The following is a 575272-nucleotide window of genomic DNA, read 5'->3' as shown; positions in this document are numbered from 1 at the left end:
TTATTTACGTTGATGTTACCATCAGCAGGGAGTACCCATCAGTTTTCACAATTTCAGGAGCCAGTTTCCAGCTCCACATAGAGCACTGTGCTCCAGCTGTTGGCCATAAAGTCAGGCCTGCTCCTCACCGGCTTCTCATTTTCAGCTTTATTCCAGATTTTCATTAAAATGTCAGAAAGCGTAGAGCCCAAGTAAGAAAAGTTGTCATAAGAAAGTGTTGGTTTGAGTATGGAAATACTACAGTTGATGAGGAAAAAAAATGCAAGACTAGAAATCTTTCACCTTGATGCAATTATTTCTGGAACCTTAGAGGCCCACTACATCTTTCAGTCTATGTGTCTGTCAGCAGCAAGATAGCTTTTCTTCCACCATACCATGACTTCATGATTTATTGCTTGGTGACAGATAACCATTATCAATAATTTAATTGTCCCAGGATGTTGAAACTACACATTTGAATCTGGGATTTATGTTCATTTCCTCTTAATGTTCATGCTTATGACATGTGCATGTGCTCTGACACACGATATTGTCTCCAAGTTGTCAGGGAAATATAAACTTCCCAGCCTGGTTGCGATGGAGCTGTGATATATTAGGGGCTTTGTTACTCTGCTCCATCACTGAAGCTTTCCTTTGGTGAGTAAATGAGGTTGAGATTCACAGGACTGCCTTGACATTTGACTCCGTAATTTGCTTTAGGCTAACTGATTGCTTCGTGTGAAAGCGCAGTACCTCTTTCATTCCATGCCTCCTGAAATGAGTCAAATGAGCTGCTGACACCGGGGTCAGATGTAAATCGTCCCAGGAGGCTGAACTAGATAATATGTTAGTTTAAGAATTTCATCTCATAATAAATTAAATGGTTGTTCCTTGCACATTTCCACCAACATAATCTTTATTTTACATGTGACAGCAGGACGGAAACATGTAATGTGTTTCTTCAGCAGTGGTATTCAAGTTTCCATGCAGGCTGTTTGCATAGTTTATTTCCAGAGTCAGAAGCTGACTGCTCCCCATCTGTAAATTGTGGTCTATTTCTTCTTTAGGCACTTAAGTGTTGCCACATACTGCTCAGGATCCAGAGCAACAGAAGAAAGCAATGCTGCATCTTGTCCACTTCTCAGCTCAGACAGCCTTCCGCTGACGCAGGCCAGCACCCATGTTTCTGTAGCCATGGCCATCACAGCAGGAATTGGTAAAATTCATTCCATTTCTTAAAGGATTAATTTTACAAATTACTATTCCCTCCCTTGTTTAAACAGAGATGTTCTTCAATGCTCAGTATCTTGCTGCTTTGGCTATTGAAGCCAACCAGAACTCATCCAGTCTAATGAATATTTTTCTTGAACGCAATTTTACATTGTAAGGTGTGCTTTTCACCCTCTTGCCTAGTTATCAGTTCGGTAATGCTCACAACTTGCTGAGGACAGCATCAAGATGGCCTGAGTTTATCTTTTCGACTTGTTTCTGTGTTATCTGCCAGACACCTTTCAGTTGGCAAGTTCCTCTCTCTTTTCCAGTTGTTGTCATTGGCAAGTTATATGTTTTATCTTAGTCTACATGGAGAATGGTACCCTTCAGCTGCTTGATCTTGCTTTTAAGACTGTAATCAATTCTATTTTGAACACAAATGCTTGGGTTTGTTTTTTTGGTTTTTTTGTTTTTTGGTTTTTTTTTTTTCTGAAAGGCTCATAAACCCACATAAGGAAGCTTTGACTTTGTCTTCTATATAGTGTGTTGTGATCTAATCCTATCACTTTTTGCAGTTCTCCAGGTACACAAAACCATCTTCACTGATTTAATGTGTTTTCTTCCATCATTGATGTGGTGACAACATACCAGTTGGCCAGTAAAAACCTTTGCTTATTGTCTTTTTGAGTGTGTATTGGAGGAAGATTGGAAGAATGACATTATACTAATGCTGAACCATGAAACAGTAGGTCATAAACCAGCAGTTTTTAGCCTACTCACCATCACACCAGCATCCTGAGTGCCTTCAAAGCTCTTCCATTCTTCATTAGATGAGAATCTACCTAGAAGCTTTTGGGGGACAAAAGTGTTCATTACAGTCTTGGTGGTAAGGTTTTGCCCAGCCGTGCTGTGACACATCCCACTTCTCCAAGGGGCTTGGTGAATGCAGGAGGGCAACGCAGAGCACCTGTGGTCCAATGGGTGCATCTTGCAGCAGGATTTTGCTCCGGTGGCCGAGCCTTGAACCGCGTCTCCTAATACCCAGATTAAATAGCTAGGGATTTGTGTACTGCTTCTGAAATAAAAGAAAAAAAGGCTTTAATAAAAATTGCAATTAAAAAGTTGCAGATGCTGATAAAATGAAAAACATACGATACAGAATTGAAATGATTTAGTGTTGAAAAATGTCGGTTGATTCAGTAGTAGTTAAATTTCCAAATGACTTGTCTTGAACAAGCAAATAGTTTGAAGGTTTTGGCTATGTCTCTTTATTTAAAAAAATGAAAACCCAGATCATGTTGCTGGTTCCCTCCACCACAGACTGGTAAAGGCTGTGCTATAAAATTAGTGCAGTAAACCACTCGTCTTTCCAGTTGCCGCATTCTCTTCTCCAATTGACAGCCTTTTGGGGCCTCCTTGGCTCTTCAGCAGAAAGTACCAAGTGCAGGTCTGTTGCTCTAATGAAAACATAACAACAACGTCTGGGAAGCCATAGAATGATGCAATAACAGTGCTGCTCTGCTTCCTTTAATGTGATGAAGCTTGCATATTTGCCTGGCCCCAGTGTTTTACTCCTGCCAGTATTGTACTGTAAAGAGACTTGGCAGAACACATTCAAAGGCTGTTCGTGGTTTTTCACTCAGCATTAAACCTTCCAGTGACGGAAGGGTGGGGGAACACATATTGGGACAAACAGACACTCAAAAAGTGAAAGAAAAAGAGGAGAAGTGGGCTGGCGGTAGATGGTAAGCAGTTTATAAAACCTTGGTTATGGGACTGGCATTGATTTGCACCAAGCTGAGACCCACTGGAGCACAATACCATGTAAACCAGTGGCCACCTTCCAGAGGGCAATCAACCCAAAGGAAAACCAGCTCTTGATGTTCTGAGAAAAGAGATCAGCGTTGTTTCAGTCCGATAACCAAAGTCGCACTGTCCTTGATAATTGTACTCAGTCACAACAGGTGCGATAGTGCAGAGGCTCTAAGATTGTCACTTTTTGTGTTGTGTTTGCCCAGTATATGGAAAATTCCTGACTCCAGAGCTGCCATCTTGCTCCGCAAACCTTCGTTGAACTCACTTATGGCTGACTTTTGATTACAGCATTTGGAAAGCAGACTGCCTGGTCCTTACCCCTGTGTGAGGTTAGGCAGGAAAATAAAGTGGAGCTAGAGGAACTCTTGAAGAGAAATATTCCATGTGCACTTGCAGATGAGGGGCAAAATCTGTTCAGAAGCAAAAGTTATGGTCAGACTGATGCCTCCTTCCAACCCATTCCACAACAGTCTGTGGTGGGGTGTCATGTAAAAGGAAAAATATTTGGAAAAGCGGACATCTGTGGGCCAGCCTTGGTATGGTTCCCAGAATGTAACAACTAGGTGAATGTTTTTCAGTGCAGCAACTAGGAATAGAGGTGACTGCCAAGCACTGGATCTGATGTGGCGTGAAGAGGTACAAACCGAAGAGGAGTGATTTATCTGGAGAAACTGAGGCCTAATTGTTTTCAAACTGAGCATTAACAAAACAACAACAAAGCCAAAACAGAGCTCTTCTCAGTCCCCCCACGTTGCTTTCAGATTTTCGTGTATCTTTAAGACTCTTCCGTTGCTTGAACATGTTCATTTTCACCAGTCTTAGGGCTCTACAAGCACCACTGTACCCTCATTATTGTTGACATATCTATGTTATGATTTTAGTTCCCCTGGCAATTGCTAGTATCTAATTGCCACTTAATATCTTCTGAACTTTGTAGGAATGTGTAATAGAAACCACTTTAGCTTTTACTAGAGCTGAATTTGAATCATGTGTCTCCTCTCCTACATGATTGCCACATCCACACCCGCCATCCCAAAGAGCTGAAATATATTTTAGCTTTAAAAGGAAAATATGCTGTACTCAACCATGTACATTCTTGCTCTGGAAGATGGGAAAAACAGGCTCAAGTGCCCCACAGCACCCTTGAACGCTCTTCAAATCTCAGAGAGTTTCCATCAGAGAAAGTCAATGTGAGAGAGGACCTTCATGGTCTGGGAAGACCTATTTTGTGTCATGGACAATCATTACAACTAGGACAAAAGACAACTGTGATGCTGGGGCCACAGAAAGCGCTGGCCAAAATGCTCAATTTCAGAAGCAGCTTTAGGGATGTGAAGCATCTCTTTGCAACCTCAAGTGTTTATGTCCCTGAGAGGGCTGAGATCGAGAGCAGAGCTTCTCCATGGGGTCTCCCAGTGCCACCCACCCCACTGGAGATATTAGCATCCTGTGGCAGTGGGCAGGGGCCTGGTAAGCAGCCTGGGCTCAGAGCTTCTACCGTGAATCTGGCAGAATGTGCACTGGATGCAAAGAGGCAAATGTTTTCATAGCAAATCTAAGTGGCAGTTTATAAAAGCTGACCCAGCCAAAGAAAACCCTGGAAAACCCTGCAGAATGAAACAATAAAACTGTCTAAGAATTTAATCCAATGAGAAAGTTAGTAATTGTCAGAAGTCCACAAGATTTACATTTCTAAAATGAAACAGGCCAACAAAGTAACAGATTGTGCTTCTATATTCAAGTAGTAGCATTTTTACAAAGTAGTAAGAACGTGGAGAGAATTCAGTTCCAGGTACACCTTTAAGTTTTTAATCGATATGGTTTGTGGAAAACTAGGTGAAGTCTCACTTTGCTGGGGCAGGTAACATTTTGCATTGACCAGTAGCATGTGTGGTGTGGGTAGACACATCTTGGATAACTGCAAAAGAAATGATGGGTGGGTGAGAGCCAAAGGATGCAGTGGTCTGCCCCTGGAGAGCTTCTTACAGCAGAGGATGTGCTGCAAACCCAGCCTGCTGTGACCAGGAACAGCTCCCTTGGGTGGCTCTGGGCAATAAATAACAGCATGATAACCTAAACATGGATTGCAGGATATCTCTCCAGCCCAGTGAAAATGTAAGGGGAGGGATGGGGGAGTCACTTCCAGTGATTCCCACATACAGGTACCCAGTGCGATCCAGTCCTGGGGGCACCAAGCAGCACAACTCTGCTTACGCACTCTTGTTTCTCACCTTGCTCTTTGCTGCAGGTCCCACTCAAGTGCGTCTGCATTCTCAGCTGCAAGAAGAGGTGCTGGGCAGTCACATTGCTGTATGGAAGGAAGCAAGGTGGAAGGAGAGGTTTATTAAGGAAAAACTTCATTAAGAAGCAAAGAAAGATGATTTAGTTTCTTAGCTTGATAAACATAGATGTTAGGATGCTGCATGGTGGAATGGCAACCTAAGCTGCCAGGATGCAAAGCCAACCCCTTTTTTGGGAAATCATTCCAGCCATCATGAGTCATGAAACAGTGCTGCTTCTACTCAGGAAAAGAACGTGTGCCCTACACACCCTCATGCTCATCCCCTTTCTGTAAAGACTCAAAAGTTCTGGTGCTCTGCTATGAGAAGGGAGCTCCACAAAGTCTTATAGAAATTTTTTTTGCATACGATCTGTGAGTCAAATATCCTCCTTGTGTCATGGCATTCACTGAATTTCATGTGGATGTATCTCAGGAGGGGATCCCTCCAGCCTGTCCAGACCCCTCTGCAGTGAGACCTTGAGTTTGCCAGCCCTGACTATCAGCAGAGCCATGGGGGAAGCAAGAGGACTTGAAAAATGAAAATGAGCATTTAGCTGCACAGGCTGTCTTGCCTCCAGCTCAGACTATTTCCTTCTGTCTCAGTCTGATAACTGTGCAGTCTCCCCAAACCTTCTCAGATGGCTGCTGTCCTGCAGATCCCAACAGAAGCAGTGTGGAAGAAAGCTTACGAAAGGCTTGATATCACTCCGAGCAGTCTCAGTCTCTGGTAGATTAGCAATATAAACAAATGAAGGCTTCTTGGAACTAGCCAGAGAATTTTGGCAACCCAACGTGTTTGTGACTGCTACCTTCAATGGAGACGATTGACACGACTGTGTCCTTTCCAGGCATTTGGAGCATTTCTGTATTATCAGCCACCTGGTCCAGGGCTGCAGAGTCCATCCAAGGGAGGAGGGATGAGGGCTACTTGAAGCAGCCCCGTGGGTAAGAACCTTAAAAAGCTGGATCATTTATGTAAGCAGTTATATCCCTTGGCTGGTTTGTAAATGTTCATTGCAAACTAGTGCTGCTGCCAAACAGAATTACCTTAACCGGGACCTTATGGCTGAATCCATGGAGAGTCTCCCATGTAAACACAGGCATGAATTGAAGTCCTTTTTCTTCGGAGAGACTCTCTGAGTGGGCCCAGGCACCTCAGTCACAGCCTTTTACAGGACACTGGCTGTGATACCGTTGAAATAGGTCTCACAGTTGAGCTCTCTGAACTACAGGAGGCCCAGCAGCTATTGAAGGTGTCTGCCTCGAGGGCTTCTCCAATAAAATCAGCAGTGTGTCACTTGCACACTGCAAAAGGCCGTCTGTTCCATCCCAGATATCTGCATCCCAACCAGTGGAGGCAGGTATTACAGACCACTGTATGAGGACCAACAGATGTTGAGAAGAAGGTTGATTTTCAACTCCAGTGATTTGTAACCAGCTGTCATTGTCTGGAGAAAGGTGAAGAGAAAAACCCTCTGCTAGGATTTGGCTGCTCCTGAAGTCCCATCTCGATTTGAAATCCTGTGATTCATAATCCCAGGCCAGGATCCACCAACCCTGAACTAGATCCTGTAAATGGCCTAGCAGTTCGTGGCTCTGATTTACCCATCTGGAGTAAGACACTAATACCTCAGCTGTCCTCAGTGAGAGTCTCAGCAGAACAGTAGAGGTCTCCCCTGTACGTGTAGTCGTGGTTTGACCCAACTCTACCCAGTACCTGATGAGGTGATAGCTTTCCTAAGAAGACCAGGCCAACCGCCTGGTGGATATGTGCTGACCTGAGGTTAGCCTTTAGTGAACAGACCAGTTGAGGAGATCTGGGCTTCCACTGCTGCCCTGGGCAGTCCAAGGTTCTGTTCACTTTCCCTCCTGCTGGAGGCTCTAGTTTATGGGCAAGGTGCCTGGCTCTTCATCAGGAAAAGCCTGCCAGAGGCAGTGAGTACTCCTGCAGATGCTGCATGAACACCCTGCTCACCACATCCACATGTTTCTTTCTTTACTGAACTGGTGAAGAGGAAACACAGGCAAATAGGGAATGACCTGGTCTATTAAAACAAGCTAGGATATGCTTTGCTTCAGCCTGATGGAGAAGTTGAGGTCCAATAGGGCTTAGCTGACCTCTGCAGCACCCTAGAATCATAGAATACCCATTTGGAAGGGACTTCAAGGATCATCTGGTCCAACCTTTCTAGACAAAACATGACCTAGCCTACATGTCCAAGTACCCTGTCCAGACAAATCTTAAAAGTGTTCAGTATTGTGGAATCCACCACTTTCCTGGGGAGATTATTCCAGTGTCTGATTATTCTCAGTGTGAAAAATTTTCCTCTTGTGTTCAGTTGGAATGTGCCTAGGAGTAACTTGTACCCATTACCCCTCATCTTTTCCGTGTGAAGCACCTATGATCAGACATCCGGAAAGCCTCACTCCACAGAGGGGTCCATAACTCTGGCTGATGCCACCATGACTCTGATGCAGGTAGAGACCCTGTCCTGGTAGAGCACACCTTTAGACTATTGGTCTGAGAAGAGGCAGGAGCACTTCACAGCTGTAAGTACCACCATGGGCACTGCCACGACGGGGCAGGTGCAGCACCATAATCTGCCCTGGCCCCACCAAGGCTGTCTGCCCAGGGTGTATCCCACACCAGAGGAGTTACGCATGGGAGCAGGCTGCAACCATGCTTTGTGCTTGTGCTCCTTCCCTGCATTTACCCTGGCAGCTGAAGCAGGTAACCGTGGTTACACTGCGAGGCGACCAGCTCCTGAATTTGTTGACAGCTTTGAAGGAAACAACGTAACTGTGCAAACCTGAAACTGATTTTGTCCTTATGCCTTGGGGCACATCCTCACTAATGCCAGCTGCAGTCCTCTCCGGACATCTGAGGGCAGCTTCTGCCCCAATCCAGCAAACACTTACTGGATGCTTAATATTACACAGAGAAGGAATGCTTGCAAAGCCAATGGGATAGCCAGTGGGATAGCCAACATTTATGCATACAATCAAATGTGCAATTTGGGTCTGAGCACTTTGTCATATTCTTGGCCTATGTTTAAAAGGAAAAAAAAAAAAAAAAGATTAAACCCCACAAATCACATTCAAGCTCACAAACAGAATGATTTATTAAGAAAAAACACTGAGGGGTTTCTGAAATACTGAAAGGGTTGAAATAGTCTGAATAGAATAAAAATTGACACAAATTTTTACCACAATGCAAAAGGAACTTGAGCTATTCTAATAAGAGTTTAATGTTCGTGCATGTCCTCACATCTTGCTTTTGGCAATAGCCAGAAAAGAACTACCGAAATACTGTGAGAAAAGCTGTTCTCATGTTATTTCTGGCCCTGCTGTAATGCATGAAATCAGGACATCTCATGAGAGAGACTGATATTCAAGATTTCAGTCTATTTTTCAGGCAAAAAGGTCTGAATATATATCTCTAAATTTCTGGGTTTAGTCATGGCTAGATCTCAAAGCAACAAGAAAAGTATTCCTGAGGTCACAAGTCAAATAGTCACAATACAGAAGAAAATATAATACTTATATTCAAATAACTTGGAGAAAAAAATCCCTGCAAAGCCAATATTCACTTAACATGCTGAGGTGGATGTCTCCTCATTCTCAGAATAACCCTTAATGCCACTGAGGAATCTCTGAAGCTTATTCATAGGGTGGATGTGGGCTATGATTAAACCGAAAGTGTTTGAAGACACCAGCGAGTGTCGCAGGACTGTTACTGTGTATGTGTGTGGCTCTAATCTGTCTAAAAATCATTTCTGATAAACACCTTCAGGATCCAAAGAAACAAGGGCTCTATGAACTATATGGTTTCTGGTGCCCCTGCCAACTCCAAATAAATACACTGTGTGTGTAGCCAAGGTCTTGGAGAATTATTTCCTGAAAACTACTTACTTTAGAACCAGAAGGAATTAATGAAGATGTGCCAGCTATTTCCTTTGCTGGCTTGCATGCCTCAGCCTCACCAATAATAAATAGTAACAGTTTGTACATGGGTTATGCTGCTACACCTCATGTTTTGCACCTTGGAGAGAGAACCAATCCATTCTCTACACAAGCAAGAAAGCACAGAGTGTGAGTTTGTTGCCTCTCCTTGGGTATTGACATTTGAGGCTGGCAATAGCTATCAAAGCCAAACTGCATTTTGAGTCATTGGCTCTAGCTTCTGCTGAAATAGCATTTGTGTATTTTTAAACTATTTACAGAGGTTTAACTTCAGATCTCTTAAAAAGGAGATAATGCAGCTATCAGCACTGGTTAAACAGATTAATATGATCAGCCCGACTTTACAGTCTGCTTGAATAAACGTATTTATTATTATTGGAAAACTTTAAGAAAACTTCTAAATCACGAGAGATTTATAAATTATCAATTATGTAAGAGCTGGAGCAACTAGGAAGATGCTGTTATATGAGTGCATGCAATAAGGAAGGAGATTTTCAAACTCAGGCCATAGACATTCATCGCAAGTGATCTTTAGAAGTATCTTTCAATAATCTTATTTTATCCTCAGATTTTCTCAGGCTTCCTTTGTAGAAAACCAGCTAACTACTGGGTGACTCCTGAGCAGAGCCAGAGAGGAGGACACTGTGTGCCGGAGGGAGCTCTTCTCAAGCAGCTCTGGGTGCCGACCCTCCGGATAGAGCCTTTTAAAGAAACTGGCAGTAACTTTGGTGTTTTCCTTCAAGACACAAAATCTCCTCAGTTGCATCCATGTTGCCGAGGCAGCATGCTCCAAATCTGCCTGTCCTCTCCAGGACCCGGCAGCTACCGGTGGAGCTTCTAGACAGAAAATCATAGAAACCCTGACTCAACCACACAAGGTTTTATGCTGTGCAAGCAGCCAAGAGGCTGAGGATATTTCAGAGGGATTTTTTACACAAAAACTGGAGGGCCATCAAACTGAAGCATGTTATGACTGCTTCTCCCTGTTTAAAATCCTAAAAGTCAGCCTGAATCTTGTATCCTCTCTGTCTTGCCTCCGGAAAACGCCTCAGATTTGGGGTTGAAAGTGAATACACTCTGGGCTGACGTGTTGGGAGCTGCTACCCCGCTCAGAGCTTTGTCAGTACAAAGGAAAGAGGAAACGTTTCTGCTGGTATTATTAACATGTCAGTAGCACTGATAGATTCCAACTGAGATCAAGCCCTGTTGCATTAGCTGTGTGCCAAAAGCAGAGTGGGAAGCAGAGAGAGGGGAGGAAGCGTTATTATTCCCATGTTACAGCTGCAGAAGCGAGGCACAGGGATTGTGAAATCCTCGAGGTCACACAAAACCGCATGTGGCTCTAGTGGGGAATGGAGCCAGCCCCCCACAGTTGCCCCTTCCATCCCCTCAGCCCATGCACATCTCCCCACCTTCCCGGGTTGGTTCACATTTTCGAGTATTTGGGCATGCTCCAGAGTTCGGGCTGGGGAAGTAATTCCCAGGGGACTGGCCCCAGGCTGATGCCACATGAATCGCAGTGTCCCTGTGCATTACTGCACCACCTTCACTCGCACGTATGTGTGAGATAGTTATTTAAAGTCATGGATTGACCTCTATGTCTGTAACACTGAAGAATATTTGTGGTAAAAGTGCCTGACTTTATGCTTTCCAGGGAAGCTAGATGGGAAAACAGGAATAAATAGTAGGAAATTCAATAACACAGAGTTCAGTGTTTATTTTTACACAGGTGGCTGAAGAAAAATTAGAATTATAATTATTATTGTTATCAACTGTTCAACATTTATCCTTAACATTTCAAAGCAGTGATTTCTGCAATGAGACCTGCAATCATTAATGTTAAATCCAAACAAATCCACATTCATTCTCCAAATGCAGAGCAGACATCACCCATACTACATTAAACGGAACTGAATCGTTCCATGGCCAGCAAAGGCACTGAAGATGTGAATTTCCTCAGAGAATATCAAATAAAGATTTTAAAACTCAGTTAAAAAAACATGGTTATGAAAAGAATAAAATACATGTAACAGCAAAATTACTGATTTTTACTCTATTGATACATCATACATAATTGAGAAAATCAGCCTCTTTTGGGACGTTTCAGCTCCTGTTTGTACAGAAGCAAAGGCTCATGTAGATGGCTGGAGTCTCTGGCTTTTTATTCCTTAGGGCTAAGTGAAAATGAGCAGCAGAGGAGGGATGGTGCAGACTGCAGCAGCCCATAGAGGTTGACTCCGTGGAGGGCAGAGAACTGAAGAAGCCAGGTGGGCCATAAAAGCCATGAGTGGGGTCTCCTGTGGGGCAGACACACATGCCACCAAGGTCCTAAGAGGATGAAATGGAGAATGATAAACACATGTGAATGAAGCTCAATAAGTAAGATGCCTGATGCTGAGCTACCAACATCGTCCCAGACAGAACTGCGGAGCTTCTCCTGCTATTCACTTTCCCCCTAATTAACACTTAATTGCACACCATTGTTATTCCCAGGAAAAGCATCTGGCCCCCCTTTGGAGTCTTTTTGTCCTTGTGGCTGGTCACAGAGTCCCGACAGAGCTCGAGCTAAAAAGCACTGGGAAAACATAGCTCCTGCAAGCACCATGGCCACTGCATGCAGCAGCTGAAGCACAGCAGTGGCCCTACGGAAGGTGCTTTGTTTTACGTGGCCCAGCTGATGGAAATCTAAAAAATGCAATGAAAAATGGAGGTGGAACAAAGCGGAGAGAAAAAATAAAGATCCTGAGAACCAGTCAGAAGCTTGATTTTCTGACCCTTTAGGGCGGCAGGGAGAGGGCTCACATTTAGTTAGAAAGAACTGAGATCTAGTCCTTGGGTGGAGTTATGTTTTTGTTTATTAACTTTTTGGACAGAACACATCAAGAAGATGCAGAACAGAACCGGGTCCTCCACCTTCCCAGATGAAGCAACATCTATGGGTTGGGATATTTTTTAGGTCTGTGGCTTGTCTGGGGGTTTCGCTGCCACTAACACCAGTGCTTTACATCCAGTTTGAGGGTGTCACCAGGCAGGCCGCCCCACAGTGCCCCCTGCTTCTTAGCAGAAACGGGGGACAGCACTGCCTGCTGATGCTCCCGAAGAAGCACCTGCTCCCTGGTGCAGTTCTTGTTTTTGGCTTTCTCATCAGGAGAAGTCTGGTCCACCAGAAAGAAGTAGATGGACCAGACAGCAGTCTGCGGACAGCAGACCAGATCCCTTGATGAACACTCTTCCCAGATTTAAATGGTAAAGAAATATGCAAGTTATGCTGTCTTACACTGGAGCTAGAGTCTATAATATTGTCTCAGTCACTAGTCTTGCTGGACCTGGAAGTGAAACCAGGGTTTGGTTAACAGTCATGTCTTCCAGGCTTCAGGATGTCCTCTTGACAACCTCCTCATTTCACCTTACTGTTGTTGCCTCCTTGCTTCCCACAGTCCCTGCAGTTTGACAGTATTTATTGCCTGTTGAGCACCACCAGCAAAGCTGCCTTAGGGATGGTCACATGTGATGTTGGTGTGTTTGCTTCTTGGACATGTTTCCATTTCAGCACACCCTCCAAAACAAATCTCCATAAAGAAGAGAAACAAGGACACATTTCACCTTTCAGGTGCTCCTTCACTGCTGTTGAGAAACCTTCCAAAGCTCATTTCCACAGCACTTTGCATACGAAAAGGCCTGTAATTAGGTGGCAACTCTCTCTGCTTTCTAGTAGGCCAACATAATCATCTCCCCTCTTAGATGTCATATGCCCCTGCTCCTAAGGATGGAGGACTGAGCCCTCCTTACTATAAGATGGGCAATTCTAGGCAATGGGTCCTGTGAAGCGCTCAAGTGAGGCAGTTCTTCTTGCTTCCTCAGGATTATATTTAACACCATGTTACAAGATTTAACTTCACTCCTATTTCATTTCACCCCAGTGCTTTGGGGGTTTGAATGCTTTGAGCAGGAAGAGCCCTTGCTAAGGCTGCAGCTCTGGCTGCCCTCAGAAGCAGAGCAAGCCCCTTTAGGCACCGTTTCAGCGAATTCAGTTAAGCAGGTTCATCTTTGTCTATGTGTACCTCAGGACTTTGCTCAGTGCAGACCAGGCTGCTGCCATGGATGGCAACAGGGCTCCGCAGCTGCTCTCCCTTGCGAGTGTGGCTATTTCGCAGTGCAGATAGCACCTCATTTTGCGTAATCCTAAACGATTTCTCACCTACCCGACCTCTCAGCCCCTTCAAGGTACACGCTGTAGCTATTCAGCCACCCAGCATGCCACAGCGCAAAGTGTACCAGGGACGTGAGGAAATTCTTTGAATTTCAAACATATATGTTTACTGTGGAGGAATCTGCAGCTGGAAGGGGGAGCCATGAGAATGGAAATGTTTGCTGAAAGTGTTTGAAAAATAACCAGAGCATGAAGCAAGGGACAAAAGCAACGTTTTGCTGTGAGTGCAAACCAGGTACAAGGACTGTATTTAGATGGGAATCTACCAAACTGGATTTGGATTGCCCCTTGCTCCTGGACGGGAAAGAAAGAGCAGGGAGAGCAGCACTCCAGCCTGCCCCATCAGTGCCAGCCAGGCCCTGAGGGGCAGCTGCCCACTGCCAGCATCTGGGCTGGGGCTGCAGCAGCCCCACTGGCTGGAGCATGGCTGGCACTGGGGAGCTCCATCGCTTGCAGCCTCAGGAGGAAACTCTCTCTCAGCCTGACAACAAGGTCGATATTTTCCTGGCTCCTCCAGTGAGACAGATTAGGCCCATGAGCACCACTTTTAGGCTCTTTCTGCACGATATCCCTTGGAAAGGTGCCTTCCTGCCACTTTCTGGCATGCAAGCCTGGCTTACCAGCTGTCTGAGGCTGGACACGCAGGCATGGCCTGAGAGAGGGGTATTGCAGAAACTGGCAAGAAGCTTCTTGCAGCTACAGCCCGGCAGGTGCCCAAAGCCCCCCTGCACCCCAGTCACCTGGCCCACTGAGGGACGCATGGGAGCCCCCAGTGTTCCCGTCACTTGGTGCTGCACCATCCTCAGGGGAGCTGGCTGCCAGCCGTGGTATGCTGCCAGCAGCTATTGACTTATTTTTCCGTGCATGGCTGGGTAAGTAACCTTAATTAAAAACATGAAGCCCACAGTTTGTATCACATTTGCGATGTTAAACAAGCTCTGGAAATAGAAACCCTGTTTTCATTTAAGCTTTTCAACTGTGATCTAAGTAATAAAATATGGAGGGGGCGGGCGCATGTGAGATTTACATGTGATGATTTGGGAGATCTCACTGCTTTAGAGGCTTGTAAGGCGCCGTGGTGCCAACTGCTCCTGCCGCTGCCTCACCGCGCTTGGCAGCGGCTGCCCCACGCAGACACTTGGTTTTTTCCAGAGCCGCTTTCCAAATGCTGATTTCGGCTCTTGTTGCCGTGATTTATTCTGGGTGCAGGTGTGGGATCTGCCAGGCCCTCAGCAACCTGCTGGCCTGGCTGCCCATACCCTGCCTGGCACTGGTCAGGCAGGCAGGCAGCATGCACCTCCATTGCTCCTGGGGACCACAGGTGTCCTTGAGGACAGCCAGGCACTCTGCAAGCGCAGGCAGTGATCCCACGAACCCATGGCCAAGCGGCACCATGATCAGAAGGCACAGGAGACGGTTACCTTTGCCTTCCAGATTCCTCATGGGCCATCAAATAGGGAATGAACATCTGTCCCACCATGACAGGTAGGCAGGAGGGGATGCTCTTCCAAGGGTACCTGCTTTGCACCCTGCCAGTGCATGATCTGATCCTGCTCCAGTGGCTGCCTCAGCCTGCAGGGTCCCTAGAGACCCCGTCTGTGCCTCCCACTGGGATTTGCAAGCCAGAGCCTGTGCCTGCCCTGCCAGAGGGTCTCACCCCTGCTGTGCCAAAAGGGCTGACAGCAGGGAATGGGAACATAGCAGGGCAAATACTTGTCTGAAGGCTGCAAATGCTTGAGATCACCTTCATATTTCGTTGGAGTGAGCAGGAGCCCTAAGGAGCTTGGTTTTGGTCAAGGCTTCCTCAGTCTTTTTTTTGCTGTCATATAACAGTACTTTCAAGGTCATGAACAGTTCAGCTGGGCATGGAAATGGCTAGGTATTTTGCAGCAAGGTCCTAATATGTTTGCACGTTAGCACAGAAGCATTCATCCCACGTTGTCCCCCTGTGTCCCCCTTCCCCCTCAAGCTATTTCTGAATTCTCTGGCCAGGGCATGCACTGTGGAGGAGCCTTGAACAGGGCTTTGCCCAAAAGCCCGTGAAAGCGTGGGATGCACAGGCTGTGCAGAAACCATCTCTATTTACACTCATTTCTATCCTTCCTTTTTTCTGCCAGGGACTGGCGACAAGTTGCTTATGGGTTTCTTTTTCCCATCCTGGGGATAGAGGGGTTTGTCCCTTAATGATGAGACATCCTCAGCACATTGCCCTTCCCCAGCCTCCCTCTGGGTTCGCTTCTGGAACCCGAGAAATAACAATAGGGTAGGTAATGGCCGACTCCAGGGTACCCGTCTTCCTGGGACCCCCTTTCCCAGCGCCTGTGGCTATCTGATGTCGCAGAGAGCGGCCGTGACGGAGGGGTGCAGGCAGAGGGGTAGGTCACAGAAAGCACCCCAAGGTGGGGCAGAAACCGTACGGCAGAGGCCGGGAGGGCGCAGGCTGGCGGAGGTGCCCCGGGCAGGGGCAGTAGCAGGTGTCTGCCCGCACCGCGGCTCCGGGGCCGGGAGGACGGCAGCCTCCCCCCCCCGACCCTCCTGTCCCCTCCGCTCCAGAGCCGAGGGCCGCGCAGAACCACGTATCCCTCCGAGGTGGCCTCTCTGGTGTGGAAGCAGGGGAGGAAATGAGGCCAAGGTGATGGAAAGGGGAAGAGATAAGGTCGGTAGCGGCTGTGCAGACTCAGGTCCTTTGGGGTCAAGTGGTCCCCCAGCCTGGAGACCATGACGGGGACAGGGATCCCACGGGGAACCGAGGTGCCGTGGGAGGCTGCTCGCAGGGGAGCCCGCGCCGCGCCGCGCACGTCCCGCCGGTCCGCGGGCTCAAACAGCTGCGCCCCGCTCACCCGCGGCAGTCAAATAACGTCTGAATTACATCCTTGTAAATATTGACTGTGGCCATCTTCTTCGTTTCTGCGCACAGTAACCGAAGTGTCAAGCCCGGCGGAGCCGGGGCCGGGCTGCTGCGCCTCAGGGCAGCAAGGAGCCAGGGGACCAGGGAGCCCGGGACACATTCTTGGGATAGGGCGGGGGGCGCGCGCAGAGCTCGCCGGAGATCGAGCATCGCGTCTCCGCGGGAGCGCGCAGACCGCGCCGGGGATGCTAAAGGGAATGGGCTCTCTCCCGGCTTGGACCGCGGTCTAATTTATAACCTTGTAAGGGGGGAACACACACACAGACAAGAGAAGACGGAAGAGGGTGGGGGGAGATGTTTCCTGGTTCGCCTTCGTTAAACGCCAGCGTTAATGAGCTGCTCAGGGCAGCCGCTCCTCGCACCGCCGTTGCAGCGCCGGGAGTGCCCTGCGCCTACCCCGCGCCCCCGATGGGGTCTTTCCCGCTGGCACCGTGACCCCAGCCGGTGTCCTCAGCCACCTTTCCCGGGGGACTCCCCGCGCACACCGGGGACTGTCCAGCCTCGCACTGCCGTCCACTCAGCTCCCCTCGCTGCGCTCCTGCCTCCCCTTCACGCACCGCCCTCCGACGCCTCGCTGCCCGGGCGGGGACCGTGCCCTCGCAGGGCTCCGGGGTACCCTCATCGGCCGTGCCACCCTCCCCGGGGGATGGGGAGCGGCGACCCTGGCAGCGTGAGTGGCTGGGCGGCTTTGCGTATTTGGTGGTCTTTGAAAACAATTTGTTTCCCTCCCCCCTTGGGGAGGGGAAAGGGGAAAACCATTCCGGGGGAGGGGAGGGAAAGGGAAAGGGGGGGCGAGAAAGGAAAGAGAGAGAGAGCAGGGGAGAGAGAAACACCAAACCCAACGGAAAACCCGCGCTCCGAACTATTGCGACACGGAGCGAGGAGAGCGGCGGAGGCTGGCGGTGAGATGCGAGCGACAGCGAAGCGGGCCGGGCCGCGGGAGCGGAGCGGGGCTGGGAAGGAGGGGGGGGGGCGTGGGAGCGGGCCGGGCCGTGGGAGGGGCGGGCTGTTCCCCCCCCGTGGGTGGGCAGGCGGCGCCCGGTGCCTCCGCGCTGCCCCCCCGCCGGTCTCCCCGGGCGGGTCTCGGCGGTTCGGCGCGGCTGCCCGGTGACCGCTGCCGCCTCCCCGCAGCGCAGAGCGAGCTCCCGCACCTCGGAGCCGGCGGCCAGCCCGACGGCGGCCCCCAGCCCGCCACCATGAACACCATCGTCTTCAGCAAGCTCAGCGGCCAGGTGCTGTTCGAGGAGGACGCCAAGGAGCGGGAGCGGAGCGGCCGGCCCTACGTGGGGGTGGTGGAGGGGCCGCACCACGCCGAGGTGCTGCTCCCCGACAGCCCGTCCATCAAGGAGAGCCTCAGCCTGCGCAACCGGCGGACGGGGTATGACGAGAGCTCGCCTCCGCGCCGCGCACCGGCTCCGCGGGGCGGCCCTGCGTGCCGCTGCCGGCGCTCTCGGCCGCCCCGCAGCCGGTTTGAGGTTGCGAGATGGGTTTCTAGATGGGTTCTCCCCACGTCCCCGGGTCCGTTCTCCCTGGGACTCCCATTCCACAGCTCTATGGTGAGAAATTCCGGCAATAGGTGATGCAGAGGCGTCCGATTGGGCTGGAATGGGCCAGACAGAGCGCTTCTGTCCTGCGGTGTTTGACCTTCCCCTCTCTGCCTCTACACGAAAGCAAACGGGGGAAACCGGGGCTTGTCCGGTATGATCGGGCGTTTTATGTAATTAAATCCCCCAAAATACGGGCACAAGGCGGAACGTTGAGACCTGGTGGCCGGGAATGCCGCGGGGCCGACCCCGCCGGCGGGGCCGGGGCAGCCAGTTCGCGGTCGGGGCCGAGGCTGGCGGGCTCTGCGCGGCTCCCGGCATTTCCTCCGCCGTCCCGCGGGTTTGCAGAGCGCTGAGCGAACGGACGGGAGGGAGCTGCGTTGTCGGTGCGTTCCTCGAGGTGGGATTTAAAACGGACTAGCGCGATGCCAGTCAAGGGCTGGGCAGGGTGATGTTGGGATCGGTTTTGCTAAAAAGGCAGCTGAGCTTGAGCCGCCTGCTGCTCATTTTTGTGTGCTGGAACAGGTGAAATGGGTGGTGAGCAGACAGGACGTGTTAGTTCCGGCGTCTTGTCAGCCCTAACTCGAAAGGTTAAACTGGCGAGCGCGGACCGGACGTTTCTGGTCAGCTTTATAAACTAAAGACTAAGGAGGGTAGTCAGGAGGCAGAAACCCCGAGGAGCTGCTTTTACTGCCGAATTTCCACCTTAACGATTGCATCAGCTCCTACTTTTAACGGCGGTGCTCGTTGGTAGAACGAGCAGGTTATGTTGCATCGAAACGTTGTTAGCAGCCGATCGCGGCTAAGCTCGGTTGCCGAGGGAGCCCTGGACGAGGAGCGACCGCGGCTGGGCTCGTTACGGCACAGCACGGCATAGCTCGGCTGGGCTCCGTACAGCACCGCCCGGCATGACCCGGCACAGCTCGGCCCGCCTCGGCGCAGCTCGGCTCGGCTGGGCTTGGTTCAGCCCGGCTCGGCTCGGCACGGCGTCGTGGCGCCCCCTGCCGCCGCCGCCGGTAGCTGCCGCCTCCCGGAGCCTCCGCGGCGGTCTGCGCAGCGCTGTCCGCAGCGCGCGCCGGCTCCAGCCCTGCTCAGGGTTTTCCTGATGATTCCCCGGGTTTGTTCCCTCCTTTTTATTTTCGAGCTGCCTTTCTTTTTTTTCTTTTTTTTTTTTCTTTCCTTTTTTTTTAAAAAAAAAAAAAAACCAAAGGAAAACCTTTTCCTTTTTTTAAAATTTATTTATTTATTTTTAACGGTACCTGAGTTTCGTTCCCCTCAGTTTAACCTTTTCCCCCATCAGGTTTCGGGCTTTGCGGGCCACCTCCCCTCGCTGCCGGCAGCGCTGGGAACGGCACGCCGGCTGCTCTGGAGCACTCCTTGCCGCCGGCTGCAGGCAGGGGAACAGTTCGGGAGGTGCTCGATGCCGCGAGCAAACACATTCGGGGGAGGTCGGGCTCGGTTGGCTCCGGGGCAGCCCGCACCGCAGCCCTGTTCTCTCTGGGGTACGGGACCGGGGCCGTGAGAGACGGGCCCTACCCTCCCTGGAAAGCACCTCTGTAAACACACTGCCCGCCCGGCAGACACCGGGCATCGGAATCATCGGGGCACTCAAACCTTGCACCGGCGGAGCCCTGACCCCTCCGAAGTCCGCGCAGCTGAGCCGTCCGAGCCCGCAGGGTCATCGCGGCCAGCGCCGGCCCAATCCCTCCCCTCTGGGTCCGCTCTCCCAGACCCTCACAGGGCGTCCGGGGGAGCCGTGGCCATCGCCGCCTCCTGAGAGAGGAATGCGGCGTTGGAAGATCCCGAACACCCTTCGGCGACCGGGCTTTGCTGCCCGGGCAGGGTGCACCCCCATGCGGGGACGGACGTGGGCAAAGCGCGCCCCAGGGCTGCGGCACCCTCCGAGTAGGGTTCCCGTTCGAGGAGGGGGGGCCGGGCAGGTGCCCGCTGCCCCGGCCCTCAGCGCTCCTTCCCCGCGGCAGGGCGCGGCAGAGCGGCGGGAAAGTGCGGCACAAGCGGCAGGCGCTGCAGGACATGGCGCGGCCGCTCAAGCAGTGGCTCTACAAACACCGCGACAACCCCTACCCCACCAAGACCGAGAAGATCCTGCTAGCACTCGGCTCCCAGATGACTCTGGTGCAGGTAAGGGAACCTCTTGTCCCCACCTCCGGCGACTGCTCCGGGGCATGTCATGGATGGAAGGGACAGGGACAAGGGACAGCAGCATCCCAAGCCCTTCTGTGACCTGAACAAGAGGCAGCAGTGGGTATCAGGGGAGACATCAGTGTGGCCAGCAAGATCCTGTGCGCATCTGTCCCTCTGCCCTCCCTAAGGCTTCCATGGCAGCAGGACTGTATCCCCCAAACAGGAATCCCCACATCTATGCTATCCTGTCTGAGGAGGTGCTAAAGATAGTCGGCAAAAGGTGTGTGCTTTCCCTCCTAGGAAAAGATGTCTTTGTCCTTTAATCCCATTCATAAATGCAGGGGAAATATGTTTGCTTAGTTTTTAAAAATCTTCAGGTAAAGAAAAGAGTAATGGGAGATTTCAGCACAGAATAGGAATTGCTGAGGAAGCTGTTGGGAGCTACTCTTTTCCCTTTTGAAAATGGGCAAGAATAGGAACAGTTATGTTGTTCTGACAATAATCGTCACCTGTTGCACAGCTGTTAGTATTCCCATGCAAACTGTGTGCAGCGGCGCAGCGTGTGCTTCACAGTCTTACAGGAATTATCATCACAGCGTAATTAGATGTGGGGAATAATTGTTTTGCTCTCAGGTAAAGCTCCACTGGAATGACTGGCAGTTGGGTTGCAGCAAGAGGCATAAAACTGGCTGCAAATGTTCATAAATCTCACTTCTTTGTTCTCGTTGCCATCTGGCTCTCTGCTGAAGTAGGTGGTTAAATGCTCTCAGTTGCTGAGTGATGCTATCTCAGGTCTGGATGCTGCAAAGATTTATGCATTGTGAGTAATCTAATTTCCTTGCTGCAGGCTACTGCTAGGTGCATAAAATGAAACACATGTGTTTGCAGAATTGGGTCCTCACCACTCTGCCTAACACATTATGTGTCACTTTGCAAAGGACATGGAGAGAACGAGTAAAATACTAGAAAAAGAAAGAGGTAATTCAGCATTATTAGTTTGAGTGCTCCTTCTAAAAAGCCTGTGCTATGCACTTTCATCCTAGTAACAGCAACATAGGAAACTTCTACACTTTCGTACCTCACTGTGAGACTGTTGCACTAGAAAAAGCACTATAGCTTTGACAAAAATAATATTAATGTCTCAGAAAATGCCAGTTTTAACTGGAAGATACAGTTAAAACAACTTCTCTTGCTTTCAAAAAATACACATGAAAGGTTTGCTCAGACTTTTAAAAATATGATTACATAAACACCATCCATTCAATGCCGCATTCAATAGGAGTACTTTATTGGGCTATGGCTTTTAGAATATTCCTGTATTTTTACATGATTTAAAACATACATCCAGAATACATGTTGGGAGACTTTCACACTAATGACATTTGGGGAGTTGTGGCGGCTTTAGTAAATCATGATGGGAATGTGAGATATGCTGTGTTAGCCTCTATAAAACCATCAAGTGAGCCATGGCCACTGCTCCAGAGAGGTTTATGATCTGTGTAAGGTGTAGAATAAAATTAAAAGGAATCACAGAGGGCTACATTTATGTGTGTTAGAGCCCCCTGACTCTAGTGGATTTACACTGAAGCTGAATTGAGTAGCCTTATTTCTACAAATTTTAATATCTGAAAGAGCTGTGCAAACCAGCACATCTACCTTCATTTACAGAAGCACACCATCTAAAAGAAACCCCATATGTTTCTTCTATCATTTGGGTGCAATGCTCTTTTAATACAGAAATACAATAGCATATGTACAAGAGGTAAATACGTATGTCTGGCACCAGCAGTAACTCCTGAGCCTGGAAGAACAAAACAACACACATCCCACATCTACTTTTCAGATGACCAGGAAGAACAAGACTGTAATCCAGATCAAAATTCTTATTTTCTGAGAGTGAGAGAGCAAGCGCCAGGCTGTGATCTCAGTCACACTGGGCACATCTGAAATAGCTTCCCTGAAGGCTGAGCTGTTTCAGCAGAGTGGTATTACCGAAAGCAGGCTTGGGTCTGGGCTTCAGTATCTGTTGGAAAGATTTGCTTCTGCCCCAGGAGAGCCGCTTTGCAAAAGCATCATCCACGGTCTCCTGTGATTGCTTTTCTAATCTAGCAACACCAGACATCACTGGCAAACCAGGAATTAGTGTATGATGTTTTCTCTGGGTTTCATGCCTTCATGTTCGCTGACATGTCTCCTGTTTCCTACTCTTCTTCCATTGCTCAGTGCTGTCCTGTGGTGTTTGCTCTTGGTTGGGAATGCATGCCTGCCCCCACATCTTTCAAATCCTGCAGAGTCTGTTGTCTGCTGACAGCTGTTACCTCTTCCCAGCATCCCTCATGTGCTGACGCCTTGTCATTGGAAGCCCTAGGGAAGGCAGAAGATACTGTTGAAAATCTCTTTTGAGTTTCCGCCAAAGGGCCATTTAGGGAATGAATAGTTGGGGTTTTTTGGTTTTCACCTGACTGCTGACTTTAGAAAAAGTCTTCAGCAGCTGCCTGGAAGATGATGCTGGTCATGAATGGTATTGATAATATAGTTGTACCTCTTCTCCACATGCTTTTCTTTCATCTAATGAACCTTATTCCAGTATGTAGCACCTATCCAAAGGAGCTTTTGCAGGACTGTAGTGTAGATAAAACCAATCCTTCTGTGAGACAAAGAGTTCAACATCCAGCCCTGTTTTCTATTGTTACTATTAGGACAGTATCTGCATGAAAGTAAGCTTTCACAGCTTACTTTCATTAGCTTTGTTATCACCCGGTTTATTCCACCTCACAAATACTTTGGCTTATCCTGCTGTTTCTGGGAGCAGGGTGGCTGTTCCTGTTGCATGTCCATCTGCATTGCAGAAGGAAAGTCAAACTCTTTCAAGGAGGCAGGATTTCACAGGAATCATAAATCATTTTGTTTCTTAATAATATGTAGCGGCAAAACCTGGGGCAAATTCTGGGCTGACTTATTCCTGAGCAGGCCAACGACGTCTTCTGGAGTCCTCAAAGCAAATGTTATTGCAGCTTTTAGTCTAACAGTCCAAAGTTTTCTACTTTCCCCACTGCCAAAGCAGGAAACCAAAAAAGCAATATAGTTTGAAAAGGCATTTTATGTTTTACTGCAATTAGATTCCAATTCAGAATCCAATAATTTGTCCTATTAATATGCTATTAATATGCTACATTTTCATTTGTATTACTACCACAGTGCTTGATTTATTTTATTTTAAATTTTGGTTGAGATGTTCTAGTGAAATAAAAAAGAAAAATGGCTGTATATTCCTTCCAGGAAGAAATATGAATGGCCGTATTGTTCAAGAGAAGTTTTTTGCAATACTAGGATTGATATATTGGTCATGTGCTGCTATGGATTTAATAGTATTCAGGTTCATAAAAGCATATCTGGATTACCAGAGGAGGAAAATCACTTGATTTCTGTTCCCTTTCTGAAACTTTGGCCACTCTTAAGCAGTGAAGCAGAACAAATTACAATAAAACTGAAGAGTCTCTTCAGAAGTAAAACCAGAGGGCCAATATTTCATTATGCCAATATAAGTACCTGATGCTCTTCGGAAATGACTGAGTTGCTATAAAATATGAATGCTGGAAATCACATCCATTATCGTTCTCCTTGGGTTTTGTCTGTTTACTTTTTGAAGAACTACACGATCATTACTTTACAAGAATAGTGAGTTTCACCACGCCTTTTTTTTTCAAGATACTTAGTTCTTTGTGAGGTTTCTGAGACAAAGATTTTCCCACTGGCTTGGATGTAAGTCACTGTTTTGGTTTTCTTTTATTATTCTCAGAGTTCATGATAGTGTAACTTGGGACCATAGTAAAGGATGGATGGCTCTGGCAGCTTTGATTTTTTCTTCTTGTAATACTTAAGTGTGGTGCAAACAGGCACTTGTAGTAAGTGGGACCTACAGCAGTAGGCAGACAACTTTTGAAAGACCACGTGATGCACAAGGTAGCATTTGGGCTGCTTGAGATTAGTGACAAAACTGGCCTTGGCTTTAAAGGAGCCAAGAACAGCCTGTAATAAGTGTTTCCGGAGTGAGTTTGCTGCTTTGTGCTTTAGCAGAAAACTTCTCTTGTAAATGTTGACTTCAGATGCTTTCATAATCATAGAATCATAGAATTGTTTAGGTTGGAAAAGACCTTAAAGATCATGAAGTCCAAATGTTAACCTAGCCAAGTCCATCACTAAGCCATGTCCCTAAGCATCACATCTACCATCTTTTAAGTACCTCCAGGGATGATGACTCCACCACTTCACTGAGCAGCCTGTTCCCAATGCTTCACAACCCTTTCGGTGAAGAAATTTTTCCTAATATCCAGTCTAAACCTCCCCTGGCACAACTTGAGGCCATTTCCTCTTGTCCTATCACTTGTTACTTGACAGAAGAGACCAACACCCACCTCACTACAAACCTCCTTTCAGGTAGTTGTAGAGAGTGATAAGGTCTCCTTGAGCCCCTTTTCTCCAGGCTAAATGACCCCAGTTTCCTCAGCTGCTCTTCATAAGACTGTTCTTTAGCCACTTCGTCAGCTTCGTTGCCCTCCTTCGGACACACTCCAACACCTCAATGTCTCTACTGTAGTGAGGTGCCCAGAACTGAACACAGTATTCAAGGTGCACCCTCACCCATGCCGAATATAGGGTAACAATCCCTTTCCTAGCCCTTCTGGCTATACTATTTCTGATAAAAGCCAGTATGCTCTTGGCCTTCTTGGCCACCTGAGCACAAACTGGCTCATGTTCAGCTGTCTGTTGACCAACAACCCCAGGTCCTTTTCCTCTGAGCAGTTTTACAGCCACTTTTCCATAAGCCTGTTGGTGTTGCATGGGATGGTTGTGACCCAAGAGCAGGACCCAGCACTTATTAAACTTTGCACCATTGGCCTTGGCCCATCAATCCAGCCTGTCCAGATCCCTCTGCAGAGCCTTCCTATACTCCAGCAGATCAACAGTCCCACCCAACTTGGTGGGACAACATCTGCAGACTTACTGAGGTTGCACTCGATCTCCTCATCCAGATAATTTATAAAGGTATTAAGCAGAACTTGCCCCAGTACTGAGCTGAGCCATGGGGAACCACTTGTGACCAGCCGCCAACTGGATTTAACTCCAGTCACCATCCAGTCTTTGGGCCTAGCTGTCCAGCCATCTGGCATACCGAGAGAAGAGTACGCCTGCCTGAGCGATGAGCAGCCTGTTTTCGCGAGGAGGATGCTGTGGGAAACGGTGTCAAAAGCTTTACTAAAGACTAGGTAGATAACATGGAAGTGGATCATGTTAGTCAAGCAGGACCTGCCTTTCATAAATCCATGCTGACTGGGCCTGAGCATCTGTATGTGCTGTGTGATGGCACTGAAGATGATCTGTTCCACAAAGAGCATGAGGACAGGGTGCAATATATTTGTCTCATTAGGACATAATAATCAAATACTACTATTTCCTCCTCTCATAGCAGAAGACTTAAAATACGATTCATCTTTTCATATTGATATGCAGAAAGCAAAGCATTGGCATGGGAAGAATGAGCCCAAAATAAACCAAGAGTACCATACAAAAATCACTCCTGCTAAATTTAATTGCTTTTATGTATGAGTCACACTAATACTACCCATCTTTCTTTTCTGTACATGGCATTTCACTGATGAAATATTTCAGTATGTAATGAAATGGAGCATAATGAAATTTTTCTCGTGAGAGGTTGGAAAGCTGTCAGTTTTGTAAGATGCTGCAGTAACTGCTGTAACATTCAGTGAGACTGCGGATTGATCCATCTCTATCATTACATACTTGATTTCAGAGTTACACTAAATCATGCAGCAGCCAGGTGACTGCTGCTTCAGCTGAACAGTCTGGAGTGAGTTTGTTAACAGCTTCAGAAAGCGGATGAATTCCAGTCCACCCTTTCCCATTTATTATAATGATTGCTGTGTCAATGTGGTGAATATAAACAAGTAGCCTTGGAAGAGAATGAAAATTACTTACTCTTCTCTGTGAGCTACAGTTTTGGTCTTCTAACCTGTTGCAGTAAACTGCATGGTGTGTAAACTTAGGTGTTTGGCATCTGAACACTGATACAGAGCTCACTGTTATTTTTGGTGAAACCCTGTTTCATGTAAACATTAAGTAAAATCACAGTAAAATAAAGGTGCCATTGCTCATTTCTGGGTGAGAGTTTGAACTGAAATTTTGTTTTCCCTTTAAGCAGATAGTGTTTATTTTTCTCATAATCACCCTAGAAGAGATTATCAATACAGCATAATCAGCCAAATACTTCTGTGCAGTTTATGCAACCTGAGCTACAATAGACAGATGACAAAACTAGGGTCAAAATCCAACACTGAGGTCTACAGTTTGGCTTTCTAGTAGGTGGGGTAGCATGTATTGATAAAATATGTGTTAACTTGCTTTGCAGGTTAGCATAAATTAAATGGTATGATAATTCCCAGGTCAGAATATGACTGCAGTGGTCTCCAGCTTCCTCTGCATGAACTTTCACAACACAAAGATGAGAGTGGGACTATAGACTCCCAACATTCTTTACATTCTCCTTTGCAAGTAATGCTACTCCACCTCTGTCTTGCAGAGGTCATGTCAAAATACACTTATTTCTGCAAGGAGTAAATAGCATTTTAAGACTTGATTTATCATTAAACAAATATTGTTAGAGTGTAGGTAGCTTGCCTCTGCTCTCTCTTGTAGTAAGGTTATGCTAAGGTCACTCTGTCAGTATCAAGTATTTCCTATTTTATATATTTTTAAGTAACAGTAGAATCAAGGCCAACATTTTCTTAGGTATGCTTTCATGCTAAGTTGCTGCAAGTACACGCATCCCACTTTGTAGTTTAATTAGCACTGCTGGCTCAGATGACTATACTTGCTCTTTTGCTGCTATGGTGCCCGGAGCACTGTGGAATCTTGTGTTTGAGCCTTTGTGGTGACCCTGTATGCTAGAAGGATACCAACATGCATCCCTTTTGTAATGTCAAACTCTAAAAAACACTGTGCAGCTGAGAGGGAATACAAGCCAGTCTCTTGTCTAGTAGTCCCCTTGTGAAGAATATGCATCCTCAGTGGTTTTTAGGGTTTCCACAACAGAAAGAGTTCACAAAAACTGCTGCTCTGTAGAGCAAATGGTTGATTTCTGCAGTGACTCCAAGTACATTGGTACTGTGTATTCCGTGTAAGACTGTCCTGATACCCACTCTTTGTCATACTTGGAGTACCAATAAAACATGAGGGAGAATTTGGGCTTTCATGTAACCAAATTCAGAATGTTTTATTTTTCCTCTTCAACAGCTTTATTGTAGCCTATATAAATGTCGAAGGCAGATTACCAAACATTACCTATTAATTTGAACTTAGGATATTAGCAGTATATCAAAGGTTCATATTAAAAGTTCAGGGCAGTATCTTTAAAACAACACAAACAAAAAGATTAATATAAAAGGAGGATTTGGGAACACCTTAATTGAAACTTTGTTCATAATGAGGGTTTGCTAAGACTTGTGAAGGGTGGGAAGCCTGAAACTGCCTTTCTGTCTGAGGCTCCTGCTATGCTCTGGGATAATATTCATGGACTTTTGTTCATGTTTCCCTTGTTTGCTGTTTTCTTACATAAACCTCATGAAAACTCTGTGGGTTAGATTTGGTTATTTGCATCATTTTCAAGGGAAACTAATACATTGATTTGTATGCAGGTATCCAACTGGTTTGCCAATGCAAGACGTCGTCTGAAGAATACTGTCAGGCAACCAGATCTTAGCTGGGCTTTACGAATAAAACTGTACAACAAGTATGTTCAAGGAAATGCTGAACGACTCAGCGTGAGCAGCGATGACTCATGCTCTGAAGGTTTGTTGACGCTCTTCTTATCAGTTGTAGACCGATTAAAATGTACTTAGAAAGTATCAGGTACCTTACATTAGCTCTGATTCCTCACAAAACATGCTCTGTGCTGTGTTTAGGTCCCAGATACTCTGCAGTCTTTCAAAGTGGGATTGTGTAGGTTAATCGGGGGGACAGTCTGGTTATGTGTTATAGCATCGTTACTAGAAAAATAGTCGTTAGTTCATTAGATTCCACAAGCCTATTCCTTTAATCTGGATTAAAGGAAAAAATTGATTACTCTTGTTGGTTTAAGGAAATGAGAAATCTTTTGACTGTTACTTTCCTTGATGTAAGTATCACATCATTAACAAGATAATCTGATTAACAAGAGAATCTGGTTAACTTCAGAGAGGCTTATTGTATGATAAGGTGAATATTACTGTTATTTATTTTATGTATTTTGCCATCAGTTTGTTTCCTTAAAAGGTACACTGAAATTCTCTCTTTTATCCAAGTGAACAGATGTAGGATTTTTTTAAGTAACACCCTGTGTTTTTTAATAGAACATTTCTATTAATTACATCTGTGGGTACTTTTTTTAGTTGGATGTGACATGGAGATACGTTGACAGGAACAAATGCTATAGAACATTGTCAGAAATCTGTATGTGAATTTTTAGAAGAGTATGTTTCAATTATCTTCGTTCCAGTTTCAGTTTGTATAATACTGTAGTATCCAGGAGAACCAATTTTCAAGTTAGAACTCAGCTTATTCACACAGATTTTTAAATGCTTATCAGAGATTTAGGTCACTTCCCAGGTTTTTTCCACCTGCCTTGTATTACTCATGAACAAATTAGACAGAGGCTGTTTTCTAAGTTAATTAATTTGGAATAGTTGGAACATCTGAGAACCCTGCGAACTGCTGTGAGCAATGTGTGAACAGAAGAAAATGAAAATAATTTTCTAATGCTGAAGGCTGAAGTTATTGTCTACTTTTAGCTATATTTATAACATTTTAAAACATGTAGAGGAAACTTCTTTTTAAATATTAGGTATTTGATGTGTTCTGCATCTTTGTCCTTTTGTTTTCAGATGGGGAAAATCCTCCAAGAAACCATATGAATGAAGGGGGATATAACAAACCGGTTCATCACACTGTGATTAAAACTGAAAATTCAGTAATAAAAACAGGAGTGAGACCAGAAACAAGTGCCAATGAGGATTATGTGTCACCCCCCAAATACAAAAGCAGCTTATTGAATCGTTACCTAAATGACTCATTGAGACATGTCATGGCTACTAATGCAGCTATGATGGAAAAAACAAGGCAAAGGAATCACTCTGGTTCATTTAGTTCCAATGAATTTGAGGAAGAATTGGTGTCTCCATCATCATCAGAGACAGAAGGCAATTTTGTCTACCGGACAGGTAAGGGATTCTTTCTGCATCATTTCTAATACAGCCAGCTTTGGTGGATGGTGTCACTTGAAATGAGTGTCACCTGATCATGCCTTTTATGAGAGTGGATAACTCCTATCCATCCTCTCATATGAGAGGGGATAACTCCTGTCCACACTTTCATTCACTAGAGAAGCTCTACCTGCAGTATTGTAGTTAAATGCTTTTACTGACGGCTAATGAAGCTGCAGCTGTGGGGCTGATTTCTGAAATGACACTTAAAGGCTGGTTTTGGGAGCTTTAAGACAAGCCTAGAAAAGGAGAAAACTCCTAAAATAAGGGAGGACTAGGGTCCAATTAGAGCACTCACTAGGACTAGGGGACGACTAGTGCCCCAGCTGGGAGAAAAAGAAGGGCTTCGAAATTTCAAGGTGGCTGTTTGTGGAACTTACATGAGCCATATGCCTACCATGCATGAACACCTTCCCTTGTTGTACAGCATCTTGTCTGTCCTCAGAGTGTTTTGTCCAGTGCATGGCCCTTTAGTGCTCATCTATCTCTTACAAAAGCACGGATTAGTTTAGAGCAATTTCTGCATCGTTGTCCAGAGATAGTGCACTGAGCTAAGGGGCCACAGACTTGACCATTAAATATCTTGGCTTAGTGTTCTTTTGAAGAGTTACACATCATTTATTATTTTAATCTTATCAATAAAAATATAAAAGCATGATTTATATCATGCACTTTGTTACCAGTCAAAGGAAGGCACATGGGACTGCCTGCTTCATGCCAGTAAATTGCTGTAAATCAGGGTGAGATCAGGACTTGCTCAGTTCCCTTGGGGCAGGGAGTCCTGGAAGGCTCCTCTTGTGAAACTTGTTCTGTATTCCTGTGGGGCATAAGGCAAAGGCTGTCTGTCCCCTTATCTTTCTAAAAAATGAGGTTTTGCATCCCAAGTTCTGGAGGTCCCTGCCAGCACCTCAGGGTTTACAGCCATCGCAGCAGCGCTTTGTGTTGTCCAAGGGTCTTTCTCAGGGGGGTTATTCTCCCAGACACCACTCTGTGGGCAGCTTTGCTTTTGGGATGGATGAATATTGATTAAAAACGCTGGAGGGCTTCGCACTAAAGTTCATACAGATTTAAATGAAGTTGGTTTCCCTTGGCTTCTCTGGCAGGCAGGTTCAGGTGACCCTCGCCTTAAAAACCTCTGAAGTTTGCAGTCTTTGCCCTCGCTTTTCTGGCACATTTCATGTGTTTATTTGTTCCTATAGAGGGGCCACAATGATTTCAGGAGGCTGAATGTGCTGGTGAGCATAGGGGGACATTGGTGTGTGCAGCTTGTCAGGGGATAACCGAGGTGGCATAGTGGGGGCCCTTCGGAGAAATGAGATCTCTTGGGGAGCAAGAGTAGTGCAAGCACAATGAATAAGTTTCAAAATTAACTCTCTCTGCTCATTCAGCTTTATTTTCCAATATACCAAATGCATTTGGACCGCATTATGGGCATATTGTCTGCCAAGTTTTATTTTTAAGTGAAAAGTTACTCAAGAACAGATGCAGCAGCTCAGATATGGAAACTTCTGTTTTTCTGTACTTTTCTGTGCTATAATTTAAAAATGGACACGATGACTTCTTAAAAATTGTAATAAATTTGGTACTGGATTAAGTTCTTCTTGCCAAGTTTCAAGCTGTACTGAAAAACATGGTCTTAATGGGAATGCTGAGACAGGCACACTGTAACTGTGAGAGTTCACAAAAACTGGTGTATTTGTCCTTAAGGTTCGTACCTGAAATTCCTACAACTCCTCTTGAGATTTTATGTAAGTCGGTTCCTAGATGTCTTTGTTAATGTTTTGAAGTGCTATGGCCTTTGATGTGAACACAGCAGCAGCTCTCAGGATACAGTTTTATTCTTTCTACACTTCCAAAGCAGGCAAGCAGTAACCTGCTGATTGAAAGGAAAAGATCATTTGCACATACTTTATTATTTAGTATATTCTTATTATATATGTGTGTGCATTCAGGAAATAATGGGTACAAATAGGGTTTTGCCAGCTGCAGTATTACAGTATTAATTAATGATTTTCTAATGATGTTATGCAGAAACTGAGCTCTTCATGAACAAAGCAGATATTGTAAAGTTATCATTCATTCATAAAATTGTAAAGTTATCATTCATTCATAAAATCTGTTCACAAATAGATTAAATTATCCAAATAACTGTTAGATAGGAAGAGACAAATAATGGTGTTTTATTTTTTGCGTCTTTTCTCTGTAATTTGAATACCTGGGATGGCAGTTTTGAGCGCAGTCATGTAGAAGAGCTGTATCTGTGTTCTCAAAAAGAGCTGTAATCCATTTTGGTTAAGCAAAATAACAGGGTATGGCTGACTGTACCACTCATACCTTCCTGAAAGCAGCCAGTGTATTTGTAAGTGAGGTATCTCCACTTACAAGGAGGTCCCCACTGAAATTTTTTGTTAAGCAAAGCAGCTGATTTTTAACACAAAGGGGTTGAAGCAGAATTGTGAAGTCCCTCCTGGATGTTTTAGTTTATAAAGACAATTTGAGTGACATCTAAAAAAAACACAGAGTGGAAGGTGATTGAAGTTTTATTTTTGAGACATGTTTGGCAAGGTTGCTGTGCTCCTAAGAGCAGGAGGCCCTTGGCATTGAAGCAAATTCGTTATTGTGCGTTCACTGGAAAAGGAACTTTTCATAGTAGATTGTGAGTAGAAAGCTTACTCACTGCATCTGGTTCATGTTACGGGCCAGACCCTGAGTTTGGGTACATCAGTGTGTCTGGAGCGACTTTGCTCACCCAGTGCCCAGGGTCAGGGTGGCCACGAGTGCCTCAACAGCCTGTGCCAAATTAACAGGGTACAAGTGCAGTGTCCAATGACAAAACCGAGAAATTACAGTTTAAAGTTTATAAGGAAAATGGGCTCTACAGTTTCCCATTGCAGTCATTAACATGCTTATAAACACGGGACCATATGCTACTCTAGCTTCATGCAACTGGGAAATCCTGGGTAAAGATCAAGGACAGGCTATATAACCGACTGTCAGGAGAGCAGCCTCGCTTTATGCCTCTGCACAATAGCGAGTTCATGGAAAGCAGCTTTAGTGCTGGGGTGGGAGCAGCAAATCCTGAGCTGGGGGCCTCACAGGTGCGGTGCCCGTACTGCCGCTGCTCCCAGCCACTCCATACCACTCTGGCTGCATGTCCTGGGAAGCTGGGGAGCTGCAGCGGGACGTGGCGCAGGCAGCAGGGAGAATGGAGCAGCTGGGAAAGAGTGCAACTGTATTTGGATATGTCACATATGTGAGCGTTTCTGTCGTAAGCTGATACGCTTATGTATATAACGTGACATACGTGAATATGCTCACTTAAGGCAGAAAATTTCAGTTTGGATTAATCATAGTGAAGGTATAATGTATAAATATATATAATTGGTCAAATATGTGTCTTAAACTGACCACTGAAAGGCTTGGTTCAGTGTTTGTGTTTAGTTAAAAATCCATGTTGGAGAACAAGTTTTCATTAACTCCTTGGCATGCTGTCATTCACAGCAGGTTCTCTGTGTGACAGGAATAACCAAAACCAGACTTGCCTATCTGTATTTGTTGTACAAATGCACGCAGGAACAACATTCTGACTGCAACAAGCACCCCAGAAATCTATAAAGAAAAGATCTAATGATGTTTGTAGTGAGGCTGGACATAAATCTAAAGCGGCAGCAGCAGTCTTTGGTTTATGGATCACTAAGATGCTGACTTTTCCTGTAATCACAATGCAGTGCTCTGGGGGTACCCGATTGTCAGTCACCTGCGGGAACAAAATGTTCTGTATCGTTACAGCACAAGGAAATGAAAAATCCCAACTTTCTCGGATATCGCTGTCTGGTGAGCTGCGCTTGGTGAATGAAACCAAAAATTAAAATGAGAAAAAGAGAGATGGAATGGCAGGACAGGGAGTTTTCTAACTTTTTTCTGCAGGCAGATTTTCATTGATTTCACTTTCTATGTTACTTAGCACAGTAGAAAAGCCAGAACAAATAAAAATAGTGAGGAAACTAAAGACTTGCAGGCCTGGAAAGGAGGGTGGATTTTAAATAAACTCGTGAATGGTTGATTTTTGAACATGTTTGATCTCTATTTTTAGATGTTTATACTCAGGAGTGCGCTCTGTTTCTGATGTTTTCATTACTACTGCCTTTTTCTTTCCTCTCGCCTTCCTTTCTTACTTTCATTTGGATCTTGCAAAGTTTGTGATTTATAAAGCATGATCCTGGGTCATTTATTGCAGCACACTGAGCACCTCAGATGAGACCCTCAGCACACTCCAGGATCAGGCCCACATTCCTAAAGAGCACTTAAATGTAAGGCTATAGCTATGCACATAACTACTATAGAGAGGCACATGCAAGCTGCGGAACAGTGCTGTGATTTTGTGTGGTCCTTGCCAACTTTTCCTCACAATTTAACATTTTTAGAAATTAACATGTAATTTAAAAATGAGCTATAAAATTTAAAAGCATAATATGAACACAATGGAACCTGTTTTTAGAGACAACTCAAGGGACCCGCAAAAACCGCTAGTACCAGGGACTTTTGTAAGTTTGATCTAAACAGTGCTGGAGACCTTGGGGATACTTTAAAATAAATGGTAACCTGGGAGAGCTGAAGGAGGTCCTTGTTGCAAATCCTATTGTCATCCAGAAGTGAAATGGAAAAGGGGAATGTCGAGTACAGCATTTAATGCACACAGCAGCGTAACTGCAATTTGAAGGTTACACGGTTAAGATCCTATTTCTGGAGGAATTTTATTATTACATGACCTGATTCGTCAACATTGGAATAGCATGGAATTGAGAACTGGGGAGAGGATTGTGTTTAATTTGCTGTTCTGTTGTTTTTTCTGAAGAAAGATTAAAAGGAAATGGCTTTACTACAGGGACAATGTCAGGTTTAATATACCAGATGTGACAACCCAAACATGAGAATTTTAAAGATCCTGCCTGTTCCCTGCTAGTTAAATTGTTTTTTCACTTTTTGTATTTCTTACAATTTGAACAGCAAAAATCAAATAAGATGGTTTTTTAATTCCTTTTAGTATTTTGATTTCTTAGTATTTGAGCTGCACGGAGAATGGGTCAGGATTATTTCCACATAACCCTGGAAAACAGTGCTTCATCGAAACTGAGTCTTTTTTTTGTGGAAAAGTAGGAGTTTCAACCTCTCTCAGGTGAGGGAACAGAGAGTGCTGGCTGGCCTGGGAGCATCGATGGTGCTGGGGACAGAGCACCCGTGCAAAAGCCTGGATACCCCAGGCTTGCGGGCGGGCAGGGGAGAGCCTTGCTGGGAGCCAGTCCTGTGGGGAGGAGAAGCAGAGCGCCTGGCAGCAGTGGCTTTTCTGAGCCATTTCTCTCCACTCCCTGCTTTTAATGGTCAGTTTTGTGGGAAAAGAGAGTGCTTGTTTTCTCACAGGTGCTGGGTGCAAACACTGCATCCTTGTTTTATCTGTTCGTTTACAGATGCAAATGACTATGAATGTTTTGGGCTTCTTTTTTTTTTGGACTAGGCTATGTGCAAGTCAGATGTGCTTCTAATAGCCGCATGTTCGTGGGCATAATTCAGGTATAATTACTGTGGAGACCCCATGCAGCAGAGGGGGTGCGCCTCTGCTGGTTTTGCTTCTGTTGATGTCATGGCCAATTTTCCATGTCCTTCAGTAAAAAATAGCTCAAGCCAGTTGTTTGGCTGCAGAGGATTTTCTTCAAGTCAGTTTGCTTCAGGACTCCTGACAGCTTTATCATCGCAGAGAATAAGATGTTCTTGCATGAATGATTTGAAATGGAAAAGATGACAACATCTGACCAGAAAATCAGAGAGATCAAAAAAAATCAGCGGATAAGCCATGTTTCCATGGCCACAGGTTGCTGCTGCCTGTGCTGGTACGGCAGCTCACCTCTGTTTCTCTGGGACCATTAAAAATTCCCCAATGCAAGTATTCACAGCAGCAGCCAAAAAGGCAGCAGACTCCTGCGCTTGCCCAAGATCTCTCCCAGACACAGCAGGAAAAATGTATGGTGCTGTCACTGATGGCTAACAATGATATATTTTAATACTCCTCTTTATAGTTAGCCAGTGCTCCGGGCCTCAGTAAGCACTGTTCCTCGGCAATCCTTGGACTGCATTCATTTAGTGAAGGTATGTGTTAAAAAAGAAAGAAATAATTATCCCCATTTTCCCATTGTTCCAAACTTCTTTAGAATTATGCTTGGTCTTAAAACCTGGGGCCAACCCAAATCTGAATGTTTCAGGAAATTATGTGCATGGAAAAGCACATGATCATAAATCAGACTGTTTTCCAGTTTTAGCTGCAGACTGCATGGCTAGTAATGAATATAATAAGGAAATTAGTAAGAAAATTAGCAGTTAATTTAAGGAGTATTTAAAAAGTGTGTGAAACTACAGCTTGGGAAAACTGATTTAGTGAAATAGACGTGATTCCTTCTCCCCTTCCACTGCCTGAGCAGGATTTTCCCAGGTAGCTGGATTTCTGGGCAGATCTCTTACAGCAGAAATGTCAGGCTTCAATCCTACCTTACAGTGCATCAGCTGCTGTGGCTTTTGCTCTGGTTCAGGGGATCCTCAGCCTTGCAGCTGCATGTGTTGCAAAAGGAAGCACTACTTGAATGAGGAAGGCAAAGGGGATTTGAGGGAGATAACAAGACGAGAGAGAACAAGACGAGAACGGGGAAATGCACCAGCTTGAGCAGAGCAGCAGAAAGGTCTCCGTGCCGCAGTCCTGGTGAGGCAGCCAGGAATGGAGTGGCGCCGCATCAGGCAGGAGAGTGGGTTTGCATCCTGTGGGTCATCCCCTCAGTCTGGCCTCGCTGTGCTTCATGGATGTATGTGCAGAGCAACCCTGCCGCTGCAACTTTCCCCCATATGCTTCTGGGGCACAGAGGGGATGTCTGCTCTCTCCTCTACCCAGGAAACCAGGCAGCAAAATATGATTACCAACTGTTTGTGACAAAGAGGGGATGTAGGCCAGTGAGCACAAAAAACATGGCACAATTTTAAACATGAAAGAGAAAAGAAGAGGAACAAAACATGAGTGTTTGCAAAGCCAGAAACACAGAGATGTGTGCTGTCACCACATCAGGTATGGCTTTGAAATCACACACTTATCACTGATTAGAAAGCGCTTCTGAGGGCAAAGCCATGGTTGGGGGCAGATCACCCTTGTGCTAGGTTGCAAGAAAGACTTGGACAGGCTCTGATACCAGAATGTGCCCATTCTGCTTCATGTGGGTCTCCAGCTGCCTCTCTGCCTGTGGCACCTGTATGGAAAAGAGAGATTGTAGGTACAAAACTCTTCCTTTTTGCCCAGTGAATTACATATGAAGTCTGTTATCTTCTTCACGAGTAACTGCAGTCTTTGGTGACACTTACTAAGACACTCATCTATATGCAGTGCAGCAAAGTGTGACCAGGAGGGGATGAGGTGCAGAGAAGACAGGCACAGGTGGGACAGGGTAGTAGCAGGAGGGGAACGAGGGCTGGACTTCTCACATTCCGGGGCAGTAAATATAAAGGAATGGTGAGCCCATAAAAGTTTCACTTCTTTCTGGAAAAAACGTCTGACTTGAAACTTTATACCTGGCGTGGGGTTCCTGCATGTCCCAAGCTCCCTTCCCCTGCTGGAGAGAAATAGCGCCACTTTGGGTAATGTCCTGGTAGATCCTGCTTGTAGCATGGGCTGTCCTCCGTGCAGTGTTACAGTGCTGCTGTTCATGTTGGTGTAGTTAAGGCTGTATCTGTGTTTCCATTAGAACCCTTTTAATCTGTAAATTTATGACCCAGCTGTAAAAATTCAATCCAGACTGAAACTTGGCATGGGCAGTGTTCGTTCTCCCATCTGTGGAAGGGATTTAAGCAGGTACATCCCAGTAATAACCATCTGAGTTAGGCTTGTAAATTCGGAGAACGATGACCGCTGAATAAAACTGTGAGCTTCTCAGTAGTCCTGGAGTTTGAAATAGTTTATGCCCATGATGAGACTGGTGAATATCAGCTTGTTTGTGTTCAGTCAAATAGCTGTAAATAAAGAAAATGTTTTGGGTTTTTCTGTGTTTACTTACATACACAAACACATGCATTTTCCTTACCGTGACAATGTTTTGATGTGGGTGGAAAATGTGTGAAACTCTGCAGAGTCTGTCTCCAAAGCAGGGTTCGATCACTCCCAGGTAGGGTAAGAAATTGTATTCACTCAGGTGTGAACAGTAGAATCCATTTAGAGATTGTAATTAAAAAAAAAAAAAAAGAAAAAAAAGAAATAAAAAAGACCAGTTTGTTTTCTTTTGAATGGGATTTTTGATTGGATTCTTCTTAAAGTATCTTCCAAAACGATTCAGTATTGAACAGCAAAATTAGTTTTATTCACCATCGCTTCCTCCCATTTTAATTTCCTTTTCTAAAAAGCTACATGCTGAATGTGCCTGACCAGATAGATGAGTAATCTTACCTGATCCAGCAAATCCTATTTCCCTCTGCAGGTTTGTGGGTTTTGAAAGTCATTCTGTAATTTAAAAAAACTCCTTTATGTGTTTAACTGACATTTTTTAGGTCATTTGTCCATAATGTGAATACCAGAAACATAACGATTAAAGCAGTTTAGCAAGACCAGACTTCTGATCCTCCACGTATATTCACAGAGAAGCTTTCAGGAGAGTTTTGGAACAATCAGAGAAGTGGATTGAAGGAATGTCTACCTGGACTAATGTCAGGTTGCGTATGAGCTTATACCCAGTATCAAGAAAATGTGGGGAACCTGTGGGTGTTGTTTGTGTAAAAGGTTTTTGCCATCTTGATGGAGGGAGGAAACTGCTCACAAAAACACCTGTTTCAGTAAAACATCCCTCATCTTCATCTGCAAAGTTCAATTTCTAGTTATCCAAAACCAGAAAAGCAGAGTTGGATTCAGTTTTATTTAATCCAATTCACTCCAGACTTGAAAGTTTGGGTATGAGATGCAAGGGGTAGATGTGGAAATTATCAGTGATGACTAATGATGATTTGAGGTCTTTTATGCTTTATGGCATTAAATTGGCATCAGATAGCTACTTTAGATCTGTTAAAAGAGAAATACGTCCTAATAGTCAAAGCATGCAGAAGACTTGCATAATATAAGTGAGTTTTATGTGAGCTACAAGAAAAAAAAAGGAACCGGAGTTTAGAGAGGGAAAGTAAGTTCGAGAAGTAAACTGCATTGTAGAAAATCTGGAAAAAGTAAAAACAATTCAAACAGAAAGAGATCAGATAAACAGCTAGAGCTGGAACAGCTGAGAAGAAGCACACAAAAACAGGTAAAGCGAAATTCCAATGAGCCATGAAATGTGTTTTCCTTAGTTTTCACAGTGGCCTTGAAACCTGATGTTGGAGACTATCTCTGTTCTTTCACTGATGGCCAGGAGTTGAGGTTATGATGACCAGATCGTTTGGTATGGCACTGACATTTCAAGTTAAAAGGGATTGCCAAGATTCTCAGTTACGACACTAAAATATACCGCTATTTCTAGGGCCAATTTTCAGTCCCTCCCTCATGCCTCCACATTGATTTAGGCAACAGATGCACGAAAAGCAAAGCAACATTCAAAATAATCCCTTAGCTGAAGCTGGGGGAAGGCTGGCTAGTGGGCTGTAGCCAAAATTCCTTAAATGTTACAATGTTTTACATTTCTAAATGTAAAAACTTTCTTTCCAATGTGAGGTACCAGCCAAATGTCTTAGTTACGGTATCTCAGAGTAAAAACTGGCGTATGGCCTGTGGTCATTTGTGGGTATTGACAGATTTACACTGTCGAAGATCAAGTTAAATGTTGTCGGTTTCTCCATCTCCCCTTTATTTTGTTCAGGCTTTTTTTTTTTTTTTTATTCTCAGTTACTATTTGTCAACTCAAATCCAGTTTGCTGGAAAAAAAGAAGGCTCTTCACGACCTGGCTCTTCAGGAGCGAATTGCCTCAAATTCTTTCTGCTAGCCAAGGTATTTTGTAATGCATTGCAAAACAGCAGCAGGATTGCTCTCCTTGCACTAGATGTACTTTGTGGGCTAGACACTGTGGGTAGTTTAATGAGGTCTTAGTGTGCTGAAGAATTTGTCTCAGCTATTGACTTCAGGGAGACCTTCATCACAGGCCCCTGCTCTCCCAATTGCTTTTCCCATCCCAAGGAGCAGGGTCTGGCTTTGCCCTTCTAAGAGCTAAGCCATGGGGAGCCTGGACCAGCAGCTACTCAGGGAGCATGTCCTGCAGCTGGTGTGCAAATTAAACAGTCTGCTTCTGAATATTTATGGCAGCTTTGCACAGGAGGGGTGGTGGATTGCCCATTACAAGCACACACTAAAATTCGTTGTCCTACTTTTCTCCCTCTCATATTATCTAGCTGGTGCAGTTGTTGGGTTACTGCATTGCTAATTCATTTACCCAGGATTGTCTTCAAACAGGAGCTTCCTCCAGAAGTCAGTGGCCTTTGTTACTTTATCAGGGAAAGCTCTGGGTAGCGCTGTTTGCAAAGCAGCAAAAGCAGTGTCAGTAGGAGCCCAGTGAAGCCTGTGGGACTAATGCCAGCTGGGGGAGCATGGGTGCTGGATGAAGCCTGGGACTCTTCACTGTCCACAGTATCAGATTTGCAACTGTTGCAGGGTGTCTAATTGCTGAATCTAAGTAATACTGGATGTTTAGGGACACCTTTTGAAGTGGGGAGAACCCAAAAAACCTGTCCTGCTCTGGCCAGCTCCAAAGACTGCTTTGGTGTTTGTAAACCATGCAGTTTTTCATATATACACACACACACATATATTTTCCTCAGTGCTCTATTATAGTGATGATATCTGTGGAATTCAAAACCTGCTGCCTTGCTGTTTTGCTGTGCTTACTCCTCCAGGTCAGAGCTGTGCAGAAGTTTACCATGGTGGTGAACTTTGCAAAGATAGAGGAAAAGAGGCTTCTAACTGTATTATTCACAAATTAGGAGATTTCTCCCTTTCAAACCCTTCACTGAGGTGCTTGCTCAGCAAAGCCCAAAATCCTGTTCACAAGCGTCAACAGAGAAGATGAGGCTGACCTGCAGGTATTGATCCCAGTGATCTTTTGCTCTATGCAAAGGCCTTTCTTTGCTGACTAAACCAAAGTAAAGAAATGCTTGTTTAAACATGTTAAATGAATAAAAATGGCAGGCATCTTTAAAAGCCTTTTAGTACTGCCTCCCAGGATTTCTGCTGCCGTTTTCATTCCTCATCTAAATGAGACTGTGAGTGATAATAATTTCTTCTGGCTATAAGTGCACATAAGCATTAATTTGTGTTTGTTATATTTGCTATGGATTTACATAAGGAAAAGGTCATAAATATTTCTCAGTCCTGCATACCTCATTCAGCTCTCAGATTCACTTTGCCTATTCTCTGCCCTCTTATTTCAAAAAGGGCTAATAATTACATCTGATACCCATCCCAAAGTGCCTTTAGCTCCACCTGATAATGAATGGACAGGCACTCAGATAAGTTTTAAAACCAAGCCTTTGGAAATGCACTGTGCTGGACAAAGCAAAAATCTAGTGCGCCAAGATCTGGTCTGGTTTTTGAGTGCTTTGGCCCGAAGCACTCTACATGGTTTGACACACAGTGTTCATGTGTTTGCAAAGCTCTCCAAACTTCATTTGGTGAACTCCAGCTGCTTTCAGTGGGATCTTTGCTCATAGATCAAAGACTGTGACCCTCAGAGAATGTAAGTGCTCATATTTGCGTACTGATCTTCCTTCATTCCTTGCACAAAATAGGAATAGTAAAGGCTGGATTCGGCGCCACAGTACTGCTGCACTTGCGGAGGTTTGAGGAGCTCTGTCATCTCTCTGCGGGTATTGTGGCTGCTTGGAGACACCCTTTCTCGGTCCAGAGCAGCGGCAACACCCAGCCCAATTTGAGCCCACTGAAACCCTCTCCTTCCTCGTGGCTGTGTCCTCTTTCTATCCCATTCCTACAGCCTCCAGGCAGCAGGTCCATGCTCCCCACAAGACCAGAAGTCCTTTAACAGGGTGTGTGGAGCATGGCTCTGCTGGGACAATCTTGGCATAAGCCATCAGGTTTTTTTCACCCATGCTAATGGACAGCCTGTGCCTCACCACGTGGCACCTCTGGCTTACAAAAAAACATCCAGCAGCCCCAGCTGGGAAAGGGAAGTCTCAGCAAAAATCCAGGTCTGGGTGAGCTGGGTGAAGGGCAGAAGAGGACTGTTGAGGGCAAGGGGTTTGAAGGGGGTACTGGGGAGCGGTGGGTTTGAGCTGCCCTTTGGGGTGTGAGGGATGTGCGTGCCATGGGTTATTCGGTAACAAGGCTCACCTTCATCCTTGGCGAGCTCCACTCCGTCCGAGGATTTTGCTCCCTTGTCCCCTGCATATCTTTACAGCTGGATTATGGGTTTAGGAAAGTCAAATGCCTTGAGATCACAGATACAGGGCAACTGTTTCTAGAGGAGAGGAGGAGGGAGAAAATCAACAAATTCCCGTGATATATTGTATGTCATCTGTACGTGACACTCTGAGACCTTCAAATGCTTAAACTAAAGACCTAAACGTAATTTAGTTAGTAAAAATATACCTTAGTTATAATAAAATGATAATAGTGGAACTTGGCAACAGAGCAGCTAATAAATACTACACTTTTGAAATGTGCCTGAGATCCAAGTACATACTCTTTTACTGTGTAGTTAAAGCATGTGGCAGGACATGCTAGACCAAGATTTTCTTTTTGTCTTTCCAGTGGAAAACTAAAGTTCTTTGTTTAAGTGAAGCCCACTGGGAATTTTTCTTAAGTAAAACAAGGAGCTAAAGAATTCCATTCCCTTTCGCCAACTTTTTTCCTCCTTCAAGCCAAATTATCGATTAATGGAGCATTAAATATCAATTGCTGTCTAGTTACGTTCATACATTTTTTTATTTAGGCTCCTTCAATACTTTCTCGTTGGTGCTTCAAATACAGCTGGATTAAAAGATGAGATTCTTTATTGGGAAAATACTACCCCTTCTAAATTTTTTTGGCCTTATAAAAATAAAGGTCAAAGTTATTGAATTTGCATACTTAACCCTATTTTGATTTTTTAAAGGAAAAAATATCTGTATTCCTTTAAGATCTTCTTCTTCCTGAGCTTCATTCTTTGCCTTCCTCATTAGCTGTCTCCATTTCGGTACCTTATCGTTTTGCCAGCAGAGCAGCCAAGTGAATGCTTGACCATATTTTTGTCTGGCTTTAGTGAAACCATGATCTGACAATAGAATACTTTTCTCTGGGTTTTCCTTCTTCCCCCAGGGAACCATACTTCAAGGGCAACCTGCTTGTCCAGCATATGAACATGTGGAAAATACACTGCTATGCACTAATCATTTTCAGATGGGCAATTGTTGCTGAAAATCATCCCAAGAGCAGCAGCTTCTCCGTTGTAGCACCTAACCTCTTTGGGATCACATTGCTCGTAGCCGATCTGGAATAAACCCTTTGCACTTATGTCTTGGGAGGTAACATTTGCTGCATCACACATATGTAGTAACAAAATTCTTTTTTTGTTGTTTTTTTTTTTTGGCTATTGACATGTGCATCAAAATCTGACACTTTGGCTTGAAAGTATAAATGTAGGAAAAAGTCGAGCTATGCCAGAGATCCATGACAGCGAGGCAGAAGCACCCTAAATATTGTCCATAAATTAATCGATTTCAAAGTTTAGTTCTAAATATTTACAAGGAGACTTGTCACATGCTGGGAGAGGGAAGAACGAGTTTTAAATTTTAAATCATTTCTATTACTGTTCTTCTCAGAATATGAATTCTATTAAACAACTTTCACTTTTCATCTGTAATTAAAGCCAAAGTTTTCTTTTAATTTTAAAAGCTTGTCCTTGGACTAAAATAACATGGAACATTTTTAAACATTGATCCAAGCTGCTGTAGATACATTTTATTTAAACCACAGAGCCTGCAGTTGGATTCCTCACTTTGCCAGGTCGGCTACGAACTGTGAGAGTGGCGGTAATGACCGCGGAGTCCTGGATGCTACACTACCAGCAAGGAGGGTTGTTTTTCTGGAGTCGTTCCTCCCTTTGGGCCTTATTCATGAATGACTTAATCTCTGTGTATGATCAAATGTCATGCAAGTTACTGTGCACAGAAAAATCAAGGAATGTGTCTCTTCCCCGCGTTCCTTACATGGAATTGCTGTGCCTGCCCGGCAAGCTGTTGGAAAGTGGTAAGGGTGGGAAGCGAGCAGCAGCAAAAACACACACAAAACCCACCAGAAGCAGTATAAAAAGAGTGAGACAAAGAAAACAGAGAAAATTTTGAAAGACTGGGTGTACAAGTTGGGTTGGGCCGTGCATAGAGAGCTCTAGCTTGCCCAAGCAGCAACAGCTGGAGCAGGGAGCCAGGCTTCCGACTGGGGGGTGTTATAGGGGCAATACATTGACCATGAAAAACAAAAGTGTTCCCCAGTATTTTCTCTGGAGTGTTGGCCATAAAGATTATTTCTGGTGCATGTTTCTATTAGCTTGCTTCATCTTGGAAGGCAAACATTTAATGTTTTGATGGGCAGATCTCAAGAAGTTCAGGGAATCAATGCTGCTTAGTCTTTTTATCCTCTTGACCCAATTGCTTGTGTTATAATTCTGCCGTTTCACACGATGTTAAACCACTTCACTTGAAGCCAAGACAGAAATTTCATTAGTTGTGATATTAATTACATGAGGCATGCCATATGGGATCTTTTCTTGTGATATTTTGGTATTTTCTTAGAGATCCAGCAGAACAGAGGGCTGTCTATATTTACACAGGCCTCTGCCTTCGTCTTTTAAGTTCCAACAAAGTTTCCACTTGTGTTAGGTGCCATTCTTACTGAAGAGTGAAGAAAAGACTTGTATCACCCAAGTTGTTTTTCTCATCACCAACACCCTGCGGCCACTGCACGAAATTCTGTCTGTCTCTCCGTGCCGTGGTGTGGGGGACGGATTGCTGTAGCAGGACTCCCACACCAAACGGTGACTGGCGACAAATGGGGAATAACTTGACTCAGGCGCTGAACTTCTCCAGCTGTCAGTGGGAGCTACACTTGTTTGTCCGGGACAGTGACTGGAATAGTCATTTAGCTCTTTTTGAAACACTTTCCAGCCCTCTAGTACTGACAATGGACTTAAAAGATGTACCTCGCTTTTCAGGTAGGTTATGGCTGGAGTATCATTTTAGCTCTAGGAAGCAAAAGACAGAAGAAAGGACAAGGAGTGAACGGAGAAAGGAAAACTCACAGCCAGGAAACAAATACAGGTGGGAAATGAAGAGCAGAGACTTTTGCAAGATTGTAAAGTAGGGGGAGTGCTGGGAGGGGACAGGGAAAGGGGAATGTAGAATTGAGGACAACAGAAAAAGAAGAGGAAAGGGGACAGCAATGGAGGGGAAGGAAGAGGAAAGAAAAGAGGTCAAAGAGATGAAGGTAAGAAGAGAAAACGCTGGGGGAGCAGATATGACGGAAATACTGGTAGGGATCTGGAGTGTAATGGGGAAGGGCTGCAGAATAAATTAGAGGAGCATAGGAGATACTAGCGTTTTTCACAGTCCAAAATTAAAAGTTGTACATTTTCCTTTTCAAAATGTTTGAGAAATGAGGGTAGATAAGGATTCAAGATATGGACAGTCTTCTTGGAAAGCACCTTTAAGCCTAATGACTGTGTCTTGGCATTTTTTTCCATGTTACACAGGCTAAGAGCAAATACACTTCCAGAAAAGGGTATGACCTTGCTTAGAATACAAAGCAAATTAATCCAAACTGTTGCTCACAACTCAGGTAAAAAAAAAAACAGAACTTAGTCTGGGACTGGGAAATACTCTTAAATTTGGTGGCAGCGGTGGCGTTACGGGGGTGTCTGTTTGCATGAGGTGTGTGGTTACTAATTTCCCTCTTTCTTGGTTCAGCCACAATCTCTGACTAAGCTGGACATAAAAGCATAGAAGATTTTTCAATCTTTGGCTTAATCAGATCCAGCACAGACTTTGGTGAATCCCACCAAGATCTGTTTTGAGAACTGGAACTAGTTTGCAGGCTACTGTAAGACAAGTTTGGCCAAGTGTGGAGGACTCTGACACCCAGCGTTCTTGAATGTTTAAACTTCTGCCTCTGCTGCTTTCGGTACATTTTTCAGATCAAATATTTGGTTTGATTTTTTTTTTAAGTCATCATCTCTAAGTTGTAGGCAGAAAATCTTTTTAACCTGTTGCATAGTTGGCTGAGGGCAATGTGTCTGTGCTTCTCTGAGATAAGCGTTGTTCAGTAGCCTAGGAAGAGCATCACCCAGAATGGACCAATAGTTTGATCCTGCATGGCAAATCATGCCTTCCTGTGTAGTTCATGATATATATGAACTTCAAATATGTCATGCCAGATCAGATTATACATATAATTTTCAAGTTGAACAAAAGGTTTTGTTTCTTTTACCCCCTTCATCTTTTAAAGAAACAGAATTTATCTGAATTAAAAACATGATTGGTGATGACGAGTGGGTGGTTCTGTTTACCCTGCCACATTATATAGTACCACTTTTACTCCTTGTTTGGATAGCAGTCACAAGACCCAGATATCAAGCTGTGAAAGTATTTTTCTTGCAGCAGCCTTTCTTTTTTTGGCAGGCAGTGGCTTTGGAGATGCCTTGCGTTTTGTCATGTGATTGGACTGCTGATGAGGTTTCTGTGCTGCCTCATTTTCCTGGATTCCATCTCAATTAACTCTTTCCTGGGTTGCAATCGTTAGCACACTTCTGAATGCCTGGGCTTTGCATCATAGTGTAATAAGCTCCTAATACTTAGTCTCTGTAAGGAAACAGCCCGTAAAGAAGGAATTTGCTGCATTTGTTCCACGTGACAGAAATCTGTTTTCTGTACCTCCAGCGGTCTACATCAAAACCACATTCCTTCTTCACAGTAATATTTCTTCTTGAAACAAAGGAAAATAAGGGAAAATGACTAGTATATAATAGTTCCATCTAAAAACATTCAGCTTAGTCTTGTAAACACATAAACTAGTTCTTTGTAAACAAATGTCTTAATTTTTTTTAAACTGAAAATTTAGATGTCAAAGATAGAGAAGCTGGATATGTCAAACACATATGGTTTCTATTGCATCAGAGGCTTTCTTAATTTTGGTATTCTAATTGAAAAGACATTTTTGAAAGCATGCTAACTTTACAGAAACTAATCTGTCTGTCTCTGGCAGGTCTAGGTTTTATTCTTCCATCTGTCACCACACTCTGGAAACATTTTCCACTTTAAATGTACAGCAGTAACAATATCCCTCATGGACTTTCAATTGCCCTCAGTACTCTCAGTGCTTGATGTGGAAGTGTGGTTTGGGGTAGTTGATTTTGGGGGAACTGACAGAGGCTTTAAGAGGAGAGAATTAGGAAGAGGCATCAGGGAAGGAATGGGAATAGGGACTGTAATTTATTCATGAGTTTTTGCCTTATTCTTGGATAATTTATAGCACAAAATGCCTTAGGCTAAGTAATATCTTTACTGGACAAAATTTCTAACCACATCAGAGAAATACTGCAAATCTGCTTTAAAATATAAGCTATCTTATAAATGTCATGAAACAACTACGTGCCTCGGATAAAGCAAAATTTCAGTTTGGCATCCAATACGTATTCACTTTTCCTCCTACAAATAATAGGCAAAAAACCTATTAAGTTTACCTCTGAAATAGGTACCTTTGAAATAGAAAACAACATTTATATCTCAGATATGGCTGTTAGGTTTTCTGCTAGTGTGGGCTTTAACTGCAGGTGCATGCTCTGCAGAGAGCCAAGCAGTCTGAGTGTGCTTGCAGGTTGCGATGGGGTGGGATGTCTTGTGGAGCTCAGTTAGAACCTGCTCTCCAGCAGCACCCTGAGCCCTTTGCAGCGCCGGTGCTGGGCTCTGACTTGCGGCAGTGAGTGCACCGAGTGTGCCATTATCTTTGGTCTGAATTCTCTATAAATCCACCTTTCCCAAGCATACAGAATATTTAAAATAAATGACCTTTTTTTAATCCACTCACGGGTAGGATATAAAGTCCACAAAGGTCATAGAGGTAAATTTATTTATTAAATGAAAATGCTTGGGCCAAAAAAACATTATGAATAATTTTGGTGTTTTAAGTTCAGGATGCAGAGTAAATTATTCCAAAAATAACGGTAGCCAAGTGTCATTCCCTCCAAACATTTGTGTAATATCTATTTATCTGTGGGCAGATGACTGCTATGTATAATCAGAGGCAGACTTTTGTCAAATTGAGACTAAGTAAACACAGCTGAACGCAAGCAGTTGGACTACAACTTTTTTGAGTTTTGCCAGTGCTGTATGACCTTGAAAATGACTGTTTCTTCAGAACAATCTGCTTTCAATATGGAAGAATTTTTAGTGTTTCAAATTAACAAGTGTTGATTGGAAATTTGTTCTCTTGAGTTTTTAGGTTGTTTTTCTTTTTGTCCAAATAAATGAAAAGTGTGTATTTGACCGAAGGAGGGCATCCTTTCTGCTGCTTAGGATTTAGGAACATTTTGTAAAGGAATTTCTTGCATGTATTTATGAGAACAACAACAACCGGGGAAAAGCTGTAAACTCATCTGAAGTTTCATTATATAATCAGAGAATATTTCCTATTCTTTCCTTGAAATATGCCTCTTTTTCTTTTTTTTTTTTTGTTTTAATGTGCAAGTAAGCATAGCATTTAGGCAATTTTTATGCCACGACGTATCTAGATACTGTTTTCCTCATCCTTGAAAAATTAGTGCTTCTATTTATAAGTTGTATCCATTTTTCTAAAACTTAGCCTCCTACTGAACATTTTCTACCAATCCTATTTTTCTCTGAGGCACAGAAAGAAGTGAGTCTGATTTCATTGACAAACAGGAGTACAGTTTCAACCGTAGTTTTACTATGTGAATTTTCTGCTTTTACATTACCAATCATTTGAACAGAAAACATTTTGCTCTCTTGATGTTAAAGGCCACAGCATTTGGAGTCTCGAGGAGGCTTTGGACAGAAGTCAAATAGGAGTCTTGCTCAAAAATTTGTCTTTCAGTAATTACAGCAAGTGAGTTTCATCCACTGCCAATATCTCTATTTCAAGGCACTTCTTTTGAAGGGATATTTTTTTCATTTTAAGTGCTGTATGCAAACCAGCTAACTCACCAAGTTCAGGGGTAGGACACGTGCAGCGTTGTGGCCAAAAGAAACTTTCCCAAAGTTCTTGTGCTTCATATCCACAAGTCGTACTTCCCAATCTGCCTTTTTTGGGGGGGCAACAATTACCATTTTCAAACAAATCCTCATGGCAACACCAGTTTAATGCCAGCAGACAAGCGTACACAGCACCTTGTATTTGGTGGGTTGCTAAAGCATGCTTTTGACTTTGCAAGCTACGTTACCATCCCAGCAGGTAGTCTTGCATGTTTTTGTGAAAGAACCACAGCAGAAGTCTCTTCTTCAGTTTTCAGTTCCCTTACTGTAATAGCAAAGGAAAAATAAGGATGCAGTTGGAAATGGGGAGGGGATGAAAGAGGAAGAACATGATAGAAAAGAAGTCAGCATGACTGAAAAGCTATTTTAATTGAGAATTTCAAACAGTGGATATGCCCATACATTCCTATAAGTTTCTGTATTTCGTTCTCTGTATTGAAATGCGGATTTCAGAAACAAAGCAGGAGACACTGCTCCCAGGCCTGGCTGAGCAATGTAGCTTCTTAACATTAACCAAAATCATCTGGAAATGGCCTTTATGGCAGGGTTTTTAAGACACTTTGTTGTTTCCTCTGGGCAGCTCCTCCTTGGGGTCTAAGGCTACAGACACCTAGAGTGTTGGCATCCTGGTTCTTATTCTGGGTTTCCTGCTTCACCAAAAAGTCTAATGGGACTTGTAAAAATACAAACAGAGTGTACCAGGTGTCATCTAAGCCTACAAAGTGGTCTCTGGCTGTTCGGTGGGTGCAAGGCAAGTACTACTTGCAAAACCTAGGACCACTAGGCAGAACTTGCCTTGAGTTATAACAGCATGCAGCAGCCAGCTGTGTTTGAGGTGTGAGAGGAAGGGGAGAGCCTTGCTGTGGATGAGTGCTCTGGGTGGTCAGCATCCTTCAGGGTACCTCATTGAGGTACATAGAATCATAGAATGGTTAGGGTTGGAAAGGACCTTAAGATCATCAAGTTCCAATCCCCTTTGCTGTGGACAGGGATGCCTCACACCAAGCATGTCACCCAAGGCTTTGTCCAGCCTGGCCTTGAACACTGCTAGGGGTGGAGCATTCACAACTTCCTTGGACAACCCATTCCAGTGCCTCACCACTCTTACAGTAAAGAACTTCTTCCTTGTATCTAAGCTGAATTTCCCCTGTTTGAGTTTAAACCCATAGCACTGTGTCCTATTGCCACAGTCCCTGATGAATATACCTCAGGATGCTCCTACCTGAAATGGTAGTTGCCTAGGAAATGCTATCAGGGGAGTATTTTAAAAAGATATGCTTAACCTCAAGTGATAGTTGGAGTTGATGGTGTAAGCCAGCACTAGTAGAGTCCTGCCTGCAGGCTGGGTGAGCCACTCTCTCAGCGGTGCTCTGAGGGGCTAGTTTTACTGACATCTTGTTAGTTTGTTCATTGAAGTAAAACAATTGGTGGCAGCCAGCTAGGTAGGTTGTGTGAGTGCTTTCTGTGTCCTGGTCAATTTGTACCCTCAAGTATAACATTTGCTGGTGGTGCAGTCCATTTGCCTGCTGTTTTAGAAGCAGGTGTTCACACATGGAATTTGCCTCATTTGCAGGTCTCCATAAACTCTGGAAATGTACAGGCTGTTGTTTTGCGGGAAAGCTTAGGCTCACAGGCAAAAGTAAAAAGTAAAATACTCATGCAAAATGAAAGAAAAAGCTTTTATCATTTTAAAAGTGAAAACAGAAGAACCATTAATAGTAGCAGCAAGTTAATTAGAGAACATGCAACGTTTTGGTTCCCAGAGTTTAAAGCCTTTGTGTTGTAGCTGCTTTGCTTGTGTGGCTGCTCAGAGTCCTCTCATCCTCCATTCAAAAGCTCAAAGACTAGTGTTTGACCATGTTGGAGGGATCAAAGGATCTCAGGGTTTTTTCACCATAGTTGTTCCCTATAAAATATGAAGGTTACTTATGTCTGGAACCATGTCATCCTGTCTCATTGCTTTTCCCTCTACAAATGGAAATTCGGGGTCTTAATTCTTAAAAGGGAGGTGAGGATGCAAGGCTATCTATACAAACGCATGATTACTGCAAATGCTGCTTACCCTTCAGAATGCATCTAAGCAGGTCAGGGAAGACACATAAGCATATGGCAGAAGTGTGAGTTACTCTGAGACTAATTTGTTTGCTCCATGAGCAAAAGGTCCACTGTGATTTCCAACTGCATTTGCATGAGGAATTTCATTCTATAAATGCAGATATTTTCCATATTTTTGTGCATATATAAGTAGCCCAGTTTCTCCTGATTGCAAACAGTGCTGGGTGAAGAGTTATTTTGATGTATAGTAACAGGAGAGAAGACTGGTTATTTATACATGATGGTAAAGTTTCTGAGTTGTTTTTGATCTACAGATCTTTCAAATTAGTCAAAATTCATATTTGTTTGAGTATGTCAGTTGATTTAACCATAAATACCATACAACTTTACCATAAATATGTATGTGTGTTGTAAGTCTGATATAGCAAACTGTTGCAGAAGTCCCTAAATAGAAACCTCCTGACTTCCAGGAAAACATGTATGAGCTAATGTAAACCAAATATGTAGTAAATACGACATTATTGCCTTCTGCACCTGATTACATACTTTTGAAGCACCCTATCTCTGCATCAACCTGACATCTTTAAACAGTATTCACCCTATATGGAGGAAAAATATTGTGAGGGGCTGCTTTAGATAACATTGTCTTTGATCTTTGGGGCTGATAGCCAGCAATTCAATTAGGTTTTAGAGGAGGCTATTGGCATTACCTGCTGTTAGATCATGTCCATTATTGCAACTTGGGCCATACTGGTCAAGGTAATCAGTGCTTTTTTGGGAGAAATATGTTTAGTAGTTCTACATAATACGTTTTTCTCCTTGGTAATGATACATTGTGCTTCAGTAATTCATCATTTTATTAGTGCAAAGGCATGGATTACTTTTTGAACACTCGTTATTTAAAGGATATGTGTTATTATCATCACAATTATTATTACTACTACTTTGGTGTAGTTGCTATTTAGGTATAGTTTCCAGTGGCTAGTGTAGCTTTTTCAGGTGAGAGCTGTTTGCAATGATCTCAGAGAACTGGCATCTTCACTCAGAGAAAAAGCCTGGGCACGTTGCCCATGGTTCAGATACTCTCTATTTAAAAGCAAAACTGTTTGGCTTGAAAAATTGTGGCTTAGAGTCCTCTACAGCTCAGCAATTGCATCTTTGCAAACTGCTCTTCCTGGGATGAATGGCAAGGGGCTTGAATGTGCCTCATTGTTATGCAGCGTGTCCTACAGTTAAAGGAGCCAAACGGCACCGTAAAAATCTCTGCAGCCTCATGGAGTGAGTTTTAGAGAGGCCCCAAAATTCATGCGGTTGTGCAAGCAGTATATCAAGGTCAGGATGAGCTATGAAGCTCTGTCTCTCCACAGCAATCTTTGCTACAGTACAGGTCTGTTAATGTGGCATAGCATTGCTGTCTTGGCTCAGGCAGTGTGCTATGCCACATGGATACACAATGCCCTGCTACGTGGTGCACATTTGCTCAAGAGTGCCTCAGCATCTGAGGCCCCAAGTGCTGAGAAGTCTGAATTTGGTCCCATGTTATTATCAGTGGACGATGCTTCCCTGCTGGTTTCTTCAAAATCACTGTCTCCAAAAGCAGCAGTGTGTGTTGAATAACAAACCCCTTCACATTCAGACTCTTCAAGTTTGGGAATGGAGCCAACATTCTTGAAGAATGATTTAGTGGCCAATAAACATCTGCGAAGTCTGTAAGACTGTCAGAAGCAGTAACATTGAAAGTAAAGATCATATCAGTAGCAATTCCCCTGTCCTGACAAGGCATTCAGTGCAAATATTTGTTCCGTCATCCTTACTCTCATTCCCGTTATCACAGTTAGTTCCACATGTTTTGCCAAAAGAGCAATTCCATCTTCTTCCACAAAGCTGTTCACATCCAAGGCCTTTGCAATGTTAAATACCAGCCTGCTACTGTTTCAGGACTTCCTAAATATGCCCCTTTGGAGTGCAGGAGCATCATCTGTCTTATGCAGAATCTGCTGTGAAGGGCTTTTTCAACTTCCAATTAGTGAGCGTCTGCAGTGTTAAGGTTTTTCTGCTCCTTAAGGATTCAAGCTCAGTCTGGCTGATTTATTACACTGCACCAATCTCCACAATAGCCGGGGTAGTCTTTGAGCTCTTCTAATCACAGTTCTCCTGCAGAGCCATTGAAACTGCACCGAGCTAGGACTCAAACCACTTCAACTACAAAATTATTTTGGAGAAGAAGGAGGCATTTCTGCTTCTTCAGAACCTCTTGGCAAATAAGTACATCTTCCTCAGTAATTCTAGGCATGCAATTCTTCTGCTCCAGGAGCCTTCCCCCTTTTCCCTGGTTTGCTGTGCTGCCTCTCAGTCACTCAGTGAGTGTGTTTTCAGGAGAACTGAAAACACAGCCATTCTTGAGATACCTCCCAGTTTACTAGAATCTCTGAGGGCTTGTTCAGAAGTTGGCTGGGAATATTCAGGTTTGGGAAGAAATCCTGTAGTGGAAATAACAACAGTACAAGTTGTGGTGAGCAGGAGCATGAAGACTACAATAGCTTCACAAGGGAAAGCAAAGGGAGCAGAACTAAAAACTTGACTCAAAAAAATGCAATCAAACACTAAAATAATTATTGTGTAATTGGAAGTGAGAATAATCCACAGGCAGCTATTCCTTCTGTGGCTCATTCTTTCTGCTGGTTACACTGTATATGGTCAGGAATGCCCTTAGTGACATGGTTTAGTGACATGCCAGTGCTGGGGTAAAGGTTGGACTTGATGATCTTACAAGTCTTTTCCAACCCAGATGATTCTGTGATTCTGTGAAGGTCTGTGACTACAGCTTTCTGTGTAGGTTCCTGTGATAAAGAGGTTCCTACCACATTTTTAGCTGGATTAGGAGAGAGATTCTTTTCTGACATATGTGGGCTGGCCCAGTTTGAAAGAAGCCTCAAAAACCAGCTCACATCCTTGCAGCTTGTTGGCGCTTCTCTACCAGCAAAGCACTGAGGTGAATGCAACTGAGCATCTCTGAGGACAGGATGATTAATTTTATGATGTGCTGTTCAGTGCTATTTCATATGTTCCATCTAGTCCTTTGCAAACTTTAATAATGTTGTTTTCATCCCTTCCAACCCAAACTGTTCTATGATTCTATAGGATGTCTGTAGGATTTCAGAAATTGGGAACTGAGGCACCAAACAGTTACGTTTGAAGTCACTTTAGATGCCTAAGACCTTGTGGATGCTCGTGATTTCATGGCTCTTTATACATTCAAAGCACATGTCTTGTTGACTTCATTTGTGAGTGCTCAGCCCTGTTGAAGATGAGAGCTCAGGCTCTTGATTCAGACTCTGCAGACTAGGGAATGTACCATGGCATCTGTGAAAAGGTTGGTTAAAACAGCTTATGGAGCCACGCAAAAATGTTTTCCACAAGCAGAGACTGTCAATTACCAACATGATTTACTTGGCATTGTTAAATCCACCTATCTTTTATCTTCTTGCATTTCCATCCTGCAACAGCCTTGGAGCTGTTGTCCCTTGGCACTGAGGTTGTGGTGGGAAAGGTCTTATGTACTGCTCCAGGTTCGGCCCCAGAGCAGGTCTGTCCTGTGCATTGAGTGTGGCAGTGACCACAGAAAACACCACGTGTGATTGCATTACTGTATCTCATGGTACACTTAGTGGGAAGGCAGACTGCTTAGGCATTCCCATTTTTATGCATACGTAATATATAAGCATATACAGATATATGTATATGAATATATATGTATCTCCTTATAGGTATAATTTTTTAAATTTCACATGTAACCCCTTGATTTGTAGGGGTTACGTTTGTAGGGGATCTGTTGTGCAACAGTTGTCTGGGTTTACCATGAAGCTCTTTTACAGCTTACAGCCATTTTTATGGCTGTTTGACTGTTGGAGCCCTGTGTGTGCTTATGCACTTCCTTACAGGCTGCTTGAATTTTTATGATTGTGATCACACAGAATGCAGTCAGCTTGGGACATAACTTGGGTACCTGGGGTTTAGTATTTGGACATAAGTATTGTGCACATCCCGGTGCCCCATGCAGTGGATGGAAGTAGCTATGTTTAAAAAGGTCATACGTGTCAGTCTTCTCCTTATCTTACAGGCAAGGGAAGGAAACAGTGAATTTTCTGTCTCTGACAGACTTACCCGTTCTTTACTCCAGGCTGCTGGCTAAACACACCCTGGAAATCAGTTCTGGCATTCACTTAGAAGTTCCTTCACTTGCCTGAAAATACAGCACCTTGTAATTTAAAGTGCCTTTGTGCAGCATGTGCCATGTCTGAGCACTTGGCTTTCAGGGGCTCGAGAGGAGCTGGCTCCTGCGAGCGGGGCCACAGGAATGGGGGCACGTTTCTCTGAATTCTGCAGGAGGCTTCTGAAAATACCCTGTACACATGCATTCATATCCTAACATTACACTGCATGTGTAGGGTCTGCTCCCAAACCCACAGCCAACTAGCATAACAAAATCAGATTTTACTGCTGTAGTGTCAGACTAGGGCTGAAATACGGCTTTGAAACCCTCCCTTTCACCCTGCTTTTTTAATGAAAAACAATCGGGCTGGAGTGTAATAGTGCTTACCCTGGCTGCATTTGACTTTAGCTTTTTACTTTTAAAGCCTTATTTTAGTCTTTAAGAGCTCCCAATTAAACATTTTAGATCCAGAGTGAAAGCCTGGACATGCCTGCCTGCACAACAGTGAGATACCTGGGTGGGAAAAGGATATTTTTATATTAAAAATAAATGAACACAGTGGTATGTTTTCTCCTTCATATCCCTTTCTCTTCATTTTCTTAATGAATCTCCATTTGCCATTTTCTAATATTTTTGTTTTAACATCCCCTATACTATTTCCTTTATTTCTTCCTTTTTTTATTCCCTCTTATCCTCTCTCCTCTTTTCTTTATTTTGCCCTTCCCTTTTCCTGCTCCCTAACTTGCTTTTCAGTGTTAACCCATAATGGTTTTCATTAAGGAGGACAGCTACTTCATTCTTCCAGTCAGCAGAGCACATGTTATAAATCCCTTTCTAAGTAACACCCAAAAAAATGAAGCCTAGGTCAGATATTTGTTTGTCCATTATGGAATGCATGTGGGAGACTATCACCAAGGAATCTGACAACGTTACAATTGCCAGCTCAGTGAGGAAAGATTTGATTTCAGTCAGCTTTGCAGCAAACTTGAAAAGAAAATAATACCATATAACCGTCAGTTCATCAGCAGCTTGCCTCCAACACTACGCAGCCCCGACTCCCATTATAAGCTCTACTAATGATCTGGCTAAGAAAACAAATCTCACACAGTGCCCTGCACCTCACCGAGGAGAGCACACTGTCACTGGTCATGGAAAATTTAGAGCTAGCCATGACAGCCCGAACAATGAAGTGATTTACACCAGGTTTGTATATAGTTTGCTAACTCATAAATTCTTACATACAGGTGCATAGCCCAAGACTGTAAGACTATTTGCACCATGTCTACTATTAATGTGGGGCTTTCAGTTCACTTCTTAATTCAAATATTAATATAGATTTGCAAACTCAATTCTCTTTTACGGTTTATAAAATACAGCTATCGCAGTCTCTCTGGGCACGTACACTCATTTTATAAAAGTCGCATGTATTAAAATGTAACTAGATGCCTACTCCAACTTCAGCAGGCTCCAGGCTGCATAGGGAAAATAAGTCTTCAGGTTCCCAGGTATTCCAGAAAAAACCTTGAGTGGTACCAGCCCCTCACGGTTAAAGCTTCTATCTGGTGTTTTGGTGCAAGAAGAGAATATCAAAGAAATATTCCCCTGAAAAGGCTTGCTCTGAGATGTGATGGCAGAGGGACATTTCCAACACTGGCAAGACCCAATGTGTGGCTCTTAATAGAAGAGGTCAGACCAGGGTTAAAGCTGTTCCTGGGAAAAATAAAATACTGTGAGAACAGGGGAAAATATTCACTATAGCTGTCACTGTGAACATAAATTGTCATTATACTGCTTGTTCATCTGAAAGGATGTAACAGCTGATGACAGGTCAGTTGTTACACCTGGTGTCACTGTGAAGCCAAAGGAGTGAGGTAACAGGGCTGTGGGGGTGACTTCATGACAAGCTGCTCCATAACCTCCTCCTAGAAGAAAGAGAGTGCAGTGGTAAATGAAAACTTTGCTGAAAAGGAGTTTTCTCTAGAGCCTGGGCCCAGAGCTCGTTCCTGTGAGTTTCTGAGAGCTCTCCTCCTCCCACCCAACAAAAGGACATGGTAATAAATCTTTGTCAGTAGAAATCCGGTACCCTGCAGAGATCGGACCAGCTGTGATGGGTATCATGCGCACACCCGGGTCACACTGCCTCACTGTGTCTGCAGCTGCAGGTCATCCAAAACTCCAGTGGGGACTTCCTTCCCTCCACCAAAGGGCTCTGCTGCACGAGCACTGCCAGCTCCAGCCGGGTGTTCTCACACAAACCCGCCCAGAACAGGACCTGCTCTGGGCAGGAGTGGCTTCACAAAGGACAACACTGAGCAGGTCGCACGTGGAGGTGGCCTGGGGTCTGCAGGAGGTCAGCCATCAGCGCGAGTTTGGAGAACGTTTCTGCATGAGACTGTGGTTTGGACCCTCTTCCAACTTGAGCTTTCCTGTCTTGCACTTATCATCCTTAGTAGGTCTTATGTTCCTGAGGAAACCTAGGAGAATGGTGCAAAAGACAAAAGGTTTTAAGAGTTTCTGTGCTGGATCAGATGAGTCCTGTCTGTGTGTAGAAAGCTTTCGGTAGTGGGGTCACTGGCTGAGCAGTATCCACATTCAGAAACTCGTTTGTCTGTTCACATCAGGCTCAAAAGAGGAGCCCTGCAAGCGTAAGCATTTGAAGGCCAACTCCTGCTTCCTCCAATTCAAGCTAGAGGAGCTGAAGTTTGCTCTTTAGGGGTTTTTTTAGAAGATGCTACAGTCTTTGCACCAAGATTGAATGACATTTCTTATAAGACCACAGACTGGCCTGGTGCTTTGGGCTATAGTTTCCTCTCCCTTGCACTGCTGAGCAGACTGGGCTAAGCTACCTTCCCTCCCCAAATGTGGGTGAACATTAGTGATGTTTGATTCATGGTTTTACTTTGGGATCCTTAGGGAGAAAAGGAGCTGTGTGAATGCAGAAAAGTGAAGGAATATTAGCTCCAGTTAACCCACTTTTGTTCTTGGAGAGCCAGAGACCTGAAAGTTGTATGTGCCCTGAAACTGCGGTTTGGAAAATACCAGAGTCAAGGTGTGTGTGTGTGACCTACAGAAATACCTCATCTCACTACTAATTTGCTCACACATGTAAACTTCATTTGTCATTCAGCTGCCCCAAATTATTTCCTGTTCCTCCCTCTTTTTCCTCTTCTTGCTTGTTTTGAAAATGCTGGTCAACACATGTTAAGCCAGAGTCTCCAAAACCAACAAAAGAAAGTTCAGGAGAGGCAGCAAGAGAAACAGCTGAATAATGTTGCCAATTTTAAAATGAAGATAAGTTACACAGGACCTTTTATTGAACCAACAAATATTTTATAGTGTTCACCATTAGGGCCAGCAGTTTTTTTTTTCGTTTTAAGCTAGTATAGAAGGTGTGTAATTCATCAGGAATCTGTACATGTTTAAGTGCCTTTGAGAAATATTGTGGTCATGTGGGGCTGATCTACTGTGTCTTGACTGCCATGTCCATTTTTTCCCTGCTACATAATGTTCTGTACCCTTCCCTCTCTGTCGCATTCCCTCATTCACACGTTCTTTCCCCTGTTGGTTTCAAGCCATCTTTGCTTTGTCAGTGTTACCTGATAACACAAAGCAGAGTTTTAAGCCAGTTGTTCCAGTTCAGCTTGAGCTGTCCTTAACACTGTATGGGGGGAGCAACGTGGATGCTTCTTGGTCCTACGTAAGTGGCTGGTCTTTCCTTTGCTGTTCCCAGCAGGGCCTTTAGGTGAAGTCAGTTCATCACCACACACGTGATATTCTTAGTTCAGAATTCTTAGATCCAAAGAATAAAATGTAACCATAATTAACATTATTTATCACACCCCTGAAGTCATCCAAGTATATAAAAGTTACTAGTCTGGACTCGGCAAACGCTAAAGGTCTGAATTGTTCTGAAATATTTGAATGTGCCACAAACACCACGTAGCCAGGGAGCCTTTGTGTGTTGTAAACTGGAGAAGGCATATGTGCTACAGCATTTATGCTGTGGCTTTTTTACTAATACTGGATGCAGTGTGTAAAAGGGCACTGTATATATACTTAGGTGTGTATCTTATCATGAATTATTTGTATATTAGTTTGACAACAGTCAGGTGTAATGGCAATTTACTAGACATACATGATGCAATTGTCCAGTTTAAGGATGATTGCCTGCAAGAACTCTGGAGTCTATTTTCTTTGTGTGGTCCTTTCTGACAGCTGCAGAACAAAAGAAAACATTTAAAATATAAGAAATCTTGGAAAATTCTTCTCTTAAATGCTTTTGAAATGGTCAGAGTATTGCTTAGGTATGTTGTCTTTGGACTTCTGAAACTCATTTCCATCGCCGCTAATACAGGATTGCAAGCTACCTTGCAAGAGAGCTGTCAGGATCAGCCACTGACTGTTTATGAAGAAATTCTGTGGTGAAAAAAAAGAGAAAAATTGCCACATATATTATTAATAATTATGTGAGTCCTGACAAATCCCATACTGTATCACAAAGCTGATATTGTCCAGCGACTACACTCTTGGCACTGCATGCTACAGTAAACTGCATACTGAAAACTCATACTGATGGAAAGGTATACAGGATTCCACTGGTAAGTGATTTATAGTGACTTCCTATTATAAACAAGAGGGAACAAATATCCCGCCTTGCTGGTTTCTTTGGACAGCTGTTGAGAGCAGAATAAGATATTCCTGGCCAGGCAAAAGCCTGGATGCTTGCAACTGGGAGCAGAATGAAACACCAGAAAGTGAGATATAAATGACAATCCCTAATTATAAATTATTAAGTTTCCATTTTCATGATGCTTAAACCCTTGCAGTTGTAGGGCAAACAATCACTGGTTTACATGATTTCAAACCTTGTAACTAGAAGACGCTTCTGACGTTTAATATTAAATAGACTTCCTGTATGAAGCGTATGCTGAAAGCCTACCACATCCTATAACAAGAAGCACATCACTTCCTGAGACAGAGCAAACCACCTTCAGCATCAGCTTCTTTTTGGGTTTCAAGTAATAAATATGCTATTGAACACAACTGTAGTTTGTTTCAGATAGTTATGTGTGCTGGCCAGTGGTATGCTATTAACAAACTTCATTGTACATCCTATCAAATAACAGGTTGTGCGATGGTCAAGAAACCGAATGAGAATTTGGTTTCCGTATTGAGAATGTTGGTTTTCAGTTTACTCATGAATCAGTCTTGCCAAAATGTTGCTTTTAGAGTTGAAGTATACTTTGCAATTGTTGTGCAGATATATCAATAGCTTTAACTATCAAAAGCTTTAATTAGTAGTTGGGGGTAGATCAGGTAGATCGCAAAAGATGAAAAAGCAAATTGTCAGACAAGAGTCACCCTTATTTTTATTTGATAAAATCTTGTCGACTATGGTCCCTCTCTGGTCAGTGAAGAGCTAGGCACGGCCAAACTGCATTTCTACCAGGCTGAGCTAAGCAGTTAAGGCTGTAGTTACACTACCAATTTAATGTCCAAAGGAGAGACACTGTCCTCCCCTCATCCAGCTAACAGCATAGCCACATAGATGATAATGCTGCCCAAAGGAAAACAGTAGGAGGGGTGCCTCTTCTAAGGAGGACTTTGTGGTCTGGTTTTGCAGCAGTCAGGAGCATTGAGGTCTGGTGTTAGGTGTGTTGAGAACTCTTGGAGGACATCTCCATTGTTTGTGAATGGAGTCTGGACAGCTAGCCTGGATAAAGATACATGACTTGAATGCCAGATTTATGACAAGTGAGGTGAACCCTACCCTTCCTTTGGAGTTGGATCAATTCGGTTTGACTGGCAAGATGTCAAGGAGAGCATGAGGAATGGTCTTTGCCTCTCAATGTGGTCATCCCCATCAAAAAAAAATGATGGTAACACATTTCCTTCACTAAGGGCTGTTCAGACATATGTGGGTTGCTTGAATGCTATGGTAGTGCAAACTGGGATATGCTGTCAGAGGTTTGGTATAGCAGAAAAGGATTTTTGGCAAGAAAAAGGGAGCCTGTGCTTTGAAATGATGGATTTTCAGACTTCATTGTACTAACTTGCTTTTACAGCACTTATTAGCAAGAGCTTTGCAAATTATCAATGATGGTTTTACCGTAACCGAGTTTTGAGTTTCTTTGACATAAATTATTTGTCTGGAAAAATATGAAATCTGAATGGAGTAGAAAAAAGGAAGACTTGTAATTCAGGAAAAATCTTCAGCAAAGTTAAAGAATGGGTAGCTTTCTGCTCTTGGATTTTATTTTTTAGCTTTGCTGCTGCTTTTATATACCGTGGGCAAGGCGCTTTCTTTTAGAGCTGGCTAAACACCAGTAAAAAATATTTGCAAATACTCCTTCAAATAAATGCTGGAATTGGAATGTGTGTCACCATTCACACCTACTTTCCTCAGAAGTTTGTACAAGCAATTTTTTTGTTCGTAGGAAATATTTTCCAACAGCAAAAGAAACTGACAGATGCTTGAGAGAGGTGTATTTATATCCAGGTTTGCTCTGGCAACGACATTCATTATTACTTGTCATTTCCATTTCTATACCTACTGACCTATTCAGTCTTAAAGCTCCTCTTTAAATTGTCTCTATTAAAAAAAAAATGAGGCAGGGCTGAAAATTTATTTGTAGCCAAGTACAGCATGAAGGAGACATTTGGTGTCTTTCTGGATCAGATGTTTCTTTTTCCCTTGGTTCCCTCTCATATGGATAGGTTGAACTTCCCCCTCTTGAGTCCCATTCAAGCATTGATCTGGTAGAGCCTAAGAGATACTTATTTAAGATGTACTCTTTTGGAACAAAATGCAAACCTTAGTTGCTTGTGGACATTTATTTATAAAGCTGTTTTTCTTTAGGAGGCCTGATAAATCAAATAGTTTGGCAAACATCTAACCTAAGAAATTACAGCTGGTCTCCCTGCATTTCTTTGGTGAGGCTGGTCTTCAGTGGTCACCTCCAAGTGCTGGGCTGTGTGTCTGGGCTGAGCTGTTTGACATCAATTGGCTGTATGAGAAAATGGGCTGCTGGTCAGTGGTGGGCAAAGTCACTCCTAAGTGGAGAGGTACGAAGGGTTGCAATGTACTTTGAGATCTCTTCCACAGGAAGCTCTGTTTAAAAATAATATCAACTTTTAATTTATCATCTGATGGAAATCTGGCAGTGAGGTGCCGCTCATAAGAGGTGCATTACTTTATGAGAATTTACATTGCATTTAGGGACTTTTGGGGCTCTGTAGCCACTTAGTGCTCATGTCACTTCTATTTCTTTTGTTTAACTTGTTCTCCATAGGTATTGCAGTTAGGCATCAGCTTCTTGCTCCTTTATAGCGAGTTTCTGTGTCAGGATAGCAAGCCCACTGAATAAAGCTTATACATTTCAACCTGGCAGATATTTCTGGCTTCTCTGCAATGTGAGGACTTAATGAATGAACAAATGTGACTCTTGATGAGAAAGTGTAGCTTATGCCTGTGATGCAATTTCATCCTTGAAGGCTGTTAACCAAGTGTGCTTGTTACTTGTGCTCTTCTCAGCCTGCTTCTGTGGCTGAGTCACAGCCTGGGCAAGGGGTGCATTAGAAACCACACACATCATGTATAGATGGGTGAAAGTGCTATTTTTAGTGCTTACAAGCAGGCATTCACTGAGGGGCAATGGAGCAGATTTTTATTTTTAGTTTTGCAATTCCTTACATCCTTGTGATTTATGTTATGAAAAACTAGCTCTATAACCCTGCAAAATGTAGGTGAACCTCCAAGACCAACTTTATTCTCACTATTGGTGAGACAACCTTTTCCTGCACATAGGTTGGTGTGGGATGTGCTGGGCAGGGCTCAGCACCAGTTCTGCCAGCACAGTTCTGCTGAGGCTCTGTGAGGTTCTGCCTCACCAAAGCCTATTTCTGTAAGGCCACGTCTCAAGAACCTCCCCACAGCATTTCTTTTGACATGTGCCTTGCTCCAGACTCAGTGCAGATTTCTCCAGGCAGACAGTTGCATGAAGCTGGCCCTTTATATGCGGTAAACCAAAGATTTTATTTGAAAATCTGGTATCAATTTTGGAATTAATCTTGGGTTATTTTTCCATATGCCTATTCCATGAATTTGCTTGTTTTAGAAACTATTAAAAGAAAATAGACATCTTCTTTTTTTCCTGTTTTCAGAAACCCTGGAGAGTGGACCAAATAAGTGTGAAAGGTGAGTAAAGGACTTCACAGTTTTCCAAAATTACTGTTGTTATTATTACACTTTGCCTGACGTCACATAGCTTTGTAAGCTGTATGTGTAAATATTTGTTACTGCTTGAATCTAGCGCAGCTAACAGAAAAGGAACCAGCAAAGATGAAACATACTGGAAGGAGATCAACGCAGCTATGGCCCTAACGAACCTTGCCCAGGGGAAGGATAAACTGCAGGGAACTACCAGCTGCATCATTCAGAAATCATCACATATATCAGAAGTAAAGACTGTTAAAGTGCCATTAGTTCAGCAGTTTTAAGAGATGGGTCCTGTTTTCTTTTCCCTGTCGAACGGACATTTTCCTCGCAGGATCAATTTTCAGCAAAATCAGATTCACGGCTATGAGGCAAATGTGGAAAATAGGTCCCCTTTAACAGTATGGTCAGTTGAAAAAAATAATGTTCCTTCTGACTCAGACGTTTTCATTGTATTAAATGAAATGTTCAATTGCTTCTATAAAAGGCATGTAAATTATAAAAAACTGTTTTTATCAAAACATTAACTTATTTTATGTTAATCAAAGTGCGCATAAGATGTTTGCATTGCTATTACAGTAAGTGCCTTGCTTTCAAAAAATAAGCTATAACGTGGGCATAGTATAACAGTATTATGCCTCAAAATGACAATGCCATAATGCTTAAACTTTGTATATTATTCCAAGTGGGCTTAAGCAGCCTAGGGCTAAAATCATTACTGCTGGAGGCCCTGGAGAGTTGTGCTTATTTGACTTCTACAAATTGACAAGTCTTAATGGAGTTGTTACATCATTTTCTCTCTCTTTTTTTTTAATCAACAGTGTTATAAAAATTGTACAGTATGTTTTGTCAAAGTGACAATGAGGTTGTTATGCATGTTTCTTACCTGTATATGCAGTATATTAAAATACCAAAATCATTCCTTTGAAAAGTGCAATACTCTAGAACACACAAATTTAGGAGATAATTGTTCAGATTATTTTGAACTTATACATATGCTCCCAGCTGTGTTGCTCATGAAAGATTTCTAGTTGAGAAGGTTCTAACTAGGCTAGCTGCAAAGTCAAGTTGAATTTCTGTAATTTTAAAGCTTTGCTAGTGACTTACTGAAGTTCTGATAGACGTACAATTGATTTCTTCTTGTATAAAACTAAATCTATAGTTCCATTTATTACTTGCAGTGGAGCTCAAAAAAGTTTCCATGGTGAAACTTACTACTTTAATGTGGTTTAAACATTTTTATTTTGTATGTACTGCATAAATGAGGACAGTTGATTGACAGTTTGTGTTCCAGTGAGAAAAAGCTATAATATAAACTATCAAAGCCCAAACTAGAAAAACAAATGGGAAATGAAACATTGAAAAATCTCAGCATTTGAGGTGGGAGGGTTTTAAGTAGATACTAAAGCATGTATTATATGTCATGTCTCTAAACTTGACTGCTGTTGAGCATAATAACAAGCATAAAAAACAGGTTTATTTTTAAGTTTTATTGGGAGGTGTATGAGTTATTCTTAAGTCATATAACAATAGTCTAATGAGGTTTACAGTGCTTGAATAAACAGTGGCAAAGCCAAAACCAATTTATACTGAATCAGTTACAGAAAACTGGAAAAGAGCTGATTGTTGCTAGGATTTGGATTTATTTCCTGTGGGTATCCTGTCAGGTTTTTTCCCTACTTACCCCTTTTCCTTGTTTCTCTTTTTGGTGAGCCATCAGTGAACAAGACATGACTTTAGTCCTGCTCCCACTGAGTGTAATGGCAGAATTCCCACTTCAGTGGATGCAAGACTGCGTGCTAATGATGAAACTAACTTGCAAGTAGAGGCTGTTTCAGTTGCACTAAAATAGTCAAGATACATTGCAAATATCAGCCTTGGTGTGATTCTTAGGAAACTTCTTAATGTAACATAACATGTTGTTGGGTTTGTTTAGTGTACAATGAAAATGATTTGATATGAAAATATTTTGTACATATATATTTTTACTTTGTTTTCTAAATTGCTGATTTGCATTGACTTAAAGTGCCAAGCAAGAAATGTATGTCATGACTGTATGAACAGTTGAAGTACATGTTTTACTGACTTGGATCATTATATGTCTAAGATTCCATGACATTAATTTTTGATACTTTACTGGATTTTGACATAATAATGTGAGTTTATAACTAATAGCAGAGACCTAATACTTCACTTTTGTTCATACTATTGTAAGTTATTCTGGTATTAAATATTTTGTGACAATAAATTGATGGTTTTGACAAACTTTTCTGTTTGAAGTATTCACAGTGTTTTTGTCTGTATAAATGACAACAAAACTTGTCATGTAAAAAAGGTACTTTTGAGAACTTCTCTGGAGTAAAGCTGGAGAAGACAAGCCATTGTATAAACAACTTGTTCATCGTTCTTTTTTTAAATGATCAAAGCACAAAGAATAATCTGTAAAACACATCAAGTGGGGTTTAAATTTAAGAAATACTTGGCATAAGTTCTTGTTACCATTTCCTTTAATTTATTTTTTTTCTACTGCTGCTTTAGAGTTTTCTGAAAACACAAATTCTAATGAATTACATGTGTGTCTTTTTTAAAATAACAAAAATCATGATCAGTGCTGAGCCAACAGCTAATGAAGACTCAATAATTATTTATGATATTGGAAAAACAAACATTATTACTATTGCTCTTCTTTATTTCAACATATGTAACCATTTTAGTAGAATAAATAACTGCAAACAACGTCTTGTTGGTTTTAATTAAATATTCATTTATCTGTCCTTAGTCATTTGTGTTTCTGGTTTCCTACTGTAGTCAGGGTTTCTCTGTACTGGGATACAAGGATGGGATAGGGTTAGGGTTAGAGTTAGTCCTAGTGCAGTTATATGAAGCAGTTCAGCACATCCCTGCTATACAGAGGAAACCATAGCTAATCATTGTACTGAGTCACTGGAGAAGGTACATGAGCTGGGAAAGACTTCGGTCATGTAGGAATCTTTTATGAGTACAGGGATCTTTTATGAGTACAGGCTATGTTTGTATATAGTACCATGTATAGATACGCTCTGGCTGTGAAGCCTTGGTGGGGAAGGAGATGCAATCAGCCCATCTTGAAGGTCAGTGCTCATAGTAATGAGAGCCCAGTGCAACTGGGCTCCTAAGTTGCGTGCCTCAGCCCAGTTCCTCCAGTTACATGGGAGGAGTGATAACTAAAGTTTTTGTGGGCACTTGGCACTTTCAGGTTTTATGTACTGCTAATCTGTGATATATGTATACCCCTCTAACATATGCAGCCATCCAACATGTCAGTGGATTTGAGTATTCAGTTGATATAAAAGTTCCTGATGAAATATACAGCCTAATTTTTGCTGCTGGGAATGCATAGAAACACCCATATCTAATGATGCTGAGCTTCTCAGCATCTACTTTGTACCCAAGTCTGACATGAAGAAACCAACTCATTCTGCTCCCAACAACTCTTAACATCATTTGCAAGAGCTGAGCATTCCCAACCTGTTACAAACCATTGACAGTAAGGGGACCTTCAATTTTTCCAGCTTGCTCAGTAGTTAGAATATACATTGGGATCAGGACTACAGTCTCCTCTTCCGGCATTGTACAATGGCTACAGCCTCTGAGCTGTAGTTCTCTTTGTGGCCTCTTGCTGTCAATTGGTGGCCTAACACATAAGTACGTACACCAGGTGAAGCAGTTGCAACAGGAAGACTGAAAGCAAGTCTCAGGAAAATATATAGGCCATTTTGAGGACATTTGCTAACTTGACCTAAGTTTTAACTAGGACTTTGATAAAGAATGACAGGTAGACTTGGATGCCCACATGCAAGTAGATGAAATAACCACTGCACTGTGGCTTAGAAGGAGAAGATGGGGAAGGGAAGTTGATAGCACCTCTGTACTGTGCAAGGAAGAATAGTTTTAGCTTAGGCTAGGAGAAAGGCTATGTGAGCTTAAACCTGTTTCTCCATTATAGCTTTGCCCAGGTAATTTTTCGTTATGTGCCCTGGCTTTGATGAATGATGTTTTTACTCAACTGTCCATATCAGTGGAGATCCACAACACCAAATGTGAGATGCTATTGCAGGAAGCAGCTTTGATTATAAAAATTAGTGGGATCTCTGATAATCACAAACTTTTTTAACTCTCCATGCTCTTAATGCCCAGAAAGCCCTTCTTTGTACCTCCTGCAACATCCCCAGCAGTGGGAGAGACTGTAGGAATTGTTCTGCACTAGTCAAAAGGGAACCCCCACTGGGGAAAGGAGTTTGTGGCTCTCCTAGGGATGCTCTGGAGTACCAGGGAGCTGCCTTGCCACAACGGGTGAATACTGGCTTAAGGAATCACCCGGGGCTAGTCAGGGCTATCAGGTAGCGTGCCAGTGGGGCACAGCATGCACTGCCTACCAAGGCACTGCCAAGCAGTGAGGCTGTAACCACTGAGCTCAGACCCTCCTTCAGGAATCCTTCCAGACACTTGCAGGCTCAGTGATGCCTCTGTTTCTTTTGGTCTTGAGGAAGCGCTGGGCCATATTTACCTGCATGGCTTGCAAGGGCTATAGGAGCTAGGTGTATCTGCTGATAAATCCTTTGTATGGGCTGGCTGATGAGAGTAAACGTGACTAGTCATCCAGCCTTCCAAAGCTGCACCAAACCCCTATAAATTGAGCTCCACCAGGTCTATACAAGTCTTAGTCATAATCTCTGCATTCAAAAGAGCACTGAGGACCTCAGAGCATCCCTGGCAGAGCTGGGATCCTGGTACTGCCAGCAGAGAAAAGCAGTTACAACAGCAAAGCTTGTCACTGCTCCTTGGGCTGCGTACTGCCTCAGGTGCCCACTTTGCTATGTGGCAAAGGGAAGGGAACAGGTGTCTTCTATCATGACTTTCTCACACATACCAATGCTTTTTTGCTGTGAAATCTCATATTCTGCTATGAAGACTTGAATTCAGGTTGTGCTTCTGCTCAGCCCTTAGTGTGACTACACTTTTTTAAACCCTGGCCTGTTACTTAAAGGAAAATAGTCTGGGCTTGGCACAGACTGAGGACACCAGACCATCCAGTACTTCACAAGCAGCTCTAAATTGCAGTGGGCATCAATTTGGTGGTCACAGTGACAGCTTCAAGAACAACAGCCCCCTGTTGTATTCCTGTGTTGCTATGAACAATTTGTGAGACTCTCAGAGAATCAGAAAGAACCTCAAAGGGATCCAGGCTCCTAGCCTAACAGATCCAAGCATTTCTGAAGGTCCGAGGGAGAAGGCATGTTTCCATGGCCAAGTGCAGACAGTTGCAGGCCTGCTCTGAGCCCACTGGACAGAAACGTGGCCTAGTTCAGAAACTGGGTAACCAAGTTTGGAACCAAGCCCGAGTTCCTACATGAAGGTTCCCAGCAGAGCATGGACTGGACTCAGCACAGTGCCAATGTCTGTGCAGCTTTTGGACCATTGCCTGTTTTATGCCTTCACTGCAATGTCATCAGATTTCTCTGTGTTTTGGTGCACATTTCAAAGAGGATAACAAAACTGCTCTGCATTGCTGAGCTGTTTTGTGTAGAAGGATGCTGATAGTTGGGAGCTGCTCTGGTAGAATACCTACCCAGCCGAGGAAAACGAAGCATGATGGAAAGGGCTAAATTGCCTGAGAGCACTGCTTTGACACACTGCAAGGGAGGCTACAGGGATTCAGCCTGGATGTAAGTTCATGTTGTACGAGCTGGTTTGCCAGCGTCTGGGTGTGCTCGATCTCCATCATCACCAGAATCAAGACCCAAACTCATGGCTTTCACAGTGCGGGGTGGCTGAGCCAGTGTTTAGTTTTGGGCCCCATCTTGAAACTCCTCTTGTTTAACAAGAAGGAAGGAGGCTGGCTAAAATACAAGTACCTTGTGAGAAAAGAAAAAAAAAAAAGAAGTGGAAAAGAGACATGAATGCCTAATGCAACAGAAAAAAACCCAACCCAAACCTCCTTAATGTTGGTGTTATGTCAGCTTGGGTTATTGGCAGTGGAAGTGGTTATTGGCAGCGGAAGTTAGACCTGGCTGGAGGCTAATATAACTTGTGCACCTGACTTTTTAAAAGGAGCTGAGATCTGGTTTCTTTATGGATGAGCTTTTTTTCATCTGTAGTGTTGGTCCCTTCTTCATATTTCCTAAACTTTCCTTTCAGCCTGTTTTGGACTTGATTCTCTTTCTATCTTCCCACCTGAAAAGTCTCCTGTTCTGTGCAGACAGCAATGGGATCCTTCCCACCAAAGTTCATTCTTCTGGCTTTGCAGTTTCTAGGGCCATATAGTGAAGGATGTATGATTCAACAAGGTAGTGTTCAGTGACAAAGTCTGGTATCTTCCTTCTCCTAGCCTAGGGCCAGCGAACATATGAAGTCTCAGAAGTGTGCAATAGGGGCTTTTCAACCAACAAGCTTTGCCATCTATCACTTCACTCCTAACTACTACTGCTTTTGGCTATCTTAACTCCCCAAAGGACTGTCAATTTAACCGTAACTACCTAAGAACTGCCAAGTCTCATTTTATGAGCTGCTGTTGAGAGTTTAGCTATTTAAGGCTGATTTTAAACAATTTTTATTGGTACTTCGTGGCATGTGCCTGATTTACAGTGCTGTAAATAACCACAAATTAGGGACATTTCTTTCTTTACGGTAAAAGCATATTATCTTGAGCATAAGAAAGATAGTTTGTTGGTGAAGAACTGGAGTGCAGGCCCTTTTCTGCCACAGGATTCCCGTGTGAGCCTAGGCAAGCCTCATAGAATCATAGAATAGTTAGGGTTGGAAAAGACCTTAAGATCATCTAGTTCTAACCCCCCTGCTGGGTGCAGGGACACCTCCCACTAAACCAAGTCACCGAAGGCTCTGTCCAACCCAGCCTTGAACACCGCCAAGGATGGAGCATTCACAGCTTCCTTGGGCAACCCATTCCAGTGCCTCACTACCCTTACAGTAAAGAACTTCACCCTTATATCCGATCTAAACTTCCCCTGTTTAAGTTTTAACCCGTTACCCCTTGCCCTATCACTACAGTCCCTAATGAAGAGTCCATCCCCAGCATCCTTATAGGTCCCCTTCAGATACTGGAAGGCTGCTATGAGGTCTCCACGCAGCCTTCTCTTCTCCAGGCTGAACAGCCCCAACTTTCCCAGCCTGTTTTCATAAGGGAGGTGTTCAGTTCATGCATAAAAACTGGCTTTATCCCCTGGGGATGCTTTAAGCATCAGGGAATGTACAATGAGGATCTCATCTACAAAACATCCCTCACTGCTCACCCTGATGCTATAAGGCTGTGAAGATAGGAAAGAGCAGTGCTGTTTCATAAGTGGCACACTCAGTTTAATGCACTTAAGCATCTGTAGGTATCTGATGTTAAGTGCAGTTTAAAATTGCATCTCAGGCATATGTCCCAGAGCAGGTATCACCATCTGCAGCACTTCCATCTCTTCACTGACTGCAGCAGGAAAACAAGCTTCCAGCTGAGACCGGATGCCCAAACCTGGCACAAAGTAAGGGAAGACAAACCACACTGAAAAGAAACAAGACATTAGGTCCCACACAATGAAAAGACCTGATGGACTCAGGCCACTACTACCCACCTTCCTCTGCAACATCAACTGAGGAGCACACTGAAGCACCTGGAAAACCTCATCCTCGGAAGGGTGAAATGTGTCTTTCCAACTTAAAAAATACTCGCTTGCAGTCAAGGAACTTGTGGATGTGTACGTTCAGGTGTAAGATCAGATATTTCACTCAGGACCACCCTGAGTATCCTTGGGGATACTCAGCGAAGCAGTCTGACCTTCCTCATATTAACTGCTGTGAGGATGAGAATCTTCACATTAAAGGTGTTTAAGCTCCTTTTTCAGGCCCTTTCAAAAATTGCCAGCCAGATCTGAAAACTGTGGAATTTGTTCATCAGTGTCAGAAGAAATCCAGAAGTCACGCTGCAAAAGATGACCCTGCCCTGTGCTGGCCTGGAGGGCTAGGACAGCAGACCCATAGACACCATGGTGGGGGCTTCAGTGCCTTCACGGCACGGCACAGCACAGATGGTTTCCTCTTCAATGGTAAATTTTCCATTCACATTTGCTCTCTTCACATGCACAGAAAAAGGAAGCCAGCCTTCTGTTCACAGGGAAGAGCAAGGGTGTATAACTGAAATACATGGCTAAACACATTGGGCAGCAGTTAAAATCTGAATCTAACTTTGAGGATCTTGTGAAATGGCCACAAAATATCTTCCAAGTACTCAGTGGCAGCCAATGTAGTAGTGAAAAGTGGTCAGCCACATTTCAGCTAGATCGTTGCAAATTAAATGCCAAGTCAGCAAAATTGAAACATTTTGTGGAGCAAGAAAACTGTCTTTAATTTCTTTGTATTTCTTTTAATGAAATGGATTTCTTCTTTAATGAAGAAGTCTAGTTTTCCAGATTAATTTTTTTTTGTCTTGAAATATAAAATAATTATAATAAGAAAGGTTGAAATCAAAGCCAAAATAGAAATCATTGAAACTTATCAAAATACTGAGGTTAACAAATTTTTACTTATTTTACAAAGTCTTTTGGCTATTCATATCCATTTGTTTATGTATTTACGCTTTCCAACCCATTTTAAAATGAGAAAGTTTTAACATCTCAAAAATTTCCTCAGGTTGGAAAAATACATCCCCCAGAGTTGCATGGAAGAATTTTTAATGCTCAGTGTTTTGAGAATAAGAGCACTTTTGCTTGGATATAAACTGTATCTCAGTACTTCATTTTTTGAGTATGATTTTCTTATGCTGAATCATTTCAACAAGCAGAATGCTGCTTTTTTTGTAGGTCACCTTTGTATCACTGTCCTGTTGCCTTCAAAAAAAATAATGTTTAAGGGAAACTGTGAGACTTTTGCTGCTGTCTGGATGATGAAAAGAATTTGCATTCGGCCAGAAAATGAAGAACAAGTGTAGCATTTGCTGGTACTCCTCTTCCTTGGAGAGTAGACACCTGCTGTGGTAATAGAAGAACCTATGTGATGTTAGTTCTTGCCTGTTGATTACAAACAATAGAGAAACCAAGAAAAAGCAGGAGTATCAGACTGAAGATGGCATCCCCATTGCTTAAAAAGGGACTGCAACAGCAATAATAGATGCATTTCTCAGTGAGCAGTGTAAGGGCAATCAGAAAACTAAAATGGTCCAAGATTTGCTGCAACACTTTGATGGAAGTGAAACCACATGAGAAAAAAAATGTGACAAACACCCAAACAGCCAACAGTATCTCTCCATGCTTCAAGATGTAGAGCAAAGTAAAACTTAGTAATTTCCAGTCCCTTAAAACCACTGACTGCACTCCTGAAGCTGACATCTGCTGAGGAAGGTGCCTGTAGGTGGGCAATGGAAAGGTCTTGGGAGCAGCATGCCCAGGCTGGCATAACCCCATCAGGCCATGCCCAGTGCTAAATTGGTGGAGACTGGCTGAAAAGTCTGGTGCTCTTGTCACTTTGAAGTGTGCAAACTGTTATATGGTTACAAGTTATATTTACCCGCCCTCTCTCACCTTTTAAATAAAAACTTTCATTTATGGTCTTAGTTCCTAGAAAACCACATTTCCGTTACTGCTATCTCAAACCAGGCTACTTGCAATAAAATTGTTTACTATGAAAACAACTATATATGCATCTGTATGTAATGCAGTCGACATCAAACATCTAAGAAGCATCAGTCAGATTCCCTTTCAGAAACAAAAATACAAGAAGGTTGCAATCTTTTTGCAATTTCCTAATGGGCAGCTAAGGTGGGAACTCTATACCTAATTTATAACAAGAAATACTCCCTGTATGTGTTTTACAAGGACATGTACCAGCATGAGAGTGGGATTGGGTGGAACCTGGATTTACAACTGGAAATTAAATACAGGCATATGGAAACATTATTATGTAAACTAATACTTAGCTACTTCATGCTGCATTCCCTCAACAGCAACAAAATGGCAGCATGGAAACCAAATGCCAAGTATAATTTTTTTAAACCTGTTCTATGAGAAAGAAAAGAAAAACAGTCCCATGTAGAACCAGGAGGACTTGTTACTTTTTCATCTGTGAAGTCTTACATGTCACAGCCCCTGGGCTGAATTCTCCTTTCATCAAAACCAACAGAGCTTTGATATTGGTTTCCACTTGAGCATGTGAGATCCCAGAAACTCTGTTTCTCACCTCATACTGAGAATCCTGGCAACATACTTCCATGTCTTGTTTTCAGTAGTTTCTATTGGCAGCTCCCATTGCTCAGTTAGGAAATACACTTCAGAGAAGCTGCAGCTCAGAGGCACACTGAGCAGCAAGCCCATAGGTGCTGGTGGTTCAGCATCATTCTAGTCTGAGGCACTGCTTCACCAACCCAGACCCAGGAGGGCAGATCACAGGCAAAACACTGTAAGACACAGTGAAGTCCCATTCATCTGTGTTTCAAGCACTTCTTCAGTCCCTGCAGATCAACCAGGAAACCACCAAAATCAGCACCTGAGGCTCACCTGCACCCAGATCCTGCCCACGCCTTCTTTGTAATAGCAGGGCAGTAAGAGACAGAACTGCTTTTATCCCAGAGGGCATGAGCAGCAACATGATATCTGACCGTTGGCACTGCACAGGGGTCCCCACCGCTCCTCCAAAACATGAGCCACTCATCCACCTAAGGGACAAATTGGGAAGGTCCAGACAGTTGGCTGACATCTTAGGGAATTGCAGACAAGGTCAAGCTGCAAATGAGCACATAGAAGACAGGAAGGTATGAAAAGTAACAGTCAGCATGGACTTCTCCTAAATGAATCACATGAATTAATTTGGTTTCCTTCTGTGAAGGTAATGTAAATTGTGTATATGGAAGATTCACAGATCAAACAGCTACTGGGAGTCTAGTTAGGCTTTTGGCAATGTCTTACATGATATTCTCGTAAAGAAGTACAGGAAACATTTGATAATTACCATCAAGATAATTACCATCAAGAGTGTATAAAACAAGCGAAAGCTGCAACTTAGAGAAGTTATCAGGGACTCATTATCAAAGTGGAAGTATGCATCAAGGACTTCCACAGAGGTCTGTCCTTGGCTGTTTGTGTTCAGTATTTTCAACAATAGCTTGGCTAAAAGAAAAAAGGAGAGGTTCCCCAGCTGTGCAGTATGTGCTATTAGTTTTATGCAACCAGTTCCTAGAGAGCATATAGTCCAGAAAAGACCTCTGGCTGCTGCTGTCAGGGCATGTTCCTTCTGTCTCTGCTGTTCTTCATGGTGGTGTTGGGCAGAAAAAAAAGTGGAGCTGTTGCAATGCAGGATCTTGTTACTTTTTTTTGTTGCCAACATGGTGCTCATCATCAATCAGAGGGCAGAGTTGGAATTCAAAACTACCTTGATACGTTGGAGAAATGGCTTGAAAAATAACAGAATTAATCAACCTTATTGCAAGGACCTACGAACAAAAGTGATGAACTGCACAGAGCATGGGGGGGTAGACAGGAATTCTGCAGAAGAGGACAGCTGATTACAAGGTAAAGATGATCAAAGCCATCCTACTATTGTAAAAAAGGAAATGACACATTGGGTTATATATTTAGGTGTTGGACTATATGACACATATAGTGAATGTCTTCTGCTCTACTGAGCTCTGATGGGGCTGCACTTACAAGAGATAGGGACTAACTGGAGGCATCCACAGCTATCAGATTAGGAGCAAACATGATCTGGAAGGAAAACCTGATTGATGTGGGGCTACTAAATGTAAAGAAGATAGCAATCTTCAGGTACATATGGCCAGCAGAGAGGAAGGAAATAGTTTTTTGTACCATACTACAGTTGAGTAATAACGGGGTTTAATCGCAGCAAAGGAAATGGTAGGTGAGTTCCTGGTCTGAACATACCAACAGAAGAAGGAGGATCAGATGGGGAAGCACTGGAATATATTGCCCCTGTGGGTGGTGGAATTTCCATTACTGAAGACTTTTTAAGAACAAGTTAGAGACATATTAATCAGGAGTTAAATAGGTGTAATTGACCCTACTTTTGGCCCCTCAAGGTTGCCTCTCCACCCTTATTTTCCATTTCAGCAGTCTGCCTTATAAACATGGCATGGAGGTCTGTTGCTCAATAGATGGTTAAGAGTGAATAGCAGCTGGTTTATTCCTCTGTTTTGGGGAGGAGTGTTTACATTCCAGGCGTAAGAGTGGAGGGGAAGAACAGCCGAATTTTGATCCCACCAGTCAGCCAGCGGAGGAGACTGGGCAGTCATCCATCGGAGGCTGTTTAACTTTCCCAGCCTTTCAGAGCCTAACATAAAGGACAAAGGTGTCTCCCAGATGGAAGACAACAGACATGAAAAACATGAAAGCTGACAGAGAGGGACATACATTTAACATGAAAGTTAAAATTGCCAGAAGAAGAGAGCAAGGAAATTTCCAGTTAGGTGCAATGGAATGACTCCTGAAGGATCTGTAAGTGCTTTTGGCCTTCATAGAAAATACTTGGGCAGAAACCCTCCAGAAGTTATGTTTGTTTTGAGCAGAACCTGGAGTTCCTGCACTGAGATTTCTGAAGGCTGCATTGCAGTATTAGCCTATATTCCCTCTATTCAATGTCACAGGAGACTGAGCATTTTTACTGTGTTCTGGAGCCTGACACAGGCAGACAGACCACAAAGAAAAACACGAGAACAGATCCTATAAGCTGCTTCAAATAACACTTGTTCCAGAGCATATGTTGAATGCTGAGAAATTCTAGTTTCACAAAAGATGCCAACAGGGGAAGAAATTATTTCACAGTTTGCCTCAAGCTTCAAAAGGTTTGCTGAACATGTTAACCAACACCCTTTTTGACAGGGCGGTTTGCGGTCAATGCCGCTAACTAACAGGGAAACAAATGCCCGTAGTCCGAGTGGGAATTCGCACTCTGCGCCACAAAGACAAGGAAATTGCTGCTGGAGAATACACAGAGCTGCTTCGTGAGAGCATGCAGGCCGGCAGGATGTATAAAAAAACCAGGAATGTTCTTTATGTGACAAGATGGATCATTCAGAAAGAAGGCTCTGCTGGGAATGAAGAGACTTGGTATATTGACTCAAAGGGACACTTTGAATATGTTTCTGGGTACAAGCAGCTCACTTCAGAAAGAAACTAGTGGATAGGGAAATGGAGAGGCGGGAGTAGGAAGCAAAGCAAAGTCAAGCTATCTACAAAGATGGAGACTAAGCCAGAAATAGAAAGGGGGAAAGTAAATCAGAATTTAAGAGTCTTGCATACATTCATTACGATAAGATGGTTTTCTTGCAAACACCAGCAATTCCATTAGCCAAACAGATACACAATCACTTTTGATACACGAGACAAGAATTTTATTACCATTGTAACAGATCCAGTGGCTATAGCAATGCAATCCCCTTTCTTTGCCAGCTACATGATTCACAAGGTGTTCGCTGTGAAGACTGACAACTCAACTGTTTTTATGTGCTGAGTGAGCTATTCTCGATGCAAAGGACTCACATAAGTGGTCAGAAATGTTCAGGAGGATGATGAAACCTGAAACAGATCCAAGCGCAGCATAGGCTTTGGCTCTCAAGGTAGGAAAGAGGAGTATCACAGATACTGCTAATGGAAGCTGGTTATTAAACGAAACTACCGATCACTGAAGGATGGAAACCAGTCAAATGTCCTAGATCTGAAAGATCTGACTGATATGGGACATTACCTGTTAGCAACTGAACACAGATTCCTCTTTCTAGCTCCACCTGGTGCCAGGGGTTAAAGAGACCCTGACTGTGACTTGCCTATACTTCAGTGAGATTGCAAGTCTAGTTCTTTATTTAGGCCAACATCATTTTCCTGTATTAAGATTCTGTTTCTTTAACAAGAGTTGCAAAAACCTACTTGTGAAAACATACTTGCGGAAATGGCAGAAACGTCTCATGAGAACCTTTCAGGAGCAATGCATAATAGTGATACTGTTGTCCGTCTCTTGGCACCAGCTGTTTATCAAATGGCTTTTGAAAGGTATGCCTGGAGAATATAGTATTAACTCCATAATCAGAATGAAAGAGTGTGAAACATCAAGAATCTGTAAGTGATCTTTTAAGAAATTACAACCTGGTCATATGTAATTACAAGACTTTTCTCTATTTCTTGAAATCACTGGATCACTTATTGTTCAAATTACCAGCAAAAGCAAAACAACAGTGGATGTTACAGATCCTGACAATCATTATTATCATTAATTATTTAATTACTTTCTTTGAACTACTGAATTAAAATGCAGATCTGATTCCTCAGTTAATTACAGCTTGGAATTAACTCTGCCCTTTAGGCCAAAGGAAAATGTAAAGCCCTAAACCCATCACAATACATTTTTCTACAACTTTTCTTCCTCTCAGTCTTGCACTTCCCAATACAACTTCACCATCTTGTAGATGAAGCTTTTCTAAGGATGAGTTGACTTTCACACACTCTGGCTCAGTAGGACACAAGACTAAATTATGACTTCTTTGTGACAACATTTACTATTAAAGAAGAACACGCTACTAAATAAGAATAATCCCACAAGGCTCAAGCACATTTTGATCTTGATTTACCAAGGCACTGGCTGTGCCATATGTTTCCACTGAGTGGAATTTGTATTTTACGATGAGGGAAACAACACACTTCAAAGGCACAAAGCTGTGAACAAACGGATAAGAAGATTCATATTTCGAGTGCCGCTATGTATGTGCGTAGACAAAAAGATGGTGCTTTTGAGATAACACTGGAGCTGCACAGAGGGCCTGAAAACATAAAACCAGCAGTGAACAGAGCCTTGAAACATGAATCCAAACCCACAACCAGCATTCACAATCCAGCCGGGCGAGGCTTTTTGTTTACTTTTCCATGCCGTTGAGTGCAACAATTCATTTACTCCCTATACATAAATACATAAACACATGACACTAAGTAATATTGTGCTGATCCGAAATGCTCCTCAGGCCTCACACCCTCCCCACTGGCAGTCCCCCTCCCAGCCAGCTCTTTTCCGCTCTGCAGCTGCGCAGCCCTGGGGTACGTAACTGAGAAATCTCTGTTTGAGAGAAGGGAGAAAGCTTCATGAATCACCAAACAACACTTCTCAGGTGGGAAAAGCACATTCTTTGTTCTTCCATGTGGAATTAGAAAAATATGTGTAGAAATAAACCCCTGAAAGCCTCAGGAGAGCAATTGCTCTCTTTCTCTTTCTTTTTCGGTTTTGTTGAGCTTGTGAATTTTGGGGTGGTTTAATTAAAGGTCTTAAAATTCTTTAACACCAACATTCAAATGCTTCATATTTTTCCCCCAGACTCGCAGTTTCAGTCGTCCTCCTCTCTCTCTTGTGTCACTTCTACTGTGCAATAAAACAATTGAATCACACGCTGGTACGTAAATATTGGCAGATTTTTAGGTTGGCTGTTTTTTTCACTCAGCCTATTGGGCAAACAGCCTAGAAAGGCTAAGTTATTTGCCAGAGTTTGAATTTCTGGCAAACAGTGTAGATCCAGGACGAATCTCAAATCATATTTCAGGAATGCTGTGCTTCTACTGTACCTTTCCAACTCTTCCCTCTGTGTGCTAATGACTATTATAGGGAAATGCGTTCCAGAAATGTGAAAATCAATGCAGTGGGAAATGTACCAAAACCACCTTTCCACTTATACAATCTCAGTTGTCCAAGAAACACAATTAATTAGTGTTATTGAGCTGTTTAGCTCCCCAATAAAAGCTTTTTGAGTGATTATATGGAGAACCATTGGTACTGGAGACTTCATACTGAAGTAATTAATGGAAGTTGATTATATTCTGACAAGTTAAACACAGGTTTGTTTGATATTACACACACATGGAAAACACATGCGCTATTGAGCTTGGTACCTAGAAGTTTAGATTAATGGTGTTGATGAATTATGTGGAGATTATATACTTTGCAGACACATAATGGACCTGATTTTGAGAAGCAGGCTCTCATTTTGCTCCTGCAATTTTGAGGGTGTGAATAATTGCAGGTGATTTTCTAGCAGCTAGACATCTCACTGCCTGGTTGAATTCCTTTGGGCAGAGGTCATGCCTGGTTTTGTGCAAGGCACTAGTAGGCACCGGGAGAGTGCGTGCAGGCAGTGGAAAACAAACCTACACTAGTGCTGCATGCTGGGACCACAGTGACCAGCAAGGACAACTGATTTCATACACAGCTCTGTCAGCTGGGTTGGGGCTTTCAAGAAATATACTCTCTTCCTAAGTTCAGGTACATGTGGTGAACTTGAGGCTCAGCCCCAGGAGGGTAAGGAGGAAGCTGCCACTAAGCTTTCTCCTGCTGCCAGGCAGAGGCTGGTGACAGATCTGACAGTCGAGACCAGCTGCTGAAGCAGTCTCTGTGGGACATTACTCAGGTTCAACCTAATATCTGAGCCTACCACTTGTCATCTTTCTCTTGAGGGTCTGTCTAAAGGCAACTGAATGTAATTGGGATGAGAACAGAGGTAATAATTGATGTCAAGGTTTAAGGGTTGCAGGAGGTAGCTGAGAGGTAGAAGGCCAGGTTCAAATGAGTGGCTTGATTCAGGCAGGGAATGGACTCAGATTTTGGTCTTAGCTGCACTAATCTGCCACAAATAGCAGCCTGCACAGAACCATAAAACCCAGATTAGGGGTGCCACAGCAGGCATTACAGGGCATTTACTGCTTAGAGCACCATCTGGGCATGCTCCCTCTGGATTTTCCAAGGAGCATGCCAAGGAGCTGGGATTGCAGATACCTCAAACCCAGGCTATGAAGGAGGATGACTGCAAGCTGCAGATAGCAGCCTGGCTTTCACAGCATTCCTGGGACTGGCTTCCAGGTCCATGAGCCAGCCCATAGCTGGATGAGCATCTCCACCTGAGAGCAGGTCCTTCTGAACCCTGTGGGCATGATTCAGTTCAAGACAACAAACCTAGGAGTCAAAATGTAGGTTTCCATGTGAACCAGGCACTTAAACTCCCCCTGACATGAAGAAGATCTCACTGAAACTGCCAGTGGAGCCTGCAGAGGAATTTTGCTCCCTCTAAAGCAAAATTTCCTCGCTACATCTTTCCTTGCCTACACCTCCTGTCTATCTCAGACACCTGTGGACACCTATTATCAGAAGCCCCTGTTTAGGTGTCAATCACCAAGTGAAACCCTGCCCTTAGAGATGAGTAACAGCTACAGCTCAGGATGTGGCTGTTGCCAGCACCACTGTGATCACAGCCACAAGCTGGCTGCTCTGCTCAGCCCTCTTCCCTCTCTTGGACAAGACACGCCCTGTGGCAGCAAATTGCCAGCACTGCCCAGCTTGAACTGACCAGGGGAAGCAGCCCTCTGAGGACTGCTGGCTGAAGAAGCAAGGGATAATATTAACACCCAGGGCAGGGCAGGGCAGGAAGGAGCAGACAGCCTTCCTTCTGGGACTGGTGCATCTTCCTCACAGTTTTGGTGTGTTCAGGGTTGGAAAGTGTTTTCAGCTCACCCATTTCAGGTCACCTGGGCTGAGAAACGAGTTAAGAAGGTGCATCACACTCCATATTCACTGGCTGTATCCAGAAACTTTCTTTAGGCTATAGCTTGAGGTACGTTACATAGAGAGAGAAGGGAAAAGACATGCAGACCTGTTCTGGCATGGATCTTAAAGGCACGTAAGAAACAAATACAAGGCATCAGCATGTGTCTGTGGAAGTATAGTAAATGGAAAGTTAAAGAGGGCCACAAAGATCTTCTCTTCTGCACTTGCAGTCTCTGAATCCAGCACTTGGTTTTCTCTCTGTGCATCATTAAATGCTGACCACTGCCATGGTTTATAAAAAATACAGAGCATGCATCAATCATTACCAAAATGAGATTACAGAGGAGGCTGTGGCCCACCGCTGGTCAGGCTCCAGGTCCATCTGAGACAGCTTATGTTGGCATGTATCCCAGGCAATAGGACGAGCTGTGCGGCTGGCACCCCACCGCTAGTGGCTGTCCAGTCTTCAGTGAAGATTTCAGCACTCTCCCCACCTTGCCTGATCCTGGGTAGTCCCAGGGTAGGGGGGCAGTGGTGTAGGCAGGGCACAGCAGTGCAGCAAGGAGTGGAGAGGAGTCAGTGAGAGGTGTCCATTGACAATGCCTGGAGATGTTGAAAGGTCTTGTCGTATGTGGTGCCCTATGGATGCCCTGGACAGTACAGATGTAATGGAGGAACTGAAACAGACATGGCCAAGGACAAGCTGCTCCAGCTTTGTCCCTCTACATGGAAGTAGAAGACCTAACACAACAGCACCAGTGTGAGTGCTGGACCAGTTTATTTGGCTGCATAAATACTTAACCCTTTCCTAAGAATGCTGCTGCTTTGATTGCTCACCTAGCTGCAACCCTACAAGGAAGACAGAATTAGGGCTTAATTCTGCAATTATCTGCTGCCTCCAGTAAAAGCAGTCATTGTTGGGAAAGGGCTTTTAAGTCTTCCCCCATGCTGTCTGTCTGCTGGAGGCAGTGGATAATCCCAGCCCCAAATCTTGCTGTGTCGGCGGACAGGAAGCAGTTCTTTCCAAAGAAGGGGAAAGACCTGGTTTCAGCTGCTGCTTCTTAATTAGCTGCTGCAGGTGGAGAGCTGTGCAAGTCCCTCACATTGCTTTTATAACTATCACATCTTTACATGGCTGAACTGGTTTTTTCCACTGTAACTTGGCCATTTTTGGAAGAGAAATATTTTGGGTCACATTATCAATTTTCCCCCCATGGAAAGCTTATAAAAATTAATCTATAAGCAAATTGATGGAGGAAAGAAGTTAGTAGAAATGTTTTCAAATGGACAACCTTCAAAGGATTTGAACTCATTCCATTTGTACTACAAAGCCAGAGCTTTGGTCCAGCCACTCTTTGGTTCCTTACTGTCGTGGTTTAAGCCAGTCGGCAAGTCAGCCATGCAGTTTCTACTCCCCCCCCTCCCCCGCGAGGGATGGGGAGGAGAATCGAAAGAATGCAACTCCCACGGGTTGAGATAAGAACAGTTTAATAACTAAGGTATAACACAAATCACTACTGCTGCCACCAATAATAATAATGATAAGAGAAATAACAAGGGAAGAGAATACAATACCAGCCACCGGAAATGAGCCCGACAGAAAAGAGGGCCTGCCCTTCTGGGGAACTCCCAGCTACATCCCTGGGCATGACGTGCTGTGGTATGGAATACCTCTTTGGCTAGTTTGGGTCAGGTGTCCTGTCCCTGCTTCCTCCCGGCTTCTCCTCCTCCCTGGCAGAGCATGAGACTCACAAAGTCCTTGGTCAGGGTAAACATTCTGACCAGCAACTGAAAACATCGGCTTTATCAGTATTATTCCCAGGCCGAAAGTCAAAACCACAGCGCTGCACTAGCTACTAAGAAGGAGAAAAACTGACTGCTGCTGCTGAACCTAGGACACTTACCTCTCTTCCCCACCTGTGCTGCTTTGCATCACAGTCGAACAGGTCCCTGGTGAGTACTTTTTTTCCTAATGATTGAATTTAGCACTGGCAGAAGTACTTTAATAGGCTGTTCTTGAGGTTGAAGACTCCATTTGCTGTCCAGAGCAGGTGTAAGAAGCCACTGAGATGCCTTTCTGATGGCAATGTGCTAATCCACCTTGACAGGCAGAGGAGGGTATTCCTTCCCCTGACCTGCACATTACTGTGGCTTTCACTTAATGGTCCCAAGATTGTTTTTAGCTAGGGCAGTGGTTTGCCTGCAGACATCTGTCTAACTGGACTAGACTAAGGCCACCATGAAGATACCTGACTTTGTAGTAATCTTGTGCCCTTTCAATTAGTGCTAAAACAAGTTTAGCACTACCTGAAAGTTAGGGCTAATTAACACTAAAAGCAAATTAGGGCTAAATGGCTGTTCATAACCTGCAAAAACACAACCCTGCCTTTTCTTTAAAGTGATTTGCCCATTTCATAGCCAGGCGAGCGCTGAAATTGTCCTCATATGAGTCAAGGAGGACTGTAAGAGCCACTATCCCTTTGGGATAAAAACAAGAAACAAAAGCCTTCAAGATTCTATGTGGAACCAGAAAAAATAAAGCAGCCTCCATGCAGAGACATGCATTCCTGCACAAATAGTATGAAGAAATTACCTCTACTTACAGGTGTCTCATATCTCAGTGGTTACTGTTTTTGTGTGTTTATGGAAAGAAGGCATAGCAGATCAGAGATCTCAAGGACACAGCCTAAACAAACCTAGTTATGCCAAACATTAGGATTATGGTTCCAAGAACAGAGGCAGGACGGGAGAGGAGAGATTTTCCTAAGCTGATTTAAGACAATTGTAACATGAAAAAAATGGTTCTGATTCCTCCCATGTCTGGGGAAATCACACATTGCAAATTCCTTGTAGACAGGGGATGATAGTAAAGAAGCCTGACTCTATCATCACCTTCATCTCCTAATCAACACAGCTCACAGCACTCTGAATTTTGGTGAGCAATCTGGAGTGTGAAACACTACTGTGCATGTCAGAAGCAAGGCTCCAGGACAAGAAACTGAGGAGCTGCAGGTGCACAGACTCAAGGGAGATAGGGTAATGGAGATGCCACCAAAATCAACCATGATGGAAGCAAATCTGAAAGGCAAGTGGGAAGCAAGGATCTGCAGCTGCATCCTGCAGGCAACCAAAGTCATGCTCTACTTTCATCCCTGCTCTGTCTCACCCTCCACAGCTCTCCTGCCTGCTTCTCCCCTGTGCTCCTCTTCTCCTCAACTCCTCTTGACTCTGTGGTGCCAAGTGGTAGGAGGACAGAGCTATCCCATGTCAGCCATGTATCTGTCAATGTTATCTGCATTGCCAGTGTGGTGCTGGGAAAGGGCTGGGACAAGCCTTAGCACATTTGAACCCATTCAAGCCCCACCCCCATCCACCAGCAAAATGATCTCCTTTGACCTACAGCCAGCAGCATGAGGCATCATTAGAGGAGTAAGCATGGAATAAAGAAGGAGGAAGCATTCAGAAGTGTCTTGATAGTGGAGAGATGACTTGCAGGTGGAAACAAAACTGCTTTTGGAGTAACAGCTACACAGTGTCTAGCCAGACTGGGAAGCCCCATAGCTGGAAGCGGAGACCTGTCTGGTCTGAGTGAGAAGGATTTCCATGGAGCCAGGGACACTCAAAGGTGTCTTGACAACCCAAGACCTGCTAACAGACACGAGCAGCAGCAAGGAATGAGAGCTCAGAAACTGTGTTGAGAAAGGGGCAGAGGTCAGAGCAGACCTCACTCAACCACCTGGCTGCACAAGTGGGTTAGCCAAAAGACCTCAGTAAAACCATTTTCTACTTCATTTATAACCCTCAGAGGCCAATCAGGGAGAGGAGAGATTGTCCAGTTCAAATAATGCAAACCTTGATTTCTTTGAGGGAAAACTCCCTGACAGGCTTCTTGGCTCTGCTCAGTGTCTCACCCAAGTGAGTGGCTAGGAAGAGGAATAGGAGAGCTTTCCAACAGCCAGCCCGCCAGCTCTGTCCGTGCTACAGAGCAGCCCACGACAGACAACCAAGCAGTCCAAGTTTGCCGGAGCTGTTGAGATGTGGCACGCAGGCAGCCGTCAGGCAGAAAGAGCCAGATCAGAGAATGAGCAACAAGGGGAAAGCTGAATCCTTTGGCCTGGCTGAGGACCAGACGAGACCTGCTTTTGGCATAATCCGGTGCAAACAAGGACTCCCAGGATAAATGGGCAGTGGAACAATTTATACACATTCATCTGGACTTCAACCTGCAGGGCCAGATCAGCAAAAGGAAATCAGACACCCCAAGGGCTTGGGGAATTTGCCCCACCATTTGAGTTTTTCTCTGCAGCAGCCAACCAAGAAAGGAAGCAGCTGCTAGCAAGAAAGATGGACATTAATTGCCATGAGCCCCATAAGCACAGATATGTCAAATGGAAAAGGTGACTCTAGTCTGGTCTGTGGCATTTTTGAACAATTAGAAAAATTGATAGATTTGGTTTGTAAAACAAGAGAAGCTGGCAATAATGCAAAACCTAAAGAAAGCAGTTAAGTGCTGGTATAGTGAAAAAGGTTGCTATAAAATATCAACGTGTTATAATAGGAGGCTGGGCCAGAGCAAAACATCACAAGAGTCTAGTAAAAAGCCTCTTTCCCAGTATAAGAGTTGCAAGGACACCACATTATGTCACTGCAGCCCAGAGGTACACAAATGAGGCCCCCTTTTTTGTTTAGAGCCTCACAGTTGGGCAACAGAAGGAGACTGGCTACAGATCATCCACTGGTATCTGTAAAATGCACGGAAAAAGTGGATGCTGCCTTACGGATAACCATTAATAGAGCAGACATGCTAAAACCAGTTAGGAGTAGACCTTCCAAAAGTGAACCAACTAATTGGTCTCAAATGGAGACAGTGACAGGGAAATGTGCATTCATCCAACAGTTGGGAAAGTTGGGTTTGCAAATTGAACATCTGGAGTTTGAGCTAGATTTGTGGATAGCCAAGATAGTGGATGAGCTAATAAACAGTTTGGATTTCATTATGCCTAATAGCTGAGTAAGTGCCAGGAAACCATGTCTTACAGCCCCTGCCTGTGAAAATCCTTTACAAGTATGTGGCACAGGTGAGCAAAACTGTTTTGCAGAGAACAGGGAATGGCACTGCTATAAGTGACATGCCATGGGAGCTTTCTAGCCAAAGAAATTACTTCCCAGAGGTTGAAACCTGTTTTGAGACCTAAGATCTCAAAGGGGCTTTAGTTGCTCAAGTGTTAGTGTATTGGAAGCAGGAATCTGTTCCTCCTTGTGTGCCGGTAATTTCTGGCAAGAAGCAAATAAAAAAAGGGGAAAAACAGAATGAGGGCCAGAAAGCACGATGAAGTAAACAGATGTAGTAAATATACAGAAGAAAACTACAGGGGAAAAAGAATGGAGATAAATGCAGGCATCTTGGTATTTGGTGCTGAGGATGGCTGACAGACCTTTGCTGCTGAGGTTCCTGGACTTGGCCCTCCCTCTCTTTGTCAAAGCAGCACAGGACCAAAGTACAGGAAGGTGACCATGGAGCAGTCACTTCACTCTGACTGAAGCCAAGTGCAGGAGATATTGTGGGCAGATGGGAATTTCAGGAAGGCAAGACTGAGCTTTCATATCACCTTTGGGCTTCACTGGTTGTTCAGAGGAAGAAGGGTAGCCCCATGTCCCGTTCATACCTGCAAGGATCACAGCAGCCTAATTTTCCACTCCGGATCTGACAAACAACTGTGGACCTCAGTGGAAAGATCTATTTCAAGGTGTTAGAATGAAGCCCTCAGTGGCCACTGAGTATAGCTGCTTACCCCCTGCCACAGGGCAACGAGTTATACTTCAAGCACATCCCTGAGATGCACAGTCATAGAATCATAGAATCATAGAATAGTTAGGGTTGGAAAGGACCTTAAGATCATCTAGTTTCAACCCCCCTGCCATGGGCAGGGACACCTCACACTAAACCATGCCACCCAAGGCCTCATCCAACCTGGCCTTGAACACCGCCAGGGATGGAGCATTCACAACCTCCCTGGGCAACCCATTCCAGTGCCTCACCACCCTTACAGTAAAGAATTTCTTCCTTATATCCAATCTAAACTTCTCCTGTCTAAGTTTTAACCTGTTACCCCTTGTCCTGTCACTACAGTCCCTAATGAATAGTCCCTCCCCAGCATCCTTGTAGGCCCCCTTCAGATACTGGAAGGCTGCTATGAGGTCTCCACGCAGCCTTCTCTTCTCCAGGCTGAACAGCCCCAACTTTCTCAGCCTGTCTTCATACGGGAGGTGCTCCACTCCCCTGATCATCCTCGTGGCCCTCCTCTGGGCTTGTTCCAACAGTTCCATGTCCTTTTTATGTTGAGGACACCAGAACTGCACACAATACTCCAAGTGGGGTCTCACAAGAGCAGAGTAGAGGGGCAGGATCACCTCCTTCGACCTGCTGGTCATGCTCCTTTTGATGCAGCCCAGGATACGGTTGGCTTTCTGGGCTGCGAGCGCACACTGAAGCCAGCTCACGTTCATTTTCTCATTGACCAACACCCCCAAGTCCTTTTCTCTGCAGGGCTGCTCTGAATCTCTTCTCTACCCAACCTGTAGCTCTGCCTGGGATTGCTCTGACAGGTGTAGGACCTTGCACTTGGCATGGTTAAACTTCATAAGGTTGGCATCAGCCCACCTCACAAGTGTGTTGAGGTCCCTCTGGATGGCATCCCTTCCCTCCAGCATATCAACCGAACCACACAGCTTGGTGTCATTGGCAAACTTGCTGAGGGCGCGCTCAATCCCACTGTCCATGTCACCAACAAAGATGTTGAACAAGACCGGTCCCAACACCGATCCCTGAGGGACACCACTTGTTACCGGTCTCCAGCTGGACATCGAGCCATTGACCACAACTCTGCGTGCAGCCATCCAGCCAGTTCTTTATCCACCGAGTGGTCCACCCATCAAATTGATGTCTCTCCACTTTAGAGACAAGGATGTCATGTGGGACAGTGTCGAACGCTTTACACAAATCCAGGTAGATGACGTCAACTGCTCTGCCCCTGTCCATCAGTTCCGTAGCCCCATCATAGAAGGCCACCAAATTGGTCGGGCAGGATTTCCCCTTAGTGAAGCCATGCTGGCTGTCACCAAGCACCTCCTTGTTTTTCATGTGCCTTAGCATGCCTTCCAGGAGAATCTGCTCCAAGATTTTGCCAAGCACAGAGGTGAGACTGACTGGTCTGTAATTCCCCGTGTCATCCATTTTTCCCTTCTTAAAAATGGGGGTTTTATTTCCCTTTTTCATCGGGAACTTCACCTGATTGCCATGATTTTTCAAATATGATGGCCAGTGGCTTAACAACTTCATTTGCCAGCTCCTTCAGGACCCGCGGATGGATTTTGTCACGTCCCATGGACTTGTGTACGTTTAGGCTTTTAAGATGGTCTCGAACCAGATCCTCTCCTACAGTGGGCTCAAGGTCTTCATTCTCACAGTCCCTGTGTCTGCCTTCCAAGACTTGGGTGGTGCAGTCAGAGCCTTTGCCAGTGAAGACTGAGGTAAAGACGTCATTAAGAACCTCAGCCTTTTCCATAGCCAGTTCTCCCTATATCTTCCGGAGGGGGCCTACGTTGTCCCTGGTCTGTCTTTTATTCGCTACGTGCCTGTAGAATCCCTTCCTGTTATCCTTAACATCCCTAGCCAAGTTCAATTCTAACTGGGCCTTAGCTTTACTAACCTGGTCCCTAGGTTCCCGGACAACATCCCTGTATTCTTCCCAGGCCGCCTGTCCCTGCTTCCACCTTCTATAAGCCTCTTTTTCCCTTTGAATTTTCCTCAGCAGCTCCTTATCCATCCAAGGAGGTCTCCTGGCCCTCCTGCTGCACTTCCTTCTAGTTGGGATGCAACACTCCTGAGCTTGTAGTAGGTGATCCTTGAATATGAACCAAGAGTCTTGGGCCCCCCTGCCCTCTAGGGCTGTATCCCATGGAACCTTACTAAGCAGGTTCCTGAAGAGGCCAAAGTCTGCTCTCTTGAAGTCCAGGGCAGTGAGCTTGCTGCATGCTCTTCTCACTGTCCTGAGGATCTCGAATTTGACCATCTCGAGGTTGCTGCCCCTGCTGCTGCTGCAAACCTCACTCATTTCATGGAGAGAGAATTTCAGTCAAACTGCTTTTAAGCATCTCCACATGACCCTAATGCATCTGTCTGCTTCTTGTCCCAGCTCCTATGACTCCTTGCTGGGGCAGTATCACTGCACACATCAAAAGCCATGGTCCCTACCTATTCGGTTTACAGATGATCTGAGACAAGCTTAACCCTGCCAGGCTGCAGTAAAGCTCCAAATAAAGAGAGTATTTCCTAATAGAAAAGCAGTTTGCTTTGGGCTAATGGGGAGTGAAGGAGGAATTTCTGCTGACAAAATGACAGTGGAGCTGTCCAGAAACAGCTGCTCCTCCTTGGTGCGCAGAATCAGGGAGGACTTAATTTCCTAAGAAGATGCTTACTTCTAAGCTTGCAGATACTGCACAACACCAGCTAGGCTGGGTGAGCTTGTGGCAGAAAAACATTTCAGTGGTCACCAGAACACAGTTTTAGCATTTGTGTAGTTACAAAAGCTCTTGTAACCATTCACACTTTGCTTTTCTGGATTTTAAAATACCTTTCATATAGGAAACAGATGCTAACAGATACTGAATTTCTAGTTTAGAGACATTATTGCTACAGCAACATACAGGATTTGAAAGTTTCCCAGCTACAACAAAAGTTTCAGGTCTCTGAGATGATTTATTAAATTACAATAAATCATAAGCACACATTGGGTTAAAAATTTTATTTATACATCTTCACTACTGTTTGGATGGAATAAATTCATTGTTGTATACAAAAATGATAAAAGGGCATTGTATAATTCTGTAATAATTTATTATTTAACAATAGCTACTTAAAATATGATTACAATAGGAATCATTTTTCTTTTTGTCAAGAACGTACTGTTTAGACTACCACCACTGTAGACTCATAGAATCACAGAATTGCAGAATCATAGGATAGTTAGGGTTGGAAAGGACCTTAAGATCATCTAGTTCTACCTCCCCTGTCATAGGCAGGAACACCTCACACTAAACCATGTCACCCAAGGCTCTGTCCAACCTGCCCTTGAACATCACCAGGGATGGAGCATTCACAACTTCCCTGGGCAACCTCATGGCATTGGTGAGAATGGAGCAAAGGTGCTTTTATGGATTAAAAGTACCTGCTGCCTTTCAACTGGAAGGAGTTAAGTCTTTTTGTGGAACTCAATTTCAACAGCCACCATATGAAACATGGACATCACTCCACATGCCTATATGGAAAGACAAGCCTCTCTTGGTTTCATTTTGTGAAACTTGGGTGCCTGAAGTGGGGACAGAATGTAGGAGAAGAGTAAGAAAGAAAATATCTTGACCCAGCAAGCTTGGTGAAAAGCTAAAGAAAAAAAAATATTCTTTGGCCAAGTGCCCTGCAAAAGGGACAAGGAACTCTGAGCAGAATGTGACCACTTGCTATCCAATTCCTCCTGTGTTAGGGGAAAAACTTCGGATTATCACTGTGAATAAAGAGGCTAGCCTCAAAACCTCATTATTTCGTGAGCAATTTCTCTCCCTGACAGAACCTACCTGCAGCATTATGAGTTGTGACCAGTTAGGTCAAAAAGGCAATATTACTTTTGTCTTAATCTTTTTAAGATTATCATTAACATACATGAACTTTGCATGTAAGTTTTCAGCAGACTTATTTATAACACTGTCTTTAAAAGGCCCTCTTCACCTACATTAACTCAGTGATAGATTCCCTCAAACCAGTTCATCTACATTATAAAATCAACTGGTTGCTGATAGAACAACCGCTCACTTTTTTTCCCATCAAAAAGAACTGTCAAACCATGTTTTCTGTAGCACTGAGGCAGGGCAGGAAGCTGTCCTTTACCAAAGTGAGGTGGCATGCACCTGTGTGCTAGCAGTAGCTGTCTTATCTAGAAATTCTTTCAAGCCACTGAAATTCTTTCAATAAACTTTTAGCCATATTTTATTTCCAGTTTCACCACCCTCCCACTGTAACAAAATACCAAATGTCAGAGTTGCTTTAAAAAGAATCAAATATATAGTTATGCGTTACTATCACATGTCTGAGAAGTATGGTTGCGTACTATGAGATATGGCAAGCTCGTACTAAAACAAAAGGACTCGCCCTTGATGGCATATTCCTTATTCTCCCCTACTGAGTAATTGCATCACCTGCTCTCTATGGGTTCTTTATGCTTCAAGAGATGCAGTTTCTGGCCAGAGCAGCTTCAATATAGTCTAAGCTTCCATGGATATGTAATCATTTACACCTGTGTAAAGTAGATGTAAACTCACTTTGCACTCACTTTACATAGGTGCAAATGACTGCACAAGGTGAGAAGCAGTGGAGAATCAAGCCCATAATGACTGCAAAGTGCTTAAGCAGGGTATGATGGAGACATGGAATACAGTGATCAGAAGGCAAGCAGCAGCATTTTGGGAGTCTATTCTGCCTCATTGTGCAAGCAGTGTCTATTATTAGCAGTGGAAGTCATGCATGTGTGCCCAGAGGATAATAAATCAGTGGCTGTGTGAATGCGGCAAGCCTGTCTGCTCCAGCTCTGCTGGCACTGCTGTACAGGTCAGGCTGCAGCAGGAAACTTGTGCTGCCACCGGGGCTGGAAGATGGCTGTGTGGTGGTGAGATCAGTTTACATGGAGAATTAGGCTAAACCTAGGGGCTCTGGCTTCATTTAGGGCATGTTTCTTGTTGTGAGTCAAATGGGTTATCCAAAAACCTGGCTCAATCACTGATGATGTAGTACAGGTGCTCCTAGCCCTTTTTGTTATATTGCCCAAGACCACAAGATCTTTCAAAGGAAACTTTACTTCTTATGAGCTGTTGGAAAGGACAGAGTAGGTAGATCTAAAATTAATCTGTCCCTTTGTCAGAGCTCTCTGACCAAGGGCAGTAATTACCACCATGGGATAACTGCGGGAGGCTGGAAGGGAAGGGAGAGAAATTTTTTCATGCTGACTTTTTTAGCCTGAAGATTAGGGTTTATATAACAACTTTGTTTGGTAGTCTGAAAAAGACCTTCTGAAATGTGTTCCTCTTAGTCTTACACCTGCCAGCTTTCTTCACTCTTCTTTCCCTAGCCTACTAATAGCAATGGTAAATGCATCCAGAGAAATATGGTTGCTATAAAGTACTGAAGTTTCTGTGTAGCGTGACATAAAATTACTGAATCTGAAATAAAGTATGTGTGTCATTTTTCCAAGGGACTTTAAAAATGTGCCTCTGGATATATGTGAAAATGTAAAATACTGCTCACAAAAAATTAAAGCAGAAAGCATATGCTCACGAAGGAAAACTGGTTCACTTGTTATAGCTATCTTTTCAAGGCAAAGCAGTCGCACCCTGTGCGTGGCAGGCTGGAAATCTACGTGTCCCCACTGATTTTGCTGTGTTTGCAGTACCTGGTGTGGGAGAGGGCTGGCCATCAGTGCGTAAGTGTTTTCTTATGTCTACAAAGTTCTGCAGAGCTGACACTGAAGTCAAGCTCAACATTCATTCACATCCCATGGCAGTGAGGCTAAATCTGATTCACAAACAAGATGGTGACAGCTAGGACAAGGAATCATTTTTAGTTGTAAAACAGGCAATTTTGAGCACGTGATTGTGGCAAATAATCCAAACAGTTTCTTATTTAATGAAAGCATTTACCAATGACAGCATCAAAGGTGGTGTCAAGGGAGAGTGGGTGAAGCCTGGTACTGACCTGTTGCGGGCCCCTGTGGGCTAGGAAAACCAGACTTTAGAAAGGGAGGACTGTCTCAATACTTGCATTAACAATAGAGTGAAAGAAGTCTTTATTTTCAGTAACAGGCTTTGTGCAAAGAACTTTTACCCTCTATTCCTGTTTTCCTAGTAAGTTATGAAAGGTTTATTTACCCCACATCAGGTACCCCCAGTAGCTTACTCTGTAATGAGCTAATGGGCTTTTAGGTGTCTTTTCAGCATGAGCTACAATTAACAGAAAGAACGTGTTCTCTATAGGTAGAGCAGGAGTGTAAGGGCTGCCCTGGGACCTCCTTCCCCCCAGTGAGAACAGTGCCAGGCACTGCTGCCTGAACTGGCTTTTCCAGCGGAGAAGGACAAAAAACCAAGTGCGAGCCCCCCACCACCACCATCCTGGTACATAGCTCCTTGAGCCTGCCAACAGGTTCCGTCCATGCCAGCTCTCCACGAGCATTCCAAAGTCACAGATATGCTGCAATGGCAAGAGGACAGAGGAAAGCAGGCTCAGCTTCCCCATGACTGCTCCTCTGGGCTATGGGATGTGGCTGGTACCTGCGATTTGGTGCAAAGCCACCACTCAAGGGTAAAACAGGTGCTCAGAGGGAAGGTGCAAACAGCTGAAGTTCCTTCACCCGCTCTTCTTCCCTCATCTTCCTTGCCCGCAGTCCCAGGTGTAGCATACACCTGGGCAACAAAGTTGCCACAAGCATGTGGTTCTCTGTAGAATAGGAATAACTGTGAAACTTCTGTATCTGGTTGTGTTGAAATGCCTGGAGGCATCTGAGATAGGATGTGGGCTACTTCACCATAGTTGACACTGGTGTAGGTTCCCTCCATCATCTTCTTAGTGGCAGCTGGTCTCTGATACCTGCTGTAGTGTCCTACTAATTGTGATCAGTGGTGTGTAAACTCTTCAGCTTCTGTGGAGAACAGTGAAATACTGTGACTAGATTCTTGTAGATTTATTAATATATCTCACACAGCTACTCAAATGCCATAAATTATAAAGGCAGGCTTACAGCAGTCTGGTATTAGCAGCATCTTCTACTGCTGCTGCCATGAAACCGTTTTCTTCTTCCACTCAGCTGCCACAGAATCCAGTTGATGTTTGCTGAAGGTGTATTTAAGGTACTAAAATACACTTCTTTTTGAGTGTTTGGTTATTTTCCCACCAAAACACTTATCTAAAGCTGTGGTGGATTCTTTATTACTTCATGTTTTTAAAGTCTAAAACAAACAAACAAAAAAATTAAATAGCTAAGTCTAAAACAGATTATCTGGAAAACAGCCCCCTATTAAGAGATGACCCTCATAGAGCTTACATCCCCACTTCAGACCCCATTTTTTTTTCTTGGCACCCCAAAGAACATATGTTTGGAACCATTTTAGGCAAGCAGTCCTACCTCATACTCAAAACTACTTGGGACACCAGGCTGAGGTTTTTCTCTGTCAGCCCCCAGAGGATTCAGTTTGCTCTCAAAGCATATATATGTACATCCCAGACCACGCTTTACTAGAAAATCATCCTTAAAATATGCCCAGTGATACAACCTCTGACGTTCCCACCTATCCCAGTCGTTAGAGCATTTTTCTGGGGACCAGAGGACCTGATTTCAGTGCTGTCCTTGTCAGGAATGGATTAGACAGTCTCCTGCAAGCATGCGGGGCTATTCAGCAGCGCTGTGTGGTCACCTTGATGGGAGGATTGCGCTGCTCCTTTTGCTGAAAGGGAGCAACTCTTGCGAGAGGAAGGTAGGGATGAGGGTCTGGGAGAGATGAAGAAAGGAAAATGGGAGCAGGAGACATGGAGCAGCTCTGGGAGAAGAAGGGTCGGGGCCTGTCCCTGGCAGCTCCTTGCAAGGGGAGGGTGGGAAGCCCATGTGCCCTCATCCCAACAAAGTAACCCAGCAATTGCCAGGAGGCTGCTCCTTCCCCCTGGGACAACAAATGCCGCAGAGAGAATGTGTCAGCTGCAGCACCCTGTGCTGTTTCTCACGTCTGGGCTATCTGACAGCCTCTTCTGAGCTCCGCACACCACAGGGAAGCTATGCACTGTAACTGCCTTCTGCAGTGTATGTCGTTATTTACTTTATCATTCCTCGTATTTGAACTACGGAAATAGAACACATTGAGCATGTTAACCTTCCTTCCCTCCCTCCTGTCATCCAGTTTGCTTCTACAAGGGTTTTTCCCTACTCATGAAGGCTGCTATCCTGTGTTAACAGAACAGCTTTCAAATGTTTCCATTTACATCTTTTTTTCCAGTTGTAGACTTTGCAATCTATAGGGGAAGCCTATAGATGCCAGCATGCCGTTGCAGCACTGTATAGCAGAAAGTATTGCTTCTATGACTAACTCCTGCGTAAGAACAGACCCACTTAGTCTGGAGTCATCAACTCTGATTACACCCAGCACACACAAGCTACCACATATTTGCTGTCTATGCCTGTAAAAATCATGCGGTGCCTGTCTCAGATTTTGTATTGCTCTGTCGTGCCTTCTGCTCTCCTTCACTCTGCTCTGGAGAGTCACCAAACCATTCTATGATTCTATGAACAAGCAACCTTTTCTTTCTCTGTGTGTTCCTTGTGTCTATGTGTCAATGCCATGTTTTCAGAGTGCAACTTCTGAAATGCCTTTGTAAGCCTGAGCAGGTCCATTGAAGACCATTAAACTCTAATGTGTCTGTCAGCCAAAAAGACATCTCTTTTTGACCAGTCTCTTCTCCATCTTAAAAGATGTTCTCACAAACAAATGCATACAGGTATGTGTGGGTACAAAGGCAAGTACGCAGCCTTCAGGCAAAACCGTACATCTGGTCCTCAGCTTGAGTGCCCCACCATCTACTTGCATTTGCACTGCCTGGTTCTGGTCCTGCCCGTGACTCAGACAGGTATGAAAATGCTGCCCTGTATTTTTTTAACCGAAACCACTGCTGAAGTCCAGCAATCACTGACACCAAGTGGCGGCAGAGGATAATTACAAATGTTTATTTTCTGAGGGTCTTGTTAGCTTGTGGAAACCCAAGTTAAGACGAAGGCTTGCTTTTGAACCCTACACAAGGAGGACAAGTCAGTTAAAATACAACATTGCTTTGGTTAGTCGGGAGAGGGCAGTTATCTGAGAACTGGTATTGAGAAGCATCTCTAAGTTCCTTGCACGAAGGATTCTGAGTCCAACTGTGTTGCTGTATAGTTTGGGAATAGACCCAGATGGCAAATTAAGTTCTGCCTTTCAGAAACTGCTGTGGACTAGACCTGAAGCTTCCTGCCCCAAGCAGTTTGGATTGGGATAAAATTAAGACTTAAGCAACAGTGATCCCACTATGTTGGTCTAATATAAACACTGTGCTGCAGGATAAGCCCTACACGCACATACCCCAGTAAGGCTCAAATATCAATTAAACCCTCTGGTGGGTGATCCTGCCTGAAGAAAACAACATAAAAGTTCCAGGTTTGGCTTAATTCCATTCAGCACAGATAATTAACAATTTCTTTATGGTTGCAGGGAAGTGAGAGTGCATTATGTGCCTTTTTTATCACAGTGCAAGTGCTACTTGTTCCTAAATGCTTGTATAGTGTCAACTTTCCTCTGTATGAAACTGTATGGACTATGGTGCATCTGCTGAGAAAGTTACCTAGGGTTTTTTTCTTTCTATGCAGTCACTCTCTACAGTGTCTGACTGCATTTAGGGAATGCTTAGGAATAATTGTAAGGAAAAAAGTCTGATCCCCATAGAAAGCATGGAGATAAAACCTCTGGATGGCACAGCCTGTCCTAATTACTACAGGAAATGTCACTTTATCAATGAAAGCATGATCAGGAAACTGAAGCTGTTTTCAGGATATTGATGGTATCTCCCCACACTTTTTGGGGGGCAGGGGGATAAAATCAGAAGAAAAAAGTCATCTAACTTTAATTTTTATTTCTGAAATTCTTTCAAGGGTATTGGAGCACAAGGTGAGTGTTGAAAGCATGAAACACTTCCAGAGCAGCAAACTTTAATAGTTGCTGACACCACCATAATTTAAACCTTGGGCCTTTGTAAACAGTTTGTACAAAATGCCCTGTAAGCAATCTGAGCTCGCTGCAAGAGCTCCAGCACTTTCTGAATGCAAGACTTCATCTGCCTCTTTCCCTTCAGCCTCCATTCCTTTCTGTACTGTTTCTATCCCTTCTGATATACCTTGCAGAGAGATTAGTCCTCCAGCTTTTTTGGCAGTCACCATGGGCCCCTTTGCACTGATATTTGTATGACAGTAGTATCTCTCAAAGCTTTGTCCATAAACACCACCCCATCACAGGGCGTTACCTGTGTAAGAGATCCTCTCTGGTGCAAGGGGTTCAGAGGAGAGGGATGTATCCAGCAAAAAGGTGACCCACAGCTCATGTTAAAGTCTGGCTGGGACTTTAAACCCCTTTCACTCAGGTGTCCTTCTCTATGAGAGATGTTGCCCTTAGCAGCATAGAAAGCTGGTAGGGGAGAAGCAGCAGCACACCTTAAATTGGCAGGTTTAGATGTAATCAAAAGGAGGAATTTCACTTCCTTGCCTTGAGTTTCATAGATTTTTTGTGCCTGCTGACCATGTGGGTAGGAATAGTTTTCTATTTCACACTGTATGGAGAGCCAAAAGAAAGAGCATGGCTGAAAAAGTGGGAGAAAGGAGTGATGGCCCTTCCCCTACAATGCCGAAGACTACCCTCCCTGAATCATCTAGGCCAACAGTGCTGGGATGCGAGCAAGGGCTCTCATCTTCCCTTGCTCTGCCCCACTGACAGTGAGACCCGTTTCATGTTCATGGAGAGCATTAGGAGAAAATGATGATGAATCGGGACGTGCTCAAGAAGCTGAAAGATCTGAGCTTTCTCCCAGGCTGCACACAGCATCAGTAATGAAGGATTGCTCTGCCCATAAAGGGGAAGAAAGCCAAAATCTCTTTTCTGATACTGAAATAAAGCAGCCCCCTTTTAGACCAGTCAGGAAAGTAACTGTTCATTCCTCAGGTCAAGCGGCACATATGCAATCTCTTTGTTAAGTAGCTTTCTAAATTTTTGCTCCTTGGCTCTTGCAGTCGCAGCCTGTGTGACTGCCAGCCCTGAATGCTGGCCAGGAAAACCCACTCCCAACCCAGAAGGGGCTAAAGCAGCACACGGAACTTGCAACACAGACACGGCTCTAAATGGGCTGCTGGTTACAGCCACTGGAGGGAAAAGTGGGGGGAAAGTTCATGCTTCTCAAACAGTTTCTAAAATTCAATACAGGTCCTCTGGTTATAGAGCATGCAGAAACCTTAATTACAAGAGAAGATCGATGGGTGGAAGATGAAGAGAAGCCTTAGTGGCTACCACTGGCAAAGGTAGAGGAGAGATGGGTGAAATGGAGAATGCTTTTTCTTACAAAATAACTAAATAACTATCCACCACAATGGCAGCCTGCTTTAGTTAAACATGCCCAGCAGTGAGGAAGAACAGGGCAACTAGTTCAAATAAAAGGGGATTAAATTTGTGGCAAGCTAAAACCAAAGCCAAATCTCTCTGCAATATTGAAATAACTTTGCCTTGAACACCAGTCTTCAGAGTGGAGGGACTGCAGTGTGCCGTGTTGGAGATTGGGTAACAGATGTCTTGCATCTTGCACCTGTCCCTCTTCTACATGGTCAGATCAGCGAGGTGGTAGTCTGTTTCTAGGATATGGAAGTGTTGTTTAGGTAATCAAAATCTGGTTCCTACCTAAGTTACAGCTTGCAAAGTCGCCATCTGTCTGTAGTTTTGATCTAAACCACCACCATGCCAACAAAGTAACGTTTTATACTAGTTTATAAGAGCTTCATGGGCTTAGGCTGAGAAGAAATGAAGAGTAAGAAGTATTTCTCACATATCATCCTCACTGTTTTGAGAGTCCTGGACTGGAGGCAGGCAAGCAGCATTGCTCAATTCATTTCCCTTAGAAAATGAGTGTGCTTTCACATTCCTGGACAGCAAATGACAGGAGGCATTGGCTCATGCGGAGCTAGTCTGCAATTTTACCATGACTGGCTGAAGAACTTGGAAATAAGAAGTGTTTTTCCGCATGGGCCCTGCTGAAACATGAGCCTGGAAGCTTGTTCAGCCAACAGCCATGATTCGCACCTTTCTTTCTGTACCTTTGTTTCTTGGTCATTCCAAGGGTGGGTATTATCTGCCTGCTTGACAGCTTTAAGGCTGGAAGAGGCCTTGGCTCAGTTGAGGGTATCTGCCTCAAAAGCAAATCATAATATCAAGTTAAGAAACAGGTAACCTTTGTTGGTTGTGCTGTACCTTGATTGCAAGGGTGTTCTCTGTTTTGTGTGCTGAGCATCTCAGGCCAGTGACTAAAGTACCAGGTTGCTAGGCATCACATTCAGGACAAGCAGAAGGGGCCAGAGATAATTTCTCTGCATGGTTCATCTTCCTAACATAAAGTATGACTGGATCCTATCTTTTGTGACCACAAAAACTCCTGTTCAGACTCCCAGCCTCTATTACTTTGGGGAGATCTCAAATCGGACTGAAAAGATGGTTATTTCACATTTCACGTAGGATCAGAAAAAGTGAGCCTGCAAGATCGCTGATGCAGAACACCAGTTTTGAGGCTGTTAAACTACTCTGGGGATTACATGCACTTAAGACCCTGTTCTTTCTCAAATGAAGGGTTTTGAAGTCTTTGCCTCCTACTGAGCAAGAGAAGAGCTGCTTGCTGGCTATTGACTTGTGAACGGATCCATGGGCAGACACTCAGCCTGCAGCTTAGCAGTTGGATTTTAATCTTTACTCTGGTTAATCCTTACACAAAGCAGAACAGCTCTAACGACAAATGATAAACATGACAGCAAGTGAACCCCTGCACTTCAGCAGCTGAGTCCTTGTTTGGGATCCAGTGTGCAGAAGAGCAACTTGAACTATCCTCCTCCATGCATTAAACAAGTAGTATGCCCTGCTGGGCTCTTCTGAAATACAGCTGTCTCTCTCTGACCAGAAATTTTGTCACGGCTCTGAGAAGATATCCCAGGCAGTCAGTGTTTTCCTCTTCCTTTGTCCCAGTGCTGCTGGTCCAGATGCGCAGTGTTAGCACGTCAGGACTCAGTAGCGGAGAACATTCCATTCCTGCTGTCCTAGTCAGGACCACAAAACTGGAATGATAATTAAAAAAAATTGCTTTGGCTCAGACCTCAAGTTTTAATGGTGCTTGAATTTTCAGCAAACCAGGAACCCTGCCCCTGACTGAGTGGGTTATCCTGTTTCCCTATGTGTTTCTTTACAAGCACCATTGATTCTCTCACAGATCCATGCTCCCTTAACAACACAGGGGATGGTACATCTCCTGCACCAGCCTCCGGAGCAGAAGCCACAGGGCTTGTACGGGGAGAGGAAGTGGGATTTTACATCCCTATGTCTAACTCAGAGCAGGGTTTCCAATCAAAGCAAGTCTGCACAGTGTTCTCCAGCCACATGCAGTAGAATCAATGGGGATAGAGCACTTCCAGTGTGTGTGTTGTCCCCCTGGCATTTGATACGTATCATTGCGTATCTATTGGAGGAGGGAAAATAAGTTGGGTTTGCCATTCCCAGGCCCTTGGGTTGTTTGGTGGGACAAACCAGCTCACCAGCTGGCACACCTCTCATGTCCTCAGTTCCCTCTGGATTAAATGTACCTTGGAAAGCTAAAAAAATTATCTCATCACTTCCAAAATTTTCACTTCACGTTGCTAATTCTTTTGGGGTGACAAAAGCTGCTGTGGTGCTCTCTCTGCCCTTTGTCTTTTTTTTTTCTTCTTCTTGGCAAACAGATGAGGTGTGGGGGGGAAATCCCTCAGCCTACTATTTATGACTTTACACACAAGGCTGGGGTAAGATTTGGAGGACAAGCAGTGAGAAAGACCATCTGCACTGACACACGTTAACAGAGAGTGTGCATACAAGTGACTGAAGAAAGGTTTTCTTTTTTGTTATTTTCCTTCTGACCCTGCTCAGCACCTTACATTAAGAAAGCAAAAGGATCCTCCATCTAAGGGTTAAAGATGGGAGGCAGCTTGGGGGTTCTGCAGGCATGAGCTGCAGGAGATGACTAGGGAGCATTCAGGAGGTCTTGGTGGCTTTGCATGCTCAACTTCATCTGCATACTAACCTGTGTCCACTGGCTAGTCTTTATGAAGCATTTAATTCTGTAGTTTCAGAGCTGTTGAAAAAGCAAAGGGAAGATTTATAACAACATTTGCTAACTCTAGGCCAACTGGTTTGGCACAGGAAAGAACTATGTTTCTCAGAACAGCTTTTCAACATTCCACTGTTAGCTAAAATGTATGAAAATTACAGTTTTGAAATGACCAGATGTTTTTGCCGAGAAAGAAATAGATGACCTAAAAGGGGAAGATGAGGCCTGAACTCGGGCTTCTATGCTACAACTGTCAACTTTTCAGCTAATGGATGACCTACTACCATCTAAAACTACTAAATTCATGTGATTAATGTTGCTAAATTGCAGCCACAGTATATTTATAATTTTCGCCGTCAGCTTGATACCATTTGTGCAGCATCACTATAAAAGGTGAAGGAGAGAAAAGGCGATTAATCTGGTGTCCTTGTACAGAACATTATGGCATAGCTCTCCTCAAAGCAGAGGCTTTCAAGTGAAATAAACTAATGGCTTCATCTGTTTCATTTCCAGCTCTGTTTTTTTCTTTAAACCAAGAGCAGCAGATCTTTTCCATGTTGTCTGCTTTTCTAGACAGAGAATGAGACAAGAAACTTTCTTGCTTTCAGCTTCAAATTATTCACTACAACATGACCATCCAGAACTTTATTCATGTGACTTATCAGAGCACAGGGATCTTATTTTTGGCCACCCATAATAATCTCATTGAACTGGCCTGTGTTAAAAATCTGTGCTGGATTGATGGGATGCTTCAGATGCTTTTATTTTTGCTCTGTTGAGCAGTTACCAGTTAAATGAGATTAAGAATAAAGAGAAAGACTCTGGACAGAGATGTGATGGTGGTGGATTGTAATCCTCCTCCTCTACTTTATAGCCATTGTTTAAGGCTGAAGAAAAATCAAGTAATAGAAAAGCTCTTCTCCTTCAAAGAAGACATCTGTTAAGATGGGGGGGGATTAAATGAAGATGGTGGAGGAATTATTGAAACTATAATTACTGCTGTGCAATGTCATTCTCCAGTAAAAAAGAGCCAGTTCCTGTGCAAGGCCCAGCTGACTGCCTCCATGCCAAGTTACCAAGGGTTCTTGCGCTGCGACCATTACACTATTGATGAGAGCATGAGCACCCTAGATCTTCCTTACCATTCCCCAAGAGGTCCTGATCCCACAAGGCACAGCTCACCCCGCTCCAGGCAACGGCAGGAGAAGCCAGGAGCAGTCAGCACTGTGGGGATCAAGCCCATAAAGCCGCTGCTTCTGCTCCTGAAAAAGCGTCATCAGCTGGCTCTGCCCTTCTTGAAGAGAGCTGACAAAAAAGGCTATTTAAAAATCTGTTTAAAATTATGTATTCTCTGCTTTAGGGTTTGCTAAGCTCATTATAGAAGTGGAATGAAATTCCACAGCACGTTTAACATTTTTCTTGTTCTTATTTTTTGAGCTTTTCCAACCTAATAGAGAATGAATGATCCCACTGGTGATCCGAGAGGGACAATGTGTAGGAATCACAGCAGCCTGAGCACCATAGCAATACTGTGACTACCAGTTTGGCTACTTCATCATGCAGGCTGATCCAAGGAGGGATTAAGAGGATTTTGTTTTCCATTTTTTAAGTTGAATGGGCTGGGATGAAAGCCTTTTACTGCAGTTCCGAACAAGTCAGGGTATTTAGAAAAGCAGTAACAATGGGCTGCGCCACAGCTGGACTCTGAGCAATATAAAATCATTTACCATATACATATATATATATAACCATTTACCGTTACTGGCCATATGAAACCACCCAACTTTCCCTCCTTGATCCTTTAGTGGTCACTGATGACCTCCTTCCCATCTTTCTCTTTTCCTTACAGCCTTCTGCAGAGAGCCACCCAGCCACTGCCTGGCAAGTAGTGGGAAAAACGCAGCCCTGGAACGTCTGGTTGCCAGGATGTGTTAAAGTCTGAGGGGTGTGTGATGGCTCAGATCAACTACGAATCAAACATAAGCCACAGCTTAAATTTAAGTTGACCTTCACCTTCTGACAGGTTTGAAAATGATTAATTGCCTTTCATTTTTCTCCTCCCTCCCCCGCCTTTCCCTACAGATTCATAATTAAGGGCAGAAGCAAAGGGAACAACTAATTGTTATCATCAGTTTGTATTTCCAGACTAAGAAACTTCAGTCCAGGGAAATGTTGTCCAAATGTTATGCTAAACTGACCCGTGGCCAGGAATTTTCAACACCGCGCTCATTGGTAACCTACATGCATCAAGTCATGCACATTTTTCCCTTTTATCACCTACCACTTGTGACTGAAGACTGTTCAGCTCTTGACAAAAGCTTCTGCTGAAAGACAGTATTTGCCTTTTCCACTAGCAAAGGGAGCACAGGCAAGGAGGGAGTAAGCCTCTTGTTTAATGACTGATATCTCTTTTTGGATTACTGACTTGCAGTATCTGCCACCGCAGCCAGCTGCAGACTCTGTTGGCATTTTTGCAAGCCCAAGGCCTCAGTACCTCAAAGGTATTAGCTTTTGTGACCCTCTGAAGGCTACTGCCACCTTATTTAGAGAACTTCACCCATGTACGTGCTGTTTGATATGTACTTGTTCTATGTGATTAAAGAAATGTAACTACAAAGCTCTCAATTGGGCAGTTTTACAGAACTGAGTAACAAGGCTGTACAAATGACTGGCAATGCTGAACATACTTTTGGCTAAGCAGGTGCTCAGTTTGGCAGATTTCAAAGGGAAAATGACCCCCTTGATTTGGATCAAGCAAAACAGTGTCCAATTCGTGATTAAACATCTACTGCAACTCCTCCACAGGCATATGTGGAAAAGAAGGTCCATTAGCTGGCTCCCAGAAGTGGAAGGTGGAAGGTGGGTTTGTCTTTTTTTCCTCCCTTCCCCTGTCAGTAGCCCAGCAGTCATCTCAGCTGGCTTATGTTTCAAAAGACTCAACTTCAAATCTTTCTTGTCTGATTTGGAGGGCTCACAGGGTTATCCCAGCTTTTAGCTTCTCTCACAAGGAATACCTGACATCTATACCAAGCAGTTATTTTACATAGTTTACCTTTAGGTCATCTTGCAGCAGGCTGTTTCTCCTGCCTGTGGCCCACCCTGGGAACCATGCCAGTCCTAGCACATGCGGACACAGGCCAACAAGCTGAAGCAGTGTTTCTGCTTTAGGCACTAACAGCAACAACATGGGCCAATAAATCTATCCCTTACAGATACAAAAAAGTCCAGAAAAGTCTGTACAAAATCTTATCTCAAAGTAGGTCACCACTAGGTTGATGATCAGACGTATTAAAGACCGTTTTTGTGCTTAATTGTGTTCATCAGAAATATACCAGATTAAACAAATGGAAAGTTCTTATTAACATGTAGATAGGTAAGGTATCACAAAGACAATACATGCTGCCAGAAATCATATGTAATAATTTGGAAGCACATCACACCTCTGAATGAAGCATGCCTATTAGCATTCACACACGTAACAGTGTCTGAGTTTAGAATCATAGAAAGGTTAGGGTTGGAAAGGACCTTAAGATCATCTAGTTCCAACCCCCCTGCCATGGGCAGGGACACCCCACATTAAACCATGCCACCCAAGGCCTCATCCAACCTGGCCTTGAACACCGCCAAGGATGGAGCACTCACAACCTCCCTGGGCAACCCATTCCAGTGCCTCACCACCCTAACAGTAAAAAATTTCTTCCTTATATCCAATCTAAACTTCTCCTGTCTAAGTTTGAACCCATTACCCCTTGTCCTGTCACTACAGTCCCTGATGAAGAGTCCCTCCCCAGCATCCTTACAGGCCCCCTTCAGATACTGGAAGGCTGCTATGAGGTCTCCACGCAGCCTTCTCTTCTCCAGGCTGAACAGCCCCAACTTTCTCAGCCTGTCTTCATATGGGAGGTGCTCCAGTCCCCTGATCATCCTCATGGTCCTCCTCTGGACTTGTTCCAACAGTTCCATGTCCTTTTTATGTTGAGGACACCAGAACTGCACACAATACTCCAAGTGAGGTCTCACGAGAGTAGAGTAGAGGGGCAGGATCACCTCCTTCGACGTGCTGGTCACGCTCCTTTTGTTGCAGCCCAAAATAGTTTATAATTAAAGATCATAAATTGTTATGTAGCCAAAGTAATAAAGCACATGCAAGCTACTAACCCAGAGATATCCCTAATTGACAGGTATAGTTTACAACTTTGCAAAATTTCGGAAACAAAGACTTTGAAAACTGACTATCTGTAAATAGAAATTTCTTCTACTGCTGAGATCAAGCATAGAGCTGAATCCCATATGTGTATTTGTGTGTGTATCCACACATACAAACATTTATACATGCATGTATACATATTTATAAATCCTAAGACCACCCAAGATACTTTTTGCTACTGGCGCTTTCTAAAGCTAATTTAGATTTTCCTCTAAATGTGAAATTTCCTCCATCCTGATGTGATGAATAATAAACAAAGCACTTTAAATCATAATCAGAATAATCCATTACCATTCAATGTTTTGAATACTCTCCATAGTTTTAAAGAAACATTTAGCATATTATGACTGAAACATTTAAATTCAGCCTATGGTTCAGTACATCTGGAAGCCAACATTTAGTAATTCTGATAACATACAAATGAATTACAAACGAAGACTTAGTGTAGTCAGATTACTCTGTGTGAATGAGATTATAATTATAAAACCACATATATATAGTTAGAAGACTATATACAAATAAATCTCAATAAATTGTGTCAAAATCTAAATCTTTGTCAGGCATTCTTTGGAACAACCCATACAAACTTCAGCTGTGAGCTTGATCTCAGCCCATAGAAGAGATTTGTTGATACTCCAGAGTAGCCAGTTTTCACAGTTCTCATTTCCAAACTTCTGCAAAGTAATAAATTGCACCTGACAATTACTACTCATTTGATGTATTTAAAAATTACTTTTTTCAGAAGTTCAATTAAGCTTGTGAAGTGATAACAATGGTACTTTGTCATTAATCCAGATTACAGTTTTCACTGGGGGCATTTCTATTTGGGTGTTTTGGGGACCATTGTTTTTTAATTTTATGCATGATAAGTAAAATCAACAAGATGCACAACTGGCTGTGATTCTCCTGAAGACAGAAAAGCTTTCTCTACCAGCCAGTGGAAAGTCCAAGACATTTCTGGGCAGACAGTGTCAATTTAATTATAACCTTAGAACTAATTCCATCACATTTAAGTGGTTCTGTGAAACATAAAATAATTATGCCTATTCTCAATATTAATTTTAACCCTTTAGAATATTTTTAAGTACCTATATGTGTCTGCTGGTTTCAGTTTCCCTTGTTTTGCATTTGAAGTCCTTGGCTGAGATTTTGAGGAGAAAGATTCATTCCCATCACTGACTGTGTTCTTTTTTTCAAACCAAAGGACTAAATCCCCATCCCTCTCAAATCACTGAAGGTTCAACTTCTAGGCCAGAATCTTACAAGTAGTGTGTTTGCTGTTAATCACTTTCTCTTGGGTGTCTGTGTTGTTTTGGTTGTAGGCAGGGGGACAGTCATAAATCAGACCTTGCCTGGTGCTGTCCAAGGTAACAGCATCCTCCCACCACTCAGCTGCACCCAAGGCTGTTCCACGACACGACACGGCTGTGTGCTACACTGCCAGCACAACCAGGGAGAGGGTTACTTCATCAGCAACACCCTCCCATGTTTTTGAAACTTCAGTATCATGATCGGAACCTATTCCTCAGCTCTAAAGGCAAAATGGCATGCATGGGTAAAAGCACCACCTTTTGAACCTCTGTGAATCTCACCAGGCCCCCTCAGAATAACCCAAAGCAAACAAAGGTTAATATCTGTGTTTGAAAAACCTATGCAATTTTGGCCATAGCCTAATCTCAGTCAGTTAAAATGCATTCTACACTATTTTTAAGTTTCTTTAGGCTGCCCAGAAACACACCTCTCTGCTGCCTCAGTAAATCTGGCAGGTTTGAAAGCAAAGTTAAAATTACAGGGACACAAAAGTTGCATTTTTACAGAGGCTTCATGCAGCCACAGAGATCTAGTTGTCAGGAGGGAGAAAAAGAGATCTGTGTCTATACTCGCATACACCTTCACTGTTTCAGGCAATGTATAATAATTTCCCTTGTGAATAGCTATAAAGTTATTGTAGCATTAAAGCTGGATAGACCTACAGTAATGGTATTTCCTGACATTTCCAAATGTTAAAAGGTCAACAAAAACCGAACGCATGGAAACCATCTCTTGTCATGATATTCTATTGAATTAATTAAATAAACATTTCCTATTTTTTCTCCCTTTTCCTGTCATTCAATGTAAAAATCTAAACTATGACATCAAAACAGCATGAAACCGGTAAGAGCTTTAATTAAAGAGGAATTCAAAGAAAGCAATCTATTCTGTTTCTGTCAGATCCATTTTTAATTCACTTACTGAGGAATTAATGAAGTCCAAGTAGTAACCGCTGACACAACCATGAATCTGTCCAGAGAAAGTCTTCCTCAAAAGGGAGCTTCTAGTAGCAAGACTCACTCATTCCCAATCCGTAGGTAGACTGATGTCTCCCAAGGCAGTAATGTTTACTGCCTTTGCTTTGCACGCTGCACAAGAGTACATCTCCCAGTGAAGCACTGCCTTATACATACCAACAAGCCCATCAACAATAACTTTTCAACTGCTTTTGAAACCGTATCAGGCATCAGTTGCTCCTAACATCAGCCTTAATCTGTATAGGTCACCCAATAATAGACAGCTCAGCGCTGGGATACTCAGTGAGCATTTCCACTGCCTGCTTATCTGGACCAAGAGAGAAATGCAGCTATTTTTGCAGCGTGGATCTGAGACTCCAGCTCTGCACAGTGGCTGCCCTTTCCTAATAGCTTTTTCTATTGCCAAACAGCATGGGTTATGTATTCAATGTCTTAATCTGTAAATGCTGTTTCACGTAAAATTCTTGATGGGCACAGTGACGATCTGCCAGAGAAAAACTGGGCTATAAAAGCAAAGTTGTGACTTATAAGACCTGATACTGTGGCCCTCAGTCATCCGGCAGGCTGGAACAAGGCAAACAGCTAACATGGTAGATTCAATGAAGATCTGTCAATAAAGTTTGCAACAGACTGTTAGCTGTTAACTGTTAGACATAAAAAACATGACACTTCAAAGTTGCCTTAAGCTGGGTGAAGAACAGTACCCTTCTGCGTGATGAGGCTGAAGGACTTTGAACAAAAGACATCCACTGCTTCTGCGAGAGAAGTGGAGATACGTAGTGGTTAGAAAGACTGAAGGACTGACCTGGTGTTACACCTGAAGACTCTGCTGTTCAGAAGCACATAGACGTAATGCGTAGCTTGTGTGAAGAACTACAACAGCAAGAAAGGGTGAGGGAGAACATATATTTATGAAAGCTCCTCAGCTTGGGCCATTGATATCACTATTGCTCAGCTTCACTGAAGTTCAGGGTGAAAGAGCCAGCCTTCTGCTGGGTCAACCACAGATGCCACTTAGGTTTTTTATAGACCCACACAGAGAAACCTGCACTTCTGCAATTACTTCTTTATTGCTTTGGAATTCCATCATTAACATTTTAATACCCTGTTCTTGTTGTCCCTATTCCACTTTTCCATCTTTCACTGTTGACTGACCTTGATTCACCTGAAAATGATGACAGTAGACAGGAAAACACATCAGGAAGGCTTGCATTAAGTGCAGGCACTGAGAGCCATGGATGAGGCCACCAACAGAATTCAGAGCAGTGATTTGTGGCAAGAACAGTGAGACAAGGCCCCATCACTATCAGTCCCGTGTTGCAATGACATCTGACAATAACAACCACACAGAGGGATGTGATTGCCTGACAGAGACTAAGAGACAATATCAAACCAAACCTCCAGTCAGAAAATCACTGCTATGAGAGCCCTAAAAAGTAGGCCCGAGGGAGGAAGTAGTTCTGCCAAAGTCAGCAAGTGAGAGACTCTTCGAGATGTCTTCTGCTGCTAATTCCTGAAAAAGCTTCTTGTGCTTTCGCTTCATGTAAATAAATAAATCAGACTGCACCAAGGATGCTCCTCACTCCATCTCTAGTTTCGTTTTTCTGCAGGGAATAAATTGGCAGAGCCTGAGTCAAAAGGGAGATTTCCAAAATGGCACCACTGTCTCTGTGCTGTCTAAAGTGTGCCCCCCTCAGGCTGTACAACCCTAGCAGTAAGTTATATTCCCAAATAACATAACAATCACCAACCATGTCTGGAGAACAGCCTATTTAATACTGGAATTTTATTTTTATGTCATATTTTGTATGGGTGGGACAATAACTTGTCTTTGGCTCTCTACTTCTATCATTAGCGCTGCTTCTTTCGTCCCACATCTGAAATAGGGCCTGCAAACTGTTCTCCTAAACAGAAGTTATTTGCCATGCTGGCTTTGGCACTCCTTGGTATTCTAGACATCCAAAAAGTGATCTTTTAACTGTTTTCCATACACAGAAAATACATAAAACCCATACATGTGGCTGCATTGTACAGTGTTCCTCTGTCGCCCTCTGTGTCCCGGGGTAACTTTTTCCTCTGGAGGACAAATTACCCTTGCAAACATTTGGAATAAGGCACTCTTACTACTTAGACCCACAGCTTTCAGCTGCACAGTAGCACACACCTAATCTATGTGTGGAGGATGACACTTCCCCAACTTTTACCAGATATGTAGCCTCACATACCTTATGGAAAAAAGCAAGAGTCTGATAACGTAACAGTGCAGAGCATAACTGCTAGTTAGATCTTCAAACACACCCAATATTCCTCAGTTCAGAGGAAGACACATAAGGCTCTGAGGACAGATTAGGGTCAACTACAGGAAGTTTCATCCCAAATGTTCTTTCCTGGACCCAGAATGAATACAGTAGGAAAAGCCTTCCTAATAAGTCAAACTCTTTCTTTCACTAAATAAAACAAACATTTTTCTAACCTGTATTGTTTCTGGCTCTGCTCACAGCTTAGCCCCTTACTACAGCTTACTTCAAAATTCCTTGCTGGGTGTTTGGCAGAGCAAGTATGATCTATAGCGTGACCCTGCAATGCAGTGCACCTCTGTCATTCTGCATAATGCACTGTAAAGCATAGCTTTCATTGGAAATGAAACTGCATAGATAAACACTCTTATTTTAATATGAAGTAAAACATTTTGCATTACAAATGTGCAGACTCAAGTTGAGAGAAATTAGTTACTAGAGAGCCAAATATCAACCTGCAATGTGTCTATATTACTTGATCCTTTTAAAACAAAGCCATTGTCTAATAATCATTTCAGTTTTGTAGTCTCTCATTAGGAGGAAGATTTGTTTGCATACTACAGAGTGCTGAATGGGATTAAACTCTTCTCTGGGGCTGTCTTCATCACTGTGAGCTCCAGCCCTCTGATCCACCACAGTGACTGTAAACAGTCACTGGTTGCATGGAGTAAGGAAAAAGCATGGTGAATCCAGTTTTGCAAAGCCAATCAAAGATGAGTTGGGCTTTAGTTATTTAAGTGGAATCTCTTTGTCTCTACCATAGTAGCTTTTTTTACTTTTCTTACGTATGAAGAAAGCTTAAGCTGCCAGCTTGTTGAAAAACAATGTAGCTAACGCATGCACTCTAACGCATGCTTTAATGTCATGCTTCTTCAGTCCATTATTAATTGAATCATCACCATCTCTTCAGAACTAAAGGCTGACTGCCTTCTGTCCTCTTAAAATACATACGGGCAAAATTCATAGGCATCAGCCTTGAATACCATATGGCATGAAAGGTGACAGCAACAATTATGGGTCTGGAAGGAGGCACTGCACTCAGGCTACCCACAGTTAGCTAATATTATTCCAAGGTGTCATTTTGAGAGAGGATAAACCTGTCCTGGTCATCAGCTATGTAAAATGCTTGGATCATAAGGCTAGCTCTGGCAGTATCTTGCTGGTTGGTTGGTTTTTCAGTAATATACTCACAGCCGCTCACTCAAATACTTGTGCCAGAACTTTCACCCACAGAAAACACTGCTCCTCCATTCTGAGCACCTCAGTGCTTTGCTTAACAGTTGCAACATCAAAACTGACACCCCTCAGAGAACCAGCACCAGGCTCTCAACCTGCTTTTTGCAGCAAACTGGCCCCAGGGAGGTTGTTTGCTCCAGAAAATATACCCCAAAACAAAAGAGGGAACATAATGAAAAACACAGAGCCACAGGATAGCAAGTACAGCTGCTTTTTCCCTCCTCCATTACTTCGAGGCTATCCCTGCAATATGGATTTCATTAATGGCTCAGAGACAACACTGCAGAATTACAAGTTCAATATGTTATTGGAAAAGCCACCCCATGCCTTTTTTCTTGCCTTTTTTCTATCATTTTTAAAACCAACTTAAAAAAAATGGTTATTCAGTGCATTCTAACACTGCCAGCAATAGCAGTGAGTATATGCATGCAAACAGCAAACACTTTCTGTGCAAATTTCTCCAAAACAGAAAAGGGCAAAAGTATGATACGTAAGCTGTATTTGAGCAGCAGAATACAGCTCTTGAATTTGCCCAGCTGAAACGTCTCTGGATCAGGGTCAGTCACCTTGTCTGTGAATACACGCAGATGATGGAGCCCCAGTACTCTATTCATAGTTTTCTACTAAATCACACATACAATTATTTCACGGTACCATCGTATTTGGAAGTCAGCTACTATAACAATGAAACATAATGCAGTCAGACAGCCTGTTAGCAAACTATTCATGCACAACCTTTTAACTCAGGTTAAAGAAAGTTCACCTTAAAGAAAGTTTTGAACCTGGCCAATTATCAAAGTTTCAATAAAGCAATTTCATGAAACCAGAGTGGAAACAAGACATCACATTTCTGAAACAAGCTATGAGACACTAATTAGCACTTAAGGCTGCAGTACAGCCGGCCTCACCGTTGACCTTGCAGCCCAAGTAACTGCTGCACCCATCACAGCTAAGGCTAGCAGTGGTTACAGAGGTGGGTCTTCAGCGTGGCACCAATGCCAGGCTCAACCTCTCCCTTTGATCATACAGCTTTAACTGTCGCTATGCCCCAGTGCACACCCAGAGCTCCAGGACACTCAGATCTCCACAATTCAAACAGGTGTTTTTTTCACATCTCACAAAAGAAAATGATTTTACAAAGCCTCAGTTTGCTAATCATGAACTAAACTGCCTGGTGTGCAGCAGGATACCATATTCTCAGCCAGGTACAGTCTACCTCAGCCCAGCTGCCTTCAACCTCGCTGAGGGTACCCACCTTCTCCCATTAAGCATGCAGGAAAGCAGAACAGGGTTGGCTGTAACTACAAGTCCCTAAAGAGTTCTTCATAAAGCAGCACTATTGGACACCTCACCTGAAATGGAGAACAATAAGAAGTGTTTCAAATTATGTATTGCACTGCTGCAGTCCAGGACAGAATTATATCCCCTGTTTCACCTGGTAAATGCAGGCTGTCCAATCTCTTCTATTAATGCAGAAAGCTACAGGAGTCAGCTGAGAGGCCTCTGCTCTAGATTGCATTTATATATAAATACTCAAAGCTCTCTATAAATACATGCCGTAACAGGTTTCCTTGGTCATTTCTGATGAGCTGTCCCCAGTTGTTCTGGTACTGCCTGTTAAAGAAAACACTGAATATTTAAAGTCTGATTAGGTCTTCTCACACACCACTGGTGTAAGACTATTAAACTTATCCCTTCAGTCTTGTGTATCCTTTGCCAGATGATGTTTAATTGTTTTTGTGTGTGTGCACAAATCCCAAGGCATATGTGTAAATTGGGATTCCTGTCCCATGCCAATCTGGGCACATGTCTCGTTTACATGCGCATTAAAAAATGTGAGTCTTGTCATTTCAATCTGTTACAGTAATTTAGCTCTAATGTGGAACTGGTGACAGGGTTTTGAAGGGTTATTTTTCCTCTCTTTGGACAAACTGCTATACTGGAGTGGTTACATTCCTACTTAGTGGCATGAAGCCACTTAAAAGAGTTAACCTTCTCTATGCAAATGTTAACAATTTTCTGGTAATACCATTCTACTTAAAATAAAATAGAAAATCAACTGCTGCTGTTATAGAAGTACACAGACACTCTGAACCATGGCACAATGGCAGAGAGTGCTCTTCAGCTCACATCTATGTCACAAAAACACTGGGCATAAGCTCTGAAATAACTGGATTGCTCTGTATGTGTTTGCGAGTAAAACAAGCTTACTGTTAGCTCCATGTAATTCTCTCACAGCATTTCCCATTCTTTTCCCTTTGCGTAGCATTGCAGAGAACAACACAAGAATCCAGTACTATGCACCATGGCTAAAAGAACAGCAGCAGCGGCAGTCTTGGAAACAGGTAGACAGCCCTGAAACCAAAGCAGAGGCCCAAAGCATACCAGAGGGCAAGAAATGTGCTGGCAACTGGGTGCCACGTCTGGAAGATGTATAACTTCATCTTGCAGATGCTGAGCTGAGTGGCCAGAGCAGTTGTCTTCAATTATAGTGAGAGCCAAAGGGTGGAGAGAAACAAAGAGGGTAACGAGAACTAGATGCTGTTCTGCCAGCTCCTGAAAGATTATATGTTTATTCATTTAGTTAGTTACCAGTACACTAAGCGTTTTCAAGAGAAATCTAGACTTTGTATATGTCTGCATGCAATACAAATGCACAAACTAATCTGCATCCAAGATGGTAGTTAGCTACAGCAAATGGCAACAATACTGATGTTTACTATTTATAACACCGTTCTGGTCAAATGCCAGGAATCTGGCTTATGTACTGAGGCATGCTGAATTTCCCAAAACTTATCATCATGAGTAACTCAAAGATTATTAGCTGCAGAGAACCCAAGTATGTGCTTTGTAGCACACCCTGCCCTTGTCCTAAATGCTCATGTTCCTGTTCTAAATGTCACTCATAAGGAGAGAGGACATCTGGGCAGGGAAGGTTTAGGGTCAGAAATAACATGATTTATGGCAGAAAGATTATAATTCTTCTCAGCAGACATTGGCACCTCTTCAGGAAATATTGATTAGATGGTGAAAAGCTTAGCTTTCTTCTCTGTGGAACAATTCACTGTAGATGGGCTCTTCACTTTGAAATATATTGTACATGAAGCAAATGACAGGCAGAGAGCCTTGACTCAGACGAGAATTAACTCACCCATTGTCCCTCATCATGTCCTTCTTTCAGTGTTGCCTTAAGCCATGCAAAATGTCCCTTTGAGGCACAGGCAACGAAGCTGCAAATAAAAAATTAGACTGGTTTTTGGCTCTGGCCCTGCTAGTCTCCGTATCCAATGCCATTCACAACTCCCCATTCAGCACTGCCTTAAGTGTAACTTACTCCCAAGACTGTGTCTTTCCCTGTCAGTGATCTGTCACAGGACATCATCCCTCCCTTCCTCCTGTCCATCACCTATTTTGGGTCTGAGCCACCTGCACAGAGACGCTCTGCCACCACCTTCCTTGGTGCAGCATTACCAGAAGCCCACCTGCTGCTCTAGGCATAGTCAGGAGTTAGACTAAAACCAAGTTGTATCAGCCCATGATTTGTCTTACCATGCAAGGGCAAGTTACACTGCTGGCACCCAAGCATCTTGTGATTAATGTTTTCCCTTTACTGTATCAGATCTGGTTTAAGTTGTAGATGTTAATAGTTGACACTGTCCTTACGCTCTAAGCCACCTTGAAAACTCTGGGTGGCATTAAATAACAATGTAAGTATGTGCAATAAAACAAATGCACCGTATATACTAGTAGGATAACATTCTTTAAATGGCTGGAATCCCAAACAAAGCATGAATAAGGAGCAGCATAACACCTTTGGAGGGAACAAATCTGAACTGGCCAGACTATGAGTTCTTGGCTTTTCAGCATGTAAAAAAATCAGCAAATGTGTTTGTCATAATTTATAACAGGCATGGAATGTTTTTCTCCTTCCCTGACTAAAAGAATAAATAGAAAAATTCATGGTGTCATATGCAAATGGAGACACTACCAGTTCAAAACAGAGGGAATACATCTTAAGGCCAGGCTTTCTGAAATGTAAAACTTTTAAGTATTAAAAAATTAAAAACTAAAAAAGGACTGGCAGGATTAATTTTGCTACTGGTTCCGGTGAAACATGGATATAATAAATTAGAGAAAGGAGAAATCTATCAAGCTTATATCTGGTTATCCATCAAATGCTGTAAGCAGCAGCACTGTAAACTGTGCCCATAAGATCACACTCTTCTGGTGGATTGAAGGTCTTTTGTTCCTAAGGTCTAAACCTTCAAAGTTTTGAAACATGCTGTTCTAGAGTCCACAGCCCTTTGAATCAATGGTTTGTGAAAATAATCCACCAGCACACACAATGGTTAAAAGACTGTGGTATATAACAGAGAGTACAGGCTTGCATTAGTCATACTCTTGGTGCTGAGGACCCAGTGGGTTTAATGGAAATTGTTTACCAAGGAGAACATTACCTGGAAAGAAAAAAGGCTGTATAGATTAGTTTTTCTTCCAGATCAATGAATGCCTTACCTTTGAAGGCTACTACTATCACCAAATTGCTCACAACTGAAGGGCTACGTTATAAAAATTACACCTTGGGAGTTCAAGAGGTACTAAAAAAGCAACAGGCAAAATCCTAGCCAAAAAGCTATTTTGACTTTGTAGACAGAACTTGGTAAACCAAGTTTCACATTTTCCTCAACCATCTTCTACCCCTGATGGAATACACAGATCATAAAAAACACAACAGATTGTTCAAAAGGCAGCTGTCAAAGATACTCAGTTTTCTGCAAACATAAATATAGACTCCCATTTGACAAATCATCACAATGCCTTTATGCTTTTATGGTTAATTTTTCTAACTCTAACCATGATGAAAATTTTGAACAACCAATACAGAATTTATACCTGCTTCGTGTAAGGGTGATTTGCTAGAACTGGAATTGTTAAGTAGAAACAGTATTTATTTCTCCCTCTAGCTGTATCCTATCGTATTTACAATCTGATAATCTGGTTTAGAATAGTTAGTTTATAGACTTATAAGAGTCATATGCAGTCAAACAAAGAACACACCCTTTCAAATATATATTTGAAGTATTGTACCAAAATAATAAGTTATGTTTATTTACCTAAAGTCTCACACATGCAAAGTATCAAGAGTCATTTGAAACTTAAAGAAAGATCCATAATAAAGTTCTGAACAAGAAAAATAAAGGCTATGAACATACGCTTACAACCACTCTATAATTATCAACAAGGCTTTCTTTATGAAACTCTTGTTTCTTTTAGTTGCTGCTTTAGTTAAATCCACACAGGACTACAGAAAGAGAAACATCTCAGTTCCTGTATAAAATACAATCTTTTCCCTCAATGGCAAGAGGAAAATCATGATGCATAAGAATTCTTTAATATATTTGCTTTTAGAGCTTATTGACTTTACTTCTACTGGTATTTTACCATGTAGGAATAACATTTAGTTACCAAAACTGAATCCCTGTTAACTTAAAAAACCCACTCATTCAACTACATTTTTGGATGAGTTGTATTAATTTAAGCAGCATGGAGCTAGCTGGGCAGAGAGAGCTAGGTCAACCAGCTACATTTTAAAGGTTTTCTTTCTTAAAAAAAAAAAAAATCAAGCCTGAAAACATCTACTATAAATCAGGATTCAGTGACTGAATGGTGGAGCAAACATCCCTCTGGGGTAATAAATCAAGTAGTACTTGAATTTGTATCATCTTAGAACATCTTTCAAATTTATTTATTAGGTAGCTGAATGATTTTATCTCATCCATGTGTAGCCATCTAGTTCTGCCTGTATCAAGCTGTTCCAGATTGTATCCCTCTGAGCAGTTGCCTGTGCCCTGTTGGAAAGAGGCTAGCACTGACGAATATGGTTTTGATTTTGGAAAAGTGAGCTGTCTGTCTTTATCATGGATTAAGGTATCATTCGAAGGTACACAGTACGCTCAGCTCGGAGCGGGCCAAGGTAGTCTCCATTCCCGCCAGCCCTCCAGCCAGGCTCTCCATCTGGTTCTCATAATGATCCCCAGCTACATTTCATCTCATAAACTGAAGAGACGATGCTAGATTAAAAGCAGGCCCAGCAGCAGTGGGTTTCAGAAGTCAGGCAGGTATTCTAATTATGTAACACATGTAGTCATTTCTGGTACATAAATTGGCTTCTTACCGGTACGTATTTTATCGGTACTGGTTTCTACAAGAACGGGCACTTTAAGGTAAACGTCATCAGTCTGTACCAAGGCAACAGCATAAGGAAAACTTCTGTGGCTTGTCTCTTTAGTCCACTTTTAACTACCTTTCAACTAAATACTAGCAGCAATAAGTAAACAGCAATCTACTTAAACTCTAGCAGCCACAAGGACATCATTCCCCTGCACAAGAGATACTGCAAGAGGACTCACATTTTCAACACCATAGCCTACACTTTGCAACAAAAGTCACCCTGGGCGCATATCCTCACATGAAGGCCCCTGAAGTTCAGTGGGATTCAAGTGCAGCAATCTTCCTAACTGGCAGATCCTATTGCAGCACTGGGGACAATTGTACCAAAAAACCTGATTTACAGATGCTTTCTGACTATTTCAAGAGCAGCATACAAAACCATATAGCAAGCATTACACTTGCTCAGTGATATCCTTCTGAGTATTGGTTGAAGTTAGTTCCATTGTTTTAGAAATAAAAGTGATTTATTTAGGCCCATGTTCAGGAAAGCATTCAAGTATAATTTTAAATAAAATAAGCTAGAAGTAAAATAAAATAAATTGTCTAAAGCACGCTGAAATATCTGGCCTGGAAACTTTCTGAACTCTTTTTAGTAGGTTTCTGACATAGTGAAAAGAGAGCAGAATTAATGAATACCCTAATGCAAGGAATCACATGGTTTCTCCAGTAAATAAAAGGTAAACAGCCTCTACGAGTTGAAAACTGACAATTTTAAAACACAATCCCTTACAAAATCGAAACCAAGTCAGTTTCCAAAAAATGCTGCAAGCTGGAGGTTAGTTGTTTCCCTACCCTAATGAAACAAGCATCAATCCTTTATGTGTCCAGCAGATAATTGGGCTTATCAAGCAAAATGCTGAATTTCTGTTGATTTTGCTGTAATGCAAGCCAATACCTAGTGTAATGCAAGCCAATACCAAATGCTAACATCATGTCAGGATCTTGCCACAGGAACAATAATATTTGTACCAAGTGCCAGCTCTGGCATATACTACTGCAGGCCAACCTATTCAAAAGCTATTGTTCAGCTCCACATCACCTTTTTTCTCCCAGCCCATGAACACCCAGTGAACTAGCAAGCTGTTTGCTTTGATACACAGCAGACTTGAAAAGTCCCCAGGTTACCTCCACCTAGTAGGGAGAATTTAGTAAATTTATTGAATTCCTCACTCTTCCTTCCACCAGTGTGTCAATAAACAGAATAACTTCATGCTTGGTATGAATCTCATTTTTCTCCTGAACTGTCCTGGAATCCTGATCTTCCACCTGTCCAACAGGAAAGGAGCATTTCACAGAATTTACTGTTTAATGGAATTCACTATGCAGGATGCCTTTTCTTCCTCTTATCCCACAGGAGGTTAAGGCTCTGAGACTGCTGAATAAGTTCAGTGGGGGACAGCATTATACAACCTCTGTGTGCATTGTAGCCCTATATTTAAGAACACATTTAGTTACAATTTATTTCCACAGCCTGTTTTCTTTTTCAGCAGCCTGTGTGAATTCTTTCAGGATGACATTAAATCATTCAGCTGCACCCATTGTGTTGGATTCAATATCGAGTGGACCAAAGAACATATAGGCTGAATGCCACTCTGTCTCTTAGGAATTACATGCTTGCTAGAAGTTAATTATGGTGTATAATTATGGTGTATTATAGTACAAAAACATTGCCATAAGTTATTTGTGGCTAAACACCAAAACAAAGTAATGATGTGGCAACATCTGATATACAATTGAGTTAAAGCCATTTGCTCCAAAGAATTAGTTACTAACCAAAACTATTGCCATTAACTTGTTCTGTAACAAAACTTTGCACAAACTAAAACAAAAGCACATTATGTGGCCATGGAAAGCCCCATCCTTAGGCTAACACTCAGCTACATGTTGGGCCATCACTCCCAGCCTCACCAGCTCCACCTAAACTGAGTAAGCCAGGAACTTTGTTTTGAACTAGGTCTTCTCTATCCAGGCTCTAGCTCTGTGCTGATCTGTTCCTGTGCTCAGTGCCACAAGCCAGCTTTGCACATTCAGTGTGAGCCTCTGGATGCTAACACAATGCAAATAATTTGAATTGAAAAGTCTCCATTCTGAAAGCGAAAGAAAGTGGAGTCTTGGAAAGAATGTGAACCTTTCTAGAATAGAACATTTTAAATGTTATTCAAATAAATTCCTTTCATCTCTCTTTTTATTTCTTTAAAGTTAATTGGAAAGAAAAGAAGAAGTCACCAGGACACACATTCCAGGAGTCTCCCTGGTATAAATCGGGCAGCACACACAGTGCAAACCAGTAACAATGAAATGACCCCTTAAAATATTGCATTTCTTGCCAAGCACAACTTCTTCGAAGAGTTTAAAATTCATCACTAGCCAAAATTTGAGAGCTGAAAGTCCTTTTCCTAGTTCAAGTTGGGGCACAATTCAGAGCAAGGAAAAGGGGCTAAAGCCATCCATCTCAGCTGATGTTTCAGTAGAAAAGCAGGTCCAATAGTTAAGAAAGAGATGCTATCAGGCTCTAAACCCCCAACCTCTCCTCCAGGATTAAAACTATCAGACTTCTGTCATTAGTAATTTGGGTGCATCTCTTTCCCAGCACACCTGTGGAAACCACTCATGCTTGCACTTTCTGGCCCATTCACTTCCAGACAAGATCCAGCCCTGGGGTCTTCCACAAGCCAGCTTCTCAATTAGAGAGCAGAAGAGCAATGTCAGGACCGCTCGTGACAAACCCCATTTGGGCTGTGCTGTAACAGTCCATCAACACACAGAAATCAGATTCACGGAAGTTGAACAGTGTAATTTAGAAACAAATGGGAGGCAAATACCACAAGGTCTTATTCTTTCCACTCTTCAAGTTTACAGCTTTGTTACTGTGACTCCTGTGCACTTGATAGATTGGATACTAATGGGCCACAGGAAACAAAAAACAGATGACTAACATTAGCCAGTAAGTGTAAGCACCAGCGAAAGCCAAAAATAGGCTGCTCATTGCTCCTCCCATGTTTTCCAGCTATTCAGAATAAGAACAAACACTGAGAAAATTATTCGTAATTCACATTTAAATTGAATCTTCTATTAAAGGGTGTCACAGCAGTTTGTGGCTGTTAAATACTTGGAACTAACAGGGTGTCTGACACTCATCTGCAGAGAAAAATGCCTCAAAGAACTGGAAACAGTCAAACTGCATAAACATACTGCACAGACCACTGTGGGTGTCACTGACAGTACAGAAAACATTTAGGAGGGAAGGTGAAAATAGCTGAAATAGAAAATTCTTTACATTGTAAGACTTCAGAAAATAGGTCCTCTCAAATGCTTTTTCTTCCACTGCTTTCTGTTAGGGGAAAAATAAAATCCCCTATCTCCACAATCCCCCTGTTCAAAAGAAAATGAATGTTTGATTCCACAGAAATAGTTCAGTGTCATTAAACAGATCTCTATTGTTTTGAGGAGAGAAAATCCCACTTGCTTTTCTGTCTCTTCTGCTCTCAGAACTCAAGTTGCTTTGGGCAGTTATTAACAAAATAACCATGCAAACTGAAACACTTAAAATCCAAAACAGGTCAAGCAAACCTGTCACTCTCCTTGCATCCTGCACGCTCAAACCCTGCAAATGCAAAAGTGTCATTTGCTATTAACAACTCTCTTGCAGTTTGCCTTTTAGCATCTGTACCTATATTTATTAGAAATAAAATCAAGTCACCAATGTACCAGACAACAGAAAATGGTCTAGTATGGTTCCTAACTAACCTATACTGGGACAATTGTAAGGGATGTGTACCAAGCAAATAGAGATAAAGCCTATGAAATCTGAATGGCTGTTCAGTATGGCTTCCAGCAGATACTCCTTCACCTCAGTCTTCCAATCCAGTTCACAAAATAAGTTGCTGCCATCTTATGGAAGAGACCTTGAAAAGCGCTTGATCCAAAACCAGTTCTGCTCTTCCTCCCTTGCTGCATTTCTGTATCTCCCTTCGTTTACTCTGGGATTAATAACTCACTCCCCATCCCCAATAACTTCCTTGCTTTGCAAAGATCTGCCTATTGAGTTATTCTTTGTGGAAATTACTTTCTCACCTATGACTTTACAGTAATTTTCAGAGCATCCATGTAGTCAGAGTAGCATACTGAGAAAGGGAACAAACCAGCCAGGATGTTAATCCTGACACTGCCTCAGACAGAGGTTTCTTGTACAATACAACAAAAGCCATCTGGAGCCATTCAGCCACTACAGGATAAAGGCATCATTTTTGCCCAGTCTTAAGGCAGTCACTCTCTGTGCTCCATCTCTGGCCTTCTCTACATGGTCAACTTAAACTAGTTTAGCTAAAGGTGTGATGTTTAATGTGCTTAATAATAAATTATATAATATATATAATTATATATATATATATAAAATAAATAATAAATGAAAATTTGCCATCTTAACCCTGAAGCCAGCATGTACACAAGGGATCAATTTCTCCATCTGTAAAGCACAAAGAGCTGCATTTGCAGAATGTCAGGGAGCTTTGCTGAGAGATTTTGCTTGTGATCTGAAAGGAAAATCACTGTGCTGCTGGGAAGCACAAATCAGAGAGCAGAACTATACCAGGGACTGAAAGGATGGCTAAAGGCTTTTATAGCCTCCAGAACCGCATGTAACTGCACTAAATAGGTTGTGTGAGGGACAAATGGCAACACAAGATGAGTCAAGAGCATTATTCTTCAAATGAGATTGGACAGAAAGTAGAATTGCTGGTAGAATTAAATATTTTGAAACACCATTTATTGGAAATGGGTCTCAGCAGGAAAATCTGGTTTCTTTCTTTGAGGAAAACACAAAGTGAGCAGCAAGGAAAATGACAGCTTTTAGGACTTGGATACATCATGTTCAGATAGATAAGCTGAAGAAAAAGCCCACACTACTTTTTATCTGTAAGCCCCATGCTCAACAGACTAAACTGACATTGCTCACAAGGTAAATATCATCCACTAGTGCAGGCACAACACTGCAGGCACTCCATTTTCACCGAAAGGTGTAAAAATTCTAAGTGACTTCAATTAAGAGACAAAAAGAAAAAACAAAACAAGACAAAACAACCAACCAAACTTCAACAGATTGCTGAGGAGCACAAATAAATCCATAGAGAAGTGAAGATCATTTGGTAAGGTAAGTCCATTGAAAGAGCACATACATCCAGCACATTCTCCCTACATCATTCTTTCTGAAAGTAAAGCTGTAACTGAAGCCTGCTTTAACCCAGAGGAAGCATAACTGAGTCCTCTATCTTACTCAAAGCCGTAGAGCTAGAGCAGCAGTGCTGGCCTTGGGTAAACAGACTAATGGCCCCTGAATGAGGCTATAATCCCTATTTCTCCATGCTCCCGGTGCACCTAAATGAAGCTTATGTAGAGTATTTCAGAAAAGCTACTACTACTGAACTGGGTGGAAAGAACTGATGGGGTTCAAGGACACTAGGTGGGCACTCGGGCATGCTTGTTCAACCTCCAGGTTTCTGTCTCCTCGTGAGATTTTACACAAATAATTTGTGCCCAAATACTCAAAGGCAGTTTGCCACCTAAATGCTTCTGCAGAAATCAAGAACCATCTGCAGTTATTCCACAAGCCTATCTCAAAGCACTGCAGAAGGCCAATGGTTGCAGAGAGCTCATGTGCTGTGATAATAGATGGCTGCAGGTGCCCAACACAAATATACTATCTTCTTTCTCCTGTATCAGCTTGGAAAGTCTCGTTTAGCAGCATTTCTTAGTCATGCCTGAAAATCTAGTAACAACATTCACATTGGTCTTTAAATAAAAATTCCAGCACATACATGGCCCCTTATTAAGTGAGAGAGATAAAATTTCAGCAAGGAAAGAGATTGTGGTTTCAAGGGTCCACTTAGTCTCTAATCAGAGCATTAAAGAGAGTGGGTTTTTTTTAATGTATATGTAAGATATGAAAAACACACTGCCTTTTGTCTTTTTTTCTTTACTTTTTCACTTTCCTAACAGGCTCCCATGAACAGCTTCATTTAAAATGGCCTTTCTACAGCACCCAGTGTTTTCTTTGGCAAATTTGGAGAGCTGGGTTTTGGGATAAAAGAAAATTGCATCAGAAGACCAAAACTGGATTAGGAGGTTTGACAGGACTTCATAAAAATCAGTTGTGCACAGGCAAAGGGGGATTTTTCAATAGGTCATTTTAAAGAAAAAACCTCTGGAGGAGAGAGTTTTGCTTGGTGGCAAACTCATCTAACCCTTGCAAAGCCTACAGCAGAGTCTACAAGGGAGGCAGAGACTATACAGCACAAGAACACACACAAACTCTCACATCTTAAAGTTATTTTACACATGATTAGGTCTCATTTTTTCATATAATGCACACATGTACTTGATCAATGGCAGAGTTCTAAAGAGGGACCTTTATGTCAATCTGTCTTGCACACAGTTTGGGGCTGGTGGAGGCAGAAAGGAGCAGATTCTCTCTTGGACCTTCACTGGGCTACTTTTTCTCACATATGCTTCCCCCTTTGCTCTTTCTCTTCCCCATGTCAGTTATGCTGTAAGAATATCTAGGAATCAAGGGGGATAAAGAGTGCATTCTACTTGCAAGGATGGATGCAGAAGACTTTGCCTGCATGATAGGTGTAGGTCAGAATGCAGAGCACTTCTTTTTCAGCTCCTGTGCTAGCAATGATAGCTTTGATAACATAGAATGGACTTCAGTCTTGTCTGTGGGAGAAGACAGCACTCTCCAAGATGGTACACATTTCTAGAGCATGATTTGAGACACGAAACGTTCAGAGGGTACATAACACCTTGCTAACAGATAGCATCTGCTTTATTTAAATAGTTCCTCTATTAGAGATACCAAATCCTTCTTGGAATGCAGACAGACAGCAAGTGTTTGCAATTAATTACCAAATATCATGGTATTCTTTAGGATAAGCTACCCGTAAACTATGCTGCTGTCTCAGTGCCATGTAATTTCTTCCCTTCCCATTTTCAGCTATCCCTGTAAGACTGAACATCCCTAAAATATTTCCAGTCTAATCTCCTTTTATTACTAAATTAACATTAGACCTCGAACTTTCCACTAAATATATGGAAACCACCACACTAATGTTAATCACTTGCATGTGGTTGCTAACAGATTAATAACAGCCACTCCAAAAGATTTCAGCCTTACAGTGCTGCCAGGACTAAACATGGCAGGAGCCATCGAGCACAGGCCTGAGTCAAGACAGAAGCATATGCAGAGAGCAAACAGGGAAACACGAATTTAAATAACTGAACTGAAAAAATTCTCAATTATATGATTTACTCATAATAGGAAGAAAAAAAAACCCAAAACCCAAACCCCTCAAACACCATCTGCTAGATAAATTAGGGGTTCTTCAGCATTTGCTTTCCTTTAACATGTTTTCATACATTTCCAAGTCTGATGACTTGATTCCTCCACACTGCTGATCTCAGGCCAATCACCCCCAAGGATTCGGCCTCAGCTCAGGAGTGGCTGGTAACAATACCACAGCTTTTTAGGGTTCACCGAGGAGACAAAACTCCAAGCGGACATTCTGAAACATGTGGACTACCACAGGGTCATTAAACTAAAAACTCAGGGGTTTGTGAACAAAAAAAGCCTCAGAGGTGTTTTCGTACATACAGAGTAGAGGGACACAGAGCAGTTAAGCAGCTTTCCTCAGAGCCACACCGAGAACTAAGTGCATAACTCTGTTTAAGTTTTTTTATATGGTTCATTTCCACAGACACTGATGCATTAAAAAAGAGGTACAGGCCCGGACAGAGATTACATTACTAGCTCTGTACTGTATTACCCAAAAGGAAGAAAATGAAAAGACATTGCTTTACAAGGAGCAGTTTTCCTGTCCCGCAGGAAATGCGACTGCTTCTTTGTTTAACATGTCATAAATGAAAAAACTGTCAGCTTGGTTCCACTGGCCACGTCAGCATCACCTGGCAGAGGTTTCAGTAGAAGCCCCAGCTAAGGGAACACACTCTCATTACAGCAAAGAAAATAAAGGTTAAACAGAAGGATAAGATTTCCATTATCAAGGTTCCAAAAACAGTGGAAGAGGTTGTCTGCTGAGCAATAAAATCTTCATTTTTGGGTTTCTTGAAAGAATATTTTATATACATGAATGGTTTGAGTGTACTTGATCCTTTCTTAGGGTAGAGAGAAAGACTACTGTGGTGTCTTAAAGTCCTTGGGGTCTGAGAAAACAGAGCAGGAGTCTGCAAACAAAGGGTACATTCAGACTTCAAGCTAGTATGATAAAAAGCTCAAATATGTATACAGTCTGACTTCTCTGGAGGGCACGGCAAATGCATTTAAATGCTTTTATTGCTTGTGACTATTATTACGAAAAACATTGCAAATAATTTCCACTAAGCTCAGAAGCTACTCGCATTTTTGAGGGGCACATGAGAAAGGAAGCACATCACTGCAGACCTTCAGGTATCACTGCTGCCTATCTGGAACTTGCAGGCAAAACTTCATTCCACTTCTTTTTGATTGCTCCGGCCTCACACAGTTTGCCTTTCCTCTCGGCAAGACCAGAAGATGTCTTTTTCTTACTGTTTAAAGGGAGAAGAGAAGCAGGAAGGATATTTCACAGTATCACAGTATGTTAGAGATTGGAAGGGACCTCAAAAGATCATCTAGTCCAATCCCCCTGCCAGAGCAGGAACACCTAGATGAGGTTACACAGGAATGTGTCCAGGCGGGTTTTGAATGTCTCCAGAGAAGGAGACTCCACAACCCCCCTGGGCAGCCTGTTCCAGTGTTCCGTCACCCTCACTGAGAAGAAGTTTCTTCTCAAGTTTAAGTGGAACCTCTTGTGTTCCAGTTTGTACCCATTACCCCTTGTCCTATCATTGTTTGCCACTGAGAAGAGCCTGGCTCCATCCTCGTGACACTCCCCCTTTATATATTTATATACACTAATAAGGCCACCCCGCAGTCTCCTCTTCTCCAAACTATAGAGACCCAGCTCCCTCAGCCTTTCCTCATAAGGGAGATGCTCCACTCCCTTAATCATCTTAGTTGCCCTGCACTGGACTCTCTCCAGCAGGTCCCTGTCCGTCTTGAACTGAGGGGCCCGGAACTGGACACAATATTCCAGGTGCGGTCTCACCAGGGCAGAGTAGAGGGGAAGGAGGACCTCTCTCGACCTACTGACCACCCCCCTTCTAATACACCCCAGGATGCCATTGGCCTTCTTGGCCACAAGGGCACATTGCTGGCTCATGGTCATCCTGCCATCCACTAGGACTCCCAGGTCCCTCTCCCCTACACTACTCTCTAACAGGTCGTTCCCCAACCTATATTGGAACCTGGGGTTGTTCCTGCCCAGATGCAGGACTCTACACTTTCCCTTGTTATATTTCATCAAGTTATTCCCTGCCCAACTCTCCAGCCTGTCCAGGTCCCACTGGATGGCAGCACAGCCTTCTGGCGTCTCAGCCACTCCTCCCAGCTTAGTGTCATCAGCAAACTTGCTGATAGTACACTCAATTCCCTCATCTAAATCATTGATGAATATATTAAATAATACTGGTCCCAATACTGACCCTTGAGGCACTCCACTAGATACAGGCCTCCAACTAGACTCCGCCCCATAGACTACAACTCTCTGGCTTCTGTCCTTCAGCCAGTTCGCAGTCCACCTCACTACCTGATCATCCAGGCCACACTTCCTCAATTTAGCTATGAGGATGCTGTGGGAGACTGTGTCAAATGCTTTGCTGAAGTCAAGGTAGACCACATCCACCGCTCTGCCATCATCCATCCACAATGTTATTTCCTCATAAAAGGCTATGAGGTTGGTCAAGCATGACTTCCCCTTGGTAAAGCCATGTTGACTGCCCCTCATAACCCTCTTATCCTTGATATGCCTTAACATGGCACCAAGGATAAGGTGTTCCATCACTTCCCCAGGGATGGAGGTGAGGCTGACCGGTCTATAGTTACCCGGGTCCTCCTTCTTGCCCTTTTTGAAGACTGGAGTGACATTTGCTTTCCTCCAGTCCTCAGGCACCTCTCCCGTTTCCCAAGACTTGGTAAAGATGATGGAGAGTGGTCTAGCAATGACTTCCGCCAGTTCCCTCAGCACCCGCGGGTGCATCCCATCTGGACCCATGGATTTATGGATGTCCAGATTGCTCAACTGGTCTCTAACCCATTCCTCATCGACTAAGGCAAACTGCTCCACTGACCTGACTTCATCTGAGGTCTCAGGAGTACAGGGCTCTTCAGGACTGCCTCCGGCAGAGTAGACAGAGACAAAGAAGGCATTCAATAACTCTGCCATCTCTGTATCTTCTGTCACCAGGGCACCCATCCCGTTCATCAGTGGGCCAACCTTGCCTCTGGTGTTAGTTTTATCTGCCATGTATTTGAAAAAGCTCTTTCTGCTGTCCTTGACCCCTCTCGACAGATTTAATTCTAAGGAGGCCTTAGCCATCCTAGCTGCCTTCCTACATCCTCTAGCAGCAGCCTTATATTCCTCCCAAGTGGCCAGCCCCTCCTTCCATGACCTGTAAACTCTCCTCTTCCACTTGAGCATACCCAGCAGTTCCTTATTTAGCCACGCAGGTCTCCTGGCCCTCTTCCTTGACTTCCTACGTGTCGGGATGCTCTGATCTTGAGCTCGGAATAAGCAATCCTTGAATGCCAACCAACTCTCTTGGGCCCCTTTACCTTCAAGCAGCCTTGCCCATGGGATTTCCCCTAGCAATTGCTTGAAAAGGCCAAAGTTTGCCCTGCTAAAGTCCAGGGTTGCAATTCTACTTGCTATTCTACTGGTCCTACCACACAAGATCCTGAATTCCACCATGTCGTGGTCGCTGCAACCAAGGCAGCCCTCAACCTTTACTGCTTCAACCAGACCCTCCTTGTTAGTGAGGATGAGATCCTCACTATGAGATATTTCCAGGGTTAAGCTCACCTGCTGGCTCAATCCATTGTATTTTATCATGCTTGCCTGTGAAATAAGAGTTTTCTTTCTTCCATTTGCCAGCTAGCACACAATCCTAAGAGAAACTAATAGCATAGTAGGAAGTTGTCCCCCCACACACACACCTTGGAGGGAGGTCAGACAGTCAAACTTCACAGCCAGAGAAGGCCCATTTCAGGTCCATTCCCAAACACACTCCCTGTGGCACCAAACCATAGAAGCCCCAAGAAGCAGTCTGCTTTCTGGAGAGGTACATTCAGCTATTGACCTGTGTGCTGCTTCAGCCAGACTGCCACTAGTACCTGAACTACCTCCCATGTCTGTGCCATGTTAGCAGTCCATTGATGCTCTTCACACTCTTACTCCTTTACCAGATCTGACACAAAAAGGCATTGTTATATCTTCGGGTTCACACTGAGAAACAGAGATATACTGTGATAGGAGCATTATTACAGCCATTTCATGTATCTGGAAAAGGATCTCTGTGCCTTAACACTTGTCTCTTCCAACTACATCTGCTAATTTAGTCAGTTTTTCCTCTCCTACGAGCTTTGACTCAAACACTGTAAGTTGCAGAAAAGCCTCTATGAGTACTGCCTGTGGTCTCGAAAACCAACAATTTGTAAATTCAAGCGTTATTGCCAAATCTTAAATGCTGTCTGTGCTCCAACAGATTATGTTGGAAACTGTCTGAGAGACCATTACTAACACTTCACTAAAAACTGTGAGGTCCTGCACTGAGCACATTTGGCTCTGCAACTTTCTGGACTCCTTATGTTCCCTATGGCTACATTTAAGCTCTGCCAGCTGTGAGGACATTTTAGCTCCCAGGCCCATATACAGCCCAGCTACCCTCCAATTCCAGCTCAGGATGAAGCCTGGAGCTGTACCTTTGCCTCGTGCCAAGGATCCTGGCAGGACAACTGCAGGTTGTGCAGGCCAGGCAGGAGCCAAGCAGCATCCCCTTTAGCTCTTGAGGGGAGCAGCTGGTGGAGTAAGATCCCAGCGTGCACTGTGAGACAGACCCACTCCATTGCTTCGAGGCACATGCCATAGAATTCCTTACAGTATAGCCTAAAGCACCAAAGGAAGGGAAAGGAAGGTGCTCTCTGTCAGACTCTATACTTGGAGAGGCTATCTGCTGCTGCTACATCTCAAAGTAAGTTTTTCTCCACCTACCAGTTCCTGTCCCTGAAAAGAAAATTGCTCAAACTCCTTCTAACAATTTCCCACTGAAGCATCTTCCTATGCTTACACAGCTCAGTTACAACAGCACTTTGCCAGCAACACTGACAACAGCACCCCAAAGAGCAACCTTGCAGAGATTCAGCTTCTTTAAAAGAAAAATTAAACCGTTTTAAAGCCAACATGTTGCTGTATTTTCTTTACCAAATGAATAACAAAAAAGGTAAAGATACTAGAACACAGTTCCCTTCTTTCAGGAAACTAGACATAAAACAGGTACAGATTCATTAGGTGAACAGAACTCTGCTCCTGTCACGCTTCTCAGTCTTTCATATCTTTTGGTTTCCATCAGTACACAAAAGTATGAAAGGCTCCATCTTTTCCTGACTGGTGAATGTCAGTGAAAGATATATATGCCCACTATAAACTGAAGTTATCAGTGCTTTCTTTGAGGTAGAACACTTGAGAAACCTAAAATAAAAATGCAACTTCTACCATGAACTCTTTGCTGTTTATAAACACCCACCCAAGAGCTATGTTATCACCACCCTCCAGGTCCCAGACGCAGTGAGAACACTCCAGTCAGCATCTCAGATGTTACCCCATGTTCTGAAGCGCACCTCTGTTTCACTGTAATTGCATTAACATTGATAGCCACACAGGTTTTCAGACTTCTTATAACCATGCCTGCAAGCACAAAAAGCATGTGAGCATTGTAGTGCCTTTCTGTAGCTTAGGGAGAGATACAGGAACTAGAGAAACTAGCTATAGCACTAGATAAGAGTGCTGTTAACCCGCCTCTGAAGTACTAGCAGATGGCCTAGCACGACATGATTCCAAGCCCTCCTCTTCTGAGGGAGATAAGGAATATCTAGCTCTTCAAATGAAAAGAATTTCAGCTTTCACACCCCATCTCTTCCAATACTCTGACACGGTAACACATCAGGTGTGCCAGCAGCACTGGACTGTCACTGTCCAACACATAAAGCCACCAGCAGCAGGTATCAAACACAGAGCCTTTGAAGAAAAATCATACACACCAGTCTCTGTGGCGCAATCGGTTAGCGCGTTCGGCTGTTAACCGAAAGGTTGGTGGTTCAAGCCCACCCAGGGACGGGTTCCCTTTTAAGGCCTGATCAGGAAGCCCAACAACAGGAAGTGCCAAGGCCTGCCCTGGAGAGGAACAACCCCAGGCATCAGTAGATGCTGGAGGCCACCCCACTGAAAAGTGGCTTGGCAGAAAAGGACCTGGGAATTCTGCTAGGCACCAACACAGATCAGCAAAGTGCCCTTGCAACATGGCAGCAAAGAGTCTCCTGGGCTACACTAGGAGACGCACTGCCAGCAGGTTGAGGTAGGTGATCCACCCTCTCTCCTCAGCACTGGTGAGTGCTGCGTTCATTTCTGGGCTCTCCAGTACAAGAGAGACATGAAAATATAAGGGTCCAAAAAAGGACACAAGGATGATTAATGTATAAGAACATCTCTCCTATGAGGAAAGGCTGAGGAAGCTGGGACTTTTTCAGCCCTGAGATTAGGTTCAGGAGGGATTTTATCAATCTATATAAATACCCAAAGGGAGAGAGCAAACAGCAGAGCCAGGCTCTATTCAGCAGTGCTCAGTGACAGGACAAGAGGCAATGGGCACAAACTGAAACACAAGAGATTCTATCTGAACATCAGGAAACTCTTTTCAACCAAGAGGGTGACCGAGCACTTGCGCAAGCTGCTCAGGGAGCTTGTGGAGCCTCCCTCCTTGGAAATACTAAAAAGCCATCTGGACACAGTCATGGGCAGCCTCCTCCAGGTGTCCCTGCTTGAGCAGAGGGGTTGGACCAGATGACCTCCAGAGCTCACTTCCAATCTAAACTATTCTACATTCAGCATACTGTTTAGGAGAGAAATCTAAATCAAATTATAGACAGACGTGATCTCTGACCTCTGGCACCCAGAATACCCAGCCAATCTAAAGCTTCAGCTTTGATTTCACATCAAGCTCAGGCACTGTCAAATATATAAAGCCCACCTCTTGCTTCCATAGGCATCCTTCCTTCTGTTCTTCTGGATGACATCCGCCTACAGACTTTTTGTTTGTCATGCCTACCCTAAATTAAAATAATCCACTGTTTGAAAGTTCAGAGATGATTCATAATCTCTAACCAATATAAAATATTAATATATACATTATGTTCGATATTATTGTTTGATGTTATAATACATCATATTTTGTGTATAAGATGAATTATACCTTATTAAGACTGCCATCACACTTGGGGCAGCTGTTACTGCTCTTCCCTGAAACTCAGTTTATGCCTTTGCTCCTAATCCTAAATTGTAACAAAAAGCTGCATAGACATAGCTGTGTTGAACATCTTGATAGCCACTCTCCTCAGATCCAAAAGTCCACTCTGACAAGCACTAAGAACTGGAAACCATGCACTCCTGTCAAAAGGATTGAACCAGACTTGCTCCCAGAACCAAGTAAATCCAGAGTTGATAATACGTAGAAAAACACTAGAAAAGTTTTCTTCCGATCATGACTTGACACTTCTATTTTTAAGGTTTCTTCTGAGGTTTGGTTTCCTTAAGCTTCCAAAATAAAGTACTAGAGCCCAAGAGCTCTAGAACTTCAGGAATTTTGCTATCACTGTACATAAAATGTGCATAGATCCTACAGAAACCAGTAATGTGAAGAAAAAAAAAAAATCTTCAGTTAATCTCCACAACCATTTTAACTCCAGCAGAAAAGACCAGACATTACTGAGGCATGAGGACAAACCTTCTTACTCTTGCATTAAAATCAGCCACAGAATGTAAGCAAGCAGTAGTTTGGAAACACACCTTCACAGTTCTTTGCCTGTACAACCCATAATCAATTTTTAATTTAGGTCCCACAGGCACTCAAGAGCAAGGTATGCGGAAACCTGACCAAACTGGGAACAGTTTTAATGGAGAGCTTCTCTCCTTTTTTCCCAAAAGCTGTTGGACAGAGACCAGGAAAAACACCTTGTGCTTTTGCCCTTGAAGGCTCAACTACCTCTGAAATCCATGCAATGATTTGTCTGGCAACATGAAAAAGCCCTGATCATACTGATGTTCCTTTTTCACACCTTCATGAAGGACAGCAAGACGCTGGAAACTAGCAAAGGAGCTTTGAAAAAGAAAGCACATAGAGCGTGGATGCAGCACACGAACATTTAAATAGCAGTAAATTGTGCTGATCACAACACAAGCTGCACAAGTTTTGCAAGTGTTTGAAAAAAGGCATTCAGATCAGCCTCAAAATATGGAATTATTATACTGAACTACAGGGCAAGATTAGAAGGATTACTGTCATTCACTATATATCGGGTTACTGGCAAACAAGAGAACTAACATAATGAAGCCTACAGAGCAGTTACCACTGTGGTATGTGATGGCAGCAAGAACACTGTTTCCTGAAGTTCTGCCAAGGCTGATGAGACAGTCCTTGGTATTGTTTGGGGACTTACTGAACTCACATTTTCATTTGGTTAAGACTTACTTTGAGCCAGCTGTTGATGTCATTACTGCAGCAGGAGAACAGGAAAGGTGATGCTGTAGTTTGGACAAAATCCCCAATAGCAATAATAAAAAGTGCATCTTGAAATCTCCACCAGAAGCCTGTCCCACCTCCCTTCTTAAAATACTGGAAGAAGAAATCCGAGACAAAACCATAACAACACTTCATAGTATTCTCAAGCATAAGCTCCAAGAAAACACAACCGCTGTGCCATATTCTTCCATGCCAGCATGAAGACTGCCCCAACCCTTTGCCAGCTGCAACTAAACTGCTAATCAGTATTTTTAATATTGACTACAGAGTAAAAGAACTGGAAACAACTTCAGCTTTAAACTATCTTTCATGGTCACATAAGATTTCTCAGTTACCTCATTCCGGTTTAGTATTTTCTTATAAAGCTATCTACCATAGAAATGGACACATTCTCATTGCTTGATGAAGAGCAAGCATCTTCATCTGTGTATCTGTCTCCGTTATCTTTCAGCTACTCACTGGGGTAGTCTGAAGGCTCACTTGTGCAAACTTCTCTGACCACAATACTCAATACTCTACACAGACATACGCTTCGATCAGCATGAAGCAATGGTTAGGATACAACTTGCAACAGTTTCAGATATAATTGCATTACAGCTGTAACAGTGAAAGTCCACTTGGAGATAACAGTGATACAATTCTGACCAGCGAAGGGGAAAACCAACTTGGAAAGTAACTGAAGCCAAATTCACTGTAACCGATCCTGGAAGCACCAGAACCCACCCCTCCAGGACACAGCTTCTTGGCAGAGCAATGAGGAAAAGAGGCAAGACGCTAGGAAAAGCCATTCCTCAGGGACATAAATGAGCATGCTTGAAACACAGAGATAGAAAAGCTAGCTGCAAGGCAATTAGAAAACTCCTGTTTTGGTTTTTTTACAGGAGCTGCCCCACTCCTGTCAGTCTCATTGAATGTACTGTTTTCTGAATACTCCTCTCCCCAGAAAAATTTTGCAGGGAAAGAAGGAGCAAATGATTTGTTTCTTTTGCAGAACAATACCTGCTATTCAGAGGACCTTGCGGCTTCCTTTGACAAGAGCTGTCAGATCTGACAGAGGAAGAATGAAAGATGAATTCAGGTCCTGTGACAAAAGGATCTTTTGTGAAAAACTGAAAATTAAGTCTCTTCTCAACATACAGTGCACCCAAACTAGGGAAAAAAAAAGTATGGAAGTAAATTACAGGCAGCATCTGTAATTTATAGCCTATTGTAGCATTATGATACTTGCCCACTATTACTGAAATCATACTTATATAATTAAGCTAGAGTTTTAATGATCCTGCAAGTCTCCTCTACTGCCAGCCTACAAAAACCAGAATCCTCTGATCTCAGATTTGCTTACCTCAAATATTCGGCACGAAACAGTAATACAAATCTAGCATTTTAATGCAATATGTATGAATATTTAATACTAATTCCATTTACATATTTAAATTATCCTAGTACATTAACACTGCTATAGATACAATATTTGGTAAAGACAACTAGTATGGTTAAAAGTTCAAATTTTGGTATTGTTTCCTAGCAAGTGTAAAACAATAGAAAACAGTTTCCATGTGAAGAATAAAGTCTACTTTAACAGAAGCAGCCAAGACCAGCTGCAAAATACAGACCATGTGTGCTGACATTTACACAAAACCTTGCAGTAATAAAAGGTTGTGTCACTCACTGTATTTACAAGAAACTGCCCAATAGTTCAGTTACTGATTGCACTACTGGAACTGTTAAAGAAAGAAACAAAGAAACAAACAAAACCCCCACTCAAAACACAGCCACACACAACACCACAGCATCCTTGTCATGTCCTTCAGAAATCAAATAATTTGTCCTCAAGAAGGGGTCTTGTTTAAATTCCGTGCACTAGAGAATATACAACATTACAACACAACGAGGTTAGAAAAGTTGAATACTGTGGAAAAAATTTATTAGTCTATACAAGTCTTCTGAAACAAACCATTGGCTTTGATACAGTAAATTCAAGTGAATACTCATTGCAATAGTGTTTTCCCATACAGAAATCAAGAAGTCCTATAGCTTCCCATTCATAATGTCTGTGATAGGAAGTTTTATTTCTGATTCTGAACAAGTAGCTGCACAAAGCAGACATGTGATAGAGATCTTCACAGCCACAGTGAGCTACAGTTTGAGATAAAGTTATATTACAAACATTTAGGAAAATTAGGCATCTGTACTGAAGTGTGGCAAACTGATTCACAATGAAAGAACAAAGGTGTCACTCAGACCCCTTGCCAATAATGAAGACTTTCTATAGCAAGTCTAGAGCAGACTGCATCATAAAAACCTAGAGTGCAAGAGTACCACAAATTTAGTATATAAATATCACAGGATTAAAACTCCAGTTAAGCCACCAACTGAAGTAATAATTAAAAAGAAAAAAAGAGTGTCTGCCAGCTTGCAAAGGAAGCTTCCAAAGCATCTCTTCAAGAAGGTGCTGATACCAACTACAGCCTGTACCAATTTGTATTTTAGACAGCTCTGCTGAAAGACAGAAAATTATCAGATTTGTCTAAGTACTGTATGTTCTTGCTGGGTTTAATACCATTAAAAAAAAAAAAAAAAAAAAAAAAGCATTTAATAGAAGAGATGAAATGTAACATTTATAGCTCACACTGTTTTCAAGATCTGTGCACACTATGTAGTTCTATAGTTTTAAGAGCATTTAAAAATAAGACGAAGCGTAGACAATGCAGTAATGCTTGTTAGGTTTGTTTAGAATAATTACACAATGAATGTATACAGTCATAAAATTTGTAGTGCGTTTGTTCTTGCACATTATTTATGCTACTTATAAAAATCTGAAGATTGCAAATTGGGCATGCTTACCATAACATTTTCAAACTGGGAAAGCTGCAGAACATTGTTCCTAGAAGTGTTCACTGCCATGATACAAAACAAGTATGTGCAAACTGCAAGGTCCCTAAAAACAGCATTTAATGAATTTATGTACAGAAAGATGTCACTATCTGTTTAAATACGCAAAGAAAAAGCTTCCCAAAGTTTATAACATAGAACAATATCCACCACATGCTCCTCCTCCTCCATAGCCTTCTTCCTTGCTTGATAATTTTACACCTCTGTTTTGGCTCTCACTCTCCCACAGTCCAGGAGTCTGAATGATTTTTTCAACAAGCTCTTCAAAGGCACACTGTACACCATCACATGTTTTTGCACTTGCCTCTAGAGAAGAGATGCAAGAAGTGTTAGCATAACCTGCAGTAACTCATTTAGTGTTTCTCTTTCAGTTAAGTCTCAACCAACAACCTAGATTTAGGACTTCTACAATACATTCTATAACAAAATAGCAGTGCCAAAATTAACAGGTATGAAGATTTCTTTCACCACATAAGGCAGCACACCTCAGACTCTTGAATGTCACTATAATATACGGCGACAGCTATAGCTGAGCCTTATTTTCTGTGGAAAACACTTCAGCAAAAAGAAAGGAAGGTTCTACTAACTTACAATGTCAGATAAATCTGGTTGCTGTGTATTCAGTTCTGTGTATTAGTCAGAACTGCTGTACTACCACACCATAAGCAGCAAGAATCCATACTGTAAGATTCTGGGTCAGTCTCCATGATATAACTCACCTGACAAAAAGCAATAAGGGATCTCATTTCTTCCGCAGTTTGCAGAATTGTGTGTAATTTCACTTTGGCTAAGACCAAAAAATTTGCTTAAAGAGTATATTATGAGGACAACAGATACCACCTGAATTGCCCTGTTATCCTACAGAGCCATGCAGATACTTAGCATACGTAGCATGCAGATATATATACTTAAAGTTTAATTTTCATGTTTCTTTTCATTTTCCATGCACTTAACAGCTTGTGTCTTAACTTTGAACTTCTATTTCCACATATCACATATGCAGCGAAAAAGAAACTCAGCAAGGTAATAAACAAAGACAGTCCTTAGTCAGAGATGAGGAACGTAACTCTCACTACAGGACATGTCAATGTACTGCTTTGCTACCAGAGTCATCCTATAAAGCAAGCCCTGCTGATCTTGAAATGAAGCATGTAATAAACTTATGCATAAGAATCACTCCAGCACATACTTTATCATTACGAGACTTTGCCTACAAAACCCATCTCATTTTGTGGCAAGATGAGACCAACATATTTGCTCCAGTCATGATTATGTCATTATTCAATCCCACCCACCATTTATAAGTTAATTATATTCCCAACTACTTTTACATCCCAGTTCTAATACAGATTTCTGTCAAGTGTCAGCTCTTTTGCTACACCAAAAGCTGGCCACTAGTAAGTTTTCCCTCTTTCATTTAGCTTATTATTAATTTAGCAAGTTGGCTGGAATTAGAAATCAGACAAAACTCCAAACCTAAAAGAGGTTTTGTCAGACCACAGTAGTCTGTTTCCGCCCTTAGTCCTTACAAATTTCAGCATAATCATCCCCAGTTAGAATAGGTATCTGGACATATTTGGAGACAATTAAAAAAATGAGGGGATGCCTGTTATCTTTGTACCGACTGCAGCTGAGAAATATCATTAGTTTGATTGTATGTATAAAGACTATCAGTCCCACAGAGTGGTACTTCTCATTATGTAACAAAAATCAAGTAAGATCCCTGCAGGTATCTATAACATACCTATGAACAACATGGAATGTTTTCTTGCAAATTTGAGACCTTCATTTCTGTCAACTTCACGGTTTTCCTACAAGACATAGCATTGATATGCATTATTAACAAAATACACAAACAGAATACTTATTGCAGTTGAATCTGGTTTACCTTATCAATCTTGTTTCCAACTAGCATTTTCACTATGTCATTCCTTGTGCAGTATGTTTCCAGTTCATTTAACCAGTTATCCAGCTTGACAAAAGTATCTCTTCTTGTGACATCATAAACTGAAAAATATTAGCAATATTATTCTCATACTATTTTTCTAAGAAATACAGCTTATATTATAAACGTAACAAAAAATATGGCTTTTTGAATTTGAAAACTGAAGGAGTCCCCAGGATTCTAATTCACATATTAAAGCAAGAATTGGAAAAAAAGTTGAACATCCACCAGCTCAGATTACCAACGATACTAATACAGAGCGACTCTAAAATTCAGTCATCTACTGTTCGTGGATCAATTTATCTTGAAGCATCCTAGCTTACAGGCCAGACACTATGATTCTCCAACAAATCCTACACTTGCAGACTCCAGAAGTAGGATACTTATTTACATCACTACAAAAAAGATATGTAAAGAGTACAGCATGTCCTTCTGCACCTGAGTTAGTGATAATCAAGACCTGTTTAACACCACTCCTATGGCTACTGATTTGACTAAAACTGTAAACTGATCACTGGTATTTATAAGGATTTGGTGAACTACCGATTTTTCAGCATTTTAGTGTTTCAAACTATTTAGCATGTGTGTGGGATACAAGTAATAATCTGCTAGGAGCAGAAAGGGCTCACAAAAGAAAGACTTCGTTAAACCTAAAATCAACTACTCAGCAGCTATCCAAGAGCTACTACTTCAAGCTATGAAAGTATTTTATCCTTCATTCTCACATTCTGTGTGCAGAGAGGCATAAACAGTTGGTTTCAGTTAAATCTATAGCCTTCCACAACCAACCTTATTTTTAGGAAGTTGTTAAATAAAGAGTCAGGAGAAAATTATTAAATAAAACAAGAAAGCAAATAGAAAGAGCAGAACTTCCTAGCTCCCAACCAGTGTTTGCTTACTTTTACAGCTTTCAACAATAAGTGGCAGGATCAGTGCCAGCAACTAGGTGACCTGACAAAACATGCCTTGACAGTATTTTCCTATATCAGGAAGATACCGCAACTCAGACCTGGGAAACAGCACATACAAACCAAAACCTAACAGGAAGTCTCACGAGAGAAGTTATTCAAGGTTAAACAATTTAACTGGACACAGTACCTTACCAAGAATCTCTCAAGTCAGACAAAAACTTAAAAAAAAAAAAAAAAAAAAAAAAAAAAAGAGAGAGAAAAAAAACCCAGACTTACTTCCCTGCCCTTACTTTGGTTATCTCCTCATTTCTAGCAGTGGAGAAGTAGAACTTCAGAGGTCAGTGCCTATTTCATAGGTTTCCATGTATGAAAGAAAAAAGACACTTCACCATGAAGTTGCAATTACAGGTTTTGGCCTGGGTTTCTCCCACACAGATTGATGCTTTTTATGCTAGTCTTTTTTAAGTGATTCTGACTGTGTCACTCCCATCAGTATGGAGACACAAACAGCCAAAAATCCCAGCCAAACTCCACAGTATTTATACTAATTTCATTAGGAAAAAGGAACAGGGAGAAGAAAAAAAAAGTTGTGTACGCACTCATACAGAAAGAATACACTGAGAAGTTTTTTTCTTCTTTTTCCTCTGACTCTGGGCTTAGTAAGCATAGGCAAAGACCAAAGATCACAAAGAAAAGTCCTAGCAGCATAGAGACAGCTCCAAACTATACCTCCAAACAGCAGTATCTTTTAATCTCATGCAAAAAATCAGTGGTTCTCAGGCCAATGAGACGGACTACACCAACAAGACAGCAGGCATCAAAATAAAGTTCTTTTAATATACCAGTTGCTCAACATTGATACAACGATTTTCAGCATCAATTAAGATATTATAGAAAGCTTTAGAGGTTTGTATAACTCCAATGTATGAAAACCTCACAAATTTATTCAAAATAGCATGCAAAGCTATACTTACCTAGGATAACACCTTGTGCACCTCTGTAGTAACTGGGTGTTAATGTTCGGAACCGCTCCTGACCTGCAGTGTCCTAAAAAGCCATTCAGAACAATCCATTATTCAGAACTTCAGCAGAATCCAGTTTCTCTCTCAGGTATTCTGCTTCTAACGAACATACGAAATAAGGTCCAAAGTATATTCCACTACCAGATTAACTGAGTTTATACCCTCCCTTGCTGTTTTACTACATGTTAACTTTGAAATTTTATGTTTTCTGTCCTGGGAAACACTTTTAAACTGTTAGCTGTAGTAAATAACTGGACTATATAGCAGTAAGATAGCCACTTCTGCAGAAGCATTTATTCTGCAGCTAGCACGCCGGCAAGAAAGCAGCACAGTTGCAGTACTAAGATTTTGCAACAAGCATCAAAACTCATGGCAAGAAAACCAGCTCCCTCACTTCAGTCACCCTGGTCCACTTATATTTGATTCTGTGCCAGGGTAAACACATTTAACGTGCTATGACAGAGCAGAAGCAGAAGAAATAAGTCAAAGGCTTTTCTTGTTTTTTAAGGGAAGTTGAATTTACATCCTTAAAATGTTAACAGGTCTGAAAAAAAACCCAAGTATTAGAATACTGTTTTCTTATTAGAGATTAAGTTACAGTGCACACTCGTTGCAGACTTTATGCATAGAAGATTTAAACAACTTCATCAGTTACCCCAGGTTAGAAGCAAAACAGGAATTACTGTGGATTCAAAAAGGTTCCCTGCTAAAGAACCTGAAAAACTGAACTGGACTTCAAGTCAATCAGTCAATCCCACATATCTCAAAATGCATTTGTGTCACCATTCAGCTTTACAAGCTTCTATTTTCCAGTTTACTGCAGAATTATTTCTTCATATTCACCAATGTGAAAGAAGAGAAATGCCAAGTTAGGCCTATGCAACATTTTTCCATCCAATGATCACTCATTGTTCTGCTATAGGTCTAGTTTTTCTCCTACCTATGTATTTTTCTGTCAACTTGCTGCAGTTATTTTCCTGGTCAAACCCATTCATTTTACTGACGATTATTATTGTCGCATCAAGATGTAAGTCCTGTTTGTTAGTCAAGATATGAAACACCTTCAAAGCAACAGAAGTATGGCAACATATATTTCATGTTCCACTACTACTTCCCAAGAAAATACATCTTGCTTATCTTGGACATCTTGCTTATGAGAACCAAGGTTTTATTCTTGCCTGCTACAAGAAGTCTGCATATTTAAAAGGTGCTTCAAGTCATACAAGCACGGAGGCTGGTTTGCAGAATGGAGAATGTTTTAAAAAAAGGCTTGGAAATACTCTTCTTTCTTCACTTGCCATGAATTTAGAAATTCTTCTTTTAACAGGAGTATATTTTAAAAACTCTAAAGGCTAAGATTACAAACACTGCCTCTCCCTCCTTCAGATGCACCTGCTACAAGAAAGACTGACCTCAAGCCTATAAAAACCCTTGTACAAGGGCTATGATGTTTTAGGCTAAAAATCATTTTGAGGTAAAATTTGAGCATAAACCGAGCATGCAACAGTAATGCTCAACCTATTAATACACTATTGAATTTTGCCTAAGACATTTAGGTTAAGAAGCGCACCCTTTTAAAACCTGTTAAGTATAGACAAGAATGATGCATACAGGGAACTCACGGCTTAGTGAGGGCTAAGACTTTGGAAGTTAAGCAATATATTACTCATTTTAAAAGAAATCTAGGAATGGCCACATACACTGTGTTAAAGCCTGATTTGGCATCATTTAATTTCTCTTTTTCCCTACTCCTATCACAACCAGACTTGGAATCAGTGCTGCAGAAGCAGCTCATAAGCAAGAGAAGTATCCAATTAAACAGTCATTCCACAGTTAATTCCACCTTCTGAATCGTTCATTATTAACCTCTCACTCCTTCAAATCATCTTCATATTAAATAGAAAAGTATTCTATACAAACTACATTACACAAGCCATCACTATTGCTAAGGCAAAGCAATACATGAAGAACTTAGGAGACACTTACCCATATTGCCAGTTTAGCTTTGTTTCCATCAACAGAAATAGTTTTCACCTTGAAGTCCACACCTAGAGATGGAAATATATCTTAGTTCTTCAAACATACTACAGCTATTTTTGACAGAGAAAGTAAAAAGAAAAGAAAAAACAAACTGAGAACAAGTTGTGCTTTGACAGGAGCAGGAAGAGTAAGTTTCATTGGCTATTTATGAAAATTGTTCCTAAACTCATGGTTCTGCTGCAGACAGCATTTTGCAAAAGCCTAAGGGCCTTTTCAGCCATTGACTCAAAATGCAATAAGTACTTATGGAAGTAAGGCAAATACTACATTTCCTGTATTAAAGCACATATTCCAGGACAAATATTCAAGTTTATAATTCAAATGGATTAACTTACCTTTTGTCGCAAACAAAAGACAGACTAGGAATAATGTGGGGGCCTACAAGCATGCTGGAGAAGGACTCTTCACCAAGGACTGTAGCAAATGGACAAGGGGCAAAAGGTTCTGATTTAAATAAGTGAGATTCAGGTTAGATATAAGAAGTTCTTCACTGTGAGGGTGGTGAGGCACTGGAACAGGTTGCCCAAAAAAGTGGTAAATGCTCCATCCCTGGCAGCGTTAAAGGCCAGGTTGGACAGAGCCTTGGACAACATGCTGTAGTGCAAGGCGTCCCTGCCCATGGCAGGGGGGCTAGAACTAGCTGGTATTAGGATCCTTAACAACCCAAACCATTCTGTGATTCTATGAACTTTCTATTCATTACTCATACATGTTTTCTCCTTGAGTATATCCATCACCTTGAGGAACAACATACTTTCAAAATAAAGAAGGAAGCTTCATTCAGGTAACTATACACTCTGTTTCCTATCTTAAACAACCTCACCAAGGCCCATCAAGGTGATCATGCAGAGGTAAACCATATAAGGAGGCACTCATCTACTCTATGGCTCTATCCTGTGAGAAGTAACGTTATATGACAAGAATTCCTCTAATAAAGATGTCAAATAAGCTCTGAACTATTTGAACACATAGTACATCTCTTACAGGGATTCCAGCAATATCAGGAACTCCCCAATACCATGCTCTATGACCAAGAATTAAAAACAAAACAAAAAATGTCAAGCCAAGGTGTGCAAGATGTTAATGACTGCAAATTTGAAGGACATAGCAACACACATCGGTTTGAAAGGCTGAGGACAGCTATGACCTGTTTCACTGTAATTTAATCCTTAGGTTACCAATAACAAGTAACTGGAAGTATGTTTCAATTATTTCAGAGCGACTCTCACTCCTCAAGAGGCAGCTGCCCCGAAAGGAACTAGTAGTGTGGAAAGCTGATATACTTGAAAGCTGTTCACGTAAAGGTAACAGCAGTGTTTTTGCACTTTGACTTACAATGGTAGCCATCTGCTACAAGAATTTTTGTTTAACTATCCTTATACAAAACATTTAAGCAGGGCGTCATGATCAGCAAACTGTGCTTAGTTCCAAGGCCATGCAGATTACAAACAAGCTCAAACAGCTGCCAAAATATGTTCAACTTAGCCACAGAGGGTATACAGGATGCTTAAGGAAGCGCACATTGCAAGCAGACTTACAGCTTCACTGCAACTGAGGTTTAAAAGGTTTTTCTCCTCTTTATTTCAAGGAAAACTCTACCAAGCTACATTAACTTTTGCAGTAACTGAACAGAACTCTATTTCTTCAGGGATTAATTCCTAGTCCCTAACCTAGCTTATCTCTTCTTCCACTGTAATTGTGCATTTCTTTCCGTAAACTGTAAAAATAGCCATTGCTCAGCCAGGATGTCCAAAGGTCAGAGTGCATTCTTTTATCAATTAGTCTGACACCAAAACCTGTAGCTGCAGATATTACAAGTCTGTCAGATGCCTAATGCAACAAATGGAAGGTATGTCATAGTAGTTTCAAGAAGGAAAACTTTCTTCCTTAGGACAAATGACTAAAGGGTATTTTGAAGCCACAGTATCCTCATTCAGTAAACAGATTCAGTATCTTGTGCCTGAACAGTTAACAGAATGTACATACACACCTTTAGTTAGCCTTGCTGCTGGCTTAAAATTAACAGATGCTTTAAATTCTGCATAAGCAATGCAAGTAAATTAAGAATCTGAAGTAGTGACAGACTTATTACTGAAAAGCAGAAGTATTAAAACTACCCAAGAGCACACCAAAGTATATCCTCTGAAATAATCAAGAAATGGCAAACATAATTCTAGCAAAGCAAGGAGTTCAACACATATAAAAGCAAGTTTAAAAAACAAACCAAAAAACATCCTAATAACTACATTTTTTTATTACTGATCTGCCACAAAAGAGGAAAAGTAGAAAAAATGCAGGGCTAAGGAAATCCTGTTAAATTGAATAAACAGGGTACTTATGTTCCCTAAATACTTAGTGAAACACAGACATGTTTGTGCGGCATGTCAGTTCTGAGCTTTCAAGAGTGATGTTTCTACCCCTGACAACAGAAAGCAGGCAGTGCTTTCCACCATGCCTTGAAGGAAGCCAGAAACAAGACAGCTCTACTAGACTGTACTCCAGTGTGTTGACACCTACAGGATCTGGCACTACACGCTAACCTCTTATGGACTTACAGTCTGCAAAGAATAGCTCTGTTGCCTGCATGCTGCTCTCACATTTAGCTCAATCTGCCATGCTGTATTTACAGGAAATATAAGATGAGCTAGAGTGTATTATTTGTGTTGCAGGTAACTGACAAGTTGGACACCTTGAAGCTGAAGGACTCCAAGTGCAAGGAAGGCTAAAAAGTTATGAGACATCAGATCTGTGCAAAACATCACTTATTAAATAGAAATTGCACTGAACACTTATCTAGAATCTCTCATAAAAACAGCAGGCAAGTAAAGACAAGCATAAGCAGTAAGAACAGAAAATAGTAGGGTATATATAGTCTAATAAGATCCATGTGATAAAACCCAGCGAACATGCCAGAGAATGTAAGGAGGACAGGTGATCCTACTACAGGCAGAGTAGGATCTGCCAGTAGCAAACCTTGAGTTGTTGCTATGTAACAGCCAACTACCACACATTGCTGTTCTGCATTTTGACAAATCCCAAAGAATTACTTCAGGAAGTAATTCAGTAATTCCTTAATTTCTCAAATACTGCACTGATGTCAGTTTTTGTAAAGAGGATTCTGTTGTATGAACAGCAGAATGAAAAACAAACCCAATTAAGATGTGCCCACACTGACACCAAATTAGTCTATTGGTATTCAAAACATCACGAAAGCTAAAGTAGCTATTCTGCACTGACTTCCTGGCCCATATGGTTGACATACGAAGAAAGTGATGTGATTTGAAGCATATATTGTGTCAAAACTACTTAGATTAGAACACAAGACTGCCATCTTCAACACCTGGTCTGCTCCACTCCTCTTGCCTTCCATGCTATCTTCCCTCATGAACTGAGGTAAGGCTACTTGCACAAGTACAACTTTCTGAGCAATGAAATGAACAAAAATAGGCCTGTCCCCTGGGTGCTCAGTGCTTTATGTGAAATAGTACTCCTGTATCTTATTAATAAAAATTAGATCAATCAATTTATTGGCTTCTTGAACAATTACATACAGCTGGCTTTGTTTGCCAACAGCTGAACTCAAATTTTATACAAGTCCTTAGCCAGAAGTCTTCCTACAAAGGAAGTAAAAAATGCAACTGAAATGCATTGTGTGTAAAAGTAATCTCTATTTTTGATTACTTCAGTTTTTAATTTGGCACAGAGCTGCATCACTTTCTTTGAAGTTTCATTCTGCTTCCTTGGACAGCCACCTATATACTATATCCTGCATTCTGGGTCACAACTCCAGCAAAACTGGCTTCACTGTTGGTAGATATCATATCAACATAGCAAGGACATTGCTGCTTTTTTCCCAGCAGCTCACAGACTCTTGCTTCTCTTCCCTTCTTCAAGACTGAGAAGTTACCAAGGGACTAAGCAGGAGAGAAAAGGCCACATTGTAATTTCCTCCCTATAAAGGAAAAGATGAAGCCACACAGAGCCTAGTACAGTCTAGTATTGCCAGGATTTGCAAGATCTAACAACCCGTTCTAAAGGGAGTCTTCAGTCTTCTTAAGATAGCTACCAAGTGCCATATTACATTGAGCACAAGTTCTGGACAGCAATACTGATGTTCAAACAACTTCAGTTATCTTGCACAAAAAAAAAAAAAAAAAATCAGAAGGAGATGTAGCAGTAGCTCTTATGTTTCTATTTTAGCCTAAAACACTGGCAAACAGAAAACTGCAGGTTGCTCCACCAGAGCTTTTCACTGCCCATACCTATCACTTCCATCTTCCTGGTGAAAGGTGACATTTATATCTGTTTTCCCAGCCAAGGATACATTTTTGCATAAAGGGGACAAATACAGGCCAGCACAGTCAGTGCTCTAACCAATAAGTGCTGCATGCTGGAACTGCATCCACATCATTTTTTTGCTACGAGGAACCAGACATGTCTGAACTTCACTACCAGTCAGGCAAGTCTGAACAAGCTACAATTTTGTCCTGAAGGAAGCATAAATTTTTCTAATGTAGCATCAGCACAATACTTACCAATGGTTGCTGCAAGTTCCGGGTCAAATGTATCATCTGTAAATCGCAGCAGAAGGCTGACAAGAAGGGAAGAAAAATAAGAGTTGCTATTACTGCAGCATACCCATAGCTTGCCCAAAGTCCATAAATCACAAGTCTGAAAGTAAAACAGGATCACACAACTAAATAAAAACACAATTCATTTTTCCGTAATTTCTCTCCTACAACATACAAAGAAGGGAACATGAAAAAACCACAGTAGACCTGCTCTGCTAGAATAGCACAGGCCTCTTCTATGCCTAGAATCATAGAATAGTTAGGGCTGGAAAGGACCTTAAGATCATCTAGTTCCAACCCCCCTGCCATGGGCAGAAACACCTCACACTAAACCATGTCACCCAAGGCTTTGTCCAACCTGGCCTTGAACACCGCGAGGGATGGAGCGTTCAGAACTTCTTTCAGCAACTCATTCCAGTGCCTCATCACCCTCACAGTAAAGAACTTCCTCCTTATATCTAATCTAACTTCCCCTGTTTAAGTTTTAACCTGTTACACCTTGTCCTATCACTACAGTCCCTAATGAAGAGTCCCGCTCTGGCATCCTTAGAGGCCCCCTTTAGAAACTGGAAGGCTGCTATGAGGTCTGTACCCAGCCTTCTCTTCTCCAGGCTGAACAGCCCCAACTTTCTCAGCCTGTCTTCATATGGGAGGCACCTCATCCTCCTGATCATCCTCGTGGCCCTCCTCTGGACTTGTTCCAACAGTTCCATGTCCTTCTTATGTTGAGGACACCAGAACTCCACACAATACTCCAAGTGAGGTCTCACAAGAGCAGAGTAGACGGGCAAGATCATAAGATTGGCATCAGCCCACCTCACAAGTGTGTCAAGGTCCCTCTGGATGGCATTCCTTCCCTCCAGCCTATCAACCAAATCACACAGCTTGGTGTCATCAGCAAACTTACTGAGGGCGCACTCAATCCCACTGTCCCTGTCACCAACAAAGATGTTGAACAAAATCTAGTCTATGACCCAGTATGGCTCTTTGAAAACAAAGTACCAAGTTGGAAAATCAGTTGTCTGAACATTCACATGGTCTGCTTCTCCAAGCATTTTACTTCTATCTTATCCTATTTTGGTTGTCCTAGAGTTCAGTACAAAGATTTTCTTTTGTTTGTGGTTTCATATTGTCTCACACAGCATCTCTAAGTTTGAAAGAAAAGTCAGCTTCTCACCCCAGAAATAACTCTCTGGATACACAGCAGAACAGTAAGGAATAGAATTATCTCACCACTGTCTTACCATTTTTTATCTTCTTATAAGGACTGTCACACAAACAACATTTCCACCTATCCTTATGGATATATTTGCTACCAGAAGAGCAGCAGCTACAAATAAGACTCATCAGGACATCATACTGGAGTAGCAGGGTCCCTCAAGGAAGTGCCCATAAAGCCACTGTACCTGTGCCAAATGTCATTATTTTGGCAAGAGACAAAGATTCCGCATACCGTTTTTAAAATCACCAGTCTTATGCCTCTGTGGCAAGTGTATATTACCATGTGGCAGGCAGCTGTTTGCTATGACTGACAGCTTCTATTAATTTCCATGCCAGAGAAACAAAACAAAGCCCTATTTTTTTTTTTTCTTTGGTGTGTCCTTGTCCCGCCATTTTTCCCCTTCTCTCTTCTTTCTGCTTGTGAATTTAGCTGCCAAGTCCTTTTTAGCATTTGGACACAGCCCTGCATTGACAGAAAAGCAACTACTGAAATTCTTTTACTTCAATAAGGCTGGGTGACAACTCCAAAGATAACCACAGACCAACCTTTTTTTCTCTATTGCAGAATCCCTAAGCCACATGGTAGCTTTATTTATCAAATAATAATTAAATTTTTTAAAAAATAATCATTTGATAGCACATAGGTTTTTACTGGTACCTTCAGACAGCTGTATCATGATGCTATTTAAGAGCAGCTATTTTTAGTTGCAACCAAGACTAGTTTCACTCAAAATAGACAAAATACGGAACCCCCATACTTTCACCAGAATAAACATATCAGTTTACAAGTCCTGAGTTCTAAATCCAGCCAACTTCTACTTTCCCCACCTTTCTTTCATATGCAGATAGCCTCTTCCACAAAGTACAGCACATTCAGAGGGACCAGGTTTAAGGCAGCATTTAGTTCAGTCAGGACTCCAGTCACTTACTACAACCATGCTAATACAAGCTTAACATCTGACCTTTCCTAAAGTAATAGGCAAGTGACACAAATTCAGGAACACTACAATAGAAAGTTTCTGTACCCAAACAACTGTAGTGTTATTGTTTCATAGCAATTTATTTTCTGTACATAAAGTCTCTTTTAACAACTTTACTGCCATAAAGAAATAACCACGTAAGTAGGTATAGAAAACCATTGTGCATACTATTTGAGGATAAAAATTTTTCCATATGGCCACTTATAAAAGACGACCTCAACTAAAAGAAATTTGCTCAGATTATGTCTGTCACCAGAGGCCTACTGTACTAGATTACCAACTCAGTAGGCAATGCAAAGGAGCGGCTCACAGATTTTTAACAGATACATTTGGAGTTTTTTGTTTGGTTTGGGCGGGGTTTTTCTTTGTTATGATTGCTGTTGTTTTCTGTTTGTTTTAATTAGCAACTTATATGTTATTAAGGGTCATAGCAGTAATCTGATCACTGCCATAAAAATCACCAAATCCAACATGACTAGCATGGTACATTCTCAGATGCCATTTATATCCCACTTCCTTTAGTAAGAACTATGACACTAACACAAAAAAAGTTAAAGAAAAAAATACCAGAAGGCATAAAAGGTAACTTAGACAAAAGCCATGAGAAGGGCAGGCCGGGCATGGGAGGGGCGGGGAGAAAATCAACCTCAAAGTACGCGAGAAACAGTATAACTAGCAGAAGAATCAGTGGTAGAACTACTTCACAGCTTATGTCAGACGCCCTTGTGCCCCCTCTGCACCCAGTGCAGGGTCACTTGTGACTCTACATTTACATATTATGTACAGGATTAACCCCAAAGGCGCAGACACCGGCACCGCCCTCCCCTCCCGGGGCCGGCGGCCGGAGGAGGGCTGCGGAACCGGCTGGCAGCTCTGGGCGGGGACAGCCTCTCGCCTGAAGACGACTGGCTGAGAAGGGGCGAGGAATCCCCCCAGCACGGCCTACATCTCCTCTGGGTAGGCCGCGGCCAGGCCGGGCGGCCGCGAAGGCAGAGGTGGCGTCGTCCAACAGGGCGCCAGGGTGGCTAGGCCGGACCCGGCCGGTGCCCCGCGTCGTGGCAGGAGAGGCTGGGGGAGGCGTGCGCCCCCTCACCTGGATTTGCCGACGCCGCTTTCGCCAATGATGAGGATCTTCAGGGTAGTCAGCACGTCCTCGTCCATCCCGTCAGCGCGCCCGGTCCGGTCCAGTCCGGCCTGGCTCAACCCTGAGCGACGCTCCCTGCGCAGGCTGCGGCGGCACGGCCTGCGCCTGCGCAACCCGCCACCCTTGTCCGAGCGCCCCCTCGCCGCGTGCCCCGCGCATGCGCCTCAAGTGCGCCAGCGGCGAGAAGTGTAGGCGCGGGGGGCGGGAGCTGAGCTGGGCGGTCGCTGTTTGTTTACAGTGGGCTGGGCAGAGGGGGTGCCGTCTCTGCGGGAGGTGGGAGCCTCGCTCCTGTCAGGCGCCCACGGGGTGTGGGGACTGCCCATGGGTTTTCGGTGTCTGTTGTCAGGAATCGGGGTCGTTGGAGGAAAGAAACCGGATAAAATTGCAGGGAAGGAGAAAATTTTAGCTGCACAATGGTAGCTCTGCTCCCTGTGCCGGAGCAGAGCAAGCAGCCGCCTCTCGAGGGGACAGTTAGTCAGGAACCCACCAGCAAAAAATACCCAAGGGTCGTTTGATCAGTACCTCCTCCTATGTCTATCAGAGTAAATGACAGTACATACTTTTCTGTCAGCAGAATCTGCCATCCTCCATTAAAAGCCCTAAATGCTCTTCTAAATTTGTTTCAGATGTTTGCCTCTTTATAACCAATGTGGCTAATGCCCTGTCACGCTTGAAACCTACCTCAGGCCATGTGTAAGCAAGTGCAACTCTTAATCAAGCACATGTCTGATGTGGGTCTGAAATGCTCCTCGGTCTATGCTACAGTCCTTGAGCCGGCTGTTCACGTCCAAATATGCACTCCATAGTACACGAAATGGCCTTAGGTTCTTGTGCAGTCACACAGAATGAAAAAGACCAAGCCATGTCACAGTCTGCACAAGGCAGGTGTGCCTGTGAGGCTGCGATGGGTTTTGTCAGCGTGCTGGCTGCAGAGGGCATAGTTCTAGCAGAAGCCCGGGTTCGCTGGGCAGTTGCCTTCAACCAAATTACAGGATCAACAGGGGAACCGTTGTTTTGTGTCTGTGGTAAACACTTCTGGTGCCTGGCTCCTTCCCCTTGCAGAATCTGATCTCCTGCCTCTTTTACCCCAGAAAACCAACTCCCAGGATGAGTGCAATAACAATAATTATCCTATTAAATTATGGAGGCATATTCTATAATTAAACATGTGCAACTCACTGGCTGTGTTTATACCAGGACTGTGCCTGTTTATTAGTAATTATCAGAGTTTTATTGAAGGTGTGACTTAGTTTTCATGATTTGGCTTGTGTTTTGCAGTCATCCAAGAAAACAGTATGTTGATACTCTAGTTTTTGCAGAAGCATATTGGAACTGTAGGGGTTTAGTGTGAAACAGGATGAGAGTTAGAATTTGGAGAGTGCACCCAAACAGCAAAGTGTTCTACTAAGGATACTGAACCCCAGAGAGTGTTTGTATGCCGGGACTTGATTTATTCCACCACCACCACCACCCCGAGTATAACCATAGAATCAAGCTATTCAATATGGATATTAGTCCTGATTCTATACCTTACTCAGGATGAAAGGTTGGCCAGGGTGGCATTCAGATTCTTGACCTTAATGATAAGCAGACACCAAAAAGCAGTCAAAGCCTGCCCCAACAGCTCATGCTATGGATGTGATGCTTTAGACCTTCCTAAGCATACCCTCTGAGAGTAGGTGTTTCTCCATATTGTCCTCCTTCACATGGAACTACATAGTTCTCCCAGTCTGAGAGTGGATCTGTGTGCTGCAGTCAACCTGTCTGTTGCCTGTGTATCTATTTTAAGTCTGGAAAGCCAGGCCGTGTTGTGCATTTTTCATCCCTATTATAGGAGGCAATGGTAGTAGATGATTAAAGTAGCCCAAACCTAGCTTCAAAATAAGAGCATTATTTATTCACTGAACGATGTGCAATAATCAGGGCAGAATCATAGAATCATAGAATGGGCTGGGTTGGAAGGGACCTTAAAGATCACCTAGTTCCAACCTCATTGCTACAGGCAGGGACACCTTCCATTAGACCAGGTTGCTCAAAGCCCCATCCAGCTTGGCCTTGCATCCCTGGCCTGGCCTTGATCACTATCAGTTCTTTGTAATTTATTGAAAGTGAGCCACATCATGTTTACAAGCATCCTAATTTTACCTCCATATTGCCTTTTTCATCCCAAATGCACTTGTTTTCCTATCTAGCTTTTGTAGCGTTTCTTCAGTGAAGCCATCTATGATTTGGGAGAGACTTGTTGGGAGACTAATCTGCTGTAATACTTGGGTGTTTGCCTGTTTTCTTGCATGCTTTTCACTACTCAACAGGAGTCCTCACTTACTCATGACAACCCAGTCCCTTTCTTTAATAAAGCTGGAGGTTCATTTGGTCGGGTTTTTTTAATTGTTATCATTTATTATTCCATTGATCCCAACCTCAGATGTGGGAGAGTCAAGCCATAACAGCTTGGTTAACCTCCTTGATAATTAGTCTTCCTGGAAGAATACTGGAGGTCTTTTGTCTGCATCTTTTTATGCTATGCTGTTTCCTCTTGATTTCTTCTCAGTGATCTCTGGATTTCTGGCAGAATGCCACCAAGCAGATCAATTTATCTGCATATAAACTTGTAAATAATTATGCATATACTTTCCTTATTGTTCATATACTGCTAAGGGAAGCAGTGCGATGGTAGGAAACTAGCATAACTTGTTCCAAGGCAGCTTGTCAGCATGTATGGAGTAGTATATATGTAAAGAGATTAAATTTGCACTTCAGGGTTACCTCTCATGTTTTTACAGTCTTGCATGGAGGCTGCCTCATTCCTGGCTTGATACAGGGCTCAGGGAAGTAGAAAAATGTCAGCTCCATCTCAGCTAGCACTGAATGTATGTGATCAATGTTCCTGAGGTTTTGATTACTTCACAGAAGTAACAGAGTGGAAAACATCTTAACAGTGATACCTCCTGTATTCTAAGCATCAAAATTCCCTGTCTGCTGTGTTATGGACTTGGCTATATCCTTGACCATGAAAACAGGTCATTGGGACTGAGTAACTGTGATTACCTTTCTCAGAAGATGGGGAATTATTTACAGTCCCTTCCTTAGAGTTGGGATCTACAATTAAACAGCCATTGCACTTCACATATCCTCAGGGGACCCTAGACCAGTTGCATAGCACAGTGCCCTTATGGAGCCACTGAGAGCAGGTAAAGGCTAGAAGGACCTCCAGCCAGTTTATTTCTGCTGAACTAGCTGCAGCATGACCTTAGCAACAGAGAGCAGTGTGTCAGTAATGAATCAATAATGTGATGTGAGAGACATAAACAACAAAGGGTTCCCTCAGTCTCATGCTGTGTCTGAAAGACACCTGGAAGCCTTTGGTAAGTTCACTTGAACCATCTACCACAGCTTGAATATGGGGATAATAGTATTTGCTACAGAAAACTACAGAAACAGCAAGGGTGATATGCTAAGGGAACTAAGAGTTTGTTTTCCCTATGAGCACTGTCTGGGTTAGTATTAACTGTGAAATTCGTGATGGGAGACTGGCTATACAAGTGCATGGCTATCCTCCTCTCTCCCCCTTCACTAATGCCATCACTAGTAAAAAGAAGCCTTGAAATGTATAGGTTCTGTTTAGGTTGTTTAGGTACACAAAAGTCTCAGGAGCATGCATGTCTCCAGGTGTCAAAATCCTTAAGTCACTGGTACTTTGAAAGATTTTCTCAGTTATACCAACAATGCGCCATGCCCAGCAGAAGCCGAGAAGCTCTGCCACTTCAGAGAGGTTGACAGCAATATATAGGTCTCATGTTGAAATGACTAATCCTGCTCTCCCATTTCCAGATTGTGAGGCTGACCCATGTGTTGTCGTGGCAGTGAGTCAGGAGTTATGGTTCATGGTGAAACAGGTATGATTGCTCAGCTCACCAGTCCCTTCTAGTAGAAATGACACACATATACATGCTTATTCTTTTTTTCTTCTTCACACAGTAATTTCCAAACTTGTAAAAGTTATTATCTGCATATGTGTCAGATTCAGGGAGGTTCCTTTTCTGTGTGACATCCTTAAACACAGTCAGCACATTCATAGGATTTCATATTCAGCAAATCATAGCAAGGAGTGGAAGTGCAGCAGCAGTCCCAGAGCTCTAGGCAGGATTTCTCTGGAGACTACACTGCAATGTAAATGATTCCGCTGTGGCTGTCCACTCCTTTTCTAAAGAATACAGCCTATATTTATGAAGCAGCTATGCTCTGAGCAATTAAAATACACTGCTTGTAATCAACACAGTTGTAAAAAGTGGATTACATACAGCATTGAGGTTGTAACAGACAGGAATCAGATACTTGGGAAGAACAACAAGAAAAATAGTGGTTTAGACACTCAGAAAGCTATGGTCGAATATGAAAGTGATATACTAGAACTTGTCAGAGAAAACCAGCAGAAGAAGGACATGGACCTGTTGGAGTGAGTCCAGAGAAGGGTCACAGAGATGATCAGAGGGCTGGAGCACCTCTCCTGTGAAGACAGGCTGAGAGAGTTGGACTTGTTAAGCCTTACAGCAGACTTCCAGTGCCTAAAGGGAGCCTATAAGAAATCTGGAGAGGGACTTTTTACAAGGGCATGTAGGGACATGGCAAGGGGGAATGGCTTTAACCTAACAGAGGGGAGATTTAGATTAGATATTAGAAAGAAGGTCTTCACTGTGAGGGTGATGAGACACTGGCACAGATTGCCCAGAGAAGCTGTGTCTGCCCCATTCCTGGCAGTGTTAAAGGCCAGTGACTGGGCTTTGAGCAACCTGGTCTAGTGGGAGGTGTCCCTGCCCATGGCAGGGGGATTGCAACTAGGTGGCCTTTAAGGTCCTTTCCAACCAAAACCATTATCTCATTTTGTGATTCTGTGATTCAATGTATTTGGAAGATCATTACCCGAGTCTTACATAAAGATCATGAGTAGATTTCTGATTTTGTGCTAGAATAATTTGCTTGCTGAAAATAATGTGAAAAACTTTGTTGAATGCTTTGGAATGTTACTTTACTAGATACAAGGTGGAACGCTCAAGGGACAGCACATCTTCTCTGCTGGAAAATAGAGAAAAAGGCTAGCCACCTCCTATTTACACTGAACTTTGTCCAGATAAATTGATTAATCATTTAATCACAGCTAATGCAAGCAGTAATCTTAAAAATGACAGCTTATCTTTCTGCATCATGTCATGAACCTTTAAGCCAAGCACAGCTTTTAAGACTGGATGACCCAAATACTCTTTTAAATGTCTCTAAAGCAACTATTGAAAAATGTAAACAATATGATACAGAAGTAGATTCCTGTTTAGGGTTGTTAGATTCCTGTTTAGGGTTGTTAGATTCCTATAAAACATTAATTAAATTCAAATGAGAAAACACCTTTTTTATATTTAAAATACATATAGTGTCTACTGCACATCAACAGTGAAAAGGGTGACACAAGAGTTTTCAAAGGGTGCAGTAAGAACAACAAAGTTCGGATGTTAAAAGTTTTTCCACAGCTTCTCTTCATATGCCCTTCATGAGCATACTGAATACTGGGTGCTGCAAATTGTTCCTTTTTCATGACAAGTATAATTGTATCCTGTGAAGCACAATATAGTATATATTTACCACTGAGATCAGAAGACAGAAAAAAAAAATAATATCATGGAGTATTTGACAGACCAGGTTGATCTGAAGTGTTTCCTCTCAGTCTTAATGAAATAAAAAGCAGTAATACATTTCCAAAGCTTACTATTTCCGTATGGGTTCCTCAGTTTTCTGAAGGCCACCTTTGGATTTGGTTTGGACTCCCTGTGTTGGTGGGAGAGCTAAAGATATGTTTCATGAATATAGTAAACTTGATAAAAGACACACAGTCGATATGCATCTGTGTGCAGTACCTTTCTGCTTTATCAAAATCTGTATATCTCACAAACAAGGGAACGTGGGTTCCTTCTCAGAAAGAACTGTTCTGAAAGAACTCTTCCCATTTTCAAAGAGGGTATACTTCAAATGATTATTTCAAGGGGGAGAAATCTGGAATGACTTTGCATTTAATAAAGAATCTACTAATTTCTCCTTCTCCAGCTGCTTACAATACTTCACATGGGTTTTCTTAAGGGGGGGGGGGAGGGGAGGAATAACCCCTTCTCTACTGTGAGACATCTTATCAGTAATCCCCTTCTGAAGGGATAACATACCTCATGTAGCATTATGTCGCATGTTCCTGCAGGATTAGCTGTTAGAGTGGGATAGAGTGGATTAAGTAACCACTGTCATCAGAATCTTGCCCTTTGCACAACTTTGTGTGGAGCAATCCTGATAAATCAGAGGATCTGGTGGGCAAAGGACAGACACAACATCAAGGCAGGGATTGCGAAGTAATCCATACAACAAGCTATATTAAATCTGTAACAGTCAATAGAAGAAATGTACACAAAGATGTAAATCCAAACGCGGCAAATCAAGACCTACTATGGTAACCAGCTTTATCAGGTCAGAGCAAAGTCCATCTGTCATCCATGACAGAAGCTTTGCCTAGGTCTCAGCATATGAACAGGACAAGCATGTAATACTTGCCCCGAATGTTACTGCAGACTTCAGCAGCTTGTGGCCTAGGAAGGACAGAAGCCAGAGAGTTGTAGTCTATGGGGCGGAGTCTAAATGGAGGCCTGTATCTAGTGGAGTGCCTCAAGGGTCAGTATTGGGACCAGTATTATTTAATATATTCATCAATGATTTAGATGAGGGAATTGAGTGTACTGTCAGCAAGTTTGCTGATGACACTAAGCTGGGAGGAGTGGCTGAGACGCCAGAAGGCTGTGCTGCCATCCAGCGAGACCTGGACAGGCTGGAGAGTTGGGCAGGGAATAACTTGATGAAATATAACAAGGGAAAGTGTAGAGTCCTGCATCTGGGCAGGAACAACCCCAGGTTCCAATATAGGTTGGGGAACGACATGTTAGAGAGTAGTGTAGGGGAGAGGGACCTGGGGGTCCTAGTGGATGGCAGGATGACCATGAGCCAACACTGTGCCCTTGTGGCCAAGAAGGCCAATGGCATCCTGGGGTGTATTAGAAGGGGGGTGGTCAGTAGGTTGAGAGAGGACCTCCTTCCCCTCTACTCTGCCCTGGTGAGACCGCACCTGGAATATTGTGTCCAGTTCTGGGCCCCTCAGTTCAAGAAGGACAGGGACCTGCTGGAGAGAGTCCAGCGCAGGGCGACAAAGATGATTAAGGGAATGGAGCATCTCCCTTGTGAGGAAAGGCTGAGGGAGCTGGGTCTCTATAGTTTGGAGAAGAGGAGACTGCGGGGGGACCTTATTAGTGTATATAAATATATAAAGGGGGAGTGTCACGAGGATGGAGCCAGGCTCTTCTCAATGGCAAACAATGATAAGACAAGGGGTAATGGGTACAAACTGGAACACAAGAGGTTCCACTTAAACTTGAGAAGAAACTTCTTCTCAGTGAGGGTGACAGAACATTGGAACAGGCTGCCCAGGGGGGTTGTGGAGTCTCCTTCTCTGGAGACATTCAAAACCCGCCTGGACACATTCCTGTGTAACCTTATCTAGGTGTTCCTGCTCTGGCAGGGGGATTGGACTAGATGATCTTTTGAGGTCCCTTCCAATCTCTAACATACTGTGATACTGTGATACTGTGACTTTGTGAGTCTGTAGTGATAGTGTCTTCATATACAATAGCTGTATTTCTCTTAAATAATAGCAATTTTTCTCTTCATAGAAGCGAATTTTTCATCCATGTATTCTGAACATAGCCTCCTGTGGCTGAGTTGAGCAGGTTAACTACATATACATTCTTATTTTTGTTTTATACTTTCCCTCTGCTGCCTTAATTTGAATTCCCTTCTCAGATTAGGTGCGACCATGAACAACTGTCTATTTACTTACTCTATGATTACTTACTTAGGTGATTTCTTACTTACATGATTTTGTAGATCTCCATCATATCCTTCCATAGTTTTAACTATTTCAACCAGAGGAATCATGATCGAGTTAATTGTTCCTCATATGGAAGCCATTACACTTTTAATTATCGTATTTTCACTTTGCTGTACGCTGCTTTCCTGTTGTATCCTTTTTCAAATGAGAAGACTAGAACTAGACAAAGCACACAAAAAATTAGTGCCTCTAGGGCTGAGAATGGAATGTTTTCTGTTTTATTCTATGAGTGTTTTCTACTATTTTCTAACAGTTTATGTGTTTTATTGGTCACCAGTTAGCCCTGAGCAAATGTTTTCATAGACTTGTGTATTACAATTATTTCTACTTCCTTTACCTATTTATTCCTGTCCTTTTACTCCTACATAGTTACATTCTGACTGTTCTGCTATCAAGGACAATATCAATAGTCATTCTTCCTCTTGTGCTGAGCTACCTGTTTAGTGGAGAAGTTATTTTTGGAATCCAAGCCTTCATTCCTAGCACTATGTCTAGACATGGTATTTTATCTAATTTACCTTGGAGGTAACAGAGGGTTTCATTATTACTTGAGTTTCCTGTCCTTTCAGCCTCTCTGAGAGACTCACCACGTCCAAGAGACTCACCATGTCCGAGAGGCTCGTCACATCATTGTCCCTGTGATCGCCTTGGTCAGGTGGTGTCGTGGTTTAAGCCCAGGCCGTAAATCAGAACCACGCAGTCCACTTCCCCCCCCCACCTTTCTTCCCTCCGCTCCTGGAGGGACGGGGAGGAGAATCAAAAGAATGCAACTCCCACGGGTTGAGATAAGAACAGTTTAATAACTAAGGTATAACACAAATCACTACTGCTACCACCAATAGTAATAATGATAAAGGAAATAACAAGGAAGAGAATACAACCGCTCACTGACCGGTACCTCACCCCCACCCCGCAGTGATCCAGCCCTTCCAGGAACTCTCAGTTCTACGTCCTGGGCATGACGTGCTGTGGTATGGAATACCTCTTTGGCTAGTTTGGGTCAGGTGTCCTGTCCCTGCTTCCTCCCACCTTCTCCTCCTCCCTGGCAGAGCATGAGACTCACAAAGTCCTTGGTCAGTCTAAACATCGCTGTTATCAGCTCTGTTCCCAGGCCGAAAGTCAAAAACACAGTGCTGCAACAGCTACCAAGAAGGAGAAAAAGTGACTGCCACTGCTGAACCCAGGACAGGTGGTCTGTTGTATGCTCCCAATCCTACATCGTAGTTGTTTGCATGTTAGGTAATCAGTTTCCAATAAAGGAAAAGCCTTAATACTAAGTTATAATGACCATGTGGCTCAAAGGTTGCCCCAACACATAAGCTGGCTGAAAAGATAGGAACATAAAAACCCATGACAGAAGCTATGTAGCAGTTCCCTTATAGTAGTGTGAATGTGGCGAAGGGAGGAAGTGGAAATGGGCATTTGGCACAAGATGGGCCATCTCACATCTCAAAGGAAGTGATGTCCTCCTTTCCTTCAAAAGCACATCTTATTTCATCCGCTGACACACTCAGCAAAGGACCCTCGTTTCTGTGTCCAGCAGAAGGCTTATGCCAAGGTTAGTGTAACTATGCCGTCTTTGTTCAACTTTCTCTTAAGCACGTTCCTCACTAGGTGGCCATGGCAGCACAATAACAAACATTGGGCATCATTAGATCTTCCCTAATAAAATCTGCAGCTGATCAGGGTTCTGGAAGGATTTTCAGTAGTGTGGTTGAGTAACTCTTTTGCTTTTTCATCACATTTCTCTTGCACTTAGAATATGCTACTATTATGAAACTTTCTATCGAGGCATGCTGATAATCTATTGCAACTCCCTTTTAAGAAGAGGCGTAGATAGTACTTCTTGTGATCAAATCTATAATAAAAAAATACAACGATTTTATAATATATTTCTATAATCCCTTTTCCTTGAGAGTTATCTCTAAACTTTGTAGGAAGCTCTTTAACAATTGCTGAAGTGCAGCTCTTTGAAGTAGAAGGCAGAAACTGTGTAACACATCATCCTGGAAGACCAGCTTAGAAGAGAAAGCAAGGCAAAATACAATCTCTGTTTGAAACTGAAGCCAAAATGTAGATGAACAAAGTAAAAATGTGGTCATGTTAATACTACCCTTATACTGCTGAAAAAATTGCAATGGAAATCTACAGCTCATGTTCATAATCTTTTTCCTTCTCATTTGATACAGCACAGTGCCAGTAAATGAGCAAGTCTCATTAATACCAAGCTGAGGTACTGATTTCCTATTATTTCTGTATTTCCACTGCACTAATGCCTGGAGACTTTCATTAGAACAGGCCCAACTGTATTCGTTTCTGCAAAATCACAGGGCTTCTGAAATTGCTGAAAGAGAAACCTAGCCCTACTTATGCAGGCAAGAATTTTCCCTGTAGCATACTGAGTTTTTCTTGGTGGTATCTGTCTCCAAACAGTGACCAGGCTTTATGTCCTGGATGGCAACATTAAGTATAATCTGCTGTCATCTCCTCATGACAACATATAAGCCAAAACACTTGCAAACAAACCAAATATTTTCTTCTGGATCAGGAGTTTGAATTAGATGACTGAATTTTCCTGGCATGAGAGGATTATTCCTTGTCTTTCACCTAATCCTCCTCTGTTATGCAATATATATAGTTACACACAGTTTTCTGTTTCCCATGGGTATGAAAAGATTACTTTTCCACTGGGTTTCCTGCATCACTGTAATACTTCCCCTTGATTCTCCGGTTTCGTTTGCTCAACTCTGTGTTTATAGTGCATCCGGTAACCTGAATGAAGTTACAGTTTTCAGATCTGTCATTTAGTCTTTGGATATACTACTAGAGGCCCCAAGGTCTTGTATTCAACCTTTAAGATCTTTTGTTCCATCATCTGCCATCCATTGTGTCAAAGTAGTTTTTCCCACAAGCGTTTCAATTACGAATTGATGCTTAGTATTTGCTAAGGACTTTAAAACTTTTGGTTTCCATTTGTCACTTGAGCTTTTCACCTCGGGTCCTAGTAGCACACTGAGCTTTGGAAGCACTTTTGCAGATCTTGTATTTATTTGATCCTTTGATCTTAGGTATTCTTTGCATTCACAGTTGTTTTAAAAAGATAATGCAGGTTTAAATCATCTCCATTACATTTTGTGCTGGTGAGGCACAGTATGTTCACTCCTGTAAGTGGCAGGAGATTCTGAAGTCCTGTGATAGGAGTAATTTCCTGTTTTCTGTGACCTTTTAATAATATGTGCACCTTCCTCAAACAAAATATTTTTTCAGTGCACAATATCTGTGTCTCTGTCTTGACTAATACCTGGCAACTAGCATAAATACTTATTGCTATTGCATTTCAACAAACATGGTATTTGTCTTTTCCATTGGCAGACAGGGGTTCTGTGTTTCTGTGGGCTTTTGAGTTTGTTTGGCTGTTGTTTTTCCTGTGAATTTCAGGTCCATAGTGTTATTCAGTTATTAGTAGACAATGCAGTGGTGCTTCTTCATCTTCATTACTGGATATAAAGAGTTACAGTCACTTCACATTTATTTCAGCTCCTGTCAAGATCAGTAAAATGAATCTTTTCTTGACTGAATTGTCAGCACGACAAAGTTCATTTCAAGGTTTTTGCTTGTGGATCACTTCTGAGGTATACAGTCTGCTTCAATATATTCACATGCAACTGTAGTTTGTGAAATTAGATAAATTCTTCACATGGTATTAAGAAATTACTAGATCTTTTCCATAGGGGGAAAAGACCTCTTGATGTTAAATTGTCTTCCAGGAACCTAGCAGCTTTTTATGGAACTTTTTACTCATAAGCCTTTGTTATTTTGAATCTATATATGTCATAAATACCTGAATGCACACACTGAGCATGAGAGGATGTAAACTGGCAGCAGTCCAGTACCAGACCTCATGTTTTCATTCACTACCCACTTATGCAGGGCTTTGTCCTGCTCCTGAGGAGCTACTAATAAATCTCCCAGTGATTTTTGTATAAGCAGAACTAAGTTGTAATGGTTTCCTCTCATATATCATGAACTCTATTTCCTTCACGCTCTGCAGTGCTTCCTTGCATGTAATTCCAGTTTTTTCAGTCTACTGTTGTTTCTGTCTATTTACTTTTTTTTTCTTTTTGATTTGGTCTCAAGTGTGGTTTCTTGGTGCATCACTTTGTGTTGCTTAGTGTTTTAAGACTCACTGAACAAACAACTGCAAGCGTGTATTTTCAGTGAGATTTTGTTCATGTAATCTGATTCAATGTCTTATGTTGAATTGAGAATATACAATATTATGCATAAAGTAATATTTTTATATAATGTCTTGCTATTCAGGATGTGTTCATGGACTTGTATAGGCAGAGTGGCCCATAGGTTTTCTTTATTTTCAAAAATAGCTGGAGACTAATGATAACCAACAGTCAGAATCTTGAGCTATTTGAGATTCTCCAGTATTTCCCTATACTTCTCTATGAAGGATGATGTAATTTATCAGAAAATGTCATCTTCTTAGTACAAAGAAACATGAATGTGGGAAAGAAATAAGGTAGAGCTTAAAGAAGTCTTGGTGGAATTTGTCTGGCTGGGGGAATCTCTGAAATGAGAGAGCTGTGGCCTGAGTTCAGGATGCAAGGACGATTTGGAGAAGAATTTGTGGAGGGGAGATAACAGAGAAGGCAAGTCAGGAAAACAGAGGAGGCTTTTTAACCAGATAGAAAGATGAGAAACTCCCCCTGCCTTGAAATCTAAGCAGCAACCTCATTTCTAGCCAAATAAGCAAGCACAGATGCTACAGCAGTATGTTTTCTTAAATACAAGTGCAAGTCAACAGCTCATGAAATTGTTCATTATTTTACCCTTTCTGTTTAAATAAACAAACTCTGCCAGAGTTTGGCTACAGGATGTTTCATGAGATACAACTTCCCAGGCAAACAATAGCTGTAACAGTCTGGCTGAGTATACACAGTCAAGGCCCTATTTCATAGTGGCTAGGTCACACCATGGGGATTTGGTGGCCAGGGTTCAGTTTGGAGGCAGTTGGCTGGATGACCTATAAAAATGACATTATGTATTTATGTTATTATTACCTTTCTTTCTTCATTTGTAAATTTGTAACAAGAAAATCAAGTACTTTACAGAACATTTCTAGTGATGGAAAGCATCATGAAAGAGCTAGACATTGCTATAAAGCCATACTGTGAGGCAGAAATAGTGTGAAACTTTAGCTCCATATGCTGGATTATGTCTTACAGGCACTACAAAAGCAATGAAAATTGGTACTAGAAAACTTCATTTTGCCCTTTAGACAGCAGGGCACGTTGCCCTGTCAGAGCACATTGGCAGATGACTACTAGCTGACACGTGAAAGGCACTTCCCATATTACAGACGTAAGTAATACTGGCTACTTCTTCATAGCTTCCTTTTATTCTAAATTTGCATTGTCTCTAAGATCATATTCTAGTCAAACTCAATCAGATCCTACCTCTTCCTAAATACAAGCTGAAGGCATGATCCTGCGGGGCTGCCCATGACATCTGAGGAACAGCAAAAGGAGATTGTACATGGTCTCTATGCTTTAGGAGCAGACAGCGCAGCGGTATGCTCTGCCAGACGTTATTACTGCTGGAGAGAGCAGGGCAGCCCAGACACACAAGCCATTCCCTCACTAACTCCGTGGAGTTGCAGTAGATTAGCTGTGCAAACTAATGTAGCCCTGTGACTGTACCAGCAACATTTTTTTCCCCACAGCTCCCATGGAAAGGCCCTTCCATCAGGATGAGTGATCAGGCTGAGTGCAGGTTCTAGGATTTACCCTTCAAGAAACAAAATTAGAGGAGTTTTCTTCCTCGCATAAAAATGTGCTGAATTAAGATGTGTGGCTATTAATAAAAATATCCTACCAATTCAATTCAAGTAGCATAAACAATACAATCCTCATCCTGCTGGGTAATTCAGATATTCATATGTGTCACAAAAGGAGCAGGTAGGCTCTGCCTAGATGTTACAGGGAACTAAAGGCTTTATAGACTCAAACAAAAACTAAAGCATAGCTTAATTATTAACTTTTACAAGAGATTGGATAGGTCCAGAGGAAAAGTTGAGATGATAATCATCTGTATTTTAGCAAGCAAGCCACAATATTATTCTCTTCTCAAAATGAAGGTTTCCTTCCTTATCCATTATTCCTCAGCAGCGCTTTTCCAGGAGAGAAATGTACTTGCCAATACAACAAATGAGTTGCACAATTCAAGTGCTACAACATGAAGAGTTTGTACAGCTCCTACAATCTTGTTTTGACTACAGCTAAGGGGTGGATTTACCAGCTGCCCTAACAGGCTTAATATATCCTCTATAGCACAGGCACCCAGGGTGCACTCCACAGGCTGCAGAAGCCTCTCTGAGACCATACTGCTGCCAAAGCAGACTTCTATTGTTATTCCCACTCACAGCTACATGCTCCCACTGCTGCCTGATCATTTGCAGCGGGAAAGCTTCAAGTCCTGATGGAAAAGAAACCTTGCAGGTGGAAGGTTTCTGTCAGATCAGCAAGTCAGTCTCACTCCTCCATGGCTGCAGTGTATGGCTGAGCTTGTGCAAATGAAGTGGCAGGAGCACATAACCAAAGGGGTGAGGTGTACCCCCACTAACACTGGCAGCACAGTCCTAGGTCCACTTGAGCCACTCCTGCAGTCCTCAGTCAGTACAAATTTAGATTATTTCAGGTTATACAGACAACAAGAAATTGGTAAGCTCTACATATATAGGAAAACACCTTCATTTCCACAACAGTCTACTAGTAGAGTAGCTTGCATTTCTCCAACTCAGTTATGTAAATGAAGCAGTAAAAGGATGTTTTATCTCTACCAATTTTGTTCCATTTTTTCCCAGCTTTCTTTCTGGAAAAATTTTCACAAATATTTATACGAGCTAATAATTCTATCTTGATTCATAAATAGAGTCTGTAAGTCAGAATCTCTGTGTTGTGACAAAGAGGTAACCACCTGCTTGGAGTAATGCTATTTTAGGTTCTGCAGACAAGTGATTAGAACAACCTCTTTTAATGGAAGAGATTAATTCAACCATGCAAAGGTAATTTCAGCCTAGGAATTCCACCCACCAAAACTATGGAAACAGGATACTAAATTGCAAACATTACATCATCAAAATTATATCGCTTAATAATACCCCTGTGTACACGAAACAGGAACCAGCAGCTTTGGGCAGTGGATGACATCTTCTGTAGACATCACATACACCACTGGGCTCATGGCAATATCCTGGGAGTTCATAACAAGCAGATCATATATTTCCACAGGTGATACAATCTTCCATTGTTTTAAATTACTTTGGGAGTATATACAACTCCAAACTTGTTGTCTGGTTTAATTTTTCATGAGTGGTGATGTGGAGACTGATATGATCCAAGTGAAACCAGGATTATTTAAGGAAAGAAAGAAAAGGTTTTATAAAAATTGTTCAACAACTGATAAAATCTGATGACTTGCTAAGAATGCAGACACTTCTCAGCCCTGTGTAGTAGATCATCAACTATTGTTTTACTAACAGATGCCAGAAGAAAAATTTCACATTGACTATAAATATTTCAAGTTTAGCAGGCATCCAGAATTCAGAAACTTTGAACTATTAAACCTCCGTCAAGGATCACAGATTATACTCCAGAAGTATTAAAAATATAGAAATTGCCCAGACATTTTGAACTCTCAAGGAATAAATTGAGGAGTGAATAATAAGTAAAATAAAAATTGTCATCTTCTGGTAATGTGATGTTCTATTTATTGTTTCTACAGCTTTTGGACTTTGCACTTTCCTTCCAGAGCTGGTTCAACATGCGTATTGATCATGCCACAGAATACATCTTTGATCAGCCTGGATATATTATAATTGTGAGTGTCTGAATGACTGACAGAAAAGTACATTGCCTGAGATGAGCCATGGTCTGCATATAAATTCTATAATAACTCTTCAATAAGTAAGTAATCAAGGGCTGGATGGACCTCTTTCCATAGCTCCTCTAGTTTCATTGTAGATGAAATACAAAACATGTCAATAAAAATTCATGGGCTTTTCCTCCTAATTCTGTAAAGTCTACGCTACTTCCTTTTTATGAGAAGTATTATAATGTGGCTTTTTCTACCCTACCTTTTAAAAGTGTGAGTGCCTAGTCCTAGCTTAGTAAACCTTTCACTGTAGAAACGGTATCATCCTTACTTTTTTTTTTCCTCTGCCCTATATCTTTGCACATCTGAAATCCGGCTGCTTGGCACATCACCTCCCATCACAGCAAGCAGTATGTATACATGTGTTGACGTAGAAACCTGACCATGTACTGTCTGTGTACTCATTGTTCAGTCTGGTGAAAAACAGAACATGATAGGTTCATAAATTGTTTCCTATGATCTAAACTGATCTGTCTAAAGTCTGCTCTTTGGGATTGTTTTATAATTGCTGTCTGGAAGCTTCTTTGCTGGTTGTTTCCTCCTCAGCTCTGGCATGAGCCCCATCTCTTGACAAGTGTCCTCCCAGCAGAGAAACACTGAAGAGTCTTTCACCTTTTGCTCTCAACTTCATGCTGAGCACAGGAGGTTGGAGGAGGCTGCTGAGGAGGAATAGGAACCCTTTCTTCACCCCAATTGTGTCCTGTTGTGCAGTGCTCCTGCTGGCTCGCATCCAGGAAAAATCACTGGCTGTGCTGTGCATCATGACACACTGGTGCAAATACTGAACTGCAGCTAAGTGAGTCTAGTCCTGCATAATTTAGCCCATGTTCTGTCCCTTTTGTCTGCAAATCAAGCTAGACTCCTGCAGACTCAGCATACACATAGTGTGAGCATAGATAACCTCTGAACTCAGCTGCCAGGACCCATGCCTGGTTTCACACTGGCAGAAGCCTAGAGTAATTTTACTGAAGCTAGAGCTACTAAACAGCAGCTGAAGAGGCTACTGGGGCAGCCATAGGGCCTGTCTGCTTATGTGTGGATGTTGCAGTTATCTGCACTGCACTGGGGATTACCAGACAACCGGTAATACCGGAGTCCAGATGGCTAACTGTCCCCTACTGCAATCTCAGCCTGTATTTCCATAGGTCAAAATTTTTCTCCACATTAAGCATTCAACCCTGTAGGCAAAAATTCCAAAAGTTCTTTATGCATGTGCTGGGCCCTGTGCCTTATGGAAATTCATGGTGCATTATGCAATTACTAGCAGAAACCATCCAGAATCAACAGGGATGACAGGTGAAACTCACAATTTCCCTTGTTTTACTGCTCTCTTATGATCTGTCCTTACTTTCATGATTAGCACTGCTATTGATCTCTTACTGGCTAGCATACAGAAAACACCACTGGAGCTGGCAGTTTCTAGTGATATATTTGACAGTCTGCCAGAAGTTTTGCAATAGAGCAAACCTACTAGGTTTTGGATTGTAGTGGGCTTTTGTTTTCAGTGGTACTAGCCCATACCCCATCAATGGTGGTAACAGCAGGAAAATAGTAACGATAATACTAGGCAAGAGCACATTGACTAGACACTAGTGTGGAAATCATTTTTATGTCACATACCTTTCCCACAGTACAGCTTTTGAGGTCCTCAGCTGGTAGCAAAGGGCTCTGCTGCTGAGCTGGTAGCAGCAGTATTGCTGCTTGCAGAAATCGCTGATGACAGTGAAGCAGTGGAGCTCAGCAACAGTGGGCACAGAGCTCACCTCTGCAGCACCCACTGGTTGAATCCCCCTCACTGCTTGGGTGAATCTGTTTACCAGCTGAAACTTTGCTAGGTTTTTCTTCCTACAGTAAGGAGCTAACCAGCTTGAGGTGTGTGCACTGACTTTCACCCCAGGTTTTCCTTCCTGCCACTTCAGGTAACTCAAAAGGGCATAAGCCCTTTTGTAGGATTTGAAATTTGAAGGTCTGTTCCCAGGAGTCTCTTGTTCTCCAAACTTCATAATTTGGTTGGGAAGGAGTTGCTCGCAGCACCTACACTGTGCAGGCTCCAAAGTAAGTGCCATGAATGCAGGAAGCTGCTCTGAGAACATGTTTTTGGCAAGGCTGTCTCCTCATGATTTCTGGGACCTAAGTCAGTATCTCCCATTTCTTTCCTACATTCACTTGAGCCACAGAGAAGGTCTTTGCTGGTTCAGCTGTGAGGTCAGGATGAGGCTTTTACGTTCAGTTCCCTGTCCTTCTTCCTCGAGAAGCAGAACACTAGAATAGCTATGAAGCAAGCAAGCAAGCTAGCTGAAATTATGTCTTATTATCACAATCCTCACTATATTTTCAGTATTAGGTAATATTACTGAAGTTGGCCCACTGAAGAGGAATATGTGAGCCATTTTGTGCCATCAAAGGCAAACTGAGAGGAAGAGACACATGGCTGGATGATTGAGAACTTTTGCTTTCTTTGAGCAGTCGTGTCTTAAACAGCTCCTTCCCCCAAAACCACTCCTAATCCACCTCCCCTGCTACTTTTGGTGATAAGAGTTTGTTATGGCTGACAGCTGACAGAAAGAAATGTGGAAAGGAAAAACCAGACAGCATTTTCACAACACCATTTTTAGAATAATACCTTCCTTATATACTTTTGTCATTGAAAAAGCTACTTAGTGGCCCAAATCTATCCAAAAAAGCAACATCCAGCTAGCAGCTAAAAAAAAGTTTTAGCCCTAACCACCAGTCATATAATATTTACCATCATAAATCATCAGCATATCTCTTAGGAGCTTATATAAATAGAAAAGTCCAGCAGCATCATAGAAACCCTTTTACCTCAGTAACAGGAAATTGTTAATAGATGTGTGCTCCAGAAGGGTCTAAAGACCATCTGCTCCATTACGTGATACGAGAACAGTACTTAGAAGAGGACCCTTCCCCATCAGGTTGGCCAGGTGAAGGGTTAGTGTTGATTTCTTTTCCTCCTGCCCTAGACTTTGCATCAAAGACATTTGGTACAGAGTGAGGTCCTGCTGTTATAGTCAGTCCCAGTGCCCCTGATAGCTTTGAAAGCTTGCTGATGTGAGCTTTAAAATGTGGCATGAGGGTGACTGCAAATTGTCCAGGCTGTTCCAATACAAACAGGTGGCTTCAAAGCAGACAGAGGTCTGGTTTTGTCCTTGACTTTCTCAGGAAGGCAGAGCCTTCTTCATGTGGCATGGATTTGTGTACCAGCTGTGACATTCCTTAGCTTTTCCTTTCATGACTTCAGTGGTTTGTCACAAAGGCATCCCAAACATCCACTTCTTCCAGACGGCATGATGTACCAGGCCTCTGCATTGCTGTTAGTAGAGATAAGTGGCATGGCAGTCCTTTACAGCGTTTACTGAAAGGTTAGAGTGTGCTCTAATATGACCCTAAGAGCATGCCACTACAAACAGATGGATCTGTGCACCAGCATTTAAGTAGGGAGCTGTCATCTGGTCAGCCTCACCTCAGCACAGCATTGGGCACGAAGGGTGAAAACATTGGGCAGTCCTTGTGCAATACTGGCAGAGCAAAGCAGCAGCTGGAAATGCATCTCCCGAGCCAGGAAAGTTGCAATGGCCTTAATGTGCTTTGAAAGAGCAACATTAAACACCTACTGCATTGCCAGCTCATGGCATCGTAGTACTGTGGGGCCATTTCAACACAGCAAAACTGAGCTGAGCAAGCTCTCTGCCACCCACATAGGAGAGCTGAGAAGGTAGGCTTTTGAGGTATGCCCCATGGGAGTTGTAAAGAAATGCATCTGTGAAAAGGTGTAACAGATCTACTGAAGATCTACTGAAAACCTCTTTTTTGATGCAGTAACAATTTACATGATTTTTTATATTGTAGCAGACACTAATCAAGCCCTAAATCTCACACCTTATTGCAGATTTTGTAATCAGCCTGTAGAAATAGCCAGCTTTGCACCCTTGGTTTTCCTCAGGCAAGAAATGGAATTACAACAAAGAGAATGTCACTGATAAAATTTAAGCCACAATCAACTTCAGGCATACTATGTAAATGTTTGTGGAGAGAAATAAATTAGTCTGCAGCAGTAAAATGCTGGTTTGTACTGCTTATTTTATTTTTAATAGGAATAAAAGCAGGATTGATACAAAGAGGAAAATTACAGTAATTTCTAAGGAAATATCGTAAAAGTTATATCTGGCTTTCCTGGGCATTTTGGTTTTTAAAGACTTCAGCATTTTTATCCTTTAAGTAGATCTTGATATTGAACCACAAAAGACCGAGGAATCAAGCCCTTATTACTTGGTGAATCGAATCTGTACAGGCAGATTTTTACTCCCATTGAATATAGTTAGTTTGCTTTTCATAGAAGCTACTTACGTATCTCCTTTTAGGGTTTGTTTGTGGAGGGGTTTTTTCAGTGTTTCAGCTCTCCTATAATCCAAATTTATTTGCCTAGTATCACTGATATTCTGCTAGTTCTGCAGTTGATCATACTGGCCAATTTATTTCAGGAATAGCAGGACACTGTACAATTCTATTTTGGATGCAAAAGTATGCAGGAAAGGTCTAAACCAAATTCAACCTTTGTGAATTTTAGTGTCTGGTCATAGCTCCTATATGTACCATAAATTTTTGATCTTGCAAGAAACAGCTGGTGTAAAAACCTCTGAACTATGTTAGAAGGGTAAAATACTTCATGCAGCCTGACTCTCAGAAGTGTGAAGACTGTCCTGAAATTGTATGCAATTTTAAGATATTCATTATTTTCCAACTGTGAATTGTATGTAAAATGCAATAAATGGTTTTCCAGTCTCGGATGGAACCTGAATTTTGTCTGTAATAATTGAACAAATGCAAATTTACAGGAGAATAATTCAATTTTCTGACATTGTAAGACAATATTCACAAGCCTTTGGGATAATAGGAAGAGATTAGTTTCAAGCAGGACCTTTTAAATCCTAGAAGTTCAGACAGCCTTGAAGTAGAAATATCTACGCACCAGAGCAGAATTCACCCTGTCAGTACAGTCAGTCCAGTGCCATAAAAGCTCCTATTACTTTCCTAGGGCTTTAAAAGATGAGTAGCACAAATACAGGCATCTACACCATAAGTGTTAAATCAAATGCATCCCCACTGCACTCACTGCTTGGCCAAGCACGGCCAAGCACAGCCGTGTGGTGTATACTGCCCTGAGCCACCAGCCATGCCAGCGATTCCCAAACTGAGCTTGAGACCTAGACTGGGGCTGCAGCAGCCATTGAATGGAGGAGTCACAAGCCTGACAGAAATGAGGTTGTTCATGCTGGTATTTTGTGATTTTGAACCTGACAGATGTGGACCTGCATGTGGAAAATTTGAGTACTGAAATATTCACACAAAGCAGAGGGAGGCATTTGAAGGACCCAGGATACACTGTACATAAAATAATGAAGCATAAATGGAAGAAAGAAAAGCCAAAGCTATTAAATTATGTTTTGTCTGTCCTTGATGTTGAAAATTGCTATTATTCAGCAGAGTCCAGTCCATATTTGTTTTGTTTTAATGTCTGGAATACTTTGCATTTCACCCTAATAATCCACTCTGTTCTAAATGTTTATACAGCATGATTTACTACAATGTGGATGTGTAATTATAGTGATGATTAGACAAAACATCTTTGACAAGAAAGGAAAACAGTAGTTAATAATGTTTTCCATCTGTTTGGTAAAACCTCACTTAAAAAGAAAGAGTCTCTTAGCATACTGCAGGGTCCAAGGCAACACCTATGTGAGTACATGACAGCAGTATAAATGCGTAATGAATTCATTCTGATCATTGCTCACACATTTTTGAAAGCACTACCATCTGTTTTATAGATAAATATTACAGTAATTAATGTCAGCACATGTTTATATTATATCATTTCCAGAGTCTTATTTTAGAGTTAAGTCCTTTTTCTTTTCAGGGAGAATAATGGCATATTTTAAGCTATTGGCAGGAAATGCAATGTTATTAGGATAAAATGAGTGAATTTCAGTAATGGCTCGCTTATTTATTGGAAAACTTCAGAGCACTTAATGCTTCTGTTCTTCATTAAAGGCTAAATACTGGGTCAGTGCCTACTCATGGAAAGCCCAAAAGAAACTGAAGCATTGCTGAACGAGGTAAAACTATAGCTGATAATATCCTGAAATCTCTTGAGCTCCTGAAATTGGTATTTCAAGTCCCTGTGGCAGCCTCCTGAGGACTGGGCACTGAGGGGCTTTCAATGCCTGGCATTGGCCACTCTGGCTTCAAATTAGCAAATGATCCAAGTTTAAATTAAATGCCCTGGTAGAGTCACATCCCTCCAGGGCTCTACTGTGTCTTGCTGCTTTTAAGGCCCTGGTATTGTTGGCTTTGTCACCAACAATACATTTGCCTCATGTGCATTACAAGAAAGCAAAATATTTTCATAAGATTTTTGCTGCTTCCCCATTGAAAGTGCTAGAAAAGGTGTCCACAGCAGTGCAAGCCAAAAGAGTCTGATTCTCATTTAAGACTTCTGCTTACATGATGTCAAAGGCTTGGTGAAAAACCCACTGAAGTCAATTTAAAGACTTCTGTTGACTTCTTTGGGCTTCAGATGAGGATTTAACTCTACTTGCACTCCAAGAAAAATATATTCCAGATGCACAGAAATGTGGATGACAGTCCTGAAACGTAACTGTTTTCATTGTGTCCATTATATCGGTAACTTTCTCTCCTTCCCAGTGAAATTGAGTCACAGCTGAACTTTGCTTGTTCTGTTGCCAATACTCCATGCACCTGTGCAGGGACCTGCTGTTTGAAAATCTTTGCCTTGTGACTGACATTGGTGAAATTTGTTTCTGATCTGGTTTCAGGTATATCTCTTGATGCCTTTCTAGATTTCATGCTGCCAGATCCACCTTTCATATGAGCACTGATACTGCGCTTTAGCATGGTTTATTAGTACCTTACATTCATTTGACTTTTATCTTTTTTATTTTTAATTTTTATTGTATTTTTTTTCTTTTTTAGCAAGAGCTGCAGCAGATGCTGCAGTTGCCGAATCTAGTTGAGATTTAAGCATCTCTAGAGAGAATTAAATCTTCTAACACTACTCAGTACAAACTGAGCCGCCAATAGATTTTCCTGGATGTCTTCCACCATAGATTCCACTTAAGCAAGGTTCTTAAGTATCCGTCTAAGTTTCCAACCAAGTAACTGCTGCTAAGACGTCCTGCAAAGAAAGCTGCTCCATGCTTATTTCCATTAGAAATAAAGAAATAACTGGGAAAGGCAAAAGAATTGGAGACTAAAAGGAGAATGTGAAATAAATAGCAGACCCATCTACTTACAGAATTAACCTGTTTACCCCTGAATGTCAGTTACCTCTACCTAAAACTTCACTAATTCCTGGGTGCTTGGAAGAGCTTCCTGTAAAACTATGTTTTTTCTGGAGGACACAATGTCCAAATGCTCAATAAAATATGGCTGAAATACACAGAACTCCATGCACTTTGTGGGAGAAGTGCCCACAAGAATCTCTCCTTAAAAAATTCAGGGAGTTACCATAATTTTTAAAAAGGCCAAGAAAGCTGGCAGCAAGCTGGCAAAGGCCCCTCACTAGGACAGTGCTTTCATCCCTCTCACATCCAGCTACTAGCTGGATGTAGCTGGATGTAGCTGGAAACAGCTTCCTGTCCCACTCTTTCTCTTTTCATTTCCATAGTGATGATGGTGGCTTTGGAAGAATAAGCCCCAGGAAGCCTGGAAAGCCAGTCTAAAGTGAGGAGGAGCTTCACTGTAGAGGTACAAAGAAGAAATTAAAATTAATTTGAAGATCAATTCATAGTCAAGACAGTGACAGCATGGGACTGGATTCTGTGCAAAGACACAAACCCACAAAATTCACACTCATATCTAGAACTGACCTATTTTCTACTCTGATAGAAGGGGAGGGAAAATACCCAAGTTTCAGAAACTCATTTGTATCATTACTGCAAGTGTCCTGCAAAGTTCTGCTCAAGATTTAAACTGCTGCCAGCCATGACAGGCATTCAGCTCTGGAGTTATGAAGCAAGCATTCATGTACTCCTTCTGGCCTTCTGTATCTCCTTCCTTCAGAGGATGATGAAGGATGAAGTATTAAATGTTATACAGTAGCCTCATGAGTTAGGGACTCACACCCCAAGAGGGAGCGCAATAGCTGCTTAGCGATGACTGATTTTGAACACAAGCTTAATTGGAAGCAGTGAAGGGTATCATATGCCAATGGAAGAGCTGGGGGATTTGGGAAGGTGGAAAGTAATGACATACGTGGCTCTTGGCCACATTATTAGTGTTGACACTACAAAAGTAGTTTAAGCTCTCTGATGACCAGAAGCAGCAAGACACAAAACGGAGAGTTGCTTAAAACTGAGCAGGACCTAAAGCAGAGTTTTATGTATTATCTGAAAAAGGTGAGTGTCTTCCTCAGAACAGAGCTTCTCAGTATAGGCTTGGGATGCTTATTCAGTCTCCTGTGATGGTAGAGCCCAATCTATAAAATCACCATTTCCTAAGCTTGTCCTTTAGGGATTTTCCAATCATGTAGTAACTTGGATTAATTCTGCCTATTGAAACGGCTACTTAGAGGCTGCATGTAAAGTCCTTTGGTTACAAAGGAGGTATATTCCCTTGCATGCAAAATGTATTACAGTGATCAACTAAAATGTTATGGCTATGTTGTGCAAATGGAACAACTGTTATAACCTTTGGTGCTCCTATGTTACACACATATGATGTAAAACAGGTAAGCTTTTCACTGTATGATTTTGAGCATCCCTAATACATGAAGAGAAGATAAAAAGCAGACAAAACAGGTCTTGTATTTAAATTGTACAGAATAAAGTGTTATTTCTGTACATATTAATCAGGAAAAGCAGAGTCTGGAGTAGAAAATCCAATATTACATTTACAGGTCCAAGAGAGCTTCCAATAGTTTAACCTGCCTGCCTCTATTTCAGCATTCAATTATTCTCTAATAAAATAAAAAGCTGGGATTGGACTCCTAAGTCAAAACCCCTATTTAACAGAAAAGTCTTAACTATGAAAAACACCAAATTCAACCCAAAAGAGTTGTCTTCTTGTTATTTCATTTCTCAAGTCAAAGAATGACAAGAGAATGATCCAGCAATTTCAAGGTTAGCATTACCAAGTCTTCCTATACCACAGCTGCTCTTTGTTATTTTCTGAATGGGGTATGACTGTGTGCTTGTTATTGGTGTATTTCTATATAAATCTGTTGATTTAGTTTAACAGCACACTGGAAGAATAAGCAGAACATATGACAGTGGCTAAAGACTGCAAATCTACTAACACTATTGGTAGATAAGGTTATATACCCTTATGCCACTGCTGAGCTCACTAGAATAGGTTTTCTTGTGAGCACAGCTGACATCAGCAAATCAATGAACACTGCAAATTAAAAAGACATACACTGTAAGCTGGTGAGAGACTATTAAAAGCAATGCAGGCATGCAGAGCTGGAAGAGTGAGGCAGTTCGGAGTACGGGAACAGCCCACAATATTTGGGGAATTAAAGTTTGCTTGAGATCAGGGTGGTGGTTGCACACATACGTGATATAAAACTCTGCTACTTAAAATCCTTTTCTTTTAGGTGTTATTAAGCTGCTATTGTTAATACAAAGCAATGCTTCAATTAAAGAAAACTGCCTCTGTTCCTCACAAGTCCTGCATGACTGAGGGGAAGAAGAGGACTGAAACCAAAGACACTCTAAGCCAAAAGTGAGAAAAGAGCAGAATCCCCTCCCCAGCTTATGGTCATCTGAGCCTAAGTTGCCTGATGGCTCACACTGTGTAGAATGTTGGCGGGGTGATCTGGAGCAAACCAGGAGGCTCTCCAGGCAGCCACAGAGTAGGGACTGCTCCAATTTTAACCTGACAGAGATTGAGTTCAGGTTTCTTGAACTCTTGAAATCTTAAATATACTTACCAAGGGGTGTCTAAAGAAACCAAGAAGACAATGGAGTTGCTTCTGATCTTACATACACATTGCACTTATTCCTCATAACATATGGCATGTGCCCTTCTAAATTCATGCTGTTCCTAGCTCAGCTGTCACAGACCTACTATCTGCTGTAAAAGTAGATAAACTCACTCAATCTTATTACTCTCAAATTCTCTGATGCAAGAGGATATCCAGTCTTCAGCAAGCCTTACTATGCTCGCAATATTTTAACTGGACCAAATGGCACATGCGACATCTATCTCACAACCTGTGCTTGTGTTTTCTGATCCAAAGGATGAGAAAGACACACACCAAAAAAAAGCCTTCTTCAGAGCAGGCAGAGAGCAGGCATGTCCTAGAGATTGGAACACGTGTTCCTGGAGCCTGTGTTCTCAGAAGGATGGACAGTAAATCATTTAAGCCATCAAGAGAAGAGCTGAGCCAACTAAATCAGTCTGGATGGTAATACTCGTGTTAGCAAGCAGCCAAGAAACCATAGAAGATTGTGATTAAGCACTTGATGAGTAATTTTGCATCCTTCATTGTAAAAACAGACTCTTGAGATAGAGCTTTTGAAAACTTGGGTTTTCTGGTAAATTATTTTTAGACTGTACCCCCTAAATTTTCATACGTTTTCAGGCTGTTCCTGTATTGGAGTGTCCAAAAGATCTAGATCGCCAATATTAGTAGTTGATGTATTTTTTTCCTTTTATACATTTTCCACTTGCTTTCATAACAGCAGGCTTGTATTCTTCTACTCAGATCCTTTTCTTCTGCTCAGAGGACGAGACTTAAGACAAAAAGGCTTAGTGTATTTTCATTTTCTGCAAATCACTTCTCTAAAAACACTTGACTTTGGCACATGACTTTAAACTGCACAGAAGCATTCAAGTGATTTGTAGGAATTATAATCAGAGATATACATGAGCTTCAAGAAGAAAACATACATTGTAAACACATAGTCTTGGTGCAATGGTTTCTGAGAATCCAGAAATAGCACAGAGAGCTTTGTACCCTGTGAGTTATGCAAACACCATGTAACTGCTCTGACCTCAGACAAAAGCATACAATACCCTATTTAAAAAATGACTAATATTATTTTAAACAAAACTACAGCTTTCAAACAGATTAAGAGTATTAACTCTATCATTTTTTAACTAACTGGTTGCTATGTTTGGTTTTCCATTATTTTTACAGGCCTTCTGCCAATAAATCAATAGAAATAAAAGAGAGGCACATTAGAAATCACACTAGTACGCATCTATTTTGCCACTGTGTAGCAAATAGGTGTAATCCATCATCTCCAATACTCCTTTCAATAGTATCCTTCATATTTCAAATAATTTAATAGTCCAAGTGACAGTCTAATTCCTTCCTTTGATAGCCAAGATGTTTTCAGAAGTAAGGTTTTTTCCCCTCTGTATTACTTTCTGGATTCTCTACTAAAATAATCTTTAGATGCAAAATGCCTTCCCTCTTTTTTGGCCAACTTGAGGAATGTTGGAAAGATCTGCAAAAGACATTTTCATTTTTCAAGTCTTTCCCAAAAAATCTTCACAATCTTCCTGTCATTTCTATTCCTTTTCCAATCCATCTGATACTGGATCCTCATCAAATGCCCCAAAATATTTAGGTAAAATGTTTTGTCAACGGCAACCTCGAGACAGTAGATTGTGGACTGATTCTTCTCTTCCCTCCTGTCAGGATTCATTAATGGAAAAAGAGTATTTTTACTAGCAATGGGCCATGTATGGCTTATTTGGTGGAGCTGGGTGCCATTATGCTTAGTGGAATGATCTGAGCATACAACTGCATGTTTGAGTACTGTCAGGATTTCTGTATTGTAAAATCCCCCTGCTAGTTTGTACAAATAACACAAACCCACTGCTTAGTACTAGGAAAACAAGCAGGGAAAAGCAAAAATAATTTAACAATGGAGTATAATCTACCCACTCAGCAACACAGTTTGTGTCACCACCTCAGCTTTCTCCTAGATTATGCCTGTAGATTGACCTACTTGAAGCCTTCTGAATGACTCTATGCCAAGGAGAAAAACTGGCCCTGAATCTATTGTTTGTAACTTCTTTTCATAGTGTTGGATGGTTTAATCAAGTGTGTTTGTAATTGTGCTAACAGTACAATTGCTTTGAAATGTTATATGCAGCTAACATTCATGGTTCAACACTAATACCCAGGGGATGTATAATGCTAAATACTTGTCATTCTCTAAAGAAAAAGCAGACAAATTCAGGACAATGTGTGCTTCCCATCTGTGCCTCAGAGGGAAGTTGCTTTTCTCTATCAGTCATCAGCTTTCCTATGCCTGATAATCCTATACATTTTGCTGTTCTTCACTTAGGCACAGTGATGACTGCAGCAAGCAAGGGTTCAGTAAGAAAGTGAGAAACTCCCATTTGCTGCTGTGGAGCTTTATGTAGCTCGCCTTTATCTCTGTAGTGTTGCTGCCTAATGGGGATTTCACGTGGCAGCTCTTTCTATTACTGCACTGGAAAAATCCTAGGTATCCTATTTGTCAAGACCATTTCCTTTCTGCAGCTGTACAGCACTGGTGATCCAACTGCAGCAACTGATGGCGATATAGCAGCCCGGCGTATTGTGTTTACATAATATCTGTCAGTTCAAGAATCTAGACGCTTCTCACAAAGAGGCAGTGAAAGGAAAACACTGGGAATTGGTTTTGAAATTACATAAGTGGTCTGACAAAATCTTCACTGAATAAATAGCCCCTTTCAAGAAGGACGAGCTTGCAGTGCTTCTCCTATCAGACAGACAGCAAAGCATTCAAGAGGGCAAGAAGTTCAGCAGCACCAGGAATAAAAAGAAACAAACCCACACATTTGAAAAGAAAAACAGGAGTGGAAAATACTGCCAGTTGCCATGTAGAATAGTATTGCTACAAAGACTGTCACTTTTTCACCTCTCACTCGTAAGCTAGCAGCTTTAGATTTAATCTTACATTTTCCATTTTGAGTTCTGCAGTTTCTGTAAAGAGGAAAAAGAAAAAAGAAATCTAAAACCCTTCCCTCAAAATAAAACTTTATGTTATAGGAACTCAGGGTGATCATAATTCCTCCACAGCTATTATAGTAATCTTGCTAATATTTGTGTGCTATCATCCATTAACTCACGTCATCACTAACCAGGCTATTAACTATTAAATTATAGTATGCTTTAAAATTCACTATAAATACGTGGTTTACATTAGCCAAACACCTTACACATCACCTGAGCAAGAGCTTCACAACAGGATCTGCACAAGGTTTTATACCACCCTTGGCAAGCAAAAAGCTGCTGTGACCTTCTAAGCAGTCATAGCATGGAGCTCCCCAAACTCCAACCGTTTCCCAAAACCACCCTCAATATTGTAAGTGCTTGTGACACAGCCCTTGAAACGGGCTCTTCAGCTTTCAGAGCTGCAGGTCTTCCGGGAGGCAGCGAAATGTGTTCCCAGCACCCCCGACACTATTTTCCTCCGCTCTGCCTGCAAGCACCGTAGTGAACACCCCCCTCCGTGCTCTAGCTGCTCCCCAGCACCTCTCGGCCAGCGGTATTTGGGAGGAACCGGAGGTCTAAATTCAGAGGGATCAAACCAAAGCGCCGCAGAGGCCGCCGGAGCCGGGCGCAGCCTGCAAGGGTGACTGCTGGGGGTCTGGTGCCACCTCCTGCGCCGCACGGATATTGCAGCGCTCCCGGCAGCAGCTCCAGGGTGCGCGCTGCGAAAGGCGCAGTCTCCCCTGGCAGCCTGGCACGGCTTCGGGTGATGGTCATTAGAAATAGACCTCCATCTTCTGAATGAACAGATATCATCGTTGAAGGACAACGTATACAGGATAGAGCACAAGTCTCATGACCTTGGAATAGCTTTGGACTTCTTTGAAGGAGGCTGGAGATGACAAAGACCTTGCCATGGGGCAAATGAATACTTCCTTGCCTCTTTTCTACCAGATACTTTAATGAGCAGATACCTTAATCTCAAAAAGTCTTGCATTTCTGTGTGCATGCACAATGGCAATTTATAAGGATTGGATTTGTAGGTACAAATCACTTACCTATTCATAATGTGTTCCAGGAGTGAACATGCAATGTAAATGCATGTGTAAATGCATATGTAAACATACAGAATCACAGGATAGTTAGGGTTGGAACGGACCGTAAAGATCATGTGACGAGTATGATAACTGGCCTGAGGAAGCTGGCCCCTCAGCCTTCTCCCTGTTTCCTTTGGAGCCCAGTAGAGAAAAGGTCTTCCTGGTAGATTATTAAATATTAGTTGATACATTTCTCCAGGTTTTTTGCTCTCTTTAGGGAGGCATATGTGTGGGACACCATGCTTTTTGACCTAGGATTGGGCTGTCTTTGTTTCTGAGTAAAAGAACGAGCAGTCAAAGGACTAAGAAATGACAGCTCACTGTGACCAGACGTAGCTAGCAGCAAAAGCACACCACCTTACTTGAGGTGTCCTTACAGGCACTTTGTAAGCATTACCAAATTTGACTTCTTCTATAATTATTTTCTGATGAACTGTGATGGCAAGAAGCCAGGCACTTCCATGACCTCTTTGTAGACTGTGAATTCTCCCTGACCTCAGGAAGCACTTGTGGCTTTGGGCCAAGTTCTGTGATGGGATTTGTGCCACAAGTTAAATAAGCCATTTTCTATTTTAATCACAGGCCATGGCAAGCTGTTTATGGATTCTGTCATCCAACCGTACTGCTGCAGCTTAGGCCTTGAAGTGCTTCGTTGCGACTGCTGACAAGAAATACATCGCAAAATCCTCAGATGATCAGTTCACAGGAGCGTTTCCTCAGCACACACACACTGGAACTGAACTGACTACATCTGGTCCAACTCACGCTTATAGCAACTCTGGTATAAAGCTATGTGCGGATGAAATTAAGAGGCTTGACTTATTTTAAAGATCTTTTGGGTTTTTTTAAAGTAACTTTAATTAAGTCAAGATAGGAAATTCTTACTCCTGAGTGTTCGCACATAAGCTCACACTGAAGCATGTGCAGCTGTGGAGGAAAACAGATTCAGTTACTCTTGGAAAACAGCTCACGACAGTGTCAGAAGCCCACTTACTGCAGCTGGGCTAAAAGTCCTCATGCATCTTGCTCTTACAGTGAAGGATCACGCTGGGGGACTTCAGGCACCGTGGAAGCCTGAAGGCCTGGAAGAAGACACCTGAGCTCTTTCTCCAGCTGCTGGGAGCATGGAGATGGGCTGACCTCAGCATTCCCTGACACGCAGCTGAACCTCTCCATGTTGGCCCTGTGGGGCCACCAACTCACCGTTCAGCAGCCATAGAGCAGGTTTGCCCTGTCTCAGCCACTGCTTGGAGCTCCCACAAGTTGCTGCTCAAAATCAGCTGAGATGCCTTTGGGAAACATTTCCTGAGAGACACTGTCCTTCCAGTCAGCTGGATTATCTGAGAAATACTGCCTTAGTTGGCAGGAAAGCACATACATTTCATCAGCATAGTGCAATCAGAATCTGTCAGCCTTGGGAGATTTGCTCTGTAAATAAATGACTCAGGCCCAAGGAATTTAGAGAGGAAAAGCCAGAAGTCACTGTCCCAAAACACTGGTTCATCTCACTGTAAATCTCACAAAGTATTAAGTGTTTCTGTGTGGGAGAGATGGATGTGCGTGTATTTCTAATGTTACTCTTGCATCTTGACTACCACAATACATGCAAGGTAATTCAATAGCAGTAAAAGATGAGCTGAAAGTTCTACATGGATGTCTCCTTGTCTCTTGCCCTTTGGCATGTAGAAGTACAGACAGACACTGAGTGAGGCTGAATGATGCAAGGCATAAGGGCTTCTGTCAGTACAAATGTACATCTCTGAGTCAATTCTGGCTTTGAGGCACAAGCCATTTTGGCATGACTGAAAACATTACTCAAAGATTTACCACTGTGTTTGGAAAGCTGAGGGTTGTAAAGCTTTTTAGCGGTATTGGCACAGTGCTTAATACAGTGGAGCCCTTAGCCATGATGCAGTCCTTAACAATATGGCAGGATTAGTATTGACAATAACAAGAAGCAGAAAGAATACACAGCCCAGAGGCTTATGTGCTGAAAATGTTAAGTAGCAAGTGATTACAAGCGCTGCTTACAAAGTCATTGCAAAGCCTGGAGGATGAGACAAAATGGATGTTTCCTCCCCGTGCCTGACCTGCAGGCAGCACCAGCCTGTAGGAGATAGCAGCATATTCATTCCTTGTTTGAACTAATGTGGAAAGTCCTCTGATTTCCATTTAAGTTGGCTGTGGTTTAGGTTCTCTCCTTTAAAGCAGAAGTATGAAAGCCACTTACTGTACAGCTAAGGTCATGATGCATTCCTCTTTCTACCTGAAACAAGGACTTCCATCCTCACCATAAGCAATTTCCAGGGATTTCCATGTTTGCCAGAAAGTAGGCTATCAAGAAGTTTTCCACACATATCTTCTGTTTTGCTTTCGTGAGCCGACTGCAGGGAACAGAACCAGCATTCTCTCTTTTTCTCACGTAATGCCAAAGGGAGTGTTGTTGCTCTGCTTTTCGGAGAAAAAGTGAGATTCTAAACATTTCCCTTTGCCATAGAGGAAAAGAAGACACGTCCTCTCCCACTTCATTCATTTTTTTTTTTTGTTGTATCCACACTAACAGTGAAAAGAATTTGATTTCTGCTGCTTTTGCTCGTTGTGCAATAACTGTATTTGCTACTTCTTTGAACCATCAGGATGAACATCTGGTTTTGGTGCTCACCAATCTGCCAAGTCGGGAAGCTTTGAATGTTTTGCCAAACCATTTACCCAGCCCTGAGTTTATAACTAATATCAGGAAAATCACTAGGGGAAAATGTAAGCAACAGCGGACTGTGTAACAGCCAAGGTCAATTCCTACAGGGTAATTTTTACTGTATTTTTATCAATGTGGTTCACAGACAGCTGCCCCTGATTCACAGCAGTGTATTCATGTCAATGAGCTGCTCTAAAAATATGCAGCCCAAATAGTTTTATAATGAATGTACATTAGTGAAATGATTTGGGGAAAGAAAAACAGATTTTGGAACTGAGTCATCAGCAAGGGATAAATACGAAACAAAACAAGTTGCCTCAATGTTTTAAGAAACCAAACATCAAAACTTCAGAAGAGCCACATAAATAAAGAACAAAACTATGCCATGAAAACAGAATCACAGCAAAGAGGGAAGTATCAAGAAGCAGTGCTAGAGTTTTCTTTACACTAAGCTTATTGAAGTGCTGAAGAAGGTTACTTCAGAGTGCTGTGGAATTGTCATCGCTGGAATTCTTCAAGAGTCACGCTAAACAATGGCTTGCCAAAAAGGTTTCAGGAAAGTACGTCCTGCTTTGCATTAGCTCTCAGGATCTTTCTTTTGATTTCCTTCAATGTGGTAAACAGAAGGAAGAATCCTGGAGCAAAGCTCCTCTACCTCCCCACGCACTGCCCAGAGCTAACTGTGCTTTTACTTTGAGGTTTTATAGCTGCTTTTCCAGTTAGCCCATGTCAGCCTCCCACCTTGTTTTCACCTCCCTGATCCTGACGTTCCGGATCCTAGCCAGCATTTTCGGTATTTACTTTCATCTAACGGCGGTTACCTCAGAGCTGAACCATCAGATAACGAGTGCTGCCAACGCTCCATAGACGTGTGAATTAAAAACCAACAAACGACACGAAACACACACGAAACCGCAGCAGGGAACCAGTCACGTTCCTGCGGCGCTTCACGCGCTGCCTCTCCTGGGGCCGCCACCTCCCTGCACCCTGCCGCGGCAGGACCAGCGAGGTAGGGCCGCTGCCTGCGAACGTACGCCCCCTGCTGGCCGCTCTGTCGCCGCTGGGCGACCCGGGTCGGGTCCCCCCTGTACGTGGCCCGGAAGGGTTCCTCTGAGCGGGAAGCTGCAAATTGTGCCGGTTATTGCTTCATCGTGGACAGTGAGCTCTGCGGCATGGAAGGGAAGGGAAAAGAGAAGGGAAGGGAAGGGAAAAAGGAAGGGAAGGGAAAAAAGAAGGAAACAGAAAAAGGAGAGGAAGGGAAAAAGGAAAGGAAGGGAAAAGGGAGGGGAAAAGGGAAGGGAAAAGGGAAGGAAAGGGAAAAGGGAAGGGAATGGAAAAGGGAAGGGAAGGGAAGGGAAGGGAAGGGAAGGGAAAAAGGAAGGAAACAGAAAAAGGAGAGGAAGGGAAAAAGGAAGGGAAGGGAAGGGAAAAGGGAGGGGGAAAAGGAAGGGAAAAGGGAAGGGAAGGGAAAAGGGAAGGGAAGGGAAAAGGGAAGGGAAGGGAAAAGGAAAGGGAAGGGAAAAGGGAAGGGAATGGAAAAGGGAAGGGAAAAGGGAAGGGAAAAGGAAAGGGAAGGGAAAAGGGAAGGGAATGGAAAAGGGAAGGGAAAAGGGAAGAGAAGGGAAGAGAAAAGGGAAGGGAAGAGAAAAGGGAAGGGAAAAGAGAAGGGAAAAGGGAAGGGAAGGGAAAAGAGAAGGGAAGGGAAAAGGGAAGGGAAAAAGGAAGGAAACAGAAAAAGGAGAGGAAGGGAAAAAGGAAGGGAAGGGAAAAGGGAGGAGAATAGGGAAGGGAAAAGGGAAGGGAATAGGGAAGGGAAAAGGGAAGGGAATAGGGAAGGGAATAGGGAGGGGAAAAGGGAAGGGAAAAGGGAGGGGAAAAGGGAAGGGAAGTGAAAAGGGAAGGGAAAAGGGAAGGGAAGCGAAGGGAAAAGAGAAGGGAAGGGAAGGGAAGGGAAGGGAAGGGAAGGGAAGGGAAGGGAAGGGAAAAGAGAAGGGAAGGGAAGGGAAGGGAAGGGAAGGGAAGGGAAGGGAAGGGAAGGGAAGGGAAGGGAAGGGAGAAAAGAGAAGAGAAGAGAAGAGAAGAGAAGAGAAGAGAAGAGAAGAGAAGAGAAGAGAGGAGAGGAGAGGAGAGGAGAGGAGAGGAGAGGAGAGGAGAGGAGAGGAGAGGAGAGGAGAGGAGAGGAGAGGAGAGGAGAGGAGAGGAGAGGAGAGGAGAAGAGGGAAGGGAAAAGAGAAGGGAAGGAAATGGTAGGGAAAAGGGAAGGGAAGGGAAAAAGGAAGGGAAGGGAAAAGGGAAGGGAAGGGAAAAGAGAAGGGAAGGGAAAAAGGAAGGGAAAAGGGAAGGGAAGAGAAAAAGGAAGGGAAGGAAAGGGTAGGGAAAAGGGAAGGGAAAAGAGAAGGGAAAAGAGAAGGGAAGGGATGTCATGGGAACAAAAAACAAGAGTGAAAGATAACAAGGAAAGCAGAAGGAAGATGGGGACTTCTGGCTATGCAGCTCAGACATCTGCCCACAGACCTTTTTAGGCAAGCAAGCTGGAAGATGGAGACGGCTTTAACTTTGTTTAACACAGCACACAATGCAAGCTGGTTTATTCATCTGCCTCTTTCCCCTCTCTCTCAAAGACCTACTCTTCTATTGCATTTTGAACATTTCATTCTGTGGGCTTTATCCTTTTCAAAGGGAAGTTAGCCAAATGATTTTGGACAGATAATCAGCATGTTAAGGCTTCAGATGCAAGCAGGTTTTAAGAATTTGCCTTTCCTTGCAAGACAGTCCAGAACCATGCAGGAATTAAAGTCTTGCAGTGCCACAGAGAATATATGATTTCCAGGACTGCCAGAGTAATCTTCCTTGAGGCTTCTGAGCAGTTTTTACTGAGGACAGCTCAGGAAAAGTAGTTCATCAGCTGCTGTCCAGGAGAACAGCAGAAACCTAACGAGGATCTCTCAGACAAATGGGGAAATCCTCACAGGTGGAAGAGAAAACGTTCATGGTTGAGCACATTGTTCCTTTCATGTTCAGTGAGGAGAAACAAGACTTTAGTTTCAAGTCCTCTGCCTATTTCTGTATGTGGATTTTACTTGTTGGTAGTTGCCATAGAAGTTCTTACCTCTCCCTTGACATGAAGGGAATCTGGAAACCTGGTTCAGACACAGATACCTGTGTTCTTAGTTGAATGAACCCATCAGGTCCAGGCAAAGCTTACTCATGGGTGAGATCCAGATTCACATCTGTGCAACAGGCCCAGGAAATTCCTGAATCACATTGAAGATAACTTTTTGGATATAGATACTAAGGGAGCCAACTAGGAAAAGTGCTGTCCTCAATGTAAATAGAAGTGGTCTCATGGATGATGTAGTGATTGGTGGCTGTCTTGGCCGCAGTGATAATAAAATGGTTGAGTTTAAAATCCTTGGTGATATGAGAAAAACTGTCAGCAGTGTTACTACCCTGGACTTTGGAAAAGCAGACTTTAGCTCCTTAAGGAATTAGCTAGTACTGTCCCCTGGGAATCTGCTTTCAAGGGTATTCAGGTCCATAAATGCTGGTCACTTTTTAAGAGCCATCTTATAAGAATACAGAAGCAGGCAATTCCAGTGAGCTGGCAGTCAAGCAAACAGGGCAGAAGGCTGGTTGGCTGAACAGGGATCTCCTGGAACTTGACAGAAAAAGGAAGTGTATGAACTTCGCAAGTAAGGTCAGGCCACCCAGGAGATTCTGTTTGCGACTGTAGGGAGAAAATGAACACATAAGGCAAGAAGAACAGGAAGAGCTGCTGGCTCTGGTCATGTTCTCGGCTACAGTAGCCCACCATGCACAAATGCCTTTCCCAGTCTGGCCTGTAGAAACCCTGACAGATTTGGACTTTTTAGGATCATAGAGTCATAGAAGAACTGTAGAATCATTAAGGTTGGATAAGACCTCTAAGATGAAATCCAGCCATTAACCCAGCACTGCCAAGTCCACCTCTAATCCGTGTCACTAAGCATCATATCTACATGTCTTTTAAATACCTCCAAAGATGGCGACTCCAGCACTGCCCTGGGCACCCTGCCCCAGTGCTTGACAGCCCTTTCAGTGAAGAAATTTTTCCTAACATCTGATCTAAACCTCACCTGGCACAATTTGAGGCCATTTCTTCTTGTCCTTTTACTTGTTACCTGGAGCAATAGACTGACCTTAACCTCACTAGAACCTCCTTCTGGGTAGTTGTAGGGAGCAATAACATGTTCCCTAAGCCTCCTTTCCTCCAGCCTACAAAACTCCAGTTCCCTCAGCTTGTGCTCTAGACCCTTCACCAGCTTCCTTGCTCTTCTCTGGACCCGCTCCAGCACCTCAATGTCTCCCTTGTAGTGAGGGTTCCACAACAGAACACTATTCAAGGTGCGGCCTCACCAGTGGCCTTACCATAATCACAGCCCTAGTCCTGCTGGCTACGCTATTTCTGATACAGGCCAACATGTTCTTGGCCTTCTCAGCCACCTGAGCATAAGTTGGCTCATGTTCAGTCGGCTGTTGACCAACAACCCCAGGTCCTTTTCTTCTGGGCAGTTTTACAGCCACTCTTCCATAAGCCCATGGTGTTGCACGGGGTTGTTGTGACCCAAGTGTAGAACGTGACACTTAACCTTATCGAACCTCATATATTGGCATCAGCCCATCAATCCAGCCTGTCCAGATCCTTCTGCAGAGCATTCCTATCCTCCAGCAGATCAACAGTTCCACCCAGTTTAGTGTCTTCCGCAAACTTACTGAGGGTGCACTCAATCCCCTAGTCCAGATCATTGATAAAGGTGTTAAATAGGACTGGCCCCAATACTGAGCCATGGGAAACACCACTTGTAACTGGCAGCCAACTGAATTTAGCTCCAGCCACCACTCTTCGGGGCTGACCACCCAGCCATCTGTTTACCCAGTGAACAGTACACCCGTACAAGCCATGAGCAGCCAGTTTCTTCAGGAGAATGCAGTGTGAAATGGTGTCAAAGGCTTTTTCAATTATTTGTGACCAAGCACTGAATTAAGAAGGAACCAGCATGACTAAATACATTTCACCTCAGGAGTTTGTCTTTACCTCCTGCAGCGCATTGTGCATTGCAGCTCCTGTGGAGAAGGGAGGAATACCTTAGGAGACTCAGGGGATGGGGTGGGGTTAGGGGCACCCATGAAATGAAGACTTTGAGAGCTCAAAGGCTTTGAGAGAGCATGCTGCTGCAGTACTGCATGGACCTCTGTGGTCAGTGGAAACAAGGCACTGTGTCCAGCCCTGGAGACAAGGCAGGATGGGCAGAGGGCTTCCTACAGTGATTCACCCTGCATAGTTGCATAGCAGGGATTTATCAGCATTCAGGAACCGCTTGCATGAAGGGGGCACTGTTGCTGAGCTGAGAAATGGTTCTGGGACTGGGAGCTCCCCACTGAGAGGAATGAGGAAGATTGATGCCTTTAGAATAAAAGCAAATCCCACTTTCTTGCCCCACCCTCCCACAGAAATGCCTCAAATGCCAGCAGAGATACAGCCCACGCTTCATTGTACTGACTTGAAGAGACACTCCCACTGCTATCAGTTTTGTTCCTGAGAACAGCCCTGTGCCATGCCTGGCAGAGCTGTGTCCCTGCAGTTTTAGAGTGCAGACTCTGGCACACAAATTTAATGCTTGACCTAACATGTCCTAGTTTGCTTCTTGTCAGCACTTATTCATATCACCATGTCCATCAAGTGTAGCTGCACTATTCTGTTAACACAGAAAAAAATGCAGGGGAAGATAAAATTTTCAAGAGACAGGTGTAGACAACACTACAATTACTGGCAGTAGTTGCCATTTTCAGGTTTCTGCTGTGTTCCATAAAGCATCCCTAACTGATCAACAAATTTGATTTTAATACTGGTTTTGGCTGGGGTGCAGTTAATTTTCTCCATAGCAGCTGGAGATGTATGGGATTTGTGCTGAAAACCATGTTGATAACAAAGGGATGATTTAGCTATTGCTTATACAGGGTCAAGGTCTCTTCTGCTCCTCACACCACCCACCAGCAGGCAGGCTGGGGGTGCACAAAAAGCACAGCAGGGACACAGCCAGGACAGCTGACCCCAACTGACCAAAGGTGAGGGAAAAATCACAGAATCACTGGAAGAGCCCTCTGCAGATCATCCAGTCCAACGCCCATGCCAAGGCAGGGCCACCAGGAGCAGGTTACACAGGAACGTGTTCAGGCAGGCCTTGAATGCCTCCAGAGAGGGAGACTCCACAACTGCCCTGGGCAGCCTGTGCCAGGGCTCTGCCAGCCTCAATGTAAAGAAGTTCTTCCTCATGTTGAGGTGAAACTTCTTGTGTTTTAGTTTATGGCCATTGCTCCTTCTCCTGCCGCTGGGCACCAACGAAAAGAGTCTGGCACCATCCTCCTGGCACCCACCTTTGATATATTTATATGCATCAATGAGATCCCCTCTCAGTCTTCTCCAGACTAAACAGGCCCGGCTCCCTCAATATTTCTTCATGAGAGAGATACTCCAGACCCCTGGTCGACTTTTTTGCGCCTTCTGTTACCAGGACACACATCTAATTCAGCTGCAGCCCCACATTTTTACTTATCTTCTGTTTGCTGCTGATACACTTCTAGAAGCCCTTCTTTGTTCTTGGTGTTCTTTGCAAGACTCAATTCTAAGTGGCTTTGGCCTTCCTTGTCATATACCTGCATACTCTGACAATGTTCCTAAGGTTCTCCCACTTGGCTCCTTCCTTTTTGCACATCCCATAAATTCCCTTCTTGAGTTTAAGAATTACTAGGAGCTCCCTGCTCATACACAGGTCTCCTGCCCCCCCTGCCTGATTTCTTCATCATGAAAATACACTGGTCTTGAGCTTGGAGGAAGGGACGCTTAATATTGACCAGCTCTCTTGTAATCCTTTCTCTTCTAGAGCCCTACCCCGTGGGATTCCTCTAAGTAGGCCTTTGAAGAGGCTGAAGTTAGCTTTCTGGAAATTCAGGGTTCTAGTCCTGCTTATCATTATGCTTCCCCCACACAGTTTCCACCGTCTCATGATCACTACAGCCAAGGCTGCCCCCAACCTTTACATGTTCACCCAGTCCTTCCTGCTTGGAAGTACAAAGTCCAGCAACACCCCCGTCCTCTTTGGCTCCTCCACCACTTGTATCACAAAGTTGTCTTCAGCGACCTGCAGGAACTTCCTGGGCTGCCTGTGCTGGGCCATGTTATCCCTCCAACAGGCATCTGTGTGGTTCAAGTCCCCCAGGACAACCAGGGCCTGTGGCTGCAAGGCCATTTCCAGCTGCCCATAGAAGGCCTCATCAACCTGCTCCTCCTGGTCAGCTGGCCCATAATGAACACCCACAACAGTGCCCCCCCATTATCATGTCCCTTAATTCTCACCTATAGACTATCAAGTCGTTCATCTGTCCCTGGGTAGAACTCGATGCATTCCAGTTGCTGTCCACCACAAGAGAGCAGCTCCACCACTCATCTCCCTAATCTGTCTTTTCTAAGCATACATAGCCAGGCAAGACAGCATTCCAGTCATGTGAGCTATCCCACCATGACTCAATAATTGCAGTGAGAACATGGCTCTGTGACCGCTCACAGATTTCCAGTTCATCCTGTTTATTTCCCATTCTGTGCACATTTGTTTACAAGCACTCACAACCAGGCTCCCTAGAAAGAGTGTAAGAGGATCCACCATAACCATAAACACTCTCAATGTGGTTAACCCTTCATTCCTCATCTTGAGAGGCAGTTAAGGAACATCTTTCACTGCACTGGTTGGCAAGATCTATCCCCCAGGAGGAAGCAATGGCGTGAATATTGACATCCTAAATCCTTCAGTTTAAAGCCCATCTCACCAAATTGGCCAGCCTGTGCCCAAAGATTCTCTTGCCCCTTCTAGACAGATGGAACCCATCCCTCCATATCAGTCTACAATCATTGAAGCACGAAGCACTGCCATAGAAGCCAAAACCTTCTCGACAGCTCCAGCCATGAAGCAAGTCACTGATCTGCCCTATGCGTCTGCTTCTGGCTGTCCCCACTTCACTGACCAGTAGGATAGACAAGAAGATGATTCGGGCACCAGTGTTTTTCACCTCCCTCACCAGGGCTCTATCGTCTTCATTGATCCTACCTATTTTTTGGCTTGCTGAGTCATTTGCACCCACATGCAAAAGTAACGTCAGGTAGAGTAGTCCATGCTCTTTACAAGTCAGGGAACCCTCTCAGCAACATCACAGATCCTGCCCGTGATCAGCAGCATGCCTCTTGTAGCTCCCTGTCAGGCCAGCGGATGGGCACGTCAGTGCCCTTCAACAGTGATTTGTCCATTGTGATCTCTCAGTGTTTCTTTTTATGGTAACCACCACGCACTGCTGGTGCAGGCTCTCCTTGAGGGCCTTGCTTGTGGGTATCTAAAGCCTTCAAAGCATCATACCTGTGAATAGTCTGGATGTTGGAGGGCAGGCGTTGAGTCGGAGCCCTCTTTTTGTGGGTCACTAGGGTCCAAGGTGCCCCAGACTCAGCAGTATACACTGTATCCCTTATTATCCTCGTGGACCTCCCCTGGACTTGGTCCAGCAGTTCCATGTCCTTTTTATGTTGAGGACACCAGAACTGCGCACAATACTCCAAGTGAGGTCTCACAAGAGCAGAGTAGAGGGGCAGGATCACCTCCTTCAACCTGCTGGTCACGCTTCTTTTGATGCAGCCCAGGATACACTTGGCTTTCTGGGCTGCGAGCGCACACTGAAGCTGGCTCATGTTCATTTTCTCATTGACCAACACTCCCAAGTCCTTCTCTGCAGGGCTGCTCTGAATCTCTTCTCTGCCCAACCTGTAGCTGTGCCTGGGATTGCCCCGACCCAGGTGTAGGACCTTGCACTTGGCATGGTTAAACTTCATAAGGTTGGCATCAGCCCACCTCACAAGCGTGTCAAGGTCCCTCTGGATGTCATTCCTTCCCTCCAGTGTATCAACTGAACCACACAGCTTGATGTCATCAGCAAACTTGCTGAGGGCGCATTCAATCCCACTGTCCATGTCCCAGCAAATCTGAACAGGATCAGTCCCAACACCGATCCCTGACTTGTCACCAGTTTCCACATGGACATTGAGCCATTGACTGGAATTCTGTGCATGTGGCCATCCAGACAATAAAAGAGCCTTTGGCAGTTCAAGAGTCAGTACTCCGCAGCAGTGGAAATGACCGGAGAGGCCACAAGACTTTTGTGATCAGACAGGTATTGTGGAAGAGTGACTAGGATGCTCTCATAAATGCTTCAGGTAAAGAGCATAATATGCACAGGTGGGCTGCCAACCATAACTATATCCCGAGTCAAACAGACTTGTGATGATCATTGTTAGTGTGCAAGGAGGAGTAATTCTCCTTTTCCAACCAGTGTGTATTACATACCACTTAACCTCTCTTTGAGAGAAGCTAATTTTTTCTCCTATTTCTGTGCTATTGCTTGCCTAAAACCAACACAACCTTAAGTTCTTTGCACATTGCTCAATGACATCTTCTGCAGAAGCAGCCATCACAGTCAGCGTTGAATCCACTTCTGTTGGTTTAATTTCAATATTTTGTTTTTCCTCCATGGTTTCTAGTACTGGAGTCAAGCTGTGGAACACAACTAGGATGTTTAAAAGATGCAGACAGACATTTCTTCTGCTGAGTGCTAAAATCAATTAGTTCTGAAAAGCACATTTCTACAGGCAAGTAACTCAGCAAGTCTGGAGAGAGCAATTGATTTCTTATGTTCAGCTGCTCAGCTGTGTTTCCTATTGTCAGTTTGAAGTACTCATTTCAAGTGTAGAAAGGAGAAATAATTCCAGTGGTCCTCTATGGGAGGAGCAGCCTGTATTTGAATAAGCCATTTGAGATCTTGTTTCTCCCAAACCTAGCCCAGCTCATCCCCATGCTGTCCCAAACTCACCAGCTTCTTCTCATTTGCAAGGAGATGCTGAAAATAGGTTTCAATTCATAATTCTGACACACAGATATTTAAGGAGCACAAGTATTGAACATTCTTCACTGATGTGATGTACACATTCTTAGAAGCAAATCCATTAACCCTAGCAGATTTTTAAACAAGTCTTTAAACAGCCTTCAGAGTAAGCACTTGTGAAGACTGCTCTGCTGATGAATGGTCAACTTGATAAATAGAACAGAAGAAGTTTTCCTGTTTGAAACTGAGCTGGATTTGCAAAGTATGGACCATCTGTTCTGATATACCACGCTAGTATTTATAGCATATAGTCTATAAAATACAGCCATGATAGTCATTCAGAAATGTCAACAAGAATCATCAAATCTGTTTCTACCTTGGCGGCTTTAACATTAGTGTTCAACAACTCTAGTGTTTCCACAGATTTTAATTACTTCTGTATATCTGAAGGATACATATCTCAAGTTATAAAAATACTCTGTCTCTCACCCTCAGTCTATTGACTTTATGAACCCTCTAAAATTCGGATCTGTATGTTGGGTCCACAGGTCACAAATTCCAAATGTCTTACTGCTACATGTGTGAAAAATACATGACTTCTACAGTATCTTCTTCCCATCAGAGAGTGCCCTGGGAATTGCTGCATATTCATTTCTAGTCTAAACACCAGCTATTGAGGAGCTTGCCCATAAGTCAGAAATCTCTTTCTGAAAAACATAATCTTGTGTTTGAAGTCCTGGGCTATTGTACTCACTATTATGCTGCAAAAAAAAAATACCTTGCTGTTAATCACAGGCCAGCTCTTGTGTTCCTAAACCTTAGGCACTCTCCCTGAGAGTTTTTATTCACACTGTTAGCCACGAGTATAAATCTGTTACTTTCAGCTTGTGTACTCAGTTTAATAAACAGCTTCTGTTTGCTGTAATGCAGCTTCAGGCAGCAGACTATAAACAGATTTTTCTCTAAATAACACTTAAGGCAACTCAACTCCTTATTCACCAGAAGTTTTCGGAACAAGTTTTTTTAGCAAAAAGAGATTTTGCATTATACATGGCAAGTAGCCTAATATGTGTACATGTATAGGTGTGCACTCAAACATCCATCTTTAAAGAACTGCTTCATTTTGAATTAGGCTCAGAGCTCATTATCAGCTGTAGTCCTATCTTGCAAACTTCTCTTTTCACGAACAGGTCTTGCTTAAAGCAGTGCTGACACAACAACCATGGCACTGCATAGGGGGTGGCTTCTTGATTTGGGAAAAGGGCTGCAGCATCAACAAATAAGTTAAATGTGGATTTGAGAGTGTCCAAAGCAGCAGATAAATTCTGCTGAATTTGCTTTGTGTGATTCTGGCCACAGAAGGACTCTTCATTGTCCCCTTAGCCACATCGAGCCACAGCAGCTACCACAGGAGGTAAAGGCACAGGTACAGTTGCCTTGTGCCCATCTGCCCTTGTAACAGAGGCTTTTGTTAAATAACAGCTAGGAAGTGTAGAACTGCTACTCCAGAAATGACAGCAAAAAGAGATGAGGAAAGTTTCTGAAATACAAACTGTTGGTAATTACACTAGAGATACAATCCTGTCATTACCACTGCTGCCTGTGCCACTTCCAGGATTTAAAGCCAAGGACATTTACCAGAAAAGGGTTGGTTTAAATTCCTGGAAGGCTAAAGAACAACTGTCTACACACTCACTGGCTTCCACAATTCATGAAAGTCGATGTTATTTACTTCATGGAGAACAGGATTAGAGTCTCCATGCTAAAAATCTGATTTAAAGTTTTAGGTCACAGAAACAGACTTACTCATTAGGAAGACAACTCTCACTGCGCATGTTTCCCTGTGTGCATAATATTTTAATCTAAATCTTTCCAATAACATTTCAATCAGATTAATTTTGTCTGTTTCTAGAAATTTTCAGTTCCACCACCTATTGGCTTCATTACTTAAAAAGCAGAATAGCCAGCTATTTTCTCTGCAGTTCACCTATAGAGCTAAAGGTACATTATGTCAATATGAAGCATTGCCCTCTTTGGATTTCGTAATGGCTTGGTAATAAATTACATCAATGACAAGAAATTGCAGTTCTGCACAGGAGTCTCTTCTTCATGTTCTGAGTATTGAAGAGAAACCCACCACCTGGATGAAATCTTCCTTTACTTCTATATGAGAAATGTAAGATCTTTCTAACCAGTCCTGTGGCTCAGGTGGTTTCATCAGTTGTCATCCATGTCACAGGCATGGACAAGCTACTCTTCTGCTAAAGGCTGATACATACAGACTTGACATGAGTAACACTGATGAATTTTGTCTGACATTTCCTGTAATCAGCCCTCTGTCCAGTTGCACAGACATTTGCCAAACATATATAGGCCAGAAGGCTAAAGGTTTTCCATCCATGCCTTATAGGTTGAACCTCTGTGATCATTCAACAAAATCAGTTTGGCTGTCTCCAAGAGAGCACTATGTCAGCCAACTGCCCTGTATTCCTCCTGCAGCCAGCAGGAAAAGCCGATGTTTTAGAAAGGGGAGTCATCAGGTCTCATTCAAATTTATTTAACTTTTTTTTCTTGGATAGGATTTTGGGGAGGAAGTGGGGGATTTAACTTTGCATTGAGGATGTCACTCTCTGCTAAATCCATCCTTGAAAATTATACAAGAATAGGTCAACTCCTTTCTTTCTGAGTCACATGCTGTTTTCAAAACTGTCAAAACTAACGCTGCACCTGAAAAGAGCAGCCTGTCTGATCTGTGAGTTGTGCCAGCTATTGTAATCTCTGCTAGGGAGTTAATACAAAGTACTGCAGGCACTCTAGACTAATCTAGAATGATTTGATCTGAGCTCAAGAAACTGACTGAAGAGAGTCTATGAAGCAGTAAATAAGATCATCATCGCTCAATGAATTTCAAGTGGTACATGAAATCATAGGTAATGACTGCACGCATGGAAATTGTATTCTCCATTTGACTGAAGCATAGGATTTGCTTTTAAGTTTTCAATAGAAAATGCTTTCTTAGAAGTATGGAAATGACATCTTATAGTCAGATTTGAAGTCGAATACAGTGCTCTGATATTTAACCAAAATACTTTTTAAAGTATGATGGAATTTCCAGAATTGGCTTACTGCTACGTGAGTAACATCAGATTTGTCTCTCTGAGCATTTCGTTCAAAAGTGTGGGGTAGGTGTTCCCTTAGAGCATGAAAGGTGGTCAAAAGGGACATAAGGGGGAAGAAGGATATCAGTCACAGGCTTCTGAACTGATCACTTTTTTTTTCATGAGGCTCTATTTAATGAGGTGGTGTCAAACATTCCCGAAGATTTGAACTGATGGAGATTATCAAAACCATCTGCCAAAGGATTTCACAAAACCAAAGAATCACAGCATGAGTGAAGTTGGAAGGGACCTTCAGAGGTCATCTGGACCAATTCCTTGTTCAAGCCAGGACAGCTAGAACCTGTTGCTCAGGATCATGTCCAAAAGGCTTTTAAGTACCTTTAAGGATGGAGACTCCACCACCTCCCTGGGCAACCTGTACCACTGCTTGGTCACCCTCACAGTGAAAAAGTGTTTCCTGATGTTCAGAGGGAACCCCATGTGTTTCAGTCGGTGCCCATTGCCTCTGAACAACACTTTAAAAAACCTGGCTCCATCCTCTTTGCATCCTTCCTTCACAGACTTACACATGCTGATCACATCCGCCCTGAGCCTTCTCTTGTCCAGCCTGAACAGACCCAGCTGCCTCAGCCTTTCCTCGTTTATGAGGTGCTCCAGTCCCTTAATCATCCCAATGACCTCAGATGTCTGAAGAACTTTGCTGTAGCTCTCCAAAGAGCCTGCAAAATGCATGTCTTGTTTTGTTATTAATGCCACCATTTCTTATACCTGTCTCTGAGATCACAGATGCACACACTAAGTAGCAGGATCAAGACTACATTCCACCAGCAGCAAAGGAAGAGCCTGTTGAATAAGATGTGTCTCAATCTCTTGATAACATCAATTAAAACATTTAGATGGATCAATTTAGGATGCAGCATTTTTACTTCACAGTGATAAACAATGGTTTATGGTTATGGTGAATCCTCTTACACACTTTCTAGGGAACCTGGTTGTGAAATTACCTCTCTTAAGTGCTTGTAAACAAATGTGCACGGAATGGGAAATAAACAGGATGAACTGGAAATCTATGTGTGGTCACAGGGCCATGTTCTCACTGCAGTTGAGTCATGGTGGGATAGCTCACATGACTGGAATGCTGTCTTGCCTGGCTATGTATGCTTAGAAAGGACAGATTAGGGAGATGAGTGGTGGAGCTGCTCTCTTGTGGTGGACAGCAACTGGAATGCATCGAGTTCTACCCAGGCACAGATGAATGACTTGATAGTCTATAGGTGAGAATTAAGGGACATGATAATAGGAGGAGCACTGTTGTGGCTGTTCATTATGGGCCAGCTGACCAGGAGGAGCAGGTTGATGAGGCCTTCTATGGGCAGCTGGAAATGGCCTTGCAGCCACAGGCCCTGGTTGCCCTGGGGGACTTGAACCACACAGATGCCTGTTGGAGGGATAACATGGCCCAGCACAGGCAGCCCAGGAAGTTCCTGCAGGTCGCTGAAGACAACTTTGTGATACAAGTGGTGGAGGAGCCAAAGAGGACGGGGGTGTTGCTGGACCTTGTACTTCCAAGCAGGAAGGACTGGGTGAACATGTAAAGGTTGGGGGCAGCCTTGGCTGTAGCGATCGTGAGATGATGGAACTCATGATCCTGTATGGGGGAAGCAAAATAGGTAGAAAGTTGGGTTAGGGATAGATTAGACAGACTTCACACCCATAAATCCATTGGCATTGATGGTTTTGGATGCCCCCACGCATGCTGAGGGAGCTGGCAGAGGTTGCTCTGCCTCTTTCGTTCATCTTTGAAATATCCTGGAGAGCGGGAGAGGTGTCTGATGACTGTAGAAAGGCCACTGCTACTCCCATTTTCGGAAAGGGAAAGAAGGAGGACTTGGGAAACTACTGGCAAGTCAGCCTCACCTCCATTCCTGGAAAGGTGGTGGAACAGGTCCCTCTGGAGGTCATCATCAAGCATGTAGAAGAGAAGAAGATGATCAGGAGTAGTCAGCTTGGGCAAACGTTGCTTGAGCAGTCTGATAGCCTTCTTTGATGACATGGCAACATGGGTGTTCAAGGGGAGAGCAGTGGATGTTGTCTACCTTGATTTAAGCAAGGCTTTTGACACTGTCTCCCACAACATCCTCGTAGGAAGGCTTAGGACATGTGGGTTAGATGAATGGACAGTGAAGTGGATCACAAACTGGCTGATTGGCAGAGTTCAGAGGGTCCTGATCAGCAGAGTAGAATCCAGTTGCAAGCTTGTAGTCAGTGGATTTCTCCAGGGTTTAGTACTGGGTCCAGTCTTACTCAAGCTGCTTATCAGTGACCTGGACGAAGGGCTAGAGTGTATCCTCAGCAAGTCTGCTGATGAACTGGAGCTGGGGCAGTGGCTGATGCACCTGAAGGCTGTGCTGCCCTTCAGCAGAACCTTGATGAGCTGGAGAACTGGGCAGAGAGAAAGCTGCTGAGTCTCAAGATGGGCAAGTGTAGGGTCCTGCACTGGGCAGGAAGAAGCCCAAGCACCAGCACAGGTTGGGACCTGACCTACTGGAGAGCAATTCAGCTGAGAAGGGCCTGGCAGTATTGGTGGGTCACGAGTTGACCATGAGCCAGCAATGTGCCCTTGTAGGCATGGAGGCCAATAGTGTCCTGAGGTGCATCAGGAGGAGTGTGACAGCAGGTTGAGGAAGGTGATCCTCCCCTGTACTGGACCCTGGTGAGCCCACATAGAATCAGGGAATAGTTAAGGTTGGAAAGGACCTTAAGATCATCAAGTTCCAACTGCCCTGCCATGAGACTGGGGTTTGTCTGCCTGGTCTCAGGGCCAAGGTAGCTCTGCTGGGGCCTTCGAGAAAGGCTCCTAGAGGCACTGGGGGGCGGCCACAGCCATCCTTGGTCTTGGGGAAATGCTTGTAAGTTTGAGGCTCCATCTCCCCGCCTCTGCCAGAGCTACGGCCACTGCTATGCCATGGTCCTGACATGCTGTGGCCTCTGGTCTGGGTTCAGGCCAACATGCATGTTACCAGGCATTACATGATCCAGGCAAAAGAAGAAACAGACACTGGGTTACTTGCATGAAAATTAAATTGTTAGCTCAGCTTGAAAGCTCCTTTTATGCAACAGGGGGATGTTTTGATGAATTGCCTGGGGCAGAAAGCAGAAAGGGAGCACATTTTCCAAAGAAACATTAGGGCTCTTTGCCATTAATTCTGTATTTATGTCACTTCTGTTTAGAACATATCTGACTAATTGCATTTATGGTTGTACTCAGAGAAGGGGAGACAAATATTTTAGCAGTTTGGCTAAATGTTATATCACTTCAGGCTCTGACTGTAAAAATAAATAGTTTTCCAAGTACTGTGCCAGAGTCATGATTATCTTATTACTGAATATGCATCCTGCTAATGGGATTCTTTCTCTGATAACATGATTGAGGGTTTGGAGACTGAGAGCACAGAAATCTTTAAAAATATACCGCGTGTAGTTAGCTCTATCTGAGATTAATGGCAAAGACCAAACAACACTGTCACTAAAAGCCTTCTGTTAAACACAGATACAGAGGTTTTTTTCACAAGTAATTTATCTAATTACAGTTCAGATTTTGAGCAGAAGATCATTTTTCAGGAGGAAATGACAGCTACTCTTTTCTTCAAACAATCACATTTCACAGAAGCTGATGAAGAAAAATACCCTTTTAAACTAATTCAGAGACATAAGCAATAACTCCAAGGTCCTGCTTATGTGTTCCAATTGCAATGTTTGATAGAACAGCACTGGAGACTTTGTCACTGCTCCCACAGCACTAAGGGTTGCTTCTGTGTTTTTGCATTCCATTTGGTTGCTTGTGGGTAACTTTTCCTTCTCTTCCAGCTGCTTTCAGGACAAGCATATCTCTGAGCTACTGTGTCATCTGTGTGGATTTTCCAGGCTATTTTTCTGGTCATATGTCCTAAGTATTTGTCAGACACAAAGAAAAGAGTAGTCAGTGCTCTGCCACTGCTGTCTTACCATGCATTACAAACTGCTGCTGTCCCTTTGCCAAAGCATCTTCCAAGATCAGGTTTCTCACTATACTTTGGGGGCTGGCCATGGTCTTGTTTTTATTCATATATTTTGGTCTCTGTGACCTTTATGGCAGATCCACAGAGTAGGCAAAACCAAAACACACTAGAAGACATGAGCTCCTTCAGCAAAACCTCAGAATACAAGCACCATCAGCAGATTATGAAACCCCAGCTTTCACAGTGCTATCATAACAGTGATTATTTTGCCAAGAGAAAGCCAAAAACCTTACCAGGCAAATAAAACACATTTAGAGAAATACACAGTATAAAAACTTACCTTTAAAAAATATAAACAGAATATTAAAATATCTGGAAACTAACAACTGACTGAAATACGTAATAATGTGCCTCCGTCTGTAGTGCAGTTATCAGCTTTCAGCTGCTCTCTACAAAAGAGGCATTTCTGTGTCCCAGACAAAGCTCTGCCTTCCCAAAAACCAGCAGGCAGGAAAACCCACCTCCCACTGATCCTTTTCCAATGTCCAGTATCAGCTGTTCATGGGCCCGTAAGCCCTACTGGAACTTCTCACCACCACCTACCAACCCCGTGGAGCTAACCACTGGCTGCTCCATTCACACTAGGCCTCTTGCAAGGACATCTGCCACTGTGTTTTCCCCGGGACATCCCATCCTGCACCATGAGGTGCACCATGAGGTGCACCATGAGGTGCAGGAGTATGAGGTGTTCCAGAGCTGCTGCTGCTTCTCCTCTGCTGCCACACCAGCATTGAGCAGTCTGGGAAGCCCTAGCCAGCCGCTGGACAGATGTGGGTAAGCCATCAGCGGACATCACAGCTCACCGCTTGGGCTTTTGCACTGCAGGATATGTCTGCTCGCTTGAGGTGAACCTCTGGCTAATGAGTTTAGGCGTGGGGCAGGAGGGGAGTTTGGGAGCTCAGTTTGAACTCTTTCTTTCTCAAACCATAGGCCAGCTGGGAAACAGGTTGCTTAGCAATGGCCTTCTAAGAGATTAAGGGGGATTCTCTCTCTGCAGTCCCTCCTCCTGCCACTGTAAGAAACCATAGCTGCCCTTCCTTTGAACTTTGACACGGGCAGTTTGTCCTGGGGTGCTGAGCCTCCTCACATCTTCCATATCTGCTGCTTTGCCAGGAATTGACATAGATGGCTTTAGCATGGCACAGTTAATACGTGTGTATCATCTCTATTTAAGTTAGCTCCAGTGCCTATGACGCTGAAGAAGCCACTTTTGAGTTCAAATCATTTTGAAGCAGCAATGAAGCTCTACTGCACTGTCTCCTCAAAGGACATGTTCCTTTGGCTCAGGCGTTGTGCTGAGTTCCCAGCACTTCAGTGACCGTGCGTATCTCATTACAGCAAGGAGAGCTTCCTGAAGTCTATGTGTAACTTTTGATTACACCTTCTTCTTTGCAGGCTGAGGTGAGGTGACTGCAGGAGCACAGGGCTTTGCTCTCCTCCAGAGCACATGCCACATTTCTGTGGACTTGCTGCCATGTTTTTGCTATTGTCTGGCACAGGTTGGTTCTTTGGAAATGATTTATGGGTCATGCTTGTAGTCAGGCCTGATTTATCAGAAGCTGGAAAAATACTTATTAAGATTTCATAGCAGAGCTGTCATCTGTGATTTCTCAGTGACAAATGTGCCTACAGTGCTTGTTTTAACAGCTGCTCTATTATTAGATTGAAATGTCCTCCATGAGACAAACGTAGTAAAAGTATAGATGCATATGTCGTAGCTCTGTCTATGTATAGAGATATAGCAAACATAGAAGCTTAAGCAGTATGATACCTCACATAGGTGATAGGTGATAAACCCACTCATGGCAGGAGAGGTGACATATTAGTAGTCGGTTACCTTCCTCCTCTCTCTTTTTTCCGGAAGATATTTTCTCAGCCTCTCCTCATAGGATTGATGCTCCAGTCCCTTAATCCTTCCTTGGACTCTTCAGTGTGTCGTGTCTCTCTTCTACTGAGGAGCCCAGAACTGGGCACAGCACTCCAGGTGTGGCCTCAACCATGCTGTATAACATTCAGGTAAAAAGCTTGCTCTTTTGCAGGTGGGATGCATTCATTTCAGATTGTTCAGGATGACGGTGCAATGTTTCCAATATTGCTGCCTCTGGTGAGTTGGTCATATGATGTAGTACAGAAACAGTCATCTGAGGCAATGGAAGCTTCTGCTTCCTTCTGTTAGAGCATACAGTGGTAGGGACGTATATAGCATCAGCTGTTCGCTCTGGTTACTTTCCTGGTTCACGCATCATGCTTGTCAGTGCAATTCTTGTGACTGATGGCCATGTTTGACTTAATGGCAACTAGCCTTGACATCACGCTTTCCAAGGTGTGTCCCTCAAGCCCTCAACTGACCAGAGACTGATGTCACAGAATCACAGAATGGTTTAGGTTGGAAAGGCCCCCAAGATCATCTAGTTCCAACCCCCCTGCCAACAGATCTCTTTTTCCTCATATGGACTACTATAATGTGAGTAAGTTGAATTCACCATACATGTGTATTTTCTAATAATACTTCAAGTTAATTTTTTCATTTTAAAAATCAGAAAGCAAAGAAAGATCAAGCGATTTACCCCAGAAATCAAGTGGTTTACCCCAGAAGTCTACTGTGAAGTGTTTTCCAAGCTTTGTATCATACAATGTATTTCTGTGAGAAGAAGCCCTGTTACATTACTGCTTTGACCTTGCCATCAGTGCTGCAATGTTCTTGTGCTTTTGCACAGGGAACAGCACAGGCAACAAGCACAGTAAATGTGCGTTTTTCTCCGCTTTGTGAGTTGCCTGGCTATTGGTTAAGTTCTGCTGCACCAGAACCACTCTGGACTTAAAATCCTCTCTGTGCCTTTCTACATATGCCTATGTGTATATTTATAGATACATATAGAGGTACTTGCTCCTTTCTTCATGCCATGCTTCCCTCCAAAATGTTTGGGAAGGGGCACAGGGATTTCTTCCCATACAGAACCATAAACTCAGACTGATTCAGGTTGTAAGGGACATGTCATTTAGCAGCAGTTTGCAGTTTTAAGGTGGATTTTATAAAGCAAGTCAATAGAATTTATGACAATTGCTATAACAATCTATGCACACATATGCACACATGCATACGTGAAGACATATATATGTCTATATGAAGAGGAATACCTGTTAGAAATTCCACTTGAGTCAGTGAAATATTCAAGTCCAATGTCTCTGCATTTCTTCACAGCTGATAGTCAAATCTCTAGGAGTGGGGGATTTCAGCCCAGGTTCTGTCTTTTGGCAATAGTCCTCCAATTACGGCAAACTTGAGAGTTTGCAAACTCTGAGGGGCATCCCACTCAGAGGGACATGCTGGTCATGGCCTGCTGTGGTCTAGGAGAGCTCAGAGGGCCTCACTTAGGAACACTGTTTGTAGGATTGCAAGGTAATTGGCTTTAGTCATCAGTAAATTTCCATCCTGGCCTGAGTTGGAATTACTAGCAATTTTTCAAAACTGTAGTAACAATGGTACCATTCCACTCGAGCTATGATCTAGAGAAGGAGTGTTCTAAGGCTGTCAGGGAATAAGTGATTATCCCCTCTCTTGCTCCCCACCTTAGTCATAGAACAGGAGTCCGAGGTATGATCAGTGCCTCCCTCCTTAGCCAAGCAAGAGTTCCTTGTGTGGTCAAGGGATGCTTCACCACCCACTCATTACACAAAGGCCAAGATCTGATGGGAATTCCTGAGATCACGGAGCAGCCCAGAGGATGGGAGAGGGAGGATGCACAACCACAGCCTAATGGGTGATATCAGCAGTGCATTTGTCACATTGGAGAGGAGGGCCACTATTCGGAGGGATAAATAGCTTAAGAGAATCTTCATTAATTTCAACCATGGTGAATGCAAGGCCTTGCACCTGGAATGGAATAGTCCCCTGCACCAGTTCTGCATGTGAAACAGACTAAGCCCACAACATTATGGGCTGGGAGCAGCTTGGATGAAAAGGATCAGGGAGTCTTGTGGTCAGTGGACTGAGCACAAGTTCACCACACACACTGGCAGCAATGAAGGCTAACAGTCAAGTGGACTCTATCTTCAGGAGCATAGCCCATAGATTGAGGGAAGTGAATCTTCACCTTTACTCATTACATCACCCTGGTGGTACCACCAGTACACTGCACTTCACTCATTACACCACATCTGGAACCCTGGTCCAGTTCCAGGCCTGACAATATAAGAATGATAAAGATAAATTTGACTAAGATCAGCAGGCGGCCATCAAGATGCTTGGTGTCTGGAGCACCAGAGCAGTGAGACAAGGCTGAGGGAACTGGGCTTGTTCAGCCTGGAGAAGAGATGGTTTCATCAGGACCTCATAGTCCATGGATACTCCATACACTGGAGAATGCAACCAGTGCTGCAAGGGACATCTCATGGTGAATGATAATCAGGTATAAAAGGGAGAAACAATACAAGGACACCGTTCCCATATTAAGAGACTATAAACAAAGTTTTCTTCAATGTCTTTGGAAAAAAGTTTGTATTTTCTAACTGGAGTAAAACAAAGGCAGGTGTTACGATTAGGAAAATTTAAACCAGGAGAGTGGGTGAGGGACAGAAAATCAAAATAACACAAAGACACACCTTAGGCTTTGCTTTTAAACTTTTTTACTATTCTTGTTTATTTGAGCTTTCATAAAATATGGTTAATTAATAAAGAGAAACAGTTGCTTTACTGTACGCTTTGCAACTGATGAATTTTTAAGATTTTTGCAGACATAAGGAAAATAATGTTTAATTTTTTGAGAAGAAACCTTTGAAATTCACAACATTTAGCTGTCTTTCAGAAAGATGTCTATATATTTATACACATTTGATAGTATTCAAAAAAGAATAATACATTAAGAATACAATAATGACAAAAAATTATAATCCTATGCTCTTTTACATGTACATTCATCATTTAGAGGTGCAAACATACTATTTTCATCAAGACTTTAATATGGCTTTGTTGTGGTTTAGACCCAGTTGGTAACTCCACCATGCAGCCACTCACTTACCTCTCCTCCCCTCCTCCCCAGGTGGGAAGGGGAGAAGAATTAGAAGAATGTAGACTCCCCAGGTTGAGATAAGAACAGTTTAATAACTAAAGTACAATATACTACTACTACTACTACTTATAATAATAGTGATAAGGGAAATAACATGGGAGAGAGAATATAAAACTAAAAGGGAAAAAGGAAAAACAAACAATAAACACAAGTGATGCACAATACAATTGCTCACCACCTGCTGACTGATACCCAGCCCGAAACAAGCAGCGATCTGTGCCTTCTGGGTGACTCCCCCCAGTTTCTATGCTGGGCATGACATGCTGTGGTATGGAATACCCCTTTGGCTAGTCTGGGTCAGGTGTCCTGTCTCTGCTTCCTCCCGGCTTCCCATGCCCCTCCTCGCTGTCAGAGCATGAGACTGAAAAGTCCTTGATCACAGTAAGCGCTACTTACAACTAAATCATTAGTATGTTATCAGCATTATTCTCAGACTAAATCCAAAATGCAATGCTGCACCAGCTACTAGGCAGAAAATTAGCTCTATCCCAGCCAAAACCAGGACAGGTTTAAAAAATGCAATGTGTGTTGAACATCCACATTTACCAAATTAAAATGTGTATGTATTAACCTACCTATTTCCAGTTAAAATGAAGATACAAAATATTGAAAGTAACAAGTCAAACAATTGACTGAAATTAATACAGCTAACACAATGGCAGAAGAACGTAGTTGTGGGGTTTTCTGGGTTGATGCAGAAGAGTACACTCAGCATCACCAGATGTTCTACCCAGTCTGCAATGACTCATTCTTAGGTACTAGGAAGGGTCCAGATATCTTCAAAGTTACACAGTTCCTGAATGAGAAGACTCTTATAGCCAGCTTCCATTTTCTGTACTTTCAACTACAGGGTGTTTTTTCTTAACTGTTCCTTTTGCCTTGTTTGTTTCTTCTAAAACTACTACTAAATTTGACAGAGTTGTGTGAGGATCAAGCAGTTTCAGAAGAGGTATGTTCACCTTTCTCTCTTGAAAGACATGGTTCTGAATTGCCATAGCTAACATAGAGTCTATGCCCAATGATGAAAGTGCTGTATTCATGGTTAGTTCATCTGGGCTCAAGTTGGTGAGTTCAGTCACCAGTGAGATGATATAGTCTTCAGGTTTGATTGAGGCGGCATCCTGGACTTGAGTTTTCCCCAAGGTTTCAGGCGTGTTCCTGAATTCTTCTGTTAGAAATGATAGGATGCGATTTCTGAGTGAAACAGACTGAGACAAAATATGATTTAATAAAGCCTGATAGTTTAATTTGGCTACAACTTGCTGCGGATTATTGGTAAGTAAGCTCTTCCTGAGATACTCATGAATTTCATGCACTTGCAGAATGTCTATGCCCTTGGATTCCAGAAGGGACTGAAGGTGGTTTTGGTTGAGCAATATGCCAAGGTTCAAAGCACCCCAGTTAATGGATTGGCCAGAAAGCCCACAGTTCCTCCTGTAGAGGCAAAAGATATCCAAGAAAGAGTTTGCAGCTGCATAGTTTGTCTGGGTGGAATTTCCCAGAAAGGAAGTTACAGAGGAATAGCACACAAAGTAGTCAAGCTCCTGGCCTCTGGTAGCCCAGTGAAGATTTAGGGTCCCTGCTACTTTTGGACTCATCACTTTCTGAAAGTCAGCCAACTTCAGAACTTCAAGATGGCCGTCATGTAAAACAACAGCACTTTGAAATACACCTTTGATTGGACTCCCTGCAAAGATGTTTGCAATGGACTGGAAAGCTTTCTCAACATCATTGGTCGAAGTAACATCACACTGCACGAACAGTACTTTGCTCTTTCTATACTGCTGCTCCAAAGCTTTAATCTCTTCTTGCTTCTCATTGCTTGGCATTTTCCTGGAGAATATTGCAATGCACCCTCCTCCATTCTTGGCTATGAATTTCACTGTTTCAAAGCCAAGTCCAGTGAGCCCCCCAACTACTACATAAACAGCATTCTGCTTAAACAGCTTCTGGGATTCATACAGTGGTATATCTGAAAGCATAGAGATGCCCTTCTGTTTTCTCAGTACAGCAAGTGGGACAGATTTGCAGGTAAAATATGACATCACAGAGTTTATCCTTTCAAAGTTCTCAGTCTGCTGAAAAACAGAACCTGACAGATGTCTAAACTTTTTCATATCCATGGAATTGATCCATGCACGCAGACCCTTTTGCAGTTCCTTTAGATACGCTTTCTGGAAAATACTGGCAAGTGTAAGGATATGAAAGCTGATATTTTCATGGTCCATTTCACTGGCATTCTGGATACACTCAGACTGTCGATTGCCACACACTATCACCACATCTTTAAGAAAGCACATGTGGGCCAGATCCTCCTGAGACAGTCTGTTTACTGGAGGAAGAGCAACAAGGGCATTGCATGACTTTATATACTGGAACTTATCAGCAGTGGGCTTCGCAAGTACTGTTCTCCAACACATCTCTTCTGCTGCAGCAGAAAGAACACGGCAAAAAACTGATGATGGCTCTGTAGATATAATGCCCAATGTTCTGCCATATTTCCCCTTGGGTAATCTCTTATTGAAGATTTCCCATGCAATGATAAAGTATGACATACAGGGGACATTCTGGAAGCATGGGAATTTATTTACTTTGAAACAAACTGTTCCTGGAATCTGAACTCTGGATGCTGCAGCAGATGGATAACATGAAACCACATGATCTCCCACTTTAACTTTCTTTACATCAACGCCCGTTGCTGTGACTGTGCCACCGAAATCCAGAGCTAAAAGTCTGTGTTTGTCTACTACTTGTGAATTCCAGTACAGTGTATTACCAAAATTATGACTAGAAACACTAATGGGAAAATAATCTTCTGAGTGGAGACATATTTTATCCAGTTGAATTTCAATGCTGTGTTTGTCAAGTTCAGTAGCAGTGCTGGTGGATAATTCAGCAGACAAGTCTTTTGCCATGTACGGATCAGAAGTGTACAAAGTAAACATTTCTGAATTCTGGACAGATCTTACAGGTTGGCAGTAATCTGCATCTACAAAAGGTGTGTGTCTGACTTCAGCCATGTAAGTTCTTCCTTGGCTGATGCAAAGTTCTGAATACTCTATAGTTTTGTGTTTGACAAGAACATCTGCTAGCACTGAGATGTCCAGGGAACTGGCTGAGCTGAGGTCAATCATCTGAAACATGATTTCCGGAACTTCAACGATACAAGTTCTGGTCATGCCATACAGTGCAAACCCACAGTTAACATGGTCTACATATCTTTCAGTTGTTCTGTAGGTGATCACTCTGACTAAACAGTGTGACATTTTCTCTCTTAATGCCACAACAACTTGGCGATAGGCTTCACAACACTTTGATAATTGGTCTACCACTTTGCTTGGGAAATGTTCATTTAACTTTTGAATTCCCCACAGGAACAGAATTTCATCATAATTCTCAACCTCTGCTCTCATTTTATTCTGCGTGTGGCCTTCCAGGAGGGCTTCCCAATCTTCATACATAATGTATCTTGAATCAGGATGCAAATACTTTTTGAGCTTCTCAGCTATCCCAAATTTGTCAGCAAACACTAGGACTCTGGGCATAGTCCCCCAATTTCCAGCTATCTGTGAAAGAGATATTTCTTTCCACTTGTTTTCAAACATGAACTCATTATCTCTGGAAGATGTTTGCTTCATGAAAGTGATGGCAACACGCTTTAATTCAGCCAAAATGGAGCCTTGTTTGTCCATAAAGCACCCACAGACCTCCAGGCAGTTCTCAGTGGATTTGCTTGTTCTCATATATATCATCATTTCTTCCTCCAGTGGTCGGAGCACCACCAGGCTGCCTATTTCTGAAGGAAAGCCTACTGTAGATGGGAAAGTCCTTGAAGTCATAACAGTGGTCATCTGCAGAAAACAGTCAAGCAGTACTGGATGGATACAGTAGCTGTACATCTCTGTGGCTGTCTCCTTGTTTACCTTTATGCTTGTTATAGCTTCCTTTAGTTCCTGGCAATAGTGCACATCACTGAGCTGCTTGAATATGGAGCCATACTGAAAGCCAGTCTGAGACAGTGCTTCATAAACCTTCTCTCTGCTTATCACCAACCTGCATCTTTGACAGATGTCTTGGAAGGAGATAGTCCTTTCTTCCACCACAGCTTCAGGCCCCTTTGTTACTTGGCCTGCAGCATAAATTACATTAGAGGAAGACAGTATCTCAAAGGCTGTAACTGCTTTTTGTGGACTCAGCTTGACGCTCAAGACTTGGGAGCTCTGTGTGAGAACACAGGGTGCAGAAAAATTGATACTCATCTGACAAGAACTCAGAGGCACTTTAGGCCTTGAGCTGCTCATCACAGAGGCCAGAGCAAGCTCCACATAAAAAGCACCAGGGACTAAAGCCACACCATTGTTCTTGTGCTCATATATGTACGATGTTGTGCCCCGAGACAGCAGGCAGGTAAACTCCAGTTTGTCACTGTTTATGCCATTAATCAGAGGATGACTGTCACTGACATATTTTCCTGCATCTTGATATAATTTCAGATACCTAATAAGTTTTTTGCGATCAAATTGATACCGTGGAATGTCCACTGGAGCACTTTGATACCCATTATAAAAGTGCTGCCAGTTGGGATTATATCCCAGTTCAAACAGATTTCCTACCAGGGTGAAGAGTGTCTGATACTCTACATCATTTTGCAAAGAAGAGAACACCTTTGTGCTATTCCCTAGAGTTTCCTTTATGTTCCGCTGCAACGCTCGGTGAGGACTTATTTCCACAAACACCACGTTTTCCCTATCTCTGGCTGCAGTTTTGATGGCTTGAGTGAAAGCAACAGGCTCACGAGTATGCCGGGCCCAGAATTTGCCCTGAGCAAAGTCATTATCAGAAGCAGCCACCCCGGTCAGTGTTGAAATCACTTCAATTTCGCCCTTCTGTTTTTCTAAAGGCTGTATGTTCTCTTCCAGCTCCTCAAGTATAATATCCATGCTAGGGCTGTGGTACGCAGCTGAGACGCTTAAAACATGAAGAAAGATGTTTCTCTGTCTGAAGGCTTGAGCTAAATCTCTCTGGACAGCATCCATAAAGTAGGAATTCCCAGACAAGGTGCAGGAAATTGGGCTGTTGAAAGCTGCAATGCACACCTTTCCTGAGTAGGAATGCAGATATTCAACAATCTCTTCAACAGGGATGTTTCCAACCACCAGCATCCTGCCACTCTCAGTCTTTGACTGCAGCCTACTCCGGTGATAAATCACTTTGACTGCATCTTCCAGGGAAAGGCACCCAGCAAAATGCGCAGCAGCAACTTCCCCTACTGAGTGGCCAACAACAGCGACTGGCTTAATACCCCAGTATTTCAGAAGAGCACCCAGGGCAACCTGCAGGGTAAAAAGCATGACCTGGAAAAGCTCTGGATTCAACAAATCCTTCGGGCTTTCACCTCTTGCTGGCAGGAAGCTGATGGGAGCATGTTTCTGAAAAAGTGCTTCAGTTTCCTTACACTTGTCTCTGAACACAGGCTCAGAGCTCAGCAATACCTCACTGAACTCCTTCAGCGTTACACCATTGCCACAGAACACAAATACCAGCTGTGGTTCCACCTTTGACATGGTAACTTCAGTGCTTGCTGCCAGCATAACCTCCTGCTGCAAGTGTTGAAGAGAATTTGTGACAAATGCTTTTCGGTACCTGTGGTTAGCATGGCTTCTTCTGCAGGCAGACGTATAGGCCAGGCTTGGAAGGGTTATGGAATTCCTTGTGCTCAGCCGGTCAGCTGTATCAGCCATTGTCATCTGAAGGGACTTACTTGATGCTGCTGACAGCAGAACTAATTCCAGAGGCCTCTTAAAGGCAGGAAGAGGCTCTAGCTGCTTTGCCTGCCTGACTACAACATGAGCATTGGTTCCTCCAAATCCAAAGCAGTTGATGGCAGCTACTCTTCCATACTCACCATATTCTTCCCAGGGCTCTACAGTTGTGGGAATTTCTAGGTTTAATTTCTCTGTATCAATGCTGCTCATCTCCTTCGAGTAATGCAAGGATGGAACAATCTTTCCATGATGCATCATCAGAAGCACTTTGATTAATGCTGCTGCTCCAGCAGCTGATTCAGTGTGCCCAATATTTCCTTTCACTGAACCAATTTTCAGAATGGAAACTTGTGAAGACCTCTTTTTACTAATGACATTACCTAGGCTTTCAGCTTCAGTAGGATCTCCAGCAGCAGTTCCTGTACCATGTGCTTCAATGTACTGCACAACCGAAGGATCAACATGAGTTTCATAAATTCTGCGCAGTAAATTCTCTTGCTGTATTTGAGATGGTCTTGTGATTGGTGTCGCGGACCTACCATTCTGATTAATTGCACTGATGTTTATAACACCCCAGATTTTGTTGTAGTCTTCCTTTGCCTGTTTCATTAAAAAGGGAAAATGATCTTTAATAATCTTATGCTTTCTCTGTATAGGAGAAAACAGAACAACAAAACCAAGAAGAGACAAAGTATGATACTAACTTTTAAATGTGTGATCCATTTCCCATAGTAGGGGAAGTACATAAACGCTTAATGCTTAATAAATGTTTCATTAATCTTAAGCTTGAATTGGAAAATCTTTTCTGGAAAAGTAATTTTAAGAGCAGGTGAGCCCACTCTTATGTTACACTGCTTCGCAAGCAGTCTTACCTTTTTCAGTGGTTTGAGGAAAAGAACACCACAGCCTTCTCCCCTTCCATAGCCATCTGCCTGTTTGGAGAAAGGTTTGCTTAGTCCCTCCGGAGAGATCATTTTTGCTCTACTCAGAGATACAAAAGTGCGGGGATCTATTATGCAGTTCACTGCACCACAGATTGCTGCCTCACAATCTCCTGGAGTAAAATAGAAACATACTCATGTTGAGATGTCCAGAATAAGAGACAGAAATAGTAGCAATCCTAATTTCATTGTCTAGCATCTCTTCAATCCCGTTACCTGATTTAATTGCTTGCAAGGCGTAGTGCAGAGCAAAAAGAAAAGATGAACATGCAGTGTCAATAACCAGTGACGGTCCAGTCAGATTAAATGTGAATGACACCCTGTTAGCAATAATACTCATTGCTGATCCAGTACCATCATAATGGTTCATTTCAGTCACTATTCTGCTTGTTATGACTTCATAGTCTCGATTCATAATTCCTGTAAAAATATCAAATACATGGCATATTAACCCAAGTGAGGAAAAGGGATGTACACTTCTAAAACTGATAGTGTGGTTTGGGGTTTTTTTTGTTTTAATAGTGAACGACATGGCATCAATAGTGCTTCTATGGTGAAACTTTGCTTCAACACAAGTCACAGGCAAAACTCTCAGCAATTTTCCCCGGAGCCAATTTACATAAACATACCTAACATTTGAAATTGCTACCTGCACAGTAAATGACAAGCCTTTCCTGATGGCTTAGCTCATTGTATGATGCTGCTGAACTCTTTGTAGCTTGTATCTCAGTTTGAGAGTGGTTGTTTTGATTTAGCTATGGGAATTAAGAAGCTACAATGAGGATAGCTGGGATATAAATATACAAGACATTAGTTTCAGTTCCTCACATGTACCAAGTTAAAGGTCATAGCATAAGCCACATCTAACGCTTTTATCTTTGGTTTGCTCAATGTGATCCAGTAAATAAGACAGAAATAGGAAAGAACAGGGCCTTTGAGAGAAGTTGTGTCCTCTTTCTGCGAATACATATGCTTGAAATACAGTGGATCCTCAAGACTATGGGCATGTGTAGAAAATGCAACATCTTTATTCACAGAGCAAGGAATAGTCTCGTCTGTGAAAGAAGAGCATATCTCAGACTAAAAGGTGAAGAGTTTATCCCTATAATTACATCAGCCTAACTTTCCCAGAAAACTCCTCTTGAAAGAGACACAGATTACATCAGGAAAAATGTGCTGTTATTCTAGCTCCTTGACTGAATAGCATAGCATAGCACAGCATAGCATAGGTCAGTTGAAAGTTACCTGCAGTGATCATGTAGTCCAACTGCCTGACCAATTTGCATCTCACCAAAAGTTAAAGCATATTATTAGGGGCATTGTTCAAATGTCTTTTAAACACTAACGGGCGTGGGTCATCAATCTCTCTAGGGAGCTTTTTTCAGTGTTTGACCACTCTGTAAATAAATGCTTCCTAATGTCAAATCCAAGCCTTTCCTGACACAGCTTTGTATCATTCCCACGCTTCCTGTCACAGGGAGAAGAGAGCAGCATCTCTCTTTCCACTTCCTCCTCTCAGGAAGCTGTGGAGAGCAGAGTTCACCCCTCAATCTCCTGTTCTCCCAACTAGACAGACCCAGGGGCCTTAGCCACTCCTCACAGCACACGCCTTTCAGCCATTTCACCAGCTTTGTTGCTCTCCTGTGTGCACCTCCTTTTTAAATTGTGGTGCCCAGAACCGCACACAGTACTCAAGGTGAAGCTGCACCGATGCTAAATACAGTGGGGTAATCACCTCTTTTGACCAGCTGGTTACACTGTATTTAATTAATGCACCAGATCTCTTTCTGAAAGGCACTCCTTTCTCCAGCCTTTCTCCAGCCACTTCTCTCCTAATTTATACTTGTGTCCAGTGCTACCCCATCCCAAGTGCAGAATCTGGTATTCTTTTCTTGTTACATTTCATGCCTTTGAGGATTGCACAATGCTCTAAAATATCTAGATCCCTCTGCAAGGCCTCTTGTCCTCTAAGGGAGTCAACACTATCTCCCAATTTAGTATCACTGCAAACTTACTAATAGTGTATTCAACTCCTGCATCCAGATCATTGATAAACATAGTGAACAGAACTGGCCCTAGAACTGAGCAATGAGAAACACTGCTGGTGACTTGGTTACCAGCCAAATGCAGCCACATTCACCATAAGCCTTTCAGCCCTGCCATTCATCCAGTTCTTCACTGAGTACAGTGTACCTGGTCATCTACCAGTTGGACTTGTCCAGAAGAATGCTGTGAAAGACAGTATCAAAAGCCTTACTAAAACACAGGAAAACTACATCTTCCACTTTCCCTTCAACCACTAGGTAGATGTCCTTACTTGAGAAGGATATCAGATTAAACAAAACTTTTCCTGTTGACTGTGTCTGATGACTGCATTGTCCTTTAAATGTCTTTCAACAACACCCATTATATTCTCCATAACTTTTCTAGGTACTGAGGTAAGCAGCTGGACATATGCACCTTAGCAGCACACTAATATATACATGAGGATTTCTGATGATTTAAAAGGATCTTTACCCCCACAACACTTTAACAATGTTATACTGGAAAACAGTATACTGGAAAAAAGTTTAGGCCTGTTTTGAGAGTATCATTCCTGGAAAGGATTGGGTTGGGAAGGCAGTTTAGCTGTTTCCTGCTTCAACCTGAGGGTATGAAGATGCTAAGAGAGGCATCTAAAACAGATACACGAATTATAATGAACTTCTAGAGTAGCCTAGTAATTCTTATGAAAAATAATCAGCAGTGTCATAGCACAATAGCCTTAGATCTCCAGTGCTAGATATGTATGTAAAGTTTATGAAGGACTGCTCTGATCTCTGTGAGGTTCAAACATGCTTTATTCACCATTAAATTTTCATCTTACCAACAAAAACGCCTGTGTTGGTGCCACTGATAGCTTCTACAGGGACTCCTGCATCCTCCAGGGCTTTGAATGTGCATTCAATCAGTAACTTCTGTTGCGGATCCATGCGTTCAGCTTCCATATTATTAATCCCAAACAGGTGGTTGTCAAATGAATTAAATCTAAAATACACAGCCCATAAAATGATATACTATCTATGCACCTACTTCTAGACACAAAGTATACATTTTTTGCAATTTCATCTAAAGCAAAGCAGTAACTGGTGTAATAGTACTATAGACAGTACGAATCATTTGACAGGCTGGAGCCCAACTCAGATGCAGTATAAATACCCCCTCATGCATAATCCCTGTGTACTTTTGTAGACCAAAAAATGCAGACAGGCATGCACATGGCAGGTAACATGTCAACACATGGCTAGTATCTACATACATGCTGGATTATGTTATTTTTTTATTATGTAATCAAAGATCATATGTGTTCACAACCATGTACATATGTGCTTAACATGGCCTGCAACTAAATTTGCTCACTGAAGTTCCACACCAAACATTCCTGCAGTTTGACAACTGAATGTCCATCATGTTAGAGAAAAGAAAGACAATTCCTAGGTCCCATTTATAAGCTCTCCTTGTGCCTTGCACCCTCTGAAAGGCTGGGCTTATCAGTCTAAGAACAAAAAAAGTCAGTGGCACAGCAGAATAACAGACTCACTCATCGAGAAGAGCAGCTCGTGTTGTACATATTTTTCCTGGCTTGTTTTCATCCGGATCATACCAGTCTTTGATATTGAATCTCTCAGGGGGAATTTCTTCTGTGCAGTTTCTGCCTTCCTCTAGGACTTTCCAGAAATTGTCGATTCCATCACCTGTTGCAGAAAGGCTTTTAAGTAGGTTTAAGTCTGTGTTCCCCCTCCCCATGCAGACTGAGAAACGCACACTCAGTTAGGAGGAACTCCCACATATAAATCTAGGGTGCTCAAGTATAATCACCAGAGAAACAAATGATCATTCTTCGGTGACAGGACAATGGAAAGGCATGACTGATCCCATCACTGCTTGCCTAAAAGCAAAGGAACTTCACAAAATCCTTAACCTTCTGCTGTCGCCATTTCCACACCCTGCCACTGCATTTACTACATGCATGCATCATGTCCTTAATGACCACATGAATACGATGAGATCTTTCTGTATCTGTACAGCACCACTCCTCAAGCAGCTCCACTGACAGCAAAAGGTCACCTCTGGCTCTTTGAAGACAGACTGAGCTTACAAATACCAGGAAAATGCAAGAGGCATTACGCTTTGTCCCTAACACTAGAAGGGCATCTAAATCAAGCATATAAGTGTGTGTATATTCAGCGCTGATGGAGCCAGAATACCTGACTACTGGATTGTGAGGGACCTTGTCCTTACTGGTTGAGATACAGAGCTCCAGGTCCAGGTACTGAGGATATGTCCAGGCACTCAGCCCTGAAACCAGCTAACATGGCATCCACATGGTGAACCACATTTCTCCTCCTCCCAGATTCCACTTCCCCCAGCATACATAGTGGCCCCACCCACACTCACTCTGCAAACAGTTCCCTGCTTTTAGGCAAGCAGTAAAGAGATAGATCAGTCCCCGTGCTAACTAACCTGTGGCATGCCCAAGCACTGACCAGGAGAGCACTAACTAATGTGGGCCAGCACTGGGCTGGGGACCCTGCTAGCAGTCAGTAACAGTGACCACAGGACAGAATTCCCACCTAAGCCCTCCCACAGTTAGTCCTTCATCATAGGCACAGCCTCAGACACAGGGTAGTTTAGCAGCTCCCATCACTCAATGGTTCTTTTGAGGCAAGCTCAGAAAAGCAGTTCTGAGCAGGCACAGCGCAGGATGAGGGCACGTGTGCACTTACTGCATGGCGAGATAATTAAGAACAACAGTTGTGAAAAGAGTCCTTATACTGGTATGGCTGGACCAGCAAGTGGCTTGCACTAAATTAATAGTTAATGCTCAGGCAAGACAATGCTGCTACATATTTACTAGCACTTTAGTAGACTCAGAGCATTCACATTTGCTCACAGCAAATAGGACACATAGTTATCATTGTACCACATATACCTACTGAATCTTGGACAAAGTGAAGTCAGCAACTGAAATGTGGTGAGGACAAGAAAGAAAACAAGGAAAGGCAGAGATTAGCATGGTCACCTTTAAGGCTGAATGCTGGTTTGAAAGGACAAAACTGTATTCCACTCCCTGGATTATTTCTGGATTTTTTAAATCCACATTTATCTCATGTAAAGAGTACGGAGAGTTTGACAGCAACAGACAGACCCTAGCAGCCTCTCACAGCTATCTGAATATTTCCACTCAACTAATCTCATAATTAGTTGACTAATCCCATTAGTCAAATAGTCTCACTAAATCAACTGCCACTTTTACAGGGCCTAATCTAAATTAAGATTGTAAATACCAGACTACTATAACACAGTCTTTCATTGTGGTAGGCAATACCAGTTTTCTTTACTGAAGTCAGCTTTCTGTCTTGTACAGAAGGCAGCATTTAGGTATGTATTTATAAGAGGCAGAATTTGGCCAGAGACAGAGTTGATTTATCTAGCTCTTCTGGGACCTTTCAAAGTTTATACTGTGATAAAGAAGGCAGCTTTCATTTAGGAAGGCACAACCTATTTATATTACAGGCAGACCTGGTGATACTGGCAGGCCCTCAATCTGTCCTGTCCCTATGGATGCATATTCCTGCAACAGTGCACAATCATTTGGCCAGTGCACATGAAAAAGTTCAAATCATCCCAGGCCCATCCAGTTTATTTGTATGAGTTACATATGTGCAGCTTTACAGCACTACAGGTCTGTCTGTCAGTGGACAAATTTGAACCAATTAGTTTCCACCACAGCGGGACCTTATAAAAAGATCAAGCAAGTAGCAAAGCAACAAATTCTACAGAAGTAAGGGAGGAATGTGTTGCTTTTCTCCATTTCAACATTAATAAATGGCTGTGATTTTCAATACTCACTCAGCAGCCTGCTTTCCTTTCACCAAAACTCACCCCCAGGAAAGTTGCATCCTATTCCCACAATTGCAATTTCTTCCGCAGTCTCGATCTCCATCTTCTGGGCTGCACAACAGAGGTATAAGTGTCAGACTTATAAGTGTCAGCTCAAACAGTTATGCATTTGTTGTTAAATAAATACTAGGTTAAAAGGTGAGCTTCCCACGAGCATACATACTTGCTCAAATACTGATTAATGTGGAATGAAGTATTATTTGTTGCGATGAGAAATGACACTCCCCACAGGTAACCAGAGTTATGCTTTATTTTTCTTGTCTCTACTTTCAGAGGGAAATCCCTCGCTTAATCCCAGGACTCCAGTTCACAGCTATTTCCTTTTACTGTTTAACCTCTACTATTCCTGCCACCTGCTGAGCTGCTCTTGAGCCTCTCCCTACATCAACCCCACTTCACTTCTTGTTTACAGAGCTGAATTGTGCATTGACCAAGACACATTTCCAGCTCTATCATCTCTATCTTATTCACAAAGCAGATGTCCCAAACAAACTCTGCAAATTACCAGTTGAAGTGGGACCACCTAAATGGGCAACAGACAACCATATAGCTGAAGGAACAAAAGGCGGGTCTTCCACACCCTGGAAAAGTGCCTGGAAAGAAAAACCTCATTCAGAGCTCTGCTTTACTGGATCCTAAGGCTGCCTAGCTTTTGCCTAAGTCAGCTTCCTCTGTAGTCAGAGGTTAACCCCTATAAACCACACTTAAAGCCACCAACAGCTACAAGATCTCTCTCTTCCTAACAATGTGCAGCCTCCATGTAGCCCCACTATAGCCACATACAGCCTTCCAGTTCATTTGCAGCTTCACAGGGAAAGTTGGGTTTTTTTGTGAAGCAACTCAAAATAAAATGTGATTTTTTTTTTTCAACAAATTAGATGGTAAATTAAAAAAAACCAACATTTTGAGGATCAAATTAAATACTTCAGTATAGAACTTAAAGCTGATGGGGTATTTTTTCTTTAATTCTGGGAAGGGAATTTGTGAGATAAAAATCAGTTCAATTCAATTAATTAGAACTTACTAGGATGCCCACCTCAGAACCCCTCAGTCTTCCTGGACTGCCTTCAAACTACAAAGAGGATTAGATTCATGTTGAAAGGGATTTTTGGATAATCTTGGCAGTGGTGATAGGTTCTCAACTCATTGATACCACAGTAGGTATTACAGTAGGCCCTTCTCAGTTATTGATTGACAGCAATGAAGCAGAGATGAGGCTGTTATATAGCCCCATACATCATTCATAGTCACTGTTTCTTGGAGGTTTGCTTTGAAACGTGAAATTAAAAATGACTGCTCAGATTCATACTTCGAAAAATTTACTTCTTGTTTCCATTAGACAGAGAAAGTTAAACGGCCACCTAGCAAAAATTAGGAGACTGGAGTCTGACTTTCTATGAGTCAATTCTATTTTACCAATAATGCGAATTCTAAAATGATAAAAAAAATTGTTTTATTTTTAGTTCTTTCAAAATTGTCTATGATTTCCATGTTTTTTTCTATTTCATATTTTAATTTCATTGCAAACCTAAAGCTGTGAAGCCCAACATAGATACTCTTATCACAAAGGTACTTCTAAGCATTGTTCCTAAGTTAGCATTTATATAGCATATAAAAGAAAAATAAGGACCTTCCAATTATAACATAAAATATATCTTTGGCATCTATTGAATTATCCAGTGAGCTATGTAACTCTTACCTTATGTCATCCCAGTATGGGGTACTAATAAGCTGAGTCTGTGGAAGCTACTTATATAGGATTCTGTGAGGATTCTTTTTCAAATACGCATGCTAAAACATGGTAAAAATGTTAACGCCTTTCAAAGTAAAACAGAAAACGAGTCATGTGATCAGTCAATGGCCCCGACTAAAGTTCGAAACTGCTTCCTTGAAGTAGTAAATTCTTGATGAAATCAGGATAAGAGTTCTGTCTTATCTAACTTACAGTTAGCAAAACAATATATTGCCACTATCATGCCATGAAATAGCCCATAAAAATCTTACACGGTTAAGAATATGATTTAAAATAAAGTCTTTAAAACAATAACTCAGTTTGGTTTGCTTTTATTTCAACAAATCTGAACTAGTGTTTAAAGCCTCATCTATTTTTTGGCAGCACCATTTGTCAAAACTAAGCACAAACTCTCTATAAACTCAAAACCTGAGTTTCATGTTTGATTCCACAGCTGCATTCTTTTACTCTTACAGAAATACGCAAGCACACACAAAAAGCCTTGACAAAAGACAAATAGTCTCAAAATGCTTCTGAGTCCACCAGGACACTGAAAGCAATACTGAGCTTTCTTTCTGAAAACTGCCATCTTCTTAAAAGCAAAACAAACAGCAGAATATCCAGAAGTAACCTCTGAACGTTACTCTGCCAGATGCCTTTTTAACTCTTTCAACTAGCCAAACTCATCTTTCCCTTAACTTTGTAATGGAAACACAGTGTTGGATGAGCCAGGAGAGTTCATATATGGTTAATGTTTTCCCTGGTAGTGGGACCAAACTCTTTCCAAGAGACAGCAAAAGACCACTGTGCTGAGGAGGAACAATTTAGACTATCACTGCTTCATAACCTGCTCTGAAAAGTTCACATTCTGCTATCCATTTCTCAATTCACTTTTCTGAATTCTGAGGTTATTGGAAGTTATTTAATGATTTCTTTAACTAAATTAATCAACTTTTCTGATGTAGTTACTAGGCTGATGACCAAGATGGCTAGTCTGAAGCTGATGTGAATATCCCCATATTTTATGGATGTCTAAAAAGTATTCTTGTCAGTGCTGCATTAACACCCCTTAGCAGAACAGAACGGGGATTCATCAGATGAGCTTAGAATATGCTGTGAAACTTCCACTGCACTTTCACAAGTACCATCTAAAAGAAATAAATGTTAAGCCATATTTTGAGGTATTGGTTAGGTATTGGAAAGAATATTGAAATTAACCCTGCACAGCTGTGGACATTAATTTCAATGAAAGTTAAACCAATCTGAACATAGAATCATAGAATAGTTAGGGTTGGAAAGGACCTTAAGATCATCTAGTTCCAACACCCCTGCCATGGGCAGGGACACCCCACACTAAACCATGTCACCCAAGGCCTCATCCAACCTGGCCTTGAACACCGCCAAGGATGGAGCATTCACAACCTCCCTGGGTGACCCATTCCAGTGCCTCACCACCCTCACAGTAAAGAATTTCTTCCTTATATCCAATCTAAACTTCCCCTGTTTAAGTTTGAACATCAATGACACAAACACAATATGAACAATATGAACACCAGTGCAGTACTAAGAAAGTGCCATTAATATCATTGGTTCAAAACATAAGATTGGTTTATACTTATGAGTGTATTGCCTAAGTGTTGATTACTTTGCACTAGCCTCATCACAGCTGGAGTATATTCACTAACCCAAAGTAAAGCAACGATTGCTTAGTCCTTCTGAGATATGCCAGTAACAGTAATATGAACTAAGCATGGAAGCCATGTAACAGTAATGGGTTGAGTCTACTACTATTGACAGGAGCGGCCAATTTATAGCTGAATTATAAGAAGTTGGTTTGTCATCAAGTTTCTTAAACAATTCATCTCAATCTAGAAGTTAAAGGCTAAAAATGGAAACAAAACCTTGTGGCCAGGAGGGCCAATAGTAGCCTGAGGTGCATTGAGAGGAGTGTGGCAGCAGGTTGAGGGAGGTGATCCTCCCCTGTGCTGGACCCTGGTGAGCCCACATCTGGAGTGCTGTGTCCAGTGCTGGGTTCCTTAGTACAAGAAAGACAAGCAGCTACTGGAGAGGGTCCAGCAGAAGGCCACAAAGATGATCAGGGGTCTGGAGTATCGCTCTCATGAAGAGAGATTGGAAGAGCTGGGCCTGTTTAGTCTGGAGAAGAGACAACTGAGAGGGGATATCATTACTGCATATCAGTATCTCAAAGGCAGGTGCCAGGAGGATGGTGCCAGACTTTGCAGTGGTGCCCAGCAACAGGACGAGGAGCAATGGCCATAAAATAAAACACAAGAAGTTTCACCTCAACATGAGAAAGAACTACTTGATGTTGAGAGTGGCAGAGCTGCCAACGATGGGTTGCGGTGTTTCCTTCCCTGGAGACATTCAAAACCTGTCTGAAAGCATTCCTGTGTAACCTGCTCTAGGTGGCCCTGCCTTGGCATGGAGATTGGACTGGATGACCTTCAGAGGTCCCTTCTAACACTAATGATTCTGTGATTCTGTGATATGGCAGGCACTACATTTGCTTAGTCGTCCATGTCATTACAGTACCCACCTCTGAACCAAAGTTTTGGGTTGTTCTATCCAAATCTATGTCTGATAACTCCAAATAAAATATCTGTGTATTTCACCAGGTTTTCAAAAAATTACATCTTGCCAAGGTTCATGTATAGGGAAATAGCTACTCATTTGCCTAGTCTTCATTATTTCAATCAAGACTTTCCTGTCTGCTGGTGGGGAAACATGCGTAGAATCATGGAATAGTTAGGGTTGGAAAGGACCTTAAGATCATCTACTTCCAACACCCCTGCCATGGGCAGGGACACCTCACCCTAAACCATGTCACCCAAGGCTCTGTCCAACCTGGTCTTGAACACTGCCAGGAATGGAGCATTCACAACTTCCTTGGGCAGATTATTTATGAAGATATTAAACAGCATTGGGCCCATCATCGATCCCTGGAGGACCCCACCTGTGAAAGGTTGCCAGAAGCTATTTGCCACATCCTCTGCTTGTGGCCAGTCAGCCAGTTCCCACCCACCACGCAGACCACTTGTCTATACCATAATGCATCAGTTTCTCTAGGAGGTGGCTGTATCTTAGCCTTCTTCCAGCCTTCTGGAATGTCCATTGATCTCCATGACTTCTCAAAGATTGTGTAGAACAGCCTCACAGAGACATCAACCAGATCTTTTAACAACCTCAGCTGGAGTGTGTCAGGGCCCATTGATTTGTAGGGCTCAAGCACCTATAATAGTTCACAGACAAACTCTTCCTTCACTGGTGCTGGGTCTGTGTTTGCAACAACCTGGATTTTTGTTCCCAAGGCCAACAGTGCTGGTAAAGACAGAGGTGAAGAAAGTATTGAGAATTTCTGTCTTTTCAGCATTGTTGGTTTTGAGGCCAGTAGCAGATGAGTATTATAAGATCCTCCTTGGACACAACTCCTCTGATCTTGACCAAGAGGCATTTGATAGGGTTTTCACAATCATCATAGTTGACTTCTATACATTCGAAGTTCTCCTTAACATAGAGCGCAACAACTACTCCTCTTCTTCTTTGCCTATCTTTAAGAAAAAACCTACAACCATCCGTCACAATCCTCCAGTCATGGGAGTTGTCCCACTGTATTTCAGTTATTCCTATGATATCATAACTTTCTTATTTGGCACAGAGCTCCAGTTCCTCCTGATTGCCCCCCACACTGTGTGCAATATATACATTTGAAGTGCCTGATCTCCTGGTTCTCATTTTTGGACACAGATAAGGAACATTTGTAGTTGCTCTGGTGGGCCTGGCTTATTTCCCAGTTGGTTGCAGTGGTCTGAGCATTGCCATTTTGGACCCTACCCTCACAGTCCTCTAGTTTAAAGCCTGCCTCACCAAGTTGGCCAGCCTGATGCCAAGGACTCCCTTGCCTATTCTAGATAGGTGGATCCCACCCCTCCCTAACAGGCTATAGTCATTGAAGATGTCCCATTGTCATAAAAGCCAAAACCCTCAAGACCCCAAAGACAGAAGTTGATTTGCATTATACATCTATTTCTGACTGTGCCTTTTCCTCTAACTGGTGAAATGGAAGAAAAGATATCTTGGGCACCAATACTTTCCACTTGCACCTCCAGGGTCTTGTAGTCTTCCTTGATCCTGCCCAGGTTCCAGCTTGCAGTGTCATTTGTACCTACGTGATAGAGTAGCACTGGATAGTTGTATGTGCTCTTGCCAAGCTGTGGCACCCTTTCAGCAACATCTTGGACCTTAGCTCCCAGAAGGCAGTGTAACTGTCATGGTTCCCTGCTCGGCTGACAGATGGGTACCTCAGTGCCCCTTAGCAGAGTAACACACTACAAGCAGTCATAATTTCCTACTGACATATCCAATGCTAGAAAATGATTGAATAATTACAGGATCCATACATAGAAGAGAAACAGTACAGATTTCAGTATCACAAGGTACAGCATATAGCGACAGCACCTAGTCATGCTTGGAAATATTTGACCCCATCCAGATTCTGCCCCAAGGGCATTTCCTACTTTCCAGTGGAAGACGGAGTCATATCCACTGCTGGTACAGTTTCTCCTTGCAGACATTGCTCATGGGTGTCTACAGCTGTTAAAGCTTCATATCTGATTGTAATGCTGGAGGGTGGGGACTGAAGCAAAGCACTGCTGTTGTGGATCACCTGTGACCAAGGTGTCTCATTCTCTGTGGTGTCCACCACAGAAATATGTTTCTGAAACCAATTACCTATCTCTGTCTCAAACCCTGTAATACTGCACACCCTTTTAACTGTTTCCTAGAACTTGGCCACCTGATGTAACAGATCCTCAACCTGTGAACACCTTGTGCAAGTACTTACGTTTTCTACAGGAGAAATGTCTGGACACTCACTGCAACCTACCATCTGTACGCAAGTCTCCTTCCTAACCAGTTCTACCTAAGTGGAAGCACCAGGCATCACAGGGGCTTTCTCTGTAGAAACACTGGTCTTAACTTCGAGGTGAGAAGAGACTTGGAGCACTTCCTAGGGCTGTGGGCCTACAGGGAGGGTGCATAGCCCTTACCACATGTCCTTCTGCATAAATGGTTGCATAAACTGTGGTACCCTCTCGATCCCTGTTTTCACACCCTGGTCACCACACTCCCTGGCACTCACACTCCCTAGGGCCATTCAAATTTCCCACAGTTGTTCCTGGCGACACCCAAACCACATCAGCTTCTCTCTCAAGAGCTCCTAGTGCTCTTCCTCAGGTTCCCCTGGCTCCAGGAACCCCTCTATATGCCCGGATCCAGTGTCCAGCCACAGGACTTACCACTGCTGCCGCTGTGTGCTTCACCAACTTTACTTAGTATTCAAAAGCAGATAATTTATGCTTCTCCCCAGCTTTAAGTTATAGAAAAATTACAATTTTTAATGCAAAAATAAATTGTGTAAATTTAAATCTAGCCTGTAACCAGAACAGTAATGAATACAATCAATAAAGCTCTCTATTTGACTGTTAACAGGTTGTAGCCTGAGGCTTCAACTGACAGCTCAACCAACTCAAAACTAAGCGAAGCTCTTTTTTTCCTGGTTCCTATAGACATGGTAACAGACCTCAGCTCAAAAGCATGTATCAGTCTTTGCAGATTGGCGCACTGTCACAAGATTATAGACAGCAAATAAGCTTTCACAGAAATTGCATCTTCTGGCAATTCATAAGGGTGTTATGCAAATGGTGAGACAGCCAGGTAATTCTGTTTAAATATACATATGTATTACTGAAGGGAGTTTCTAACTGGCCAAATCTTCAGGCTGCTTTGCCAGTCTTGCAGGCAGCAATGTTGTATTTCACTTTTTTAAGAAACTTTACATACATGGCTGTGTAGATAAACACTGCACTGTAGAGATATCTCTGGGACTAAGAAGTGGGCAGACTAAGAGACAGAGTTTCTTACTAACGAAAGAGTTCCAAAAATGTATTATGTCTTACTGCCTCGCAGCAAAGTAAACCAAGATCCATCCCAGATTTATGCAGTTCAGGTTACACTTCCAGGATTTATTTCTAGTTCTTAGCAGCTCTGTCTCTAAGACAAGGAACAAACAGGTGAACAGTAGCCCAGAAGAAAGACTTGATGACTCTTCGGCTCACCTGTGCACTTGCCTCCCTGATTTCACACTTCCCTGCAAGCATGACTAAATGGCATGTCAACAAAAGATGTAGGAAATACAAGTTTTCATAGAATCACAGAATGATTTGGGTTAGAAGGGACTTCTGAAGACCATCTGGTTTAATGGCCCTGCTCAAGTGAAAAGTTGAAAGGAAAAGTTGAAGTGAGGCTCAAAAACACATTAGTAAATGACAGCAGAACAAATTTGACTTACCTAAAAAAGTCATTTGATGGTATAGATACCTACATGCAATGACCCTTATATTTTCTATAGTCCATGCTGAAACACCAACAAAGATTATTTTTGTTTTCCAAAGCATGTGTTCATCTACGATTGACAACAGGAAAACATCACAAACTGGATCCAAATAAAGATTTCAAGAGCTACCTCAAGATTTCAGTGAATGTTAGTCACTTAATAGACAAATTTCATTTCAAATAAATAAATTTGCTCACCTTCCTGTCACTAATCCGTGAGGTGAATTGACAAGATTCCTCCGTCTTCAACTTATATGCTGCCTGATCCCTGAAAACCTAAGCAATGCTTTCTAGACAAGCTTATGGAGTTCTAGACAGACACAATAGCCAGTCCAATGAATTTAATCTGGTTTAGCTGGCCCAGAGCACACCTATCTCAACCAATATGGGTGGAGCATTTCAAAATATAGCACTGATAACATTAATTTAGCTATCTTCTGGTTAGCACTGGAGATGGTGAAACATCCCTGCAAATACAATGTCCACCATAATGGGGTTCCAAGTAACCTGTCCTACAATGCTTCTTTAGGCACCAGGGAATAAGTAGGAACATTTTGTACCTTTTACCCTGAATTATCTTGCTAGTTGAGTCAGTAACTATTTCATATGAAACCATTAGTCTTGATTTTGAACTCAGATCCATCATTTCCATCTCATAAACACCCCAGCCTCCAGGCTGCAAAAGCCAAGCTCCTTTGTGCTTCCCTGCTTGGTGTCCTCTTTGCTCTCCTTATGTAACCACGCAGCTAAAAGGACTCACAGCCATGCTCTACCCTTCTTGGATAGGGGCTGTAGCCAATAAGATGAAGAAGTGGTACATCTTTACTGGCTGATCATAGAATCATAGAATAGTTAGGGTTGGAAAGGACCTTAAGATCATCTAGTTCCAACACCCCTGCCATGAGCAGGGACACCCCACATTAACCATGTCACCCAAGGCTCTGTCCAACCTGGTCTTGAACACCGCCAGGGATGGAGCATTCACAACCTTCCTGGGCAACCCATTCCAGTGCCTCACCACCCTCACAGTAAAGAATTTCTTCCTTATATCCAATCTAAACTTCCCCTATTTAAGTTTTAACCTGTTACCCCTTGTCCTGTCACTACAGTCCCTGATGAATAGTCCCTCCCCAGCATCCCTGTAGGCCCCCTTCAGATACTGGAAGACTGCTATGAGGTCTCCACACAGCCTTCTCTTCTCCAGGCTGTTCACTTCTTTTTAATTCCATGTACACCAAAGTCTCCATCTACAGCCTGAAGTAAGGTATGCAAAACATGAGATGATTGGTGCCACCCAGAGTCGTAATTTTCTCTTGTTCAATGGTAAATAGGACTTCTTCCTTATTCGTAATCTCTTCAGTTGTTGTTGTTCAGCCTTCTGAGGCTCTTGTTTCCTCATCCAAATGGGGGACTCTAGCCACCTACCTTTAGCTTCTGGATTCACTGCTGAAGGCAGTGAACCTACCAGGTAGCTGAGTGTCCACCACCAAGGTCTTAAAGTGGACCTACTCACCAAATGACAGTTGTGCTGGGTTTGGCTAGGATAGAGTTAATTTTCTTTGTAGCAGCCAGTAAGGGGCTTTGTTTTAGATTTATGCTGGAAACACTGTAAATAACACAGGGATGTTTTAGTTATTGCTGAGCAGTGCTTACACAGGGTCAAGGTCTTTTCTGCTCCTCACACCAACCACCAGCAGGCAAGCTGGGGGTGCACATGTTGTTGGGAGATGACACAGCTGGAAGAGCTGACCCCCGCAGATTCAAGAGATATTCTATACTATATGACATTGTGCTCAGCATGTAAAGATGAGGGAAGAATCACAGAATCATTACGAATGGAAGGGACCTCTGCAGATCATCCAGTCCAAACCCCATGCCAAGGCAGGGCCACCTAGAGCAGGTTACACAGGAAAGTGTCCAGGCAGGTTTTGAATGTCTCCAGAGAGAGAGACTCCGGGAACTCCTCAGGCAGCCTGTTCCAGGGCTCTGCCACCATCAACATCAAGAAGTTCTTTCTCATGTTGAGGTGAAAATTCTTGCGTTTCAGACGAGGAGGCGGAGTAGCCATTTATGTCAGTGATAGCCTGGAAAGTATGGAACTCTGTCTGGGGACAGTCAACAGAGACTTTGTGGGTCAGGTCAAAGGGAGAACAGCTGTGGAGGACATGACTGTGGGGATCTGTTACAGACAGCCTTATCAAGAGGACTTTGTGGGTGAAGTGCTCCATAGACTGATAGCAACAGCCTCACGCTCGCAGGCCCTTGTCCTCATGGGGGACTTCAACCATCCTGATATCCGTTGGAGGGACAGTACGGCCCAGCACAAGCAATCCAGGAGGTTCCTTGACTGTGTGGAAGACAACTTCCTCTTGCAAGTAATAGAGGAGCCAACAAGGAGAGGTGCCATGCTTGACCTTGTGCTGGTTGATATTCAAGAATCACCAGCTACAAGCTCAGAAGTGTTGTATCCCAACTAGAACGAAGTGCAGCAGAAGGGCTAAGAGACCTCCTTGAATGGATAAGGAGCTGCTGGGGGAAATTAGGAGAAAAAAAGAAGCTTATATAAAGTGGAAGTGAGGACATGCAACCTGGGAAGAATACAGGGATATTGTCCAGGAAGCTAGAGAGCAGGTTAGGAAAGCTAAGGCCCAGTTAGAAATAAATTTGGCAAGGGATGTGAAAGATAAGAGGAAGGGCTTCTATAGGTGAGTATCAAATAAAAGACAGATTAGGGAAAATGTGGGCCCCCTCTGAAAGCTATCAGGAGAACTGGCTACCCTGGATTTGGAAAAGGCTGAGGTTCTTAATGCCTTCTTTGCCTCAGTCTTCATGGCAAATGCTCTGACTGCACCACCCAAGTCCTGGAAGGCAGATGCAGGGACTGTGAGAATGAAGACCTTGGGCCCACTGTAGGAGAGGATCAGATCTGAGACCATCCTAAGAACCTGGATGTGCACAAGTCCATGGGACCTGACGAAATCCATCCGCGGGTCCTGAAGGAGCTGGCAAATGAAGTTGCTAAGCCACTGGCCATCATATTTGAAAAATCATGGCAGTCAGGTGAAGTTCCTGACGACTGGAAAAAGGGAAATATAACCCCCATTTTCAAGAAGAGGAAAATGGATGACCCAGGGAATTACAGACCAGTCAGTCTCACCTCTGTGCTTGGCAAAATCTTGGAGCATATTCTCCTGGAAGGCATGCTAAGGCACATGAAAAACAAGGAGGTGCTTGGTGACAGCCAGCATGGCTTCACTAAGGGGAAATCCTGCCTGGCCAATTTGATGGCCTTCTATGATGGGGCTACGGAACTGATGGACAGGGGTAAAGCAGCTGACATCATCTACCTGGACTTGTGCAAAGCCTTCGACACTGTCCCACATGGCATCCTTGTCTCTAAATTGGAGAGACATCAATTTGATGGACGGACCACTCAGTGGATGAAGAACTGGCTGGATGGCCCCACACAAAGAGTTGTGGTCAATGGCTCAATGTCCAGCTGGAGACCAGTAATGAGTGGTGTCCCTCAGGGATCGGTGTTGGGACTGGTCTTGTTCAACATCTTTGTCGGTGACATGGACAGTGGGATTGAGTGCGCCCTCAGCAAGTTTGCCGATGACACCAAGCTGTGTGGTTCGGTTGATACACTGGAGGGAAGGGATGCCATCCAGAGGGACCTCAACACACTTGTGAGGTGGGCTGATGCCAACCTTATGAAGTTTAACCATGCCAAGTGCAAGGTCCTACACCTGAGTCAGAGCAATCCCAGGCACAGCTACAGGTTGGGCAGAGAAGAGATTCAGAGCAGCCCTGCAGAGAAGGACTTGGGGGTGTTGGTCAATGAGAAACTGAACATGAGCCGGCAGTATGCGCTCGCAGCCCAGAAAGCCAACCGTATCCTGAGCTGCATCAAAAGGAGCGTGACCAGCAGGTCGAAGGAGGTGATTCTGCCCCTCTACTCTGCTCTCGTGAGACCTCACTTGGAGTATTGTGTGCAGTTCTGGTGTCCTCAACATAAAAGGACATGGAACTGTTGGAACAAGTCCAGAGGAGGGCCACGAGGATGATCAGGGGACTGGAGCACCTCCCATATGAAGACAGGCTGAGAAAGTTGGGGCTGTTCAGCCTGGAGAAGGGAAGGCTGCGTGGAGACCTCATAGCAGCCTTCCAGTATCTGAAGGGGGCTTATAAGGATCCTGGGGAGGGACTGTGCGTCAGGGACTGTTGTGGTAGGACAAGGGGTAACAGGTTCAAACTTTGATTAGTTTGATAGATACCCACTTAGGTACAAGTAAGAGGTTCTTTACTGTAAGAGTGGTGAAGCACTGGAATGGGCTCAGTGGAATGGGTTCCCTTTTCAACCCCAGCTGTTCTATGATTCTATGATCAGACACCTCTCCCGCTCTCCAGGATATTTGGATGGAATCTTGAGTGACATTGTTTAGTGTGTGGTGTCCCTGCCCATGGCAGGGGGGTTGAAACTACATGATCTTAAGGTCCTTTCCAACCCTAACTATTCTATGATTCTATGTTGCTCCAAATGGAAGCATAAAGAAGACGATGCATACTTGACACAATTTTGCCATTAAGAGGTTTACCTTGCTTATCCCTCAGCAGGGCACTCCCCACCAGACTTATGTTATCTTGCATTTCTCACATGACAAGAACTCTCCTAGAGGGCCATCACAAAGCTGAGAAAGGAAGATGAGGAGTTATAAATGTTCAAGGAGACTTTGGGAGAGGAACAGTAATGTACTGTCATGACAAAACTGATCACTCCTTTGGTCTGCCCACCTGTTGAAGTTCTGTTCCATATCATTATGCAGACCTCTGCAAGAAGGAAGAAGGGGTTGGTTTATTGGTCTTTTGTTTACTGATATTTTTAACTCAGCCCACTCACAATAACGCATGAGACCTCAAAGGGACTTCAAATAGAATAATAGAATGATTTTGGTTGTAAGAGACCTTTAAAGGCCATCTAATCCAACCACCATGCAATGAGCAGGGACACCTTCAACTACATCAGATTGCTCAGACATCTGTCCAACCTTGAGTGTTTCCAGGGATGTGGCATCTATAACCTCTCTGGGCAACCTGTTCCAGTTTTTTACTACCAGCATCATAAAAAATTTCTTCCTTATATCTGCTCTAAATCTCCCTTCTTTTAGTTCAAAACCATCACCCCTTGTCCTATCACAACAGGCCCTGTTAAAAAAATCTCTTCTCATCTTTCTTGTAAACCCCCTTTACGTATTGAAAGGCCACAATAAGGTCTCCCTGGAACCTTCTCTTCTCCAGGCTGAACAACCCAAACTCTCTCAGCCTTTCCTTACAGGAGAAGGGTTCCAGGCCTCTGATCTTTTTTGTGATCCTTCTCTGGACCCATTCCAACAGGCCCATGTCTTTCCTGTGCTGAGGACTACAGAGCCAGATACAGTACTCCTGGCGGGATCTCATGAGAGTGGAGTACAGGGGCAGAATCACCTCCACGGACCTGCTGGCCATGCTCCTTTTGATGCAGGCCAGGTTTCACTTGTCTTTCTGGACTGCAAATGTACACTGCTGGCCCATGTCCTTTTTTATCCACCAGTACCTCCAATTCCTTCTCCACAGAGTTTCTCTCAATCCTCCCCATTCCCCAGTCTTTATTAATACTGGGGGTTGGCCCAACCCAGGTGGAGGGCCTTGCACTTGGCCTTGTTGAGGTTTATGAGTTTCATACAGATCCACTTCTCAAGCTTGTCTAGGTCCCTCAAGCATGTCAGCTGCACCACTCAGCTTGGTGTCATCTGCAGATTTGCTGAGGGTGCAATTGATCCCACTGTTTGTTGTGATGAAGATATTAAACAGGACTGGTCCCACTATGGTACCCTGATTGACAGAACTCATCACTGATCTCCATCCAGACATTAAACCGTTGACCACTGGTCTCTGGATGTGGAAGCTTTGCTCTTTGTAAAACTTGTTTCTGTAAGCCTGTAATTTTAAAATGACCCAGAAGAATCTGTATAGCCTAACTTTTGCTTTATTGTCAGAACAGTCCTTTATAATGAATTATTTTTCTAAACAGACTTTATGGAAATAGCAGAAAGGCACATGAACCACAAGATTAAGCATCTGCTTACACTGGAGATGAATGTCTGAGCACCTTTTACAGTTTATGGAGGTCTGGTCAACAAAGGCAGTGGAGCATTGAAGAGAGTTGGCTGTTTGATCAATGCAGGTGGTCACTGCATTCCCACTCCAAGTGGGAGCAATGAACACCGAAGGAATGGATTGGGAAAGGAAGGAAAAGCACTCCTTCAGTTAGAGGATAATTCCTATCCAAGAAAGAGAAATGAAAAGGAAGAAGGCCAGGATTACATTTATGTCTTACAATTAGTAATTTGGGAAGACTGCTAACCGAACAAGAGTGATTTCCCAGAACAATTATTGCAGCAGGTGAAGAAAAAGAAAAGGGTGAAGAAAGATGAGGGTACCAGGGAAAGACCAAGGTGGTATCAGGATGCACTCTAGTTCATTTATGAGAAGCACTATGTAACACGGCTGGCACTACTCAGGGATCAAAGAGGTCTTTTTCCAAGGACATGCAGTCTCTGTGTGATATGTCAGCATTCTAGGCAATGTGCTCCCAAGCTGACAGGAATTCAAGAAGCTGAAAGTCTCTACAGGTTTCCCTGTATATATATTATATATATAATATATATATTATATATAAAGTAGGTTACCCAGGTACTGACATTTCTGCAAATATTCTGGCTCCCCAAATAAGTTTAGATCCTCTTATGAATAAAAATATGTAATCACAGATAAAGCCACACAAACAGACTTCATATGGTTCCTTGCTTGCATCAGTAACAGAAAATGATATTACTTTGATATCACACCCATAATAAATAAAGGTAAATGCCAGGAAATTCTGGATTGACCTGGGAAGGAAATAACTTCCATAACGTCCTTTTGGCACAGAAGCAGTGGTGCTGAAGGGCAATAATTACATTGTTTGTGTGGCTGGCAGAAACTTTCCATCTCAGGGATATATAAAATAACCTTCCCATAAATGAAATGGGGAGAGCTACGAAAGGTCATCCAATATATGAATAACAGAATAAATGCTTATGTTAGCCCCTTTGATGTCCTTGTGGTGTATCTGAGCTCAAAGTTTATTCTCAGATCAGTATTCTCTGATGCATAAGCATTCAAAATAGTAAGTTAGTGTTTCAAAAACTCACAAGCAAAGGCCAAACAGACATTGGCTGATCATAGCAAGAGCAAGAGAGAGGCACTGTAGTTTCACTCTGCAGTTTTTCTTCATAAAGAACATTCACTTACGGTTCCTGAAGGTCTTCAAGACCTAACTGACCTTTTCAAGAGGAAGCTTATAAACAAGTATGTGAGAAAAACACAGCCTACAAAGGCAACACACTCCTTATTAATACAACATGGATTGAAGAGGCAAACTTCTTACCGTTCTCATGGAAGTAAGTTGTGAAATCATTTATACGCATGAAGAAAAGTCAAATGGTATGCCTCCTTTTCTAGGGCAGTATGAGTACAAAAGTTGGTTAGGTTCTTCAGTAGACTCACATTATGTCACACTCATAGCACTCCAGGGTTTTAAAACTATAATTTAGAGTGGTCCCCATGGAAAACCTCATGATTCTGAAATCATAATGAAGATAGGAATTTCTCTTTATGTCAGCTTGAAAAGAAATATTCCTGGAGTAATAAAATCTGGCAGTTCACCTTGCCTTTTTGTTATTCTATAAGCTGAAATTCTGTCCATCACTATAATGTACAACAGAAACAGCGTATCACTTAGACATGTAAAATACATATGCAACTTCATTCTTCCTAAAAAATAAAAAAGAAAACTCAAATGAATGCAGAAATTTCAGGCATTACACAGAGATGGCCTCAGAACATGCTTAAAATGTATTGACAGCTCAGAGACTTGTAAGTCAGTGACAGCTTTTTGCACAACATGGCTGCCTCTGTTGACATTTCCCCTCCTATATAATGGCTCAGCAAATACCAGTCTCATCATCAAGCAGAGGAGCAGCAGCCATTCATCCTGCCAGTGCTCAGAGGATGGAAATCTCACAGGGTCACTGTGCGCTCCCAAAACAAGGAAAAGCAGAGCTTCAACTTGAACAAACATGTTAGTTCCGGGTCCCTATGCCAGAGTAACTTCAAGGTTTTCTTTGGAATCATATATTCTTACAAGATAAGCCACCCTTATCTGTTTAGAATATATGGAAATGAGGAATTCACCTGCCATCTGGCTGTCCTTATCACCAGGCCACCATACCCTCCATTGTTCCTTTGTGGGCATTTTCCTGACGCGTGATTCTTTCTTGCACAATGAGGGGACAGAGGGCACACATCTCTCAGCTGACAGCCCACAGCTTTGCAACTAGACTGTTTGTGTTGGATATAGGGGTCTGAAATTTGGCATTTCCCAGGGAAACTGCAGTCATGTAACCTCAGGGCCACGGACTGTCACTGCACAGCGCAGGTAACAAAGTCCTGTTGTTTCACCCAAGCGTGCATGCAAACAGAGGCAGTAGCTAGGCAGCCCACAGAGCACTCCTGTCTCATTCAGATGGAGAGAAAGAACAGGAGAGGAGAGAGGGAACAGAGAAGAGGAGAGGAAAAGAGAGAACAGAGGACAGAGGAGAGGACACAGAGAGGAGAGGACAGAAAGAGGGAAAGGAAGTGGGAAAGGGAGAAGGAGAAGGCTTTCCTCTCATTGTCAAGTGCTATGGTGGGTACTGTAAAGAACAGGTTAGACAAATTTCTTTCAGAAATGGCACAGGCATACCTGATGTTGCATTATGGTGGAAGGAATGGGATAAAACACTTCTTGATGTCACTTTTTATTGCAGAGTCCAGTGCATCTTACACAATTGGCAAAGCTCTTTCCATGTGCAGCCTGGGTACAGAAATGCCCCTCTGTCCTGGCGTTCCAAAGACAGGGGCAGGTATAAGCCATCTCTGCTTTTACTGAGAATTTGAAACTACAAATCTCCATCTCTGGTGTAAGCACAAAGCTCTACATTTTGAAATTAAAAACCACAGTGCTTTCTGATACTTGTTTGTGTTGCACTTCACTACAGAGCAGGAGTCTGCCACTGAGCTCAAAGACTTTATGACAACAGACAAACAAGAGACGTTCAGTCCTGAGCTTCCTGAGTGACAATCTGGCCCATACTGGCATTCACAGGAGGTTTTACACCTTTTCTAGACTACCCCTATAACTGTAAGAATCATAGAAAAATGTTTTTACAATGAGGGCCTCAGGTACTGGAACAAGTTCCCCAGAAGCATGTGGAGTACCCATCCCTGAAGATGTTCAAAACTGGACTGGACAATGTCCTGAGCAACCTGCTCTCGCTGAGCCTTCAGCGGGGCAGGTTGGACTAGATCTCCAGACGTCTCTCCAACCTGAACTATTCTGTGATTCTGTGACATTTATTTTACTTTACAACAAATTGTGAAATTCTGATTTCCCCAATTTTTAATGAAAGCAGAGAGCTAAGAAACAAAAGGTAGGTAAGGAATAATATTAACATAATGTAAAATAAATCAATGCAAAGAAAAAGTCGTTTCTCATTTGTAAGCTGTACGTTCCAAACAATGGAACAAATAAGCTGGAGTTTCTGACAAGGTTTTCAAGAAAGCAGGAATACTCATATGAAATGCTATCTCGTGACATTGTATTTCAAATAACATGATTCTAGAAGATCTCTGCAGGTGTATATGGAAGTTGTTTCAGGTTACAGGGATTTCTTGGAAGGACAGAAATGACGGACATATTTTATGCCCGTGAAATACAGAGCAGGATTTTCATTAATGCACACTTGGAGCACACAATGTAACAGGCCAAGAGAGCTAGATTCAGTCTGGAAAAGACCAAGGATGAAGTGAATCTTCCTGCTGTCTTCTGCTATGTGACACGAACGTGCAGAGACGGCAGAGCCAGACTATTCTGAGAGATGTGCTCAGAATGGACAAGAACCAACTGGCCCAAGTTGTGTCAAGAGAAACTCCGGTATGATATCATCACAGACAAATACTGTTTACTCTTTCAGGGAATTTCCAGGAATGTAATTTATTTCCTAATTAAAATCCATTCATTACAGATTCCAGTATCAAAGGCAGACAAAAACAATCAACCACAGTTCAAAACACCCTTCCTCGAGCATATGCAGTAAGAAAATCAATGATGTAACCTTGTGTAAATGGTGGGGGGGTTATGGGGAGTTAATAACCTGAATCAAATAGTATAAACATGTGAAATTAGGAAAGGAAAAGGAGGGGAGACTACAACACAACTTCTGGAATCACCCAACAGGCTGAACCCGTCTTCTCCCCAATATAGATGCCTATTGGGTAAGAACTTTACCATATCCATGCTAAATTACTAACTCACACTAGCTGTTATTATTGATTATAATCACTAATATGTGTATCACTTCAAGCTGGTTTTTGCAGACAGTCCCTATCACTGGCAGTCTGTGAAATTATCCTGTCATGAACTTGTGTTTCACATAATAAATGACTTCAGATGAAGTCCATATTGTGCGAGTTTCCGACAACCTGAATATTTGAAAAAAGGGATTTGACTTGATGATGCTGTCAGTGCAGGCCTCTGAGTAGGTTAGATGACTCACCCTCTGATCTGCAGGGCTGTCCAATAAGGGTCCCCGTAATACTTCCCAGTAGCTGCTTGACCTTGTACTGAGGAGCCCAGCACTGGACACAGCACTCCAGATGTGGGCTCACCAGGGTCCAGTACAGGGGAGGATCACCTCCCTCAACCTGCTGTCACACTCCTCCTGATGCACCTCAGGACACTATTGGCCTCCATGCCTACAAGGGCACATTGCTGGCTCATGGTCAACTCGTGACCCACCAATACTGCCAGGCCCTTCTCAGCTGAATTGCCCTTCAGCAGGTCAGATCCCAACCTGTGCTGGTGCTTGGGCTTCTTCCTGCCCAGTGCAGGACCCTACACTTGCCCGTCTTGAGACTCAGCAGCTTTCTCTCTGCCCAGTTCTCCAGCTCATCAAGGTTCTGCTGAAGGGCAGCACAGCCTTCAGGTGCATCAGCCACTGCTCCAGTTCATCAGCAGACTTGCTGAGGATACACTCTAGCCCTTCGTCCAGGTCACTGATAAGCAGCTTGAGTAAGACTGGACCCAGTACTAAACCCTGGAGAAATCCACTGACTACAAGCTTGCAACTGGATTCTACTCTGCTGATCAGGACCCTCTGAACTCTGCCAGTCAGCCAGTTTGTGATCCACTTCACTGTCCATTCATCTAACCCACATGTCCTAAGCCTTCCTACGAGGATGTTGTGGGAGACAGTGTCAAAAGCCTTGCTTAAATCAAGGTAGACAACATCCACTGCTCTCCCCTTGAACACCCATGTTGCCATGTCATCAAAGAAGGCTATCAGACTGCTCAAGTAATGTTTGCCGTTGGCGAATCCAAGCTGACTACTCCTGATCATCTTCTTCTCTTCTACATGCTTGGTGATGACCTCCAGAGGGACCTGTTGCACCACCTTTCCAGGAATGGAGGTGAGGCTGACTTGCCAGTAGTTTCCCAAGTCCTCCTTCTTTCCCTTTCTGAAGATGGGAGTAGCAGTGGCCTTTCTACAGTCATCAGACACCTCTCCCGCTCTCCAGGATATTTCAAATATGAACGAAAGAGGCAGAGCAACCTCTGCCAGCTCCCTCAGCATGCGTGGGGGCATCCAACCCATCAATGCCAATGGATTTATGGGTGTGAAGTCTGTCTAATCTATCCCTAACCCAACTTTCTACCTATTTTGCTTCACCCCACACAGGATCATGAGTTCCATCATCTCATGATCGCTACAGCCAAGGCTGCCCCCAACCTTTACATGTTCACCCAGTCCTTCCTGCTTGGAAGTACAAAGTCCAGCAACACCCTTGTCCTCTTTGGCTCCTCCACCACTTGTATCACAAAGTTGTCTTCAGCGACCTGCAGGAACTTCCTGGGCTGCCTGTGCTGGGCCATGTTATCCCTCCAACAGGCATCTGTGTGGTTCAAGTCCCCCAGGACAACCAGGGCCTGTGGCTGCAAGGCCATTTCCAGCTGCCCATAGAAGGCCTCATCAACCTGCTCCTCCTGGTCAGCTGGCCCATAATGAACACCCACAACAGTGCTCCTCCTATTATCATGTCCCTTAATTCTCACCTATAGACTATCAAGTCATTCATCTGTCCCTGGGTAGAACTCGATGCATTCCAGTTGCTGTCCACCACAAGAGAGCAGCTCCACCACTCATCTCCCTAATCTGTCTTTTCTAAGCATACATAGCCAGGCAAGACAGCATTCCAGTCATGTGAGCTATCCCACCATGACTCAATAATTGCAGTGAGAACATGGCCCTGTGACTGCTCACAGATTTTCAGTTCATCCTGTTTATTTTCCTCTGGACCCCAACTCCTGAGTCCTTCAGTGTAAAGCCCATCTCACCAAATTGACCAGCGTGTGGCCAAAATTCTCTTGCCCCTTCTAGACAGATGGATACCTTCCCTGCATATCAGTCTACAATCATTGAAGCACAAACTATTGTCATAGAAGCCAAAACCTTCTCAACAGCTCCAGCCATGAAGCCAGTCACTGATCTGCACTATGCGTCTGCTTTTTGCTGTCATCATTTCACTAACCAGTAGGATAGACAAGAAGACGATTTGGGCATTAATGTTTTTCACCCACCTTGCCAGGGCTCTATAGTATTCATTGATCCTAGAAGAAGAATGAAGAGGGGGGACATTTGAAGTTATAGTGTTTGCCTTCTCAAATAACTCTTACGCGTGATGGAGCCCTTCTTTCTTGGAGATGGCTGAACACCAGCCTAACCATGAGAGTGGTGAATGTTCCTCTTTTCTGTTCTTGTGAAACCCCACTTGGAGTACTGTTCTGGTGTCCTCAACCTAAGAAGGACATGGAGTTGTTGGAGCAAGTACAGAGGAGGACCACAAGGATGAGCAGGGAACTGGAGCACTTCCCATATGAAGACAGGCTGAGAAAGTTGGGGCTGTTCAGCCTGGAGAAGAGAAGGCTGCGTGGAGGACTCATAGCAGCCTTCCATTATCTGAAGGGGGCTTATAAGGATGCTGGAGAGGGACTCTTCTTCAGGGAGGGACTTTTCATCAGGGACTGTAGCTATAGGACTAAAGGTAACTGGTTCAAACTTAGACAGGGGAAGTTCAGCTTGGATATAAGTAAGAGGTTCTTTACTGTGAGGGTGGTGAGGCACTGGAATGGGTTGCCCAGGGAAGTTTTGAATCCTCCATCCCTGGCAGAATTCAAGACCAGCTTGGACAGAGCCTTGGGCAGCATGGTTTAGTGTGAGGTGTCCCTGCCCATGGCAGGGGGATTAGAGGTAGATGATCTTAAGGTCCTGTCAAAGCCTAACTGTTCTATGATTCTACGAATTCCTTTTCTTGCTTTGCTTGTGCGTGCAGCTTTTGCTTTACCTATTAAACTGTCTTCATCTCATCCCACAAATTTTTTCACTCTTACCCTTCCGATTCTGTCCCCCTCCCACTGGTGGGGAATGAGTGAGTGGCTGTGTAATGCTGAGTTGCCAGCTGGGATTAAACCACAACAGTCCTTCTTGGCACCCAATGTGGCCTTCAAAGGGTTCACAATAACGTCAGATTTTATTAGAATGTGCCAGATTGCCTTTACAGATGTTATTGCTATTTAGCTATCACTTGGCAGGCTCCTGTGCTTGCCATGCAGCTTGTTTGCCTCACTGTATATTAGAGTCTAGTGCTCGTTAGTGGTTGGTTGTTATTTTGCCTTCGTTGCTTGCTATACTGCTGTACTGCTGATCATCTTACTCTGCTGTGCCTGGGAACATTCTGATAACAGCAGTGGTGATGCTTCTGGGCTGTCAGATAGCCAGGGCATCACTGATCTTTCTGTGCTGCTGTACTGGACAGTCTGTAACTCCAGTGTGAACTCGAGTCAGAGGTAGCGGTACACCCTGAAGTGTCTGTGGCCATGGTTATGTCTGTGCCTCAGACATACGTCTGAAGGGATTGTGGCCCAAGGATAAGTCCATGCTGGAAAAGGTAAACCTCGAAGTGTCTGGCTGTGGATAAGTCCATGTTGCAGCAGGTACACCGTGAAGCATCAGTAGCTGGTTCACCCTTGGAGGGACTGCAGCCATGGGTAAGGCTATGCTGGAGCAGGTTTATTTCTGAAGGGACTGTGGCTGTGTGTAAGGCCATGCTGGAGCAGGTATATCTTCAAAGACATCATGGACCATGGAGAACGCCATGATGGAACAGGGTGCACCTCAGAGTGACTGTGGCTGTGGGTAAGTCTACGCCAGAGCAGGCATAGTCCTGAAGAGACTGTGGCTCATTGAGAAGGCTCCACTTGGAGTAGGTACACCCCTAAGGAACTGCAATCTGTGTGTAAGTTCAAGCCAGAGCAAAGGCAAGGTGAGGATTTCATTGCAAAGTTAAATCCTATAAACTGGCCCAAAGGGACTAGGGGTGGAGACTGTAATTGAAATACCTTTAAATTGTTGTAACCCAGGGTCTGATTTGTATGTTACAGGAATTACTATAGCAGGAATCACTGGAGCCAATGGAAGACAAGCCTTGCAGGAAACAGTAGAAGTGCAGCAGTGACCCAACGTGAGCTGGCTTTGGTGCCCAGTAACTCCGTGTGACACATAACCTCTCCTGTCCTGAGTGACCATTACAACAGATGGAGCCCAAAGTCATGGACTAAATGAACTCAGTGGACGTTTTGTGAACATTTATGGACACTTTTTTTACAGACATTTTGCAGGGGTGGTCCACAGACTAAGGGAATGATATATGTGTATTATATGAAAGGATGGGAAGGGGGTAAGGATGGGTAATGAGAATGTACTGGGGAGTGTGAGACCTGAACACAGAATCATAGAATGGTTGAGTTGGAAGGAACCTTCTAGATCATCTAGTTCCAACTTCTCTGCCACAGGCAGGGACACCTTCCACTAGACCAGGTTGTGCAAAGCCCCATCCAGCATGGCCTTGAACATGATATAAATAGTATGGAATAAAGGTGGACAATATGCTGGTTTTGACTGGAATAGAGTTAATTTTCTTCATAGCAGCTACTACGGGGTGATGTTTTGGATTCATGCTGAAAACAGCATTGATAACACAGGGATGTTTTCATTATTGCAGAGCTCAATTTCTGCTGCCATAGCAAACCCAGAAAGTAATTTTTCTTTATGACTGGTAACACCCACAATACAGCCTAACACTGCATGCACCAGTACAGCACAAAGGTCCTCCACAGAGCATAAGGGCTTTTGGATAGAAGAAAGATGGGTAAGCAAAAGGCTGCATGCAGTCTTGAGATAAATAGCAAAGGAGAAGATCTAGGTGCCTCCCTGTTTGTACGTATAGCTTTGCAATCACTTTGAAGTGGGTGATCAAGGAGTCTCAGGCAAAAGATAGAGCAGTTCTGCAAATTCAACTTCTGTCTTTGTTTAGAAACTTAAATCCTCTTATGGCTCAGATTTCAGCTGATACCAGTGTCTTTCTATATAGTGTATATATATCAAGTAGAAGAGCCTGTGGCTTCCCACAGTGTCAAAAATTCACCCGCAATTTTTATTCCCAGTCTGTGGTAGGGCTTTTTCTGAACCAGTGCATGGTTACAAATGCATCAGAGGCTGGGACTGAAGGCAAAAACTATGCTGCACCCAAAAAACACTAAGAAATCACATTATGCTGCCTTGAAGGCCTGTATAAAAATGTTTCTTTCTGAAGGTAAAATAAAGTTATACCATACTTCAGTTGACAAATTCTGTGGGGCACAGCCTTCCAAAACATTCATAATATTCAGTGCTGATAGAGCTGGTTTAAAGTGCAAAATGTCACAAACTTACAATTGCTTATGACTGTAATTACAGACTTTATACTGAAGTGACATAAAAAAGATTATACTGAAGAATCAGTTTATTATTTTTATTTATTATACTGAAATACTGAGCAAAGTTCCAACTACATATATTTCTTTCTGAAAGCTGTAGTAAAGGTTCAGAGTGCCAAGTGAAACAACATTTCTTGACAATTTGTCATAGAAAATTAGCCTAAAAAGGATGATTTTCCAATATTCAACACCCACATATTTTCCTGAATGACCAAAACTAAAGCGTAAACAAAAAGCCCCATTAAACCTCCAAGATCACAGAGAAGGTCCCATTCAGAGGCAGATATCATGATCTGTCATGATTGGATGGAATCTTGAGTGACATTGTTTAGTGTGTGGTGTCCCTGCCCATGGCAGGGGGGTTGAAACTACATGATCTTAAGGTCCTTTCCAACCCTAACTATTCTATGATTCTATGTTGCTCCAAATGGAAGCATAAAGAAGACGATGCATACTTGACACAATTTTGCCATTAAGAGGTTTACCTTGCTTATCCCTCAGCAGGGCACTCCCCACCAGACTTATGTTATCTTGCATTTCTCACATGACAAGAACTCTCCTAGAGGGCCATCACAAAGCTGAGAAAGGAAGATGAGGAGTTATAAATGTTCAAGGAGACTTTGGGAGAGGAACAGTAATGTACTGTCATGACAAAACTGATCACTCCTTTGGTCTGCCCACCTGTTGAAGTTCTGTTCCATATCATTATGCAGACCTCTGCAAGAAGGAAGAAGGGGTTGGTTTATTGGTCTTTTGTTTACTGATATTTTTAACTCAGCCCACTCACAATAACGCATGAGACCTCAAAGGGACTTCAAATAGAATAATAGAATGATTTTGGTTGTAAGAGACCTTTAAAGGCCATCTAATCCAACCACCATGCAATGAGCAGGGACACCTTCAACTACATCAGATTGCTCAGACATCTGTCCAACCTTGAGTGTTTCCAGGGATGTGGCATCTATAACCTCTCTGGGCAACCTGTTCCAGTTTTTTACTACCAGCATCATAAAAAATTTCTTCCTTATATCTGCTCTAAATCTCCCTTCTTTTAGTTCAAAACCATCACCCCTTGTCCTATCACAACAGGCCCTGTTAAAAAAATCTCTTCTCATCTTTCTTGTAAACCCCCTTTACGTATTGAAAGGCCACAATAAGGTCTCCCTGGAACCTTCTCTTCTCCAGGCTGAACAACCCAAACTCTCTCAGCCTTTCCTTACAGGAGAAGGGTTCCAGGCCTCTGATCTTTTTTGTGATCCTTCTCTGGACCCATTCCAACAGGCCCATGTCTTTCCTGTGCTGAGGACTACAGAGCCAGATACAGTACTCCTGGCGGGATCTCATGAGAGTGGAGTACAGGGGCAGAATCACCTCCACGGACCTGCTGGCCATGCTCCTTTTGATGCAGGCCAGGTTTCACTTGTCTTTCTGGACTGCAAATGTACACTGCTGGCCCATGTCCTTTTTTATCCACCAGTACCTCCAATTCCTTCTCCACAGAGTTTCTCTCAATCCTCCCCATTCCCCAGTCTTTATTAATACTGGGGGTTGGCCCAACCCAGGTGGAGGGCCTTGCACTTGGCCTTGTTGAGGTTTATGAGTTTCATACAGATCCACTTCTCAAGCTTGTCTAGGTCCCTCAAGCATGTCAGCTGCACCACTCAGCTTGGTGTCATCTGCAGATTTGCTGAGGGTGCAATTGATCCCACTGTTTGTTGTGATGAAGATATTAAACAGGACTGGTCCCACTATGGTACCCTGATTGACAGAACTCATCACTGATCTCCATCCAGACATTAAACCGTTGACCACTGGTCTCTGGATGTGGAAGCTTTGCTCTTTGTAAAACTTGTTTCTGTAAGCCTGTAATTTTAAAATGACCCAGAAGAATCTGTATAGCCTAACTTTTGCTTTATTGTCAGAACAGTCCTTTATAATGAATTATTTTTCTAAACAGACTTTATGGAAATAGCAGAAAGGCACATGAACCACAAGATTAAGCATCTGCTTACACTGGAGATGAATGTCTGAGCACCTTTTACAGTTTATGGAGGTCTGGTCAACAAAGGCAGTGGAGCATTGAAGAGAGTTGGCTGTTTGATCAATGCAGGTGGTCACTGCATTCCCACTCCAAGTGGGAGCAATGAACACCGAAGGAATGGATTGGGAAAGGAAGGAAAAGCACTCCTTCAGTTAGAGGATAATTCCTATCCAAGAAAGAGAAATGAAAAGGAAGAAGGCCAGGATTACATTTATGTCTTACAATTAGTAATTTGGGAAGACTGCTAACCGAACAAGAGTGATTTCCCAGAACAATTATTGCAGCAGGTGAAGAAAAAGAAAAGGGTGAAGAAAGATGAGGGTACCAGGGAAAGACCAAGGTGGTATCAGGATGCACTCTAGTTCATTTATGAGAAGCACTATGTAACACGGCTGGCACTACTCAGGGATCAAAGAGGTCTTTTTCCAAGGACATGCAGTCTCTGTGTGATATGTCAGCATTCTAGGCAATGTGCTCCCAAGCTGACAGGAATTCAAGAAGCTGAAAGTCTCTACAGGTTTCCCTGTATATATATTATATATATAATATATATAATATATATATTATATATAAAGTAGGTTACCCAGGTACTGACATTTCTGCAAATATTCTGGCTCCCCAAATAAGTTTAGATCCTCTTATGAATAAAAATATGTAATCACAGATAAAGCCACACAAACAGACTTCATATGGTTCCATGCTTGCATCAGTAACAGAAAATGATATTACTTTGATATCACACCCATAATAAATAAAGGTAAATGCCAGGAAATTCTGGATTGACCTGAGAAGGAAATAACTTCCATAACGTCCTTTTGGCACAGAAGCAGTGGTGCTGAAGGGCAATAATTACATTGTTTGTGTGGCTGGCAGAAACTTTCCATCTCAGGGATATATAAAATAACCTTCCCATAAATTAAATGGGGAGAGCTACGAAAGGTCATCCAATATATGAATAACAGAATAAATGCTTATGTTAGCCCCTTTGATGTCCTTGTGGTGTATCTGAGCTCAAAGTTTATTCTCAGATCAGTATTCTCTGATGCATAAGCATTCAAAATAGTAAGTTAGTGTTTCAAAAACTCACAAGCAAAGGCCAAACAGACATTGGCTGATCATAGCAAGAGCAAGAGAGAGGCACTGTAGTTTCACTCTGCAGTTTTTCTTCATAAAGAACATTCACTTACGGTTCCTGAAGGTCTTCAAGACCTAACTGACCTTTTCAAGAGGAAGCTTATAAACAAGTATGTGAGAAAAACACAGCCTACAAAGGCAACACACTCCTTATTAATACAACATGGATTGAAGAGGCAAACTTCTTACCGTTCTCATGGAAGTAAGTTGTGAAATCATTTATACGCATGAAGAAAAGTCAAATGGTATGCCTCCTTTTCTAGGGCAGTATGAGTACAAAAGTTGGTTAGGTTCTTCAGTAGACTCACATTATGTCACACTCATAGCACTCCAGGGTTTTAAAACTATAATTTAGAGTGGTCCCCATGGAAAACCTCATGATTCTGAAATCATAATGAAGATAGGAATTTCTCTTTATGTCAGCTTGAAAAGAAATATTCCTGGAGTAATAAAATCTGGCAGTTCACCTTGCCTTTTTGTTATTCTATAAGCTGAAATTCTGTCCATCACTATAATGTACAACAGAAACAGCGTATCACTTAGACATGTAAAATACATATGCAACTTCATTCTTCCTAAAAAATAAAAAAGAAAACTCAAATGAATGCAGAAATTTCAGGCATTACACAGAGATGGCCTCAGAACATGCTTAAAATGTATTGACAGCTCAGAGACTTGTAAGTCAGTGACAGCTTTTTGCACAACATGGCTGCCTCTGTTGACATTTCCCCTCCTATATAATGGCTCAGCAAATACCAGTCTCATCATCAAGCAGAGGAGCAGCAGCCATTCATCCTGCCAGTGCTCAGAGGATGGAAATCTCACAGGGTCACTGTGCGCTCCCAAAACAAGGAAAAGCAGAGCTTCAACTTGAACAAACATGTTAGTTCCGGGTCCCTATGCCAGAGTAACTTCAAGGTTTTCTTTGGAATCATATATTCTTACAAGATAAGCCACCCTTATCTGTTTAGAATATATGGAAATGAGGAATTCACCTGCCATCTGGCTGTCCTTATCACCAGGCCACCATACCCTCCATTGTTCCTTTGTGGGCATTTTCCTGACGCGTGATTCTTTCTTGCACAATGAGGGGACAGAGGGCACACATCTCTCAGCTGACAGCCCACAGCTTTGCAACTAGACTGTTTGTGTTGGATATAGGGGTCTGAAATTTGGCATTTCCCAGGGAAACTGCAGTCATGTAACCTCAGGGCCACGGACTGTCACTGCACAGCGCAGGTAACAAAGTCCTGTTGTTTCACCCAAGCGTGCATGCAAACAGAGGCAGTAGCTAGGCAGCCCACAGAGCACTCCTGTCTCATTCAGATGGAGAGAAAGAACAGGAGAGGAGAGAGGGAACAGAGAAGAGGAGAGGAAAAGAGAGAACAGAGGACAGAGGAGAGGACACAGAGAGGAGAGGACAGAAAGAGGGAAAGGAAGTGGGAAAGGGAGAAGGAGAAGGCTTTCCTCTCATTGTCAAGTGCTATGGTGGGTACTGTAAAGAACAGGTTAGACAAATTTCTTTCAGAAATGGCACAGGCATACCTGATGTTGCATTATGGTGGAAGGAATGGGATAAAACACTTCTTGATGTCACTTTTTATTGCAGAGTCCAGTGCATCTTACACAATTGGCAAAGCTCTTTCCATGTGCAGCCTGGGTACAGAAATGCCCCTCTGTCCTGGCGTTCCAAAGACAGGGGCAGGTATAAGCCATCTCTGCTTTTACTGAGAATTTGAAACTACAAATCTCCATCTCTGGTGTAAGCACAAAGCTCTACATTTTGAAATTAAAAACCACAGTGCTTTCTGATACTTGTTTGTGTTGCACTTCACTACAGAGCAGGAGTCTGCCACTGAGCTCAAAGACTTTATGACAACAGACAAACAAGAGACGTTCAGTCCTGAGCTTCCTGAGTGACAATCTGGCCCATACTGGCATTCACAGGAGGTTTTACACCTTTTCTAGACTACCCCTATAACTGTAAGAATCATAGAAAAATGTTTTTACAATGAGGGCCTCAGGTACTGGAACAAGTTCCCCAGAAGCATGTGGAGTACTCATCCCTGAAGATGTTCAAAACTGGACTGGACAATGTCCTGAGCAACCTGCTCTCGCTGAGCCTTCAGCGGGGCAGGTTGGACTAGATCTCCAGACGTCTCTCCAACCTGAACTATTCTGTGATTCTGTGACATTTATTTTACTTTACAACAAATTGTGAAATTCTGATTTCCCCAATTTTTAATGAAAGCAGAGAGCTAAGAAACAAAAGGTAGGTAAGGAATAATATTAACATAATGTAAAATAAATCAATGCAAAGAAAAAGTCGTTTCTCATTTGTAAGCTGTACGTTCCAAACAATGGAACAAATAAGCTGGAGTTTCTGACAAGGTTTTCAAGAAAGCAGGAATACTCATATGAAATGCTATCTCGTGACATTGTATTTCAAATAACATGATTCTAGAAGATCTCTGCAGGTGTATATGGAAGTTGTTTCAGGTTACAGGGATTTCTTGGAAGGACAGAAATGACGGACATATTTTATGCCCGTGAAATACAGAGCAGGATTTTCATTAATGCACACTTGGAGCACACAATGTAACAGGCCAAGAGAGCTAGATTCAGTCTGGAAAAGACCAAGGATGAAGTGAATCTTCCTGCTGTCTTCTGCTATGTGACACGAACGTGCAGAGACGGCAGAGCCAGACTATTCTGAGAGATGTGCTCAGAATGGACAAGAACCAACTGGCCCAAGTTGTGTCAAGAGAAACTCCGGTATGATATCATCACAGACAAATACTGTTTACTCTTTCAGGGAATTTCCAGGAATGTAATTTATTTCCTAATTAAAATCCATTCATTACAGATTCCAGTATCAAAGGCAGACAAAAACAATCAACCACAGTTCAAAACACCCTTCCTCGAGCATATGCAGTAAGAAAATCAATGATGTAACCTTGTGTAAATGGTGGGGGGGTTATGGGGAGTTAATAACCTGAATCAAATAGTATAAACATGTGAAATTAGGAAAGGAAAAGGAGGGGAGACTACAACACAACTTCTGGAATCACCCAACAGGCTGAACCCGTCTTCTCCCCAATATAGATGCCTATTGGGTAAGAACTTTACCATATCCATGCTAAATTACTAACTCACACTAGCTGTTATTATTGATTATAATCACTAATATGTGTATCACTTCAAGCTGGTTTTTGCAGACAGTCCCTATCACTGGCAGTCTGTGAAATTATCCTGTCATGAACTTGTGTTTCACATAATAAATGACTTCAGATGAAGTCCATATTGTGCGAGTTTCCGACAACCTGAATATTTGAAAAAAGGGATTTGACTTGATGATGCTGTCAGTGCAGGCCTCTGAGTAGGTTAGATGACTCACCCTCTGATCTGCAGGGCTGTCCAATAGGGTCCCCGTAATACTTCCCAGTAGCTGCTTGACCTTGTACTGAGGAGCCCAGCACTGGACACAGCACTCCAGATGTGGGCTCACCAGGGTCCAGTACAGGGGAGGATCACCTTCCTCAACCTGCTGTCACACTCCTCCTGATGCACCTCAGGACACTATTGGCCTCCATGCCTACAAGGGCACATTGCTGGCTCATGGTCAACTCGTGACCCACCAATACTGCCAGGCCCTTCTCAGCTGAATTGCCCTTCAGCAGGTCAGATCCCAACCTGTGCTGGTGCTTGGGCTTCTTCCTGCCCAGTGCAGGACCCTACACTTGCCCGTCTTGAGACTCAGCAGCTTTCTCTCTGCCCAGTTCTCCAGCTCATCAAGGTTCTGCTGAAGGGCAGCACAGCCTTCAGGTGCATCAGCCACTGCTCCAGTTCATCAGCAGACTTGCTGAGGATACACTCTAGCCCTTCGTCCAGGTCACTGATAAGCAGCTTGAGTAAGACTGGACCCAGTACTAAACCCTGGAGAAATCCACTGACTACAAGCTTGCAACTGGATTCTACTCTGCTGATCAGGACCCTCTGAACTCTGCCAATCAGCCAGTTTGTGATCCACTTCACTGTCCATTCATCTAACCCACATGTCCTAAGCCTTCCTACGAGGATGTTGTGGGAGACAGTGTCAAAAGCCTTGCTTAAATCAAGGTAGACAACATCCACTGCTCTCCCCTTGAACACCCATGTTGCCATGTCATCAAAGAAGGCTATCAGACTGCTCAAGTAATGTTTGCCGTTGGCGAATCCAAGCTGACTACTCCTGATCATCTTCTTCTCTTCTACATGCTTGGTGATGACCTCCAGAGGGACCTGTTGCACCACCTTTCCAGGAATGGAGGTGAGGCTGACTTGCCAGTAGTTTCCCAAGTCCTCCTTCTTTCCCTTTCTGAAGATGGGAGTAGCAGTGGCCTTTCTACAGTCATCAGACACCTCTCCCGCTCTCCAGGATATTTCAAATATGAACGAAAGAGGCAGAGCAACCTCTGCCAGCTCCCTCAGCATGCGTGGGGGCATCCAACCCATCAATGCCAATGGATTTATGGGTGTGAAGTCTGTCTAATCTATCCCTAACCCAACTTTCTACCTATTTTGCTTCACCCCACACAGGATCATGAGTTCCATCATCTCATGATCACTACAGCCAAGGCTGCCCCCAACCTTTACATGTTCACCCAGTCCTTCCTGCTTGGAAGTACAAAGTCCAGCAACACCCTTGTCCTCTTTGGCTCCTCCACCACTTGTATCACAAAGTTGTCTTCAGCGACCTGCAGGAACTTCCTGGGCTGCCTGTGCTGGGCCATGTTATCCCTCCAACAGGCATCTGTGTGGTTCAAGTCCCCCAGGACAACCAGGGCCTGTGGCTGCAAGGCCATTTCCAGCTGCCCATAGAAGGCCTCATCAACCTGCTCCTCCTAGTCAGCTGGCCCATAATGAACACCCACAACAGTGCCCCCCCATTATCATGTCCCTTAATTCTCACCTATAGACTATCAAGTCATTCATCTGTCCCTGGGTAGAACTCGATGCATTCCAGTTGCTGTCTACCACAAGAGAGCAGCTCCACCACTCATCTCCCTAATCTGTCCTTTCTAAGCATACATAGCCAGGCAAGACAGCATTCCAGTCATGTGAGCTATCCCACCATGACTCAATAATTGCAGTGAGAACATGGCCCTGTGACCGCTCACAGATTTCCAGTTCATCCTGTTTATTTCCCATTCCGTGCACATTCGTATACAAGCACTTAAGAGACGTGATTTCACAGCCAGAAAGTGTGTAAGAGGATTCACCATAACCATAAAAACTCTCAGTGCTGTTAGCCCTTCATTCCTTATATTGAAAGGTAGTCAAGGAACATCTCTATCTGCACTGGTTGGCAAGATTTACTCCCCAGGAGGAAGAATTGGCATGAGTGTGGCCACTCTGGACCACAACCCCTGAGTCCTTCAGTTTAAAGCCCATCTCACCAAATTGGCCAGCCTGTGCCCAAAGATTCTCTTGCCCCTTCTAGACAGATGGAACCCATCCCTCCATATCAGTCTACAATCATTGAAGCATGAAGCACTGCCATAGAAGCCAAAACCTTCTCGACAGCTCCAGCCATGAAGCAAGTCACTGATCTGCCCTATGCGTCTGCTTCTGGCTGTCCCCACTTCACTGACCAGTAGGATAGACAAGAAGATGATTCGGGCACCAGTGTTTTTCACCTCCCTCACCAGGGCTCTATCGTCTTCATTGATCCTACCTATTTTTTGGCTTGCTGAGTCATTTGCACCCACATGCAAAAGTAACGTCAGGTAGAGTAGTCCATGCTCTTTACAAGTCAGGGAACCCTCCCAGCAACATCACAGATCCTGCCCGTGATCAGCAGCATGCCTCTTGTAGCTCCCTGTCAGGCCAGCGGATGGGCACGTCAGTGCCCTTCAACAGTGATTTGTCCATTGTGATCACTCAGTGTTCCTTTTTATGGTAACCACCACGCACTGCTGGTGCAGGCTCTCCTTGAGGGCCTTGCTTGTGGGTATCTAAAGCCTTCAAAGCATCATACCTGTGAATGGTCTGGATGTTGGAGGGCAGGCGTTGAGTCGGAGCCCTCTTTTTGTGGGTCACTAGGGTCCAAGGTGCCTCAGACTCAGCAGTGTCCTCTGTAGGTACGTGGTTGTGAAATCATGTATCTCTCTCTGTTTCAGCCCCTCTAATACCGTGAAGCCTATCCACTGTTTCTTGTCGTTCTGCCAACTGCCACAACAGGTCCTCAACTTGTGCAGATTTTGTGCAGGTACTAGCTCTACCTCCAGAAGAGTTATCTGGGCATCCATCACAGGGTACCACCTGTACTGATATCTCTTTCCTTACCAGTTGTGTCTGAATGGAAACATCAGACTTCTCAGAGGCTGCTTCAGCAGACAGAGTGGTTTTGGCTCTGAGTCGAGGGCACACCACCATGGCAGAGACCTAGAGCACTTAGTACTTCCCTGAGATACTGTGCAGTCTGCAGAGACCTCCTGGCACAAACTGCTGCACTACTCTCCTGGTCACCATGCTCCTTACAGCCTTTCAATCTCCTGTGGAAGCTCATGGCTGACTGGGTGCCAAGGGCTGCCAGGACTGGCCAGGGCTGTGGGCTGCTGCTTGGTGTCCCTGGGCTCAGAAGCCCGCACACAGAGATGAGCTGAGTTCAAATCCCGGGTTCATTGCAGTAGTCACCGCCGCTGCTGCCTCACTGAGAGTGTCCAAACAGTAATTTGCCGGAATCTCACTTTCAAACTTCCAGGGAATGCAATGAGGAGGGAGGCTGGACCTTCATCCAAACATACAAGAAAGCTTGACTTGCTGAAAGTCCTGTAGTCCTGTTCCTGGCCCTGCTCCAAGGAGCATTTCAGATTTAATCCTATTAGGAGTCAATATAAAATACAAGAATAGGCCAGGGAACAAGGACAAGAATCCAGATTCTTGGACAGAAGACTGGAACATATCTCATGCTTGAAGATCACTCTGAATTGAGACTTGGTGGAGCCACCCCCACGTCTCAGAGTTAACTTAAAGGCACTTACTTGCGCCAGAAGTACTGGGTACCCTGATCAGGCAGCTCCTTCCACCAAGCTATTTTGAAAGCCTGAGAGAGTTGGGGTTGTTCAGCCTGGAGAACAGAAGACTCTGGGAAGACTTTATTGCAGCCTCTCAGTTCTTAGAAGGGGCCCTTCCAATCCAAACTATTCTATGACTCTATGATTCTATTTCCTACCTCCCCATCATTACCAGAGCTTGTTTCCACCTCCTGTGGAGCCAGAAAGAAGCTGGCTATGACAAGTGGTCAATTTTTATTTTCTTCCTTGTTGAGCTTAAAAAAAAATCAGTAACCCTTTATGGCTGTTTTTTACAGTGACACCATTCAGCTGGACCTCCTCTCTTCATGTCTGCTGTGACATCAGTGGATCACTCGCAATCTGATCCACTGCTAGATTATCCTAGAAGTCTTCTTGGTGCCTGTCTAGGGGGATAGGTGTGTGTCTGTAGTTTATTCCCAGACACAGGTCTACTTTTCTCTGGGGTTATCTCCAATAAGAGAGGTGACCTTTTCCAGCTGGCTAACTCTTTGACAAGAACTCAAGTGTCTACATGACATTAAATAGCCTACCCCCTTTTTTACTGGGGACAGATCCCACCTATGTGAAGAGCTGTTACTTGTGCTGGTTTGTTAATATTTCCATAGTTAGTATGGGGTGATGCTTTGGATTTGTACTGAAAACAGTGTTGATAACACAGGGATGTTTTCATTACTGCTGAGCAGCGCTTACACAGGGTCTAAGCCTTTTCTGCTACTCACACTACCAGCAAGGAGGCTGGGGGTGCACAAGAAGATGGGAGGGGAAACAGCTAGGACAGCTGACCTCAGCTGACCAAAGGGATATCCCATACCATACAACATCATGCTCAACATGTAAAGCTGTGAGAAGAAGAAGGAATGGGGGGGGGGGGAAGTTTGGAGTGATGGTGTTTGTCTTCCCAAGTAACCATTACGAGTGACATAGCCCTGCTTTCCTGGAGATGTCCTGCCCATGGAAGTGGTGAATGAATTCTTTGTTTTGCTTGAGTGTGCAGCTTTTACTTTACTATTAAACTGTCTTTATCTCAACCCACGAGTTTTCCCACTTCAACTTTTCTCATTCTCTCCCCATCCCACTGAGGGTGGAGTGAGCAATCAGCTGTGTGGTACTTAGTTGCTGGCTGGGGTTAAACCGCAACTTTGCTCTAACATGATATAAATTCATTCAAGGAAAATGAGAAGAGGATGTGGGAGACACTACCAGTTTGGAGTCAGATCCATTAAAAAACTTAGATTTCAACAAGGTAGGAGCAATGGGAAACAGCTTCTCAGTGTCTCTCTCCAACAGAGAAATTCAGAACCGATGTACCTGTCTCAGAACACCTGCACATGGAAAAGGGAATTGCCAAGATCCAGCCTGCGCTAAATGTTGGGACAATGGGAGATGTGTAACACTGCTCAGAGCCTGGCTAGCTGTTTTATGCTTGCAGGTGGCAAGCCTGTCTCCTTAGAATGAGAGAGAAGTAATACCTACAACTTTTCTTTGCAAGTACTGGCAGGAGTTGCAAAGAGAGAGAGAGAGAACAGAACAGAGTTGCTTCTTTCAAAGGAGGGCAAGAAAGGCCTGTCTGTGAGGCATGGCTAATTGACCTCTCCACAAGCATCACATCCCAATGTTCTCTTTAGCCAGAGGGCACTCAAATCACTCATTTACCGGTGTTGAGATCACCGAGGAGCAGGGTATTTTTTGGCTTGTGGAAGATGCTATCCTTGTTACTGCACAAAGCTCTGGCGTACCACAGAGATTTTTGTGGCTTGCCCATTGCAATCACTAAACCTCAGTTCAAAGTCTTTCATTTCTTCAGCTCTCACTTTCCTGTTCCGTAAACTTGTTTACCGAGAGATCAAACACAGCAAGACGTACATCACTACTTTCTATGTTTTGATCCCGGGCAGAATAATCCTTAGTGACAGCTTCCTTAAGACGTATTTATTGACTTTCTCAGAAATTAACTGCTTCTCGGTACCTACAGATGACATGCAAAACTGAACTCTCTCTTACCTCAGAAGACAATTCTAATTAAAACTTACAGAAGGTGTCCAAGGTGTTCATCATTGGGAGTGTTCAAGGGGAGTCTGCATGGGGTTTTGGACAGCCTAATGTAAAGGTATGTGGAAAGGAGCTGCTCCCCCCTTGCAAGGGTTTGACTAGACAATCTCTAAAGGTCACTTTCAACCCCCAAAATTATATGATTCTATGAAGCAGTGACTGCAGCAGATTCGTGGGAAAAAAAGAAGGGGGCTTTGAGCAACCTGGTCTAGCAGAAGGTGTCCCTGCCTGTAGCAAGAGGGGTGGAACTAAATGATCTTTCAAGTTCCTTTCAACAAAAACCATCCCATGGCTCTTTGACTCAACTGTTAAGTTTAGAGGACGAAGTCACGGGGCAGGGCCGCGCACAGCAGCTCGGGACCTGCAGCCTGCCCCGCAGGAGCGGGCCCGCGTGGCGGCGGCACAGGGCTCCGGGCAGCGCTCCGCACGATGGGGGCTGTACCGGCACCGAGCCCGCTGCGGGGCACGCCCGTCGGAGACCCGAGTCCGGGCCTCGGCGGGCGGGGGGAGCATCGTGTCCGCGCCTGCCCGCCCCGGGGGGGCGGCGGAGGCCCCCGTGAGTCACAGAGGGGACGGCCCCGACCGCGCCGCTGGAAACGTTCATTGCCTCCACGGCCCCGTCGGGCAGAAGGGGGCTCTGCAACGGCGCTGCAGGACATCTCGCAGCAGGAGGCAGCAGCGCGGGGCCCGGCGTGAGGTGTGCCGGCAACCCGAGCGCCCGCCTGGCCCATGGCGGGGCCGCAGAATCCCGGGGAGGGCTGCTCCTACCGCAACACCAACTGGTTGGAGCGGCCGCTGAGGCGGCTCTTCGAAGGGCTGGGGAGCGGCGTGGCTGCCTGCCCCTGGCCCTTCGTGCTGGTGCCGCTGCTGCTGTCGGGCGGGCTGGGCTCCGGCTTCCTCTTCTTACCGCAGCGGCAGGCAAACGACATCGAGGGGCAGTTCACACCGACCGGGGGTCCCGCCAAGGCTGAGCGCGATTTCGTGCGGCAGCACTTCCCCACCAACGACTCGGAGCGCTTCTCCATTCAGCAGCTGCCAACCGAGGGCGCCTACGCCGCCTTCATCGCTGTGGCGCCGGACGGGGTCTCGGTGCTGGCCGCGACTCAGCGGCACGATGTGCAGAAGCTGGACGAGGCGATGCGCGACCGCGGCTACGAGCAAGTCTGCGCCCGCAGCGACGGCTTCTGCGTCAGCCCCAACCCGCTGCTGCCGATGCTGGGCGACGCGGAGGCGGACGCCCTGAAGGAGCTCACCTTCCCCGGCAGCGGCCCGTTCTTCCTGGGCACCGCGCTGGGCGGCGTGCGGACGGACCCCAGCGGACGGGTGCTGTCGGCGCGGGCGCTGAAGCTGGTGTATTACCTGCGGGAGGACGGCCCCGAAGCGGCGGAGAGCAGGCGGTGGCTGGAAGACTTCTTGCAGGACGCCCCGTCGGACCTGGCGGCGATGAACTTCACCTCCATTCAGGTAGCAGAGGGGAGGGTACAGGCGCGCGGGGACCGCCGAGACCAGAAGTGCCCCGGCAGCCCCATCGTCGGAAGGGAAAGGAGATGGTGGAGGGAAGAGAGAGTATGGCGTGCAGGTTGCAAGAGCCTGAGTGTCAGCACAATGTTTAGCGTTGCCTGTGCGTGTGTGTATAGACCAAGAAAAAGAGTAAAAATGTTTTATCTTTTCTTGTTGTTTTAACAGGTGACTTACTTCACCTCGCTGTCCAGACAACTGGAGTTTGAGGGAAACACCAAGAGTGTGATCCCACTCATCTCCATAACGTATTGCTTGACAATAGCTTTTTCAGTTGTCTCCTGCCTAAGGTAAAATACCTTTGAAGCTAAGGATATTCCAATGTCTCACCACCCTCATAGTGAAGAATTTTTTCCCAATGTCTAATGTGAATCTCCCTTCTTTCAGGTTAAACCGATTCCCCCTTGTACATGCCCTTGTAAAAAGTCCTTCTCCCATTCGTCTGTTCTCTGAGCTGTCAGTCATTTCTGTAGTCCCTACCTCATAAGAATCCTTTTTGTGGCAATGGTTTCGGAACTACTTAAACTGAACCCCCCTACACTTTTATCTTTTGAAGAGACCTGAGGTACTGCAGCTTTGGCAGTGAAAAACGCTGTGCCAAAGTAAACAGTTTGAATTATGACCAGGTTCTACTTTACCCTGTGCAGGGGGGGTTCAACAGCATGATCTGGCCAGCCTGGCAGCGGCAGAATCTGCACAAGCAGTTCTGTTGGATAAAACTTAACAACTCAACTTGGCATGTGGAGACATTCACCAAATAGATGCAGAGAAGCTGGCATCTGGGGGGGATGGAAGAAATAAGTTGTGCTGTTCCTAAGGCTGTTCTACTTTCATAGCTTCTATCCTCATCCCGTCCACAAGGGTCAGTTACAAAGAGGAAGGACACAGGGGAGGGAGAGGAGGAAGTATGCCATGTTAAATTCTGTTTGCACACTTTTTCTGCCACCTGCTCAGTTAGAGTACAGCTGAATGAGCACAAGCTTCTTAGATCGCTGCCAGTCTGTGTACAGCTTTAAGTATTCTGCTTGCTAGGAGAATCTGAGCCTTTACCTGCTCCTCACAGAGAACTCAGTTTGCCCCTTCTTTGTGCTGGTGGAGGGTGAACCGTTGCACATTTGACAACCCTACAGCTGTGCCTGAGAAAGAAAGTACTCAGAAGGTGGGCTTATTGGTTTAGTGCTTTCATCAAGCATCATGCCCTTAGGTTGTATGATTTCTGGATATCAACTGTCTCACACACGGCCATTTGTGGGCGCAGACAGAGTAAGGGTGGTTCCGCCAACACACGCTTCTTGCCTTGGAAGTGAGAGTCTCTTACAGCTCAGAAAGTCTCTTACAGCCTGGAAAACATTACTGACCAGGCAAGAAGTAACTCTTTATGCCCTCAGTGTGGTGTGAAGTTTCCCACTGGGAGCATTTCTTGCGGAATCCTTGAGCCATGTCTTGGGAGTGTCTTAGCAAATGGCTGCTTGAAAAGAAAGGTTCTCTACACAGCACTTACTGCCTGGGAGATGCTTCTGTACTTCAGGGATGCCACACCAAGAGCCCAGGCAAAAGGACACAGCTTCTAAAATTCATAATTTTTTTTGGTCACCCTAAATCTGACCTCTAACAGGAAGAGCTTACATATCTTCATTTGCCAGCTCTCTTGTTATTGATGCAAAGACTGGTACCATCTTTACACTTATGTACATAACTGGCCAGCATTAATAATGTATTTAGCACCTCCTATATAAGGTAATCTTATCCAATGCTCACACCTGCTAGCAGCTTTTATCAAGAGTTTTCTACACATAAAGGGTATCATTGATATCTGTGCACTTGTCATGCCAAGCAGCTTGGTGAAATATTTGACATGTAACTAATATATTCCTTAAAATATTTTCAGGCTGAGCTGTGTAAGAAATAATGTCTGGCTTGCATGCTTTGGAGTGATTTCTGCCGGTTTAGCTGTCTTAAGCAGCTTTGGATTGCTGCTCTTCTGTGGAGTGCCGTTTGTGATCACAGTAGCAAACGCACCATTTCTTATTCTAGGTAAGTAGAAAAAGTGAGTCGCATTCAGGTATAAAGACTAAAGCAGAGTTAGAACAACCTGGCGGTATGGCTCTCTTTTAATGTGAGCATCAGGTCGTACGCAGTTCCGTCCTGCCGTGAGGGGAGGAGACGCTCGGCTCCTGCAGGCAGGGGCGCTGCTCAGTTCAGCGTACCCGCCCTGGGACTGCAGCTGGGCTACGGCAGAAGGGCAGCTCTTCCCCAAAACCGATGCCTGCTCTAGTCCCACTGCTATGGCATGAAAGCTATAAACGAGAGGGTGGTAAGGTTAGCACTTCCGGCGTTGTTCTAGTATCCCTGGTAATTTTGCCATGATGATAAGTTACTTCTTTAGCTAGTGCTAATACATGAGTTGAGCTCAACCAGGTTCTGTCACTGCTCTTTTCTGTAGATGTACTATAAGCATTTCATAGAGTCATAGAATAGTTAGGGTTGGAAGGGAGCTTAAGATCATCAAGTTCCAACCCCCCTGCCATGGGCAGGGACACCTCACACCCTCCAATACTTATGCCGTATTTACATATCTCGTTAGCCCTGGATAAGTTTGTCTACTCCAAACCAGTTTGTTGTAATACCATTCTATGGGGCTGCTGAATTTGTCAGAAATTTAAGCAGGTGCAGAAGTCTTCCCCAAACCATTCACCTCCTGGCCACCTCTTTTTGGAGTGCAGTGAGAGCTCCCTAATTCTCTACTGTTACTCAGCCTCAGGATAGCTCAACAGCAGCACCATGAACATGTGGCCAGCATGCAGCTCGTGCTACACTAGCACTGACTTAACCCGGTACCTGTATTATGAAGTGAATATGGGGAATAAGTTACCATGAGTTTTTGTATCCCATTTTTAGAGTGTAGTCTTTGGTGGGATAAACTTGGGCCTGAATATGGCTTACGCAATGAGCAGGACTTTGTAATTTCAAATAAGAAACCCATTTTGTTTTGTTAAGATGTGAAAGTTCCTCTGCGATACAATGACTATGTACTTAACAGTCTCATTTAGCTATCCAGCAGAAGTGATGCACCATTCATGCCACCAGCTTCCCCTCAGAAATGTGAGGAAGTATCATCACATCACGTTTGCACAGACTGCTTGACAGCCAGTGCTGAACTTTCCAAATAACATTAGATAATGTTGCTGCAAATAAATTACTGCTTTTAAAATCCTTAACTGGTCTCCTATATGATAAAGTCATATGATATTTTCTTGTTCTTGGTCTCATGCAGAAGAAAGCACATGGAACTCCTGGGATGATAGAGGCTCTGCATCATGCTACATATCTAATGCAAATGCTCCTTGGGGCGCACAACGTTTGTTTCCTGCATAATTCAAATGCATTTTGTATTTGCTTTTGTTTGCTTATCAATTGCAGAAGCTATACAGTTCAGAAGGACCCCTTTGTATACTTGGGAAAGGGCTTACGCCAGTCTCTTCAGATCTTTGTTAACTAACATGCGGACTTTTCCTTGCATTAAAGCAAACAAATTATCAGTACTTTAGATGAACTGCTTTGAAGCCTGCCTGCTTTCTGGAAGCAGCCTGCTTGCTGCCATCCAGCTGTACCTTTTGATGTGCTGCCTAATTCATCTTTGCATATCTACTGGCAGTTGCCTGTTCAGGCAGCAGATAGTGACTTCATTTATTCTTTTATGCTTAGCTATATCATCTATGCTTGCTCCTCTGTTCATGTGGTCTCGCTTTTCTTTTTTGTGTGATTAATTTTCATGGAATACAAGAGCCCTTGATAGAACAACATTGGCAAAATACTGAGAGGTCTATGATTAAAATCTCGATTGTTAGCAGGGCTGAGAGAAGCACATTGGCTCTTCCTTTTTGAGCTGCGGCTGACTCACTCTTGTGTCTTAGCAAAAACTCCAGCCCAGGGTCCAGTCTTCCAGGCAGGATTTCCCAGGACTCTGTAGGTGATATATGTGAGCACAGCAGTATAAATGTGAAGATAAATGAATAATGTCATGAATAAATGCTCAAAGATAAACTGGAGAGAAGGCAAGTGGAGAGCGGAAAGCATGAATAAGCGAACCACTGGCAAACTGGGATCAGTGTTCTTCCATATGATAGCAACTGTTCTCCCTGTCTGCTGAAGGCAGAGCAAAAAAATTATCGGTCTAATTTGCTACAGTAATAAAAAAGATTCCAGAGGTAATGGGGGACACTTCCAGTGATGAGGATAGTTGAGCATCAGAATAAAGGATTCATTTAAATCTACATCACTGGACACCTGGACAGCAGGTACAACACACGTCAGAGCTGGACTAGGTGGGCTCAGTCCTTCAGCAGAGTAAGGTGAAGGATCAACACACATCAGGCCACCAGGAGTTTCTGAAATGTAATAAGTTCAGCTACACACAAAGGATTTTCCCCCCTGCATCAGCACTACAGCAATGTCAATAGCCTAGCTTTCTTTTCCAAAATTTTATGCAGACTTAAATGTGAATAATTCTGTACTCAGGTGTTAGTGGAGGCCGCCATTTGCAATGCAGCATTAACTTTTTCTGCTCTTGCAGGAGTTGGTGTTGATGACATGTTCATTGTGATCGCTTCCTGGGAACAAAGTTTAAGAAAGAAAGATAAATCCGATGTTAAATCTCTGCTGGCTGAGACCTACTCAGAAGCAGCACTTTCTGTGACCATCACCACTCTCACAGATGTTTTGGCCTTCTTCATTGGCACCTGGACTGCTTTCCCATCTGTGAGATCATTTTGCCTCTATACAGGCACTGCCTTTGTCTTCTGCTATATTTATACCATGACCTTCTTTGGGGCAATTATTGTATTAAATCATAAAAGGGAGCAAGGAAACCGTCACTGGCTAACTTGTATGCCTGTGGGATTAGGTAAAGACCAGGCTGAGAAGTCCTGCCTATACAATGCTTGCTGTATAGGCAACTGCTCTGGGCAGTCATCTCAGCCAGAAAGTGAACATCCGATGAGTGTGTTCTTTACAAAGTATTATGGCCCTTTTTTAACACATAAATGGATCAAGCCACTTGTGGTGTTGCTGTACGGAGTGTATTTGGCTGGCAGTATATATGGATGTACTCAGATCAGGGAAGGTATCGATCTTCGAAACCTGGCAAATGATGACTCTTACGTTATTCCATACTATGATGACAATGACAAATACTTTTCAGCATATGGGCCCAGGGTCATGGTTGTTGTTACTGACAGTGTAGATTACTGGAATGAGACTGTTCGTCTCGGCATTGAGAACTGCACACAGGATTTAGAGGGCATTTCCTATGTAGATAAGAATTTTTCACAGTCATGGCTAAGGGCATACACAGAATATGCCAACCAACAGTCACTAAATATAAATGATAAGGATATCTTCATTAGTAACTTACCTGAACTGTTCCAGTATGTTCAGACTTTTGAGTGGGACATTAACAAGACTCACGATAAAATAGAAGCTTCACGTTTCTTCATCCAGACGGTGAATGTGACCTCAGCCATTGATGAGAAGAATCTTGTAAATCAGCTGAGAGAGACAGCCAAGAAGTGCAGTATTCCATTAATGGTGTACCACCCAGCGTTCATCTACTATGATCAGTACCTGGTAATAGTGCAGAACACCATCCAGAATGTCATTGTTGCTGCTGGGGCAATGCTTGTTGTCTCCCTTCTGCTTATTCCCAACCCATTGTGTTGCTTGTGGGTGACTTTTGCTATAGCTTCTGTTATAGTTGGCGTTGCTGGCTTCATGACATTTTGGAATGTCAATCTAGATTCCATATCCATGATCAACCTGGTCATTTGTATAGGGTTTTCAGTGGATTTTTCTGCTCATGTTTCCTATGCCTTCGTTGTGAGTGGAGAGTCATCAGCCAACAACAGGGCAATTGACGCTCTGTCCCTGCTAGGTTACCCAGTATTACAAGGTGCAGTTTCTACTATATTAGGAGTAGTTGTCCTGGCTGCAGCAAAAACCTACATCTTTAGGACATTTTTCAAAATCATGTTCCTTGTTATTTTGTTTGGGGCTCTTCACGGTCTTGTTTTTATTCCAGTGTTTTTAACATTTTTTGGAAACTTTGGCAGATCACCCCACAGTACCAAGTCTAAAACAGAAGTGCCTAGGTATAGAGAGAATGAAGATTGTCCATAACTAAGTTAAATGTGAAATATTTATATTAATTCTATGTAAATGTAAACAAATCATTTGTAAATGTAAAATACGTCTATTTATTATATGTAGAATAAAATGCAGTCACTTTCAGGGAAGAGAAGAAATGGAGAAAATGAAGGACAGAAAAATAAACACGCCAGGGAAGCAAAGGCTTCAGAAAACCCAGGCAAGAGAAACAGAAGAAACGAAAACACATAGAATGGATTTGCATTTCTGATTGTTGTGTGTGCTTGACTAACACCTTAACGTTGCTAAATATATCTTTGTGACTTGTTTACTGAATGTGTTAAAATTATTATAAACACCCATCACTGCATCAGCTTCATGGATTATGTCACGGGTTTGTCAGGAAATGCACACAGAGAGGAATAACAACTCCCATAGGTTTGCATTTCCTGCCTGGTTACCTTGATGCTGTAACCCAGACCAGCACTGAGCCTGGAGACAATCTCCCCCCAAGAGGGGAGACTCAGACATGGAGGTTTTACAGCAAGATTACAAGAGGTCAGAACTGCCTCAGACTGCAATGACTCATAAGCCTTCAGGAGAACAAGTCCCTTTCATAGGCCTCTAATGCAGCACGAGAAACCCTAAGGGAATTAAAACTGACCCGCATTTTCTATTCAGATCCTTCTTTTCTTGGTGTCCTGTTTTCTAACTAAGATTAAAGATCATGTAGCTTCAAGAAGGTCATGTGTCACTGCTGTTGGCCACAGTTTGCAAAGAGATAGGCTGTAGGTGCTTGAACTTATGTGAACCTCCTGGGTGACCATGACAGCAGAAGCTGTGCCATGGCATGACTGGGCAGGGATTCACCCAAGAGGATCACACTCTGACTGAGGACAAAGTGGAAAAGCAATTCAGGTATAAGCTTCATAAACTCTATTGTGTTCATCAGTGACAGCCCATCCTGTGACATGTCAATAGAACAGAGGAGCTCTCACTGAAGCTAAGACTGTAAGAGGTGGTCAGGATTACAGTCAGCAGCATTACATTTCCAACTTTACTTGCAAATTTTCTACCTCCTGCACCACCACCCCCCCCCATCAGTGCGGAAGGAATGGGGGTTGTGGTCAGTTCATGAAATCTCTGCTGCTCCTTCCTTCTCAGAGGAGGACTCCTCACACTCTTCCCCTGCTCCAACACAGGGCTCCTCTCATGGGAAGACAGCTCTCCACAAACTTCTCTTCAGCTCCTGGATGCACCTGAGAACACCAGTGCCTAAAACAGGCAAGTTTCTTTGAAACCCCACAGACAACACATGCACACAACCATGTAGGTGCGTTAGTGAGGTCTTATTTTTCTCCTTCAAAAGCTTCATGCTATATGCAAGTTAGACATCACTGACCTCCACCTCAAATCAGATCATCCAATACAGGTTTTGGTGACTTCAAAAGTGAAAAGTTTTTTTACTTTTGTTTCTAAATGCAGATTCACATTATTTAGCTGGAAAGGTCCCATTCAAGTCCCACTACTGAAGCAGCAACTGAAAAAAGATTTGAATTTCTAGGGAGAACATTCTCTAGAAATCTAAGCAGAGAACATGCAATTTGGCCATCATTCTCAAATTTATTTACAAGCTCAAATGTTTCATACACCTCAATTTACACAGTAGGGAACTTGGTATTACATTTTATAGCCATTTAAAGGGAATAAAAAGAAAACCAATATGCATAATTAAAATTAACCTTTATTACTTCAAAAACGGATGCCAAATACGCGGTATATTTGTTTCTGTTGGCATAATCCTAAAATACATGTACAACTGGAACTAGTCAGCCTAGACATTTGGCATACTGATTTGTAACATTCAGAAGTTCTCCCACACTGCACTGGGATGGCACTAGTAAGCTGACAAAAATAGGCAAAGAGAAAGTCATCCTGGTTTTGAAGGAAAAAAAAAATGCAAGTGCTTTTACTAAAAAACTAGGTTATAATCAAGCATTACACTCAGAAAACTGTAAAATACTATGTTATTTCTACTTTTAAGTGTAGCTACCGATTTCCATTCACATTTATAGGCACCAGCCCAACTATTTTAATGTCCAATATGGTAACCTCCAACATCAGTACACTCATAAAGGCCCTTTCTGCAACAGAGTTTATCATCCCAAGAGTCTACAATTAACTGTGCAGAAGGATTATGATCAAGATGTGTTATTCCTAAAAATCAGTTCCATGATACCAGAATAAAACTGGCATATGATTGCTTGCAATCACTTCCACTTGACTGGAAACTGCTTGTTCTCAAAACCTTTTCGTTATCATCTTAGGAGTTCCAGAGGCTTCTGTAAGGGTTGAAAGACAAGGTGTTTTCCCTACCTCTACTGTAGAACAGAACTGGGAATGTTATTTGAAACAACACATGTTCCAAATATTTTCCAAACTACTCTTCAGTGAGCAATATCACCCCCTTGGAAGAAATCATCTGTTGGATTATCAAACGCCTATACATAGTATTACCAGAATTTAGCTCTGTAGAATCTCCAGCAGTGTAAAAGCACTGCCATCAAAGCACTGTTACCCATTTACTGCAGTAATAAAAACTCTAAGACTCTTGTCAGCAGCACATCAGAGGTCACAGGTATTTCCTCTTATCCCTGCCATGGTTCTGCCCAAAACATGGTCCAGGGAGGCTTAGCCACATTTAGCCTGTTGATTTTGCATTACAGATTCTCTCCCAGCCATACACGTGTCTATTTTAACCCCAAGAGCACTGAAAACACAACCATAATGGTTGTCTAACATGAAGTTCTGACAATTCCCTTTAACAGAGATGGATTGTGTAGTCGCTTCACTCTTACTCAATGTTTTGTTGCCTAAGAAGTCTTCTTAAAAAGTGACCTCTAGTTTCAGAGTATGAGCGTTAGACAGACTAGTTAAGAAATCAATCTGTCACACAAACATTACACAGCATGTATTGTGGGGTATCACTTCAAACACACACAGCAGCATGACCCAAGCAGCTCTGCCAAAACACACCAGTGTATCTGCATGTTTTTATTCTCAGCTTCAACACATTTGACTGAACCAGAACACTGAATTCAACCCTGAGTTTTATCCTCCTGAATAACTTATTGTGGGAAGAGTAGCGGGACCAGAGGCTGAGGAACTTGCTTTATTTTGTGTGTCTTATTTTGATGAGACACAACAAACAGATGAGTAACAGAAGCTCACAAGAGACAGAATATTAAAAAGTCGCTAATGCCATACACATCAGGAAGGGAAAAAAAGGCTCTATGCTTCGTAAGACTACTGCATTGCAAGATGTACATTCTTCAAATTATCAGTATCCCAGAAGTTATCATCTTACTTCTAGTTTTTTTCCCTCTAGAACAATTTGGATTTCTTTGGCATCCAAAGTCTCGTATTTCAATAAAGCTTCTGCTAAATTCTTGTGTTCTTTTGCATGGGTCTTCAGGATGTTCTTTGCTCGCTCATACGAGTCCTAATATTAGGGGACAAAAAACCAACCAACCAAACAAACAAAAAAGGTGGAAGGAGACTATGAGACTTCAGAACAAAAAACCCAGCAAGATTCTGCTTTAAACATAATTTCTAGCTTGAAACAAGTATCTGAAGTGCATACATTCATAGCTAGCGCAGCTCTTCTCTCAAAGACTTAAAATCTAGCTGGCATAAATCAAAAAACTCCAAACAAGAAATAAAAAACAACACCACCGCACTTGGTGCCACCTTTGCATTTTGCGGAAGCAGGGACTAAAACGAAAATCCTGAGAAAAACCTTAGTACGTATGACTTAGAAAAGACTTACCAGATTTCAAAACTTGCCGATTGATATATTTGATTTTCCATTATAAGCAGTGTTAAAGCATTAAAGAAATGTTCCTCAAAGACTCAAATTTTTAAAAGTTTATGAAACTCTCAAAGTATTAATATGTGCTTTTAGAAAGATTAAGGATACCCAACAAGTTACCAGTTGCTGCAAGGAGATGCATGTTGCCAGCATTACCAGCTTCAACTTGAACTTCTAGTTCTACGTAGATGGTTCTTATGTGATCAAGTCAGTTCAAAAACAGCTACAGCAAAAAGGTGTTACTAATTTAAATGTTATAAAGAAACAGTTCTCCTGCCTGTACCAGCTCAGATTACCAGAATAGCCATCTGGAAGTTCTGTGGTTATTGACGTTAAAAACTTCCGCAAGCAGCTGGTACTGACCACACTGCGAGGAATAGGCTACTGAAAAAGGCAACTCTCTGATCCAATATGGCCACTCCTGTGATTCTAGACCAAACCAGCTAGCTGCAAGCTACGAAATGTGGGAGTAACACAAAACATTCTCATCTGTTCTAAAATATTTTATAGGTGTATTTTTTTTCCTACGAATTGGAGAAGAAAAATAAATCCTGACCAAACATAAGAGGAAGTCTTCAAGAGTATATTAAAGAACACAACACCATCAGCTTGTTTCTCACCGCTTGTCCATGACAATCACCAAGAAGTTTTTATATGCAGGGATTTGAACTTGCACCTACATTAAGCAGGTGTGAATGCTTTCATCCACCTGTTTATTTTCACCAATACATATTTACCAAATGAATGTTATCAGAGTGGAAGAGGAGAGAACCTTACCCGTAGAAGTGTTCTTACTTCCTGTTCAATTGCAGATTGAGTTTCAGGGCTAACTTTCCCCGCATCAGTATAGGTCATAACACCAAGCTAAACAACAATAACAAATACCTTTATGTTGCCACTATTGCAGTAACACACATAAAACACTGTTAGAGCTTCATCACCTATTGTTTCTATGTGCTAAGTCAGTTGTACGCTTGTTGAAGTGCTTGCAACAGAAGCAAAACAAGAAGCCTATTCATCAACTACATAATGCAGAGTTCTATTTCAACAGGTCACAATGCAGAACCTGATTAAGCATTTTCTTATTAAAAAAAACCCAAACCAAAATCCCTAAACTATTAATGCTTGGGTGTGTAATAAAGATGACTAAAGAAGATTCTTTTAGAAGTCTAGAAAACTCACCATTGGTGTCCCAACCCCCAAGATAATCCCCTATTCCAAAAGATTTCATTTTATTGTAAGTATTTTCTGCAGACATTAGTAACTTCCAAGGAAATTCTGAGGTGAAGATCTTGCAGGGGAATTTTTAAACTGTCAAAGGTTTTCTAGTTGAGTTCTCTATAGCAGGGACAGCCAGAACTACTTAGTGTCTCTGATCACTGACAAATAGGCATTTAGTTACAGAACACTCATTTGTATCAAACAAATATTTAAGGATTGCTGATACTACCTTCTCGCTCATTCCAAATCTAGTCACCATCAGTCTGGCAATTTTAGTAGCGTTGTCAAAATCACTGGAAGCACCTAGATAGAGAATAGATGCAAGTTATGTTATTGAAAGCAAGTTAAAACATGCTAGTCCACAGCTTTGATCACAAACACTTTTAACTACCCATCAGCTGACCTGTTGTGATGTGATCACTTCCAAATATGAGTTCTTCTGCTACTCTGCCTCCCATACAGACATCCATCTGTGCAAGCAGCTGAGATCTAGTTTCACTCCATCTGTCATTTTCTGGGAGCAAAGATACCTGTAAGATTCAGAACTGTGGTCAGGTAACAAAAAAATGGAAGAAACACTGAAATAACCTGGAAAACATTCTTGTTTATATCCAAAACAGACATAAAGACTTTCATGCAACAGTTTGAATGCTCTGGGCCTGCTCCTAATCTGCACACTCATCAGGTTTGCTTGGAGGTGCTTAGTCTACCAGCTGAAATAGCCTCCTACAGGCCAGAAGCACCACTTAAAATAAAGCAACCTAAACCTACAACCAGATCAAACAGAACAACCTATCCCATTAATTTCTCCTTACTCCCTACACTTGTATTGAGCACGAATCCACTTGCCTGGAGGATTCAGGCCAATGGCTTTCTTTAACAGAACTTAGTTAACATTATCTTCAATAAAGTTCAACAGAAACAGACATTAGAGGCATTTTTCTGTTCAAATGCTTGGCAGCTGGAGGCAGAATAGAAAAACTTAGGGATATCTATGCTAGGAACAAGGTAGGTAACCACTTAGATTTAGAAAAAGTCACACTGGGCAAAGAATAACTTGATACAGGATGTCTGTATTAAAAGTACAGTTGAGCAATGCTTCTACCTTAGAGTTCTTTAGACATTCTTCAAAGTTTCGCTGTTGGGAGCTATTTTAACTGCAGCAGAATCAGACACACTTTTATTTCTTTCCGTGTATATATGAACTCTCATACCAGCACAGGCTATTTAGAAATGGAGGAAGAAAGCTTTCTCCATCACACAAAAAACATGACCAGAAAGTTTTCCAACAGACTGCTCATAGCCAAGTATTTCAACATACTACAGTCTGCATTAACATAATTACAACAAATATCATTGTTGGCAAATTCTTCATCAACATCAAAACAACATAAAATACTCACATGTCCAAGTGTTGTTCCTCGTGTCATGATTGTGGCCTTGTTGATTGGCATTGCATCTTTGGTGTAATATGCAATGATAGCATGTCCGGATTCATGGTAAGCAGTGATGGTTCTGTTTTTCTCATCAATTTCTACACTTCTACGTTCAGGTCCTTAAAAAGAGGAACGTAAATAAACTACTTTTGTACGGGTGACCACCAAAGTCCACACGTTACATACACTCGCATTACATACACTCAAACAGAGCACGAAGAAGCTGAGGAACAGCACGAAAGCAAAATTAATGCTCATTAAGTGCAAATGTTTATGAGTAGGATTTTAATGTCTAAAATACACCCTAGAAACAAGCTGCTTTTAAAGGAAAAGGTTTAAAATGCAGTTTAAGTATCTGAGAAAAATCCATTTCTTCTCTCAAGTATGAGCAGACCAGATTTTTAGTGTCTACATCTCAGATGTTTTAGTTCTGTGGTATCACGTGACAAGCTAGTTAAACAGAAGTTCCAGGTTTCTGGTCTTTTATTCACCCCTTTCCTTTAGGAGTAAGTAGGGGAAGAATAAGAAATTAAGCCTGTGTCTTCCACCATGAAGTACAACATGCAGCAATTCTGATTAAAAAAAAAAAAAAAAAAAAAAGGCACGAAGTGTTAAAGAACGAATTCCGTATTAGATTTTACATGGTACTCTCTGGTCTCAAAAGGTTCAGTTCAGAATTAGTTACCAGAAGACTTACTTGCTTAAAAAAAACCAAACACCCAAACAAAACACCAAATTAAAAAACTCCAAATAACAAAACCACCCCTAACAAACCAAAAGACAACAGCATAAAAACCCTCTTTGTCTGCAAAAGTCTTAATCACACAAGAAAACCCCTGTGTAGTGTAACATATATGTGTCTTTTGTATAAAATCCTACCCATTAGAATTTTGTCCTTGGAGAATTCTAGTTCTTTCATGGTTACCATATCTTTTCCATCAACAGCTGCCTTTAAGGCAGCTTGATTTACAAGATTTTCAAGCTCTGCTCCAGAAAATCCTACTGTGCCTCGTGCAATTATTTCCGGATCTACAGCTGTGGAGAAAAACAAACTTGTCATAGGGTCCATACTCCTGAAAAAGTTTGTACTGTGAAGATATATCAAGAAATTATCAAATTTTAAGCAAAAATCATGTTCTATTCCAAATAATGACTTAAATAAAAAGTGTTCAGCTTTAGAAGAGCTGAAGTCTAATTCTTAAAACACAGTGAACTGCTGGAAACTAGAAGAAACACTGCCTCAGCAAACTTGTAACACTACATACCAGGCAATTTTTGTATTCTTCATTGAGACACACAGTAAAGCCACAATTGCTGGTGGAATAAGGACTAATACATGAGTGGGCTGATCAAGTATAACAACTGCTACATAAGGTGTTACAGTAAAGTATTTACTTACATGGATCATACTTTATTTTATTAAGGTACCACTTCAGAATTTCTGTACGACCTCTTACATCAGGCTTGGGAACAGTAACTTGCATATCAAAGCGACCAGGACGTATTAAAGCACTAACAGAAAAGACAATTTAACACACTTACTTAAAAATGCTGCAGTAAATTGTTACTAACATATTTAAGGAACAAAAATCCACCTGATATTTCTGAAGACATCTACACAGACTACGTCTGGTGCACAAATGCAACAAATTCGTTTTTCTTAACTTTTTGTAAAAAGACAGATGAAAGATATATACTAGCAACCCATTCTAAAGGGTGTTTTGGGTTTGAAAGTTCTGCATTGTGAACAAGGAATGCAGCTGATCAACTTAAGCAGAAAAGCTTCCGGACATTTTAGATGCTTAGAAACATGCTACTTATTTCTTCATATTTAACTAAACAACCTTTTAAATACCCCAAACTGGTCAATACACATCATTTTTAAGAGGGGAAAAAAATCAGCTATGGGACATTGGGGCAGGTTGCCCAGAGCACAGCCCAGATGGTGGCTGCTCCATCCCTGGCAGTATTCAAGGCCAGGCTGGACGGGCCTTTGAGCAATCCGGTCTAGAGGAAGGTGTCCCTGCCCATGGCAGGGGGGTTGGAACTAGACGGTCTTTAAGGTCCCTTCCAACCCAAATCCTAATCTGATTATCATGTACAATTTCGAAGTTGCAGTGTTTCGGGGGTTTTTTTGTTTGTTTGTTTCTTTGTTTTTTTGAATACATATTCTGTAAAAATGATCAATTCATTATACTCACTTATCTAATGCTTCAGGGAAGTTGGTTGCACCAATGATAACAACACCTTCATTAGGTTTAAAGCTACACAGAAAAAAAAAAAAAGGTAAGAATTTTTTTGTTTTGGAGACAGAATTTACACCTTTTTTTGTCAGTAACTTATTCTATTTCTTATTCAGAGAAGAGATCCAGAGCAGCCCTGTGGAGAAGGACTTGGGGTTGTTAGTCAATGAGAAAATGAACATGAGTCGGCTTCAGTGTGCGCTCGCAGCCCAGAAAGCCAACCGTATCCTGGGCTGCATCAAAAGAAGCGTGACCAGCAGGTCGAAGGAGGTGATCCTGCCCCTCTACTCTGCTCTCGTGGAGACCTCACTTGGGGTATTGTGTACAGTTCTGGTGTCCTCAACATAAAAAGGACACGGAACTGCTGGAACAAGTCCAGAGGAGGGCCACGAGGATGATCAGGGGACTGGAGCACCTCCCATATGAAGACAGGCTGAGAAAGTTGGGGCTGTTCAGCCTGGAGAAGAGAAGGCTGCGTGGAGACCTCATAGCAGCCTTCCAGTACTTGAAGTGGGGCTATAGGGATGCTGGGGATAGACTATTCATTAGGGACTGTAGTGACAGGACAAGGGGTAACAGGTTAAAACTTAAACAGAGGAAGTTTGAATTGGATATAAGGAAGAAATTCTTTACTGTTAGGGTGATGAGGCACTGGAATGGGTTGCCCAGGGACGTCGTGAATGCTCCATCACTGGCGGTGCTCAAGGCCAGATTGGACGGAGCCTTGGGTGGCATGGTTTAATGGGAGGTGTCCCTGCCCATGGCAGGGGGGTTGGAACTAGATGATTTTAAGGTCCTTTCCAACCCTAACTATTCTATGATTATTTTGGATGACCTCAACAAGCCAGTCAAAAACATGCTATCAAACAATATGCCATCCAAGCATGACCATGTTCAGCCCAGCAACTGGTTAAAAACATGTCTGGATCCAAGCTGAACTTCTTCCTTTAGATATATAGGTAGCCTAAAAAAATAATGAGCAATTATATAAGATAATCGGAGTTATTGTGCTACTACAACTCCAAAGTTTCCATATGCTTTACTGTAAGGCCATTAATGCTACTGTTGGCAGCACTAGAAAGTGGTCATAAAAGCATCTTCAATTTCTATTCTTTAAAGCATTACAAAAAAAAAATTACAAAAACGAAGAAAAATTCACCCCAATATTCTGAATAGTCAGTCAAGGACCTTCTGTGCCCTCAGAATCCCTATATTTACCCATCCATTTCAGCAAGAAGTTGATTAATGGTCTGTCTTGAATAGGGATGCATTGGAGATTCAATTCTCTTCCCACCAACAGAGTCCAACTCATCGATAAATATAACACATGGTGCATTTGCTTTTGCTTCCCCTGACAGAAGAAAAACAGCAGAAGGACAATTCAACCACACAAAGAGTGTATCATATGACTTAAGATTCTATTATTTCTATTATTCTTGGATTATAAAAAATTCTATTTGATATCACCAGAACTGTCCTGATTTTAGCCTAAAAAAATATTCAATCTATTTCTTAAATGAAGTGATGCAAAGAGAGGCAAGATTCTTTATCTCTACATCAGCTTATTGTTACCATGCTACAAGAAATTACTACTAAAATAGGTACAGAAATTTATTGTATTTTGCATCCACTCCCTACAACAGCATATTTCATGTGCTTGAGTAGACAGCATTGACCTATTAAATAAAAATAACATTAAATGTGATGGTATTAAAAATATAAAATAAAAAAATGCAATAATAAACTTTAAGACCAACAACAGATACATGCATACCAGGATGCAACTCATGTTACCCTGCCAGACATATCTGTAAAATATTAATGTACAAGTCAGTCATCTAAACCTCTGTAGTCAACAGAAAGTAATGCACACTTAAAGGTACAACACGTTACAGTTTGCATCCCCTTCCACGTGAAGCAAGTCATATTTCTTCTACAAATGCAAACTAGTTTCTACATTGTATATGCCTGACACCATCAATATTTCATTTAAGAGAAAATCGGATTCCCCCCTCCCCAATAATATTTATGTGCATACTTCAAACAGAAAGCCTTTTCTGTCAAGGTTAATTTGAGAAGTTTCATTATAATGCCCTTCTTATTCTGGGCCCATTGATGGGTGTGAGAAAGGACATCTCAGCCCAGTGCTACACTGTGATGCTGCAAAGTTCCCAGAAAGATTTAAAAAAAAAAAAAAAAATTAAAATATGAGGGAAGTAACCAAGAAGATAAATATTTTTATCTTAAATTTACAATTAAAATTCAAATTTACACTAATTTACATATGACAGTAAGTAAACTACAATGTAAATTATTCCATTTATTTTATAGGACACTGCATTTCTAATTAAATTACTTCTCTCTGGGAGTGTTGTAACATCAGTTGTAATTTTTGCTGTAATTTTGCCTTAGGGGCAAGATTCTACAGTTAACTCATGCTCACAGAATTCTGAGGTCTACCTCCACAATCAATGTTTTATTAGCCTCATACCCTGCTTTCCAGTAACCAGAACTGTACCTAATCAACACTGAACACTTAATCTCACATGTGAAAACACCACAAAATATTTAACTTACTGAATAGGCTTCGGATGCGACTAGCTCCTACACCAACAAACATCTCATCAAACTCTGATCCAGATGCATAATAAAAGGGAACATCAGCCTCACCAGCTACAGCCCGTGCAAGAAGAGTTTTACCCGTACCAGGTGGTCCAACTAACAGAATACCTGAAAAGACAAACAAAAACCCAAATAACAAAACCACCAAACCCACACAGTCTTGTTACACAGGTACTGTTTCTTCCATGCATTAGGGGAAATAATTAACACTTGACTTCATAACTTTTAACATCCCTTTTCAGATACTGCTTATCACTTGCCATCTGAAGTATCTTCCTATAACAAATCTAGATACGCGATGATCCATATTCAAACAACAGACTTGTAAGGCTATCAAAGAGAATACTTCAGGCTTCTGTATCCATTAATAAAGAAGCTTTCACAACTCTTTGAGAATTCATTTGTTTCTCAAGTATTTTAGGAATCCACTATCCATGTCTAATATTATTTCAGCATTTTTCCAGATCCAAGCTAAATAAAACAGTAGTATTTAGGCCCATTTTGGTTATATACTTTCCTGATTCCCTAACTAAAGGAAAAAACATTCAGAAGCTAGGCTGTAAATCAGTCCTTCAGTATAGAATAAAGCTATGAAGACAGCCACAGCGACATATGAATTTTACTTCTGCTGAGAATGAATTCTTACCTTTTGGAAGTTTACCTCCCAGTACAGTAAATTTATGTGGGTTTTTCAGGAATTCCACAACTTCTTGCAATTCCTGTTTAGCTTCTTCAACCTACACATAAAAAACATGCCACAAAATATAACCAACGATTTCTAAAATAAATGTGTTTTGTAGGCAAGTTTTGTATTAGAGACTAAGTCTCTAACTGAGTGTTGATCGAAAATATACATCAGAAAGAGGAGACAAAAGTGTACCACAGAATTTCTGTGGATACCAAGTGTCCATGGATTTAACTCAATCTATTTCCTAGAACTGTTCATAGGAATCAATAAGTACTGAAGTTGTTAACACTGAAAGAATAACCAAACAGTTCAAGACCAGATCTGACTGACAAGATAGATACAGAATAAAAAATACGACATCAAGATTTGCCTAATTAGTTAAAAAAAGATTAAGTCTATTTGCCAAGGGCAAGGAGAGGGGAGGGTCCTCATTTGGCCACTGACAGCCAAAGAACAGCTGAATAGAAACAATAAAGCTATCCCACCAGCAGTGACATGGCCACTTTTTTCTGGGAATCTCTCCATCTCCTGTCCTAACATCAGAAATCCCAAAGAGATGGTGCTAAGAGAGAAATAATTAAATGGCATTACCATTTTCTTGTACTGGTTAACTTCTGCAAAAAACAGATTAACATGGATACTCACGGCCTGGTTTTTGCTATTCTAACCTTTCAAAATGCAATTCAACAAGTCAAGAATGCACTTTTTATAAGGTATTAAAATGCCACAAAGATACCAGATAGAACAAGAACAGTTAAAACCCTCCTTCATCTTGGGTGGTCAATATGTATCAGGCTTCTGCTCATACAAAGTTTCTTGAACAGAGTAAACATTCTTCAGGCTGACAATGATTAGTTAAGCAGAAACTCAGACTTTACTCCTGAACTTACCCCTTTTACATGTTCGAAGGTGACGTTTTTCAACTGGATTGGATCAACTGCAGCATCAAAGATACTTGATGTTCGAAAGCGTACTGATAGCAAACAGCAGATGATGAACAACAAGTTTACACAAAGTCACTTTATTCCAAGATGAAATTTGCACTTGAATGCATATCACCATTAAGCCACTAATTTTACACCTGCCCTTTTAACAGGGCATGTTTCCATTTACAAGTGTCCAGCAAGAATTAAGATTTATTTAAACAAAAAAGGAAAAAATATTTGTAATTAATTCAGAGATGTGCTTTTTAGTCATCTGTAGTACAGAAAGGCAGAAGCTTTCCCTCAATGTTTCTGCACATAACCTTTCTTGACATCCAAGCTGCAATTCAGCATGAAGCTGAAATTCTCCATTTACATTAGTTCAGCGTTTGATCATTCCACTATTCCCAACAGGTTTTAAGATGACAATTTGGCCTGCAATTACCTAGTCTCTATAAACTAAGCTGTGATTACAAATAAAATCCAAACTGCTGACCTAGATAACACATCATCTAAATTCAAAGACAAACACATAACTGGTGAACAGTCTGATAACTTCTCCTTCTGGTTCCATGTAATTGTTTCACCAAAGGAATTAAAATAATTACGCTTAGAGCCAACTTTTTGTCTCCATAAACATTTTGGTACACCATTGTCTGAAAGGCTGTAGACAGAAGCAACAAACACCTCCTCCCTGTTATCCTAAAACTATCATAATATCAAAACACATTTAATTTGTGCTAAACCTGCTGGAAGTAACACCACAACAGAAACAATGCAGGAAAAAGTTAACTAACCAGCATCAGAAAAGGAACCTTTCCCAGGTAAAAATGATGAATATATAGCAAGGTAAAAACAAAGAACAAAAAGAAAGAAAGAAAGCAAACGTGATCTTCTCAAGGAATCTGTAAAAGAAAACAAAAAAAAAGTTTTAATATGGGCTGAAATAAACTACTTTCTGAATGCAAAGACAAAATACATGAACTAAAACAACTTACCAAGTGTTTTTTGCAGGAATACCTGTGCTTTCAGAAAGCCTTCTGCAAAACCAGTTTTAAAAGCATCCTGGTGTGCCTCTGGGATGTTTTTGGTTTTCATCAGTGCATCCAAATTTTCAACATCAATCCTGCGCTTTCTCAGGATAAAGCCCTGAAATATTTTCCACAGCCACGTTAGTAGGCACTGAGTTTTGATACATAGTTCATTTGCTACCTGGTTAGCATGAGTTAAAAAAAAAGAAGCACATAATTCCGGTGCTATGGGGTTAGTTAGATGACACAGGGCTGTAGTTTGAGTGTGGAATCACAATGGCTCCTGCAGGGGCACCCCTGAACAGGTTAGAGCCCTCCTGGTCAGAGCCCAGTTTCAAATAGAAAACACAGCCAAAGGCAGATATGTACACAGCTAGCTTTGTACACGGGATACACTGGGAGTTATTAGCTTAAGCTTTTTGCTTCATTAAATCAACATAAATAATTTCCAAATGTGAAATATCTTTGCAAGTATAGCTTTGACAGAGCCTGATACATCTCATATGCCCTACCAAATTTAAGACTAGCACTGAATGGAGCTAGCTCTGATTTATCTTCACCCACAGTACACCTAGACCACAGATGAAATTAAATACATACACCTAGAAGAAGGAAGAATTCAAAGCTAATTTACACACAAAAGTAAGATCAAATGCTTTAACTAGCCTGACTTCTGTACAACCAATTAGGAGCAAAGATTATTTCAGCTAACTTGGTTTATTAAGTCCTTTGCTACTCCAAGCCTGAAGTCACTTGCCACATTATAAGTATGTGAGTTTGTAACTTACAAACCCACCAAGTTTCAAATTTTTGTATCTTAAATTATACTAGCCACAAGAAATGATATTTTCTATTCTGAAAACATCAATCACATGCTGAACTGCTTAAAAAAAAATACACATTCTTGTGTGTTAAACTAACTGTATTTCTGTTTAAACAAATAGTTTCACTCCAAGCTATTTTTAAAAGCTACAAAAACAGAACACAAAGAATTTTATTTCTAGAATTTAAAACAAACCTACTGAAACTACTCTCCTAAAAAAATTCAAATAATCTTTAGAGTGGCGATATATGAAGCAAATCTGTGTATTAGTAAGAAAATACAGTATGCTGCCACTAGCTCAAGTTTCAGAATAAGGAAATTTTTTCACACAAGTAAAACAAAACACCCTTGGTAAATTGTGCAGGTTCATTCAAGAGAAACAGATGGTCTGAATAACCCCAAACCAACTTCATAATGTTATTTGTATTTACCTTCAGAATTGAAGAAAGTGAACTTTTTGTTTCTGTGAATTGTTCAGATGTTGACTGCAGACGTCTTGTTCTTGATCTCAAAGTCTTAAAGTTCCGTGTTTGTATGTAAACTTAAAGTAGTAATAATAAAAAAAAGTTAAGAATTATCCATTACTACTGCTAAAAAAAGGCCTAAGAAATTTCAGACACTATTACATCAAAAATACTATCCTGATTGAACTGAATATAATCTTCCCAATATATCCATAGTAAAAAGTGAAAAGAATTGCAAACAGCAATCTGTTTAAGATGCCTGACCAAAAAAGCATGAACAGGAAACCGTATGAAAGACACCTCTGTATGTAATAGTAATAACTGGATAAATAAACCAATAAATTTCAGTACTGTAAATGTATAGTTAAGTAAGTGTGAACCATGTTTGTAACCTGAACACACAAGCAAACTGCTGACTGTTTCACTATATTTTCCCCATATATTTCTTTGTTAAAATAATCAGGAGTTTATGCAGTGAATTACAGGCAATTGGCGAACCCCATCACCATCTCAGGAACAGAAAAGGCATAAAGCCGAATTAAATTCAGACTGTCTGACAACCCTGAAACATTCAGAAGTCAATCCAGAAGAATGGGAATGAAGTTTCCTATTCTAAGATAAGCTTTATCTAAAAGCTCAGCCGTGATGGAGATTTTATCACATAAATAACAAAATCTAAGAATATTTATCTTTTTTCACAACTACATTTTAAAATAATCACAAATACCTGTGAATTATATAGTTTTCACTACACCTTCTGATATAGAATAGCACCAGACAAAAGGAACTTCTGGAAGTGATCTAGTCAAAGTCCTGCTCAAAAAAGCCCTAATTTCACCAGTCAATCAGGTACTTCTGGACCTTGTCCAGTTCAGCTTTGAAAATCTCCAAGGATTAAGATAACCCCAACACTGCAGGCCACCTGTTTCAGAATCTAGCCATTCTCATTGTGACAATTTTCCAAACAGGAATTTCCTTTGCCTTTACTTGTAATTGTTGCCTCTTCATCAAGATGTTCAAGAGCAGGGCAGCTACTATGGCTCAAATATCGCTTACATCATTCCTTGCCTTCTCTTCAGCTAACTTTAAAACTTTAGATTCCTCAGCTTCCCCTAAATATTAAATGCTCAAAAATCTGCACCCTTCCTTTTGTCCCATCACTGAGTGACAGGATCTGTTTTGTCAGCATCTCTCTCAACCATAGGACACAAAACCAGACATAGCATCCGGATGTAGTATCAAAAGAATTGAATAGAGGACAATAGCTGAACTCCCTGAGCTCCTGATTATGTTCTTGTTAATGAAATCCTGTTGCTACCCATCCCATCACACATCCAGGAGTAGTTTAAACCAGTCATGAAGCACCTTAGAAAGTTCATCTGGATGAATAACAGATTCTACATACTTATTGATTCAAAAGCAGTCAGCTCATTATCATCTTTTAAGAATAGGAGCCAGAGATACTGTTATCTTTGAACAAGATTCTATAGTTACACAATGTTTACTAACTTAATTCTGGAAACATACTACTCAAATGCAAAAATAACTGCATTATTTAAAGTGTTAACATCAATATAAAGCTCCCCCTGGAAGTTTACAGTATTTCCTGAGTGATGCCTCTAAGAAAAAGTAAAAATACTGTCCCAGAATAAGAAGATACTATAGAGATTAAAACCAGTGTAGTTTATTGTTTCATACCTGGCCAACCCCGAACCTCTGAAGAGAAGTTTTGGAGGGGATTAGGATGCTGTCTGTACAAACAAGATGAGCGCAAAACACTGAAAACATCTACAAAGCCTGTAAAAAGATACAGCAAAGTATAAATACACCCAATATTAAACAACAGCTAAACACTTCTTCTTCCACAGGATATTAATTCTATTTTACTGTGGTCCTTCAGGCATCTGTAATTAAACTGTCATAAAGCTGAAGGACCAGCACTCAAACATTTAGTTCCAAAGGCTTTAAAGAACAGATCGCTCAGTGGCACTTGAAAACATATATAAAGTTTATATAAAACATATATAACATGTATAAAGTATGAAAAAATTTTAAACTACACTAAGTCTACTTAATTGTACAGTCCTCATTCAATACAGAAGCAAGAAGAAATGAAAGAGGGCTGTCATTTATCTGTTGTATAGTTACCAAAACTTAAAAGAACTCATCCTCATTTAGCAGGTAAGAATTATTTAAGAAACATCAGAGACCTGGGGAGGGTAAAAAAATTGAGACCAACCCTACATATGCAGTCGTCATAGTAATTCAAAAGCTAATGTAATCTTAAAAAGTGTGAGGGTTATTTTTTGTTTTATGTATTCTGAGAAAGTTATCAATTAGATACATCAAGGGTAGCAAAAAGAACCCTGAAAGTTCCTAATAATTTTTTGAAGTTATATGATTGTAATAACAGCTTACAAGCTAACAATTGAAATACTGAAGAACTATGGGAAGAAGAAAAAAGTATTAGCTGTTAATTCTACAATACTTTATATTCCATTATCTTCTATACCGCTGCACATTGGTTAATTTAATATAATGTAATTAGGAACACATTAGTTTAATAAAACAGAAGTACTCTCCTGATTTCATGCAGAAGTATATGCACAATATACATGTATCAATAGTAACAGTCATTCATAGCCTGCAGTGTCACCTACACAAAAGTACCTCCTCGAAGATTTAGCATCCCCCTTGCCTGTGGCAGTTTTCCACCTATAACCTTGCTTTGACAACCAGTCTGATAAGCTTCCAGGGCAATCCAGCAAAGCTCTGAAGCATCTGCAAGTCTTCTTCACGTTCAGGAAACTGCCTCTGGGCTAATTTTTTTATATCTCGCATCACAATGCAATTTAATAGTAGCCCTGAGATATTGTTCTTCTTTTTCTCCCAACTGCTATACTATATAGGCAGTATCTCAATTGTTAGCTATATGCTTCTGTTTCCAAGACATTCTTGAGCACCTACAATGGCCTTGCTTCTTGTATTTTAGATTAATCCCAACAAAGCATCTTCAACTGTTAAGGAACCACGCTTCCTTTATTTCAGTAATTAAATACTCTACATGGACAGTTAACAGTTTGCCACCCATAATTCCTTTCTAATTAAAGTCCTCGTGTAATGTTCCTTCAATCGAAAAACTTCACGTAAACTGGAGATGTTCATGACTGCGTTATGTTCTTCATCAGAGACTGTAATGATAGGACAAGGAGTAATGAGTTTAAACTTAAACAGGGGAAGTTCAGATTACATATAAGTAAAAAGTTCTTTGCTGTGATGGTGGTGAGGCACTGGAACAGGTTGCCCAAAGAAGTGGTAAATGCTCCATCCCCGGCAGTAGTCAAGGCCAGGTTGGACAGAGCCTTGGGTGACATGTCTAGTGTGAGCGCCCCTGCCCACAGCAAGGGGGTTGGAACCAAGTGATCTTAACGTCCTTTACAACCCTAACTATTCTATGATTCTATGACTCTATGTTAGTGTATTAGTAAATCTCATTTCTTCTACTTAGTGAAAAAATTCACAGGTCATCCTTAGGAGACAATGCACTTGCACTACTGCTCAGTTCAGACAATGTTAATAGCAGCCAAATTAAAATCTGAATTGTAGAAACAATTCCAAAATCCAGGTTGAATTTTCTCAAATTCCCAAGATTCAAAAGCACTACTCTAGAGACAACCTGTACACGATGAAAAACGACATTAATACTCTTTTTATTAAAGCTTTTTAAGACTTTCAAGTTATCTACAGCACGAGAGATTAAAGAATAACTGTGTTCACCTTTACAATTTACCTCCAGTTTTCATAAGCACTTTATTCTGAAACATACCATGCTTATTTTCAAAGAAGGATTCAGCAGAGATGTATGATGTATGCCACTGTGAAGAGACTTTGTTTTCTAGACAGTAGCCAGGAAGCAACCTGTTCACCAGTTCTTTGAAATGGTTTGCTTTCAGATCAGACAATCCCAGATCTCTTAAATTAAATACAGACTGAAAAACAGAAATAAATGTTCAGAATTTACTTAAGATTACCTTAGGGGGAAAAGTTAAAGAATAACTGAGTTAACTTTTTGGCTCAATACAGCATCTATATTTCACAGTTCAGACTGAAATAAAAATTTCTAAATGAAGATAAACAAATTAAAGGACACAATCAAAGAAAGAATATTTGCTACTGTCAGTACAGAAAAACTTTTGCATTTGCACACACTGATATTTTGTCACCATACATTTATGACAATGTGTTTTCTTTCAGATTTAGTCTTTTCAACATCTTCCTGCTCCCTGATTGAAGGAGACACAGAAAAAACACAACACTTTTCTAACTCTTTATACTCTTAATGATAGCACAAATGCCGAGCGTGAAGGGCAACGATGTACAGCAATAGCCACCCATTATGTTTTTATTAAGTGAGCAAATAGCAAAATCTCCCCCAACCTCTTTTTTTTTTTTTAATTAGGTTTTTGCTATCCTTTTTGCAGCTAGTGCAGATGTAGCAGCAGCAAAAGACTGGATACTCTACCCAGAGTTAAAACCTTAAAAAGCCACAAGGTATGTAGACACACAATAAAAAAGGCAAAAGTTTCTATGAGGTAAAGGGTAAGTACTAGGATATGGGATTGAGTTACTAAAGAAGTAACCTTGATCAAAGCAATTTTACTCCTGTTATTTTACAGACAGGAGAAAAACTTTTCAGGAAAAGCATGCTTTAAGAAACACATATTAGTTTGGACCCTTTAAAATATCTAACAGCGTTTGATTTTTACACATGGTTTAAAGGAATAGCTCAAGCCTTCCTACTTCAGCTTAATAGCTGCTTGGAAAAGTACTGAAATGCTGCAGGGGTGTTAAAAAAAAATAAAATTAGAGAAAATGTGCATTTTCTGTGACCCTCCAGAACAGGTTACTACCTCCAAACACATACTTAACTTTGCAGCAGAGAAGTCTCACTTTCTCAAATGACGGGTTTTGCCACAGTAATAGTTCAGCTTTATTTGATACTAGAACAGCATTTACTGTGTCAGTACTTGCTGACTTAACATTTGAGCTTAACCTTTATTTAAACTTATTATAGTCTAATCAACTTGCTTTAAGAACTTCCTTTAAAAATCCTTTGAGAGACTTTTCTAATTCTTATTTTTATACTTTTACCATGTCTGGAGGAAGTAAACAGGTGTATGATGAATCAGAGAGAAAATATTAAACGTGAAGATCCCTTTGTATTTAAAGGAGACTCTAGCTGATTAGAAAGACAAATATAGAATTGAATAAACGAAACACATATTTTGTTTCATTCAATAATCCAAATCTCCCACTGAAATAAATTTTTATCACCAGAAGCAAATACAGTATCATGAAAAATCAAAAATAAATAAATAAAAAACAATTAAAAAAACCCAATGGAATTACAGCTTTGCATTTTCTGTATTTTGATTTTCAACGTGAAAAACAAAAAATGCCTAATGAAAATTTAACATATTTTCATAGAAAAATAAGAACTCATGCAAATTTTAATATCTTAAAAACCCTCAATGTATTTTAAGTTACAGCCCTTTTTCTCACAAGCAATAATGAAACAAACTTTGCTGGAACTCAGTGCGTGAAAAAATAATAAGAGGTTTACTAACAGGAGTGTTATTGTTACTTCAGAGCAAGAAACCTTAAGTTGAAAGTGAAAACAAATCTCCTCCTCATTTGCAAATTAGTACCAAGACAAGTACTAGCTTTTTTTCTTGCTAATGAGGTGCTGTATTTTGTGGAATCCTTAATGACAAAGCATCGACTAAAGTTCTGCCGAAAAGTTACATCTCTGTGTTAACATTCTGCTTCATTCAGTTACATTGCATTATTTTATGAAACAAGTCAAATACTAAATTCCCTTAAGCTAATATTATTCAGATTTAGTTAAGTTAAAAGCAAATCACCACTTTTCCCGAAGGATTTTAGTACCTCACTCTTCTGAGGATCATGCTCTGGGGAACTGTCCCTCTGAACAGGATGTACGGATGCTGTGCTGGCAGTAGTAGTGGAGCTTTTTGGTGCATGAAAGGCATTAATAAGGTGACTCAGAGGAACAGTAGCCTGGAAAGAGGGGAAAAAAAAAAAGAAAAAAAAAAAAAAGCTTTTTTAAATTATTTAAACACATCCCCATTCCAAACCCTGACTTATAATCGTATAACTGAGGACTTCATAAGAAACCACATGAAGTTAGCTTCAACACCACAGTGTCAGATGACACCTCTAAAGAAAAAAAAAACCAACCAACCAACCAAGAAAGTTAAGAAACTTAACATATGCATGACAGATTAGCAGACCACAAAGCTTGGAAGAGGGGAAAAAAAAAAAGGCTACATTTCCTGATTTTCAAACATAAGCATGGTTTAAAGAAAGTAATTGCTAGATTTCAAAACAGAACAGTAGGTATAGATCATCAACACTTAAGAGATGCAAAGGCTGCCCTTGATTTGCACTTAAGCCGATATTCAGTTACAAAAAAAAAAAAAGAGAACTTCTTACAGATATACATACATACATATACACTTCCTTCAGAATATTTTTCTATTTTTCCTTCTTTTAATGTATCACTTGTTTGCTGTGTTAGATACGTACTGTTGCAACCAAGCAACAGAACAAAGACTGTTGATGTCTTTGATAAATATTACAAACTTAATTATTTCACAAAACAAAACCTTGTGAAAGGATGTTTATCCCTTGTAGTCACCGCGCTCCCATTAAGTCAATTAGCTAACATTCCAAATAGGTGTGTTTTCCTCACACAGCAATAAAAGAAATCAAAAAAGAAAACATAATCAATATGGGGGGAAAGAGAGAGGGAAAACAATAGCAAATTACTTCTACTGAAATGCCTGCAAGTTGGCCCCATCTCTTGAAATTAAAACCTGTTTAAAACCTGTTTAGAGTTATTGTCACTTAGGCACTTCTCTTAGGAAGAAATGTTCACTTAAAATATTCCTGATTATTGATGTCTGCAAGACAAAGCTACGATCATCAGCCTGATAAGACTTCACAACACAGCACAGCCACAGAAGAGAAGTAATGCTCCTTAAACATGAACAGAAAGAAACAGAAAAAAGAGAAAAGAATAGTAAATTAGGTATTCCACCTATTTAGTAGAAGGCCTTAATTTCTGATTTTAATATGAAATATTGTAGTATAATGAATTTTACATTATCCCTGGACAGATATCCAAGCAACAGATCTCATCAAGCTGGTTCACTTGAACAGACAGTTCAGTGGCTGCTTTTGAATTGCACAGAATCATGAGGATTTATGAACATCTCACTAATTCAGAGATCACCATTCTTAAGTTATTACTGATTCCTGCATTATTTTCAAAACACCACGTATTTTAATTTATGAAGTAGTACTTTTATAACTGGAAATATCTATCTTTTTCACTAAATTATACAAGGTATTCCCCAAAGTTTCCTGTTTCCTTCCTTGGGATCTCACTATAGCAACATACCTAAGCATCAAACTATCCTACAGAAAGCATATGCACATATCACAGTCAATTCTGCAGTTCAGCAGCACTCAGTGACACCAGCTGATGAATCAGAGCATAAAAGCCTAGATGCACCATGTATCAGGGCTCCTACTCTAGCACATGACTATGGTTGTCCTGGGTTCAACAGTAGCAGTCATTATTTTCTCCTTCTTAGTAGCTGGTGCAGTGCTGTGTTTTTGACTTTTGGCCTGGGAACAGTACTGATAACACCGATGTTTTTAATTACTGCTCAGTAATGATTACTCTGACCAAGGACCTTCTGAGTCTCATGCTCTGCCAGGGAGGAGGGGAAGCCGGGAGGAAGCAGAGACAGGACACCTGACCCAAACTAGCCAACGAGGTATTCCATACCATAGCACATCATGCCCAGGACGTAGAACCGGGGGCAGTTACCCAGCAGGGCTAGTTCACTGCTTGGTCAGGCTGGGTATTGGTCGGCAGATGGTGAGCAGTTGTGTTCTCTTCCCTTGTTATTTCCCTTATCATTATTATTATTGGCGGCAGCAGTAATGGTTTGTGTTGTACCTTAGTTACTGGACGGCTCTTATCTCAACCCATGGGAGTTACATTCTTTCGATTCTCCTCCCCATCCCTCCAGGAGCTGGGAGGAGGAAAAGGAGTGGGGGGGAAGTGAGCGAGGACTCTGTGGCTGATTTACGACTCAGCTTAAACCACGACAATGGTACAAATAATTCCAACACTTCCAAAATGCCTCAATCTTATTACATGTCACAGAGTTGGGGTGCAACTCCGGCTGCTGGAATGACACCCAACCACAATATCTGACTGAGCCTCTGCCTATGGCAGAGGAACATCCTTCCACAAGAACTTCCATCTCTGTGTTGACTAGAGAGAAGATCAAGAGAGACAGTGCTGTGACAAATGAAAACTGCTTCAGAATTAATTGTCTAAAGTTATAATTAAACTCTTGGAGTTTGTATGGTAAAACCATAAAGCTTCCAGAGGTCAAAGCCAGCATGCCAACCACTAACCACACTGACATTTCACCATGCTAACGAAAGCAATTAACACATTCTCAACAACTGGCAAGCACAATGGAATTCCACTGTGAAGTAAGACTATCACATACTAATCCCCCTAGCTCAAAACATAAACCACACTGGTTCAGCTCAAAGTCCATAAACCCCACTAGTCCCATCAGACTCGCTGTCTAATAAAAGATGACTTCCTGATTGCATCCAGACTGTTCTGTATAACAAATAATTGAGATAATTGAGGGATTTTTCCTTCACGAGCTCTTCCAATGCCTATGTTTCCTTTTGGTTTTCACAACCACCCGTGACAATCAACAGCACAGTTTAACTTCAGCTTTAATAACACTGCCAAAGCGCCATCTCCAGGCCACGTCTTCATTTCATATTTGACAAGCTTTTACCTTCTCCATTTACGTACTTTTTTCCACAAGATAAGAACCCTCGGCCACCGTAGCCCCTACTCAGTGCCACCAAGCCGGCAGCCTCCCGCTACGCGGCCACCACACCCGCTCAAACGCTCTCCAAAGCTCCCAGAATGTGGCAGCGGGCTCTCAGCTCCTCCAGCCGAGGCCGCAGACCTGGGCCTCCTGCGTGCCTCCGTCCGGCCTCGCGGCCTCTACCCGGCAGCGAAACGAGCTCCCAATGGGGAGGCAGCCCCACGCCCGGCGAACTGCGCACAGCCACGGACCAGAACCACCGCCGGTACGCTCCGCCAGCCACCTCACCTGAGGCTGCACGGTTGAGAACGAAAACATCCTCCCAGCTGGGGCGGCGGCGACCGCAGGCGCCTCTTCCGCTTCGCAGCACAGACGTAAAGACTGTGCCCCGCCGTGAGGCTCCGCAGCTCAGTCGCTGTGGCAGCCGCCGCCGCCAGCAGGAGGGCCCCGCAGCTTCACTCCTCGGTAAAATGGCCGCCCCCTACGGCGGGCGGTGACAGGCCCGGAGCTGGCCCGGAAGCGGCTGGAGATGGTAGACCTTCCGGGCCGCCTCTCCCTGCCCCTTCCTCCCTCCCTCTCGTTCCCCGTCTCCCCGAGCAGCCGTCGCTTAGCAACCCCTGCTGTCCTGGCTACGCTGTGGTGAAGGTCTAACCATCAGCTACCGGAGGAGGAAGCGGGTGAGGGGCAAACCATCATCCCCAGCAGACCTGCCTGCAAGGGGAGCCGGCCGGCCGGGCCGGGGTAACCCCGTGGGATGCCGCTGTCGCCCGCGAGGGCGGAGAGGCCAGAGCTGGGCTCCTCACCATTCTTAACTAAGCGTAACAGGCGAGGAAGGGTGGCAGTCTGAGGACAGCCAGCGGGACAGGGCACGGGGCGTGCTCAGGGCTACCTTCCTCCAGACACCTCTGCAGAGGAGAGGGTGCTTTGGGCCCTAGGGACTCCTCTGGACCTCGCACAACAGGCCGCTGCTCAGGCCAAGGTTCGAAAGGGCGCAGCTGCACTGTGCCCACGCCAAGGCGTGCCTGGGGAGCTGCCACTGCAAGCACAGTTCTATGTGTCTACCAGCTAGGCCGGGCATCAGCAGGAGCCGCACTATCAGTGTAGCTGCTGCATGCGGAACAGGTTTGTGAGAATATGTGTCATTTAGGTCACATCCCGTACAATCACTACTCAAAATGCCATCCTTAAATACTGGAAATATTTTCAGGGAGTTGAGTATACCACGTGTAGGAAAAAAAAAAATAATTGGAATCAATAACCTAAATACAATTATTCACATTCAGTTAAAATGTCATTTAAACAGACATTACAGGCACATGCATCTATACAGGGCAGAATCTGGTCTGATAATCATCCTTTTTCCATGTGCTGTCTAATTATTTTGGAGGTTTGTTAGCATTTTGTTCCTTTTACCTGACTGCTCTCTTCCTTTTCTCACTGAAAGTGCTATCCCACACTGATTTACTGTGATCTGCATCAGTGCAGCCATGATGCTGCCTCCCCCTGCCTTCATGCATATCTCTTCTGTTTTCCAGTAGCATTCTTGTGATCACAGTGATGTGTCTCGGCTAGCTAATTTGGCAGAAACCTCACCCAACAACAAAAAAAACCTAAAAGGTGATGAACATTTATCTGGATCCACCCCATGAAGCAGTTTCCACGCAACTGCTGCCTCAAGGAAAGGGAGTGAACGCTCAGGTCTTAGGTCATCTCTTAGATGAGCTCACTTGTAGCGGAATACATGCTGCCCCAAGGGTAGAGTTTCACAACTGGAATAACCTGATGTCAGGATGTGATGCCAACAAAAGGAGCAATAAATCGGTCCTGCTCTAAGCTGGGCTTCTCTGCTGAAAATTGCTGCCAAGGATATATGTCTAAACTAATGTACAGAGTTAAAGGACAAATACAGCCAGTGGTAACCTGTACTTAATACCGGTATAGAAAGCTAATTTAAAACACATTTTTTACATTTGCGTATTAAATTGAACCTATTAATGGGATCTGTGGGGTTGATGAACTTTTTCACAAGCACAACCATGGCCTCCCTGTGCAGTGTGAGATTGTAAGTAGCGATGGGACAAGGGGTAATGGCTTTAAACTGTCAGAGAGTACATTTAGATATTCGGAAGAAATTACTCATTGTGAGGGTGGTGAGGCACTGGCACAGATTGCCCGGAGAAGCTGTGGCTGCCCCAACTCTGGCAGTGTTCAAGGCCAGGATGGACGGGGCTTTGAGCAACCTGGTGTAGTGGCAGGTGTCCCTGCTCATGGCAGAGAGGGTGGAACCAGACAATCTCTAAAGCCCCTTTGAACCCAAAGCATTATCTGATTCTATGATCCTGTGTATTTTAAAGCAAAACAAGGGCATGATGAGACTAACCAACTGTGTTAATAGAGACCCACGGCTCTGCACTGACTCTGTAGGGAGAGCTCTTTGGTGATGCAGAGGTTGCGAGAGAACAATTCAGATTCATGTGAGTGAATCATGAACAACAACATAACTGCAGTAAAGCAAGGGTGAAAAGAATGCCCATGAGCACAAATGAGAGCAGTAGATATGGTAAGCTGAGAAAAGCTGTATAAGATGAGAGCAGAAGCCCTGCTTTCTGCTAAGGCTATGCTATCATAGGTGATTTGTCAAAAGGCCTCTGCTCTCAGAACAGAAGGATGGCAGCAAGATCACTGCATGCTGTAAATGCCATCCCTGCCCTGGCTGTCACAACAGGAAGTCAGGGCGTAGACACGGGGATACCCAAGGAAACAAAGAAAACAGGGAGCAGTCCTGCCTGAGATTAAAGGAGGCTGAAGTAATAAAAAACTGGAGTAATGACCCACTGCCAAATTGGAAACATAAATGGCAAATTGAGTAGCTATTACTCAGACCAAAGCTTTGACAGATTGTCCTAATGAATGGTCTAAAAAAACCCCAACCCACCACAACAGAATGTAATGCCATGGATGGGGTTTAACTGCTATATGCAATAATGACAGAATGTTTAAGGAGCCCTTCTGATCAAGGTGGGAAGGCTGTCATGAGGCAACGTGCTTTAGCCAGATACCATGACAAGAGACTGTTGGAAACACTTGCACTACAGCAACACCGCAGACCTCGAAGGTGACATCGCAACCTATTTTATTCAGCTTGACTGTGCCAATAATAAACACTTAACTCCTGACTGTGACGAAAACTGAGCGCGCTGCCAACCGGACGCCACCCGCAGCAGCACCGCACGTGGGACAACGGAAGGCAGGCACCTCAGCAACCACAGAGGCGGGTTCAAAGCGGTTCTAAAGCACCACTCCCCCCTCACCCTTCGACCTCCATTGCAACCTCCTTCTTAGCTCCCCCAACGGCCACCGCGCGAGGGCTCTCGCGAGAGCACCCCCACTTCCTCTCCCGCGCCCGTCCGTTGGCCGGCGACGCTAAGGGGCGGGGCTCGCGCCACTTTGAATCGGTGCCGGGCGCCAGGGCCGGGGCGCGACATGGGGACGGTGGAGCCGGTGGTGGAGGCTCGGCTGGAGGAAGGGGATGGCATTGTCGCGGCTGGCCCGAGGCGTTTGGAGGTTCCCCGGCCACCCTCCATCGAGGAGTTCACCATCGTGAAGCCCATCAGTCGTGGCGCCTTCGGGAAGGTGTACCTGGGCCGCAAGGCGGGGAGGCTCTATGCCGTGAAGGTGAGGGGCCACGCGGGCCAGGGGCGCCTCCCCGTCCTCTGCCGCCCTCGGGGCTCGGTACTGCTTCCTCGCTGCCCATTGTCGCAGTGCTCCCGCACTCCGCTTTCGTTTAACCTAGTGTAAGGAAAGGGGTGTCCAGCCTATCCTGACCCGAGTCCCCTGCCTTCTGACTCCTGGGCTTCTAGGGAGCTGCCGCTGTTCTGACAGGAGCCCGGTGTCTGGGAGATGGGCTGTCGGCATCACTGTGTTTAGCTTTCTCCTCACAGTCGTGTTTGCCTGGAGGCTTTGGATAGGAGGCACCTGATAACGGCAACTGTTTTTTAGAACTACCTTAGCTGTCGGAGCAGGCTAAAAGCTTTCCAAAGTGCCACCGCGCTATTCGCTTCTCGCTTGTAAATGCTTACTAGAATCGAATGCGTGCAGCTGTCGTGTTATAGGGGGGGTGTTCTCGCATCTAAGTGAAAAGTCTGCCTCTGATATGTATAAAGAAAGCAAATTATTTAAGAATTTTTGCTGAGTACACATTTTAAAACCTATACATTTTCTACATTGATATGCAAAGGATTGAAAGTGAGGCTTGTCAGTAGTAAAAACTTTACTGATGGTTTATGTGAGCTTGACTTTTCAATAAAAAGGATTATAACTAGCTGCATAGTGCACAAAGAACAGGAAAAGTAAAACTAGTCATGCAAAGCAGACATTGCTCTTCAGAGCGGTGTATGTCTATTTACATGATTTTACTATAAACGTTTTGAGGTGAAAGCTTATTTGTAAACTATTGTTGTGAAGTTTATGGGCTGTTCACAGCTACAACGTTTAACACATGCTTAAATATTTGTACAGTTAAGGTTAACACTTGTTAATAGTGCAGCTCTATGTGTTCTGTGTATATCTTGGATTTTTTATTTTTTTTGCTATCAACTGTGATAATAGTAATGTAGTAGTGGAAACTAGTTTCCTGCAGTTTCGGTGCTGCATATAGAATGGTTCGATTGCAATACTTCAGTATCTTACACAAGTTTATTGGAAGTTTTGTGACCTAAAGGCTTTTGTGTAAATTCTTTATTGTTGTTGCGGTGAAACTTATGGATTATTCAAGCTACAGAGCTTTATGTGCTAGATGGTTCTTACCGTTAACATCAACACTTATGTTGATGGTATCAAATTACATTTCTTAATGTGTTGCTGTTTTTAAATGTTACCAAATTCTGTTATTGAATGCCAGTGGTAGCTGTAGATTCAACTTTTTAGTTACGTTGCACAGAGAATGGATAAATTAAATTTGCTTTAATATCACCATGCAGATCTGGACCAAAGATGTTGAAAGTGGGCAAATTTTCAGAGTGTACACAATGCTAGCCTACATACCTATCAGCTGTGCTTTTATGCACCTTCTATTCAAGGTTAATGTTAAGTGGCTATCAACATAGGTTAATACAGGAATTAGATTCTAAATCACAGTTAAGCTTCTTATTTCTTCATTGTGAGTTGCATGCGTTTGAGGAAGGAAACAAAAAAAAAAAACAAACAAACAAAAAAACCCAAGGAAACAAATATTTGTTGGATGACTTGATTGTAAATTAAAATTAAGCTAAAATTCATTGCTTTCTCTGTAAAATTAAGAATTGGAGACTGGAATAGTTGCAGTCTTGCACTTGAGGATGCCAAGATAGGATGGCTTACTGCTGCACTCTTCAATCCTCAGAACATATATCTCAGCCTCTGAAGAGCTGGAAAGACTGTCAGGAAATGCATATCTAAGCATTGAACAACCCTTTCTGGTTCTGAGTTGTATACTGTGTATAAGAGGATTAACTCCAGGCAGCTTAATTTCACATACAACCTAAAGACTCATTTTCGAGTGTGTGCAATTGCAGTTAATATTGGTAGTGTGATTTCCATTCAGGAGTGAATTAGGAGGACAGCAATGAAAAAGGTTCTTTAATAACCTGTGATTTCAGATTCTTTCTGTATGTGAAGTAGTAACTGTTTTATTTATATGTATGTATGCAAGATAAGCAATATATGAACTGACTGACGAACTGGGTTGAGCAAATAAAAGAATGTTTAGTTGATTCTGTTTTGTTTTTCAGGTGATGAAAAAAGCAGATATGATCAATAAAAACATGGTTCACCAGGTCCAGGCAGAGAGGGATGCATTGGCACTCAGTAAAAGTCCTTTCATTGTGCACTTATACTACTCACTTCAGTCAGCTAATAACATCTATTTAGTAAGTAAATAAATTATTCTGGTGGTTTATGATAGGATTGAAAATGGAGTGCAGAGCTTTATTCATGTAAGAAAACTATTTTCATGATGGTAAAAGTGACCAGGGAATGGACTTGCTTTCTTTCTTGGAATGGTTGAACAAGTGAAATATCTCTCTTCCCCTGGTACATTTTGAAGTCTTTCCACCTCTTTACCTTTTTTACATGAAAGTCTTTTCTAATAGGTAATCTGAGGAATATGTAGAAATCTTAGGGGAAACAAAACAAGAAACCATTGTATTCAAGCAGAATCCAAGTAACTGAAAAATACCCTGTGACTCACTTAAAGGAAATCTGGTTTCCTTGTTTCCTGTAGTCAAAATTCATTATGGTGGTTTGCCTAGATGACAAGAGGATAACTGAGTGGTAAAACTAAATGCTAGTCTACATGGAGCACTGTGGAGTACAGAGGGCTTGAATATGATTTTATATGCTGCCTCCACATGAAAATAGATTAAGACTCTATATAAGGATCTACTGTATTGTCTTGTTTGCTGTAAGGATGGACAGCGAACAGCTTGATTAGATTGAGGCAAGGTTGCTGTGCACTCCTACAATGCCTTTTGGGTGTAAATGAAGGCTTCTTTTCCTGGAATCTCTGTTTAACTGCTGTGTAGAGTAGAGGAGATCAGGGTGAAGGATTTTAAAGGAGATGCTAGTCATATATATGGAATAGTATTGTATGTTGGAATCTAAGTACTGATGAGATTGGTTGACAGAAAAACTTATAAATTCTTTCTTGTTATTGAAAAGTGAGCTTCTGAAACCCTGCTGACTTTTCTTTTATATTGACTATGACATGGGCCATAATAATGTGTGGGTTTGATTAATTTTTTGTGTGTGTGTGTGTGTGTATTTTTGTTAAATACACTTTTTTTTGTGTCTTGAATACAGTAGCTCTCACTGTATACATTCCTGGAAAATTGCATTTATTTCACAAGGCTCACATCTGAATTTGCTATTGTGTATAAATACTTGCAAAATAAAATCATTGAGATACCTGTTCTATACAAACCAAATACCAGCGCTATTTGGCTTCAGGCCTTGAGATTTGCATAATCACTTTGTAGTTTATTTTCTGTAATACAGAAATCTTTCAGAAATTAAAAAGCTGAGCTGACTGCAAGAGTTACTTGAGAGCTGACTATTGAAAGTAGGCTAGGCAAATAAAATCAGCAAATGGTCTATTAAAAGAAAAATGTTTTATGTCCTATATAGTTTGAAGTTTTAATTTTATCTAAGCAAAAAGTATCGTGTGGGAAATGAAGTTTGCACAAAGAAACTGCTTTTGTTTTCTGCTGTTTGAAGTTACGTCTTCCTAGGGGTGAAAGATATTTTGTGTTTGCAAATTTTAAATGTGTTTTAAAAATGGTAAATTTAAAACGTTTGAATGGCAGGTGATGGAGTATCTTATTGGTGGTGATGTCAAATCTCTTCTCCATATTTATGGATATTTTGATGAAGAAATGGCTGTTAAGTATATTTCTGAAGCAGCATTGGCTCTTGATTATCTTCACAGGCATGGGATAATCCACAGGTAAAACCTACTTTTTATTCTCTTACAAATAAGCATCTGGTAGTTCGAGGTTTTAATTTTTCCCTCAAACACATAACCAATCACCATTTCATAATACAGCTGACTCACTTGCTAGAGCTTCTGAAAGCTCTTTTTGCATGTGTACATTGCAGCAATATCATGAAACAACAATTAAAATAAAATCTTTCAGTATATGTTAATCAGACAAACATACTACACTGATTTCCCTTGCCTGTGCGTTCTTCCCCCAGTACTGAGGTGTATTAGTAGCTATGCTGCCTTCTAGGTCCCCTCCTGCTTTTAAACGATTGTTAGTTCTGGAACCCTCTGGGTACTGCAAGCATGTAAATGTAGGACAAAGGGACATTCACTACTCTAGTGCTTCCCCTGTAGTGAGAATTCTTTGCTGCATTCAGTAATGCCACACAGAGAACACACATGAAAATTTTTACTGGAGGCTTGCTTGTCATATGTGGGAGCTACACATTAGTAAATGTTGTGAAGTTAGTACTCACAAAAAAGTTTTTAAACCTGATGAAACAAACTCATAACATGCATGGTCATTTTACAAGCTGAGATGTTTGTACAATACTTAGTACTAGAAATGTTTAGTTGTTTTGGTGCATTCTTCCAGATGGAATCTTCTGCTGGCTAAGAGATGCTACTGAAAACCAGCTATAATCAGTGTTTTGTATTGAGTGTTTCTGGTTAGGTAACTTTCTTAATATTGCTCAGTTGTCTTTTTGCTGACTTTAACTATATTCATATCTTCAGGGATCTGAAGCCAGACAATATGCTCATTTCTAATCAGGGCCATATAAAGTTGACAGACTTTGGGCTTTCCAGAGTTACTCTGAATAGAGGTAAGGGTTGTCTGTATCCTTTTGCTTGTATTGAATTGTGTGTTTCTGTCATGTCCCCATATTCTTGAATGCTTTACAATCCCTATAGGGGGCAGCTTTCAATTAAATAAGCACAAATCTTGCCCTAATATCTGTTTTCTAGTAGGTAAGTAGTAATAAGGCCCATGTTATAAAGGGTCTGCTCTATGCCTTGCACTGCAGAAGCTAAAATATTTGTTCTTTGGGACAAGGGTGCATGAAATATGATCTAGAGCCATTTCCCTTGAGGGGTATGGATTTCCAAGTTTTCTATGAAGTTCACTAAGAGAATTCAAATGGTGAATGAATAATTCTGGCTTTTTCTTTGTGTTTCTCTGGCTATTTCTGTGCTTGTATGTATTTTTTCCAACTTGAACCTTCCTTAATGTGAGAGACAGGAGGAGGTAGTGAGTCTCCTACAGAAGATTAAAAATCAGTGCTTTAGTATATGAACATACTGTTTTCAAGTAGCAGAAAATATAGTTGAATAGCCAAATGACTGTCTGGCACAGGCAACAGGCTGCACGTCTTAAGGTGAATAGCCAGTTCCTGAACTAGTTTGCATCTCTGACCCTTTAGCTGCGTAAGTCAACCTAATGCCACACAGCACCAGGTTTTTTGTTCTGTTGTTGTGTTTGGTGTAGGTGGATTTTGTTGTTTTGTGTGGGTTTTTTGTGTGGTTTTTGTTTGTTTATTTTTTGGTTTTGTGGTGGGTTTTTTGTTGTTGGGTTGGTTTTGTTGTTTTTTTTTTTTTTAGGCATTGCTGGTGGGTACATCCTTTTTATTGAGTTAAAGAAACGTAGAAATTCAGAGTTGTCTGTGGAGCTTGCCTTTAAGAGTATAGAGGAAAATCCTAAGTTTAGTGTGTTTTCAGTAATACACTGCTTTAATTGATAAGTTCTAATGCGACATACAGTGTCTAGTTGAACATATGTAAGCTGTAAGCTTACTTGCCTTTAGTGAGCAAAAAATGGCATCTAAGGTTAAACTTTCACCCATGGAAAATTTGCCTGTAGCTTTGTTGTGATATCTTTGGTAGAGAAGACATGCTTTGCATTAAATTTACTGTCTTAGCCCACAGGCAATAGGCCAATTGCTACCAAAAACCAAAGCTGTTATCAAGTTAGAAGACGTAACACTTCCAACATGGTATGTTGGAAAGGAAATTGGACTTTAACAGTTTCCGTATTTATAAACTATAGTTTTATGATATACAGGAAGAAACAGCTTGTCTTGAATAAGTATGTGTGGGTATGTCTTCACTTGGGTTTGGTGGCTTCGTTTGTATATTTGTCCAGTATGTGGCTAAATTTTTTCCCCCCTCTTAATAAAATTTAAGTAAATGCCTGCAAATTTCCTTATTTAATAGCAAAAGCAAAAACTGATCTGCTTTGTATCTTTTTCTGTTTGTAGAGATAAATATGATAGATATCCTTACTACACCATCAATGGCAAAGCCAAAACAAGACTACTCACGTACTCCAGGACAATTGTTGTCTCTCATCAGTTCTCTGGGTTTTGTAAGTAATTTTCACCATCTTTAAGTGCTTCATTCTTTTGGCTTGCTTACTTTTTTTTAATGTAATAATAGGAGTGTTAAGGCTATACTTGCATTTAGCAGGACTTGTTTCCAGTACCTTGAAGTTCTGAAGTGATTACCTTGGACTATGTTTCAAACTGCTGACTATCAGTTGTGCTTCAAAAATTTGGTAAATGGGCATGGCTAAACTCCAGACATAATAAAGTATGTGTGTGGTTACACTCCCAATCCTGGATGTTTTGTTCAGGCTTCATTAACTTGTGACTATGCTTCTTCCTGTTTGATAGTATACTCCTGTTGGAATGAAAATGCCAGAGTACAAGTCAAGTGAATCATCTGAGAGTCTGTATGGAATGGTTTCTCCCTTACCTATGGTCCAAAAGGAAGAAACCCCTCTTTCAACTAAATTATTCAAAACATGTGAGTATACCACACCTTGTACTGAGTAATACTCTGGCTGTTAGGTTGTAGTCTTTCAATTTTATGGGATTAGCTTGAACCCACTTGATAAAAGATGTGCTTCTGTCAGTGTCTTGCTGTCTACTGTTCCTCTAGTATGCGAGGTCTGACATGGTTTCACTTACACTACTTGCATCATCTTCTGATTTTTTTTTTTTTCAAATGCACAACTACTGAATGCAAAATGACCCTTTAAGATTTTACAGAAATAGTGTGAGTTCTTGGCATGTAACATGATAACGTGTGCTTTCATTTAAGTTGCCTTATCTCCCTGCTTTCTCATTTCTGACCTGAAATGAGGAAGAAAGCTACCATGGCACTAATGTTCATATTGCTTTTAAATTCTTGGTGAGGCCTTGCTTCAAAAAATGAGTGAATTGATTACGCAGGAAAGATGATGAGAGAAATGAATGTCATGCATGGCTTTTCATAACTTCCTTCAGTATGAAAGCTTGACATACTGTGAAGCTGGTTAATATTTGTTGCCTATTTGTATCAATGCTTGATTGATTTTATTTTTTTCTTTCCCCTCTCGAGATCTTGATACTTCTCCATTAACTCCTGTGATGCCAGTAAGAAGTTTAACTCCTACTCTACTTCAGTCAAGAAAAAGGTTTGGTACCTCCAGTGCCAGTAGTCAATCCCAAAAATACCTGTCTGGTATGGAATCAGAATGCTGCAGCAGCCCCAGGTGGGAGAAAGATGTAGAGGTCAGGACTGTTTTATTTTCCCACTATACATTAAAACTAGCTTGTAGTTTTATATATACTGCTGCAGATATCCTCTGCTTACTTCCCCCGGTTATTTCAGACGTAGAGAAGCCTTCCTATGGCAGGAACAGGGGTTGTAATCCTTGCTGAGTAGGAGTTTTGGATCAAACTAGTATTATTTCTTTCTTCAAACCAACAGTAGTCTTGTGCAGCATAACATGAAAAGCAAATGCCACTTAATCTGCAGCCAAGGCTTCTGCTGGACAGCACTGGCTTAGCTCAGTTCTTCACAAGATGGGCAATGCTGGAAGCACTGGCTCTTCAGAAGCTGACCTTATCCATATAGTTGTGTTAGCTCAGCATGCAGACGAAAGAATTTCTTTTAAAAGGCAGAACTTGGGAAAAATAATAAAACACACTTCAAACTTCCACTAGCTATTAAAAATGGGAAAAGCTTAAGGTTTATACTACTGGAAGGTTTTGTATCAATTATTCAAATACCAGTAGTTATAGCTGGTATTGTACACAAAATACTTTCTCCTAGTTTAAGCTGTTAATTAAATTCTGTACAAATACAGACTTAAAAGAAAATGCTGCCATATTTGGTCCTTTGCACAATTCCTATTTAGATAACACACAAACCCTCATGTTTAAAATAACTTATAACTTTGTTGTATCTGTCCATTTCTCAAGATGATGTTTTTAATAATTGTGCTACCAAAGTAGTAGTAATATTAGATTTTCCTTTTGTCATCTCTGAAGTATAAACCACAGGGTAGTATGATGGGGTTCTTTGGTTTGGGGTTTGTTAGAAACTGAGAACTTCTGTAGCTTAACTTTTTAACATAAAATCAGAAATACAACTTTAATTACTATATTTCTTCCTTAAGCATTTAATAATACTTTATTTTCTATTGTATTCTACCAAGCTTATGTTCTTAAAGTCAAATTATCCCTAATCTAGTTTTGGTTTTGTTTTTCATATATTATGTCACATTTGTGACTGCTAGTGTTTATAAAGAATAAGTGACGCTTGGCAATTTGCAATTTTTTATGGAAGTGGAACTGAGGTATTTTAAGACATTTCTATAATGCTGTAGCCCTATTTTTCTTGATACTCAACTTAATCTGCTTGTTTGTAGCAAAGTGAAGATGACCCATGTTCTACAACAGGCAAACCAAGTAACAGTGGGTCAGCTCTCCTTTCAAATGTAGAATTACAGAATAGCAAAGGTCTGAATATTTTAAAGACAAAAGAACTGGAGTCTGCCATTTCTCCCATCAGCAACAATGACTCTGGCAATCGGCAGACGTTGGGAAGCGAGCATTCTGATATAACAAATACTCCTGTGACCGCACTGGATATGAAAGGCATAGTCAGAAAATGTCTTTCTGAAAACAAGATTTGGGAGGAAAAACTCTTCATAAGTAAAAGAGAGAGCACTAATGAAACAGCAGAAACTTCCAATGAACGACAGTCATGGCCAAGGCAGAATGAGCCTGTCAAGCCTATCAAAAAGGAGATTTTTGAAAAGCCAGGTGTAAAAAGAAGCTTTGAATTAGTTGACACTAGTCCTTCTGAGGAGCTTAACTATGTTAAGAAAAGCAATGCAGAATATAAACGTGGCTGTCAGATCATAGAATTTCCAGCACATAAAAGGACAGGTTTGACAACAGAAATTCAATCCTTAATGCTTCGTGATGATGGATGCCTACAGGACACCTGCAAAAGCAAGGAACACATTCAGAATCTTACTGGTAATCAGCAAACAGCAGAAAGTTCGCTTATTTCAGTTATAGCCAAAAATCTTGCGTGTGATCTGGATGCTGACTATGAAAAGAATAATAAAAAGGAGTATATGAACTTAAGTTTTTTAGGCAGTGATGATGAAAAGCCTTCAGGAATTCTCAGTGCAGATTCTGACTTGTCATTTCCTGAAATGTCTGTTACAGAAAACCATTTAGAAAAGCAGCTTTTAGATTTGGACAGAAGTGTTAAAGACCTTTCCTTTGAGGAACTAAAACCAGAAGGTGTGCTTGTAACATCACCAGAGTCCCAAGATGCCACACAAAATAGAGAGGAAGCACATGCTGTCCAGGAATGCAAGCTGTTACTTGGTGAAAAGGATAATGACCAAAAACACATGAAAGAAACTCACCGTGACATAGTATCTTCTCCTTCTGAAAAGATGATGGAAGCACTGAATATGTTAAAAAAAAATGCTGTTGTTTTTCGAAGTTATAATAGCCCAATTAATATATCCAATATATCTGACCCATGTAGCATGGCTTCCTTAGATATAATGGATGTTTCACCTGCTTGTAGTGGCTCTTACCCGACAGCTATTACTCCATTACAGAAAGGAAGGCCATACCGAGTCTATCAGGTATGTAAGGAGACATTTGGAGGCTTTGTGTGTGCATTAGGCATTAGTGATCCAAAATTTTCAGTTGCTAATTTAGAGGGAAAATTGTAGTAGCTTGAGATAGTCTGTCATAGTGACCTTTGTGGACAGGCTTTCACTTGCTGGACTTGGGTGGACAAAATTACAGTTGTTGGTAAGCTCTTAAAGAAATTATGTCCACTGGTTTGCTTCTGGCTCAGCAAGCGTTGTCTATCCACCTCTTAGAGAAATCCTTTACTCTTACAGTGTACCAGTAAAGAAAGCCTGGGCTATTTTGTCTTATCTAACATTTAGTGCAGTGTGGTATTTTCTGTGGGTAATTGTATGCTTCCTGATGTGATGGGAAGGCTTTGCTTTCTTTATTTATTTTCAATCCTGCATTCCTCCCAAGACAGTTTGCAAATGCTGTTCAGGCACAATAAGAAATATTGTGCCTGCTGTTTTCTTATCCTGGTAAAAGTGATGATGTAATGTGTACTGCCAAGTACCAATTGCGAGCCTATTATGAAGCTTAATGTAAAAAGTTGCTGTGGATTTTACATTGGAGGATGAACTTAGGCCAGTTTCCTTAAGAATAGGCATCTTAACTTTTTATGCTTTGAGACAGTTGAGATAAAGAAATGGAAACACATTTCACAATTTCTCAGGGAATATACATTGTGATATGTGTTTGACTTTGCTATTGACTTTGACTATCAACTATTGCATCCATTACCAAACCTGGAGATGGGAGTTTCTCAGCTGTTTTTGATTGACATCTGAAATCTTTGTTGCCCCTTTTAAGACGCCTCATCAGGGAGATGCTGGCACACCATATAGGACTCCAAAGAGCGTAAGAAGAGGAGCTGCTCCAGTAGAAGGTGAACGCATCCTGGGGACCCCAGACTACCTGGCACCTGAGCTACTTTTGACAAAGCCACATGGTAAGACAAACTATGGAGCGTCTAAATACTAGTTAAGGTGACATACTTACATTTCTAAAGGTCTCTACAAATCTAAACCCTTTAAATAATAAGACTATAAGTTCTTTAAAACTACCTAGTGCTTACTTTGGCCAACATGCATGGCTGTGTTTGTTCCCCTCCACTTTTTTCACATCTCCAAAGGTTTTGACTGTCTAGTGTAGTCTTGTCTGCTGTTAATCTAATGCACTGGAAGTGGGCTTAGGCAGCCTGGGACTTGTATGTGGTTTAGGAATCACAACTTGGTCATCCTGAGTATTCTTAAAGATTCTTTGGGGTGGGGCAGGAGTAACTTAGTGAAATTTAGTATGAAAGGATTAAGCCTTTGTTCATTGATATTAGTGTTATGTGTATCCAGACAAGTTTATAACGTTGCATCCAAATCAGTTACCGAGTTGAATGACTTCATGAAAACTTAAGATTTTGGCAGGATCTTTCAGACAAGTGGACGTTAGTAGCCATCAATTTTATGTTGTTTTTCAAAAATACAGTAATAAAATAGCAGAACTTTGAAGTCCATAAATTTCTTTGGCTCAAATACTGAGATCAGCAAAAAGTCTTGGAAGTATTTTCCTGCTAACTTGCAAGAACCATTAACAAAATAACTGCAATGTATCCCTGATATATTTGTTGTATTTATAATTACATTTTATTTCCATATCAAAAGTATACTTCTATTTTATAGAGCTAATAGTCTTAGGAAAATTGTATGAGATAAGTGATCTTCATTGAGAAATAAAACTAATCTGTGGAACAATAGAATTCTGCTGTATGCAGCTAATATATGTTAACTAAAACTGCATGAAGTGATTTAACAATTTAACTGTAACGACTAAAGTTACTAAACATATGTAGTTGTTGTTTAGCACTTCCGCGTAAAAATTCTGGTTATTTTGGCAGGCATTAAACAGGATAATGGCTTGGAACACAATTAATGCTACTTAGACAATGTGGAACTTTGTTGCAAGGTGACATCTGTGCAGTTATTGATCATCTTTAGGACTTCAGTGATAACTTGCAAAGAGTCTGGGGTTGATGTCAAGAAATGCCAAATCTCCCATTACCTTCAGTGAAGGCAGGGCTTTCTGGCTTCAGAACTTAAAACTTTCACTCACTAAATGTTGCTGGTGTTGCTGACTTGCTTGTAAATGTGGTTGTAATCCTAAACTATAGCCATGTTGCAGAACTATTTTATTTCTGTTTCTAACTTAAATTTAGCATTGACATCTATCTTTATTGTTGAGTGTATTCCTATGCCTTCAGAGAATCATACCCGATATTTGATGTTCATATAGGGTTTTCATGCAATAACTGTAATTTTCTTGCTTCATTGTCTTTTCATATGCAGGGACTCTAATCTCTGGTGAGTTTGCTATATGCTGTGCAAAAATGGAGTGTTCAGCATAACTGTAAACAGTCAAAGTAAAACTAGATCACAATTTCAAAGAAACTTGAGTGAACAACGTTTCTATATAGAAAGAAATGCCCATTATGCACTGCACGTAAGAATCTGTGGTGTTTCCATAAGGCATCCAGGAAACATCAGTGTCACTATGACTAGGCCATCAGAAATGGCACACATAAGCCTATACTTCAGGAGTAAAGTCAGCATTCTTGAAGACTTTGTGTAAAATGAAATAAACCCGAGACACCTTTTTTTCATTTCTTCCTTTCACTTTATGCAATCAGTCTGATTTACTTTGTGTGTGGGTAAAAAAAAGGCTCAGATGCTTGAGACCTGGTATTTGCTTCTTGCTTCAAGTATTGATAAACATAGTTTAGTAGAGGTATGTAGTAGGGAGTTAATCTAATATCTGGTTAACCTTTGGGTGGGAAAAATTGCCAGTGATCCCCATGTTACTACACTGTTCAGAGTTGTGATCTTGCTAGACTTTGACTGAAGTTGGGAGTATTTTTCCCTGAATGTCCAAGTGCCTCTTAACAGTGGTTGTGATCTCACAGCTTTGATATGCTTATACCTTGGTGGGCCACTTATGCAGTTAAAACTTGCTGAAAGTGTGCTAGATTACTAGTTACACATTTCAGTTTTCAGCATTTCTAAACTTAGTTGATAGTCCTTTTGAAGTGGCTCAAAACACTTGCTTTCCTAACTGTCTTAATTTTTTATGTGCCAAAAACAAAGCCAAGAAAAATTACACTTACCTTGAAAAGATTATTCTTTTGCAGCAAGTGTGGCATCTATTCTTTATACAGCAGAGTGGGCATGGCTTGAAGATGCAGAAAGCTTAGAATGCATGCAGTAGTGTCTGGGATTGCTTTGCCTGCTTGTTTTAAGTAGGCTAGTAAGATGGGTTTGGAAAGAAAAAAAACTGGAATGAGAACCAAAATTACTTAGTAAGAGGAGAGATAGGTAGTGATTGTGTTGCCCTCATCAACTTTAATGTAGTTTGAAGTAATTCTAGCTTCTTGCATGTGGCTCATCTCTGCAAGCTGTCTTCAATAATTTGACATGAACTTAAACTATTGAACTTCATTTTTATTTGTCTAAGTTCTTGGAGTTCTCTCGAAGAACTGAGAGAAGGATACGGGTTATGACATGGAGCACTGCTCCAGGCTCTAGAGCAGCTAAAGGCAACTGTTTCTTATTGCAAAATAATTTCTTGGAGAAGCCAGCTCCTGGACTCCCTGTGATTGGAGTTGATTATTAGATTGTTTTTTAAAAGCCACCTTGCTTTTATCAGTAAACCCTGGTATTATCTATAATGAACTAAGGAGGAGACTAGCTTCTAAAAAGCCCTTTAATACATTTTTAATTTTTCTGCATGACTCTTAAGTACAACTTATTTTGTGTCTTCACTTCCAAAAACTTTGTGGGATTTAAACACTTCAGTTTCTGTCATGACTAAGCTTCAAGTCTTTGCAAATATCATTTGTGTTAGTGTAATGACCTGGATTTCTCTTATCAGGTTCTGCTGTAGACTGGTGGGCCCTTGGAGTTTGTCTGTTTGAGTTTCTAACTGGAATTCCACCTTTTAATGATGAAACACCAACACAAGTCTTCCAAAATATTTTGAAGAGAGGTAATCTGTCTCTGTAACTGGAGGAAAATATGTATGTCCAGCATGTGTTTTATGGCTTGAGTTACTGATTCTTCTGCATCTTTGTAGATATTCCCTGGCCTGAGGGTGAAGAAAAGCTGTCTGATAATGCCCAAAATGCAATAGATATTCTTCTAACAATTGACAGTACTAAGAGAGCTGGACTGAAGGGTTAGTATTAAAATTCTCTTTTGTTCCTTGCAACTAGTTAAATATGTCAAAGTGGTGATATCCTCGACCTGAAACTTAGACTAAATCTTTAATGCCAGTTTGGGTACCAGGTATAATGCCAGAACACTTAAGTTGTGGTATTTTCTGTATTTTTGTAGGGATTTGCCCTCTTGCAGGAAATTTTGAGGGTGGAGTCTTTTCTGGTTTGTTTTCATTGAACTTTTGATTTGCTCTAAATGCTGTTTTGCTGTGAATGTTTAGTGTTTGATTATCTGATGTACCAAAGTTCACTCTTGCTTAACTCATTAACAGGTATTTGTGGTTTTTGACCTGACTGATTTAGGGGGGCCTTCATTAAAAGCCTATGATTTGGGGAAAAAAGTCTCCTGCAAAAGTTAATTCAAAGGAGCTTTTTCTTAGGAGTCAGCCTGTCTTTACTGAATGTACAGAAACAGTTAAACGCTGTGTACTATACAAAGTCTATATAATATTTTTCCCTTGTAAAAGGTCTTAAATGTTTGCAGTTCTAATGGTGACTATTTTATTTAAAAAAAATAACATGAAGGAAAGTTACAGTGAAGCTTTCAAAAAGGTAGAAGGAATCTTGAGACAGCTACCCTAGAAATCACTAGAGAAGGAAATGATTATGCAAATGCTTACTCAAAAAGAGACTAAAGGCTAGAAACTGAAACCAGGCCAGATCAAATCAGAGCAGGCACACAGCTACAAATGAAGATCATGATGTCAAAGGGGAATTCTGTGGCTCTTTCATGTCTCACAAAAAGCATCTTATGTCTTGATTTGAAGATGTTTCATTTAAACACAAGTTACTGTCTTTATCCTTGCATATTAGGGTGAAATCTAATTGCCTGCCATGCATAGAAATTTTAACTAGATGACAGAATGGTTTCTTTCAATCTGAAGTTCTTGGAAATCCATTCTTTGTCAGGACCTTTATAACTGTATCTGATCTCTGTAGCAAATTTGTAGGCTGCTGAAGTGAAGTTCTATGAGTAGCTTTCAGGACAACCGTAAAGCTTTCCTCATTGTGACTGAGTTTCCATCACTGCCTGTTGTTTTCCCCAAAACACATGCTCTCACACTCTCTTTCTCCAGTGTAGAAAACTAGCTTACTGAGAGAAATCCTGGTTATATCATGTCCTAGCATAGTACTTCTGCAAGTTTAGTCTTACCAGATAGGAGAAGCTTTAAAGAAGCATTTGGCAGAGAATGCTGGTTCCAATGTCTGGGTTTGGCTTTTACAGCCCCTCTTCAGAGACGTAGACAGGAGCTGGCTGCCAGCTTTTCTTGGGAAAAGACACTGAAGTCTGCTCACCTTTTCAGCTGAAGACAGCTTTCAGTGTATGGGAGCAATCTTAGGAGCAGAACTATGGACAGTTCTGAGATAGTGGATCTGTGCTGTGCCCTGCTGCATATATGGGAGCTGAAGCGATTAGGAGTTAGAAGACTCTGATTTATTGCCTTTTGACTAAAATAAACAAATAGTGTTACATTATTTGATCAGGAAATGTAGAAATAATAAATATTAATTTCTTACTGTCTATCAGGTAAAAGCATGTGCTATGTCCTTAGAACTGAAATTTGTAGTGAGTATTTGTCTTGGTCAAACTTCCATCTTCTAAATGCTATTTTTACCTGTCCTATTTGCTTTTGATTTTTGTGGGGTAGGTGATAAAAACATGGGTTTGTCACCTACTCTGCTGAAAAGGTGCTTTCTTGGATTGAATCCAAGTAGCAAAGTCACTTTCATCAGGGAGTGGTGTTTTCAGGCAATGTAAAGAAACACCAGACCTTGTGTGGCAGGAAATTGTGTTCTGGTCAGAATGGACAGGGCAAGGGAGTTCTTGAGTCAGCAAGTCTTGCAGCTTGGTTAGTTAACCTTTGGGCTGGGGAAAGATGAATCTGGTGGTCTGTGGTATCTTTTACCATAATGTTGTTTAGACTCCTGTGTCCAGTAGGAGGCCAGAGAGGACTGTGCAGAGCAGAGAAACTGTGAGCTAGAAAAAGGCAGGTGGCCTGGAGGAGTGGAAAAGGATGGGAGACACTCTCACACGTCCACTCAGCACAGACCTTTGGCAAAATGAGAAACAGGCATTGAAGTGATGCTTAACATTTCTGTGGTGTCCTAGCATATGAGACATGCTGCAAGGGTACCTCTGATCTGCTGTGTAGAACAGGTTCTCCAGCTGGGGGAAGATGGTTGGTTGTCGTGGCAGTCATTTGATCCCACTGAGGTTACAGTTATCCATCAAGGGAACAAAGTGACTATGGGGCTCGGACAAGAGGATGTTTGTAATGCTTGTGTGACTTCTCTTTCAGAACTAAAAAATCACCCTTTCTTCCATGGTGTGGACTGGGATAATCTACAAAATCAAACTATGCCATTTATACCTCAGCCGGATGATGAAACTGATACTTCTTACTTTGAAGCTAGGAATAATGCTCAGCACCTGACTGTGTCTGGATTTAGCTTATAGCATCAAGATAAGTGAGCCTTCTCCATGTTTTTGCACATTTACAGGTTGTCCTACAACACTAGCTTGGTCTTAAGCAAGTTTCTTTGCCAAATTTAGAGTGCGTTTTAAGTTAACAGTCTGGTTTTATTATTGTATCCTTTATTCTAAAGTGAAACTACTGTATGAAATTTAGCTGGTATCAAGTGCCTTCATGCTACTTTTTCTTGCTTACTGCACCTTATTAAGAGACCAGAGCGTTGTGTTTCTTGGAGCTGATAACACTTGGCAATGATGGGGCTTTTTTTAATAGCAATGAGTAACTCCAGCAAGGTGGTGTGAAGTTATTTCGCCCTTAAACATAGTAGGGAGAGGATATGAGTGCATGTAAATTGTAGCTAATTATAACTTACCTATTGGTGGGTTGGTGTGATGGCAGCCTTGTCTGGGAGTAAACCATTCTGGCCAGTTTGCGTATACAGCCACTGTACAAAACTGTTTCTATTTGAGGTGGGAAATTGAAATGTTAATGCAGTGTTGAAATGTCTGTCTTCTGTTTATCTTATCCCGAGAAGGGGTGGGAAGAGGCAGTGTTGCTCAAAGCTAACTCAATGAGATGTGGTGGTGACACTGACAGCAGCTCTCCTGGGGAAGGATACTTGGGGAAGTCCAAATGCTGTTTAAATTGTTGCACTGTAACCACTTGCACCATACCTAGATGGATTGGACAGTATATGTTTTAGCAATTACTCATTTTAAATAGAAAATTCTGAGTGTGTGTGTGGTCACTCATGTTGGATGATAGAAAACAAAATCACCTGAGTGTTTGCCAATAAGTGAAGTAGTACTCTTACTGAAGCTGCTGTATATTAAAGACAGTAATGTACTGTAAACAGGCTGTTCTGTAAACTCAACAACCAGATCTTAGATTTTACTAGAACTTAAATTACAAGTGTATATTAAGTATTACAAATCCTAATTAGGGGGGATATATTTAAATCTATTTTTAAATGCAACATACAACTTGCATCTGCTAGGTTTTAGAGGTTCATTTGTCCATCATTCTGTTTTAATCACTTTTAATATTTTTCTTGCATAGGTATCTTTGTCAGCTGACTTACTGAAGAAGTTTGTGTTTGAGGTTTGTACTTGTTAGATAAAGATCATTTGAGCTGATGGTGCCAGCCAGTGGCTGCCTGTCAGAAGCCAAGTATTCTGCTAGTGAGTTTGGCCAAGTGGCTTTTGAGTTTCATGAAGTGACCTGTATTGCAAAGGAAGAGAGTTGTACCTCCATTGCCTTGCTTCTTGGGAGACAATGGAATTGTCAATGGAATTCTGAGCAAGCAGTGTCTGCTAGGTTCCTACTGCTGCTCAGAGAGCTGCAAAGTAATAGGGATGGGAGCAAACAAGATGTTTCCTACAAGGGCCAGAAAAGCTAATTCTTAACAGCTCAGAATGACAAATCCCACTCTAGATGTGATAATGTCAACATAGTGAAGCAGAATCTTGGCAAGTTCCAAAACACACAGTGACTCTTTCCCTTTGCTAAGGACTTCAATAGCAACAACTTAGCTTTCTGAAATCCGTGTTACATGAAGAAGGTGCAAACAATCAAATGTGATGCACTACTGTAGCAGTGGCCATAAGCAACATTCTCTGAACATGGGGAGAAGTTCTTCACCATTTTTCCTGTGTATAGTCAGAATACATAAACTTAGGGAACACCTGAAGTAATCACTGGTATTTTACATAATTTATTCTTCCATTTCTAGTAATCTGGTTTAAGAAAACTTAGTCTTACAAAGATGTACCTGTTTCATGCTGAGGAAAATACTCCAAAAATGTGTAAGGATATAATGGAAACAACACCACAGCAGCTCTGGGTCTTCAGTACTTTACTAAATGCTTGCAGCCTGTTCCCATTTTGTGTATCATACATTCCTCTCACAGCACAAAACACTCGTTGCAGGGGTATGACACGTTAAAGATAACCCCTTGAAATAATTCTCAATCAGCTGCAAGGGTCAAAGCAAGCTTCTATCAAAAGTTTTTCTTTACCAATCACAGTGAGCTACAGAACTGATTAAAGTCTTTTAGATAATCTAGTGTTAGTGCACACAGCCAGAGCTGGTGCTCCACCAAAACACTGGGCATAAAAAAAATCTTGTTAACTTTTTGTTTTATGAAAACCTCAAGTCTCTGTATAAAAACCTTTATTTTAAAAGAAAATTATGGTTGTTCTACCCTAGTTGTATAATACAAACCCATGAGTTCTGTACAACAATAAACAGGCTGCCTGACAAACCAGAATGTTTAATATGACCAGTTACCACCACACTGCTGCTATTACACCAGTTACCACCACAGGAGCTGTTAAATTCTGCACAAGCAGCACTTAAGACTTGCAGTACCCTGTTGTCCTTGATGTCTTCCATTTATCCTTATCATAGCAAATGTGGAATTGAATTTCACATGTTCATTGTTGGGGATTGTGGTGTGAGTTTGTCTGTTGGGGTGTTTCTGTGGGGGTTTTTTGTGTTACATTTTTGTTAAAAAGGTGAATCCTAACCTTATTCTTCAACATGTTAACTTTCAATCGTGCTGGTTTTGCCCCACTTATTGACTTAAAATGTCAATTGACTGACTTCCAGGCAAAAGTACAAGCTGTAATATAGCTGAAAGATGTAAAGTTTCTTCTCATTAGTAATTAACTACAGCTATTTGTGTAAGCTTGGTGGAAGCTTGACACTTTGAAGCTATGGATACCACCCTGGCATGTATTCTAGCTGTTGCATTGCATTTCTTGAAGGCCTGAACTTCATGTGCATAATCTACACCTCAACTCTGTGGTTTCCAGGTTATGTTGGGGTACAGTTTACTAGCTGTTAGTTGGACAGAAGTGTGTGAACAACTGTAGAGATCAGTTACAGTCACACTTTCTTACCTGGAGATAGCAGTCTTGGACAGCTGCAACCACCAGTAACTTGCTGTTACACACAGCACAGTGGCTGGAGGCTGAGATATGGAAATGCTGTTGTGTCTTCTTGAGGTAGTAGATTCCAGGTTCAGCATGATCAGGTTTATCTATGGTTACTCTTACAGTAAAATGCATTCTTTTCCTCTCTACTCAAAATCTTTCCTCTTTTCTTCTACTACCTAGTCTCAAAAAAACCCTTACTTTGCACAGTTGTATAAATATATAAAATAAAACACTGCAGCCCTGCTTTGCTGGCTTCTGCATTATTTTTTTTTTTTCTTCCTTTAAACTGATACTTTTGACCCTGCTGGCCTTTTACACAATGCAGCCCTGCCTGCTTTCCCCCACCCCAGCAAAGATGGGGATTTGAAGTATAGAAATAGCTGACAGGCAGTGCCTCCATCAGCATTTGCTGTGGCGCTGCAGAACCAGAGCAGGAGACAGAACTGCCCCTCCACATGTTGCTCCTCAGCTCTGCTCAGGTTCCCTCACCTGAACACCTGTTTGTAGGTGGAATGTCTTCATCCGTGTTCATCCAGAGGAAGCCTATGATGCTTAGATGAAGTTTGAGTTGCTGCAGTTAACTGGAGCCAGCTCAAACCTGCACTTCTGAAACTGTGGTGCTGCTGTGCAGAGCTTTTCTGACTGCCAACCCTCCTAAGGAGAGCCCCACCTCAAACAACATGTCCCAATTTTGAGTGCTGATGACCTGATTATGCCACTTTCTCTAAGTTAAAGCTGTGTCTTTGTAAAAAATACATCACTTTTCCTTACCTTTAAGATTAAATACCAGTGAAGTAGAATCTGTTGAAGTTACAGTGCACTATAGGTATCCCTAGCACCTGAGGCCCAGTTACGACTTACAAGTAAATGATTATCACACTGCTGTTGGTTTGCATTACAACTTTAAGAGTGAGATCACTTCTTTATAACATGGATACCAGGCTCTTCTGTACAGCCAAAGCATCCACTGTCCAGCATGCACTGAGCATTAAGAAAGTTCCAGATAAAATACAAAATATAAAGTGATTGATTTATTGAGCCGGTAAATAACAAGGATGGCACATGCCTACATTTCAGGGGGAAGTTAACAGTTCGGCACCTTTGAGATCCTCTGTACCATCTCTAAAAGCTGGACACCTACATGTAACCTTGTGAGTGAGGTGCGTCAGGAAAGTGTTTTCTTAAAGTGACCTTCAACCTAGAGCACCCTTCCTGTGTAATCATATCTATCACTTTATGATAAGAAACCATCCACTCTCAGAACTTCATGCTACAGACACAATGGCTTCAGGTCCCAGCAGAACTTCCCTCCCAGCACAAGCTTTGTTCAAACCTGAGTTTTTGGTACAGCTCATGCCACAACCCATGTCTGGCCCACAAAACCATTGGATTGGTATACAGCAGCCTTCAGAGAGGTTCTGACCATTTTATTCTTTAATTAATTTAGCTTTACAGTAAGAAAATCAGACAAGGGAAAAAGTAACTAAAAAAGAAAACTGCACTTAACTAAGAACAAGATTAAAATTGTTCTGGTAAAACAAACAGTAAATTCTATGATGACATTTTTATACAGCGTAGTTTGTATGAAAAATGCTTTCCAAACTAGAAAAGATTTTCAGGAAGGACAAAGAATAATTTTCCTCAAAAATTATTTGTAATATCTAGTCCAGGTGGAGAATTAAAGCATATCAGTAATATGAAGACATTTCTGAAGACTCAGATCTTAAACACGGCTTATGTTATGATGTAATTCTTCACAGCAAATCAATGTCTTTGTTTTCTGTCAAATCTAATTTTAGTGCATTTCCCTTCTCCGGAGATTTAGACAACTTGCTTATATATTAATTTATTTTAAAATTAAGTGTAAAGCATGCTTTGATCAAGTAAACTTCACAAGGTTGTAACTCAGTATATTGGGTAATAAATACTCCGTGGGGAAAAAAATCAGCACCAAAATGAGCTGAAAAGTTTTGTTTTGAAAGAAAGTAGAAGGATAAAAAAGAAGGAAATACCAGAACTGATATTTTTCATAACGTGGCTTGGGAAAAGTCCACAATAGATTTGGGCAATTAATTAATAGATTCATTAATCTATTAAATCTTGCTTTAGTTTGACATAAACTAAGAGAAATCTTAGAGTGCACTGAGCTTTTTAAAACCTTAGAGCTATACTTACAGCATTAGCTTTCATCTCATTTTAAAGCACCTTGTGCCTAAACTATATTTCAGTTAAAACAAGCTGTCGTCAACAAGAACACAATTCTCAAAGTTACAAACGTAAGGCGCAGCCTGTTTACATGAGTCCCTTTACATGTGGTACCACACTTGGTTTCCAAACTTGTATTTGACAATCCCTCTCTATTAATGGCTCTAACTTGTGAGACACGTACCAATTCCCAAATCTCCTTTGCAATCTTTAAGGAGAAACAAAGGATCCAACTTCAGTTCTGACCACTTTGCATGGAGGTTTGCCCCACGCTGGTTTAGCAGCAAAAATAACCAGTTGAATTCCTCAGAGCTATGTTGTATTTTCCCAACAGCTTACAATGTATTGAATTCATACTTTGTTAGTGCTTTCATCTGGTAGAAGGTAACCCGGTGGAAAAACAGCTAGGGATGTTGTTGCTGTAAAATTATTTCTATATTAAAGTGACAGTGTACATATGTTTACTTACTCTTTTACAAAGATGATGTTCTCTTCATCATCTGACATCAGCAAGACCAGTAGTTTCTGAAGGCCCATCCACAAGCATATTCCAAAATAATTAATGTTCGTATGGTTTTGAGGATGAAATTATTATTAAATTTATTTGTAACCTAGGAGCTGTGAATCATTCAAGTTTGAATAATGTTAGTCCTTAAATGTTTAGCTCAAAGGCAGTAAAAAATATTACTGTAACAGAAGGAACTTCATCCCAGATTCCGAGATTCTATGAGAATTCAGAATTCCTGCACTTTCCAGGGCCGTCTTCTAAAAGTCTTTAAGCAAAGTCATGAGTTCTCAGTTCAGTTTTCTAGAAGAGGAATCAAATACACTAGTTTAATGTACCTTCACAAAGAAGATGATTTTTCATTCATGTAAAAAACCTGAACCTATTATGGCCACATGTGAATGACTTCCCATCTATTAAAATACAACTTAAAAACACTGCTTAAAGATACCTGAAAATCTGCCCTCTGAGGTTACAGAACTATCTGCCAGGTTACCGAGCTGGCACAGCTTACACCGAGGAGCACAAAGTATCACTAGGAATTCTGAACTGCAGATGAAATTCCTCAGGTCAGTCCCTGACCACACCAGTCAGTGGTTTGGCTCACAGCAGAGCAATGCTTATGAGTTTCCAGTGACTCCAGGCAACGTGCAATCAGAATGTTCTAAAACTGTGAGCCAAATCTAAACAACTCTCTATTATTATTAAGAATACATTTCTATCTGTGGTCAGGTTTAGAGCCCTTAGGTTTTCAAGCTTTTCTCAGTGAAGGCTCCAATACGAGTGCCCAGATTTTCAGCATTAAGTTCCCTGTACAGGAATAAGACGGGTTAAGAGCCTCAGAAGACCTAAACTGGGCAGAAGGGTGCTAAGAGTGAGCTGAGCTGGCCATTGCCAGGGACATGAGCTAAACACAAAGCTGCTGGCTAAAGAACGTTTCCCTCCACCAGTTCCATGGAATTTGCTCCGTTATGCAGGAAAGTTCAGGAGTCATGGCTCCACAGCTTCACGATGAGAAAACCTCACCTGGTAGCAGAGACTAACCGAGGACAGTTCACGTATTTTAAAACCAAAAGTACATGGATGTGCTGAACATACGTACTGTGTAAATGTGTTGCCTAAAAGCTGACACACCTCAACAGAGCATAAGCTGAAACTGGCATTGGGACAACACAGAAGGGCTCTTGTTTTGCAATTCCATTTTCTCTCTAAGTGTACTTGAGCAACTTCCTACCCGCTGCTAAGAGATGGGAAGGTGGTGCAGGAGCAGATGGTAGTCCCTAAATTCTGGCTATGGGTAGATTTATTCAGAAACCAAGAGGAAAGCTGAAGAACACAGAAACTTCCTTAGTTGCTTCTGTTCCTGAAGCTCATGTTAATACAATCCATGAATGAGTAAACAAAACAAGGACTGACTGGGGCTACACCATCTCGGTGTCTCATGGAGACACTGGTATTATTGTTAGTGGACTGTGGTACAAATCCTGTTGTCCAGAACTCACAAAGAATGTCGATAAACTGTGGAGCATTCAGGAGAGAGCCACCAGAATCATCCCAAGACTGGAAAACAGCTTTAAAATGAGATTCCAGTTGTTCCAACTGTTTTGTTCGAGCAAGAGATTGAGATGACCTGGCGATAGCAATAAAGTACCCACAGAAAACACATCATGGGCTCTTTGGCAAGTAGATAAAGTTCTAGGAAAACCCAGTGGATGAGAGGTGAAGACAGAGAAAGCCAAATAAAAAGAATGTACCATTTGTTCAGTCATTTATGCTCTGAGCCATTAGAACAATATATTAGAAAAATTGCTGGAAAATGTGCTTTTCCAAAAACTGATTTCTGACTGAATCTGTGAAATGATTGCGAGAGCTACAGAGGTCAGAATGGATGATCAAAAAAGTTGTACAAGAACAGCATACTACTGAGAGAGATTGAACATGGCCATTTGAAAGCTATTAGCTAAACAACACGAAAGTTCATAGGAGCTTCATGTAAGATACTAAAACCAAAACTGTATTGATTCTGAAAACCTTTGTCCTTGCTGATTAAATTGAAACCTTCACTTACCGGTGCAGAAAATAAGGAAGATGTGTGTAAGTGCCTGAAAGCCCAAGTGAAATCTCTGGTTTCATCAGACAGTGCAAGTTACACCAATGCTGCTGATGACAGCTCTGAGACAGGGTAACTCCCCAGGAGCCCTTGTGGACATTGTTTGTTTACAACACCATGGGCTGGGCCCAGGGGGTGGTGACTGGTGAGTGACAAAAGTCTAGTTGGAGGCCAGTAATTAGTGGTGTGTGCCAGGGGCTGGTACTGGGTCCAGTCCTGTTTAACGTCTTTGTTTATAGTCTGGATGGTGGAGCAAAGTGCACCCTCAGCAAGTTTGCTGATGACACAAAACTGGGAGGAGTGGCTGATATGCCAGGGGGCTGTGCTGCCATCCAGAGGGACTGCAATAGGATGGAGAAACATGCTGACAGGAACCTCATGAAGTGCAAGGGGAAGTGCCAAGTCCAGCACCGGGGAGCAGCTTGGCAGAAAAGGACCTGGTGGTTCTGGTGAACATGAAACTGAACATGAGCCAACAACATGCCCTTGTGGCAAAGCAGGTCAATGGTGCTAGTAAATGTTAAATAAGAAGAAGGTGACAGATGTGACTCTGCAAAGGATTTGAGAGGAATATATTTTCTAATGGCATAAGGGGACTATGGAGTCTAGGAGCAGTGAAAATGGCTCAAGAGGATATTGGGAGTGACAGGGTCAAAGAATGTCATGGAGACACTTGAAGCTATCAAGCCTCACCCACTTGTGTGTGCTCCTGCATCATGTTTCATGGATTTAACCTAAATTGCCACATATACAGTATATCACATATAAAGACCAATTAACCAGTACTTTCTTAAGCTGAGAAATTTTCAAGGCAAAGAAAATGACATGTCTCTTCCTAGAATTCCCAGCTAGTGGAAGGTACTCCTACTAGCTTCCAAAATTTCTTTTTGCACATTTGGCTTGAGTTCCTGTGACTGAAACACACACCTTCCTATCATAACCATACCAAGGACTCTACAATCTGCTTTAGCCTGGTATCTTCAGATGAGTCCCTGATACATACAATAGAACATTATGCGAGGTGTGTCCTGAAACTCAAGGAAATAGGATTTATCAAAGCAATTATTATCAAGCTCCTCATTTCAAAACCGACCTGATGTTTCAGATACACTGTCAAAGCCTTACTGAAAGCATTCCCTTGCATTTTTCTTCCCATTAAGGCAGTATTTTATATCCTGTCTCAATAACACAATATACTACATATTGGTTTCAACAGCTGAAATACAGTATATATGTCCTACTGAATGTGCATCTTTACCTTCGCTTTCTTTGAAGATACACGTGTACCAACCACTGGGCAATAAACGGCCATACAATAGCAAAAGCTAAAACACCAGGGGAGATTTCAAAGGGCCACCATGATGGTTTCTGAGGGAAACAGAAAAAATTCCAGTCAGCAGTCTGTGTGCACATATCCAATACACATATGTACTTCTCAGTCACTGCAAATGCTGCAGGATCAAAGTAGAAAATACTAGTAAGACCAGAAAAGAAAGATTAATCTATCGAATACCTTCTTCAGACACACATTATTATCTCATAGTCAAAGTACAAAAAGCACGTATCAAGAGCTAGATATAAAATATTAATCTCATCTTTTTCACCATTCACACTTCTTTTTACAAACAGAAAAAGCAGTATTTTATTACCTTGACAGAGGAGGCAGGCTCACAATTTGACTGTAGTGTTGCAGATTTTGCCTTTAAATACAAACAAAGGCTGGTAAGTATGAAAAAAGAAACTGCAACCAAATTTTTTCTGCTTCAGAAAAAAAATGGGAATATGAAGTTTTTCATCTCATGAAGGCTTTGCAATCTGTATATATCATAGAACCACCCCCATACAACCCCCCTTTCACCATTTAAGTTTCCATTACTCTTTCTAGCATTTTTATCACATCTCTCTGTGTTAAAAAAATGCGTAAGTGTCACTCACTGGGCCTCTATACAGTTTTTCAAGGCCTCCCTGCCCAACTTGTCATTGCAACTTTCTCAACTTCTGTCCAGTCCGAGCAGTTGCAACCCAGAGTAGAAATCCCAGCAGCTTAATTTGCACAATTACATGTTTCAACACTGGTCTGTACAAAGGCAAAAGCACTGGTTTAGTCTTCCCTGAGCTATAGCTACAGGCATGCCTAAGAGGATAAAGGAAAGAGAATCTTCTAGGCAATCAAGGAAGTGAGAAGTGCCAGAAACTTTTCAAGACTATTCCCATACACTCTTGTGCTGTTTCCACAAAAACAAAGCAGTCAGTTTTCTAGGTCTTTCTTAATTTATGTAAGTGTGAAGCAGAAGCTTCTGTTTCTCTTTAGGTAAGAGTAGCAAGCACAGCATGAACTGCTGATGAAGGGTCTTTTACTATTTCATCATATATGGCTTAGGCAGAAAAATAAAACCAGTCTATTCTTCCCCAAAAGGGTAGTCAGGCATTGCAACAGGCTGCCCAAACCCACGCAGATGAGGCCCTTCGTGCCATGGTTTAGTGTTGGACTTTGCAGTCCTGGGAAAATGGTCAGACTTGATGATCTTAAAGGTCTTTTCCAATCTAGTTGATTGTATGATTCTATATCCGAACATCAGATGCTTGAATAGTTTCTGACAGAGCAAAACCATGGTTTTACTAAATCCTTTTCCCTAGTGGCCTGAGATTTGGAGTATGTGCATCGCATAGGATACTTATTCTCAGGTAGATCCAAATATCAGGAAGTCAAACAAAACCAAACATTTTTATGTTCCTGATTCAACCATATTCACAGCATATTCTGTTCTTCTGAATATACAGTGCTTCTATTGAAAAAGAAGGAAAAAGAAACACTACATCAATAAATATCTACACTTGCTTAAGACTTCTTTTGCCTATTTTGTATACCTGATGTGAAATTCCAAGAAAACTGGATTACTTCACGGGGAAAGAATGCTATGATGAATCAGCCTTTTGCTAACTGGAAATGGAATCAGAAGTTCTACCTGCAAACATTTACCAGTCTGGAAGATGAATGTAATTTCTCACTTCCTTTGAAAATGCTTTGAGATCTACTGATGAAGAAATTACCATGTATTACATTAACTATGGAATCTCTATATAGTGACCGTGTAATGTGTATAAATAACTATGGCTAAGATTACGCTGATCAGAAAACAGTAAAATAATGTGTGGTTAATTTCTATCTCAAAATGCATGGGTTTGCTCACATGTATGAGAGTCCTGAATTGCGTTCCTGAGAATAGATACCAATAAGGAATTTTAAGTTGGAATCAACTACAGAATACGACTGAAATGTCTTCACAGTTTATGAAAATATTGTTTGAAAATTTAATCTGAAAAAGCATAAAATTATCAAAGGAAATTTAATAGAAAGTAATCAAGTAACTTCAATGAATAATACCTGTGATGCTGTAACTGCCTCCAACATATGCAACCTCTGGAGGACATTCTGCATGTCTTCTTGCAACCGCATCAGCACTACCGCAATCTGTTCATTGAGGCTTCCCCTGGGTCCCCTCTCCGATCCCCAGCGCTCTCCATCCCCTCCACTACCCATCTGTCCACCTTGCAAGCCATCTCCTAGAGGCTGAAGTCTATGCCCTGTTTTGAGGGATAAAAAACCAGATACATAAACTACAGAATGGGCTACCAATTCCACTGAAAATCTTTGATGCTAACAGTTCAGTTTTCTCCCTCCCGAGCTGCGTGTAGTGCTCTTAATTATAGGCTGTGTTCAGACAGTTCAAAAACACTGGGAGGTCACTGCACCATCATCTGAGATGTTTCCCTACAGCCTCAGTGTGACAGTATAATTCTGGTCCTGGAACTGCATAAACGTTTAGCAAAAAATTACTAATTCACATCCAGTCAAGTTCAGCAATAAATTCTGTCCTAGTGAAAACGAAGTAAGATCTGTCTCATTATCAAGGGGAAGTGTGTTTTAAGCTTGGCACAATCTCCAGCTGCAAAACAAGGAACACCAGAATAGAGTGATGAGACAAGACAATTGTTTAAATCCTACAATACTCCTTTAAACTACATAGGTCTAGTATGCACACATCAAACGTAAGTAAAACAATAAAAAAAGAGAAGGGGAGATGGCTAAACTATAATATGTTTTTCATAGTTTTCAACATAAATGTTATATTTGGATTTTCTTTTTCATTTTTTGCATTTGATTACACATAGGTGCCATACAAAAAGGCATGCTATATATAATAAAATACTTTCTGGCCTTTTTTTTTAGTACAACTTTATCTTTGGCTTTACAGATCATACTACTGGAATATGGTGCTGCTCCTAGGTAACAGTATTAGAAGTATTATGGCATTAAAAAGAGCAGAGGTCCAAAATAAACTGAACATCGGGACTATTATGTCACTAAGAATCATTAAGTTTTAAATATCATAATAGATGGTATCAGAATCACTCAAAGGTGTGGCTAACACCCCAATTATATAGAAAACAATGTGTCACTGATACCTATCCAAGATGTTCCATGGTTTCAAATAAGAAAAAAATACCTGTCTATATTTTCAAATCAAGAGGTATAAATGCACATGCATTTAAAAATAAATATGCAACTTATAAAGAAACTCTTCTCATGCACAGACAGGTTTTGAAGATTATGTTTCTACAAAGACAGGTGCCATAAACAGCAGCTGGAATTTAAGGGAAGCCAAAACAGAAGAGCCCAATATGTTTATACACAAGATCTCCATGGCACAAGAAAATCCTTTTGTAATACTAACTGTGAATGAAATAAATACTCTGAAGATAAAACTGATTGCTACCCATTGTAATTAGGATTTTGTTATCTATTTTTACTGTGAAGGACAGAAGCACTACATAGCAATGGACAGTGTTGACAAGTGCTTCTCAGACACCAGTAACTTACGACAGTCAGGAGAGTGGGGAACACAAAAGCAGTGCACAGTACCTCTCCCTCTTCTGACACTGTAGACATCTGCTTTATCTCCACCCTTCTTCTCCTTGTGAGGGCCCCCATTACTGGCTTTGCCATCTTCTCCTCCACACTTGACTTCACCTTGCTCTTGAGCTGCTCCCTCTACAGTATTTCCAGGCTGATGATTCTCATAAGTCATGCAAGTGCGCTTTGGAAAATCCGTATTTTCTAACAGAAGACTGTGATCTACATCCAAGAAATGGGATGAATGCTTTAAAGATCCTTTAGCTGATGTGATGATCTCCAAGGGCTACAAATTAACATTAACAAGTCATTAAATTCTGTAAGAAGCATCGTCTCTACTTTAACTTTTAAGAAAACAGTCCGCCCAAAATTCATACTTTTTTTTTTTTAACAGAGCAGTAGAATGTGCTTACGATTGTCTAAATGTCCTCTTCAGATTGAAAAGGTATTTGAGGCAAGTATGCTCAAAACATTGATACCACTTGGAATTAGTTCAGACATTTCCAACATACAGTAATACTCATTAATCAGTGAAATTGAATATTAAGATCTAAAAATGCTCAGTTTCCCCTTTTAAAATTGGCTTTGCTTCCTAGACAGGGAAGTGGCATCCCAGCTTGGATTCCTGAGCCACACGGTCAAATGTCACGTGCTATTAAGAGCCCTGAGTAGGAGTGTTTACACTCACGGCAGAGAGATCACGTTGCTTATCATCAACATGTTCAAAACAGCTTGGCTGCACCCTGTGCTTCTCACCAAACAAAGGGAAGGCACAGAATTCATCAACGTCTCTCTTAAAATCAGTGCTACTGTAGGAAGATATTAAAAATGGACAAAATATGCATTGATCAGGTCACGATTACATGTTCTGCAACAGGACTGCCTTAAGGTGGCTCAAGCAACCCTTTGTTCAGCACAAGCACAAGCACTTGCAGAAGTATATGCTTAAGCAGAATGGTATCCTCAGATAGCTGAAGAATAACTCCATGAAAAAGCCAGAATAACCGAAAGAACGGGCAAATAAATGGAAACTACTGCCAAAGTCCTGTTTCACAGAATCACAGAACATTAGGAATTGGAAGGGACCTCAAAAGATCATCTAGTCCAATCCCCCTGCCAGAGCAGGAACACCTAGATGAGGTTACACAGGAATGTGTCCAGGTGGGTTTTGAATGTCTCCAGAGAAGGAGACTCCACAACCCCCCTGGGCAGCCTGTTCCAGTGTTCCGTCACCCTCACTGAGAAGAAGTTTCTTCTCAAGTTTAAGTGGAACCTCTTGTGTTCCAGTTTGTACCCATTACCCCTTGTCCTATCATTGTTTGCCACTGAGAAGAGCCTGGCTCCATCCTCGTGACACTCCCCCTTTATATATTTATATACACTAATAAGGTCACCCCGCAGTCTCCTCTTCTCCAAACTATAGAGACCCAGCTCCCTCAGCCTTTCCTCATAAGGGAGATGCTCCACTCCCTTAATCATCTTTGTCGCCCTGCGCTGGACTCTCTCCAGCAGGTCCCTGCCCTTCTTGAACTGAGGGGCCCAGAACTGGACACAATATTCCAGATGCGGTCTCACCAGGGCAGAGTAGAGAGGAAGGAGGACCTCTCTTGACCTACTGACCACCCCCCTTCTAATACACCCCAGGATGCCATTGGCCTTCCTGGCCACAAGGGCACATTGCTGGCTCATGGTCATCCTCCTGTCAACCAGGACCCCCAGGTCCCTTTCCCCTTCACTGCTCTCCAATAGGTTATTCCCCAACCTGTACTGGAATCTGGGGTTGTTCCTACCCAGATGTAACACTACACTTCCCCTTATTATATTTCATTCCATTTTTCACAGCCCAAATCTCCAGCCAGTCCGGGTTTGTTTGTCAGACAGCAGTTCATAAAAACTGGATCATCAGAACTGAAGGTCAGAGTGCTTACTACAGCTTTTCCAGTAAAAAGCTCTAGTTAATTCTTTAAATGAACCTCTTCTAGTTTGAATTAATCCATCTGTATTCCACTTGTATATTTATTTACATATACCTGAACATTTGTTATTTTGTTCAAAACAAGAACTTTTCTCTTGCAGGTTGGGAAATTCTGACAGATTATCCACCCACTTCAATTAAAGAATCTCAAGCAAGCTTGAACAATACATAGGATGACTGGGAAATCACCCAGATCAGAGAGCTTGCAGAACTTCTACCAAATCAGCTTTCCCAACATGCTTCACTACTGGGTAAAATTTTGATCTGCTGAAAGGAATTCTCTAGATCCTCAGGGAACAGCCGGACAACAGAATGATGCAGTATCAGTGTGCTTACTGGTCTTTCCAAACCCATGCATCACTCATATATTCATTCCCAGAATCAGGAAACTAGCAGTTTGACTACAAAGTCCATGCTTAAACTGGACCTGTGAAGAAGGTCCAAGCTAGTAAAGTCAACTAAGACTGCAGTTAATACAATGAGCAGGAGCACAAATTCAGTCAAAAGTAAGCCAGCACAGTTGGTACCCACCTCTCATATGAAAGTTGGAGATGTACATTATGGCTGAAGAGAGCACAAGAGAACCCAGAAATCGTTGTCATCTCCCACTTCTCTAGACCTAGGCCACTTTCAGGCACTGGCCTACAGGCCACCTGCTAAGTCTTACTCTTTATTTATCCTTAGAAACAAATACAGGATTCATCAGGCCAGAAAAAGAGCACGTAAAAAGCTCATTGTTACAAAGACACTGCTTCTCAGAGATAGCTGAGTTCTGGTCCCTGCATATATTATGAGACCCTAAATTCATTTGTGCACACAGCCTTTAGTTTCTTTGTACTGTTGGTTTGTTGTATTTTCTCCTCACATAAATTCTCTGAGGAAAAAATAGCACGGCTTTTAGATCAGTAGTAACCAACTTCTAAAAGGCTGATGACAAAAGGAGCAAAAAACAATAGTCCAAACAGGAGAAAGGTATGTATGAGTTACTTCATTCACCTCTGCATGTCCAGGTTCACCTGATAGATAGGAACCTATTTAAACATTATCACACCACTCTCAAAACTACACCTAGGAATACTAAGCCCCTACCTCTTCTAGTGCAAGTTGCTCCATAGAGTCACAATAAACTTCACTGTCTGAATCACTGGTTAAGTGCTGAGTTGCTGAGATCTCTTCATTACTTTCTTCACTTGCACCTGTACAGAAAGGACATACTAACACATGCTTTGTAAATGTGAGCTGAGCCTGGCAAAGAGGAACGCAGTAAGTTAAAATGTCTAAGTGAGCTTCAACTCATGCCCCGTTTATCTACAACTGTCATGTTAAAGTTAGATTCTGAATAAAGTGGTTATATTAACATAGGAATTATGTAAAAGTTTTACTAATTGGAAAACTACACCTCACACTGGCACTTCTGCCTTAGAGGCTCATAATTTTAATTTTACCTTGCCGATTTACTCTCCTTCCTAAGGTCAGTATAAAGCACTTTCGTCTGAAATTATCAGTTAGCTTTAAAATGTTCTATTTAAGACATCAGTTTCAACAGACAGACATGTATAATATGTTCAGCCTTTGAGAATGACAAGTAAGGTATTAGTGCTTCTCATTTTACTACAGATTAGCTTTCAAAGGCAGGTACTTGCATTGATAATACAATGATTTCAAAAGAAAGCAATTGTATTTCTGTGGGTCTGAGCCCCTGACTCTGAATTCATCTCTCTTTCTGCAGGAGATCCTAAAAGAAAGCCTTACGGTCTTGGTTTCTTTTTCTCAAGTATTCTTTCTTCATGTTTCTACAACTGAAAGGCACCACTGCTGGTCTCTGAATCCCAGGATTAAGCTTTCAAGAAAAGAATTCTTTTCCATGAAAAATTTGTGCAAATGAAAACACGGTCTTCCAGGGACAATACCTTGGTGGGTGCTGTTTACTATTTCTAGGCTTGCCTCAGTTTTCTTTATTTCTTCTTCTGGATTCAAGCCATTCAGGGCAGATTTGGTTTGGATGTCATTCTGCATATCTGCGATAAGGCTGTCCTTGTAACTGCCATTAGTAACAACACCTTCGAAATCCTTAGCATCTGCCGATTCTGGTTTCACATTCTTATAGTCTGTAAAAGAACAAGGAAACCTTGCAAATAGAACGCTATGCCCGCAATACTCAAAATATTTCTTCAAGTAGCTAACTCTAATGGACTAAGTACAACGTATCTGCAGAACAAAACAGATCCGCGTTTGCAGGGATTGTTCTGTTCTTGTAAAAAGTGTAAATATCAAGTTTAACTTGCACAAAGAGCAGATGATATTTAAAACAAATGAAAGCAAATCCCAAGTAGGTCTCTCTGATAAATTAAATAATAATCCTCATGTCCTTGGAGGTAAAAACCTGTATAGAATTCTAAATATGTAATTTCATTTGGTTTTTACTTGATGTTGGTTTTCCCCAAAACTCTTTATGAACCCCTTAAATGAATCTCTGAAAGTTCTATTTCTTCTGAAGAAAAAAAAGTGATTTTCAATTCTACTGTTACGGTCCATGTATTGATTCACAGCTCTCACAAACAGCACTGGCATCAAAAAGTACAGGGTATAGACTTTTAGCTAACCTATTGACAAGACTTTTTAGCTGAGTCAAAAATCGTATGGCATAGCTCACAGATCTGTACTAGTTCTGAATCTTTTAATCCAGGTTGAGACACTACCATTTTTTCACACATGCATCTGCATGCGTTTGCATCTAATTCTCCAGAACAAGTAAAGAATTCATGATCCTTTGGGATTTTCTGCCACTTAGATGGTAACGCATAACTTTAGAAGAAACAATGGTCTAAGTGCAGAAAACATACCCTTTCCATTTAGCTGCATTTCCTTTTCTTCCTCTTCACGAAGCCCTTCTTCTTCTGATTCTGCTCCACTATCACTACTTTCAGCTTTTCCATTCACAGCCTTTATATTCGGAGTGGAATTCATGACATTACTAAGGTCTAAGAAAAATTAAAGAGGGAAAAAAAGATGTATTTTAAAACAAACAAACATACAACCCTCCCCACCCTCAGACTATTAGTCAGTTCTACACAAGTATTTCCATATTAGAAGATATACCAAATAATGCCCGCTTCATTTCTGTAAGCTCTTCCTTAACTGATTTAATGTTTTGCGTTCATGGCCCAACACAGAGTGCCTGACCACTGGTGAACAGATTGTCAATGATACTGAGGAAGCCTGCTGGCGGGAAACAGACACTCTAACTACTCAGTCTCAGACCAAGATTATTACCCAAACTTATAGCATGGCTGCAGCAATGTTTTGTCTACGACCCATGTGGCTATGTTCTTTTAAACCCAGAAGTCAGTGGTTTTATAGAAGTTCCCTTTTGGGCTGAAATGCTTCAAAAATGCTCTCAATTCAAAGGAAAATTTTGAAACACTGTATTCAATTATGTGAGCACACAGGACTCTGAAGAGGTAAATACAATATCCCATGCATCTTCTCCTGCAGCACAAGCAGACACAAAAGGTGGGAAGAAGTCTCACATTTATACAGATCTTTATCTAGCAAAGTGCATATGGAAATAAATTCTCTGATTTCAGTGATAAAGATGATGAAATACACTGAGCATTTGTTTGCATGTCAAATTACATAAATATTTAAAACAAGCCCCAAATCTTGAAATGGACAAATTGCTAAATCCTTGGTTTTCACTTTGATTGCTCTGAGGATCACAAACAATTCACTCTGACTGTACAAAGAACTGCAAGATAAAGATTCTTAAAAAACATGAACAATTTAAGGGACAATTCTACCACCTCCGGTAAAAAAGATAGGCTTAAGTACATCCTGATGATCATTTAAGCCTCCTAGGTTAGGACAGAGTGATTAAAGTACAAAGAGGGGACAGTTTCTGCAAGACACACAGTTTACATGTTGACTCCAAGGCTGAATTCTGACTGTTTCAACTGTCACCACAGCATTCCATTTGCATAATTTCTACATTCCTTGTCAGAACCCTGAAAGATTAATTCTTATATTTAGGCTTAACATTAAACAGCAAAATAATAATTATACTGCAGTTGCCAAACCAGCTCTGCCACTTTCTTTGCTGCATGACAATTTAGAGCTAAGGGGTTTCTGCTTTAATCTTGCAAGGAAGATTCCCACATTCCTCTAGTTTCAAATCTTATCCATAGTGGTTTTTTTAAGAAAAACCCACAAGCAAAACCCCCCCCCCTTAATTTCTTGTACAGGAATAATATGTTGAATACCCTGTTCACCTTAGTTTTACTGCAAGGTAAGGGTTCTGTGGGCACCCTGCATCAAAATTTTATATTGATTTAATCCAACTTTTATCTGAAGATTTAAAATATGATTATTGTAATACAAGAACTGCAAAAGCTATGGTCTGTTGGATAGGCAGGAATATAAGCAACCACACATTTTCTCCTCACTGAAGAACACTCCTATTTTGCAAGGAAATTTGTTTCACAAAAGAAAAAAACCAACATATTCCCAGTTTATTTCTCATGAGAATGTCTCATTTATTGTGAAACCCAGTTCTCAAGATGTTTTTCTGAGAAGCAGCAATGTAAGGAGGATAGGGTAGCAGTTCAGTCCTCACAGGGTGAGCTTTTAAGGGCAGACATAGCTCCCTTGCCACATTAAGGCAGCCATCACCCTTTGTGTCCTACCCAGTCGTGGGAGTAAACAGGAAAGACAAGACTAGGAGGAACATTTAGCTGTGACAGAAGGTGAATTTAAACTGCAAACCTCCTCACCCTACCAACTATACGGTAAAAAGTCCCAGCTATACCATGAGCTTTTTTCTTAAGATTCACACTTTTTCTTTTTTGTAGGAAAGGTCTTTAAATATTTTAGCATGTTCTCTCCCCGCTTAATTTCAGTAAGGAGGTTTATTCATTTGAGGAAACTTCCAAGTGATACATCACATACATTTAAACAAAGAGGGAGAACTGAGAAAGTTCCAGGAATGACAGATACACACTATCATGCCATGGGACACCCAAAGAACTGAAATCCATCAGGACCATATTTCTTCCACAAAGCTATTCTCAGCAACAGTGCTCCTAAAGACCATAAAGAGGCATCACTTTGATGCAGAGACTGAAGAACACAGCATTGTAGACTCTTGGCCGCTTAAAATACCACACTTAATTGTGTACTTTTCCTCAGAACCTGTACACTGCTGTCCTCATCAGGGCTTTTACTACATGGTAAACACACAGCTTGCTTCCATCCTCTAACAAACAGCAGCATCTGCTAACAAACCAGCACTGATGGCCAATACTGGGTGTGACGGGTTAAAGACTAAACAGAGCCAACTAGTAGTGAAGTCTACAGTCCTTGTTGCAGGTTAATGCTACTCCCTGTGGAATGTCTCTTGTAACATACATGATGTAACTCAAGCAAGCTTTTAAAACTTATTTACTTTGTGCTAATCCTCCCACCCTTTACTCTTTTTGTTTACCCACATCCAATGCAGGCAAAATGTTAGCTTTTTCTGTTGCCCTGGTTTAGATACTACAGGATTCATCTTAGCTTATTTTCATCTCACTGCCTACAACACTCAACTGGGAGATTTGTGACAAGTTTCTACATCAAAGCTGTACTGCACTATAGTCATCCCAGGAGTTAAATTCCATAAAAGCCTGAATTGTTGGGGGGCTTTTTAATGCTATACAGTAAGAGCTGTGTAATAGTAACATGCAAACAGAAGGAAGAAGGATTTAACAAAAGAATATGGTGAGATGGAAAGGATGTGAAGAACAGACACACAGCCTCTTTACAAGCTTTTAGTAGGTGTTTCTTTTCTTGTGTCAGCTCTATTAAGAGATTTCCTTAGAGTAATTCTAAATATACTTCCTTAAAGGCAGCACTACCATTCTTCTCAGTGACCTGTATAATGGGCCAAGCTTCTCAAAAACATGTATTTGATTTTTAACTCTTCACATATTTCAAGGCAAGTTTTGCTACCCAGATGGGAGTTGGGAGCTTAAATACCTCTGTGGATCTGCCCCAGCTTGAGGGGCATTTTACAAACTAAACCTGGCCTAGCAGGCTTTTCTCAAATGCCTTGTATTTTTGGATTTTGGAGGTACACAATTCTAATACAAAATTAACGTGCACTGCTGGAGCTGTACTGATGGTTGGCTCAGCACAACACAGTACCCTCACACAAGTCCTACAGTGCCTTACACTCTTCAAGTACCAGTGATGCCAAGACAGTCTACAAAAGCAGGCAAAACAGATCATAAAACACTTAACTATCTGTGTATGCCTTCATCACTTAAAAATTATGTGCTTTTGTAATATACCATAAGTAGACTCAAGCTTTGTCAAAATTCTTATGCCGAGTCTCAGAGGCCTATATGCTGTACAGAATTGGTTTGATAATCAGGTGACTGGGATTCTTTTCCTGCCATCACAACACAATGTTTCATGCTTGTTATTGATCCAAGTAGGCTCCCTCTTCAATTCCAAGTTTATGCAACCATGTTCTGCCATTTCCAATACACTTGGTTACAAATCTCCACCTCCCTTTTGAAATAGATGTACCAAAATCCTGCAAGAAGTCCACTGCATGGAGTGACTGCAGTGAGAAAGGAGGGATACATGCAAGCATCTGGGAGCAATGAGTTCTTCAGCTAGAACAAGAGTTTCTATACCCTCATTTCCTTCCATTCTTTTTAATACAGCACACTACAAATAAAATTTCCAGGGGCCCAGCCTGCTCTGTAACATCTGTTCTACACTACTGAAACAAGCTGCCATCACAAATAAAAAGAGCTTTTAGAAGGCTCTGTTAAAAATAAAAGACAGAAAAATATAAAATTCCTTACTTTAACTACCACTGTTTTATCACTTTTAAGCTCATAAAGCATTAAGATCCCTGAAAAATGTATTCCCTAAGCACATAGATTATGGCAGCCAGATCTTCCTCTATACAGTTTTCCTTTCTTGTTGTTTAGTCTTCCTAAACTTTAATACAACAGAAAAAGAAGCCTCTTCTCCTTTTGGTTATCTTTTATTATACTCCAAAAGACTGCAGCCTTGTTTTGCCATCATTCCTCTCTTTGGTTATGTCCTTCTCAAGCTGTTACAGTCTAAGACATGCCACTGCTTCATAAAACAATTTAATCAATAATATTCATGTCTTTATTTACCATTTATAAACATCAAAACAATAGTTTGTGGATAAGAACACACAGAGACAATAGCAGCTCCTCAGACATTTATATTAAATTGCAAGTATGGTATTTAGGTTTACTGGTCATCCTGGACCTTTACACTTCTCAGTAGGTACAGAGTTTCACATCTCCATCCATACCAACAGTACCCATTCCCTTGAATTTTCAGTATATGTCCAAGTCAAATAGGGGTACCAAGTTTTGGGGTTGACTCAGATGCATTTTCCTCCTCACTGATACTCCTGAGCCTTCTGCCTGGGATTTCCTGACAAAGCAGCCCAGGAGAACAGCAGCTGCCCTGCAGGCATTCCCAGAACAGGCAGGTAGCTCCACTGGAGATGGCCACTGGACATCCAGAGTGCAGGGCCACCAAGTACAGGCAGCTCAGTTACATGGTGCATGTGCAGCAAGACCAATGGATCCAGGCTCTGCCAACTTCCTGTCAGCACCTTCACCAACAATCCCAAGTGAGAACAAACAGTAAGAATAGCTGCTGCTTTGATATGTATAGTAACTTGCAAGAATAGCAAGATCATTCCAGGATTCAGGATGTCCCCATCTCTGGTCCTACTTTGCTCTGGGAGAATGAGCAGGACTTGCTAAGCTCTCTTGCATGTGGAAGAGATACAGTCAGCAGATGGAACTTACACTTTGCATGACAAGTAGAGGAGCATTACACTCTTGAGTTTTGTCTCAGAAAATACCAAACATGAATACAGTGAACTTAGAACCCTACGAAGAAAATTGAATTATGCTTGAAAGCAACAAAACCCCATATTGCTGAGTCACTCATCGTCCAGAAACTCTGGTCTATAATATTGTAGCGTGAATCAAAACTTGTTTTGCCCTGCACAAGAGAAAAAAAAAACCCAAACCAAACAGAAAATAACACAAAGATCATATTCTCATGCCACCTACTCCAAGCCTACCAGCTGAACAGCAGTTTAAAATGCCCAGTCTCATCAATAACATAGATGACTGAACAGTGTGTGTGCTTAACACAGATGGTTTTTCCATACATCTTAGAGGCTATGATTAAAGTAATTAGTTTTGCTGTAACAAAGTTATGCATGAAACACCAGCCCATGCCCACTGGGCACTTTTCTGAGAGCAATCAAGATATGACTGCCTACATCTGTTCTTCTGCAGCCTCCCATACCTCTGTCTCCTGCTTCTTTGCAGCTTGCCTTTGTAGAACAGAGGTGCAAGAAATCTGGATTTCAGTTCTCTCATCACAAGATCTGACGCAAGTGAGACCTCTAAAAGATAAGACACCAACATTTTATAGCAAGTGGGTACACTGCTAGATTCTCAAAACCTGAAGAGCTTTTGACAATTTATTCTCCCTTTTGCAGGGAACTGTTGTCCAGCTGGAGGAAAAAAAGAAAATCCGGGTCCAAAGACCAATTATGCACAAAAACTGTTACTGTTGACTCAACCCAGCATGAAAAAGAATAAAGAATAAAGACAGGCTTTGCTTTGCTTTTCATGGAAGAAAGCTTCTCTTAGCTCACACCACTTTGAAAAAAAAGCACAATTTTTAATCTTACATTTTCACATTGGGATACTCTGCTGCTCACCCTGTGGTGATACATTCTCTACTACTCTGTACGACAGAAGAGCTGTTGATATCCTCAGGGTTGAGCTATGCTGATGCTCTGCCCTAATTTTCCAACATTGTTAGACAGCACTGACATAAAACCATCAGTTTGAAGTCAAGTCACAAAATAAGCTCAGATTTGAGCTGGAAAGCCTGAAGCAGGTACATACTGCAACAGGACAAGGCACAGCTTGTTGAGACACTGATCCATATCTCCTTGAGACTCTCCACTGACTTTGGCAGTCGCTGGCCCAGCCCTTAATCCTATAATAATCCCATCCTGCAGCCAATGCTGCAGATAATGTTCTAGATGCTTCTGAAGGTAAGATATTAAACTACTGAGATATTAACAAAAAGATTTTGTATAGTAAGTTTCACAGTAGCCTCCCTGAACACAAGTGAACAGCTATAGTCAAGATTACAGATAATCACTGGAAACTAGAAGAGAAGTAGTTTAAAGGGCAGGCTTTTAAAAACCTCTCCCACCCATTGTCTCCTCCTGCCTCATGCTTGCCCTGCCTTGATGCACCTCCTTGCTGTGGTGCTGCCACCCATTTAACATACCCTACTGAAGCACAATGATTTCAAACTAGCAAGGATTTTAGCTCTTTTTCCCCTTCTTACAAAGCATTAAGAAGATTCACAGCCATTGAGTTCCTTAAAAATCCTAATAAGGAAAGGAGGAAAATGAAGGAAATCAGTTTAGCAAGTATCTTTGAAGTCGGATAGAAGTGTAAAAGTCAGTTTACAAAACAGAGGATGTTTCACAGAAAAGGCCCACAAACAAGCAGGAAAAGTGTGCCATCAACTGCTCCTTTACAAAGCAAAGATGTTGAAAGTAACTGGAAAAGACCTTTGAGAAAATAAAACTATTTAAAAAGATAAACTGATCCTATGTAATCTACAGAAGTACAGTTAGAAAATATATTGTATTTTAAGAGTAAGGAAAGTGTTTCTGCCTGGAAAGTAATAAAGAACAGAGTCCCTTTTTTCCAAGTGCAATTCTCTCCTCCAAGCTGACCTACGTCCTGTACTAACTACTGCCTTTGAAACACAAGTGTTTACGTGTATTTGTTTGTTTTAAAAGCACACAAGCCTCAGTGAGTATTCTCTTTTAAACCTAGCTCCCATATTCAATGCAGGAAGGCACTGAGCAAGTTGCTAAATAGCTGTATCTGCCTGTGAGTCAGGCCAACTTCTGCCATTCGCACAAGCTGCTACTTAAGCAGTGTCCTCTATGGGCTCCTAGCAGCAACACGCTACACTGCCATCAGCGCTGCCCAAAGTCTGCCTATGCAGCAATGAGTCACCTTGCTCCAACAGGGCTTCATCTTGTGTGTGCAACTGCAAGACAGTTGGGAGCAAAGTTTTCAGGAGAAAAAGCACTCATTAGGATGACAAAGTTTAAGACTATTATAATACCGAAACTTTCCACAGCCTCTGCAGTGCATAACTTATCATTACTGGAAGCAACATAATCCTCACAAAGGCTTACAAAGAATACTACTGCTCAACACAAAGGCAAAGGGACATCTTTATTTAGCAGGATTTTAAAACAGATTAAATGCCTTGTCACAAAGCAGAAGCAGTACACAGGAAAATTCTACTGAAGAACTTGTGAACAATTTCCAGATACTTTGCTTAGTTGTTGAGATAACTCAGGGTGGGCCTGTCAGGGAGCGATTTTCTTGTTCTGCCTTGGATTTACTCACATTCAGCAAGAAAAAAAACATTCACAAAACATTCAGAAGGACAAGCTGGCTCTGAAACTCTTGATGTTTTTCATCCAGTATCAGATCAGTAAGGTGCCAATTCTAGCCCACCTTTGGCTCCTTCAGGTATAACATAACAAAAAAGCTTGAATGTCCATTCTGAATATTTCAGATTCCCTGAGCAATGGCATTTTGAAGCTTCTTTGTCTTTTCAGCATTGGCTTCGATAGGCGAATTTTTATGAATTTATTAGCAAATGCAAAAAGTTAAAAGGCTGCACTTTTAAAGCATCCCTCCAAATCTTTCAGCAGCTGCAAACAAAAGGGTCCTTCTGCAAAACTGCAAGTATTGCCTATTCTCTTCTGCAGCACTATGACAGTTAAAAGCCCACTTTCTTCTTTGATATTCTAGGATTTTATGTACCTGAAAATAATTTCTCAGTAATTTTCTCTGTAAAGCAGTACCTCATACCTGTCAGAAAGAGACTACTGATTGAATTTTCCAGAGAACCTAAGCTTCTCACATAGCTGCAGGGTGAGCCCTCAAAACACTACCAAGGATACACAATTTTGAAATACCCCTCAGATTTGCTGAGCCTATTGGAGGGAATTCTCTAGTTTCCTTTCTTTGCCAACACACCCAAGTCCGGATATTTGTAACCCATGGATCTGGCAAGTTTGTCCTAGTTATCTAGTAGATGTTACGAGTCATTTTAATGCTGGCATGTCAGGCTTAAGTGTTCTTTATCAAGGAAAGCCACAAGCTCTATTGATCCAGGAAGACAGTAGTTCAATGGTTTGTATTAGACATTTTCAATGAAACCACAAGGGGTAGAAATTCAATTCTGAAAGGCTACACTTTTCTGTTGAGGCCAACCTGCTAGAGACAATACACCAGTCACAGCTGATGCACACTAAGCTTCCATACAATCCTGTCAACTAATTAAAGAATACTGTTGATTTTGAGAAAATAGTATGCAATTCTTAATTAACGATCTTCATACAGATTAAAATCTGGCAGAAGAAGAATGAAAGGTGAACTCAAACTGGAATGGGCCAGAAGGGGGGGCAGTACAGTATGAAGTGAGAGACACAAGAGAAGGGTCCCAGTTTTCAGGACATACCAATTGCCTGCCCATGACAAAAAAACACCTTCCACAACAGAAACTACAGAGAGTAGGGGCTTCGAGACAATGGAACAAACAAGACTGGAGAAACTAATGCAACCCAAACATAACAATGTCTCAAATTTTTAACAGGGTTGTTGCCAGTGCGTACACCATCTCAACACAGACTTGGGCACACTGGTTCTATTCTTTAGCATGAATTTGGAAGACTGAAGGTACTCATGCTTCCTTACTTCTGTGAACTAGTTTGAGACTTGTACTGTAAACAACAATAATTATTTCCAGCTTCACTTTTACTTGAAGAAGTGGCCAGAGCCCTGAAGAAAGGGTTTCAAAGTCTTAACTGCAATGGTAAAGTTATAACATACAATCGACTTTGTGAAAATTCTGTCTTAATTCATTGTGGCCTAATCAGATGTTACAGCTTTAAACTGTATGAATGATGATATATAACCAGATTTATTGCAACCCTGACAGGACAAGAAATAGCTGAGATTTGCTATTCTGTTTTACTTATACTGCCTTATGGCTAAGCTGCCTCTTTAAAAACCAGTACGTTATTGATACAGGTATTGTTTAACTTCTGTGATTCACTGTTTGCCTAAGTAAGTCACTTTAAAAAGTAGCTTTTGGCACGGTGCCACAGACACCAAGCCCAAGTTGATCTGTATTACACAGATCACTGACTTGAATCTACTGATATTCTTACAATCTTGCCCGTCAATCCAGCTGTCAGGCAAGCTCATTAAATCCCAGATATGAAGCATACAGAATTTTAGTTGAGAAAAACAGTCACAGAGCTTTCAAAATGGCCATCTAAAAACTTCTACCATTATCTTTCCCCAAAACCAATGAAAAACTATTTGTTTCTCTGAGACCTGACACAAAAATCAAAATCAAAACTTTGCTCCTTTAAGGTAGGGTGCACGCCACATCCAAAAGGCAATTTAACCAGTTGACTCCTACTACTTAAGCACTTCAAACCAATTAATTTGTGCAATGATTCACTTTTTAAAGACCGTTTCAAGTTTTACCCTGTTGCATTTCAACTTTTAACTGTAATTTTGAGCCAGATTTAAACAACTGTAAGCCTTATATTACAACCTTATGAACATATTACCTGACACATAATAACTATTATCAAAAAGTTCTCACAATGGTATTGCTACATAAAAATCACCACACTGATTTTTATGCAGCTATGACACCACTGGGTTTGCCACTTGTCAGAGATTTAAAATGTTTAAATAGATATCCACTTCATGAACTTCAGCCTCAGAATACTTAACTTCACAAACCCATCATGTATTCTTTAATCATGGTTTCTCAAATACATACAAAACCATGGGCTTCAATTGTGGATTTCTTTAAATTTTAGATCAGATGGTAGACCTGGATTACCAACTCTGCATGCGATCTGATACTCCATAGCTACATCAGGATGTAGCAATACACATTAATTGTTCCTTTACTAACAGAAAAGCAGAAACTAGATTTGACTGGGGGAGCTGTTTTAAATACTCTCCTTTTTGGGGTGGAAGAGGCTTCCCTTCAGCAGCTTAAAGAGTCTGTAGACAAGGACTTAAAAATGCAGCTTCCTGGGTCTACCTGGGTTTTGTACCACAAAAGCGAAATAAAACAAAATCCAGCCTAACGAGGTGGCAAGCCCAGAAGTTATGGGTGTTAGCAGGAAGTTACTACAGCACCAAAACAATGGAAGAGATGGACTTACACATAATTTATTATTCCTACCTTCCAAATACTTAGAGACTTTCTCCATTCGAACTGCCATACAGTAAAGAGAATGAACAGAAAGATGCACAGTTTAGCTTTAAAATCATTTCCAGAAAACAAGCCCCCAAAAATCTGGAGTTGTGATTATTAGTAGTGTAAAGGTAGTTATTTGTTCGAACCTGAGGTTAGGTCAGATCCTCTGTTCTTTTTATCTTCTACTATTTCATAGAACGGGCCTATTACTTGTAGCAATTCTTCAACTTTGTCCGTCATTGGCATACTCTCAAGAATCTGCACAAGTCCAAAATATGAAGCATCTTATGAAACAGCATTTCATGATTCATTCATTTCAACTGATGTTAGAAACTGCTGGTCATTGTACAACATTTCACTGAATCACCACATTATTCTGATTTTCTTTATTTTTTTTTTTTTAATTACAGGAAAACAACATAGAATTAATCTACCATACATGAATCTGAACTAGCTATATTAGCTTTCTTAGGTGAAGAGAAGATGGCAGAGCATAATGCATTTGCCAACAGAATACCTCAAAACTGGGATGGTACAAAGACTGAAGAGCAAACCAGAACTAAGAGCAGCAAATTAGAACCAAGTTCTGCTCTTGAAGTCACTTGGAGCTCTTACTTTAATCAAAATTCCTTTATTTTAAGTTACAAAACCAATACCTTCAATCATCTGACAGGAATGCAAAATCTTACATCTAAAGTAGATTAAACAGAAGAGATTTAATAAGTATTATTTTAAAAGCATACCTTCCAACACAAACCTTTCTATGATTCTATGATATTATTGTCCAATTCTATTTTAAGGTCCTTTCAACCAAGCTTTTTGCTGATAGCTTTGTTCCTCCTTTACTCTCTATTTTTTTATTATTATTTTTAAAGAGGTAATAGCTCTAGGAAGACACTCTGTAGAAGCAAATTAACAACTACAGTACACCCCCTCCTCCAGAAGAGCACCAAGAAAGCAACAGATGGAGATACAAGTTGCCACAGAACATGCTGCTCAAAAGCACCAAGCGTATCACTAAGCAGAAGCAGCAAAAGCTGCAGCATTACTTCACAAAGCAGGAGTGCCAGGCAGGCTAACAGTCAACAGGTAACAAGTCAGCACTTGCAAACCAATCCAGGACACCAAGAGACAATAATCTTATCAATCTGCAGTTTCATTGCCACTTCTCTGATCTATTCAGTGTATATAATTCATTCCCTATTTTTCAGAGAGAAATGCTCTGTGCTCAGACACTGAGCTGGATACAAACCAGAGCCAGGGCAGTTCTGTGATTTTAATTATTTATTTTTTTAACTTTAATAACATTGAGAGAAACAAGAAGCCTACTCTAGAATAACAGTTGTATTTGCTATGTATTTACTTCTACAGTCTGCACTGTAAATTGTTTCATCCATGTTATCTTCATGATGCCCACAAATAACTGCTCTTCATCTATTCCAAACACACTTCAATATAATCTTGGAGCAATTTTAGAGCCTTACCACACAGTTTCTACTGGAGTTTTGTAATTGCTACCTTTTAGGTGAGCAAGAAAAAGAGCAAATATTTCCACAAACAAAACCAGTTGCTTACTTATATAGCCACTAGGCATCATATGCAATCTTAAAATTTGAAAGTGCAAAATAAGTTATATGTCCTTATCACTGTTCTCTTTGGATGTCAGACAATTCATATATGAAGACTCTTGTTTTAAATTAAAAACACCATATAGCCTTAACTCTTCTTTATGCCAAGGTATCACTCATTTCTAATATACAACAAACCAAGATATCTGAAATGTAAATCAATTAAACAGTATTTCAATATAAAATTTCAGAAATGCTTCTTGGAAGTTAAATTAACCTTAAACAAAATGCACCTGAGCACTTAGCTGAGACCAAGACATGTTTGGTCATCTCCCACCAGCACCTCAAAACCTCACCTAGACACATTCCTCAACAGCTGCCATTTTCAAGGCTATCACATGAAGCGAAAAAACTAACCAAAAAAGCCCCATAAACAAGTTTACAATAAAAAGTATTTTGTGACAGGGTCATCTGAAGCATGTGTAGCCCAACTATGATGTGCAAATGGTAGGGACATGCCTGAGGGGCAGGGGGGAAATATGACAATCTTATACACCCTTAAACACAGTCCTGTAGTATCAGTATACAAGTAGGGTTTTGCCCCCTTAAACATTGATACCTATGCAGCAACAGCAGAAAGCCCACAGTAACACCACAAGGATTAGTGCAGTATGTGCTGATAAAACAATCCAGTGGATCCATTTGAAATGCACTTCCATGGACATTTCAAGTAGAATCAATTGGGTTGGAAAAGCTGAAGCTAGTATTTCCAGCATGAGAGCTGAAACAGCACCACAGCAGGGTAAACAGATTCCCCAGTTTCAAAGCAGAGTGAGGCAAGAAGCCATTTACTCTCCAATCCCTACACGTGATCTGTTCAGAGGCAGAATATTTGTGCTTTATTAGGGTCAACTGAGTACATTTCCTCACAGGAGGCTTCCAAGAAGGTTTTTTTACAACAAATACTGCAGTTTCACTGAAGTTTTAGTGTCCTGACCAAATCAATGCAATGACCTGCACCAAAAAAATAAGATTCTCTACATTTTAAGCCTGAGATTTAAAATAAAGTACTAAATCTCAAAGTACACATTCAAACAGAACAATTAAAATTTAGTGAGATTTTTGAGCAGATGAATATTTGGCTTTCTGTGTTTTCTGGAGTTGTTTATTTCTCATTTTAAAGCAACTACATTAACACCAGCAGGAACTAAATTGTCAAAATTGCAGACAGGAAGAAGAACAGTAGTCAGGCTCCATTTCCATGCCTAGTAGAAGTTTTAGTTGTATCAATCATTAGACGTGTTAAGAGATCAATGTCAAGATAGTGGCCCAGGAGAAAAGCGTCTTCAGAGTAGAACTTACATTTTCTCCCTGATGCTAACCTCATTACAATAACACATTACAATGATACTTTCATCTGGATTGACAGTAAACAATCTTTAAACTGGAAAGGCCACCTAGAAGAGCTTCAGTGAAAAGACTGCAGTGAAGAGTTAGTTAATAAAAGACAATTACTTTAATTCTGAATGTTTACTTCAGCTAATGCTGCAATTCCTGCTTAATAAGTATGACTGTTTGCATTACACATCTATTCCAAAAAAAGACAGACCAAACTACTCAGTTGCAATAATATATATGCATGTATATAATAATTAGAACTATTATATACAAGGAATAGTTTCATGACAAGTACAGAAAATTCAGGTTGCCAAGTTCTTCTTGGAAAAAATAATAATTTAAAAAAAAAAAAAAAATCATCAAAGATTACCTATTTGATTATACTCATGCCTCCAGTCATGACAGTGAGGCTCTTGCTCCTGAAGTCCTTCTGGAAGGTTGTTTTTAACTTTCTAAGGTAAGGATCAGTTACCTCTTTCTCAACTCTGAGAGCTGAGACAGTTTGCAGGAAATCAGCTTTTCTTTTGTTGTACTTTAAGTTCCACTGTTTTCCCCACTGCTCCCTTTACCATGATTTACCTTTCTTTAGCTCTGTCATTTAAGCTTCCTATCAGCTAGAGCTCTCCTGTTTCTCTGAAAACAACCAAAATTCTACAGCTTTGGAAGGAACTACCTAATTTTCTTCTCCCTGTGGGCCAGACAGCATAGTACTGAAACATAATGGTTCACACAGGGAATAACTCATTTGGAGCTTTGACAGTAGCAGTCAGCAAGAACCCGCTCATGTTCCCTAATTTATTTCTGGAATATTTGTTCTAGAAGATCCCTCCCTCTCATTAATAAACTTACCTTTTTCATTTCTTCAACATAGGCTATCATGGCTTCTTCTTTGGACATGTCTCCCAAGGCACTCCAAGCATCCCTAGGAAAGAAAGCCGCACACACCTTCACTATCTCCAGGGCCTACTGGATTTTTTTAGGCCTGGCCTTAAGTAGGTCAGTTATGTAATGCCCAAAGTTCCTCTGATACAAGTAAAATGCAACAACAATTTACTTTTTTAAGTCCAAATATATAATTTGCGAGGATAATCACATAGTGGTACATCAACAGAGATGCAACAAACTGAACAGCCTAGGGACTGAAGAGCTCCTTGCTGACTAACTATTGTCTTGTAAGCTGTTAACAAGCCCAGATATGAGACACACACATTTCCATTTTGATCAGCCGGATTTTTTTAAGACTCTCTGCTGCAGAAAAAGAGCAGGCACAGACACTTCAGCCAGCACTTGCAAACGGTTGCCAGCAAGTTAGAACAGTTTAGCCATCATTCCCAGTTACCACAGTAGCTACTTATGACCTAAAAAATCTCCTGCTCTCCAACTCTACAACACAGAAAGCTCAAATCCGGTTTATCTGTACCGCATAAGGAATATGTCAGAACAGAGACTGGAATAAAACAGTTCCATACTCAGTCATGCACTTGATTCTTGATTTGTCATTCTCCCTCCCTCTTGCCAGAGTATTTGTCCCACTCAGAGCAAAACTCCAAGGTTGGTGGCTCAAGGTTCAGCTACAACCAGAAAGTTTCCAGGAAGCTTACTGCCCTAGTCCTCTGCAAAGATAGACCCTTTAACCTGTCTTGGGGAGAAAGGAAGGCAAGAAGAAGGGGTGAGGAGGATGGTTGGGTGAGGGAAGTCAAAGGAATCATTTCACAGATCCCAAGACAAGATGACCATGACCATAAAGACAGCAATGATACTTGTACTTCAGGATAAGTCTTTACTAAAATATAATAAGCAAAGCATTCAGGTGGCTTTTCAAACAGATCTCAGCAATCTGGTGCATCAAAAGTCTTCTCAGCACAAGGAAAATACAGTGGGAAGCCCTACCACTGAGCTACCACAGAAAGACACACAAACCAGACCTCTCCCCAAGAGCCTGAAACTGTATTATTAGCCATCAATGAGCACACACGTATTTCAGGTTCACATGATACATGAAAACTTGAGAATGAAGAATTCCAGCCTCATCCACATCACTCATTCTGCAGAGCACCTACAATTTCATTCTACAACATGGGATAAACACTGCAGAAATACCGTGATGGTGCCTGCCCAAGAAAAACCTGCCCACCTGCAGAACCCAAGGGACTGCTCTCACCTGCAGCTCTGAGAAATTAGAAGTCATCTGGGCAAGAAAGTTGTAACACAAGACAGAATATTAATTCAAGCATCAAAGGTTGTGGTCATTCTTTAAGAGAGAAATAAACTCACCACACGCTTTCTCCAAGCGCCACTCTGCTAAATATCTCCACTCTAAGCATTAATAGAAACCCAAAACAACCCCCCCCAAAAAAAACCCCACAACACCAAACACACCTCCCCCACCAAGAAACACCACAAAACAATAACTCATGAAAAGTTACCATTTATATCTCCCAATCGGATCCCAAAATCCAGGTCGTGGAATGTTACAGGGTCCTTGGGTTGCTTGCTTATAAAAGCTATAGAACTTGAGCATCATTTCATTCGTTGGCTGGAATGAACCTAGTGAAGGCATTTTGAAATACAATTAAATTGTAATCAAGAATACTAACAAGTATTTTACAAGCTTAGCTTTTCTGTGAGAAAATAGGCTGCAGTTTGTTACAGCCTGAGTCACAGCAGTACAATTTAAGTAAAAAATGAAGCCTTCACTTCATCTACCATGAATCAGCACCACCATTTACTTCACAAACAGCAAGTTGCAGATTGAGTTTAAGGGACTATAACCTTTATTGCTCCTAAGGTCAGAGTCCACAATTAAAATAAAAAGAGAGTAATAAGTAACACGAAGCAAGTGTCCTTTCACTCAGTTTAAAGGGACACGTAAACAAAGTATCTTGCAAGTCACTTTACTGCTACAAACAGAAACTTACGGAAAGACTCCAGAACTTTAAACAAACCAACAACAAAACAAACCCAAACCCACGGCCTTCTACGGTGCTTTTATTATTTGGGGTGTTTGACAGCACTTTCAGTTAACAGTTCCACTATATCTTCTTCCCACTTTTTTCTCGTCTTCCTTTGTGGAACACACTTTTGTAGAGGTAGACGACGTAGATACAAAACTGTAACAGCTGGCAGGGAAGATTCATAACCAGTCTATTAAATCAAATACTTTAAGGTTCAGTTCTACTAACTGGGAGAAATTTACAGTGACCTTTACCTTCATACCTCAACAAACCCAGTTTTACTTACACCAGAGTAATGACATACCCAACAACCAACTTTTATTATTATTATTATTATCTTAATTACTCTTATCAAAAAGACATTCTGATTGTTTTGCTTTTCCGTTAACTCTTTCAGCAGAGCACACTCATGGTAACATCTCTGAACCCATCAAACCAACTTGAGGCTTTCAGGGAGGCTGAGACCCTTCGCCTGCGCTCCCCGCACCGCACCCCGGGCAGCTGACAGCCCCCTTCTCCAGGCACCCGCGAGGGCCCCGAAGCCCCAGAGCCGGGGTTTCTTCAGGACAGGCGGGCGCAGCTCTCAGACCGAGGTTTCCAAGCCGCCACCTGCTGACAGGCACCCGGCGGCCCTGCTGCCCTGGCCTGAGCCGCCCGGCGGGGAGGGCCGCGCCGCCGCCCCTACCCCGGAGGAAGCAGGAGACGGGGCTCGCTGCTCCCGGGCCCCGCCCGCCCGCCGCGCAGGTGCCAGCCGGGCGGCCAGGCCCCTCGCCGGTACCCTCGGGTGCCCCCCGCCGCACGTACCATTTTTGGGCAGGCTCTGGATCACCTTCACGGCCGCCTCGAACCTGGTGGCGTGCACGGAGCCGGTCTCCGCCATGTCCCCGTCCCGCCGGTTCACCGCCTGCCGCCTTCTGCTGCTGTTCGGCCGCCGAGCCGCGTCCGGCGGGCCGGGCTCAGCTCTGCCTTCTTCGTCGCGGCACCTGCAGCCGACTGCACGGGAGAGTGGCTGAGCTGCGCCGGGCCATACGCAACCAGCCCCGGCTGCAGCGGGAAGGAACGCCCGGCCCCAGCCGCGCCGAGCCCCCGCCCCGATCCCCCAGCCCTCCCCCTCCGGCAGGCCAGGGCCCTGCCCGGCCCGGCCCGGCCCAGCCCAGCCCGCCCCTCGGACCGGCCTCGCCCCACGGAGCGCGGCCCGCAACACCCCCAGCCCAACGGACAACCCTCCCTACCTCCACCACGGCTTCAGGCGCCCATGTTACGCCTGCGACCGCTGCGCCCTTCCCCTCTGCTCGCACCACCCTGAGGCCGCCATGGGCACGCCGGGAAACGTAGTCCGCCCGCCGCGCCCGTCAGCAGCCCGGCGGGCCCACACAGGTGTCCCCACCACCCGCGCCTTCTGTTCCTCCCGCCGCCATCTCAGGCCTCTGTTCTCCAGCAGCTGCTAGCCACGGCGGGCAAGGGCGGCGAGGCCGAGGAGAGGCCCCGGGGCAGCCTGTGCCCGCGGATCTCTCAGAGCTGCTCTGGGGAGTGGCGGGTTCAGTCCTGGGGACCGAAAAGCCGTTGGAGTGCTGATCCCAGGGAATGCCTCCGTGTGCGCTGACGGAACAGTTCTCTGTTTATTTTTTCATTTTTTTTCCCTTCTTTCTTTCTTTCTTTTTTCTGCTTCCTTCTTCTTGCTACACTTTCCCTTCCCTGCTTGTAATCTGTAATTACATTTCTAATTGTGCCGTATTCCACCCGTTCTTTGGACCTCCGTTATCCTCAGGAGATCCCTCACCACCCTGGCAGTCTGCTTTGCTGCTTCCTCTTCTCCTCACAGCCTACTACCCACACCTAGTTCCGTGTAATTCACTTAAATTACCACTGCAGCCACCTATTTCTGCAATAGCTTTAATGACTCCCATTTACATTAAAATGTTAGGTGTAAGATTTGAAAAGCCGAGAACCTGGGGAGTTACTATTTCCATGGTATTCGGAGATGAGGGTGAATACCAGCACAGTACCACCAGCTAGCTCAGTAGCTAAATAAATGAATGGCCTTATTCAAAAGCCCTGCGCATCCAGCACTCTGCAAAGTCAAACAAGAGAATGCTAAACCAACTGCTTTTGTAGCAAGTGGAATAATTTACCCAGTGAGCACCAGGATGAATTAATAGCCCCTTTGAATAAAATCGAGTACAAAATCTTGGCATTTGAGTCAGTTAATTTATCTAGTACAAAAAATACATTTTCAATTCCGCTGAAGACAGTTGTGTGCTCACAGTAGATGCCCTCTGGTGGGAAAGAAAAGCTCCAGAGAGAGGGAATTAGAGCAGCTCAGCCCCTGCTCTGCTGAGCTAGTACATTCCACAAGGTCAGCAGCCAGCTGGCCAGGGGAGAGATTTGCTGGAGAGAAGCTGACACTTCCAGAGATGTTCAAACAGGATTCCCTGCACTGGGCGAACGATGAACCCGTGTTATGAACACCATTGCTCCACTTGTGTGAACGTTACAGATGAACGTATCTGAATTTTTGAGTGCTGGATTTCTAAAGCTCTTGTGAGCTCTGTACCGAGATCTATCATCTTTTTTATCCACAAAGGCAGGAATGACAGAAGCTCAGATCAAAAGGAAGTGAGTTTTTGAAGATACGTGGATCTCTGTATAAATACGAATTCTTTGAGCATGCAAGCAGTTAAGTGCAAAAAAGTGATAAAAAAATTAAGAGCCTCTTGTGGCACCAGCTGATGTGTAAATTGTATTTACCTGAAAACATCTGTAATGACATTTGCCATTTTAACTGTTTTAAGAGAAATGCACCCTGAATTTTTATAATGAATGTTCCCAGAGATTGGGAGTAGGCTTTAGAAGAGATGCAAATGACAACCTGTTTAATGGCTGTACACAGAAACAGAAGCTGCCCTCTTTGCACTGAAGATGCGTGAGAGTATGAGATCTGCAGATCCAGAATGAGGCACTTGAAGTAACCCAAAATAATCAGTAACATCGTGCCCTGAGACAAGGATAAAATAGTAAATGAGAGGCAAATTTTGTGCACTGGTGAGCCTGTGAGAACATATAATGAATGAGTAGTTAATTTAAATGCTCACATATAATACTAATCAGCATTGCTGTGTATACATTTTGCATTCTCACTGCAGTGACTTCCATATAGGGTTAACAGTAATCAAATGTGGAGTACAGGTAATAAAGGAGACCCTCCCATCTGTTGCAGGAATGGATCTGCAGCTTTATCTCAAGATGAGCATCTAGACTCTATTTGTCAGGGAACAAAATTGTATGACGTTTCACTGTTTTCTGCTGAGTACCTATTGGGAATGACCACATGCTTGTAAAATCTAATTATAATCTATGTGTTGAACTGGGCTGTGTTTCTATTGCTCTACAAGAGCAGTGTCCAAAGCAATCAACCGTAAGTATGACCAGCTCTTACTTCCCATATATTGGTTTTGATCCAATGTATGAGAAACTGAACATGGGGAACTTTGATAGATTGTCCAGCAATGCTCATCAGCTGAGATGCGAGAGAGGAGAGACCATGGTACTGTGCTACCAGCATGATTTGCAGTGAGTGCAGCATGTGGCACTTAACATATCTGAGTGCTTTGCTGTCCTCACACTCTTCTTCACATGGTGTTTCACAAACTACTTATGGACAGCCTATGAACTGCTAATATGAGGCATTCCTGGTAATGCTGAGACACATAAAATCTTGTATGGAAGCATGCTGGAGTAGTCACTGAAGGAGCACAGTTGGAGGACGTCTGGAGAAAAGACAGACAAGCTTGATCCTGAGTGTAACCTTGGACCTATCCTTCAGAGATGGATTAGGGATGGTTATTGAGTTCAGTGGCGTTATGGCACAGGATAGTCTATCAAAGTCTGATGGGTTGAGCTACCTTACATTATGTGTGGTGTGTAAGCTGCCACTGTCCCTTCACGTTGTTCTCATCTGTATCACAGGTCTGCCTTATTTTTCTAGTAGTTTCCAGTGCTAAGCTACACCCCAGTCTAGCTTGAAAAGCACCTTCATTTTACTTGAGGGACAAAGAAGTCAGTTAAATTATGCAAGTGAAAAGCAGAAACTGGAACCAATTATGCCTATTGCTCCCTCAAGGGTCTGAATCATAGCAGAGTATTTTACAGAAATATTTTTAAATGGTTCTTAAGAAAGTAGACCATAGTCTCATATGCATTATGAGCAAGTTCTGTAAGCTACCACATCCAAGAGCATGTAATTTTAGCAAAGCTCACGTTTGAAGTATGTAATCCAGTGGGGAGGGAGAATGAATTATTTAAAACCTAATAGTCATAATTATGAAGAACTGAATTAGCATTACAATTTCTAAGTCAAATCTCCATGCTGATGAAGAACACAAAAATGTTGTCTAAGAAGGGTAGAGCTTTTCGTAAGTAGTTTTCTACATTGTTTACAATAGAAAATCTAATGTATCAAATTACATTTACTTTCAGAACTTTTTAATAAAATCATGAAGGATATTAGTGTCAAAATCAGCAGTTCTGGGGAAAGAGAACTATTTACCTACCATGGATATGGCAAAAACCAGCAGCTGAAGTTTGCCCACCTATGTAGGCCAATCCCTGTTCTTCAGGGAAAGCCCTCTGGGCAAAGGACTAGTTTGACACAAACAAGAATGCTTTAGGGTACGGAAGTTTCCTTCTGAGGTTCAGATGCACCCCTTAATAACTTGTTGAGAAGTACCGACTCATTTCACAGTTGGGGATTAAGTAATAGAATTATTTTTAACCATTATTAACGGCAGCTGCTTTACCTACGGGTTAGGCTCCATGTTGTCAAAGGCGTTAAAGGTGATACATCTCATTTCAAACCTCTTTGGAACTATTCAATTGGGAAACCTCAGGTCTTTCAGAAATCAATATTTTGAGCCTCATTTTTGTTTTTCCCCACGCCTCCCCACTTCTCCCATATTTCAAAAAAGAAGGTGCAGTAACAAAAGTGTATGTGTAGATCTGTTTCATAAAATGCCCTTTGAAGAACAGAATATGATCATACTTCCAAAGACACTTAGCAGCACTTGACATTGCATTGAACGATACAGTACTTACGAAGTCAAAACCTTTTACAGGTTTATATCTGTGTAGGTCTAAAGCATAATGCAGTGCCGTATTGTCTTGAGCCCCTCTGTTTTCCTCTGAGCTTACTATTCATTTCTTTTATGAAATTTTTAATAAAGTTCATTTTCCTCACTGCCTGAAGGTATTATTCTTGTAAAGCCAGCAGACAGTTATAAGAGAATTGCTCAGATTTTACATATTCTGTAATAACATTTACAGAATGTTGCTCCCTTACACAGCCATGAACTGCGCTTTGAAAAGTATCAAAGTATTCGTCTTGCAGCAATGACAAACTGTCTTATTACAAACAACAGCAGCAGACAGCCCATAACGCATACTTATTATTTTCCCTTCAGTAAAAAATACAGTACCTGTGGGTCAAATTGTGCTGTCCTTTACAGTGATACAGATTTAGTTACTTGGTTGATTTGAGGATATTTATGGTGTTGCACATTTTCATAATGCAAATGAGTAGAATTTGACTCTGCAAGGCCTAGCTATGTCTGATGTATTATTTCTGTTTCAATATTTGTGCTTCTTCACAGCTACTGCTGCTAAAGTTTGAGAAGCCTATCCTTCTGTAATATGCCTCTTGGGAATAGCAAACAAAATAGTGTGACTGTATCATATTAATGTGCTTATGCAATGGCATATTTATAGCCAAACAGCTCTTGTGATTTTTTTTTTCAATATCTGTAAGGGAAAAATACAAACCACCTTTAGTTTATGTGTGTCCTTTTAAAATTCTAGCAAGGAAGGATATTATTCTTTCTAGCAAATCTGAAAAATGACTTTGTGGAAATGTTTTCATGACATGCGTTTACTACTGTGCGAAACCTGGAATATAACTGGCAAAGATAACTGAACTTAAGCATTTTCAGGCCTGTGTTTATCATTTTGGATACTTATTCAGGCAGAAAATATAACTCTGTGGCTTTGGTCAATGGGTTTCAACAACCTAATCTAACAAATCCGGGATGATTTACAGGAGTGAGTCCTCCAACGAAGAGGCTCTCAGAAGGATTTAAGACTGTGTTTAACTGGGTGTTTCATCACTCAACCACCACTTTGTTACAATCCTCAGAAGCATCCAGCTCTGTTCATGTATGCGTCTTAGTAAAAAAATCAGACTTCCTTAGAGCCAGTGCCAGCTAGACACTTTTTCCAGCTATAAACCACAGCTTTTTCACTCTTATATTCAGGTCAGGCCTGATACTAGACATTATCCGGGGAAGTTTATCTGGGAAGCTTTATTGAGGAAGAAATTTGACATTAGGGAGCTGTTTCAGTTTATACTATTAGGTCATTTCTGCCCCACTGAAATAAAGAAGTCATCTCTGCTTCAGAGTTTTTGGGTAATAAGGCCTGTCTGTTTCACTCAGGGAATAGACACAGGTGAACTACAGCAGCATACCACACCTCAAGATCTGTACCTGCTGGGTACCAAGATCAAAAACTTCCTGGGCTTTGCCAGTTAAAACAGAGAAATAATTCTTAGGCTGAGAACTCTTAACCAGAAAATTATTGGATGAATAAATGGTGTGGATGAAAAATTAAGAAATTAAGTGTCTTAAGTGGTGTTTTTTACTTGCCTTTGCACTAAAATGTTCTGGTTACTATAACATAGTGTTAAGCATAATAAGCCTAATATCAAAGCTGCTGGAAAGGTTAATGAGGAAAGACAGCTGTCAGTTCTTGTTCCCCAAAAAGTAGGAAAAAAAAAAAACAAAGAACCTGCTGAGTACTTTTCTAAGTAAATTACTCTTGTTTTTGTTTTTTTTTAAAAAAACCAAACAACCCAAGAAACACAATTGAAGCTGTATGAAATAAAAATGACCATTGAATCCACAGAAGCCTTTGAATGCACCTAAACAGAGATGTTTAAAGGTCAAGTCACTTTGCTGCAGATAAATGCAGCCCTAAACTAAGCAGGGAGCTGTGGCAGCCACGTCACTGTGACAACAGTTACATTGGAATCTGTTTGTCACACTGATTAATCTAACAGAGGCCAGAGGGCACTTTTGGAAGGCATTGTAAGTCTTCAATCAAAGATGTACCCATTAAGGAGCCCAAGTCTGCAGTGTCAAATAGATCACTTAAAACATCTTGAAATCGAATATTAGTACTGCATTTTGCCCTACAAATACAAAATATGCCCTATTTCTTCTATTCATTTGCCTAGCTTTTGTTAGCAGTTTTTAATCTTTCTGTAGCTTTGTTTGCTGGATTACAGAGCTCACTATTATCCTCCTGAAGGATTCTCTAACAATCCTACAAACCATTATAAATAGAAATCAAGCAACCCCTTGATTTCCTTGATACAGAATTGCTTTCAGTGATGCTTTCACTCCAGTGAATTAATTCTTTCATTCTCTTGTCCTTCCAATAGTTTGACATCTTTCTGAATCACAGATACTACTGCTAGGTATACTGCTATAGGAATACTTGTATTAATGTTGGGGGCAATAGAGGACTGAAGTACTGCCTTCTCCAAATGCAATATTCTCATTGGAAGATCAGAATTAATTGATTCTTGGATGTAGAGGTAGATGAGAACCTCAAAGCCCAGGCGTCTCATATCCTACTTGTAGCTGAAGACCCACATTCTAAGTGGGCACTCAAAGCTTTTGTTTGGAGTGATGGAAACAGTTGCTGGTTGTACTCAGTTACACTGTTTTTGCAAATAGCTTATCAGATGATTCTATCATGTCAGTCTTTTCTTTTGTCACTCTCCTAATCACTGTACTCTGCAAATTTTATCAGCAGTGATTTTATTGCTTTCTTGTAGGTTATTCAAAAGAAGTTAGCAAGGAGTCAAGATTGGTACAGCCTTTATGATGACATTTGAAGACTGACAGCCATTTTTTCATTTAACTTGCACCATAATGATTTTCTATTACAATAATAATTTCTTTTTAACATTTCATTGTAGCTTCTCAATCAAAATTCTATGTAGATGGATATTTTACGGAAGTATAAAAACATTTCTAAAACACAGTTACATTTATCTATCAAACTTATATTCTCATGGAAAAGGATATTGTTATATTCATATATTCAGGATAAGGTTATCCTGAATATATGTACACTTCTCGATATATTATTATTGATTTGCATTAATTAAATTATCCTTCTTTAATCCTTTCTTAATGGAATCTCCCATCAGTCATTCTGTCATATACTTGGGATCACTATTAAGTTGATAAGACTACAATACCAGTATATCTTTTTTTCAAGATTGGCACAACCTTTGCTTTCTTTCAGTGCTCTGGAACTTCTCTAATATTTGAAAACTGACTGAAATGAATATTCACCATCCATAATGCTCTTTGCTGGCTCATTTAAAACTCTTGGGTGTGATTAATCTGTACATGCTGATTTAAGAAGATCTAAATTTAGAACCTGCAGATAACGAGATCTCCCTTGATTTTCATTTTAATGTAAATAAAAAATTGGAGTTTAAACACTGTGATTAGAGATGTCTTTCAGTTGCTCTGTTCAGTCTCCTGATGTTTTGCTGTTTCAGTGTCTGTTTGAGATCCTGCAGGTGGAATTCAGGCCTCTGAATTTCTAAAGATTTGTTTTTTAAAAAGGGAGCTACACATTTCTTTGCAGATTACCTTTGGCTTGTATGAACTCTCCCAGCAAATCATGCATTATAAGCAGCTCAATCCTGTTTCTAACCTTTGCAGGAGGGAGTTGTTGTTTGGTTTTCACTTAACTTGGGTGTGCATTCTCACTCTTTTGCGTGGTAGTTCTGGGGAAAAAAAAGTCTTAAAAACTAAAGCTTTTGATTAGTAGGGTTGTCTATCACAATGTCTCAACTTTGATGTCATGATAAACTAACGTGGACACTATTTACTGACTTCCTTTTTCCAAGACTTCTAAAAATATTGAAACCTTTGGAGAAAGTACACAAACATATTTCTGTTTTGTAATAGAGGAAACAATGCAACGACCATCTATATACAAATATATTTGTACATACATAACATATAAAGTAGTGATGTGATATACAACATTGATAAATACATTATGAGCTGTTGGTAAAAGCAATATATTATTTTTAAACAGATGAAAGGAAGAGACTGGAGAGTCTGTTTCTCCCTGAATTAGGTGGGTTGTGCTGTGGCTTACATGGCAGGGGGATGCTCTCTTGGATGCAGAAGCCTTCCAACCCCACTCTCACCACAGCTGCCCCTTTTTTCTGCATAAGCAACTCCAAATCTGCATTAGGGGCAGAGTAAGGAACAAGAGACATTCACAATAAAGAGACTAAACCACTGTAACCACAGCCCAAATACATATATTTTGAAGACAAAATAGCAGTAGCACTAAGTCTGTGATTATACATGTGTTCAAGCTCAACATCCTGAGTATCCCACTGATTTCACAATAGTAAAATTAATTCCTGTGTACATTTACAAGATGGAGCCCTTGGCTGTCAGGAATTCTGGCCTTGTGTTTTATTTCTGCCACTTTCCATTACCCCTATCTGCTGACTCAGATTTGCATTCACAGTAGGACTCACAGATGGATATTTTCTCATCATTGTGAGTTTCATGTTTGCTGAATGCTGTCATCTGCATCACTAAAGTATCACTGTAGTGTATTTAATTAAAGAATCTCTGGCATACCTGGTATAGGGAATCGATGATAACAGAATAAAGATGCACAAAAAATGATAAAACTATTACATTTTTTACCTCAGATATTGAAAATATTAAGTGGTCTTGTATGTCTTGAAATGAGAAATTTGGTGGTACAAAGAAGCAGGATAAGTCCCCAGATCAATGGATTTGGATGGTTTACATTATTGAAAAGGAGTTGGAAGTTACTTGAGAAAACACAATTAAAACAGTTGCATTAAACGTAAATATAGGCTCATGCCCACCCTAGGAAGCAGCTCTGTGGTGCCTGTTCAGTTATTCCAAACAGACCAGCTTTACTTCCTCTAGTCTGCATCTCCTTCTCATGTGCCTCAAATTATGTGCTTCTTGGTGGGGCCCACCATATTCAGAGCAGTTTGTTAACACACTGAAGCTTTTTAAAATGCATACCATGTGTGCACAGAAGGTCTTCATTTATCAGATTAGCTCACAGATCAGACACCATTCAAAAGAGCAGAATGGTGCTAGAACAAGGATGTCATCTTATCCTGTAGTGAAACTGAATTCCCCCTTCAGTCAAAGGCTGACACAGACACAAATGACTGATTTTCAAGTTTTACTCCAATAATTATGAATTTAAATAATTTTAAAACTCCTTCCATGAACACAGGTTGCATTCACGCATTCCCAAACAGCTACTTCCAAGACAGCTGAAGAGGTGACCATCTCTTGCACATCCACAGCTGCTGACTGCTGCTCCTCCGATCTGCTTCTGGAACAGCTCTCATAAATGCTCCTCTACTCATTTCAGACAGAGTAAACCAGGTTCAGTTAAACAGTTTAAAGGTGCTGACCAAGTCCTTGCTATGGATTTCGCTTGGTGGGGCTGTTTGGGATTGGCCAAGCCATGGCTACAAAACCATGCCAGCACAAGCCTCTAGCATGGATGCAGATGACTTAGCAATGCTCCATAGTCATGGCACAGCTGGTATTGTCACTGGAGTTGATTAACACCATCCTGTAGCCAAGAACGAGGCTCCCACAGCTGAGCTGAAGCACTTTGGCAATACAGTAACAGGCATTTCTGTCCAGCTGGAACACACTTTTTGTTTTATTGGTGCTTTAGTATTTGTGAGGTAGACATGCTCATTCATTCACACCCACACAGAAGTCAGGTGTGTCCTAAACATCTAAATTAGGTAGGTAGATAGGATCAATTCTTTCAGTCCTGTGTGACATAGTTCTATTCATGTAATGTGGCCCTCCCTCAATAATAGACATGGCAGTATGTTTTATGGTAAACAAATTTCTATCCTTTCCTTTCTACAAGGATGATGTTGAGAAATGGTTGAGCAAAACCAAATAACCTTAATTGGTAGGAGAAGATGTGCTTAATTATCCAGGATTAATTATTGAGTAATATAATCAAATATAAAACCAGATTTTTAAATGTCAGGAATAGTGACAAGGAAGAAATACTAATCATACCAGCCCTCCAGGTAGCATCAGGGACTTTTGTGTCCTGAATTTAGCTTTCTGATTACTGATTTATATATAAACAAACCCCTTTGGGACTAAATCTCTTCCTATTAGCCAACAGAGAAGGGTAAGAAATATGAGTTATATTGAATACAACTGGTGTATTGCTGTAATGAAATAAATACATGCCAACTGATCACAAAAGATGTTATTTCACTATTTTGATATTTTCCTATACAAATTCAGAAGACAAATGATCTACTTAGGGTGGGGGAGAGAGGGGCAAACACACAAAAGAATTTCTTCCTTAGATCCAATCTAAACTTCCCCTTTTTAAGTTTGAATCTGTTACCCCTTGTCCTATCACTACAGTCCCTAAAATGAATAGTCCATCCCCAGCATCCCTATAGCCCCCCTTCAGATACTGGCAGGCTGCTATGAGGTCTCCACGCAGCCTTCTCTTCTCCAGGCTCAACAGCCCCAACTTTCTCAGCCTATCTTCATACAGGACCAGCCTGCTATTGTGAGATTTCTGGCATACATTAAGGCATGAATTTGTTTTGGTATTACTCTGCATAGCAAAACCCTTATTTCACAATGAGTAAGCCTTTTTACTTATTTTCTTTTCATGGAACCATAGAATCATAGAATGGTTTGGGTTGGAACGGACCTTAGAGATCATCTAGTTCTTGAGTCAAAATACTTCCTTTTATTTGATTAAAAACTTTCGCACAAAAATGGTTATGCATTGGACAGCCTAATTTATACAATCTATTTTGTGAATAAGCCCTAGCAATGGATTAAACATGAATTGTTAGACTGTTGCTGTGACCTGATTCCTGAGCACTTATAAATAAATATATTCCCCTGTGGCTTCACTAAACCTTTGAAAAGTACATTTGTATGCAAATCTGTGAAAAGGCGCATGGCAGTGTCACCCTTAGCATTGCGCAAGTTGTGCAATACCATAGTGAACTGTGGAACAGTCTGACAGCTGATGTATTGGAAACTCCTGGCTGTTTTTAGTAGGGACATTTAAAATTAGAGATCATAAGAAACTGGGCTATGAATTACAGAGGACAATTTTGCCATATTCAAGAGATGGACTGGGTGATCTGCTAGCCCTTCCTATTAATATCTTCTACTGATACACACAATATTCTTATAGTCATTTTCTAACTCTTACTAGTATTGCTTAAGGAGTAAAATAAGTGATACTCTGAGGCAGAAAATGCAGGTGTCTACCATGTGCCCAGGAAATGGGCCACCATTAGCTACCAGCCTGGCCTAGCACTGGTGTGCCATGGCCAGTAGTGACCATGCTGGAAGGTAGCAGGGATGTGACTGCTCTTTTAACCAATACCACCTGGCTTTCAGCTGAACTGCAGCAACAGAATAACTTCAGCTATAGGCTCGTGTTACAGGTTGGTGTAGTTTATACCTGTCACAGAAATGTAATGGGAAAACCGCTTTATAGCAATTCTATTCTTCTAATAGACTATTATAACATGAGGCTATTGTAAATAACACTTAAAGAGGTAACTGAAATGAGGCTTTTTCAGTTAGGAAAACATAATATCTTTGAATGAGGTACCATTTGTTAGATTTGCTCCTCTTTTCCTTGTGCAGAATAAGAAAACATTTGAATACTAAGTTCTTTTATCTGAAATGAGCTAAGGAACCTTTCAGGCCAGACAATAATAATAATTAAAAATTATGTAAATTAGCCATTTCAGCAAAGATATTCAGCTTTTTTTTTTTTTTTTTCTTCGACAGAACACTTTTTCTTCCACTGGAAACCAGAAGAGTTTTGAAAAGAGAGCCTGTTTCAACAAATTCCTAGGATAAAAAACACCTGCCTCCTTTATTAGCCTGTGTGATGAAACCCAGCCAAGTATCACATTGTTTGTGAGATCATAAGAGGGTGGCACTTACTAATTAACTGGATAAAGTAGTATTTCAACCTGCTAATCGTTCAGTGTGTTGTCAACATCAGTACCAACATCAGGATTTGATTTTCAGGTCTACAGCAAATTACTTACATAGCAGGAACAACTGACAATGATTGCAGATTATAGTCTGCAGTTTTCTGTGTTTTTTTTGAGAGAAAATAAGTTCTTGAATCCAAGCTTATGTCCTGTGAGGGAAATGTCTCTAGTTTTTAGTGCTCTCCTCAACCTGCCTGTCCTCTGCCATGATCAGCTCATCATGTTACACCACATACCTAAACAATCTTAACCTATTCTTCTCTTCTTTCACACCTGTATATGCACCGTCTTCTGACCCCTGCAAACCCCTCCACTATCTCATGCCCCAGAATTTGTCATATTGTTACATTCTACTTGCCAGGGGATATAATCCCTCCATAGCATTATACCTCACAGCAATATCCTTAAAAAAACAAAACCAGAGAAAGTCCGTTGGACCTTGCAGTGCACAGTGAAACATCTTCAACATAGCCCAGTTCCTCAGTGGATGTACCTTAACTCTTAAAAACTCAGTGAGAGTATGCAGATATATTGCTTTTAGAAACTTAGAAATTAACCCAATGTCGTGAGGTTTTCTCAGGAAGAGCAGAAGGTATGGCCCTAAAATGACCTCCTGCCGAATTTGAAAGTCCTCATTCAAAATATAGAGCTGCTGGGGTTTTAAACCTCTTGGCTGAAATATTTGTAACAGATCTGATAAAAAAGCATTTCTTCCTGTTTCCATCTCAGAAATTCCCTGAAGGGAAAAATAAAGTCTGAAATAGAAATACATGCTACTAGGGCTAAATTAAGACTGGCAAAGGTATAAGCAACTGAAAACAAAGCATTACAAGGGAAAACTTAACTATAAATTTCACATACAGTACAGTGAATTGTGTATAATATATCTTGCATGTAAAATAGCATCTTGATCTCTTTTGCAGTCAGAACAGTATTAAACAAATCTTTTTTTTCCATTAGTGCATAAGCACTAAGTTATGAGACATCTTCCAATTGATGTAAAAACCGAGACAGCCTCCACCTTATGCAGTGAAGGAACTTTGAGAAGTACAAACATGTCAGATACAGAGTGAAGGGTCAGACATTTAAAGAGAAGTGACAGCAAGCATAATTAACCCATTTCAAACTCAGAATTATTTTAAAGAAGGTTAGAAACATTTTTAACTGAGTAAGTACTTCTTTATTACATGACAGTGTTTAAAAGTTCCTTTAGGAAACACATTGGCCAGAAATATACTATGGGATTGTTATGGTTATGACCAAATAAATTGAAACATTCACAACTAATGTTGACACCAAGTAGCTGAGCATAGCAGGAAGCTGCCCATTGGTAAGTTGCATATTCACTTCTAATTGTGCCTGTGCATCATAAAGATTGTTCATATTTGCAACTGCTGCCCTCTGAACCAAGTAATTTTCCAGTGGCATATATTCGCTTTCACTGCAGGTAACTTTCATTAATGGTAATTAAAGGACAATTTTTCCTGCATTATGATACAGGAAACAATAAGTGGTTGCTGGGTGATTAATATCTAAACTAAGTTTGAGATGTAATCAATCTCATAGGCACAAGAGATTGTTCCTGTTATGTAAGGAAAAGTATCAGGAAAGAAACCCCCTATTTCTTGTGAATAGCCCTGCTTACCCTTTAAATTCTTTTGGATGGCACTAAATGGCCTGATTTATTTTTAAATGTTCCCAACAGAGAATAGCCTCAGTCTGTGTGTAATGACTTTTACCCTCATTATCTGCACAGTCTGTGTTTGGGCTCTGACTGGGACAATACCAAGGAGGATGTCAATGTTATCTTAGTGTGGAAATTATTTTCTAGTAGACAACTACATCCGAGGGTTGAGTGCATCCAGTCCCATCTCTTTAGCCTATTGAAGATGCTCCTTTTCAAATACTACTCTACTCAGTTGAAAGCTTCCAGTTGAAGCTTTACTGTTTCACTGGGAGCTGGAACAGACCCAGTAACTGTAATGTGTTTTCACTTGCTGAAAAACCCCCTAACCTATTATGCTGTGCCTTATTTTGCCATCCAAATATTGTGCTGAGAAACACTATCACTACAGAATTGCTGTCAAATATTTATTTTTATTGGGAAAACAGCACTCTTTCTGTAGTGGCACGATGTTATCATTTAATTATTTTTTCTTTTCTCCTTTTGGAGGGAAAGCTGCAATTCAATGAAGTATATATTTAAATGCAAAAAAGGCACACCAATTAATCAGTACAGAATACGAATGCTTTTAATCTGCATCAAAAAACCTGTGGTGCTTAGGAAAAAAACAATCTTTTGAATAGAAAATGTATAAAAGTAATTCCCATCCCTGTTCACATTTCTTCAAACACAATGAAAAATTGCAATTGTGCAATTAAATTATCTTCACAATATTACATTATTTTAAGGCTTTGCATTATGCTAAGAACATCTTCATAAGTCTTTCATTTCTTTTAATTTAGCATAAAAATGGTCATACATGATTAATTTAAATTGATAAAAAAGTAAAATATCCATATAGATAGATCAAGTGCTAGCTCTGAAACACTGAGAACTGAAACATAGATGTTTACTGCTTTCTAATTAATGTACAGAAACTTAGTACTGAAGATAGGAAATAAATTAGGCTAGAGATTGCAGTTAGGTATAGCCATTAGCATGGACTAATCAATTTTAAGGTGCATACAAACAGGATGATGGAATTATTAGTCAAGTCTTCATTATCCGGGATCATAGGAGACTGGGAACTGATGGAGAACAGAAAAACCTGGATATTAGAGATGCTCCAAGGAACACCAGAAACACTTCAGTTCTGTATGTAGTAAGCACAGTCCAGAAAACCTTACTAACTCCCAGGACACAGAAGACTTGCCTTTGAATCTGCTATATTCCCTTTCACAGCTAATTATGCAAATACTACTTTATGCAGGGCAAGGTGTCTCTCTGTCTGCTTTTGACCAGAAGCTCTATGCAGGGTGAAAAACCTTTCCTGGGGAAGTTTCATTTCATGTATACATATCAAAGAAAGTCTTCCATTTCAAAGGATTGGTATCCCCCAACAAATAGCTATTTCATCAGGAAATTCCAGCCCGTCCTCTAATGTGTGGGCCAAACCTGCATGGGTGTATCCAACATACTGACTTTCACTCAGTGCTTACCCCTTGCAATGGGATTGATTTTTTTCATATTTTAAAGATATGAAAAAATTTTTTTCATTGGGTGGGCCCCTCCCCCCAAGCCACTAAATAAAAGAACATTTGCAAATAAAAAGGATTACTGCCAGAAATCCACCTCCTGCTTTAATTGCTTGCTTTAAAGCCAGCCTTTCCTCAAAATATTTTAATGACAAAATAGTTTAGCCTTGCTTGTTCCTGGTGTAAGAAGCAAGTCATCTTGTCATGTCACACAATACCCATGTTACCTAATTTAGGTCTAGGAAGAAAGAAATGGGCTTTCTTGAGGTTCTGCATATGTATGGCTTCATCACTGCAGTCTGGATCTGCCACTTTTCTCATGCTCTTAGGGTGGTGGATGCCTCCTCTGCCTCCGTGGTAGTTTGAGGGATTAAGAAGATAAGCCTACTTTGTGATGGGCAGCTGGAAGTGATGGCAGCAGAAGGGACCTAGATCAGGAGCTGGGAACAGAAGATATGGGAGGAATTCTTTGATGCAGTGAAAATGGAAAGGCAAAGTCAGGAGGCAATCTGGTGGCCAGAGTCTGAGCTGAGAAAGATGAAAGAGTGAAGATGAAAATGAAAGAGGACAAAGGAAGAGGGGATCCAGCATAACATGGGAGGGGAACAGCTGAGATGACAGATTGAGAAAATGGTAGTGGCGGTGACAGAAAAGGAAGGACTGTTGACACTACAGCACTGCTGAGGAGCAAAGATAAGCTCGCAGGAGGGATGAAGAGGAGATTAAAAATGAGGTAAAGACAGAAGGCAAATCCTGCAAGTGAAAATACATTACAGGAGAAAGGTCATGTCAAAGTACAGTAACACTGTTTATCTTTGTGCTGCTCGTATCTTGTGCATTCTCAAAGCTGCAGTTTTGAATGTTATTATTTCTGTGCTCTCAGGCTGCCTACCAATGCCTGGCTGTTGTGTGCTGGCTATGCCGCACAGAGCTCGCCTGCTGCCTAGCAACTGCCAGGAGGGCGAGAGGGAGTCCCTGGGCCAGGCTAAGTGATGCAGCCCTACCCCAAACATTCCTGCTCCCGTGGCAAAGCAGGAGGGAACATTTCCAGTTGTTACAGCTGTGAGAAAAACCTTAAAAATATTCACTGGAAAAAGGGGCACGTGGAGGTGCCCACGAGAGCACCGAGAGCCTGACAAATTGTCTCTGAGAAGTGGGAACAGCCTCATTCATCTCTGCAATACTTAGACACTCTGTGATGACAATTGAAATAGTAATATGGTTAATTCTTCTGGTTCTTAAGTAAGGCTTTGTGTGATGAATCTAAAGCACAGGAAAGCAAACCAATAGAGTTACATACCTTCTTGGCAGCTACTCTAATTTGATGTAGGAAATATGAAAAAGGCAACTTTTGGCCCCAAACCATTGAAGTTATAGCATTAAGTATTCACATAGGATTGTCCCAGTACTGCCACACGTGTTTTACTGTATCACTGTAATCAACAAAAATTTTCTTACAAGAACATGAGATTTGGCATTTGGCAGTGGAGCTGATAACAGCTGATCTGAACAGGCCCTGCGTCCTCTGTGCTTCCAGGTGTTCTCAGATCCCTCATCTCCCTGTCCATTGCACTGTCAAAAGTGCTTGTGTAGCTAAACAACCAAATCAGGAATTAACCCAGCTGAGAAAAATTCCACAAAATGTTAGAGTTATTTTCCAATCAATGCTACTGAAGCAAGTACTGTTCCCAAGGGAAAAACAAAGACACGTGTCAATCTATGGCCTAGAAAAGGGAATATTTACAGAGCTACACAAATTACAGTGCAGAAGAAGTTGCTTTGATGCTGTTACTTTGATGCTGTTCTAAACAGGTGTGTTTAGAATATAGTCACATTTTTCTCTCCCAGTCAGAACTGGGCAGAAGGACAGTGTTACCCTTGAAGATCATCATGCCCCACTGAGGAGGAGCAAATCTCAGATTGACAGCTGAGACAGTGAGAGGCATATAAGCACAATGTACTCCAGATGGAATCTCATTCAGGTGACTGAATGGTGCCTGAAGAGCATCACTGCATTTTTTCCTCTACCACTCCAGCCACCCCAGCCAGGAAAATATTCATTCCCAGCTCTCTTGCACACTTTAAGTATCTTGAGCAAGCCAGTTAACTTTTCTTTCTAATCAGCAGTTTATTGTCTGTGGCAGTGGGAAAGTGTATTAAAAACCAAAGAAACAAACCAACCCAGCAAAATAAAAGAGTTTCTAAACAAAAACCCAGTGAATGCAGTTCAGAGTGCACAGTAGTGTCTTCAGCAAATATCAGCTCAAGTCCAATGTCTATTGGCTGTGGTTCAGTGCTGGTTCTGCTAGATTTGGCTGGCACTAGCATAACTACGCGAATGTCTCTGTCCTTTCAGGTGCTTTGGAATTGCTCTGTGTACACACTGTGTATGGAGCCAGCTTGGGTCTATTGCATCTGGGTCAATAAACGTTCCAAGAACCTCAGACACAAAGAACACACTGCAAAGACACTCAGGTGACCCTGCAGAACCATTCTGAAAGCAGGAGGGCTAGCATGGGGCAGGAGCTAATAAGGCCTGCTGAACCTGGATCTGTTGGGCATGTCTGCACCACAGTTCCCAGTGCATCTTGCATTGTGTGGCCCTTGCACTGCTGCGGTAGTATGGCACTAAGTTAAAAAAGTCCTGCTGGAGATGACTTAGCCCAGCTCGGAGCCAGTTGGGGTATATCCACAAATCTATCCACCAGGCATCGGGTAACACTCGTCTGTCCCAGGAAGGCTGAAGTCACAATGCAGATGTCACAAGGTGGCGCTCTTTGACGCGGTCTTCCAAGGTCGTCTTGACTTAAGAGCACATTTTAACAGTTGGTGGGGGTTTTGTTTGTTTCGGGTTTTTTTGTTTGGTTGTTTGGGGTTTTTTTATTTGTTTAGTTTGTTTGTTTGGTTTTTTTGGTTTTTTTTGGGGGGGAGAGGTATTGTTCTTTTTTGGGTCGACATCCACTGCAGGGGAAGGGGCTGTAAGCCTCCCTGGAGTCTATACTGCCTGAAGTGGGTGTGTTTCCTGGGAGTCAGCACTGCCCTGCTCAGCTGCCATCTGCTTGTAGGAGTAGGTTGCCCACCAAAGTGAAGCACAACACGTTTAGCAAAAGACACACCACTGATTTTTCCCGTACCGATGTGTAAGGCTCCACATATCTGCCGTCTCTGGGTACAGGGGCAGCCATAACATTTTAAGAAGAGCCAACAACAGTTTTGAGGATGTTAACACCTTCCATGAAGTCAGTCTGTGATCTGTAGGCAATTACAGACTCACTGAAGCCAATGGATGTTAAGCAATTTGCAGCCACACTGAAGAGAGAAATAAAATTTGTCTTTGTATTATGATAGCTGGAAACAAGGAGAAGCCAATGCCCAAGATGGTTTCTGATCACACTTACCCTGGGACCCATTAAAAGCTTGTCTATACCTCAGTAGTGTTGCAGATCAAATTTAATTATTTTATATTGAAAGGGAATAAAAAAAAAATATTTTATTGGAAATTACGTGCTGTCTATTGAAGCCACTTTGGAAACAATTTTGCTAAGCTGCCAAATAAATTAACCATCAGAAGATGGCAATGTAAATGCATTTCTACCCCACAACAAGAGCTGCAAATATACCAGCTCCTTCCTCTGCTGTCCCAGACGGCACTCAAATCTCTCTCTCAGCACCTGCCTGGCTGTTCCCAGCCAGGGGGTGGTTTTTTGTAACTCCAGCTGCAAAGACCTTCTCAGGCCCATCAGTTTGTCCACGCTACCTACCATTCATCCTCACTTCCACAGTTCTAGACCAAGATGTTAGACTTTACTGACCTCAGAGGGAAGGAAGAATTATTTTTCCTCTTCCCTCCTTGATTTAGAGACATCAGCAGGTATGCTGAAGGATCCTGAATGGAACAGTTTTCAGAGCTGCAAACTGAAGATAAGACTCCACAGGACATGCAAAATACCACACAGTTACTCAGAGGTGAGTCAGTCTGCTCTTACTATAATGTGTTTGAGAATATTTCTTTCCAAAACCTGCTGACTTTTCACCACTGTGTGGGTTTCTCTGGGACAACTACTAAAATGCAAGGACTAATACCAGTTGTGTTTGTAATTGCATATACACAGCATGCAAAGCCAAGGCATGAATAACATCTTGGAAACTGCTTCTTCTGGGCCTGTTACTCATTGCAAAGGCAGGCTTGGACATCCCAGCATAGCAGCCACCTGCCGTTATTGGCTTTTCTTCTGGTATGATCACAGAAACAGGATTTTGCTTACAAAAAAAACTACATGCAAGAAAGATTGTGCTAAATAATCACCACGTATCTTCCACACCTTGTAACAACTAGAGGAGGCCCAGAAGAACGATTAACAACTGAGATAAAAGAGTGGCAGGAATAATGTATTTACCTCAGCCAAATATATCAGTTATTCTTAAGAAACTAAAATCAAAGAACTGCGGTAAAAGAGGAGCAGGAATAATGTATTGACCTCAGCCAAATGTATCAGTTCTTCTTATAAAACTAAGACCAGAAAAATGCAAATTGTCAATTACTTCTTGGCAGGCCTTCACAAATACCTGGACAGTTTAGATTATTTGCCCCTCCCTACTGGATAACCCCCTGCTATGGGACTGACATTAATCATGACACTCCTATCGTTTTACCAATTTTACTGTTATCTTACAAGCGTCTGGCCTGCAGGAAGCCAGACAACCAGGGCAGCACTTCCCTCCCAGCCTTTCCCTTTGGCTTCTGCAGAGGCACCACTTTCAGGGCAACACCAATGGGGCTGGGGCTAATTCTGAGAAGTGCGAGAGAACGCCACAACCTTCTCCCCTCGTCTCTAGGCGCCCAGCAGCACGGTCCGACAGCTCTGCAGCCACCCTGCTGCCGATGGCAGTCAAGCCAGGCAGTGGATCCGACGCAGCGAAACGCCCCTCACGGCCGCGGGCGGGGGCCATGAGCAGCACCCGCCCTTCGCATGCGCCCTACGCGGCGCAGTGCTGCCTACAGCTCCCGGCTTGCTGTGCAAAGCGGGCGTGGGTTCTTCTCTTTTTTTTTTTTTCCTTCCTCCAAAGCTTTTATTTTTCCCCCTCCCCTCGGAGGAGGAGGATGGGTGGGGAAAGCGAGAGCTCACGAAAGCGAGGCGAGGAGGAATCCCACAATACCAGGCGGGTTGCGAGCACGGCGCTGCTGCTGCTGTCTCTTTAATGCAAGAGGAAGCGATGCGGAGGGGTGGAAAATGGCAGAGTTGCAGATGTTGCTAGAGGAGGAAATCCCTTCTGGCAAGCGGGCTCTGCTCGAGAGCTATCAGAACCTTACTCGAGTCGCCGACTACTGCGAAAACAACTACATCCAGGTGAGGGGCGGTAGCGCAGCGCACAGGGGGCCGCCGCCGGTGGAGCGGGGAGGCTCGGCTGGGCTCGGCTCTCGGGTGAGGGCTGCGGGGCCGGAGCCGCCTGAGGAGCAGCGCGGCCCCCGGCTGCCCGCGCCGTAGCTCCCCGCCCCGCAGTCTCTCCCCCGGCTTTGCCTTTTCTTTCAACTTTTCCAGCCGAACGACTGGGCTTCCCTCCCTCCCCCCCCGCTCCGGAGGGGAAGGGAGGGGGTTATTATGTCAGCCCGTCTCGGAGGGTGTGTCTCTTCTTTATTTTTTCTGCTTTTTTTCCCCCCTCATTTTTCTTCCCCCTCTGTAGTTATTTATTATGAGTCACATCCCGGAGACCTCCCTGTGCTGGGGTGAGTGTGGCGTGAGGGCCGTCTCGCCTCTCCGTGTGGCCGGCTCAGAGCCGGTACCTCAGGTTTTCCCCTTGCTCCCCGGCGGCGCGGCGCGGCTCCCTCAGGGGGAAGCCGGCAGGGCGGCGGTTGGTGACGGGTGCTAAGGCGGGCAGCTCCGCGCGCCCCCAGCGCCTCACGTGGAGCGCGGGTGCCCGCCGCCTCCTTCGCCGGAGCCGAGCCGGCAGCGCGGGGCCGCCATCCGCAGCGACGCGGGGAGCGGAAGGGGCCCCGCACACGCGTGACATCACGTAGTTCAGTCACCGGGGTGGGGTGGGGGGATCCGCGGGCCCTCCGCGGTGAGCAGCCGGCAGGGGCAGGAAGCTGCCTGTCCACAGGCACCGGTGGGAAAGCGTGAGGTGGTGGTGTTTCAAAATGGCAATCGGTGCCTCCCGCAGGCTCCGCGGCTCAGGAACCCTACAGCAGGAATTTCAGGCCGGGTCTCTGGTGCTGGAAGAGGCTTCATTTGCTGTGCCGTGTCCCCACCAGTCTGTGTGGATTCTTTCTCTCCCTAGCTTGCCATGCTTCCTGATCTCGCTTAAGTCTGTGTTTTGTGAAGCTTCTTTAAGCACAATTTACTATTGCTATTTTTTCAGGATTTGCAGCACGTAACTCTGTGTGTATATTTTGCCCTGCTGATCTGGACACAGAGAGCCATCCAGAGATGCTCACATTCAGTTTGGTTTTTTTTTTTTTTTTTTTTTTTTTTAATTAAAAAAATTGAAGGGGAAAAGCAGATAAACTGCACTCTACTTACTACCAAGCTTGTAAAGTGAACTTGTTGAATCTAATGCTAGACTACCTGTGATGAGTATTCTGTACAGGTTATTAAATTCTTTGGCATCCATCGTCGTTAAGATGTCTTACCGTTTTTAGTAATGGAGCAGCAAATTTGCCAGCTTTAATAATATGAAGTGAAATAGATGTAGATATTTTAAAATGAGCTGCTTGGATTGAAGCTGCTCTAAGAAGTGATATTTTCAACGTTTGTTTTTTTCTTTTGGTGGTGGTATGTGAGGTAGTATGAGTTAATGTCTATTTACTCTTCTGAGTTGTTTGCTCCACCCAAAGAAAGTTGCTGATATAAATACTTCTGAGAGGCGAGGTTCATTTGGTTTTACTCATGGGAAACATGACAAATACATGAGCATGGTAATTGCAGCACAAGTTTTGACCTGTCTCCTGCTCCTGACTTTTTCCCTGTGTCAGAAAGTTAGAGAATCTTCAGTTACATCATTTTCTTGAGAGTCCTGAGGTTTGTCTTTCTTTTCTTCAAGCAGACAAACCAAAAAACCCACCACTTCTGCTAGTTCCCATCCAGTCATTTGGGGTGGTTTTCTTTTTTTTTCCTCTTTTTTTTTTTTTTTTTTTTTTTGTTTTAATTTGGTAGCTCATTTTCACCCCAAGTATCAAGGTCAGCTGGATGTGGGATTGGTGCGGTCTGTTTTATCTGTGTACAGCTGTGTTTACCCTTTCTGAAAGGAAGCTGCAGTTCAAAAATTCCTAATGATGACTTGTGCAGTAGCTTTGAAAAATGTGTACCTCTCTTGGACATGTATTGTACGTTTACTCAGTAAAAATGGCAAATATATTGATAAAATTAAATGTATACATGTATGTTTAATGTGTAGTGGAGGTGGGTATTTTAATCAGCACTTTGTATGAAGCCATCTGCTCTCCAGTTGGACTACTGAGCAGATTATACTTGCAGTGCCCATGGTGGGGCCACTGCAGGATTAGGCAATATGACACAGGACACTGGGTTATGAGATTTGGGAGAGTGTATGTATTGTGGGATGAGAAGGGAGGAAAGGAGAGGAAGAGGTTTAACCAGCACATAATACAAAGTGTTTGTATTTAATGTAATTGAGCATTTTATAAAAAAGGCAGGCCAGAACAGAAAATCTGGTCATGAAGTGAGGGTTAAAATAGTTCAGGAGTGGCTCTGCATTGTAATTTGCCCTGTAGCATGTAACTGGTCCAGTCTGGCCTCTGAGCTTGGATAGATTTGGAGAGTTTTCCCATTTTCTGTGGTAAAGGCTATGTGCTCCTTAGTAGGAAGACATAATGTGTGCTGTCACCAACTCTGTTGTGGCACTGAGGTGGAACAAGGTTGTCTGACTATTCTGAGCATTGGTGCTAACAGTTTGTAGTAACTGTAATAGCATTCGGCTATTTATGCAGAACTCATGATATTCTCAGTCTTATGTTTTATGTTCTTTGCTCACTTAAGAGGGAAGTAATTTCCCACTCCCAATATTGCTGTATTTGAACTATGTCTGTATTTTTGATCTGAAAACATATGAATTGTGCTTTGTCTCTTTCACTTCATCTGGGAATAATTCTCATAAACTTTTAGTTTTGCTGATTTTAAGAGAATTTGTCTTCAGTATCTTTACAGATTCCTCAAAAAAAAAAAAAAAAAAAAAAACCAACCAAAAAACAAACAAACAAACAAACAAAAACACCCCAAAAAAGGGGATGAGTGGGTGGGGTAGGAACTCATCTGGGTGAAACTTGGCTCCCTAATAGTGAATGTAGTTTGTTGACCACAAGCGTCCTTTTACTGAACCATTTAGGAAAGATGACAGTGTGTTCAGGACTCTCAAGTTGGAAACTGCTGTTCTCAGAAAAGCGGGGAAGCAGTTTCCTGCTAAGGCAAATTCTGAGTAAATCTAAATGCCAGGGAGTAACAAAGTTTCCTCCAGACCATGTATATTCTTGTTATCTAGAAGGTTTATCTGGTAGGAAGGGAAAAGAATTCAGGAGAAGCTAAGCAAGTAAGTTTCTAAGGAAAACCTGCAGTGCTAGAAGGAGAGTACACTATTGTGGCTGTCTTGGGAGAGATCAAGGAGAGAGGGAGATAGAAAAAAGGGAAGGAATTTGTGATGTTATTGGTGAGGATTTTTGCTTTGACTGCAGAGAAAAAGGCATTATAAATACATCACTATATTTAATCTGCCAAAATTTAAAATCTGTTATGTTTCTGGTGGTCAGCTTCAGTGACAAGCAGGCAGAAAATTAGATTCCTATTTTCTTTTAGATCAGAGACTTAAAATCTGAACAGTTTTAAGAGCCAGTTTTGGATCCTGAATATTTAACCAGAAGCACGTTTTTTGTCTCCTGAAGTAAGTTTTTTTAAATATAGAGAAATGGCATTTTTCTTAATCTTCTCTAAATTCTTTTTTTTTTTTATTATTTTGCCTGGCACTCTTTAGAAGACTGGTATGACTGTGATCTCTTATGATGGAGACGTTTGCATGTGAATTGACATACTTTAGAATAATATACAGGGAGATTAAGTGGGGGGAGGAGTAGTGAAACTGTCTTACAATGGAAATAAATAAAACTTCTTCATAGATGCCATATAAATATAAGTTACAGTAACTCATGCCTTCCCCAAATGCTTTTGCCTGCCAATAAAATCTGGGACTAGCTCCTTCCAGTGTGTGTGTAACTGTGAAAGGTTATCTGAAAATCCGTAGCATAAAGCTGAATATACTAGTAAGGAATTTCTTTGGTGTCCTAAACAGCATGACCTTTATCAGTACCAATACAGAAATAACATACGGAGTTAAAGCACAGCTTCAGTTATGATTCTTCAGCTGAAAATAAATACTAATTTCAACAGAAAATTTACTTTTCAGTGTCCTGGCAGAATTGAGTTCTTTTCAGGTTTTAATGAATTTATTTTCAATAATTACATTATGAAGTGTTAAAATGACGCAGAAACCCAGCGTCTCCAGTGTCACCAGACTGATGACTTCCTTCTGAACAACTTCAGTTGACTGTTGTAGCTCAGAGAGGCCTCTCTGTGCTATAAAAAAATTGCTTACAACTCTTGCTACTTGCTACTGGCTAAATCAAATGTTTCTTATAGCCTTGTTTATTCATAGGCAGATACCTAGGTTTCGTCAGTCTCTTCCCTTCTAGACCACTTGGGAAGATCCATTTGTAATTTTTTAAGTCAAAATCAGATATGATTTTAATATGACTCTGAGAACCTCTAAATGAATAGCTTGCAATATGTGCTACTTGTGTAAATTCCAATGCTGGTGGTGTCTAGTGGGTACATTTACCAGCTTTAGAAAATAAATTAAGTGAAAGACCTTTTAAGGAAGTAAGTGCTGTGTTGCTGAAATGTGTGTTTTTGTTGTCATGTTATTTCCTTCTGTAGCTTCCAACTGGTATGTGGAAATTGAATGGTGAGTTAACAAGCTATTCTGGGTAAAACAAACCAAAGCAGGGACAGATTTCAGTCTGACTGCTGTTGCAAAAAAACTTAGTTTCCTTCCCGTTGGTAGAAAAAGAAATGTGTGGGGTTGAGCAGAGCATTATGTGCAAGAAGTTCCACAAATCCTTATGTTATCTTCCAATATGTATATAGGAATCCTTTCTGTTTGATAGGTTGGATGTTCTGCTCTTCATATTCCGTAGATGGGAAAGAAAAGAACCTTTTTGTGTGTGTGTTTATTTTTCCTTAAATGTTGGTAACTGATCTGACACTTTGGTTTTGTTGCCGAGTGTACGGAAAGTGGCTTAGCTTAGTTTAAGACAAAGAACTTCACTGAGAATGTCTAATTCAGGAAATGACCTGCTTTGAATGAATAAACTTCTTAAATTGTCACTAATACAAATCTTCTATGTGCCATGAGAACTTGCATGCTTTTATGTTCATAGGTTAATTAGCTTGTATTGGGAGTAAATAACAGTGATTTCTTTTTTTTTTTGCCTGCTTTCATTGCTAAATTTGGAACGCTTTACAAAAAAATCAAACTAGGGTAGTTCATTTTCTGTAGCACCAAAATGTAATTCAAAATTAGAGAGCTTGAGAGCAAAGAGAAAATATGGGTGTATGATCCACTATCCTCTAAGTTTAAATCATATTCTTTAAGAAAAGGTGTTATCTTATAAACACTCTTTTCATGTAGTTAAAGCAAATGTTTGCCATCAGTGTGAAAGGCACTGGGTGTTCTCTGTGTGTTTGGCTTTCTTTTTTTTATAATAATGATTTGGTTACAGGTTAGTGGGTTAGGCTTGTAGCTCTTCTGCCTTGTATAGGTCTTTGCTGGTGCTTTGTTTTGGAAAATACAGCAGGATGTTTAGCTAGAAAGCAGCAATAAGACAATAGTGCAACTTCACTGAATCAGCAAGAGATTACCCTGCATATGCAGGAAACAGCTCCTGAAGTGTTTCATGTCTGTTTTGTGTCCAGAGGAGGTAGAGGATACAAGACCAGCTTTCCCTAATTTATATTTTTCCATTAATTCTGGTACATTTGGTTTAAGAAGTCAGCAAGATGTCAGCTGCTCCTTCTGCTCCATTTTTCATTAGTATTTCAGCAGATGATTGTGTCAGCACTGTGCTAGCTTAATCAGGCAGAGTAAAGTGGCTTGGGATAAGCTTTTACAGGTGCATAACGATTCTTCCACAAAGGAAGCACTGGCTGCTCCTTTCCATTTCCATGCACATTGTAAGGAAGAATGGTGCAGGTTGTCTGTTGTCAGTGTACACTAAGCATGATCCTTGCTCTCTGCTACACTTGCAGTGCCCAGCCCTGTAGGAAGGAAGGCAGACAGACATGAGTAAGAGGGGCAACTAATACTTCCCTCCAGATCTCTGGGTGCTTGTTGCAGTAATTAGCTCTTATGGTAAAGAGAAAATAGAAGGGCCTTGAGGAGAACTCATAGTGGATCACATTGTAATGAAGGTAAGAATACATGAGTTGGCTGTGTAGAAGTAGGAAGCATTGTACCTCTGAGGGTAGAGTTCCTGTTAGTATCTTTGCTACTGCTGATCTAAGTTTAACAACAAAAAAAATGCTAACTCTGAAACAAAAAACCATGCAGCTTCCCATTATTTTTGTTTAGTATTGTCAACTGTCTTAGTCTTACAGAAGCATAAATGGAGGCATACAGTTTATAACTAACTTGTGGAAGGTCATATAGGGATGTGCTGTCAGATTTGGGAACAAAACCTGATTGTTTGGACTTCCAGTGCTGTGCACAAGGGGTGTCCCTTCCCTCACCCCTCCCTTCCAAATTGCCTCTGTTATGCACAGCAAAAAGTGCATATCTGCAGGAAAGCAGAGACAGTGTTCAGAGAGAAAGTGCAATGAATCCCTTGGGAAAACAAGCACCTGAGCTCATTACCAGTGATTACTTTTTAAGAGTTTAAGGTGTCTCCTCTCATAAGAACCTTGAGTTTATAATTTTTGGCTTTGCAAACTTCTGGAGTTACAATAATGCTTCCAGTACTGCCTGTCTGCGTGTTGGTGGGTCTCTGTCTTGGCAGAGGCAATAGAAGATGCCGCTCTCTTTCTCATTAGGGAAAGCAGTTTGTGTTTGACTATTTTAGGGACTGAAATCTTACTGAACTGCAGAGCAGTGGGGTGGCAGCTGTGGGGTATAAGTGTCAGTTCTGGTGTAGCAAGGCATCCTTGAGGAGTAAGAGGGTATCTTGCTCTCTCTGTGCCTGTCTTTGATCCTTAATTAATAATGTGGAGTCCAAAGGAGCATGATGTAGTTTTTATTTGTTGTTGCCTGGTAGGAAATGACTTGTGGGCCCTCAGTTACTTGGTGCTCAGGCTTGTCCCTAATTACCTGAGCATCTTTTGCTCCTCAGTACTTGTGTTACCCAGAGCTGTGTTCCTCTGGTGCAGTCTTTCCCCGACCCAATCTGAGCACTGGTGACAGAGGCTGGAGGGGTTGACCAATAGGGATCCTCCTTTCCCTACACTCTTAAGAGAAGTAACTGCTGAATTTGTAACAGTGGATATGGTGCCTCAGTGTGGTTCCTCCCTTTTCCTGACCTTGCTGATGAGGCAGTTGCTTCAAACAGAGACATAATCTCTCCTGTGGTTGGTAGAAATAACCTTTTGCAGCTCAAAACTTGCACAGAGCCCTCTGGGGCCAACACCAGGGTGCTGTGGAGAATAGGTCACTGTGTTCCTGAGCACTTGCTCTGTGAGCAAGATGGCATCTGTAGGTGCTGTTTCTCCTTCACCGCCAGCCTGTCAGTGTGCCCTTCTGACTGTACTGGAGGGGCTCAGTCAAGTGTTTCATCGGCTTAGGGCCAGGTAGTGGAACCACTTCTAACAGGTGGGTTCTTTGAGGAATCCATTTATTTCATTCATTTCAGTGAATGAAAGCAGAACTATAAACTCCTCCTCTTGGTATTAGAGGGAATGTGTGTTGCATGGGTTTTTTGTGGTCCCCCTCCTCCCCCTTGTTAATTACTAGGAGTGTAGATGGCACCTTTGCTTGAGACTATGTGAATAGTGTTACTCATTATTTATGCAAGCCCTTAATGCCGTTCACAGGGGCCATGCACACTTTGCAGAGTGTAGATTTGTTACTACAATGCTGATGTTTTAGAAGAAAAGGAGGGGTGGAGAACCCTACATGAGAATTTCAGCTTGGAGCAAAAAGTGCAGCATTTTCAGATACAACTTGTAATGTTCATCAGTCTGTATTAATATGAGATGAAATTGGTAGACAGCTTGCTGGCTAAGCTGAAAAAACGAATTGGTTTTACTCTGAAAAAAACCCTGTCTGCTTGCAAGGTGACTTTATTTTTTATGAAGTTCCCAAGATTCCAGATCAAATATGTTTGGCTAATAAGTGCTGGGTTTCGCAAACTGAAAAAGGCTCCACAAATCAAAACTTCTCTTGGTTTGGGCCTCTCTTACACTAAAGTCTCTTCAAAAGAGCTGCAGATGATGTGTGCCATGCTACATCTTCTGCCATTGTGGAATGTTCTAAAAGAACAGTAAAGGTTGTCTCTTCTGCAGTGAGATACAGCTTTTTATGTCCCTTATATTTCTTATCCTAGGGTAGCAGGTATATTGGTGATAGTGTCATCCCTCACTCTCTAAAGACCCCAAAATAATCAACTCTGCATACCCTTTCTACAGCAGAAGAGCAAGCATGCTCCTCTCTGCTTGAGGAGGCTCTGATACTGTAGTGATGAGCAGTTAAGGAACTCATGGGGAAAAGACTTCGCATCACTTTCCTAATTTTAATGTAACTTCAAAGACAGGAGTGAAACATGGTGCTGTTCTACTTTTGTTAAGAAAGCAGGGAGGTCTCTGGGAACTTGGGCAGAGGAGGCTTGCTGAAATGAATGTTAGTTTTGACATCCTTAGAGTTGAACATAATGTTCTTACTGGGTGGCCTTAAGGTTATAAATAGTTCCAAGAAAAAAAATTGTTTGTTTACTACTTGAAGCATAACAATTCTTTGGTATCTTTGGGAAAGAGTTGAAGTGTAGACTCCTCTGGCATCTTTCACACCAGTGTTTCACATAATGTTTTTTTCTATGCTATACTTTATCAGGCAATTGTAGGGTTCTTTTTTGGCTTTTTTTTTTTTTTTTTTTTCCCCAGCTAATCTTTTGCCAGATGCATATCTTCACTTTCATCCTCTGATCTCCTTGTTGTACTTTGGGGTCAGCAAATCTGCCAACCAGTATTTGTCCTGCGGCAATCGTTGTCAATTGAGCATCTTATTTGACTTAATTTGTAGGACGCATACTACAAATTAATACTTGAACTATGGTCCCCATGCAATAATCCTGTGTTTTCTGGAGGCTACGATAAGAAAAATCTCTGCATAAAACAGATAAGAAGAACAAGGTGTCCAGGCAGTTATGTCAGACTAGTGCAATAATATTTAAGTGGCTGCAGAATGCCATGCCATGACTTGTCTTTTCACATTTGTACACCTAATAATGTTAATTATTATGTCAGGAAATGTTAGTGATAATATTTCTCTTTCTAGGTGCTGCTTCTAGCCTGTGATCTCAAATGTGTATTTACTGATTTGTCTCACTGTTGAAGTCTCATAGCTGCTTGCTGCAGGCCATTCCCTAGATCTGTTGTCTCACTCTTCTACTGTCAAATACTGTGGACTTTGTCTTTTGCTGCCATTGACACAAGATTGCTCTCATCACAGCTTCTGCCTCAGAAATATGTTTCCTCTCTACTTCATTGACTTTGTCTCATTTCAGATCTTATCTGAAAACCTCTTCTCCCTTGCCTATTTCTTTTAATTAATCTCTTTCGATTATTTAACTGCATATTTTACTGCCTTGCAGCTTAAATTATGCAGCTGTTTCTCATGATGTTTTTCAGACAAACAGCTTCTACTAGCATGGGTTTGAATAATTTGAAACCTGCAGCTACTGAAGACATTTATATGTGCTTCTTCTTTAGATTGTCTTTATTGGCACAGAGTTAAGACTAAGGCCTTGGCTGTGAAGTTATCTGTAACCACCTGAAGAAGCTATGATGAGCAGGATACAGAGGAAACAAAGGGGAACTGGAGGGATGTGATGTGCAGTGGGACTAATGTGATTCTGTTTGCTCGTAAAACTCTTAGGAGGCCTTTGCCAGTCCTTTCCTTTATAAGAAGTCTGTCTTGTTCAGGAAGCTGGTCCTTTTGTTACTCCAACACCATGGAGTGGAAAGGGCTTAAAACTTCTCTGCTCAGGGGACTTTGGATCTCTTATCAGTGAGGGAAAAATGAATGTGTCAGGGGGAATGGTGTTCTGTTAACCTACATTAGTAGGTATGTATCCACAAACCAAAGCTGGACCTGATCCTGAAGGGTTTTTATAAAATACGATTATAGCATTCAGAGTTCCTGCTGTGAGGCCTTGTGGCTCGTGGCTTGGATGATGCTTCAGTCAAGGTCCAGAGAGTATCAGACTAAACAAATAGAGGTGTGATGGATCAATGCACTTATGTTGACAAGATCCTTGGAGACCTGGCTGGAAATTGGTCAGGTTTTGATTTGCTGGCTGGCTTGCAGGATTTCTAAATCTCTGGGAGGAGCTATTGTGATGCAAAGTTCTGGCTTTAGCTGCCTTAGATAAAATGTGCTGTCTGGTTTGAAAGTGCTTGGCTCTACAAGGGCTCTCTTCAAATACCGTGGGTGTGTTTCCTGCTGCAGCATACCGTATGTTCTCCCAGCACTGAAATGATCTGGTTGCCGCAGTAGTCCTGAGATTTGTCTGGGAGCATTGCAAGTACGTGTTGTCTTAAATGGCAACAGATTTTGTATCTCATTTCTAAGGTGTCTTTAGCTTTGAATGTTGAAGAAAATCATTGTTGCCATAGATGTAATTGGGTTCACAGTGTTGCTTGCTTTGTAAGAAGTGTCCTTTCTAGATGTGTGTTTCATTCCTCTTTAGCAGTCTGTCCTTTAAACCAACGAAGAAAGATAACAGTCACTGGAAATCTTTCTAGCACACATTCCCTCTTTGGAAACCTGCTGTACATGAACAAGAACTGTAAAATCAGCTCCTGTCAGTACTCTGCAAGGAATGTTGAACGTTCAGAGACCGAGGGAGGTATTTGTTGTAACTATGAGAGAGACTCACTTACTGGGGCGAGAAGCCAAGTATGCAGGGTTATGGTACCTGTGAGCTGCTGCTCCTCTGCTGAGGGAAGAAAAGTTGGTTTTGGTCCTGAATGTGGGACATGTGTGGGATTTGAGTTTGGGATTCCTTGGGCGTGGAAAGTGCTTAAAAGTTGACAGAGAATAGTCTGTGTTGAATAACTTTGGCTGACAGAAAATGGAAATGGTTTGAATGGTGATTGAAAAGCAAGTTGAAGGTCTTGAGCCTTTTTCTGGTAGGAGTAAAAGCCCACGAGGAATGGGGGAGAGTATATAACCTTCCTTCACTGTGTGTCTCTCTTCAGCCACTCTCTTGCTAAGTGTGATGTGGCGGAAGGGCAACATGAAAAGCAAATACTGCTACCATTTGCTTCTTACCTACAGCAGACAGCTAGAGAAGTAGCTGTACTCTTTCTCCAGGTTGCTGTAAGGGGTTACTGCAGCAGCACTGGGAATGGGGGAGTATGAACTAAAGCAGGTACTTTCTGGCTGTATAACATCCCACGAGGCTTGCGGGAACGAATGTGGGCAATACTGTGAGTCATGCTTGTCAGTCTCAAAAAGCAGGAGGCTTTTTAAAATTGGCCTTGGAGGGGAAGAGGTGTTTAATGGAGCAGTTGTGAAGGGGTTATGCAAATAGGGAACATAAATAATGAGCAAAAGGTACTCATTTAAGCTTCTTGCTGCCTCAGAAAATGACTAAATGCAAACTTAACCGCTGCAAAAGTAAAGGAAAATGCATTATCATTAGGTATAATGGGTGCAAAAATGTGGCCATTCATGATGGTAAGAAAATTCTCCTTTTGTGACTAGGAAAATGTATTTCTGTTGTTGTTCAGCAGAAAACATTTTATTTTTTTTTTCACCCCCCAGTTTCTGTTAAAAAATGACAAGTTGGGCATCTAAAAGCAGTTCCTCTTGTAAGAGGTGGTTAGGAGGGGAGGTAGTAAAAAGACCAGTCTCCAGCTTTGCTTTGGACATAACTTCAGTGTTTAGGCTGGTTTTGCATAGAAATCCTTTCCTTTTCTGTCTGCCCATTCATGTAGGATTCCAATTACATATAAATACTGTCTATTCTTTGGTAAAAGTGACAGTATGTTGTTAGGGTATAACTTTTTTTTCTACTGATACAGCCATTTCTTGCTGTTGTAAATTGCAGAGTTTCTAACAGAGTTTAGGAAATGTAATTGTTCCAGTTCTGGGCTTGCATCTGCTCACATCATAGCTGGAATCTTATCTCTGGTAGCTAAGTCTTGCCAGCAGACTTTAATTGGCATATAATTTGCTTGGATGATTTCTTCTGCCTCTCTTGCAGTGTAGAGAGGCCATCCAAACTTTGAAACAGTGGGATGTGCCAGATATGCTGTCCCACATGCTGCTCTGTGGTTGTGCGTGTGCTCCCTTGGCCTGCCTTGTGTTTTAACGAAGTGGGGGCAGGCGCTTACTTCCTCTGGGGCACACAGATGAGGTAGATGGTAGTTTGGGTATGGGTGGATCCGTGGTTGTGGCTGGTGAGTTCCTGTTGTGAAAGGGCTGTTTCTCTGAACACAGTTCCTCTGTGGCTATAGTAAGGCCACTCATCTGTCAAGCTGATTACAGACAAGATAGTAGCAAGGTGTCCTGGTGGCCCTACTACAAGTGCTGAAATAGTTCAGGGGTTGTTTTACTACTGGGGGTAGGGGAGAGTGGGTGGGTGATGGGGAGTGATGTGTGTGTGGCTACTCTCACACATCTCATTGTGAGCACTATGTGGCTCTGCACCTCCTGCATCTGCCTAAAGTTGCCCTTCTCTGCGTTCTGTATGTAGGGGAAGCAGTCCTTAAAATCATGTGAAGGAGCAGCATAAAAACACAGTGGAACTTCAATGTGGATTAGAAAACTTTGCTGTAATTGTTTCTGCTAGAGGCGTCGCAGCTGTATTTCTAGGAAAGGCTACTCACTTCAACTGCTGTGGTTACTAACACCACACCAACTGTCTCTCCAAGATCTTTGCTTAAAAAAAAATACCAGCCCAAAACAAAGCAAACCCCTCACTCCTGAATTTAACACTGTTTCCTATTGAAGAGCTTGCTTTCTGTCTTCTATTGGTTTTTGTAAGTTGTTTTATCTATTTCTGGATGTGGAGATTACCATAGTTATTTACATTTTGTTACCTGGTGTTCTGACTATGTGTTTTTTTTGGGAAAGAAACAATGGTATATTATTGACTGTCTTTTTTAGGTCCTTCTCTTGAGCTGTCTGTTTTGTTCTGCTATGTGTGTTTGTTTTTTAGAGGAGCTAAATTCCTACTTGCTGCAATTGAAATAACCCAGTATTCAAATAAGTTTATGTATGTTTTGGAATATTGTTGCTAACAATAGGCTCAAATTTTAACATAATAAAAAAAAAATTATTCAGCAAGTAACTGAATGTAGTGTACTTGCAACCCTTATCAGCCAAAAATTGAGTAGTCAGGTGCAGGAATACATAAAAGTCTAAGTAATATTAGCAGCTGTTTATGTGATCAAATAGAAACAGAAACTAGGTTGATTTTTCTCCACTTGCATGCAATTTCTCATAAAAACAATCAGTCCTTGTATTGCACTTCATTAGTTTATTGCCATGAGATCACTGTATAGCCTGTGTGATATGTGAGAGTATGCCTTCTGCTGGGAGGCAAGCTACTACAAAACTGTAGGGACTTACTGGTTTCTGATCTAAGCATGTTGTTCAGCGTTGAGATCTGTGCAAGCCCTTGGATGGTTTCCTACTGGAGAGAGTATATTGATCTTCAAGACACTAAATAGTCATTAGTGTAGTGCTACGGAGTATGAGAAGAGAATTTGACCCTGTAATGGACACTGTTTTCTTCTTTGTTTTAAAAATACCATGATGTTTGGGAACTGCCTGAAAGGTAAAATCTGGGCAGCAGCTGTGTGTTGAAAGCGACTTTCTTAAACATGCGAACTCTTCCTGAATTAGGAACACTTGTAGTCCAGGCACTTGCTGGATGTCAGAAGGCCTGTGTAACTCTTGGCTCTACGTTTTAGTGCCTTGAGGTTTCCTGGAGCTGAACAGGCCTGCTAAATGCTTTCCTTTCCTGCTCCCCTCCTGCAACATCTGTGGCATCTCTGTATAGAAACCTGTTGTGGTGTGTAGTGTAGCTTTGAGCCTGCATGCTTCTGGACCAGCCCTTTTGCAGATGCTGATGCTGACTCAGTATGTAGCTGTCTTACAAACAGCACCTGAGGTGACCCTCTTGTATGTGCACAGAACACTGTTGCCATACAGCCTGTGGTACTAGGACATGCCGAGATGACACTGTAATTTCGTCCTTTGTGCTACATCTTATTGACTTAACCTTACTTGCTCAATGTTGTCTGGTCTGATTCTGGGCCTGTCTAAAGTGCAGGGAGGGTGGAAGACTGAGGATCTGGAAGGTAGTGTTGGAAGCTGACTTATAGAAGGTCACTGAATTTTAGCATGTTGCTTGTCTTAAGGGATAGATTTATTGTAGTATTCTGGACTTACTCCTTCAGTTTGATTTGTCAAAACTGAGATAAGAAACTTCTGACTGTGTGAGCACTCACCAGTCCTTGAGAGTAAACTGAAGAGGTAAACAAAATCCACAGAAAGAACTACTGTTACCAATACTATGAAAAAGGGCTTTTTCACACAGTATGAGCTGAAGATCATAGCACAGAACAACTTGTTTTGGGACAATCTTGATAAAGGCTTCCATGGCATGAAAATCTACCCAGCCCTGATTTTTCACTCCAGTGAGGTTCTGTGTGGCTGCCACTATATTACAAGGAGGATATTAAGGTATCTAATAAGTGCTAAAGTGTCTCGTTCCCATTCCCATAAAAAAATCCAGTGAAAAATAAGTCTGACTTACCAGTGAGCGTGTCCTTGCTAGATGAGCTGAAATTTGTGGGTGGCTGCTGGCACTTAAGAAGATAAATGGAAAGCCATTTTAATTTCAAGCCCCATTACAAACAGAAAACAAAGGATCAATATTTGAGAGACAGTGTATAAAAAAACCAAATGGAACATAAATTCTCTAATTCACTATTATCTCCTGTCTAGTGTGCCGAAATAATTGTATGCTCCAAAGCCTTGGGTAGCCTTCTTGGTGTGGAAGAAGGAAGACTGCTATGGAAGTGCCAAGGGCTTCTTTTCCTGGCTAACAGTCAAAGGGTGTCATTGGTCTGTATTTGGAGCTCTGGCTGATGTCTGTCATGTCAGAGCCTGCTTTATGTGAGCTCTGAAGAAATCTGTGTGTTTTGTGTCATCAGCACTGCAAGGAAGTTAAAAGTCTAGTTTTGAAACAACTGTATGTGCTGACACTGTGCAGTGCTTTACAGGTATTGAAAATATAGTTTCTTTCGTAGAGCTTCTGTTGTCTAAATCATGTAAAACATGGAAAATAAGACTCAGACCAAATTTTTTAAGCTTGCTGCATATGCAGTCTTGAAGTCTTGCTAGTTTGGTGTGCAAGGATTGTGTGACAGTGACATGTGGTATGTCTGCTTCTGTCACTTCAATGTGGCATGCTATTTTGGTTGTATACACAGACTATAACAACTGACATTAACAATATATTTTGCCCACATACATGTTTACTGTGACATCTCTTCTATTGGATTTGACAGGAGAACTGAAAACTGTGTTTTTAATGATCTTTTTATATATATTATTTTTTAATAATAAGAGTGGTTTACTCTAGAGCCAATGTGAACACTGTTTGCTGCATTGGGCAGAAAATGCTGCTAACAGCAGCTGACACATATCTTCCCAGTCTCCATCTGTCAGAGTCGGCATTGCTTTGTAAATCACGCTCCTATTGGATAGATTAATTTCTTGCTATAATGTTCACAGCCTGGATTAAAACAGAACTCCTAAGTTGATTTTTTTTTTTTTTTTTTTTTTTAAGTTATTTACTGTTTGGGGGGAAAAAAAAAAAGTGGTTTTGTAGGCTTCTTCTGCTCTCCTTTACAGATACCTTAAAGTAAGCATTCACAACACTGATGCAACACCTTGTGGGCTTGTGTTAAAGTAAGAATGTAGGAGGGTAAGGTAGTTATTGGAATCTTAATCTCAAAGACATGGTTCTCTGCCATGTACATATAGGTCAGAATGAGATCTGATCATAACCTGTATCAGTATATCTGAGAAAGTTGAACACTTCTTTTAGAAATGTGAATGTCCACAGTCATCTTGCATTTTTTGTTATCAAGACTGATATACTTTTACCATTGTGAGCTGCTGTGTATGTGTCTATGTGTGTGTATACATAAAATGTATGCATTTCCCTTGGACTGTCCTTTGGAATGAACTTCTCCCCTTAAGAAACTTTATTCCCTCTGCTTTCCCCAAGAGATAACGATTAGAAAATTTGAGAGTCTTCTTTCTACAGTTATCAACAGAATGAAGAGCATCTCTCAAGTAGAAGAAAATCTGCAAGGGCACACAGGAGGTTGGCTAAATTGGTCTCAGCCCATAGAAATGCTAATTTTCTATCAAGGCTATTCAGGACTGGTCAGGGGAATATTATTGATGGAAATGAAGGATTTGCTTCTGGCTGATTGTCTAGTATATACAGGATTTGGGGGAAGGGCCTTGTCTGAAACAGAGGTTGTGAATTATAGACAGTGCTTGTTACACCCTCCTATGTTTCTTTGTTAAACTACAATATCTTCGTATATGTCGTGAACCTTGAGATAAAATAGCTGACTAGTCAATGATTTTTATCAAGATAGTGTTCCTAAAGAGAAACAGACTGAAATCTTGCTTGTGGGACGTGGTATGGTTGTTGCTGTGGTGGTGAGCACCTTCTTGTTTGGTGCCTTGAATGAGTGCCAGCTTTATTGTGCAACGTCTTTACCTGGAGAGAAGAGTTTTCAAGTTTGACCAGTTCCTCTGCATTTGGTAGAGCTGAGTTGCTGTGTCTTATCTTGGAGGAACTCAACAGACATGGTATTATTTCATACCAGTGAGCTTTTTTGTTGTCGATGTTGGAAGGAAATTCACTGGAGTTGAATTGTACGTGACTGTGCTTATTGAGGATTTCTGCCTCAGTAGATGGGAAGAATTAGTGTTTACCAAATGGATTTCATCATCCTGACTTTAAGCTTGGGGTTACTGTAGTGAGAGGGATCTTGGGTTTTAGAACTGTTCTGAATGGTTAGGCATCTTTTTGTGCCTTCCCTGTCTTTATTTGTACTCCTGGAACAACCAGTTATTTAAGTGGTTGAGAGCTTTGATGCTTCTATTTGATGCACTTCTCACTATGTATAGAGAGGTGTGTTTGATAGTCTGTTCTATTTCTTGTTTTCACTGTCAGTGGAGGATTGACTTCCAGTTCCCTGGGGAGAAGGCCTTGGACAGGAGGTGGACATGTTCAGTGACTGCAATGTGTTGCTATTAATAGCTTGCAAACTACTGGGTAATTAAAATCTTGAGCTTCTCCCCCCCCAGTTCAGGAATGGTAGAAAAGTAGAACAAAATGACTAGTTACAGCAAATCACTTTAGTAAAACACTTGAACATTTTCCTACTGCACATATTGTAGTACTGATCATGGTGATGCACAATTTTAGTTGAGATCTGTCTGTGAGCTGGAACATGTGGGCTTTTGGCTTTAGTTCCCCTCCGTATGGAGGCTGATTTTGCTCTGTTGTTTTATCAGGCTGTGCATGTACTAAGTCTCTTCCTGTTCCTTGTCCCCATGTAAATGCTTTCATTTTAAATTTCCCACAGTTGATTTTTACTGATGATATGAACAATACAAATGGCAGAGCAGGTGGTTCCAGTAGCAGGAGTACTAATGGCGCCTGATCTGGGACTGATTGTGTTGAAGAAAGACAGTCAATGAAGTCTGCTGGTGACTGTCTGAAGGCTTATCTGTTGTCCTATGGGAGGGTGTATCTTGTGCTAGTGTGTTGGGCAAAGGTTGAGATTAAACTTTCTCAGGGTGGCTTACTTCTGTTTCCACTGGGAGGACTGAAGCGCTGATCGGTGAGGAACACTGTAATTTGTAGGTAGGTAACACCATGCCTAGTATAGGTCTCTGGATATTGGGATGCATCATCCCCTTGAAGTAGGTGCTACCCTAATGCATTGCAGAGAGGATTTCTTCAATTAGATTGCTGTGTTGCCTGAGCACACTAAGATGGTTCTAGGAGACAGCTGCGCAATCTGATTGGTACTCTGTCCTTACCTGGATGGCATACATAGCATAAGCAATATATATATATATATATAGTATATATCCCTTAAGGCTATATCTGTGATGAGAGAAACCCTGAATGCTCCCTGCTGAGCACTTGCTTGTAATAACCACACTGTTTAAATCTCCTTGCATGGCTTTCAGATAGGTAGTTGGCTCCTGAAAGTTCTTCAGAATGTAGAAACTTGTGGCACTTGCTGCTGTGACTTGCCAGTTTGACTTTCTTCTCTCATTTATTACTGATATTCTTGTATAATAACTATGAATAACAGCCAAAAAATCTACCGTAGTGCCATGTGCTTACAAAGTTTTAACAAGCTTCAAGAGCTGTGGATAAGGGGGAACGTGTATCCACGGGCTGTTCTTTCAGTTATTTGCAACTATCTCGATTTACAGTTCTTGATATTCAGTGTAAATTTTGGCTCAGTAGGTAAACGTTATCTAGTGTGTATGGCATATTTAAACCTTTGAAACACATTGCTGCAGCTTGTTTGTGGAATACTTGTTCTAAGCTGAACATACATTGTGAATAGTTTAGAAATGCCCAAGCCTTTTGCTGTTAGCAGTCAGAAGTAACAAATAAACCCTTATGACCAGCTTTTAGTTATTAAAAACCTTATCTGATCAGTGAAGTAGCAATTTCAAACTCATAGAGGCATCCAGGAGATGCTTTAGAGAGATTTGAGTGCTCCTGTTCTGAGTGGGGGAGTCACTTTGCAGAGATAGATTCCTTTCCCCTTGGAGCATACCCAGCTAGTTCTCAGGAAGGTTAAATACTGATACCTAGGAGTCTCCAAGCCACAGCCTGGATGTACATCTTCGCCATTGTAGAAAAATATTTCCAATTTCCTTGAAAAATGAGGTGCTGTAGTTTGTAACTTTTTTCAGTAAATTTCAGTCCTGAGTTTGTTGGGACCGTATCTCTGAACTAGAACGGCAACACCTTAGTGAAGGAAGAGAACTTTGAAACCTTGACTGTAGTATCTGTCTTACCAGGAAGTACACATTCTGTAAATGTCAAAGATGGATAAATGACAGCATGAACAAAAGAGAATAAAAATGGGTGTATCAATGACTTTAGCATAGTTGCATTCTGTGAATGCTGATACACAACAGAGATTGCTGAATTCATGTGGCAGCTGGTTGCAGTAATCCTAATTTGCTTGCTACTCAATTGATGAACAGTGGAAGTGTTTTTTTTAAAAAGACAAGCTGCAAACCTAAACAATTATCTTGTGCTTACTTGTGAAGCAAACACAAATGTAGTGCACTGTTGAATTCATTAAATGTGCATGAACAATAACAGCAAAGGCATATAAAACTGGATGTAAAGCTACTCCTGTAGCTTGATTGCTGAGAGTGATCTAGCCCTTGAACAGAATGCCAAGCATCTGAACAAGTATGGGGCACTGAATAATTACACTGTTTAGCCTAGTGATTATTGGTCTGCTTTAGGGCAGCACTCCATTAGTAGTTTATCCTGGATGAGTTTTTATGTGCTTGAGTTTGCGGATATTCCAGCAGCTGAGAATGCAAAATGTGGAGCAACACATACCACATACTGAGGAGGCAAATTAATTTCTTTCTGCTGTGATTTTGGGAAGAAGCTTGTACATGTAGTTGTGTACTGCGTGAACTAGGAGATGGTGGGAATTAGCTGAGAGAGAGAAAGCTGGATGGTTTGCACACTGCACAGACACTCGTGGGGATGTGTCTGTGGGTGGTAGTTTGGAGATGGGAAATAAAAATTGACTATGTGACTTGGAAAGATCAGCTGCCAAGTGATGGACAGGTTCCTCATTACTTGAACTTGATCTGCTACTGAACTGAAGAATCAGTAAAGAAGCTCCTACTGATTTTTTACTGTGGCAATTGCTTAGGTGCAGAATCACTTTTAACTTGACTATAGTAGTTATGTGAACTTCACATTTGCATTTATCAAAAATATATGGTATACAGTGTGGAATGCCATGCAATTTTAACTGTCTCTTTATGTATCCACTTGAATTATAGGAGAGGTTTTCCTGGTATGGTTTTTTTTCTTCTTTTTTTTTTTTTTTTTTTTTTTTTTTTTAATATTAAACCTAGTTATGTGAAAATGAGTTCACACAGCAATTTTGCCATAGTAAAATGACTGTTAAGGGTGAACTGGGGGTATAGGTGGGAGCTTACTTTAAGAGGGGAAACTTCAAAAGCTGCTATGTTCTGCATATATAGATTGTTCACTTTGCTACTAAAGGACACTCAAACTTTCATTTTATCAAGGACAAACAACAGTATCTTAGAAACTTTTAATATGAGATCGTAAAGTAACTATGAGGAAAACAAGTCATTTGACAGCCTTTATATTGTCTGTGAATAGTTAACTAGCGCAGATGTATTATACTTTACTATGTGAAGGCAGGCAAAGTATCTGAAAGCATGGCAACATGTGCATTATCTTCTACACTGGTTTTAGTCTTTGCCTTAAGAGGTAGATGAAAGAAAACAGTTGAAGAACGCTGGAAATTCCAGCTCCCTCCTGTTGCTGCCACATAGCTCTTGGCTTCTCCCTCTCCATTTCCACTTTTGCTGGCTGTGAACCTTTTAGCTTATATCTTACGAATGCCAGCAGTTCTAATTAAAAAATGCACAAGATTGTATGTCAAGTTCATTCTAATCTAAACTGTTAAACTGCAAACTGAAACTGCCTGAATTATCTGCAAAGCTTGAAAATATTTCTACTCTAATTCTGCTAGACCATGGAATATGTTCTACATCACAACGATGAGCATGTAATCCTGTTGCCAAGCAAGTCATTTGAGCAAATAACTAAAATGGTGGATGCATAAGCAAATGAGGGCAAGGCATTTGATCAAATAAATCATTAGAGATGAGAAGAAACTCTTTATGCACTGAAGTTTTCTCATGTGACAGCACTTGGTAACTGAGTGCTGTGGATTGGTAACCTGTTAGTGTTCAGCCTAGCATTATTTAGTTGAAACTTCGTAGTAAGCAAACTGCTTGGGTAAAGGCTATAGATCTACATGAGTGTATTTAAAGTTAGAATCATGTTGACTACCACTGTATTGGCTGTGTCTGTTTCATTAAACTTTTTATTTTAGATAGCACTGAACCTGCTACCTTTATTTTCATCGTTGTCCAGGGTGGCAGAAGTTGTTTCTTTAGGCTGTGGCTCAGTAGGACAGTATGTTTAAAGGTACTACTAGTGATGATTTGAAGTTTAAAACGCCTCTTTGGAAAGACAAGGTGCTTTGGGAAACTTGCTTCTTGAGCCTTTAATAGTTGCTTTACAGATCCTTCACCACCAAAGTTTGTTTTCTGGGGAAGCAGTGTGACTTTTACTAATGTTTTCTGACTGCTAGAAATGTCAAGACTCTTTAGGTGAAAAGTAATTTTGTTTGCATTTGGAAATACTAAAAACTGGAGTTTTGTGTAGTGTGGCCTTAGTACACACAGTAGGTGGTTTATCTTTTGGCAACAGATTGTACTGAACCTTTCCTGCTGCTTTGCATTGTAGAAGGCATCTGTATGTGAATCCATTTGAAGGATGGCATTAACCAAGTGTTTTAGTAAGCGTCTAAACACTGCTAGGAATGTTAATCATTATGAACAAACTTACTGGATTGGGAGGGAATTCACCCTTGTTTTAAAAAATGTTTAAAAGTAGCCTAGGATAGCTTGTGATACAGTATTTAGGTTGCACTGTGACTTTATAATGTATATGAACAGCTTGCCTTTTGGTTTGCTCCTTGAAGAGAGACAAGAAGGATTCTTTATTAGCTGTTGCATCTTTTCATACTTGAATTTAGGGACAGATTTAACACCTGTGGATGTGTCCTGGGTTCAGCAGCAGCAGTCAGTTTTTCTCCTTAGTAGCTGGTGCAGCACTGTGGTTTTGACTTTCGGCCTGGGAATAATACTGATACAGCCGATGTTTTCAGTTGCTGGTCAGAATGTTTACCCTGTCCAAGGACTTTGTGAGTCTCATGCTCTGCCAGGGAGGAGGAGAAGACGGGAGGAAGCAGGGACAGGACACCTGACCCAAACTAGCCAAAGAGGTATTCCATACCACAGCATGTCATGCCCAGGATGTAGAACTGAGAGTTCCCGGAAGGGCTGGAACTCTGCTGGGGTGGGGTCGAGGTATTGGTCAGTGAGGTGTTATATTCTCTTCCCTTTTTATTTCCTTTATCATTATTATTATTGGTGGTAGCAGTAGTGATTTGTGTTATACCTTAGTTATTAAACTGTTCTTATCTCAACCCGTGGGAGTTGCTTTCTTTTGATTCTCCTCCCTGTCCCTCCAGGAGTGGAGGGAAGAAAGGTGTGTGGGGGGGAAGTAGACTGCGTGGTTCTAATTTACGGCCTGGGCTTAAACCACGACAGGATGTTAAACTAAAATATTGATGTGAAGACATGAAAGGCAGGACTTAAGAATGAATGAGTGCATGGAAACTGGAAAACACAGGGCTTGGTTGAATGCAAACAATTTCTTTTGTTTCCTGCTTAATATTTTAACTGTTGTGTACAATGTGTGTTGAGTGTTATTCAAAGAAATCAATAGAAATAGAAATCTAGTTGGAAGGGGCTATTAATCTTTCCTTTTGGTTGTTGAGATCAACTGACTAGTCTACAAATAAATGAGGAAGAAACCATGCTAACACTGAGTCACTGTGTACTGCACATCTTTTTGTATGCAGTGCACCTTTCCTACAAAGGGAAAAGAGAGTTCTGGATAGCTGCAGTTTACAAGTTGGATAACAGATGAAGTACATGGCCTCCACTGCCAGCTCCCAAGCTGTGGTGCAGGGAGCACCTCAGAGGGGGGTGTGTGTGCATTTTTCCAGGTAGAGGTGGTGTTAGTTACCCCCATGCTGCCAGTGAGAGACTTAGTTGTGCTGTGTGATTCAAGTCATGTAATCAGTTGCTGATGGTGGACAGTAACCTGCCTCCTGATTTAGGGAATAGTGCCTCAGGGAATAGTACTCAGCACAGACCTTACCTTAGCAAGTGGGTGATCCTTTTCTCATATTTTTGCCCTTTTGTGGGGAAGCTGTCCTCTTTCCTTACACCTCAAAACATGTGTGTCTTATCAGTCAATGATGAACTCTGTCAGCTGTCAAGGAAAGCTTAAGCTTTTGTTGTGAGGAGGAATAATTTCACAAATACTCCTGTGTGCAGCAGCCCTCTGTGTATGCCATCCTGATGCTCTGCTTACCCTGCTTCTGAACTGTGGCCAGCAGTAATAGCCAGTATAGCTGGAGGGCTGGCTTTGTAGGTAGCATGTGCAGTAGGGGACATCCAACTGTGGGAAAATATTTGTCTGTCTTTAGCTGGCTTTGGCTGTGTGACCTCATAAAGATGGCAGAAGCTGCATTTCAGCGTTCCTGAGGAGTTGGAGGCTTTTCGGGAAATGAAGGATTAGACAGGCTTTTGAAATGCAACTCCAACAAATCATGATAGTGTTGTTTTTTATACTGAATGAATTGTTTCTTGGCATGTAATTTTGTTATGGTTAAATTCTTTATCTGCTCCTTATTATTGAGAATTTTCAAAATGCAGATGCAGATAGAATACTTTGACTGCACAGTCAGATCTTCTTGATTACAGATTCTTCTAGATATAGGTTGTATTTTTTGTTTCTGGCCTTATGTAAATGTCTTGTTCTTTTGCTTTACAGGCTCCAGATAAAAGGAAAGCACTAGAAGAGACCAAAGCCTACACAACTCAGTCTTTAGCCAGTGTTGCTTATCAGATCAATGCACTGGCCAACAATGTATTACAACTGCTGGACATCCAAGCATCCCAGCTACGGAGGATGGAGTCCTCCATCAACCATATCTCCCAGGTAATCTTTTTCCCTTCGTTTTTAAGAGGACTGACAACATTAGAGCAGGTGTTATCTTACCTCTTGTATTGCTGAGTTGGATGGTTTATGTTGACTTCTGTGGATTCTCTGAGTAGCATGACAGAAAATGGTAAGGCTTTTTTTTCTTTTAATACTTTTGGAACTACTTTATGACAGAGGTCATGACTGAAATAAAACAGTTCCTTTATCAAGAAGTACTGGAATTGTATTTGGTTTAAAGCAGGAGCTAATTAAAATTCCAAGATCTGAAGCTGCGATTGAGGGAGGAGTAGAGAGGAGGATCCTGGTCCAGAAGGAAATCCATTTAGAAGTACTATGTGAGTGATGGTACTTTATTTTAACATTGGAACATGCAGCAATCTCGTTGTTTTCATACCCCTGCAGGATGTAGTGTCATGAGCTGTGTGAAGAGGGGGAGGGGTTGTTCATATGTTGCCACTACTTGCTCAAGCCAAACTTTCCAAGCCAAGGCAGGTGGATGCGTGAGCTGACCTGACTTGTACAGTTACTGCAGTGTTGCTAGAGTTGATGCATGGAGGACACGGAAATAGACGATGGGAAAGAAGGGACCTGTCCCTGTGAGTGGCAGTCTGTATTTCCTTTGCTGAAGCTTTACTTTGCTGGCTGTTGTTGAGGAGAGGCAGCTGAGACAGCTGCCTGCCTTGTACCTGATCTATCACTGGTCTGATTGTATGGGAACTCAGCCAAAAAAATAAGTGTGCTGTGTTTAACCTGGAAGTAGTTTATTGCATAATGAGGGGTGTGCTGTACTAGTGCCCAGGAAGGGAGGGACATGATCTGCTCGATTACCTCACCCTTATGTTGCTATTCTGAAGTGGGCTTTGGTGAGGTTTTTGAGGGAACAGTGTTCACTCTGTCATATGCTCCTCCTGAAATTCAGTTGAATCTTTGCTGGGCTTTCTGTTTGATGCTTGGCTGAGACATTTAATGAGTAAATCTTAGAGGATTCAACCTAAAAATTTTCTTCAGTGCAGCCAGTGAATTTGAAACCTTTGTTGATCAGCCAGTACCCTGTTAGTGGCACACCTTGGACCTAATACTGCAAAGAAAGTGTTTCTTCTAGCCTCTGCTGTTTATCTCCACTTGGGCCCTGCTAACCTCTGTTTACTGTTCTTTTAGAGTAATTGTTGTTTCTAAAAATCTTTGTTAAATGTCAGCACAGTGGTTCACTGAAAGCATGTCAGCAGGGAGAGGATTCCAGTGCATGTGGAAAGGCCCTCCTAGTAACAAACCTTTCTAAAAGGCTTGTCAAGTTAGCAAGTGCTAGGAACTAGTGTTAAAAGCTGCATTAAGTATTTAAAAAGCATCTGCCACTGAAACAGGAAAGCAGGAGGAAGTACAAGTGCTGTAGATAATTTTCTTGTTTTATTAAGTATTCAGAGATTTCTTAATTCTAGTATTACAATGATCTCTGATGAAATTACTGTATAAAGGACTGAACCTACAGACTTGGGAAAACACTGGATGTGCTTTAATACTGAGTACATCTTAGGCGTTTCAGAGCTAGTGTGTGTAGCAATTATTTTTAAATTCTCATTGGCCCACTGATATGACTAACCCTGGAAAAAACCAAAATGCTTGATAGTAGCACAAAAGGTGTTAACCCTCTGTACTGTTTGCTGCTTGAATTGGAGGCGCTATGCTGAAAGCTATTGAGTCACCTGATACATGAACTGTTTGCTAAAGACTGTGAACAATCAGGGCTTTGTAGAGCTTTTGAGGAGTGTTTAGCAAGGTCACTTGCTTGTAGTTTCTGTCCTGGTTGGTCTGTCCTGAAACTAATCCTTGCTTATAAATGAACCTCTGCAGACTAATTTTGTAGAATTAAACTGGATACAGATAATGCACACATACCAGCTCAGCTATTTGCTTTGAAATGTTTCTGCTTAGATGCTTCAAGTGCATATCTTAAATCTGTTGTGCAGTTGCTTTGATAGACTGTTTCTAAATTCTCTGGTCTCCAGAGTGTCTTTGTTGTGCTTGTATCAGTCATGAATATTTTTATGCTATTAAAGTATGGGAATGAACATATTCTCAAAATGAAATTCTTCCCTATGGAAGTATTGCCTAGAAGCGCAGATCTGAGGCATTGCCAATCAATGATTCAATTCTGGGTTTTGTGACAGATATTTTTGCAATAAGGTACAATTTGATAGTTTTTTTGTTAAAATACCTTTCTTCTTTCTGTGGAAGAAAATCCTGTGGATCCTGTTCTGGCCTTCAGGCAGTTTCTGTTCCCCTACTGCATTTCAGTTCTCCATGTGCGTTTTCCAGAATGTCTCTAGGTTGAATGGCTGGATAGCTAATCTTCATTAGTAGCCACTCAGGTATTTTTTCTAGCTATGTGCCTTCTTCATTGGAAAAAGCACTCATGACAAGTTAGGTGATGGAGTGTTGTGTTGAAGTCTTGTTGCTGGAATTTGATTTTACAGAGAGAAAGTTTTCTTGCTTTTATAGGAAAAAATTAATTCAACTTTGGCTTGTCATTGAGGGCAAACAGGTTTCACATGAGTAATCACACTGCGGTGAAAGCGCGCTGTTCTGGGCACATGGAGGCATTGAACAGCTCCAGGAATGGTTTTCACATAGCAACTAGAGCAAAAGCATGCCTAGCTGCATCTATATTTCTGTGCTCGTAGTTGTCTTTCAGCTGTAATGTGTGGATCTGGAATGACCTACCACATAATTATTTACTACATCAAATACACAGAGCTGTGCACATACAGCTCAGCTCTTTGGTTTAAACCCTTGATACTGACTTTGAGCTTTGCTAAGCTGACTTAACTTACCAAGCTGCTCTGGTATGGCAGAGGAGAGACTTGTTCACCATCCTGGTGAAGTTCGCAAACCCCTCATGTATACTCATTGGTTAGGCAAGATCTGGACAGAAGAAAGGGGAGTGGGAAAGAGGTCAATGCTATACTCTGGATCAGTGTGAGCATCAAGGCTTCACTAAAGGCATTAAGGATAGCAAATGTGATGCCCATCTACACAAGAAGAGCTGGAAAGGAAGATCCAGGGATCCAGACTGCAGGCCTGTCAGTCTGATCTTGATGCAGGGAAGGTTATGGAATGGGTCATCCTAACTGCCATCACGCAATATGTACAGGACAACCAGGTGATCAGGCTCAGTCAGCATGGGTTTATGAAAGGCAGGTCCTGCTTGAGGGAAAGGCTGTACATCTTGTCTACCTAGACTTTAGTAAAAACTTTAACACTACTTCCCACAGCATTCTTCTGGAGAAACTGGCTGCTCATGGCTTGGACAGGTGTACTCTTTGCTGGTTGAAAACTGGGTGGATGACTGGGCACAAAGAGTGATGGTGAATGGAGTTCAGGTCCCTCATTGCAAGGAAGCCATTGAGGTGCTTGAGCAGGTCGAGAGAAGGGCACTGAAGCTGGTGAAGGGCCTGGACCACAAGTGTTGTGAGAAGTCGCTGAGGAAACTGGGGTTGTTCAGCCTGGAGAAAAGTAGGCTCAGGGGAGACATTATCGCTCTCTACAACTGCCTGAAAGGAGGTTGGAGTGAGGTGGGTGTTGGTCTCTTTTTCCAAGTAATAAGACAAGAGGAAATGGCCTGAAGTTGTGTCAAGGGAGATTTAGGAAAAACATTGGGAAAAAATTCTTCACTGAAAGAGTTATCCAGCATTGGAACAGGCTGCTTGGGTAAATGGTGGAGTCACCATCCCTGGAGGTATTTAAAAGATGGTAGACGTGATGCTGAGGGACATGGTTTAATGGTGAACTTGGCAGTGCTGGGTTAATGCTTGGACTCAACCTTATAGGTCTTTTTCAACCTAAACAATTTTGATGCTATATATATCCCTGTATGAATGCATGGCCTCGGCAGTGATAGGGGACAGGAGAAGCTGAGGGTCAGCCTGCTGTGGAAGACACCAGGAAGAATGCTGGACTTTGAGGTAGGGAAGGAATGAAGACTGTAACATTCAGTGTATGATATTCTTTGTTGTTTAAACTTTGGTTGCTCATTCGTGCCATTCTTCCATGAGTTCCTGAGCCAGCGAGTTAATTCTTTAAAAAATAAAATTAAAAGTCCTCTTGTATCTCTCCATTCTGAAAATTGGTGTCTTTTAGTAGAGGAGTTAACAATTCAGCTCTTCATAGCTTGAATATTTAACAAGGGAAAAATGCTTCTCTAGAAATTTGGGCCTGTGTTCTTTTGCTCTTTTGAGTAACTGTTTCTTGGTTGTTCTCCTCTCTTCCCCTCCTCCTCTTGGACATGAGAGCTGAATTAAGCATGTACTTTTGGATAAATTTTTTGCTGCTTCACTTTCACAAACTTGGAAAATGAAGATGCGGCAGCCAGACTTGTCAGAGGAGGGAGAGGTTGACAGGGACACTCTTGTTTACTGTGTCAAAACTGAAAAATGCAACAGATTAGTGCTCACATTTATGTCGGAGCAGCTGCAGTACTGGGTGTAGCAACTAGTCCTTTTTTCCTGAACATAAAACAGTTTTTAAATAGCTCAGTATAATCCATGCCTCTTGAAGCATGAAGCAATAGACTTCCTTTTAAGAAATAATGGTTTGCACCAAGGAGCACTGCACCCTTTAAAACATTCAGTGTTAAGATTTTCTTCTGCATCTGAAGCTCTCCTCTAATGTGAAATAGGGACTATGACAAAAAAAAGTGTTATGAAAGCATAACTCCCGGGGGGGGGGGGGAAGGGTGAATCTTTTGTCACCATTAAACGTTAGAAGCATTTAGAACTAAAAAAGAAAGAAAAAATATCCCTGAATTAATTTAGAAGAGTCTTACCTGTCACCATCCGTGTCTAATTCATTCCATGTGTAGTTCAAATACTGCATGCAAACAGAAAGCCATATGCCTTCTGTTTCTATGGTGTGGTTGTCTAAAGTCAGGGCATGAATGTAGGTACACATGTGATACCTTTTCTCATAGGGCTTCTGAATCTTAGAGCTGTAGCCTGTGTTGAGTCACACCTACACACTATACCCATCCCCACATACTAAGGCCTTTTCCATTAGGTGAGCAACCAGTCAGGACTGATGTGTGTTAGGTTTCAGAGCAGCTCTGCTGAAGATGTTCTGGGGCTTGAAGGGGTGAGCTACTTAACAGCAAGTTGAGAAGAGTGACTGGTGTTTGATGTCAGTGATGAAGAGCACAAGAGTTATGTGCTCAGCAGGTTTCTGATGTTTGAAGAGGCATAAGGTAGTGTGGGGATTTTTCATCTTCAATTTGTGGGAAAGAGCTTTCTTGGAGTGTGCACATCTGTTCTTTGAATTAATGTGATACTGCATTCATGGATTATGGTACATGATCACAACACAGTTCACATTCATGTTTGAAAGCCAAGATGTAGAAAGAGGATAGGAAATGTGACAAACCATCTGCTGATTAATGTGGGTGGTCATGCCTAGGACCATGAGCAATTATGTACTTTTGTACACTTATGGATGGATAACAAAAGACCTCTCCACATCCTCTTGGTGATGACTGTGCTTCTAAAAGACAGCTGTCCAGCTACTTTTATCCTGAAGTTGCTTCTTTAAATGGAAGAGGATGCTTAAAACTCTGATCTTGTTCTCTGACATGCTGGACGAAAGGACTGTTAACTGGAAAGAAAATTAGAAGTAGCACATGGTTGATGGCTGCTAATAAGCAGGGCCAGTACTGGAGCCCACACTGTTCAGAATATTCTCTGGAGACCATTCAGGACATAAAGCATGTCCTCAGCAAATCTGGGGATAACCTTAAATTATGAAAGGTGATTCATATGCTGCATAGCAGAGCTTCAGTGCAGAGGAACCTTGATAAACTTGAAGACTGAGCCAGCAAAAACCTTGGGAAACTGGGCAAGGTGCAAGGCCTTACACCTGAGATGGAATAAAACCCCATGCACTTGTATGTGCTGGAAGGTGACTGTGTGAGTAGCCATTCTGCTGAAAAGGAGTTGGTGTGATGGTGGATGCTGTGCTGAACATGAGCCAACAACACAAGGCCATCTGAGTAAGTGAAATGGTACATCAAGGCTGTGTTGGGAAAAGTGTGGCTGGCAGATGAAGGGCAGTGATTATCATCAGCTCTGCAGTGATGAGTCTTTACCAGCAGTGCTGTGTCAATCAAGAGGGGTGTGTGTGTCACCCGTGCATTGTTCAAGGGCGTTCTAGGGAAGTTGGAGATAGTTAGCAGAGAAAGACACTGAGATGTTCATGGGCATGGAACATGCAGCTAGCAAGGAAAGGTTGAGATATCTGCTTGTTTAGTCTGACAAAGCAGCAGCAAAGTGGTGACATTAATGGTAGCCTACAAATAGTTAAGCCTGGCTCTTAAGACTATCTTTGCAGTTAGTCTTTCTATTGATAGTGACAGTGTAAGGTTGAACAGTTAACCACAAGTTGGAGCTCTGCAGGTTAGTGCATGGAATTGGGAAAATCCTTTTAATTTTGGAGTGTGGTGCAGCACTGCAACTGGTTACCCTCTAGCATGACTCTTCTTGGTGTTACACTGCGGTAGCTGGATATATCCTAAAAGCTGACTTTGTATCCTTGCAAGGTACATCATAAACTATAGGAACTATATGGTGAGAGGGAGATAGTTACAAAGAGGAGAAACTGTCTCTCCATGTCTACAGATCCTTGTAAGGTTCACTTTTTTTATACAAACTTTTCTTTCCATGTGTCCAGCAGTGTGTGAAGTGACCAAGTGTTTCTGCAGGAACTAGAGCATCATCTAGTGTTGTATGCATTAGAAAGGTTGTGTCTTCTCTAGTTCTCTTGGACTGCCCTTGCTTGTCAGTAGACACAACTACTCTAAATACGGTGAGGAAACTTGCACCTTTTGTTTAGCTTAACTGTGCCTTGGGTAATGTTCCTTCTCCTAATAATGTGCTGACATTTATCTCTGTGGCCTTTGCTTCGCATCCTGTTCTTCCTGTACTCTCTATGATAGAGGTCAAGGCTCCAAGAAGTTGTCCTGTGCTTGCTCTGGTTATCTGTCTGCTTAGGGGAGTTGTTGTTAACTTTGTACACATCAGCTTCTACATGGTAGGTATGCATTGCTCAGAATGTAGTATAATGTGTAAGGGTTGCCTTGTCAGCTGTTGAGAAATTCTCTTCATGACCACAAATGAACACACATGTGATCTGTCTATAAAGCCTGTACAGTTTAGCTGATGCAGTCAAAAAAATTAGTTATGTACACCTATGAGAGAGTAACCATGACTGTCAGCCTTGCTGTGATGGGGAAGGGCAGTTGCTTTGATGGAGAAGAAACTGAGCCAGAAACTTCTGTTTCCTGTCGTTCTCTCCGCCTTCCTCTGCCTTTTCTTTTAATGTGAATATGGGGTTTGAACATGGTTTTGGGGAATGGGGAAGTTACTAATGTTAATAGTCATTGCCTGTAATGAATTCCTTCATATGCTGATTCCTATTCCACAGTCTGGTAGACAGGCAGTCTGAATGGTAGTTTCAATGTGTTTCAGACCATTAAAACTGCCTTCCTGCTGAATGGGTATTTGGCCATAAGCTCTGGATACCTCATTAAATACTAAATTAAGAGGCCTTATGCAGCTTCATTGTTTTTTTGAAATCAAAGCAAAAAATCCTAGGGCTGTGAATATTACTTTGAAAGGCCTTTTTGGTAACTGTGCAATAAATGAGTCAAGGGTGTTGGTGCAGTCTTTTTAATGAAAACCTCTCCTATCTGGAAGATACACCACATAAATGAAATGCGTCACTGCCTGCTGTAAAGCCACATATCGGAGTTTTTGGCATCTTTTATTTTATTTTTTTTTTTTCAAGATGGGTCTGATTAGATTGTTGCCTGAAATTAATTTTCCTTCTATTCCATCAGTTTTCACATATGAATAACTCCTGTTTTACACTGAATTGAGGTTTTCTTATCTCTGTCGATGTTTCAGTCACATAAGGGCAAAGCAAAAAGGAAATGCAGTGTATGATGTGATGAATATAAGAATTTTGCATCTAACACAACAGTAGGTAACCAGCTACCAAAGCATTAGGTAGCTCACTGTATCTGTACTATCCAGTGCAGCTTTTTGGGATGTTTGTTTTCATGGTAGCTGCGTAGTGTTATGGTTGAGCTGACCGTATTTGAGGAAAAGGGGGGAAAAAGCAACTGCAAGAAGCTTACTGTGGAGTAGATAAGTCTTGGTTGTACTGCATCCCTGAAACTACATATCTCCAAAATTTGCCACTCCAGCACATGAGCATGTGCATCTGGGTGCTTGTGGCTGGACTTCTTGTGCTGTTCAGAAGGGAATTACTTAGTGTTTTCTACTGGCTAGTTTTATTATGGGGCACATAAATGCTTAGTTAATGTTGATCTGCAGATGGAAAACTAAGAATTGATTCATATGTTTTATAAGCCAGCAGTAACATTCTACCACTTTCTGTACTGCTGCTGGTTTGCCTTTATGCTTTTTACTAGCAGCCTTTTGGGACCTATTGCTGTCTGTTATGCATGTCTTGTAAAAGTTCCATTGCAGGTTATATACATACCTAGTGAACAAACTTTCATTAGTTTATAGGAGGTGTATGAATGACTTAGCAGCGCTTCTAAAGCTGGGACAGCTTCTGTTGTTTTATTGTAACTTTGAAAAAGTGTGTATGAAGTGTGGAAATCTATCTAGCTGTGTTAACCATAGTGAAAACTTGTCATGTGACTGCTGTGCTTCTGCGTATGTCTCTTCCCCAACATCACCTGGGACAGTATAACCTCTGCATCACAGGGGCAGTTGCAGAGCACAAAGTGAAAACTTTTTATTGTAATGGAAAAAAGCATGTGTGAAATTGTATTAACTGATGCAATTTATGGCTAAACACCCAACTAGAAATAGGTGGCCATGAATATTATTTTTTCAGAGCTACTTATTCCACCAGAGAATGTTGATTCTTAACTGACCCTGCTGCTAGTGCGGTCACAGAAAGGGTATTGTGGTGGGAATGGTAGTTTGCTTGGTTAAGAGCTGCACTCTGTGTAGGGTTTTTCTTTCTTGAGAAAAATCTGAATGTGTTTTGGAGTAGCACAGTTAGAGTGACAACTAATGGAGGCCATGATTCACTTTTCCAGTCATTCCCATTTGGAATGCTGCTGTACATGTTGAAGTAAACACCATTAAAGTATGTCTGTCTCTTCCTGAATTTCATAAAATAGATTAAAAAAGCTGTTGCTTTCCATTCTAATGTTCATTCCTGGTTCCAGCAAATAGTTGTTATTTAATAATTTTGCCTAATACTGCACTTAGTTATATCTTAGGGGCATGAATATGTAAGTAGTACATGACCATAGCATCATGTTTGCTTCCTCTTTGAGAATCTCCTAAACAGCTGTGACTCGTTTCATGAACACAGGCTTGTGTGAATGCTAAGTACAGTGGCTCTGTAGCTTCACCTGTTTGTGCCTAAAAGAATCTAGTTTCCTCTCTCAATGAGGCCCTGTGATTGTTATTTATGATGGATCCATCAGTACAATTTGGTGTGGTGTCACATGAGGGTTGAAGCATAGCTTGCTATTTCTTTAACTGGCTTCTCTGTTCCTTTCGTGCAAGAGAAAAATAATATCTTGTCAACCTGATCTTGTCATGCTATTTCAAATTCCTGTATGTGGAAAAACTAGGAGCAACAAGGGTGTAATTAAAAGCTATCAAGCTTCTATACAAAGTAAGAACAAGTAGGGTGAGTACCTTAGATTTAAAATGGGTCATGATGGAAATAATAAAATGTATCATTGCTTCAGGAAAGGTCAGTTGGACCATCTTTTGAAAACACAAGAACAAGGAAATACTGAGTAATGACTATAAAGCTTGATTTGATCATAGGAAGTTCTTCTTTCTTGTCAAACTCGGTGTTATATGGGATTGATTTTTCTTCTTTTTAAGTTATAATTTTGAAATGTGTTCAAAACTAGGCTGTATAAGGTTGCAGGATAAGCCTTGAAACCACAAATCAACCTTTAGCTGACTGGAAAGGGGATAAATGTAATCTTTTGAGAAGCTGATCCTTTTTTGTCCATTTATAGGATTTTTCTTACGTGTGTTGTTAAGTATTGGGCAAGATGCAGCAATGACCAGATGTGCTATAGGACTAAGAGACGAGCTGTACTGTGGGTAACTCTTGTCTCCTAAACTGGGCTGGAAAAGGTGTTACTGAAGTTCTTGAGCAGTGTACATATTTTTGCTCTCTAATAGCTGATAGGTGATGTATGGTAAGCTGATAACATGCCAGCTCACGTAGACTAGAAAATTGTTTTTCTCTTTATTAGAAGCAATTCAAGTACTACTTAAACCTGGATGTTTTTAAAAAAAAAAAACATTTAGCTTGAAATTATGCAGTTGATCTGCATGTGTGTCTTGGCAGATGAAACATGGCATTTGGGAGTGGATGAACACTATAAACACTTTATTCTAGTGCTCCAGCTCAGGGTACTTTTTGCCTGTGGTGGTGATGAGTGAGATGCTGAAATAAATGAGGACAGGTTCCATTTGGGAGGTGAAACCTGTAAGTCATACCAGAAATGTGCTATCTTCATGTAGTTATGGGTCATTAAGGTAAAGAGAGAAGTCCAGTCAAGTGGTCTGAAACATATTAGACACTCAGCTATCTAATCTCTTAACCTGTGCCACTGTGTTTGGATTTAGTTTTCTCATACACCCTAAATCTTATGTTAAGAGGCAGCACTGACAGGGTTATAAGCCTGTAAGCTGATAGCAGCTAGACCGTGCTTTATTTTATTCCTCTCTGCCTGCTAAGGATGGTCTGTCACCGCTTACGTATCACTGTTTTAGTCTCCTCCTGAATTTATGTATAATTAAGCATATCTGTTGCAGTGCTGTATGAATGGTGTTCATCCATGTGACCTATAGACATGTCTGTTAGTGTCTTATTTTGACAGTAGCATGAGAACTGACCACAGAAGTGCTTATCCTTTATATATTACAGTTTTGAAGCATCCTTAATGTAGTGGTAGCATTTGGTGCTACTCTGACATCTGGATGCTAAAACCAGAGGACAGAAGTTCTGGGGGTGTTCATGGTGTTTTGGGTAAATTAATGTGGCTTTCCCTTTTCCTAGTGCAGGCTGAGGCACATGAACTAATAATGAAACTTCAGGAAGTGGGGAGATGGTTTCCGTAAGCTCTCACTGGGAGAAATTCAAGTTCAGTTGCTTGGGATTTTGCTGCTTTAAACATTCTTCTGCAGTGCAGCATGCCTCTTGGCTGGCAGATAGACTGTCAAGCTTCAGTGCAAGTTGACTTTCTTCTTTCTAGACCTGGGAGCCAAAGGAGCTCTGTGGGACCACAGCTCCAAGTTACTTGCATCTTATTTTCAATGCAGCATCTTCATGAAACTGTATTTTCCTGGGCTGCATTAAACGTGTATTCCTTTGGTCAAAGCAGAAACTCTTCAGAGATGCTCTCTCCTAGTTGCTGGCTGAATTACTTGGAATAAATGTATTTAATACATTTTTTCTTTTGGAAATTATTTGAAAAACTGTTTTTTTAAAGACTGTTTTCCACATGAAATTTTTGCTGGAAATAAGATTGAGAGAATGTCATTATTGGATAATGACAGAACACCTTGTTCAGTAACGTTTTAAAGCATCAGCTGATCAGTAGAAACAGAATAAAGAAGATGTGATGGTGTGGCTTGTTTTTTTTCTTTCTTTTTTTTTTTTTTTTGGCACTTTTTTTTTTTTTTTTGTAAATGCATTTTTTGAAAGCAGAGGTTGTGCAAACAATTACATGACTTAAGCAAACATCCTGGAAAAACAGATTGTGAGCTATCTGCAGATCATATTCAAATAAAGATACTTTTCCTGTGTGCTCTTCCTTTCCTGCCCATTTGCCTAGATTTCTTCATTGTGGTAGTTCTTAAAACAGATGCATAGTTGTTGATTACATTAGCTATATACTTCTGGGAGTAAACAGTGTGTCTGTATTGCTGAATGGATATACACAAATCCAAAAAGTACGTTGACCTTTCCGAGGAGAAACAGGCTTTACCAAAGCAGTGCAGAGGAGGCAGGCCACAGAAGTTTGAACAGCTGTCTTTGTAGTCCATTAAATTGTGTCCTGACATACCTCTTTATCACTCTGGACTGGAGCACCTTCTGTATGGAGACAGGCTGAGAAAGTTGGGGCTGTTCAGCCTGGAGAAGACAAGGCTGCGTGGAGACCTCATAGCAGCCTTCCAGTATCTGAAGGGGGCCTACAAGGATGCTGCGGAGGGGCTATTCATCAGGGACTGTAGTGACAGGACAAGGGGTAACGGGTTCAGACTTAAACAGGGGAAGTTTAGATTGGATATAAGGAAGAAATTCTTTACTGTGAGGGTGCTGAGGCACTGGAATGGGTTGCCGAGGGAGGTTGTGAATGCTCCATCCTTGGCGGTGTTCGAGGCCAGGTTGGATGAGGCCTTGGGTGACATGGTTTAGTGTGAGGTGTCCCTGCCCATGGCAGGGGTGTTGGAACTAGATGATCTCAAGGTCCTTTCCAACCCTAACTATTCTATGATTCTATGATTTTATTTCTCACCAACACTGCTCTCTCCCTGATGAAGGTAACTGTAGCAATATACTGATCCCAGCCACTTCTCTGTGCAGTCAGGTTTATTGTGGAAGTCTAGTAACTCTTCAGTGTGTGTTTAGCTGTTCACTATTGCACAGGTCAGTGGGCAGTCATGCAAGAGTCATGGTGGTTCAGAGGCTTGTAATCCACCATGGTGTTTAGAAGAGCATCTTTACCAAGGCATCAGTGTCCCTTCCTCAGCTTTAAACATTTGTCAATATTTGTGTAGTATATACGGAACTTTTGCCTAAAGTGACATTAAGAGATGGCGGGTGTCACGGATGTTTGTTTTTTTTTGGGGGGGTGGGGTGGTGGTGTTTGGTTTTTGGGGGTTTTTTTGGTTGTGTTTTTTGGTTGGTTTTTTTTTTTTTTTTTTTCCCCCTGCCATTCTTTTGTGCCAGACAGTGTTTTGCTCTCTGTCCCTTGCCCTGCATTTGTGGGCTTAATTACCATGGATGCAAGGTCTAGAAAACTACAGACCTCTACCTGCTTCTTTCTACAGGCTTCTTTGTATGTGTCACCCCCAGTGGCTTATGCTCCTCTTCTCACTAAGCATTTGTAATCAAGTTTAATCATTATGCTAATAGCTGCACAGTGGAAATGTCTAATTTCTGAACACATGATCAGTGTGACTAATGAATTTACTGCAATGGTAATGGGATAATGCATTCAGCAGAAGGGACATAGTGATGTCCTCTCTGTGCCTACGCACAAGACTTCTCTTCCTGACTTGTACTGCTTTTCAGCCTGTCATCAGGCTGGAGCATTTGTGTTCAAGTGCACTTTCACAGGATGGAGCCAAGAACTCGCTGTTGGGTGCATGCACATGTAAGTCTGAGGTGGTCCTGGAGGAGGGTTGCCTGCTGGCATGGTTTCTTCTTGGGCCAGTGTCTTCTACCAGAGTGCTCGGCTTTAGCCTGGAAAAGTTTTGGCTGGAGAAGGCTGTGGCTCACTACAGACTAACTGCTACTAGGACTGTTGAGGCTGTGTGAATGTTCCCAGCAGATATACTTGCAGTATTTCATATCAGCCATGGCCGAGAGTAGAAGGCTAAGGGAAATCCATTTACAGAAACAATGTGCAACTTCCTGTTCTAGTTGTGTGTGGAAATTGAAATGGCAATGGACAAGTAGAGCAGCCTTAGCAGTTCCATCTCTGCCCTGTCCCTTCCTCCCCACCCTGTTAAATGGGTAAATGTCATCTATGCTTGCGATTTTGTTGTCTCTCTTCTGCTTTTACTTAATATGTCCCAAATCACACGAAGTCTGTATGACTCAGCCCAAAATAGTAACACAGTCTTAGGAAACGTGTGAGGGAGTTTTTGTTAACTCTCTCATTTTTTTCTTTTTTTTCCTAGAATATCTTAATAGTCTTCCTTGTGTAATGCTGTGGAAACTGGGATTTCAGAAGTTTCAGTGAAGTTTGTGATGCTCATGAGCTTGTCCTCTGTACCTTCAGAACAGATAGCTGGTTAATGAGGGGGGTTGGAGTAATGGGGACTCTGTGGAGAGAGAGTTGAACTATCTTGTTTGTTTTTGAAAACAAAAGTGAGTAGTTTGTCAGATCCTATTTAAAAGTGACTATTAAAGAGACAAGGAAGAGCTCTATAAAAATAATACACAAAAGGTAGTAGTATAGATAGTAAGTTAATTGCAGAGTGGAATAATTATGTTGAAAACTTTTAAGGGGGATCTATAGTGACCAAGGTTTGCTCCTGACATCTTATTTTACTGATAAGACTCGCTGGCAATGGGGATAATAGGAAAAAACTGGCCATTGCTGGTTAACCTCTTGTATGTTGTAACACGGTTGTTTGCCATAGAGACTTGCTTGCTTTGTACAAAATTTGCTTGAAAAAATCCATAACTTTACTAGTTCTCTTCTGGAGAAAATGCAATCTTCAACCTTTCAACATTTAGGAAACAAGTGAAAAAGAAATCTCATGTGTAGTAAGCTGTTTGTGACACTAAGTCAGAAGGGTCTGTGGTATAAGTAATATGACCAGTAGCCATCTGATGGCTATGTAATTAATACTCAGGAGTTACTGTCAATGTAATGCAGGCCCAGCTGAAAACCAGCAGATTTCCTACTAGCTTATATCACTGCCATCAAATGGGATACAATTAAAGCAATACAGAAATAACATGGTGCCTTGGATGGTTTGTAATCAAAACTATGTTGGCAGGTGGCTAAAGGGCACTCAGTGTCATTTCCATGTATACTGTGTTTTATGTGTTAATCCTGGGACAGACTGCTATTTTATCAGTCTCAGACACCTCATAGACCCTGTATTTATGTGGAGAGGGGGATGCTTGGGAGAGGAATTTGTTGTGTGTATGTGTGGCTTTTGTTAGTGTTTTTTGTTGGTTTAGGGTGGGTTCTTGGTTTGTGGCTTTAAGAAAAGTATGTGCCTAAATATTATTTCAGAAATTTGTCAAGGATAGATTTTATGTTGGAGTTTTATTATTCTTTAACATAATGATTATTTTGGGATACACAATAAATCCTGTATCCCAACCATGTAACATAACCTTTCTTGTTGGAAAATATTTTATTTTTGCTAGTAGAGGTGATAAACTAAAGAACTAAAGAGGTGGTAAATTAAAGCTCAGGCTACGTTAGCTTGCTTCTCTCGGTGTGTTGTGTTCTGCCACCCACCTCAACCCTAGCTTGAAATGCCAAGTTACAAATAAGTGTGAGGGGTTTGGCTTTGGGGTTTTTCTGTTCAGGCGTGAGCATTCTGGCTTGTCAGTATTCTAGCTTTCGCAGTTCCTTACCTCAGACAAACTTGAAGAAAGTTCAGACTTATTCTGCTGAGTTTATTTTTTTTCATGGGCTTTTTTTAATGGTTTCCTCTTCAGCCACCTGCAGTGCTCTTTGCAATTGCACATGTTCATCTCCTACAAAGTTGCTTTTTTTGGCACACAAAATGCTTTTCGTTCGACATACAATTTTGTTCTACTCCCATGGTGGCTCTTTAGTGAGTCCAAACTACTGAAGAAGCTGTTTAATTTTTCCTTTATGTCCCTGTGCTTTCCTTCAGTCAAGAATATATACAGATTTGTATGTTTTGTTTAATTCTAGGCAAGTGCATTGCTTCCAGTAAGGAAAAGAGGACTCATTCAGCCACTTTAAAATGCTGAAACACTCATGTGGGAGCTTGCATAAGCATATTTTGGTTTTTTTATTTATTTTTTTTTTTAATGAGCCTACTCATGCATGCATATCTTGAGGAATACCCCGAAAGGAATTTAAAATTACTAAAATCTAATTTCAGGTACTGAAATGCACTCACACATACAGTTGGGATTTTGACTTTGCATAATCAAAAGCATTTATCTGCTTTTTGTGCTTTTAAAGACTGAATATGAATGCAACGTGTTATGACTGCACATCCCAAATGTTGTTCTGTCAGAATCAATCAGTAGGATCGTACACTTGAAACACTTCTGTTCTGAAGTGTCTTCTATTTTAAAGACTGTTTTTAATCAGCAGATTTTTGCATTTCTGGCTTGTGTTCAAATATAACTAATAAGTCTTTGGTTTGATTTAGATAGTTTTTAACTCTGGAAACTTGTATTAGCTATGCAACTGGTGTTAGCTAATCATGGAAATGCCTACTCAGTTCACTGTGTAGAACACGTTACAGCTCACTAGAGGAGCAGGGGTATGACCTTGGTAGTTCCCTTATCAGAATCCCGTCTCGGTGAAGGGGGAAGATAAAGGGGGGCAAAGGGAGGACTGAATAAGAGAACTGTCCTTCAAAAAGGTGTTTGTCATACAGCATGAAGCTCAAGTGGATGGTTAGTAATTGTTAATGTGCCACGTGCTGTGGTTTTGATCATCAGAGCTGAGTCTTTACTTCCTGTTGTACAATGGTTGTGAAGTGGTGGTGTGTAGTGTTCAGCCACAGCTGAATCTCCAGTGAATACTGGAAAGCATAATCTAGAGTGACTGTGGATTTTGTGTTAGAACAGGAATGACACCATGGAAGCTACTTCTCTCTCCCTGCTCCCAGCTTTTGGTGCTGAAAAGCCACAGATTTTAGGAGGCAAGTAGAAGAGAATTGCAAATAATCTCCCTATCTCACCTTCTCTGTGTCCTCCCACAGAGATCTACATTAGTGCTGCTTTTTGTTTTCCCAACCTGTTTATTATACTCACACTCTTGAAGGGGGAATTGAACTAGCATTTGAATTTGAAAGACCAAAAAAAAAAAGCTAGGATGCAGAAAATCGTATTGTACTCCCCAGGAACATGTACCAGAGGTCACTGGAGGGCTTCCTTTTGTAATGTTCACAAGTCATTTTTTATTGAAGTTAATATATTTTTGGTTTGCTCAAACAGTTAAAATTGGCAATCGGGTTTGCCAAGCACAAGAACTCACTTCTGCATTTTCGCTAACAATTAAAAACACTGGTGGAAGCTGTTCTACAGAGAGCTTTTGGGTTTCTCTGTCACTGTGTTTCACTGTGCTCAGGGCATGCAGCTGTGGCCTATACCTGTGCCCACCTACATTCTGTCTGTGTCTGTTCTCAAAGCTGCTGCAGGTGGGCAGCTCCAAGAAGCTGACCCAAGCAGTGAAGTGACTTGCTTGGTGTAGCTCAGGAAGTCTGGCAGAGCCAGGAATAGAACTTCAATCTGCCGTTTTCCAGGCTCTTGCCCCCAGCCACAGACCCATCCCACCCCTTCCCTCCACTCGGCTGATGTCCCAGCAGACAGCCGCCTCCTGCACGTGGGGCCAGCTGCTTCTGCAGTGCTGTCTGATCTCCATACTCCAGATGTTTGAAGTTCCATTTCCCCCATACTTATGTGAACTTCAGTAAAGTGCTTCTGGCACTTCACCAATGCAACGTGGAGGGGGGAGGACTGTTGTCTTAACTGTTTTCTTTCCATAATGAGAGCCTCTGTAGAGCTGCTAAAAATCTCTTCCTCCGTAGGACTTAAACTCCATGTGCCTTCAGTTGCCATCTGTCTGTCTTCCTTCCTACATCCCTCTCCCTGTTCCCAGAGATGCTCCTGCAGATATTCCCTCCTTATGCTCTGTGCTGACATCATCTTCCTTTCAGTTGGGGAAGGTGGAGGATGAGGGTGTGATGAGATGCCCTTGTATCTCCCCATAGATGCTCCTCGTTTATAGAGCCTAATTCTGTGAGGTGGCATTTCAAAAATGACACTTGTTTCTTTCTGCTGACCCATTTTATGTTCTCAGTGTCTTGCATGAATGTGCTCTGAAGTAGCTGTTGGAGGATAGAGTGAAAAGCTTCTTTCCTTCTGTCCTATCTGAAGGAGGAAAATGTGTCCTCCATAGCAATCCTCCCATTTCCAGTTGGCACCAGGAAGGAAAAATCAGGCATGAACTCAAGCCTAGCTCTTAGATGAGTGGGCTGGTTTCTTTGCTCTGATTCTTGTCCTAGAATGTCATGTACCTGCTCCAAGCCCTTCTGGTCAGTACTTGCCTCTTGTCCCCTTTCTGCTCAGTTTCTCCAGCAGAATGTGTGACTAGATTTGCCAAGAGGGTACTCTGAAAAGCAGCTATATAGATAACCCTTTAGCTGAACAGACCTCTCTTCCCTCTCCTTTTTAATGCACCTGTATAGGTCTATGTGTATGTGCCACTTCACAGATTGTGTTTTGGAAATTAGGGTCTCTGAGTTGAATTCTCAGTGGATCCTAGCCTTTCTTTTGGAAGAAAGGCTTTCAGTTTCCTAACAGCAAGAGAACTAAAGGTGAGGCTCTTTGTTTATGGCCAGTAAGCTTTAAGTCTGTTTCTCTAGCTGTTTTTTTCAGCTTTTGGATTTTAATGAGGCTTATCAATATGCCCCCCCCCCCCTTTTTTTTTTTAACATACAAGTATTGTAGCACTTGCAAGCTCATGTTCTTTCAGGAATCAATTTTTTTAAAGTACACCTTGCATGGAGATTGGTTGGTGCAGCTTAAGAAAGATAATTCTGAAGCAGGATATGCTGTGGACTGTTTGCAGTACTGATTTACATTCTGTGTTTCTGAATTCTTAAACAATACAGCAAGCAAGCTGTCCTTGGTAAATGGGATGCTTATGGTATACATCCCCCCCTGAAACCCTCCCTCCCAGCTGTCCTGATATCTCAGGTAAAGTACTTATGTAAAGGTAGAAAATATCTTCAGACCTTTGCTGAAATCTGGTCTGCCTTATGCTGGTGGTGATTGCGAGGAGAATCTGAGAAAATCTGCGAGTGGATAGAAAGAAGAATATTTGAATTCTTAAATCAAGGGCTACGCCGTAGGATTAAACTGGCATATAATCTGAGTTCAGACATAATTGATGAAATCTGGTGATGAACTGTCAAAATAAAACACTGCCACCACTTTTCAACCCTCCTGATGTTAGGTGATATTAGTAAAATACACTGTTAGCATTATGTTTTATATATATTAAAATTATATGTTGTCTATGTATACAAATATATATAAAATGTGTGAATTTACATATGTCTTACCTGTGGAAACAGGACTTAGTTTCTTCTGTCTAGTGCCTTTCTCTCTCTGATAGCAAGCATATTACAGACTGCAAGTTGCTCTGTGTGTGTTGATGACCTTAGTTCATTGTGTTAATCTGTAAAAGCTCTTCATTGTGAACCCTCTCTTCAGGAAAAGGAAGGTGACATATCAGATTACATGGACATGGTTTATCTGGCTCTCATAGCCTTTTTACCTTAAGAGGCCTGGATTTACGAGCACTTCAGGAGATGAAGCTTTCTGGAGAGCCTGTCCTACTTTTGTAACTTGTCTGTATGCTGGAGGGAATGTGTGATGAACTTCTATAAACCTATGAGAAAACATTGCTGGATTTGTGGTTCTGGAAATACAGTTCTTAAATCTATTTCATTTGCCGTCTACATTGTCAGTACCAAGTGCAAAGCAAGCACACAAGGTGAAACTTGGATGTCTAAATGCTCCAGAGGTGACAGGAGACATGTCTTTCATGGTGCAGCTTCAGAACGCATGGCAGGATATTCTGAGGATTCTCAGATGACATTAGACACTGGTGTTCAGGCAGCTGACTTTTAGCGTTAGTGAAAATTGGATTGAAGGATTGTATACTTGAAATAATAAAGCCTTGAAATCCTTATATTTTTAAAAGAATTTGAGGAACTGAAAAAAGGCACCTCTTTTTCTTTTTCCTTCAGTACTTCTTGCTTGTTTCTAGCACTGGCTTTCTTCTGTGTATTTACTGATAAATTCACAGTATTTTAGCAAACTTGTTTCTAATGACTGTCCAAGCGGCTTGAATTCATCTCTTGAGGGAGGTAGTAAGGTGAACCTTTGCCTTTTTTTGCCATGAAAGATAGCTAGTATAAATCTTCTAGTATGGCACCTTCAGATGAAGATTTATTCAGACCTGATTAGGGACTTGAATTTCACACAACTGATGGCTAACAGGGCATGATAAAATGTTGTATAAGTCTTCTACCTTAGATACAGATTTGCCCCACCAGTCACTGATGTAAGAGGCCAGTGCTTCTTTCTTTCAGGTTTCTTATATGCTTCTCAAATGTTGGATAACTTAACTAATGTCTGTGCTGAAAAACTAGGAAGAGGCAGATGTCCACCAAACTGCCCAGCTTTGGTGTTTCTAGCCAGTGAAATTGGCAGTTACATTTACCAACAATAGCAGAGCCTCATACCTTGGAAGAGCTCCCCATGGGAGAAATGAGTGCATGCATAACTATAAGCAGGGGTAGGTGGTGCCAGTTGTACTGGCACTCTGCTTCTGCATCTCCAGTGAGGCCAGGCTGGCTTAGCACTTGGACTCTGCTGGACAAGAGTTGGAATCACCATCCATGAAAGTGTTCAAAAACTTGTAGATGAGGCCCTCAGTGATATGCTGTAGTGGTGGTCTTGGCAGTCCTGGGGTAATGGTTGTACTTTATGATCTTAAAGGTCTTTTCCAACCTACTTGATTCTATGATTCTATAAAATCATTTCTGTAGATAAATTCTTGAGTTTCTTGTGCTTCTCATGCTTGATATGCCTTGAACCCTTGAGTAATTGATCTTTTCTATAGAATATTTCTCTTGCAGTATAAATATGTTTACATTTCCCTGCATGGAATATACTACATTCTCTTTTGAATTTCCTTCACAGAATAACAGCATAAAATGGTGCTATCCCTGAAGAAGTTAGCTGGCTGAGCTCATTAAATGCGGTGATTTTATTGTCGTTTTTGTAGGTCAGACTGGCTTCCTTGCAGGTAGTCTATGCAATGTGTGTTGTCCAAAATCTCTTCAGTGCTGTTATTCAATTAACAGTGACTCATTTAAAAAGTCTAATTAAACATGCTTTATTTATGGAAGTAGCAGTGGGGTAAATCTGTAGTTCTAAAACATTAACAGATTAATGTTCTTAGCCTCAAGATTTTTTTCATTTCAGGGAAGCTCATTGTGTACATGATATATCAAGATAATGAAATCTGCAGTTTTGGAGAATGACAGTAAAGTCTAATATTAAAGCTGAGTCTAGGAACACATTACAAAGAGTGAGGGTTTGTAATTTCTTTTTTATTTTATTAAGGGATGCTGAAAACACCTTTGTTTGTTTCTGAAGTTCTGTTTCCTTAGGTTCATGCTTCAATTTATGGTCTGGGTACATGAGCTTGTAGTGCTTCATAGAAAATGTGTATTTACTAGAAAATGTTTGTTGGTGTTTGTTATAATGTTTGTAACGTTATAGTAGAATAGATCTTAGCTTTCCTATTCAAACCTGAACAAGTAAACTTGGAATCCAGACAACTGTCCCAGAGGTTGAGGAAGGAAACTAAACTCCTTTCTCTGCAACACTCAGTCTCAATGTATTGTATAGTTTTATTGACTAGGTTCAATCTGAAACCTGTGTCTTTGCCCAGTATTTTGTGTAATGTGAAGCACAGTTTCTGCTGAAAGGAGATCCATACCGGACAGATTGCCAGCCTGACTTGGTACATCAAATCTAGTGTTCCAGTTGGCTTGTCCTTGACTAGAAGACTTACTTTCTTCTTTTATTTTTTTTTTTTTTTTTTTTTACTTTGCCATTCTTTTACACTGCCAGCAATGTCCTTTGGTTAAGGGAATTTTACTGCTCTCAGATATTAGAGTGAATGAAGTACTGTTCTCTGTTAACTTGTTTTTCAATAATGTTGGCTTTAGCATAGATCATCTCAAGCTGAAAGTGACCTATAAAGATCAGAGAGTCCAACTCCTTGATCCTCACAGGATTACCTAAAACTAAATCATAGGGCTATGAGCATCATGCTTTCCAAGCCACTATTATGATTTTATGAAATCTAAGGGGTATTGGTGTAAATCTGTGGTTGTAGTGTAGTGAGTTGTCTTGTCCTTAAGGACAGCCTGAAGTTGGCAATGCCTGGTTACCTGAGTTGAGCTGATAAGAAATTTTCATTTTCTTTTTAATCCCTGCTCTCTCATCTGTATGTGCATTTCGTGAGAGGAGCAATGGCTGTGTCAGTATCTGGGTTATAAATCTGAGTTGCAGTGGTTCAGGATTAGAAAGATTGACGAAGCTTGAAATTGTTCCCCCTCCCCCCCACCCCTTTTTTTTTTAACATCCCAATATATGTGAGCTTTACTAAAATATTTAGATATCTTCAGATTAGCTTGGCCAAATGTACTACAGTTTGTTTCTTGTGAAGTGTTTGTCCTGGGACTGCACACTGTACTGCATGTGTAGAGCAGTATCTGCAGCACAAAAACAAGATAAAAGAACAACTATATGCTGTATCATTGCTGTGCTGCAGTTGGCCTTGAAGCTACTTCTGAGGAAGCAAACAGTTAAAATTTAACTCTACATCCTGTTGTCCAACTGTTGTGGTTTTCTTTTTTACATATGGTTTGCAGAAAACAGATAACAGATGCAGCTAATCATTGACAGTTCTTTCAACCTCCAAGCTTAATTTTGCTTCTGGGATTAGCTGGCATGGTCCCTAGCACCCAGTTGTAATGGCTAGGGCTTTGTTTGATGGCTTAGTTGAAATTTGCCTCCCAGAGAAAACATATTGTGCTTTTGGAAGGGCTCTCTTCTCCCACTTTTCCAAATCAGTGCAATGCTGAACTCTTTCTAGTTGGATTATGTTGTCGAGGAGTGAAAATCCCATCCCTATCCTCCAAATTTTAAATTATGCTAGAGCTTTGTTTCACCATAGGCCAAACATATTTGAAGTTGGTCTGTTACTAGTGAGTGATCTCATCTGCTTAGCTTCCCTACATTCTAGTTTGTGACCACTGACCCCTTTGTCTCAGCATCAGAGCAGCCAGATGATGATGTGCTCCCCTGGTTGACGGGTAAAATCTGTTCGCGTATTCTGTGGCTCAGTTGAGGTTTGGGGTCTAGAAGTCACCTCTTCTTCCTTTTCCTCTGATTCACATAATAATAACTCTTGATCAGATGCTGAGCCGTGTAGTAGGTGCATTGCTTCTTCATCTTTCTTCACTGTACAGGTTGCTCTTTGCGCCTCTTGTTTGCTTTTCCCCTTGCGTATAGGGGCAGCCAGTATTAGCACAAATTGGTCCTCTGGTTTAGCTGCAGTGGTTATCACTGTGGTTGGAGTGGCTGCAGTATCTGTTGTCAGGGTGGGTGCAGCCGCTGTGCTTGGGGTTGGAGTAGCTGTGTTACCTGTTGCTTTGCCATCAGAGTTTGAGTAGCTGCTGTACTTGTCGCTGGGGTTGGTACATCTAGGGAGCTGGATAGATGGTCTCTCAATTGTTTGAACTCCTGGGACAGTTTTTCCACAGCTGAAATGGTGGAAGGGGTGAGATTGTCTTTGAACTCTCAGAGTTGACGAATCAATTCATCCGCTGTTGGCACTGTGTCATTACCATAAACTACAGTGAAAGAAGAACCTTAGTTCAACCCCCCCAGCTGTAGTAACAAGCTAGTGTTTGTTAACCTGTGTTAACCCAAGCTGTTTTACCATACTTTGTTCCTCTCCATCTTTGGTTAAAAATAGGTTTTGTGCATGAAATCACAGACTAACTATTGTTTAGCTGTCTTGTTACTGTATCAGAGCAGACACAGCTGCAAGTGCCAAGTGTGGCCAAAGCTTTGAGAAACGTCTATCTTGGATATACCTGGTATATATGTGGTTTGTCTCTCTTGGGAATTGACTGTTGTCTGGCTGCATAGCTATGCTATCCTGCTAAAAATTGCTTGCATTATGGGTTTTTCCTCTTTTGGAAGTGAAAAACATTGCCTATGATGAAACACTAAGTTTCCACATCAACATCAAGCAAATAGATTTCAATAGTTGTTCATTTTTGGGTTTATGTGCTTTGTTTTGCTTAATGATCACATAACAATTAATAATGTGCAGTCTTCATAGATCTAGAAAAAGTAATGTCTTATTGAAGAAGCAAGATGCTGTGTAGTAGCTGATGGGCGATATATTGCTCTGGGCAAAGCATATGCTGGGAGCCTTTGTTCTGCATAGGGGCAAAACACTGCCTTGCTTTTCCGGTGTACCAGATGTGATCAGAGCTGCAGTCACATTTGCTTTGAACAGTGAATTAGTTTCTTGCACAGGCATGCCTGCATGCCATTCAGGATTTATACATGCACCCTAAGTTGCTGGCTCTGCATTTTGATAGTCTTCTCTTTGCTTGGTGCTTCCAAGCAAATCCATGGAAAGACTTTGTAAATAGCTGCTCTATATTTAATTTTGGGTATATTGTCTGATATACTTAATACATGCTCTTTTCCTGTTTAAGGGGTTTTTCCGTTAACAAGAATTTGTTGCAAGATTACTTAAGTAATTTTCCAAAGCATGTATAGAGCATCTGTTCCTGGAATTTCTTATGCTCTGCTCTGGTAATTTATGGAATTTTCATTGTTCATTGCAGGGAGGAAAAGTTGTTCTTTATGGACTGCCTACTAGGAGAAGATACATATTTTTGTACCTGGAAGGGCTTTGTTTTGTTTCTTGTTTTTTCTCTTCACATGAGGCTTAAGAGAACTCTTAGTACAATTTGTCCATCCAATCCACTGAACAAAAAAGGAATTTGCTAGTAAAACCAGATTAGAACAGCAGGTTAGTGAGAATGAAGTAGAAGCATAGATTTTTAGGGGCATAGCAGTATTTTAAAATACTCTTATTTAAAACGTTGTAGTATTTGCCTTAAATTGACATTCTCCTCATCCTCCTATGTTGCTGTACTGTTTAAGTGATTCTAAAGTTTTGGGGTTTTTTTCACCTGTGCAGTGCTCATGTATTACAAAATATGAAGAGTTTGTGTGTTATCAAAGAGTTCTGTAAGTTAGTTTGAGACCTGGTAGTATCATTTAACAAAAAGGTTCATGTTGTTTGGAGGAACTGGAACATGTAGCTCAGCACTCAGCTAGTATTTCTTGATCTTGCTGAAAGCAAACTGTAAGTCAGAACCAATATGTATAATTTTAGTCTCTAAAAGGAAAAGAACAAATAATAGCTAGAGCTGAAGAAATAAGGGTAGTCTTATTCTTATGTCTTCTTTCTGTTGTCTGTGAAATTAGCTGCCAGAGCAAACATAGGTGCAGTAGCTGATCTCTTATACTGCTTGATGTATAGGATTGTCTCATTTGAAAAGGTACTTTTTGTTCCTGACTTTGGGACTTTTTCAGAGCATGAGCATTTAGAACAGTAAAGTTTGCTCCAAAGCTTTATTGGGATATTTAATTAACTTATTCCAAATAAGCCAATGCAGACATATACACTTAATGTTTTGCGTTGCTCTAATTGTATGCTTCCAAAGAAAACACCTTTTGTGATGTTAAAAGCTGTCTGTTACTTAGCTATAAGCTGTGAAACCAAGCTTCCTTGATATCGCTGCTTTTAGGTGCTTCTCCACTTGTGTTCCCACTTGCAATCTATGCAGTGCAATGCCATGTATCAAAGCTGTTAAGGAAGATTTTTTTCAGTACTTGCTCAGGAATATTTAAGATTATTTGAGCGTGTGCACCAGTTAATGAAAAAAACAGTTCAATTGAAGACATTTCATAGTGAACTCTCAATGCTGGCTTTCCTGGAAATGGCAATTTCCAGGATGCTTACCTTGCTTTTTTCATCTTGCCTCATACAGAACTAGATTGTAATACAAATGAATTTTGTGCTTCATCTTTGACTCTGCTTCTCTAAATAAAACCTTGCACATCACAATCTCCATCTTAGATTAGGACATTTCTAGAGACATACTGGTGAACAAGGACTTCTTTATTTCTGAACCTTTACTCTGTTTCCATGACAGTGTCTCTGTGAGGAATTGATGCTTATGGACAAAATTATTTTCCTTAGAAAATGGAATGGTTGCTTGATTGTTTTTGTTCAAAGTCACTTACAGCGTGCTTTTTCTGTTAGATACCATCTCCTGCAACGAGATCCTGAGGTTCTAGTAGGTACTTTAAACAGTAAATTCAATCCCTGAATCTTGAAATAGGCTTCCTAGAGGTAGAACTTCCTATGGCATCCGATGCTTGATTTGTACTCCTTCAGCCTGGGTTTAACCAGTAGTTATATTGCATGTAGAAGCACGTGTCTGCTATACAAATCTTAGTTTGATCCTTCACAAACTGCTGGACTGACCATTCTTTCTCTTTTTGGGTGTTTTCTAATAAAGTGGTGGAGCTTAGGGTATTTTTTTATTCCTTTACTTGCATCTTTAAGGCTCTGTTTTATTCTTTTAGTAAAGCTGCTATAAACAGTATGACTGAAACTAGCCCCAGTGCTGAAATTAACTGTTCTCTATGCAGACTTTTAGTCTGACATGCACTGATGGCTTTGCTGAAAGAAATTACAGCACAGACTTCCCAAGCTTAGTGCCCCCTGGGGCTGTGGGCAAATTGTTTAGCTTGTCTGTCCTGGTTTCCCAGCTGTGGAGTTGGAGTAATTCATGCCTAGTGTCAGTCATACGAATGTTGAGGGTTAATCTGCAAGGACTGTATCTGCATAGTGTCTTAGAGTGTCAAAGCAGTAATGTATAATTGTAATTTTATTATTAATACTGGTTATTTAATTAAAGTGTAATCTTCAAACAGTGTTCATGTAGGTTAAACTCATTTCATCAATAAACTGTCATTCTTCCAGCAGCTTTAACTTGATTCAGATTCTTTGTCTAATGGTGAAACCTAAACATGTAGATAGCTCTGTAAAGAAACCATCAAATGCCTAAAGAACTCTATGCTTTCTTGTTTTTAATCTAGACTGTGGACATCCACAAAGAAAAGGTCGCTCGCAGAGAGATAGGCATTTTAACGACCAATAAGAACACATCAAGAACTCACAAAATTATAGCGCCAGCGAACATGGAACGTCCTGTAAGGTATATTCGAAAACCTATAGACTACACGGTGCTGGATGATGTTGGCCATGGCGTAAAGGTAAGAATACCTGGATGCTTGAGGATTCCAAATAGCACAGATCAGGAGATAGGGTTGGGGCATTAAAATGTTTAATTTGTTTATGGTAGGAAGGATTATGGGTTTGATACGCTCCCACGCACAAACACTGCAATAACAAAATGGGGGTTTTGAGCCTTGTTTGCTATAACCTTGTGACTGTCAGTGGTAGTCACAGTGTCTGGACATAGTGGCTCATGATCTTAGGCTAATGACTTGTCAGAAAAGGTATGACTGACTTAAAATTATCACTCCTTCCTCCTCTGATTAAGTTGTCTCTGCCACTCCCTTTATTTCTTTCAGTATTGAGAAAAATTAAGTCATCTGTTACAGGGAAACTGGCTGGTGGGATGGGGGTTTTTTTGGTTTTTTTTTTTTGGGAGGATGGTCAGGAGAAAGGGGTCAGATAGCTGGTATTTAAATCTGTGGCATTTGATGTCTCACTCCCATTCGTGCTTTCAGACAGCCTTATTTTCCTGTTCTCTAAATAGAAGACTTCATAACTTAATGTCTGTGTCCCTTGAAATGGTCATAGTTGAAATGAATTAAACTGGTCCCTGGACATCTTTTTTTTTTTTTTTTTTTTAATAAATAAAGCAGCTTTGTATCCCCCTAGAGCAGGCCTTCCAGGTATATTCAGTTCACAACAATCTTCCCTTGAATGCCAATAAAAAGCTTTTATTCAACACGCATGTATCCTCTAAGCTTGATGTGCTCCGGTCAGTCACTTGTGCAGCTAGATCAGCCTGTCACGTGCTGTTTGAGTTACTGATCTCTTGAGGAGCAGATCTTTCAGAATTACTCAACACAAGAGTGCCAGGGTACCTCCTGCTTTGTTGTAACCCTCCAAATGCCCAGAAGGAGTCTTAACTCCAGCACAAGTTAGAAAGCAGCTCTATACCGTGACAGTTCTAAGCTAGGAATTAATGGAGTGACTTTGGATTATCTTTTTAAATGTATAAAAACCTTTACCTTGATTTGTATTTGTATCAAAACCTTTACTAAACCTGTAACTCTTAGGGTTGTTTTATATAAATGATTTAAGCCAGACTGGATGAAACGCAGCCCCTATATAGAAGCCTGAGAGATATGCCCTGTAGTGCTGTAAAATAGAAACACTGAGGTTAGAGAAATTGTTAATTTTTCAGTACAATCTGCAATCGTGGAGATAGCTCTAGGAATAGAGAATACAGGAATCCACAAATTCCATGTCAGGATATTGGTTTCTGCTTTTAAGTGCTCCAGGGATCAAGTGCTGTAGAAAACTTCTAAAAAGTAGAATAATTACTGTTAGTCCTGAAGGTGATGCTTTGCTGAACTGCTTGTGTTGTGCAGGCTCAGAATAGATTGCTTGATCCATGAACGCTGAAGTTGTTAAGGTGTAGCAGTTACATTTTCTGATGTGACTATTTGCTTTTAGGAGCACTGGGGTCTTTATTTAATGTGACCGTGTTTGTTGGGGCTGGGGGGAATGAGGTGCTGTTTACCCATTTCCAGGCAGCTCTTATGTTACATTGTTAGTATAAAGGGGTTTTTTAACCATTAGTAGTTTAATTCTGTATTAAAGACTTGGTTTGTTCACAGGTAAAATAGCTTCCAGTAATAACTAAATTACCAACTCATTACAAGCCAGCTACAAATTATATCTTGCAGTTGTTTCTTTATTTAGTGATTTGCCTAAGTCTGTGGAAGGCATGAAACACTTAATAGAAAAGTGATGTTGGTATTTTTTGTGTAGATCTACTTGTTATGCAAACATTTAAAATAAGCTGCCAGGCAGGCCTCGGATGTATAGTTCCAGATGGTTGTCATGCATTTGACAACTTCACCAGTGTTGACATTTACTGGACACACTGTTGAGAAAAGTGAGCTGAGGTAGTGAAAGTCGTAAGTAAATGTTTTAACTATCATACTACTTGAGGTCCAGGTGTGACACAGATCATTGTTCTGAAGGAAGTAGCTTACTGTGTCTTCAAACCTAGATATAGGAAGTGCTGTCACAAGGAAATCAAACCAAAGCAACTTAAGAAACTGGATCAGGTCCTGTTGGAAGTCATCACAAATAGCATATGATACAGAGAATCTTGAGTTGCCTCTTGAACATACAGATTAGGGGGAAACATGCAGTAAATTGAATTACAAACTTTGTCTTGTCCAGAATGGTCTTAGAAGATGCTTCAGGCTAAGTCTTATTTTCTTGACCAAAGATTTCACTCCAAATCGGACAGCAGTGCATCTGATAAAGCCTCAGAAATCATATTTTTCTAGAGGAAAAGAAGTGTGAAGTTTTGCCTGAAGCAACTGTCAGTTTGACTAACTTGCAGGTCTTTGGATGTCTTCTGCTGTGGCAATGGGCAATAAAACACTGTACAAGATGTACATTGACGTATAAGTATTAATTTAAAATTATGCAGCACTGAAATCTGTAGATGAAAGTTTATTGCTGTTAATGAGACTCTGTGTTCTGGTGCAGCATTTGATAAAGAAATAGAAAGGAAAAATAGAAAGGAAGAGAAATAAAAGATAGAGGATTATAGCCTGTTTCTGCTTTTATTTGATCACATACTGATCCTAGGAAAAATGTCATTAAAACATGCAGTATATTTTAAGGGGTGATCCTGCATTGCTTTATATAAAAAGTGCAAATAAAAATACAAATGTTTCACAGAATTAGGGGGAAAAAATAAAAAAGATTGGGTAATCCTCAGAGTAAATACCATCTTCCCCTATGCATCTTCCATCTGAACAAATGCATATACACCTCCGATGCATACTCACAGCTCATTTTCATTGTGTGTGTCTGGTTCTTCTCATGGCATATGTAGAGGGGATGCAAAAGCAGATGCCTGTACTTGGTGCATAGAGAAGGGCTCCACATGCCTCCCTCTGTCTCACATGCATGCAGCAATTTTTGTGGGGGCAGGTGATGAGGGTGGGGGTGGCAGTGATGGTAAGCAGCTGCTCTCTATAGCAAGTTTGCTCCCTGATGGGAGACAGACACCTCCTTGGAAGGCAGAGCTGTTTCATCTTCCAGAGGCTTCTTGGTAGAAAAGCTTTTGTAGAGCAAACACTGTCCCTGCAAGAGTTCAGAAAAAGATGAGGCCCCTAGTGTCATGGGTTAGTGGTGGCCTTGGCAGTCCTGGGGTAAAGGTTGGACTTGATGATCTTAAAGGTTTTTTCCAACCTGGTTGATTCTATGCTTCTATGACTGTAGGATCGCAAAGGTGCTTTCTCCTTCAGCTTTCAAAGCTCTATGGCAGCCCCAAGCTACCTCAGCTGCTCCATTTCCTGCTCCTTGCCTGTACAAGGCCAGGTGCAGATGAAGTCTCTAAAAGAAATTGCCTTTTCTTTTTTTAATATATATATGTGTGTGTGTGTGTATATATATATATGCCTCTCAAGCCAAAGCTATCATCAGTCAAAATGAGCAGGGCTTTTAAAGTTGTTTTGCTAGTGAGAAGGCTTTCCCTTGCAACACAAATGTTATGTGTAGATGACTCCAAGAAACACACAGGCCAAGCATTTTTGTCGATCTGTTAAGTAGTTGCTCAGCTGTCACCCTCTCGGGTTAGGGGAATGTAGCTGAAGTCGTTCTTGGTAAGTAAGAGTAGCTGTCATGATGCAACAGCCTACCTTCCTGTGTAGAGCTTGGTTTAAAATTATTAGGCAGAGGCTGCTTTAACATTTCCTTCCTTCTCTTCCCCTTCTTTTGTGAAAGAAAAAAATAGTGTGCCAGCAAATAAATAGGTCAAATACAATTACTCACACAGAAAATCCTCAGTTTAAGAGGGGGGAGAAGGAGGAGGGAGCTTGAAAGCTGGCTTAAAAGCCCTGAAGTTTGCTTTTGAATTGATTATAGTCTTTCTTTTTTTAATAGGAGGCAGGTGAAATTGCAGCAATTTATAAAATGGCAGCTAAGTAGGAAATTGAAATGATGCATTATGGTAAAGGCAGATAAAATGTTGAATACATGCAAAGTTGAAATGCCTAATAGCTGTAATTAAATCAAATTTGGTTTATGGGACTAATAGTTCTTTAAAACTAAACTTGAATTGTATATGAAGATTGATCACTTTTCAGCTCTGTTTTAAGAAAAAAAAAAATAATTTCATCACTGTAAACCTCTTGCATTTCAGTGCATTGATACTAATAAGCTTTCCAGCCCAGGAAGTCAAACACAACTTAAGCATTCAGAAATCTTTCTCAAGCAAATGGAAATTGGAAGGACTCCCTTAAAGCAGGGATTGGGTCAACACCAAATACTAATCTTGGAGAAGAGAGTCTTGCTCTCATCCTTGTTATGCTTCTCAGCCTGCTCTACTCACCTGCAGTCCTCATGCTGATACATGTGTTGGCAAAACAGAAATACAGATGAGATGTTGATGTGAGGGTGGCAGGCTACCTAATTTTGTGCCTGCTTCCGCTTTAGAATAAGTCCTTTTATGTGTTAGCCACTTGAGGATTAACTTTTAAATAATTCACTGTAATAAAACCAAAGTGAGACAGTGATCCTGAACCTAAGCCTTTGCTGCCTTTGTCCCTGTATTAGCCTCTGTTGAGACACTCATGCTTCAAAGAATGTCACGTTGCCAATTTCGTTAATGTCACATCATCTCTCTGGGGTCATGGCCAAACAGTAAATATTGCTGTAGGGTAAAGAACTCTTCTCTGGGGGGAAAAGTAACTTCCTGTTGCCAGCTCTAATGACTTTGTTGTGAGTGGTGACACTGTGCTTTTCATAGGGCACTTGCTACTGGGACCGTGCATAGTGTCATCTGATACAATATAGGTTTCAGGCCTTTCTGCTTGCAAGGAAAACTCAAAACTATGCAGTCTCTTATTATCTAATTTTGAAAATAATTCTTTTTTATGTTAACCTTATTTTATTGTAGGCAGATTCAAAGCTACCAACTCAATTCAAAACCTTGAAGTATTTAAAGACAGGAATCTAGGTATTTTTTCTCTGAACATGACTGCTGAGGAGACAGTATTAAGTTTATAATGGTTTTGTATGTTAATGGCTAATAAATAAAAAGCACCTTAAGGTTAAATGGTGTGACTTCAAAATCACTGCAAAAAAAGAAAAAAGGAGTAAGGGAAAGAGAAGCAATACTGACAAGCTACATCTGGTTGTTGTTAACAGGAGACTGAATTACTAGATTGCATATAATACTAGGAGAGGTTATAGTTATAAAGATAAAATTTCACTGAAGAGATACCTACTCGTGTTCAATTTTGAGAGAAATACCTTAATTTTCTCAAAAAAAAAAAAAATCTCCAATAGACTATAAAGAAATAATAACAAAAAAAGGCTTCTGACCCATTCTAATAAGGAAATTGAGACACAGGAATGATTTCTTTAAAGCGACACAGAGCTAGTGGCAGAATTGTGTTACCCTGTCTGACACCCACATGCAGTCTGCCTTCTGAAACACATCTTTGATTGCATATTCTCCCTAAGTCCATAACTTGTTTTCTGTAAGGAAACCATGTTCTAGACTTGATGATTTACTGTATCCTTTTCTCAGGCATTCCATACCTTCATGTACAAACACCCTTCCAGCTGCTTTTCTTGCTCTGTGTCATCCTGTGGTACTCCAAAACTGCTCCACTGATAAGGTAGAAGGCAGTGTTGTTCAAAAATCTGTTGAGGATGCCTGTGGAGCAATTGAATTGCCTAGCTGCAGATACATAGTAGTACTTCAAAAGGTCTTAATGGCCAGCTGCCTTTCTGTAGGGATGTCTCAGATAATTTTCCCTTGACTAATAAAGGAAATACCTTTTTAAGTAAAAGAGGAGGTTGACTAAAGAATCAAGAGCAGTCATGGGTTTTTTTTCTGTTGCAGTTGATGACTGTGATTACTGGTCAAAGGTAGTGGATCTAAGGCTGGTTATTGCTTTTGTAGAGCATACATATTAAGGTTCTGAGTTTGCCTGACACTTACTCTTAATGCAGATTAAGGCGCAGTTTTTAAACTTTTGTTTCCATTGATCAGTATTTGTACTGGATGGTCTTTAATGACTGCTTTCAGTTGTCCTGGGTTTGGCAGGATATAGAGTGAAATTGGCCCTTTAAATGCAGGAGCTAGATGTATAGTGAGTGACATACAGCAGAGGATGTACAGCCAACCTGCATAGAAATTTGAAGTTTCTGCAGTCTGAAATTAGAGAGTTCAGAGCTGAAATGTGCAGGAGAAATTTGCCTGGGTGTCAGTGTAATAAGGATTTTGCTCCTATGTGCAAGTGGCCTTTTGTGTTTCTGTGCTGATAGATACATTTGCTCACATAAATGAGTTGTGTGCAATGTCTCTACCCCTAGTTTTCCAAACACAGTTTATTACTCAGAAATAGATTTCAGGTTCCCTGAGTCATAACTAATGTTCCCCCATGACTTGTCACTTGGCATGGAAGCTATTAAAAACAGTTAGATGGCTGCCTCCTGAGGCCAGCCAGCTGAGTGCCTCAAATGTCTTGACATCCTTTGGCTTCCAGTGGATACTTCTCTTTGCCTCACACCCTACCCTTTCATGCTGTTCTTGGTTTTGTCCGTTTGGCCTCAGTCACAGAAACCTGCAGTACTACCTTTTTAGGCAGGTATTTTTTACTGTTTAAACTACCAGAACTGAGCATGCTGGAATTACCAAAATAGTTGCCCTAATCAAGTAAGCCTCTTACTTGATACTTACAGTCAATACTTAACTGTCCCAATGCTTGTCCTCTTCAAACCCACAGCTAAAAGTCCAGGTGGTCTGAATTCCTGGTATCCGTTACAGAAGCAGCCTCACTTTTGGCTTTGATAAATGCCTTGCATAGCTCTTGCAAACACCTGTTTTGCCCATTGCCTTAATTGTATTACTTCTTTTCCAGCCCACTGCTGGCTCTCAGTCCTTGGCCAGCCTGCTCTACCACGCTGTCAAAACCCAGCAGATGTGCCACTGCCCTGTCTATGAGCTTTTGGAAATGCAGTGAGGTTGACTTCTGTTTATTGAACCTGAGTCTGTGGTTTCTTTCTCTTAATTCTGTGACAACCCTTAAAACTTCATCCAGGGCTGCTGGTTAGTGGGTTTTCCTTGGAAAGACAAAGTTTTTCTGCTTGCTGCTTTGAAACATTTCTCTGCTATGATGCTTGCAAGAAATTAAAACCAGTACTGCTGCTTACCATGTTATCTTGTTTCTGGAACATCCTGATCTGTCTAGTTCTCTGCTTCAGCATCACAAGCATCCCCAGCAAGCTGATTTTATTCTCCTGTGTACGTCATCCAGGATGCTGGTATCTAGCTGAAAACTGTCTCCTGTGTGTACAAAGGTACAGCTAGCCGGAGAGAAGGGAGTCGTGTTTCTTATGGGTTCTGCAGGACTTCTCAGTGCTGCTCTGCATTTGACTAAGCTCTTTTCTTTTTGCAGTTCCTGTCACTTATTTCATAGATCCCTCTCAGAACAGCCTCTTTTTTCTTGAAGCTGTGAACCTTATGCATGCTGCTTGCTGTTTCCCTTCCTCATGTCCTGCATTTCATTTCTTCCTTCCTGACTGAACTTCTTGATACTGATCAAGCAGTTGGTGAGGGTCATGTTTTGCCTACTGGCAGACTGGCCTAGAGGCATTTGTAGAGAGAAGCCTGAGCCTACATTAAACACGTACCTGCTTTTCCTTTTGGTTTTCTGCCTTTTCTTTTTTTTCCTCCTCCGTTTTTCTTAAAATCATAGTGAGTCTAGACACTGCTGCCAAAACTGTTCCCAATTCCAAGGAATATTTTAATTGCTTAGAAAGCAGTAAATTTGGTTTTCAAACCCAGAAATGCAGCAAGGTTGACCTCATAAGTTCAGCCGATAAATACAAGAAAATGTCTCCTCCTAATTAATTAGCTTATTAAAAATTACTAAATAGCCATATGGTTCGTCTTGCTTTGATTCATTTGCTTTCTTCCCTTACTTGTGTCTTCTGGATCAGGAGTTCCTCTCCCATATGAATCCCTGTCTTTTTGTGTTCCTTCCTTCTGTGTTTTCCTGTATTACGTATGTTTCCTGTGTTTTCCTGTGTTACATATGACCCTTGTCTGTATTGACAGCAAAAGAGAAAACATGTACAGAGCTTTTTATTTATAGGAAGCAGTATGACAACAGTTACTAATTCTTCTGCGCAATAAAGAAGTGTGTATCTGCATATTGTTTGGTAGCAAAGGAGATGAAGCTCACCTGATATAGTGGTAGAGATAGGAATAAAGGTCAAAAGCTGCTGGATTTCAAATACAGGTTTCGTATGTTAAATTGTACTTAGAATGGTTTGAAAGAAGATAAGATTCCTGAATCATCGCTAGAAGTTGATATTTGTATTGTCACTGCAGCGGAGGCAGAATGTAACAGTGATTAAGGAGGAGGTGGAAAGACTCACCATAAGTGCTGAGTGACACTGTGAAAGGGAGGGAAAGAGAGCAGCCTTTCGGATTTATGTTTTTGAGGAATGCAAATTTAGTTGTAGAGGCTGGGTAAGAAACCATGCCACCCTTTCTCTTAAACCTTGAAAAGGTTTCTATCTACAGCTGCTGGGGATGGACAGGACCAAGAGTTTCACTTTTCGGTCTGTTTTAACAAATTCTTTGTATTATGCCATTGCCTTTGGCAACTGGTGAAGTAAGGGGAAGGGTCACGTATTCCCGTGAGAGGGGAAAGCAAATTTCATTGCTAAAAGCCTGTTTTAAGAATATAATAGTACCCTGGCATCCTGGAAGCTGAACCTTTGTGTTTATCCATGGAATAAGTATGTGGGAACAGAGGGGGTTTAGATTGCTTAATTTTACTGCTCTGCTGATGAACTTCTCCCCACATGGAGTGAATAGGATGACCTTCAAATTTACTTACCACAGCTAAACATTTTCACTTGAATTTTGGAGCAGGTTTTTGTGTTTCTGTTCTTGTAATATGAATAACTTAAGGGCAGCGGCTTTGGCTTTCAACCTCTTTTGATTTGTAAGCCCCATCTGTTTTTTAGTGTTTTTGCAGACCCTATCAAACATCTTGCATATGCACATTGCTGCATAGCATGTTTTAATTATTTTTCCTGAGTTCATGGGTGCCTTTAAGCTAGTCTGTGTTTCTTTGAGAAGGAGGAGGAGAAGGTGCAAACCACAGTTTGAAAAGCTGTGTGTTACGAGGCTTGTCCTGCATATGATAGTTAATTTCCAAACAACCTCAGAAAAAGCATTTGGACTATTTTGTATTTTGGGGGTTTGTGTTAGCTTGCCTTTTCCCTATTCAAAAACATGAGTCCTCTCCCTGAATAAAATCAAGAGAAAATTTGAATTTATGTAAAATGTTGTATTTGTTTTCCTTATGAGGCCAAGTTTTCGTACTTTATTTCCCTCTGCAGTCATGAAGGTTGTAAAAATGATATAATGGAGTCATATAATGACTTGATTCTAAGAGCTAAAATTTCAGAGTAACAATCATTAGATTGTGTGCCAACACAGTTGTGAGCAGCCAGCACTGTGCTGGCTTGAATCAGATTTCAATCAATAAACCAGAGGTGAAACGCGCTGCTGCTCATCCTGTTTGAGAGGTCCCTTTTCTTTATTTACTATTCAATGCAGCAGCTAGGATTTCTTCAAAACACGTGAAGGTTAAGTGTCAAAACAACAGGCAAGCCTATTCTGCACCATGCAGCTGAAATTGTGGTTTTGTGAACGAATTCTTAAGTAATTCTTAAGTGCATGTTGTCATTAAAATAGAATCGATCTGGGTTTGGACTTGAATGGTCAGCAAAGCCTTTTCAAGCCTTTACTGCCCATGAGCAGCCTGGCAAACAAATCTGGCAAAGCTTAGCTAAACTTCGTTTTGTTACAAGTTGTTTTTCCTGTGGTCACTCAGTCAGACACAGAACTTTCAATGACTAAGTGAGGCAGTAAAAACTGCTGTTAGTGTATGGGGATGCAGCTAATTATCGGTAGACACAAATGATTTTTTAAAAATGTGATTATCTGTAGTTTAACCTGTCCTGTCAGTTGTGCTGGATTTGCCATTAATTTCTACCTTTTTCCCCCCTTTTTTGCCAACGTTAAGTGGCTAAAAGCCAAGGTAAGAAGTGTTATTTCTCCTTTGACCCACAGTGCCTCATGTGACTGATAGTAGAGGCTGCGGAGCCATTAAAACTGAAAACTAGCACTCTCTTATGCTCTGCTCTGCTTTCCATAGGATATTTAGATTAAACGTGCTATACTTGATTGTTTTTATTTACAGCATTTAGTGTGTGTCAATATATCTGTGATACATTGACATCTGCATTTATACATAGATACATTAATTTCTCTAACACATGTAGTGCTTTGCTCTGAATTCAGTAGATGCCTTGATTCCCTTCACTGACATTTTTTTTGCAGGAGACTTCCCAGACAACCTGAATGACTCTGCTAGTCGAATAGCAGGGGCAAATTGAGAAATTCTGGGCCCATGCTGACTGTATTGTACTGTCAGCATTAAAGTTTGATTTAAATTATTACCATCTGAATGGAGGTGAACACAAATGTGGCTTCCCTTTAAAGAAAAGAGGATATAAGGGATTTATGCGTGAACCTGTCAATTACCTACCTTCCTGGTGTCTGTTGTAAATTAATAGCAAAAATAACTTAAAGATTGTATTTACATGTCTGTCTTACATGTAGCTGAAAACTTGCTGTTTGACAGCTGTCTGGGAATTCTCACTTCAAATCCTTGCACTTAAAAAAAAAAAAAAACAAAAACAAACAAAACAAAGAAAAAGCTGTCAATAACAGAGCTGCTCTGTTATAAAAATAAAACCATGTTTTCCCTTATTTCAGCATGGAAATAACCAGCCTGCAAGAACTGGCACCTTGTCAAGAACAAATCCGCCTACACAAAAACCACCGAGTCCTCCCATGTCAGGCCGGGGAACTCTGGGGTAAGAATGGAGGCAGCTTGGTCCAGCCTCTGGGATAGAAAGTTCTAAGTGTGATGGTGATGATGGTGTTTCTTAAATACGTGGATAGAGGGCAATTCTCACTGCTGTTAGCAAAATACACAATCACCATCTCCTTATAAACCCTTTCAGCTGCATTGACTCATTTTCAGTATGACCTTTTGAAACAATTTTTTTTCATGGGGGAAGGATGTATTATAGATATGGCTAAATGAGGAGGCTTTTGTTATTCCTGATTTTGGGGAAGAAGACCTTAGTGACACAAAAGAAGATCAAAAAGGTTTTAATTTCATTAGGGGAAAGAATTTGTTGTTAAACTTTGTGTCTACTCATTTCTCAGTATTATAAGAGGTATGAAATGGCTGTTTGTGCCCTATTTATTGCATTATCTAAGCAAAATTTGTTGCATTGTGAACACATTTGCAACACTGATTCTCTCAGGCTTGTGCATTTTTATTTTTATGCTTATATGAGGAAGGATTTTGCTATTCCCGAGTCCCACTGTGACCAAAGTTCCCTGCCTGCTGTAGCATCTATTTTGCTCTCGTGCATCTGTGGGGAGTGAAATCTGCTTATCTTGGTGTGCCAGCAAGTAGTTGTTGCTAGAGACCAAAATATTAATATTTGAGAAGCTCAGTGCACGTGCCATATGGCTTTGTCTGTCCAACTGTGCATCCTCTTCCTAAAGGTATCCTAAACAATGATTGTGTTGGCTTCAGGTATGTTGCCTGGTAGAGGCAGAGAGCTGGGAAAATGAGGAACAGTGGGACAGAACAGGAGGGGGATCAGGAGCAACGGTCAAGGAAAATTAGAAGCAGGAACTCCTTTTGTTGAAGACTTAGTTAATTTTAATCCTGATTTGATGCTTTGCTGCTCTACGATAGCAGTGTTTTGTTGTGTGTTCTGCAGAGAAATTACCCTAGAGGTTTCCTCAGCATATTTTGTGAAAATTCCCATTGCTCAAGGGCATGCAATCAGTATTCCAATTGTCTCTCTTATTCCAGCTGAGAAAGAGTTGTTTATCAGCTCTGGGAAGCTGGGTAGTGCTTTCATGTTCTCTTGGATGTTTGCTAGTGAAACAGCAGTGTTGGTGTACTGGTGAGCTGCTTCTCTTTCATACTCCCCCCTGATCAAGACAGAGCTGTTCGGTTGCCTTAGCTGATGCCTGATAAGGATTAATCAGCTGAATGTCATTTCCAGATGAGCTTGACGAGAGGCAGCAGTTGGCTGAGGGGGAGGAATAATGTGGGTTTGTAACAGAGATTTGTATCTGCCATTCTTGTTCGGGAAGTACAGCTCTTGTCTTGAGCAGCAGTGTTCTGCCAAAGCATGAAATATCATAGGCATGACTGTTTCCCTAATATATGCAGAAAAACTGCTAGAAACTGCAAGGATACTCTTCTGCCTTTGATCCAGAAAACAGAGATGAGCGTGTAAAATCAGGAGGAACTTGGTGTGTAACATGGGCCTTTAAGTATATGCTGCCTATTGTACAGTTTGTCCCTCCAAAGAGGACTGTCCAAAAGAATATGGTGGGGAGGGAGTCTTACACAGAAATCGTGTGGGCTGAAAGGGGAAAGAGATTGCAGGAATCAGGGGGCTTTTCACCATATGAGGGAAAGACTGGGGAAAACCTTGGATGCTCAGGTTAGAAGTACCACAGAACAAGTGAAATGCTGGGGCTGGATGGAGGGAGTAGTTGCAGTGGTGTCTTGAGGTCTTGGGTCAGAGCATGGCCTTGGCATCCATATATCTCTCCCTTGTGGCTACTGGACATCAGGACTGCAGTGAAGCATTGGGGGACAGCAAGGTGGGGAGCACTGGGCAGTGTCAGGATACAGTGTTTTCCTCCTCTGCCTAAGGCTGGCAGAAGAGCAAAGGAGAGGACTGGGCTTGAGTGATGGAAAGAAACTGGTTTTGACTTCTCTGGTGCTTAGGAGTTTGAGTTCTTCAGTGAAGCTAAGAAGAACAAAGGAGAAACTGAGGCATGGCTGAACCTAAGGGTGTAGTGGGGCTTTGCTTTTGACAATGTTTTTAAATTGTACAGGCAAAATTAATAGTACCACACAGCTGAGGACTAGTTCCTATTGCCAGTGCATTCCAAGGTAGAATACCTTAAAACATTAGTTTTCAAGGTTATTCCTGTTGGAAGCACATTTAAAATCTTCCTTGCGTATCACTTTATTCAGCAGTGTTTAGAGCTTTATCTCTTACAATTGGAACACAAGGTTTCTTTATTTTTCCCACGACTGATCTCTTTTGGCAGATCTATAGGTGGTGGCAGTCTGCATATTAAAATCAGCTGGAGTTCTTTATATAGACAAACTAGTTTACAAACACCACAGTCCATGCAAACAATTACAAGAATTTCTCCTTGATAGGTTTTAATAATAAAATGTTACGGTTAAAATTCAGTACTGTTGCATTCCATACTGTAAAAAGGAAGTCAGTAAGTTTCTTAAAATACCAGGAAGCTGTACAACTTAACCAGCTCGGTTACAACCAGTATTTGAACAAATTATTAAATGCCAGTAGTTTAGTATTTTTGTTTTTGCTTTGCTGCTGCATTGCCAAATTCCACATCTTGCAAGGGATCTCTTAGTTACTGATGAGAACTGAAGGGCTCTGCAGTTAAGTACAATAAATGCACTGTTCTTAAGGCAGTAATGGGTCTGGTAAATAGATCTCAAAAGATCTGTGTTGTATTTCTGACTTGATGCAGTCTGCTAGGTCATCTTGGAAGTCTCTGGGCTTCACTTTCTTGGGCTGCAAAAGAGAGACAATAAAGCTTCAATTGAGGCAATGGTGGGGGAAGAGGAAATTGTTACAGTGGAAGAGTTTCACGTGCAGTGTACCGAAAAGTAACCCCAGAATATTATGTGGATGTAACTATTGTGTGTCATGTAGTTCAAAGAATATATTTTGGGTAGTAAATTTAGTTTAGGCTTTTTTAACCAGTTTATTGTGCTATAGGCCAACGTGTATGGATGAGCACTTTAGAGAGTCAAATGTGACCTGTCTATCCTGCCTGGTGGAATTCATTTTATATGCTTTGATGTGGGTCACCGTGCAGTGATCTCTCATGAAAACTTAAGAAAACAAATGGCTTCATTACTTCATTCATTTATCTTTTTGATCTTCTGATCCTTTATCTTTCTGTCTTCAAATCTCTTTTTCCTTGGCCAGACGAAATACTCCTTACAAAACCCTGGAGCCAGTCAAACCGCCAACAGTCCCCAATGATTACATGACAAGTCCTGCCAGACTGGGCAGTCAGCACAGTCCGGGAAGGACGGCTTCCTTGAACCAGAGACCAAGAACACACAGGTAAAGCATTTTCTCTCTGTAGCTCTTTCCTGCCTGGCATACTGATGCTTACTGAAGTCACAGCAAAGCTTTGAAGCTTTGTGCCTGTTGGCTTTTTGTTGAAAGGCAAAAGGTGGGTTATTCACTGCATTGTTGACTTCTCTAACAACATGGAAGTGTTGTCATACTCTGTAGAAGCCTTGTGTCGAGCAACTTCTGTAACCACAGGCCTTGTTTTATATAATCGGTTTATTTTGTTCTATGGTATTTGTTTCCCAAGGATAAGCAAATCTTCAAAATTTATGCAGTTTCAAGATAGGGTAGTCATGGGCCCTCGAGGGTTGAAAGCTGCATCATTCACCTTAGCCTAAAATATGCTTGGGCTTTTTTTGTTTGTTTTCAAGACCACTGATTGCAAAGGGAAATTTCTGTTGATTAGAAACACTGTGATGAAGGTAGTCAGAGCCAATTGTTTTCTTTTGGCTAAAGCTTAATGCTCATAATCAGTGCATGATAGAAGTAGAAAATAAAACTCTATTCACAGAGCAGGTATTGGCATCAGCCAGTTGTTTCTGCATGCTTAAGAGCTTTGATGAAAGAGTAGTGTATGTTTTTGGTGAGAAGGGTGTTCCAGGTGTATCTCACTTCTTGTTTTCAATATCATGTAATCTTTTTCTTGAATTGCAAAGCTGGATCTTTCTCTGAGCCTCTTCAGAGAGACCAGTTTTTTGCAATCTGATATTTAGCATCTGCTTCTGGGGGGGAAAAAGCCAGACACAAGAATTCAGTATACCGTTAGAATGAAATAACTTTTAAATCTGGCTACAGCGAAGATCTTGTTAATCTGTTTAGCTGGCTACTGTGAATGCTCCCTACTCTGTCTCACAAGATTGTCTTTTTATGTAGACTGCAGTTAGAAGTTCAGCTGCAACCATGGTGACAAGATCAAGATCGTCAGCAGACAGACCGCTAATTTTGAAGGAATTATCTTGGCTTCCATTTTAGATCACAAATTTTATTTTTTGTAACAGCATTACTTTCTTAAGATACATTTGAATGATTTGTGCTTGACTTTTGACAGCACTGATTTGCAGCCTTCCAGGGATGGTAAATAAATTCTAACATTACTGAGTACTCTTTAATTAACATGGATGAGTTAAAATGGTGTTCTGGCTTCAAAACATCTTGACTACTTAGTTCCATTTTTGTTATCCATTTAATCCATGCAAATTCAAGTCTTGGCCTAAGGACTGCTCTTGGATAAGAGTAAGGACAGCTTCACCTGAATCTTGATTCTTTTTCAGCGTCCTCAATTAAAAGAAGTGTTACAGCCTCCAAAGACATGTAGAAATGTTATCCAGTAGTTCATTAGAAGTACATTCTGTAAAAATCTGTATTGCTGGCCTCTAATGCGTATATCATGTAACCATACTTGGACAAATTGTGACCTGGCTGTACAGTTACAGTTTGTAGAAACAAATTTCTTGTACATGAGAAGTGTGTATAGAAGCAGGGAGAGTGTTAAAATACACAGAAAATTATCCACACCATACCCCACCCCAACTGGTTTATTGTGACTGTTCTCAATTATAAAGTTCTCAGTCTAAACTTCTGTTCTGAGCAAAGGAAATGTTCCTTCATCTGACAGCATAAATAGTCTTAAATAATTATTTATAGTTTAGGCATGAATTCTTCCAGCCCCAGCTTATTAATTTAAATTATTACAAGGCCCCTGAACTATTCCTGCACTTGTTACTCCATTGCCTAGAACTGATATGGTTCTTACCTTTTTATTTTTAAAGCATTTAATTAGATGTTTATCAGCATAGCTAATTCCATTTATTAGGGGTGTAATGCATCCAGACTTGATTAGCTGTATGCAATTGTAGGTACAGACAGAGGCATATTATAGGGGGTTTTTCAGCAGTCTATAATTGAGTTGGACTAGCAGAGCTCACACAAGAAGTGTGACTGCTGATAGGCCTTTGTAGTAAACACTGTGCTAATACTTGCAGTTTTCTTTTGTAGTGGTAGTAGTGGAGGAAGTGGCAGTCGAGAGAACAGTGGAAGCAGCAGTATTGGCATTCCCATTGCCGTGCCTACACCTTCACCGCCAACCATTGGACCAGGTATGCGGGACTCTTCCCATGTTAACTCATGGCTGTAATATCACTCACTTGTGTTTGCAGAGGGATTTTGACTGAATACGATGAGGTAGAAGCTCTCCTGAAGCACAGTCCTAGTCAGGAAATATGAGTTCTGAGGGACATTTGAAGTTTTAATTCTTCACCAAAAGTACCTGCAGAAGAATCACTTACAGAATAGCAGATGGTTAAAACACCTTTGTCAGTCCATGTTTTACAAGATAATCAAGGTGGGAAGGGGAGAGAAGGAGAGAGGTGTATCCTTTTAAAGCTTAAGTAGATTTTTAAATGCCTATCTACAGTTTGGCTTTTCTGGATGCCCTGAGAAGGAGCAGCAACTATGTTTGATGGGCTGTTTCAGCTGTCTTCTGAAATAGCCTGCGAACTTTACCATCTGCCAGTACATGGTTTGGTTTTGGTTTGTTTCTTTTTTTTTTTTTAACTAAGTAAAAGTCTCTATATCAAAACACAGAAGATGACCTATAAAAACACTGCCAGTAGCAAAATTCAGGCTTATCCACCAGTCTTGTGTGGTGGAGATCATTGAGGAAGTAGAACTTGTGTGTATAAGATAGCACAGCAGTAAATGAGAACCGTGCAGGATTTCTCTGCATCAAAAGCATACTCCTTTGTCTTTAAGAATGGTGAATGGTGAGAATGTGTTTAATCTGTCAATAATAAGCAGTCAGGATTGTTGGTAATAAACCAACTCAGTCACTTGTTTACTAGCTGTGTATTTTGTAAGCTAATTTGCACAAGAAAATGGTGGATTTTTGGTGTAATGTAGTTTTGCTATTGCACCTCTTAAACTTCTGTTCCTCAGATGAAAAGTCTTCATGTATGCATGTGTAGGCTTTCCTTTCCCAGCTGTCTCTGATCCTGCAGTGGTAAAACAGGCATGAAATCCTTACTATTGTCTGACATCCCATAAAAATCAATGGGAATAAAGAGCTGCAGATACAGAACCCTGTGTAGGATCAGGGCCTGCGTTTGTACTAGTTGGCAGAAGTGGAATTTTTATATTAATTTTGGAAGCCTATCAAATGCCCATGCATTCTTTTTTTTTTTTTTTTTTTTTTTTTTTCTTTTTTAATAAAATGGCCTAATTGGGAATATAAACTATTTTATTAGCTCACATTTCTGTTCTTCCTCCTTCTGGACCCCTGCTAGCACCACCACTGCCACCACCTCTCCCGATGGGCAGTCTGATAGGTGAGACATTTGTCAATGCTGAAGTAATTGTAGTCATGCTGCATAATCAATAATCACCTCCTCCTAATGGACTTAGTGAGGGTGGTTTTTTTCTTGTATACCAGGGTCTATATGATTTTTTAAAATCAGTTCTGGGAATTTTTGTATGTCTGTTTTTAAACAAATCTAATCTCCACTAATTTCCTGTGGTTAAAGCCTCTGAAGGTAAATGCACAAGGTATGGGGAAAAGGCTTGAAATCAGTTGCTTGAAATCTCTGTTCCCAATAAAGCTAAGATCCAATTAGTCTGATCTATAAGAACTCAAAATCAACCTGAATATTGGTATTCTGCTATGTCACTGCTGCAGCTGAAACTAAGCCACAACAGTTGCTCTCTGGCTTAAAGATGGTAGCTGATGTGTAGGATGATCTACGTCTTCTATCTTGTGGACATATGGTGACTAAAAAGCAGAAGTATCCATCACAGTGGCTTGGGTTTGATTCTGTAATGCTGCAGGCAAGTGGCAACTGGAAAACTTTAGGATATGAACTAACAGTTCTTGCAAAATTGTTTCAAGCATTACATAGAGCTGTTAGGATGGGATCTAAAAGTAGCACTTTTCCAAACAGGCAGGAAAAAAAATACCTCACCCTTTCCCATCACAGGCTGATGACAAAATTCATTGATTGTGTTGTGAAAGTAGCTTTGGAGGCTTTGACCCACGTAACCATTTGCACTTTGTCTTACTGAAGAAACAGTGACTTTGGATAGTGTTACAGGACTTTAAACTTCTGGTCACATGCTGTTTGTGTGTGTGCATTTTTGTCTATATTTATGTATATTTATATAAGATACATACATATGTATATAAAAGCACAAAACATTTTGCTACAAAGCAATTTTTGCATTTAAAAATTGTATTGATCCATGTGACTTTAACATGTGAGATTCATTAGTTTGCAAGGTGTGATTTGTTTCTCTTTCTGTCAGAAGTTAATCCAAAAGACAACTTAATCTGGTTTATTAACCTTGAAGTTTGTGCAGCAGCCATATGGAAGGTGAAAATGTGTGTTTTTGAAGATTGAGTCACATATCTTTCTGTCAGCTGGCATTGGTGATTCTGATTTGTTAGTGCAAATTCTATCAATATAAAAGCACAACCAGCAAATATGATTGATAAACATGCCAAATGTCTGAAGCTCATGACATTTGTTTTACTGTTTTGTTAGAGTGGGTTTTTTTTGTATTAGATTGGAGACAAGTTCTGGTTCACAATGGAAAATGAGCAGAATGTGGATTTTTTTCCTGTGTGTTCCTTAATAAAGGGTATTGCATGTAGAATTACTGAGATATACTTAGGAGTTGGAAGCTGATTCAGTTTTCCAGTCCAGTCTCTCAAAAGTAGTTCTCAGTATTTCTCAAATGCCCTTTATGTGAATGTTGGTTTATGTCCTGGGTGGTTTTTTTCTCATTATTGATTATAACAGGGATGTTTGTTTTCTGTTAATTTCCTGGTACTGGCCTTAAATTATTGGAGACCTCTAATCAAGTATTTCCCATGGTCTGGGCTTTTTTCTATTTTCTGCATTCTATCCCAAGTAATGCTCTGCTTAAGTCTTTTCCTTGGTTCCTCTGGCTAATACTTTTCAGCTGCTCCTGGTTCAGCTCCTGGTTCCCAGTATGGCACAATGACCAGGCAAATCTCGCGACACAACTCTACCACTTCTTCAGCATCTTCTGGTGGATACAGACGGAATCCTTCTGTGACTGCCCCATTTTCTGCTCAACCTCATGTTAATGGCGGGCCTCTTTATTCTCAAAATTCAAGTAAGCTGCTGAGCTCTGAAATCACAAACTGTTTTGAGCAAAATTATTGTAAAAGCATGCATGGCATTTTAATTCGTTTATGAAGAGCATCAATCAGATTACTGCTTTCTTTCCTAAAATAGGAGGAAAAACAAACAAGAAAAGCCATACTGAAGCTGTATAGTGATTGCACTATATGCAATTATACTGTTTTCCCCTCTGACTTGTTTGCTGTTACTCATGATAAGAAATTATTATGATTGCCTACCTAATTATAGGCACATTATACTTAGCATTTCAGGTGTGCTTGGAGAACATAAACTAAAACCACAGTTTTTTTGCAGGAGACTCAATATAGTTGTAGTACAGTCCCTCCACTACTGGGCTAGTGGCAAGAGAGTATGGTCACAGCACAGTGCTCATTGAACAAACCTCTCCCATTACACAGTTCCTCCCTGTCTCTGTCTCTTTCCTAAGTCCTTTCTTGATTCCAAATTTCTCCTTTGTTCTCAGTTTTAAGTTTAACTGTTAAAGAAGAGCTCAGTCTCTTTTTAGCAGACTCCTCCTCTGCGCTTCCACGCTACTAGTAATATAGATGGAGATGGATGAGGGAAGGGATGGATGCAGTGGGCAAGTGGGCAGGTTTGAGTCAGCAGCATCCTGCCTACCTACCCAACAGGGCAAATGAGGTTCAGTGCAGAAAGATCTGCAAAATAAGGATCTACGTTGGTAGAAAGCTGTTTCTATCAGGACACCTCTTGGCCATTTCTGTGAATTTTGACCAGATACACTACAGAGGAGTGATAGTCCTCTACTGGTTTCTGGTGGTGTTCTTCAGCCAGAATGCCAATTCTTTACACTTCAGTGATATTTCTTTTAAAAAGAAATGTTGATGATTGGGTTGAAGATCACTTTGGACCAGTGTTTGCTGTTGAGTACTTACTCTTAAGGAAAGAATGCACAATAAAATGTTTGAAACACTGAAGAGTCTTCTCAGTGGTTGAGAAGTATTACGTTTATCAGAAAGCATTTTTATATGCAGACACAAAGTCTATTTCTTTTTTTCCCCACTCCTGATTTTCCTCTTACTCTCTCATCCGTACTGGCCTTCCATTTCCTCCACACTCTTGTTCCCCCAAATTAATTCACCATAACAACTGAAGCTCCCCCCTGTTTGAACAGTTGTCTTCTATTGAATAAACAGGGCTTTACTTTTGGAAATAGTTGTCTTAAATGCTGTGCACACCACTGTTTCTGAACATTTACATTTGTCCAAAGCAATTTTTTGCTCAAATGCAGGTGCTTACTCTTAAGGAAAGAATGCACAATAAAATGTTTGAAACACTGAAGAGTCTTCTCAGTGGTTGAGAAGTATTACGTTTATCAGAAAGCATTTTTATATGCAGACACAAAGTCTATTTCTTTTTTTCCCCACTCCTGATTTTCCTCTTACTCTCTCATCCGTACTGGCCTTCCATTTCTTCCACACTCTTGTTCCCCCAAATTAATTCACCATAACAACTGAAGCTCCCCCCTGTTTGAACAGTTGTCTTCTATTGAATAAACAGGGCTTTACTTTTGGAAATAGTTGTCTTAAATGCTGTGCACACCACTGTTTCTGAACATTTACATTTGTCCAAAGCAATTTTTTGCTCAAATGCAGGTGCTGTTCCTTAATCTGGCCTTTCTGGTGTTTTCAAAATACTGATTGTCAATGTTTTTAAACAGTATTTTGATGGGTGTCTTTCTACTTAAAACTGTTTTCCTCTGTTTCTGTAACTGGTGATTTTTTTTTTTATTTTTTTTTTTTTTTAAATTTGTTAATGCTGCTGTCTTGATGTTAAATCCAGGTCCCATGTTTCCTTAAGGCTTTCCTTCTCATGTTTTAAAATACTATGCTTTTTCTTAGATGTTTACTTCAATTTTGTGAGAAACCTGTTTGTTCTTCTTTTATTGATCATTTCTCCCATACAGTTTGTTTGATTATTGGTTTTGTAAAGAACTAAATGCTCCATTTTTATTCATCAAACATTAATCTTAGTTATGGCTTTATTTAAAACTGTTGCTTACTTGGAAGTAGAGAACCTCTTTCAAATTTGGTTCCAACTGGATTACCCTGCTGAATTCCCACCTTCACAGGAGTTTCTCTGCTTCAGTGCAAGAGAACATTGTGGTGTTTTGTTGGGGTTTTTATTTTTCTTGCTTTTTCTTCCCCCTGCTTCATGGGGAGATGTCCTGGCAGAGCTGATATTTTGAATGGCATGCCCTACTGCTACCATGCCTCCTTCCTACCTGTAGTGGGAAGAGTTGAACATCTCAGCTGACAGCCCAGCATCTCTGAGCACTGGTGCCATGTGTCTTATCTCATTGCTCACCATATAGGTACATATTTCAGAGAAGATGAGCTTTTAAAGTGCTTCCTGGGAAACTCTGTGTTCTAGTGTAGGCAGCTGTAGCTGTTGAAGTCATTGCCAGCCTCTTAGGTTGCTGAGTGCCTTCTAACCACAGATGACTTAGAATAAAGTTATACATGATATACATAAACACTATATACATATATGTTATATACATAAAGTATATACATCATATATAAGCATGAAGTGTATATATATGTGTGTGTATATATACACATAAAGTATAAATACATTATGCTCTAAATCCATCTGGTTTTCCTACCAACAAGCAAGAAGGTCCCTTTTCCTATGTAAAACAGAAACATAGTAGAGCCAACCCAGTGCCCCTTGCCCCAGCAGAACAAAATTACAGGAGGTGCTCTCTATGAATATGAAGTATTCATATTCATTGCTGCACTGGAGGTAGCATCCTTCTCTTTTATTTCAGAGGAAGAGTCCAGAGTCCTGTGAAAATTGCCTCTACTTCAAATAGTGTACTTTAAAAAGATAAATACTGAATAGCAGTAAAGCTTATTTGGCAGCAAGACGGAAAGCTCAGCTTTATGTGCTCCCCAAGTGAAGCAGAGCAAGCCCCTTCACACGCACACCCTGTGAGCATCCAGATGCGCAGCCTGCGCTTGGCTTCTTACTCAGCTGAACACAGGGGCATGCTTTGCTTTTTGATCCTCCATTGGCAAACCAGGAATTCAGCCCTGTTGGAAGCACTAGCTTGAAGGAGGTTCTTGTGTGTGTGTGTGTGTGTGTTCTTTACATACTTTGTTTTGTGGTCCTCGTTACTGACGGCTGCTTTTGTTTGTTTCCTTTTTTTTTTTCCTTTGTCTGTTTGACTTGCCCCGATATCGTGTGTGTTGCTACCAGTTTCTATTGCTCCACCCCCTCCCCCTATGCCTCAATTGACTCCACAGATACCTCTCACAGGCTTCGTGGCCAGGGTGCAGGAAAACAGTAAGTTTGGACAAGCTCAGCTGTTAAAGGGTAGAGCCTACTCTTTCCTCTAGCATGCATGGCTGGCAAGTCAGACTCTTATTTTGTTTCCTTTTCCAGAAGCTAATACCATCTTGCATTCTAGTGTCAATACGCTATTGGAGCTGAAGGGCACACTCTTCAATATTTTGTAACACGTGCATGATTATTACTGACCCATTTAAGTTCTGAACTGCAAATTTGTTACAGAAATAGTGTGAAATTCATGGCATATGCTTGGTGTGAATATAGAAATGTATCTTAATTAAAAATATTAATTTCATGTTGAATCATCCTGCCTGAGGCGCTTTCACTAGAAATAATTGATTAGTTGTTATTAGAAAGGCTTATGTAGACTGTCAAAATATGTCCTGTGTAACCATTGATTCTAATACTGTAGTAGCTTTCAGGAAGCTGTATAGTCAATTGAAAATGTGTGCTTTTATGACCTAATGCCATTATAAAGGAGCTTGTAAGGTGTATCTCCTCTCAGCAGCCTTTCTTCTCCATTTCTTTGTGTTCTCTAGACAGATTTCCCTCTTGAGCTTCTTGCAGCATAGCTCTGCTTGTTAGGTTTGTGAGAGATATGCTTCCTGGCCATGATCTGTGCTGCAAGGTGTTTTATTCTGATAACTCTGCTTTTACTGTTACTGTCCCAAATGCTAGTGCAGGTATAAAGTTGTGTTCCTTGATCTGGTGATGTCTTTGCTGTAGGAGTAGTTGCAGTTCTGTAAACGACAGAGTGAATGCAGTGTAGATAAGGCATGAAGTAAACACAAAATGTCTCTGATGTGTTTGGGAGCCATAGCGAAGTTGCTAGCATCTCAGGGGCTACTATTACATAGTAGCTATATAGATCTAGCTTACCTTTAGTGGCCCCCTAGATCTCACTAGTGCTGCTGTTCAGCTTCCCGTTAGAGCTTTTAAGTGGTCATATTCTGAAGGATACCCTAGCTATAGGAGGCATCTTTCTGGTTCTCATTTGAAAAGAAGGTATTTTGGTGTTGTGCTAGGTAAATGGTTAAGAATCATGTTGATGTAGAGTAAGTATGTTACAAAGTTGTGCCGATGAACCTTTCCAAAATTCGGAGCATAGAGGTAAACCTACTGAAGGTGGAGGTTGCCGCATGTCTTCACTTGTAGGTAAACTTGGAAAAATTGACGTCTGCTTCTGAATTGTTCCAAGTACATCCTCCTGGAGATGACACAGCCCTGGGGAGAGCATAGGTGAAAGGGACAGACTTGTCTATGTGTGCAACAACAAAATGCAAGCTGACTTGTGAATGAGATTGCAGCAGAAACAGCTGAAGCTTGAAATCTTAGGATCAGTTCTTTTAGCGTTTTTTTTTCCCTTTTAACAGTGCCTTGGGTTTGACAGTTACATAATGAGTATGGGTTTGAGCTGCTGCTGCTGCCTTGTTTCGGAGGCAGGGCGTGTGTGGCAGGCAGTCTGCGCACACGCTCAACAGGACTGGCTGTGGAGGCTGTTGTTGAGTTTTGGCATTGTGCGCTAGACTTTCATCTGCCTCATCTTCTGCAAGGAGTCTCCGGAGGAGTGGCGCTAGGGAGACACGTGGGTAGACTTGTCTTCTATCATGACGGTCTGTGGGTTGGAAAAGCAGGATCCTCTGCTCTGTGGACTTCTTTCAGAGGGTAAGGACAGAGAGCTTAGAAACTATGCAGCGCCTGTTCGTTTTTCCTGCGCCCTGTGCCCAGACTATGGGTATCTCCTTCAGTGAGGATTTACAGTGTGTCCAGTGCCCAGGGAGAACTGATGAGATGTGAATTGCTGTACTGTCGCACCCAGGGCTTTCAAAAGGAGTCTGCTGGTCCCCATTTAGGGAACTGGGATGTGAATACACACAAGAGAAGATGTCTCGATTTGGGGCTGTGTAAATACTGGTCCTTTTACCCTTTCTTATTTAGTATGATTTTCTGTATGCTTTTTTTCTTTTCATCCCTTAAGAAGAGTAGTGCTGTTCTACAGCCTGCCTGTTCTAAGTTCAGAACTAGGAATATTTTAGATTAAAATCTGAGATGGGGGGAAGCTTCCTTGGGGTGGCATTTGTCTAATGTTTTGTTCCATTTTCTCCCCTTGTTTAAATGTGAAGTTGAACTGTTTAAAATGTTTCCTGTAAAGCATGCAGGTTTTGCACTGTATCTCAGTTAGGGTATGTGTTGGTGCTTTCACACTTGCATTTCCTGTCCTCTTTTCAAATAACCAACTTCGTTGTTGAATAAATACAACTTTTTGCATTTCTTAAGGTCAGGATTTCTGAAGATCTCACATGATTGTTGTTTCAGTACTGAGTTTTTTCCTGGCTGCAGACAGAAATTAAGGAGAGAAATAAATTTTGTGAAAGATGTGCTGAAACTACTGCACAAACTCCATCTATTCATAAACAGCGTTGTCATGTGTCTGTGGTGGATTAATGAAGCCTGCCTGTGAGTGCGGTTCAGTAACACAGGCAAGACGTAGCATTCACTCAGCCAAAGACATTGTTAGTTTGTCTCCAAATGACATAAATGGGCTTCTGTGTGGGAGAGGAATCACTAGGAGAGTGGCATCCACTCTTACTGATGGAGAGAGCTGTGAGGTATACCGCTCAGCTGGTCAAGCTGAAGAGCAGTTGGGCTTGAGGGTGAAGAATAGCTCTAGTTTGTCAAGGGGCAGAGAGCAGGCTGTGTGCCAGGGCTGAAGCAGCCTCTGACCCAGCACCTCCTTGCTGGCTTCGGCTCCCTTGCAGCCGAAGGATTGGCTTTCCCTCTACCAGTGCAAGCAGTCTGACCCAGCTAGGACATGAGAGCTATGCTCAAGCCCCTTGTCATATGGCTGAAGAGCAAAGATTAGTCTTTGATGGAGTGCTGGCCAGGTGAAAATAGAGCATTAAAGCAAGCAGAAACCTGAATGCTAATCTACAGTGCCATTGTAACTAGCAGTAGCTAAAGCTTCTCTCAGTATTGTTCTTTCCTTGCCCTGCAGCTTGGCTTTCTTCTCAAAATTAGTGGTATGTGCTGGAGCTACACCTTCTGGAGCATGTGCACAGCCTGATGGCTCCTTTGAATCAAACCATTTCCAGAGCAGTGATTTTTAGCCTGTTTTCAACATGCAGGCTCCCAAATCTCTTATAATTACATCTGTATTGCTAATAGTTGAGTATAGTGACAATAGCTTCCTTTCAGTAACTTCTGGCTCCATAGTACCTACACCTAGGTCCATGTTTAGTGGACCACAATTCCCAAAGAATGGGACAAGTGACTTCATGTCTTGCATCTCTTTTGCTGCCAGCTGCTGTGAATGTGACCAACACCTAATTTAATGAACTGATTTTAAGAGTGTTTTGTGCCATAATGCCTTTCTCTTTTTCCTTTTCCTGAAGCAACCTGTGATTGTGCTGATTGGAGAATCTCAGGGCAGGGATTTGACATTTTGGATTATACACTTAATTCCTTCAGCACTTTTTCCCCCCAAGAGCAGCAGCTGCCTGTTGTAGTTTTTCCATTTATTAATTGAATCCTGGATATGTGCACATTATGGACACAAGCTAGGCTGCAAGATAAGGATCTGTACAAAGCTTTTCTTCTGCAGAAGGATTACTTGGCTTTCTCTTACCTGGTTAAATCTTAAAACACTAGTCTCTCTTCCCTTCTTTTATGATCCACACCGGATCTTTTTGTCACCTTAATGCTACTTTGAGAGAGAAGGAATCCAAGGAAACAGTGTTCAGAAATAAATTGAATTGACTGTTGTAGATGAAGGATTTGGTAAAAAATAATCAAGCTGCTGGTCCAGCCCAGAGGCCTGTTTCTGCCTGGCTCAGAGGGTGCCACTCGGAGTCCTCCCATAGCTAACCGCTGCAGCTAGCCCCATAGCGCATGGGAGTCGGGGCAGGAAGCTTTCCTCACTGCTGGTGTTCAGCTTATGCCCTGCAGCATGTGCTTTGACTCTAGTAGCATTTACACGTAGATTTGACCACTAATAATAATGTAGTTGTGTGTCATAGCTGTTAATACAAAGCCTCTGTTTCTAATCAGTGCATGGTGTTGTAGTGCATGCTGTGTGTTGTCCCCCCACCCTGTTTATTTACAGTGTACAGCCTCAGGTTTGTTTGCATTTCCATACTGTTCTGGTTTGAAGGAAAAAACTAATCTCCAAATGTTTCTAGTTGCTGATAGCCCGACTCCTCCCCCCCCACCGCCTCCCGATGAGATGCCGATGTTTGATGACTCTCCTCCTCCTCCACCCCCACCTCCTGTGGATTATGAGGATGAGGAGGCTGCTGTTGTGCAGTACAGCGATCCCTATGCAGATGGAGATCCTGCCTGGGCACCTAAAAACTATATAGAGAAAGGTAAGAGAAGCATTGCAGCTCTGTTACTGCAGTATAAGAAGATAATGGTATCTGAAGGGAACAGAGGGCTTTGCTTGGGTCTGAAAACAGTCATTATCCCTGCTAAGTCAGAACTCAAATCATTCTTTTGCTTGTCTGTGGCTACACCTAATGTGATAAAATATAATCCTTCTCTGGAAGGATTATAAAATACCTTCAAGCATTCTAGAATGGATTAAAAAAGAAATCTGTCATGATGAGGAGCAGATGTAATGGGATGGCTTTCATCTTTGCTGAGCTGCTGGACTGTGTCTGTAGCTATCTCAGGATTGATGGCAATTGTCTAGAAATAGTGTTGCAGAAAGGCCAGGAAGCCTGAGCTGTGTTTATCTCATCAAACTAGATAGCTGCAGTAGATCATTAGACTTTTCAACTGTAAGATGCAGTGAAGCTTCCTTGGAGACTTCCTAGTGACTCTGGATCAGCAGACTATAAACTCTGCTTAGGTATGAACTCATATAGTAAATGTCTCTTCCCATGAATAATTGAGATGCCGATTTCCTGCCTGTAGAGTTGTCTGTGTTCTGACAACAGCCATTCTGTCAACAGCAAGGTTGCCAGCTTTCCCATGGTCTGGCTGGTACAGTAGTGGCTGTGAGATGGGGCAGGGTGCCTGACACCCTGTCCTGTCCCAGCAGAACCGCCGTGTTCCATCTGTGCTCCTAGCTGGACTGCATGCAACAGGTACCCATGGGATGACAGTAACTGATACATCATTATTTGCTAGGTATTAAAACATCAGATTTCTGAGCATATGTATATATATTTAAAGTAGTAGGCTCTTGAAATTCATGAAACAGATCAATTGCATAAAGCCATGTTAACTGTTTGGAAGGGCAAGACTGTGACGTCCAAAGCTTGTGTATTCACAGTGGTAGCCTTTAATTACAGTCTTACTGGTGGTGACTTAGGGAGATCTTTGCTGTGTTAATTGCACACAGTGAGTTGGAGGTTGGGAAGAGTAATACATTCATCAAGTGGGTACTGAAAAATAGGTGTTGCTGCTGTAAATTCGCTTCTGCTTTTTTCCTGCAGTAACTTTAATACTTGCAACTCATTGCAGCTCTTTGAAAAGTAACACCAAAACCTCTTACCGCAGAGAAGCTCTGTCACAAAGAGCATCCATTTCTGTACAGTGGTGTTCAACATCTGTTCACAGGAGGACATGCTGAAGTACATGCTATAGAGCTGCAGGGCCCATAGTGTAGAATTTTTTTCTGTTGGTCCATTTCTACAGAATTATTTATTTAATTTGGGATTTTTTAGGCTTTCTCTCATCAAGAGATCTCTGTCCAGGGATCTATATGCTTTTGAGGTAATCTGACCAGAAATGATGCCACATTTATGCAGCCAGTTATATCATAGTTCGGCTTTTAAGTGTCCATACGCTTCACTTTACTGAGTCGCAGTCAAGTGTACCTCTCTGTCAGTAGTTCAGCTGAGCTTTTAAGTATAGTGACCACCTGCTTCTTACTGGTAGCTAATGTTGTGAGAAAAGTGAAATTTTACCTTCTGGACATAAACTGCAACAGAGAAAGCATATGAATTGGTTATGGAAGATCCCGGGATAGCAAACTTGTAACATTTCTTTGAAGTACAATTATTCTTTAATGCTGGTGCTATGAATAAAATGCTAAATGTGTCCCTGTTCAATCCACAGTTGTTGCTATATATGACTATACAAAGGACAAAGACGATGAGCTGTCATTTATGGAGGGTGCAATCATTTATGTGATAAAGAAGAATGATGACGGCTGGTATGAAGGAGTTTGCAATCGAGTAACTGGCTTGTTTCCTGGGAATTACGTTGAATCAATCATGCACTATGCCGATTAAAATCCTTTGCTTTTCCAAGTTGGGTCTTGTATTCAGTCATACCATGATTATTTACAAGGGTAACTAAAGCTAACAGAATTGTCTTAATATACTTTCAAATAAAAATGTGCCCATTTCTTCAGGCCATACTGTTTATTTTAATGGTATGATTGAATGTCCATCTCTCTGAGTCTCTGGAGACAGTATGTCTTACCTGATGGCAATTTGTAAAACAAGCAACTGTCTATAACTGGTTATACTTATTTACTTATGCATTGTTAATTTTATGACCAGCCTAAATATTCTGGGGAAGTAGGGTATAATATTTAATGAACCATGATCAGATTGTGCCATTACATTTTTCAGTACAGCATGGTAACTAACACTACGTTAGACTAACATATTAAAATCTGGATGAGAAGTTTAATGTTAGTGCTGGTCATATTATTTTTGTTTAGACTCTTTGCTCATTCTTGAACTATTATTTGTTTAAAGCATGCATACAAACTTATGTATTGAAATATACTTTTTTAAAAATCCAAGATGCTTCCAATTGTTGTAATCTTTACCTGGAGTATTTCACTAAAGTCTATTTCAATGAGTTGTTTGGGTCTACGGTGTCCATGTGAATCAAAAAATGGGTGGTCTTATGTATGTGTAATTTGTACCCAAGTTTTTTTAATGAGTAAATTTACATTATGACTTTTTCCATTCATAAATATATAAGTGAACCAAAGGTCTTGTCCAGTACTTTGTTGGTTGGCTTGGCAAAGAAGTTTGGAATGCTAACGTAGCAAAATCACAGCTGTGTTATCCCAGGCAATGTACTAAAAAGCAATGTTTGTAATGTGACTTTATCACTGACAGAGGGCGAATAAATTAGATATGAAACCTGAATTACACATTTATACATACTCTTACAAGTTCTTGTCTTCCCAAATTAATTTTAGCAAGGATTCTTGATTGAATCTAGTTGTCTGGATGCAGGAAGTTGGACATCTGTAACTGATGTTTCCCAGAGCAAACTGGCTTGGGGATGTGCCCAGTGAGAAGAGGCAGCAGGCTGCCTGCAAGATGTGACAAAGGGGTAACAAACTCAGCAGGAACTTAGCCACTGCCTTAAGGGATCATGGATTGAGATGATGCACTTCCCTGCTCCACAAATTCTGTGGCTTAAACAACCTGAGAAGGAATGTGGTGGTACTGGATAACTACTGTAAGAGGAGTGTGTCTGGGACTTCAAAGCAGGCTTCTAGGAGAGTACTTGAATGTATTCTGTAAATGGGGGATGAAGTTGAAACTTTCACTGGCTGCTGAATTTTAGTGTGAGTTCTTAACTGTAGCACTCTCAAATTCTGCATCCTAACTGCTACCAAGTAGCAACCAACAGCGTACCTGTATTTCATTATGAACTGGAAAAGTTCTTATTGAAGTCCACAGAGAGTCTGTTACAATAAACTGATTTCTTAATATACAATTACAGGTATTCCTAGTTTAACAGCCAGGAAAGCATTCAAGCCATTTACCTTCCTACGACTTTCCCAGATAGTGCCATACACTCTCTGTTTATTGGTGCCAACAAGTGAAATCTTGGAACAACTTCAGTTCTCATACACTGATACATATTTATTCTTATTGTGGCCTTTGTGCATCAACATGTAAACATCTTCCCTGCTCCCCCCCAATTAACAGCCCCCACTAAAACAATTGTACAGCACAGTCTGATTTGCTCTGAACTGTGGCTTCCCACAATAAAACACTTTAAACTTTTTTTTTTTTCTTTTTAAAAAAACAGAACTTCCAAAAAAAAAAAAGTTTTTAAAAAAATAATTTTTGGTAGCATGTGTTGGAAGCAGATAACTTTAGAAGTCAATTTAGGCACAGTCTGGTAAATAGCTGCCAGAACGAGTGGAAGGAGTTCTCTCACTTGTCTCTCGTGAGCACCATTTCTGTCAGTTGGATGAGGGCTTCTCTTTCAGGGGATGGTCGTAGCTTACTGATCTCTCGTGTAGCTTCATGGCAGTAGCGCTGGGCGAGGTAGGTTGTTTGCTGCACACCATCACTCTTATGTGGGAAGACAGGTAAAGGTAATGGGTAACTGGTTATCCTCCCTCCTGCCTTTTGCCTCCTCCAGTTACAGGAAAGTTTTACAGTCACTATGTACCCTGAACACTTAGTTATATTCTGAAGGGTAAAGGAAGAGGATTCTGTATTCATTGAATCCTTCATCTCTTCTCCAAAGTGTCAAAATACTAAAACTTACCCATGCTAAACTTCAGTATACTTACAAAACAACACTGGTATTAATAACCTACTATTAGGAACTAATAGTTTAACCTCTCCCCTCTGCCCTAAATAGAGATGGTAAAAAAAAAAAAGCTTTCCTGAAAAAGTATGTATTTATTTTGCGTAATAAATTTTTAAACTTTGCAGACCAGAGTAAATTTAAACTGATAACGGAGTGTGTACTGCAGTTCCAAGACTGGTATTACATGCCGCTTACACCAGTTGTTGGATACAGCTACTCTTCAGCTGAAGGAACTGAGTTCACGCATGAGCTTTTAACTCTTATTGTGTGGATTTCATGCTATTGGAGGGAAGAAAAGAAAAAAAAGCTCTTCAGTACCTAGCATTTCTGCTAAAGCATCCATCACCAGTAAGACAGTTGAAGAGTACTAACTTGGTATTGTACACAGCATGCTACTTAACATGGATTTGAAAATGCAGCCCTGCTGTTTTACTTCAGAGGCAGTGAATTTCAGACTGACTTCAGCAGGAACAGCACTTCAGGAATGAAATACCTGGTTATCAGTCCTACCTGCAACACATACTTCCGAGCACGTTCAACATCTCCTGGTTTGCTGAATCTTCTCATTATCATAGCATTCATTTCTGGAAACTAAGCACAAAGGAAGGAGGTTCTGTAGTGCTTGTGAGTTTATTGCTCCCTGCTATGCCAAGGTCAAAAAGTAATCAAAGTAGAGACCTCCTCTGCCACTGGTGTTAGTACAGATACAGCTATAGGTAGATACCTGTGATCTGCACAGGACTGTAATGCAGTAAAGCCCAGGCATTTAAAACTTAAACTGCCTGGCTCTGGCTGCAGCCAGCTGGTAGGGAAAGTTAAAACCTGTCCTTTCATCATGTTGAGCAGATAATCCTAGGTGTGTAATCTGTTCAGGTATTCTTATCTCACAAATGATGATTAATATGACACATTGGAGAAGCACCTCTTTCCCCCACACGTACCACAGCAGATCCAGGAGGTTTGTTATAGCTGGATTGTGCAGTTCAACCTGTAAAACCCTTCATGATCCCTTCGACTGTTAACTTCCACTTATGCTTTCCATTTGTCTAGTATTTTATAGACACAGGAAAAGCTCAGGAAAGATTTTTATAAGAGAAGAATGACAACTATAATGTGTTACTTTCAATCACACAGGATTTGCATTTAGTACTGCACACTCAATTCCCTACAAATCAAGTAGATAACTAAAATCAGTTGTCTAAGAAAGTCACCGCATGTCTTTCCTAAACATGCAGACACCTTCGTCAGGCAGTCCAGAAATAGCAAAACCTGGTGCTTAACAATCTAAGGCCACAACTTAAGGCAGCTACGCTGCAGAAGACTTTAAAAGAAAGGTATCTGTTGATGCTGTCTGAAAGGGTTATTATAGTCAAAGGTTATTTTGTTGCTATACACTTGTAAAAAGTAATCTGCTTTCCTTGCACACCTTTGGGCCTGAAACTAGATCTACAAACGTGTTCGCTAGGAACCAAAGATGTAGCATCCCTGTTGTGACATTTCCCTGTTATTCACAGGTAGGCTTCTTGGGAGATGCATTTAGAAGTCTGTTGGTGACTCATACTTGGCTTTCTCTGGATCCCAGCTTTCTTCTCATGTAATGACAATTTAATTGCAATATTCATATAATCTATTTTCATATTATTCATATTTACAATCATATAGGATGCACATACATTCACTTTTTATATTTAAACACTAAAGGATATAAAAATCCTCAAACTTGTAACGTAAAGCTGTTCTTAGCAGTTCTGCAGATTTGACAAGAATGCTTAACAAAAATAACCCCTCATTCTTCAGCTGTACTAGCTTAAGAGTGGCTTTAGACTTAACATATACTAGTGTATTTCCTTAAAAAAATAAATGTTTGGGCGTTTTGGATTTTTTTACTGAGTGAACTAACTTAAAATACGAATAAATAGGTCTCACATCAACATAAGCATTTTTTATATAAAGCCTTCTCCTTAAGATTCTAACACACAAAGATGTGTTTCAGACAGAGAGGACAAGAAGATAAGGCGGCTGTCACAGAAGATCCAGAGCACATTAAGAACTAAAGTATGTTTGTCAAGAAGATGATGTGAAGATTACCAGATATATTCAGGGAATGCAGGATAGCAGTAATATTAGTTTCAACAGAAAAGACAGCCTGTATTTACCAATTACAATCTGGACTATCTTCAAGGCTCAGGAGGTTTTATTCTCAGCTACAAAGAGACGAAGCATCTTTTAGTAGCAGCACAAAGTGTCTGTTGAAGCTCTACATTTTTTTAGCACTTATACTTGGTTTATGCATTACTTAAGGCTGTAGTGCTGTTCTTCCACTTGCTTGAAAACAAGCAGGAAATTTTCCAACAAAGCAACTTTCTGTTTAATACAAAAAACTTCGCAAGATGGTCAAGTTACCTTTCAATGCAAAAATTGAAACTTTGCATCTAGCAAAGGTATACATGAGGACAAGCATTTACAACTGACCTACAAAGAACAAGTAAGAATTTGCAATAGAAGTGACAGGTTTTCTTTTCTTGTATTTCCATATTATGAATTCATTTATCTCATAAAGTTAATTAAATGATAGATGGAGTTGAAAGTTGGGAGACAGCCACCCCAAACAAATGAATAAAAGAACAGTTTTAATTTGAAAAATGTAATATTCAATACCCACAAGACAATCAGTGTCGCCCACTCTCTGCCAAAATCAAGAGTACGTGCAAACGTCCTTGTTTCTCTGTAGAAGCAGCTTTAACATACAAACCATGTCACAATTGCATTCTCTTTCTGTACCCGAGACTCTCACTGTTCTTCAGAGAACTCCAGTTGCTGATGAGTAACAAGATCCTGCTGCTTATCAACAAAGTTTGAAAGAATGACTCAAGAACAGGTCTGTGAATCCCCAGAGCAGTCTGTGGGGGGGAACTGAGAACATGGAGGAGATTGGTCTCAGCATGCATTTGTCTGCTTTCCTGTCTTTCTCCAAGCTGCCTATCCTTGCAAATGCCCAAAGGCTGAGGAAGCGGACACATGCACACGTTCCATCTCCTCCTACCCCAGGCTCTTTAAGAAAAAGGAGAAGTTATGAAGTTGGGTTTTTTTTGTTCAATCATTTAAAACTTTTCCCATGTCAAGCTCTGAGCAATTCCAATGCAAGATCACAGACTAGAGAGCTCTGCTGGAACTATGTGCCAGTTTTTATACCATGCTGTGAAGCTGGATAGGAAAGATTGGTTTAAGTCCTGAATCTTCTTCCCTCAGGTGAGTCAAGAAGCTTGAACAAGGTGCATTAAACCAGTTTCTTCCCCTTTTATGAATTAGCACCAATTTTAATGTTCCTTTTCGTGCTGCTGGCACTTCTGTTTTCCTTCCACTCTGCCAAGTCATTTTTAAGCCACTAAAAATCTTGACCAATTTTAAGCTTATTCTATTTATGATATTCCTTTTTTATTCTCATCCAAACTAGTATTACAACTTCAGAAGGGAAAGCTCCCCACGTGTGTAACTGCACAGGACTAGAGGACAAAGAAATGAAGAGTTCAAATCTAATAAACAGAGGTGCCCACCTAAAAGCTAGGCAGAGATTTAAGTTCTTGGCTCCACGATGAATACAAAGCCCACAGTTTGGCAAAAAGCCTACACACATAGTCAAGTCTGTGGAGAACAAGATGCCTCAGGGATGATCATAAGGAAGAAGCTACCTAGGAATAACCTGAAGAAAACATGCAAAAAAATTCGGAATCCCTGGCCCTCTGCAAAGGTTAAGCACTTGAACTGGGGCAGCATATAAATACATATACATACAAGGGCTTCATAGCGAGAGCACATGTATAGGAAGGTGTTTCTCAGTCTGAAAGCACATGCATGTGCACACTGAATCCAGCTGATCCTGAACACCCAGGACATGCTCATCACTTACATTGTAGACTTGATGTGTTCAAGCTGGACCTCTGTGTGTGCTATGAAGAGCAGTGTACACTTTTTGTTTCGGGAATAGAGTCTCCTCTTGACTTACCTGTCGACAAGCAAACAGGACAGGGCCTGTGGCTAATCCAAGCTTGAGATCTGCTGCTGCTGGCTTCCCCAGATGGTCGGCACATGATGTAAAATCCAGCACATCATCTATTAGCTGGAAACAGATAAATTTACAGATTATTTACAAATTGCAAATGAGAGCTAAATACAGAAGATGTATAGAAATGACTAAGACAGCCCACTTTTGATTTCTAAGGGAGTTTGTAAAAGTTTAGATTTTAGATTGTAGATTCCCTTTAGTTCAACAAAGGTGCTACCTGAAAAGCTATGCCAACATTTTTTCCATACTGGTATGCAATCTCATGAACTTTGGGATCAGGGCAGCCTAGAATTGAAACCTGAAAAGAAAAAGAAAACCCCGAGTAAACAGAAAGCTTTAGTTAGTATCCACTTTTAAGTCTCTCACCATAGAAGTGGCATAGCAAGCACAGACAGCAGGGATATGGGAAAGGGAAATAAAGCTGACTCAGTAGCACATTCCTGCTTATCTCTGCTCATGGATACATACAAATAGCCAAGGTTATTAGAAAACAAGGCTGAACAGCAGTGCAGTATTAAAAATATATTCTTCTGGAAAGAGATTAGCTTTATTAAGTATTTATCAGACTTAGGAATTATAATGCGAGGATGAAAAGAGAAGAAATGTGGATACACTGCACATGCAGGCTAGTACTCATACACAGTCCAGTGGCAGGGGAATTAAATTTATTACATGTATAACTCAGCCAGGGGATAATTGGAGGTCAGACAACAGATAAGTGGACATTACATGCCTCATAAAGATCCACAAAACTGGCTGCGCTGCACCCAGTACAGGACGAACAGTTGTGATAAGATCAATTTTAAGGGTGATATTAATGATAACTGAACTGCTCAGGAAGATAAGTTGATCAGCTTGCAGACAAAGGTATCAAAGGATAGTTAGTGGCAAAGACAAGACAGTGACTGAAGAAAGGACACCAAGCTAGGCAGAAGTACCACTGAGATAAACAAAACACTGTAATTGAGTAGAGATAATCGACTGCTTGAGAGACAGAAGTTTTGCTGCATAAAACCCCACTAAGCTAAAATATAAGACACAAACTAAGATTTGAGAATTAATATCTTGCCTCAAAGTAAGGACACTTATGCTTCTGCATTTATGTATTGATTATACACTTTGCAAAATGAGGTTGGTTATATTTAAATACTCAGATTTATTTCAGCCTTCAGTAAAGCCATTATGAATAGAGGACAAAAATCCATTCTGGTTTAATGCAGACATTCCAAAACTGCTGTGCCTAACGGAAGGACTGAAGATACAGTCTACTTAATGTAAGACTAAAATACATGCTAGGAAAGCCACACAACATTAAAATATGTGTGTGTATATAAAAATTCCTCTTTAAGACTATGTAAGGTAGGATCAGTAAAAAACACAAACAATCCCATAGTAAAAGTGAGTCCAGCAGTAGCTTTGAAGATGAACACGAAGATGGAAATAAGAAACAACATTATATCATAATAAATGTGATGCAACTCGCATAAGATTAGGGACTATTTCAGGCATCAGTGCATTTTGTAATTCAGCATCAGAACAATTCCCAGTAATAATCTGCATCCGTGGATAATAGTTAAAACCCAGAGGAATCTGGAGGCCTGAGGCATTAACAACATCTCACACTTTCCAATTTTATTTAAAAGAGGAGGACAGTACAGCACGAAATAAATGTTACCAATGTCTAATCATACAAAATCCTGACAGCTACTAAAACAGAGTGAACTGTAAATATGAGATATTTGAATAGATGTTGCTAGGGACTATCAAACTAGAACATTTTGCCCTTTTATATTTCTTTCGATGCTTGCCTCTTACATAGCAGTATTTGCCCCAAAGAGCTAACATCTACTGCTGTACCATGCCTACCAAACTTTTGGTTGCTTCCGTTAATACAGATTAATAAGTATCGGCAAGGTAGGGGGACTCCATCTACCCTGTTTAGTGAAATCTTTACCTACCACCACATTTCATGTAAAGAACTAGAATACAGAGTAGAACAGTGACAAAATCCTGGCTGATCGATAGCAAAGGTTTAGAGCAGGCACAAGTTGGTAGATAGGGAGAGGAAGTGCCATGTAAAGAGAAGAGCTTTCTCATTTCATCTGAAAGGCAGCGCTATTCCTGTAGGTACACAGTTTTCTGGGGATGCAGACATTACCTGTATCATGAATTGCATATATACAATTGAAGAAACAGAAGTGTGAGTTACAGAATTCATCACTGCAAAATTAATTCTTTTACCTCTGCAAGAGGAGACCTTCATAGCTCCTACTGAGGTTACAGACATTTCTGCAGACAAAAAGAGGACACTGATGTGTCTGTCACATCCTAAGTGAGCAAAGACCATGACCACATCATAAACCTGCAACATGACTGGGTCTTACCTACCAGGGAGTTCCTTCAGGAGCCCATTTCTCAAATAGCTCTTGTGGATTATTGCCCCCATCTGGACGCTCACTAGGATGCAGGCAGGCAGACTTGGCCCAGTCAGACTGACACTGAGGAAGTTTAACTGAAGCCATACTGGGATAATAGCATGCATCAGCATAACAATATTAATCTAATGATATATGTTTAAACAATAAAGCTCACCTTCTGAAAACATCCTATAGCTCCCCTGATATGACTGGTTGATTACAGATTTAATCTTATGAGAATTCAGGCTTGTCCTCCACTAAATCATACTGAAAAATCCTTCCTAATACCAAGCAGAACAAGTTCTTCAGATTCTTTGAATTCAGCAATACAGCAAGTCAATCTGCTTGGCATTATTTCAAACACACTTTTTAAAATAGAAAAAAAAAAGTTTCTATTATTTTATGTTCCATGAGAGACTATAAACCAATCCTGCCTCTTTACTGAATTTCACATCCATAAAACATTCTGTCATCAGCTCTGGGGTAGCTACACCCTGCTCTGTTAGTTATGATGTGAGGCTATGGCAGCTGGAATTTAAGGCACTTGCACATCTACACCAGTGCCCTGTAGCTCAGAGAGGAAAACCTGCTGCTGGGCAGGGAGGGGATATGATTGTATAAACAGTACTGGAGATGTTTGCTCTCACACTCTTAGATTTGTGGACACCATGGAAAGGAAAAGGCTATAAAATCTTCACATTTTCCAGCCTTTCTCCTCCATGCCCACCTCCTGAAGCAATCAGGATCCTGCTTTCTCCTTCATGGCTCATCCTACCACTGTTCTTCCAGACAGGAGCACTGTTCCTCTTCCCAGCAGAATCACAGAATAGTTAAGGTTGGAAGAGAACTCTGAAGTTCACAACTCACTGTGAAGTAAGCTTTGCTTACTCCACATTTAGATCAGGTTGCTCAGGGCTGTGTCGAGTTGTGAGCATCTCCAAGGATGAAGATCCCACAGCCTGTCTGGGCAACCTGTTTTAGAGCTTTGACCAACTTCATGGAGAAGTGTTTCCCAATAGCTAATTGAACTGAATTTTTCCATGGTGCAACTTGTCGTTTCACGGTGCATATCTCCATCCTCTCTACGGCCTCCTGTTACACAGCTGGAAACAGCAAGAGGACTCCCCTCAGCCTTCTCTACTGCAGACTAAAACCAGCTCTTGACATATCATTTGCTCCAGCCCTCAACCATCATGATGGCCCTTCAGCAAACTCACTCCACGAGCTGAATGTCTTGTATGAGGGAGCCGAACCTTGAGGTCTCGTGAGCTGAACAGAGGTAAACATTCACTTCCCCTGATGTGCTGGCTATGTTGGTAGCAATGCAGCCCAGTATGTGCTTACCCTTCACTGCTGCAGGGCACAGCGCTCACTTTTCCTCCAGGCTCTTCAAATCCTTCCTGGTAACTAGTCTTGGAAAGGGGGTTATGAAGGCCTACCTGGGAGAGGACGATATCTACCCAGCAGAAGCCTACACAAACAGCAGACAACTATCTTGTCCTGAGCCTGCTTTTTCATGCATTTGACCTTTTCTCAAGTAATTAATATTTTAACATGTTAACCCAAGTACGTGATTACGAAGAATTGTACTTCTACAGAGGTGAAGATTATCTGCCTCAATATCTGTGATTTATTTATGCTGATCTTTTTCATAGCAAATATTATGAAGAAATACCCCCAAAGGAGTTACTGTATTTTAAATAATAAATAAGGAAATCTACTGGCTGACCATACTTGATGCTACTGATACTATCACCCTACATATGTCATTGGACTTTACTGTAGTCTGCATTCCTAGCTGGGCTGGGGGGATCAGTTTGGCTGGTGGGGGTCAGAGGTCTTATTGTTCTAGACACCAGTTCCACACCCTGGTAGGTTTTTCTGCTGGAGCCCTGTATACACACCAAACTATAAGTGAGTTAAAGCAGAAGCTCACATGTTGAGCCAGAGCTGCAGTAAGCTCTTCAGTCCCTAAGGAAGACCTACCATACACAGCCTTGCCTTACACAAGAGGCTGCATGCTTTCTCCTAATAAAGAAACCAAGAATCTCTAGAGCAACTTCACACTTATCTCAAAACAAGCATGATTTAATCCCTCTTCTGAAAGTATGCTATGCAAAATATAAACAGCTTCATGAGGGTTAGGAATTCACATTACAGCAGGATAAAAAGAAGACAGAATGAACCTGCTCAGCTTATTTTGCCATCTCCAGCCTGCCTGATGACTAATAGAAATTCCACTTCAGCTTTATTGTTTCTGAATTCTTGAACCAAAGTCACCTCTCATGTTTCTCTGAAAAATGCCTTTCAGTAACTAAGGCTTCAGTGATCCTTTGGGCCATCTGCCACCATTTCCTTTTGCAATGTATTACTTAGACTGCAACTTTGGTAACATTCCCCCATGCAGAACTACTGTAGAAATAAACTGGAGACTGGGATGGCTCCAACATCTTCAATAGTCTGTTCTGTCCATAAAGAAAACATTTTGCTAATTTAAAGGGCTTTTGATTTAAAGGCAGTAATGCTTTGGAGATGCAAAAGGTATCTAATGCAGTAACTAGACCAGTGTTTTTAGACTATTACCTTGTTTAGACATTGTTCCAGGAATACTCTACTCTTCCACCTCTAAGCCATGACACTGTAGAGTTCTAAGATGCCACCTGAGCTTGTTTGACATCTTTCCAGTTAATACTTCTATCTTATTTGTGCACAGAAACAAATCACTGGTTTTTTTCCTACGATTAACAGGAACTGAACTGCTTCTAATGACACACTTGCCTGGTTGTAACTGATGTTCTGAAAACCAGTAAGTCTCTCCTTAGCTTTGTCCCCAAGAACAAGATGTGAATATTCTTGATTCCCCAAGTGAGCTTCCTTTTCAGGCTAGAGCTGATGATCCTGCTTATTATTTTTGCTACTGAAAACGGAACTCCCTTCTGATTCCATCCTTTTCCTTAGTAGCCAAAACCATCAAAGCAAACAAACAACAAACGAAAAACACTCCCCCACCTTAAATCCCCTTTTCACTGCTATCAATAGACTTCTCCTAATCCACGCAGAAAGAAACTGAGAGGGAAAAGTCAGTGCTACTGTGTCCAGTAAGCATGGCCATAAAGACAGACCTCTCTCTTATTTTTCATATATCACAGATTTTACTACATGTAAAATTCCAGCAATTCAGCAATGGAACAACCACTAGAAAAAAAGCAGCCAAACACCCCCTTCACCAGCATCACAGACACAATCTGGTGGGAAATGCTTAAATCCTTAACTCTTTCAAGTTATGAAAAAGGAAAAAATTCAAACTAGCTCATTTGTAAGAAGAATCCACCCAGTGGGAAGGTGATTTCTTCTTCTTCTATCTGTGAGGGTGCTTTTAGGAAGACTGTCAAAGTGAATATAAAAAGTTGTATATTTTCACTGGGCTAACAGAATAATGTGATGCTCCTTACTAATCAAATTGACCACTTATATAAATGAAGATTTGCAAACGGTCAGGTTGCCATTAATATGAACAATCCAGAAGACATTTTTTTCGTCCAAGTAGATGTTTTCCCTCCCCACAAACTCTGTCTCTCATTCTATACAAACCTTTCAACTTCAGCAATTTTCAACACCCATCTATTGCACAAATGTACCAGGTCTCTCAGAACAAAGGAAAATGACTAACAGTAGCACAGATTGTCAGTCTAATTCTCTTAGAACTGCCTCTTGCTATAGCATACACCAGTTATACTGCCTTTAACTAAAATAATAACTTAAAAATTGTAACTCTTTTGGGGTGAGATTATTGCCAACTTGAATCAAATTTTTTTGTAATCAAGTAACAGAACTGAGTGACAGATAGGGTTGGATATAGTAACTGGTAAGCAAATGCCCCAGACAAATCAAGAAGTACCTGGTTCTGTTCTTTTACAATGTAGTGTATAGACAATCAGTTGTTTCCTCACATTGTTATCATTTAAAGTTCTAGTCAGCACTAAGGAGTGGGACCATATGTGAAAGACAACTTAAATTGAAGGCTACACAGCTGAACTGTGATAAAATGCACAATCCCAATCACATTCACGTTCTGGCACAATACCACTTAAAGGGTTTGCTTTGGAGGGTCTCCAGAGAAAACAGCAATAACTAGGAGTTTAGCTGTGAAGCTTACAGTATGATATGTTAACTTTAGAAGAGACAGACGTACATACTGCTTTACAACTGTTTGCTATGAGACTTGCAGTCTTCTTAAAAGTCTTCTCGAGGTAGTGAGCAAATCTCTCATTTTCATTTTCCTTGGAACCCAACTGGAGGAATTCACCTAAAAAGTTGCACAGATGGGAGTGTTTATTTGAGGGCTTACTACTCAGGCAAGCAAATCTGAAGGTAAAAACAGAAAAAGACCTTACCACGCACCAGATCTTCAATCACCTGAGTTAGAACAGAGATGATAGTAGTATTTCCAATTCGTGCTAGAGCTACGGAAGCAGCTGAGAGGATGAAGTCACCAGCTAGAACAGCCTAAGAATTAAAAAAAAAATTGATCTTTCAAGTCTTTTCCTGTAAGTGTTACTACAGACGATACAATTCCCTTTATTTGGCAGGTTTACCCCTCAAATCCCATAATTTTCCTACGTAAAGCACGTCTATCTCAAGGTAAGAGAGAAAACATAAGATAATCAAATACTACAATTTGAACCATTTTTGAATCCCTATCTTCAAGTGCTGGTTATATTTTCTATATAAGTGCTGTCCTCCCTATATGCAATACCTGAACTGCCTGTGAAGGTTTTTTGAACATTACTTCTCTATTTGACCACCCTGTTACGCCATGTTAGCTCTGAATTGCCCTGGTAAATTCTGATGTGTCAGCACTGTACTTCTTTCCTTGCATTTCTGATTAAAACCTTCCTTTTAATGCTCTATGAAGAAACACCTCTCTCAAAAGTCAAAACACCTTTCATGCTGACTGAAAACCTCTTTGCATTCACTACTGAATCACAGTAACATATAGTGTTCTGGATGATGTACAAGTTCAAAGTATTCCAACAGCACTGGAGGAAATAGCACAGGGAATGTAAAATCAATAAGAATCACAATGCAGTCAGACATTATATCTACGGCTTCCAACAGTTCAAAAAAGGAACACACATTTTTCTTACCCAGAATCTGTGCACACCTCTTCATACTTTTTCTGGCACATCCCAAGACTGTGCCTAGGCATAGTAATGTGACAAAAACCCCAGGTATTTGTGCTCTCCTGAAACTCAAAGGCAAGTCTTGCACATAATAGCAAACCCACCTTCCTCTCTCCCCAGATTTGATTGACTGTCATTTTTCCTCTGCGAGAATTTGCATCATCAATAACATCATCATGAACTAGGCTAGCTGTGTGGATCATCTCAGCAATTATGGCCACAGAGCGCTGGCTTTCTTGCACCTCCCTGAAAGAAAATCCCAAGAACTGTCAAATAATTAAAACCAGTTCTATGTGCTGCAATACATTAAAAGAAATCTCTATGAAAACCGAACAAAAATACATTTCTCTGAAAGCAGCTGTTGCAGCTTTTCCATGGTCTGAACCCCATCTTTCAAACCTGGAATTAGGAAGACAAAAGAAAGTGAGATCACGTTAGTACAGTAAGTGCAATGGGATGTTTCGATCCTTATTAGGCCTGTTTCTGTCTTGCTGCATTAGCAGTACTGCAAAACTCCCAAGTTATTAACTCTAATCCCTCTAAATCCGGACTGCAATAAATAGCAGAGTAGCAAGGATGCTTGGCTCCAAACAGATGGAAATCTGGAAAACAGCAGAGAAAAGAATGCCCGGTAGCTTTGTAGATGAGTTTAAAGTTTTCCTTTTCTCAGTGTTGCTCTACCTGCAAGATGCAGCATCACAAACTCTCCAAAGCTGGCTAACTCTACTGACCTGCAAGCTGCAGAGATCAGCAGGCACAGAAACCTGTATTCTACATCTGAAAGCCATAGCTCATGGGTCTCATCCTTTAAGTTACTTGATTACCTTAAGACCTCAGAAGTTCTTCAACAGCCTGAGGAATTAACCGGAATTATACTGCAATCACTTTAGGACTGTAAACACTAACTACCTAACACTTACTGAAATTCAGCCTTTGGGAAGATCTAACACTGATGATTCAACTCTCAGTAGTTCACACCTACTTTAATTTTTAAACTAGGTGAAAAGAAGAAAATGGAAGAACACAGAAGCAATTATCTAGGGAACAAGGCTGGTGAAATGTACAGAAAAGAGTCAACTTAGCTTACACAAAAGACCATCTACCCGACTATCCAGCTACCACTGCCCCGTTCTTGTATCTATGGTTTTTTCTACCTATTTTCATCATGGGTTGTATGCAGGATCCCAGAAATGGCTATCCCAGTCAGCCTTGACTTATAGTAGTAACAAGCGACATGGACAACATGGACATTAAAAACAACAAAGCAAAGAAAGAAAGAAACAAAACCAACAAAATAGCCAAAAAAACCCCCAAAAACTAACCCACAACCAAAAACACAACCACAAACAAAACCAAGATCCAAACCAAAAAATTAGGAAAAGAAAAATATTAATTCTGGTACATAGAATCATGGAATAGTTAGGGTTGGAAAGGACCTTAAGATCATCTAGTTCCAACCCCCCTGCCATGGGCAGGGACGCCTCACCCTAAACCATGTCACCCAAGGCCTCATCCAACCTGGCCTTGAACACCGCCAGGGATGCAGCATTTACCACTTCTTTGGGCAACCCGTTCCAGGGCCTCACCACCCTCACAGTAAAGAATTTCTTCCTTATATCCAATCTAAACTTCCCCTGTTTTAAGTTTTAACCTGTTACCCCTTGTCCTGTTGCTACAGTCCCTAATGAAGAGTCCATCCCCAGCATCCTAATAGGCCCCCTTCAGATACTGGAAGGCTGCTATGAGGTCTCCAAGCAGTCTTCTCTTCTCCAGGCTGAACAGCCCCAACTTTCTCAGCCTCTCTTCATATGGGAGGTGCTCCAGTCCCCTGATCATCCTCGTGGCCCTCCTCTGGACTTGTTCAAACAGTTCCAGGTCCTTTTTCTGTTGAGGACACCAGAACAGCACACAATACTCCAAGTGCGGTCTCACGAGAGCAGAGGGGCAGGATTACCTCCTTTGACCTGCTGGTCACGCTCCTTTTGATGCAGCCCAGGATACGGTTGACTTTCTGGGCTGCGAGCGCACACTGAAGCCGGCTCATGTTCATTTTCTCATCGACCAACACCCCCAAGTCCTTCTCCACAGGGCTGCTCTGAATCTCTTCTCTGCCCAACCTGTAGCCGTGCCTGGGATTGCTCCGACCCAGGTGTAGGACCTTGCACTTGGCATGGTTAAACTTCATAAGGTTGGCATCAGCCCACCTCACAAGCGTGTCAAAGTCCCTCTGGATGGCATCCCTTCCCTCCGGCGTATCAACCGAACCACACAGCTTGGTGTCATTGAAAAACTCGCTGAGGGCGCACTCAATCCCACTGTCCATGTCACTGACAAAGATGTTGAACAAGACCGGTCCCAACACCGATCCCTGAGGGACACCACTCGTTACTGGTCTCCAGTTGGACATTGAGCCATTGACCACAACTCTTTGTGTGCAGCCATCCAGCCAGTTCTTGCATTGCCTATGTCTACGGAATTCTAGTGATTAATCACATAATGAAAGAACATCTTGCAGTCTGCTGACATAACACTGCGTTCTGACATCCACCTCTGTACAGAACTGTGCACTGCTGTTAGTGGGAGTTCTATACCCTGAACAATAGCAGGATGTGTGGCTCAGGCTGTGAAAATGTAGCTTTTTACACAACAGAAAATAAGAGCTGGAAACCTTCACAGCTGTTTGAAGGTAAGTTTCACTGTGGACTAGTAATTTAGTCAAATGCTAGTTCAGTGTAAGTATCTAGCGTTACTAAGTAGGAGAACTTACCTTCAAACAACTGTAAAGGTCCCCAGGCTCTTTCATGCACTGGTCTCCTTTTGGGGACTCCCTTTTCATTAATTATGTCAGCAGACTGGACTTCCTGCTGAGAAGTAGCAGTAAAGGCAAAACTCACCGACACGCCAAAACCTTTCAGTAGTATGAAGACAGCACAACAACAGACATTTCAAAAGCACGTTTTGAAAAGTTCTGCATTATAGTGCATTTCATCTCTGACAATGACTAAAAATGGCATAGGAATGTTCATGGCTCATGTGTCTGGTCCCCAGAATGTTGTATCAAATGTGATAATTTAACCTGAAGAGGGCTTTTTTTAACTACTATTTCTGCAAGGTCTCAAGCAAGGTTCTTCCCATTGCTGGCAAAAAAAAATCTGCAATAGTTTCCTACAAATATCTTGTGAGAGTAATTGTGAATCACAGCATGCTTATTTTAAGGAAGACACACAAGAAACAGGATCCTTCTCATTCCCTACCATTTTTCATTCCGCATCGCCTGCAAAACAAAAGCAAAAAGTAGCAGTAACTCAAGTCAATAGATAACTGGGTCCCCACAAGTCCAGTAAGTGGAGAGATGCCATTTTTAGGTCATTCTCAAAGTAAAGGCACCCTCAGATTATATATATTTACACAAAATTTTTATACAACTTTGAGTTTATCTTTTTACACATGCATTATAATAATTCTGAAGTCCTTGATCATTTTCTATATGTCAGTAGGACCCGCTGCTTGATTCTGTGATAAGCTTTTATAGAGCTACAGTACCCTGAAGTCTTTTCTATTACAGAACTTGTGTCACGGACATTGAACAAGACCAAAGCTGCTTTTACAGACTGGAAAGAACACCCAAACAATTACACCTCTACCTCCAAATACCCCTCTTCAAATTAAAGATAAAAATAAAAATAAAATTAAAAATAAAAATAGAAACAGGGGGTAAGAGGTGACGAGGACAGACTCAAACCAACACAAAACAGTACCTTACATTTTGCAACAAAGATTTGCAATGTGCTTGCCAGTAAGCAGCTATTGCCAGTTAAAAGACAGGAAACATGCAAAAGAACTTGCAAAATTGCTGTGTTATAACCACACTCCCAAAGTACGCTGTTTGAGAAACACAGTCTGTGACATGGAAGAACACTGCAAACTAAGGGAAGCACAGAAAATGGATGTGTTAACAGGGGAGCAAATTACAGACCAGATGAAAAACCAGTACACAGTACAGATATCTGACAACCATGGTTTAGAGGAGTGAAAGAAAAGATGACAAAGGTTGTTGGCAGGTCATCATATCTTTAGGAAGTATTATTTTATTAAGTTTAGACAGGTGAATATCCTGAAGTATTTCTCACACTATTCTGATGGATTTATTTTCTTTTACCCCTAAATCTTTTGTGCTATTTTCTCTATTGAGATGCCTCTGTTCTTCTTTGGCCTTCTCTTACTTGTTCGTCTCTCATTTTGGTTGCCAAAATAGAAATAAAACCTCTTATTTAATTTTTTCCCATCACTTTTTTTGGATACTTTACAGTTTTCAGTAACTGCTTTGAATCAAGTCCATAAGTTCATATAATATGCCAAAAATAGATTAACCTCAAGCCCCTATTACCACTCTGGCTTTCTGTATCACTTACTACTTAAGTGGTTTACAAGCAATTATAGACTAAGTCTTCCAGAGTCGCTTGGAAGGAGCATTTCCTACCCCAATTTACAAAGAGAAATGGAGCATCGGAGAGAATCAGATCCTGGTCCACAGCATGCTGAACATCCACCTCCATGAACTGCAGAAAGGAGGCTGCTCTGCTGGCAATCTGACCTTGTAGCTAAGTTGGTGAGGTTTGTATAGCTGGACAAGCAAAGAGGCAGAGGAGCCCGCAGAAGTATGCGGAGTGGGGAAGGGAATGTATGCAATAAAGTAGACAGCATGTGGTTAATCCTTGTTACAGGTGGAGAGCTGGGAACAGGCTCTGCAGTGCATACATGTGGCTGCTGTACAAAAGCTGGACAATATTAACTGAAACTGTTGAACATGAGGGGAGATGAGGGGTGAAGGGCAGTCATGAGTGGTGATCATGAGGGGAAAGGAGGGGCAGCCATGAGAGGAGATCATGAGGAGAGATTAGGGATGGCCATGAGGGGTACAGGGCAGTTGTGAGGGAGATCACGAGGGGAAAGGGACAGCAGCCATGAAGGAAGATCGTGAGGGGAAATGAGGGATGGCCATGAGGGGTAAGGGGCCATTGTGAGGGGAGAGGAAGGGTGGCCACAAGGGAAGATCGTGAGGGGAAAGGAAGGGCAGCCATGAGGGGAGATCGTGAGGGAGAGAAGGGGTGGCCGTGAAGGGAGATTGTGAGGGAGAGAAAGGGCAGCCATGAGGGGAGATTGTGAGGGAGAGAATGGGCATCCATGAGGGAAGATCATGAGGGGAAAGAAGAGGTGGCCATGAGAGGACATCATGAGGGAGAGAAGGGGTGGACATGAGGGGAGATCATGGGGAGAAAGGAGGGGCAATCATGAGGGGAGATAGCGAGGGGAGATGAGGGATGGCCATGATGTGTGAGGGGCCGTTGTGAGGGGCGATTGTGAGGGGAGAGGAAGGGCAGCCATGAGGGAAGATTGTGAGAGGAGAGGAGAGGAAGGGTGGCCATGAGGGGTGAAGGGCAGCCATGAGGAGAGATTGTGAGGGGAGAGGAAGGGTGGCCATGAGAGAAGATCGTGAGGGGAGATCATGAGGGGAGAGGTGGGCAGCCATGAGAGGTGAAGGGCAGTTGTGAGGGAACATCATAAGGGGAAAGGAGGAGCAGCCATGAGGGGAGATCGTGAGGAGAAAGGAGTGGCAGCCATGAGGGGAAATAGTGAGGGGAGATGAGGGAAGGCCATGCGTGGTGAGGGGCTGTTGTGAGGGGAGATAGTGAGGGGAGAGGAAGGGCAGCCATGAGGGAAAATCGTGAGGGGAGATGTGGGGTGGCCATGAGGAGAGATCATGATGTGAGAGCAAAGGCAGACATGGGATGTGAGGTGCGGCCATGAGGGGTGAGTGGCATTCATGAGGGGAGATCATGAGGGAAGATTATGAGGGGAGAACAGGGGCAGCTGTGGGGTGTGAGGGGTGGCCATGGTGGGGTGTAGGGGTGGCAGCTGTTCAGTGTGGGCCACTATGGGGGACAGATGAGGGGTGGCTACAAGTGGAGATCATTAGGGGCAGCCATAAGGGGAAATCAGCTTGCCCTTAGTGCCATGGTTTACTTGGCAGTAAACCTTGGCAGCCCTGGGGTAAGGGTTGGACTTGGTGATCTTACAGGTCTTTTCCAACCTAGCTGATTCTATGATTCTATTTGCAAACACCTCTGGAGAATACACTCTGAACAGAAACACTAGGTCCAGTCAGGCTAAGTGATAATGCAATGAAATTCTGCACAGAGGGCTGTGAAGAAATGCTGGAGCATGTGTGAAACTGAGGGTTTGCATGACCTCAGCTTACACTCCTTACGACAATTCTCACTCTTGCGCAAAGCTAAGTTGTTATCATTAAGCAAAAAGCCATTGCTCAAGGGGCTCAAGTACTCAGGGTTGGACTTGTGACACTTGGATCTCCAAGGGAAGAAAACCCAAAACATACCAGCACAGAAAAACTGGAATGCTTCAGACACTTCTTCTGACAATAGTTCAGATTCTTTACACAACTGTCATTCTCCTTATTATAACTACAATAAAATGAACTCACTCTATACAGAGACAGTTAACCTGCTGAGGGCATTCTGAATACCTAGCCTTCCTCAACTCTAACCACGAACCACCTAACTTAAGCAGAGCTATCTGGGTGTTCCCCTCTATTCACTTGAGAAGTCTCAGCTGTTCTGGTGGGGCTCTGTGATGATAGAGAGGTCTCTGTGGATTGCCTCATAAGATCAGGACCTATAACCTTACAGAATTGTTTTCTGTTATTTGAACAGCCAAACAAGGAAGAGTATTACCTTTTCTGCTACTACTGCACAAGAGGAAAAGGGAAAAGAAAACCCACCCAAAAAATAACAAATGAAAGAAGAGACAAAAGCATGCTGGGCTCAGCAAGTTATCTGACAGTTGAGAATGGCAGCAAGATGAAGCAGAAACTCAACATTGGTAACACAAACTCCAGAGGCAGAATGAAAAAAAATTCTAGGGATGAACAGCACAGGATATTGTCTCACTCCACAAGTCTAGAGATGCTGTGGCCAGCATGTTTGATTACGTGTGTGGGAACCAAAGCTCCAACAAAGAAAAACAAGTCTAGGAGAAGAATCAATATTAACTGAGGAAAAGAATAATAAAAAGTTGGAAGAGAAATGACAAGTTGAAAGAGAAAAAACATCTTAAAAAGAATTAATATTTGTTGTGAGAAGCAGAACAGAAAGCAAGCTGGGTTTTCTTTTACTCTCACGTCTACAGCAGAGTAACAAATACACACTGTTACCTTCCCTATATATACAATATTCCTCACAAACAGTAAAAAGCTGGAAGAACAACTTGTCACCTGAAAGCAATACTGCTTTAAGAAACAACAATAATGAAACCAGTATCAGTGTGAGCTGGAAGTATATGCAAATACAAAGAAGATGTAACAGACTGCTTCAAGAAGCTTAAACACAAAAAGTGGCATGAAGTAAAGCAGAGGAAGATATATACCTTGGGATATCATTCTTTTCCTTTGCTGAAACGTTTCTGTTTTCCCTACTCTGAATTTCATTCTAAAAATTATATGACAGAGATAGTGACTCTATCTGTCCTTCTACAAGGAATGTTCAGATTAATGAGGAGGCTTTTAAACATTAGACATAGTTTGGAGGTGCTGACAAAAACTCAACACATGCAGAAAAGCTGCCAAATTACATGGGCATCTATAAATCAGAGTGTTTATGCTGGGGGTCAGCTACTGAGAAGCAAACACTTGCCTCAGGCATGTGTGGCACTTGAAGTCTGAGATGACACTTTCTCACTGGCGTAGGGCAAGTCTCAAAATTCACCACCCTCATGATTTCAAGACAGCATAAAGCAGGGACAAGAATATGTCCATGACCATATACATACGTCATAAGACAGCAAATATGCTTTGAGCATATAAAGGCAAAAGCTACTAGTCTTTGCTTCGTTGCTCAACTCCTGCACTGTATGACATTAACTCCAGCCTTCTCAGTACTGCATGCACACTACACAATTTTGTTCACACATTTCTCATGCTACACACTAGAACGAGATAAAACTATTTTTCCTGTTACTCTGACTAGAAGGATGCTCCAAAAATTCATTGCCCCAGTTGTTGTCCTGATTATCTTTGCAGCCCTTCTCTGAAGCTAGCTGGACTTACCTATTTTGAATGGAAGGATCAGACATGATGATGATTTCACAAGGTGTGATATACAAGGTGTGATATCAGCACACCGGTAGCTGATCTGAATATATTATGGTTGATGCAAGCAAGGATTACTTTCAAGGTTTTTCATAGAGAAGGTGGCTACAAATCATACAGGGGTTACATGTAATGGGATACTCACAAGCCTCCCAGCTCAAGAAGAAATTTCTGTTTAATTGTGGTGCCTTTCAATACACCATGGGTGGCCAGTCATCAAGAATGACTCTGTCATTCTTGATTGTCATTCTGAATCATTCTGTCATCAAGAAGTGCCATCATCACACTCCTGCTTTTCATGTCAAGATCACTCATGAAAATATTAAGCCAATCAGGGCTGTGACAAAGGACATCCTTGATGAGTTTCACAACTGATATTGTTCCTTTTGCTACCTCTAAGACAATGACAATGAGCAGTGCTGAGTGGAGAACAGAATCAGGCTGGCATGAAGTTCATTAATCCTAGACAACATTCCCCTAAACCAAGAGGAACTGGCACACACAGGACAGGACACTGCCAACTAGGTTTTGCTTTCTCCTCCAAAATGATATTCACACGGGAGGGGGTATAATGGGAGAGGTGCCATATCAAACAGCAAAATATATGCTACGCTCAGGTAGAAATCAAGTCTAACAAGGCATTAACCTACTGCTAAGTTAAAACTGATGTGAGAGCTGAGAGAAATCCCTTAAGACTGATAAATTGGTCTGGAAACACTTCTGGCAAAGGACCAAAGATTTCATATTTGAAATTTCGTATGAAGGAAGACTGGAAGCGTAGCTGGAAGGCAGAGAACACTCTGCCCAATGTCTTTCCTCAAAATGAGAAAGTAACAACTGATAGGAAAGCATGGAAAACCATTTGCAATCAACCAGAGCGAGCAGTGGTGGAGAGTACAGAGCAAGCATGATGTTCTGCTCAGTTAAAACTGCTTTCATAAACCAAGTAACTTCAAAAATGTGAGGATTACACCAGCTCTAAGCTTAGAATCTTACACTGAAGTGTACAACCTTGCTCCTAGGGTTTGGGGCAGGGAAATCTGACTGCTTTGAATGTCTACTAGACTACTTTTTTTTGAACATAAGAATGATAAATTTCAAGTACAGTACTTGGAATGAGGTTTAAACTTAGGGAAATGAAAGAGGGCAGATTTAGATCAGATATTAGGAAAAAAAAGTATTCACTAAGAGAGTACTGAGACAGTGGCACAGGTTGCCCAGAGAAGCTGTGGATGCCCCCATCCCTGGCAGTGTTCAAGGTCAGGTTGGATGAGACTTTGAGCAACCTGGTCTAGTGGAAGATGTCCCCACCTGTGGCAGGGAGTTGGAACTAGATGCTCTTTAAGGGCCCTTCCAACCAAAACCATTCTATGAATATATGTCCATATATCTAAAAGTAACGGACTCACCTGGAATTATTATGGTGAATGTTGCAAGCCCTCGCCATTAGCACCACAATCATTGGTCGAAAGGCCTTTCCTTTCCCATCAAAGTAATAATCACACATTTCCTTAAGTTCTGCTGCAGATACAAGTAATTCCTATAGAAAGGAAATTAACATATCAGCATAGAAGTCACAAAGCCAATCTGTTTAGTGCAAGCAAAACAGTATGTATGTGTAAAGTTATTGCCTGTATTGCATTATGGCTCTGTAAGGTATGTAGAAATGCTTCCTTTGCCTTCAGTTTAAGTTTCAGACAGCTGTTCATAAAGAATATTCTTACAATAACTATACTACAAAGCAATGGTTGCTATTAAAATCAGAAGCATCACAACATCCTAGAATAGTAAGAAAAATCCCTTACCTTTTTAATATCTTCATAGAGATTCTTCAAGTCTTTTCTACCAAGTTGAAAAGGGTCTTGGTATTTTTCATTACTAACTGTTTTACTGCACCTGCACCAGTGGGAGGTACTTGTATGATGAAACCTGGTAACAGTGTTTTTCAAGAGAGGAATATGTTAAAAGCAAACCTTCCCCAACTTCCCAGACAGAAACATTTCAAAGCATTCCCTCCTCCTCCTCTGCCCTCATGCAAAATTCAACCAAATAGCTAAAATATAAGCAGAAGGCATCAAAACACTCTTTTCAGACAGCTAATAAGGTACAAGGACAGCACAGCTACATACTGATGATTGTAGACTTTTAGGGAGCTGGTAAAGTGCAGCATTTGGCAAACAATAACCCCCCCTCCACCTGTAACAGATTACACAAGTCTTCCCAGACACATAAAACTACACTGCTCTCAATGTATTCTTTTTGAATACACTACTGATAGCATGGCATACGTTTGGAGATGAAGCCTTCACTTTCCAGTAGCACAATTATCCTGTTTCTTCCCATTCTTGTATAATCCTGGAAGAAGCATTTCTGACACGGATTTGAAAATTTTTCTTTGCACACCCAGCTACGTTATAAGTTAAATCAATACCTCCAGGTAGCATGATGATACTATAAAAGTTCATCAATAAAAGGTGAAAGCCCCAACTGGATGCATTAAGATGCATTAGGCTTAGGCCTGATTTTTTTTCTGTAATGTTCCCTGGAGTTTATGTCTCTTATTATGTTTCCTTTTTTCAGAGTGAGCTGTATGGGTTTGCTTGGGGCACTCTTGCTCTACTCGTCGCTCTACAGCATGAAGGACTTAGATTCACACTCAGCACCATAGGAACAGTCTGTACAGAATTATCCAGTACATACTAGAACAGAAAGCTTTTTTTCAAAGTTTACAGTTCACAGGTGTAACTATATCCAGTTCAGCCAATAACTATCTCTTTCCCCATTACACAACTATATGAATCTCCAACTTACCGCCAAAATATATTACATAATTTTGGAAATGACAATGTTGAATTTCTTTGGGTAAAGTGACAAACCTGCACAAAGAAAAATCAGGGTTAAATTAACTGTCAGAAAACATTTGGTTACAAAAAATAAGTGTCTGTTCATCAACATTGCTCAGTTTCTCCATTTTAACTGCCCAGCAGCCAATGGAGTCTCCTAATCTCCTTCCATACCACGAGACATAACTGCCAGTATGCACATTAGCTTCTGACTTGAACTGACTCTTTCACTCAGAAGAGTTGGACTTTCTCCCCTCACAGGACCAACCTAGAAGACATTATCAGTTAACTTTCCAGAACTGCTCTAATGTAACCTTGCTTTTGCACTCATGAAAGGTGTGATTTCCAAACTTCCTGTCCTGCAGATAAATCTGGACTGCACCAGTCAAGGCACAGAGAAAAGGACAAGGGTTGTTCCTGTAAACTACTACACTAACAGAAGAAGGTGTCCTTATTTTCCCCTGAAGCAATTTTAATTCAGCTTGCTTCTTATGATAATTTACACCTGCACATCTTCTCTGCTACCATGTCAAGAACCTAACCTCCAAACCCAGCAACCTCTCCCAGCAGAGCCCAGGAGCCTGGGGAAAGGCGAAGTCCCAGGTCCAGATTCCAGCACAGACAGGCTGAGAAGGGAAAGGCAGCTTTTGCTCCACTCCCAGCAGTGCTGGCAGGAAGTACCCAGCCCTGCCTTGGAGTACACGCTGACTCAGGGGCCCAGCCATGTGGACCTAGCCCAGTATCACTGCAATACACACACTTCACCAAACTTCCTCTTCAAAAGCCTGTACACAAATGCGCAAGGAGACCTAGAACTGGAGAAGGATTCCCTCAATTTGCTCCTTATAGCTCAGTGACTCCTTGTACATGGCCCGAAGCCTCTCTCTCCCTGCACATAGCAAGAGATAAAAAGAGCACCACACTGGCTGGCTCCAGGGCACCCTTCTGTCCAAATTGTGTACAGGGTGAAAAAAAAAAAACAAACAGGCAAGGAGACAAGGAAAGGAGACGAAGAAGAAGGAGAGGTACCATAACTTATCATAGGTTTGCAGCTCCCTGCTGTATGATTCCAACGCCCAGATCTATTGCCAAGACCCTCATAACCTCGCTCTCTCACCATTTTCGGTTGTTAACAGGAGATCTCTTCCTATTCCTTCTTCTGTGAGGGTACAGGCTCTCTCCTTTACACTGCTGCTTGACAACATGGGTTTGGATCATGCACGACTCCAGACACACCACAGCCAGAACACTTTACTGCAGGTCAGAACAGTAGCCTGGCCTTGTGAAGAAGGTGTGAATGAATGCACTAAGAGAACTGCCTCCCCATTACAACTCACCAAATTATGCACTAACACACTGAAAACCTCTCACTAAGGAGAACCACTTTCCCTGCTTTCACTTAGAGAGAGCTCCAAGAGGTTGCTCTCCACAACAGCAACCAATACTGCCCTGAAAACCCTCAAGCCAGTACTTAAACTTGCACCGAAAGAGCTCCTACCCCCTGCGAGGCCCCCGGCCCGGGCTGTGCACCGTCTGCCCGCTCACCGACGGCCCTCGACCACCGGAACCGCCTCCGGGCCTTCGCGCTCCCCAGGCGGGAGGGACGACGCAGGCTGTGACTGCCCGGCCCCGCCGCCCGCCCGGCTCCCCCCGCCACCGCCCCATTCATTCCCGGTGACCTCCAGGCGCCCGCCGCCGCGCCGCACTCACCGCCGCGCTGAGGGCCGGCGGCAGCAGCGGGGTGCGGGACCCGGGCCCCGGCGGGCGGAGGCGCGGCAGGGAGCCGAGCGGCTGCGCCCAGCGGGAACAGGGGCCGCACCGCCACCACCAGCGCAAGGCCATGGTGTCCCCCAGCCCCGCCTTCCGGCACCGCCTTCCGGCACCGCCGCGACCCGGACGCGGAAACCAGACGCCGCCACCACCCTCTGGCACGGGTGCTGGGAGGACATCCGAGCGGGCGGGGAGGCCCCTTTCCCCTCGCCCTTTCTCACCTCCCTTCCTGCCGCTCCCTCGAGAAGCCGAGCGTGGCTGAGGGCCGGGAGGGAGAGCGGCACCACCTGGTAGGGCCCGGTCTCCGCTCCCGGCTGGGACAGGACAGGGCTTGGGCCGCACTTCAGCGGGGATCCGGCTCTGCCAGCCTGCGAGTACGGGCGGCTCTCCCAGCCCCGGCCCAGCCAGAGCGGAAATGGCCGCTCCGTCCTTCCCGCTCGGAGGAGGCACCAGCCTCTCCTGACTTCTCTGTGAGGAGATCAGAGAGGAGGGTTTGTTTTGAAGGCAGGGAGGCTTCGAGCCGGTTTCTTACGTGAATTGGTGAAGGCGAGGTCTGGAGAACATGTAGTGGCTCCCCTGGCTGGCCGCTGGAGCTGTGCGCCTGGCCCCGCTGTGCGCTTCCCGAGGTCTCTGCCGGGCCTCTCGAGGCCTGAACGAGACCCGGCCGCAGAGCTCTGCGTGTAGTCCTTCTCCGAGAGCACCCTGCTCTGCCGCGGGGTTTTTCCCTTGTACACCCTGCTCTGCCCTGGTCCTGTTGTTTAGTGGGTTGTAGCAGCTACTAAAGCAACAGTGAGTTAGATATTATGAAGAAATTCTTTACTGTGAGAGTGGTTAAACGCTAGAACAGGTTGCCCAGACAAGTTGTGGGTTCTCCATCCCCTGCAGTGTTCAAGGTCAGGCTGGACGGGGCTTTGAGCAACCTGGTCTAGTGGAAGTTGGCCTTGCCCATGGCCGGGGGTTTGGAACTAGGTAGTCTTTAAGGTCCTTTCCAACCCAAACCATTCTGTGATTCTAAGGGAAGACCTTACATACACAAATACTGCACTTAAAGTTAAAACTAGATTGGCCATAAGGAGCTCTCTTTTCCCTTCCCTTCTTATTACCAATTTAGTAATTTAGCAAATAGTAATGGAGAGATGTGCAAGTCCTAATTATGTGTTAATGCAAAATTGACAGCCTGACACCTGATTGGAAGAGCATAAGCAGTATAGCTTGCAGGCATACAGAATTGATTATAATAATAAAGATCAGTTATGTGATAACATTACAGAAATAATTTTTGCAGGTAATGCAATTACTTCCAAGCATTAAGAAATAATAATCGGTGATATGTCTTGTAGCAGCTGGGTGTAACAGGGTTTGTCATTAGAGGTATTGAGAAACATGGTTAACAGCAGCTCTCCAGAGGTGCTAACTAAGGTACAGTTTTTACCAAACAGTGACTCTGAGGTACTGGGATTTTATAATTAACACGGAATCATAAGATTGTTGCAAGCAAAAATCCATAAAGATGTTAAAACACACAGTATTAGTCCAGGGTTTGAAAACAGTATTTGTCCTCTGTTACCATGGATCACGGCACAGAGTAAGTGTGAAGGAAGAATGAAGCACATTTTTTCAGTATATATGTTGTACTACAGCAAGAATTGCCTCTTCTGCTTCTTCCATTCACTGTTTAGATTACTGAGAGAAGATTTCAAGCTGATTTCTTAGGCTAATTGGTGATAGTTGCTGCACATGGACAGTATACACCATGGTTACTGATGCACAATGACTTAATCTGTGGGATTAGCTGAACTTCTCTGTCTCATATAAATATCTTTTAGGGTGGCATATAACTGAGTGCAATATAAAACTGTTCTGAGACTGTTCTAATCAGTTAATTGAATCTATGTTTAAGTATGGTTTAGATCTTAAAACTAGCATGCTCTATCAGGTTCTTTAACTGCAGAATTCAGTCCTTCTTTTCAAATATCCCAAATAGAGTAAAATCCTTGCTTTGCATGTAGGCTTAATGTACCTTAAAATCATAGAATCATAGAATAGTTAGGGTTGGAAAGGACCTTAAGATCATCTAGTTCCAACCCCCCTGCCATGGGCAGGGACACCTCCCACTAAACCATGCCATCCAAGGCCTCATCCAACCTGGCCTTGAACACCTCCAAGGATGGAGCACTCACAGCCTCCCTGGGCAACCCATTCCAGTGCCTCACCACCCTCTCAGTAAAGAATTTCTTCCTTATATCCAATCTAAACTTCCGCTGTTTAAGTTTTAACCCATTACCCCTTGTCCTGTCGCTACAGTCCCTAATGAAGAGTCCATCCCCAGCATCCTAATAGGCCCCCTTCAGATACTGGAAGGCTGCTATGAGGTCTCCACGCAGCCTTCTCTTCTCCAGGCTGAACAGCCCCAACTTTCTCAGCCTCTCTTCATAAGGTTGGCATCAGCCCACCTCACAAGCGTGTCAAAGTCCCTCTGGATGGCATCCCTTCCCTCCAGCGTATCAACCGAACCACACAGCTTGGTGTCATTGAAAAACTCGCTGAGGGCGCACTCAATCCCACTGTCCATGTCACCGACAAAGATGTTGAACAAGACTGGTCCCAACACCAATCCCTGAGGGACACCACTCGTTACTGGTCTCCAGTTGGACATTGAGCCATTGACCACAACTCTTTGTGTATCCACCGAGTGGTCCACCCATCAAATTGATGTCTCTCCAATTTAGAAACAAGGATGTCGTGTGGGACAGTGTCAAGTGTTTTGCACAAATCCAGGTAGATGATGTCAACTGCTCTGCCCCTGTCCATCAGTTCTGTAGCCCCATCATAGAAGGCCACCAAATTGGTCAGGCAGGATTTCCCCTTAGTGAAGCCATGCTGGCTGTCACCAAGCACCTCCTTGTTTTTCATGTGCCTTAGCATGCCTTCCAGGAGAATCTGCTCCAAGATTTTGCCAAGCACAGAGGTGAGACTGACTGGTCTGTAATTCCCCGGGTCATCCATTTTTCCCTTCTTGAAAATGGGGGTTATATTTCCCTTTTTCCAGTCGTCAGGAACTTCACCTGACTGCCATGATTTTTCAAATATGATGGCCAGTGGCTTAGCAACTTTATTCACCAGCTCCTTCAGGACCCGCGGATGGATTTCATCAGGTCCCATGGACTTGTGCACATTCAGGTTTTTAAGATGATCTCGAACCATATCCTCTCCTACAGTGGGCCTAGGGTCTTCATTCTTACAGTCCCTGCGTCTGCCTTCCAAGACTTGGGTGGTGCAGTCAGAGCCTTTGCCAGTGAAGACCGAGGCAAAGAAGTCATTAAGAACCTCAGCCTTCTCCAAATCCAGGGTAGCCAGTTCTCCTGATACCTTCTGGAGGGGGCCTACGTTGTCTCTAGTCTGTCTTTTATTCGCTATGTACCTATAGAATCCCTTCCTGTTATCCTTAACATCCCTAGCCAAGTTTAATTCTAACTGGGCCTTAGCTTTCCTCACCTGGTCCCTAGATTCCCAGACAACATCCCTGTATTCTTCCCAGGCCGCCTGTCCCTGCTTCCACCTTTTATAAGCCTCTTTTTTCCTTTGAATTTTCCTGAGCAGCTCCTTATCCATCCAAGGAGGTCTCCTGGCCCTCCTGCTGCACCTCTTTCTAGTTGGGATGCAACACTCCTGAGCTTGGAGCAGGTGATCCTTGAATAACAACCAAGAGTCTTGGGCCCCCCTGCCCTCTAGGGCTGTATCCCATGGAACCTTACTAAGCAGGTTCCTGAAGAGGCCAAGGTCTTGAAGTCCAGGGCAGTGAGCTTGCTGCATGCTCTTCTCACTGTCCCAAGGATCTCGAATTCGACCATCTCGTGGTCACTACAACCAAGGCTGCCCTGGAGCATCGCATTTCCAACCAGCCCTTCCCTGTTGGTGAGCACGAGGTCAAGCACGGCACCTCTCCTTGTCGGCTCCTCTATTACTTGCAGAAGGAAGTTGTCTTCCACACAATCGAGGAACCTCCTGGATTGCTTGTGTTGGGCCGTACCTTCACTCTAACAGATGTCAGGGTGGTTGAAGTCCCCCATGAGAACAAGGGCCTGCGAGCGTGAGGCTGCTCCTATCTGCCTATAGAGCACTTCATCCACAGATTCCTCTTGATCAGGCGATCTGTAACAGATCCCCACAGTAATGTCCCCCATAGCTGTTCTCCCTTTAACCCTGACCCACAAACTCTCTGTCGACTGCTCACCCGTCCCCAGACGGAGTTCCATACTCTCCAGCCTTTACCTTGTGGTAAAGATTCAGGTTTTAATTGTTTCTGAAGTATTTTGATTGGATTTAAGAGAAAAGGTATTAAGAATAATATGATTGTTTTTAAAACCATTTCTTGACTCTTTCATGTTTACAGATCTTTTTCCAATTGACGTGATCCAGGTGAGGAGCTGCATTCTTTCAGTTGTCTGTCCTACACCTTCTAAATCTAGAGTTCATTTTGTAGCTATTTCAAAGGCTGGCTATTTTTTTTATTTTAATTCCTCTCTAATTAATAGACATTGTTAATACATGTTCTAAAATATACCTTAATATTCATATGCTATTTATAGTGAAAGCATCTTATCAATATATACTTTAAACAAATAGAACATTTAAAACATATTGTCAGATGTCTCTTAATAACAAAATCTGTAGAGAAAACACATTCATTACCACTGAAAATTTGATCATCTACAAGTACTATCTGTATTATCTTTTTCTCCAGGAAGTTCTTGAAAATATTTAATGTCTCTCAAAGGGACATCTGATTTTCTTCAGTTTGTCAGTGGTGAGAAAGTGATAGTTGGGTCTCTTCCATTGGCCCATAGGTATGGGGGCCATCATGTAACTATGGCACGCAGTCTTCCAGGTGGAATTATGTAGGTTTTCATGTGAATTGTATCTTGATAATACCTGTAACAGCATATGCCTGTGAGTATATATACTGAGGAACATTTTTCTTGCAGATTTGTTCTTCTTAAGGGGTTGCAGATGGACAGGAACTATGATATTCTTTCCTGGTACCATGTCTAGTTTCTATGCTTCTGTTTATGCCAGAAGCAAATTATCTTTTTAACCTCTGTTAGCTGTGGAGCCTGCTTAGCACCCCTGCAGCCTAACAAGATCTGATTCATGATAGGCATTATCAGCTTAGAGGAGTGAAGAAGGGCAGAGCCTCACTGCAATACCATGATTACTAAGAGTTAAGTTTCGTAAGATTATTCATGGAGAAGAATGGTAGAATTTGATTTGTAATTTCCAATTAAGAAAAAAAATTGTAAGTTGTGTCAGTTTAAAGGCTCATTATACAAAAGAGACAGAGCTGTAGCTGTGCATCATAGCTGGAAGGTAGAGGGAAAAAAACAACAAAGGATTACTGGCATTATTCTTTTTCTGTGGTTTTCTGATTCATTATTGGTGTGGGTGTGGAAATACAGCTTTAGGGATCAACATCTTAATGACTACCTGAGCAAATGTCTCATTATATTGTGTAAATCACAGAGAACCTACATGTAGCTCATACTGTTTTCATTGTAACTGCTGTAAATGATAGAAGAAAATAACTTGATTCTCATTTTTGTCAGTTTGGCAGCTGGGCAGGTCAGCTGGGTGATGAAGAGCCCTCTTGATTGGAGTATATTCAAGTAGGTGTGACTTTTAAGAGATTGACTCAACTTGGCATTCTATTTAGCTGATTCATGGATAGCTCAAGGTGTACTGTTAGAAGTGCTAATGCTACTTTTGCAGGCATGGTTAGAGGTGGGAGCTACGCTTAAATGGTCAGGAAAGACCCTGTGCTCCAAACAAGTTGCAGTTAATATATGTACGTCCAAATTGGATGTTTTCTGTTTGAAATTTGGTTTGATTTTATGACCTACTCCTTGTTTCTATGTTCTTCATAGGAATGGCAATGGAAGAGCTGTGCTTTGTTCCTCTGTGTGAGAGTTTTCGTGTAGTGAGGCCATGCACTATCTTGGAATTCCTACAGGCAGAGCTGCTACGTGTTTTTTTCTTTTTCACGGTACCTAATTTGCAGGTAATTTTGTAACTGAGTTTCACTGAGCAGGACAGTGTTTCTGTTTCCAGGAGGGGATATCTTTGTTTTCATATGTATACAATCAGAAACAAATATGTCCCTCCATTTTCACAGATTTTTGGATAAAACTTTGCAGTAATAATGAGCTCCAGCAATTAATCCATTTGCTTTTGTCTTTGGTATGCTTTAAAGTATTACTTTGTTTAGATACAATATTCTGTACTGTTTTTGTCTTGCAGTGAACTGCTCTTGTTCACTTGTAGAACTGAATTACCTTAATCTGAAATCTGGTTCATTTTGTAAAGAAAGTTTAAAGTGAAAGTTAGATCAAGTGTTTATATCTGACACTAACTTCCCTCTCCAGCTGTTATGATACTGCAATCAGGATTTTCTTCTCTTAAAAATAATTCAAAATTGTTCTCTACCTTGTTACTCACCAAATGACCTGTAAAACCATCAGGACTAGACTGCTTTGTAAAGAATAATAATGATAATACCTTTAGCATATGTGGATAATGAGTGAGTCTATTAATACATTTTTATATGGTTAATAAATGAGTCTTCTATTACACTAGAGCTAAGCATTTGGACGTATTTTTCTAGAATCAAGCCAAGCAGGAAAATATTGAAAGTGGCTAATTCTGTATTGGCATAGTCATCTAGCTGCAATTTTTATGACTGGTAGGAAAAATGTCAGTCAGATGGATAGGTGTTAATATTGGAAGTATGACTGAATGTAGGTATTCCTTATTTGTGCAAACACCTCTTCAGCAGAAAGGGAGATTTTTATAAACAAAAATAATTTAAAACTAATTCTGTTTTAACCACAGAATCATATAATCACAGAATGGTTTGGATTGGAAGGGTCCTTAAAGAGCATCTAGTTCCAACTCCCTGCCACAGGCAGGGACACCTTCTACTAGACCAGATTGCTCCAAGCCCCGTCCAACTTGGCCTTGAACACTGCCAGGGATGGGGCAGCCACAACCTGTTCTAGAAGACCACCAAATTTATCAGGCACAATTTGCCCTTAAGTGAACCCATATTGGTTGTCATCAATCACCTCATTTTCCATGTGCTTTAGCTCAGTTTCCAGGAGGATCTGCTCCATGTTCTTGTGGGACACTGAGGTGAGACTGACTGGCTTGTAGTTCCTTGGATCTTCTTTTTTTCTCTTTTTTAAAAACTGGGGTTACATTCACTCTTTTCCAGTCAGTGGGAACTTCACTGGACTGCCATGACTTCTCAAATAGGACAGTGGCTTAGCTACTTCATCCACCAGTTTCTTCAGCACCCATGGACTTGTGCACCTTCAGGTTCCTTGGATGGTCCTGAACCTGATCTCCTCCTACAGCAGTTCTTCAATCTCCTAGTCCTTGCCTTTGCCTTCTGAGATTTGGGCAGTGTGGCTGGAGCTCTTGCTAGTGAAGACTGAGGCAAAAAAGTTGTTGAGTGCTTCAGCCTTCTCCATGTCCTGGGTAACCAGGTCTCCCGTTTCCTTCTGGAGAGGGCCCATGTTTTTCTTTGTCTTCCTTTTAACCCTCGTGTACCTGCAGAAGCTTTTCTTGTTGCCCTTGATGTCCCTGGCCACATGTAATTCTATCAGGGCTTTAGCTTTCCTAACCTGACCTCTGGCTGCTTGGACATTTTCTCTGTATTCCTCTCATCCTTGCTTCCATGCTCTGTAGCCTTCCTTTTTGTGTTTGTCCAGGAGCATTTTATTTATCCATACAAGCCTCCTGGCAATTTTGCCTGACTTCATTTCTGTCGGGATGCATCGCTCCTGAGCTTGGAGGGGGTGATCCTTGAATATTAACCTGCATCCTTAGGTCACTCTTCTCTAGGTCATTTTCTTTATCCCATGGTATTCTATCAAGCAGATCCCTGAAGAAGCTGAGGTCTGTTCTGTTGAAGTCCAGGGTAGTGAGCTTGCTGTGTGCCTTCCTGGCTGCCCTAAGGATCTTGAACTTCACCATTTCATAGTCACTGCAACCAAGGCTGCTCTGGAGCTTCACACTCCCCATCATCCCCTCCCTGTTGGTGAGAACAAGGTCCAGCATAGCCCCTCTCCTCATTGTCTCCTCTGTCATTTGGAGAAGGACATTATCATCACTGCATTTCAGGGACCTCCTGGATTGCTTATGCCCTGCTGTGTTATCCCTCCAACAGATATCAGGGTGGTTGAAGTCCCCGATGAGGATCACAGCTTGTGAACATGTGGCTGCTCCTGTCTATGTAGTGCCTCATCCCCTCGGTCTTACTGGTCAGGCAGCCTGTAGCAGAACCTCACTATGTCACCTGTCCCTGCTCTCCTTTTAATCCTAAACAGTAAGCTTTCTGTTGGCTCCTCATCCACTCCTCATTAGAAGACTAATGCATTCATTCATTTGGATGATTTTCTCAAAACTAAGCAAACTGATTTTTTTTCAGGTGATTGCATTTAAAATGACAAGTTTGTTTTGTGTTCCAAGTAGTCTTATCTCTGTAATCTGGTATTTCAGGCTTTAATAAAAGTAAATGTTCTGCAGAAAAGGCCCGTACTCAACTGCCACATTGCTAGGTGTCTATATTTGCAAAGTGTCTGCAAATCTCTCTAGCATTAATTCTAACACATTTCATTTGTTCTGTTGAAGTGTGGTGTTTGTAAATGACATTTTTGATGGTTTATTCACTGACCTCACCTTGAGACCCTTTGCTGTTTGCTGTTAATATAAAACTTTAAATCTGTCTGCATATCAGCAGTAAAGCATCTGGCAAGGTTATGGCCTTTCTTGGCTGTTGTCTCAACAAAATGTTCAGTGCAAAAACAATATGAAATTACTCCTTAGCTGTGCACGAATTCTATAGAGTACACAGTGTGCTTTAGTTCTCCGCTGGCAAATTTGTTAAATGCTTGGCTCTTAACTGCTGTACAGCCTCTCCAGACTGTTTGCAAGACTTCATTTGGAAAAGACCCAGCTGATACCCATATTCTTCCCAATGGGGAGCTGTTATACTGAGGCTGGTGGGATGCACTTTTAGAGGTCTTGTCAAGTCTTGGCAAAAGTGTGGGGGAAAGCCTTACGGCTTATCCCAGAACACCCAGCAGGTTGGTTTGCTCTATTAATTGTAAGTACTGTGTTCCCAATGGGGTGCTACAGTTTATGGTTGTACTGCCAAATAAAGAACACTTCTTCATATGGTACCTTTTTAGTCACATACTGGAACTATCAGTGAGCAGTGTTACGCATTAGGTCAAAAAAGTGAGCCAATCTGCATAGTTTTCAGAGTGGCCCTTACTTTCATTGAGCTTGATATTCATGCAAAATAGCCAGCAGAGCACTTGGGACTGTAAAGTCCAGCCCTTAAGCTAGAACCAGGGCAGGGAGGGATATAATCTGTCCTTCTGTGAGTGCTGTTCCACCTTCTCTGTTGTAAGAGCAATTTCAGTGCTCCATAAACTGTGATTGAGTATATGTCTGGTCTCCTACTGCCTTCTCTCAAGTCATATACTTACCAACTATAGGGAACGTTTGAAAACTATTTTTATAGTAGGAGTGTATGTATCTTTATGTGTTTCTGATTGCTAAGGTTCCTAGATCTGTCCCCAGAGTTCCTGAGACAACAGTTTTGGCTCAAGTAAAGGGCAACCTCTATCTGATGCAAGATTTTGGTTTCTAATTTCTCTGTCCTAATTTTGCTGTTGTCCTTGGGGAAATTGTGACTTATACTTGTGACTCATCACACTTATATGTCACTGAGGTTCCAAATGAATGCAGAAGTTTTTTTGAATGCAACCCTGTCTGCAAGATGGGGGTAAGTAATGGAAATTGGACAACATTGTATTAATACAAAATAAATGCATCTTGCTAATGAAGCTTGGTAAGCCTCAACTTACTGTTTGCCAGCGTCATTTATAATACAAAGCTGTGCCAGCAAGAAAAAAAAATCTTTCTTTTTATTAAAGAAATAAAGTTATACAAAATACGACTTGATTTTTATTGTAAATTATTTTTCCTGAAATAAGTTGTTAATATTTATTCCTTGCTTGTTACAGCTTAGTTGTAAGTGGTGGCGATGTGTGGAGAGACCAGTTTCATCCTGGAAATATTAAGAAAGAGGTAATGAACATATTTCAAAATAATAGGAATAATATGTTGCAAGACTGTAACTTAATTCTCCATTGCAAAAAATGAATTTTAATATGTCATATATGTGTAATAAAAAGTACTAACTAGGCTGCATTTCATTTATTAAGATATAAAACCTCTTCAGAGAAAATCAGTCTGAAACATGTCTTAGTTAAAGAAATGAAGCCCTATGAACAGATCTACTATGACTGTGGCATATGTTTTGTGGGGGTATAATTTTTATTCTCACTTGCCATTACAAAAATGATACTGAAAACTAGGGAAATTGTCCATTATTCTGATAGCAGTACTAGGATTATGGGAACAATACTGTGTCTGTCCCTCTGCTATATCATCTATACCTGCTCTGAAAAAAAGTGGGATGACACAGTGTGGGGAAAAAATCCCTTTATGCTGGTTCTTTCCTCGTTTCTAGCATCTCTGGAGTAACTCTCATATTAATGCAGTACTGGAATTTTGCCTGTGTCTGCTGGTATAGCAAATTAAGCTTTATCATTAAAATTGTGTTGTAATGTAGTATTATACATATTCATCTGCTATGCATTAAGTATACTTACAAAGATACCAGTTTGACTATGCATGTATAAATTCTGTATCTATAGAAACAACAGATGACAGCTTTTACTATGGAACTGTTTTATTTTGCTTATACTCTGTTTACATTTAAACACGTGTCTATATTTAAGGTGCAATAGTGCTACATCTTGCCAAATCATGGTTTTATATAGGATCCTTAGAAATGTTAGCTCATTCTGGGGAACTGGCCTTACAAAGGTTTGGATTTAATCTTCATAGTAACTGTATTATTTTTATTAATAATCAAATATATATTAGAATGCATATATACAGTTGGAATTTAAACATAAATTACTTAGAAAGGAAGACTGCATAATTTAGAAAGATAACCTGATGGTTTTATGCAAGCATAAAAAAGATCTTACCTCATAAGGGTAAAACCACCTAGGCCTGGATCTTACAAAATGAGCAAAGTCTTACAGCTGAAGTAGTTCTGGCAACTGAGCACCAGTGGGGTAGTTTGATTTGGAAAGACTTGTAAATTTAAAGCATAAGTTGCTACATTTCTCATAGTTGCCTGTGAAGCTGAATTAACAGACATATGAAATAAATCACTAGCATAAGTATGTTGTATAAAGTATTCTCTCCAGAAACATGCAGAACCACAGAAGTACGTGTGTCAAGCAATTAGCATGACAAATTTTTGGTCTACTGTAAATATTTAAAAGTTGGTCATTTTTCCTCAGGAGCAATACAAATTGTTCTGGGGTGCTTAAAAATGACCAGCAGATGTACATTGTAGTAACTGATAATTCAGTTTAACTTCCAGCATCTCTCTATGCTCTTTCTTTTTAATCTCACAGCAGATTTTAGTTATAAAACTGAAAGACTGAATTAAAGAACAGGTTTTAAGTTTTGCTTTGGTTTGGTTTGGATTTAAAGAGCATGTAAAGATCAGTTGTATTTACACAAAATAGACAACTCCCTTCTGCCCGTTTTGGAGGGGGCCTCACCAAGGCTAATGTGACTGTGCTTCCTCCTCAGAGGAGATCCTCCTGAAAGAGGATGCTTTGGAGCAACCAGCTAAAACCCAGAGACAGTTGGCTGGACACCCTTTTGAAGGTTAGGTGCTAGGTACTCTGATAAAATCATCACAGTTTGAGGAGAATTCAGTGATTTGCTCCAACAATCTGATTAGAAGGTAAAATCTAGATATTTGTGTGTAGCCACACAGCTTTCGCCCAGGTCCAATCCTTGCCCAGGCTGCTCTACCTCACATGTAGATGGTGCTTACATCTTCCTGTGTCAGTGGCCCTGGCTGGCTCTGACCACAGGACGGTTCTACAGAGAGCTCCTAAGTGTACTAAATGTCCGCAGCTCCTCTTTAAAGCTTTAGATCTGCAAAGATGTAAGTCTTTTTAAAAAGTTATTTTCTGCAAGCATGTGAAGAAAAATTATACAAATCTTTTCAAAGTTCCAAGTTTTAGAAGGTTTTAAAATTTGAAGTAAGCTTCCAGGCTTTATTAGCTGAAGTTTGTTAATTCTTTTCAGTAAAATTGCTTCTTGAAATCTTTTCCCTCTCAAATATGTACATTTTTCACCACTTTTCATTGGGGAAATGTTTATTGGGAAGCTTCCATTACTTGGGTTTTTTTTTTTTTCCTCTTTCTGTGCAGATTTTAAGTGAACAGTGTTCATAAAGTGACAAATTTTCTCTTGCTAATATAAATTCGGTCTATATAGTATATACTCTGGTATGCATAGTGTCTTTATTTCTTCTTTTCTACTCTTTAATTGCTTTTAGGGTATACGTATGTACTTATTTAACCATATATAGTTTTTTCTGGTAAGGCTGTTGTGCAGTTGCATAACTTAGAATATGAATGAAAGGTCCTGACAAACAGATATGCATTTAAAAATAGAATGTATGACATCTTTCTAAAGTGAATCAAATGTTTATGATATTTCTTGTATTCCATATTTTTGATTCAGAGGACTTGATGTAAAAGATGTGTTTGATTTTAGGAATTTTTCTCTACAGTCGTCTATCGGAGACTGCAGATCTGATTGCGTTGTGGATGTGTGTGGGGTTTGCACATGGTAAGCTGCAGTTGATGGCATTGGCTTTACACGAGTAACTTTTTATGGTCATATACTTAAAGATGGCTTTTATTTGTCAGTTTGTTCTTCAGTTCTTCTGATGTCTTCACCTACAGCAGTATCTGTTATGTGTTAATATAGAAAGGTTTTTTTTTTCAGCTGGAGTACATTCTGATCTTTCAAATCATGAGTGTTTCTGACAGAAGCAAGAATATAGGAGCAATAGTTCTCAAAATTGTTGGGATAGTCTGATGTACAAAGATCACATGTTGATGTCATATAGAAGTTTAGTTGCTCTGAATTTGATGCATCTATTAAAAACATGGCCTTTTACAGTGAATAGGATACAGTGCTGACCACCTTTGATTCAGATTTATATTATGAATAATAAAATAGCATTGTCTTGCTAATACAGCACACAGCAAACTTGTAAGGAAGCAGCTAATGACCGATTTTCAAGATGCTGTTTCAATACTGTGCAGCACTGAAATGAAAGGAAACAGTGCCACCTAGGTATAGAAATCAAATGCGAGATAATGCAGTGAACAGCTTCTCTTTTTCATCCTTAAAATGCATGCCAGGTTGAGTGAGAGAGATAACTTGATTTTCCAGAATCTAATTTCTGAAAGGTAACTGCTCCAAAGTTCTGCAGATTCAGTGTATCTATTTCACAGCAGATTTTCTAGTGACCACAGGGTTCAGGTGGAATTTTAACTTCTGTTTCTTCTTGTTTAATTGTAGGTGTGTGCAATACAGATAATTTCAGTTTATTATCCATAACAATAGATTGCGGTCCATTTGGATTTGTGGATTCCCATGACCCAAGTAAGTGTTCCACATGTTTTGAAATGTATTTTTTTTACTTAAAATAAATTCTTTATGTAGTTTCTGTGTGCGTGAAAACTAACATTATTAGGAGTTTTAAGAGATGTTTAAAGAGTTTTAGGGGGAAAAAGATTATCAGAGGCCAGTTTTATGATACAGGCTGCAACTCAAGTACTAAAAGTCTTTTTAATGAAATATCACTACTAAACCTATTTTCATAAGAATGTTTCCAGTTGAACTTCATGAATTGAATAGATGCTACAACAGAAACCTAGAAAATTAAAAACTCTGTTGCTGTAAACAGCCAAAAGCAAAAGTGTTATATAACAACTTTGCATGCATCATGCTCTAGCTTTATAGTCACAACAATTACATGTTGGATGAAAGCAAATCAGATCTACACAGTCATGGCAATGTTTCTTTGAAAGTATGAATTCAGTCAGTCTGGGATTGATAGATATAGGTCCAGTATGTACATAAATGCATATTATTTGATTACTCAGATGGAACCTATAAATAATAATCTTCAGAACCAGTTATCTCGCTGTTTTTGTGAGATTGCAGCCTCAAATTAAAGAAGTCTCATGAGAATAAATGCTATATTGTTTCTATTGTATTTGAAAAACAAAAAAACCCAACCAAACAAAACCACAGGGCTTTTCTGGTTGTCGATCTGGTGAATTGACCCCAGCTGGCAATTAAGAACTCACCAGCCACTTGTTTACTCCCCCCTACTGCAGGTTGGGGGAGTATATTTATATTTATATACTTAAATATATTTCCAAATAATAGATCTTGAGTTAATTCACTGTAAATAAGTAACCTTGTGATCTGATTTTAAATATTTAGCAACTTTAGGGCTTTTATTTGTTTGCTATGTAAATATAACAATGGATACACTTCAATCTTTTAACATTGATTGTTTATTGTAATTACTCTCTTGTGGAAAAATAATATTTTGTTTGAGACAGATCTTGTTCCAAACATATCTGATGATGAAAGGAGGTATAAAATAGGAAACTAGGCAAATATTTTGCTGTTTAATCTGAGCAAGCTGTTACAAGCTCTAAAACCTTTATTGGATCCCAGGCAAAAGCAGCTGTAAGTAATCCTTAAAATATCTTAATGCTTAAAAGAACTAGTGAGATGGGAGACCATCTAATCACCATATGCATAGGGAAGAAAGGGATTAGCCTGTAAAAATCTTCTTTTCTAAGTGGAAATTGGTTCTGAAGTAATTATTGGCAGAGTAAGGTTGGAGAAAGGGGAAAAAGGTTTTCATTAGTCATAAATAATAGCAAAATATGACTGGAAGGTGGTCCTAGATGTTCTGTTGTCCACTCTTTTCACTAAGGTAGGTTCTTTGCCTGCAGGTTTTCTATTCTAAGTTTGTCCAGCTTGTTCTCTAAGATGCTTACTGATAAAGACCATGCATCCTCCTGAAGTAATGAGGTAGTATTTTAATATCCTATTGTAAAGATTCCTGATATAAACCTTCAGTTGTGCATTTTGAACTCATGACATCTTACTCAGTATGAAAAGGATTTTTTTCTTCTTTGCAGGAGCTATTTGTGTATTTGAAGCCTGTTAAAATGTTTCCCCTCAGTCTTTTCCCCACTACAGATCCCAGTAGATTCGGAATAATAATGTTTGTGAGATACCAGTCAGAAGAAGTTTTGTTTAGTGTACAGTAGGATACTATTATAATATTTTAGTTCCATAGATCTGACATTGCATTTGTTTTTGCAGAGCTTCCTAGGTTTTGGAGTAGTATGGTGAGAGCTATTATATCCATATGCAGTTCCAGAACTCAAACCTCCTTGTCACAATAATATAAATTATGTTATGTAACACTTTCCTTACTTTGTTAGTATTTTTCAGCTTTACAGAACTATTTAAAACAAATATGGGTCTTGGGGAGAATGAGGATGATAATTATTTGATTGCTTTCCTCCTAAAAGTGAGTTTGCTTTGCTAGTTTTGTTGGCAAAGATCTGAACTGATACCACATATTTTAAAACCACTGATGGAATTATCTTTATTTCACTAGCTTATGTAAAATACAAAGGCTGATCTCACATTGAAATGACTTTTCAATGTAAATGTCATTGAAATGATATTTCAGCAGCTCAGTGAAATTACTGAAGACCAGTTAAAGGAGCTCCACATTCCTGAGATAGTAATACAATAATCCAATTTTAGGAATACTTAAATGAGTAAAGCAAGTTGGACATAACCCTGATATAATAGAGGATGTCTCAAGCCATGATTTGTCTGGGAAATGTGCCATTGTACCATTATTAAGGGACAGGGAGACTCATATATCTGTGTTGTGCTACCACCCCATGTTAAGCCTGTGTCTGTTAATGAAGGATACATTAACAAAGAGTGATAATGAAAGATACGTTAATGAAGAGGGCTGAAGTCAAATTTTCCACCTGTGGTACAGGTCCAATATGAGCAGTCATAAATATACATACACAGGTGGGAATGTAATTTCACATTCAAGATGGGTCTGCTAGGAAGAACCTTCCAAGAACTTTCCTCCCACTTCCCTTCCCTTTTTTTTTTTCTCTCTTTTTTTTTTTTTTTGTGTGTTGCATGAGAATACCTTCTGATAGTATTTCATAAGACACAAGTGAAGTTGGACAGGGGCTTGTAAGGAAAGGTTCAACCTTGGGTCATTCAAACTATTCCTAACATGGGTTTACCAGGTGGCCTAAACTTCTGCTCTCAGGCCCATCCACTTGTCTTGGTATTTAATGATAAGTGAGATTCCATCTTGTCATAAACCTGCTAGAATCTCAGCCCATAGTGGCCTCTGCCCTTCCTTGGACAGAAGATGGGTTCTAAATGTAGCTTGAAGCATAGGAATACGTTTTGTTACTGTGTCCTGCTCAGCTTGGTATCCCATCCTGTGTTGCTGCTAACTCAGCCTAAACGTATTCTTTAGGACCAAATATAAAAAGAGATAGAAGTATTAAAATAAAAGAAAGAAACTTCTTACCTGGATATAGTGCAATCTTTAGAAGTGGAAATATAACTGAAATGGTTGAACTGGACTTTGATGCTAGGCAAATAATCAGTAGATAAAAGTGCAGAGGAGAAATTCTGAAAAGAAAGCTTGTAAGAACCTGGTCTGGAAAGAAAAATAGGACCTTTTTTTTTTTTTTTTTCCACACAAAGGTGTTATTTAGCCCACAGGTTCTGAGTTCCCAAACTGATGTGGTAAAAGCAGGTACAATTTTATGCTGGTAGAAAGTTTTATTTGTTTTAAAGATTTTTTTAAGTATGAAAGTAATTTCACCTGCTGTTTATTCACGTTAATACTTTGCTAGTAGCAAAGTAAGTTTTCATATTGGTCTGTAGATCACTTACATTTTTTTGAAGCTGCACACCAAAATTGGCCTAAAAAATGATAGAATCTTATGGGAATACTTACATTTACTATTAACTGGAAACATTCTCAAATTCCTCCTAAAGCAGCTAAGCCATGCACAGCTTTGAACTAATGCGTGACTCCCACACTCACCTGTACTCCACCTGCCAGACCCCCAGCTCTTAGTCACATCTGTAATATTAACTCATTTTTATACTCAAATGTGGTTTTCATTATATTCCTCTAAAAAAACTCCACAGATGTGATCAAAACTTCTATTTGTTCTGGCTTTTAATTTCCCTTACTTAACTTTTGCCCATTTTCTCTTGTGTATGTGCTGTTTACCTCCTTTTATCTATGTCCATGGCTTTCTCATCTGTTCTTTCTCTGAAGTTCATACTCTGTCTGTGAGCTTTGGCTACTTTCTCTCTTTTTTGGCTACTTTCTCTGGTGGTTGCATCAGCTGCAATATGAAGCAGCTGTTAGCTCAGTGTAGTCAGCCAGGGAAGCCTTGTTTGTGGTTGTTGTCCAGCACTGGAGGCCACAACTCCAAGCTCTAGTTTCTCTCTGCCTTTCAAGTTCTATCTCCTCTCCCTTCTTCATCTCCTACTGTGTCTATTCTCCTCAGTTTTCCCCTCCCATCATGCGATTCTCTCTGCATCCCACCAGGCGGAGTGAGGAAGCAGCTGTGTGATACTAGTTGCGGGCTGGGGTTAAGCCAAGACTTTTGTTTGCTTACTTTGTTTTTTTTCTTAACAGGACCAAAATTCTCATTACCCACCATTAACTGTTTCTTTCTCTTCAGGAGTCCTGGACTCCCCGGGATCTGAGTAAACACAAGTTATTTTCAGAATGGGTTACTATGTACCTCTTGAGATTGAATTGGTAAGTCTGATGCAGTTCAAGTGTAAAAGTAACACCAGATGTGTATTTGCCAGCGCAGGCAATGTTAATCTGCGGCGATTTTTCCAAAGTCTTTAGCAGATCTGGTAAACTGGCCCAAACATGATTTCATATGCCTTTTTTGTCTTTATGGTTCTAGGTTGTGCTAGATTTCAGAATAATTACTGTTGTAGTTCTGTTTTGACGCACAGATATACATAAAAACGACATGGGAGGAGTGGTCTGTACTTTCTGTCCTTCACCGAGCAACTGATGAGATTTCTTTGGTTATCAATTTTTGTTAAAATACCAGCTGTGATAAATTTGTGAAATTTGCTTGTAAAATACAATGAGCAACTGAAAATCTGTGGCCAAATGGGAATGAAGGAAATGCAGGATCTGATCAAATTCTGCACAAGAGATCTTATAAGCTTCAACATTGTGCTGCTTTGCAGGGTCTTTTATTCTCATTTCTAGTGGAAATGGCTTTGCTGTTTTGTTAGAAATTTCTTACAATTTTACTTGTATTCTTAGAAAGTTAATATAAGAACAGTTACCAAGAAGGAAGGTTTGGTTTAGTACTGGGTTTTGGTAGGGTTAAGAAGTTTCAACTTTGGGACTCTTGAGGCTCTTGGCTATTTTCCTTAGCTAAAATTTGATGCTGAAAACTGTCTAAACACACTTCATATTTTTCCATGGTTTTTGACTCTGCTTTTAGAGAAGATCATGGTGTTCTGAGTTTTTATTCCAAATCAGAGAGGATCCTAGTTTGGGGATGGTCTTCTGCAAATCAGCATCATTTTTTTCCACATGCACCTCAGAGGATCTTGTAGTATAGAGGACAGACAAAACAAGGAAAAGGTTTTGCTTTCAGGATCACAGTAGTTCTAGTGGTCTGTTTTGGTAGCAGTCCAGACTTGATATGCAAAGATTCATGGTTATGTTAGTTAAGTTTTCGTCCATATAATTGGTCATCACTCTATATTCATACAGCAGAACTGCAGAAATTTGTAACAGGCTACTGATGTTAATTTCTTATTGTTATATTTGAAATTTAATTTTACTTTTAAAACCCAACAAATCTTGTCAAATCTTTGCTAGCTGCTCCATAACTGTGCGGCTGAAGTTTTTTATGGAGTTGTTTTCTTGCTTTTGTTCTCTTTTGCATCATACATTTAAATAGATCTCTTTGATGCCCCTTGTGGTCTCTTTAAATTGTGTTTTGTTTGTTGTTTGGTTGTTTTGGGTTTTTTTTTTTTTTGTTTAAGTATTTACTTGTAACAGCTGTCTCTTGCCAGTACTATTTGCAGCAGAAAGCTGGCTCAACTCAGTCAACTGTGCATTTTTATCCAGCATTTCATGTTAAAGACAAAACTGTCATAGCTCTTTAGACTTACGTGGGTTGGTAAGTCCCACTAAATTTCATATTGCTGTCTTTAGTACTGACCGATCTTGAATACATTGCCATTACACCTCATTATTCATCACCTTTCCCTCATCATTACTAAGTGTAGTAAAATATCTCACTCCTCAAAGTACCTTACCTTGAGGCATTGAAGCTGATCACTTATCATCTTTATCTTTTTTCTCTCTTCATTTACTTTTTAGTTCTTAGTAGCACTTTATCTTGTACTGCCTAAACTTAGTTCCTTAGGAGTTGATCAAAAAGTTTTGACAATCCAAATCCCAATACAAGTCTTTAATTGTATTTCTTTACAAAAGAAACAGGGAAAAAAATGTAGACCAGATTATAAAATCCTCATGAGGGCACAAAATGTCTTCTGCTTTGTCCTTTTCTTATCTGGCTTGTCTTACTCTTTCATAATTATCTTGTCACTTGTTTTAATTAGATATTTTTAATGCCACTGTGAAACTTGACAGTTTTCTATTGTTAAGAAGATATTTCTGGGCCAAATGTTCTCCTGCTAGTATGAGTCATGGGTTTAATGTGAGTTATGGGTTTTTTTTTGTATGAGTCATTTGTTAACTTCTCCACCTTTTAAATATTCTTTTTATATTGTTACCACACTTTGCTATTGAAAGCCCATTTACCGGATGAAATCAAAAACTTGGCCAGAGCAGATTATTTTGCCAAGTAGGAAAACACTATTTTTCAGCAGTTAGATTATGTAGAGATTATCAGGGTTGCAAAGAGCTAGTTGTACTTTTTGGCTTTTGTTTAATATCTGGGAGTACATACAGAACAGGGGTAATGTGAACATGAAGAATGTCTGTATCTGGATGGGTTGCACCTCTGTCTTTTTCTCATGGAAGCCAGCACCTGGATGTTGTGGTGGAATGTTTTGTTACCTGTGCTGCTTTTATAAAGGAGGGAGTAGAAGTGCTACCTGAGGTGCTTCCGGTTTCAGCCCATGTTCTGATTTTGTAAGAGAGCTTCACCTTGTACTTTCTGACAGGAACATGAGCAGCCAGAGCCCAGCATGTACAGCATAGGGTGACTTTTTTTGTCCTTTACTTTTCTAAATAAAATAAAGACCCTTTGCGTAATGCTTCTGTATGTCAAATCTTGTGGTTTAAAATGGCTATCATTCTGTTTCAAACAGGAAGAATTTAATTGTATTGGATACATAAAATAATCATGCAAGTGTTGTTTCACTGATTACATAGCTTCAGTAAATTCTAGTTTGTTGGCTGGTTAAATGGTGCTTTTTAGAAGCAGTGCTTTATTACAGAGAAGTCTGCTCACTGTGCTAGGCACTAATTCTGTATGGGGAGCTATTAAATATGAATAAAGTCCTGTGATTATCTAACCACAGAACCTCAGGAGGAGCCAGTCAGAGCTCTTCTCAAAGACATCAATTGTCTTGGTAGTCAGCTAGGATAAACAAGTTATGTTTGCAAGCTGAGGAAGCAGTACAAGGAGATGCAAGAATACAGTGTATTGGGAAATGGAAGTAGATTAAGTTTAATCCTTTTATCCAAATATTGTTTCTGATAATCTCCCTGCTAATATAATTTATTAATCACATCATAACTAATTGATTAGAGAAATCTTATTTGCTAATTGAGTAGAGGGAAATTTGGGATGGTGATTTTGATGAATATTCTGCTTTCTGTAAAATCATCTTTCAAATATGCTGTAAGGATATTTACAGGAATATTTTATAAATATATATGTATTTTTAAAGAAACATATAAAACTAACATTTATGCAAATAAAACCTGCTGAGACAAAAATGGAAAGGGAAAGAACAGATGAAGTTTGTGTATGTCCAAAAATAACAGACTTTTGGTTTCAAGTCCATGGGTAAAATGTCTCTGGTATCACTAATTCATCTCTTTGGAATAATCAGCTACTGAATTTGGCAAAATATGCAGACCCATGTCAAATTAAGATTTGCAATGCAAGCTTGAAATGTTTGTTACAGTTAATCAGTAACATTGTTTTGTTCATTAAAGGGAAAACTTTCTGAAGTAGAATGCTAGGCTTTAATTGCAGTTGACTGACATTATCTGCTAAAAAATTGATAATAAAAGCCATGTGTGCTTACGAGAATCCTCTTTGGCATACAGTTTGACAGGATGCCTTTTATGAGTTCTTAGTTGCTGTCCTGTAACACGTAGCCTGGTTTACGAATTCAGCAGTTTCATTTTCTATGTCCCTACAATCTCCCTACCACTATTTAGACACAATCAGCCTGGAACATGCTAGAGACGCAGTGCAGTGGTCACCAGTGTTTCCAAAAAGATACAGCAAACAGTTGTAGAAAAATCTGGGGAACCTCCTACTACGCCCAACAAGAAATCAAAAAGAAAGTTGATGAAGTAGTTTCTAAAAAATACAGCAGAAATAAACATTAGAGGCTTTTATGGCTAAAGTTTTGATACATGATATAGAAGAAGGGATATCTAAGTACATATACTTTAATTAATATCTTAATAATTCCTATTCAAATTAAGTAATGTAATATTAATTTTTATGCTCTCCAGGAAGGTACTGACAACATTGAAATATGCTTTCCAACAATGTAGCAGGAACAGAAGCCATGGTAAACTCATCACATTTGAAAAGTCTGCAGGTGTTCACCACAGGAAATCCTTTGTGTATCAGTGAGATGTTCTGTATTACTGTAATCTTTGTTTGGCACTTTGACGCTACTGATTGTGAAAGTTTAAAAAGTTCCGTTAACAGTTCATCAAAATAAGTAGATTAGTTCCTTTTCCTTTTTATGCATTTTTTTTGCCTTGATCTGCAAATTAAACCTTCCTGAAGATTTCAATGACATGTTTCAATGACTATGTTTCCTTTTGTTGAATATGTCTAACTAAATTTAACCCAATATTCTTCTGATTTCAGCTGTTAATCCTAGATACATAATTAGGAATTGGATGGCAGAATCAGCAGTGCAAAAAGCTAATTTGAATGATTTCTCAGAGGTAAAATTATTTCATTCTTTCCTGACATATTTATTAATAATTGGCATAATTGCTAATGAAAGAGTTGTTGCATTAACTTTTTGAATCTATACTACACTTTGATCAACACTGTACTAATACCAATTGCTATTAACAATACTAACAAAATTAGTAATAGTATTACTTATAAATAGTAGCAACTATATTAATAGTAGCATTAATAATAGTAAGCCATAGTAAGCAAAATTTAAGTCTAAAAATAGTAAGCAAAAATAATAGTTTCTGGAGCTAGGAGGGTGCATAATATGAAGTGGAAGAAACTTTTCTTGTTTGCAGGAAAATATTTTGCATAAAAACTTGCCCATTTTTATTACTTACAGGTTTGTCTGCTACAGCAGATCTTACAACACCCCTTTCAGAGACAGCAGGCTGCAGAGGGAGCAGGTTAATACCAGCTAGGGCCAAGGATCTTAAAGTGAGCTGTTCATCCTGAGAGAAATCTGACCAAGCAAGAAAGATGATCGAGATAGATTGAAGCTCAGGCCTTCAAACAGGATGAATGGATCAAGCCACAGGAACTCCTCTGCCTTATGCTGTGTGGACTGAAATCTGCTACTCTGCTAGGCAAGACAAAGTTGTCTTAGCAACTTTATAAAAGATTAAAGAAATGGACCACTATGTATGGTTGCATCAACAAATTATATTGGCGTTTTATACATCTGCCTTTTCTATTCAGCTGTGCTTTCATTTAAGTCCCAGTATTAAAGTTCTGCCAACCCATCATACTTAACCTCTCAGAATTCATGGCTGATCGGGTGGGTCTCAATAGCTTCTAATGGCTGGTCCATTTAAAATCCATCTAAGCTAGTTTTAATAATACAGTATTTTGACGAATGTTTTCCTTGCTGTTACACACTGTTCAAATATAATTGTATTCTGAAGACATAAATGTTCTTCAATCTTTTGCAGAGATGAAACAGAAGATCATCTTACACTTAGACCTTGCCACCTTTTCTCTTTCTGACCTTGTTTTGTCCCATTAAACTGCCAAAAAAGATTTAAAGGAAACCTAATTAAATAATGAGCAAAGATGTCTCTCTTGGAAGTGACTTGCCTACAAATAAACTTTGGCGCCTTTGCCAGTGTCAGATGCCGGTCAAGCCTAGCCAACTGCTCTTTGAAAGTCTATCTTTTGATAGTATTAGAAAGATTGTTGGCACATGGGTATAAAACCTCAGGAAATTTTCACTGGTTGAACCTGGAAAAGGACTTTCTTGGAAGTATCTTACTATACATGTAGTGGAGTCAATATGCCTTTTGTATCCAGCCACCTGATGCTATGAGGGACTAACAAAAATTTTGCAGGGCAAGTATTTAAAATTCAACTGGAGCTGCTATATAGAATCCTATGAGTAACAGAGAGAGACTAGTCTAAGTCCTGTGTCTCATTATTTATCCTTGTTTGATATTCCAGTTTCACAAAACTTAAACCAAAATTAATACCTAAGGAAGCAGGTCCAGTGTTTATGCTTGAAAATTTACAGTAAAAATCACTTATTTGGGGGCTTTGTTACTTCTTGACATGACCTTGACTCTTCCCAAATCCAAAATCTTCAAATTTCTTGAGTGCCACTTGAATTTTGAAATAGAGGCTAGTAAGTGGTGTAATCACCATTTCACAGATCTATCTCTAGAAGCATAACTACAGTGGAAAAAATATAGTATTAGAAATCTTTCAGGGACTAAAAAAATACTTGAATGTCTTTACTTCTTAACCATAATCAACAAAATTATTCAGAATGGTTTCATCTCAGAAATGCAGCTGTTCAAATATAAATACAGTTGTAATCTGAACAATAGTATCATAATGTGAGGCATAGTATAGGTATTAAAATATTTTTCTGAAAGTCCAATGAAATGAGCAAGTGACACAGGTTCAGCCTGGGTTAGCATTCTTTCTGCAGGTCATAAGTGCTCTTCTGCAACCATTGGGATACTGTTGGAGCTGGCAACACTTCCAGATAAAAAGAGTGTGCTGCTGGGGGGGGCCTGCATTCTCAACCTACTGAAACATTGCTGTTGATGTCTCTTCACAGATATGTACAAGCAAAACAGCATGTTGTGATGAAATCTGTGAATGCCAGCATTACCACCTGCAGTGGAATGAGTTACACTGCAGCTAAGTGATGATTGGAAGGTGAATGTATTTGTGCCTGCAGGGTAAATACAGCACCACTATAGCTTGGACCCTGGTTTCCAGTTAGGTGAAAGGAAAGAACTCTGTGCTGAACCAAACATCTGTTAAGCTAGTTTTGTGTGTGAGCCAAACATGGTTGCCTGTACATCTTCACCTCATGGACTAACTGTGTAAGTACAAAGCATTTTTATACTGATTTTTCCTTCAAAGTGTTTTGTAAACGTTAAATCCTATTAGTAACAGTAGCAAGTGGAGCTGTGTTTCACCCATAGTTATATGTAAAGAAAACCTCCAGGATCACAATATAAAACCAGAACATCCTGAATGGGAGCTCTTTTTACAAGCAGTGATATGTGCTTCCCACTGTGCTCATTGTGAGGCTTTTCTCAGATTCTTCAAAACCATCTGAAAGAGTGAAGCAAGCCCTGAAAACTGGTTTCACATATTCCTCTGGTTGCAGGAAGTAGGTCAGCTGCTTCTCCAGGAGCTCATTCATGGACTCAGTCATGTCCTCTTACCCTGTTTTACTGGCAAATCTGACATTTTTTCCCCCTTGCTTTACCATGCAGTTCAGATTGCCTGTTTTTAGTAAGTATTCTGATTTTGTAATAGTCAGTACTGACTGTTAATGGTGATAAAACTGTCTTAGAATATTCTGCAGGACCATGAGAATTCATAAGCCTCAACAACACAGAATCTGTAGCAATAGGACAAGGGGCAATGGGTTTAAACTTAAACAGGGGAAGTTCAGGTTGGATATAAGGAAGTTCTTTACTGTGAGGTGGTGAGGCGCTGGAACAGGTTGCCCAAAGAAGTGGTAAATGCTCCATCCCTGACAAGTGTTCAAGGCCAGGCTGGACAGAGCCTTGGGCAACATGGTCTAGTGTGAGGTGTCCTTGCCCATAGCAGGGGGGTTGGAACTAGATGTCCTTCCCAACCCAAACCATTCTATGATTCTTCTGTTTCACTCTCAAACAGAAAATGCATGTTTCCCAGTTACTTTGAGACCACCAATAACAACCCATAAATAATAGTTCTCTCCTATAGTTTTGCCACATGAACCATTTAAGTTTCTACTTTTCCACTCACAGTGCCTGACAGTGCGTGAAAATCACACGCAGAATAGTTATCTCAACACTACCTTTTAACTGTGTTTTGTAACAGTAGAGAAATGAGCCCACGTCATGCTCAGCATTTAGTACCACCTCCCTTTCCAATTCTAGGTTTTCATCATTATGGTTTATTATGACAATGTAACCATTAATAACTGTGTTTCATGATATATTCCCTAAAATCCTTGGCTTCCACCTGCAGTTCTGGAGCTGCCTCTTCCTTCACATTACATAAACACAGCAGTGGATGCAAGAGCAGATGGGGAATAAAAGTACCGTGGCTGGTAATCAAAGACGTGCTTACTTGTACTCTCTTCCTCTTTCTGTAGCAGAGAACAGATCTGAGGAGCAGTGGTGTTGACCCCCTACATGTAGGCTTTTCCACAGCTAACCTTTCTAATCCTAAAGACTGATGGAAAAGTGGTCGCTTGAAGTTGGTCCTTCTTCCAAATCAGTGATGTAAGAGTCCAAAGACAACAGCTGCTGAGGCTACTTCCAGCTGAGGTATGGAGAGAGGTTAAAAAAACCATGTTGCAATTTCAGGCCTTTTCACACTAAAATACTGTAATCTCCAGTAGTGTACATACTATAGCAACCTGCGGGAATTGGGCAATTTCATGTGGCAGTAGGTTAGATAGAGGTGGAAAAATTAATTTCTATTTTTTACACATGCTTTGATTTACAATCTTGGAAAGAAAGATCTTTTTGTACTTTGCAGCATATTTTTATACCAAATAAAGCCAGATAATTGTATATCATTAAGATGGTAGCTCTGTTCTCTGAATGGAGTTTGAATACTTACATTTCAGAAATTCAATGCAACCATGTACATACACAAAATAGTTGATAGAGGTCTAATCATCACATCATTTTAATTGATTTCTGGAATTTTGTATGGGTTCTTTTTGTTTTGAAGAAAGCTTAACTTTTTCTTTTGTGTAAGATTGTGTGAGTTATGATTGACCGCAGATGTAAAATGTGTAAAATTGAGCTTATTGTGCTGTAACAAAAGAGAAGGGAGGAAATAGGGCAGGAGGCTGAGCATTCTGGTAAGGAGAGTGAATGCTGGGAAAGCCATGTGGAAGTCTTAGCTCTCTGTGAACATAGAGAAACCAGCTTATTGTGCAACATTTTTCTATGGATATGTCCTGCTTTAGTTTGATGCTGGGTGTATATTTCATAAAAGAAAATTCATTTGATTTAAAAGTAATTGGATAGCAGACAGCTGTTGTCACCCAAGTGTGCTGAAGATGTGCACTCCTAATACCTTATCAGAAAATGACACCCAGCTCTTTATCATTGAATGATCTGCATAATGCTTACCTCAGCTACATATAGAAAGCCACTGGAAAAAATTAATCTGTTTTTATGAACCCCTAGTTTTAACCCTCCTGCTTTTAGCTAGTTTTTTTTTTCTCCTGCACTTGGAACTAAAGCGTGACCTAAGCTTATGGGCCTTGCACTCATTCTTCCAGGAGCCTGACCTTTCATTCTTACTGCTTTGAGCAGGTACTACCAGCTCTTCCTTGTGTTGAGATGGTCATGTTTTGCCTTTCACTGCTCCAGCTTATCAGCAACTGGTTCCCATATACTGAGTGTTTGTGGTTTGTGCTTTATCATAGCAAAGCTCTGGTCTTTGCTGTCTTGTGGAGGACTACACTCATGCAGGCACGAAAAAGTACAAACACAGTAGGGACCAGCCGAACAAAAGCGGGGCAGGCCAGCCAGTAGTGCTGACTGTACTTGGATAATAGGGTGTCTCTTCGTGCTGTGACCTTGTGGATAATGTGGAAGATAATGGTCCACACCTCGTAGGTGAAGTGGCACCTCAGTTAGTGTCACACCTTCAGACTCTACCAACAACATTTTCATTGATGTCAGTCAGTGCAGAGACTGCAAGGTGTCTGTGGGGGGGTGAAGGCCAGGCCTTGATAGCCTGATGCACCTTGGAGAGCCAGAAAAGTCCCCTATCTCTTTCAGGCTGGTCAAATGCTTCATGTAAACCAAAGACTGGAGCACAGCCAATGCAGGAGCATGCGGTGTAGCTGTACTGGGATGGTGGAGAGGGGGTAGGCCGCCTTCAAACTGCAGCAAACAGATTTCTAACACATACAGACAAAACCTCTTTAAAATATTTGAAGTGAATTGCCAGTAAAATGCCTGTTCATTAACTACAACACTTTGTGCAAATATAAAATAGAAGCTATTTTTATTTGAGAACTAATAATGAGTGCTGCCTAAATGAACAATGGAGAATTAAAATGGGAGAGCAAATGGAAAAAAAAATGTAGGAGACATTCAGATCAGGTACAAGATAATTACAAAGTCTTTGAGAAGACAGACTATTTCTAGGTACAGTTTGAAGACAAGTGTTAACCAACAGGAAAAACAAAATCCTGCTTACCATGAGAAACACAAGATTTTGAACTAAATTCTTCTTCTTTGTCTAAGATAAGTCAGATTTAATTTGGTTAAAGGCAGCAGCTGTGAGTGCTGACAGGTTATGACTGGAGTTGTATATGGAAGCAGGAGTGTATAGCATTTGGGGTGACCATCTCTGGAAATGGCACTGGTCCTGCCTTGCATCTCAGAATGATCTAGCTGAGGTTTTATTTTTTAAGACAGACTATTTTTGAGAAACGTTGGCATCTTTTTTATTGAAAACAAAACAAAACACCAAAACCCCCACAGCTGGGGGTTTTCTCATAAAGAACCTTTAAGGGGCATTCTCTGAAAAGGGATCTTTGCACTTCTCGAAATTCACACAACACTGTTGCTATTTTTGTTCAGCTCCAACTCTGCTAGAGAGGCAGGCACAGTGTTCGCTCACTGGCTGGCTCTGAGTGCTGCTCCACCACCCCTGGCTATCCTTATGGAGTGAAGCAAGACTAGAGCCAATTCTTACCTCAGCCTGATGGCAGAATGGTAGCTAATAATGGAGGGGTAGGGGCAGAAGAGGCAAGTTATAGGGACAAAGAGGTGGAGAGAGGGCACCCCATCTTACTTCCTGAGACCCCCCAGGAGGAACTCTGAAGGAGAACTCCTGGAGGAGCCTGATCCAGCACAATTTTACCATGCTGACTCACAAACAGCTATGGCTTGAAGTTCACCTGCTTCCAGAGTTCAGGAGTTGCTGCCCCTTTTCTTCTCAAGAGCTTTCATTAGGTCAGACATGAAATCTGCCTGCCTGCCTCCACCCCCGATTGGAAGTGGCCCAGCTGACCGTGGCTCTCCAGCTTGTCCAGTGTTTTCCAGCCTTCTTGATGGAAGTGGCACAGGTTTCTTTGTCGGAGGTGATGGCTTAGTGGAGACGGGTGGAGGTGGAGGGGGTAATGGCACGTCTCCATTGCTGCTGCTGGAGGCTGGTGGTGGTGGTGGAGGCACAAAATCAGGAGGAGGTTCACAGAAATCAGATGGTGGTGGTGGAAAATCAACCTTCAATGTAGGTGGTGGTGTTGGAAAGGTGTCTGGATCTGTTAGGAAAATGCCGCTGTCTCGTTTGACTTTGGAGGGTAGAATTGGTGAAGCAGAAATAGCAGATGACCGCCTTTCTGGTGGAGGAGGAGGCTGCAGCGAGTTCCTCTTACTCTGGAATTTCTGTGGCCTCATCACTGGCTGCGGCAGGCCAGGTGCACTGATGTTATTTGACTTAGCGTTTAATAAGCAGAAGGAATAAAAGGACAAGACAGAGTCAGTGCACGTGTAAACTAATGCCACTGCTTGAGAACAGTGAAAGATGTGAAAATATGTGAGAAGAGTGCAGTGGACAGACAGCAAAATGAAGTATAGTACATTTTGCCTGAAGAGCGCCAATAGTATTTTGTTTTCTTTCTGGAGCTGCCACAGACCTTTAATAGTATTCATAATGCTTTTGAGTGCTATCCTCAGAAACTGAGTGCTTTTAAAATCTCAAAGAACTGCAGTTACTAAGACATGTAAAGATGTTTTCTTGATCTTCCACCCTGCTGTTTATTCCCTGAGAACATGAAGACTTAAATAAAAATAAAATCTGTGCTGTGTTTTTACATCCAAAAATACGGAGCAAGATTTGAGAGCATGAGAAGCAGAAGAGGCTCTTGTATCTCCACCTCCTGTTCTAGCAGCAACTGCTGTATCTCTGGATAAAACTAAAATAATGAAGTCACCTATCTCTGCCAAACTCACTAGACACAGCAGCAGTGAACTGGGAAGAATATGGACAGATTTGGGAATGGGAAGTTTACATGCCTGTATCTGCTGTCCCCAGCACTTTGCAGCATGGTGTGAAGCATTTATCTGCAGGAAAGTGTCCTGGGCCCCCTTTGTGCAGGAGGGAGAGCACTGCCAAGTTCTGGGAAGAGGCACTTGGAAAGCCCCATCTGTCACGACTGTGCAGTGCACAGTATAGGAATGATGCTTCGGTAGTGACCTGGCAAAGGCCACTGATAAGCCTGGGGAAGGTGTCTTCTGTCTGCTGGGCAAGGCACAGGTACATGCTGCATCTGCTTTCAAATCAATAGTGTGACAAACAGGTCCTTGAAGCTATGAAGTTGTAGCCATGTTTTGCAAGGTCACAAGGCAGTCAAATCCTCTGACAACGTTTTTGAAGGAAAAATGAATCAAAGCATCCATCCATCATGCAAGTTGAGAAAAATAAAATGCAGGATAGCAGTTAATTATGGAGATGTTTGTTTTGACAAAATTTTATGTGGCTTTTCTTTTAAGTTGTTAACTCTGACCATAAATAAAGCCAATTTGGTGATATCTGAATATAATACGCTCTTCTTTTTTTCAGGTAGCAACTAGTAGCTGATTACAGTTACTACACACACACTATCTGTTCTTTTAAACCTGTGGAGAAGTCTGCTGTCCTGAAAACACAGATTTGTAACACATGCGTTTCTAGCTATGCTAATTTACCAAGTTAGCCCCAGCTAGCTTAGAGCTCTAACTGTAGCACAGTGCACCCTGAAAGACTTCAGCTTGCTCCCTTGGTCTTAGGCTTGTAGAAGCTGAGAGATGAAGAAAGCAATGTGTTAAGCAATGTGTTTGCTTCTGCTAAAGAAAAGTGTTCTGCAACCCTGCAGTCAGCAGTACTAATTCTGGCATTAGCTAAGTATAACTTCTAAGCCTTCTCTTCCTCACTCTCCTTGCCTACAAAGATGGAAGTAAATGAGACGCAGGAGGAGGGAACCACTGGCTGAGTTCTGAGAACATGACCTGTTCCAGAGGAAGTTAAGGTTCAGAACAGAGAAACAAATCTTTTTTTAAAGGAGGAACTCTATAAAGATGGAAACAAGAAGCACAGGACACATAATGCAGGTGGCAGAAAAATCCTATAAATTTCACTTATCTCGTGCACTTTATGCATGATGGAGGGAATGAATAATGAACTGCAAACATATGCAGGGTTTGTTTTTTCTGTAGGATTGTTTTTCTGTAGGTTTGTTTTTTCTGAAGTCCTCACACTGTACCCTACTGATATTTTTACAGCCAGAGATGGTGCAAGTAGTCAAAATCTGGAGCTTAACCAAGGAATTCATTTAGAGCCTAATGAAAACATGTAATGTTTTATATCTTCACACTTTCTCCTTCTTACACATTCATCTTCTGATGTGCACAGTGTTCCCTGCTGAAAAGAGTACTATACCCTTTGTGCTACTAAGGCAAGACCTGTTTCCTGGTAGACACAGGAAATGACACTGAGGTTCTGGCAGCACAGACTCTTTGAGTGCCCAGTAGGCACATCCCTGTTCCTGCTACATGAACTCACAGCTTGTTCTGAAGAATAAAACTGATGGGTGACTGTGCCTTTACCTCCCATCAGTGGCTCCTTGCTTCTGTGCTACAGGCACACCATTTGCAGTGTGTGAAAGCCAAAGAGGGGCAGCAGGGAACCAGCCACTTTGCCCAGGAGCCAAATCCTTGTAGTAACAGCACACTGTGAGTGGGAAAGACAGTGTGTGAAGAAAAACAAACTTGAACTGTTTCACAGGTGGCATTTAACTACTGCACTGCTTGTAAGTGCTCACCTGTACCTCTGATGTATCCGCTTTCTTCTGAGTCTCTGGAAATTCTGCACTGGAATGACAAACAATTTGGGGAACCTGTCCATTTGACTGAACAGCACCTGTGACAAGGAGGGGAGATAAAGGAAATAGAGTGTTGCATTCTTATGGTATTAACCAGATCAGGGAATAGCAAACTAAGAAAAACATCTTTACAACTTCCACCAAGCAACCACTCGTTACAGGTTTCTTATACGTAATTCAGTAAAATCCATGAGGATGTCTGGTTGCTACTTCAGGCTTATTTTGAAACTTTTCATATTCAGTTCATTATCTAAGGAAAGTAAACAGGATACCTTACATTAAAACTAGTAAGTCTCCACATGATAAAGCCCACATGCCTCCATGGTTGTAGCTGACAGTCCTACAGGAAGTACATCTGAATAAAGCAGCTTACTTAATCCTTCAAACACTGTAATATTGTGCTGGCACATAACATACACTGTTTTTTTTAGTGTCCAAAGACACACACAATGAGACATAGAGACAAACAACATTGCCTGAGATACACCTGGCACTTGGGACACTTCAGACCCACAGACTGTACTGTTTGGGGTATACATGAACACACGGCTAAAGCAGTGTGACCAGGGACTACAGGGTTCAAGGCCAGGTTGGATGAGGCCTTGGGTGACATGGTTTAGTGTGGGGTGTCCCTGCCGATGGCAGGGGGGTTGGAACTAGATGATCTCAAGGTCCTTTCCAACCCTAACTATTCTCTGATTCTATGTGAGAAGTTCCACCTGCCTTCCTAAACATTGCTTGTGGCTGCCACTGAAGTTAGCAGAGTACAGTTCCCAGCTAAGGTCACAAGGACTAGTTTTCTATAGCGTATTTTAGTCTATACTGAAATCAGCCCACACAAATAGCTATGCAGCCATTTGAAAGCAGAACAGAAGAAAACATGCTTTATTCTATTTCCAAACCATAAGCCAACAACTACTCATAGTCAGGCAGTTCAGGTTATAGTACTACAGTCAGGCTCCAGGTTTTATATAGGGCAGTAATGATAACTGTTAGACAGAAAGAATCACAGTGACTTGCCTCAATCAGAATACTAATGATCATCAGAGATATTTCCATAGAGACAACATACATGACTAACAGCTTTCTAGGCTACTTAATCATTTACTGGGATCCATTAGCTAAGATTAGCAGTATACTTCATGATCACATACAGTGTTCTTGGATTCTAGTCAGGAGCTGAAGTTATAGAATATATACTTTACAAGGCCCCAATCCTGCCCTTATCCACTACAGACTGCAGCATCAGCACAGAGCCCCACTGGCCAGCCACTTCTCTTCTGCAATCAATACCAGAACACAAAATGCTCCAAGACTGTCTCATCTACTCTCATTAAAATACCCCCCCCACAACCATCAGAAAATCCCTTGATTTTGAACAGCCTGTTATTGTTCAAAATCTCTCTCCCCATCCGAAATGTGCATTTATCACCGTGATTTGACTCCAAGGAGTAGTAGAAAGATCACCCTCTTTTCACATGTACTGAGAAAAAGACAAACTGAAGCCCTGGTGAGGTGTTTGGAAGATTTTGAGTTGTCCGCGTGAGAAGTCAGAACGTTAACTGCTAACACAGATGTTGACTTTGCCTGTCTTATGTCAGTAAGTACTTAGCCAGCATATCCCTCCTAATAAATACAGCATAACTTAAGCATGTAAACTAAAAACATTCATGCAAGTTACAGCTCATATCATGCACTGTTCTATCTGTACCATGATAAAATAGGTAACAGCAGTATGATTAAGCTACTGGAAAAGTAAAGTTAGAAAATAACCCAATCATTTCTTACTCTGCATTCTTTCCCAACACCCACATTATTATCACACATGAGTGAAAGACTGGGAAAAAGAATGGCTCACCCTATAATAATCTCTAAAATGATCATTCTCAGAATGAGATCCCACTCATCTCTTTCACTCATTGGAAGAAAAGCTCTGATATAGCCAGGGCAGAGATGGGCAAACAGAAAACCTCAAGACATGGACCATCAGTTGGTAAAATGTAGAGGGAGGATAAAGCATTTGTATTCAGATGCCAACAGAAAAAAAACCTTATTGAATTATGCAGATTTAAACTGATCTTCGGTGCACTGACTTTGGATTCTCTAAGTGCTAAATTTAAAGTGAGAGCTCTACTGCTAGGTTAGTTATAGGCAGATCAGAGCTACACTGGGCTGTTCAGAACAAAACATTATCGTGCTGACTGAAGGGACAGTTTTCTGAACAAAGACTATGTTCAACATTGATGATGGCAGAAGAGGGCAATAAATGTGATTTCAACTGCTGGGACATCATTGGTACCTGCTGGTAAGGATCCTGCAGGGGCAGCTGGTTCCACTGTTCCTTGATTTGCCCACCGAGAGGACAAGCCAGCCTTCTTCACTGCACATTTGTAATTATCATATAGCAGCTTGCCATACTGCAAAACAAACCAATACAATAAGCATGGTATTAAGCTTGACAGAAGCCAAGCACTCATTTTGCTTTTGGAAAACTTTTCCAACCCCATTCCTTTCCACCCAGTTTTGTTTAAAAATAGCTTTCTGCAAGTACTGTGCCTATTTCTGCACAGGGCCAGGTGGAAAGCATCTCCCTAACAGCACAATAAAACACGAACCCCTGTGACCAGACAGAGTCCTACTGATATCATTCTCACATTTTATGTTCGTTTCAGTATCTGTAAAAATCTTGAAACTTGGCTTGAAAACCAAATGATCTCAATAAATATCTTTCTCCAATGCTTTCCAAGTATTACATTTTCAGACTTGTGTCTTGTGTCTTGTCCCAGTGTCTTGGGACACTGAATCCCGGGCTCCAGAAAAAACAAGCTCTGTTAGTGTAAGATACAAAATAATTTGATGACCACCCCAGACCTTTGTTGGATGCCACCCAACCAGATGCAGAACTGGCAGAAAAGAATACATATCTAACAGGAGCAGGTCTGTATAGCCAGACACAGGCAGTATAATGGGCTACATATAAATCCATCTCCCTTAATGTTTTGTGCAAAACAAAGTGGGCTGTGAGTTAAGACCTTTTGAAGAGGGTGAGGCAGACAATATTGACAAAGCTGTCTGAAAAACATCTCAGCTGGACTGACCAGAGCTTGCACACCTTTAGCTGCAGCCCGTTATTATTGTGCCAGATAACTGTGGAGTAAGTTTTACAAGTACATGAGTTTTATAGCTACAGAATTCACCCGTGTTACTGAGAAACACACACTGATAACTAAAGTACAGGAACATTCAGCAAATCCATCCTGGTCATGACCTTCTACCCTCTCTTCCTAGGGCAAAATTAGCATAGATGTTCATTCTTGTCACAGCATTTCCAGTTGAGGTGCTGACAGTCAGTAACATGAGGAAGACAAGATGACTTTACAGAAAACATATTTAAGTAAATGTAATTTTAATCTCACCTTGGCAATTCTTATTCCTGTTACCCACTGATGCAGGGTTGCTTGATCATCACAGCATAAGTACTTGATATATTGTGACTCCTTTTGAATCTGGGGGTGCTGAAAGATATTAATTCATAAAATAAGACAAACAAATAAATCAAATCACTATACAGAAGTATGAAGGCACCACACAGTGACCTCTGTGAGAACACTGTCTAAAGGCATCACGTTAACATGGAGATGACCTGGGGGGGGGGAAAGAAAGGCAGCAAAACCAGAGCATAATAAAATAAAAAAGATGTTGGTTATGAACTATTCATGAGTTGCCACTGGCAGCACTTTCTCAAAATAATTTTAATGCATTGTGATATGAATTCAAGGGCTACAGAAATCTAGCAGTGATCTAGAGTTCAATGAGGTACAAATGCTATGGTTCAAGGTCTAACGCCCACTGGAAGGAAGTCTGGTTTTCATTGTGGTTTGTCATATGTAAGGCATCCAGACTGAACACTGAACATAATCAGTTTTCAAAGAGTACATTAAATTTGTTTAAGCATGAACCTGCAGCTGAAACAGATTTTTCCTTTTAACTGACTGCCTTTCTCTGGGCCAAGTTCTAGCTTTCTTCCTATACATTTTTATTCTGCTTTACTCTTGCTGTTGTTTGCCAACAGTTATGTAAAACTGCCGTATGTTCTAGATGGAGGATCACTCAAACCACAACACCATCAGAAGTAATCTTTTTCATTTGCTTGTACCAGGAACCTTTACATTTTTAAACGTTTTTTGTTCTTTTGGACAAAATTTAGGATCTCTTCCCCTTACTGATCAATGCAGTACTGATATGTGGTGACAAACTGCCACAACTCAAAGATGACCAAGATGCCAGGCTACCTACTTGCCTGAGACCGAACATCCTCTCTAAGACACTGAAGGAATCTGGTTCCCCTGCTACAGCAGAGAAGGCTGTAAGTCTTTATAGCTTGGATGGAATAATATACTGCCATCTCTTGATATGCAAGGAAAAGAATGAAACCAAAGGAAAAGGCTTCATCCCTCATTCATGTGTTCATTTCTATCCATCTTCTTATAAATAACAGGTGCGCGGTCAGTGAAGTATTGTGAATGCACAAAAGAACATCCAAATATGCTCTGAGGATTCACTATTGTCAAACCACTCTCTTTTCAGCCCATGCAGTAAAAAATTCAAAATGTACCTCCGCCTAGCAGCAAATCCCCTGCTTTTATACATACTGTTAAGCCCCCTAAGCAGAGCGGTGCTGGACATAGGGAACTCAGCAGGACCCATTGCAGCACACAGTACTGTGAGCAGCCCACCAGCCCAGGGCTGATGTAGAAACCAGATGTCTCCTCGCAGGCACCTGCCTACCAGTGGCTGGGGCATTCTCAGCACAGAGGCCAAGCCCTGGCCACGGCTGGGTGACCCAGGGGCTCAAAAGCAGTGCTGAACAGAGGTGTCACTCCTCAGCCACGTGTCCCTTCTCCCTGCTCAGTGCTGCAGGCACCAGGCTTCCCTTGCTTGTGTTGACCCAACTGTTCATGAGGCCATACTGCGATACAAAGAAAAAGGAATTGGTCGAGTTGAATATAACTCATCATGCTGTAGTTTTGGTTTGTTCGGCTTTTTTAACTCAGCAGTACACAGTATGGCCTCACATACAGCATTGGGGATAAGGAGCACTATGGCTTGGGGAGGCAAGTAGGAAGGGAAGGATGAGAGGATGGGACTGCACAGGTCAGCATAGCTACCAAATTCCTGTATCATCAGATTATGGAGCAAGAGTGAAATAACTGTGAGGAATAAAAACCAAAGGCGTATTACTCTTCAGGGGTCTCACAGGGACAGATATGTCCCACGACAGTGCTGTGCATAACTGTGTTACAGCTCCGTGCATGTCTGAACTCAGCTGCTCACACAGATCATACTGTCTGCCATTTTTCTGCAAACACATAGCTGGCCATCTCCCCTGGATGATGAACATGCAAAGTCTGCTTCAGCCCATGGCTACCTTAACCTCTTTGCTCTTGGACGCTCTCAAGGTGAGAGCTAGGGATATCACACATTGCAAGCCCAGAGACCCCAGTTCATTGTCACCAGGTGCCTTAACTGCAGAGAAGGCACCATGCTCATCCTATGGAGCTGTGCCTCACTGATCTAGTACACTCACACACTACCCCTTCACAGTTCAGTGTACAGGGCTGTATCTTGCTGCTACACACCTATGCCATATATCAGAGACAAGTAACCAGGGCTCCTAGACAAACAGCCTTCTCCAGCTCCCCAGCATCTGCCTGTCTCTGTCTTCAGCAGCCAGAATGCTGCTCAGAGTGGGCTCCATTACTGCAACACGTGGCCAGGGTGCAATGCCTGACAATCATTTCCTTCCACTGTGTCCTGGGTTCAGCAGCAGCAGTCAGTTTTTCTCCTTCTTAGTAGCTGGTGCAGTGCTGTGGTTTTGACTTTCGGCCTGGGAATAATACTGATAAAGCCGATGTTTTCAGTTGCTGGTCAGAATGTTTACCCTGACCAAGGACTTTGTGAGTCTCATGCTCTGCCAGGGAGGAGGAGAAGCCGGGAGGAAGCGGGGACAGGACACCTGACCCAAACTAGCCAAAGAGGTATTCCATACCACAGCACGTCATGCCCAGGGATGTAGAAGGGAGAGTTCCCGGAAGGGCTGGATCACTGCGGGGTGGGGGTGAGGTACCGGTCGGTGAGCGGTTGTATTCTCTTCCTTGTTATTTCCTTTATCATTATTATTATTGGTGGTAGCAGTAGTGATTTGTGTTATACCTTAGTTATTAAACTGTTCTTATCTCAACCCGTGGGAGTTGCATTCTTTTGATTCTCCTCCCCGTCCCTCCAGGAGCGGAGGGAAGAAAGGTGTGTGGGGGGAAGTAGACTGCGTGGTTCTGATTTATGGCCTGGGCTTAAACCACGACAGGATGTTTCAGTGTTATGTGACCAAACACAGTGAAAACCATTACAGAATTCAGTTGGAACGGTATCTTTAAAAGGGAACTGTAAGCAGGCACTTCTCTTGTTTGGCAGAGTAGATCCCATATACCTGGGTTACATTATCACCAACAGAGCCAAAACAATCAGCAGTTACAAGCAAAGACACTGCAACCCTGGGTAAATTCAGCTCATCAAGCACTTTTCAACCAGCAACTAACAATTTTGCTCCAGTGTGTAAGATGTTACTGAACCCAGCAGATGGCACCCAAAGCTTTAAGAAACGGCGAAAGCAAGGATTCTTTTTCATGACAATGCAGTCCAATGGGTCTACATACCTCCCCTCAAACACTACACCTACCAACAGCTTCTTATTACAAGGAAAGAAAAAAAAGGCAAAAACCACCGCCTTCTATAATTTAACATACAAATAATAGATTATTATTAAGGTATTATAAGATAATTCATACAAATATCTGGAAGAAAGTGCACACTGTATAAACAAGGCAGAGATAGACATGGCACAGAGCATGCTAGGTTACAGTGCTGCACACAGACACAGCTCTGCCATGGGGATCTGCTGATGGGGATCTCGGAGAGGCTGCCATGGGCCTCTTCTCTGGGGCACCCTACAGAAATACCAGTTTCACAAGAACACCCATACTGCGTCAGACCAAAAGTCCTTGTACCCAGTATTTGGACTTTGACAGTCACCACAAATGGGTACTGAAGGAGGAGAAATGATAAGCCTGCATGATACTTCCTTCACTGTACTCTCCCTGTCTGCATCTATTTTCAGGTCAGCGGATTTCCTGAGCCAGATGGAGTTTCTCCATGTTTAGGTTCTTCAGTGGACTCCTCCTCCAGGTACTTCAGCTTTTATTGAGCCCAAAGAGAGTTCTGGCATCCACAACATCTTGTAGAAGAACCACCTCTGAACCTGACTGCTACTAGCTATGTGTGATACTGCTGTTTTGGAAGAGACACTGTATAGCTGACCCCTACCCACACCTCTCCGTGCCACTCCAGAGCTTAGATTTGCATCATATTCCTGGCAAGTTGTCTCTTTTGCAGCCTACAAGCTTCTAGCCTCTGCAGTCATTCTTCAAGTCAAAGTAATTCCTTACCTTTGCGTATCATTGCTGCTCCTCCTTGATCCTTTTCCAGGCTTATTATATCGTCTTTGAAATGAGAGGACCAGAATCGCACAGGTGAAAGAAAACCATTGACTTGTGCCATGGTATGGCGATGTTTGCTGTTTTATCATCTATGCCTTTCCTGATCATTCCTAATGCTTGATTTACCTATCTGACCACCACTGAGCACTGAACCGCAGCCCCACAATGGCCTTTCAGAGTTCTTCAGGCTGCCCTTTCCTCAATGATCCGAATAACGTATCATCATCAGCAAGCTTCCTCACCTTGCTGCCTACCCTGTCTATGAATATTTTGAGACTGTGGGGTTCTCACCACTCTGAGAAGTTGAAAGGGAACTGCCAATGAACAAGGCTAGAGTACCCCATGCCAAACAACATAGGAGTTATTTACTGCCTACCCTCTAGCCTATCTTTTACTATTGTCTCCACTGGGCAATCAATCTTAACTACTGACATTCACCAGTGGGGCCTATTCCAAATTACCCCAATCAGTTCCTTGATTAAATTACTCCAATCAGTAACCATGATTAAATGCAGAGTCACAAGTATATTCTGCCAGTTAGGGACCAAACTAGCAAGCTGCTGAACACCGCATTCTCACAAGTGAAGTTCCAACACCTCAAAGCTGTGCAGGCAGTCTGGATCTTCCCTTTGTAACGACTAAGAACTCTATTGCCTTTCACTTCCCAAGAAGCAGCAGCAGCACTGGCTCTCTTTTCATGTGCTAACTTTAACAATGACACAGAAACCACAACTTTGTACTGGCCCCATAGCCCACTGAGGGTGACTGGAAATACCTCCATTACCTTTCCAAGGCTTTGGATGAGGTCTAAGAAGGAATGTTCCATGCTGCTCATGAAGAGGCTGCCTACTGCATCTGTGTGCAAGGCCAGACCACAGGACCAAACACCAGCAGCAGCAAACTTAACACTGAAGGTTTATACCTGTAAGAGATTACTAGAAAGTGGCTCAGATGGAGGCGTTTGGCTTCCTGTGTTTTCTGATGAATGGAGCATGCTACTTTGAATTGGGAAGTACAGTGTTTCAGCCAAGAACTGTCACAGCCCACCCGCACTTGGGAAGAACTGTACCATAGTGAAATACTTTGGCAGTACAAATGGCAGAAGCCTCTGCTGCCGACACTGACCTTTACAAGCTCAACTCTCCACTAAAAACACTGAGTCACATCCAAAGTCTATTAGATAGCACACAAAAATGCTGACTCAGGATAATCAATGCAGAGAAGAATCTGGACAGCTGAAAGCCCCTGGAAACGATGACTTGGTGTGAAGATCCATGTGAACCGAATTCCTCCTTTCACAGCTCCTGTATCTCAGGACAGTTGTTCAGTACAGTACACAGACCTAGGAGCTGCAGTCGCTATGCAAGTCTGGTTTTGCTTGTCTAAATTCAGAGGCCCTGTAATAACCTCTCTGTGGGACTAATAGAGGTCGTAACAGTATCGAGCATGACAGTGATGTGAGAAATACTGTAGTTTTAGGCAAAATAACGCTGACCTCAGTATGCCACACCTTACACATCTCACACATAGAGGCAGATAAATCATTTTGTTACATGGTGCATACCATGTCCCAAAAAGGTCATTAAAATCATCTGGCAGCAAAGTGAAAACATCTCCTCTGGAAAGGTTTAGCACCTCTGCCTCCAAAACATGCAGCACTAAAATGAATTCTGAAAGACAACTGGTTAAAAAGCAACCACAGAGAACTCATAGTTTGAATGAAAAGTGGCAATATGCAAGTAGAAAGGGAAGCCAGAATTTTTCTCACGGAAAAAAAATGGAACAGTGCTTTGAAATAATACACTGTATTAAAATGCAACATAATTTGACTACAGCAAATTTTTTTCTCCCTCAATGTCACAACTCTCAGTACTGATGAATTAGTTGCATCATGGGGCCTGATTTTTGGAACTGTTGGCTCTTTCCAGTTACATATTAAGGCCTGAGCACCTCAAACACCAGGCAGCAGAAGGATGTGCTGTGCTCCACCTGGAAAAGCCCTGTAAAGGTTTGGACCAGAATCTAGTGTTCTTCTCTGACCCACTGTCTACTCTCTGAGCATCACTGTCTAGAGATAAAGAAAGCAGAAACACTTAGACATAAAAAGCTTTTTTTTTGGATAGGTTTTAGAAAAATATTTGTGCACAGATTACATTTTCAGATATAAACTCTCTGCCTAAGGAAGAAAAAGATAAGAACACATTGAAAACCTGAAGGAACGAGAACTGAACAATGTGGTTTCTATGGTTTGTGCCAAAACAAATTACTACAGACCAAGTGTGCATGAAATTAGAGATTATCCCAATAAAATGTTCTTTTGCTTTGCCTTCTTCCTACACTAAAGATGAAAATTGAACTGAAGTTACTCAGCATCTCACTGGATTCCTTGCCCCAAAATATATGGATGATTGCTCAGTCTCTGAGGCAGAAACAACAGCCAGAAGCATAAAAAGTGACTAATCTTGGATCAAAAGTTTTGGCTTTAGGCCAAAATGGTCAATATTCTTGGATACCTTATATGCCTTATAGTGATGAACTTGGTCTATGTTGAGTTAGCTTCTCAGAAAAGCTGAGACTTTTCTGGCTCCCATGACTGCAAGTACAAATAATACTCAGCACCTTTTAAAAATCAGACTCACGTGGTTCAAATTTGCCATCTCCTAGTAAATTTGGTCAAATTCGGATGCTATGCACTCCTTGCATTAAAATGACCAGGCTTAACTGATCTTCTAAAGACATGTATGAACTGTACAGATAAAAAAGCAACTGCCCTAGTCTAAGGAAATTATTCTTTTGGCTTACATTTCTCTAATGACTGAGGCAAAATGTTTAGGTTATTAAAAACATATGTAGCAGCCAATGTAACCAAACAGGACTGCTTTACACACCAAATATTTTCCAAAGCTATTATAATCCATTTCTCACTGTACATTCTCTGTCCATACTCTCCCCATTGTTTATGCATTAATCTTGCAAAACTGTGTGTATGTATTATGCCTGTAATCCCGCGTGTCTGAAAGCGTTCTGTAATAAAGAGTATACCTGCTTTTGCTTTTTCAGTTTATCTGGAAATGTGTTTTACTCTGAAATATTTGACTGAAGCATTCATGCTAATACAATATTCAAACCTTTCAAACAGAAAATCTCCTGGTTTCTATCCTCGTTTCCTGAACAAGCCATTTGTTCTACATCTTTTTCCTACCATTTTCTATCTCAAACACTGCTAATTCTCACCTTCTACCTGCTTAACTGTCATTGTGTTGAATGCATTATGTACATGACTCAGTCAGCGACAGAGCATACTGGGTGTGAGGGAGGCGGCAATCAGGAGTGCAGTGACTAAATTCTGAGTTACCTGCTAGAACGACGTCCCTGTTGCAAACGGAAGATATTCTTGAAAATTTACTTCCAAATTTTACTTTGGATCATTGGAATTTTTATCCTTTTTTTAAATTCATGGTTTCCAGATGACACCAGGAAACCTTTGCTGTTCAGACTGCAGAGAAAAATGTGCCCAGCTGTGGAAATAGACGATGATTTGCCTTTGTCTCAGTTTATCCCCAGGAAACCAATTTTTTTCATCCTAGATTAATTCAGCATTATGCACCATTACCTCCAGATTACTCAAGCACAACCAGCACCAATAAACTATAATTAAATCCACTCTTTGTCACAGGCACATCAGACTGACTAAACCAGGAAATTTGCATATAGATTACCTTGCTATTTGTCTGCTTTGAAAGATTTTCCAACATGGTGTGACAAAACCAGCTCCTGCACTAATGTGCGTGCACACACACAGACACTCAATGCACCAAATAAACACTATGTTCACAATTCCTGCTCGATGCAATAGATGCTGTCACTAGCATGACGAACAGATCCCTTCACGGTGGAATCTTTTGGGTTTGAGGGCTTTCAGTTCCATAATATGAAGTAAATCACAAAAGGCCTCATCCATTTCCACAGCATTTTCCGTGTAATGTAGTAGATGGTGACAGAGACCGACAGGGAATCGACACATACAAATTCCCACTTGCAAAGGTGACTGTGAGGAACCAAACCACTCCAACCTGTGCACTTTGCTGTGTGTGGTGTGTGGAATTACTTCTTCCCTGAAGGATGCATTTGTTCCCTTGCCGTTTCTCTCCCAGGAGTGGCCAGCACTCTCCGCAGGATGGCGGGGAAGAGCTGTGCTGGTACCCACTCCCACCTCCTCTGCCTGGAACAGAGGGACAGATCTGACCTGAACAGATGCAGGTTTGAGCGAGGGTCTTCTTTCACACTTGGCTGCCCTTTCCTTTCCTTTTGCCTGCATATGGAGGTTTCTATTAAGAAAAGACTCACTTTATCTGATGTCAAAGTGAAGGGTGGGATCTTTAAATTTTTGTAAGCATAACATTTAGGCTGAGTAGAAAACAGGAAGAACCTTCATATTTACTGGGACAGATGTGCCAAAACTATTTATTTTATTCAGAGACCCTACTTTCAGTATATTGAGGGTTCTTTTTGTTGTTTTTTGTTTCTTAAATGTGTGACTTCCTTTGAGGAAGGAAGGCTTGTTTAGCAGTGGTACAGAACAATTCAGTTTAAGAAGGTTATAGCTTGGCATGGACCAAGTAGATACTGGGAAACAAAACAAGTTCTTCAAGCTTTATAGTTGCCCCAAAGCTCCATCAGTGCAAGACTGCAGTCTCATCCTCAGGACACAGGCACATCAGTTCTGATTTACTGCACAGGGACAGCTAAAGGTGACCCTGCTTTCTGACACCAACCAGCCAGCTGTGCTCTTTTCAGTTGGTCCCAGCTGGGCTTTCTGCTGCCTGAAAGGGCCTGATATGAGGAAGTAACTGCTTTGTTCAGTTATTGCAGCTGTCTCCTGAATCATTCTAAAGGGAAACTCCTGAGTAAGCTCAGCAAAGTGAGCTGGTTTCTCTGGTAGACACTGTGATGTGCTTTTGAATGGCTTCCAGCACACCACCCTTCTCCCCATTATCTCCTCAGTGTCTTTGTTGTTAACAAGTAAGCAAAAAAACACCCCATTTTTGTTCTGAGCTACAGTATATACAATGGGGTGCTGATGTAACAGGAAGAAGTGATAGGCAAGGAGCACGCATGCAATGTAGCATGCTTCTCTAGCTCTAAGAGGAACATCTTACAGGATGGATCTGCAGACAAAAACATTTCTGTTTCAACTAGTTTGAAATAGCTAGTCTAGGTGCAGCTCCAACATCACAGGCTGCAAAAACTACCCTGGCTTTTGGCTAAATACCAAAGCAACCTGCTCATGACGTGCATGATTTTGTTGCTACACAAACACCATACCCAAGCCAGCAACAGCTAACTTTGACCACTGAAGCTGGAAAAAATGGCTAGATTAAAAATGAAACAGGACAGAGGGACTGCTAGCTCCTGGTGATTTGGATGCAAGTTAGCTGGGACAGGCACTAGGACCAAAGCCTCACAGTCTCTGCGAGCCCTTCACTTAACTGTAGCCTACGAGAAGAAACTGGAGCCCATATTCACTTCAGAGGGATCGAGCTGAAGCAACATTCAAAGAAATGTCATTGAAGACTTTGAGGCAAAAGTCCATACAGTTCAGAGCAGTGAACTCCAAATCAGCCCACCTCACTGGCCATTTGAATCATAGAATCTTAGCATTTGCTACCATTTGATTGCACAAAGGACATTTCCCCTGTTCTTGAAGTAAGGATGCCGATTAGCTTAACCAGTCAGAAATAAAGATGGCATTTTTTCAACTCAGTGCTCAAAGCCAGGAAATTATGTCTGGTTCTGAATTCAGCAGCATTTTCCACGAAGCACAGAAGCAAGATACTGCTGAAGCTGCTAAGGCTTTGCATTTCTCCCGCACTATAAAGTACAAGCTGGTCTCTTGCTCCTGAGCTGGGCAGTTTCCTTCCTTAAGTTTGAAACACAGAAAAGCAAGTAACTCGGCTGACGACTGCTCACTGCTCTGACACAGTAATTCCTAAAGGGGTCCTCCGAAAGCAGCAATTCTTTAAAATAATGTAGTGGCATGCTATTATTCAAAACCTTCCCACGTGGTGTTACAGCTTGCTGGAGCTACTAAGGGCTGCAGAATAACCTGTTCTCCAAGATGCGAAAATCTCCTCTGATTTACAGCCATCCTCAGTGAACAGCTAGCACAGACTATGGCTGCTACTCTTCCAATTACTTTCCCTCATTTGCTTTAAACACAGATAATCTTCTCCTGCAGCCAACACAAGCAAGTAACTGCAAGAGAACCTCTGTAGACCTTACTGTCCCGAGGCACACATGGGGGAATGGAAGAGCTGTGAAGACACAGCAGTGCAGCCTTGGCTGTGGACAGATTTCCATCTAGCTTGGATAAGCTGGGCATCCAAATTTCTTCCAAATTACTTATTTTACATTTTATATTATAATAATTTATATTATAATAATTTATTTTATATTACAGGTTACCAGTATAATAAAGACAAATGTTTATCTCTTAAATGTTTTGCCTTTTGCTCACAGCACCTGTCTGCAAAAGTACTGTCAATTTTATCTTGAGGACTTCATTCTCAATATATATGGCAGGATGAGAAATGTCTCGATGATGATGGTTTGTTTTCCTTTGACATCTCAGGACAAGCATCTCCCAGAATGATATTTTCTTCTGGGAGATGTCCATATAAAACCAGACAGTTACAAAATGTAACTAAGTATAATAAATGGCTCTATGTCCCTGTCCACACACTTTTGTGTCACCAAGCATCCATCCAATCAGCAAAAGAAACATTTACTTCGCTCTTTATCTCAGTCCACAGATCTCAAGATGTATCACATCCTCAGCTCCAGCCTTCAAAGGTAAGAGAACGATACAACAGAACTCACTTCAGCTGCATGCCTTCAAAAAGGTATACAAAGAATTCAGTTAATTACAGAGATTATACTAAATATGAAACTCTCTACTGCATCACTCTCAGAAAGCCACCCTAAGTGGGAGGCTTCCACTTTTGAAACAACAGAAGATTTGAAGATATCAATACTTGCCCATATTTCCTGACCAACTCCAGCCACTGCAAGAGATAGCTGTTAAGAGAAGCTAAGTCTGAACTGAGCTAGTCAGGAATCTATCAAATGCTGATTTGTGAGAGTTAAAATGAAGAACAATCACTAGTGTTGGTTGGGTATAATGATCTTATCAATATGATGTTTACTCTAGTATACCACAAACACATTTTATAAAGAAGCATCAGAGCAAACAGTTTTGCTAAGAAGATTTTATACATTTATAAGCCTATTACACATAAAGATTTCCCTAGCGAGCTTTTGATCTTGCTTTTTTCATTTCATGTTGAGGGTACAGTGCTAACATCACACATCATAGAGCACGTATTTCAGTTGAGCTGTGACTTCATTTTTGGTGTTACTTCTTATTTATAGCATACCTCTTTTCACAAAAGATGGCAGTAAGTCCAGAAAGTTCTGATTATTACGAACAATTAAACACATTGCTAAATACACTTCAAAAATCATGCTTTTATTTTCATCTGCTAGAATGTAACTGTTATTAAACTGGTCAGATATTTCCTTGGCCAGTCACCTGCTTAGAAAATCCACTTCTCCTTATTTTTTTAAATCAGGTCCCCTTTTCCTGAAATAAAGCTTACCTGTTCACTTCAGAAAGCTCACCCCCATTTCACAAAAAACAATAAAGTGTTTTTTGCAGAGCATTTTGTGGAGAACTATAGTATTAAAATTGTTCATCTGTGTTAACTGAATACATTGGCTTCAGAAAATAAGTCTGGGTCTATAAACCACTTCTGTTTTGCCATGTGTAAATCAGGCTAGCAGACATTTTGAAACTGAGTAAACAAGTGCTGTGAGTGTGCAGTGTGACATTATGTGACCTCCAATGTGAATGTTTCCCCAACATTTTTTCTGAGATGGCAAGATACGGTGTTTTCTAGCATCTTGTTTGCATTGCTGGTCTTTAAATAGAAAAGCAGCAACAAGATTATCTTCTATCTTGTACACAGTAATCCCACTTGTATTCTAAAATCTGTACTAATGACAAACAGCAAGCAATGCCTAATTCCTGCAACCTCAAAGCTTCATTTCTGGTCTTTGAACTATGTGAAAAGCACGGCTTCTCTTCCTTTCCTGAGAGGAATGCAGAATTCCCAGCCTATTTGCAGTGCTATTACTGCAGCAATGAGATGCTTCAACAGCAAGCAATGATTTTCATGAGTGGGTGAACAATGTCTTTTGCTCTCCTGCCACAAATAGCTGTGCAATAAAATACGCCATCTGTGATGTCCCTTCCTGCAAGACTCTACACATCAGTTCAACCAACCACTCAACAGGTGTGACTACACTGAAGATAAAAAGTAGACATACTTTTTAGTATGTAGTTCATAATGCTCATAATTTCAACATAAGGGACTGCCAGTCCTCTCATCTTACATCTGCCTTGTGTGTCATTTGTCTAGATGTGTCCAGCCACCTGAACAGTCAGGAAACATATTCAAGCTTGTTTCAAAGACTACAAGGATGCCGGGGAGGGACTCTTCATTAGCGACTGTAGTGACAGGACAAGGGGTAATGGGTTAAAACTTACACAGGGGAAGTTTAGATTGGATACAAGGAAGAAGTTTTTTGCTGCAAGGGTGGTGAGGCACTGGAATGGGTTGCCCAGGGAAGTTGTGAATGCTCCATCCCTGGCAGTGTTCAAGGCCAGGTTGGACAGAGCCTTGTGAGGTGTCCCTCAGGGGGGTTGGAACTTGATGATCTTAAGGTTCTTTCCAACCCTAACTATTCTATGATTCTATGATTATAGATGCAGTGTAGACACATATCATAGGACTAACAGTCCTTAAAATTAAGGTTCTAAAGGTATGTTGCTGATCAACAATGAAGCAAGGAAGAAAATAGAAAACGATTTTGCAGAAGGTGCTCTGTCTCATCAGGGTCCCCGGAGTTTCAAACTTAAACATGTTTACATATAAAAGAAGCTGGTGTGACATTTGCAGAACTTAGTTTTCTAGTACATTACCTTTAAGACAAAGCAGTGATCTGTAGGTGCCTTATATTTCACTTTGTGTTGAGAACCATAATAAACGTTCATATTCTCAAATTGAATGAAGCATGCCAGGTCCCGTGAGGTCTACAAATGAAAACCAAGCACATCATTGTATGAACAAATTGAATTTTGATGTGAAACTCATTAGCAGCATTTTTTCAAGTGCATGAATGCCAATACTTTTTAAGTTTTCAACTGTCATGAAGTTGACTGAAGATGAATTTTATGCGTGTGCATTCTTAAACTAACAGTTGGAAGAGTGTCAGTACACCTTAAGAACAATATATAACAGCGTAGCATTTTGCTGTTGTTCTGGTTTTGCTGTGCTTTATTGCTTTGTATGGAGGTTTTGGCTTATGGTTAAGAAGACCAAACAGAACACCACAGTAAGAAATACCTTTAGTAAAATAGATATAGGCCTTGCAACCACACCCTGAGTGAAGAAAGAAGGTCTGGGGTTCTAAATTGCTTTTGAAGCTTGCTTGTCTGTGGTATGTGTAACAAACAAACTCTCATCAGGAAATACGAACACATTTCATCTGGTTTGCTTTGAATTTTCTCAGATTTTCTGGCATCAGTCCTTTTCTGCCTATAATATTTGCCTGTTCACACCATGTTGCTGAAGTACCAAGGTTTCTGTTGCTGGCACACTTCTCAGTGCAGAATTCTGTATGCAAAGCACAATTTCTGCAGTCTTTGAGTGGAAATGCAAAAATGGTTCTGTCACGTGATCACTGCTGGCTAACCTGAGAAATCAGGAAATTGTGAAAGAAAAGAAAAAACCAACAACAAACCCTCTCTCCCCCTAAGGCTGGGCCATATTTCTGTGCATGATGGTTTTGCTAGGCTGAGCTCGCTCCTGCTGATATTTTCATTACAATGCACTCTTGAGTTGGGTTTATTTACAAAGTGAGTTTGCAAGGAAGATTGGTGGGGAGGAGATGCTCCATACTATAGGTAGACAGAGCTTCTCTCTCTCCCGTTTCCCCTGAAGCTGATGTCAGGGATTTTGTCATTAACTGTGTGGACCTAGGACTTAAGCTCCTAAACATGCTCAAAACCTTGCAGCAAAATGGGTTGTTCCTTTCCCTTACGAATCAGGTAATGGCAATTAAGACCAATATGCATGCAGTTGTTATTTTCTTCTAAGTAAGGAACAAGCTTTTATGGAAGGGACAAAGAGACTTCTTGTTAGCATTTCTGCAGTGTTAGTATGACAAAGTAATACAACTAACAGAAACAAATCTTAAAACTGTATCTGCAATTCTGAATCTGTTGTTCTGTGACTCTGTCCATTCATAGCATGGTTTTGAATGGGATATAAGTAGAGGAACACTGAAGAAATTAAGACAGTAGTGCTGACTGGAGTCTGGTTTGTAAAGGAAAAAGTCTCAAACAAAAGCTACCAAAGGCATGCAAGTACAATAACCTGAACATGTCCCTCTATTTTCATGTTTGCAATGTATTTTACAGCCAACATGAAGTGCCAAAGGTTTGCCAGACTTCTTTGCCTTCTTATAACAAGTGAGAACACAATTACATGATGAATTTCAAAACAGCTGCAGCAGCTGAAGATACTATTGTCTGCCAACTGTTTCTGTACCTCAATGAAAGATCACTCCACCCACAACTGAATGGGTTGCACATATGCAAGGTGCACATGCACCCTTCATACCACCCTGATATGAACTCTCATAATTTAAGGGCTTTGACTGAAGAGCTCTACTGAATTCTGCTGCAGTGCTTTAAGACCTTTAGCAGCCTCAATGCATCCTGCCCATCTACTAGAGATTACTGTCTGCACGGAAGATGTGTACCTGAACTGCAGCTGTTCCAATACAGATTCCAGTAATTAACTTCAAGCACAATTAAACAGATTTGAGCTAAGAGATACGACTTTCTCTGGAACGCCTCAGGCATGGACACATACATCCTTTTGCTGAAGGCTGTTACAGAAGCAGGAGCAAGCAGTTGATTGTGGTACTTTTTTAAAGAGCCACACTATCTCGAAAAGAACTAGATTCAAAGTCCTCAATTCCTGTGAGTGGCTGAGTGGGTAGAATAATGAGTTTGAAGCACTCACACAGTTCCTTAAAATGGCTCAGTTATAAGCAATATAGGCTACCCTGCCTACAACAACTAACAGGCAGTAAGTGTTAAACAGCTGTGAGATGGCTTGGTGCATGGTTCCATCCTGAGCCTCTATTTGCAGTCTATCAGCTGAAAAAAGAAAGCACTTTCCTAATTTGTACTCTGATAGGAAGTCACTGAAATGGGTATCACTGGACGATGAAAAAAGCCTGGGTAACTACCAGTATAGGTTTGCCCTGTTTGGTGCTCTACTACTGGCTATCACTGGAGGCAGGCTACAATGAAAAGCCCAAGATGAACTTTTCATCTGACTATTCTTATACTCTTTCTACCTTAAGTGCCTTCCAAATAGCATTCTAGCTCCTAATTGGCAGGATGTTGTGTGTGGGCAACATGATTTGAGGACTGGAAGCTGTTATTTCATGGTCAGGTAAAGTCCAAACGAATTGCTGTGAAATCAGCAAGGTAAATCTAGGTCTGCGTTTCACTGGGATATAAACATAGGTCTCTGGATCAGCATCACAGCGTTCCTTTACAAGCTATCATTTTTTTTTCCTTCCTTTGTAGTTTAGTCAGGGAATGGCAGAAGTTTCACAGGACGAATCATAACAGCAAAGCTCCGTTAGCAGCACCAGAATTTCCAAACATGAAGCATTAGCAGAGCTGTAAGTGGTAGCAGAAGTGGCTTTCAAAAAACACAAAAAAACACCCCTAAAAAAACCCAAACCCCAAAAAACCCACCAGTGCCAGAAGCCAACATTCTACCTCATCACTGGAAATGAGAAGCCAGCTGCCCTTATGTGCAACACGTCCAGGACCCCATTGCTTTTCCAGTGCTAGCAATTCAGAGTCTCGAAACATTTTGCAATATTAAAGGTCAGTGCATTTGATTTTGTCAGGTGGATGCTTTTGTCTCACTTCTTTCTGCACAAAAGGCAGACTTAAAAAGCATAACACATTCTCTAAGTAAAGATCATGGTAGGAAAAAATGTGTAGCATTTCTGCATGCTGGCTACTGGCACAGAAATTCAGTATCAAACAAAGCAGAATTCCACCTTTTTGTGATAAGAAATTAGTTTACTTGAGAACTTTTAATATATTCTTCCACAGGAAACCCATGTAACAGCGAAGCATTTTGGCAGCATAACACTCCCTGAAGGGTGCTGTGCTGTTTTTCTTTCCCTACTGACTTCCGGAGGAGTGCTATTTCACTAATGCTTTTATCTATCCATAGAAATCAAAAGGAGAGAAACGTGACAGGATTCAGGGACTACATTCCAATATTTGCACAAGTGGTGTAGTCAAAGTTAAACCAAAAAACCCCAACCCTCTCAGATGCACCAGACACTGCTCTTAAGACGTCACCTTGGGAGTTCTTCACTTTCACCTATGTGAATTGTTTTATTGCTACAAGGATTATTTGGCTTCCTGACCTTGGTTTTTCCTTTGGGAACATAATAAATTCCAGAAGCTCGTAGAAGAAAATAACGCCTCTTCCATGACTTCTTTCCATCTTCTTTTAAATAAAGGGCCCCTTCAAGCTCTGGCACAACGACAGATGTCCCACAGAAGCTTTCCTGTGCAACAAGAATAATAATACACAAAACAGATTTGATTTAAGCACAACCCTATTAATAGGAGAAAAATGCTCCCTTGAAAAACAGAGACTTTTACTGTGACAGTGAACACCTGAATGTGGGCAATTCAGTTCTCAGGGAGATGAACACCTTAGACAGGCAAAGGAAACTTTCCCAAGCTAATGTGGTAACTCAGCCATGCAAGCTGGGTGCTCACACTGGAAAAGGAGGCTCGCAGAACCTCCATTCTCCAAAGGGTCAAGCAAAAACCTACAAAAGGTTTTAACTACATGCAGATGTGCTCAGTGAAGGCAATAAAACAGAAAGGTTGGTACTACTGCTGTTGGCTTTTCTCTATTGCTGGATCTATAGGTTCTGTAGAGAAATACTTCTACACAGAGAATCTTCAGGGATTGTTTAGAGCTCTAAAAATAGCAAAGAAAAAAATGCCCTCAGTCTCTGCTTTCACTTTTAAATACATGCTAGAATTTACAACACTGTTTAAACAAATACACTTCATTGTTTGCTTGAAGGACCTACTGTTGGGTAATTTTTAATGCCAACATGCTTATCACTTTATGTTTTCATTTAGAATTTACCAGGACTTCTGCTGGTTGATACCTGGTGCCTTCATGAGATGCACTTAACTTCGAAATAGGAATCCTCAGTTGCCTGAGAACAGCATTTCCTTTGTGAATTTCTACCAAGTCAAAATGCTTGCCAGGAGAACTGTGATAACCTCATCTTCCATATGGCTCTGGATTTTTCACTCTCAAAACATGCAACTGAAGTAAACCTTCAGCAGGAAAGGCAAAAGGCTGAATAGACTTTCTGGAAAGTGCAAAGGTTCTTTTTCTGTCATAGTACAGCCAATAATTTGAGGTAGTGAGAAGTACATCTACTTTTAATCCAAAAGATAATTGTTTGCTACTGATCAACCTTACTAACAATATAAAGTCACAGTGGCTGCCCTAAGGGTGTGGCGCAGCTGTTTCTTTCACTCATATTTGTATAACACTGCTTTTATTGTTATCACGGCATTACGCTTACATAGACACACTAAGTGAAAACGTTTCATAGCACTGGGTCTATAACAACAAAATCTCCATCGTTTATTTTTTTCTGACGGGGGATACAATCTGCATTTTAATGGTGAGCAGCAGATGCAGAGGAAAATCCCAATGTTAAACCTTAGACACAATGATATCAACCAGCACGGAACATCCTGTTACACATTTTCCCACAAAGAACTGAATGCTGTTGTTGCAGAGCAGACACAGACGGTGGCAGAGTTTTGGTGACATTTGCATCATCAACTTAGAAAGTTAGCTTACCTCCAGTAAAGCCTCTTTGCTTTTATCATTCATTTCTTTGCTTTCATTCCTCCCTTTGCTTGCAAGGTAGAAGTTCTGATTAAGACACAAAAGAAATCGATGCTCATTACAAAGACAGCGATACAAGTAACTAAATCACTACAGACCCATTCAGTAGTTAGTCTTTCAGTACTGAGTACTCAAGCCAGCAGACGCAAGAGGCACATACCTTTGGACTCTTATAGAAAACTTCAATCACAGCTGCCTGCTCATGAGTTTTAATTCTTTATTTTGAATAAAATTCAGAAGTAATACAAAATTACTTCTGCCTATGGATACACAGCCTTCCAAATTTTTGAAAACACTGGCTTATGCTTTTGGCTGTTTTTCTGGATCAAGGGGTTTGATTTTATCATTCCAATTTTCACCACTTCCTATATTATTACAGACAGTAGAGAACATAACATGCTGGTGTGCTGCAACATGTGCTTTGCTGAACACCAAGCACAGTCAAATAGCAGAGCTGATTGCCTGCTGAGAGTACAGCAGCTGGGCATGAAGGAAGCAGGCAGATGAAGGAGCTATGCCATGCATCGAGTTCTTGTACTTCACCATTTTCTAAACAAAAGTACATGTAGAAGAGGAGCTTGGGAAATTCTTGATATATAGGACAGTCTTATTTATTTCCCTGGAATTAGTCAAAAAGCTAAATTTTTAGAACAAAGGGCATAAACCAAGCACACACCATTGTCTAGGAAACGGACAAAATTGTAAAACCCTAACAAATATTGAAAGCTATCTACTTAAAAATTACTTCAAATTCCATAATTCTTCAGCAATTCCATAGGAAGAAAACTAAGAGTTTTTCTGACTTTTCATCTCCATTTTTCCAAGTCTCAAGACTATGAGAATATGGCAATATATTTACATGCCTAAAACCCCACAATGACTGAACTGCAACACAAATGCAAACATTACCAAAAGAAAAATGAGAAGTGTGTAAATGAAGGAACATGCTGTTGCTATAGCATAAGAAAGAAACAAACAAGCACCATATCTGCCCTGCCAGCACACCATGTTTACAGCAATGAGGTTTATCTGAAGTAAAACCCTCCTATTCCACACAACCACATCTTCTTTCTCAAGCAGTGCAGCAAACAGCTGTCTGCCAGAATGCAAGCCTCATAGCAGACAGCTTTTGGAGGGGCACCAGGAGAGGAAGGGGAAGAAGTGCGGGTGATCTCAAAATCAGGTCTTTAAAAACTTCCTCAAAATTTCACAGTAAGTCAGACAGGACATTAGAGACACAGCCACCTGCAATTTGGCTTATGCTGATGTCACGTTTATGGAATGAACATAAGAAACTTGAACATTCAATACAACACACAGTTATGTCAGGAAATACTGCTGGCTCCAAACTGCCTGGGCACATTTTTAGTCCATGGCTGAAGGTAAGCAAGCACTAAGGATCACAGCTTTGTGACTACATCTGAAGACAGTATTCATAGTGGAAAAAACCTCAAACTAGCTGAAAATAACACCTGCTTAAAAGTGTATTCTCAGTGCAACTCAAACAGTGATGCCTGCCAATGCAGTAAAACCATAGGCCTGAGTGAGGTGACAATGCTTCACTCATCCCACTGGGGAAAAAAAGACACTTTTCCGAGCAGCCAAGTCCTCTGTACAGGGCAATAGCTGTTCTTGAGAGGGGGCACTACCATAGCACTGCTGGCTTGATGTTGGTACAACTTCTTTTTCACTGATAAGGGTATGAAGAGAAGCCTCAAAGGGCACTGTTAGGCTGGGCTGGGCCTCCAGACTTTGGGATGGATTTGGAAAGTAGAGGGCCATGCAAGCTGTAAGCTGCCTTCTGTAGATCATGATAAAATAGACATAGTAAAACCCCTAAAAACCCAGTGAAGATTTATTTATCAAGGTAAGTACACCTTATCACTCTCTCAACAAGGCTTGGCTCATCAGCTTTACTACTGATGGGAAGAGCATTCATCTGGCTCTGTCAGCCTTCAGTGCACTAATAATAAGAAAACAAAGCTCCTCTGATTAGAACTGATTCACATTCAGGCATCTGGCATTTATTTAGCAGAAACAGACCACCCTGTACTGACACAATCAGTGGTAAAGAGAGAAAGTTTGTAATGATATCCATGCTGGATCTTTAACAACGCAGCTTTTTCATTAGGGAAACTGGGCTCTGTCACCTAAACCAACATTACACAGATGTACACTGTCATCTTTCACCTGTCAACACACATTTCATTTATTACCTCCTTTATGTCTCTGCCCTGAAATCTGGAAGTACCTGGTACTTATTAGTTGTCAGCAGCTAAAAACCTGGGGAGCAGACTGTACACTGTACTTGTTTTATCACTGTGTGGTCTCCTATTTTTGATCAGAAGCATTCATCCTATAGAAGGTAAACCACATGTGTCCACAAGAAGTCATTCCAAGTCCAGTAGCCAGAGGTCATGATAAAAGGCAAGCTCTTTCCTGTCTGAGGACACCACTAGGAAATGCACATTTGGTTTGAGATGTCAGGTCATTAATGGGACAAGATGTGGCTACACGGCAGCTCTCTGCATATGTCTACAGATTTGAGAATTAACTATTTTTTACATTCAAAAGATAATGTCTTCCTTTTGATAAACAGCTGAGCTTACTTAACAGGATGGATTCATCGTCTTGGTCTGATAAAGTAAGAAAGCAAACATAAAGGGTTATTTTAACAAACAAAACAAAGTATGCTGTCACGCTTTGACATTGGGTTTGCTTTGTTTGCGCTGTTTGGATTATCTGACGCTGAAATGAGCTGGTATTTTTGCTGAATTACTCCCTGTGCCTACACAGCCCCAGACTAGCTGAAGCTGACATAAAGCCAGTTGCTCTCCTACGCCATTCTGCTCAACTCAGACTAATGCAGAGCAGCTACAGTGGTAGTTTTGACATGTACTGCTAGCCAGGTATGAGACCCTTCAGAAACACTAGGTGATGACCCATCTATGGCATTACAGTAGCAGGAAATTGCACAAAAGAAAATCCTGCAGAGATTTTATAGCCATCTTAAGTTAATTCTGTGCTTTGTACTGCAAAGCACCAGTAGTCTATGCATACAACCTTTCCATTCAGGGATACAACCATCCCATTTTGTGTGGAAAGGCAGGTAATAAAATTCAGGCTGTATCTCTCTCCTCTGTATAAGCCTCAAATAGAGGAAGACAGAAGGTGTTTTCAACAGCTTCAAGGAACATCTCTGGTGGCATGTAAGCAAACCAAATTTGGATCATAGTAGAAACAGTAGCATTAACTACTGCACTGCCAAACTCTCTGATCAGTGTTTCGTGTCTCTATATTTGTAAAAATGAATTCCCTAAATGAAAAAGCATCTCTCTCATACCTTTTTTCATACACAGCCCTATAGAAGCTGGAATGCAGCAGCTACTTGTCAGTATACAGCAAAAAAACAGGTGTTTAAGACAGCATCCTTCCTCTGCTTCCCCTTCTGCTTAGATTGTTATTTTTTGCTTTCAATCTATTGAACCTGTTTTACCAGAAGATCTGCAAAGTCCACACGAGTCACTCTGAAGATCACAAATGTAAACAAATAAATGAAGCTAAAGACAAAGCTCTTTTGAAGCACCTGAAAATTAATTTGCAACTCTGCTTACTTGATTTTATGTTTTAAGAAATCACTTAAAGCTGATTGTTCATGCCTTCAGGATGATGGTCTTCATCACCAAAGAAGGGGGAATATGGAACAAATGGAAGACATACATAAACTAGGATGCAGATAACAGCAAAGCATTTAATAGGATGATTAAATCACATGTGTAAAGACTTCTGCATTACAGTTTCAAAGCAGAAAAAGAAGAACACTTATTGAAGTAGCATCTTCAACTTGAAACTATACCACAGACTGAGATACACTAATAGAGAGTGAAATTAAGATTACTAAAGAGTGGGAGTACAGTGAAAAATAAAATACTACCCTTTTCTCACTTCTCTTTCTCTGTGCATATGCCAACACACTTAATAATCAGGTTCCCCACCACTCTTCTATGCTTCCTTCTCTGGGTCACAGTTTTCGAAACAACTTTTCAAGCATGAAACTCACTACTACTGTCCTGTTACGAAAGACATCACAAATTCTTACTCCATCTCCTTCTCATGCTGTTTAGTACTCTTGCTTTTCAAAAGAAATGTCAATTCAGTGTATGGGCTCTCCACTGGAAGGGACAGCTCTTGCTTTTGACTTAGATATGAGGGAGCAGAAGCATGAAGTACTCACCATAGACATTTTAATTAATTTTCATAAATGATGACCCAAGATAATAAAAACCAAACCAACCAACAACCAAACTAAAAGACACATGAATGTGGTGTCACCTGCATTGTTTGAATTTATCCAGTCTGCAAAAATCAAACACTGGGTTGTAAGAGCGTGCCCAGCGTTTTTTTTTGAGTCCCTTTTTTGCTGAGACTTATTCTTTGAGCTTTTTGAAAAGAGGTGTTGAGACCTGACAGCCTTTCCTTTCAAGGGTCAAGCACAGCATCCCTCAGCCGCATAACCAAGCATCACCTTTCCTGTGCTATGAAAGTTTTCTTTATTTGCACGTGTACCAACATGTATTTTGTTTCACTCTTTAGTCATAGACTTGTGACACTCCATCTCTGTAGATGAGTCACTGACGACATTCATGGAATGGTCTTTTACTCTGAGCTCCCTGCAGGGTAAATTGTGTCATGGTGAGAAAACGGCAAGAGTGTGCCAGCCTTCATAAAGAGGGGGACACCTGAGGATTTTGAGGTGCTTTTTCTAAAATGCATTCCAAATACTTTAAGAAATAAGTTTTGGGACACAAAGCTGCAGAAAAAAATATTACAGTACTGCAGGACAAGAATGACAATCTTCCAAAAAAGCCACTGGCATTGGCTGAGCAGCTTGCTGCTAGCACAGACATAGAAGATAAATCCTGCATTTCAAAACCACAGCTCCTTCTTGAAAAATTAAACATGTTTAATTAATTGTTGTTTAATCTGTACCAGGAATACAACTCGTTCATAGAGAGAAACAATGAATATTGGCACAGGATATTTAGGAATTCAAGGAAGAAGTTCTTTACTGTGAGGGTGGTGAGACACTGGCACAGGTTGCCCAGAGAAGCTGTGGCTGCCCCATGCCTGGCAGTGTTCAAGGCCAGGTTGGACAGGGCCTTGAGCAACATGCTCTAGTGGAAGGTGTCCCTACTCACGGCAGGGGGGTTGTAACTAAATGATCTTAAGGTCCTTTCCAACTCTAACCATTCTATGATTCTATGATTCTATAAATAGCTTTTCCAGAGGTCCACTGGTTTTAGCAATGCAATCATGTTTATAAAATTGTTTTTAAAGCATTTAATTATGCCAAACTTCCATAATGAAAATTCTGTATCACTAATTTGTCTAAGAATCAGTTGTAAGCACCTGGCCACCTTTGGAATCTGGCTGGGGTCTTCTTTCAGAAAAATAACCTGCAAGAGTCAAAACCATGAGATCTCCACTGACAACCTCCGTCAGAATGAGCACTAAGAAAGACAAACAAGGACTCCAACTGCTGCTTCATTACCACCACAGGCTGTGTCAAAAAAAGCATTCTGTAGTTTCTGTACTCACAAAATGAGTTTATAAGGCAATCTTGACTGAGCTAGGAGGAAGTGTCTGAAATACACTGAGAATGCCATATCATCACAGCACTGATTTTCAGCGTCCCATTGGTTGCACTGTAATTTCCATGAGTAGTTAGTTAGTTAATCACACAACCTGCCCCCCACTAACTCAGCATTTCCTCTTGGTTTACCTTTTCAGGGACTCACACAAGATCATGCAATTTACCATGTTTCATTACCTAGTGTGAGCTCTGTCTGTACAACACTGATTATTTTCTGCCAGAAAGACAAACCACTGACACGACTGTACTATTCTGCCAATGTTTGAATTTACTCAGCCTGACAGATGGTAACACTTTATTACTGGCAAAATATTTCAATAGTGTGAGAGTTGCAATTGACCCAGTTTCCTTGGGCTGTTCATTTTATAGCTTATCACAGAGGGGCTGAAGCTCAAGGACTGCAGACATACCCAGATCAAGCTCACCATGTCCTGAGATAAGAGGACAGAGCTACACTCCTATTCTGGTTTTGGTTCAGGTCATGTTTATTTCTGAAGCTCACTGCAATCCGAATGCCCAGAATCTTCATCAATTATTCACTTCCTATGGGAGGCCCACAGCCTAGCTCTAAGCCACTCACCCCAATAACGCTACCAAGTGTACGTATGAATCAAATGCAATATCGAACCTCTGCTGCTAGATATGTTTGTGTGCGCTAGAAGTTATAACATCTTGACCCATCCTGTACATTTTACTTCCAAACTTGGCTTTTCTGTTTCATATTAAAAATCGACATCAATCCATGTACACTGCAGGATAAGTTTTCTTTCCCTCACTGTGGATACTTGCTATGTCAATGAAGAAAACTTCCTCTCTGCAGGTTTTATTTGAAACACTGTCTCATTCTAAAAAAACCCTGGCTTCCTAATGAGCATGTTGTGAGGTTTGCTGCCAAATCATATATGACTCATTTCTTCAGCAATGCTGAATTGATCATTTTTCTCTTGCTGCCCTTGGGAACAAATTAGATGCTCAGCGAGCTAACAGACGGCTGACAAGGGGAAAAGATCTAGTGCCCGAGAATCCATCAGATGTTTGCGCTAAGGTGTTTGTAAAGACAGTTTTGACCACATATCACAAGAAATAAATTATAACCTTTGCTGAATAATTTGTTGCAATTCAGTGTGCAGAACCTCCTTTTACTAAATTAGGTGTTCCCGTTCACCCAGTTCTTCCCCTAGGCTAAATGAAACCCAGATAAACTCTCTGCAATACTCAGAATTCTCTTTATGAAGCTTCATGTATGACTGGCAAAAACTGGACCTTTGAGGAAATGTTGATTCCCATCAGTAGAAATAGTGGAGAAACTGTAGTAATTGACAAAGGACAGGTTTTTACAGCCCCTAAGCAACAGTACCAGTGAGAACCACGTGTTTCATTTTTTACCAGTGCAGAAAAGACTTTAAAATCATATCAGAAAGGAATAGAAAGCACTAATTTTCAAATCCTTGCATTTAACATTCTGGTCTGGGGTTCTTTTTTGTTGAAAGTACAAGTCTTGTTTTCTCTAATTACAAACTGACAGAGCTGAAAGCAAATTAATAAAGCAATAGGCAGCGTACGGACTAAGTGACATAATTTTAGACTCTTATCCAAATTCCATGTTGGCTTACCTGGGGATTTTTAAATAGAGCATATTTTTCACTTTTTTCCAAAAACATAATCTTATTTGCAGTGTCTCGGGTCCAGTCTGATAACACTTCAACAACATTCTCATGGTCTTCAAAAAACCTTTCTGGAGAGACAGAAAAGGTAATGTAAGACACTCAAACTCTCTCTACGTTCTCCTGAGGCTGCAGAAATTCCTGTGTAAGAATGTAATCATTATCTGATGTTTGCTCAGAGCTGGACAGTCCAGCACTGTTCTGAACTGCATGGAAGGGAGCAAAACCACATGGAAATACTGTCATGTGGAAGGGTTAATAAGCTACAGAAGATGCATTATGTAGGTCTGGCATGCTCCGGGATTACTCCTGCACCTCTGTGCTATTGCCCGAAAGCTGCAAAGGATGGAAACAGTGACGCACTAGGAGTAGATGGTTACATCTGTGTCTCTCAATGGCATTTTGGTTTTGGTTTTTAAGGTCTGCAGTATGATTTAGGGGAAGAGAGGTACATATCCACTCTGTAAAAAAATAGTAAAAACCTATTTCCTTGTCTTCTTACTTATTGAAACAAATGAAAAATTGCTTTTTGTCAAATGGAAGGATTCTATGCACTGAAAATACAATATTTTGTTTCAAGCAACTGCATTTAAAACCAGAAATAGCAACCCAGTGGAAATTAGAAGACAGACTGATAACTGATGTGAACATACAGTTTCACCCAGCATCTCTGCAGTTAAAAACCTCACCAGAGATGTGGGAGTCCTAGTGTCAATTCTCTCCCATCCTGAGCTGATCTGAACCCAAATCCTCCACCCAGGAAAACCACAGGGTATGCTGAGGTCAGATAACTCTGATCTCTTCTTCTGAGGTTTCATTTGTATGAAGTAGCTGAACAGTCACACAAACCTCCTTTGGAAGGAAAAGGAATTGAGAATAATTTAATAGGCAATTTTGGAAGCACTGAAACTGCACTTTTACTACAAGTTCAGTACTGGGACATGGAATTCACACAGCTCCAATTTTCAGTATGATTTTGGCAGCTCCCTGGGAATGGCCGTACTCCATTGTAGAGGTCTGTGGTGTTCACATTTTCCAATAGTGTAGACTGGCCTAGTATAAGAGGAGATAACAGAACATGCATTTTGTAGGCTTTCTTTAACACTTCTTGCTACTTCTGCAGGGGTTCAGTATGTCCCATGAAAACTAAATTAAATTATTAATTAAATTCACAAAATTATATTAGCTTCACATGCACACAGTATTTTTTAACAACACAAGCAACATAACACTTTTCATTTAGCAACTGATACTTCTGCAGTGCACTGGAAACATAAAGCAGTATATAAACCCCAAGTAACAGCTGAAAAGGGTAAACAGTATCTTACAGTTCAGGATAGCCGTAAAATAATTCTCAGGTAGTAACACTAGCTATTTAACACTGATTTTGCCACGTGTTCTTTTGTTCATTCATTTCCAGTACCAGGCTTTTCTTGTATAAGAGGTATGATCTTACCATCCTTAGGAGGGTCTTTTTATTATTATTGTTACCTAAAAAATGTCAAATCTGGATGCCTATTATAAGGCAATACTCTTTATTGCAAAATATTGCTGGTATGTACAGCCCAGTGTTATATCATCATCTCACTACTGAGATTATCTGTGATATTTGACAGGCAATTAGTCTAAAGCTGCAGTTATGTTTATTTGCAATGACCATTTTTCAAAATAATAGTATATATAACATAGTCTGTCAAGGATCTTCTGACATAAAACTAGCTTGGACTTTCAGTTCAGCCTGAAATATTTGCTGCTGAGATTTGCTTCTTACAGAAGGGAAAAGTGCAGAAAAGGGAAAGTGCAGGAAAGCCTGCCTTCTAAGCATGCTGATAGTAATAGACCTATCTAGAACTGCCAAGAAGTATACTGGCAATAAAGAACAGTTCACATTATTTTGATTTTAAACAAAATTGCCTGCAGGTAGCTGTGCACTGGAAGTATTCCATTCATATCAAAATTTTCTTCTGCAAACAAAAAGGCTCCATTCCCAGCTGATTTGGACCTGGGGACAGACCTCTGCATCAGGAGTTCATAGATTTTCCTTTTATTCTGAACCAATTACTGATTTATTTCCTTTCCTACGCTTCTTCTGTCCTGGCTTTTCGAATAGTTTATATTCATTGTAAGAGTAATTCCTTACTACACCAATACCCTAACTCAAAGCACCCAGCATTAGCTAGGTCTAAAGTAACACAATCTGTCTATATGCTGTCATCGTGATACCCAAACATGTTTGTCCAAGTCACACCAGACCAGAGGAAGCAACTTTCCAAGACAAGGAAACACTCTAAAATTATTCAGTGACACTTGTGACATCTCTAGGGTCTAATGACATTTCCAGTCTTTCCCCACTTAAGCTAAGCAGGTACAAAAGAATGCAGCAACATTGCTTCATGTATTATCTTAATTCAGTAGAAGGAATGGACTGGCAGTTGATGTCTGCCATTCTTATGAGCAGATAAGTATCTCCTTGCACAAGAGCAGTCAGGCTTTTTCCAGCTATTTTTACATTTCTTTGGTGTAGGTTAGCAGGATGACTATTCCTGGGGCTGTTAAAGTGCAATATTGATATTTAACTTTCTTTGTGCATTTTTACATCCCTGCTTACTGTAAACTGAGAATGCCAAAGGCTGCTTGACAATTTCCTGTGTCTCTAGGTCAAGTGTAACCCTGGAAGAAAGTTGTGGCAATTTTCCTTTTCCTTTTGGTGTAAATATCTTTGCAGCTTGGACAATAAAAATATTCTGAAATAACTCACAATTATAGAATATGCCACTACTTGCTTGGCCTTGAAGCCTTTTTGAGACAAAACTCGTTAAGTTGCAACAAACAATACATACGATTTGCACAGCTGTTTCTTAGGGACCTGGAGGCCAGGTTAGCTGCTTCCTAAGTCATAAGGTACCACCAGCAAAGCTGCAGCTCTGTCAGACAGCAATATCCTGATCACAACTACAATAAAGAAAACAACTATCACAAATTAAAAGCATCAGAAATCACTGAAATGCTTCTCAGACAGTCTTGTTTAATTAAAACATTTGTGTGGCCAATATGTAACAGCCTATTGACAGCACTTCAGCCCTGCATCCTCTCTTCAAAGAGTGGAGTACTCGTGTGTTTGGGTCTGCCACTGCCTTGACAGTGAAATCTCATGGCCCCTCTACTTTGTGTAAAACAGAACGATGGAAATGGTGGCGGGCAAAGAACCTTCTGCAGCTCAGAGCCCAGATGAATGGAAGACTCATTTCTACAGCAAGAACAGCCCATGCACATTTCCACACCATCCCTCAGCTTAGAGAGTATGATGTTCCAAAACCAGTGGACACATAGGCATGAGAAATGTTATGAATTCCCTTTCCAAGATTGCCAACAGCAAAGGATGCACTGTATCTATTTTTTATATGCTGTGTCATTACACCACTTACCAATCTGCAGTTCCGGATACATTTCATACAGACACCAATCGACGTTGCAGTCGCAATGAGTTTTCTCAAAGAGGTTGTCTAAAACATCCCGTGTCACCTGACGCTCATCCACCATTAGTGACTTTGAGCTGTTATCGTACATGTGCACCTTGACAACAAGCTGAGTACAGAGTCACAGAAGAGTCAGTTAATTTCAGAAGCAGGTAAAAGGCTAGTCTGAATCTGCTAACACAGATAAGAAAGATCAAGGCTGAAGGTTATTACTGATTCAAAGGCACCCTGTCCCACAGTGGAATAAAACAGCTTGGAAGCTTTCACATTATATTGCTACCAAAATAACTACCTTTTCTCAAAAAAGAAAATTGAACCTTGTCCTGTGCATGACTTTAGGAAAGGTGAAACTGCTATGGAGAAAAGGCAGAAGTTAATCTCTTCTCTAAATCTATCACATGTGCAATTAAGGAAAATACTTGATAGGGAAACCAAGTACAAAAGGATGGTGTGCCCTTAGTGGAAGCTAGAAAGGTGGAAAATTAAGCTTTAAATAAGAAAAAGAATGGAAGAATCTTGCCACGCCAACAGACTAATCTAAAATCAGATTGTACTGAGATGGGCAATAGGCCAAAACCCATCAATAAGCAAACAGAAGAGTTACTTATATTGACCAAATTGACCTAAGACACTCATTATTTCTTCATAGTGTGAAGTATTTCTTAAACAAGACACAGTGTGACCTTTTATCCAGAGAGGAACAACGCAAGAAAATGCTGAAGTACATAAAATGTGATTAAGAACTGCAAATACATTTTAAGGAAAGTGCTTAAAATGCTCCATTAGTACTGAAAACAGAAGAAAACTTGTCTACAGGATCTGTACCTGGAAACTGGAACTAAAATAGTGTTTTGTTTAAACAGCTCCTTATTTTAAAATGTGTGCGTAAGAAGCTTTGGTACTATAAAGACAATCTCTGTCAAAGATCAGGTAGAAGCAGACAGTGTTGATCCCCAAGAGAAAATCTACACTATTTCTGAGAAGTAAAAGCAAATGAAACAAAAAAAATTGCGAACTTGCTTTGATTCCAGCACTTGCAAGTATCTTCCTCTCTAAAATAAGCAACTGAGCCATGGTGTAGATTATGGAGAAGAAGAAATGTTGTACATGGATAATCTACAACATGTCTGGGGAAAACAGGGTACTGTTGTCTGGTTACAGCTGACTGCTCAGAAACACACATGCAGCTTCCATCTTCACAGAATCACAGAATGGCTGAGATTGGAAGGCACCTCCAGCCCAATTCTGTGCTCAAGCAGGGCCACCTAGAGCCTGTTGGCCAGGGCCCTGTCCAGATAGCTTATGAGTATCTCCAAGCAGGGAGACTCGACAACCTCCCTGGACAAACTGTGCCAGTGCTCAGAGTAACTGAACGCCTGCAGTTTCTGTTGAGTTCAGCTGGAACACTAGCTTAGGATGTGTGGTCATAATTAAATGACACACTGCAGTACTGCGCAGACACTGGCCAGAAGCTTTCTAACTCCTTGGTCTAAAATAATTCGTATTATCCTTGTACATTACTACACTGCTGTGGAAAGATTTAGCAAGAAGACCCTCATTAACTTAATTAGGATTAGCCATATCTATATCCACTGTAAAAGAAAAGTTTAATACTTCTGGAATCAGCACAGCGTAAACAAGCAATGTTTTTATGTACATTCCACCTTCTCTAAAGCTACCTATCAGAACAGTGGGCTTTGCCCCAACACTGGAAAAAGAAAGAAAGAGGCAGAACCTTCCAAGCCCTCTTAAAAATAAGTCCCTCACAGGCATCATTCTCCCAGACACTTTTCTTCTGGTGGACGACAAGACAGAATACGATAAGACGTCTCAAGGTACGACAAAGTGCCTGCTAGCTGTTTCAGTAAGAACGTTATTATTGACAGGAATGATAAGAAACACTTGGCTCACAGCTCTTATGAAGCAAATCATGATTTTAAGGCTCACCTTTTTAACTTTGGCTTCCTTCAGTTTCTCCAACGCAAGTTTAATCTTGTCAGCTTTAGCCTGTGCCTCTCTTTCTTCCTGAAAAAACACAAGATATTTAAGTGAGGCTAGCAATTTATGTTTACTTGAAAAGAGTTGTTTCTTGTTATTTATATCCAGAACATAAGGCTTGTCATGGGAAACTTCATAGTTACAAGGAATTCCCAACTTTCTTTGAGCTAATATCCTGCATCAGCTACAGTTTTGTTTTACAAGTCCAGTACTCCATTGTGTTGCTCAGTCATACAGCTCTTATGTGATCTGTTCCTCAAATGCTACAGGAATGCCTGAAAACTGAACTCTTCTATGTTCCCATATGGGTTACAGCTGATACAAAAGAGAATATGAAGGAAGATCTAGCCTGAATGAAACAGCACTTTGGATGCAGCTGCTTGGAAGAAAACTCACCTCTTGATAGGGTTAAGAGAACTAAAGTTTTTAGAATCTTACTGACAACTTGGCTTGCAATTATTTCACTTACAATTTTACCCTGTCTGTTAAGTACATTAATTTACTTGAATTACTCCACTTGTCACGTATGAGCTCTTACTGCATGCACAGTTACTGGAGGGGACCATCTCCTTAAATTGGATGGTATCATGGCTTTTTATTCTAGTAATGGACCCATTCACATTAACACAGACACAGTTAAAGCATTCAAGTTCATTTGAGCTTTTGCGGAATGCCATAGTAAGACTCCTAAAAATCTCAGTATCACCCAGCTTTTCTTCCATAAAGCAGCTGTATCAATACCACGCCTCTCTCCTAATATCAGTAAGGTTTGTGATCCAAGATCCAGCTGCTGAAAGTTAGGTACCCGTACCAAATGCCAGTGCCTACTGTTGCCTCTGCGACTGGTAGGTTGTGACTACAGATTGTGACCATTTCTTTTTGTCATCTACCTTCCAGTAGTCTCCCCCAGTCACATACAGAATTGGACAAGCACATTTTCTGTATTGTAATCATGGGAGATGCACTTGCAAGAAGCTAGGCCTAACTAAGCATTGCCACCACTTCCTTCTTACAGATATATCATAGGATCATAGCAATAGAAGAACTAAGAAGGTTATCTTATTTCATCCCAAGCTTTGAGGCAAGTTCAAACATAACTAAAGTACTCCTGACTAACTTGCTGAATTAAACATCTTTTGTTTTGTCACTACTTCCCTGAGATACTAAGATCATTAGATTGTCAAAAATACAAGGTGAGGTGTGCAACCTGAAAGAGATGGCTTCAAGCATGTTTGCTGTTGTCAAATTCTCCACTATAAACACCAGACAATCAGTTAAAAAATGTCTTTTCTATTTTATCTCCACAGGCATGGAAATTTGCATTGCTGCAGCCTAGAGATGCTTAACTTTGAGAATCCAAAACCAGCTTCTGTAGTTGAATAGAAGCTGCTGCACAAAAATTTCTTTCTGAGTAAGGCTGACTGTACTACAGAGGGAAGAGTCCATAGCCTCTCACACCGTGGCCCTCTCCTTACCATCTCAAAACACCTGTTTGCAGGAATTAGGAAAAGCATCTTAACCAAAGTGGTTGAGTGTGGTGTGGACAGGCTTCCTACTGAAAATTTTAAGCCGGTATAACTCAGGCTTCACCTGCATGTGACTTGTGGTGAACAGAGTTCCCGCAGTGCACAGATCTGTGCAAGAGCACTCTCACTTTCATGTTTTCACAACTTTTGTCTGTCTTAATGTAGAAAAGCAAATGATCCAATGTCAATAAGCTATCACACAAAATTTCAGCACTCTTACAGAAATGTTTTGACAGGCTAAAAGATTTGTTTTCCCGCTACAGTATCATCACCATGTTTTCTGTATCTTCAAACAGAAGAACATAAAAGTTATCCAGATAATGTCATAGAAAATGCAGAAGCTTTAGTTAGCTTAAGGACAGTTTAAAAAAGAAACATCTGAGTTGATGGAAACTTATGAGACAGCTCTAAGCTTCCCTGAAAGGCTGGACTTCTTAATTCTCACAACATGCAAAGGTCAGAAAATAAAAGTCTCAGTATCAGAGGCTCACTGGGAATAACTAACACTATTCTTACTTTACTACAACAAGAAGTATTAATAAAAATGTCAGCCCTGATTGGTTCAAGAATCACTTATCAAGAATCCTGGCTAACACTAACATAGATTTTGATGGTGAAAAAATACAGTCGATTTTTAGCTGCATTTCATTCTACTGAGCAGAAATGTCATGTCAAAACAAATACTAACGAAGACAGTAAATGCTAATTTGAAATCAGTTCTGTCCATATTAATTTTAAATGGTTATTACCTCCATCATTCATACTGCAACTTGTGTAACTGCCCTATAGGCAATTTTGAGGACAGTAAGCCACACATGGGTATGCCATCAGCATCTGAATACAACCTGTACCAGAAAATGAGGCAAGGGCTGTGGGAGAAAGCAGAACCAGTGCCTTCATGAGGAAGTCAACTACTGCAAACAGATTCCCCAGAATCACAGAATGGTTGAGGTTGGAAGGGAGGTCATATACCAGAGGTCATATAGATGAACCTTCTTGCTCAAGCAGAGTCACCTACAGCACACCACCTCTCTGAGCAAGCTATTCCACTGCTCAGTCACCCTCACAATAAAGAAGTTCTTCCCTATGTTCAGGTGGAACTTCCTGTGTTTCAGTTCATGCTCATTGACTCGTCCTATCACCTGGCACCACTAAGAAGAGCCTGGCCCCATTCTCTTGACACCCTCCCTTCAGATATTTATACACATTGATCAGATTCGCCCTGAGCCTTCTCTTCTCTGGGCTGAACAGACCCATCTCCCTCAGCCTTTCCTCATATGAGATGCTCCAGACCCTTAATCATTCTAGTAGCCTTTTGCTGGACTCCAAGAGCTCTTGACAGCTATTGTACTGGTGAGCACGGGAATAGTCACAGCACTTCAGGTGAGGCCTCACAAGAGTTGAGTAGAGAGGGAGAATTACCTCCCTTGACCTGCTGGCAATGCTTTTCCTAATGCCTCTACCTCTTGTTCCAATCCTTTTCTGCCCTCTCCCTGTATCTGGAAAGAAACAAGAAAACACTGCTAGAGAGTTAACTCAGCACACAATCTCAGAGGAACACTTTAATTGAGGGAGACAGAAGTGACTTTCAGCTATGCTTTTGCATATAGAATTCCAGTTGTGTTTAGCAGGTATATCCCTTTTCACTCTGAAATCTCATTTGATCTCAGGTAATGAAGGACACCAGCTAATTGCAAATTAGCTCAGTACAAGACTCAAAGGAAAGAACTGTGCAGCACTGTTGATTTCAGTGAGCTTTAGATCACAGCATCATGGAAGTCGCAGCTGGAAGAGAGGTCTGGAGGTCCATAGTCTGGCTCCCTACCCAAAGAAGGACAGACAACAACATGAGATCAGGTCAGCCATGATTTTGCCTAGCAAAGCTGGGAAAACCTCCAAGGAAAGAGAATTTGTGATCTCTCCAGGTCACCTGTTCCAGCACTACAGCACTGCCTGAAATGGAAATGGTTTTCCTAATGTCCTGCCCCTTGTTACATGATCTAAGAATTTGGCTCCACCAGCTTCTGTGTTTCTAGCTGGGATATGCACTGCTGTTCCAATGCCAAATACCACTTGCAAAATTAAAACAACTCGTGAATGCTCAGAACAGGCTTACCTGGGTGAGTGGCTCAGTAGGAGGCGGCGGTGGTGGTGGTGGAAGGTCTAAATCAGGGTCTGGAGGTGGAGGGGGCAAGTCATCCCCAAACTGTCCAGTAATGGGACTTGATTTAGAATAAATGTCACTATCCAAACCTGCTGAAGGCTGAGTGAGTGTACTCTGCTGGCTGCCAGAAGATTTCTGGGCTTGTAAAGTTCTCTGTTCAGCATCATTTATGTCTGCTACAAGATCAGCCATTAAAGCATCCAGGTCTTTGTCCTCTAGGGCATTTAGGGATTCTGTAAAGAAAATCACAAAATGTGTCAGAGTGCAATGCAAACCACTATGTTTCCATCTCACTGGAGATTAAATCGCAGAAGGCATGGTTACTGTAAGATATAAAGGTTATGGGAAAGGAAACAACATTTTAAATGGGTTCAAGAAATAAATGTGTTTTAGAAATAACCATTAATCTGGTCATACTAAAGTTCAGAGTACAAGGAACTCTATGAATACAAAATAAACAGGACAGGAAGCTTTATTTTCAGCGATATTTATTTTCAGTGATAACAGTCTCTGGCTCTTATGATATTACGAAACCTGGCCCTGATCCAGCAAGATTTCTGGGTATATGCTTGGTGATATGGATGCAAGAAATTCCACTACCTGCCATTAGGCTATCTACTTATGATAATTACATACGTAAATGCTTAGCAAGTTTTGGTATAGCACAAAACAAACCATGTAACTGAGGCCTAGATCAGGAACACCTTCATATATTACTGCTATTCTACCACTCTAAAATTAACATGAAGCAGAATCAGAGGATTGTAAGACACAAGAAATTGTATGGTATCATTTGTAGCCCATCAGTAATTGTGTGATCAACATCTGTGCCATACCTCATGTAATATGCAGGATTATGAGGATCCTTTAAGCAAAGAACAAACTCGACAGTCTCTTTTCAAAAGCATCTTATCAATCAAATATAAATATTGTAACTTTTGCTTTTTGTCTTTTACAATGCCGGAGTACAAGACAAAATCCTATACTGGAGCTTCATATGCAATTTCTTTTTTGGTTATTTGAACCAGCCGTGGTATAAGAGATCCTGTGGAACAACACCCTGTAGGATGATTCAGCTTTCTAGAAGAGAATGGTTCTTTAACCAAGAAATCCAGTGATTTAAATCTATTTGAAGAATCTAATTAAAAAAAATTATCACAAACGGGGAAAACTTGAAGTGGGATTCTGGAAAGGGATGGAGAATGCTGAACAAGATACCAAAAAATGCTGATAGAGTCCAACAAAGAATATGTCATTCATCAGACTAAGTATGAACATATCACCAGAGTGTCTCGGTTTACCTGTTATACTAATAGAGTATTTTTATAAGCTTTTCTTTTCAGTGGGAAAGTTGGCTCTGCAGTTACATGCCTCTTCCCACTTTGCGGTGGAGACATTAGGTAGGTTAAGACTGAACTGATTCTGGGACAAAACCACAGGTTTAAGCCAGCTCAGGCAAATGCAAATGCAAACAACCAGCTCCCAGCAAAAAGAAAGAAAAACAAACAAACAAATAAAAACCAAACCAAACAAACCACCCACCACCAAACAAAAGCAAAGGGAGCATTCTTTCTTTAAACTCGAATAAATTGCCTCAATTGTTTTGCCACATAGCCCCAGCAAGCAGCTGTACATGCAAAAGCAACAGTACAAACCAGAATGAGAAAAAGCAATGTAAAGTGGAAGCAGTTGAAGTTGATACTTCCATTAGACAAAAATGCTTATGCAGCTCTAGAAAACTTCATTTTCTATTAAGTTCAATCTTTACATTAAAAACGTTGCATTTCAGAAAGTTATTTGGGGGACCTCTCATCTTTGTTTTCCTCTGCACTCATTTTCAAGTCTGACTCCTATACAAGATTGAGCAATGTTCCTTTAAAAAGAATTGGCCCCTTCAAAGTTTCCTAAATTGAGAGACACAAATATACCTCCCCATCCAGCAGAACATTTTTTGGTTTGTTTTTAATAAAGAATATTTGAAGTTTTTCTTCTCCTTTGTTGCTGTGAGGTATTTTAAGCAAGCATAAAGAGCATGAAAGTCCATTCAGCTACTTACCATTTAAATCTTTAAAACCAACTGTAAAGCTAAATTCATTGTTGGACACTTTGGGGGATGGAGGTTGTACTGTCTCCACTCCTAAACTCTGTAAAGGTAGAAGAAAAAAACCAAGGTTATCTGATGACATAATTACTATTACAGATTAACATTTGTAAATCAACTACCTGAATTTGTATAATGAAATTGAGTCTTCTTCAAGGAACAGAATGACATACACTTGTTTCTGGGATTATGCCTAGACCGCTAAACGAAATAAGGCCAGAACAAAGGTTCAAGCACTGTCTCACTATCATGTCAGGTGTTTAATAGTTTGAATGCTTCTCAACACAGTGTTGACCCATGCCAACTGCAGCTCCTGTCAGGCAACACCCAGGTTTGGTGTGGGGAACAGCAGAGGCTAGGCTATTTCTAACAGAGACAGTGGATAAAGCCAGACTGGTTTTTAGGGTTTGCTGGGGGGTTTCTCTGGGGGTGGATGGGGAGAGTGCTGAAAGAGTTTAGTTGTGTACATATTTGAGCTACAGTGCCATTTGCTCCAAAGTGCTTTATTTACTACTGTTACTATTTATTAAATGTAACCTAGCTGTTGCTTTATCGTGCTGTTTGCAAAAAAAATAAAAGATCCCCAAACACAACAGACAACAAAACATGCTGCTGCTTGCAATACAAACTGCAAATCTGCACAGTTAAATAGAGAATTCCTAGTTTGTCACTTGTTGTTTAGGAAGCAGGCAGGGAACCAGTGCTTCACCAGTCAGGAAAAGCGCATACAGTGGAGACAGAAGAAGATACATTCCCCCTTCCACAGTAAGAAAAGAGACATCTTTAATAAACAAACACGGTAGACAGGACTGGAAAGAATTTCAGGAGTCTGTCTAGACCATGCACCTATCCTAAGGGAGGTCAGTTATGCCTTGGTGATACCTGAAAAATGCATACCTAACCTGATTTAAAAAGCTTCCTATTAGATAAACTCCACCATCACCTCTGGCAACCTGTTCCACTGCTTCATTACAGAGGCCACTATTCCCCCTATCAAATCTTTCTTGTGATGTTCATCCTATACTTCCTTTGCTGCAGCTGAAGACCATTCCTTGTTGTCCTGCTCTCTGTGGACATAAGGAAACAAATACTTCTTTCTGCTTTGATGCTGCCTTTGATGTATTTTAAGATTGTTATCATTCTCTTCTTCTCTAAACAGCCTCCTGCAATCTTTCCTTATAGATTGTTTCTTTTCCTTCTCATCACTCCCATTACTTTCCTCAGGATTTTCTCCAGTGATCCAGCTTCTCAAAATGCTGTGCTAACACTGGACACAGTTTCCCTGTCGAGGTCTTACCAATGCTGCGCAGAATGGAAGGATTACTTCATCTATCCTACAAGCTATATCCTTGTGAGATGCTTGTCTACTGGTGCTCATACTCGGTTTGTACCAGAACATTTACACTTCTTAAGAGCTGCCTGAAACTGAACGGTGTTTTTCATGAAAATTAATGCAAATGTTTTTCTTGGCAGCTCTTTTCACCTATTTCCCACCCAGGATACGTTGATTTCTTCTGAAGTTATACAGAGCTGGAAACCAAAGCAGTGATAGCTTTAAACACTGTTTCTGGTTTAATACTCACTCTCATAAAAATAGGCACGGTATAAATAGGGGAAGAGGAAGAAATTAAGAACACGAGATAGTTTTACAATGCCCACAAAAAAGAGAGAGAGAAAGGAAAATGTATTGATGAAACAGACTGTTAAGAGCTTACAGGGAACACTTTCATCACTAACCAATCAAGTAGCTGTAATGTCTCTTAATGCCCATAAAAATGTAGGAAAAAAAATTAAGAGAAGAAAGTAAATGCAAATGGAAATTGAAAAGAAAACAATAAAACGCTAAGAAAAAAAACCAAAGTAGTACATAGGAATAGCAGAAAAGTCCAGTTCTGAATTTGCATTTATTTTTCAGCCTTTTTATGCAATGTGAAGGCACTTCTGTGTGTTTCTATCATTTACACTTACTTTAGGAACAGACAGACTGACGAAAAAGGGCGAAAAACTATCCACAGTCTAATTTTGGAAATTTAAGTGTCTAGAGGAATTAACAGATGCAAGTCTGTTAACTGAAAGTCTTCAGGCTTTCAGATATGCCTGTCTCCTCCTCCCATACAATGCTGGCGTAAGAGGTGATGTCAGCACTTTAGAGAGGAGGAAGAGTCAGTCTCCATCTTAGGAGCTTGTCCTACTCAGTACTGAACCTATGAGCAGAGAGAGAAGGGGCTCACTCTCTTACTCCCTTCCCATCACCTGCACTCAATTAAGAGTGCTGCGTCCAATCTGAGGTAATATTTACGACACATAGTCTTTTGTTAATTTTCAAGGCATAATATTGAAATTGAGCTATCCTAAACCCCTCCCCCTTTATATACATATATACATAAAATAAATATGCATAGTTATAAAAAGCCCTTACAAAGCAGAAAGGCTACCAAGGGGCAAAGTACTGTGATCTGACTGCTAAGCATGTCAAGTTAAATTTTGGCTTTCAAACAGCTGATGCACAATTTCTGTTCAGTGGCTCAGAATTGTTGGTATTCGGTTTGGCAAGCACTGGGATTCACTAAGAGGAAAGACCCCTCAAATCAGAGGCTGTAAGCAATCAAACTCACACAGAATCCAAGGTAACAGCTTAAGTGGTTTCAAGGATAAAATTATTAAACTACAACAAAGTTATTGAATTAGTGAAAGAATTTCTTTTTTTTTTTTAAGAAATAAAAGTTCTCCTTTCATCAGGTTTTGCAGGACATTTTCCATGACTATAGGTTTAGCAGCAGGCTCACGCTGTTTTATAGTTTCCTCTCAAGAGTGCATTCAGCACTGGCAATAATGTCTCTATATTCTCAAATGCTATCCTAGCTTAGCAGCTCAGTATTTTGCCATATCTAAAGATTTACTCTCATGCATATCTTCAAAATGTTGCTTTCATTTCCAAAGTTTACATTTGACATTTAGGCTACATCCCTTTTACCCACATGTGCAAAGCATTCGTTCCTGAAAATTGTCACTCAAACTCCTCCTATTTTGACAGGATCTTTCAATTTCTGTGGATCAAGTCCAGGAGAATTTAAATCGCTTATTTGTTTGGGTTTTTTTCAGATAAAGAGTCTACAGTGCATCTGTATTTATTCAGAGTGGAGGCACATGAAAAATGTAGAAAAGTCTCCTCTTTTCTCTAACACATAATAGCTATTTTTCTCATCTTGACGAAAAAACTCCATAATTTACCTGAGTCAGCATGTCCATCTCCCCAAGTAAATTGCTGAACATTTCATCTATATCATCACAGGTTTGCTCCATCTGAAAGAAAAAAATTCACAGACAAGGAATCATCACAAGCTCACCTCAAAGCCACCGGTGGACAAAACCAGAGGATATGCAAGGTTCCTTTATACTGCATTCCCAGTTAACTTTAAAACAACTGTTCAGGACTTGCAAAAAACTCCATTCATAGTTTAGAAATAACTGTTAACAGATCAGAAGAATCTCAATCCTATATATGCCTGAACACACATTTGGCATCTAAACTCATGCAAAACATTCGACACTGTCCCGCACGACATCCTTATCTCTAAACTGAAGAGACATCAATTTGATGGGTGGACCACTCAGTGGATATAGAACTGGCTGGATGGCCGCACGCAAAGAGTTGTGGTCAATGGCTTGATGTCCAACTGGAGACTGGTAACGAGTGGTGTCCCTCAGGGATCGGTGTTGGGACCAGCCTTGTTCAACATCTTTGTTGCTGACATGGACAGTGGGATTGAGTGCGCCCTCAGCAAGTTTGCCGATGACACCAAGCTGTGTGGTTCGGTTGATATGCTGGAGGGAAGGGATGCCATCCAGAGGGACCTCGACACACTTGTGAGGTGGGCTGATGCCAACCTGATGAAATTTAACCATGCCAAGTGCAAGGTCCTACACCTGGGTTGGAGCAATCCCAGGCACAGCTACAGGTTGGGCAGAGAAGAGATTCAGAGCAGCCCTGTGGAGAAGGACTTGGGGGTGTTGGTCGATGAGAAAACGAACATGAGCCGGCTTCAGTGTGTGCTTGCAGCCCAGAAAGCCAACCGTATCCTGGGCTGCATCAAAAGGAGCGTGACCAGCAGGTCAAAGGAGGTGATCCTGCCCCTCTACTCTGCTCTCGTGAGACCTCACTTGGAGTATTGTGTGCAGTGCTGGTGTCCTCAACATAAAAAGGACATGGAACTGTTGGAACAAGTCCAGAGGAGGGCCACGAGGATGATCAGGGGACTGGAGCACCTCCTGTATGAAGATAGGCTGAGAAACTTGGGGCTGTTCAGCCTGGAGAAGAGAAGACTGCGTGGAGACCTCATAGCAGCCTTCCAGTATCTGAAGGGGGGCTATAGGGATGCTGGGGATGGACTAGTCATCAGGGACTGTAGTGACAGGACAAGGGGTAACGGGTTAAAACTTAAAACAGGGGAAGTTTAGATTGGATATAAGGAAGAAGTTCTTTGCTGTAAGGGTGGTGAGGCACTAGAATGGGCTGCCCAAGGAAGCTGTGAATGCTCCATCCCTGGCAGTGTTCAAGGCCATGTTGCACAGAGCCTCGGGTGACATGGTTTAGTGGGAGGTGTCCCTGCCCATGGCAGGGGGGTTGGAACTAGATGATCTTGAGGTCCTTTCCAACCCTAACCATTCTATGATTCTATACTTCAAACAACCTCATTGTTATTATTTACATTTCATAAGGAAGTCACCAGCTAATAAACCACGGTTGTATCTTAAACATCAAAGAAATGTAGCTTATAAGAGATTGAGAGAGAAACAAAGTTTAAGATTGAAAAACTCCTGAATGCTTAATCTTGAAAGGCTTCTTTCTTTGGCTTAGATGACTAATACAAGTTTATTAAGTGTTATCTTGTGCAGGACCTGGTTATGGTTAGGTACGAAACCAACTTTTTGTCTCAACATTTCTCCCCATTTCACACCAGTGAACTAGTGTGCTAGTGCACACGACAGGAACAACTCTAATGATTATAAAGCCTGGAAAGAAAGGAAGACCAGCAGGTACCTTGTTCTTCCATCTTATTGCTCTTCCTTTAATAGAGCATCTTAAGTCATCTAACTATTCCACAGTTAAATAATAAAGGTCACTGAACCACTGAAGTCAGTATCTGTTGTTTGAGAATTATGTGGTAGCATGTCTTTAATATGATAGTTAATACTGGAACAATCTGAGCTGATCTGCCTCCTTTGGACTTGGTCTTTCTGACATCAACATAAGCAAGACTGGCCTGATTTCCATTTGTCCACTTACCGTCTGTGTTAGCTCTGACACCAGAACTGAGGAGTACCTATCTATAGCTTTCAGCAGTCAGGCTCAGGCACATCCTATCTGCTTACTTTTCTTGTAGCTGGTATAACAAGTCACAGACAACCCAGAAGTGGACTTTGAACTTTCAAAGTTCTCTCAGATCCAAGAAATCACACTTAAAGATTTCGTAACTGAATGCAGTTAAAGACATCATAATAGGATATGGTTGGCAAGGCTGAGAGTAACCCTAGCCCAGTGGTAGAGACAGCACAGTTATGCCCATGTAATGGAAGATGTTACACTTGACAGAGTGAATGGAGAGCTAAAGTCACATTATCTGCTTCATATCCAGCTGACAACCCCACACTGGATGGCTCTCTCTCTCTCTCTGATTCATAGTTAACCTACAGAAATTTCTATGCAAAATTTCATTTCTGTAGACTCAGCAGTACAGTGGCTGGGTACTACTGAATCTTAATTCACTTATTTGAATCAACAGCTGTGTAGCTTCCTACACACCTGGCACTTGGAGAATCAATTTTCATGAAAAAGATAGATAAAATGACACTTATTTGATCAGGCAGAGAGAAGTCAGATTCGTTATGTGACAAAAACCGGGAGCTTCAGTTCATACTGACAAGTATCTCATCAGGGCTTAAATAATACTGAATAATTTTACATTTTCCTGTTTTCTTATTAAAGAGAACAAAGTATCTGCTGGGAGAATCTTATCAGCTCTAACCATTTGTATATTTCTGTGGGGTTTTTAAGCACTGGCTAGATCTACTTGCAGGAAAAAGTCTTCATACTGGTGCCTTTAACAAACTGAAATTCTGCCTTGATATAATTTTCCAGAATAGAAATATAAAAATGGAAAAAAAAAAATACTATTGGTTTACAATGAGCAGACCTCATCAAGAGGAGGAGTAAAACTTGTCTAAAAAGGAAAAAAAAAACCAAACCCAAACAAAACACTAAGAAACTTCTTCAGCAGTGAACAAAAAAAGAAGGGGGTAGGGAGACAGAGAAGTGAATATTAGCTTATACAATACTTTCACCAAATCACAGGATTTTTAGGTTCTAGTAAATTTAGAGCTTCTTTCTTTGCAATTATATGATATTATGACTCTTCAGAAACATCTAATTCATAAGGAAAACAATGTAATCTTATGAAAAAGCCATCTGCGAGGAATTCTGTAAGAACTTCCACTGTAAATTGGAGCTGAGTTTGTCCCTGATGACCTTCCCTTATCAATTCAAATAAATGATATTTAATACTAGGGTTTTTTGTTTTTTTTTTACTTTAGGCTCATAGGGGAAGGGAGAAGGCCTGAGCATATGTTCTGAGAAGGAAATATGTATTACTTTCAATGAACGGACATCCATCATCATTACCAGGCTGCTAAAGCCACATTGTCACAAAGACATTGCCCCTACTGGTATCTTTCTTTTCTCTTGAATTTTTACTGATTGCATTCAGGAAGACAAAATTAACATCACAATCAGCAAAAACCCTGGAAATATTCTTACGTTAAAACACACTGAATGACCTCTTAAACTGATATGAGAGCCCTGCAAATTCATCACGCATTTTGTCAAGGGTTAGAAAAGCTTTTCAAAAGACAGTAAAATGAGCCCCCAAAATGCAGAACTGCAAAAAAGTATCCATCCGGATTCCTCCTCTTTGACTCCTCTCCAGAGTAACTTCTGTTTCTTTTACTTGATTGCCACAGAGGGCAAAACCAGACAAAGCAGGACACAGATTTTGGAAATACCCCATTCAAGGAAGATGTTGCTGCATTTTGGACCAGCAAAGTCGTTTTATAAATAGCCTTGAACTCATTCAAACCAGAAACTCAAAGTGAAACCTGCAGGTGTATGAGCTATCATTAACAAAAAATGGGAAAAGATTTACCCAAGTCCCCAGAAGAATATCAAGCTTCATACTCAGTCCTCCTCTATATCCACTAAACAGTAACTTTTCTGTCACGTTATTTTGTATATAGTACTAATACTGGTAACTCTTAAAATCACTATCAACTACAACACACTGAAGAGAAAAAAATAGTACAGTACCTTTACAGTAAGTTTCTCATGTTATGCATAAGATTGCAAGCACATAAAATATTCAGAATTAAAATAAAAAGAGGAAATTGAGGTTGTCAAGAATAAACATGCTAAGGAGGGGCTTGTGGGAAGGCATACATGTGAAACCTAACCTATTTTAAAAGTGATTGGTTTCCAAACTGACTTCTTCTAGACCACTTTTTGAAGTAACACCAAGCATACAGGCAAAGGTATTTCCTTGCCTTTTATTTCACATTCTCAAATCTGCAGTGAGATCTCAGGAAAAACCTTTTTTTTTTTTTTTTTCTCTTAAAAAAACCTCCGACCTTTCTCATGCTGTGCATCTGAGGGGTTAGGGCATTGCTATTTTTACCACAAAGCCTCACTATCTAGTTTACGTATATAAACCCTCACAGGTTTAAACGATACATACGTATTGACTCGTATTTTCACTTATCAATACATTTGTTCACTCCACCATTTACCAGAAGTCCCCCAGACCTGCTAGACCTATTGGTTTTTTGCTTTTCCAATTTCAGATTTAGCAGCCTCTTTACTGATAAAAATAATTTAAATCTAAATCAAGATGGGAATAACAAAACCCTTCATTTTATTGTACTCTTTGTACTTCTAACATCTCTGCATTTCAGCTCACCTGACAAAAAAACCTGGTTTCTGTGTATTTGTTCTTACTTCTCTTTACTTGCTTGAGTCTGCCTTTTATGGTGTCTGTTTTCTCTCTGTCACATGTTTTGTTGTCATTTCCACAGACCTCCCTGCAACCATTCAGGTGTCCTGTGAGGGGGCCTCCAACCGTTTCCTTTTCACAATAACCAGCCCTCCTGCCCTGGATGACAAGACAAAACTCCTGTGCACTGGATTTCTAAACTTGGCAACAGACCTGCACAAATCTTCTTCCCTCTCCTAAATACCTATTCCCTATATACCCTTATTTTGAAATTGAGATGTAAATTCATACATTCTTTGAGCTATGTGCTGGGAAGCTGGAGTGAAGTTATCTCACTTCAAAACCCAGAGAAACTTGGCAGATGCACAGAAAGCAAGCTAGCCCACAGGGACGGATGCATACACTCCCTGGTCCAACTTGCTGAGCTTGCATGAGCAATGAATGTACTTTGCTGATAGTGAACAACACTGTTTTCCCATGGGGATGGCCCAGTATTCAAGAGCACCAAAGAAAAACACTGACTGAGAAATTTCTTGCTCAGATGCAAGAATGGAGAAGCAGTGCTTGCACTCAGTGTCAAGATGCACAATCTTACCAGGGTTAAGTACAACTTCACGTATGTTATTTACTGTTACCCATTGGCAGGTCAAGCAGGATCTGCCTTTCCTTCTATCATTAAAATCAGGATGCAATTTTTGCAGGGTTACATATATTTTTATTTGTTAAGTACTAGAGAGAATAATAGAACAACTTTTTTTTTTAAGAATGAAGAAAGTTTTGTGATTTGCACACTGACATAAGACAACATAGCACTATGTCTATGAACAATACATAGAAAATGGAATTGCTTGATAGAACCATTATTACTTGGCAGGAAGCTAACAGAATCAGTAGTAAAACAATGGCACAATATTCACCCTACTTAAAAAGAAACCGTGAAAAAATATCATGAAAGCTGACATGGTGATCATATGGTATAGCTCAAAAACCCAAGCATGGTACTATACCAAGCAGAGTTTGAACTGTTACAATCTGATAGCTGTGCGAGTTAGTGAAAGACAGTCCCTTTCAACAGGAAGAGTGGTCTAAGTCACATGGTAACAAGGTTTCTGCACTTGCAATTTGAAAACAAGCTCATAGCGCTTGTGCAATACTGAACAGGAAACGCCAACGGTATCGCACATGAGATTACCATCTCTGCAACTCAGTCGCAGTTGAGTTGATGCAGTTTAATCAACCTTAGGGCTACAAACAAAGAAGTAATGAGGAACAGCATAGTATCAGTAGAACATACAGCAGATTCATGCTACCAACAATATTAGGAACCAGTCCACTTAGTGAACAGTTAGGACACATTCATTAAATTCAAAGCATTGTTGTTATTCTTAAACTGTTACATATGCATCTAGCAAGGGTAAAAATACATGAAGTACATTTTTACAAATCACACAGAAAGATCAAAGGCACACCCTCACCTCCTAGTCCCTGCACTACAGTGTGTAAGTGGTGGAACACCAAGTCCACCAAACCAAACACTACCTGTTTGACTACCCAGGTGACCCCTACCAGCACTGTAACTCTCTGCTAACGCTTCATGCTTAAATGCTTCCTGGGGTGGAACAAAGAAATCTTTAATGTTCTGGAGAGGCCCACCAGTAGCCCAATGATTACATCACTCAAATCAGAGATCTACCCTTACCTACAGCAGACTATGCAAAGTAGATCATCCCATATCAAAGACACGAAAAAAGATAAGATAATGAGGAAAGAGGGATGATAGTGACAGAAGCCCCACCATAAAGAGCAAAGCTGGAAAGAGGATAACTGATTGTCACAGGAAACAGATGTGAAAGTAGTATGATAAAAAAATGCATCAAAACCTAAAGGAAAGCTACTGAGGCATCATTTTGTCCTGGCTTGTAACTCAAAATCAATGGGATAGTAAATGAAACTAAAAGTCTGCACAACAGTTCCAGGGACACATGCACAGTGTAATTGTGAAGCACATCATCAAAACTGGTGAGTTAGCAAGTTGAGGAATTGGTTTTCTCTACAAGCAGTTATAGCTAGAAGTGTTAGCATTTCAGAGAGTTTCTGGCAAGCATGATAAACTTCATGTTTCAAGACCTAAAAAAAAGCTTCACCAATTTGAACTGATATAAAGCTTTCATGATAGCCAGGTTACACCATGCTTTCCAGCACAGGATTTCTATACCGACTTCTGAAGCACATGATGCTAGCCACTGTTGGAGACAACTTGCTGGCCCAATTGACAGCAAGTCTAAAATAGATCTAACTAGGTTTCTTACAATGATTTTAGATGTCAAGAAAAACTCCAGCTACTCAAATGTCTCATATACTCAAGCGAGGCAAGATGGAAGTTCGTTAGCCAGCTACTTCATCATGTCTAGTAAAAATTCCCTAACAGACACTCAGGTCAATTTTTATGAAATAGAACACAAGAGAATATCTACCTCTGCAGAATTCAGTCTAGAAGAATAATCCAAATGGTTCCTAACTCCAGCAGATACTGAGAAAGGAAACTGAAGTTTTGGAGTGATCACGTAGAAATGGCAACTGCTCCCAAGCTTTCAAAATCACAATCAGATTTGGCCATTAGCATGCTGACTTTTCTTTTTCTTACCTACATCACATGACCCTGTAACTCTCTTCTGTTTTAATACTAACTCATATTTTGGAAAGGACGGATCAAAAGCAATTAGACTGCTTCCAGCTCTGCACTTACTTAACATTGATAAGCGTGGCATTTTCCAAGAAAAAACTTGCACACATAGGTAACTCTGAAAGCAGTTTCTTACTCATATCCCCTATCCTTCTGGGAAATCTGGTGTGCCAATGACTGTAGGTATATCTGCAGTTGAAATTACACTGCATATTTACCTCAGTGATGGGTGTGACATGTCATAGTTCTGCTCATGATGGAATAAAAGAAGCACACTAAGACACTAGGAGCTGCAGGAAGACTGATAAAACTGCAAAGTACCCTTCCTAGTTTAAAAGTAAGTCACATTTGGCTCTGTATTAAAATAAAAATGGGAGATAAATGCGAGAGAATCCTTTTCTAATGTTAACCTGGGGCACTAGAGCACCTTCAGGTAACCATGCCACAAAAAAAACCCCAAACCAACACTTCTAGTGTTTTCCATTGATTGCTCCAGACACACTTTTACATACACTATGGAACTGACTGCACAGAAATTGTAACTACGCCATTTATACAATTAAACCTCTTGAAAGCTCATTCTTTTTTTTTCTGGAAATTCACAGGTAACTCGCATTACAGGAACGAGCCTGCAGTTAGAACTGAATTTAGAAGAAGTCTTTATTAGTCCAAAAGACACATGTTTCATAAACCTGAAAGCTACACTGCTGCACTTTAATGATGACAGCAGTTGTATTTTACCCTTGTTTTGCCAAGATGATGGTAATTTAACCACCACAGGAACTTCTATGCATGAGTGCACCAACAGAGCACAAGTACACCAACATCTTTTTAGTGTTATATATTTGAGTACTTAATTTTCCGCTGCAGAGAGAGAAAGAGAGGAGTTTTAGTGTGCTTAGTCTGAGGTCGTCCTTCAGACGATGCTGCCTCAGCATTCACCACCTCTGTGCCCTCCAGCCTTCCCCTCTCCTCCATACACTGCCCCAAACACATACTCTCTTCTTTATCTCACCTACTGAGAGTGGCATTTGGGAGAAGCAGCTGTGGGTCCTGTTCTTTGGGTGAGGTGGGACAGCAAGATCATTAAATGATCCCAGAGGCTTGGGTGAGAAAGGCTGAGAGGAACAGGGGACTACCTAGAAGCTATCCATGGTATGTCAGGAGGAAATTACTCAAGACCACAAGAAGTGGGGAGCAAAGGGCTCTTGTGCTGAAATGAGAGACAACAGGAAAAACATTTAACCAGTGTCAAGTAGCGTACGCTATGGCTATAGTGTAGACTGATATGGCACGCAGGATGGGTGCAAACCAGCTCATTCACCAAGCTCTTCTCCAAATTCATTTTCAGGCACAGCCAGAATCTAGATCCTGGACTCCAGAAAACGTATCCCAAATGAATTTGAGCTGCTGATGACTGAGTGTTAAAAGCACCTTATACACGGAGAAAAAAGAAACCCCAGTGTAAAGCACAAGCTCAGGGAGAAGAAAGCTGGGGAGCAATTTCTATGCTTCCCAGAATTTCACCTTGCAGCCTCCTGTCAGCTCCTGACAGCTTTCTTGGAGCTCAAAAGCAGTGCCACTTCTGCTCATTTTACATAACATACTCTGAGCAGATAACGTGCTTCAGTCTAAAAATATTACAGAAATACCACATGGCTACAGACTTGGACATCTTTTTCCTTTGTCACAAAATTATTTACTGCAGAATGGTCCAGTCTGGGGACTTCCTCCCAGTGAGCCATACAGGTAGCACAAACTCTCTGTGTAGAATAAAAAAGTAAGAGGAGACATATTTCAAGTCCTGTGTCTTCACACAAATTTGCAGAAAAACAATTCCCTATTCTGTGCCAGATTACTGGCACACAGCAACAAGATCTCCATTCCCCATTTTACCTTCTCCTGGCCAATGCAGAAAACTATACGTAAGTGTGTCCCCTGAGCTGGATTCATCTCATGAACCACCAGATGACTTAGGCTCATCTGTCATGTGTTGATAATGCATCTACTTCAGCTCTACTCAGGTATAAACAACTGTAGACATACAAGTTTACCAGAAAATACGAATCTCAGTTCTAGATCCCTCCCACTCCCTGCCTTGATGGGAGAGAAAAATAGTGTAAGAGTAATGTAAGTCTGAGTAGCATAAATTTGTTCTGTTTCCACATTCCTTCTTACAATCTGTAGTTTGCTCATGTTGGTGTAATGTTTTCCTTCCCATTTTTTGCAGTTACCCAACATCACTGTAAAGAACTTACATGACAACAAGACACTGTCTGGGCCTTAAAAAACCTGACAGCAATTAATAGTGCAATTATCACTAATTTTTTGATCCAGCAGAATGCTCAGCCTAACTCCACTCTGCAACGGGTCAGATGGGCTGTCAGCATTTCATTCCCATTTGCTACTTCTGAACTATTTCCAGAATTTCCTTACCCTCAGGTCACTGAGCTATGGGAAGTAGATATTGTGGCTCTCTAATAAATGAAGATTTTTATATTTAGCTTCACAACCCATAAGGTAGGCTGATCCCACATGAACAGATTGTCTAACCAGTATTAACTGATAGACGAGGAAGCCCCATCGATTAGAGAGGAAAACATACAGGGTTCCACAATGGCAGAAAATCCCTTCCCTTCCCAATTGCCTATAAAATCAAGAGATATTAAGTGTGGAATAATTAAAATAATGGCACAAGCTTAGGAAGAAATAAAAAGGAATGAAAAGTTACAGTACAAAATTTAAATGCAGGAGCTGCTACATTGACTAATCGAAGGCTCATCTTTTCCAGTATTCACTCCCTCCCACAATGAGCCATTAGAGGAAGTGTAAGATATGCTACAAGGATCCATAACAGAACTGTCTATACATACAAATAACTTATTCCTAAACAGCAGTCATTGGCAAAAAACTTTAAGACACCACCTTATCTCTTATAATTACATGTTGTTACTACTGCCAGAAATGTCTGAGAGGGCACACACGGTATGGAAAAGGAAGACTGAAAGCAGAAAAGATAATAGTGTTAAATGATCTAACAGATAAGAGTGAAGGAAAAGGGGAAAATAAATCAGTAAATAATTTATTGAACCCATCTGTTTGTTTCATATGGTTTGTGTATTAAAGACAAATGAAACACGTAATGTTTTAATATGAACTCAGAGGTATTTCGCCAAAGTACAGTGCTCAGTACCATGGTAAGTGGTAGAAAAATCAAATTAAAGACCTTTTTTATGAACCTGTCTCTCAGCTGCAATACTGACTGAACAGCCAAACACAATTTCAAGGCCCATTGTTAATTTTCCACCTAGAAAAGCTGTTTCTTTCAGTCTATATAACGCACAGCGATCACAAACAGCTATAAGCAGTGGGTTTCAGATGAAGATCTGTAAGGAAAGTGGAAGCCTGAAGTCACCACAGATGGGTGTTACATTGCAATGGCTGTGGCTGTTTTGCCACAGCCCAGCAAGCCCCGAACCACACAAAGGAAACAGTTATGGGAAGAAAATGCAACAACGGGAGAAGAACCTTTTGACATTTCTGGTGTAATTCTTCCACTTCTGTAAGGTTTTCCATGAGAAGGAAATGCCATTACCTCCCTCTCTTTTTTTCCTTATCAAGTGGAGGAGGGATGGAATGACTGATCTGGTCAGAGACAACAACTCCATCATGACACAGGGGAGACAAAGGAGGTCAATCTAGATATGAAAAGCTCTGCTGAATTTCATGGAAGAACATGGCCCCCATGGGACAAAACTGCAGTTAAGTTTATGCTGAATCCCTTCCCAGCACTGGCACCCAAAACCACTGGCTCATGTTTATTTGCTCGCTCAACCATTAGGCCTGCTGTCTTCCTCTCAGTCTTGAATATGTGGTCATCAAAGTACAAAACTAAGCTGTAACCACACGTATTTGGGAATGTTATCTGTGTTCATGTTTTTAGCGCATTTTCTCACTTGCTCAGAGTTATTTCAGCAACTTAGGCCCTCCAAGACACATGTATGGCAGATCTTCCAAATACAGGATTTAATCAAAAAGCACTGAAACCAGTAATGTAGACTTGACTGGTTTTTAATTGATTATTTTTTAAAATATGCAATCAAACACAAAAACCGCATAAACTTTTAAAAATGCCTTTTTGGACTGATACATCCTTCTTATTCTGGTGCTTCAATGAAATTCCCATATGAAATGAGAATGGGGGCATCTAGTTCTGTTAGGGAGTACTAGAAAATCTTCAAAAGTACATGAAAACTTTGCTCTGAGGTGGAAAAAAAGTAACCGTGTCTGCAGTCTGGTTTACCTGAAGATGCAGTGACAGTACCAAAACTAAGGCCACTGAGGAGCAAGTTTAAATTTGCTGCCTATACGGCCTTGATGCCAGCAGGTTAAGCGACAATACTGTAGAACTTGCCTACTCCCTTGGTGAGGAGCCTTCTAGGCAGACACATTATTTTGCCTAAAACTGGGGACTCAGAAGGTCATTTGCAATTTTTACCAACCAAAGCATCAGGTGAGTGCCTTTATGATTTTAGCTCCTAGCTGTTCCCTCTATGCTTGATGGACCAGCCATGCTGCTAGCGGCAGATCTGCTCCCCATACCTCCCCACTGTCTTTGATAGGTGTAGGTACAATGGCAAGATTATCACCAAATTTTTTATTGTAACACTTGGCTTGTTTGAGGACAACTCAGAACCTTCCGTTTTTAGTGATATCAGTCATGTAGAGCCTGTCCATCACTGACAGCAGATAGACAGGGAGTTTCATCCTTTAATATCAGCGTCACATGTCACACTTTTACATGCCCTGCTTTAGATTATAAGCTAATACAGAGTAAAAGTAAAAGCAGAAATGGACTGAGGAGATGCATCCCATGCAAAATTTCTATCACAAATGTCTCTGTATGTATTCCTCAAAAGAGCATCAAAGAAAAACTTTATTACTGAACCTTCTTCTTCTTCTAGGATTCCTAATACATCTACTCCCTAAATGTAGCCCTAATTTATTTGAGCCTAAACTCATGGCATGTTGGCTCAATGGTCAACAAGAAGGAACAAGAAGTGCTGTGTGCTGGCTGACGTGGCCCGTGGTAGCAAAAATTCTGAGAGCAATTAGCTAGCCACAGGTCTAAAAGGTCACTTTATTGGAAGAAAGGCTTTGAAACTAATGACAGATTTGAACTTTTTAAACAGTCCTTCTAAAACTAGTTTGTGAACTCTCACATTAAAGTTGTAAGTCAGATCAAAGTCGTGTGCGTTACCTTTTCAGTCGCAGCTCAGGAGCAATGCTATAAATTAATAAAGGGGTGATGAGGAACACATGTTCATGGTTCCTCATGTAGATGCTCCTCATGAAGTCTTCTACAGAAACTTAAGAACATGATACCCTAGCTTCTTACTTTCACAGTACAACAAACTATCTCCTATACTGGCAGCTGTGCTGTTAATATCTAGGATAGCCATGAATCAGTAGGCTGGATGATAAGGAAAGCTGCCTAAAATGCCTCCTTTTCCAAAAGCATTTTTATGGTATCATGGATCACTCCTAATCATGAAAAGACATATGGTGGAGTTTCTATAGCATTTGCATCTGACCTGGTCATCCCAGGCTCTTTTTAGTCAATGAAGGAAAAGAAAGGCAATTTTATAGGGCATAATTCACAGTAGCTGTCTAAAACTGGGCACCTGAATCAAGCTTTAGCAGTATCTATTTCTCTCTTTTGACTGTAAAGGTGACTCAGAACCTCAGGTGACTGACTAAAATACTGATGTCTAAAGTCGGCTGAAGAGGATCCTGCCTATAAAGTCCAACAAGTGCTTTGGAACATCTGCATAGATGGATGCAAGTTAGCACTGTCACTAGACAACTTCCAAAACAAACAACCTAAAGCTTCTATATTGCTGCAGGCAAATTAGAAGTTGCCTTTCACTTTCACCCCAGATCAGCACCTGACCATGACGATGACTTCATTATCACAGCAGGTCAGACAGGCCTACAACAAAACAAGTTCAGACATAATGAAATGAAAGGTGAAAAAGAGGTCTGTAGGAAAGGAAAACACATGCAGTTTGCAAAGAGAGCAGGAAATGACAGAGGCTTTGGTATTTGAATAATACACATGAAAACCATATCCAGCTACATTCCTGTAAATCCACCTCTGAAACACAGACATTCTTTCAAGAAAATCCACATTCCCAGATCTTCTTCTCAAAGGACAGATGTTCATGAGTCTGCAGTCAAGACAGGTCCTCTCTTGAACAAGGCACCACCTCCTCTCAGCTCCAGCAGTACTCCAGACTGGTAGCTTTCTCAACATTCTGTAGGGCCCAAGAGATGCAACAGCTGATCTTTCCATTCACAGGTTACCCAAGTCCCACCTCTCCCTTCACTACATACTGCATACCAAGAGAAGGAAAGCTTTCTGCCTCTTGTTCCTCTCATTGATGTAAGATACTTCTTCTAGCAGGAGAGGTGAGACACAGCAAAAGCAAAATCTTAGTGGGTTGGGTAAATTCTTTACTACCTCAGAAATCTCAGGCCACAGGAATGAGTTAAGCTGTTACAACATCCAGCAGGCTCATCTATTCATACTGTTGCCCCCTTTGTGCAAATTGTTACCCTCCCATACGCATCTCTAAAGCTTCATAAAATAAAAAAGCTCAAGCTTACAGCCTGATTCACAGGTGCATGAGTTACAGCATGTGATCTTGTAGACACTACGCAAATATAGTGAGAATCAGAGTTTTGATCTGTAAAAATCAAACTTAGCTGGAATTAATACAATTGATAACAAAACAAACCAGCACTTCAAAGGCATCATGTCCTGCTTGAAGATACTACGTATTAAATAACTGAGAAATTTTAGCATGAACAATTTACTCAATAACTAAAGTTTCAGTCACATTTGCCTCCAAACACCAGAAGAGTCTGAGTACCCACCAGAAGGTATTCAGAGAATAAAGAGAAGACACAGTCAATGACTGAAAGTACCCTTCCAGAGACAGTACATTTTTCCAGCTACATGTGCTCCCAGATGGATCAGAATTCTCCAAGAATATAAAACAAGGATCACTCCGCTATCTGTAATGCGCCATTGATTAAACCTCCCAAAGACATTTGTAATCCATATTTCAACACAAATTATCTCCATTTTTAAGTAATGCTTGCACAAAGCATGAAGTACAATTAAATGCAATAGTCTCCTTAGAAAGCCCACAGGGGAAAACAGACCTGAACAGGTTCAGTAAAAAGTTAAACATTCTGTTTTAAACAAAGTTTAAACCTAAATTCATGTTCTTTGCAAAGTCACTAGAAAAGCAAATAAAAACCAAACAAAATGCAAACATAAAACAAACAAACAGAACCCAAACAAAAACAAACAAAAAACCAATCAAACAAAAACAGCCCAACAACCACTTTTGTAAAGTTTGTGAAGACAAATCAGTAGGAGCCTACACAGCTAGAGCAGGTCACCTAGTATAGCCCTTTGCAGCACTGGGGCTTACCTCTTTGTGTCTAATGAAACAGATGTATTAAAGCAATTCCTGGTAATACTGCATTTACACTACTGTTGTGCAGCAGCAGGGTAAGTAAACAGTGACATTAACAGAGTCATATGTGAAATGAGTATTTTTTAGAAGCAAGTCAGGAACAGATGACAAAACATGTATGTCATGTAATTCACAAAGGGGAACTAGAACCAAACAAGAAAAATGACTGCCAAATTCCTGCAAACAGAAGTACTGAGGGGTAAAGTCAAGCTTGAGCCATGCTAATCACAGAATCAGAGTAATCTGGGGCAGGAAAAGACCTCACAAAGTCAAGCTGTCTGTCCCAGTATGGTGGCATATTTTGTTTGTAGGCTGTACTCCTGCACTCAATTTTTTATTGACAGTTGAGACAGGCTGGATGATACGCTGTCTAAAAGACCCTACTAGATCCATCTTCCCAGTGTGACAATGAATGGATTTAATAACTTCTCTTTTGGTGCACAAGGGATTGAAAAACTACCCCAAGCTTGCGGCAATGGTATTTATGTTACTTCTCCATGGTATTCAGATGAGGGTGTCACGCAGGATGGGCCTTCTCAAAGTCAGGAGACACATCTATTTCTTCCCTAAACCATGTGGCCATGTGCACCACCAGCAGCAAGATGTAAATCGCATTCCCTGGAAGCCTGTACCGGCTGCTTTGGCATAGTCACACCACCTTCTTGCATGCTTAGTTTAAGATGGATGGATTAGCACATTCACATGGTGTACTTTTGCCCACTCATGCCAGGCCTCTTCGTCTGCAGTCTCCTGCCTGCATTCACTTTTCCAAAGCAGCACCTAAAACGGGACACCGTGCATCCACCGGGATCCCACCTGCCTCACGAGGCTGCAGCGAAGCTTTTGCAATCCTTGCAAATGACCAGTTTCCTACTCGCCCCCTCTGGGTCTGGACACAGCGAAGGTCTGACTCATGTTAACCCTACCGAAGAGCACAACCAACGCCAGGACCCAGCACCGCAGCACTAAATACCATTTCTGACCGCCGAGGCCGCATTTGCCGTCGGAAGGGTTCCTGTCCCGCGGAGGGGCGCCTGTGTGTAAGAGCTGGCTACGGTCCAGGGGGCACGGTGAGGATTGGCGGGCTCCCCTCTGCTGGCACCCACGTTGCCCACTCCGGGCTGCCGCCTTCCAGGGGCACCTCCAGCAGTGCCCGGAGCGGGGTTTGCCGTACCCCAAGCACCGGTATTCACCGGCTTCACTTCCCGCCCCCATACACCACGCCGTACCCGGGCGCCTCACGCTGCCCGCGGAGGCACCTCCGCCTTCTCGCCCCGTCGGGGTCCCGGGCTGGCGTTGGGAGCCCTAGGTGGTCCGGTTAATCCGTCTCTGCCCCGCTTACCTTGGCAGGCGGGCGTCGGAGCTACCGGCTCCCGGAGGCGCTGCGAGCGGGACGAGCGGGGCGGCTGTGCGGCACCCCTCCGAGTCAGGACCTCACCCGCCCTCTGCCTGGGGGGAAGTGGGGCCGCCTCTTGGGCTACTGGGCGCCCCAGGGCGGCCGCCTCCTCGGGAGCCGCCCCGGTACACGCAGCGCCGCCTTCCGCCGTCGGTCCGGAGACCCGTTCCTCGGGCCAGGAGGCTGGGGGCGAGTCGTCGCTGCAGGCTGACCTGAGGGCTGTGGAGAGGCCCCTGCTCCCCTGAGCCTTAGGAGCAGTGGGGCTGCCCACAGAATGGAGCCGAGGGTCGCCCTGCGAGGGCTTGGAGGCTCAGCGGAGAGGCTGTGGCCGGTGCGGGGCAGTAGCCTCCCGCGGAGAGCTCCAGGCAAGCCTGAGCAGCTCAGCGCGGCTGCCTCCCCTCTTCTGATGCAGCCTCTCCAGGCCCGGCTTTCGGCGGGGCAGCGCGGCAGATGTTCTCTGGTTTTCAAGACAGAAATGTGTTTCTTCCCCCGCTCCGTTTAAGTGACCATATTTCTTTTAAATAATGCTGCCACACGGCAGCACATAGCTTTAATGGCATTTTCACGTAATTTTGTAGCATTGCGAAGTGCTGCTCTGAAGCATATTTTATTCACTGGGTAGAAATAATTTCATAAACTTATAAATCATATAAAAACATGAGGAGGATAAAAGCAAACCACAAACGTTTCCATCTGAAGAGAAAAAGGAAAACATCACTCAGAAAATCCTGTGTGGCCTTGGCGAGGTTAACGTCATCAGGTTAAAAAGATGAGCTTCGAAGTGATGCAGGCGGCATGCAAGTAGACCCGTCTCTTGGTTTAAAGTCCTACTTTCATTGTCCATAACTTTCCCAAACCAATGCTTTTAGCTTATTTTTTCTTACATATCTAAGACAATGACAAACCTTAGTGTAGCAAACAAGGGTGAAGATGTCACCATCTCCTACTTCCGTTACTTCAGTTTAGAAAAGTCATCAGGTAGTTCAGCTTAATCTTGTGTTTACTGACAATTTATATTAGAAGTCCAGGTTTTGCTCCAAAGCAACCAAGAAGTACCATGTTCTGTTCCTCCAGCACTGCTGGAGATAACGTAATTATAGCAGATGAAGCATTTTAAATTACCACCATGTTCTGCACAGAGAATGTTTCAATGCTTTAAGGGGTAATTGCTTTGAAATATTCCAGCTGAGACAGCTCAGCCATGTTTAAGGAGGCATTTGGTGAATAATGCACTGTTCCGCTCACATTATTTAAAAAGCCCAAGTTATTTCACTGAGAAGCTGGCTAAAATTCATCAGAATTTGCTGAGGTCAGAACTGCACCTTTGGCCAGGCACATGAAAATGCATCTAAATTTAGCAAGCAGCTTAGCATCTGAAAAATCATGTGCATAGTTAATAGAGAGTTATTAGTTCAGCAGCTTGGGTGTCTGAGAGTCCATGGATTTCGCATATTCCCTTTGCTCACTTTCTTTGCAGTTGCTCTTTTTGGTTTCTGGCATCATTATGGTGCCAAGGAAAGAAGTAATTTTAAATGATTGATTTGCAATTATTATTATTTTTTAATAATCCCAAAATCAACTTTGAAGTCAGCACTTTGCAGTGACCTCTATACATGTATTAATATTTGATGATGCATTTCGTTGCCAAAAGGTGTTTTTTTCACTTCTATATGTGACCCATCAGTAACATGGCCACACCCTGGTTGCAGTCGTGGTTTCGCACTTATTTTGCTGTTGTTGAAATACGTCGCCAAGATGTTTGTTATGATAATGTAGAAAACTTCTTTTCTGCTTGTTCAAATAAGCCTTTGTTTTCTCTGTATCTGGATTTGTTCCTGTAATCTCCAAGTATCCCGAAGTAAGGCTCAGAAAGTTTTCCAGCTCTCCTTGTACTTCGCTGGAACAGATAGGCATCATTGTAAGAAGAACAGTGAAGATGAGAACCACACATCTCTAGAAAGCAAGGAGAAAATCATAGAAATCACAGAAAATCTTGAATGCTATCAGAAAAGTTTTAGGGCTGTGTTTAGGAGCACCAACGCTGTGCTCCAGTGGGATGGGTGGGGGCCATCATGTATTATTCAGAAGGAAGAAATGTGATGAGGGAAACATCACAGCAGTTACAGACTTGATTAACACTGCATGTTCTGATGTTAGAGGTAGGCTTAGTCTGTGGCAAGAGCATGTGGAAATACATAATGCTTCCTAACTTGTTTTTCTGGTCTCAGCTAAAATGAGTATGCAGCAGAATCATCCCCCAGTTCTGCCCTTCTCCAAAAGCATTGCTTTCTAAAGGAAAGAAGAGACATGCACCCCACCCACGTTACAATTGTGTATTTCACAGCAGTTGCATGACTGAAAATCTCATGCATGCGATTACAAATCGTTGTTTTCCTTTTCTCATCATGGGAGCATAGATCACTGGGTAGATATGCTGTCATTATACACCCTCAGCTGAGGATGGGGGGCGGGGGGGAGGGGGGGTTGGGGTAGGGTGGGGAAGCTTTATTAACCTCCACAGTCGTTGTGGATTACATCCCATTGTAATGTTAGTTTCTCTAAAGCAGCAGATAATTTAAAGCAGAACATCTGTTTTTGAAAGGGAGCAAATAGATGCATTTCTAGGGTCAGTAAACTAGCACTTCATTAAAAAAAAGGGTAATGTTTTACCATAAATGCACTCTCTTAAGTTTCTTTGACATCATTTTATACACTGATAATGTCATGATTTTAGAGACTGACCTTCATTTTTGCTACAGGGTGTGACACTACACTGACTAGGATCTTACCTGCCCAGAGTAATGCAGTATCAGCCCATAGCCCTCAGCATTACAAATGGAAAGGCTTCAGGTAAGTAAAATATTGGCAAGCCATTGTGCCACTGGCCAAGAGTAAATAAAAAATAAAAGAAAGAAAAGAAAAGAAAAAGAAAAGAAAAGAAAAGAAAAGAAAAGAGAAAAGAGAAAAGAAGAGAGTATCACACAGTGTATTAAGTAGATATTTTGTCATGGCAAAACACATAAAATACAATTGAAAGGTTTATTTTGTTGTTGTTTAAACAGAACAACTCTTAGAATGATGGCAGAGTGAAGGTTTTGATCATAGAGGACAAAGGCATAGATACAAGATACAAAATAGGATAAAAATGCATCAGTTTAAGGCAAGCGATGTCTAAAAGATAGAGTATCCTTTTTCAAGTACTCTGCAGACACTGAAGATCTTTGGTACAGCGACTGGATGATCCTCTGGGGTACACCAGGTAATTTCTTTCACCAGGAGACTGTTTTCTCAAGAAGCCTTAAAGAGGTTGCAATTAGTGTGAAGTGAATCACAGCACCACGTCAGACTACGATGGCAGGGCATTCTGGAAAAATTTGTATCTCTGTTTGGTATCTTCTTGGATGATAAGGCCAAAAGCAGAAAGTATAGCAATAAGCAAGTAGCAACTATAGGTTTTATGTTCTTCCAATAAGAATTAATTCTGTTTAAGCTTAGGGGTGGTTTTTTATATTCCTTTGTGAGTGTGCAATCCTGTGGAAGACCTGTAAACTATAAAACTTCCAGTGAGAAAGATGGAAAGTTCTCCTTTGGGGGTTTATATGGAACAAACTGCCAAAACCAGCTTTTGGAAAATCACAGTAAACTAATGTTAAGTTCAACTGCATTGAATACAGAAGCTAGTTAACAAGCACATCGCATATAATTCTTTAAAAACAAATGAAGCTAAACCTCAGTGTCCTGAAGAGCAGGTATATGGCTAGATCAATTTCCTTCTGCCCTTCTATCCTTCTGTCCTTTTGATGGCATCTTTCTGCAGCTCAGAACCAATAGAATTCTTTCTCCATAATTATTGATAGGAAAGCTTACATGCATTGGTTCTTAGAGTGGGAAAGCAAAAGCAAAGCAAAACCTTAACCTGAATGAAAAGCTGAAGAAGAGGTTCTAAGTCCATCTGAAAATGTCAGCAGTGAGGCTAGCTAATTCACACTTTTAACTGTAGGAAATTAGGACGGAAGTACTTGTGGAAAGTTTATGATCGAAGATTAGTTACTGGAGTTCTTTCCACCACATTGATTTCCACCTTTTTTTTTTCCATCTTTTATCTCTGTGTATGGTGGGGCCTTAGGTTAGTCAGTGGCGTCTGTTTTTACATGTAGAATATGTTCAAGCAACAATTTACATGTCCAGGTTTTACAGTGTTTAAATTTCAAAGGCCTTCGTTCAAATGCTAGAGGTGCCTGAAGGAGCCTTTTTCCATGGGTTCAGTGAGGTTTACATCAGAACCTGAATTTTCCGGCTCTCACATATAAGTATCACTGTGTGTACATCCATATTTCTTTTAACTGTTTGTACATAGTAGACACATATCCCTTTCTGTTCTTCAAAAGCATCTGTTCAAGCCAGACCACTTTTCACTGTGAGAGCTGAGCATTTAACACAATTGAAGCTGAGGTAGGAAAAGCCTCACTAACATGTCTTGTTTATTAGCTTTATTAATCTTATGATAAAATGAAATTGCCTGCACCCTTTAAAGGAAACCTGTAAGTATTATGAAATGGAATATTGAAATCTCATGTAACTTATTTGGAATGGTGCATATTATTAACTAGAATATTGTAACCTGAGGGTATTAATTTGAAAATGTCAGCATTTATTATTAACATTACTTCTTTAGCTTTACAATATAGGCTTTTAGCTATTGCTCAGAGCAATGTGTACAATAATTCACTTAATGAGAAGCATAATTTTAAACTGGACATTTGATTTTATTAATGCTCTGTATCAGATTTCACATGTATGACAAACTAAGCATGATATGAGCAAGGTTCTGAAGCTTCTTACTGAAGTGAATATAAAAGGCATTTGAAAACAAAAGATGAAATTAGCTGGCTTCATGAAAAGAAATAAATTAATGATGTATTTTACTCATTTCAAGCTGTTCAACCCTTTCGTTACTCACTTCTTTCATCTGTGATTTATTTCCCTATGCACTTTTTACTCCTGGTTGTTAAAATGCTGTAAGCATGATTTACACAGGTAGAACGTTCATTTGAAGTTTCTTCCATCTAAAAGTCAATCTGTGTTAACTCATGTGAGAGCCAGCTCTGAAGTTGTTCCACTGATCATACCAGGGTTAAATTTTCTCCTTTATTTGCTACAATGTTGACCTTTAATTACATTCACATGAATATTAAAATGTATCCCATTGCCTGGAGGTCTACAGGAAGCCTTTGAAACATTTAACAGTCCTATTCTGACTACACAATGGCAGCTTAAAACAACTTCATAATTTTATTTTGAGATTGTTTTCTGTTATTCAGGGTTCAAAATAAACCTGTATTCCTCCCCTCCCTTTCTTTTCCCCCCAGTTTTCACAGTGTTTTACAGAAAGCTTTATGGAAATAATTGTCAGTATCTTTCCCTTCTCAGAAAATCTGAGTATGTATTTACTATTCTTTCCATCTCAGTGGGTAATCTTCAAGTCCAAATGCTAGGTTACACATTTTGGCACATGCATGTGATTTTCTGTACCTGCAAGTCAATATTAGGGTGTAAAGTTCTCTGCTATTTATAATTATGTCAGCCGTTTAGAATATATATATAGTGAGTGTAATGTGCATACAAGGTGAAGGATAGTATTGGGGGAAGTAGCACTATAAACTACCTGTATTTTTGAATGCGAAGAAGCAAGAAGTGAAGGTTTTGCACAATCGCTTGTTTCCCATCAGTGTAATCAATGTCTGCAAGGAATTGATGTAAACCTTCGGAATAGTTGTCAGACATGTGTTTTTTCTGCAGCAGAAGATCCTCATAGTTCCTGGAAAATATGTTTTAGGTGTGTGTCTCTTACTACTCATATGGGGCCAAAGTAGAAAGCAGAACTTGCTTCAAGTCCTTAAACTAAATATGGAAGCAGCTGTGGAAAACTGGTAAGAGTTTCATCTTCTTGCCCCATCTCAAAGGGAAGTGCCTATGTAATAGATCATGCATATGAAATTAACAGATGGTATTTGGGTACACAGACAACCAGGCAATCCTTTCTGGTAGGTCTCAGCGAGCCAGACCAAATCATGTCACAGCACTGCAAGTTAAGTCTACACAAAAGGTACCCATAATACACAATCTTGCAGATATGAGCTTTGTCATACCATGACAGCTTTGTCCTATCTTGGCCACGTGAGAACATTATGTTAGATTTGTATAAGATATGGGACAATAGTTAAACAAATATTCATCTCTTTCCACCCTACCACAGTTTTGTCTGGTGAATGCTAAAAGAAATAGCTACTTGCTACTTACTTAACACGCAGCAGCAGTGGTATCAGCTGATGCTTAATGATTGCCAACTGCTGCTGCTAAATAAGATTGCCAGGGAGCTTTTTTATTTCCATATTATCCATAAAAATTTGCCTCCATAAATTGTAGATTATCTGTAGGTTATTGCTCAGGAAATGTACAGCTGAGCTCTGAATATTGCTATTAAGAATTTGGAATCCTTGACCTTCCTATCTTCTCTTCTTCTACAGTGGTCCATGGCCTATAGTTGGCAGTGGACTGCAATCAAATGTCTGTGAGCCAAGTAAGAGTCAAGGTAAGACTCTTGTTCCACTGGGTAAAAAAATCACATCACCCCACCTGTGCCCAGCTGCATCACTTTTACACAGGACTAACGTCTCACATGATTCGTAAGAGCATAAAGCAATGAATGATGTACTGATACAGATGTAGTAATCTAACAGTGTTTTTCAGATGGTGTTGACAATATAGTTTTCCATAAAATGAAAGTGGAAAATTAGCTGTACTTGAATGTAATAGAATCAATAATATGTAAAAGAGGAACTTGGCAATAGCATTGTGCTTCCCTCATAGCATTTTGTTAAATTTTAGTAGGAGGAAGTGAATTCTCACTTCCCCTTCCATTGAATAATTCAAGTTTCTGCACTGCACAGTTGCAGTGTACGGTTTGTATTATTTTTAGAATATGGTTATAGCTAATATATTAAATAGCTGTCATATTTTCCTCATATAGTAGCTTGAGTGTCCAGTTGTCAACAAACACTTGTACTCTTGCATACTGACACAATCATCTGCTGACCACAACCAAGCTTTTATGAGAATAAGGAAAAGCAAGCTTTGACCCAGCAACAGCAGTTAAAATCATTCAACAGCTTAAGTATTCCAGTGAGGATCGTATGCTTTACTAGTTTTTCACATTTCTGGGGGTAGGGGTTCCTCTGTACTGGCTATCAGTAGGAATTGTAGGAGTTTCTCGCAGGACACATTAAAACAGGTTGTGGTTTTGGGTAAAATTTTCAAATAAAGTATCTCAAATAATGTAGGTTGCCTTTGTTCCTTCTGCTCTAAAAATATGACCAGCATGAAAGATCTTTTGGCTGATAATATTTCTCTGAAAGTAAGCAGATTATTTTCTCAAATAGACTTAACAAATAATTTCAAGCTCTTAACCAATTTTGTCCAGGATTTTTTGGAAAAGGGGTGTGTTCCAGTTTATGGCTGTACTTCAGCAAAGCAATTAAGGAAGTGCTTGTCCATGTTCAGTCCACGATGATTGGTGTTTTTTACTCTGTGCTTTCTTATTCATGTTGAGGTTTTGTTTCTGTTTCTGCTCCCTTTTTGCTTCAGCAAGACTCTTCTCATCTCTTGGATTATCTCTGAACATAATTCAAACTATTTGTGTGCTCTTCACATTTCACTCTTCAGTATTATTTTTGCTCATTTTCAAATGAAAATCTTTTACAGCAACATTTAGATTAACCCCAGCTGACAGAGACCTTTCTAAATACTGGTAGCAGTAGTAGAGTAGCAAGTATCTGCGCTGCATTGTCCCTGGATCTCAAAAAACCTTTTGAGGAAGCTTTTTAAAGTTTCAGATGTGGAAAAAAAACCTACATGAAGGCTCTTGTGAATTTTCATAAATGCGCCAAAGACATATGAGAGCTAATGAGTGTATACTGTAAGAGTGGTGGTGTAGAATGTGGAGTCCGTAGAGGAACTTGGAAGTGAAGATAGCGGTTTGTGTTTGATGTAAGTGAAAAGCCAGTGCCAGCCAAGGAATGCAGAGACTAAGTGATGCTATTAAACGTTGAGCCTAGAAAATAATCTTCAGAGCAAGAGAGAATAAATGAGAAGGGAAAGACCACATCTGGAAACCAAGGATAAGGATATGAAATGCCTTGCTTCAAGCACATGGAAAGAGGGCACCTCTTTTAGAGGTGCTGCAAAAAAATAATGGGCAATCTCCAGACACAACTAGTCTGGGAGGATCTGGATATATATCTGAATCAAAGATGTGCCTGGTTCACTGCATGGAAAGACAGCATGTGGAAGCAAGTATTTTCTCAAATCTTCATTGGGTCAACTTGAGCTTGAGTTGACAGCTGGATAAAAAGGAAAGTTGCAAAACATACATTACAAGTGAATTGGAACACATAGGTGTGCATTCCAAGTAAATTCATGAACTGGCATGTACTGATTTTTTAACCAGTCAGTATTGTCATGTACGTGATATGCCCTTGATTTGTTACTATTGAAGATTATGAAAAGCAACCTCTACATTTTGTTCTGGTGGTAGAGTGTTGTAAAGGTAACTGAACTTTCATAGGCCAATGTAGCATCTTCAATAATTTTTTATTTTCTGTATTTAGTTTTCTTTTCCTTTCCTATGCAGAAAGAATTCCTTGCTTTATGGAATTTATGGTCCTTGCATGACCACTCTATCTCACTTCTCCTCTGTAAGGGTCATATGAAATGAAAAGTATAGTTCTTTTCAACTAAAAATTAGAATTTCCATAGGTTTAATCTCTCCTAAGGGCTTCTTTTCTTCTAGTAACTCCAGGTCTCACATTCCCCAATGTGAGAAATGCTTCAAACATTTCTAGAGTTGAAGGAAACCTCTTTCTCTCAAATCTCAGAAGACTGGTAATAAAGCAATGGAGAGTGATGTGAAGGAGCTAAATGAGGGTTTGGAAAACCTGAGCTGGTTTTCCGAGTCTGACACTGGACATTTGTAACCAGGTTGCTATTGGCATTTAAAGCCACCTGAAAACGTCAAAAGACATAAATGTCACCTCGAATTGTAAAAAAAATATTTAGGTCCCATTAGCTGTGTGACTGTGCCTAAATGCCGGAAAATCTGCACCTTAACTGTCTATGAATCAAATCCTTATGGGTGAAGAATGGGGGAGGGAACACTTCTTTAGGTTTCAGATGTGATCTAAACCTACCTGCATTGGATTATAACCTTTTCACAAACTGGCCAAATAAGTACCTCAGAGACCTAGATAGGTGATTTAACCACAGCACAAAACTCTAACACAGCTCCTGAAAACACTGAGCAAACACAGGATGTAAGAGAAACTAGTGTAGTACATGAGAAGAAAGACACAGATATTTAGCCTTCTCAGTGGCCTTTTTCTTTATAGAAACAACATTTTTGCCAGGTTAATATTATTTCTAGAATCATAGGCCAAAACAAACACTCTTCTTGGATTATCTGATAAAAATATATCTTGAGTAGAATAAACTCAGCTGGGTCTAGATCAATCAGTGTTTGAAACATTTCCAGTTTGACTGTTAATGTGTTTTTTTGCCAAAACCTTAGGCTTTAAATTTATTTTAGAACTACACTGTTGAGGAAAAGTCTTTGTAACTGATCCTAGCCTATTTTTAGGATTACCAAAATAAGGTCTTGATGATGGGCAAGTAGCCATACTGAAAAAAGATCCATAAACTTCTCACAGCTTGGAGCAAAGATCAATGTAAACAGTTTACAAAGGGTATTTGAGAGACCACCAGACACTGGAGCATTATTAAGAAGAACCTTGTGAGTAACTGTGCCTAATTCTGTACTAGCAACCAAGGAAGCTTATATGTTATTCTCTTATACAGCAGGAGCATAGTTCCTCTCTTAAGGAGAAAACTGAATTCTTCTTACTGATAGAAAGGCACTAAGATAAGTTAATATGGGATGTTTGTTGTAAAAGGTTTTATAATAGGTTGGAAAACACACAGAGCACCTGATTTACATCAGCAGTAAAGCTCCTTCACATGGAGTAAATGAGGATCAAGTCTACAGTATTTAGCGGCTTAAACAGTCTTAATTTGTTGTGTTTCTAAAAGTAACCCCGTTTTCTTAAAATTCTAAGCGTGCATATGAAAATGCACAAATTGTCAGCTAAATGTCTAAATTGTCAGCTGCTACAATGCTGCCTATCTCTGCAGAAGCCTTTCATGGAGATGCTCTTTCCTTGGGTATGTCTGAAAACCCTTTTCCTGGATATGAAAAGCCCCAGTTGCTCTGTAGTATCACTCCTATGCTGTTTCTTCTCTTGTTATTCTGGAAAGTAGAAATTCTCATAAATTAAAAGAAAGGAAAAATTTGCCGTAGCGATTATGACAACCGGAGCTTTTTTCCCATTTTCATGCTGAAGGCAAAAGGCACCAAGATGCATTCCCATCTTTCTTGTAACTTCGCAACCTGGCTTTTTTGGAATTACACTGCTATAAGCTGTGTACATAAAAATTCTCTGGGGTCTGTCTGTCTTCTTTTTATTCTCTCTGGCAGACTGAATGTTGATATTTTTCAGCATTAGTGAAAAATAGACGACGCTCAAGATTTTGTCGTTTTGAATTTCAGGCTCAAGCCCCCATTTTTAACAGTCATTCGACAATTGTCTAAAACAAAGTAGAAACATGACCAGAGTCATACCTGATACTTCTCTAATCTAGAGTGCTCACTGAAAGATTTCACAGCTAACACTTTCCTTGCTTAGATTTCATCTCTTCATTGTTGGCCTGTGCTTGACATAGTCATCGTTTCTATTAGACATAAATTGATAAGAAGGAACATTGCCAAAAGCTTTTCAAAATGCTAAGTATATAATTTTGAACACAGTTGCTCCCTGCCCCCCCCCCCCCTTTTTTAAGTTTTAAGAAGACTAATCTTAACAGAATCCAGCAACTGAAGTAAAATATAAACAGGAGCATCTTGTCCTACTTCCATATTGACAAGTCCTGGTTCAGAAGTTCTGGAAGTGAATGTTAGATCTCTTGATCTGTTCTTTTTCATGAGACAAGTCAAAAGCCTCTACATGTACACGCTCTGTATTAAGCCAAATATTTTTGGTTTTGGAAAAACATTGTTTTGTGATTTGAAGACCTTTAAAGATAAAGAATCCAGTCTTGCATCCAGCTAGGGCCAGATTTTCTAGGTTTGCCTTTTTTTTTTTTTCTTTCTGGTTTGGTTTTCTGTATGGAATCCTGACACCATTTATAGCTCTGGGTGCTTTACCATTGACTTTAGTGGATCCAGGACCTTTCCCTCATTTTTCACTCATATTTGCTTTTAAAAATTTTTTCTTTAACCACTATCTCTTTTCCCTTTGGTGTTCCAAGAGTAGTGGGTACATTTTAGTCCAACCTTTACCATGCTTACATATGTTTACTTTTGCAGGGGCCATGGAGTTTTGGTAGGTGGTAACCTGCTAGTGATTTATTTTATACCAAATATTTAACACATAAGCATATAAAAAAACCAAAGCTCTTATTAAGGCTGCAAAGTAAAACTTTTGTGATTTAGGAAATGCCAGAATTAAGACTGCTGATGTAAATTAATTTCTGTCACATTTTTTGCATGCAGTACATAGCTTTTTATATAACCTTTATGCTTTTTTCCATAGACCACTGCCAAAGGCAGAAACCTACCTGAGTATGTATTGGCCCAAACAGTTAAAAACTGGCAAAAGTATAAAAAATCAAACCAGATCTTATAATGGGAAACAGTTTTACTAGTAAGTGATAGTTACTGCTACTCCTGTAATAATGTAAGAGAGAGACCACAGGTTAGATTTGAGGTTATCCTCTAGCCATTAGAAACAGTATATGGAAGGAAATGCAGCAGTTGATTTGGAATAGTTAGGTATCTCTTGCACTAGATGACATTTATGTCCAGCAGGAAACCCTGCTGCACAGTTCATGGTAGCCCAAATGGATGTTCCTCAAGCATAGAATCATAGAATAGTTAGGGTTGGAAAGGACCTTGAGATCGTCTAGTTCCAACCCCCCTGCCATGGGCAGGGACACCCCACACTAAACCATGTCACCCAAGGCCTCATCCAACCTGGCCTTGAACACCGCCAAGGATGGAGCATTCACAACCTCCCTGGGCAACCCATTCCAGTGCCTCACCGCCCTCTCAGTAAAGAATTTCTTCCTTATATCCAATCTAAACTTCCCCTGTTTAAGTTTTAACCCATTACCCCTTGTCCTGTCACTACAGTCCCTGATGAATAGTCCCTCCCCAGCATCCTTGTAGTCCCCCTTCAGATACTGGAAGGCTGCTATGAGGTCTCCACGCAGCCTTCTCTTCTCCAGGCTGAACAGCCCCAACTTTCTCAGCCTCTCTTCATACAGGAGGTGCTCCAGTCCCCTGATCATCCTCGTGGCCCTCCTCTGGACTTGTTCCAACAGTTCCATGTCCTTTTTATGTTGAGGACACCAGAACTGCACACAATACTCCAAGTGAGGTCTCACGAGAGCAGAGTAGAGTTTCTCTTAGTAGAAAACCTTCTGTATGATGGCTTGTGAAAACAATAGTGTCTTCCAACAAACACTTAACTCTGGAGTTTCTCATGAGAAATCTTCCCTCATCACTTGCATGCTGTTCCAACTACCATGTTATAGGGACCTTGTGGAACAAGACAGACTCCTTGTTAAGGGGGTTTGATAGGGAGAATGCTGAGCAGCCTGGTGATCAGTATCTAACTACAAGCCTTCAATGCAGAATGCTAAAATCTCTGCCCAAGAGATTCTCTACATCCAAGCGTGACTACATTAATAAGGATTCTGTGCTATGCTACTAGTGCTTACATGTGGCATTACTGAAAGAGTTCAGTCAGCAATTAGGAGAACAGGAAGTGACTCAATGATTGTTACTTCAGGAGGCTGAGACTTGCAGTACAAACTAATGCTGATCAGCTAATGTAGCCAAGACTGAGATGTCTTTATCATTGTGCCATCCAACTATGAATGTGTCTCTTTGGATACACTATTTTGATGGCATGTTTTCTGTCAAAAGTTGCTGGTTCATTGAGAGTGAAATGTTTCATCAAAGCTTCTCTCAGTAAGACTTACAATGGAATGCAGATAATTTTTGATAGTTCTTTGCTAGGCAGCCAGCTGCCAGTTTTTCATTCAGTCTGATCTACTCCTGTATGATGACCTCTTCCTTGTCTCAGTGATCCAAGGAATACGAGGATCTCCTGGGATTCAGGGTGCTGCTGCTTTAGAAGAAATTGTTGCTTTTTGGAAATGCTGTGTATCTTTGTTTCCCGAGTGACTTTGTTACTAGAAGGTCTAGTGGGATAAATTAAGATTTCGAAGTGCTGAGATTTCTGAGAAAATGTGTATTCTGAGCTGTGACCAATTCTAACTATGAGCAACTTCTAAGTATTTGTTATATGGTCCAGCTGTAAAATCCTAGAATAGGCACAAAGCCTAAAGGCTTACCCAGAAGGCATATACAGCTCACTTGAGGAAGCAGTTGCAACACAGAGCATATCTACAGAGCTGTGAGTAGCCCCATGAGTCAACACGGAGCAAATTAGCACACCAATATAACACAGCACTCTCTTGATCAGAGAGAATGCACTGGGCTGTGGAAACAGTGAAATGGTATCACTAACCTTTCAAGCTGTCATGTGTGCCTTCTCCAGCTCAGCTATAGTACAATTAAGAACTACATTGTGAAAGGATCTAGTTTTCTCTCAGCAACTGGAAAAAAAAAAATTGTATTTTCTGTCTTTGTACTATTTTAACCATAGAAGTATAACTTACAAAGACTAATTTTGTATTACCAGTCTAATTTGATGGCGAGTTTTTTTATCAACTTACGTAAAAATTATTTTAGGTGATTCCTTAAAATTGCTTGGATAATCAGGTCATTCCCAAACTTACTTAGAAAAGGGGATTCCTGCTTTGTTTGTAGCTAGACTGCAGAATTGATGCTATTGCTTCTGTGCAGGTGGGGGTTGGCAGTATGGGTCATCTGAGATCTGTGGCATTGAATTTCTCATACAGAATAACTCTTTTTTATGACCCTCAGTACCCATATGCCAAGATAACTTCTGCTTGTGTGTAACTTAGCAACAGTAAAGTATATCCTTTGAACTATGTTGCTTCCCTTTTTTATTGTTTGCATGAAAACCTAGCATCTTTGGCTGTTGTTTTATTATTGTCATCATTCAGTGTAGTTTCTGCATCTTCTCCCTTTGGCCAGATGTGAGTTTACGGTTCTTTCCGCATATCAGCAAGACGGTAAACTGTTACCTGTAAAAGGATGACACTATAGACATCTAAAAGAGTTTGGCTGTCTTATAAGATTTGATGTTAGTTCTTCATGGAGGACATAGCAGAGGGAAGTGGCTTTTCAGCGACACGTCTCCTCTGTTTATCTAGTTGCTCAGCCCTCTAATGTATGGTTATAGGCAAATTGATCATTATTGCATGCCATTTTACATGACATAAAATCATTCAGCGAAAGAAGGAATAAAAATTTGAGGTCTCTCCACTCTGTATCAGCAGCTGTAGGTGATGGTTCTTTTAAGAGGAGCTTGTTGAACCCTAAGCACATACTATTAATCAGTGAATTTTTACTTTGATTCTGAATCCTTTTCCAATGTACAGAATAAGTTTCTTGAAAGCTTGTCAAATAAAGACTGAAGGCCAGTGGATATTAGAAAGATTTTCTAAATAGGAAGTTTAGCAGTTCTGAAAATACTGAAAGCACCTTGGAATTTAAATCTGATAATGTTTTGAAAACCAGTGAATGACACAAAGCATTGAGCAAGATTAGGGTGTTTCAAATGCTGGCTGATAGTGAGTTAGATTGCAGTGGGATTTCTTTATCCTTTTCTTTTTCTTTCTTAGCTAATGATCATACGTTGATGGAAACACTCAAAACTATTACTATGCCTTTCATTTACTTCATAATTATTTCTTTATTTAACTATCAGCTTTCTTTGGAAACAAATATTTACTAAAAATTACAGCAATATGTGGGATTTTAGCCTGAAAATAAAGACTTCTAAAAAAACCAATAAAAATGGAAAACAACCAGACAAAAATATTTACTTTGTTCTGGTTTGGGTTTTCATTAAAGAAAAATGTGCATCTTGAAAGGTATGCACTGTAAGCAGTCCTGCTGGATGTCATAGTAATTCGGGTTAAGCATGTCTATAATGCCTGTAGGATCAAATAATTGTAGTACATTGCTATTGGAAAAGGCTGTGAAAGGCAGGAAAACAAAATAGGGTTTAGATGATACGTGGCATGGAATTTTTCCAAAACTACTGCATGGTTAAGCTAGGGATTGAAGAAAAATTAATCATATTGAGCAAGCTTTGGATTGCTTTTGTTATCCATACTGCAAAACACCATCCAGTTCCAAACATGCTTAATGCAGGTTTTCCGGACTTTCGCAAAATACTGGCTCATGCAGAGAGAGCACACAAAGAACATTTGAGGGCATCCAGCTGCCTCAGGTAGTTAGAAACAAGGAAACATGCAGGAAAAAAATGTGCCGCTCAGGTTTTGACAAAGCAAATGGCCTTTAAAGAAGTGGTGCCTCCCCACTGGTGTCCCCTCCTTCAGGGCAGGTACCGCCGTGAGGTCTCGAGAAACATCAAACCACCGGCCACGGGGAGCAAAAACGAAGAGGAAAGGCGGGGGATTGAGGGAGAGGCGATTTCCTCGCTCGGGACGGGACGGGGATGGGGATGGAGTGGGGATGGGATGGGATGGGGTGGGGATGGGATGGGATGGGACGGGGAGTGGGGCTGCCGAGCAGGAGCGGAGGCTTACTGCCCTCTGCTGGCTGTCGCCCCCGGATGTTTCACGCAGGGCTCCCTGTTCCGGGCTGGAGCCCTGCAACCTGGCAGCATCTCAGCTTTGACAAGCTA

General features: G+C 41.5%; 10 protein-coding genes and 1 pseudogene across 21 annotated transcripts; 5 read left to right on the top strand and 6 right to left on the bottom strand.

Annotated features, from left to right (window-relative positions):
• Positions 1-17564: 17564 nt before the first annotated feature.
• Positions 17565-63381, top strand: MKX (mohawk homeobox; the record flags this gene model as incomplete). The annotated part of the gene is made up of 6 exons (XM_080611399.1): positions 17565-17746; positions 19895-20054; positions 27770-27923; positions 28994-29329; positions 63046-63079; positions 63195-63381. The coding sequence occupies 6 exons, from the start codon at positions 17565-17567 to the stop codon at positions 63379-63381; spliced, it is 1053 nt and encodes a 350-aa protein (XP_080467525.1).
• A 70853-nt stretch (positions 63382-134234) lies between these two features.
• RAB18 (RAB18, member RAS oncogene family) lies at positions 134235-149466 on the bottom strand. Its single transcript, XM_080611917.1, has 7 exons — positions 149289-149466; positions 145959-146014; positions 141370-141431; positions 139336-139408; positions 137394-137512; positions 137250-137316; positions 134235-135811 (listed from the first exon to the last, which is right to left on the bottom strand). Exons 1-7 carry the CDS (start codon positions 149354-149356, stop codon positions 135633-135635), a joined length of 624 nt encoding a protein of 207 aa, XP_080468043.1. The 5' UTR covers positions 149357-149466; the 3' UTR covers positions 134235-135632.
• Positions 149467-205047: 55581 nt separating this feature from the next.
• Positions 205048-216927, bottom strand: LOC308216922 (uncharacterized protein; the record flags this gene model as incomplete). Its single annotated transcript, XM_080609625.1, has 6 exons — positions 205048-210600; positions 210873-211054; positions 211158-211361; positions 213808-213968; positions 214522-214675; positions 216867-216927. The coding sequence occupies 6 exons, from the start codon at positions 216925-216927 to the stop codon at positions 205048-205050; spliced, it is 6315 nt and encodes a 2104-aa protein (XP_080465751.1).
• Positions 216928-253715: 36788 nt separating this feature from the next.
• PTCHD3 (patched domain containing 3) lies at positions 253716-261013 on the top strand (the record flags this gene model as incomplete). Its single annotated transcript, XM_080609624.1, has 4 exons — positions 253716-254785; positions 255008-255129; positions 256728-256873; positions 259413-261013. Exons 1-4 carry the CDS (start codon positions 254051-254053, stop codon positions 261011-261013), a joined length of 2604 nt encoding a protein of 867 aa, XP_080465750.1. The 5' UTR covers positions 253716-254050.
• Positions 261014-262615: 1602 nt separating this feature from the next.
• YME1L1 (YME1 like 1 ATPase) lies at positions 262616-285752 on the bottom strand. Its single transcript, XM_080610601.1, has 19 exons — positions 285551-285752; positions 282252-282383; positions 280129-280291; positions 278001-278099; positions 276270-276379; positions 274983-275133; positions 274782-274889; positions 273952-274034; positions 273020-273110; positions 272329-272481; positions 270970-271102; positions 269710-269772; positions 268908-269020; positions 268388-268543; positions 267476-267627; positions 266476-266602; positions 266302-266375; positions 265629-265715; positions 262616-264482 (listed from the first exon to the last, which is right to left on the bottom strand). The coding sequence occupies exons 1-19, from the start codon at positions 285578-285580 to the stop codon at positions 264339-264341; spliced, it is 2169 nt and encodes a 722-aa protein (XP_080466727.1). The 5' UTR covers positions 285581-285752; the 3' UTR covers positions 262616-264338.
• Positions 285753-293520: 7768 nt separating this feature from the next.
• On the top strand, positions 293521-305427 carry MASTL (microtubule associated serine/threonine kinase like; the record flags this gene model as incomplete). Of its 2 annotated transcripts, XM_080610216.1 has the most annotated exons (10): positions 293521-293605; positions 295037-295143; positions 295451-295583; positions 296160-296332; positions 297475-298719; positions 299522-299660; positions 301048-301062; positions 302627-302740; positions 302828-302929; positions 305270-305427. In XM_080610216.1, exons 1-10 carry the CDS (start codon positions 293536-293538, stop codon positions 305425-305427), a joined length of 2256 nt encoding a protein of 751 aa, XP_080466342.1. In that variant the 5' UTR covers positions 293521-293535. The 2 variants fall into 2 exon arrangements, with proteins under 2 accessions (XP_080466342.1, XP_080466341.1); XM_080610215.1 differs by lacking the exon at positions 301048-301062.
• Positions 305428-309491: 4064 nt separating this feature from the next.
• Positions 309492-341544, bottom strand: ACBD5 (acyl-CoA binding domain containing 5). 5 transcript variants are annotated; one of them, XM_080611604.1, is made up of 13 exons: positions 340650-341544; positions 340222-340410; positions 338890-339010; positions 337313-337385; positions 333644-333755; positions 322937-323074; positions 322004-322201; positions 321183-321307; positions 318128-318404; positions 316589-316788; positions 314853-314903; positions 314462-314571; positions 309492-311396 (listed from the first exon to the last, which is right to left on the bottom strand). In XM_080611604.1, the coding sequence occupies exons 2-13, from the start codon at positions 340295-340297 to the stop codon at positions 311384-311386; spliced, it is 1494 nt and encodes a 497-aa protein (XP_080467730.1). In that variant the 5' UTR covers positions 340298-340410; positions 340650-341544; the 3' UTR covers positions 309492-311383. The 5 variants fall into 5 exon arrangements, with proteins under 5 accessions (XP_080467730.1, XP_080467732.1, XP_080467731.1 ...); XM_080611606.1 differs by having other exon boundaries at positions 321183-321289; XM_080611605.1 differs by having other exon boundaries at positions 309492-314571.
• Positions 341545-360551: 19007 nt separating this feature from the next.
• On the top strand, positions 360552-441755 carry ABI1 (abl interactor 1). 5 transcript variants are annotated; one of them, XM_080639540.1, is made up of 11 exons: positions 360552-361140; positions 384846-385013; positions 411828-412004; positions 422831-422931; positions 426136-426276; positions 428284-428384; positions 429531-429611; positions 431242-431418; positions 434670-434756; positions 438941-439126; positions 440826-441755. In XM_080639540.1, exons 1-11 carry the CDS (start codon positions 360763-360765, stop codon positions 440999-441001), a joined length of 1773 nt encoding a protein of 590 aa, XP_080495666.1. In that variant the 5' UTR covers positions 360552-360762; the 3' UTR covers positions 441002-441755. The 5 variants fall into 5 exon arrangements, with proteins under 5 accessions (XP_080495666.1, XP_080495667.1, XP_080495668.1 ...); XM_080639541.1 differs by lacking the exon at positions 429531-429611; XM_080639542.1 differs by lacking the exon at positions 434670-434756.
• Positions 441756-442858: 1103 nt separating this feature from the next.
• Positions 442859-467800, bottom strand: PDSS1 (decaprenyl diphosphate synthase subunit 1; the record flags this gene model as incomplete). Its single annotated transcript, XM_080610472.1, has 11 exons — positions 442859-443044; positions 443799-443879; positions 447292-447405; positions 447569-447649; positions 453965-454074; positions 454163-454274; positions 455056-455197; positions 464525-464655; positions 464921-465044; positions 465927-465991; positions 467669-467800. 11 exons carry the CDS (start codon positions 467798-467800, stop codon positions 442904-442906), a joined length of 1233 nt encoding a protein of 410 aa, XP_080466598.1. The 3' UTR covers positions 442859-442903.
• Positions 467799-490441, top strand: LOC308216920 (protein adenylyltransferase SelO-like; annotated as a pseudogene). Its single transcript has 18 exons — positions 467799-467892; positions 472122-472222; positions 472473-472591; positions 473332-473395; positions 473495-473541; positions 473650-473748; positions 477820-477929; positions 478600-478687; positions 480234-480240; positions 480455-480529; positions 481271-481354; positions 482326-482455; positions 483236-483314; positions 483405-483530; positions 485539-485618; positions 489567-489625; positions 489934-490013; positions 490373-490441. The product of its transcript is annotated as a protein adenylyltransferase SelO-like (transcript).
• Positions 490442-495930: 5489 nt separating this feature from the next.
• APBB1IP (amyloid beta precursor protein binding family B member 1 interacting protein) lies at positions 495931-559338 on the bottom strand. Of its 2 annotated transcripts, none has more exons than XM_080611408.1 (14): positions 559242-559338; positions 542859-542930; positions 539583-539670; positions 537479-537759; positions 533786-533863; positions 531788-531947; positions 528312-528433; positions 520998-521072; positions 519520-519663; positions 515969-516079; positions 502789-502887; positions 501672-501789; positions 499313-499410; positions 495931-496949 (listed from the first exon to the last, which is right to left on the bottom strand). In XM_080611408.1, the coding sequence occupies exons 2-14, from the start codon at positions 542928-542930 to the stop codon at positions 496425-496427; spliced, it is 1971 nt and encodes a 656-aa protein (XP_080467534.1). In that variant the 5' UTR covers positions 559242-559338; the 3' UTR covers positions 495931-496424. The 2 variants fall into 2 exon arrangements, with proteins under 2 accessions (XP_080467534.1, XP_080467535.1); XM_080611409.1 differs by lacking the exon at positions 559242-559338 and adding an exon at positions 550141-550203.
• Positions 559339-575272: the final 15934 nt, after the last annotated feature.

The sequence above is a fragment of the Psittacula echo genome, assembly GCF_963264785.1.
Source record: "Psittacula echo genome assembly, chromosome: 2".
Lineage (NCBI taxonomy): Eukaryota > Metazoa > Chordata > Aves > Psittaciformes > Psittacidae > Psittacula > Psittacula echo.
Note: the sequence above shows the minus strand (reverse complement) of the source record. Positions and strands in the feature narration are given on the sequence as shown.

Excerpts from the sequence above, each read along its gene's own strand:
- ABI1 (XM_080639540.1), top strand. The coding sequence starts at position 360,763 with ATGCGCCCTACGCGGCGCAGTGCTGCCTACAGCTCCCGGCTTGCTGTG. Across the intron at positions 422,932-426,135 it reads TCAGGCCGGGGAACTCTGGG|ACGAAATACTCCTTACAAAA; the intron begins GTAAGAATGGAG and ends TTCCTTGGCCAG. Across the intron at positions 429,612-431,241 it reads CCCGATGGGCAGTCTGATAG|CTGCTCCTGGTTCAGCTCCT; the intron begins GTGAGACATTTG and ends AATACTTTTCAG.
- ACBD5 (XM_080611604.1), bottom strand. The coding sequence starts at position 340,297 with ATGGCGGAGACCGGCTCCGTGCACGCCACCAGGTTCGAGGCGGCCGTG. Across the intron at positions 337,386-338,889 it reads CCGATTGGGAGATATAAATG|GGATGCTTGGAGTGCCTTGG; the intron begins GTAACTTTTCAT and ends TTTCTTTCCTAG. Across the intron at positions 316,789-318,127 it reads CAGTGTCAGAAGAGGGAGAG|GGCATAGACTTCAGCCTCTA; the intron begins GTACTGTGCACT and ends CCCTCAAAACAG.
- APBB1IP (XM_080611408.1), bottom strand. The coding sequence starts at position 542,930 with ATGGAGCAAACCTGTGATGATATAGATGAAATGTTCAGCAATTTACTT. Across the intron at positions 539,671-542,858 it reads AGATGGACATGCTGACTCAG|AGTTTAGGAGTGGAGACAGT; the intron begins GTAAATTATGGA and ends CTACCTTTACAG. Across the intron at positions 519,664-520,997 it reads GCAAAGAGGCTTTACTGGAG|GAAAGCTTCTGTGGGACATC; the intron begins GTAAGCTAACTT and ends CTTGTTGCACAG.
- YME1L1 (XM_080610601.1), bottom strand. The coding sequence starts at position 285,580 with ATGTTTTCGTTCTCAACCGTGCAGCCTCAG. Across the intron at positions 273,111-273,951 it reads CCTTCGAACATGTAAAAGGG|GTTGAAGAAGCTAAACAGGA; the intron begins GTAAGTTCAGGA and ends TTTTATGTGTAG. Across the intron at positions 271,103-272,328 it reads TCGCATCCGAAGCCTATTCA|GGGAAGCAAAAGCAAATGCA; the intron begins GTAAGTTAAATA and ends TTCTTCTGTCAG.
- RAB18 (XM_080611917.1), bottom strand. The coding sequence starts at position 149,356 with ATGGACGAGGACGTGCTGACTACCCTGAAGATCCTCATCATTGGCGAA. Across the intron at positions 141,432-145,958 it reads GGAACTTGCAGCAACCATTG|GTGTGGACTTCAAGGTGAAA; the intron begins GTAAGTATTGTG and ends TTCCATCTCTAG. Across the intron at positions 139,409-141,369 it reads AAGCTAAACTGGCAATATGG|GACACTGCAGGTCAGGAGCG; the intron begins GTAAGTGTCTCC and ends ATGGCTTTTTAG.